Source organism: Schistocerca gregaria, chromosome 1 (assembly GCF_023897955.1).
Source record: "Schistocerca gregaria isolate iqSchGreg1 chromosome 1, iqSchGreg1.2, whole genome shotgun sequence".
Classification (NCBI taxonomy): Eukaryota; Metazoa; Arthropoda; class Insecta; order Orthoptera; family Acrididae; genus Schistocerca; species Schistocerca gregaria.
The window spans coordinates 395,347,831-395,924,546 of record NC_064920.1 but is presented as its reverse complement, the minus strand read 5'-3'; the positions used below and the strand labels follow the sequence as shown (position 1 = coordinate 395,924,546).

The 576,716-nt window shown below is 45.4% G+C and overlaps 2 protein-coding genes and 1 long non-coding RNA gene across 6 annotated transcripts; all 3 read left to right on the top strand.

The window, feature by feature from the left end:
- The first annotated feature begins 240,382 nt into the window (after positions 1–240,382).
- LOC126349639 (translation initiation factor IF-2-like) lies at positions 240,383–247,601 on the top strand. The gene is made up of 3 exons (XM_050002451.1): positions 240,383–240,401; positions 242,008–242,436; positions 247,078–247,601. Exons 1-3 carry the CDS (start codon positions 240,383–240,385, stop codon positions 247,599–247,601), a joined length of 972 nt encoding a protein of 323 aa, XP_049858408.1.
- Positions 247,602–253,896: 6,295 nt separating this feature from the next.
- Positions 253,897–445,087, top strand: LOC126349083 (uncharacterized). The gene is made up of 3 exons (XR_007565179.1): positions 253,897–254,240; positions 304,552–304,616; positions 445,071–445,087. It is a non-coding gene; the product is annotated as an uncharacterized LOC126349083 (long non-coding RNA).
- Positions 445,088–445,179: 92 nt separating this feature from the next.
- On the top strand, positions 445,180–501,206 carry LOC126349037 (homeobox protein prospero-like). Of its 4 annotated transcripts, none has more exons than XM_050002404.1 (8): positions 445,180–447,716; positions 452,825–453,192; positions 453,324–453,488; positions 453,597–453,773; positions 457,238–457,608; positions 466,802–466,963; positions 493,982–494,141; positions 496,904–501,206. In XM_050002404.1, exons 1-8 carry the CDS (start codon positions 445,265–445,267, stop codon positions 497,081–497,083), a joined length of 4,035 nt encoding a protein of 1,344 aa, XP_049858361.1. In that variant the 5' UTR covers positions 445,180–445,264; the 3' UTR covers positions 497,084–501,206. The 4 variants fall into 4 exon arrangements, with proteins under 4 accessions (XP_049858361.1, XP_049858364.1, XP_049858360.1 ...); XM_050002407.1 differs by having other exon boundaries at positions 452,807–453,192; positions 453,339–453,488; positions 457,238–457,585; positions 466,809–466,963; positions 493,982–494,126; XM_050002403.1 differs by having other exon boundaries at positions 452,807–453,192; positions 453,339–453,488.
- The last annotated feature ends 75,510 nt before the right edge of the window (positions 501,207–576,716 follow it).

Genomic DNA, 576,716 nt, shown 5'->3' with positions numbered 1-576,716 from the left:
ATCACATCTGTTGTACTCCATGAGTTTTCATCAATTTTTACGAATTGAGACATTCTTGACAGGAAATAACGAACCCAGTCGCACAAATGAGACGATACTCCATAGTCACGTAATTTTCGCAGTAATTTCTTTTTTCTTAACACAGTATTATCACCCGGAGACCAGAATCTACACCTTAAATCGCCCTCTACAAAATCTGCGATTTTTTTTTTTCATCCCTGTAGTAGGACATTGATCAGCAGTTAAATTACGTATTTCAGATGGTTGCTTTTCTAACTGCTCGTTGAAGATTGGGCAATGTATGGTCGGTTAAAGGAACAAAATACCAGAGAGATATTCGTTCAACTAGAATATTTAAGACAATCAACGGGACGTCATAGTCGATTACATTGAGCAGTGCAATCTAGGGCAAGTCACATTTTTCACAGCATTCATCAATCCTTCTGTGCAATCAGTGACGACCTTCTGTTGGCAAGGCATTTAGGCCAGCCGTATTCATCATCGTTAAAGAAAGTTGCTCCCCGCACTGTTGCGGAAATGCAATGTGGACGTAATGGGCCGGTTCTTTGCTCTGCTAATGTAAGTGGTGCGCTTACTTAAGGGAGAATAATGAGATGTTATCGGAGACGGTCGTGGCATTTCATACGCGAGCACCGCCCTGATGCCGCCAAGATTACCGGCCGGCCTGCGGGGGACTCGCGTGCCACGCCACGCACGGCTCGCTAATTACTCGCCTCGTGCGCTGCGCCGCGCCAAGCCGGCTGCCACGCGTAACGCGGCGAGCTCAACACTCGTTTCGCAACAGCGCCAGCGCGACAGTAAACAAAACCTCCAGGCGCGAGCTGTGACGCATGTTAACCCTTTCAGATGATTTGGTCCCGTCTGATGCCACCTAAGATTTCCTCATTTCGCCGCATATTCACAGTAGCTACATATGCAGCCACACTTTACATCTGTAGTAGGTGCTGCCCTCTAGCAGTTGCAGCTTCAACTACTTCATGCATGGTTCAATTGGCTCTGAGCACTATGGGACTTAACATCTTAGGTCATCAGTCCGCTAGAACTTAGAACTACTCAAACCTAACTAACCTAAGGACATCACACAACACCCAGCCATCTCGAGGCAGAGAAAATGCCTGGCCCCGCCGGGAATCGAACCCGGGAACCCGGGCGTGGGAAGCGAGAACGCTAACGCACGACCACGAGATGCGGGCACTTCATGTATGAATGCAGAGTCTCGTGGCGATAACATTGAATAAAATGTTCTCGGGTTTCCGACCGCGTCACTAGCTTAAAACTACACGAGCTTTCGGCCAAGCACTCCTTGGTCGTTGTCAAGTGATATGACTGCCAGTGGGCTGTTGGTGCGCCCTTATATACGCTAGCTGCCGGATGTGACGTCACTGGTGCCCGTGACATTGGCATAAATGGGCATGTTTTGAGTCGGCGTTCGATGTGCCCTCTTTAACCTCGCGATCGCTGGATCCCACGCAGCGCTGAGCTGCAAGCCACCGTCTCTATTCAGAGTGTTTGCGGTAATTTTTATTTCAATAGTTTCCTTTATTAAACTGTCCCAGAAGCCGTTAGTACGAGCCACGACGGAGGTATCGTCAAATTTTGTGTGGTGACCGTTTTCTAACGCATTCTCAGCTAACGCAGATTTCTCTGGATAGCGTAGGCCATAATACCTCTCATGTTCTTTCCTGCGTTGTTCCACAGTGCACACTGTTTGTCCGATGTAATTTTGGCCGCACTCACAACATGTTTCGTAGACTCCAGGTGTACTGAGACCTGCTGCGTCTTTAAATGGTCACAGTAGTCGACGCATTTTCGTTGGCGGCCTGAGGATTGATTTGATCTTGTGTCTGAAACAACTGTAGCGTGTGGGTACTAAGACGAAAGCTCTTATTAAAGACTTTATACGCTGTTGATAGAGAAATTTCCAGCTCTCTCGTCACCGTTCGCGCCGATTTTGTCGAGGTCTGTGTTAATGCCATCCTTAATTTGCTCTACGTTTGAGTTTGAAAGACATGGATGAACCACCCCGTGTTTGTGGGGGACACTACGTGTTTCCATAAACGACATGTCAAGCCACGATACTTGGTCGGGACTTCGTTCCATTCCATACTGTGCCCGAAAAATTCATTGCCCTGTGTATCGGACTTGATCTCCATGAAAGAGGCTACACACCGTGGCGACCACATTCGTGATGCAGCACAGTTCATCTCACTCATGCAAGTCGCAACCTCACGATCATTTCGCATGATGCTGCAAGAACTTTCCAATACTCACCAATACTTCCCACTAACAACTTTCTTCTTTAGTGTTCAACCCTGAGGGTTGGTTTGCAGCAGAGCGCCATTCCTCTCTTCTGTCTGCTTTCCTCTTCATTTCCACATATGTGTTACATCCAACGTCATTCATGATCTGTTGCATGTATGATATCCTTGGTCGCCCCCGCCGATTCCTTCCCTCAATAACTCCTTCTGCTATTGTTCCAATGATATTGTTGTGTCGTAGGATGTGCCCTACAAGTTTGTCTCTTCTTGTTTGGATGTGCCTCCACAGAGATCTAATTTCCTGTACTCTTCTAAGCACCTCTTCATTTGTTACTTTGTCTGTCCAGCTGATCTTCATCATCCTTCTATAGCACCACATCTCCAGGGCCTCTAGCAGTCTTCTCTCTGCTCTTCCAACTGTCCAAGTTTCACATCCATATAGGGCCACACTCCAAACGAAACCTTTCATGATGCGTTTCCTTATTTTCAGACTGTTGTTGTTGCTGGTGAGTAAGTTCCTTCTCCGATTAAATGCAATTTTGGCCTTTTGTATTCTGGTCGCAATTTCTTTCCGGCTTCTACCATCCCTTGTGATTTTGCTTCCCAGGTAAGTAAATTCCTGTATCGCTTCCAGCTCCTCTCTTCCAATTCTAATTCTCGGAGGTTCATATTCTGCTCCTGTACTGCATACCATCACCTTAGTCTTTTTCTTGTTTATTCTCATTCCATACTGATTGTATAGAATTTTTTCCGTTGTTCTGAGGACTTCCTCTAGATCTTCTTCTGTCTCCGTGACTATAGCAATATCATCTGCATAACGTACCATGTCTATCTTCTGCCCATTAATTTTGATCCCCACCTCAGTAGTTTCTCGAACTTGGTCTATAGCTTCCTGGATGTAAGCATTGAATATAAGAGGAGAGAGAGCACATCCTTGTCTTACCCCTTTTCTAATATTTGCTTGTTGTTCCTGGTGACAGTTCCTAATCACTGCCACCTCATTCTTATAGAAACTGAGTATCACGCGGATGTCTTTGTACTTTATTCCAATTTTCCTCAGCACTCTGAACATCTCTTGCTAGATAACGTTATCAAATGCCTTTTCCATGTCTATAAAGGCAATATAAGTTGGTTGATTTTTCTGTAATTGCTGTTCGATAATGAGTCTTAGTGCCAGAATCGCCTCTCTTGTTCCCAATCCCCTTCTGAAACCAAACTGAAACCACTAACAACAGCTACGCAAAATACGCCTTCCACTTGAGGACAATTGTTAACCATCTAAATATGCATTTCTTCTACTTTTACTTTGGCATTTGTCCCGAACCTACACGTCATTTGCCTATTAAACTAGTTTTGTCTTGTTAGTGGTATAGAATGGCCTGGATGCCTTCCTGTCGCCACCCTTTGCCCCCCTCCCTCCCACCTGTGCACCCTCCCCCCCCCCCCCTCCCCCCCCAAGAGGGAATTTTCATAGCCCACCCGGCTGCGTCTCGTGTTATCCCATATGCAATAGTGAAAGCGTCATTCGCAGATGTTTCCGAATGGTGTAACTGAGCCAGGACTAGGTCACCAGGCCGGTATTCACTACCTGCATGTGGTGGGAAATCACATCCAAGGAGCTAGCCACACTTCGTTGATCGTACACGCGGATTCCCTCCAGAGCCTGCTTACATGTGCGGCTATTCCGGCGTAACGCAGAACTGTCAATTTTCTCATTTTAAGTGTCTCAGTCCTCAAAAGCCTTTCGGATTGTATGTCATTGATATTGCTGAGCCATGCTGCGGCTCGAGTTGGTGCTGTTTGTAGGTTTCCGTCTGTTGGAGGCCAGAGCGTATCGTTTAGTTGACATGGTTGCGGTCGTTTGTCCTCTTCTCGTGTTGACTGGCGCCACTTGGTTTCGCAAGTGTTGCCTGTCCGCTAGTGCGGTAGTGGCAGCAGCGGCGATTATCGATACATAGTAACTGTGGCCCTATCTTTGGAGCGACGTTGTTGTTCTTCTGGGTCGTGTCAGTTGCAGTTCGGTAGGGGGACTCAGGAGGAGGCAGGTCCGCGCAGTGCGAGACACACGCCGGGACGGCTGTAAGCGCTCACGGACTGATGGATCGAAGGCCTGTGGTCACGACGGTGCACGATTTCGTCGTAAACCGCATCCTGCAAGCTTTGAGTGCATTTGGATTCAAGTAGAGAAAGCTCCACCATTGTGAGATCTTGCGATTCTCCAGTGACTTGGGTTTGTGTTGCTGCTCGTAGTGTTGCTGAGGCGGAGAGCAGCGAGTGGAGTGCTTGGGGAGGGCGGATCTGATTAGCTTTCCTGGACCTCTAATTACTATTTATTGGGTTCAGTTTGTTACTGTTTGTTAAGTTCAACTCGCGGCATTTTTCCTGCCTCGTGGCCGCTGACGCCCCAGTTACCTGCCCGGGGGGTTAGTGTATGTAACGGCAGTGTACGCTTCCTCGCCTTGCCGCTGCAGCCCGTTGAGGCGTGTAGTTTTGACAGCTTTCTTGATTGTAGGTTGGATGGCGATTGTTATACTCTTGTGGTAGTGATTCCTTTCTCGTTCAGGGTGCTCGAAGCACAGTATTATGTGGGCGGCGTCGAGACCGCCGGATTCGGCTTTGGCGTAGTTTTACATCTTTGGTTTATTGGACGTCAGGTAGCCTCAGCAAGATTATCATTAGTCATTCGTTAGACTGCCAATAGTCTGAGTTACCATCTTGTGAAGTGAGTGCAACTCATGGCTGCCCATCTCGTCGCTCGAAAAAGTATTTTTGACAGATCTACTCAGAGGTCGATACCTGTTGCACCGTCTGCGTCTGGGCCTTGTGTTTCATTATTGCATTTGCTGTGTTATCGTATGTTCCTGAAATTTTTAATATAATTGCCAGTCTTGGCTTTACATCAGGTTTAAATGATTGTGCTATCAAGTTTACCATCATTTGTCTCACGTGTTTGGTGATCAGCTGCTTGTCTTTTTAATTTAACCTTTGCTGGTGTATCTGCTGTTTTACAGTTTTTTTTAATTTTTTTATATAATTGCCATTCTTGGAGTTACAGCAAGTTTAAATGGTTGTGCTACCAAGTTTACCATCATTTTGTCTCACCCATTGGTGATCAGTTGCCAGTCTTTGTGAGGTGCCGGGGCTAGCAGTGTGTTTAACACTAAATTCTTCTAGAATCTTCATATGGAAATGATGCGCTAAGCCCCCCCCCCCCCCCCTTTTCTAACTCCGACTTTCGCTGCTGCATATAGATTAATAAGAAAGGCGAACTGACTGTAATCGACCCTCCAAGTGGAGTAGAAAAGACTTTGGCGCCTGCAAAAATTTAATTTGATAGAAATTAGTTTGATAAAGGAAAGTTTCATTAACGTCGTGAGAAATGAAAGGGTTGCTTTACCGATCCACAGAATGAAAGTTCTGTCCAAAATAACAATTTCATTTATTATTTCTAAACTCAAAATAATAAACAAAACACATGAAACATTTACAGTACATCAAATTGGATACTCAAATAAATGCTGTGAAGGTGAAGTTGTCCATAAACTAGCTTGTGGTGTTTGTGACCAAGTAGTATGTGGAGCTAATTCCTTGCAACTCAAATCTTAAGAGAAACACCCAGCCAACTCAACATTAATTTCTGCTACAATAGTGAGAACTCAGACAATGAACATCCAAGACAGAAGCACGTAAGAAAAGACAGGAACAGGCGCGATCTGCTGAGCTCTGATTATCACAGAGCAAAATTCCCTAATCTGCTGGTGCTGCAGACATACATTACCAAGCTGACTTCTTAACTGCAAGGACGCGATCTGGCGTACCGGAAGCAATGGCTGGTTGCTTCGACGTCCCGTCGTGGTGATGATAATGTCGCGAGTAGAGCCCGAAACAAATTATTCTGGTCTGAATGTTCCAGACTAAAGACTTCCTATCAATACAAATGCGCCTCTAAGGGAGACGAAGAAGGCTCGCCACACAATCACTGACGGATTGATTTTAACAAGCGAAGTAACACAGTAACTCCGATAAAGTCAACCTTAGCCAAAACTGCTCAAGACGGACAACATAGGCCGCTTGTACCTAGAACGCTCAAATGCCAACTGTACTCGGAAAGTTACGTTGAAGTCGAAACTTCAGCAACTTCGTCAAACTGTTCCAATTAAATGAAAGTATATTAGACAGCCAACGGAAGGCAGGCTGTCCAGAGCAGCGAGATCTCAGTCTTGTAACCTACTACGACCGAAAGGCGAGAGCCGATGCCCTCAAGAGCACCTGTACAAGCCTAACACAGAACGTTCCCGCCCCCAGGACAGTGGCCGTGGTTAAACGTTCCAATCCGCAAGTCGGAAACCGGTGTAAAATTCCACTCTATTGCCGAAGCACTACTATTCCACCAATGGAGATACTTGGCGCTAATTTCTGCGTCGATTTTGCTACGTCACGGAGCACAAGTCATTCCCATGCCTCGCTGGTAGCCCACCAGAAAGTCTTTTCACTAAGTTTCTGCGAAGTAATGGAATCTCCAGCCGCTGCGTCAGGCCCCTGTGGGCGTGTCGCCCCCGCTCTTATGACAATGTCGGCGCCTGGAAAGCATCCACTCGACTCCCTCACACCCGTCAGCTTAACCCTTTCAAGATGAGCAGAACCCAGATGACCAGAAACGCTGCGTGGGAAGTCCGCATGTGGAGGAATAGCAACTTTTCACTGCATTCAATTAGAGAGGAAAATCGAATTGCTCAGAGTGAGATAGAAATATGAGAGGGGCCTCATGCCATCTGTCATCTTCTTAAAATAACCTTTGCTGTTGCATTGCTGTTTTACAGTATGCTTGTTAATTTTTTTAATAATTGCCATTCTTTGCGTTTAAGGCCTTCAGCCGTGACTGTGCTTGCTTGCCTTAAAATTCTAATTGGGATCACATTGGTTTGTTTTTAAAACATTATTTGCTGTGTCTGTATTTTATGCTCATTTGGTAAATTGTAACTCACTGAAATCACTATTAATTACACAGTTGTTTATTCATTCATTAATAAGGTGTGATATCTTTATTTATTGCTGAGTCTGGAACTACCATTTTAAAGTAAATGTGTGTAATTGCAAAAGGGAACCTATAGTAACTGATTACGGACCGGTCCACAATCGTACCGAATCCTGCCTTCCTTGACTACCACCAGGTCACAATTACTTTTGGCTGTTTAAATGTTCCACAGACTTCTGGAGGGCATTGGACTATTGTACATGTCAATACCTTACTACCCTAAGTGATTTATACGTCGAGCACACAGGAGGAACCTGCCATTGTCCCTGCTAGCTGACAATCAGTGTGTACTGTTTATTGATGGCAGCACCGCGGCCGGAGCGGCCGACCGCGCGCGTCCCGCGTGGCCTCGCCTCCCGAGGCCTGGGTTCGCACCCCGCTCGGGTGGCAGCGGGATCAATGTCGCAATTAGTGCCGACATAGTGGCGCCTTGTAGCCGCCCTGCCGCCTCAATTACGGCCAGATTAACGCGCCTCGCCGCGCACGCTGACCGCCGACGGCTGCGACGCCGACGCCGACGCCGCCACACGTCTTCTGGGGACCACTCCTTTTCAGTCTCCCCTCCCCACCTTCATAAAGTGACGGCTGCTTGTTAGCCCCATGGAGTTCAGGCAATTAAAAAGAGCATGACGTCCGACGAAGTGCCTCTCAGAAAGTCACCAGCCGTGTTCCAAGTACACCAAAAGGTTTGTTCGAGGTTGTTGTGTATAGTATGACGTCACTTCCCACTCTCCTGTAGTATTGTAAGTAGGCTTTTTAGGTTTTTATGTTGGTAACGCCATGTAGCGCTCTGTATGAAAATCACTGGCACTGCTGTGTGCCGTCTGTGGCTGTTTGGCATTATTGGAATATTTGCTATTGTAGCGTTGGGCAGTTGGGTGTGGACAGCGCGTTGCGCTGCGCAGTTGGAGGTGCGAAGCCAGCAGTGATGGATGTCGGGAGAGCGACGGCAGAATTTTGAGAGCGGACGATCCGAACGTGCGTCCATCAGAAAGATTAAATTTGTAATACTGGTTCTAGGCACTTCAGTCCGGAACCGCGCGACTGCTACGGTCGCAGGTTCGAATCCTGCCTCGGGCATGGATGTGTGTGATGTCCTTAGGTTGGTTAGGTTTAAGTAGTTCTAAGTTCTAGGGGACTGATGACCTCAGGTGTTAAGTCCCATAGTGCTCAGAGCCATTTGTAATACTGGTTATCATGAACTGATATATATATATATGATGACTTTTGAACATTATTAAGGCAAATACATTGTTTGTTCTCTATCTAAATCTTTCGTTTGCTAACTATGCCTATCAGTAGTTAGTGCCCCTCAGTAGTTAGAATCTTTTATTTAGCTGGCAGCATTGGCGCTCGTTGTATTGCAATAGTTCGAGTAGCGAAGATTTTTGTGAGGTTAGTGATTCATGAAAGCTATGGGTTATTGTTCGTCAGGGCCATTCTTTTGTAGGGGTTATTGAAAGTAAGTTTGCGTTGCGCGAAAAATATTGTGTGTCAGTTTAGTGTTGATCAGAATAAGTAAAGAGAGAAATGTCTGAGAACGTTCAGTTTTGCTCAGCTGTTTGAAAACCAAATAACGTAAGGGGTTTATCAGCACAGTAATTCATTAATTTTTCTAAGGGGAGGTTACAGTATGTGACAGGCTGTGCAGAGCCTGTGCGACAGAAGTAAGTATATCTGGAGGTGTCCATATTGGCAAACTTGTCACTACTTTCACTTTTCTAAAGCTTTTGCGTCACCTTGCCTTGCCTGGCCAAAACTTCGTCATTCTGTAACATGAAGGAGCGTTATTCGACGTGTTCTCAGGGGCAAAACTTTGAGCCATGTATCTTTGTTTCGTAGCGCGGGAAAACTTTCGATCTAGCAAGAACGTGGAAACGCTTGTGGGGCAGATACCCCTCGATAGGTGGCAAACGTGTTGGAACTAACCACGCGTGTAGTTAAGCTAGCGACCGTTTCATCATTTTCCTTCATTCTCGCCGGATCGTGATGCATACTTAAAACCGTTACTCGATTCACGAAATGTATTCGAAAACTCTGAATACGGTACCATAACAGTTTTTCAATTTAATCGAAAAGTGTGAAAATGTGGGCCAAAATCGGGACTCGAACACGTCTTTCCCGCTTATCGCGAGACGCTATCTGAGTACGCTTCCGGGAACGACACAAATGTTCATATTTCCCCGTGTCTGCTGAATGGTGCGAAAAGTGCCAGTTCACTCTAAATATAGAAAAGTGTGAGGTCATCCACATGAGTGCTAAAAGGAACTCGTTAAACTTCGGTTACACAATAAATCAGTCTAATCTAAAAGCCGTAAATTCAACTAAATACTTAGATATTACAATTACGAACAACTTAAATTGGTAAGAGCACATAGAAAATGTTGTGGGGAAGGCTAACCAAAGGCTGCGTTTTATTGGCAGGACACTTAGGAAATGTGACAGACCTTCTAAGGAGACTGCCTACAATACGCTTGTCCGTCCTCTTTTAGAATACTGCTGCGCGGTGTGGGATCCTTACCAGGCAGCACTGACAGAGTACATCGAAAAAGTGCAAAGAAAGGCAGCAAAACATGGGACAGAGTGTCACAGAAATGATACGGGACTTGTGCTGGAAATCATTAGAAGAATCTCACGAAATTCCAATCACCAACTTTCTCCTCCGAATGCGAAAATATGTTGTTGACACCGACCTACAAAGAGCGGAACGATCACCACTATAAAATAAGGGAAATCAGAGCTCCTACGGAAAGATACAGGTGTTCATTCCTTCCGCGCGCTATAGGAGATTGAAATAATAGAGAATTGTGAAAATGGTTCCATGAACCCTCTGCCAGGCACTGAAATGTGATTTGCAGAGTATCCATGTAGATGTAGATTGTGCTCGCACAATTATGTGATTTCCGCGCGGGGAGAGATTTATCATTATCGTCAGTTCGCTTTGGCTTTGGCATCAAATTCATCAGTGCAGTGACTGTATTTGTCACTTTCCTTATAGTACAATGCAATGACATGCACGAATCTCCTAAGAACTACTGCATCGAACAACACAGATAACGGATAACGACGAATGTAGACACGACACTTATGAGTTATTAAAAATTGGCTACGGTTATCGAATGCGGCGTTATACACTGGAGAGTTAAAGACGCCTGCCTAATATCGTGTATGGCCCTCGCGAGCACACAGAAGTGCCACAACACGACGTGGCATGGACTCGAATAATGCTGCAGGGCTGTCCATAAATCCGTAAGATTACTGGAGGGTGGAGATCTCTTCTGAACATCACGTTGCAAGACATCCCAGATTTGCTCAATAATGTTCATGACTGGGGAGTTGGTGGCCACCGGAAGTGTTTAAACTCATATTAGTGTTCCTGGAGTCACTCTGCAGCAATTATGGACGTGTGGGGTGCGCATTTTCCTGCTGCAGTTGCCAAAGTCCGCCGGAATGCACAATGGACGTGAATGGATGCAGTTGTCGAGACAGGACGCTTACGTACGTGTCGCCTGTAACAGTCGTACCTAGACGTATCAGGTGTCCCATCACTGCACACGCCCCACGCCATTCCAGAGCATACACCAGCTTGAACAGTCCTCTGCTGGCATTCAGGATCCATAGATTCAGGAGGTTGTCTCCATACCCGTACACATCCATCCACTCTATACAATTTGAAATGAGACTCGTTCGACCAGACAACACGTTTTCAGTCATCAATAGTCCATTGGCGGTGCTGACACGCCCAGGCGAAGCGTAAAGCTTTGCGTCGTGCAGTCATCAAGGGTACACTGGTGGGCCTTCGGCTCCGAGAGCTCATACCGATGATGTTTCGTTGAATGGTTTGCAAGCTGACACTTGTTGATAGCCCAGCATTAAAATCTGCAGCTATTTGCGGAAGGTTCACATCTGTCAAGTTGAACGATTCTCTTCAGGCGTCGTTGGTTCGTTTCTTGCAGGATTTTTTACAGGCCGCAGCAATGTCGGAGATTTAATGTTTTACCGGATTCCTAATATTCACCGTACACTCGTGAAATGGTGGTACAGAAAAATCCCCACTTCATCGCTACCTCGGAGATACTGTGTCCCATCGTTTGTGCACCGACTGCAACACCATGTTCAGATTCACTTAAATCTTGATAACCTGTCATTGTAGCAGCAGTAACCGATGTAACAAATGGTTCAAATGGCTCTGAGCACTATGGGACTTAACATCTGAGGTCATCAGTCCCCAACAACTTAGAACTACTTAAACCTAAGTAACCTAAGGACATCACACACTTCCTTACCCGAGGCAGGATTTGAACCTGAAACCGTAGCAGTCGCGCAGTTCCGAACTGAAGTGCCTAGAACCGCTCGGCCACCGTGGCCGGCAACCGATCAAACAACTGCGCCAGACACTTACTGTCGTATATAGGCGTTGCCAACAGCAGCGCCCTATTCTGCCTGTTTATGTATCTCTGCATTTGAATGCGAGAGCCTATAGTAGTTTCTTTAGCGCTTCAGTGTATATATAACGTGCAACAATTACTTTTCTTAAAAGAAATACCAAGTGCTTTTAGGGTCTTTAATGTTGACGTTAAAATCAGTCGTAAAAAAATTGAGTAGTATCCTAGAATTTGTGATCAAAGTGGGATGCATCGGATTTAGTGGTGCGAACACAACCAAGCACAGCTCTCATGGTACGGTGTGTCAGAATGTCAACACATTTACAGGGTGTTTCAAAAATGACCGGTATTTTTGAAACGGCAATACAAACTAAACGAGCAGCGATAGAGATACACCGTTTGTTGCAATATGCTTGGGACAACAGTACATTTTCAGGCAGACAAACTTTCGAAATTACAGTAGTTACAATTGTCAACAACAGATGGCGCTGCGGTCTGGGAAACTCTATAGTACGATATTTTCCACATATCCACCATGCGTAGCAATAATATGGCGTAGTCTCTGAATGAAATTACCCGAAACCTTTGACAACGTGTCTGGCAGAATGGCTTCACATGCAGATGAGATGTACTGCTTCAGCTGTTCAATTGTTTCTGGATTCTGGCGGTACACCTGGTCTTTCAAGTGCCCCCACGGAAAGAAGTCACAGAGGTTCATGTCTGGCGAATAGGGAGGCCAATCCACGCCGCCTCCTGTATGTTTCGGATAGCCCAAAGCAATCACACGATCATCGAAATATTCATTCAGGAAATGAAAGACGTCGGCCGTGCGATGTGGCCGGGTACCATCTTGCATAAACCACGAGGTGTTCGCAGTGTCGTCTAAGGCAGTTTGTACCGCCACAAATTCACGAAGAATGTCCAGATAGCGTGATGCAGTAATCGTTTCGGATCTGAAAAATGGGCCAATGATTCCTTTGGAAGAAATGGCGGCCCAGACCAGTACTTTTTGAGGATTCAGGGACGATGGGACTGCAACATGGGGCTTTTCGGTTCCCCATATGCGCCAGTTCTGTTTATTGACGAAGCCGTCCAGTCGTCAGTAAACCAAATGCTGCCCACATGCATATCGCCGTCATCAATCCTGTGCACTATATCGTTAGCGAATGTCTCTCGTGCAGCAATGGTAGCGGCGCTGAGGGGTTGCCGCGTTTGAATTTTGTATGGATAGTGGTGTAAACTCTGGCGCATGAGACGATACGTGGACGTTGGCGTCATTTGGAGCGCAGCTGCAACACGGCGAACGGAAACCCGAGGCCGCTGTTGGATCACCTGCTGCACTAGCTGCGCGTTGCCCTCTGTGGTTGCCGTACGCGGTCGCCCTATCTTTCGAGCACGTTCATCCGTCACGTTCCCAGTCCGTTGAATTTTTCAAACAGATCCTTTATTGTATCGCTTTTCGGTCCTTTGGTTACATTAAACCTCCGTTGAAAACTTCGTCCTGTTGCAACAACACTGTGTTCTAGGAGGTGGAATTCCAACACCAGAAAAATCCTCTGTTCTAAGGAATAAACCATGTTGTCCACAGCACACTTGCACGTTGTGAACAGCACACGCTTACAGCAGAAAGACGACGTGCAGAATGGCGCCCCCACAGACTGCGTTGTCTTCTATATCTTTCACATCACTTGCAGCGCCATCTGTTGTTGAAAATTGTAACTACTGTAATTTCGAAAGTTTGTCCGACTGAAAATGTACTATTGTCCCAAGCATATTGCAACAAACGGTGTATTTCTATCGCTGCTCGTTTAGTTTTTATTGCCGTTTCAAATATACCGGTCATTTTTGAAACACCCTGTACTTGTTTATTTGTGTGGACAGCAGGCCGCCTGTTTCTGCTACAACATTCGTTGCGTGTAGTCGTGTACATCAACAAGGAAAAGTCGGATATATTACTTTTATACGATGAATGTAAAAGAAATGGGGTAAAAACAGTAAAGTGGTATAGGGCTACCTATCGAGATCGCCCATGTCCGACTCATCGGGAAATTGGACGAATTATTAAGATGCTGGTGCAGACAGGCTGCTTGAACATCAAAATAAGGACAGGAAGGAAGACTGCAACTGACAGAGAACACGAAACAGCTATTCTGGCCACATCGCTAATAAATGCGCACAGTGATACGAGACATGTTGCCAACCAAGGAGACAGACGATTATCACTCGTATCCTGCATCAATAGAGTTTCCATCCCTATCATCCGTCACTACATCAGGTATTCGAAGATCGTGATTTCGGACGTCGTACAGAATTTTATCGGGTTGCCCCTCGGCAAATGAGAGACGGTCCTACGTTCTTACATTTTGAGCTCTTTACCGATAAAGCAACGTTTACCAACCTCGCCCATGTAAATTTGCATAACACGCACTACTGTAGAGCCGGAAGTCCACACTGGCTTCGTCATGTGCAACACCAACGGCCGTGGAGGGTAAACGTACGATGCGGCGTCATAGGAAATTACAATGTGGGGCCTTATTTCATCTCAGGCCTTCTAAATGGACGTTGTACGTACACTTTAGAACAAACACTCTGCCGGTTCTTCTACAAGAGGTGCCCACTGGATACTCGGCAGAGTATGTATCTGCAAAACGACGGTCCCGTGTTGCAACGCAAATAGTGAATTATAACTTTCCTGGACGATGGATAGGACAAAATTCTGTTGTCAAATGGCCTGAAACGTCACCCGATTACATTCCTCTATATTTATTTTTTTCGGGAGCATTCAAAGATACAGTCCGTGACGAAGCCCGAACTTCGCCGTACGACACGTTTCGTGGAATGGCTAGCGCACGCCCTGCCATGTCATCCACTGTACTCACAGCCGTTCGTCATTAATTCGAACGCCGATCGCAAATGTGCCTTACAGTCCATAGTCAATAGTTTGAACACTTTCCTGTATCACTATTAGTTAAGTGCTCATTTCACTTACGTTTGTGCGAATTTGTGTAGTAATGTGAAATAAGCCGACAACGCGTATTGCACGTAGCTGGTAACACTGTAATTACGCTCTTGCGTGATGCATGAAACAACGTTTCGTTAAGAAGAATATTTATTTTGCGGTGTTCAGGTGGTCAACAAAGTATTTTAATGAAATGTTTAGTTTTACGAATGTATCACATATGATATCACTCAGAGCAGCGTGGGCAGAGACAGTTGTCCTAAAGGATGCAATTTACCTTTGAGAAGCACACAGCCCCACACAGAAAAACATACGTCGAATCTTCCTTCTAACATCTAGATATTTAATACAGTAATTGCTTTTTGCAGTGTCTGAGACTTCTTTACTTTTTAAGAATGAACAATTGATTTCTCTGTTCCAATTGACGTAAATCTGAGAGGATACACAAATATGAAATAGCTTTCCTAAGACCTTTGCGATACGGTAGATTGTGGCCTGCGTCGTATTCCCATACACAGCATTCGTAAGTGAATGTGCATCCAGGTCGTAAGTTGGTCCAAGGGGAGATAAAGCTTTATTCTCGTAGCGCAGGCCTACCATACGGTATACAACATTGAAGTCTGGTCCGAGACGCTCGTTTGGCACTGTCTGCACCGGAAATGCTTCTCCAGTCACCGTACTCACACATTCTAGGACACATTCTAGCACATTTTTCGAATTTTCTACGACATGTTTCAACGTCAGCATTAACAAACGCTTAATCACCGTAATTGTCTTCTCCAGAGCTATTTAATGCAATTATAAAAAGTACACGATTCCATTTTAAAAACGTACTTTTTCACTATCTGAGTTGGTACCAGTGTTAAAAACATTAACCAAACAAAATCATACGTGTTCCTGGGCGTTCTAGTATTTGCCGAAAACCAAGTTTCGATATGAGTAACCATTCACGAAATAAGAGGGGTGTTACATCTTACGTGAATCGTGTGTGTGTGTGTGTGTGTGTGTGTGTGTGTGTGTGAGAGAGAGAGAGAGGGAGGGAGAGATAGAGACAGAGAAATACGGGAAGGCCAGAAGTATATTTCATTCCCTTACTTCAGAGGAGGTAGTGCCCTATTTGCGCCCCCGTATCTCACTAAAAGATTCCCCGTTCGTCTTTTCTCTAGTAACGGACAAACTTCCCTTACCGCGGTGCTTGCCGAATCCCCACTAAGTGGCTTTCAGGCTCTCGGCGGGCAATGAACATAACGTTTTAGGTCAACAGTGTACTATGTGACATAAATTCGCAAGGAAGGAAACGGAACTAAACCTCTAATCCACTGAATTGCATACTCACACCATTTATATCGATAAGTGGTAACATTAGGAGCACATACTTTTTTGCATCATAATGAAATACCTGTTAAGAAAACGACCTATTGGCAAGTAACTAGCACGGATTCAGACAACATAGTCCATGGGAAACAGCACAGGCTGTGGATAGGGAATCTCAAGTTGATTCCATTTTTTTAGATTTCCAGAAGGCTTTTGACACCCTTCCTCATAAGTGGTTGGCAGCGATATTGCCTGCCTACGGAGTATCGTCTTAACGTACAATTGGATTCGTAACTTACTGTCAAGAAGTTCAAAGGACGTAGTAATGACGGATGACGTCTAGTGAAACCGAAGTTATATTTGGGAAGCTTTATTAGTCCTCTGCTGTTCTTAATCTTTATAAGCGATTTAGGAGACAATCTAAGCACCCTCTTAGGTTATTTTCAGACTATGTTTCGTGTAATGTCTAGTAAAGTCATCAGAAGGTCAAAACGTATTACAAAATGGTTTAGAAAACATTTAAGAGTTTTGCGAAAAGTGGTAATCGACGTTGGACAATAAAATGTGGGGGTCCTCCACTTTTTAACTAAAAAATCCAGTTAAAATTCTGTTACAAGACAAATAAAAAAATTATGAGATCAAAGTTACGAACAAGTTAAATAGGAAGCTTCATACAGAAAATGGTATGGGAAAAGCGAAACAATGGCAATGCGTTTCAGTGACAGAACTTTCTTAGAAGGCGCATCAAGGAGACTGCCTGTACTATCATTGTGTTTTTTCTGGGACATTGCCGCTCGGTGTGCTATCGTTACGAGATAAGATTGACAAAGCACATGCAAAAAGTGGAGATAGTGTCACGGATATTATAAGTGAGTTTTGATGCCAATGATAAAAACGAAACGTTTTTCCTCATGATTTTCTACGAACACCAAAAACTTATTTTATTTCCATTTACAAACGGGCAAGTGTCAATCTTGAAAAAAAAAATTAGAGAAATCAGGGCTTCTACATGAATATTTACTTGTTGACTTTTCTCAGCGCATTTCAAGAGTAAATGGCAGAGAAATTGTCTGAAATTGGTTGTATGCATCCTCTGCTAAACAGTCAAGTGTGAATTGCAGAGCAACCACGTAGATACAGAAGTTTAGTTCATCGATGAAAGGAGTGTATTAAAAAACTATCGTTCGACATATTCTTGAGTAGTACTTACAAGTCTGGGACCCTTCTCGGGCTTTATTATCGAGATAGAAAGAGAATATCCGAAAGGCACATTTCCTCAAGGAACCGTTTAGCAAGCGCTTCAGCGTTCCCGGGATGCTCAAATACTCCAGTGGCAGAAGCTTCCAGAGAGGCACTGGCAGCAGGGAGAGGTTTACTGTTAAAATTCAGAGAGTGTACATTCCGTGAGGACATTTTACGTCCTTCCACATTCGTCTCATGAAATGACCACAACGATAAAATCAGAGAAATGAGAGCTTATTCGGCAGCTTTCCTACAGTTCTTCTCTTCACACGCCATTTGCGAATCGAACACGGAAAGGGGTAAATGACAGTGGTGACAGAACTACCAGGGGACGATGGATGAAGCAACTGCATCGTCGACTCTTTCGACTCCGGCTCCCAGTGGTGGCACCAGCTTTCGTCGACCGCGACAATATTCTCTAAAGACGTGTTGCCTCTAGGAGCTTCAGGCAAACAGCCATCCGGTTTGGTTTTTGTCCACGATTCAACGCTCGTGGCACTCACCGGCTGTTGACCTTACGGTAGCCGAACTACTTTCGCATAATTCGTTCTATAGTACCGAAGCTGACGTCGATATCCTTTGCTAGCGCGAGCACGATTATACACCGGTCCACCTTGATCACATCAGCAACCGCTCAAATGGCTCTGAGCACCATGGGACTTAACTTCTGAAGTCATCAGTCCCCTTGAACTTAGAACTAATTAAACCTAAATAACCTAAGGACATCACACACATCCATGCCCGAGGCTGGATTCGAACCTGGGACCGTAGCGGTCGCACGGTTCCACACTGTAGCGCCTAGAACCGCTCGGCCACTCCGGCCGGCATCACCAACCGCCCTCTTGGTGTTGACAGTAATGGATGACGCTGATTTCCCAGATTGATCTTCGTCTTGCATAGTATCACGGAAGCACATAATTTCAACGGCGTTTTCGACAGTCCTTCTGCCCCATACACTTTCTTCGTTCTTTTGATGGTTGTCCACCGGTGTTTGCCCTTCGGCGGTTCTGTCTGAGCGCATTTGGTAATAACGTCGACGTAGCTCCCTTGGCAGCATTTACTGCGTGCAGCTCGGAAAGACGCGATTGCCACAGTAACCCCATGCCAAGATGACAGTATCTATATACCTGCAACTAAGTCGTCCCAAGTTGCGTATACGCTGCAGCAACTCGCTCAGACGCAAAATTTTTGATTGCCCCTTATAATTGCAGATACTCCACACTAAGAACTTACTTGTTTTGATTGTTTCTGTAATGGGACAACTACAGAGTGACCCCCACAACGCTACAACCACTAAGAGCTGTGTACTAGATGACGGCAAAATAATGAAAAATATTTCCAATCACCATTCGCGAGTGTTTGCAGTTATTTCTGAAAAATTGTATTCATTACAGTCGCAGTGCCCCACATCCATATTGTATGAAAGTTTCATTTTTCAGTCGTCTGAGATAGGAAAAATTAAGTGAAAGATGGATGTCTTGTTGGTAAACCATGCGAAAAACACACTACTGGCCATTAAAATTTCTACACCAAGAAGATGACGTGCTACAGACTCGAAATTTACCCGACAGGAAGGAGATGCTGTGATATGCAAGTGATTAACTTTTCAGAGCATTTACACAAGGGTTGCGCCGGTGGCGACACCTACAACGTGCTGACATGAGGAAAATTTCCAAGCAATTTCTCATACACAAACAGCAGTTGACCCGCGTTGCCTGGTGATACCTTGTTGTGATGCCTCGTTAAGGAGGAAAAATGCGTACCATCACGTTTCCGACTTTGATAAAGCTCGGATTGTAGCCTACCGCGATTGCGGTTTACGTATCGCGACATTGCTGCTCGCGTTGTTCGAGGTCCAATGATTGTTAGCAGGATGTCGAATCGGTGGGTTCAGGAGGGTAATACGGAACGCCGTGCTGGGTCCCAACGGCCTCGTATCACTAGCAGTCGAGATGATAGGCATCTTATCCGCTTGGCTGTAACGGATTGTGCTGCCACGTCTCGATCGCTGAGCCAACACAGGGGACGTTTGCAATACAACAACCATCTGCACGAACGGTTCCATGAGGCTTGCAGCAGCATGGACTATCAGCTCGGAGACCATGGCTGCGGTTACCCTTGACGCTGCACCACAGACAGGAGCGCCTACGATGGAGTACTCAACGACGAACCTGGGTGCACGAATGGTAAAACGTCAGTTTTTCGTATGAATCCAGGTTCTGTTTACAGAATCATGATGGTCGCATCCGTGTTTGGCGACATCGCGGTGAACGCACATTGGAAGCGTGTATTCGTAATCGCTATATTGGGTTATCACCCGGCCTGATGGTATGGGGTGAAATTAGTTACACGTCTCGGTCACCTCTTGTTCGCATTGACGGCACTTTGAAGAGTGGACGTTACATTTGAAATGTGTTACGATCCGTGAGTCTACCCTTCGTTCGATCCCTGCGAAACCCTACATTTTAGCAGGATAATGCACGACAGTATGTTGCAGGTCCTGTACGGGCCTTTCTGCATACAGAAAATGTTCGACTGCTGCCCTGGCCAGCACATTCTCCAGATCTGTCCCCAATTGGTCTGACGTCTGGTCAAAGGTGGCCGAGCAACAGGCTCGTCACAATACGCCAGTCACTACTCTTAATGAACTGTGGTATCGTGTTGAAGCTGCATGAGCAGCTGTACCTGTACACGCCATCCAAGCTCTGCTTGACTCAATGCCCAGGCGTATCAAGGCCGTTATAACGGCCAGAGGTGGTTGTTCTGGGTACTGACTTCTCAGGATCTATGCACTCAAATTGTGTGAAATGTATTGACATGTCAGTTCTAGTATATTTTTGCCAATGAATACCCGTTTATCATCTGCATTTCTTCTTGGTGGAGCAGTTTTAATGGCCAGTAGTGTATATGGAAGTAATTGATCTCAGAGGATGGTAAAGCTTTCTACGAAAGAATCTGTGGGGACAAATGCTGACAACGCTGCACCGAATCGCATGGCGAGCCCGCCAGGCGTCTCCGAGGCAACGCGCGCCGCCTGAGCCCCGCTTGCCGTGCACGTGAGTCGTGGCGTCTGTAATTGCACAGTGCGACGGCGGCCGGAAAGGCGAGGCCGTCCGCGGTAATGGCGAGGCGGCCGTCGCGTGCCTATCTGCCGGAAGGCATCTCGTGTCGCCACACGCCAGGCGGCAGCTCCGAGCCGCTCCGCGATACGACACGCGCCGAGCAGCTCGGGCCGCACTGCGCGCACAGGCCCTCTGCGACCGCCCGGCCTGCAATCCCTCACGCCAAACACCGCCGCGATCGAACGTCTCTGCTCAGCGGCGCGACCACGACAGTCGTTCACACTTGCGTTTTGACGACAACCTCTTTGATAGCTGTTACAGTTTGTCCCACGATTTACAGTGTTGTTTAAAGTACCTTTAGCATTCCAAGAGACTACTGCGCGGAAAACATAAGACACAAAAAGTAGACACATAGAGGTATAAGTGCAGATATTTCTCTTGATTACTGAAGATACTATACTGAACAACATTACATTAGTATTCGCTTCACTTGCAGACTAATACACTGAAGCCCTAAAATAATTGGGGCAACGGCCTTGACGCCGTGGATACACCGGTTCCCGTGAGATCACCATAGTTAAGCGCTATCGGGCCTCATCGGCACTTGGGTGGGTGAGCATACAGGCAGCCATGCACTGTTGCCATTTTTCGGGGTGCACTGAGCCTCGTGATGCCAATTGAGGAGCTATTCGACCGAATAGTAGCGGCTTCGGTCACGAATACCATCATAACGACCGGGAGAGCGGTGTGCTGACCACACGCCCCTCCTAACCGCATCCTCCACTGAGGATTACATGGCGATCGGATGGTCCCGGTAGGCCACTCGTGGCCTGTAGACGGAGTGAAAATGGTTCAAATGGCTCTGAGCACTATTGGACTTAACGTCTCAGGTCATCAGTCCCCAAGAACTTAGAACTACTTAAACCTAATTAACCTAAGGACACAACCATGCCCGAGGCAGGATTCGAACCTGCGACCGTAGCGGTCGCGCGGTTCCAGACTGTGGGCCTAGAACCGTTTGGCCACCCCGGCCGGCGAAGACGGAGTGAGTAAGCGCTAAAATATTTAGTATAGGCATGCGTATTCAATTACAGAGAGTACAGCGCTGCATTCGGCAACGTCTATATAGGCTAACAAGTGGCTGGCGCAGTTGTTAGATCGGGTACTGCTGCTGTAATGACAGTTTACCAAGATTTAAGTGAGTCTTAACGTGGTATTATAGTCGATGCACGCGCGATCGCACACAGAATCCCTGAGGTAATGTCAGTGGCACGTAAAGTGCCCTCCGCCAAACACCGTTGGGTGGCTTGCGGAGTATAAATGTAGATGTAGATGCAGATGTACATATAGCGATGAAGTGGCGACCATTTCACCAGCGTAGTGAATGTCAAGAAGCCGGTAAAACCTCAAATTTCCGACATCGCTGAGACCGGAGAACGTCCTGCAAGAACGCGATCAACGATGGCTGAAGAGAATCTTTCAACGTAGCAGAAGTGCAACCCTTGCCGCAGATTAAATGCTGGACCATCAACATGTGTCAAGGTGCGAACCATTCAACGAAACAATTTATATGGGCTTTCGCAGCCGAAGACCCACTCGTGTGCCTTCGATGACTGCACGAGACAAAGATTTACGGCTCGCCTAAGCCCGTCAACACCGGCTTTGGACTGTTGATGACTGGAGACATGTTGTCTGGTCGGACGAGACTCGTTTTAAATTGTATCGAACGGATGGACATGTACGGTATGGAGACACCCTCATTAATCTATGGATCGTGCATGTCAACAGAGGATTATTCAAGCCTGTGAAGGCTGTGAGGCGTGTGCCGATGGAGTGTTATGGCACTCCTGATACGTTCAGATACGACTCTGGCCGCTGACAAGTCAGTAACCACCCTGTCTCATCACCTTGTAAGGTAGCTATAATTTCTTATCTTACAAGAACTCATCCGCACACTTTGCCGTGCGCTACAAACACAGTTAAGTATCATGTGATAGGTTGTATATAAGAATATATAAAGGAGACTGACATTGTCACGCACGTCTTGTGAATAATTGTTAACGCTTATTGCATAATGGTTACGAAGTGTCTATTATAAAAAACGGCGAAATGAATGATTGCCTATACTAGTAGAGGTTGGAACGCCAGTGGAAATCAAACGGATGACAGAACTGAAGTCCTGGGTGGAAGCCCCACACAGGTATGTTAGTCCTGCTTAAACACAGGTAATAGCATGACGGACGTCATAGCACCTAAGCGCTGGAGCACAATAGAGTCGCGACCGACCGGTGTTGTAGCCGAACCGGAAAGATTATACTTCGGAAAAGCTGAAAATCTTGGACATAGGTGAGAGGAACGAAGAAGCGGCACCTCGGAATCCACGCAGGCTGGGTTATTTCCAAAGATTTTTACTCAGAAGCGTACCACTGTTCGAGTATAGGTTTTTCCTCGCAAACTTTCCGCGCTGGACGACAAAAGACTAAAATTTGGTTTGTCGGCGTTCGGAAGGATCTGTAGAGAGAGAGAATATTCCGTGGTTTCGAAAATATGATCCGTTTTCGCAATTACGAGGGTGGGGAGCCGAGCCTTGCTGGGAAGACAGCAATGGAGAGACGAGGTCTTCCGTTTTGAGCTCCCGTGTGTGACGGTTGCTCAGTGCTAGCTTCTTGTTGGTACGGACAGACTTGCTGTCTTTGCTCTCACGAGATTGTGTAGTTAGAACGGTTAGGCACTGTACTGTTGTGAACTTATACGATTCTAGGATTCTGAACTTCGCCTCTGGGTTGCAAGTCATCGTTGAGAATGCAGCGTTCATTGATTGAGAGCGCTTCTTCTACCTATACTTACGTTTAGACGTTATCTGAACTCCGTCCTTGTGGCTGGGAGTTCGCGTTTCTCGTCTGTAGAACAGAGGAGAGAAGACAGTATTATAGTAGTCAGAGCACAGCCTTCAGCCGTCCTACTCTTTGAAAGAGTTTATTTTATGGCTGGAGCTCTTCCATCGTCGCAGACGTCTACGAGAGCCATCTTCCAACGCAACGGATGCAGTACATACGGTGATAATGCTAATTGTTTTGCCTTATTAGGGGCTATAAGGCGAAAGAGCTGTGGTTACGTATGATTTATTTCCACTGACGTTGCACTCCATTGTAGATCATCTTCAAAAGTAGTGTCTTCTTGTGTTTGGTACATAGGTGACGTCAGTCATTTCGAGTTATTCATATTAGATCGGGCAGTCATAATAAAAGGGCAGAGCTCTTCAATGGATCAGTAATTTTAGTTAGGAAATATAAAAATTTGTAATAGAGACAAAGGTATAAGCAAAAACAACGTTTATCATTTAGTGTAATAAGTTCCCTTAATCATTCATTTCTGTTTAGGTTGGAATTTATATGTTAAAGAGCATTAAGAGATCCTAAGATCTACTTCAGGGGGTAGTCAGACAGAGCCAAATCTTCATTCAGAGTGTATTATTTTCGTTGCACACAGTCAGTTTACAACCGCCTGGAATAGCATCTTGAAACCTGCATCCATTCATGTCCATTATGCATTCCGACGGACTTGCACGATTCCAGCAGGACAATGTGACACTCCACACGTTCAGAATTGCTACGGAGTGTCTCCAGGAACACTCTTCCGCTGGCCACCAAACTCCGCAGATATGAGGATAAATGAGCATATCCGGGATGCCTTGCAATGTCTTGCTCAGAAGAGATCTCCTCCCCTTCGTACTCGTACAGATTTATGGACAACCATGCAGGATTCTTGGTGTAAGTTCCCTCCAGCACTACTTTAAACATTAGTCGTGTCCATGCCAAGTCGTGTTGTGACATTGCTATGTGCTCGCGGGAGCCCTACACGATGCTAGCCAGACGTACCAGTTTCTTTGTCTCTTCAGTCTAATTATAGCAATTACGAGAAAGATGTTTTAGGTTGGTTATTACGTCCAACTATGTGTGGCACAATTGAGGCACTGATGGCAGAAGGTCAAACACTGAAGCGTGGACGTGTGGAGTCAAACTGGATAGCCTACGCTGAAAGACGTAGTCCACTTCACGGCACAGTGAAGACCTTTGTCGTGAATTTGTGGTGTACTCACGGGAAGAGTGTTAGAAACAGAGAAAAATACAACTGACATACTCAAATTGGGACATAGTACGACACCATTTATCACAGCGTCTCCACCTATACCCGTAACATCCTGTATCAATAGGTAGAACACGACTCAAAGTTTTGACGTGCAAAAGCCCATTCTCTCGTCGATTCAAATTTTTTGTGTGACAAAATATCTTCAGATTTCAACCGCTAATAACTACGTAACTAGGACGTCTCTACATGTTTATAGCGCAGTATTTCTTTTGTCTGTGACGTCATCGTTCCAATGTAGAGACATGCGCGTGATAGTTACGAATTAGTTTTGTGTGTAAAACTGGCATAGAATGTAAATGCCTTTACCTATAACATTGACTCAGTTGTCGTTCTCAAGAGTTTATGGCGCACTCTTAGATAATAAAAATATTCGTCCAATTACAAGTGAAAAAAGTGTCGGATTCAAAATCACAAAATAATGAAATATTTCGTGCTATATTACACGTAAATACCCTCGGAACCATAGGAAATGCAAGTCAGATGGAAGCTTAGTTCGAAAAAAATCCAGAAAGTATAAACAGTGCAGTGCCGAACGAATGTGAAAGCTACGGCTGTTTCGAAATGGAAAAATGGGGCAAAGCGATTGCGTAGGTTGGGCATCGTGCAAGCAGCGGAATGCGACAGTTCAAACTTCAGATTTCTCTTCTCTGCAAGCATTATAACATTGATAGTTAAATATTAACACAAAACACTTGTTGCCATTTCATCCCGAAGTTTTTAGAAAAATTACGGCGCGGGCCCGAACTGCGCACACAATAATTTTATTTATAACTCTCTTTACATGTGCTCAGTATGGACAGAAAACGTCAGTACATTTCTGCTATTCATTTAAATCGCTATCGTTGGTGCCTAACAAGACGCAACGGTTCCTGTGCACTCTGTTGCCTATCTCCAGGCACTAACTAATTTGGTAAGCTCAGCAAGAAGACCACGCCGCGAAAAACAAATCTAAACACCGTGAGACGCTCTGTCAACTGAAGTGCCTCATTTTTCTGTATATCCTATAGCTTTTGTGCAATAGTCTTCGAAAATTCTGGAGGAACTTACGATTTACTCTGTACTGACACTGAATACAGTGCTGATCTTTAAAAGTGCAACTCAATGAAGATGACATACAACGAACATCTGCATCGTATGAGGTGCGCTATGTGTGTACATATGAAAATAATTCGCATTTCAGAACAACCGCAAGAAAATGGGTCGGGATGATGCCATCTACATTCGATGTACACACATAAAAAAATTTGCATCACCTCGGTTCCGAGAGTTCTGGAACCTCTAAAGGAAATTGGAATGGAGATCAACAAAACATCATTTCTGCCTTTTTTATTGCTCATGAAAACCACACATTGCATGTTGTACCACCATTCAGCGAGACCTTCAGTGGTGGAGGTCGAGATTCGAGATTGCTGTACACGACAGTACCTCTAATACTAAGTAGAACCTCCTCTTGCGTTGATGCATGACTGTATTCCTCGTGGCATACTATCCACAAGTTCATCAACTCAGTGTCGGTCCAGATTGTCCCACTCCTCAACGGCGATTCGGCGTAGACCCCTGAGAGCAGTTGGTGGGTCACGTCGTCCATAAACAGACATTTCCAATCTATCCCAGGCATGTTCGATAGGGTTCATGTCTGGAGAACATTCTGGCCACTCTAGTCAATCGATGTCATTATCCTGAAGGAAGTCATTAACAAGATGTGCATGTTGGGGGCGCGAACTGTCGTCCATGAAGACGAATTCCTCGCCAATATGATGCCGATATGGTTGCACTGTCGGTCAGAGGATGGCATCCACGTATCGTTCAGCCTTTGCGGCACCTTCCACGACCACCAGCGGCGTACGTCGGCCCCACATAATGCCACCACAAAACAGCAGCGAACCTCCACCATGCTTCACTCGCTGGATGGTGCGTCTAAGGCGTTCAGCCTGACCGGGTTGCCTCCAAGCACGTCTCCGACGATTGTCTGGTTGAAGGCATATGCAACATTCATCAGTGAAGGTAACGTAATGCCAGTCCTGAGCAGTCGATTCGGCATGTTGTTGAGCCCATCTGTACCGCGCTACATGTTGCCGTGATTGCAAAGATGGACCTCGCCATGGACGTCGGAAGTGAAGTTGCGCATCATGCAGCCTACTTCGCACAGTTTGAGTCGTAACATGACGTTCTGTGGTTGCACGAAAAGCAATATTCAACGTGGTGGCGTTGCTGTCTGGGCTCCTCCGCGCCATAATTCTTATGTAGCTGTCATCCGCTGGAGTAGTAGCCCTTGGGCGCCGTGAGCGGACTATCTCATCGACAGTTCCTGTCTCACTGCATCTCCTCCATGTCCGAACAACATCGCTTTGGTTCACTCCGAGACGCCTGGACACATCCCTTGTTGAGAGCCGTTCCTGGCACAAAGTAACAATGCGGACGCAATCTAATCGCGGTATTGACCGTCTAGTCATAGTTGAACTACAGACAACACGAACCGTGTATCTCCTTCTTGGTGGAATTAATGGAACTGATAGACTGTCGGACCCCCTCCGTCTAGATTTTTGAGCGGGTTTAGTGAAAAGTCGAAGAGACAATATCCACAGTCAGAGTCTATCTTCAGGAGTTCTGGGAACCGGGGTGATGCTAAACCTTTTCTGATATGTGTATAATGAAAGGTCGCTAAGTGGTTTCTCAACCAGAAATAACATTTGAATGTTGCTTATTTGTGGGAAGGTCGTGTTTTGATTCATACCTGAAAGGGAAACTTCTGCCAGCAGGTGACAGAAATCGTTATTCCAAGGATCGTTAACAGTAAACACTACCGTTTCTCGTTCGTAATTTTTGCCATACGGACTGGTCTGGATCTCACGACTCTCATTTGTTGAAATCTATAGGTTCGTGAGGACGAAACCCAACTCCATGAACGAGCTTAGCGGCCACACGAAACTAGCGCCAGAGAGGACAGACTAATTATTCGCTCTGCCGTGCAGGGCCATACAGTCGTGTCACGTACCTTGAGCCTGCAAATGGATTTGCTTGCAGCAAGACAAGTGCATCCGAGGACAGATCGACAACGGCTGAAGCATCGTGGACACTCAACACGGCGATCATTGTTACTGTTTCCCTTGACACTACAGCAGAAAGAGATAGGCTATGACAGTTGTGCACCGAACTACCGCACTGGACACAGGAGAGGCAGCATGTCGTCTTTTCAGACGAGTCCTTATTCCACATGCAGCATATCGACGAACATACCTGTACGAAAAGAATCAACATAGTCAGCTTGAATTCGTCATCGTGATACGGATCCAGAATGGGCTGTGGATGATACTGGGCGTAATTGAGTGCACAACACGGTCAGTTTTGATTTGCACAGTTGGTGCACAACGGGCATTACATTCATCATACTTTAAATCCTGTGGTTGTATTCTATCTTCTAGGTCTCTGTGATATCTTTCAACTAGATAACGAGCCCGTGCCGTGGATGTCTGTGACAACATAGATGTTCCGTTGTTCCTATGATGAGCATGTTATCCTGATCTCTTACTCACTGAAAACTCCTGGTCGTGGGTTGCTAAAAGACTTCTGCCCCACCACCCACTAAGCGCTACGACTGTTCAACTCTGTTACAGATAAAGCAGTATAGAATGACGTACTGGTAAACACCATCCTAATTCAGTTTATGGCTACCCGAGATAGTGCCAGAGATGCCAGCTGTGTGTACTAAATTTCGCAACATGTACACTGCCAAATGACTTACAAATTTAATTATACTGTATAAGAACACTTAGTACAATTTCGTTATTTGCTATCCTTGCCAATATTGCAATTTTAATTGACAGAAAAGTACTTCCTAATACCTAGTTCGTTGCCACGCGTGTGACACTTCAAAACAAGGTGTCAAACTGGAATGTAGCTGGGCTCGTTACCTATTGCTTGCTACATACGACGGACTGAGAAGTTGTAATGAACTTTATGCCCAACTTTAAAGGGTTTATTTCGAGGCTGCGTAAGCGAGGTCTTAAACTCGACTTCTGTAACTCACAGATCGCGTCTATAGGTGGTCTTCACGTAATCTACGTCTAGCGTACGTCATGCCTAGGAACAACAGTAGTCATATCAAACGAAAATGAGGTTCTAAGAATTCGAAACCAGTCATTATATCATTAATGTGGACTCAGGGCGAAAAAATGATATAAAATTTGTACAAATATGCTTACCCTAAAAATGTCTAAAAGTAAAGAGTAAATGAAACACTAATGACAGTAAATTCTAATTGCATGTGCAATAACAGTTTATACTCCTGCTATTCTACTGTCCTTAGTTCCTCAGATTCAGTTCAGTGGTCTTGACCTGTATCCAATAAAACAAATAATCGAAGCACGTAAACTATCACAAAACATTCTACTGTACAGGCATCTAGTAAATGCAACAGAGACGTCATTAACACAGTAATAGACTGAGTCTGTATCTGATGTAATCACTAATGTTACAGAATTTATTTCATATTACTCTTGCTTCTTAAAAAACTCGCTGAAATAGACTCGATCTTCCTAACTTGTTCAGGTCACCCATTAAGCAGGTATATCATAAACGTATGATTTAGATGATGAAGGCAACAGCAAATATTAAGCTCACCGCACAAAAAATTATCACCCCCAGAGGAATCATTACAAATATCATTTTTTTGAGTCATCAACCTTCTGACTGATTTCATAAGGGCCGCCACGAATTGGTCTCTTGCTTCAACTTCTTCAACTCAGAGTAACACTTACAACCTACGTCCTCAATTAGTTGCTGGTCGTATTCCAGTCTTTGTCTTCCTCTTCAGATTTTACAGTTTTTATTCTCTACAGATCCCTCTCGAACCACGGAAATAATTTCGTGATGTCTTAAGAGACGTCCCATCATTCTGTCCCTTCTTCTTGTCAGTCTTTTCCACATATTCCTTTCCTCTCCTATACTGCGCAGAAATTCCTCATTCTTACCTTAACAACCCAACCAACTTTCAAAATTCGTCTGTAGTACCACATCTCAAATGCTGTGATTTCCTTCTGTTGAGGTTTTACCACAGCCCATGTGTCACTACCCTACAATGTTTTGCTCCAGACTTAAATTCTCAGAATTTTTTTTTTCAAATTAAGACCTACCTTTACCCTAGTAGACGTCTCTTGGCCAGAAATGCCCTTTTTGCCAGTGCTAGTCTCTTTTTGATGTCCTGTTTGGTCCGTTACCGGTAATTTTGCTGCCTGTGTAGCGGAATTCCTTAACTTCGTCTAATTCGTGACAGTCAATTCTGATGTTAAACTTCTCGCTCTTGTCAGTTCTGCTACTTGGTCCAAATAGCTCTGAGCACTATGGGACTTAACAACTGAGGTCATCAGTCCCCTACACATAGAACTACTTAAACCTAACTAACCTATGGACATCACACACATCCATGCAAGAAACAGTATTCGAACCTGTGACCATTGCAGCAGCGTGGTTCCGGACTGAAGCTCGGCCACAGGGGCTAACTTCTGCTACTTCTCGTTACTTTCGTCTTTCTTCGGTTTACTCTCAATCCATATACTGTACTCATTAGACTACCCATTCCATTCAACGTATCCTGTAATTCTTCTTCACTTCCACAGAGGACAGCAGTGTAACAGACAATGGTATCATTGATATCCTTTCACTTTGAATTTGGTCTCACTGTGAAACCTATCATTTCCGCCAGCGCTTCATCGGTGTATAAATTGAGCAGTAGGGGCGAAATACTATGTCGCTGTTTTACATCCTTTTTAATCCGAGCAGTTCGTTCTTGGTCTTCCACTTTTATTATTCCGTCTTGGCTCTTGTACAAGTTGTACATTACGCGCTCTCCCTATAGCTTACCCCTATTTTTCTCAGACTTTAGAACATCTGGTACCATTTGACATTGGGCGGCCGAAGTGGCCCAGTGGTTCTAGGTGCTTCAGTCTGGAACTGTGCTACCACTACGGTCGCGGGTTCGAATTCTCCCTCGGGCATGGATGTGTGTGATGTCCTTAGGTTAGTTATGGTTAAGCAGTTCTAAGTTCTACTTCCCCCAACAATTTTAGAAATTCTGATGAAATTCTCTCTATCCCTAATGCCTTATTTGTTCTTAATGTTTCCAAATTTCTTTTAAATACTGATTCTAATACTGGATCCCCTATCCCTCCTATAACGACTCTTGTTCCTTCTTTTGTCACAACAGACAAATCTTCCCCCACATAAATCCCTGCAACGTACTCTTCCCACCTGTCCGCGCTCTCCTCTGCATTTAACAATGGAATTCTCATTGCACGCTTAATGTTACCACCCTTGCTTTTAATTCCACCGAAAGTTCTTTTGACTTTTCTATATACTGAGTTAGTCCTTCCAACTGTTATTTCTTCTTAGATTTCTTCACATTTTTCATGCAGCGATTTCGCCTTAGCTTCCCTCTTCCTTCTCTTTGTTTCTATCTCAGTGTCTTGTGTTTCTGTATTCGTTAATTTCCCTGAACATTTTCGTACTTCCTGCTTTCATCGATCACCTGAAGTATCTCTTCTGCTAAACATGGTTTCATCGCAGTTAACTTCTTTATACCGATGTTTTCCTTTCCTACATCTGTAATTGACCTTTTAAGAGATGTCCATTCCTGTTCAACTGACCTGCCTACTGAGCTATTCATTATCACAGTATCTACATCCGTATACCACTTCTTCGCGTACTGATTCGTCCTGACTAGTCTCTTGAACTTCAGCCTGTTTTTCATCACTATTAAATAGTGATGTGAGTCTGTATCTGGTACGCCTTAGAATCTGCGATTTTCGGAATTGTGCCTGACCATGATGGAATCTGAATGAAATCTTACTGAATCTCCCGTCCTTTTTCGACATCATTTAAAACCTTGTAGTTCCATTCTGGATTCTATAACCACCTCGGTTCTGTTATGACGTGAGCCCGTATGATGGACCACTCGCTGAGTATTTGATTGCGCAATTCCACCTTACTGCGGGGATGCTGATGACGTTTTACCTTCTGTTCCAAAACGTCCTACAGATAGTCTATGAACTTCAAGTCAGGCAATTTTTCATCAAGGTGTGATAATGTGGGGGAGTGTTCAAAAAATCAGATACATGTTCTTCCATCCCAGCGTGCCTTGTGAGCAATGGCCTCTTTCGAGGTGACTGACTCCAAATGTTTATCTCATGCAGTTCCCATCGCAATGTTCTCTCAGTAATAGGTGGGCAAAGACTTTAATTCACTGCCTGCAGCATTTCCTGCCTGATTTTTAAGCGACTTTGATTAACAAGCCGTGAAACGCGTCTACGGTACCTCTGTGTCAGGATCTATTCCGACCACAATTCTGCCATGGTGTTTCGTGGTCGCGCTCGTTCAACCACTGCTTACATACCGGGGCCGACGAGATCTACGGGGCCCTGCAACGAACTTGTGGCACCATAGTAGTCGGCTTGTCCGCCACACTTCACCGCTTCACTCGGCTCCGTGCAAGGCTCTCGGGAAGTCAATATTCAATTGAGAAGACAACCACTAGTGGTCTTATTTTGTCGTGTGCTATCGAGAACTTGTAAGCATATCAACACTCAGCTAAGAATTATTAAACTCGTCGCACCCCGCAGGGGACGGCCTCTAGTGCTCGTCAAGATCTGCAGTGTCACACGCTGTAAGTTAAGCTCCCCAGCCTGTCTTTCCCGTCGGCCTCGTTGTAGACAAGTAGAACAGTCCGCCTGGAAAGGCCATCTCCTGCAAGTTTACACGCTGTATAGCGATGGGCGTGACGAAACACTATCGCCCCATTTGCCACTGTGTCAAATCCTTACGGTTACCCATGTTTGCGTACAATGGCAGCTTGAAATATAAATGTGTCACTTATCGCCACTGCCTTATGCTCACGTAGGCGCAGTGCGCTGGTCGTTCTCCAAATGACTCGATCGGTGCGCCGTCTGTAAAGGCTTAACGACTCATCTGTGCGTGCGCTATGGGGTGACTCATTTTTGTTCGGTGAGCATAGATATGGAATAGTTTACATGGAATAATTTCGATACTGTTCAGTGAATGAAGTACATTACCCCGTCGAAGGCTGCACGTGTTACGCTATGGGTTATTACTATGGTTTTAATACCACCTCACGGACAAGAGAAGTGTGTGTTGAGATATCATCCATGATACTCACCTCCACTAATTTTCTGCATTAGTCTTCACATCGAGCACAAACCTGTCGAGACCGCAAATACTACCACAACAGGAGAAAAGACGACTAGAGGTATTGAAGATTTGGTACTACAGAGGGACGCTGAGGATCAACTAGAAAGATTGAATTACCAATTAAACGGTGCCGATAAAACATCAGATCAGTCCGGATGAAATCCAAACAGAAAGAGAGAAATTTGTAAAACACCTTTTTATGCTCAGAAACATCATTGGAACAATTGCAGAAGTAGCTGTTGAGAGAAGGAATCGTTGGAGGTGACCAATGATATTACACACGCAACAGACTACGAGTGATACCAGCTTCGCTAAGTATTCAGAAATGAAGAGGATGGCAGAGAGGAGAGCGGAATAGCATACTGCTGCAAATCAGTCTCAGGTCTGGACACCAAAAAAGAAGAAGACTAGTTAATAGTCTGTATACCTAAATAACAAAACGAGAGTTAAAATCGTCCGCGTGACTGCTACGGTCGCAGGTTCGAATCCTGCCTCGGGCATGGATGTGTGTGATGTCGTTAGGTTAGTTATATTTAAGTAGTTCTAAGTTCTAGGGGACTGATGACCTCATATGTTAAGTCCCACAATGCTCAGAGCCATTTGAACCATTTGAGAGTTAAAAACAGACGACTATTCCTGTAACGGGAAGTGTCGTTCCTCTTCCGATGCACAGAAGTAGAGCAAGGTATCAAAAAAAGTAAGTCCATTCTTAGCATCCTCGCTGGATACCAGGCAATGCACATTAAAAACGTTGCTCTGTTACCGTTAGATAGTAGAGTGAGATAGTGGAGTAAATTTGTGTGTTGCGTTACAGGTCAGCATAAGCCCAGAACGGTGTGGGTAAATTCCGTCGATCGCCTCTTCAAGCGCACATCTACCGCAATTTTTTTGTTGGCCTGCTGGATGAAGCTGCTGATAATCGAGCGTAGCAAAGCGTTCCGGAAATCCCGGCCGGCTGGCCTAATAGCGGAGAGCACGCTTGCCGCACGGCGTACGGGGTCAGTACGTGGTAGCGTGTCAGGTCTCAGCCAATGGGAGCGCGGCGCGTGACGGCAGATAGACGGACACGTGGCCCACCTTGCAGCCACGGCAACCGCGGCCGCAAACAGATCGCCACCTCAGATTCTCGCCAAAGCGGGCCCGCCCACCGGCCGGAGGGCGTTTTCTTCGGCTCACAGCGGCGCGCTGCGGAAAATGCCGCCCGCGGACCTGGTAACATAAACTGAGCGCCACTTGGTTCATCTACATCTACATACCTACATCCACAGACATACTCCGCAATCCACCATACGGTGGGTGGTGGAGGGTACCTCGTACCACAACTAGCATCTTCTCTCCCTGTTCCACTTCCAAACAGAACGAGGGAAAAATGACCGCCTATGTGCCTCTGTACGAGCCCTAATCTCTCTTATCTTTGTGGTCCTTCCGCTAAATGTAAGTTTGCGGCAGTAAAACTGTACGGCAGTCAGCCTCAAATACTGGTTCTCTAAATTTCCTCAGTAGCGATTCGCGAAAAGAACGCCTCCTTTCCTCCAGAGACTGCCACCCGAGTTCCTGAAGCACTTCCGTAATCGCGTGATGATCAAACCTACCAGTAAAAAATCTAGTAGCCCGCCTCTGAGTCGCTTCTATGTCCTCCCTCAATCCGACCTGATAGGGATCCCAAACGCTCGAGCAGCACTCAAGAATAGGTCGTATTAGTGTTTTATAAGCGGTCTCCTTTACAGATGAACCACATCTTCCCAAAATTCTACCAATGGACCGAAGACGACTATCCGCCTTCCCCACAACTGCCATTACACGCTTGTCCCACCTCATATCGCTCTGCAGTGTTACGCCCAAATATTTAATCGACGTGACTGTGTCAAGCACTACGCTACTAATGCAGTATTCAAACATTACTGGATTCTTTTACCTATTCATATGCATTAATTTACACTTATCTATATTTAGAGTTAACTGCCATTCTTTACACCAGTCACAAATCCTGTCCAAGTCATCTTGCATCCTCGTGCAGTCACTCAACGACGACACCTTCCCGTACACCTCAGCATCATCAGCAAACAGCCGCACATTGTTATCCACACTACCCAAAAGATCATTTATGTAGATAGAAAACAACAGCGGACCTACCACACTTCCCTGGAGCACTCCAGGTTATTACCTCACCTCCGATGAACACTCACCACCAAGGACAACGTACTGGGTTCTATTACATAAGAAGTCTTCGAGCCACTCACACACTTGGGAACAAATCCCATATGCTCCGGAAGTCAAGGAATATGTCTGATGCCCTTCGTGTCGAGTAGCCCTCGCACCCGTATATCTCTCCCACACAGCTGATTTCGACATGTGATACGTGTAAACGTGTTATAGCTACTGCAATAACACCTAAAAAGGCCAAAAATAATCTAAGAAATTGTATGGAAGCAACGTTAAGATGCAGGCGGACAGATACTAAGTGTTCAAAAGATCACGAAAACTTCGCAGGACTGTTCCGTTGATTATAAGCTACACGGTGTCCAACAAACGAATACCTGATTTCAAAATTAAGACATTGAGCGCCAAGTGCATCAAATACAACGAAGAGCCAAAGAAACTGGTACACCTGCCGAATATCGTTTAGGGCAGGGAGTTGACACCATGAATCCAGCAGGGCTGTCCATAAATCCGTGAGAGTACAGCACGGCGCGGGGCATCCCAGATATGATCAAAAATGTTCATGCCTGGGGAGACTGGTGGGCAGAGGAAGTGTTCGAACACTGTTCCTGGAGACACTCTGTAGCAAATCTACATGTGAGGGTGTCGCAATTTCCTATTGCAGTTGCCCAAGTCCGTCGGAAAGCGCATTGGACGTGAATGGATGCAGGTGATCAGACAGGATGCTGAAGTACGTGTCACCTGTCAGAGTCGTGTCTAGACGTATCAGGGGTCCCATATCACTCCAACTGCACACGACCCACATCGTTACAGAGCCTCGACCGCCTACAACAGTCCCCTGTTGCGATGCAGGGTACAAGGATTCATGACGTTGTCTCCATACCCTTATACGTCCATCCGCTCGATACAATTTTAAATGAGACTCGTTCGACTAGGCAACATGTCTCCAGTCATCATTAGTCCAGTGTTGGTGTTGATGGGCCCAGGAGATGCGTAAAGCTTTGTGTCGTTGCAGTCATCAAGCATAAGCGAGTGTGTCTCGGCTTCGAAAGCCCATATCGATGTGGTTTCGTTGAATACTTCGCACGCTGACACATGTTGATGGTCCAGTATCGAAATATGCAGCAGTTTACGGAAGGGTTGCACTTCAGTCACGTTGAACGATTCTCCTGAGTCGTCGTTGGTCCCGTTCTTGTAGGATCTTTCTCCGGCCGCAGCGATGTCGGAGAGTTGATGTTCTACCGGATTCCTGATATTTATTTTATATTATTTATTTATTTATGCATTTATTTTACCTGGCAAGATATTCTCGGTACACTCGTGACATGTCAAACGGGGAAATTCCCGCTTCATCGGAACCTCGTGCACCGAATATAACACCACGTTCGAGCTCACTTAAATCTTGATAACCTGTCACTGTAGCAGCAGTAACCGATCTGACAACTGCACCACACACTTGTCGTTTTATATAGCCATTGCTGACCGCAGCGCCATCTTCTGCCAGTTTACGTATCTCTGCATTTCGATAAGCATGCCTACATCAGTTTTTTTTGGTGCTTCAATGTAGATACACAAGATACTCCCCTAGCAGACCATCTGCATTAAATGGATCCCCTTTTTTGAGGTAGTGTGTATAACTAAAATACCTACACTGAATGCAGCGCGGGATTAGCCGAGTGGCCTAACGCGTTTCAGTCATGGACTGTGCAGCTGGTCCCGGCGGAGATTCGAGTGCTCCCTCGGCCATGAGTGTGAGTGTTTGTCCTTAGGATAATTTAGGTTAAGTAGTGTGTGAGCTTAGAGACTGATAACCTTAGCAGTTAAGTCCCATAAGATTTCACACACAAAAACACACACACACACACACACACACTGAATGCAAATGGATATATAGTTACCCAGGAATCAAGTAAAGGCCGTGCACTTTGTTTACAAAATTCGATGACGGAGTTACTTTACGTATGTCATTTGATAATCGACGGCCACTTCTCAAGGTTGTTAGCTACGTCTAAAAGTTGTCCGAATGAAGAGATCATGTGGTTGGACGGTCTTTTCATTATTCATGCCTGTAAAGTAAAGCATAAAACGTATTACTTCATTCAAATAGGTTGCGCTGCGAATTTGTAAACCAACGCTTTGAAGTATTACAACTTCAGTATTTATATTAATTTTGATCTGTTCTTCCCAAAACTAGATGCCATTCGTTGTAATTCTGAAAGGAGTCTTGATATGTTATTAAAGTTTATGCTTAATTCTTATACTCATGGCCTAGTGGGGATGATACTGAAGAAACTAACTTCACAGGCCATGTGTCTAACGATTATATTCCCCTGAAAAATCTATCGGCCTGGTATATAACCTTGAGTGACGCAGGTTAAATAACATAAACGACAAACACTGATGGGAGAAAGTAACAACTAGTATGTTTGTTGTGAAAGCAATATACAGAATTTTCGAAACAGTAATTACCAAAGCTGCTAACAGATCACGCTGTATTTTGGACACTGAATGGAACATGCCTAGACTGTTTCTTTATCTTGTACGCGTTGGGGAACGCTTCAAACCATTTTTTGCTGCAGGTATTCAGAGGACTTACTTGTCATATCGCTGAATAAGTTCAGAAACTGTGGCGACTTTCTCGGGAGGTACCTACATTCAGCCAGGGGCCAACATTCTCCGCTAGATCATCAGCCACGGTGCCTGTCTTCTCGACTTTGGTAAAGTGCTTGAGGACGATTTTTTCTTTCCGTTCTAATATGAGAAATACGCGTTGTTCAATGGAATACATGCTGTCAACCCGTTCCATCGGTGCGCTAACTTTTTACGTCTCACCTGTGGGACTATCGCTCGGAATTGTACTACTTTTACAGGCACTACGTAATGCGAATGCAGCGCCATCTGTTAGCAGTTTTTATAACTACCTCTTCGAAACTTCGGTATAAATCTCATACAGATTTCACACTAAACGTACTGTTGGTTGTATTTTTCCATCGATCTTTGTTTCCACGTTACTTCATTTTAAAGCTAAGTAATCCTTTGTTGGACACGTTGTAGAAACGACAGTGACGACTGTCTGTTGCCGAACGTGGTCTTCACCCATGTCTAGTGCCCCAACCATCAGTCCGTATGCCACGAAAATGGGGGGGGGGGGGGGGGGGGGACCTGAATAACTTCAAACACAGTAGAATATTAGTAACAGTTTAGTCAACTTTTTCCTAGGTTTGCCATCTTTTTATTCTGAATTTTCGGAGTTTATGACTCTCCACAAACAAACACAGACGTAAAACCAACAGTGACTGATATACAACATAAACTGTCAACCACTGGAGATAAAATGAGTCATACAATCTGTAGTGAATCCCCACTCTTCGAGGGCATTTCTTTAAGTAGGAAGTGCTCCTCGTAGGTGGTCCTATTGTGAATCTTGCTTGAGATCATTGCACCTTGAGCTGAGCCACCTACGTAAGGTCTTCAGGAACAACAGCTACAGCGTTCACAAAATACATGAAGTGGTCTGAAGCAAGATTCACAATAAGACCACTTACGAGGAGCAGGAAAAGAAACTTATCTTCGCTGTTCTGTGGGTACGTAACGAGCAAGGCTACGCCTGCTGCTGAAAAGACACAAAGGATCTTCAGGTCTCCGACAAAAATCTGACAATTTCTGAGACCAGATAAAGATGCTGCAGGTATCAGGACACATGGGGTGTACAAAATACGTTGCGATCGTGGCCACTTTTACACCGTATTACGTCTTACAGTACACATTGCAGAACAAGGCAGGAAGGAGCATGAAATATTTTATGGGCTACGGTACCCCGAGAAATCCTCTTTAGCTGAGCACGTTTTAAAAATTTGACGAAACTTCGGACTAACGGTTACTAGAGCTTTGGGACTGTACAATTAACGAAGCCATCAACACAGAGATCACGAATAACACGCTTAATAGAGACAGCTGTCTGTAGCTTTGCGCTGCGTAGGACCCAGCAACCATGAGGTTGAAGAGGGCACATCGAACACCGAATCAACGTACGAGTATGACAATACAGGCGATGATATGAGCATCACTGATATCATAGCCGACATTTAATGTATGTCAGGGAGTACCATCAGCCACTGCCAGTCATAGCACTTTACAATGATCAAGGTATGCTTGGTCGAAAGCTCGTGGAATTTTAAACGTTTGACATGACCGATAACCTGAGAACTTTTATGCGTTAGTGTTTAATATTGTTACCTGGCCTGGTGCGAGGTGTCTGCGGTGGAGTTAGGACATTACTCCTCGATTATATATGTAATATGTATCTGAGATGCCCCCTAAATACACTCCACTACAAGAAACACTAGTTTATTGTACTCAGAGGACTGATGACGCAAATTAATACAAATGAGTCATAACAGTGTCCTCATGACTGAACACCTGCACATAATTCATAATTATTCTGTAATATATTCCAGAATATGGCATTAATGTCAATATTTACACTCCTGGAAATTGAAATAAGAACACCGTGAATTCATTGTCACAGGAAGCGGAAACTTTATTGACACATTCCTGGGGTCAGATACATCACATGATCACACCGACAGAACCACAGGCACATAGACACAGGCAACAGAGCATGCACAATGTCGGCACTGGTACAGTGAATATCCACCTTTCGCAGCAATGCAGGCTGCTATCCTCCCATGGAGACGATCGTAGAGATGCTGGATGTAGTCCTGTGGAACGGCTTGCCATGCCATTTCCACCTGGCGCCTCAGTTGGACCAGCGTTCGTGCTGGACGTGCAGACCGCGTGAGACGACGCTTCATCCAGTCCCAAACATCCTCAATGGGGGACAGATCGGGAGATCTTGCTGGCCAGGGTAGTTGACTTACACCTTCTAGAGCACGTTGGGTGGCACGGGATACATGAGGACGTGCATTGTCCTGTTGGAACAGTAAGTTCCCTTGCCGGTCTAGGAATGGTAGAACGATAGGTTCGATGACGGTTTTCATGTACCGTGCACTATTCAGTGTCCCCTCGACGATCACCAGAGGTGTACGGCCAGTGTAGGAGATCGCTCCCCACACCATGATGCCGGGTGTTGGCCCTGTGTGCCTCGGTCGTATGCAGTCCTGATTGTGGCGCTCACCTGCACGGCGCCAAACACGCATACGACCATCATTGGCACCAAGGCAGAAGCGACTCTCATCGCTGAAGACGACACGTCTCCATTCGTCCCTCCATTCACGCCTGTCGCGACACCACTGGAGGCGGGCTGCACGATGTTGGGGCGTGAGCGGAAGACGGCCTAACGGTGTGCGGGACCGTAGCCCAGCTTCATGGAGACGGTTGCGAATGGTCCTCGCCGATACCCCAGGAGCAACAGTGTCCCTAATTTGCTGGGAAGTGGCGGTGCTGTCCCCTACGGCACTGCGTAGGGTCCTACGGTATTTTCGTGCATCCGTGCGTCGCTGCGGTCCGGTCCCAGGTCGACGGGCACGTGTCCCTTCCACCAACCACTGGCGACAACATCGATGTACTGTGGAGACCTCACGCCCCACGTGCTGAGCAATTCGGCGGTACGTCCACCCGGCCTCCCGCATGCCCACTATACGCCCTCGCTCAAAGTCCGTCAACTGCACATACGGTTCACGTCCACGCTGTCGCGGCATGCTACCAGTGTTAAAGACTGCGATGGAGCTCCGTATGCCACGGCAAACTGGCTGACACTGACTGTGGCGGTGCACAAATGCTGCGCAGCTAGCGCCATTCGACGGCCAACACCGCGGTTCCTGGTGTGTCCACTGTGCCGTGCGTGTGATCATTGCTTGTACAGCCCTCTCGCAGTGTCCGGAGGAAGTATTGTGGGTCTGGTACACCGGTGTCAATGTGTTCTTTTTTCCATTTCCAGGACTGTATGTCTAGTATTGTAATGTCTGATGGTTGGAATACAACATCAGGTTTATTGTATTACAGCTTTAACCGAAGTGATATTAGACGCAGGAGTGTATGTAAGCATACATGGGCTCAAATCTCTCTCTATTTTCTAACACTGCATAGGTTGGTTTGCAAAGTAGAAATCGAAGGATATGGAAATAGTGTCAGAATGTGAGTAGGACGGCAGCTGAAGCTATTGGCTGTACCACACTATGGCGTCACAGTGAGGGAGCACCTCGCCGGAACACTCTACCGTTCATGTAACTAGTGACTATCGTTGCCCCATTACGGATACTCTCGTTGCTGAAGGCGTCAGCGCAAATCGACCAAGTTCCCAAAGTGCCGGAGCTGCCAGGTACAATGCCACAGTCCGCTGTGGGCGCACATCGTCGACGGATAAACAGTGATGCGCTGTCTGCGGCTTGTTGTAGCCCCTCTTCAGATGCGGACTCCGACGGAAGAGCCTGCGCGTTTGCCGTATTATGAAGTGCTGTATGTTTCTCGACTGGCAGTCCGCAGCGCAAAGCGCCAACAAGACTGTCCGAGTTATCGAGAAAGCAAACACTTTTTACTCCCCCGGTGGTCCGGAATAGAGTCTATCTAACATTCCACCAACCAGCGATCCTCGAGAAGTTGGAGTGTTCGATCCTGCCAACCGACTAAATTTCCAGTCAAAAACTCCGGCAGGAAGCCAATCGACTGGCTTCTCAGCAAAAGTTAGCGTCTCCAGTTTGCGTCACCAACAACCCGCCAATGATCATGTTCGCCTACGGCGTACAAGGGAACGCGCAGGCGAGTCAACGCTCTAGCCACGCGGGCGCTTCCGTCGCACTACCTACTGTGCCAAGTATGCCGTCGCACAAACAGAACTCACAGAATAACATGCAGCGCCCAAGCTCGCTTCTCCTGCAGTGAAGCGGACCTGGTCACCAGACGCACGTCGGCGACCTCTTCCCCCGCTTTTGTGCCCAGGCCATCTATTGTTAAAGAGCAGAATCGTGACGGTCCTCTGACAAGAGCTCTGCCCTCAGATTTTGGCCGTCCCAAGTGCCGGCGTACAGTTTACAGAAACGTAATAAAATGGAAAGCCTGCAGCTGTCATTTAGCTGTTATTTATTATACAGCTGCCGGTTTCGATGATTCAGTACGCGATCTTCAGGCCTGTATGCATCAACAGTAATGACAGCATCATCACAATACCAACCATGCAAACACAAAGACAGATTAAAAACAGAATAAGAATCAAAAACAGTACTATACAAGCAAATACACAGTAATCATTTGATAAAACCAGCAGGTACTTCCATTCTCACATACCTAAAATAAAAATATATATAATATACTATAATGAATGTCTACTCTATACGTTGTACAAATGTACTATTTATTAATAAAATCATTAATTAAATATTCCATGATTAAAATTTGTTATTTGCATGATACATTGAACTGCACAATCCTGAAATAACCTACAAATCCACAAAAATAACTGTATAAAATGAGAGATGTACAAAGGAAACCACATCATCAGAAATAAGTAGACCAAAGAAATATGCATGTAAGTGCATATAGTACTTGCACAAGGAAAGCATTAACCAATATCTTAATGCCAATATCAGCAAAGCTATCAAAATGATACTATAAACATAACTGTATGTCACATAAAAATTTAAAAACTCAAAAATGGATGTAAGAATATTTATGTCAAATATGTAAAATGAACCTTTAAGAACATGTCAAGAGATGAAATGGATAAAACCACCAATGTCATACCATATATGGAAACGTGGAACCCAATGTAATATTCAGTATGGACAACATCTACGCATCTGTGTGAAAATAGCCTTTGCAGAAGGACATCCTCATTGAAATCGAAGTGTCAATATAGGTAAAGCAATCAAAAAGACAAAATACATACATCTGTATGTCATGTCAAAGTTATAAAATCCTAAGGTGCAAACCTTTGTACACATGAAACGAATGTTCAAGATATGTCGAAAGACCAAATACAAGAAACCACTTATATCATCACATCTGCAAAATATATGAGAAATCCCTAAAAGAAACTCTAGGGTGAACAACATTCATGTGTGACTGCATTCTTATATCATGTACTGTTATAAAACAAATATCAAAGAAGAACAACTATCTAACTAATGTAAAACTCAGAAACTAATAATATACATCCACGTAACATATAGTTTCTGCAGATCGTATGAGACATTATCAGAAAAAGGCGAAAAAACATCATATGTATCCGTTGTTGTACCAAAGAATTAGATGCCGATGAAAAATCTTATATTACCTAGTAATGTGTATGTTATCCACTAATCGCATCTAGACAAAGCATCAACCAACAAAACACAAAATCATAAAAAATACATATGACCTATCCATACGCCCTGTACCTAAAACGGTCAAATGTGGTCAGGATATGCGAAGATAATACTTATACCTGTATGGAATCAACGTACACTGCTGAATAATGTCGGAGAAATACATAACTGTGTAAGACAACAGCTTACATCAACCTCTGTACAACTTATGCAACCAGGTACAAAATCAGTCAGTAGCTTAAGATAATGTCAGCAAATGTCAGAGACATTAAGGCTGCAAGGCTAGCTAGGGGATCGACGGACAAATCATGAGATGGCTACCCTGTACTAAATATACGCACTGGAAGTCACGTCCAGACCATTCACATCATACCATACCAAAAAGAGTGGTACTAGTCTGCGAAGATCCAGTATGACATAAAGTAGTAACGCATGAAGTAACAGCAAAATATATGAACAGTATACCACATGAAAATTTAATCGCATTTAGTGGATATAATGAATACCGAATTCTCCCCAACACTACATATATGTTACTTACTGGTTCAGCCTATACATATGGGTAGTAAAAACAAAATATATAGATATCACCTATCCACATATCCTCTGCCGAATACAGTGCTATATGGTCTGGACCTGTGAAGGAAACATTTACCGCACAACAAAAACAAAAACATGGAATATATGTATGAGACCTGTAGGAAGATAATGATAAATGTTGGTAAATGTTTACTAACTACTGACTTGGACAAGAAGTTGTTTTGTCAGTTTCATTATAGGAAATTAATACTATGGAAATAGTTATGAAGTAATTGTATCTTTTATACTGATCGTTATTTGCGTTTTCAAGAAACATTCACTTCCTCATATTATCAACTCAAGAGGAACAAGTGATACCTGACCTTGAAAATTTGTAGCCAGTTGCTTATTCTATGACATTTTAACGTAGCACAACTATTAGCATGGGATCCAAAATCTAAACTACCGATAGACTCAGATCGATGCTGAATGCTTTAGCCACAACACAATATCAGAAACACTGTTAGCCTCATAACGCATGAACTGTAACACTATTATTACAGTCAGAAAAATCTTTGAACTGAATACATTAAATCTTTTCTTAGTACTTGTTCAACGATGAAACTTTTATCTATCCATTTACGAAAACTACGTATAGTATTACTAAAGTAATGCTCACTAAATGATTGTTTACTTTACAACTCCACAACGTTTATTAACTATTGTGAAGGAAGGCAATTGCTTTCCGGTTCAGTAAATTATTATTCTCGGATTTATCGCAGCACTTGAGATAAGACTCTGTCTAGACAAACGACTAAGGATAAAATACGGTGGCTCCACACAAAGTTTACACAACATAATATTATTATTGAAAGCGAAATCACATAACTCGTCCATGCAGTTACTTAGTACTCAACTGATAATTTGAGGTGAAGGTAGTGGCAGCGTCTATCTCGTGTACTGTTCAAGAAAGGCATCCATAGCTCTTCCTGTGTAGCAAGCTCTGAAAATTCTCTTCTTAGCTTCGGATTTTCATAGCACAGACCTAATCAAAGTATGCCATGAATTAAAAGCCGCATTACTTCCGCATCCGAGATTATATTATGTTAACTTGTAGTTCTTCTCGCTTTTTTCAGTGCTCAAGGTGCATACTCTTTACCTGCTATCCACTGACTGACTCATGCCACTAAGGAGTTTTGCAGTTCATCCGCCAGATCAACCGTTTCTTTTCCCGCCTACCTAGTTCCATTGCGGAAGCACTTCCGTCCAATTTTTACGTGATTACAAAACTACTTTCCCTATGCATGAACCAGTACTTTTTGTTGAAGCATAAACTTAGTTAAAACAGTTCCAGTGCTGTTGAGTCCCGAGTCAGAAAGAGATGGAGAGTATACAAGCAACAAAGAAATAGTTTGGGAAGCTGCTTTCCTTGCAGCCACTCAGAGAGCGATACCAGTTATTTTATTTTGTTTTTTACTTTTTTATTTAACCTGATCTGATTAGGGCCAGCAGGTACTGCCTCATGTTGAGCCGTGTTTCACACATACAGTACCTTGTTACTTATCGTACCTACGAAATAACAATTTCAATATGACAGATATCAATAAAATCATCTCAGTGTGTATAGTGACAATGCGAGTAAGTACTGACTACGAAGTTTTAGCTTTTACGTTGCTTTACAGCACATTACTTTTGAAATTACATCCATAGATTAATCACAATTACATAAATACCATAAATAAAGAACAAAACATTTACATCAAATGGTTCAAATGTCTCTGAGCACTATGGGCCTTAATATCTGAGATCATCAGTCCCCTAGAACTTAGAACTACTTAAACCTAACTAACCTAAGGACATCACACACATCCACGCCTGAGGTAGGATTCGAACCTGCGACCGTAGCAGTCGCGCGGTTCCGAACTGAAGCGCCTAGAACCGCTTGACCACCGTGGCCGGCTAACATTTACATCAATGTTAGATCAAAGTGCATGGTTATACAGAAGTCACATTAAGTAAAAGAGACAAAGAAGTTAGTTTAGTCCATTATGAGTAAGATCGATAACAGTGATACATGGTGAATGGTGTAAGACAGCCACTTATACCAATCTCAGTACAGCCTGTGTAACTAGGTGAAGATCTAGACAGTAATAAATGGACTGTCGAAGTCCCTCAGACCTGCAGTCAGAGTAATGGACCTACAAAAAGCTTCCAAAGAAGTGCAGCAAAGTCCCTTCACCTTCATACCGGAATAACAAAATGCCGGGCATTATGTACTCAATCCCTGATGTGACAAATCAGTAACCGACTCTCTCTCGCTGATTATACCACAAGTGTGTGTAATAACAGGAATAAATAAATGAAAGAAGGACGAGAAAAGACTCGACGTCTTTCATTGATACGTTATGTGGTGGGGGGGATGCCAGTGTGAGTAGCTTCAGATGTTGATTGATCTCTCTGAAGACCACGGTGATGGCGCGAACTCTTCTGAGGTAGCGTTATCGGCACCTGACAGAGTCCTCGCGGAATGGATGTCTCGGATTGCGAGGCCCCTCCCGCCGGAGGTTCGAGTCCTCCTTCGGGCATGGGTGTGTGTGTTGTCCGTAGAATAAGTTAGTTTAACTCTTGTGTAAGTCTAGGGAAGGATAACCTCAGAAATTTTGTTCCTTAGGAATTCACATGCATTTGAACATTTTGAACCTGACAGGGTTTGAAAGGAGCTTGAAGTGTGGGCATTTAGATGTGACCGTGGCTGGATGTTGGACTGTATGGGGACGTGAGGGTAGGTGTACTTGTCGTTAAGCTTCTATTGACTACGCCTCACTATCACCAAGCACGTCGTAATCTCTCCACATTTATGTGTGTCACCCGAGCACAAGTAATGGACTCCCTGAAACATTCCGTATCATCCAGCACCATTAGTCGGAGACTGGCATAGAAGTATCCAGACTAGGGAATTACCGTCACCAACATCTGCCACCCAACGTGAGTGGAACCATCTGGATGTCAATCTTTCCCAGTGCCTGTATCCAAGACATCAAGGACCACTTTCAGTAGATGTGGGTCTGGACAGCATGCGACGGATTTAGGACACCCTTCCCAAAAGAATCAGTGCATGCATGCAGACCAGAGGAGGTGCAACATCATACTGATAAGTGGGTTCATATCGTCATGTGCTTTATAAATTTGATTCGATTTTGCAGTCACTGAAATAACATCACACACCTTCTCAACCGAAGCTACTTCATTTCCTTTCTTTCTGCCCTTTTTTTTCCCTGTCTGGCAGTGTAAGGGGTGATCAAAAATCAGTATAAATTTGATAACTGAATAAATCACGGAATAATATAGACAGAGAGGTACAAAATGACACACATGCTTGCAATGACATGGGGTTTTATTATATCCAAAAAAATACAAAAGTTCAAAAAATGTCCGACAAATGGCACTTCATCTGATCAGAATAGCAATAATTAGCGTAACAAAGCAAGACAAAGCAAAAATGATGTTCTTTTACAGGAAATGCTCAATATGTCCACCATCATTCCTCAACAATAGCTGTAGTCGAGGAATAATGTTGTGAACAGCTCTGTAAAGCATGTCCGGACTTATGGTGAGGCAATGGCGTCGGATGTGGTCTTTCAGCATCCCTAGAGATGTCGGTCAATGACGATACACTTGCCCAAAGCCAATAATCGCACGGACTGAGGTCTGGGGACCTGAGGGGCCAAGCATGATGAAAGTGGCAGCTGAGCACACGGTTATCACAAAACGACGCGCGCAAGAGATCTTGCATGCGTCTAGCAATACTTTGGTTTTTTTGGTTTCATAAAAACCCCATGTCATTCCAAGCATGTGTGTCAATTTTTACCCCTCTATCTACATTATTCCGTGGTTTATTAAGTTTTCAAATTTATACTGAGTTTTTGATCACCCGGTATATCAACTGATTAGGCGCAGCTGTAATGCAGATGTTGCTCTCGAAAAAGTAACAACTCTTCAGAGTGTGTGAAGCATTTCACGTTGCTGTAGCTTTTGTTTCATACCTTTTTATGACTAACATGAAAGTAAGGTTCGGCACATTCTCCATGCAGCAAAATTACTACCTCTCTCTTTGATTCATTCAGACTGCTTCGTTATGCTGGGAAAACTCGTGCTACCCATACAACGTTGCAGTTGTTTTACATCGGTATTTTCTGAGTATTTTGGTATAAAGGACCTGTGTTCTCTGGTTTGTATGAATAGTTAGTGAGTTTACATTTCGATCGATTTCTTACCCTATTATTGTTCCTAACTTGGTTTTAAAAAACAAGTGTAGGTTTTAGCAGTTTTTGGTAATTCTCTTTATCTCCAAAACTATAATAGATTTCGACAACAGCATTCCATTAATAACAAAAAGCTGTGTACCAAATTTGAACTAAATCGGAAAATAACTAATATGGATTATTTAGATCCGTAGAGGTCATAAATCTTCGTATCTAATGAATGTTAGGCTTTGCAGTTCTCATGGGAGGCAGCGTCAGCTGTACTGTCAGCAAAGCGGAAAAGAACTTTGCCATCTTACTGCCACCGTTATAGACGGCTGCGTGCTTAACTGTAACGAATGTCATCTCGTAATAACTTGCTGCCTTACAATGTCATTAACTGTCTGCTGAAGCTTGCAGATTTTTCCCCGAAGTCGGTTCCTGCCACGGTGGCTGACCGCTGGAGCGGGACAGAAGGGATTTTGCTGTGATAGGAACGGGTGGTCCTGCTATGTTGTTCAGACAAGAACGTTAAGGTCGAGGAGAGATATGGGGGACAGTGTACTTTGTTTAGACAGTAGAGGAGACAGAGGGTACGGAAATCTCTACGTTTGTATGCATACCACCAAGATATCTGGGAATATGATAGTGAAATATGATCAAATAGTCCAACATCACAAATTTAAATAACTCAGGCATTCCCAATTATTTCTAGGCTCCGCGAGGGTTCCTGAGAAAGGCTTTGCAGAATAATATCGCTGTACTCAATAATTAGAAGTACGTTTGTACCAACTTCTTTTTCAGGTCCTTCATATTTTTTCGTAGGGCTTGGATGGATGCTGACTCCTTCTTACACATTGTAGTTACATGCTCAGTCGAATTTAGATTTTCGTCTGTTATAACTCGTAGACTCTTTGCTGAAGAAGAAAGATTAATATTTTTTCCCAATTTAAGGTTAAAGGAGGTACGGATTTCTAATAATTTTGGCTAATGAGCATAGAATGACCAACCAGTACGCTTGGGTTGCGGACGGGTTGAGTTTTAACCCTATAGCCTGTACTCATTTTGATAGTGGACTTACTCCGGTACTGAGATTCTCCATACCTGGGGTTCAGGCTTGTTGGTTTTGCACTTAGATGCAACTGGAAATCACCAACATCCATGTGGTATTTGCAGTAAACCAAACTCGATGACTCATCATTGGCATACAATGAAAAGAGTATAGTACCTAATACCAAAGACCAGGATATGCCTGATACTACTTGCCTCTACCATGACTTAATGGTGGCCGACGTAACACGTTGCTCGAGAGATGTCAGGTACGAGCGAAACTATTGCAGTGCACTTGACGAGAAATGTAGGCCTCCAAGTTTGGGAAGCAAAATGTCTAAGTCGACAGTGCCAAAAGCTTTTCTGATGTCTGATTATCATACGATAGTCGCCTCTTGCGCATCGCTCCTTTAACCGGGTAGCGCCACACTCTCAAAGCAGGCACAGAGCACGCAGTAGCGGGCCGGAGATACGACCTCCCTCGCCACGTCACACCGGGATACTCCTTCCTTCGCCAACGTCTCGTCAGTGGCGCGATCCTGTAGTCTCCAGAGTGGAATAAGGCTGCCCACACAGCGACAGCAAACCTATTGTCGTATTCAGCCGACGTGCTTGCAACAAATGCACCGGCTGCCATCTTAATTATGACCTATGCTGCGAACTTCAACTCTGTTTGATATATGACTCTGGTTGGAATTCCGGTAGAAGTACGACAGTCTTGGTCTTTATTCTAGGACTTACAGTATTTCATAGTGTCCTTAGTTTGTGCAACGGCAGTCAGCCAGAAACTTGTATCACGCCCAAACTCTTAATCCATTCGAGACTTGTAATCAGCGGCTATGTACGAATGAAGGAAATAGGGACACCGTTCCGATAGACTTTTCTATGTACATTTACTTGGGAATTATACTCCTATTGATACTGAAGTACAAAGTGCAGCCCAAAATATCTGTTGGGAGAAAACCGATGTTTCGTCAGAGGAACGCAGTGGTTGAGACAGCAGCGAAGGTAGCCAGTGCAGAGACAGGGCTTAGGACAGAGCTGGCGACCGCGCCCTTCCTGCCGAGAGCAGGGCGGCTCCCCAGGGCACGGCGCCCACCGTCCGCGCGATTAATTTGCGACCGCGCGTCTCTGAGGGGAGGGAGGTCCGCCGTTCGATACCCGCTCACGGTTCCGTCCTCCGTGCCGCGCTGCTTCAGGCAGCCAGAGCTTACATTTGCCACCATCACTCCTCTCCATTAAAATGAGGCTAACCGCCTCACCATAATACCGCTTGGGTGCTCATTCTCACTACTCAACTTATTCTTAGTTGGTAATATACACTGACCGAAAAATAAATCGAAACATCAAGAAGGAGTTGTGCGATATAAATCAAAGTTTCTAAGCATGTTCCTACATCTGAAAGATAGTATGTGTTCTAATTTAGTGCTAGTCACTTGAGAGTGGTTTTAGCAGCCCCACGCGCGCCTTAACAGAATGTACGTTAGTTACATTTGAGATTCGGTTTTGGTAATTTGATCTTAGGAGACAAAAACGACAGTATCAACACCTCACTGAGTTAGAACCAGGTCGCGTAATAAGGCTACGAGGATCTGGATGTTTCTTCTGCTATATTGCAGAAAGCCACTGTACATCCTTGCTGTCAGCGGTGGTCACGAGAATGTACGGTCACAGGAATATCGGACTCGGACGACCACGTGACAGTACCGAGAGTGAAAACCAACGAGTTCAGGATTTGGCTCTGGCGGATCGTACTGCATCAGCAGTACCAGTCTGTGAGTTGGCACCATAGTGACACAATGAACTGTTACAAGTCGGTTACTTCAAGGGCAGCACCTAGCCAGACGCCCTGTAGCGAGCATTCCACAGGTGCCAAACCAACGCCATTTGCGACTTCACTGCAGTTGGTTCTGCGCCATTGCTAGTGACGGCTGCGTGCTGCGTTTAGGCCAGTCGAGAGCATGCAGTCAACCTGTATGCGTGCTAGTTACAACACCTTGAATTATTGTCCTTCGTGGGATTTCATGCAGCAGCAGGAGCATTACCGTTGCTACCCCACACTTCTGACTGCAAAATTGTCCGTCAGTCTAGTGATTCGACATGTTGTGCTGCATTCATAACCAGCATTTCAGGGGTTGTTTTCCAACAGGATGACGCCGCCCACATACCGCTGTGCTAACCCAACATGCTCTACAGGCTGCCGGAGTGTTGCCCTGCCTTGCTCGATAGTCAAATCTGTCTCCACTCTAGCACCCGTGGGACATCATCGGACGACAACTCCAGCGAAATCCCCAAACAACGTTAACTGTCCCTGTTTGACGGACCAAGTGCAACAGGCATGGAACTCCATTCACAAACTGACACGCAACCCTGTACAACACAACATAGGCACGTTTTCATGATTGCATTCACCATTCTGGCGGCTTCACCGGTATTAATGTACCTATATTTAACATTTCCCATGGTTTATCTCACGCTCCTATTAACATGTGATCTTGCAATGTTAATCACTCAAATATTTTACCTAGACGAATGTATTCCCAAAATTTCTTTACTCTTTATTAATTATACGAGGGTTGTCCATTAAGTTTCGATCGGTCGCGAAATGGAAACCACAGTGAAAACCATAAACGTTTTATTTGCAACAGTTAGGTACACCTTCCACCTACTTCCCTACATAGTCTCCGCTGCAAATTCGAGTTTTGCCGTAGTATTGTATCAACTTTCCAATTTCCTCGTCATAGAAAGCAGCCGCCTGTGCTTTCGGCCAGTTATCTGCACTGGTCTGCAGCTCGCTGTCTGTGGCAAAATTTTGTCTTCATAGCCAGCGGTTCTTGTGAGCAGAGATGAGACTCAGGGGAGCCAATTACGGACTTTATTGTGGCTGATCAAACACTCCTAATCGAAAACGCTGCAGGAGCGTCTTCATTGCCCCTGCAATGTGCAGCCAAGAATTGGCATGAGGAAGTAACTGGTCGACAGCTGTGTTATGTGGGTTTCATCGTACATGCGAAATCTCTACCCAGGCCCTTATACTTGGCGGTATACGCTATTCGCTACGCATCTTCACGTGCTCACTGTTCACTCAAAACTGAAAACGCGACACGGTCGACGGTCATACTAGAGACACTGCCCAACACATCTGTGCGAAGCTTTACCGATTTTTTCCCAGTGGTTTCCATTTCACGACCGATCGGAACTTACTTTCTGGACAACCCTCGTATTGTGATACCGACTTTTACCTATCATGTAAGTACCTACCTCTTCACAATGCGGGGTCTGTAAAAAATGGAACATGGCTCCCGAAATAGCGTTCTGAAGTACTGAAACTCGACGTTTCAGCTGATGGCGTCGTGCAGTTGCCTCCGACGTCTGGCAGTTGCTCACTATGTCGACACACGTAACGATGTATCTTTCACAGACGTCAAAATGTAGTAGCTCGTAACTACTGTGTTAATGAGACGGAAATGAAGCCAGTCATGTCCTGCCGATAACTGAAATAACCAGAGAAACTGGATATGTAGTGGAACCATCACATACATCACTTCAGTAGTGTAACACTTAGAACATGCATTTTGCCCACGGATCATATTTCTTGGAGCTACATCCAACTATTTGCAGAATGCTTTTAAGGAGAAATTTGCAGAAAGCTTTTAAGGAGGAACAGATGACTTTGACAAAGTGTTATGAATGGTATCAACGCTTTGAGTAGGATAGACTATCCGTAGAAGATGATACCAAATTGAGCAGACGCCGCCGCAATGTTACGATTGTTACGGTGATAGGTAACCATCGGTAACGCATCCACAAATCGATTGAAAGTGTAATAAACATTGGCAGTGCCTGAGACCTGGAAAAGGTGTACATTACCCAATTATGATGTATGATGCGTGTGAAATTTCATTAAGGCTGCTCCAGCGGGAAAGATAGATAAATAATTACATTTTACTTGTTGTCCATATACATTGCAACAAGAATACGTGATTAAATTAGTAGGCGATCTGCGAATAAATAGCATAGCGCAAGATTTGCCTGGGAGTGCAGTTTGGTTAGGAGTTGTAAAAGCGTCGTCTTATAATAAATGTTTGTTTTATTAAAGAACAATTGACAACAACACATCACATGCGAATACAGCAAACCCTTGCTCTCAGCCTCTTGCAATAATTAACTTCAGATAACGAATGTTTTACTAAAGAACGAAACAATTAGTCACCCCAGAATAATAAAATTATCTGCTCCTCAAAGTGGGCACCAATGTCATATAGTAAACACTTCTCCTGAGATACAGTCATACATCATACAGTAAAACACAGTATTACCCCTGCTCGCTGATAACTTTACAAAAGAACACCAAAGTAAAATAACAACAAACGGAGTGCCTCACTAGAATGACCTACAGTTCACTGCCACCAACACGTCCACTGTATGCGAGACAGGACAATACAGTCTATTCGGATGTACCACCTTCTATAGAATCTACAAGGAAATTGATAAAGAAGCAAAATGTGCAAAGATTTTTCGCTACTACACAGTGAAGTCACAACTGCTTCGCTGTATTTCATAATTCAAGACAATAATGGCACAATGACAACACCACACCCACGCCGTCCTTGTGAAATTACTCACGGCTGCACCGTGCTTCTTCACAGTAAACAGTAAAAGGCTTACTTCACAGGTCCTGTTGAACAGTCTCGCATTCCACAATGAGATGAGAAATGTCATGGGATAGCGATATATACACTCCTGGAAATTGAAATAAGAACACCGTGAATTCATTGTCCCAGGAAGGGGAAACTTTATTGACACATTCTTGTTGTCAGATACATCACATGTTCACACTGACAGAACCACAGGCACATAGACACAGGCAACAGAGCATGTACAATGTCGGCACTAGTACAGTGTATATCCACCTTTTGCTGCAGTGCAGGCTGCTATTCTCCCATGGAGACGATCGTAGAGATGCTGGATGTAGTCCTGTGGAACGGCTTGCTATGCCATTTCCACCTGGCGCCTCAGTTGGACCAGCGTTCGTGCCGGACGTGCAGACCGCGTGAGACGACGCTTCATCCAGTCCCAAACATCCTCAATGGGGGACAGATCCGAAGATCTTGCTGGCCAGGGTAGTTGACTTACACCTTCTAGAGCACGTTGGGTGGCACGGGATACATGTGGATGTGCATTGTCCTGTTGGAACAGCAAGTTCCCTTGCCGGTCTAGGAATGGTAGAACGATGGGTTCGATGACGGTTTGGATGTACCGTGCACTATTCAGTGTCCCCTCGACGATCACCAGAGGTGTACGGCCAGTGTAGGAGATTGCTCCCCACACCATGATGCTGGGTGTTGGCCCTGTGTGCCTCGGTTGTATGCAGTCCTGATTGTGGCGCTCACCTGCACGGCGTCAAACACGCATACGACCATCATTGGCACCAAGGCAGAAGCAACTCTCATCGCTGAAGATGACACGTCTCCATTCGTCCCTCCATTCACGCCTGTCGTGACACCACTGGAGGCGGGCTGCACGATGTTGGGGCGTGAGCGGAAGACGGCCTAACGGTGTGCGGGACCGTAGCCCAGCTTCATGGAGACGGTTGCGAATGGTCCTCGCCGATTCCCCAGGAGCAACATTGTCCCTAATTTGCTGGGAAGTGGCGGTGCGGTCCCCTACGTCACTGCGTAGGATCCTACAGTCTTGGCGTGCATCCGTGCGTTGCTGCGGTCCGGTCCGAGGTCGACGGGCACGTGCCCCTTCCGCCGACCACTGGCGACAACATCGATGTACTGTGGAGACCTCACGCCCCACGTGTTGAGCAATTCGGCGGTACGTCCACCCGGCCTCCCGCATGCCCACTATACGCCCTCGCTCAAAGTCCGTCAACTGCACATACGGTTCACGTCCACGCTGTCGCGGCATTCTACCAGTGTTAAAGACTGCGATGGAGCTCCGTATGCCACGGTAAACTGGCTGACACTGACGGCGGCGATGCACAAATGCTGTGCAGCTAGCGCCATTCAACGGCCAATACCGCGTTTCCTGGTGTTTCCGCTGTGCCGTGCGTGTGATCATTGCTTGTACAGCCCTCTCGCAGTGTCCGGAGCAATTATGGTGGGTCTGACACACCGGTGTCAATGTGTTCTTTTTTCCATTTCCAGGAGTGTACATATACACATGGAGGTAGAACCACGTAGATAACATATAAAAGGGGTGTGGATTGACGGAAATGTCATTTGTACTCAGGGGATCCGTGATCCATGTGCAAATGTCGCTTTAAATTTCAGGCATTACCTCTCATAACGAACAAAGCAGTGGCCAACGGCCTTTACGTAATGACTTAGAGCAACGGCGTTTGCTTCCTCACAGCTGCCGCGTCACCGGCTTCCAGTGTCACCGATTGAGCTTCGTATTTTCGACTACCAAGCGCTGTGTCACGTCGGCCACAGTAAGGCTCAGTGTGGTGCTACCTTTGCCCTCACACCTCTACATAAGCCCTCTCACGGCACAATATGGTCCGAAATATAGTGAAAAGGGTTCCAAAAATGGCTCTACCTCGGCTAGGAATAAGGTCGAATTGAGGTTTGATGCATATCCTCTGAGAACATGTCATCAATCTTAGTGACTGGCGACTGATAGTGTACCAGGTCTGTCGGCAACGCATCATCAGATGTTGCCAGCGAATGAGACATCTGGAGAAGCTGCTGCCAGGGAACAATAGAATACCCACCGTACTGACGTAGGTTAGGAACCTCACGTAATATCCTATCTTGTGTTATCTTGTTGAAGTATATAATGGAGACCTCGACGACAAGGGCACAACCTAACACGTCAGAAAAGTAGCGCCTTTTGGACAAATTACTGGCTATGTGAGCAAGAGGTGATATTGTTACCTACCCAATGACATCCCACGTCATCAGTGTGCCAATATAACGATGGCAATACCAACTTGACCACGTTTGTCCTCCCTGTAGCCTCCACACACAGATATGTCCATGAAAATGCTGTATGTAGAATCGAGACACGTCTGAAAAGACGATATGATGCCATTTCTGTGTCCAGTGTTGCTGCTGGGTGTACCCGGGTTCCCGGGTTCGATTCCCGGCGGGGTCAGGGATTTTCTCTGCCTCGTGATGAGTGGGTGTTGTGTGATGTCCTTAGGTTAGGCAGGTTTAAGTAGTTATAAGTTCTAGGGGACTGATGACCATAGATGTTAAGTCCCATAGTGCTCAGAGCCATTTGAACCACTTGCTGGGTGTACCACTGTCGGCGCACCTCGCTCTGTCGCAGTGCCAACCGAAATAGCAAACTATCCCGTTTGCTGACTCCAAGTACATAAGTTTTGGTGCAGTCCTCATGACTGTACGAGTAATAAGTCTTTCTCTATACGAATGTGCTAAGATACTGCTTGTCGTTGAGTATGGCCGTCCCGTACCCATCGCTTCTAGATTTGAATGGTAGTCGAGTTGTCCCAACCACTCGAGTAGCGATACCGTGGAACTACGAACACCAGTCTAGGGCTACAATAGTGTAGTTGACCACTTCCGACACATTCTATTAGATATTTCCCCTTCGTACGAGAGGAATACCTCTATCTTATCACAAAACTACTAACATTTATGCGTAAACGTGATTTATGAATGAGAAAACTGTCGTGTAATGGTGGCTCATATACAGAATGTACATCTCCTAAGTACTATCTGCTTTTAGCTGTTGCACTGATGTGCTAATTATTTTAATATGGGCCGCGCGGATTGGCGGCGTGGTTTGAGGCGCGATGTCACGGACTCCGCGGCCCCTCCCGCCGAATGTTCGAGTCTGCCCTCGGGCATTGATGTGTTTGTGTTCTTAACATAAGTCAGTTTAAGCAGTGTGTAAGTCTAGGGACCGATGACCTCAGCACTTTGGTCCCTTAGGAATTGACACACATCTGAACACTTTGATTTTCATGTACAAACACGTAGCAGTACACGTTATGCCAGTTTCACGATTTTTGGATGCCATTTTCATGATATTTCAGCTTTAACATCCCGCAGTGCACTTGTGGTCAAACATACTGGTTGTTAGGGGTATAAGTGCAGATATTTCTGTTAATGACTGAGGATAGCATACTGAACAACATTACATAGGTCTCTGTTTCATTTGCAGACTAATAATTACAGATGTTACGTGTAGTATGTTTTTAGATTGGTTAGTACATCCAAGTACGCATGGTAGAAGCAAGCTATTAACGTTTATTTTTCCGTAGGCAGCAGGCCATATAACTGAAGTGGGGATGCTTGGACGCAAAACGGATAGTGTATACTGACAGGCCTAGTCCACTTCGTGGCGCAGTTATAACGTTGCAGCAAACTTCAAGTAGTAAATTATTTTTCTTGTTAATGGGAAGACCATTAGATACACAGAAAAAACAACTAACACACTGAGGTGTGTACATATTAAGGTACGAATGATCACAATATTTGTACCTATACCCATAGCACACTGTATATTGGAACAAGAACAAGAATGATATAAAAGACACTGACAGCTTTGGATAACTGTTAAACTGCCCTGTCCGAATATGCTATCCAAAAAGGAGAACGTAAAACAAGGTTTAGTGAGATAAGACCATTGATTTTTGGATGCAGTTGCCGATTTACATCTCTCTCGCATTGAGATCAGAACATCTGTTTTCCTTGACTTACGGAAGGCATCCCGTACTGTTCCATACTGTAGTTTAGTGAACAAAATACGCACTTACCGAGTGCCGGTCCATTTCTACGAATGGACTCAGGAATTTGTAATCTACAGAAGCCAATACGTTATTCTTAATGGAAAGAAATCAACAGACGTAAATGTAATTACTGGAGCACCCCAAGAGAGTGTTACAGACCCATTACTATTGATGGTAATGGTCTAGTGGGTAACGTCAGAAGCTATATGAGGTTCTTCGAAGACGAGAACAAGATCGCAATGCCAGAAAACTGTAGCGAAATGCAGAAAGACCTGCAGAGGTTCGATTATTGGTGCTATGATTAACAGTTTACCCGGGCCGTAAAAGGAATGAAATTATCGTATGGCTCTATTGCCCGGGAGATCCTATCTAGGATTGTTCAGCTGCCTGGTACAAGTCTTTGTGTTCGCTGTCTTTTGGGCCACCTTCTGCGTCGATGAAGATGAGAAGGTATGTTGAGAACAACACAGACACCTGTTGCCCGATGAGTAAAATCATCGATTTGGCCAGAGATAGAACCTGGGACCCACAATCTAGAAGCAGTGGCGCTAACTACTGCTCCATGTACTGCAGACTTGACCTAAATAAATGTAGCATACTGTGCATAAATAGACGAAGAGCTCCGTTACTCTTCGATTACGTTGTTGGTGGCAATGGTAGCCACCACAAAATATATAGGAGTAATCCTCCTAAGTAACCTGAAATCAAATGACCGTGTAAAGCTAACTGTGGGAAAACCAGAAGCCAGACTGAGATTCACTGGAAGACGCAAATCAACGAAATAAGTGGTTTAAAAAACACTTATTCGACTAACTCATGTGTATTGTTCATCAGTCATGATTCATGATTAACAAAGAGGAAAAGATATAAAAACGGGCACAGGTGTAATTACCTCACGAAGAGGGTATGGGAAGCGCTGCAGTCTGGCGATCAGGACTGAAAACACTGCCTGTTGGAAGCTTGTTTCAAGCAATGTAGTTACAGCGTGGGTTACTGTGTGAATTGGTGTTTTTCCAGGACTACAAACGTTTGGCAGGTCTGTGAAATCGTTTTCTTTCTATATCCTTCTGATTAAAACAATTTTTCAGTGATATCCGGAATAACGGAATCCAGAGCTACTTTTAGAGGCACGTTTTACGTTACACAATGTTTTAGGTTAGACGTAATAGTGACCATGTTGCTTAAGAATAGTTATTGTAAGTATGGGCCCTCTGGGTTTGTGTAAAAATGGGCCTCTATTTATGGAGGGCCCATAATACACTATCTCTTCTCTCAACCACGTAATACATTTAAATATTTTTATGGCGATACGGTTAGTCGAATTTTGTTTAAAGTTCATAAGAACAACTCACAAAAAACAGACAAATAAATAGAACTTTCAAATTTCGATTACAGACCCTAGTGCTTTTGTTCGTTCTTGCAAGATGCCGAGAACGAAGAAGATGTATGAATGTAAGAACCAGAGGAATCTGTGGGATAAATCTCAGACGTTACGTGCCATAGCAGCTGTGAAAGCAAAGGACGATTCTGTGAAAGGTAGTGCAAGAACATTCGGAGTGCCCCCTACCACTTTGCAGAGATTTCAAAGCTTCATAAAACTCCTGAGCAAGCGGTTCAAGAGACAAGGAAGGAAACCGATTTTAAATGCAGACTTTGAAAAACAGCTAGTCTCTTATCTCCTTGAGAAGGAGCAAAAACCCTTTGTTTGCACCTTGGCGGATCTGAGAAGAATGCCATTTTTACTTGTCCAGAGAAATAGTTTGACAACCCTTTCAAAGGAGAAGAAGCAGGACGAGCTTGAGCTGAAGTTCTTCTTGAGAGACATAAGGATCAGCTGCCAATTCACAAACCTTATGGGACTTCATATGCCAGGGCCTTAGGCTTCATTAAAGAGAATGTGATCGTCTTCTTTGATTTATTGTCAGACGCTTTCAATAAACACTCATATCCGTCTGGCTGTATAACGTGGACGAGACAGGCCTGTCCACAGACCAAAGCAAAATTCCAAAAATGATAGGGATGAAAGGGAAGAAACAAATTGCAGCTCTAACGTCTGCAGAGAGAGGGGCTACAATCACAGTTATCGCATGCATTATCTCTCTGGGACATTATGTCACGCCAATGATAATTTTCCTAGAACCAACATATCCCAAGCTCTAACGAAAGGCTGCCCCCTGGCGCAATTGGTAGAGCCCATCCTTCGGGGTGGGTTCAAAACCATTTGTTTAGCGAATGGTTCGTTCAATTCATTAAGAAAACATGTCTGACTGAACAAAAGGCCTGGTTTCCTCATTCTGGATGGTCATTGTAGCCACGTCTGAAATCCGGATGTGATTGACTTGGCGAAAGAACACCACGTGACTATCATCTCACTTCCTCCACATTGCACCCACATACTGCAGCCTCTACGTAAGACGTTCATGAGACGTCTGAAAACGTACTACAACGAGGCAGTGAAGGTACGGTTGCATTACTGTGGGCGTCCTCTCACACCTTACGGCGTTATGGAGGTTTTTGGCCAAGCCTACCTTCGTACCCATTCAGCTGAGATAGCAATAAACAGATTCAAAGCAACTGGGCTATACCCTATGAACCGCTACATCTTCACGACGCTGATTTTGTAACTGATGAGTTGGCTGCAGGAAAAATTTGTTCCACACTGGAACCTAATATTTCTGAATGACCTGCTCCTCTACTTGCTACCTCTGTACCATCTACATTATACGCTTCTTCTTCAAATTATCCTGATGTGCACTCACATCAAGCTACAGCTATGTCAGTTGTTGAAACCATTGAAACAGCGGGAAGTTCTCCAGGGACTTCAACAAATGCAGTTTCATCATTCGACATACCTCCTGCCCCAACATTAAGAAGAGAGCCACATGCTGAGACGAAAAGTAGCAATCGCCTGCCACATCACTGGAACGCTATACAATTACCAGTTGACAAAGTCGCTTGACAAAAATGCTGTCAAGAGGAGGTCGTTGAGTTTCTCTGGGGTCAGAGGGCGGCCTGCGGACAGAGGTGCAAAATCCAAAGGCCTCCTAAAAAAGAAAACTGGTTCCACAAAACTATCTGATTGATCATCGGACTCTTCAGGTTCCTGGAGCCCTCACCTCGTAGACAGCTTGATGTGAGCTATGGGAATACACCACACTCAAGCGATGCAAGTTGCATCTTTTCTGATGAAAAGTTCTCTCACGACAGGAGAGGAGAGGTGTGGATGCGTTATGTGCCAAATGTGTGTACACTTAGGTTGTGCTGGCGCCGAACTGGCTACTTACGTTTGCTGTTACTGTAAATAATTTGAGATTTCATGCATAAATGTACGAAAGTGGTTTTTTTGTAAACTTGTCTATCATTTTGTAATGTTTTAACCCATTTCATTAAAATTTTCAAAAGATTTCTTGCACCTCTTTGTGAATGCCCGTATTTGCTTCCCCTTTCTTTATTTCTATTTTACAAGACTTTTGTAAATCTTTGTTTTCGAATAGAAATAATGCATACTAGTCACTGTTTCGCCTCTCGTCATTTTTTAAACTGTTAAAGTTGTTAATCAAGGCATAAAACCTAGAATTTTTCCCCAGAGAAGGTACCTTCAGTCAAAAACAAGAGAAAGTGTCCGTATTTACAACTTCTCCTGTAACAGGTTGAGAAGATCCGACGAAGAGCAACTCGTTTCGTTCAAAATGGCTCAAATGGATCTGAGCGCTATGGGACATCTGAGGTCATCAGTTCCCTAGAACTTAGAACTACTTAAACCTAACTAACCGAAGAACATCACACACATCCATGCCCAAGGCAGGATTCGAACCTTATAACATCCCAGCTCCCTCAACCAAATTATAACGTCCCAGGACTTTCTGCACCAAATTATAACATTTCATTAGGAGGTGTCTGCTTCGTGCAAAAGGTCTTGAGTTCATATTGACGACAACAAGTAATTCTTCATTACAGACGTTTATTTAGAAACAGAACTCACAGACTTCACAACTGACTCTCAGAGCTAACCGCACTGCATATCCCAACTGAACTGGCAACTGACAACTCCTAGGTGTATTAATATCTTTCCAAACAATGAGAGTCTTTGACAATGTTTTGTTTACAATACGATAGTAATTCACGACTTAAAACTAAATTATACATTACACAATTTTAGTACAGATTAAAGAGATTAAAGTAAGTAAAAGGATCAGTACATATAAATTCTTACAAGCATAATTTCCAAATAGATTTTATAACATTTTTCTACCAGCTTCTGGATAACCTTCACCAGATTTGTACTGATGTTTCCAGAAATATCTTGACATTTGATTCTGGATATTTCTTGAGTGATTTAGAACAACTATCTATATGTAAAATGATTAAAATCGTGTTTCAAAACGCAAACAAAACTTTTTAGCAATATTTCTTGATACAAATCGTCTTTCGAAATTAGATTATGAAACAGTTTTCACAAGTTTTCGTATTTTTGCGATCATAATATAGAATTTCTCCATAGAAAGTTTCAGAAGTGTGCATTAAACATTCATTTACAGACTTTCTCTTTAGCTGGTGAGTTTTTAAAAGTATCTTGTCCATATTATACGAAATAATTTAGCTTAAAACTGATAATTTATACAATTAATCAGAGCTACAGCAAACAGTGAGTCTTTCTTTTACAAAATGAAATATAATTACAAAATTGAATGAAAATAGGTTACTAACACTAATATATATTTACATTAATTCTATTTTTGTTCTTTCTGTGCAAAATGTCCTAATATTGACACAGTACAATATTTAAACATCACCAAAGTTTCCCTTTACATTTTGCATATCTGTATCGACATCCCCTAAAAGTCTACAGTATCGAATACTTCAATATGTCCCAATATGTCCTGTAATGTTACACAACCCCCCCATCAGCACTTCCACGTGAAACACGGAAGGGTTGATGTCCTTAAATTACAAAACAGAAAAGTTTTACACATATCTTTGGTGTCTTCTTTCTTGAAGATCGGTGATCTTCTTTCTTGAAGGTCGGTATACCTCAATGCCACACACTGTATTTCAGTCTCATCTTCACAGTCCGTATGGTTTCCATATATACTGCAGGCTATCACAGGCTGCAATAGCTCAGTCCGCTATGAATATACAGCATACAGTGGTCAAAGCCAGTAAAACATTAGCAAAATCATTTAATAGTCGGTGGACCAGTTTTTAAGGACACAGAAATTTGAATTCTCTAAAGTCTAATTACTCAAGAAAATTTACTCTAAATAATTTCTTAAAGCTAAGAGAGGATAGACTGACAGATGGAGAAAATTGATTGTACAGGATCACAGAATAAGTGTAAGATGCAACGCCAGAATACGAAATATGACAATTGCATAGCTAGGGGACCTAGTGCTCGCCAAACACTTAGCACACAAAGAATGTATGCTCCCCTGAGGAATCAGATAAATACAACATAACAAAGTATACAAAAAATCCTGGTAAGATTACATATAAAAGTCTATAAACATCTATTATCTAAAATACCTTTTTACATTTTTTTATACAATTTCAGTTCGGTCACGTTTCGTAGGCCAAACAGTCTGCCAGAATTTGGGTAGACTAGACGGTAAGCATTCGGATGAGGATTGTCCTGAATCTTGAAAGGTCCAATGTATATGTCAAAAAACTTTTTTAATTCACCACTGATGGCTTTAGACTTCTCTTGTGTTTTAACAAGGACCAAGTCTTCAATTTTAAATTGAGTAGGCTTCAATCTTTTATCACCTTGAGATTTCATGGTCTTTCTCATTATTTCCTCTCTCTCTTGAGTACTTAATGGTTTGCAGACTGGAAAATCAATGAAATCACTAATTGGATGTGGTGGTTTGCTATTATACTGTATTTCATAAGGCGAAAACCCTGTTGAGGAATGCTGTAGGCTGTTCACAACATCTTCGAATTTCTCAACATTGTCAATCCAACTAGCATGATCAGTATTGCAGTAGGTTCTAAAGAATCGCCCAATTTCCCTCATGTATCTGTCCGAAGGGTTTCCTGACGGATGATAAGCTGAAATAAGAATGTGACTTATATTTTCAACTTCAACAAAAGCTTTCCATACTCCAGAAGTAAATTGAGTCCCATTGTCTGATAAGATTTTCTGAGGTTTTCCAACCCTGCCAAAATAGTCTCCTCTGATTTTTGAAATAATGCTCTTACTGTTTGCCTTGCGAAGAGGGTATAACTTAATGAATTTTGAAAAAACATCAACCATAGCAAAAATGTAGCAATAGCCTCCTCTGGTCTTCGGTAATGGTCCATATAAGTCGACAGCGACTAACTCGTGTTGTTCTTTTGGTAAGATGTTTTGCATCAATCCTCGACAAGTTTGGTTGGATACTTTTACACTTTGGCACCTGTCACAACCCGTCAAAATTTTTCTAACCCTCTTGGCTATGTTGTTAAAGTACACATTTTCTTGGATTTTCTGGATAGACTTTTGAATCCCACAATGACCAAAACTTTCATGAATGTACTTGATGAGTACATTGATGTACTGTTCAGGCCAACATAATTTCCATACATCGCTATCTACACTGTTTCTCTTGAATAGAATCCCCTTGTAGATTTTGTAATAATCTCCCACTTTTTCATGTCCCTTTTTCCCTAAATAACTTTTGACCAGTTTACAGTTCTCATCGTGGTTCTGATTCCGTCGGATGTCATTACAAATGTCTCTGATTTCTTGTTCATTGTCCACCCCTCTTAAATACATAATTTTGAATTCTTTTTCACATTCCCCACTGTCATCTCCAAAGTCACCCCCCACAGATAGTCTAGATAAAGCATCAGCAACTACATTATTAGGTCCTCTAAGATATTTTATTGAGTAATTAAATTGTTGTAACCAGAGTGCCCACATGGTAATCCTTCCATGATGCAACCTACATTCTTGAATATAAATTAATGCCTTATGCTCTGTGTAGACAACTACCTGGTTTCCCAGTAAATAATTTCTGAATTTAGAAAATGCCTAGTAAATGGCCAAAAGCTCTTTCTCGGTAACAGTGTATTGCCTCTCATGTTTCTTCAAGGTTCGACTAGCAAAAGCAATAGACCTGTGTTCTATTATCCCATTTATATTTACTTCTTGGAAAAGGTGAGCACCTAGGCCATAATCACTACTATCTGTCATAATGCAAAAAGGTAAACTTAAATCAGGACGGTACAAAATTTGACTGTTACATTACTGTGTTTTTATTTCTTCAAAAGCAGCTTCACATTCCTGATCCCAAACCCACAATGCGTTTTTCTTCAGCAATCTGTTAAGACTTGGAGCATTTAGAGCTTGGGTACTAATGAACTTTCTGTTAGTAACCGCACATCCCGAAAAATGACTTTGTTCTTTCTGTGCAAAATGTCTTAATATTGACACAGTACAATATTTAAACATCACCAGAGTTTCCCTTTACATTTTGCATATCTGTATCGACATCCCCTAAAAGTCTACAGTATCGAATACTTCAATATGTCCCAATATGTCCTGTAATGTTACAACCTGCGACAGTAGCAGTCGCGCGATTCCGGACCAAAGCGCCTAGAACCGCTCGGCCACACCAGCCGGCTCTTGTTTCGTCACGAGATCGCTTTGCAAGCGCTAGAGCATTCGGGGAGATACTCCACAAATTCCACTGGTAGACGCAACAAGAATACCATTGTGTAACACAGGGTTGGTTATTGTTGAACTCTCGGAAACTTATTTTCGAAGAAGAGCTGAGCGGCGTATTACTTCCTCCCACTTAAGCCACGTGAAATTATCACGACGAAAAAATCAGTGTAATTAAAGCTTATATGGAACCTCACTAATAGTTGTTCTTCTCACGCTCCATTCCCGAATGGAACGGAGAAGGGGTAAAAATGATGGACGTAGAAACAGTTTTCGAGTGGAAAGCTTTAGTTGCATGTGCTTGTCTAGAATTTTGCCGGTTAACTGTTCGGTCGTCACTATAACAGCACGTGGGGTGAAGTTAGTCTATGCCTGTCGGCTGGTCCCGACGCAGGCGGGTGGGCTAGCGCGGCGCGCCGGCCAGACGCCACCGGCTGAGAGCGGGCCCGTGTCGCCGCCGCCTCTCACCCTCCACCCGACAGCTCTCCATCTCGCCTCACTGTCGCTCCCCTTAAAGTACGGCCGCTCTGGTCACCACGCCAGGCCTGGCTCTGCCACGGCCGCTGCCTCTGTCTTGTCGCCTCGCCTCGCCTCGCATCGCCTGCTCTGGCGCCTCCGCGGAAAAACGGGCCACCTATTCAGAGGCACTCTGCTAGATTGACTCTAAGCCAACAATCCCCACAGTTCCCGCTGCGGCTCAGAATTTAATTAAAGGCCACCTGCAAGCGAGGACCAACAAAAATTTTCTCAATCTCACGGTGATATGTTGTGGTTCCTAGTTAAAAACCATTTATTTCTTCTCCATCATCCACATATAACGGTTGATCAAAAAGTCTCTATAAATTTTAAAACTGAATAAATCACGGAATAATGTAGATAGAGAGGTACAAATTGAAACTCATGCTTGGAATGACATGGGGTTTTATTAGAACCAAAGAAATACAAAAGTTCAAAAAATGTCCGACATATGGCGCTTCATCTGATCAGAATAGCAATAATTAGCATAACAAAGTAAGACAAAGCAAAGATGACGTTCTTTACAGGAAATGCTCAATATGTCCACCATCATTTCTCAACAATAGCTGTAGTCGAGGAATAATGTTGTGAACAGCTCTGTAAAGCATGTCCTGAGTTATGGTGAGGCATTAGCGTCGGATGATGTCTTTCAGAATCCCTAGAGATGTCGGTCGATCACGATACACTTGCGACTTCAAGTAACCCGAAAGCCAATAACTGCTCGGATTGAGGAGGTCTGGGGACCTGGGAGGCCAAGCATGACGAAAGTGGCGGCTGAGCACACGATCATCACCAAACCAGGCGCGCAAGAGATCTTTCACGCGTCTAGCAATACTTTGTTTTTTTTGGTTTTTTTTTGTTCTAATAAAGCCCCATGTCATTCCAAGCTTGTCTGCCAATTTTCACCTCTGTATCTACATTATTCCGTGGTTTATTAAGTTTTCAAATTTATTTTGTCTTTTTGATCACCCGGTACAAGACTACTCTGTAATTCACACTTTTAAGTTAGTACCGTTATGAAATTAAAAAAAGGCGTGCTACAATATCTCAATAATTTAATTTTAACATGAAAGCCTCTATTTTAATCTACTTTTCTTTATAATTTCCGTCAATACTGAGACACTTGTCACAGCGTTGTACCAGTTTTTCAATACCCTCCTCATAGAAGACTGCCGCCTGGCTTGTTAACCAGTGCAATCACCACTGTTTTGACTTCGTCATGAAGACGCTGACCGCCCAGGTGTTTCTTCAAGTACAGGAACAGATCGTAGTCACTGGGCGCAAGATCGGGTCTGTGCGGAGGATGATCTAGAGTTTCTCATCGAAAAGATGTGATGAGATCTCTGGTCTGATTCGCCACATGCGGACGGGCATAGTCTTGCAGCAAAACGATGCCCTTGCTCAACTTGCCACGTCTTTTGTTCTGAATTGAACTGCGCAGAGGGTGCAATATCTTACAGTAAGCTGCTGCATGGCTTGTCTCATTACGAGGCAGAAATCACGCAAGCAATACTCCTTTTCTATCCCAAAAAACTGTGCACATGATTTTCTGGGCAGTAATTGTTTGCTTAAATTTCACTTTTTTGGGTGAATCTGAATGCCGCCATTCCGTGGACTGTTGCTTTGATTCTGGTGTGGCGTAGGCCACCCATGTTTCATCTTGAAGAAACACCTGGGCGGTCAGTGTCTTCAAGACGATGACGAAGTCAAAACAGTGGTGGTGCAGTGGTCAACAAGTCAGGCCGCAGACTTCTATGAGGAGGGTATTCAGAAACTGGTACAACGTTATGACTAGTGCCTCAGTATTGACGGAAATACAGTAGAAAAGTAGATTAAAGTACAGGCTTTCATGTAAAAATAAAATTATTGAAGTATCTTAGCACGTCTATTTTTAATTTCAAAACGGTACTTACTTAGAAAACATGCCTTGTAGTTTCGTAATCGGAGAAGAATGTTCTTGTTTGAAATTCAATGAAAAGACATCGCCAATCGCCAAAACGGAAAACGCCTGTGTTTTAATGAATGCCATCCCAACTCATTTACCGTATCCGTGACTTTCTCTCCCAGTATAGTGGTAATAAAAAACAAGCTTCCCTTCTTTAACTCTGTCGATGCCTTCCATTAGTCCTATCTAAAAATGGTACAATACTGCCTTAGGAAACGCCCACTCCCAGGATGAAACCAGTACTGTTTCGTACCGTTATTCTCAGAATAAATCCAGAAGCAGTCTCAGGGCTGCTGAAGATCTCTGCATCAGTCCAGAGCACAGGCTGGTGAGTCATAGTGTGACAGGTTGCCCTACGGTTCGGAAGGCACATCCTGTCTGCTAGTCTGCGACAGACGAGGCTATTCTCAAAGTACCCTCTTCCTCTCAGGTCACTGACAGTGTTGTCCCATCAGCTCTACCTCGATGTAATGTGCCTTGATGTGGTGCTGAACACTGGTCCGAGCCCACTGGTGCCGTCTTGACCCAGATGAGACTGACGTTTCAGAGCAGCTGGTGTCCTGGACTCGAACAGTGATGGTAGACTCATCGACTTGTCATCAGTGGCAGCTTCAGTACTGGACACTAATTAATAGTCATCCTTAGCTACGAATTAGTGGCCAGCACATCAGGCAGCAAGGGATGGCAAATGCAGGAACAATCTCACACAAAATGTTACAATATAAAAGTCGGAGAATCTAATGCAAACGACAGATACGCCATCGACCCTACCGATCGATTACTTCCAGTCTGAAGTAGGGTATTTATGGTGTCAAGGAGTTGCTTCGCTGTGTTATATCGTTTGTAGGACCAAATTGGTCTCACTTATTACGATTTGTCAGTGATGTCCAGTTTTGATGTACTGGCTTAATCAATTTGTTTCATTATCATAATGATTCATCAAACCCCAGCATTTGTTTGCATTCTACCTATAGCTTCTTACATAATGTCTTATACACTTTTCTCCTGAATTCACCCACACTCACGTGCGTAAGTGTTGATGTCGCATTCTTTGTGACCGACTAACCATATCGAAATGTTGGCGCTCTGAGACTCACTCGTGTTGATACTTCTCTGTGCTTGGGCAAAGCCGGGCTTTAAGGACTTAGAAAAATTTCTCTCCCTCATTTCCTTTCTATTCTGAGGGTTTTTTCTCTCCCTTGTTCTCTTTCCTTTTTGACGTATAACACTGCCAGCAATACTCCTTAAACGGACGGTCAACCATAATGCAGGCAGCCTCTTTAGTAGATCTGCTGCACCTTCTGATTGTTCTGGCAATAAAACTCAGTCTTTGGTTCGCCTTCCCTCCAACATTGGCTATGTTATTTCAGTTGTTCTTAACTGTAACCCCAAAATATTAAGTTGTTGACAATCTTTAAATTAGTGCGATTTATCGTGTAACCGAAATTAAACTGGTTCCCTTTAGTACTCATGTTGTGGAACTCAATGTTTTTATTGTTTAGAGTCTCTGCCACGTTTCGCACCCTACAGATATCTTGCCTAAATTATTTTGCTATTAGTTTTGATCTTCTGATATCCCTAGGAGACAACAAATGACGGTACCAGTTGCAAACTATCTAAGAGGGCTTCTCAGATTGTCGCCTGAGTTGTTTATATAGTTTATGAACAGCAGAGGTCCCATAACACTTCCTTTGTAACCGGCAGATATCACATGTGTTTTACTCAATGACTTTCCATCAATTTCTACGGAGTGTGAACTTTCTGACGGCAAATAACGAATCCATAGCCACACGATTTTTGTAGTAATTTACTTACCTATATTTTTTTTCTTAACACAATACTATTTTATGGAGAGCAGATCGTACGCCTTAAATCATACTTTCTGAATTCTGCAACATGTTCATCACAAATGAAACGTTTCTCAACAAACAGTATCTTTATATTTGTGAGCTGTGACAGAGAATGTGACGGTATTCAACACTTCAACGGAACAAACTTGGCTAGTAATCGGAAGGATAGACGTTCCAACCTTTACCCGGTCCGGTGTGCCAGCCATACTGTGGATGGTTTTTAAGGCGGTTTTCCGTGTACCTCGGCGAATGCGGGCTGGTTCCCTCATTCCGCCTCAGTTACACAATGTAGATAATTGCTGCGCGTACACGTTCTCCACGTACTTGTACACCATAATTACAATACCACGCAAACATTGGTGTTATACTCGTCTGGTGTGAGACAGCCGGCCGGTGTGGCCGAGCGGTTCTACGCGCTTGAGTCTGGAACCGCGCTGCAGGTTCGAATCCTGCCTCTGGCATGGATGTGTGTAGTTTCCTTATGTTAGTTAGGTTTAAGCAGTTCTAAGTTCTAGGGGACTGATGACCTCGGCAGTTAAGTTCCATAACGTTCAGAGCCATTTTTTTGTGAGACGTTCCCGAGGGTGGAGGGGTGGGGGTCCACTGGGGGCCGAACCGCACAATAACCCTAAGTTCGGTGTGGGGCGGCGGTGGTGTGAGTGGATTGCTGTATCCTGTTGTGAGGTTGTGAACCACTGAGGACTACGGCTGGGATGAAGCCTCTCCGTCGTTTCTAGGCCCCCAGTTCAATACAATACAAATGCCTGTGTACCGGATGTTTAACTGTTGTATGTATGCCGTGGTGGTCTCGCGGCTAAGGCGCTCAGTCCGGAACCGCGTTACTGCTACGGTCGCAGGTTCGAATCCTGCCTCGGGCATAGATGTGTGTGCTGTCCTTAGGTTAGTCAGGTTTAAGTAGTTCTAAGTTCTAGGGGACTGATGACCACAGATATTAAGTCCCATGGTGCTCAGAGCCATTTGAACCATTTTTTGTTGTATGTAAACGAAATATTTGTGTAGGGGACAATGAAACAAGCAAATAACCTTAGTAAATATAAGTGTATGAACTTACGGTTTCCGCGATACAACTTAAACACAGATGCAATAGTGCTAATGTTATAACACAGTCAATATTAATGTGTAAGGCTACGTTTATCTCTAAACGTCACAAGTGAGGCATAAACTACAAAGTGATAAATGTTGAATCCTGATTACTCATCAAATATGGAGTGCCTAGGAAACCGGCTATTGGTTGATGTCTTCTTCATAGCCCTCTCTGTTCTAATGTTCCCGACTGGAGCTCCGGCACTTGACTTCACGCCGGAACAATAAACTGCACTCATTTCATTTTATCATCATTCCGTATCCCTAATTAATGCCAACAATATTATCGGTCGTGGCTCGTCGATATCATGGCGTCCCAGATCCCCCGACTAAAATCTGGTAGATTTTTTTTGTGTGGAAATATTTAAAAGATTTGGTGAATCCCAGCCATGTTGCGATTTTCGAACGAGCACTGACCGGTAAGGTGACGTACTGACGCCTGCCTTCAAAGGACTGGTGGCAATTTCGAACTTTTGTTGTAATCTGTTTTTCCGCAACTGCATATCTGCAGTTTCAATCCTGGGAGTCTCTGTAATAAGTTGTTCATGAGCCCAATCGTAAAATTTCTAACTGGGTCAACCCTTCTTTTCGGACCTACGTTTACTAGGATTGTTTGCTTGTTTTGTTGTCCTCTATCCGCTCTTTAGTTTGCACCTGAAGAAGACATCGTATATTTCATGCTTTTCTTATTCTTAAACTGTAATACCATGACATGTTCTATATGCCTGCAGACATGATCCACAGATGAATTACACTGCTACTAAAAAACCTTTAGCTTTCCCAAAGCACATTTGGGATATTTGTATCATACTGAGAAACGACCATGGCTTCGTTTAGCAATCCAGGCCTCTCGACACGCATTTTTCCATCCATTTGGTCCACAATTTATCTTAGTAGCTTATTATTGCTTTCCTCCCAGCACACTAATCAGTAGGAAGGCTCTCAGTAGCACCCCAGTAAACGCTGGCCACCCTTTTTTCACAGATGAGATCATCATCTCTCTTGCTCCAGGAACATAAATATTCACTTAGCTAGTTTTCAGGTAAAATAGTTAGTACTCTTATCCTGACATCATTGAGGTTTTAGAGACTTGAGACGATTTCAATCTCCTTATATCCAAATTCTACATCTGCTATTTCCAAGAATCTTTGCATCAAGCTGTAGTTTAGAACAGTCTTTCTTGTGGGTCAACCTCAACAAAACTATGTTCGAAAGCTCCCACTTACGTCTTAACTATCAGTAACAAAAGGAGAGAAATCATTAAACAATCTTTGCATGGATTTTCTTTGACTATAAAATGTTCAAAACAAATCTAAAATACATCTGCACAACTCACACGAGGATGCACTTGAATATGTTATTACACAAGGTGTACGAAATAAAAGCTTTGCTGGGCGGATAAATTTTGTCCTAGGCGTTAAAAAATTCTACATCCAACTTTCTCCGTCTTATCGTTGATTTACGGTTGTAATTTTTGACAACGATACGGAGCATAGCTACACTTCATGTAGTGAATTTACCTACGCTTCATATTGTGAATCTTTGGTTGTAGGATCCCCCTGCTTGTTCTTCGAAACATTAGTCAAACAGAAGGACCATTAAGAATGAAGCAGAACTGTAACGATGTTGCAACCTTATTGTAATACAAACACCAATAACAAGCCTGTATCATGATGCCTTATTGTACGCATGCAGCTTTAGTGTATGTTTAAATGATGACGGAGTCCTCGTAGGTAGAATATTCCGGAAGTGAAATGGTCCCCCATTCGGATCTCCGGGAGGGGACTACTCAGGAGGACGACGTTATAAGGGGGAAAACATTGGCGTTCTTCGGATCGGGGCGAGGAATGTCAGATCCCTTAACCGGAGCCGGCGGGGGAGGCCGAGCGGTTCTAGGCGCTTCAGTCTGGAAGCGCGCGACCGCTACGGTCGCAGGTTCGGATCATGCCTCAGACATGGATGTGTGTGATGTCCTTAGATTAGTTAGGTTTAAGTAGTTGTAAGTTCTAGGGGACTGATGATCTCAGATGTTAAGTCCCATAGTGCTCAGAGCCATTTGAACCATTTGAACCTTAACCGGACAGGTAGGCTAAAATATTTAAAATTGGAAATGGATAGGTTAAATTTAGATATAGTAGGAAACAGTGACGGTCGGTGGTAGGAGGAACAAGACTTCGGGTCAGGGAATATAGCGTTATAAATACAAAATCAAATAGGGGTAATGCAAGAGGAGGTTTAACAATGAGTTAAAAAAAGTAGGAGCGCGGATAAGCTACTACTAACGACATATTGAACGCATTTTGTAGCCAAGATAGACACGAAGCCCACAGTAGTACTAGACACGAAGCCCAGGCCTTCTGTGAAATTATTTTGTGACATCAGATACCATCAACATTAGCCATGAGGTCGCCCCACGTTGGGAGCCAAAATTGTAGTGAGCTCGAGAAATTCAATGAAATCAAACCACAAAGGGTACAAAATTAAGAAACTAAATAAATTAAAAATCTCAAATCCGATTTGATTGGGCGTGGATACGACTCAGGTATTAAGGGGAAGCAGGAGAGAATGAATCGTCTCACCATTCTTTGTTATCGTTCGCCATATACTGCTGTCGGCGGCAGGCGCTTCGTCAGTGTGGCGCGTCGCGTCGGAGCTGTGCTGCACGGGTTGGCTGCCCTCATCAGCAATTGCGGCTTTGAGGCGGGTCCAGGTACGATCTCCGCGTTGTCTGCCCATTGTCGGTGGCGTAGGCGAAGTTGTGCTGACACGGTGTAGGAAGACATGTTGGAGATGGGGGCAGGAGTGCCCATCTACTCTCGCTTCCGCGATATCTCCAGGACTCCCTCTTTTCGCTTCTCATCCATCTCTCAGCTCGACTCCTCTTCGAAACATTATTCCTTTCGGCGTTGCATTGGAGGACAATATTTCTAATGTAGCCCAATGACAGATCGCCATTTCACTGCCGCGTCTCTCCGCGCAGGGTGGAAATTTTCCATCTGGCGTGGGCTGGCATGTACATCCTGAATTGGAATCTTTCTCACGGTTTCACATTATTAAGATGTTTTCCAGTACTCCAAGGCTGTTGAGAGAGCAGCTACACAACACTTCTTTATAACCGCTCTCTCTGCGTGAGCACTGGACAGACTCATGTTTGGGCTCCATCTCAAAATCTACCGGCGTCCGTCATTTAAAAGGAATGTCCTCACTGTCGAGGAAAACATCTTGTTAAGAATGCTGGCTTCTTTCACACGCCTCCCTGCGCCGATTCCCCGCGCTTTATATATATATATTATTTTTTTTTTTTGCACGCTCCTCCTTGTGCCCATGGGATACTGGAATTGTCGGCACATCCGTGTTTCCTAAGGCAGTTAAAATGACTGCCACAAGGCCAGTAGAACTCAGATGTTTTCGCGAGTACTTTCTTGGTGTTCCATCCTAATGGCTGCAGGTGTCCATCAGCTCTCGGCACGCTTATCGTTGTCCGCTCTTGAGCGAGGCGAGGACGTCGGCCCGGCTTCCCGCTGTGTGCTTGCAGAATGACTGCCCTAGGGAGTCCGGCCCCTTCATCCTCCACGGCCACTCGTGGCGACTTGGCAAAAGTGGCTGCTGTATTACAGTGGGAAAAGGAATACAAGGAAAAGTAGTAGGTGAATATGACGGGGGGTAAGGAATGAAAGAGGAAGCCGCCTGCTAGAATTTTGTGCAGACCTTAGTTTAATCATAGCTAACACTTGGTTTAAGAATCATGAAAGAACGTTGTATACGTGGAAGAGGACTGGAGACATTGGAAGATTTTAGATAGATTATATAATGCTAAGACAGAGATTTAGGAACTAGGTTTTAAATTGTAAGATATTTCCTGGGGCACGTATGGACTCTGACCACAATTTATTGGTTATGAGCTGTAGATCAAAATTGAAGAAATTGCCGAAATGTAGAAATTTAATGAGATGGGACCAGGGCAGACTGAAAGTACCAGAATGAAATAACAATGAAATCGAGACCATTAGCTGCTTTCAGACGTTGAGAAATATCAACGGGGACGTTTGAAAAATGTGTGTTCTGACCGGGACTCGAACCAAGGTTCTCCAACATGCATGGCAGACACTCCATCCGACTGAACCATCGAGGACACAGAGGACAGTGCGACTGCAGGGACTTATCTCTTGCACGCTCCCCGTGAGAATCACATATACAACTTACTGTATCGCCATGATTATGATGTTTTAGAAAAAGGAAACAAAAGCAGAAACAGCATTTCATTTGAGTTATGAGCTGCAATGTTGGAACGTGCGGACACTCTCATTCGAGAAGATCGACGAATCACAGACAAACACCTCACTGCCCAATTGGGAATCTCTGTTGATAGCGTGTTTCAACCTCACATAACTTCATTGGACTGTTCTTCCTCATTCATCCCACAGCCCGGATTTCTCACCTTCCGACCTACATCTATTCATTCGGTGAAATCACTGAGTTATTGGTGCACCAAGACGTTAGCTCCGACGTCGAACAATAGAGAGGTACCAGGCTCTTCCAGTAAGGTGGCATAAGGTCGGCGCATTGAATGGAGATTATGTTTAAAAATAGGGTAGTGAAGTCTAAAGAGTGGGGAATAATGTGTTTTATTGGAACCTGAATAATACCAACTTACTTTCAGAAAGAAAATGTGTTGCATCAGTTACTGAACCGTTCTGTAAGTTTCGAGTTCACGGCAGAAGTAGTTCTATCCGTGTAACACGTTTCTGGTGCTGTGTCTTAATTTGAGCAGATCATAAAATAAGCATGCTTTTGACACCGCTTCCTCATCATGGATATTAAATTGACCTGATGATGTACAACCGAAATCTGTAACCAAATCACAATAAACGTTTCGAGTTCAACACCGATAGTCAACCTCTGTGAAAACTTCTCAGGCCTTGCATGTGTGATTCCACTATGAACGGCTTTATGAAAGGCAACAACTAGGAAAGTGCCCATTAAAGATGTAGGTTGCATTTTTTCTGCTAGGTAAATAACCACAGGTATCCAAATGGCTAATCGAGTTATCTCACAGGTTAAGACACTTGACTCCCATCCTCTTTCTGCCATCCAGACTGATTTTTCCTGTGGTGTTTTTAAATAGCTTCAAGCAAGGACAGAGATTGTTCCCTAAACAGAATAGTGGTCGACAGATAATTTCCCCATATTTACCCTTTCAAATCTACATTAAAATCGTTCCGTGTGTACTGCAGTATTATCTTTTAAGGTACTAAAATGCTTAAATACTAAAATATTAGACGTTTCGACAGTGTAGCCATGACTTCCCTCATGTCGTAAAATAATTAGGCTCATTTTATAGGGTGAATCACTTAAAACGTACACTGCAAATAATACGAAAACGGAAAGTACTACTGGTGTGTGGTTTTCCCAGACTGGACTGATAGTCAGGTGCTCGTATTCTTAGCCAATCAAGAGACTGCAATAATACTTAGAGATTTTTTTTTGCAGACATACGCTTCTTAAATGGAACAATGTCTGTCAACATTAACGGGGTAAAAGTAAGGTAAATTACTCGTAAAATGTCAGTGGTGGTTGTTGCAGGATTCTGTAACTAGTTGTTTACTAGATATCTTATTTTGAACAAATCTCACACCGACACTTTTACTATGTCTGTGGCAGCACGTACTGAAGAACAACACAAGTGGATACACTGGTTATGTGGATTCTGACCAGTAGCGAGACGAAATGAAATGTCATGTGGATAGGGCCTCCCGTTGGGTAAACCGGTCGCCTGGTGCAGGTCTTTTTAGTTTAAGCCAATTCGGCGACTTTCGCGTCGATGGGGACGAGATGATGATGATTAAGGCCACAAAACACCCAGTCCCTGAGCGGAGAAAATGTCCGACCTATCCTGGAATCGAATCCGGGCCACTGTGCATGCTATTCCGTCACACTGACCACATTTTTTTTAATTTTATTTATTTATTTGCATTTTGTTCGTTGTATATGATCGTAGCGGACGTCACATGACGATGATTAAGGTCCGTTGTTGATCCTTTCACTCACTTTTTTTATTACAGAGACCAGCCACCTCTCTGACCGAAACTACTGAGCTGTCGAGGCGGACAGTAACGAGATAGTTGACCATCACAGGTTCTGGACAAAGTGACCACCGGCAGCGGCAATACATGCTCCCAGTCTGGTATGGAAAGACTGCAGCACACGTGCTAGAATTTCAGCGGAGATGTCCCAGCAGGCTGCAGTAATAACGTCGTTGAACATCATCGGGTGTAGAAAAATGTTCAAATGTGTGTGAATTCCTAAGGGATCAAACTACTGAGGTCGTATCCATATAGGAATGTTGTGTTAGGAGGCTGCATGAGTATGAAAGACAACCGTATGAGCTCATTGCTCACTATCCCACACCACACGTTTACACTCCATGGACGCTGACGTCCCACCTGACGAAGCCAACGGAGATTGCCAGCAAACCAATAGTGCATGTTTCGGTGGTTTACCTGCCCGTGATTGGTAAATGTGGCTTTATCACTACACAAGATACACGATAAATCTGGAGTATCCTGTCTTAATGCCCATGTACAGGAGTTAACACAATTCTCATAATCGTTTCCATGTAGCTCTTGGTAGAGAGAGAGTGTGTGATAGAGAAGGAACCTTTATCGGTCGAGAATGTGTGAGACTCGTGTCTGACTCATTCCAATTCCTCGTTCGAATGCGCTGAAGCTAACGTACGGATCAACTGCAACAGCAGGAGGTTTCCCCCTTTTCTGTGGTCAATTGTTTCCTTCTTTTGCCTTGTCTAGGTGTTACCCTACCGCTTTCACGTACCTGGTTAAAGAGGCTGATAAATAATTGCTGAAATAGTTGACGTCCATTGTGATATTCTGCCTTGCGTTCGGTACAAGTTGCATCCTTCCTACACTCTCCATACACCCTCGCATGTCAGCTGTTTCTGCACTGGTAAATTCCATTGTCCACTCATGTCCTGCGACTTGGATTGTCACATAGTAACTGACCAGAAAGTCACAGTTCACTCAAGGAACAAACAAGTACTCTGTAAATGCCCACAACAGCATTGTATCTAGCAAATACACAGGCTACAAGGTACGAACAAGCGTCGGTGTCGTAACTTTTCTAAATTCAATATCTCGTAAACGATTCGCACTAGAATCTTGCAACAAACACCACTGACATTCTAATTTACACAACTCTTAGTCTATTAATGTCAATAGGCATTGTTCCATTTGAAAAACAATATGTCTGCACAAACAATACTCCTTCTCAACTTTATTGAAATTTGTTTGCTGGCTAACCAGATACCGGCCGTTGTGGCCGAGCGGTTCTAGGCACTTCAGTCCGGAACCGTGCTGCTCCTACGGTCGCGGGTTCGAATTCTGCCTCAGGCATGCATGTGTGTACTTAGGTTAGTTAGGTTTAAGTAGTTCTAAGTCTAGGGGTCTGATGACATCAGGTGGTAAGTCCCATAGTGCCGAGAGCCATTTAAATCATTTGAGCTAACCAGACGAGGTTCTAACTACCAATCCATTCTGTGAAAACCACACATCAATAGCAATTTCCATTTCCGTAGTATCTGCGATGCAATAGGTAATACCCTGTATAATAACGGTGTCATAAGACTATTGAAGTCACTTTGTCAGATTTTTTTTTATTGGCCCTAAAATTTTAGAGCCAAAAAATTAAGCAGTTTGACGTTGGTAGAGCTATGACACCAACAGAAAGGCAGTACACCGATGCATCCACCCTCCAGCGAAATTTGTGTACGTTCTTAGGAATTTCGCCCAAACCTCAGCAGTTTTAGTGGTTTAGTATTTTATAAGATGACGGGGCAGTACATTCAGAATTTTTAATGAGGTTCGAACAGTCTCCGTGTCAACATGTTTATATTTTTGACAGCTCTTTTTAGCCTTCTTCGTATTCTTAACTTTATTTTATTTTTTCCCATATCCCACTAGGAATAAAGTCTTTTCACCTTATTCCGTATTAAGTCAAGGTTTATACTTAGAACTGCAGTGACAGCGGTGCGGTATCTTGACTGTCACTCGTACCTACCGTTGCATCTGTTCAGCGGATGAGTCTTCGGCGGATGCAGCAGTGGCACGCGATTAGAACGTCATTACGCACCTAACGAATTTTGGCACGGGGCTTCCGCCTGACGCGGTACAGCAACCACATAAATCCGTGCGGCTAAATCATCACGGCGTTTAACGTGATTGCGTTGACTGCAGTCGAGTGGTTAATGCGCCGCTGATGACGGGGCGGGATCCAGGCTGCTGCACTACCGGGGACACCAACGTCGCTAAGTACGAGTGTAGCGCTGTGTACACCTACAAGAAGTTCGCCGCCCGTTCCACTATGCTTTGGAACATCGAACCTCCACTGCTCGCTCCCAAGGCACTGAAGACTACGTTAACGAACACTCTTGTGTACAGCTGAATTTTTCGTTTCTTTCTTCTTTTTTTTTTTGCTTTCTTTTTTTTCGGATCATCAGTCTTCTGACTCGCTTGTGCGCTCTGTTACGGCATCCAAACTTCTGCCAACGTCATCACCTAAGACTCTTGCACTGAACATATTCCATTATTACTGTCATATATTATAATCTCTGTATTCTGCTATAGCTTTTACCTTCTACAACTCCGTCTAGCACGATGGATGTTATTGCCTGATGTTTTAACGCATCCTATCATCCTGTTCTTTTTTGCTTGTCAGTGGTTTCGAAGATTGTCTTTATCTCACCTGCCGGAGAACCTCCTCATTTCTTACCTTATCAATTCACCAAATTAATAGGCTCCTTCTATAAAATCCCACTCCAAACTCATAGAATCTCTTCTTTTCCATCTGTTCACAATCTATGAATAATTTCCAAACAATGCCGTTTTCCATACCTCCAGTCTCAGAAATACCTTCTACAAATTAGTACCAATGTTTGATTCTAGAAGACCTATTCTGGCAAGGAGTGTCTTCTTTGCCTGTTGTAGACAGATGTTTATCTTCTCGTTTCTTCGTCCGTCATGTTATGCTGTTTTGCTTCTTAGTTAGCAGAACTCTTTCGCTTCGTCTACTTCGAGCTTTCCAACTCTGGTCTTGATACCTAATCTGCAGCTCCTTACTTTCGTATTCCTACGGTTAACTCTCACAAGGGGGACCGTAGTGGCCGCGTGGTTCCAGGCGCTACAGTCTGGAATCACGCTGCTGCTACGGTCACAGGTTCGAATCCTGCCTCGGGCACGGATGTGTGTGCTGTCCTTAGGTCAGATGTTAAATCCCATAGTGCTCAGAGCTAACTCTCACAAGGGGACCGCACCTACTCGTAATCACGATTTCGTCCGAATCTATGGTGCATACAGGGCTTAAGCAGAAATAAATGTGACAGATATGGGAGCTTCAGATGGCCAAACGTTTAGAAAAATATTGAATTTTTGTCATGGGTCGGGAGAAGCATGAGCCATTTATGGGAGCGTCGTTTCCAGGCAACAGCTGGCGCAGCGGAACGAGTATGGAGCAATAATCCTCGTGTCGTAGGATGGGCTCCCTGGTCAGAGAGCTTTTTAATTTTCAATTTTTAAGTTACTTACACGTTAAACATTGGAAAACTTACAACAGCCTCACACAAAGATTTTTTGATTGCTGTAATGAACGCCTTCATGCAAGACAACAAATTTCTTCCGTCAATTTACTCGTGGGGAAGACAAACAAATACACAATTACGCAATGAGTTTTTTCAAGATGAAGGACTGCCATCGTGCAGTATTAAATGGATTCCGCCCAAATCAATGAGTATGCCATATTTCGTAATTTTCGACGGATTGTAAATTTTAAAATTTAACTGTCCACCCCACGGTAACATTCCTTCAGCAGTTGAAATGTTTTCACTTAGATTAAACGTTCCTTTAAACTTTTTGGAAAAATAGTCAATTACGAATTGCACTTTGAAAAGCCGGTCGGCGTTATCCGGTTTATTGTTGTTGTCGGAAAAATGTAAAGATGATAATATTTGTCTGAATCGGTTGCAGGACATAGTTTTGCGAAATATCATTGTGTCTATCAACGGATTCGTTGACCAGTAATCATCGACCCTTGCTTTTTACACAATTCCCATAAGGATAGCAAGCCCAAACCATTTTCTAAGTTCGGGTCCCGTAACGTCGGCAAATTTGGCATTTTTTTATATAGTTTCCTTCTATTGCAATTTTGATTGTAATACTTGTTGGTTTCGATGCTAATAAATTAAAATATATCGTTCCCAATAAATACTTCTACGATACCCACGACGCTCTGTGTATCTTTGGGAAAAATTTATTATTGGTGCTCATAGTCTGTCTTCTTCGTCTGATTCATCCGAATCAATTGGCAACCGTAGCGTTTGCCGAATTCTTCTTGGACTTATTTCACTATCTTCCGACAATTCTGCTTCACTTTCATTTTTCGATATCCAATGACTTCTTCCCAACCGGCCACGTCGTCCGGAACGTCAGACAAAGCGTCCGAGCAATCATCGTAAATAATCGTATCGTCTTTTTCGTCTGCCATCATGAAAGTGCACAAGTACTTATAAAAACAAAACATTTGTTGACGTATGTAACTTATCGGTTCAAATGGCTCTGAGCACTATGGGACTTAACATCTGTGGCCATCACTCCCCTAGAACTTAGAACTATTTAAACCTAACTAATCTAAGGACATCACAAACATCCATGCCCGAGGCAGGATTCGAACCTGCGACCGTAGCGGTCACGCGGTTCCCGACTGAAGCGTCTAGAACCGCACGGCCACACCGGCTGGCCTGGAACTTATTGTTAAGTAAACAAAACACCAACAGAATGAAAAGGATACTGAAGTGTTGTCACCGCCCACTGCGCGATAATATTCTCACGACACCACTGTGGTGTCGCCGGCCACTGAGCGATACTATGCACACGACACCACTGTGGTGTCGCCGGCCACTGAGCGACACTATGCACACGACACCACTGTGGTGTCGCCGGCCACTGAGCGATACTATGCACACGACACCACTGTGGTGTCGCCGGCCACTGAGTGATACTATGCACACGACACCACTGTGGTGTCGCCGGCCACTGAGCGATACTATGCACACGACACCACTGTGGTGTCGCCGGCCACTGAGCGATACTATGCACATGACACCACTGTGGTGTCGCCGGCCACTGAGCAATACTATGCACACGACACCACTGTGGTGTCGCCGGCCACTGAGTGATACTATGCACATGACACCACTGTGGTGTCGCCGGCCACTGAGTGATACTATGCACACGACACCACTGTGGTGTCGCCGGCCACTGAGCGATACTATGCACTCGACACCACTGTGGTGTCGCCGGCCACTGAGCGATAGTCTGCACACGACACCACTGTGGTGTCGCCGGCCACTGAGCGATACTATGCACACGACACCACTGTGGTGTCACCGGCCACTGAGCGATACTATGCACACGACACCACTGTGGTGTCGCCAGGCACAGAGCGATACTATGCACACGACACCACTGTGGTGTCGCCAGCCACTGAGCGATACTATGCACACGACACCACTGTGGTGTCGCCGGTCACTGAGCGATACTATGCACACGACACCACTGTGGTGTCGCCGGCCACTGAGCGATACTAGGCACACGACACCACTGTGGTGTCGCCGGCCACTGAGCGATACTAGGCACACGACACCACTGTGGTGTCGCCGGCCGTTGACAGCTATTTCGAGCACGACAGCACTGTGGTGTCGCCGGACGGCGAAGTGTTAATATAAATGATCTCGAAATTTAATTCTTGTGAATATATACACCACCTAGCTAATCTAGGGTGTAATAGTTTACATGTTAAAAGAAACGACAGTGACTGTTGGTCAGAGTAAACTTTGGTATTCCTGCTCCACAAAAAATATTCAAACTTTTTATTGCCCATATTACAGCTAAACTTTCCAATTCTGAGACAGAGTAAGATCTTTCCGCTTCTGATAATGTGCGACTAGCAAAACTGATGACCTTGGGTACTTCTTTAACTTTTCTCGCCTCTGGAATAAGCATGCCCCCAGCCCCTGAGAAGAGGTCAATAGCCTGGGGCTTAACTACGGCCGGTTGGTGTTTTCCGACGACGCAGTGTGACTTAATTCATTACCTGGAGCAATTTCTGTTAGTTGCACTGTGTGGGTACTTCGCCTATTTGTGTCGTTAGCTGCTGTGCAGTTATTTTGCTGCCCGAAGGTCGACTGCGGTTAAGCGTAAGGCATGGCATTGTGGCCAGGCGTCGGCCACTGCTGTGGCTGGCTGTTTCTGTTCATGTTAGACGTAGGGCATTGTGATGGTGGATTTTAATTCGCTCGTGCATTGAAATTACTTCTGTTGTTTTGAAAATTTCTTTTAAATTGTTTGTTTTTTCCTTTCCTCCGGGTACGTAATTTTGTAGTTGTGTGCACCATCCTTGCTGTGTGTTTAGACTACGTTTCACTGACTGATTTACTTAACTATGTTGTTCTAGTGCCTGATTTTCTGTTGCTCTATTGGGTACAGGTATTTTCCTCATAGATTAAGTCGATAGAATCAAGCACTGACAGAAAATATTTTCAGTGTCGTGCTCTGGCGTTGTGACTAATTTTTCTCTAATTTGCGATAGTAAACGACTTTCAAAAGGTTTGGTTTAGCGACGAAGCCCACTTTGGGCGACTGAGACAGCGCATTTCGCGATCGAGAAGTCTCATCACCCTCAATGGGTGACTGCCAGGTGGGCAATGTCCAGTCAGGGAATAACTGATGCGATATTCCTTGATGGGATACTGACTACCGAAAGGTACGTGAAGGTTTCGGAAAATGGTTTCATACCCATTATCCAAAGTGATCCAGACTTCGACAAGGTGTGGTTCTTGCAAGATGGAACGCGATCCCGTCGAAGCAGGAGAGTGTTTGATGTCCTGGATGGGCACTTTGGGGACCGCATTCTGGATCAGGCCGCTGCCATGGGTCTCAATCCGCCGTCATATTCTCCAGATCTCAAAACATGCGACTGCTTTTCGTGTACAGCAGTATTCCCAAAACCATTCTGGAGGTCATCGTCAGCATCGATGTTCCGAAACTTCAGCGGGTCATGCAAAATGTCGCTATTCATCTGAGCCATATCGTCGCCAATGATGGCAGGTATATCGAACATGTCATAACCTAAATCCGAATATCTTTAGTGACGTGTATACGTGAATAAAATGTTTTTGTAACTAATTTACGTTTTTTTTATATAGTCCAATAACTGTCACCCTGTATATCTACATGCCTTTTTATAACGTATGGATTTTGTGGATGATATTTTTCCGACAGTCTAGTGGTATGTCTCCTGACATCCATAATGTGTCATCTAGGTTATATGAGGTCATCATGGTATTCAGTCGCTCACCGTGATACAATGTCGGGGTTAGAATATGGTTTCGGAAATCCATGATCGCGGTTCGGAACTGGATTATGATATATATGATAATCAAACGATCAGTTCCTACTCTTTGTCATTGGCTTGCTTGTGGCAAAAGATGTAATGGGGTCGACGTTGCGTCTACAGGATGGTGGGTGCAGAGCGATTGTTTGCTTGCTGTTCAGGTCCCCAGCAGTTGTAAAGACAGAAAAGCTTAATTAGTGATAACATTTTTTATTCAGTAAGACGTTCGCACAGAGATTGATGGCGTTGACTCAATGCCATTTGAAGACCCTCAAGCACAGCTGCTAGCTCAGTACAGCACTTGTCAGCTAGTTTTCCGTTGCAGGTTGTTGCAAGGGCTCTGAATATGGAAACAGTTGTAACTAAAAGGACGTGGGGTCTTTTAGAACAATTTGACAGCCCAGAAAAGAATCCCAAGGAAAATCAAGAGTTGCCATTGCAGGAACACAGTTTTCTGTGTCTTATTTCCCTAGGAGAAAGAATTTCGGCTACCAGAATGTCAAGAGGTGCCTTGCAAAATGGAATTTAGGTAACTATTTCAACCCGTATTATCAGAAATAGAGTCCATTAAAGAGGCCTTCATCCCCGTCAACATTTTCAACCTCCGTTTCATCTCTTTTAAGGTTTTCACTGATCATCAAAGAAATAGTTTGCATCGTGTTTTGTGGAATCAACAACATCAAAATTCTACTGGGGATCAATGGGGGCAAGTCCTCCTTACAGACGAACCACCCACATCTAAAACGAGGGGTCACATAGAGGCGAAGAGGAGACTCAGAAAGGCTTAGGAACGTACAAGAGATCCCCAAATTTCAAGGAGCTCCTGTCATGTGGTAGGGACTTGTAATGACCAATAGAGCTACAGACTTCGTTGCAATGGAGCACAAGCAGTAAATCTTTGTATTTAAAAGATTTTTCAAACTTTGTTGCAGCCGATCGCTGACGAGTATGAACCTGAATTCGCCTGCGTGCGTAATAATGCCAAACAGTGTCTCAATGGTTTGAAAGACACAGTGCTCAAATACTACAGTGGCCTGCGTAGTCTGTTGATGTAAAATCCATTTAGAACTTTTGGAATAACCTTCATTTTCCGGTCGGCCGCTGTAACCGTGTGGTTCTAGGCGCTTCAGTCAGGAACCGCGCGACCGCTACGGTCGCAGGTTCGAATCCTGCCTACGGCATGGGTGTGTGTGATGGCTTTAGGTTTGTTAGGTTTAAGTAGTTCTAATTTCTAGGGGACTGATGCCCTCAAAGGTTAAGTCCAATGGTGCTCAGAGCCATTTGAGCCAATTATTTTTTTCCATTTTCGAAGAATGTAGACAACATCCAGTGTCTAGAGCAGCTATACACTCTGTTTAGAAGTCACTGGCAGAGCATCGTACGAAATGAGATAACTCATCTCATTTCGTGAATGTCAAGGATGTGCCTAGCTTTACGTTCCTCAAGAAGAAGTGCTATATTTACTGATGCCAGAAAAATACCGAAAATCGAGAATGATAAGATTTTATGAATTTCACAATTCTATAACTGTTTCTCAACAACTCTGATGCTGAAAAAACGATTGAATATTATTAGAAAGTTATGTTATGGAACGTACGTATGATTAGTTGCATGTATATCATACCAATGTACCAAACAGACCTCTTATGACTTTACATTAAGAGAAAAATATTATATGGTTTATACAATTTTGACGTATATAGATGTCGGCTATACTACCTAAGAAGACAATTTCTAGTAACAGTAATGATCGTAAAAGTGAACCACAGACAAAGCCTGTACCACCAAGAATATGATGGAACCGTCCACCAAGTGCAGTATGACATTGCTTAATTTATGAGGAAAGATTGTGTGAGGGCAACTGAAACCTATCATCGAATGCAAGCCGTGTATAGGAAAGAATGTGTGAAGCGTAGCACAGAAATCAAGTGGTCTGCACTGTTTGAGAAGCTGCATCTCCCTCGACCTGGACAGCTCTCCGTAGTCGATACCGGATAAATTTCCTGTGTGGACACGCTCATGAAGGAGAAACGTCACATAACTGTAGGTGTACTTTTATTCGGTGCGAATGTTAGTGTGGGATCGATACCCACAGCCCTGTACAGAAAATTAGACCAGTGGAAAATTTTGGGCTGCATCTTCAAAACAATGAGAATAGTTATCCACCGCAACATGACTGGGACATTTTACAGCGCCTTGTAGATACGAATGAAACATGGAATCACTTTGCCGTCTTTCTACCCACTAAGCATTACTATCGAAGACATGCGAGTGCTGACAGTATCTACCCCTCACAGTATCTACACTTGGGAACTTTATCTAGGTATTCTGTTTGTCTAAACTCTCCACTTCAGTGAACTCGCTATGGTAACTGCTGTACAACCTGTATAGTAGCACATATATCACCTTTAATTATGTACTTCCCTCTGTTTAATGCTTCAGTACGCTTCTATAACCGCGTATTGTTCCATAGTATGGGATAAACTGTTCTAACCATAGTTACAACGTCATCTCTGAACTGTGACTCAAAAAAATCATTACTGCTGCCTCGTTATATAAGAATACAAAGCCATAATGTAACATTCAAAACGAAACAAAGACAGACATATACCGTCAGAATAGACCTTGAAGGCCGTTGTCAGTTTTCCTGGCTGTTGCCGCTACTTCTTCAGTCAAGTTGCTCCCTCAATCGGCATTGCAAGGGCTGAGTGCACCCCGCTTCCCAACAGCACTTGGCAGACCCAGACGTTTACCCGTCCAACTGCTAGCCCAGCCCGACAGCGCTTAACTTGGGTAGTATGAAAGGAACTCGCGTTACCATTGCGGCAAAGCCCTGTAATACTCAGAAAGCAGGAAGAAATGTTCTGATTCTGATTGCTGGGCAGCCAGTGTATCCTGACCTAGATGTAATGTAACTGGGCTACCTCTGAATGCAGAAATTAACTGTGTAAATTGCAAAATTTGAGTAAGTACAGAAATTTATGCTCAAAAATTTAATCTAGTGTTCTACCAGTCACCCGCTAAAGGCAAAGGTCACGACTTCGAGTCTCGGCCCGGAACAGGGTTTTAATCCACCAGTAATTTTCAAGCTCCTTAATTATCGTTATTGTCTCACTGCGGTATTTGAAGTTCAGACGCAGCATCTAGTACTACATGAAGTAGCATTTGTTTGTCTATTGTGTGAAATTAAATTTCGTTAAGCTAATCTCGTTAATCTGCAATGATTAATGATTGAACACAAGAAGTAACTGTTTGTGACGTACTCGACAGCTTTCCCAGCAACAATCAGTAGTTGAAATATTTAACAGTCACATGTTATATCTGCTTATGGTTATTAATGCAACACAATAAAAATTACAAAAGGTCAATATTCCCTAATCTTACTACGCAGTAGTTCGTCTGGGCCCTAAGGTTGATTCTTACCTGAACAACGGAAATACTGCTCTGCTATGTTCTGAAATAAAACCAGGAATGAATCACTGAGCTGCTTCATGTTCCTGTAAGAATTGATTGTGCTGCAAGCGTATTTAAAATTAATGTAAGGTATGCAGTTAACTAACTACGCAACAGCGCATTGTCTGTCGGCAATATTAGGTTCGCCTTACTCACAGGCATTAAGATAAAACGTGACAGCCAGGAATGAAATAATTTAAAAGTTTGTTTCAAACTGGAGTTATACTGAGACTCGAAACCATAAAGAATCTCCCTTACGTTAGTATAAGAACTTCGGGCGTTCTTTAAGCATCGCCACACACAGTGGAGCAGATATAAGCAGAAACCGAAGATAAATCAGTACACGATTCTCATTTAAAAAAAAAAATTCTATACTTCTCTTGAAATGCATTTAAAAGGGGTGAAGATTAATTTACTCGTTCCCTGAATACATGACTGATTAGCATGGATACCAACGTACAGAGCGTCGAAAGAAATTTCACCTTTCACGTAATAACAATTCGCGGGATGAATAATGGTGCCAAAGCAGTTTGCTCGAGGATCACGATTAGCGCTCACGATAAATATACTAATTCTAATACATAACCTATTCCAGGTGTGCAAACGTACAGGGAAGCATTTCAACAATCATCTACTATCAGCAATGGCCGTCAACGGCACAGCACTCCTTACGACTGCAGTTCGACAAGACGGCAGTGACGTCATCTGCCCCTAACCTGGGCCGGCGATATATACTGGTCCTGTGGCGTGCATCATAGTGCGTGAAACTCCGGGTCCCATGAGGGCCAACAGCCGTCTCCGGCAGGAAGAAAATTACTATTTCATAGGAGTTTACTAATCCCTAACTGCGCGTTTAAGTTCTCGGTAACATACGACTATGTTAAGCCCTGTAGTGGGTACCTTTTCAGTAACGTATCGATTTTCCGCGGGTCCTGCACAGAGTCGAACATGAGCGATGTAATCGTCCGAACTCGGCGGGGTTGCTGGTGGAGACGAGCACGTCCGTCGTATCTCGCTGTAGGTACTTGAAATGCACTGACCTTCGTCTTTCTGATGATGATAACCGCTCTGCGCAGTACAAGTGTTGCCTCGTGGGTTCATCTGACTCAGGGTCTGGATAAGTGTCTATAAAGGTGTAGAATGATGTGAAATCTGACAGGAGTTAGTGGTCTAATTATAGCGGCCGCGTTTTGTGAAGCCATGGCATTTTTAATTCTACTAATTTAAACAATCACTTATCATCCATCTGCGCCGTATGCAGATTATAACGGTGTTCCACTCGCGTATCGCGCCAAAACAGTGACAATTACGTTTAGGAAAGTGTAAAGAGCTCCACAATTTAACTGATAAGACATAGTCTGCCGTGATCAACTGAATCTACATCTACACGCAACCGCTCACCTTTGCCGTCCGCTCTCGACTGCCGCTTTGTTACTTTGACACAGGGTAGAAAAGTGCTTCCTTGTGTTTTGTGCCAGCCAGAGCCCTCCATTTTGTTGCCTTTGTATATGTTGCCTTCTGGGGTTGACCACTGGCATCTTCTTACGTGGTTGATGCAGTGCACGTCACCAGGGATTCGACGCAGGTCACTCTCTGCCTGCAGTTTATCGACCCTCTATCTCGCTCACGATCCAGTAGGAACATAGTCTCCACAATCTTAGGTGTCACTTAATGAGTATTCCCTATTAACATAAGAATCGTAGAACGGTGGGCTATGAGACTAGTGTGACATCACAGTTTCGTTTTGGGGCTGCATTTCTCTTGGTTCCCGCCCTAACATAAACTATGGTAACTGAAGAGGTGTTGTAGCATCCATGTCTTCCGGTGCATAATCCCACAGACCACGAAATTTTCGACCGTTTCCATTCACACATGCATCTTTCACACTAACTAACAGATCATGTGGATGTTGCACGTGAATGCATAGATACACTTCACAAGTACTTTTCCGCTAACCTCCAAACTTATGAGGACTGTCCAGAAAGTAAGTTACGATTGATCGCGAAATAAAAATCACAGTGAAAATCAGAAATGTTTCATTTGTAACAGTTAGCTACACCTTTCAGCTACTTCTCTACGTAGTCGCCGTTCTGACTCAGACATTCGTCGTAGCGTTGCACCAACTTTCCAATACCCTCATCATAGAAGGCAGCCGCCAGTGCTTTCCGCCAATTCTCTACGCTGGCCTAAAGCTCGTTGTCTGTGCCAAAATGTGGTCTTCATAGCCAGCGGTTCGTTTGAGCAGAGATGAAACTCAATGGGATACAATTACGGGCTGTATTGTAGGTAACCAAATATTTCCAATTGAAACTATGCTGGAACATCTTCATTGCCCCTGCAGAATGAGGCTGAGAATTGTCTTGAAGAAGAAACCGCACGACAATTATTTAATGTTGGTTGCATAGCTTCAGGGGAAAATTCTCACCAGGCCCTTGTACTTGGCGGGAGACACAATTTTCTATAACTTCTTTACACGCTCACTAAGAGCTCAGGAATGAAAAGAGCGACATAATTCTACCTAGAGTCATACTAGAGACACTGCCTAACACATCTTTGCAAAGTTTTATCGGATTTTCATAGTCGTTTCCATTTCGCGACCGATCGTAACTTACTTTCTGGACAGCCCTCGTATAAAAGTGTTCGTCTCTCACAGCAGAAGCAGTACATAGCAGTAGATACTTTTATGTGTTCACTTACCTTTGACGAAAAATGGTTGCTATAAACATTTAGAAGGATATTTGACATCACAGCAACGATGATGGACGCAGATGTTGTAGAACACTAACAGAATTTGTTTTGCTGAGCACAAACGTTGTACAATTTTGGTTACACGTGGAAACCGTTATAAGAGCTCATCGATCAAACTAATTCCGCACAAAATTCGCAGCTATATGACTAATACGTAGAACTGATACCTTTTGAAATTACTCCTAATTCTAAAGATCCCCATAGTGGCTGCGCACCCACGGAATTTGATCCCAACCGAAGCGCCTATTCACCTCGTCCTGTGTTTTTCGACTGCCGATAAGTCGAACAGGTGCTTGAACCAATGAGAAGGCAGAATTTGCTTCACTTCCACATAAGGGAATCTTTAAAGCAAACAAAGGTAGTCATGAAACACGATACTGTGCCCTTTTCTCGTAATTGTCCGCGCATCGGAAGCATGCTGACGACGTACAATACAACTCGAAAGTTCCACGTCTTCGGGATTCAAACAAGCAGTTCCTCGTTGTGTCATATTCCACAACTCTGTATTTTTAACGAAACTCAAAAGTAAACTATCAAACTAATTTTTCTCAATCAACATCATTTCGTGTCTTACCAGATCGATCTCATTCAAGGATAGGGCTAGTTACCCATGAATACTCCAACCATATCCAACCGCCACCAGAAGTATTAATCACTGCTCTTCATCCAGGCCGAAGAAGGCCCAGACATCTGTTGCTGAATAGGTCGTGTTGAGCGTCTTCCGTATCTGACGTTAAGTGGATGCTCCCATCGCTACTGCGGCGCTTTATAAAGCCTTCGAGGGACCATTAAACGTAAGTGGCCCGGCAAATTGTCGTATAGTATGGTTTTGTTTCACAACAGCACAAGCCCCTACACTACCTATGCATCACAGAACACAACATTCTTCCAGATAGGAATAGCCGAATCATCTGTCGCACAGTGCAGATATATCGCCTCTTCATTTTCATGACTGATCCATTAAAGAAAACCCTAATTGGTCACCGCTTCACTTGTGATCAAGCAGTGAGCGAGAAAACTGAATCAGATATCAACAGTCGGACAATCGGATAGTTATCTGTGGACTGTCTGGAAACGTTAGTGCTATACTTCTTGATTACTGTCGTGTTATTTCTCACTAATCTGTAACGTCTGAAACAGCCATACATGTTTCATTTGAATCATTTTTATAGCCTTAGACATTTTACTCGGCGGTTTTCAAATTTTATAACACAGAAAAATTGTAACATTAAAGTCTTTCACAATGTAGTCAATCAATAATTCAATTGATTATTCTGTTTTTGCAGCTCCTGTGCAACAGCGGCCTACAGAACTCTGTGTGAAGATCTCGTGCGTTGGTAAGTGCAACTCATGATAGCATATCTGGCATGTTTTGAAGGATGGACTAACCATTTACAATGGACAAAAAAAAGAGAGAGAAAAGAAAAGAAAAGAAATTGACAAAAGCGGAGGCCAATGAAATTTCAGTCGTCTGTTGTGACAGAAAACGTCATGTAGAAGAAGAGAGAAATTATATTTAGTTTTCTAACTATTTTCATGCTTGAAAGCGAATAGCCTAGTAGTTTCAACTACCTGTCACTCTTCCGTTACATGTGTCAATCTGCGAGTTAACATCACGACGCCTGCAGTGTTAGTTCATCAACATTTCTACAGTTTCTTGTTGTTTTTATTTATTCCTCCTCTTCTTGCGTCTATATTTTTATCTTACGATAACTTGCGAAAATATATTCTTTGCTTACGTCGTAGGCGGTTAAGAGGCAGTGTTGTGTTGCAAGTTAATCATCGCAATAAAGGCCCATTTCAGAATGCTAGAGCGTTGAAAGAAAGAAATTAAATCATTGGCTGTAAATCTGGCTGATAACTTAGCCATGACTAGATAAGGAACAGAAGACGCCAATTCTATTCAATCACCAGGACAGGGAGTCAGTAAAACTCCTCAGATCCATAATTCGTATTAATGGCTCATAATTCACATATATGGGGTGTCGAGTCGTCTCCAAAAGTTGAGGAAAACCATTAATTCTCATGAATATTCGATATTTTGGATAAAGCACTGTAAGCCTCAATAAGTGAGATGCAAACACTTAGTTCACCAATCTTATTAGCGCAGTATCTTCACGTTAACGATAAAACCTATGATGCCCTACTTTCATCCAAGGAACTACGAGTAACAACCAAATCATTTAGAGGAATTAGAAAAAAATCTCTGCCAACGGCCTTGCCGCAGTGGTAACACGTCTTTCCGTCGGATCACCGACGTTAAGCTCTGTCGGGCTGGGCAAGCACTTGGATGGGAGACAATCCGGCCTGCCGAGCGCTGTTTGCAAACGGGGTGCGCTCAGTCCTTGTGAGGCAAACTGAGGAGCTACTTGATTGAGAAGTAGTGGCTCCGGTCTCGTAAACTGACACACGGCCGGGAGAGCGGTGTGCTGACCACATGCCCCTCCATATCTGCATCCAGTGACGCCTGTGGGCAGAGAATGACACCACGACCAGTCGGTACCGTTGGGTCTTCGCTGCCTGTTCGGACGGAGAAAAAATCTCTGATGGTGAATCAGTCGCAAATTAGAGCTAATGATTTGGAAACATCACAGATTTCCGTCTAGATATTGCCTCAGCCGTACCCTGTTTCAGAGGCTAAAAACTACTGGTGACGCTGTACTTAAGCGTTAAATTTGCTGTTCTATGAACCGCTCACATCAATTAAATATTTCTTTTGCTCTTCTGTTGTTTACTGATGCATGTGTATTGGAACTCGGAATCCATTTACAGTCGATATAGCATTTTGAATTGCTTATCTATGTTCAACGCAAATAAAATAGCAAAAAATGTGTGCTAAAATTGAAGTGACGCCTCGTATTTATATACTAGCATCTCGCTATGCCCACACCATGGCTACAGGAAGACATTATACTAGCTTGGATTTTAGGTTCGATTCCACTATGTAACCGCCCAAGGAAAGAGTATTTGTCGTAGAGGGATCACAGATCGTTTAGAAATCAAAGAGGTTGTATAGTTCTGCGTTGGTGATCAGTAGGGTATGCTGAAGAATTTATGGACTATTCGAGAGAAGTATATGACATCTGAAAAAACTGCGAAAGGAGTCCTATTAAAAACTGATTTTTTAGTCTTTGGTATCTTCTTCTACGACTGATCCGCATTGCTACTTGCATGATGATCTGTTTTAAATCCTAAATACCTCTCCACGTAGCCGCAACGTCTGCCGACAAGCGTTTCTTCAGAAAACTATCTTCTACATTATGCCACAGCTTCCCGCCAACAGAGAAATTGTACATTTAAATAAGAGGACAAGTAAGACAGTTACGAATATTTTAAAGATTATGATACCTTCAAGTTGTGGAGTTGTACATAGAAATTACATTAAGTCAAGAAATTCGGTGTGTTCGAGAAATACGCATCGTCTGAAAAAAAATTCCAATCCAAAACATTTCTGTGCCTTTAGTTATTCTAAGCACCCTACCAAAACTGCTGTTGCTGACAGGGATTTTAAGACAGAAGTATAACCAAAGAATCACCTCTAAGCATCCATTTTATTTAACATGTTTCAAGAAACAGTTTATTCATTGCAAAAACAAATACCCTTCCAAATTAACATTCAACTATTTACTGTTCAAAACACAAAATAGCTAATCACAAAATATCAAGACAAAAGTATCTTTACGTCAATTTAATTGCGCAGTTCACAGACTCTGGCCAATATCTTTAACAATGCATAACTTTCCAAAACACAGAAAAATACTCACAGTGCCTCAACAACGATAAAACAATTCCCCCAAATGTAATTACAGTAGAATGCCAAGACAACTTTAAAAAAAAGCCTAAATATTATGCAAAAATGCCAAATTATTATGTAAAGCCGATTCATTTCTTTTAATAAAAAAAATAAAACCATCCATTAGCACAATGACAAGACAGTAAACAAAGCGGTAAGGTTGGTAGGAAGGTAACTTGATCTCTCTGTATGTCATAAATTCCACACATGTTCAACATCTCATAACGACCAGTGGGGCTACTTACGTCTGCTTACATTACAACATAAACCTGTTTCACAACAGACCTTTGAACATAATGCAGTCTGTTTCCGGAAACATTCATATTTAAGACATAGGCTAACGTAGATCATACACAATCAGGTACTAACCATAGCGCTTATTGAGCGACAGTGATTTTTATACTCGTTCAGAAAGGTGACGACATCAATCTTTAAATGTGAGGCACAATAGATCAAACAAATAATAGTAAAGCTCAGCAGACAGGCATCACTTCTAATCTCGCCTCAAAAACATCTATAGCAATACTCAGGCCGACACACAAGTATTACGTTTACTTGTTAATCTTTACATTAGCCGCGACTTTGCAAATCATATATCACAATATTACTTGGTGCCACAAACAGAAAACAGTAAAATTAATAATATTTAACCATACAAGCACCGTAGTATTCTTAACATCAACTCAGACGAACCATCCTAACCCTTATGTAGCTCTGAGCAAGCAGAAATAATGACTAATCAGCTTACAGTATGGTACTGGCATTAATCTTTGAACGAAGACGCACAAACAACAGCGTATCCAGTAAATAGTACATAGCCGCAACGTACCGTGAAACAGCCTCAAAATGCGGGTCCCACCATCGTAACATCACTCAGTTCAAAAATGACGCGACAAGCATCACGTGCGAGCGGCCACAGTACAGCGCTGCTTGTCGACTACGGCTGTTAACTCCCTGTGAACACACATGCACAGACGGACTCGGCCGTGCGCCCTAATTCGTATCTGGAAAGACCCTCTCCCGCTGCGACACCAGGAGATATTAACCAGACGCCCGTCACCACAGTGCAGCTAAAGACGGTATGGTATCGGTCGACGGTGCAGAAACCACGAGGCGTCCTCGCAAAGGCTAACAGCCTGCTCTTGGCACCGTTTCCGCCTAAGCGACTCGTAAACAGATTACTGACGCTCCAGTTGGAACGTCCACCTACAGTCGCTGCCTGTCGGTCACTCCTCACTGCCCAGATAACGTGTCAAAGTGGCCACCTACAGTCGCTGCCTGTCGGTCACTCCTCACTGCCCAGATAACGTGTCAAAGTGGCCACCTACAGTCGCTGCCTGTCGGTCACTCCTCACTGCCCAGATAACGTGTCAAAGTGTCCACCTACAGTCGCTGCCTGTCGGTCACTCCTCACTGCCCAGATAACGTGTCAAAGTGGCCACCTACAGTCGCTGCCTGTCGGTCACTCCTCACTGCCCAGATAACGTGTCAAAGTGGCCACCTACAGTCGCTGCCTGTCGGTCACTCCTCACTGCCCAGATAACGTGTCAAAGTGGCCACCTACAGTCGCTGCCTGTCGGTCACTCCTCACTGCCCAGATAACGTGTCAAAGTGGCCACCTACAGTCGCTGCCTGTCGGTCACTCCTCACTGCCCAGATAACGTGTCAAAGTGTCCACCTACAGTCGCTGCCTGTCGGTCACTCCTCACTGCCCAGATAACGTGTCCAAGTGTCCACCTACAGTCGCTGCCTGTCGGTCACTCCTCACTGCCCAGATAACGTGTCAAAGTGGCCACCTACAGTCGCTGCCTGTCGGTCACTCCTCACTGCCCAGATAACGTGTCAAAGTGGCCACCTACAGTCGCTGCCTGTCGGTCACTCCTCACTGCCCAGATAACGTGTCAAAGTGGCCACCTACAGTCGCTGCCTGTCGGTCACTCCTCACTGCCCAGATAACGTGTCAAAGTGGCCACCTACAGTCGCTGCCTGTCGGTCACTCCTCACTGCCCAGATAACGTGTCAAAGTGGCCACCTACAGTCGCTGCCTGTCGGTCACTCCTCACTGCCCAGATAACGTGTCAAAGTGGCCACCTACAGTCGCTGCCTGTCGGTCACTCCTCACTGCCCAGATAACGTGTCAAAGTGGCCACCTACAGTCGCTGCCTGTCGGTCACTCCTCACTGCCCAGATAACGTGTCAAAGTGTCCACCTACAGTCGCTGCCTGTCGGTCACTCCTCACTGCCCAGATAACGTGTCCAAGTGTCCACCTACAGTCGCTGCCTGTCGGTCACTCCTCACTGCCCAGATAACGTGTCAAAGTGGCCACCTACAGTCGCTGCCTGTCGGTCACTCCTCACTGCCCAGATAACGTGTCAAAGTGGCCACCTACAGTCGCTGCCTGTCGGTCACTCCTCACTGCCCAGATAACGTGTCAAAGTGGCCACCTACAGTCGCTGCCTGTCGGTCACTCCTCACTGCCCAGATAACGTGTCAAAGTGGCCACCTACAGTCGCTGCCTGTCGGTCACTCCTCACTGCCCAGATAACGTGTCAAAGTGGCCACCTACAGTCGCTGCCTGTCGGTCACTCCTCACTGCCCAGATAACGTGTCAAAGTGTCCACCTACAGTCGCTGCCTGTCGGTCACTCCTCACTGCCCAGATAACGTGTCCAAGTGTCCACCTACAGTCGCTGCCTGTCGGTCACTCCTCACTGCCCAGATAACGTGTCAAAGTGGCCACCTACAGTCGCTGCCTGTCGGTCACTCCTCACTGCCCAGATAACGTGTCAAAGTGGCCACCTACAGTCGCTGCCTGTCGGTCACTCCTCACTGCCCAGATAACGTGTCAAAGTGGCCACCTACAGTCGCTGCCTGTCGGTCACTCCTCACTGCCCAGATAACGTGTCAAAGTGTCCACCTACAGTCGCTGCCTGTCGGTCACTCCTCACTGCCCAGATAACGTGTCCAAGTGTCCACCTACAGTCGCTGCCTGTCGGTCACTCCTCACTGCCCAGATAACGTGTCAAAGTGTCCACCTACAGTCGCTGCCTGTCGGTCACTCCTCACTGCCCAGATAACGTGTCAAAGTGGCCACCTACAGTCGCTGCCTGTCGGTCACTCCTCACTGCCCAGATAACGTGTCCAAGTGTCCACCTACAGTCGCTGCCTGTCGGTCACTCCTCACTGCCCAGATAACGTGTCAAAGTGGCCACCTACAGTCGCTGCCTGTCGGTCACTCCTCACTGCCCAGATAACGTGTCAAAGTGGCCACCTACAGTCGCTGCCTGTCGGTCACTCCTCACTGCCCAGATAACGTGTCAAAGTGGCCACCTACAGTCGCTGCCTGTCGGTCACTCCTCACTGCCCAGATAACGTGTCAAAGTGGCCACCTACAGTCGCTGCCTGTCGGTCACTCCTCACTGCCCAGATAACGTGTCAAAGTGGCCACCTACAGTCGCTGCCTGTCGGTCACTCCTCACTGCCCAGATAACGTGTCCAAGTGTCCACCTACAGTCGCTGCCTGTCGGTCACTCCTCACTGCCCAGATAACGTGTCAAAGTGTCCACCTACAGTCGCTGCCTGTCGGTCACTCCTCACTGCCCAGATAACGTGTCCAAGTGTCCACCTACAGTCGCTGCCTGTCGGTCACTCCTCACTGCCCAGATAACGTGTCAAAGTGGCCACCTACAGTCGCTGCCTGTCGGTCACTCCTCACTGCCCAGATAACGTGTCAAAGTGTCCACCTACAGTCGCTGCCTGTCGGTCACTCCTCACTGCCCAGATAACGTGTCCAAGTGTCCACCTACAGTCGCTGCCTGTCGGTCACTCCTCACTGCCCAGATAACGTGTCAAAGTGGCCACCTACAGTCGCTGCCTGTCGGTCACTCCTCACTGCCCAGATAACGTGTCAAAGTGTCCACCTACAGTCGCTGCCTGTCGGTCACTCCTCACTGCCCAGATAACGTGTCCAAGTGTCCACCTACAGTCGCTGCCTGTCGGTCACTCCTCACTGCCCAGATAACGTGTCAAAGTGGCCACCTACAGTCGCTGCCTGTCGGTCACTCCTCACTGACCAGATAACGTGTCAAAGTGGCCACCAGATCTCACGATATATCTGACAAAGCCGCTGTCGATTGCCGTAGTGCCAACCATCGGCACACTTCTTACCAAATTTATCGAAAGGTGATGAGTGGAAGATGGAGAGCGAGGAAGAACAAGATAATGCATCAGTTTCCCTGTAGCTTTCTGTATTTTGTTGAAGATGAGTACCACTTCGCCGCGTGGAGTGGACACACGGTTTGAGACGCCGTGTCACGGATTGCGCGGCCTTCCCGCATGAGGTTCGAGTCGAGTCGCCCCCCCCCCCCCCCCCTCTAGGGAATGGATGTGTGTGTTGTTCATAGCATAAGTTAGTTTGAGTAGTGTGTAAGTCCAGGGTCCCTTAGAAACTCACACATATTATTATTAGAACTGCTTCCTTCCTTTCTAAAGGAAAACTTTATTAAACTATATATTTAGTTAACATACTAAAAGTTAATACAACTTTTTCTTCTTAACCGCTTGTGTGCGTTGTAAACTTATAGTGCTCATAGCACCAACAACAACTCGTCTCTGTCCAGCTGCATCTGGACGTCTTCAGGTTAACATTACGACTCTTTCTCTAAAGATCTCTTTAATTTTCCTGTAAGCCCTTCTATCTTACCCCCAGTGATATATGCTTCTACATCCTTGCTATTGTCCTCTAGCCATTCCTGCTGAGCCATTTTGCATTTATTGTCAATCTCATTTTTTGTGTTTGTGTTCCCTTTCGCCTGCATCAATTATTTGATTTTTATATTTTCTCCATTCCTGGATTAAATTCAGTATCGCTTGTGTTACCCAAGAATTTGTTCTAGCCCTCGTCTTTTTACCTACGTGATCCTCTGTCTCAAAGCTACCCATTTTTCTGCTGTTGTATTCCTTTCCTCTGTTGTTGTTAATCGTTCCCTAATGATCTCTCTGAAACCCTCTACAACCTCTGGTTCTTTTGGTTTACACAGGTCCCATCTCCTTAAATTGATGTCTTTTTGCAGTTTCTTCACTTTTAATCTGCAGTTCATAACCAATAAATAGTGCTCAGAATCTACATCTGCCCCTGGAAATGTCTTACAATTTCAAATCTGATGCCTAAATCTCTGTCTAACCATTACGTAATCGAACTGAAACCTTCCGGTTTCTCCAGGTCTCTTCCACGTGTACAACCTTTCCTCGTGATTTTTAAACCCAAATTTAGCTATGATTAAATTATGCTCTGCGCAAAATTCCATCAGGCGCTACTTCTTTCATTCTTTTCCCCCAGTCGATATTCCCTTTTTTCCGTCTCTTTTTTTTTCCTACAGTCAATTCCAACCATCCATGACTATTAAATTTTCGGATCCCTTAACGACCTAAATAATTTCTTTTATTTCATCATACATTTCCTCAATCTCCTCCTCGTCTGCAGAGCTAGTTGGCATATAAACTCGTACTGCTGGGGTGGGTGTGGTCTTTGTATCTATCTTGGCTACAATAATGCGTTCACTAAGCTGTTCATAGTAGCTTATACGTGTTCCTATTGTTTTACTCATTATTAAAGCATTTCCATATTTCACTTTGTATTTATAGCCCTGTATTCACTCGACCAGAAGTCCTGTTCCTCCTGCCATCATACTTCACTAATTCCTACTATATCCAACTCTAACCTAACCATTTCTCTATTTAACTTTTCTAACTTCCCTGACCGATTCAGGAATCTCACATATACTCTCCGATCCATAGAACGCCATTTTTGTTTCTCCTTTTGACAACGTCCTCCTGAGAAGTCCCTGCCCGGAGATCCGAATGGGAGACTATTTTATCTCCGGAATATTTTACCCAAGACGATGCCTTCATCATTTAACCATAGAATATAGCTGCATACACTCGGCAAAAATTAAGGCTGTAGTTTCCCCTTGCTTTGAGGTGTTCGCAGTGCCATCACAGCCAGGCCATTTTGGTTGATATTACAAGGCCAGTTAAGTCAATTGTCCAGACGGTTGCCCGTGTAACCAATGAAAAGATTGCTGCCCCTCTTCAAGCCACACATTTGTCCGGATTCTCAACAGATACGCTTCTGTTGCGATTGCACCAACGGTACGCTTATCTGTATCGCGGAGGCACGCAAGCCTCCCCAACAACGGTAGGGTCCACGGTTCATGGGGGGAGGTTGGGGGGGGGGGGGGGGGAGGGAGGCATTATTTCATATAGTTCAATAATTGTCTCCTGTAGATGCAGAACGTAAACTTGGACATGCTCAGCCACTGTGCCGTACGTCAGATTGGGACACGGCTCGGCTCGTCTGGCGTGCACGCGCCTGGCCGTGTGGAGTGCAGGGCGCAGATACTCGCACTTGGTCGCGTCTTGGTCTGCGTGACGGTGTCGCGTCACGCCACTTGTATCTGGCCGCGCGGCTCCATTAATACGTAATGGGGCGTAATGCCAGCCCAGACGCGAATACATTCTGAATAAATGACGCGGCGGGCTGCCGCAATTATTTAGGCCAGGCCAGGACAGGCCAAAGCAGGCCGCAGTGCTATCTGAGATCGCGGGCGAGCCCTTGTGTCCGGCGGCGCGCATTAGCGTGCCGGCTGCCTACCTGCGTACCCTCTGCCCCCGCTATCAGCTCTCCGCAGGCCGGAATTGTATTACGTTTAATTTTAAAGCCTTCCGTACAGACCTTTTATAACTGGTTTCCAGATGGATCTTGTAGTGCTGGGTCGCTAACATAGCGCTCACGGCAGACGTCAGTAAGTGATTTGTACTCCTGGCTCCCCGTGCAACATTTGCCGACTGAACGTGTCTGGGTTCTTATTGTTAACTAGTAACCCCGGCGAAGCTTCGCAATTGCTAAAAACACTGATCAGGCGGAACATTATGACCACCTACCTAATAGGTGATATATCCTATTTTGGCACGGATAGCAACGGTAACGCGTCGTTGCATGGAAGCAGTGAGGCCTTGGTAGGTCACTGGTAGACCCTTCTTGACGGAGTGCCGCACTGAGGAAAGGTATCGATGTTGGTCGGTGAGAGGCAGTATACTAAACAACGTCACAGCAGCATTTAGTTATCTGGATACTAGTAATATAGGCAGTATAGTGTCCCTAAGTACATGTGGCAAAAGCAAGGCATTAATACTTATACTACGTGATCAAAAGTATCTGGGCACCTGGCTGAAAAAGACTTACAAGTTCGCGGCACCCTCCATAGGTATGCTGAAATTCACTATGGTGATGGCCACCCTTAGCTTTGATGACAGCCGTGCATTATAACAGGTGCTCGATCGTGTTGAAAGATGCAATACGATTACCGAATTGCTCTTCAACAGTGGGAAGCAAGAAGGTGTTTAAAACATCAGTGTATGCCTCTGCTATGGAAGTGCCATGCAATACACCAAGGGTGCATGCCTCCTCCATGAAGAATACGACTACACCGTAACATCACCGCCTCCGAATTTTACTGTTGGCACTACACACTCTGGCTGACGACGTTCAGCCGGCATTCGCCATACCCACACCCTACCATCGGATCGCCTCATACTGTACCGTGATTCGTCGCTCAACACAACATTCTTCCACTGTTCAATCGTCCGATGTTTACGCTCCTTACACCAAGCGAGTCGTTGGTTGGCATTTACTGGCGTGATGTGTAGCTTATCAGCAGCCGTTCGACGATAAAATCCTCGTTTTACCTTCTGCCTAACTGCCATAGTACTTGCAGTGGATCCAGATGCAGTTTGCAATTCCTGTGTGATGGTCTGTATAGATGTTTGCCTATTACACATTGCGACCCTCCTCAATTATCGGCGGTCTCTGTCAGACAACAGACGAGGTCTCCCTGTACGCTTTTGTGATGTACGAGTCCCTTCACGTTTCCACTTCACTATCAGATCGCAAACAGTGGATCTAGGGATGTTTAATAATGTGGAAATGTCGCGTACAGACGTATGACGCAAGTGACACCTATAATTGCCCACGTCGTGTTGTGCTTGAATGGATTTTTAAGTTTCTAATTTCACCACACAAGTCTCCAGGTGGAGCAGTTATTGCCCGATGACGACACGCAATACAGTTTGTTAAGGCGGAGTTCGCCGTTATTAATTATGTTTTTAGATTTAATTTTATTACTCGTACAGGGACTCAACGTTCCTTTGTTTAACAGCGCGTCGTCAAAATAAGTATGAAATGCTAATGCCTTTGCAATACATAATGTCGACTATTGAGTTAAAGTTCGTACCTATTTTGTCATTTTAGAGAAGAGAAACCTTAAGCGCTTCTGCTTCTATAGTCTCAGTATCACATGTTCACAAATTTCAATTTACTTCCTACCTCAGTTCAGCATTTAACACAAATTATATATCAATGTCATTTCCACACTAACGGAATAACAAGTAATTGTCACTTAACATTACTTTTACTAATAATCATTTTTCTTATGACTTAAATGTTAATGAATGATCACTATCTAGGAGGAAAGATGGATTGATCCTAATCATGAGATAATAGCTTTTAATGAGCCCGCAATCGTTAATTAAATAAAAAGCCACGTTCAAGGATGATATGCGAACAACTTCCTTTACGTCCGTTTTCACGTATCTGTCAAAACTAATCCCTTCTCCCACAATTCAAATTAACACTGGCATTAACCCATTTTGTCGGAACATCGAATCGTAACTATTATGTGAAAGTTTATTCTAGTCCCCGAATTAATTCCTTTCAGATAGGCGCATCACCGAACAGCAGAACAGATAACAACGACGTGTTTTAACAACCTCGCGTTACATTGCGACAATGTCCTCCCAATGAACATCTCTTTGACTTTATCTTAACTAAATCATTCCTAATTACAATTTATTCAGCTATTTAACGAAAACATTTAACAAAAAATAAAATAAATCTATCCCAACGTAAAAGATTCGTTATACACCCAATCACCTGATCACATTCGAAGTCCTTGAGATCCGCGGAGCGCCCCATTTTTGCTTTCTAACTATGTCTAATGACTACTGAGTTCGCTGATATAGAATACTTGACAGTAGGTCGCAGCACAATGCACCTTATATGAAAAACATATGTTTGTGGGGGTGTCCAGTTACTTTTGATCACGTAGTGTATTTTCCCCTGGGCAGCAGATCACATGTTGAAGTGTGGAGCCATGCAGGAAAAACGGACAGTCTATACTGACAGGCGTAGTCCACTTAGCGGCGCAGTTACGACCATACAGATAACATTAAGATAGAAAAGTTTGTGACGTGTTTGTGGGAAGACTGACGTGTGTACTTATTAAGATACCACATATTAAAATACCTGCACTTATACTCATTGCACCCTGTGTATTAACTACTGGTGGGCAACTTCAGAGTTATCATGCGGCAGTTCGCGGACAATGCTGTTGTATATGAACAAGTTGCAATGAAAGAATGATGTCACTAAATCCAGGAATACACCCCCAAAGTTCGACGCTTGTTTCAGGGACTTGCTAATTTATCTGCAAAATACACACTGTAGCACACAGCGCTTGATTAGGAAGAATTATTATTTGACTGAAAAGTCAAAACAACTGTGCTGGTCATAGAGTATACATTCGGAGCATTTCAAAGTGAAAACTGGGAATTATGGATGCCAGACAGTGTCATCGTAACAATCTTAAGAAATATAGTTCAACCATATAGGTGGTATCTTACCACATTCAAACTATTCTTCAGTTGTATGATCAGAGCCGTTGCAAGGCAGCAAATATGTTTAACTCTTCTGCAAGGCGGTCCTTCGATTAATGTCGTGACTCATGCAGTGTCTTTGGGCAGCGATAAGAAAATATGTGAGGTGGTGTGCCATCGAGGAAGAGGAATCGGTATTTCCGGCTGGTGTGCAAGAGTGGCAGGAAGTCAACCAGCAGACTCTGCTGTGGACACAGCGGCGCGGAAGCGGGGTCGCTGACTCCACGTCCAGTGACTGGATTGGGGACCTGGTGTAGCCTGCCATCCAGTGGTTATCCGAGGTGGCGTCAAGACAATGTTACCACAGCACGAGACCGCCGAAAACATCACTGGTGCTGTTTGGTAGATTGCATGTTATTCTCTTTTCTTCCTAACGGCGTTGTTGCTTGTAAGTTGTCTCAACGACGTGGTGGTATCAGTGGTTTCAGAATTAGCCTTGCTCATTTCTGGTGGCCTGGATTGACTGTTTGCCTGCTGGAATGAGATACTGTTAAGTTTAAAAAGGAAAACTGGTCTTCCCTTTGTAAGGCTTTGGTTTCTTTAATTGCATTTTATTCTTGTAATTGGAATTACTTAAGAGACATTCTTGTGAAGTTTAGTGATGTATTTGTTATTTATATTTGTTAAGAAACATTCATTTAAGTTTCCTTGAGTGTTTCTAATTTGGGGTTGTTAAGTTGCATTACTTCTGCTACACTTCTTCTTTACATTTTGTACTGACTGATAGAAACGATCTTGCAAGACGTTTGCTGAATGTCAGGAGTTGTTAAATTTCTGAAATATTCTTTTGTTATTGCAATCTACATTTATGTTTCTTAAAACATATTTCTTTCTTAAATTTGTGTTTCTTAAAGAAATTTAGTTGGCAAGTTAAAATATGTTTCCTTTGTGCATTTGTTAACTCTTCTTATTTAGTTGAATCAATGCCAGTTGTTTGACATTGTGATATTTCTACTCAGAAATTTCTACACGTTACTAAAAATATTTTTTTCTTTGGGGGCGGGGGGTTTGGATAACGTTGAAGATTAGTCGCTGGGGAACATGATATCACTTAAAAAAATAAACGATTTGAGCATTGCTGGTCAGTATGTGAATTCGTATCCCCTGCTGGCCATCCAGATTTCGATTTTTCGTAATTTCCCAAATCACTTAAGGCAATGATGGGGTACTTCCTTTGAAAAGACACTGCCGATTTCCTTCCCCATCCCTCCCTACTTCGAGTTCGTGTTCCGTCCCTAACGACCTCGTTGACATAGTGAAGTTAAACTCTGATTACCTCCTCTTCCCTTTCTCAAACTATAATCATAACGAATAGTTAGGTGGATCACAAATTGAAAGACATGTTAAGAAAGCATTCAGCTGAAGCTAATGTGCCTTATTTTCCCTGTCTATCGTTTCAAATATTCAGATAATTCAAACATTAACAGTAGTAAAAGCCTCTGCTGAAATTTATCCTCGGTTGAGGAATCATTCTGGCGTTAGCCATACTAGCTATGAAAAAATTACCTATTGGCGGCACATGAAAACCGGTGCTGGACCTGCAGTCGAACCCGAATTTCCCGCTTGTCGGGAGCGGTCGCCTTAAGGGCTTCGGCTGTCTGAGAACACTTCCAGGATTGATCCAAATTTCCATATGCCACTGTGTATGGCAACTTTCCTTGGATTTTCTCTATGTGGTTTCAAGAAGACAAACGTATTCGACGTTAGTATTACGATCGCCATTTTGCCCAGAGAGGACTGTTATATTTATTTTCAGCAATTTCTGAAGAAACAGACGCTGGTGGCGATCTTGTAGCTACAACTGAACGAGTAGTCATAGTTTCTAGGGTACGAATTATAGAGCACTTGTTCACTAGACTTTTTTTCTTCTTGTGGTCTATGTAACCACCTCTGAATGTTTTGTGGTGAAGTTCTCGTTCACCCTGTATCTACTGAGCGCTCATCTTAAGATACGTCAGGCGAGTTTTCTCTGATGTTCCGAAGGACATTTGTCGTCTCGTTTTTGCCATGTGTAGCTAGAGTCAATACAAACACCGCCAGACCACGTTTATAAGGTGGCTATAATTTCGCACCTTACAAGCACGCATCTACATACTTTACCATGATTTACAATCGGAATTAGGTACCATTTGATAAGTGGTATATCGTATATATGAATATTTAAAGAAGACCGACATTGTCACGTACATACTGTAAATAGTTGTTAACGCTTATTGCATGAAAGGTGATGGATTGTCTTTATTATGAAAATGGCGTAATGCATGATTGCTTGTACTAGCAGAGGTTGAAACGCCAGTGGAAATGAAAAGGCAGGCGTAACTCAGGCCCTGGGTGGAAAAACCTGCACAAGTGAGTTGTTCCTGCTTAACACCTGAGCTCTAAATCACAATAGAGTGGCGGCTGGCCAGTGTTGTAGCTAGACCGGAAGGATAACCGGATAATACTTCGGAAACTCTGAAAATCTTGTACACAGCAGAGAGGAACAAGGAAGCGTTACCTCGGAAATCACGCAGGCTGGGTTATTTCCGAGGACTTTTACTCTGAGAAGCGTACCATGAATTCCTAATTAACGGGGATAGGTATTTCCTCGCAAACATACCACACTGGACGACAAAAGACTAAAATGTGGTTGGTTGTGCTTCGGAAGAATTTGCAGAGAGGGAGAATAGAATATTCCGTGGTTTCGAAAATATGATTCACTTTCTGCAGTTACGAAGGAGGGGAGCCGAGCTCTGCTGGGGATCCAACAGTTGAGACAAAGGTGTCTTCCGTTTTGAGCGCCCGTGTTTGATTCTCGCTCAGTAACAGCTTTTGTTGGTACAGACGGACTTGCTGTCTTTGCTCGCAGGAGATTTTCTAGTTGGAACAGTTAGGCACTGTACTGTTGCCAAATTATACGATTCTGGAGTACGCCTCTGGGTAGTGAGTCATCGTTGAGTACGCAATGTTCAGTGACTGAGAGCACTTCTTCTGCCTGTACTCACGTTGAGACATTATATGAATTCCGTTCTTGTGGCTGGGAGTTCGCATTTCTTGTCTGTAGAACACAGAGAGGAGAAGACAGTATAAGATTAGATAATTAGAGAACTGCCTTCTGCTGTCCTAGTGTTTGAATGAGTTTTTTTATTTTCTGGTTGGTGTTCTTCCATCATCGCAGACGTGTACGAGAAGCATCACTCAGACGCACCGGACGCAGTACATATGGTGATATTACTAATTGCTTCGGCTTATTAGGGCTATACAGCTAAACAGCTGTGATAAGGTTTTATTTCCATTGAGGTTCCACACCACTGTTGATCATCTTTGAAAGTAGTATCTTCTAGTGTTTGGTACGTAGATGATTTCAGTCATCTCACAGTATTTATATTAGATCGCGTAACCATAAAAAGGGGCAGATTTGGGCAGTAGATCAGTAATATTAGTTAGGAAATTCGTTTGGATCTCTTTATGTACATTGGACATTGATATATAAACATTTGTATTACATAAAGGGCTTTTAATCCACAATAAATGTATAATCAGAAACAACATTTATTATTTAGTAATCACTAGTTCCTTTAATTATTCATTTATGTTTATGTTGTAATTTATATGTTAAAGATCAAGAAGGAAGAAATAATATCACCATTAAGAGATCCTAAGAGCTACTCCACGGGGCAGTCGGACAGGGCCAGATCTTCACTTTCGCGTCCAGTATTTTCCATTGTGCACATTCATTTTTACACCCCCCTGGAGTAGCATCTTGGACGTGTTTCTTGCGACGCCCAATGTGGGTGGAAATCGTCTGTTTGTTTCCCGTTACCAGGCCATTCAATAGAGCGGTCCCAAATTAGTCTGAAGAGCTGAAGCGATGTCTTTTTCCTTCAAGGACAGTAAAAGACGAAGAATTACAGGTACTCCAGCAGCGCCTGCATGGCGGCAGCCATCAACGTGGGCCAGGGCGCGGCTGTCTCCGTTGGACTATTGATTATTCTTTGTCTTTTACCGTCCCTGCTAATACATATCGATAAAACGAATATAGCACCAGACTAATCTGGAACCGCTTTGTCGAAGGGGTACATAAAATTCCGCTATAAAAATCATTTTGATGGTAATGACGAAAACTGTGAGTTTCCATCAACGACGGGCAACGCATGAAAGATGCGACGAGCAGTATTTACACTCCTGGAAATTGAAATAAGAACACCTTAAATTCATTGTCCCAGGAAGGGGAAACTTTATTGACACATTCCTGGGGTCAGATACATCACATGATCACACTGACAGATCCACAGGCACATAGACACAGGCAACAGAGCATGCACAATGTCGGCACTAGTACAGTGTATATCCACCTTTCGCAGCAATGCAGGCTGCTATTCTCCCATGGAGACGATCATAGAGATGCTGGATGTAGTCCTGTGGAACGGCTTGCCATGCCATTTCCACCTGGCGCCTCAGTTGGACCAGCGTTCGTGCTGGACGTGCAGACCGCGTGAGACGACGCTTCATCCAGTCCCAAACATGCTCAATGGGGGACAGATCCGGAGATCTTGCTGGCCAGGGTAGTTGACTTACACCTTCTAGAGCACGTTGGGTGGCACGGGATACATGCGGACGTGCATTGTCCTGTTGGAACAGCAAGTTCCCTTGCCGGTCTAGGAATGGTAGAACGATGGGTTCGATGACGGTTTTCATGTACCGTGCACTATTCAGTGTCCCTTCGACGATCACCAGAGGTGTACGGCCAGTGTAGGAGATCGCTCCCCACACCATGATGCCGGGTGTTGGCCCTGTGTGCCTCGGTCGTATGCAGTCCTGATTGTGGCGCTCACCTGCACGTCGCCAAACACGCATACGACCATCATTGGCACCAAGGCAGAAGCGACTCTCATCGCTGAAGACGACACGTCTCCATTCGTCCCTCCATTCACGCCTGTCGCGACACCACTGGAGGCGGGTTGCACGATGTTGGGGCGTAAGCGGAAGACGGCCTAACGGTGTGCGGGACCGTAGCCCAGCTTCATGGAGACGGTTGCGAATGGTCCTCGCCGATACCCCAGGAGCAACAGTGTCTCTAATTTACTGGGAAGTGGCGGTGCGGTCCCCTACGGCACTGCGTAGGATCCTACGGTCTTGGCGTGCATCCGTGCGTCGCTGCGGTCCGGTCCCAGGTCGACAGGCACGTGCACCTTCCGCCGACCACTGGCGACAACATCGATGTACTGTGGAGACCTCACGCCCCACGTGTTGAGCAATTCGGCGGTACGTCCACCCGGCCTCCCGCATGCCCACTATACGCCCTCGCTCAAAGTCCGTCAACTGCACATACGGTTCACGTCCAAGCTGTCGCGGCATGCTACCAGTGTTAAAGACTGCGATGGAGCTCTGTATGCCACGGCAAACTGGCTGACACTGACGGCGGCGGTGCACAAATGCTGCGCAGCTAGCGCCATTCGACGGCCAACACCGTGGTTCCTGGTGTGTCCGCTGTGCCGTGCGTGTGATCATTGCTTGTACAGCCCTCTCGCAGTGTCCGGAGCAAGTATGGTGGGTCTGACACACCGGTGTCAATGTGTTCTTTTTTCCATTTCCAGGAGTGTATTTGAGCTTTCTTTGAATTTACGTCTCTGGTCACAAACTTTTTGTCAACAGATTACCGATTTCGGTCTTTAATGACCATCATCAGATCTGCAGCAAAAATGGGAAAAACATAAATATACTCGCAAACTGTATACAACTTCAGAACAACACATAGACCATAATGAAAAGTAGTACTGACAAAATTAACATTTGTGCGCTTTAAATATGAAGAGGCATACCTGTTTCATAAAAACAAAGTCCTTATGCACTGCAGCCATAGTGGCTTCGTCAAATCTTAAATGCGGAACCAGCACCAGAATCGTCAAATACGTATAAATAACATCACGTGCACGAGTCATGTTGTCAGCAGTGCTACTGTTCAAAACAAGCTGCCGTACAGTAGCCACAAGATGTTTATGTTGTAAGTTCACCAGATGTCGCCAATGAAGGGTTACACTAGTTTTCAATAATTAATTGAAACAGTGAAAATAAAGGGGGATACTAAAGTTGAAGTCTGCAATAAGCTTATAACGTATAAAAGGCATTACAGTAATAAAAAGCAATAAACAGAGGAAGACGTCAAAAGTAAAATTGTTAAAAAGATGAAGAGTTAGAAAGCAGTGGTTGACATGTGCTCTGGTGCCAATATTCTAAACAATGACATAAATATTAAACACCGTTGATAGTGTACCGGGTAATATTACACAACCATAAACAAATCGCTAAAGGAGCCACAAATGAAAGAAAACATAGTGCTTCACTCAACTGCCCGCAGCGCAGTATATGAACGTTAAGGATGGACAATATGGCAACATTATTATCACATGTACGGTTACTACCTCTGCCAGCATGTTGCCGTAGTATGTGCAGCTGATGCAGTGGATAACGTTTTGGCTTAGCAAGCAGGAGTCCGAGGTTTCGTTTCTCGGTCGGGGAGTATTTATTTTTATTTGCCTATTTCATTCTGCCACATGATATCACAGCATTCACCGTTTCTTAAACCACATTTGTCTGACATTTCAATGGTGTCTGTTTGGAAATTATTTGCAAACCACGTTGTTAACCCTACTGGTGACGTAAGCCCGTAACGAAATGTAATGGATCCGCACGTGGCAAGATTAATGGTACTAATCGATGTGATCATTGGGAAGGTACACAGAAAATAGATTTGGAATTTAGCAAATGCAGTGATGTGAAACAATTCGCATCCACGACGTGTAAAAAGGTTTCTTTAGAAGCTGACACGTGAAAACGAGTATACTTCTATTTCTATGATCGTAGCATGTAAGTGCAAGAGTTTTGTAGAATATCCACTGTAATCGCTCTACGGTGATTAAGATACGAGATACCGTATCACTCAGACGACATTTAGCAAATAAAAAATATACTCCTCGATCCACGATCAAACCCTTGACTTTCTACGTGCTAACCCAAAATGCTATCCACCGCACCAACTGCACAGCACTACCTCCGTTTGCTGACAGAGGTATTTACTGTACATGTGTTTACACCATTGCCAGACTGCCAATCTTTAAAGTCCAATTACTGCCGGAAATGACGAGTTTTTGACACAGACATTTTTGCATTGCTGGTATGCGAGGAATCGCACTGCGAAGTCCGAGTGAAAGAAATTTCTTCACCCTGTATATATACAGAGGGGTCCAAAAACCTGTATCCACTGTTTAAACGTCCATAACTTGCAAAGTAATTGAGGGAGTTGTCTCATTTTTGGTGAAAGTGTAGCTTAAAGTCCAGCTTAAAGATATCACTGTAGGTGCTCGAAATGGTCACCATTAACATCCACACACAAATGATGCCCCCGAACTTCAGCACGAACTGCTGACTGAAACGTGTTCAGCTGGATATTTGCACATGAATGTACGATGGATTCTCGAAGTTCATCCAATGCTCGTGCCTTTTGTCGATAAACGACGTCCTTTAGCGTTCCCCACAGGTAAAAAAGTCCAGAGGGGTTAGGTCTGGAGAACGTGGTGGATACTCCACAGCACCTCCATGGCCTATCCATCTTCCTAGATTTTCGTCGAGATACGCCCTATCACAATTTTGGTAGTGGACTGGGGCACCAGCTTGTTGAAAGTAAACTCTTCCGTCTCCATACAAGTCTCGGATGGCAGGTAAAACGGTTGTCTGAAGCTTCTGAAAGTACACCTCACCGGTAACTGTGCCGATGGAAGATGGATAGGCCGTAGAGCCGCTGTGGAGTATCCACCACGTTCCCCAGGCCCAACTCCTCTGGACTTTTACCTGTGGGAACACTAAATGACGTCGTTTATCGACAAAATCAACGCAGATTGGATGAACTTCGAGAATCCATCGTACATTCATGTGCAAATATCCAACTGAACACGTTTCAGTCAGCAGTTTGTGCTGCAGTTCGGGGGCATCATTTGTGTGTGGATCTCAATGGAGACCATTTCAAGCACCTACAGTAATATCTTCAAGCTGGACTCTAAGCTACACTTTCACCAAAAATGAGACAACTCCGTCAATTAGTTTGCCAGTTAAGGACTTTTAAACAGTGGATAGATTTTTTTTGGGCCCCTCTGTACATACAGGGGACTTTGCAGCGCAATTCCTCGCATACTAGCAATGCAAAACGTCTGTGACAATATATATATATATATATATATATATATATATATATATATATATATATGTTAGGTTTGATAGTGACCGGGCGAAATATCTCACGAAATAAGCATCAAACGAAAAAACTACAAAGAACGAAACTCGTCTGGCTTGAAGGGGGAAACCAGATGGCACTATGGATCAACTGCGTTTTTTAAAATAGGAACCACCATATATATATATATATATATATATATATATATATATATATATATATATATATATATGTGTGTGTGTGTGTGTGTGAATTACAAGTGGAGCTAACATTGAGAAATGATCAAAAATCGCGACTGAGAATTGTGGTCCAGTTCTATATTTGTTTTGTGCTGCAGCCGCAATTTCTGTACGCCATGCAGCTTAGCCTCCATGAGTACCAGAACCAGGCATTTTCAGTTAACAAAGCAACTGTGTCCTGACGAATCGGTAGTGATTGGAGAAGAGATGAATTCGCGCCCACGATACGCTCGCCATTCGTTATCTGTGCACAACTCCTGTGGCTCCACGCGGCTAGCGAGAGGGGTGCATAGTAACGACCGGTACGACATGCACTTAGCACAAAGCCCGCCCGCGCCGGGGCGGCTCTGCACCCAGGAGTGCGACGCGAGCCTCTGATTCAATCGGCGGTTCGCCAGCCGTCCACCACGTGGCCGGCGGTTTATCTGTGTGCGCCGGCGAGGGCGCGCGAGCGTGAGCCGGCAAACTGCGCCCCGTGAAACTGCGTTAGCGCGCCACGTACGTGACCGACGGTGCCTTCCGCAACGCCATCGGCCGCTGCCGGTTTACTGCACGGTAAACTGGCGAGGGGCGCGACGCTGCCGGAAGCTGAGAGGATACGGCGGCCGGCGGGCACCAGCACCAGTACGTCACAAAACTGGCGAGCGTTTCGCGGCCGCCTGCGCTGTTCGTGTTGGTGCTAGATTCGCGATCTTCGGCTGTCAATCGTTTAGTGGCTCTCGCGATGCTTCGCTATCTCGAGTTGCTAGTCAGACATTCAACCATTACTGCCCTGTCCTGCGCTGTGTTCTTCTAGACGTTCGATGTCCATTCCTAAGCTTTTTCTTCGTTGGGTGTCAGTTGTAGCGTCGGTCTGAAACACAAAATAAAGGCTACATCAGTACGTCACAAGCACATGCTGTATCGTGGTGTCCAGTTTGCGTATGTACCCACTCTGTCACGTATCACATTTCTGGTAGAAGTCACCGGCCTGTGGCTTAAAAGGGATTCCTGCTACCAGATGTGTCCCCGAAGTCGACAAAGCCCTACGCAAATGCAATAAGAGTTTGACAGTTGGATTTTGAACCTTGTGTAGGACATCGCTTTATGTGTCAGCCACGATTCCCTAAAAGTGGCACTGTAGCGGTTTTGTTCAGAACGACTTACAGGTTCTGTGGGAGTGTGTACGTCGGATTTAGAAGCACGTATAGCTGGCGCTCCTCCCCTACACCCCTCCCCCCTCCCACTCCTACCTAACATCATAACACCACACCGCTTTACCCCTCAGCTCTACGAAGTATTTCCGCCATTGTTAAAGGCCTCGATGTTTGGCCGTGCTTCACCATTGCACAACTTTTAAAGTAACGAAGCAAGTTAGACAGACAGTTTACGGCCAGGTTTTACTCTTCCTTGGTTTCTATAAAAGTTAGTAACTACCGAGATACAAAGTGGATAAATCACAGCCTGGCATTTGAATTGAGTACGTTTTATTTACTACACTGCCCGACAGAATTAAAGGATTATTTTTCCGAACCCCGTAATTGCCTCTCATTGCGAAGTACAGGTTTGAAATTTGGCTCAAAGGTGACTACAACCTTCGCCCTTGATGGTGCAAAATCATGGCGCCTTGTGACGTCATCCTTCGGCTCGGCGACGTTTCAAACAGCTAGTTGTCGACACCTGCGAAACGAGGCCAGAGCTCACAAGTTCATGTGAGCTGTAAGATGGATTAATGATGTCACATTGACATCTCCATTCCTCCAAACGGCGCCGTGTACGCGTCACACGATGAGAGGGTTATCAAAGCCCCTCTTATCCAAATTTAACCCCTTCTTTTGACGTCTCTGCGAAGGAGATCAAAACCGCGACACTCAGTGTTGAAACTGTACGATTTCCTTATGGGTGGCCGAGGAATTCGAATTAAACACACCGCCGCTCACAATCGGCTTGAAATGGCATCAAGGAGCGCCATAAGAGCGTCAATGAAACCACCCCTGACCCTGGTTCTTTGATTCGCACACATTCAAAAACCGCAAATCACAGTCCGATGAGTAGCAGAAAGATTTTATTGACAATCTTTGAGTCTGTTGACACCCTCTTAGACTTCAGCCCTTCTCTACTGACATCGTGGGCTGCTTCCCCACCGAAAGTGATCCCGTGGTTGGAGCAGTTTCTGCTGTCGTGTAATGATTGGGACCAATAGGGTTTTTATGCAACCCGCCTACTTTCTACCGTCCTGTGGCGTGGTAACGCGGGAGTGCAACATTAACATGTTCGTGAATGGCTCTGATGGTTCAAATGGCTCTGAGCACTATGGGACTTAACAGCTGCGGTCATCAGTCCCCTAGAACTTAGAACTACTTAAACCTAACTATCCTAAGGACATCACACACATCCATGCCCGAGGCAGCATTCGAACCTGTGACCGTAGCAGTCGTGCGGTTCCGGACTGCGCGCCTAGAACCGCGAGACCACCGCGGCCAGCTTGTGCGTGAATAACACGGCAAATGGTCCCTTTAAGAATCCCCCACACCCACTTCGGCAACACCCTCTGTGCCAACCGCGCAGATTCCTTGAGCACGTTAGAATTGTACCTTCACAAATGGCATAAAATCAGCTGAGTGGCTGCTCTATTGCCTGAGGTTTAGGTAACCCCTTTGACACCTCTTTGGGGCGATTTGACTGTCTTCAGGCTGTAGAGCAGCTGCCAAACTGAATTGATGTTGAAGTTTTCGACACGTTCATATGTAACATCCTCAACAAGTTGCTTGGATAGCACCATGGGTGGGCAGGCCGTTCTTAAAGTGACCCTTTGTAGTTCTATTCAAGCAGATGTTGCAATCAACGGCCACCCGCGCATTGTGAAAGTGGTTGCGTTAACGATTGATCACCCTGTACTTCATGATCCTCGAATAGCATCAACAGCATTTAATGTTGCTCAACGAACCGCATGCTGGAGGAAGATTCTAAATCAATCTTACAATAATATCTTCTCGGGTGTGTAATAGTTTCCACTGGTTCGGGGCCCACGTTTCTTTAAGGGCGCTCTTATCTTACAACGATGCACTGAATTCATCTTCTCCTTTGAAAAGAGTTGCTTAGATGTGTGGCTGACAGTTGTTGGTAAAACCTAACTAAAGGGGTAACAGAAATATGGGTGAAGCCGAGCATCGTTAATCGAAATACAAGATTTATGCACAGTAGAATTTGGAAACCCGCTTTGGAAATCATCATGCCAGAGCAATGAGACGTTGCTTCTCATATCACACTGGCTGACTGGATCCTATCGCACATTTAAATTACACAACACACCGGCATTGATGTCTACATAAGAGAAGGGATAGTGATGCACTAGAAGACGAGAGGAGAGAGCTAGCTTTCTCAAACGTAGCGGCATCTCTATCGATTGACGCGGTTGAAATCTCGAGAAGTTTTTATTTCATCGTAACTCCACCTAAACCGCTTATCTGGAAATCCATCTGAAAACTATTAAAAAGCTCGGTGGACAGAGATACCAGTTAAAAGATGAAATCCACGACGAATTCCCAGGGATCGAATTCGTTGAATGATCTGATACAAATTCAACAGAATTACGGTAGATGACAGAAGAAACTCTAGCAAAATATGTCTGTGCTACAAAAGGAAACTAGTAGATCAGTGACAGTCGGCAGAGTGACAAAGCATCCCAGCCTAAGCTTGCTGCTACATATATAGGATTCGTGTCAACGCTCCTGACAGACTCTCTGATGCTGTTCGCGGGCGTTCACTATTTTGCCAGGAGAGTAGGAACCTAGTTACCGCATTCCCCAGGGAAACCTTGGCTGTAGCTCAGATGACTGTAGGTGAAATCATTTCTTCCAACAACATTATCCAGTTAGGTACGCAGGAAAACTAGTGTGCAGTTTGCACAGTAGGAGAAACTGAATTTGTGAGGTAGGCTGAGAGCATTATCTTTCTCAACAACAACTTAACAAAATATCTCGAAGCAATTACAATATCTTATGTAAATAACAGTTAAGAAGAAAGCTAATTCAGGCAAATAAATGGATATAAAAATGAGACACATAAAGTTAGGCAACAGGGATTTGAGCTTTAGTCGACTTCAGATTTAACTCACGATCAACGATTCATCGTGTTTCTGTGACGATCCTAAGTAAAAAGACTGCCATGAAATTAAATTATGATAACCAACGAAAGTGCGCGGGATAGCAATATTGTAACAGATTTCATTGCTCCTTCCACCCTTGTTAGTGTCCTCTCGGTGGGATGCGCAGCGACCAGTGACGTAATAAAATCTTCCACGTACACTATATCACCAAAGGTATCCCAACATCCCTATGTAATGGGGGATACATCACTTGAGGTAATGAGAAGCGGATTCGACAATATAAAAGCAGGCAGGGAGTGTTATGTTGTCAATAAATAAGCTCAGAAAAGTTTAGTGACTCCTAAAGTGGACTAGTCATTGGATGTTACACGTGTAAGAAATCCGGCGAGGACATTTCAACCCTTCTAAAGCTACCCAAGTCGACTGCTGTTGATGTGACGCAGAGGACGCAAAGGAACAACCACAGCAGATATTGCTTAACGACGGAAATCGACCATCGAGAACAGCTGATGGTTGTTCTAAAAAGTCTCCTGAAATTGGCGGAAGGAATCAGTCGCAAATATCAAAGCGCTTCCAGCAGCCCAACTACACTAACTCTACGTAGAGTGTCGAAACGACAGGGGCACAAAGATCGAGCAGTCCCTGATAACCCACAGATTTCTCTAGAGACTGCTAAGCCATGCACTGTACAGTAGATAACTGGAAAGATGAATCAAGCTATTCTCTGTACCAATCCGACGGAAGGGTTTGATGTGACGAACGCCAGGACAACATTACCTGCCATCAAACATACACTGCTGGCCATTGATGTTGCTACACCAAGAATGATAAACGGGTATTTATTGGACAAATATGTTATACCAGAACTGACATGTGGTTGCATTTTCACGAAATTTGGGTGCATAGATCCTGACAAAGCAGTACCAGGAACAACCACCTCTGGCCGTAATAACGGACTTGATACACCTGTGCACTGAGTCAAACAGAGCTTGGATGGCGTGTACAGGTACAGCTGCGCGTGCAGCTTCAACACGATACCATAGTTCATCAAGAGTAGTGACTGGCGTATTGTGATGAGCCAGTTGCTCGGCCACCATTGGCCAGATGTTTTCAATTGGTGAGAGATCTGGAGAATGTGCTAGCCAGAGCGGCAGTCGAACATCTTCTGTATCCAGAAAGGCCCGTACAGGACCCGCAACATGCGATCGTGCATTATCCTGCTGAAATGTAGGGTTACGCAGGGATCGAATGAAGGGTAGAGCCACGCGATGTAACACATCTGAAATTAGCGACCACTGTTCAAAGTGCCGTCAATGCGAACAAGAAGTAACCGAGACGTGTAACCAATGGCACCCCATACCTTCACGCCGGGTGATACGCCAGTATGGCGATGACGAATACACGCTTCCAATGAGCGTTCACCGCGATGTCGACAAACACAGATGCGACTATCATGATGCTGTAAACAGAACCTGGGTTCATCCGAAAAAATGTCGTTTTGTCATTCGTGCACAAAGGTTGGTCGTTGAGTACACCATCACAGGCGCTCCTGTCTGTGATACAGCGTCAAGGATAACCGCAGCCGTGGTCTCCGAGTTGATAGTCCATGCTGCTGCAAACGTCGTCGAACTGTTCGTGCAGATGATTGTTGTCTTGCAAACGTCTCCATCTGTTGACTCAGGAATAGAGACGTGGCTGCACGATCCGCTACAGCCATGCGGACAAGAAGCCGTCATCTCGACTGCTAGTGATACGAGACCATTGGGATCCAGCACGGCGTTCCTTATTACCCTCCTGAACCCACCGATTTCATATTCTGCTAACGGTCATTGGATCTCGACCAAAGCGAGCAGTAATGTCGTGATACGATAAACCGCAATCGCGATAGGCTACAATCCGACCTTTATCAAAGTTGGAAACGTGAAGGTACGCATTTCTCCTCCTTAACACGAGGCATCACAACAGCGTCCCACCAGGCGACGCCAGTCAACTACTGTTTGTGTATGAGAAATCGGTTGGAAACTTTCCTCGTGTCAGCACGTTGTAGGTGTCACCACCGGCGCCAACATTGTGTGAATGCTCTGAAAAGCTAACCATTTGCATATCACTGCATCTTATTCCTGTTGGTTAAATTTCGGGTCTGTAGCACTTTATCTTCGTGGTGTAGCAATTTTAATGGCCAGTCGTGTAGAAACAGCGACGTACGGAGGAGACGGTGTTACAGAAAGGTCCCCTTATTGTGCTTAAGAAAACTGCAAATGAGGAAGGATGTGAACGCATTTTACATTGTTGTGCGCTCTTTATAGCAAAGGAACAGTTCGGAGTCGAAGATTGATTGTATTAGCATGGCAATGCTCTCTGTCGTACAGCAGCAACCGCTAGTCAGTAGTTTATCGACAATAACGTTCGCCTGCCGCGGTGGCCGTGCGGTTCTGGCGCTGCAGTCTGGAACCGCGGGGCTGCTACGGTCGCAGGTTCGAATCCTACCTCGGGCATGGGTGTGTGTGATGTCCTTAGGTTAGTTGGGTTTAAGTAGTTCTAAGTTCTAGGGGACTTACGACCTAAGATGTTGAGTCCCATAGTGGTCAGAGCCATTTGAACCATTTTTTGACAATAACGTTCCATAAATGGACAGGCTTGTCCAAAGTCCTGATCTGAACCCAACCGAATGCCTGTGGGAAGAGTTAGAATGTGAAATTTGCTCTAGACCCCAGCGTCCAACACTATCGACGAAGAAAGGTCTGCCATTCCTCCCACAGACACTCAGATTCCTCATTGACAGCTTCATTAGAAGAGTTCAGGTTGTCATAAAAGCGATGTGTGGATACACTCCATATTAATGTTCAGTAGTAAGTGTCCTGGCCGTTTCATCAGATAGTGTATGTGCAACAGACGGCAGTAATTAACAACGAGTGGAGATAAGCAGCAGACGCCATACGCTCAGTGTCTCGCCACACACTGAGCTCTCAATTTGCGACATTGGCGGTAAAACGAGGAATCGATCCGACCACGCCAGGCCCGGCCCGGCGCCACTCGTTATTAGCCCAATACTATTTGAAACACGAATTGCGCCGCATTTCTGGCGCAGCTGGCGACGTGGCGGCGGAGCGGTGCCCAAGACGGCCGAGAGGCGGGTGGGAGTGGTCGGCGCGTAATTGCCACTCGGGGCGGCTCGCTTCCGATTGCCCGTCCAAATTGCAGGGCATTCAGGGGGCCGCCGCCCCCGCTGGAGCTGGGGCCGCTGGCCAACTTGACGGCGGTCGCGGTCCAGCCCCCAGCGGCCCACACCTGCAGCCGTCCCTCTCGCGTCGCCAGCTCAAAAAAAATATGAGTCTGCATAACTTCTTTTTAAGGTAATCTGACGTACAAACACAATGTAAGTTGTTTCGATAATGTGGAGTATCTTTCAGAACAGCAGTTTTTGTCTGCAGTGGAGTATGTGCTTATTTTAAACCTCCTGACAGATTAAAACAGTTTTTGTATGTCCATCCTTTTCACTAGAGGTCTTGCGGACCACGGCCGTCCACTATTGTAAGGAAATGAAACACCTAAAGACGTCTTTATGATCTTGTTTATTACGAGGAGTGTTTTTTTAAGTAAGTGTCGTTTTCAAATTTAAAAAAGACGTGCTAAGATATCTCAATAATTTTATTTTTACATGAAAGTCTGTACCTTAATCTACGCATTGACGCCATTACAGTCTGATTCTTCCTTGAAACTTCCTGGCAGATTAAAACTGTGTGCCCGTCTCGGTCGGGCACACAGTTTTAATCTGCCAGGAAGTTTCATATCAGCGCACACTCCGCTGCAGAGTGAAAATCTCATTCTGGAAACAACCCCCAGGCTGTGGCTAAGCCATGTCTCCGCAATATCCTTTCTTTCAGAAGTGCTAGTTCTGCAAGGTTCGCAGGAGAGCTTCTGTAAAGTTTGGAAGGTAGGAGACGAGGTACTGGCAGAAGTAAAGCTGTGAGTACCGGGCGTGAGTCGTGCTTCGGTAGCTCAGTTGGTAGAGCACTTGCCCGAGAAAGGCAAAGGTCCCGAGTTCGTGTCTCGGTCGGGCACACAGTTTTAATCTGCTAGGAAGTTTCATATCAGCGCACACTCCGCTGCACAGTGAAAATCTCATTCTGATTCTTCCTTGTTTGCGTTGTATACGGAGTGTTTATGATGCCTCCGACTGTGAAGTACGGGCCGTTGTAAGATTTCTTAGTGCTCAAGGCGTAAAAGCGATCGATATTAATCGTATCGTAAGATCTGTGCAGTTTACGGAGAAAACATTATGAGTGATGTAATGGTTAGCCGGCCAGGGTGGCCGAGTGGTTCTAGGCGCTACAATCTGGAACCGCGCTGCTTAGTGCTCTGGACTCGGATTTTGGAGGAATGGGATTCCAATCTTCGCCGGTCGCGGTGGTCAAGCGGTTCTAGGCGTTTCAGTCTGGAACCGAATCCTGCCTCGGGCATGGATGTGTGCGATGTCCTTAGGTTAGTTAGGTTTAAGTAGTTCTAAGTTCTAGAGGACTGATGACCTTAGAAGATAAGTCCCATGGTGCTCAGAGCCATTTGAACCATTAGTAATGGTAAGAAAGTGGGTGAGAGCATTTAAAGATGGCCGCACAAATGTGCATGATGAGCAACGGAGTGGGCGTCCTTCGGTCGTTAATGAAAGTTTGGAGCAGGAAGTGGACAATAAGGCGAGACAAAACAGACGCTTTACGATTTCCTCCTTGCTAGATGACTTTCCTAATGTTTCTCGTAGTGTTTTGTATGGCATTGTGGCCGAGCACTTGAATTACCGAAAATTGTGCGCACGTTAGGTACCGAAAATGTTGAAAGATGTGCACAAAACCAAACATTTAGACAGTGCATTGACTCTCCTTGAGCGGTACCACAACGACGGTGATTATTTCTTAAGCCAAATTGTTACTGTCGATGAAACATGGCTGGCCTACGTCACACCAGAATCAAGTCAACAGTCAACGGAAGTTGAGCAACGGCATCGTTTTGCTGCAAGGAATATCCGTTCGCATCTGGCGAATCAGACCAAAGATCTCATCTCGTCTTTTCGATGGGAATCTCTAGATTATCCTCCGTACAGCCCCGATCTTGCGCCCAATGACTACCATCTGTTCCTGCACTCGAAGAAACACCGGAGCGGTCAGCGTCTTCAAGACGATGACGAAGCAAAACAGATGTGATGCACTGGTAAACAAATCAGGCGGCAGACTTCTATGAGGAGGGTATTCAAAAACTGGTACAACGTTATGACAAGTGCCTGAATATTGACCGAAATTATGTAGAAAAGTAGATTAAGGTACAGGCTTTCATGTAAAAATAAAATTATTGAGGTATCTTAACACGTCTTTTTTGAATTTCAATACGGTACTTATTTTTTAAAAAAACACGCCTCGTATGTAGTTAGCAGTTTCGGCGCTTCAATGCGCCATCCCCAATCCTTAGTAGATACTGAAGGGTGTGTCACGATCGATATGTACGCTGGCAGTTGATGGTTGGGGGTCAAATATCATTGTTATAGATAGTTTGCTTAAACCAGTTACGTTGACTGCTGATGCAACGTACACATCGATTGTGGTAACCCCTTGTGGGGCGGCGGGTGGAATAATTGGTATTTAAATGTGAATATAGAAAAGATTTCCCGGCCGATTAGCAACATATGTGGGGCAGCAGGTGGAATTATTATTGTTAAATGTTCCTACTATCTATGCTATTTGCTGTTCTCAACACTGGCTCTCTAACTACAATATTGGCAACCAGAAAGTGATTAGCAAAACATGAAGCCTGTAATTAGAATTCCTAGTGCCCACTTCATTTGAGAGATACATTTATAGCTACAGCTTATAGCTCTGAGGAATTAGGAGATTGTCTGGGGTTCATAATCAAAAACTATTTTCTCTAAAATGTTCACTATATTCTGAAAGTCACAGACCAAAAAGAATCCACACAATCCAACTACCAGACCAGTTCAGAGTCTAATGCACTGATGCAACTATAACTGTTCAAATTAAATGTTTAAGTGAATGCTCGCCATAATTTGATGATAATGTTCATCAAACGCCACGCTAAATAATGGTAGAATGTCTGTCCCGCGGCGGCACGTGAAAATACGACATACGCAAACTAAAGATAGGTCATTAAAGTAATCCCAGAATTAATGATTTCATGGTTACGCGCATCCCGAGTAACTTATTACGCCATCCGAGGCTGTTTATAGCAATGATACCGACGCGACGCGACTCCCGGCACAGGTGGTGCGCTAATCAACGTCTGGAGAGAACTGTGACCTTCCTCTCTCGCGCTGTGTTCTTACATATAAAGCCGCGGTGCGGACGGCTAAGGGAACGCCTCATCAAATCCGCTCTCCAGACTAGCCGCTGGGCTAGTAATGCACCACTTTAAGTCTTTAAGTTATTGAATAAATCATTGCTTCCTTTGCTGATGGCCGATGAAGCTCTCAATTTAAATGTGCAATCAGCACACAGGTAAGTAATCATAATAAAAGTCTGACGTGGCTAAGTCAAATATTTTGGGCGAGGGAATTAATTTACACTACACGCAGTAGACGAGCTCTGAACTTGCCCTTTGGAGATACGCTATCGCTATAGTTTCATAGTTATTCAGTTGAAACTTCTCACATCTTTATGATTATAGCGGATCTACCTTCTACTTAAATTTAAACATCCTACCCTTATTTATTCGCCTACTTAATCTATCTTACTTCCTTAATTTCTAAGACAAAAACCAGAAAATCATGAATTTCAACTAAAATTTTAATTTGTGAGATAGAGGAAAACTGTTTCTACTAAATTATTATGAAAAGGGAATCTAAATATATATTTATAAGTTTCTAGCTCTTTTCTTTTGCGCCAATGATTTTTACAGAAAAACGTCCAAATTTCGAAAATGGTTACAGTTATTGAACTGATATTCAACACATATTGATTTAGTATTACTCCTGACATGCTATAAACGTTTCAGGTTATTTACTTGACTTTTAAAGTATTGCGCAACATTTATGATGTCAGATCTAGTTACAGCAGACTGGCTGACACACAATGGAAAGACTAATGTGAATTTTATACGGCGTCAGTAGGCTGCTTCCCTACAGCCTTCAGCATCAGCTAAGGCCTGAAGATGGCGCATTGAAGCTTCGAAACTGGTAAGCACTCAATAAATAAGATCATAAGGACTGCTGCAGGTGTTTCATTTCCTTACAAAATTAAAACCGTATTTCGGAGCAGGACTCGAATCCATACCTTTCCTTTAGCGGACAGTATCCCAAGATCGCTTAGTGAGACATGATAAACTATCATCGGAAATACACAGGGATAATTGTGACTGACCGTGAGAGATGAGAGATTCAGGTACAAAGGACAGTAAGCACGTCTACTTTTATCTCATCGCCGGAGTGGCCGAACGGTTCTAGGCGCTACAGCCTGGAACCGCGCGACCGCTCGGGCATGGATGTGTGTGATGTCCTTACGTTAGTTAGGTTTAAGTAGTTTTAAGTTCTAAGGGACTGATGACCTCAGAAGTTAAGTCCCATAGTGCTCAGAGCCATTTGAACCATTTCTTTTTTATCTCATCAGCATCGGTGAGTGATGTGCATGCAGCTTACCGGGCAAGCCGCGAGCTCGCGTGGTTTCAGCGATTGAGGTCGGCGCGTACATACTCCAGGAGCGTGAGCAGAATCCTGTCTATGTGATTCGCCACTACTGTTCAGTCAATACATCGAAATAACAACGACTGAAAAAAATAACAAGTACTGGAGTGGAGGTCGAAATTATGCGTGAAGTGATAATGTTCTCTGATGATTTTGTTGTCCTCGGTGAAACTGAAGGAGAATTGCGCAGGACCTTTTGCATAGAATGAACACTCTAATGAGCACACACTATGGCGTGAGAGTAAACCTTAGAATGACGAAAGTAATGAGGACTAGCAGAAATGATATTGATGATAAATTTGACAAAACTGGGAATGACTACGTAGATGAATTAGGAAGCAAAATAAAACGTGCTTGACGAAGCATAGAAAGCAAGCTAGTACAGGCAGAGAGAGCATTCCTTGTCAAAAGAAGCCGACTGGCATCAGACATGAGCGTTAATTTCAGGAGGAATTCTGATAAAGTATGTCTGCACTGTATGGAAGTGAACGATGGACTGTCGTAAAAAACAGTGTAAGGGTAACGACTCTGAACCGTGGCACCAGTTTGTACCCATGTAACTGAGCGCATCGAGTGCACTCGCACGTGTGTTTGGGAAGAGTATGCCTGTATGTATGGTATCGCGTGCGTGTGTGTGTGTGTGTGTGTGTGTGTGTGTGTGTGTGTGTGTGTGTGTCGGGCAGGGGTATCTCTCTCTGTCTCTCTCTCACTGCCTCCCCTTCCGTCGCTTTCTGTCTCTCAGTGTGTGTCTATGTTTCTATGTTTGTGTGTGTGTGTGTGTGTGTGTGTGTGTGTGTGTGTGTGTGTCTGTCGGGCAGGGGTATCTCTCTCTGTCTCTCTCTCACTGCCTCCCCTTCCGTCGCTCTCTGTCTCTCAGTGTGTGTCTATGTTTCTATGTTTGTGTGTGTGTGTGTGTGTGTGTGTGTGTGTGTGTGTGTGTGTCTGTCGGGCAGGGGTATCTCTCTCTGTCTCTCTCTGCCTCCCCTCCGTCGCTCTCTGTCTCTCAGTGTGTGTCTATGTTTCTATGTTTGTGTGTGTGTGTGTGTGTGTGTGTGTGTGTGTGTGTGTCTGTCGGGCAGGGGTATCTCTCTCTGTCTCTCTCTCACTGCCTCCCCTTCCGTCGCTTTCTGTCTCTCAGTGTGTGTCTATGTTTCTATGTTTGTGTCTGTGTGTGTGTGTGTGTGTGTGTGTGTGTGTAAGTGTCTGTCTGTCTGTCTGTCGGGCAGGGGTATCTCTCTCTGTCTCTCTCTGCCTCCCCTCCGTCGCTCTCTGTCTCTCAGTGTGTGTCTATGTTTCTATGTTTGTGTGTGTGTGTGTGTGTGTGTGTGTGTGTGTGTGTGTGGACGGGTGTGGTTGTAGTTGTTAGGACCACCTGTGATGTGCTGCCCGATAGCCGGTGCGTCCGTTGCTGCTCGCTGCCACTTGGAGGGGTGCGGCAGCTACGCGGAGGCAGTGGCAGACGTGCGCCTCGCCGCTGCCCGCTCTCGTCTCGTCTCGTCGCCTCGCGTCGGTTACGTCACGCCTCGGCAGGCCGCACCAGCCGTGACGCTGCGGCCGCTTCCGGGCACGCGCCGTCCTCAGGCCAATTACGCCGCCACTGCTGCCGGAAAAGACGTTCCTCCAGATGTGGACTCCCTGGAAGATGCATCAAAGCGTCAGTAGATTGACGATTCGCCTCAAATGTATCGTTCACAGTTACTGTACCATCAGCGGACCAGATGAGTAGTGCACTAACTGCTCGTCAAATTACGTCCACTTGCTAATACATGCTATCTGTTGTACAGATAGGAGCTGTTGAAGGTTGGGTACTAGAGAACTGGCACACCAAAATCCTACACCTAAATGCTATTACGGACGTTCATCTGGTTTGAATGATACCCTGAGGAGACAAAAGTCATAGGATACTTCCCAATATCGTGTCGGACCTCCTTTTGACCGGCGTGGTGCAGTTCGACGTGACGTGGACTCAACACGTCGTCGGAAGTCCCCTGCAGAAATATTGAGCCTTGCTGGCCCTATAGCCGTCCGTAACTGCCAAAGTGTTGACAGGTCTCTGTGTACTGCATCACTTTAAAAATACTTAAATTACGCTCAGTAAGATTTACATTTTTATGCTTCTCGATTCCCATCCTTCTCATTACCATCTGTGCCAAAGTGGTAGCTAGTAGTATGGAACTTGCTGTCTGCTATGGTCAGTCTGGCCAATTGTGGATGTTCACTCAAAGCAAAGAGATTTGTGCCTTACTCGCTCGACGTGGGTCTGGCGGCTTGCGTCGGCCAAAGTGGCAACCAATGCAGGTATCACACGTCTTAACTCGCTGAGCTCTCCTGACTGACCCATTCTACTGTCAGTGGCGATCTATTGACTATACTGTCTTTATCGACAGTGGGTAGGTTGGTACCGGAAGCAACCCCTTTGGTCTGTTCTGGCTACCTGCAGAGATTCGATGGGCAGTCAGGGAGTGTGGTCGGTAGCTTTAAGACTGAGCTTGGAGTGAGATGTGTAAGTCTTCAGGTTAACTGAAGTAGTATGGCTCACTTTCACCAACTGCGACATAATCTCGCGTACAAACAGTGATCCAATACTGTCTGAAGATGGTCATTACAGACTGAAACCGGTCGTCGTCTAAAGAATTCATTTGTGATCAGAGACTGGAATAAAAAAGCATTTTACAGTATGGTTCACTTTTTATTACACCAATAGGTTCATTATATGATCCGTCGTTCACGCAGAGTTGGCCGTAGCGCAACTTACCAAGTTTAGTGTCTTCTGGTACTTTCTTTGTGCTACCATAACTTCTAGTGTGCAAAGGCTTCACATCTAGTTATGCTGACATCACGTTACAGTAGATTTTCCTAAGTGTGTAGACATGCATGGATATGTTCTCGTGCGAATGTTTTCGTTTATTATTCCAATTTGAATTCTTTCGGTTTCACCTGTGATTTGATAAATTTGCCTTTATGCTTTACACACTGGCGGACAAAATTTGCAACGCCACCCAATGACTGATCGTCGTCCGTTGACCTCGCCATCCAGTGCAGGTCGGACACTTTCTACCTTCCATGGTCTGGTGCGTGACTTGAAAATTGGCGTCTTTCTCTCGATTTCACTGTCAAGGCTGTGCCTAGCTCGCGCTTTTTTCGATTTCATTCTGCATTCCTAAATTGCTGTGAAAGCAGCCACATAACACTTCTTTGTAACGCCTATCTCTGCATGAGCCCTGGACAGCCTCATGTTTGTGCTTCGTCTAAGAATCTGCCGGCTTCCTTGATTTATGAGCAATATCCTTCTCGTCCAGAAAACATCATTTTAAGCACGCTAACTTCTCCCTACCTGAACTCGGAGCTGTGTGTGTACGCTCTCTTCCCAGGCCTTTTGGGTGTTTGGATTCTCGACACATTCTCGCTTCTTACGGCAGGTAAAAACCGCGGCTGTCAGCCAGAAGAATTCACATCCTTCACGCGTGCTTTCTTGACCTTCCATCCCAGTGGCAGCAGGGGTCCACAGGCTTTCGGCACGCTTCTCATTGTCCACCAGGCTCTTTGCAAAACGTCTGTTCTTCAGTGAGACGAGGGAGTCCTCCCGCCTAACCCCCTTTGTGGTTGCAGAGCGGTTCCAGTGTCCGCGTCTCGAAAGCTCGCCGCGTGGGGTCCTCATCTCTGCTCGTCCTGGACCTAGCGGTTTGAGTCAGCGAAAGTGGCCACCAACGCAGTTATCACACGTCTTAAGTCGCTGAGCTCACCTGAAAGACCCATTCTACTGTCAGTGGCCCTCTGTTGACAATACCAGTATTCGTCGTCTCCTTTAGTACTATCGATTCCGTCCCTTGTGGCATCTAGTCCTCAGTTCTGCTTACAGAAGGGTCTCCGTTTACCTGAGATTACATTGTGCATTAAAAAAATCTTGTGTTACTGTCATAAATTAAACATGGTATAAGTAGTAATCCTAATATTATGAGAAATGCTTTGGTCGATACTTGTGTGACTGTTGTCTGGTTTATTTGGACCACCGCCTGCTCTAATGTACCGCGAGAGCTGGCTGTCAGACACTCTCGTAGTCGGAGCGTAGCCAGGGCAGCAGTGATACACTGCTGGCCATTAAAATTGCTGCACCAAGAAGAAATGCAGGTGATAAACAGGTATTCATTAAACAAATATATTATACTAGGACTGACATGTGATTACATTTTCACGCAATTTGGGTGCATAGATCCTGAGAAATCAGTACCCACAACAACCATTTCTCGCCCTAATAATGGCCTTGAAACGCCTGGGCATTGAGTCAAACATAGCTTGGATGGCGTGTGCAGGTACAGCTGCCCATGCACCTTCAACACGATACCACAGTTCATCAAGAGTAGTGACTGGCGTATTGTGACGAGCCAGTTGCTCGGCCACCATTGACCAGACGTTTTCAATTGGTGAGACATCTGGAGAATGTGCTAGCCACAGCGGCAGTCGAGCATTTTCTGTATCCAGAAAGGCCCGTACAGAACCCGCAACATGCGATCGTGCATTATCCTGCTGAAATGTAGGGTTACGCAGGGATCGAATGAAGGGTAGAACCACGGGTCGTAAGACATCTGAAATGTAGCGTCCACTGTTCAAAGTGCCGTCAATGCGAACAAGAGGTGACCGAGACGTGTAACCGATGGCACCCCATACCATCACGCTGGGTGATACGCCAGTATGGCGATGACGAATACACGCTTCCAAATCCGTTCACCGCGAATGCGACCGTCATGATGCTGTAAACAGAACCTGGATTCATCCCAGAAAATGACGTTTTGCCATCCGTGCACTGAGGTTCGTCGTTGAGTACACCATCGCAGGGGCTCCTGTCCGTGTTGCAGCGGCAAGGGTAACCGCAGCCATTGTCTCCGAGCTGATAGTCCACGCTGCTGCAAACGTCGTCGAACTGTTCGTGTAGATGCTTGTTGTCTTGCAAACGTTGACTCAGGGATCGAGACGTGGGTGCACGATCCGTTACAGCCGTGCGGATAAGATACCTGTTATCTCGAATGCTAGTGATACGAGGCAGTTGGGATCCGTATTACCTTCCTGAACCCACCGATTCCATATTCTGCTAACAGTCATTGGATTTCGACGAACGCGAGCAGCAGTGTCGCGATACGATAAACCGCAATCGCGATAGACTATAATCCGACCTTTATCAAAGTCGGAAACGTGATGGTACGCATTTCTCCTCCTTACACGAGGCGTCACAACAACGTTTCACCAGGCAACGCCGGTCAACTGCTGTTTGTGTATGAGAAATCGGTTGGAAACTTTCCTCATGTCCACACGTTATAGGTGTCGCCACCGGCCCCAACCTTGTGTGAATGCTCTAAAAAGCCAATCATTTGCATATCACAGCATTTTCTTCCTGTCGGTTAAATTTCGTGTGTGCAGTACGTCATCTTCGTGATGTAGGAATTTTAATGGCCAGTAGTGTACTTGGTGCTCCCCAGTTTTCAGGAAGACTGTTAGGTTTGATTACCTCGCTCACGAAACAGTTCCGCCTCGCAGGTACTTACACAGTTCATAAACATTGACATTTCAGAAATACTTGTCTTCTTGACACAGTTTTGAAACGCTGACAGATTGCTTTCGTTCACCACGGCAGAAGTGTGCCAAATTCATAACTAACCCCTGTACACTTATTTCACCAGTAATTTCAGGTGTAATGGGCTAGATAGCAACAGCGTAGTTAAGCTTGTGTTTGCAGCGCACGGTTTAGAAAATCATTGTAATAACATTTTTTTCGAATACTGTTACTGACCTATGTGTTTTCTTCCAGTTCCATTAGTAAAACCAGCAATTATCGTCTGAGATTATGTGACTAATAGCAGTTATAATAAAAAATCGGTATACTAGTTCTGCTTGTCACATTGTGGTATTCTCTATGATTATGCACCTTAATGCATTTTTAAATTGTTGCATTAAACGCCTTTCCCAGGTGTACCACTTCTATCTCAGAATACAGTAAAGAAGAATGTGAAGGGGATAAACACCGTACATGATGAAAGAAGCCAAGAACGTGAAAGAGAAATTAAGGCCATTCCCTCGATCAGGAGATCTATCAGACTGCTGAACTGTTAGATGTTATCGCAGTTACGTTCAGACCGCCCGCCCGGTTAGCCGAGCAGTCTAACGCACGGCTTTCCGGAGCGGGAAGGAGCGCCTGGTCCCCGGCACGAATCCGCCCGGCGGACTTGCGTCGAGGTCCGGTGAGCCGTCCAGCCTGTGGATGGTTTTTAGGCGGTTTTCCATCTGCCTCGGCGAATGCGAGCTGGTTCCCCTTATTCCGCCTCAGCTACACTATTTCGACGATTGCTGCACAAACAGGTTCTCCACTTACACGTACACCATCATTACTGTACCACGAAAACATAGGGGGCTACACTCGTCTGGTGTGAGACGTTCCCTGGGTGGTCCACTGCGGTCCCAATCGCACAATAACCTTAGGTTCGGTGTGGGGCGGCGGAGGGGTGAAGTGGACTGTGGTAGTCGTCGTGGGGTTGTGGACCACTGCGGCTGCGGCGGGGGCGGAGCCTCTCCGTCGTTTCTAGGTCCCCGGTTAACATACAACATACGTACCGACCTGTGTTCGCCAGTTTCCAAAACGTATAATGCCCTAAATTTCGCTCAGTACACATTTTCCGGAATAAGTCTGCTGCCTGAATCGTACACATGCACTTCCTGAGCTTTTCATTTGTACTAGTTAGTTGTGTTTGACACCTACACTTCCTTTCTAAAAACGTTAGTTTCCCTCAGAACCCCTTACGTCTTTACTTTTGCTAACAATAAATTGTTTCGGTAAGAGCACGGTTTGAAGGAATATCAGATAATAAAACAACAAATTCTTTACTCGGTTATCTTGTATCGTATAACATCGATTTGAACTGATGTGCCAGCATGATACTACATTGAAAGCATGACAGGGCTTTCATTAATTTGCTGATAGAGGTCCTGGAGAGTATCCGAAACATCCCATTGTTAGAGTGAAGACTGCTTTCAGGACTTACTCAAGCGACACTTTCTTTACCTAGGAATGATGTAGGGGAAAAAGTCGCAGAACAGAGGCATTACAAGACAGACGTCTCTGAATAGTAATTGTACGTGTCAAGCCATCACACTGAACAAACCAACCTCTCAGCTGATGATTAAGAAATTTTCCCCAGTAAAGTCAACAGTATTCATTCCTCATATTCCAAATTGGAGACCGTTGAAAACCTTCGCGCTCTAAGAAGTACTGGCGAAGACATCGAGTGTGCCTGAGAGGGAGGAAACACGCTCTTGAGTAACAAATCAATTTCCGGTTTCCGCGCGAAGTTAGTCACGGGCGTAGACGAGCGGCTAAGGAATGGTCGCTGACTCAGCAACATCTCTACAACAGCTGGGCCCAATTCGCTTCATCACAGTGACTTAGCTGCTACTGATTATGACCACTTATAGACAAAATACACAGGGCTGGCCGTTGGCGAAACCTGCAGTGATGTAGCAGTTTTCAGTTAGGGACAAACATAGAAATGATTCCCTTCCCCATCGGTATTTTATTAAGGTATATGGTGGTTTATAATGGTTCCTCTGTAATGACAATGGCACCTTAAGTTCTAACCTTAATTTTTCTTTCTTTAAGGAATCCGATTTAATGTGTCGGGAGAGCTCAGTGATGCCATGGTGCAATTTAATTTATCATATCCCTCGCACGTCAGAAAGAGTCTACTGTTATTGTATTACAGAGTAAAAAAATAGGCTACATGTTTATTATTTATACTGTATGTTAGTTACGACAGTACAGCCCAGCAGTTTTTTGCAGGGAATTTATCTTCATTTTCTACACAATGTAAAAGAGCATGTTACTTGGGCCTGTAACTTGAGGGGTCACTTTACAGTGCACTTTCTGCAGGCTGCGAAGGAAGTAGATTACTTATTGATTTTTCTTTCAAACATCTGTTCTAAACATAAGAACAAGTGCCTACATGATCGGAATATAATTTTTAATGCCGCTGTGGTATAATGATGAGCATCGTTGGGTTTCAGTATGGCGGTCCTGGGTTGGAATCATGGTACCAACCTCTGACTTCTCCGTAGTCTGATAGTTTGGGATGGAGCGCGCTCAGCCTAGTGTGGTAAAATGATGAGCTGTTTCGAGTAACAATGACGGCGCCATCCGCCACAGTAGTACCTAATGGAAACCCTGACCGTCAGCTGCTTTTCACTTACACTCTAAGACAAACAGACGACGCACCACGAAGGATATTTCCTCTTTGCGAGCAGTTATACGTCTTGGCATTGAATGACAGAGTTGTCGGGTGTTATCCTGAGAGATATCGTGACAAATTTTGTCCGACTGGCGCCTTAGAGCGTCAAAATCCCGAGCTGGTTGGAAAGCCCTTCCTGTAATGCTCCAAACGTTCTCCGTCTGGAAGAGATCCGGTGACATTGTTGGCCAAGGTAGGATTTGATAAGCACGAAGACAGGCAGTAGAAACAATCGACGTCTGCGGACGGGTATTATCTTGCTGAAATGTTAACCGAGAATGGCTTGCCATGGAAGGCAACAAAACGAGGTGCAGAATATCGTCGACGTACAGCCATGCTGTAGGGGTGTCGCGTATGTCAATCAAAGGGATCCTCCTATGAAGAGAAATGGCACCCCAGACCAACATTCGTGGATGTCGGGATGTACGTCAGGAGGCGTTGATAAATCAGACCAGCTGTGTGACTGAATTGAAGAGTTTTTAGCAAACGGAACACAGCATGTTGTTCTTAATGGAGAGACGTCTACAGACGTTAAGTAACCTCTGGCGTGCCACAGGGGTGTGTTATGGGACCATTGTTTTTCACGATATATATAAACGACCTAGTAGATAGTGTCGGAAGTTCCACGCGGCTGTTCGTGGATGATGCTTCAGTATACAGAGAAGTTGCAGCATTTGAAAATTGCAGCGAAATGCAGGAAGATCTGCAGCGGATGGAGACTTGGTGCAGGGAGTGGCAACTGACCCTTAACATAGACAAACGTAATGTATTGCGAATACATAGAAAGAAGGATCCTTTATTTTATGATTATATGATAGCGGAACAAACACTGGTAGCAGTTACTTCTGTAAAATGTCTGGGAGTATGCGTACGGAAAGATGTGACGTGGAATGATCATATAAAATTAATTGTTGGTAAGGCGGGTGCCAGGTTGAGATTCTTTGCGAGAGTCCTTAGAAAATGTAGTCCATCAACAAAGGAGGTGGCTTCCAATACACTCGTTCGACGTATACTTGAGTATTGCTCATCAGTGTGGGATCCGTACCAGGTCGCGTTGAGAGAGGAGATAGAGAAGATCCAAAGAAGAGCGGCGCGTTTCGTCACAGGGTTATTTGGTAAGCTTGATAGCGTTACGGAGATGTTTAGCAAACTCAAGTGGCAGACTCTGCAAGAGAGGCACTCTGCATCGCGGTGTAGTTTGCTGTCCAGGTTTCGAGAGGGTGCGTCTGTGGATGAGGTGTCGAATATATTGCTTCCCCCTACTTATACCTCCCGAGGAGATCACGAATGTAAAATTAGGGAGATTCGAGCGCGCACGGAGACTTTCCGGCGGTCGTTCTTCCCGCGAACCATACGCGACTGGAACAGGAAAGGGAGGTAATGACAGTGGCACGTAAAGTGCCCTCCGCCACACACCATTGGGTGGCTTGCGGAGTATAAATGTAGATGCAGAAGCATATCCCAAATATTGGCAATTGCACCTGAAACCAGTGATCGATTGGCGACAGTGTAATTAAACAATTTCCAGGCAGCATATAAAGAGCGCAATCAAGCCGCGTTGCCATCTCGTGCCCCACGCCGGCTCCACGACATAATGTCCCTGCGCACGAAGTATTCAGTGTCAGCGGTAATTCCCGTATTCCGTGAGAAGCCATAAAGACAGCGACAGCGCCGAGGCAGGGCGAAGCGAGCAAGACGGAGCGGGCGTCCGGGGGGTCGCGTGCGCCGCGGCCGGTTATCGCCGGCGATCTCCGGCACTCGCGTGGCGTCAGATCGGAAATCACAATTTCCGTGAGCCACGCCTCGCACGTAAAGTAAATTATTGCGGCTGCGGCAGGGGTGGCGGCGGTGGTGGCGGGTCGATGGCGCCGCGGCGGCCGCCCAAGGAAAGCGCCTCCGCCTCCGCCGCCGCCTCGGCAGGTAGCAACAGGCTCGTAATCTGGACGCCGATCGACGCCGCCGCTCACGCGCTCGGCCGGTGACGGTCATTACAGAGACAGGCGGCCGTGCGCTATCTGGTTTGCATCTGGCGAGGCACAGTACTTTGCTTGCCTCAGTCGCTTCGCGCGCTCTTAGAAGCCTACTGACGCACACTGCTTGCCGCCTGTCTCAGACTTCCCACTGCACTCACCGCAATTTCTCCTATCTTTACCTTAGCCGACATCGAAGTGGACGGAAGTTCCCGACTAGAAACAACCTGTTTCACGCAGCAGTACCCATGCCTCATACTGTTGCGGAGTGACAGCCGCACATGACTCTTCCCGGTAGACGCGAGAGCCAAAATGTTTCTGATCTAGATATTGCCTCGTCAATATCTACACGAGTAACCTTCACCCCCTCCCTGTCTCTCCTTCTCTCTCTCTCTCTCTTTCTTTTTAGGCTTCCGTACCTCAGTCGGTTACCACGGAACCCTCGTAAGATCACTCTGTTGTACCTCCTCCCGTCTGTCTTTCCGACAGTTAAGACAACTTTTTCTCGAAACGGGTAGGCTTACCAAGTTGAAATTTATGTTCCATTCTAAGATCAACGGTCCCTCAGCGGTGTAATACACTTGAGTTTCTAAGTGTATCCTACCAAAAGATACGGCCATATATGAATCATACACTACTGGCCATTAAAATTGCTACACCAAGAAGAAATGCAGATGATAAACGGGTAATCAATGGACAAATATATTATACCAGAAAGGACATTTGACTACATTTTCACCCAATTTGGGTGCATAGATCCTGAGAAATCAGTACCTTGAACAACCACATCTGGCCGTAATAACAGCCTTGATATGCCTGGGCATTGATTCAAACACAGCTTGGATGCAGCTTCAACACGATACCACAGTTCATCAAGAGTAGTGACTGGCGTATTGTGACAAGCCAGCTGCTCGGCCACCATTCACCTGAAGTTTAAAATTGGTGAGAGATCTGGAGAATGTGCTGGCCAGGACAGCAGACGAACATTTTCGGTACCCAGAAAGGCCCGTACAGGACCTGTAACATGCGGTCGTGCATTATCCTGCTAAAATGTAGGGTTTCGCAGGGATTGAATAAAGGGTAGAGCCACGGGACGTAACACATCTGAAATGTAACATCCACAGTTCAATGTGCCATGAGTGCGAACTAGATATGACCGAGACGTGTAACCAATGGCACCCCATAGCATCACGCCGGGTGATACGCCAGTATGGCGATGATGAATACACGCTTCCTATGTGCGTTCACCGCGATGTCGACAAACACGGATGCCACTATCATGATGCTGTAAACAGAACCTGGGTTCATCCGAAAAAATTACGTTTTGCCATTCGTGCACCCAGGTTCGTCGTTGGAGTACACCATCACGGGCGCTCCTGTCTGTGATGCAGCGTCAAGGATAACAGCAGCCATGGTCTCCGAGCTGATAGTCCTTGCTGCTGCAAACGTCGTCGAACTGTTCGTACAGATGGTTGTTGTCTTGCAAACGTCCCCATGTGTTGACTCGGGGATCGAGACGTGGCTGCACGATCCGTTACAGCCATGCGGATAAGATGCCTGTCATCTGAACAGCTAGTGAGACGAGGCCGTTGGGATGCAGCACGACGTTCCGTATTACCCTCCTGAACCCATCGATTCCAGTCATTGGATCTCGACCAACGCGAGCAGCAATGTCCCGATACGATAAACCGCATCGCGATAGGCTACAATCCGTTCTTTATCAAAGTCGGAAACGTGATGGTACGCATTTCTCCTCCTTATACGAGGCATCACAACAACGTTTCACCAGGCAACGCCGGTCAACTGATGTTTGTGTATGAGATATCGGTTGGATACTTTCCTCATGTTAGCACGTTGTAGGCGTCGCCACCGGCGCCAACACTGTGTGAATGTTCTGAAAAGCTAATCATTTGCATATCACAGAATTTTCTTCCTGTCGGTTAAATTTCGCGTCTGTAGCACATCATCTTCGTGGTGTAGCAATTTTATTGGCCAATAGTGTATTTTGACACTCGCACTCATCAAAATCTATAGGGTACTTTTCCTTGCCTTAGTATTATGAGAATTGGCAAGATGCAAGTTTCCAAAGTACAAGTAAAGGACAAACATCCGAAAATTTTTAATTAGTAACTACATCACTCGAAAAAAATTATTTTTTGTCATTTATTATCCTGCTGTATGTTTCTTCATTTGTTATCCAACTATCTGTCTGTGTTTCTCAAAAAGGGGTAGAGGTGCCAAGTTGAAAGGCACGTTAGGTACTAAAGTTACGGACTCTTGGCTGCGAAAATAATTTAAGTTTCTGAGTTCACCAAATTAAAAGGTAAAGCCATTTACGTCTCGTAGTTTGATACTCGAAAACTCACTCACTGAACTTGGAGAAATGCATGGTAAACACTGTGGTGTCTTACAATATATTTTTTCACAATCGGTTTCGATCATTAATCATCTTCACAATGGAAAAATATTGTGACAAACTTCACATTTCATTCATGTTATTTAACCAGAAAGGATACCACATTTGACTTGCAAATCTCAGGAAGAGATGCTTCACGCCGTAACACGATCTTAGACAAACACAATACACTGAAAACTGAAAGCATGCGAACTTATTACTGTCCCATGCAAGTCAGGTACAGTATCTTTTCTGGTTAAGTGGCATGTATGACATGTGAAGTTTGTCATCATATTTTTCCGCTGTGAAGACGATTGATCGAATCGGTTGTGAACAAATATATCGTGGGACAGCACCCTGTTTACAATCCATTTCTCCAAGTATATTTATGCTGTTAACAGTCGGCTGGAGAAAATTTTTCACCCACCAAATCCTGTACGATGATTTCAATTGACTTAGACTCATGAAATATTACTAGAAGCAAAGTTTCACCGTAAAAGTAAATCGGAAAAATTAGAAAATTATTACTTTGTAATTATATCACATAAAAATATTGTTTTGCGATTGTAAATTACATTGCATTCATCAGCCTTTAAAAGCATAACAGAAAATTGTTACTGCATGCAAACACAAAATATAAGCTGTAGTAATGTTTTAGTTAGTAAGTAAACATATTTTATGAAATCTTCTCTCTCTACGTATAAAAACTGTAGTCCTCTGTCCGCTCGTATTTGTATGTCCGGACTAGTCTCAGAAACTACTGTAGAGATTTTGAAACGGTTTTTCTTAATAGTAGACTGATTCAAACCAAAACTTAAAATTAAAATATTCTCGAAAGTCTAGAAATTCCCAGGTCCGATATCTTGCCAGTAGCAATAATGTTAGCAGGGAAAAATGTTAGAGATTCGCGATTTTAGGTGTGGATAAACTAAGTATGCAGATTAGAGATTAGATTAGATTAGTACTTGTTCCATGGATCAAGAATACAACACTTCGTAATGATGTGGAACGTGTCAGGTTAATAAAAGGTGTCCATACAAGATATTACATTACACAAAATATTACATGACACTCAATATTTTTAATTTTCTTTTTTGTGTGGGTTGGGGTAATTATCCACTTACTTTATCCAAAAAATCATCTAATGAGTAGAAGTAGTTGCCATTAAGAAATTCTTATAATTTCCTTTTAAATGCTATATATGGCTATCTGTCAGACTTTTGATGCTATTAGGTAAGTGACATAATTAAGATTGTACGGAACCCCCAGAGCGAGAGACCTATTCGCATTTGGCCAATTTTTTTAGGTCATCAATCTTTGGAATTGTTGGATGGAATCCGCCACGACCTCCCCTCCTGCACCAACTTCTTCGTCTCACAGTAGCACTTACACCCAACATCCTCAATCATCTGTTGGTTATATTCCAACTCTTTCTTCCTCTAAAGCTTTTACCCTTAAGAGATCCCTGCAGTGCCATATTCCCCCATGTCTTAACACGTTTCACAACATTCTGTCCCTTCTTCGTGTCTGTCTTTTACATATGAAACTTTCTCTGCTTTGCAGAGAACACCCCCCCCCCTTTCTTGCGTCATCAGCCCACCTGCTCTTCCATATCTTATATAGCACTGCACTTAGTAAGAGCGAAAGCGTCACCGAGATGCCAAGTCAATTCTCCTTTGCTGTTGCAGTAGCGTGTGGTTCGCGGGAACAGCAATCTTTTCGCGAGAAATACACAGGAGGAAGCAATATAGTGTAGACTCTTCCAGGAAAGTACTCTCTCGGAACTTAAATAGTAGACCATATTGTGATGCAGAACGCCTCTCTTGCAGCGTCTGCTATTGGAGTTGGCATCTTCGTGACACCCTCATTCTAAGGCCATATTGATCTGCTTATAAAATTCTCTCGAGGTCCTGGCCGCGTGAAGTGGTTTAAAATCCACGGCGAGTACTTCTCGGTCATTGTAATGTGACGACGGTATTATGCTAGCTGCTATCATCCTTATACAGACGCGCAGCCTTCTATGGTGTCTAAAGAGGTATAGAATCATTCATTCTTCAAGGCTGCAGCGAAAATTCGACTATTCGCGAGGCCTCTGAAAGACGACGTACACGCCTCAGTGCGCTAGCAGTGTATGAACTACCATAAGGGGTTCAAAAATGGTTCAAATGAAACTTCCTGACAGATTAAGTCTCTAACTCGGGACCTTTGCCTTTCGCGGGTAAGTGTTACCAACTGAGCTAGGTCCCGAGTTCGACTCTCGGTCGGGCACACAGTTTTAATCTTCTAGGAAGTTTCATATCAGCGCACACTCCGCTGCAGGGTGAAAATCTCATTGTGGTTGAAATGGCTCTAAGCACTATGGGCCTTAACATCTGAGGTCATCAGTCCCCTAGAACTTAGAACTGCTTAAACCTACCTAACCTAAGGTCATCACACACATCCATGCCTGAGGCAGGATTCGAATCTGCGACCGTAGTGGTCGCGCCGTTCCAGACTGGAGCGCCTAGAACCGCTCGGCCACTCCGGCCGGCACCATAAGGGGTGGACTGTTTTATGTGGGACAGACCGAGCGTTCTGCTAAACAACACAATGTAGGAAAACGAAAGACTTTTGTGCCTTTCGCCTCTGAGAAATCAGCAATAGCTGAGCATGCTCTAGGAGATGGATACTGTGTCGCATTTGGCGTGACCCTGATAAACGGCAGGCCACTTCGAGTGCCCCTTTTCATTTAATATGAGGATAACTGTTGGATTAGAGAATAATGACCGGACGGAATAAGATACTAATTTTACTGAAGCCAGTTGAATTACAGTGACTGTAGGTACTGACTCGTAACTAACTCGATATCTGATAAACTTAAAACGGTGCAGGTATCCCGTGTTTTTTCTCTATGCTTTCTGTGTGCGAGGGAACGAGAAGCACGCTGGATCTGGGACAGGAGGGCTTGTGCTGGCAGCCTCTGCCGTTCACTCCACGAATGCCGCTATGCAGGACCAGCCGCGGTGGGGTGTCAGCTATTGTGTGTTTACGACTGCGCCTACACAGTGGTCGAGCTGAGGTCAGGAAGGGACTCTCTCTGCGGGAGGCCAGAGCTTTCTCGGCTTCTGAAGAGTGCCTTCAGGAGAAAACAACCTTATGCTTGTCTAAAGACACGCGGCTTGCAGAAAAATAAGAACTATCCTCGGGCACGATTCTTACTTTCAGAGGACCTCTGATGCGAGGCCAGTTGTTGAGTGGGCAGACGCTTTATAGGTAAAAGTTGTTTGTGATGTCACGGAACAGAAGCGGCAGTTTTTCGGAAGAAGAAGGGTGAACAGAATTGTCGTTGGCGTTTTATTGTGGCGCCTTGTTGTTGGCGGGATGTTTGTGCGTGAAGGGACCTGACTTACAAAGCTAGATCAGAAATGTAAGGACTATGGTATGAAGATTAGCATCTCCAAAACGAAAGTAATGTCAGTGGGAAAGAAATATAAACAGATTGAGTGCCAAATAGGAGGAACAAAGTTAGAACAGGTGGACAGTTTCAAATACTTAGGATGCATATCCTCACAGGATGGCAACATAGTGAAAGAACTGGAAGCGAGGTGTAGCAAAGCTAATGCAGTGAGCCCTGAGCTACGATCTACTCTCTTCTGCAAGAAGGAAGTCAGTACCAAGACTACGTTATCTGTGCACCGTTCAATCTTCCGACCAATTCTGTTGTATTGGAGCGAAAGCTGGGTGGATTCAGGTTACCTTATCAACAAGGTTGAGGTTACGGATATGAAAGTAGCTAGGATGATCGCAGGTAGATCAGTTGTAGAGTTTTGGAACACGTGTTATGTTCGAGTATAATGACTTTTCTGGAGACTAGAAATCTAATCTGTAGGAATCAGCATGGGTTTCGGAAAAGACGGCCGTGTGAAACCCAGCTCGCGCTATTCGTCCACGATACTAAGAGGGCCATAGACACGGGTTCACAGGTAGATGCCGTGTTTCTTGACTTCCGCAAGGCGTTTGACACAGTTCCCCACAGTCGTTTAATGAACAAAGTAAGAGCATACGGACTATCAGACCAATTGTGTGATTGGATTGAGGAGTTTCTAGATGACATAACGCAGCATGTCATTCTCAATGGAGAGGAGGCTTCCGAAGTAAGAGTGATTTCAGGTGTGCCGCAGGGGAGTGTCATAGGACCGTTGCTATTCACAATTTACATAAATGACCTGGTGGATAACATGGGAAGTTCACTGAGGCTTTTTGCAGATGATGCTGTGGTGTTTCGAGAGGTTGCAACAATGAAAAATTGTACTGAAATGCAGGAGAATCTGCAGCGAATTGACGCATGGTGCAGGGAATGGCAATTGAATCTCAATTGTAATGTGCTGCGAATACATAGAAAGATAGATCCCTTATCATTTAGATACAAAATAGCAGGTCAGCAACTGGAAGCAGTTAATTCCTTAAATTATCTGGGAGTACGCATTAGGAGTGATTCAAAATGGAATGATCATATAAAGTTAATCGTCGGTAAAGCAGATGCCAGACTGAGATTCATTGGAAGAATCCTAAGGAAATGCAATCCGAAAACAAAGGAAGTAGGTTACAGTACGCTTGTTCGCCCACTGCTTGAATACTGCTCAACAGTGTGGGATCCGTACCAGACAGGGTTGATAGAAGAGATAGAGAAGATCCAACGGACAGCAGCGCGCTTCTTTATAGGATCATTTAGTAATAGCGAAAGCGTTACGGAGATGATAGATAAACTCCAGTGGAAGACTCTGCAGGAGAGACGCTCAGTAGCTCGGTACGGGGTTTTTGTTAAAGTTTCGAGAACATACCTTCACCGAAGAGTCAAGCAGTATATTGCTCCCTCCTACGTATATCTCGCGAAGCGACCATGAGGATAAAATTAGAGAGATTAGAGCCCACACAGAAGCATACCGACAATCCTTCTTTCCACGAACAATACGAGACTGGAATAGAAGGGAGAACCGATAGAGGTACTCAGGGTACCCTCCACCACACACCGTCAGGTGGCTTGCGGAGTATGGATGTAGATGTAGATGTAGATGTACTAGTAGATGGGAACAATGGCACGGGGGTGTCCACAATGAGGAAATCAAAGAAAAACTGGGAATGAACTCTATAGATGTAGCGGTCAGGATGAACAGGCTTAGATGGTGGGGTCATGTTACACGCATGGAAAAAGCAAGGATACCCAAGAGACTCATGGGTTCAGCAGTAGAAGGTAGGAGGAGTCGGGGCAGACCAAGGAGGAGGTACGTGGATTCGGTTAAGAATGATTTTGAAGTAATAGGTTTAACATCAGAAGAGGCACCAATGTTGGCACTGAATAGGGGATCATGGAGGACTTTTGTAAGGGGGCTATGCTCCAGACTGAACGTTGAAAGGCATAATCAGTCTTAAATGATGATGATGATGATGATGAGGGACGTGAGCACTGGCCGGCTGAGTGTTCATGTTCTGCGACTGGCGGGTATGTCTTGAAGGGTGGGAAGGAATAGCAGACTGTATGGTTCAGCTAGAAAAATCTAAAAATTAGCTAGAATACGGAAAGCTGTGCAAGTCTTGTGCACGTCGATAGCATTCGTTTGGAGATGGAGACGTGCACATTTGTTGCATCTTAGGAGACGAGTGCGGTCCAGAGCCCATGGAAGCTCATCCCTCATCTTATACTACAGAGCCACATTCGTGACGGTGGTGTTCTGCACGTGTCATGGCGACTAATTGAGGTGAACATCACTAGCAGCCGCGGCACTGTAGGACAAATTTTGGTCAGCCTTTGCTCAAGTCATTACTTTAGTAGATGAATGAGTTTCTCAATGTAATTATCAGAACAACAGTCACTGTATTCGTTTGGATAAAAAAGTTCATCAGTATTTTTCCGAACATTAGTTGGGTCTAAGGGGCATGTTTTCTTGTTCGTTCAAGTAACGGTGGAAAGCAGAAAGGTTACTAGGAAGAATTTTACAAAGGGGACATTTGCACAATCCACTGATATTCTTTCATAGTCAGATCCGTTTAATGTGTGTTTTCATTGTACAAATTAATATGTTAATTAAAAGCTTGTTTCTGTTAACACCTACCATTTATACCCAATTTACGTCTTTGTAATTCTTCACCTTAGCATTCACAGCTAGGTGGGCAGCAAATTCTTAGCATTATCGATTTCGTTGTGCACAATAAACAGAACTTCAGTCTTAAAGGCGTCTCTGGCTCTTACTGGGTCAGGGTAAACATACAGCATTTAGACGCAAGGAGCTTTACAACATCTGTTATTGCACGGACTAATAGTTTCTTGGATAGCGTCATAAACGAAGCAATCGAGATAAAATTTGTAGTGGTGGTGGTTAGTGTTTAACGTCCCGTCGACAACGAGGTCATTAGAGACGGAGCGCAAGCGCGGGTTAGGGAAGGATTGGGAAGGAAATCGGCCGTGCCCTTTCAAAGGAACCATCCCGGCATTTGCTTGAAACGATTTAGGGAAATCACGGAAAACCTAAATCAGGATGGCTGGAGACGGGATTGAACCGTCGTCCTCCCGATTGCGAGTCCAGTGTGCTAACCACTGCGCCACCTCGCTCGATTAAAAAAAAAAAAAATGTGGCAACACCTTCAAGGAGGGTGGTGGTCGTCAGCTAAGGACAGCTTGGAACCCGGCAGTCGGTGGGCTGAAGCGGGCACACAACGAATCTTTACATTGCATAGCGCTGGAGCGAGCATCAGTGACGTCACAGAAGGCAGCACGGCTATACGGCTATATGGGGACTGGAGCAATAACCGCAAGGCTGAGTTTATGGTGCATCCACAACCATCAGCAGACACAGCCGCCAGAGATCGCGCGATAATAAGGGCCGACAGCTTGGTCACAGTGCGTCCGATCTCCTCCCTCGGCATTTGGCGGTGTCAGTGAGATTAGGTTATATTTAGTATACGTAGGAATTAGATTAGGTTTTAATCCTCAAGAGTGGGATGAGTACCACAACGCCTCTGAGCTTGGAGACGAGTGCTACAATGCAGCTTTTCCTATCAAAAAGATGCCAAATGCATATGAATGAGCCATATCTGTCTGGAAAAGAACGTGGTGAGTGTTCTACACACTGTCTTCTGTTATAGGACTTACTGGACAAGTGTCACGCATATATGAGATGAAGTGAGAAATGTTCTGTTACATACTCTAGATGATTCGTAATACCTTGGAAATCAGATACAAACACCCTCTTTCGCAGGATTTTATTTCAAGCTACGCAAAAATACTTAAATAAACTTCAATGACTCTTATTCAGCATACGTATGAAACACAAAGTTAAGAACAAGATTCTCTAAACACCTACAGCACTGTAACGTTGAAACACTGACACCGTTTCTGCAAACCATTTTATATAAGAGAATCATCATCCTACTGGCATGAAAACGCTAGTAAGCAATAATAATAATGATTTGTAGACACTTAATATCCACCTACCACAACTCAAAAAAGATCCACTGCAGTAAATTTGAGCATAAGATAACATCCTTCTCACTTATCTCAATTATTTATTGAGACTATAATGTATGCCTAAAATGAGCGATAAAGATTTGGTTTTCAATAAATCTACGATTTCACTCCACAGATTCTTAACTATATCACCAGTATGATAGTTTTCATCCACAGGATATCACAAACCCCTTCTTTGACTTAAACTTACCAGAATGAGATTTTCACTCCGCACCGTAGTGTGCGCTGATATGAAACTTACTGGCAGATTAAAACTGTGTGCAGGACCGAGAGGCACCTTTGCCTTTTTTTTAAAAAAAAAAGCTTAACAGTTTCTCGCAGTCTACACTCCTGGAAACGTAAAAAAGAACACATTGACACCGGTGAGTCAGACCCACCATACTTGCTCCGGACACTGCGAGAGGGCTGTACAAGCAATGATCACACGCACGGCACAGCGGACACACCAGGAACCGCAGTGTTGGCCGTCAAATGGCGCTAGCTGCGCAGCATTTGTGCACCGCCGCCGTCAGTGTCAGCCAGTTTGCCGTGGCATACGGAGCTCCATCGCAGTCTTTAACACTGGTAACATGCCGCGACAGCGTGGACGTGAACCGTATGTGCAGTTGACGGACTTTGAGCGAGGGCGTATAGTGGGCATGCGGGAGGCCGGGTGGACGTACCGCCGAATTGCTCAACACGTGGGGCGTGAGGTCTCCACAGTACATCGATGTTGTCGCCAGTGGTCGGCGGAAGGTGCACGTGCCCGTCGACCTGGGACCGGACCGCGGCGACGCACAGATGCACTCAAGACCGTAGGATCCTACGCAGTGCCTTAGAGGACCGCACCGCCACTTCCCAGCAAATTAGGGACACTGTTGCTAGTGGGGTATCAGCGAGGACCATTCGCAACCATCTCCATGAAGCTGGGCTACGGTCCCGCACACCGTTAGGCCGTCTTCCGCTCACGCCCCAACATCGTGCAGCCCGCCTCCAGTGGTGTCGCGACAGGCGTGAATGGAGGGACGAATGGAGACGTGTCGTCTTCAGCGATGAGAGTCGCTTCTGCCTTGGTGCCAATGATGGTCGTATGTGTGTTTGGCGCCGTGCTGGTGAGCGCAACAATCAGGACTGCATACGACCGAGGCACACGGGGCCAACACCCGGCATCATGGTGTGGAGAGCGATCTCCTACACCGGCCGTACATCTCTGGTGATCGTCGAGGGGACACTGAATAGTGCACGGTACATCCAAACCGTCATCGAACCCATCGTTCTACCATTCCTAGACCGGCAAGGGAACTTGCTGTTCCAACAGGACAATGCACGTCCGCATGTATCCCGTGCCATCCAACGTGCTCTAGAAGGTGTAAGTCAACTACCCTGGCCAGCAAGATCTCCGGATCTGTCCCCCATTGAGCATGTTTGGGACTGGATGAAGCGTCATCTCACGCGGTCTGCACGTCCAGCACGAACGCTGGTCCAACTGAGGCGCCAGGTGGAAATGGCATGGCAAGCCGTTCCACAGGACTACATCCAGCATCTCTACGATCGTCTCCATGGGAGAATAGCAGCCTGCATTGCTGCGAAAGGTGGATATACACTGTACTAGTGCCGACATTGTGCATGCTCTGTTGCCTGTGTCTATGTGCCTGTGGTTCTGTCAGTGTGATCATGTGATGTATCTGACCCCAGGAATGTGTCAATAAAGTTTCCCCTTCCTGGGACAATGAATTCACGGTGTTCTTATTTCAATTTCCAGGAGTGTATGTTCCTTGTTGTGTTGTCCAGTATAACCAAAGAAAACAAACTGATTTAGATTTGAGAAACTGTAGTCAGAAGTCTTGCACGTCAGGTGATGCGGTCGACTACATAGCGACCGCCCACGTAGTGGTGGCGAAATGATTTGGAAATTTCGGCTGTCTTCGGTCTATGACGCTCGTCAGTGGGAATTCGCCGATGCCAGTGCCACTGTAAAAGCAGCCTAAGACACTCACCTCCTACCTGACAGCGGCCAAGAAGTATTCGCCCGAAAGCTGGTAGATTTTAAACCACTATCACAGATGGAAGCTCGAGAGAATTTTATCAATATACACTCAAGTGCCAAAGAAACTGGTATAGACATGCGTATTCAAATACAGAGATACGTAAGCAAGCAGAATACGGCGCTGTGGTCGGTAACGCCTCTGCAAGACAACAAGTGTCTAACGCAGTTGTTAGATCAGTTAATGGTGCTACAACGGCAAGTCATCAAGATTAAAGTGGTGTTACAGTCGGCGCATGGGACACAGACTCTCTGAGATAGCGATGAAGTGGGGGTTTTCCCGCACGACCGTTTCACGAATGTAGTGAATATTAGGAATCCGGTAAAACATCAAATCTCTGACATCGCTGTGGACGGAAAATATCCTGCAAGGACAGGACCAACGGCGACTGAAGAGAATCGTTCAACGTGACAAAGTGTAATCCTTCCTCAAATTGCCGCAGATTTCAGTGCTGGGCCATCAACAAGTGTCAGCGTGCGAACCATTCAACGAAACATGATCGGTATGGGCTTTCGTAAACGTAGGGCCACTCGTGGACCGTTGACGACTGCACGACACAAAGCCTAATGCCTCGCCTGGGCCCGTCAACAACGACATTGGACTGTTGGTGAATGGAAACATGTTGCTTGGTCGGACGAGTCTCGTTTCAAAGTGAAACGAGCGGATGATCGTGTACGTGTATGGAGACAACCTCATGAACCTATGGACCTTGCATGTCAGCGGGGGCTGCTCAAGCTGGTGAAGGCTCTGTAGTTGTTTGGGGCGTGTGCTGCTGGATTAATATGGGACTCCTGATACGTTTAGATACGACTCTGACAGGTGACACTTACATAAGCATCCTGCTTCTATTCATGTTCATTACACATTCCGACGGACTTGGGCAGTTCCAGCAGGACAGTGCGACGCCCCACACGTTCAGAATTGTTACAGATCGGCTCCTGGAACACTCTTCTAAGTTTAAACGCTGCCGCTGGCACCAAACTTGCCAGTCATGAACATTATTGAGCATATCTGGGATGCCTTTCAACGTGTTTTTCAGAAGAGATCTCCACCCCCTGATACTCTTACGGATTTATGGACAGCCCTGCAGGATTCCAGGTGTCAACTCCCTCCAGCACTACTTCAGACATTACTCTAGTCCATGCCACGTCCTGCTGCGACATTTCTGAGTGCTCGCGGGGGCCATACACTTAGGCGGGTGCACCACTTTCTTTGGCTCTTCAGTGCATATCGCCCCGAAACCACACATTCGCACATTGGCCTGACATGATTTTCTCGATCTCACTCAGCAGATATTTGTGGGGTTCTGCTCGAGAACGTCAGCAGTGGGGAAACACAGCGGTTTATGTAGCGCCGTGAGCAGCTCCGTGCCTGGAGCCGCGCCGAGAGCAGGGGCGAGATAGCGCCGCCCGGGATGAGCGCAGTTTCAAGAAAGTGGCGCCGCCAGATAGCACCGGCCACACAAAGGGCGGCGCCGGCCCTTGTTTCCGGACCGGCGGCCGGACAATGGGCGGCGATAACGCTATCAATAAGCCGGCGCGCGGCGCACTCGTTACCTTCCACGCCGGCCCCTCCGCCACACCTCCGCCACCGACCGTCGTCGCCAGCGCTACGCCCCCCCCCCCCCCCCCCACACACACACACACCGCAGCCGTGTCGCCTCACGACTCGCAACGCTGTCCGCGTGCGCCAGTCTTCTCAGCAACAGCGTGTTCTGGAGTACTGCTTAGGTCTGAAAAAGTTTCAGATATCATAATGAAACTTGTTGGAGAAGAATTATTTTTTATACAGAGACAGCAAAGGACTTGAAAGAGCAGTTGAACGGAATGGACAGTGTCTTGAAAGGAGGGTATAAGAGTAACATCAACAAAATCAAAACGAGGATAATGGAATGTAGTCGAATTAAGTCGGGTGATGCTGAGGGTATTAGATTAGGAAATGAGACACTTAAAGTAGTAAAGGAGTTTTGCTATTTGGGGAGCAAAATAACTGATGATGGTCGAAGTAGAGAGGATATAAATGGCAACGGCAAGAAAAGCGTTTCTGAAGAAGAGAAATTTGTTAACATCGAGTATAGATTTAAGTTTCAGAAAGTTGTTTCTGAACGTATTTGTATGGAGTGCAGCCATGTATGGAAGTGGAACATGGACGATAAATAGTTTAGACAAGAAGAGAATATAAGCTTTTGAGATGGTGCTACAGAAGAATGCTGAAGATAAGATGGGTAGGTCACATAACTAATGAGGAGGTATTGAATAGAATTGGGGAGAAGAGGAGTTTGTGGCACAACTTGACCAGAAGAAGGGACCGGTTGGTAGGACATGTTCTAAGGCATCAAGGGATCACCAATTTAGTTCTGGAGGGCAGCGTGGAGGGTAAAAATCGTAGAGGGAGACCTAGAGATGAATACACTAAGCAGATTCAGAACGATGTAGGCTGGAGTACGTACTGGGAGATGAAGAAGCTTGCACAGGATAGAGTAGCATGGAGAGCTGCATCAAACCAGTCTCAGGACTGAAGACCACAACAACAACAACAACAACAACAACATTACTTACCTGCTGTTACTCGCGCCTGCGCTCGCTTATCGGTAGTTTTGTTATGTTGAGTGATAGCGAATAAGGAAACTAGGTGGGAACGCAGGGTTTCTCGGCAAATTTTGATAACTAAATCTTCTTAAGTTATCAGCCGAGTCTAGTCTAGTCTGTAGCTACGTTTCGACGTATTCCCTACTCGTATCTTCAGGCGTAGTCACTCATAGCTTTTAGCTTTTCGCATGAATATGACGAGTAGGGAACTTGTCGGAATATCGCCGCAAAACGACGTCTTGACTGGTCTGTTAACTCGAGAAGATTTCATAAAGTAAGCTAGTAGTTTACATATTTCTGGGTATATAATGGTGTAGATATGCCAGTTTATTGGACGGCTATCGACAACAAAATTTTTGTATGTTGGATAAAACTGCTGAAGCTATTGTAAATCCCTTATTAAAGGCACGATCGGTTTCGCAATTTAAATTACATCATCAGATGCATACATTATAGAAGTCAAGCCACTCTTTTAGTCCGACGCCAACCGTTTCTTTCAAATTTGGAAAATTACGCAAAAAGCAATGGTCATGGACTGAATAGCGGCAATGAAACTGGAACGTCAGCTGACGCCGCATAGCGACTCCTCACAAATTCATGACCATAGTTCGGAAACGCTTTGTTCACTAATAATCAGTAGTGCTGCGCATTTCTAACATCAGCTGATCCACGAGACCTGCGCCGCAGCTAAAGAATGCCGCATTTGTCCGGAATAGCAGCTGAGTATCTGTCACGGAAACGCAAAGTTATTGCGTGCTGCGAAGCGCTATCTCGCAACGCGCTGTCGTAAATCAACCGTAATCCCGGAAGGTCAGATGACCAAACGCAGGTAGGCATTCCCAACGTCCTTGGACGGTCAGCAGTTGAAACATTCTGTATAAATAAACCAATCAGACCCCTAACATCTGTATACTGTACGTCTCAAAAACCAGAAGGATATGTTGTTTGTATTTGTTGCCACTTAAATACCCAGACTGACCGATCTACAACCTCCGTAGTGGTTAATTAAATAAAACACCAATTTATGTGACATATGATTCCCGGTAACGATGATTCAGTGGTTGGTTGATTTGGGGGAGGGGAACAAACAGTGAGGCCATCGGTCCCATCGGATAAGGGAAGGATAGGGAAGGAAATCGGCTGTAATCTTTCAAAGGAACTATCCCAGAATTTTCCTGAAGCGATTTAGGGAAATGGTGGAAAACATAAATCAGTATGACCGGAAGACGGTTTGAATCGCCATCCCCCGAATGTGAGTCCAGTGTGCTAAACAATGCACCACCTCGCTCGGTGATGCAGTGGCGTTCAGCCAATGGTTACCGATAGTGCGGTTAAAAACAGTCTTTCACCTCTCGTATTTAGTAACAGAGAGAGGAACTACAGCAGCGTGTAGTTTGTCATTATCCCACTGTCCGCATACTGGCTGAACTAAATCCCATACTTCGTATTGCTCAGCGATTGGTAATAATACAAGACGTTCAACGCGCATTACAACGCCCAGTAACAATGTTATTTTATCCGTGCTGAGTCTTGTTAAGCTCTGTGGCTGCTACTCAATTAAGGATCGTTAATCGAGGACGCAACCAGTCACAAACATTTCCAAAAAGCTTTATTTTATTGGCACTACTAGTTTCGGGCTATCGCGGTCATATTAGTATGGCTACAGTTTATAGTATTACGTACATCAGCAGCATGTCATCCGCTCCTGCACTGCGTTTTCCTCCTTCACTTGAACAAATGTAGGCGCATATAACTCAATCACTTTCATTTCATTTTCTTCTGTTACTAGAAAAAACCTAAGAGCATATCACTCATTCGCTTTATAGGTTACCAATTAAACGACATTATGATATTTTTCTTCATCGTTCAAGTCATTCACACATCATATAAACTACCACTAACCACGCAGATATTCTCAAGAAGTGTAGGACCGGAAGACACGATGCTGACGGTTATAACGCTGTATTGTTCTGAAAAAAAAATGCACCATAAACTGCCTCTGGTGACTGAAGTACTCCAGACGAAATTAAGGCACTTTGACCATATCATGAGAGCAGAAGACTCACTATAGGGACTTGTAATGCTGAGAAGACGTAGAGAAAAACCAAGGTGTGTGTGTGTGTGTGTGTGTGTGTGTGTGTGTGTGTGTGTGTTTGTGTTTTTGTGTGTGTGTGTGTGTGTGTGTGTGTGTGTGTGTGTGTGTGTGTTTGCGTGTTTGTGTGTTTGGTGCTTACAAGCGCTCAACGGCGAGGTTATCAACCCCTAAAAACCAAGGCGAAGTTGGACAGAAGACAAGCACTGGAATGGCCTACAAGAATTGAAGATCGAAACAACATCCAGGAGTGCATGGAGGCATAGTGTTCATCATGTCACCAAGGTGTCGGAGACGACATGATGTACTCTAACGAAGAAAAAAACAGGTATAGGCATATTTTCTTTTTCCCAGTTCAGTTCGTTGCGTTCTCCAATGCCAATCCAAAATTGAGCACGAATGTTACGAATAATCGTAAGTCGGAGAGCGATGCTTAAGATTGGAGACAATGACCATACGCGGAAGTTCAGCCAGTGAAGATATGTGAAATGAAGTGGAAGCTTGAAATCAAATGTCAGCATGTCTTGACCACTTCGAAGGACAAAATATTTGCATGTGAGTGAGTCCAAACGCAGTTAACGAATTTCCTGAAAATTGTTTTGCAGTAGCATGATGTTTCAAGTGCTCTGCAGTGACATGTAGTGGCGACCTGCCCACGATGTCTGTTATCTGTTGATTGGACGAGAAGAACTGATTGTTAGTGTTACATGATGCTTGTTGTCTTAATGCTGGACTACTCTTGTAGCGCTGACAATGGAACGCCTTTTGCTGCGGGCAGAGCTGTTGGAACTAATGCTATAGCACTAGCTTTTAATATCTGGAAAACAACTATCGCCTCAAGCTGCAGTGAATACGAGAGTGCTATGTCGACTGTTAACCTGTAATGCTTCCGCACTAGTCTTGCTTCAAGCTGTTCCGCAACGATGGTCGCATAGGTGTTGAACGCTCTGTGGTTAACAAAATGTGGCAACGCGCAGTGTTTTGGAACTACATTTTTGCTACGCAAATTACGATACGGTTTGTGGCAGCGCAGAACTTCTTAGTGCCCCAGCATCATTTGTGCCATTTTCTATTCCATCCTCTCATGAACGCGAGAAGAAAGATTGCTAGCAGCCGTCGGGTATGGTCGTAATTGCTGTCATTTTTGTGTCGCGGTGATTGCGCTAGAGGCATGTTAGAGAAACTGACGTGCTTCGCGACTGATTTTGGAAAGTAAACTCTCGGAATTCTTCGAGTAAGACTCTCTGCCGTGCACACCTTTTTTGTACAAACATCAACTGCAGCTGCTTGAACATTTCCGTGACATTCTCTCACTGTCCAAAGACACCATGCACTGCTCTTCTTTGAGTCTTAAACGTAATGCAGCGTTTCAACAACCGTTAATTGTTCAGACAATAAGAAATTCAGCCTTTTGTTTGCAAGGCAACTTTTTTAAATTACTTTACCTATGTTTCGATGCCAATAATGGTATCTTCTTCAGAACAAAAATTAAATTATTTTGAGGGCCAAATGTTGGTCATGTCACAGGATAAAACTAATACAGAACAAAGACGCATAATCATAAAATTTAGTCAGTCAATACTGAAAACAATAAGAAAAACGTAGCCGGAAATACGTCGGGCTAGAAATAAGGGTCACACGTAAGCAACAAGAAGTTTGCTGGTTGCTTACGTGACATAATCTTATGGTTATGTGTCTTTATTCTGTATTAGTTTAATTCTGTGACATGGCCAACGTTTGGCGCTCAAAATTATTTAATTTTTGTTGTGAAGAAGATACCATTATTGGCATCGAAACATAGGTAAAGTAATTTAAAAAAGTTGCCTTGCAAACAAAAGGCTGAATTTCTCATTGTCTGATCTTCTTTGAATCTTTCCCATCTCCTCCGTTACCCCAACTGAGTAAGGTTTGCAGAACGACGAATAATTTTCGAGGATTGATCGAACAAGTGTTTGTACGGAACCTCGTCAGTCAGTTATACTTTCTTAGGATCCTCCGAGTAAACCTGACAAGGAAACATCACCAACATGGCCTCATATATTAAGGAGAAAAAAAGCACACAGGCAAGATATCAACCCCAGTAATCGATTTCGCGCGAAAGTTTGAGCCATAATTTTGGCAGTACGCACTTACGGCTTTATGAAGGTACGACTTTTAATCTTCCGCAAGCACTGGTTGTCACTCGCTCCGCCCCACTGCAACCGCCCAATTCTCGAGCGCGAAGTACTGCACGTAGAGGATTGTGTAAGAGGTTTGTGAAATATTGTTTTGTCATTGGTAAAATGCTTTGTTTATTGTGTCAAAGCGGGCGGTTTTTAGCCTATAGCTGGTGCCAGAGAATGCTTTGCATGGAATATTTTGATGTTGCGATTCACAACTGCAATGTAAATGAGTGAAACGAATTAGCAAGTCATTAAAGAAGTAACGTAGCTCTGTTTCATTATTCATATCGCTGTTGTGTGTTATTTTCTTTGGATTTTAAAGCAGGCACCGTCAAAGTAAAACAATTTTTCAGGTGGCTATGTATTTGTCCACTTAACTTCTATGATTAAATTATAAATCGAATATCATTAACTTTGTTTCATGGTAATCCTTCAATTGCTTAAGTTAATTCATTTTGATTTTGAGGAGTATCTGTAGCTGCAGAATATCAACACGAGAATATCGTTAAAGTAATTGTGAATTTATATGTGTGTGTGGTTCACATATTACATACTCACATGACATACTATACTCCAGGAAATTGAAATAAGAACACCGTGAATTCATTGTCCCAGGAAGGGGAAACTTTATTGACACATTCCTGGGGTCAGATACATCACATGATCACACTGACAGAACCACAGGCACATAGACACAGGCAACAGAGCATGCACAATGTCGGCACTAGTACAGTGTATATCCACCTTTCGCAGCAATGCAGGCTGCTATTCTCCCATGGAGACGATCGTAGAGGTGCTGGATGTAGTCCTGTGGAACGGCTTGCCATGCCATTTCCACCTGGCGCCTCAATTGGACCAGCGTTCGTGCTGGACGTGCAGACCGCGTGAGACGACGCTTCATCCAGTCCCAAACATGCTCAATGGGGGACAGATCCGGAGATCTTGCTGGCCAGGGTAGTTGACTTACACCTTCTAGAGCACGTTGGGTGGCACGGGATACATGCGGACGTGCATTGTCCTGTTGGAACAGCAAGTTCCCTTGCCGGTCTAGGAATGGTAGAACGATGGGTTCGATGACGGTTTGGATGTACCGTACACTATTCAGTGTCCCCTCGACGATAACCAGAGGTGTACGGCCAGTGTAGGAGATCGCTCCCCACACCATGATGCCGGGTGTTGGCCCTGTGTGCCTCGGTCGTATGCAGTCCTGATTGTGGCGCTCACCTGCACGGCGCCAAACACGCATACGACCATCATTGGCACCAAGGCAGAAGCGACTCTCATCGCTGAAGACAACACATCTCCATTCGTCCCTCCATTCACGCCTGTCGCGACACCACTGGAGGCGGGCTGCACGATGTTGGGGCGTGAGCGGAAGACGGCCTAACGGTGTGCGGGACCGTAGCCCAGCTTCATGGAGACGGTTGCGAATGGTCCTCGCCCATACCCCAGGAGCAACAGTGTCCCTAATTTGCTGGGAAGTGGCGATGCGGTCCCCTACGGCACTGCGTAGGATCCTACGGTCTTGGCGTTCATCCGTGCGTCGCTGCGGTCCGGTCCCAGGTCGACGGGCACGTGCAGCTTCCGCCGACCACTGGCGACAACATCGACGTACTGTGGAGACCTCACGCCCCACGTGTTGAGCAATTCGGCGGTACGTCCACCCGGCCTCCCGCATGCCCACTATACGCCCTCGCTCAAAGTCCGTCAACTGCACATACGGTTCACGTCCACGCTGTCGCGGCATGCTACCAGTGTTAAAGACTGCAATGGAGCTCCGTATGCCACGGCAAACTGGCTGACACTGACGGCGGCAGTGCACAAATGCTGCCCAGCTAGCGCCATTCGACGGCCAACACCGCGGTTCCTGGTGTGTCCGCTGTGCCGTGCGTGTGATCATTGCTTGTACAGCCCTCTCGCAGTGTCCGGAGCAAGTATGGTGGGTCTGACACACCGGTGTCAGTGTGTTCTTTTTTCCATTTCCAGGAGTGTATTTTTCACGTAAAAGCGGCTCTTCTCGGAAACGATTCCAAAATACATTGGACGGGTGTTTCCACGTGCCCATCCTCTTCCTTTGTTCAACATCCTACGAATAGGAAGGCGCTCCGCTGCACAGTACTCCGGCCTCGGGCATCGGGCGGCTGTAGTGGGATAGAACTAGTGAGAAACAACCGATGCGAGGGAAGGTACGAAAGCTCTAGGTTCAGAAAGTAACAGCTGTGTGATATCAGAATTGTGGCTCAAATGTTCACTTGGAATACATTTCTGTGGCTGATATCTCGCATCTGTTGTTTGTTCTCCGTAAACTATGAGGTCAAGTTGCTAATGTTCGCTTGAATCTGTCATCCCCACGGTCTAAGGCGCTGCAGTCGTGGACTGTGCGGCTGGTCCCGGCGGAGGTTCGACTCCTCCCTCGGACATGGGTGTTTGTCCTTAGGATAATTTAGGTTAAGTACTGTGTAAGCTTAGGGACTGATGACCTTAGCAGTTAAGACCCATAAGATTTCACACACATTTGAACATTTTTTTCATCCCCACGCCTGCATTTTTGTGGTCGTTCCATCATGAAATATCACTCCAGACAGAGACTCCCAGATACGTGAAACCCGTGGTTAAGTGGTTGATTGCCGCTCGCGCAGTAAACGATACAGAATATTTTCGTCTGTTTAGTGCATTATATTACATTTATTTTTATGTATTTAGGGCAAACTGTCAATAACTGCAAGGGGAGCTGATTATCTCTGTCTGCGTCTTTTAAAGAGTTTCTAACCCATTAAATTCTAGAAATAGCTGACCAACGAGAACTATGATGGGTTCGGATGCGTTTGAGAATAGGTAATGATGACGGCTCATACGTGATGAGGGCTTAAGGCTGACCACTAACCGTGGTTTCAGAGTTCCTCTTGAGGACACTCACTCTCTGGTCCACATTTCGGCTGAACAATACACGTCACGTGTAAGAAGAAGCGTGCAAGCTTTATTCGGAGAACGGTGGTTTCGCTTTCTCCCTGTTGTGTACGTGCTACGGGGCGCATGAAACAAATTACATGACGTATTGCTCCGTATGTTTACTCGGAATCTTTCATTGGTAGACCTAGCTCAGTATTCAGCACTTCTCCACGGCGAAATCAGTCAAACTGTAGATTACTAACAATATTCATGTGATTAGGACTGCATGGCTGTACATCACAGACACCAGATAGCAGTTATAACAGTTTAGGGGCACGAAAGGGAAGCAGTGGTTGAGAAGGGTGGAGACAGGGTTGTAGCCTATCCCTGATCTTATTCAGTCTGTATATTCAGCAAGCATTAAAGGAAACAAAAAAAATGGCGTAGGAGTTAAAATCCATGGAGAAGAAATAAAAATGGTTCAAATGGCTCTGAGCACTATGGGACTTAACATCTATGGTCATCAGTGCCCTAGAACTTAGAACTACTTAAACCTAAATAACCTAAGGACATCACACAACACCCAGTCAACACGAGCCAGAGAAAATCTCTGACCCCGCCGGGAATCGAACCCGGGAACGCTACCGCACGACCACGAGCTGCAGACAAGAAATAAAAACTTTGAGGTTTGCAACGACATTGTACTTTTGTCAGAGACAGCAAAGGACCTGGAAGAGCAGTTCAACAGAATGGATGTAAGATGAAGGAGGATATAAGATGAAGGAGGATATAAGATGAACATCAACAACAGCAAAATTAGGATAATGGAATGCAGTTGAATTAGATGATGCTGAGGGAATTAGTTTATAAAATGAGACACTTAAAGTGAGCAAAATGATGGTCGAAGTAGAGAGGATACAAAGTGTAGACTGGCTACGATAAGGAAAGCGTTCGTGAAGAAGAGAAATTTGTTAACATAGAGCGTAGATTTAAGTGTCAGGAGCTCTTTTCTGAAAGTATTCGTATGGAATGTAACAACGTATGGAAGTGAAACATGGACGATAAATAGTTTAGACAAGAAGATAACAGAAGTTTTCAAAATGTGGTGTCGCAGAAGAATGCTGAAGATTAGATGGGTAGAATACATAAATCATAGGAAGGTACTGAATAGAATTGGGGAGAAAAGGAATTTATGGCACGCTTTGACTAGAAGAAGGGATCGGTTGGTAGGACATGTTCTGAGACATCAAGGTATCACCAATTTAGTATTGGAGGGTAAAAATAGTGGAGACCAAGCGATGAATACACCAAGCAGATTCAGAAGGATGCAAGTTTCAGTAGTTACTCGGAGATGAAGAGGCTTGCACAGGATAGAGTAGCATAGAGAGCTGCATCTAACCAATGTCTCGACCAAAACAAGAACAACAACAATAACAACAACAACAGTTCATCGTCTCTAACCGAAAACTCATGTTGTCGTTTAACCTTCACGTGGAGCAATCCGTCTCTAACACTGGTGGCATGAAATCTAAGTGATCCTAGGTGCTTTTCGGTCAGTTTCCCTGCACTTGGCTCGTATGCATGTCAACAAATGACAAACGGTGGTTTCTAGACCTCAGTCACGAACAAGGGGCCGACGAACGTCAGTCACACTTGAGACGTTCTCAGTGGACCATACGTGAGACACACGTACACGTCAGGGGAACAGTGGAATCCGCCTTCGAAACTGAGTGTTACACGGTTGCGTGTATGGTTCAGGTGAAATATGGATCATAACGTGACCTCAACGAAAAGCTCGAAAACCCTTTATAGTGGTTGATGTTGAGATTATCCTCAGTACGCAGCAGTCAGTTATCCTCCACAAATAGCGCGCGTCAGCTATTACGATAGTTTAAAAGATTAGAAACTCGCAAGGAAACGCGGAGAGACTTATACATTGCCAGTTCCTCCCGTAATTGTGGGCAACTGATCCTAAATGAAAATAATTATAGTTTAACGCTCTTGAATAAAACAGACTCCGATTTCGCATGACTGACCAATCGACTTTCAGATAGTTAAACGAGTCATAAGTTTCAGTTGGCTATGTGTCTCTGTCCGTAGTGAATTAAACGAGAATGACCGCAAAAATGTAGTCTTGGTGAAGGCAGAAGATCCACTCAGATTCCTTTGAAGAATCCTAAGTAGGAGTAACTCACGGGGGAAGGCCGATTACAAACACTTATTCGGCCAGTTCTTGTACACTGATCGTAGCGCGATGGAAGCTCGCCCGACAAAATAAAAGTTTCAAGAACAATACATAAGGAACATGTTACATTCCCACGGCCCCATTTTTTATCGTTTACACGCACACGTTATGTGACGTCATAGTCGCCGTTCCGATCCTATAGTGAGGAACCTTTTTCAGAACATTCCTTCGTTCGCGCTTGCTCGTTCGTCTGACTGCAAACCACGAAAAACTTCAGTTATATTACAACCAGTGCATCTTAAACTACAGACCTCTCTCCTCCCGATTAGTCCGTTTGTCTCTTCTTCGTTATTCGCACTGCTCTGTTGTCCAATGTCGCGACCAAGTTGAAGTTCTTAAGCTGGTGGTGGTGGTCCCTACTCGTTCTCGCTGGGTTAAAGGTCTCGTGAAGGCAGCGGGGCTTCACATCGGGGAGCCAGCCGGCCACCACCCCCTGTCCAGGGTCCCTGCTTAGCCCCTGGCGTGGCCTTTGTTCCCCTCCAGGTAAGGGATCGGGACACGGAACAGCCTAGCCGTATATAGGTCTCTGGTTCCCACGAGGCAAACCACCAACTATGTTCTGTATTTCACAGCGACAGGACACCGGCTGAAACACAAGTTCTAAGTACTACGCAGTTTTCTTATTGCTGCAGAATCTGTCAGTAATTTCCACTCTACATCGCTATACTCATAACCAACAAGACGAAAGTCTCTGTGAGAAAGGTCCTTTTTTGTAGTGAAACACTTGGTTGAAAACCACAGTTTTATTCGGCAGAGTCGAATTGTTGACAGACTGCCCCCGTATTTACCGGGCTTGGAATCGATGCCGCCCCTTCCTCTTCTGCACTATACCAATCTCATCTTCTACCGCCCTAGCATCAACAACTACGTTGAGATCACAAACGCTAATAATTTGTAATAGTCCTTGTTATTTAATTAAACATTGCACCTTTTCTCAGAATACAACCTCGTCTACCGTAGATATTCTTTGTATTTGAAGCAAGTCGTGGTTAATCAACGACTGCTTTAATGTTTGAATATACTTGGCAGTGTAATATATCCCTGAGCCTTTCATCGTCAGTCATTCGCTATGCTCTTCAACTGATATCGTCTCTCGTCTCCGGACCATTTCCATAAATTTATCTCTCTCATAATTTGTTAGAAATGTGTTTGTCACGACTACTTCAACAGTACAGTAGAATTCTCCAATAATTTAATCTCACCTTTGCTCTTCTGCTTTTGTTTTAAACTCCCCTATGACTTTCAGACTTTCGTCGCCATTATTATTGTGGAAGTGGCTGCATGAATCAACACACTTTTAGACCGGGCCATTTTTGTTTACTCTCAAAAGAATACTTATAGAATTAGTTTCAGCCAGTCCATTTACGTGGCAGAAACATTTCCTGGGCTGCAAAAAGTCTTCTGACAGTCTAAGTTACACAAGACAGATAGCTTCACACTACGAACATGATCACTTGCGAAATAATTAAGAATAACGAAAGGTTATCACAAGATTTCGATTCGATTTCCCATTAATAAGCATAGCGTCCTTATCGCTATTGTTTCTTTTTCTCTCTTCGATCCATTATCTACTGATAATTACTTGCCGACCGGTGTGGTCGAGCGGATCTGGGTGCTTCGGTCTGGAACCGCGCGACCGCTACGGTCGCAGGTTCGAATCCTGCCTCGGGCATGGATGTGTGTGTTGTCCTTAGGTTAGTTAGCTTTAAGTAGTTCTAATTTCTTGGGGACTGATGACCTCAGATGTTAAGTCCCATAGTGCTCAGAGCCATTTGATAATTACTTGTTCTCCTTCCTTATTGTACAGATTCCCAGCCTAGGGCCAAAATTACACCCAAGTTCATTTTTCCGCCCTGTTTTACGAGTTTTACACAGCTCGATGGGAAATATCGGGTGTTCGTGGTTGTGAGGAATAGTGATTTTGTACTAATAGTCTGGTTAGCGACTGTACGAAATTAAAGAGCTTTCTTAGCATGCTCGTTTAGCTTGTAATAGGTCCGCAGCTCGTGGTCGTGCTGTAGCGTTCTTCCTTCCCGCGCCCGGGTTCCTGGGTTCGATTCCCGGCGGAGTCAGGGATTTTCTCTGCCTCGTGATGACTGGGTGTTGTGTGATGTCCTTAGGTTAGTTAGGTTTAAGTAGTTCTAAGTTCTAGGGGAATGATGACCATAGATGTTAAGTCCCATAGTGCTCAGAGCCATTTGAACCATTTTTGAACCTTGTAATGTGGCGGTACTATGGAGTTATCAGGAAGAGAATAGGGTGGAAAAAATAGTGCAAGTGCAAATAAAACAATTTTCCTCGTCAGTCACTTGTTTATTTTGCCACTGCACGTTTAGATGGTTCACACGCTGCAGTCATGGACTGTGCGGCTGGTCCCGTCGGAGGTTCGAGTCCTCCCTCGGGCATGGGTGTGTCCTTAGGGTAATTTAGGTTAAGTAGTATGTAAGCTCAGGGACTGATGGCCTTAGCAGTTAAGTCCCATAAGATTTCACACACATTTGAACATTTGAACATTACATTTTGTTTCCATCTTCATATGCAACATCCAGCAGTATTCCAACCTACCGCCTCTCAAAAGGCGCAACATAACCTACACTGCCCATGGTCTCGTACTGTGAAAAGACGTCTGCACTCTTCTTCGAAACCAGCTATGCAAACAAACAATTATCTTCCTGAAGATCATGGTGTTAACCACCGAAATGCGCAGTGATAAAATACACAAGTGACTGACGCAGAAAATCGTATTATTTGTATTTGTCAACAGTCGCAGCCTCATAATGCCGCCGTTTATGAAAGAAATATTCAGTTATTACGAAGTACTGGGAAAATACAATCATTTTAATCTGTCTTCTCGTGCCAGTGCATACAATTCAGCGAAATTATTACTGAACTGCAATAGTCATGAAGTTTTCTATGTGGTACAGAACGAACACAAGAGAACGTGGAATAAACAGGCGAGAGTGTGCGGAATGTACTGCAACATCAAAATGATTGGCTGGTCCTCGGAAGTCGAATGACGCTGTAGCGAGCGATAGTGACAGTAAACAAGTTGTTCGTTTCAGCTGGGAAGCCCGTGTCGTGGCTTGTTGTCAGTACAGGGGGCCACTTGGGCGGCTACAACCGGCAGCAGATGTCAAACGCGCAGTGGCAGTCGGCAGTGAGTGCCCGATCCGGATGCGATTTAAATCTGCATCCCGGCTGCAGAGAGCTCACAGTGGCGCTGACAAATCTCTGTCAGGCTGGGCCGCCCGCGCCGGGAGTCGAACACGTGTTCCCGTAATGAGGTGCCGCGGCAGCAGCGCCGCCTATTGATTCCGGGAGACGCACCTGCCTGCGGTTTCCGTCCTCGCCCCCGCCTCCGCCACCGCCTCAACCGGCAAATGCGACCGACAGCTCTCTCCTGTCTCGTCCGGATCGGATCAAAGCGTCCACTGTGCCAGCCAAGGCACCTCGCTAACTGCACTTACAGATGCGGTGAACTAACGATTCTCCTATAATTTTATTCCATTCACTGACGTAAAATTTCATTCAGAAACACTCATTCAGCAATTCTCATGTTATGAAATAAATAAATATTAAAAAAGTATTCCAGAATTCGAATCAAGAACACCTGCCAACGTGAGTAACGTAGGAGAATACGAGGTTTGTCCGGAAAATACGTATAAAAGTTGAATAATGTCTTTATGTTACAAGTTGCAGTCACCGCCAGGTGGGACTACTGCTGTAATCAATCCCATCAACGCTCAGTTAGAGTCAGAGCACTCTGCGTGAAGGTGGGAGTGTGCGGCAGCTTGTTGACAGTTACCCTTTTTCACGTGCCAGCGCATCAACATCAAGTTTCTTGCAAAGCTAGGCAAGAATGGCCGTGAGATATTTGAGTGTTTAAAACAGGTTTACGGAGACAATTCTCTGAAGGAACCAACCTTGAACAAGTGGTTAAAGAGGTTCCGGGATAGCCGAGAAGACGTGAACGATGACCCTCGCCCAGGACGCCCGTCGACATCGAGCTGCGATGCAAAAATTGAACGAATTCGGGCTTGTGTTCTTAAAGACGGTAGATTGACAGCCAGAATGATTGCTGACGAGCTGTCAATCCCCAAAACAATCGTTCACGAAATCCTGACACAAAAACATGAAATGAAGAAATTGTGTGCGAAAATCGTACCGAAGCTCTTGACATCGGAACAGAAAGCGAAGAGGGTTGAATGCTGTGAGGATTGGTTGTAAGCAGAGGAACGAGGGGACTTTCTCAACCGAGTCATCACTGGAGACGAGCCCAGGTTTTACGAATTCGATGTGGAGCGTAAATCTCAAAGCAAGGAATGGAAACTAACAGGAGAACCGATAGTAAAAAAGTCGCTAAAATCAAGGTCCAATGTGAAGACAATGTTCATTGTTTCTTTGATTCTAGGGGCATTGTTCACAAGGAATTTGTCCCTCCCGGCCAGAGAGTGAACGGAAAATTTTACGTTGAAGTTCTGACACGTCTCAGAGCTCGTGTGGCCCGAGTTCGAGCGGAGTCTGCAAAAGGGGACAGGTGGATCCTTCATCACGACAATGCGCGCGCTCACACGTCGCTCGTTGTGTGAGAGTTTTTGGCCCGAATCTCAATCACCATGACAGACCACTTGCCTTATTCACACGGTTTAGCCCCGTGTGACTTCCTCATGTTCCCGAAATTCAAAATGGTGCTTCGGGGGCGGCACTTGGGAGATGTGGAAGCCATCAAGGCGGAAACGACAGGGCAACTGAACAATGTCACACCTGAAGACTTTCAGCAATGATATCAACAGTGGAAACGGCGTTGGCAGAAGTGTATCGCGTCTCAGGGCGAGTACTTTGAAGGAGACCATATTTTAATACCTGAATAATTGTTATTATTCAACTTTTATGCTTATTTTCCGGACAAACCTCGTATATCCTCGGAGTAGTGAAACAACTTAAATCACTTATTAAAAGCAAGTCTTCTGGTCCAGACTTTACATCAATTAGGTTCCTTTCAGAGTATGCTGATGCATTAGCTCCATACTTGACAAACCGTTCGCTCGACGAAAAATCCGTACCCAAAGACTGGAAAGTTGCACAAGTCACATCAATATTCAAGAAGGGTAGTAGGAGTAATCCAGTAAACTACAGGCCCATATCATTAACGTCGATATGCAGCAGGATTCTGGAACATATATTGTGTTCAAAAATAATAAATTACCTCGAAGAAAGCAGTCTATTGACACGCAGTCAGCATGGGTTTAGAAACCATCGTTCTTGTGAAACACAACTAGTTCTTCATTCGCATGAAGTGTTGAGTACTATTGACAATGGATTTCAGATCGATTCCGTATTTCTGGATTTCCAGAAAGCTTTTGACACTGTACCACATAAGAGGCTTGTAGTGAAATTGCGTGCTTATGCAGTATCGTCTCAGTTATGTGATTGGATTTGTGACTCCCTGTCAGAAAGGTCACAGTTCGTAGTAACTGACGGAAAGTCATCGAGTAAAACAGAAGTGATTTCTTGCGTTCCCCAAGGTAGTGTTATAGGCCCTTTGCTGTTCCTTATCTATATAAAAGATTTGGGAGATAAACTGAGCAGCCATCTAAGGTTTTTTGCAGATGACGCTGTTGTAGCCGGCCGTTGTAGCCGAGCGGTTCCAGGCGCTTCAGTCCGGAACCGCGCTGCTGCTACGGTCGCAGGTTCGAATCCTGCCTCAGGCATGGATGTGTGTGATGTTCTTAGGTTAGTTAGGTTTAAGTAGTTCTAAGTTCTAGGGGACTGATGACCTCAGATGTTAAGTCCCATAGTGCTTAGAGCCATTTGAACCATTTTTTGGACGCTGTTGTTTATCGACTAATAAAGTCATCGGAAGATCAAAAGAAAGTGCAAAACGATTTAGAAAAGATATCTGAATGGTGCGAAAATTGGCAGTTGACCCTAAGTAACGAAAAATGTGAGTCATCCACATAAGTGCTAAAAGGAATCCATTAAACTTCGGTTACACGATCAATCAGTCAAATATCAAGGCCGTTAATTCGACTAAATACCTAGGAATTAAAATTACGAACAACTTAAATTGTTAGGAATACACAGAAAATGTTGTGGGGAGGGTTAACCAAAGACTGCGTTTTACTGACAGGACACTTCGAAAATGTGACAGATCTACTAAGGAGACTGCCTACACTACGTTTGTCCGTCCTCTTTCAGAATACTGCTATGCGGTGTGTGATCCTTACCAGATAGGACTGACGGAGTACGTCGAAAAAATTCAAAGACAGGCAGCACGTTTTGTATTATTGAGAAATATGGGAGAGAGTGTCACTGAAATGATACAGGATCTCGGCTGGTCATCATTAAAGGAAAGGCGTTTTTCGTAGCGCCGGAATCTTCTCGTGAAATTCCAACCACCAACTTTCTCCTCCGAATACGAAAATATTTTGTTGACGCCGACCTGTATAGGGTGACGCGATCACCACGAAAAAATAAGGGAAATCGAGGCCCGTTTGGAAAGATATAGGAGTTCGTTCTTTCCGCTCGCTATATGATACTGGAATAATAGAGGACTGCGAAGGTGGTTCGATGAGCCTTCTGCCAGACACTTCAATATGATTTGCATAGTATATTTGTAGATGTAGATGTAGATAAACAGAAAGCAAACTACAGGTTTAGAAGGGTGTTTCATTTTTCTCGTTGCTGTCCAGCTAGGACTCCTTTCTCGATGAAGGCAATAGAGCTTTAGTGGGAATTAATTAAAGCTTTACCTCCCGTATGCCAACTGCCTTGTAGCAGTTGAGACACCAGTTCCCAACAGCTTAGCGAAGTTAAGCTTTGTCGGTCTTGGCTAGCACATGAGTGGGTGACCGTCGGGGTCTGTTGAGCGCTGTTGGCATGCGCTCAGTCCTCGTCAGGATACTTGATTGAGAAGAGGCGGTTCCGGTGACAAAAGCTGCCAATGGGCGGGAAGGCGATGTCCTGACCACATGCCCCTCCAATGATGCCTAACTGTTGAGGATAACACGGCGGTCGGAAGGTACTGGTGGGCCTTACGAGGCCTGCTCGGACGGAGAGAGAAGGAGCTACCTCTCCTCTCGTTAACGTAGGATTCTTAGCATCAGTAAATACCTGATCGGGCTCTCCTCTCTGATGGTGCAAAGACTAAAAATCTAGACAAAATTGTTAAGGGAAGATATCTATATTTCTAGTTATAAATGATGTACTTAACCTGGTTGAGTATCAGATGGTCCGCAAACTGTGCACAGTGTGGATAGACAGATATGAGCGACAGTTAATGGCGTCTGACTTCTACCGTGATCTGAAAAAAAAATAGCTTTAGTCCGAGTCTCTTCATTTGTAAACAAGCTAACTGAGATTTCAATAACTGACTCTGGAAAAAGCTATCGTCTGGTTAAAAGTATCCGGACACCACTCTATAATCCGGAAATGACAACTAGGTGACAAGGGAGGCGGACCTGAGGCTGTAAAAGGAGGCGCAGAATATTCTGCCGTCAGAAGAGAAGCAGTAATGTCAGAATGGATGGCTCAGGAGACAGAATTTGACACATATCTCTCAGAAGGACGTCTAACAACTCTTATGAAACTGCGTCAAGTCGAATAACTGCTTGTATAAAGGCCACACATGTAGCAACACGTTATTGACTTGGTTAATTTTTTTCTGAAATTGCATTGATTGGTTTGTCCGTATATGTGCTTCATAACTTCACATCTGATGGTTTCCATCCTATTCAGATAATTCCTTCGTCGTGCGTCTTTTTAGAATGTTCTCTAAGAAAATGTGTGTGAAATCTTAAGGGACTTAACTGTTAAGGCACCAGTCCCTAAGCTTACACACTACTTCACCTAAATTATCCTAAGGACATAACACACCCACGCCCGAGGGAGGACTCGAACCCCCGCCGGGACCAGCCGCACAGTCCATGATTGCAGCGCCTGAGACCGCTCGGCAAATCCCGCGCGGCTAGAATAAAGGCTGTTTTGAAAGTATATACGTTATTTATTTTTCAGTTTCGATTTTTTATAGAGTTCATCATCAGAAGGTTAAACCTCCTTGATGAGAGCAGGAGGCGCCGGCGTGGAGCAGGCCGTTACAGCGTGGCCTGATCCACGCCATCGTCTCTTACCACCGAGGACTGTAACGGTCTGATGATAATAAGAGACCGAAACCGGTCACCGAATGAAATAAATAGCCTATACGCAATCAAGATTGCTTCTATTGAAATCTTAGACATTTATCGTTTGCATGCAAGAATACACGCCTGCGAAACCTCCAGAGGAGGATACAATGTGTGTGATGTGAACTTTTGGTCCATTTGGATAGCTCCTACTGCGACATGTGTGCTATTCGCATTATATATAAATGACCTTGTGGATGACATCGGAAGTTCACTGAGGCTTTTTGCGAATGATGGTGTGGTACATCGAGAGTCTGTAACAATGGAAAATTGTACTGAAATGCAGAGGGATAGGCAACGAATTGACGCATGGTGCAGGGAATTGCAATTGAATCCCAACGTAGACAAGTGTAATGTGCTGCGAATGCATAGAAAGAAAGATTCTTTATCATTTACCTACAATATAGCAGGTCAGCAACTGGAAGCAGTTAATTCCATAAATTATCTGGAAGTAGGCATTAGGAGTGATTTAAAATAGAATGATCATATAAAGTTGATCGTCGCTAAAGCAGATGCCAGACTGAGATTCATTAGAAGAGTCCTAAGGAAATGCAATCCGAAATCAAAGGAAGTAGGTTACAGTACACTTATTCGCCCACCGCTTGAATGTTGCTCACCAGTGTGGGCTCCGTACCAGATAGAGGAGATAAAGAAGATGCAACGGAGAGCAACGCGCTTCGTTACAGGATCATTTGGTAATCGCGAAAGCGCTACGGATATGATAGATAAACTCCAGTGGAAGACTTTGCAGGAGAGACGCTCAGTAGCCCGGCACGGGCTTTTGTTTAAGTTTCGAGAACATACCTTCACCGAGGAGTCAAGCAGTATATTGCCCACTCCTACGTATATCTCGCGAAGAGACCATGAGGATAAAATGAGAGAGATTAGAGCCCACACAGAGGTATACGGACAATCGTTATTCCACGAACAATACGAGACTGGAATAGAAGGGAGAACCGATAGAGATACTCAGGGTACCCTCCGCCACACACCGCCAGGTGGCTTGCGGAGTATGGCTGTAGATGTAGATTACACTCCTGCGCGATACCTCCGGAGGACGATACAACGTGTAATGATATGAACTTTTTGTCCATTTGGGCAGCTCTTTCTGTGACACGTGTGCTTCATTTGTACTGAATTTGTTTCACTGTACAGGTAATTTCCTAAAATTGAATATATAATTATATCAAATAAAAAAAGGAATGTCGTCTATTGTCACACTATCGGTCCGTCCGTCTTCAAAAATTTCAAATGGCTATGGGACTTAACATCTCAGGTCATCAGTCCCCTAGAACTTAGAACTACTTAAACCTAAGTGACCTAAGGACATCATACACATCCGTGGCCGAGGCAGTATTCGAACCTACGACCGTAGCGGTCGCATGCTTCCAGATTGAGGCGCCTAGAACCGTTCGGCCACACCGGCCGGCTCCGTCCGTCTGTTAAAACCGAACTGTTAGACGTATCAAGATGAAATTTATCTCACCAAGGTCTACGGTCCCTTGGCGGTCTAAAAATATTTAAACTTGTAGGTGAATGCAATCAAACAATAAGGCTATTTGCGTCACATATTGCAAGGATAAAAACCGGACATTGTTAATTTATAATTACATGAGACGAAATAAATATTTCTTTTGTCATTTGTTATCGGAATTCAAATTTGAAACCTTAGCGATCTCGGAAGTCTTGGAATTTCCAGGACCCATACCTTGCGAATATCAATGTCGATATATATATATATATATATATATATATATATATATATATATATATATATATATATATATATATATATATATACTACTGGAAATGGAAAAAAGAACACATTGACACTGGTGTGTCAGACCCACCATACTTGCTCCGGACACTGCGAGAGGGCTGTACAAGCAATGATCACACGCACGGCACAGCGGACACACCAGGAACCGCGGTGTTGGCCGTCGAATGGCGCTAGCTGCGCAGCATTTGTGCACCGCCGCCGTCAGTGTCAGCCAGTTTGCCGTGGCATACGGAGCTCCATCGCAGTCTTTAACACTGGTAGCATGCCGCGACAGCGTGGACGTGAACCGTATGTGCAGTTGACGGACTTTGAGCGAGGGCGTATAGTGGGCATGCGGGAGGCCGGGTGGACGTACCGCCGAATTGCTCAACACGTGGGGCGTGAGGTCTCCACAGTACACCGATGTTGTCGCCAGTGGTCGGCGGAAGGTGCACGTGCCCGTCGACCTGGGACCAGACCGCAGCGACGCACGGATGCACGCCAAGACCGTAGGATCCTACGCAGTGCCGTAGGGGATCGCACCGCCACTTCCCAGCAAATTAGGGACACTGTTGCTCCTGGGGTATCGGCGAGGACCATTCGCAACCGTCTCCATGAAGCTGGGCTACGGTCCCGCACACCGTTAGGCCGTCTTCCGTTCACGCCCCAACATCGTGCAGCCCGCCTCCAGTGGTGTCGCGACAGGCGTGAATGGAGGGACGAATGGAGACGTGTCGTCATCAGCGATGGGAGTCGCTTCTGCCTTGGTGCCAATGATGGTCGTATGCGTGTTTGGCGCCGTGCAGGTGAGCGCCACAATCAGGACTGCATACGACCGAGGCACACAGGGCCAACACCCGGCATCATGGTGTGGGGAGCGATCTCCTACACTGGCCGTACACCTCTGGTGATCGTCGAGGGGACACTGAATAGTGCACGGTACATCCAAACCGTCATCGAACCCATCGTTCTACCATTCCTAGACCGGCAAGGGAACTTGCTGTTCCAACAGGACAATGCACGTCCGCATGTATCCCGTGCCACCCAACGTGCTCTAGAAGGTGTAAGTCAACTACCCTGGCCAGCAAGATCTCCGGATCTGTCCCCCATTGAGCATGTTTGGGACTGGATGAAGCGTCGTCTCACGCGGTCTGCACGTCCAGCACGAACGCTGGTCCAACTGAGGCGCAAGGTGGAAATGGCATGGCAAGCCGTTCCACAGGACTACATCCAGCATCTTTACGATCGTCTCCATTGGAGAATAGCAGCCTGCATTGCTGCGAAAGGTGAATATACACATATACACTGTACTAGTGCCGACATTGTGCATGCTCTGTTGCCTGTGTCTATGTGCCTGTGGTTCTGTCAGTGTGATCATGTGACGTATCTGACCCCAGGAATGTGTCAATAAAGTTTCCCCTTCCTGGGACAATGAATTCACGGTGTTCTTATTTCAATTTCTAGGAGTATATATATATATATATATATATATATATATATATATATATATATATATATATATATATATATATTGTCCGAAAAGTCTTTCCTTGAGTACGTAAATAGTTTACAAACTATCAAAGTTTCTTTCAAATATCAGTAAACTTCCACATGAGCACCGTTGGTAGCACGTAGCACATGTAGGCGATATTCAGTTTCCGTCCACACATCAGCCAACATCACTGGAGGGATCGATTCAACGAATGTGGTTATCCGTTGTCGCAGGGTTTCAAGATCTGGTACACGAGTTCGGTAGACCTCGTCCTTGACATAACCCCATAAAAAGAAGTCTAATGGGGTTACGTCAGGATAGTGTGGAGGCAAACCGTTGGCCCATCACGACCAATCCATCGACCAGGAAAGGTCATATCGAGATAGGCACGGACGTCCAAACCCTAATGAGGCGGTGCACCGTCTTGCTGAAACAAGACATCGGGATGATATTGAAGCAGCTGAGGAACAGCATAAAGTTGCAACATGTCCAGATACACTGCAGATGTGATGGTAGCCTCAGCAAAGAAGAATGGTCCGAAAATTCGATCGTGCAATAGCGCGCACCAAACATTCACCTCTGGACTGCCTCTGGTGCACTCCATGGCCTCGCCAGGGGGTTGTGAACCCCAAATGCGCACATTATGGCGACTCAGTACTCCACTGACAAAAAAGGTCGCTTCGTCGGAAAAGGCAGTTCGTTTGAGATAACCATCGCGTCATCAATACCTGAGAGCATTTCGACCGAAAAGTCATATCGACATGTACTGTCATTGGGCAACAATGGAAGTAGAAGTTTACTGATGTGTGAAAAAAATTTGGATAGTTTGTAAAAAATTAGACATCAGTTTTATATTTGTATCTTACTTCTAGCCTGAGTTATCAAATTATGTAATCGGGGAAAGACTTTTCGGACACCCTGAATAATTATGTCTGTACGGCACCCTTAGTGCGCAAGTCCTACTTGCACCTGGCCTTTTTTTTTTTCTTATACGTCGGTGTGTTTGAATTCATTAATTACTGGTGCTGCTTAAATTACGTTACTGCTATGTACAGAAACGACTCGCGTGTCGCAATTGTAAGCAGTGCTAGAGAAAGAGGTAATATCTCGCTCTCAGTTATGCTGCACCCACCCATTTGGTCGATTTAATCGGGAGTGGAGCCGGTAAGCACGTGCCGGGTAGCGAGCAACCTGAGACAGCAAGTGGGGCGGTGCGGGAAGCCGGGACTGGGGAAGTGACGCTGCGGTGCGATGTGAGAGGCACGCGGCACGCCGGAAGCTCGCAGACGCCGGGGCGGCCGGCGACTTCCTGACGATACGGCGGCGGCGGCCGCGCGCGCCCGCCCGTGACAAAAGCCGGCCGTTACGGCAGCTGCGCGGCGTCTTCAAGACGCTCGCCGAGATGCCCGCCTGCCTCGCTACGCCTCGGCGGCGAGCCGGCCAGACCCCTCCCTCTCTCCCTCTCGCTGCCGGGCGGCTCTCCGCTGTAACGGCCGCGGACGCCGCTGGGTGCCTTCAATGGGGTCCCGCTCGAGAGGGAGGGGAGGCAGGGCTGGCTCCTTTTTGAACTGCGAACGTTACCCCGGAGGGGAGCGGCCTTTTCTTGCCGCCTCCTTCCTCGCCCCGCGCGCCCCGCGGGCAACGTCTTTCGCGACGTGTCCCGGTGCGTCGGCAGTACCAGTTTCGCCTCGTTTCCAGTGGGCGGTGAAAGTCAGTGCGGTGGTGGCTGGAAGCTTGCCGGCGGCGGCCGATTCTCGCGCGCAGTGGTTTCGGTGGTGGTTTCGGTGGTTTGTGCCGACGGACGGAGACGGACGCCGGCGACCGGGACGGGCTGCGAGCGGCAGGCGCCGCGGCATCCACCCCCGCGGTAAGTCGCCGGCGCGGCTGGCTGCGCACCGGTACGGCACCGTGACCCACTGGCGGGAGGCGGCTCGCCAGCTGGCGGAAGTCGGACGCCCCCTCGTAATCGAATTTTTGTCAGCTCTCTCCGGGCTCGCTCCACTGCGTTCGTCACTTATCAGGGCGCCTCTAACAGCTTTGGGTGACGCAACCCCGTCGCCACGCAAAGAAGACGGCAGAGGCAGTTATCATCATATCAACAGAGTTTCGTGAAGTCAACGATGTAACTAGCCGTAAGACGTTTCTGCTCTATGGTCATCTTCAGATGGCAATATTCAATTCTGGTGCAAATTACACGTTTCGTGTAACGTGATAGAGAATAATGTTCACAAACATACACTATTCATAACTGTATTTGTCCGTAACATGTATTTTGCACAAAAAAAATATATGCCATCATCTGTAGATGGGCTTAGAGCAGAAACTACTTACAGCCTATTGTATCTCACTGCTTAGAGCAGGGGTCTCCAAACTACAGCCCGCGGGCCGAACCGACGCGAGAGGGCCGGTGGACATCCCCGGTATCCGGCCCGCCAAATATTTGAGGTGGTACCTATACTGCCAACAATTGAGTTTCGAGACCTATTGCGACCAGTGTACCGCGACATTGGCTCTGCTCCTCGCTACAAGACTGCATAACTAAACCTATTGTTGCGCCGCTTGGAATAACAAAGCGTTGACATACTCTACCTCTGTTACGTCTTGCAGTAATAGTGTTCCTAACCATGATTTTGAGATTTCGTTAACTTTGCAGGACGCTTTCGTGAAGAATGTGGACTGCCAAACTTTTTTATCGGTGACATTCGCCAGAGTGAAATACGCCATAATTTCGGTCAGATACCTAAACCAATCAAAATTATGCAACTAAATAAAAATCGTAGTTCGATTCAGTGCTAGCTATTCCCACAACCTTAGATTTTTGCGGTTTCATCTTTCCTTTAGCCTTACATTGCGGTGATCATGGAGTGCTGGGGTGCTTTAATCCCACTAGGTAGTTCTTGGCCCTTATGACTTCGTGGAGGACTCAATGCGGCCCGCAGATTAAAAAGTTTGGAGACCCCTGGCTTAGAGGCACAAAACGCGTGGGTGTTTTCAGCTCGTTACTAAATGCAAATAAGTAGGAGGCCGAGTTGATAGGAGCTGATAATGTGCGGTACGGCACACTGTTACAGAGAAGAATTATTATTCAAGAAACACATAGTACAACGAAATTACTTATCTTCAGTAGTTTGTAGGACTGCAGCTGCGGCTATGAACGGACAATCTCGTAACATGGAATACCATGAACTAATATATCATATTCTCAGGGACTATGCCTGATGGGCCCTCTTCAGAGAATCAATGCAAACAATCCAGAACTGGCTAAGGGCCTATTTTGAAAGTGCGTCTGCCTAGGTTTAAATCTAGCTAAGAAGTGAACGAGGCACACTCCAGTTCCGTCGAGCTGCACAACCCGCTAGAGTGCGCTGTGCTCGGCAGACGAAGGGCTGCCAACCTTGTGTTGGCGCGGCGTTGTAGTAGTAGCTGTTCCAATGACACTACACAGCCACAAAAAATAATTTATTCTAATGGGAAAAGTAAGGTCATTTGAGACGGAGCACAAGGTCGGACTGTTTATCGATGGGAAACGAAGTAGGCCATGTGCTTTCAAAGCCACCATCCCTCCACTTGCCTCAAGCGATTTAAGGAAGTCGCGGCAATGAATGTCAACCGACGTCTTCCAGAATGCGTATCGAGTATGCTAACCATTGGGTCACACCCTCGGTTATTTGTGCAAAGAGCATCTCACATTGGCACAATTACAAACAATTGTCTATTTCACTAACACCACGTCCAAAGCCGGATTTCTTCTATGAATTTTTGACCCGTGCTTGCCTGATCTGCTTCTGGCGAACGAATCAGAGCAGAATGAGAGCAGGTCCACCTACCGACAGTTGCTGAAACTCATAGGCGTTGGTGGGGGAAGCGACAAAGTGCAAGACAGTCGCACGCATTTCGGCTGTCGTAACTAACCCGCAAGTTGGCATAACACTTCACGTTTTCACATGAAGTTGATACGCGAGTGGTGGTGGGACGATGTACGTGCAAGAAATGTTTAGCTGTGGAAACCCGGCTTAAAGTATCAGAGTAGCCTTCCGCCTACATTGAAGTCAGTAAGTCGCAGACACTACCTTAGTACGAGGAATTCTGCTGTTGCTAGTGCTTGTTGTTGAAAACGTCCTAAACTGATTTAAGGGATCAAAAAAATGGTTCAAATGGCTTTGAGCACTATGGGACTCAACTTCTGATGTCATTAGTCCCCTAGATCTTAGAACCAGTTAAACCTAACTAACGTAAGGACATCACACACATCCATGCCCGAGGCAGGACTCGAACCTGCGACCGTAGCGGTCGCGCTGTTCCAGACTGAAGCGCTTAGAACCGCTCGGCCACACCAGCCGGCACTTGGTTTCAGTTTCCTACCTTATTAACTCGCGCAGATTCTCATTTGTCAACAACAGGCTGACAGCAGTGAGTAAGGAACCTCCGCACTTAAGAAAAATCCGCTAATCGATCTTTGACGTCTTAGTAGCCAACAACAGTAACCGATGATCCATGTAGGCATAAAATGTCAGTTTTCTAGTTCAGGAGCTATCCTAAACTGTTGATGCTGTACGGTTACTAACTGAACTATTTTTAACTCTGTAATGGTCAGTTTTATAAGTCTTCCCACGGTTCATTTCTTTTCATAATTCCTCATTGCCAATGGCAGTTCTTGAAACATCGTTGAATTTTACGCCGAATGTCACTGGAATAGTGCTGCTTTACTTGTTGGAAAGTTTTCCGCGAGATCTGGTGGTTGTATGAGCGACTTCTTCTGTTTACGTGATAGAACGAGCTAAACTTGAGTGCATCTTTCAAGCTCATATTCGTCAAATCATATTTATCTTACATCAGATATGTCGATAATAGATAGGGAAAAAGACCTTAAACATTAATGTGCAGCTGAAGAGTAAACTCAAAGTACACTAAGGATGTAAAATGTCAATACTAAGTACGCTGGATATTACCTTCTTCTCTCCCCCAAACTGCTCCCTCCTTACCTGCCCTCTCCTTTTCTCTCTGCCACAACTCCGTTTCTTCAGCCAGCTTCTCCAGGCACTGTTATGTATAAGTCAGTGTTAATTCTGATACAATCATACAGGGCGCTCTGACAGGGAACATCCTTGCTGTTTACATTTTTTTCTGCTGGTAGCGAAACAGTTCATTCTATAACAACAAGTAATCCCTTACATTCTTTGCTTCGTAAAACAATACACCTGAAACATATACCTGGATTTTAGTAAGGTCGATAACATTTATGTAATAGTGTTTCGCCGACTCTTATGACACTAGTCATCAGAAAGCCTGTGTTATCAAGATGATGTCCTTTTTAATTTCTGTTAAAATTTTCACGTTATTCACCAACAGTTCAAACATCTTGAAACAGTTCATAAATGCTAACCGATTCTTCGTTGTCTGACATGTCATTTACACGAATGGCCATTAAAATTGCTACACCAAGAAGAAATGCAGATGATAAACGGGTATTCAATGGACAAATATATTACACTAGAACTGACATGTGATTACATTTTCACGCAATTTGGGTGCATAGACCTTGAGAAATCCAGAACAACCAGCTCTGGATGTAATAACGGCCTTGATACGCCTGGGTATTGAGTCAAACAGAGCTGGGATGGCGTGTACAGGTACAGCTGCTCTTGCAGCTTCAACACGATACCACAGTTCATGAAGAGTAGTGACTGGCGTATAGTGACGAGCCAGTTGCTCGGTCACCATTGACCAGACGTATTCAATTGGTGAGAGATCTGGAGAAGGTGATGGCCAGGAAGGACAGCAGTCGAACATTTTCTGTATCCAGAAAGGCCCGTACAGGACCTGAAATATGCGGTCGTGCATTATCCTGCTGAAATGTAGGGTTTCGCGGGATCGATTGAAGGGTGGAGCCACGGGTCGTAACACACCTGAAATGCAACGTCCACTGTTCAGAGTGCCGTCAATGCGAACAAGAGGTGACCGAGACGTGTAACCAATAGCACCCCATACCATCACGCCGGGTGATACGCCAGTATGGCGATGACGAATACGTGCTTCCGATGTGCGTTCACCGCGATGTCGCCAAACACGGATGCGTCCATCATGATGCTGTAAACAGAACTTGGATTTATCCGAAAAAATTACATTTTGCTATTCATGCACCTAGATTTGCTGTTGAGTACACCATCGCAGGCGCTCCTGTCTGTGATGCAGCGTCAAGGGTAACTGCAGCCATGGTCTCCGAGCTGACAGTCCATGCTGCTGCAAACGTCGTCGAACTGTTCGAGCAGACTGTAGTTGTCCTGCAAACGTCCCCCTCTGTTGACTCAGGGATCGAGACGTGGCTGCACGATCAGTTACAGCCATGCGGATGAAATGCCTGTCATCTCGACTGCTAGTGATACGAGGCCGTTGGGAAGCAGCACGGCGTTCCGTATTACCCTCCTGAGCCCACCGATTTCAACGAGATACGATAAACCGCAATTGCCATAGGCTGCAATCCGACCTTTATCAAAGTCGTAAACGTGATGGTACGCATTTCTCCTCCTTACACGAGGCATCACAACAACGTTTCACCAGGCAAAGCCGGTCAACTGCTGTTTGTGTATGAGAAATCGGTTGGAAACTTTCCTATGTGAACACCTTTTAAGTGTCGCCACCGGCGCCAACATATGCATATCAGAGCATCTTCTTCCTGTCGGTTTAATTTCGCGTCTGTAGCACGTGATTTTCGTAGTGTAACAATTTTAATATCCAGTAGTGTATCATTGACATCAAGTATCTCACGCCTAGAGAGACTAAACATACAAATGGACAAACTGCGAGATAACGTACTGTATCTAGGTACGTTTATCTAGGAACATTCTAGGATTAAATGGCAATAAACATAGAGACGCTATCCGTTGCTCGAAGGTATACTGTAAACTTATACAAATCTGTCTCTTTAGAAGTTCTCAAGAGTGGTAACTCTTACCAAATGTCACAGATGAATTAACCAGAGAATTCACAATTGATTTGTTAAGCTCTCGAAGCAGCAAGCGCTCTTTCGGAATACAGTAGTACATCAGTTTCGAGAACCATCCGACGAAGCCTGCAGTGCCTTTACCGTCGCTGGCGTGGTGCAGTGACTCTATTAGCCGAAAAATTAGATAACAGAGGTCGAAATTAAGTTAGCGAAGGCGGCGCTGCGGTGTTTTTCTCCTTTTATGTCGGCGGGCGCTTATTAGCAGACCGCGACGCACGCCATAATCCGGTTACAGGTGACACCCGCTGTCGGCGACGCATCCGCCCGATTCCCTCGTGCCTCTCCCTGTGGTCGGCGGTCGACCACCAGGACTTCTCTCCAGAGCAGTAGCCAGATACCTGCGCAGTAGGGACCGTGAAGGTAATAATAAGCTAATTACGGATCGCACTGAGAAATAAAATCAGCAGTTCTTTATGTGCTCCATATATGAATGGGACAGTAAGACGCCCTACGTCATAGTTCAATAAAACGTGCTCTTTTCACACACCGTACACAGTGCTTGACAAAGAGAGTGAGGCACCCAGAAGGGTAGAAGGAAATAAAATCAAACCTAAAGGATTGGGAATGTGTGTAATTGCAAAATCGAGTCAACTGCACATCGAATTTGGTAGTATGAACCCCCCCCCCCCCTTATCAGTATAACGCTCCAGCCCCTACGCCCAAGAGGCAAGCAGTGATTCGGTGGGGAGGGGTGTCATGAAGCCGTTGTATCCTCTGCAATGGCAAGCTAACCCAAAGCTGTTGTAACTCGCCCATGATGCCCTGGAAAATGCCACTGTCGTGGGGTTGACGTTGGAACTCGTGACACACATATTCTATCGGGGATAGATCTGGGGATCTTTCTGGACACTGGAATACCTCATCACGCACACAGTTGATAGAGACATGTGGCATTTGGGGATGGGCTTTGTTCTGTTGGAAAATGATACCACCGTAACACTCGCAAGAGAGTCGACACATAAGGACGCTGGATGTCCGTGATGGACAGCTGTGCCGTAAGAGTCTCCTCAGTCACTAACACCCGTGACCTGAAGTCATACCCTATCGATCTTCACACCATGGCACCACCCCGTCTCTCCAAAACTTGGAAGAATGGGACCTCATCGCCGTGCTAACCTACGATGGTCAGCCGTGACGGTGCAGAACCGTTCATCGTTCGATATAAAGCAATGGCATACGTTCCATGCTTCCTGGTCTCGGTACCATTCCAAACGCAGACGTTTGTGTTGTGGTGGGACAGCAATTCGCTAGTCTGGCTGCCGCTAACTTCCGACCAGACACAGAATGTTGCAGGAAGTCCAACACCTACTGTCGAGTGGAAAGCGCAGATGTGAGGTGGTTACGATGTGCTTGGTGTACTATAAAGTGATCCTCACTTGTCAAGTGTTGTCGACCCGAACCTTGACGACCGGTTTGCCCCCCCTCGCTTTTCCAAGCAGTCTAACAACAGGACACTGTCACATCTGAATCCTCACAAATCTGGATTCTGCTCGATTCCATCAGCTAAACAAATGGCGAGTCACAATGAGGCTCATTTCAAACTATGACAGGTGCTGATAAGGCTGTCTCAAACGTGTACGTGGCATCCTTCGAATGACCACTCAACATCTGACGTTGTTCACGCCCATTATATAGGTTCTTGTGCCTGGTAAAGACACTAAACACGAACGACACTAATACACTCTCGTGGCCATTCTAGTGATCTCAGGAAAGGGTATTTCTAATCACTTGCATAGCCGCCGATGGAGTGTACGTATACGAAGCTACACTGACATCTGACCATGTCGTCTTGGTGCTTCACCTTCTTGTTTCAGGCAATACAGTTTTTTCAAAGTAGACTGACTTATTGGTAATTTGGAACATTAAGGCTTCTCTCACAGGCAATGGCACAGTGTGGAAGAGATTTCCCAACAGTAAACATAGGCTATTATCTTTTGGAAAATTGTAAATGAATTACTTGTTTGTGTAATGGAACGCTCCTAATGGCATGTCAGCTAGGTCCGTATCGATGCAGTGAGGAGAATTAACGGTAACCAAAGGACTCGACTTCGGTACAGTTATTGAGGAGTCAGCTTCAATAGATACATGTTGGGCTGTCTCCCGCATTCATAAGACAACATTTAAAACTGACTTTTTGTAAGTACGTGGTCCAGAGCAGGTGATGAACGCAAACCATACCTCAGGTACTCGCATGTGCCAACGAACTACAAAGTAAGTTCGACAATTCCACCTAACTCTTCGCACACGGCAGGCTCTGGCGAACATGTAACGATATAAATAACACCTTCCAAGGCACATGACCACATGACAGCAGGCGTCTCACCTCTGTGCCGAGATGTAGCAGATATGTTCTACGTAAAGAAACTTGGCACTTTTACCTAGGCTAACTTTTCTTGAGAATTTAAAATGCTGAATTATGTGGCAATAACTGGGCCCTTTGCGGATAACGTTCTAGCTACAGAGTACTGACTGCGAAAGCTTACCTTGGGTTCAGATCCAATTACAGCCAGTTATTTTATCTGTCAGCGAAATGCAGTTAGAGATATGTTTACAGTGTTCATGAAATTCACTTTGTGAACTGGACGGGATAGTAATGTAGGATTATTAAGAGTTTGTTGGTTCTTTTGATGTTGGATAGCTGTTTACTTATGCCTTTTCTAAAGGCGAATCTTAGATCATTATGCATTAGTCAGAAGATCAGAATAACCACCTGTTAATTAATGTACTTCGGAATAGGAAGATAGTTTAGTAACTTTCAAAGAGATAAAATACATTGATTACTGACTAAGTGGCAAAATCAAAAGCAAACGATGGTAGCATTAAATGATTTTCATGCGTGAATCGTGTCTAAATTTCTATGTGTTATCAGTCCTTCGCATTCCATAACAATTTAGAATGAAACATGAGTAACAGTAAACCTGTACCATGTTACTTGCTAGTTCGTCGCTGCCTGCTCAAGAAGAACACACATGGACGATTATTTTGAGGCAACACTGTATGTATATGAATTATGAGAGATCGAATAGCAGCACACGGGATCTGGTTGTTTGCTAGCTACTGCTCAGAACTTCCCCGGCAGTAACGAAAGTTTAAAGACACAAGCGCAGTGGTAGCCAGTGACTTTGTGACTAGTAGTAAACGTGTACCACTGCGCGGCCCTGGGAGTTCTCAAATTTCATTGGTGTTTTCTTCCGTTTTAAGTGCGCTTCCACTTAATCACAGTGTTGGTCTTTGTCTGTTAGCCTGCTGTAGATGAATGCATTGTGGATTCATGAAGAGATGAACGAAATACACACATGCGGCACAATTATAGCTGATGCCTTCTGGCTGGATCTCATGACCAAATTAATAACTTAGATATAGCAACCATTTTATGTTTCCGTAGGCTGTAGTGCAAGAATTTCCGTACAGATACTATATGCTTAAGCATCATTTTGTGTTTAGTAACAGGTCTATTCAACCGTATCTCCCATTCCCTCCGTATGTTTCGCAGTACTCTCTACTCGTATTTCCAGTGGTGTCTAAGAACAGTCTTTTCACTTTTATTTTCACGCAAAACGATTTACTTCTCGTACTCGTACCCCGCCCCAGAATTTTGAGTTAATTTTAACATCAATACTGTATCGTTTCTTAAATTGCCATTCCCCTGAGGTGTATCAGACAACACTGACAATATACATTTTCCCATTAACTGTCAATATCATCTCACTGTCGTTCTGCCTGTCCATTATATCTTAAAATTTTGAACTGCACACAGATAATGGGCAGCTAGTGCCTCAGTCATTTAAAAATCGTGGTCGAGGGAGGAATATATGAGAACAAGGAAACCCCTGATCTCGTGCCCACAGACTTAGTGGAACCTCAGATAAGGTTGCTTACCATCAGAAGCAAAACACACTAACAGATAAATAAAATCGCAGCACCAAGAATGAGTCGTCCAACATAAAGGAAAGTTGATAGGCGTATTTGTACATCTCAAAGATGATGTCGATTCAGATTTCGTGCCAATCTATAAAAGTGGTAGAGGAACTATGAGGATGCCAATCAAGTACGCTTTAAATACGCGCTGTAAGTTTGAGCGTTAGTTACATTAGGGATTGGATTTGGTAAGACGATGACAGTCAAGAATGCCTTTAGGATGTCAAAGATGGCATTATCAACATCTCACTGAGTTTGAACGAGGTCGTGTAATATGGTTACAAGAAGCTGTATGTTCCTACTGTGATACTGCAGATGGGTTGGACGGGAATGTGGCCACTGTGCATGACGGTCGCAAAAACGACTGGGTTCCAGACGATCACGTGGCACTACCGACAGGTGTGGCCATCATTTTCGTCGTAGGCTTTGGCGCATCGTAATGCATCTGCAGCAGCAATTTTAACAGTACTTGGAATCGCAGTGACACAACGAACGGTTACAAATTGTACGCCAACTTAATGATTCCATTTGCACTGCCATTCATTAACAGCATTTCCGGGAATATTTTCCCACAGGATAACTCTCGAACACATACCGCTGTTGTAATCCAACATGATCTACATAGTGTCGACATATTGATTTGGCCTTCTCGATCACCAGATCTGTCTCCTACCGAGCACATATGGAACATCACTTGATGACGACTCCAGCGTCATCCACACACAGCAGTAATCGTCCCTGTATTGACCGACCAAGTGCGACAGACATGGAACTCCGTCCCACAAACTGACATCCAGCACCAGTACAACACAACACATGCATGTCTGTATGCTTGCATTCAAACTTCTTGCGGCCACACCGGTTATTAATGTACCAGCATTTCACATTCGCAATGGCTAACATTAACTTGTAAGCTTACATCACTTAAGTACGTCACTTAGAAAAATGTACCCCCGAAATTTCATTACTCTACGTTAATTACTTTTTGGTGTTGCGATTTTTTTCCTCCAGTGTAAAAACCAGGAAGTTGCTTGAAAAGTAACATACGATATTTTTTGGAACACGGGGAGAGCACGCAGGATTCTTGAGTTCTCATATTGGCTGTAGGCAAAGGACCCATGGTAACGAATTTAGCAATGATCCCTCCAAGATACTTAACTCTGTTATGTAGCTGTTGAAAAATATTATTTGATGTATACTGCTGGAAAGACGTGATTACTTCGGCGAATGTTTGTAATAGTATTTTAGAAACAAAGTTCTTCCATTTGGTCAGTATGCAGAAGACATTCTAGTACCTCCACTGAGTGCAAAAACGTTTTTTAATCAAGAACATCAGTTAAGTCTGTGGCGATTCCAAGACAGTGGCAGTCGCTATTCACTCGTAGCTATAAAGCTAACTAACAAGGGCAAGCCACCACGTTGGGATCACAGATTTACTTGAAATTTTGTACACCTTTAGTCGGCCATTAAAACGACATAATGTGCGTGATGCAACGTGCACAACTCTGGCAATCCCTAGAAAATTGCTAGAGATGTCTTACACTACCATTACGTAACAGATATATCTGTGTGTATGTGTGGGACGTTAGAGTACATTACGGTTGCAGACGCGTCGCAAACGAGCATGTATCACGTCCCTTACACATACCGATGATCACATACTGACATCCCAACTTGATATTTCCATAGTGATCTATAATTACTTAACTGACCTTTATGATGACCCTGCTACTAATACGTTTGTCCTCTCCTCGATTGCGTAGTTACGTCCGCATTAAATCATGACTTTCAAAGTGAGTTGCGAAGATACGTACCGTTCTATTGTTGATTCACCATCGCAAAAATCGTCTGGACTTAACGGTATTCCTAAGGAATTTTCTGTACATTTTTGGCCTCTTATAGGTGATACCATAACGTCACTGGTAAATGAGGTGATCCGGGGGTCGGGGGAGGGGGGTTTGATACCTGACACCCCCGACACCTTCGAGATTGGTAAAATCGTTATAATTCAAAAGATATCTGGACGTCCAGGAATTCATAAATTCCACCCGATCACGTTACTTAAATTCGATTACAAAACTATCGCGCGGGCTGTTAATAGCCATTTGTCGATACTGCTAGAGAAACTTGTTGCTGTCCACCAAAGCTGTGTGCCTGGGTGCACGATTCTGACTTCTGTAGTCGAAAGCTGCGACGTTGTCTCGGTGGCTGCAGCGACTTCTGTCTCTGGAGTCTTGCCTTTTATTGATTTCGAGTAAGGCATTTGACCGGGTCAGCCATAGTTTCTTGATGCAGGTGCTCAAGGCGACCGCTCGCAGTCATACTGCGTGTCAGATATTATCCAATATTTTTACTGGCATTCACGCATCTGTCCTAGTGAGTGGACAACTTACTCCCCAGATCACCATCCGACAGGGCTTACCGCATGGGAGCCCCCTCTCCATGTCTTGTCCTTAGAACATTCGCTTCGCCGTACTGCTGATCAGTTGCGCGGCTAGAAGATATTAGTAGAAACTTTCTCAGTAGGAGCGTACATCCTTGGTCAGGTACATACTGGATTCTTTGATCTCTCTCTGGAGCCCGCATTGATGAACGGAAATGTACCCTATTACCATTGCAGCGTTTTCAACACGTTGTCATTACAGGAGCAACGGTTGTTGCTCGCCACGAATCGTTGGGAATTACCTTGAAACGTTGTCCGATGAAAATGGATGCACTCAATTGGTGGGAGGAGACGAGTCGAATTCAAGGAGAAATTCCTGAACACGAACGTCGTCCCCTTAGTCCTGTTCACAAAGTGCGGATCTCAGAGTCCTACATTTTCAGCAAAGTATTCTGCGTTGCACAAATGTTCCGGCTCCCTGCGATGGCGGGGCGCAAATTGAATCAAATGTCCGGTCGTTCCCTTTGAACAAGTCATATTTTTGCCCGCATCTCGTGGTCGTGCGGTAGCGTTCTCGCTTCCCACGCCCGGGTTCCAGGGTTCGATTCCCGGCGGGGTCAGGGACTTTCTCTGCCTCGTGATGGCTGGGTGTTGTGTGATGTCCTTAGGTTAGTTAGGTTTAAAGTTCTAGGGGACTGATGACCATAGACGTTAAGTCCCATAGTGCTCAGAGCCAAGTCATATTTTTCCACTTCGGTATGAAGTGGTTGCAAGGCCCAGTCCAGTTGGAGGGCTGGAGTTCCCAATACCAAAGTGAAGACTTCAGTGCTGTTTATACGGCATACCGTCTTAATACGTACTCGAGCAACTCATTCTATTCCATCTCGCTTATTTACGTGTCTTCGACAGGCCAATCTGACTCAGCCTGCCAATGTTGGCCGGATCAGCTCTAAACTGCGGCCCGTACGTGAATTTTACATTATAATAAGTTTTCTGGGATCTGGCATTTCACCTATGACACACCTTACCACCAGATCCTTGCTTTTACGTTGAGGATTTCAATCATCCCCCTCCCAAGCTGAAATGGCCAAATCATTGGTTTCCTTGAAAACAGTGTGGTTTCACGTTAGTCTTCCTGTTCTCCCGATGGAAGTCACCTCATCGCAGTATAGGGTCATTCACATCTGATCGTGACCAATGAACGCTTCCCTGCATTGATATCAGTCCGACTGGTCTTCAACCTGACGCATCACCACACTCGTTTGTCCCTTGTAGATGAGAACATTGGCACTGGATTCGCCGACGATTGGCTTTTCGCACCCGATGAGCTGTAGCTGCTTTCTCGATTGATCCTCTTCTGCATCGAGACTTTTCCGTTTTCCGTCGGGACAACACTAATTCGACCGTATGGCTTCTCGGACACTATGCCCACTACGTAGTAGAGTGCGACAACGATCGCGACCCCCTTGTTTTTCGAAAATATATGGTGAATGCTCGTTGCAAGTGGCAGAGGTTTCCACGCTATCGTGTTTTATTTGCAGTTATGTTCCACCTTGTCTTTAGTCGTCAAGGAATTGGGTAGCTTGTTTTCTGGAACCTTCTCCTATTGTGTTCTTCGTAGGCAAAGAAAATTGTTTCATTTTGAGTTCAGGAATTGTGGAATTTTGTCTTTTCAGAAAACAAATAATAACAAAAGTGAAGAAGAAATCCAAGAAAATTTAGCAAAAAATAAAATAAGGGAACGAAAATTAAAAAAAACCTACCGTAGTAGCATGTCCCTGTGACGGATCAGCACAGGCGGGGGTGAGGTATCGTGGCCAAGCCACGGGTTTCGACCCCTGTCCACTTTTTCTCCATCCGGCCTGAAACTGACTGTGTGCGTCCAGTCTTGTTAAAAAAATAAGAATAAAAAAAACAGTGTATTTCAAGAATTTGGGCGGTTCTAGGCGCTTCAGTCAAGAACCGCGCGACCGCTATGGTCACAGGTTCGAATCCTGCCTCGGACATGAATGTGTGCGATGTCCTTAGGTTAATTAGGTTTAAGAATTTCTAAGTTCTAGGGGACTGATGGCCTTAGATGTTAAGTCCCACAGTGTTCAGAGCCATCTGAATCAAAACTTCGTAAAAATAGGCGCCATAAGACGAAACTGTATCAGGCGACGGTTCAGCTCCCATTCACGTTTAATTTTTAATCTACGTTGGCGGAAGAAAAAAATTTTCAAAAAAGGAAAAAATAGGGGTTGGCGCTCAGTCGAACTAAGACGAACGTGATTAAAACGACACTTCGATTCCCACTCACACACGTTTTAATCTATATTTTTCTTCACTTTTCATATTAATTAATGTATATGACATTTGAGAGATAATGGAATTAAGAAAACTACGTATATTTGCATGAAGTTTCAGTGAATTTCATGTTATTTGACTACTTACTGATTTTAGGTAAGTTGAATTATTAAAACAAACGTATTTATAACTACTGTAGGTAAAAGAAGAAACTCATACACTTTTCCTGATAACTTATGCGTGTCGTGATTTGCGAAATCCCTTATGCATGCAATTTGATAAGTTACCTGGAACGACTTTGCACTCGATGCTTCGATCTGCAGATCCAGAGGCAGTTTACCTGCGTTAGCGATGAGACGTTAATGTAGCAAGAACCAATAGTGTAGCTGCAAAGTTTTTGAATACAACAGAATAAACACTTACACTACAAAAGTGAACGTTAGAGCTGGAATCGAACCGTCAACTCATAAATGTTTGTCATACGAAGCTCGAACACTTACCACTTTTTTTTTTAATCTTACTATGTTCGCTATTGTTCGTTGCGTTTGTTTCGGGTGGGTGTCCCATGACACCCGTTGAAGTTCATCGTTAATCCATTTACTCAGTTTTTTTATTACAGAGGACAGCTAATCCTCTGACCGAACTCGCTGAGCTACCGTGCCAGCACAACTTGACCACCATGACCTGCGGCACCTACGCACAGATACATGAGTTGCATAACAGACGCATAAAACTTCTTTCCAATTTACTCGGGATTGATAGAGTAGTGGACCTTTCTAGATGCACATTATTTTGTTTTAAAGGCCTACTAAAGGTGTACAAAGTCTGAAGTAAATCCGAGATCCCAACGCCGTGGCCTCGCCTCGTAAGAATCCCGTGGCGAACTCCCGGAGAGGCGCGTCGCTCTTTGTAATGGGCAGGCGTCTCGTGGCTCGCAGGGGGCACTTAGGCGGCGTCGCGGCGCCGCTAATGCAATACGGAGCACACCTGTTGCGCCTCCTTGGCTGCGACGCCTGCCGCCACCGGCGCCTCCGACCGCCCCTCTGCGCTTCCACCTGTTCACTGTTATGCTTCTCACATTCAGGCTCACAACTGTGCACTGCTAACTCGCACTGTAATAAATGTGTTCCGTTTCTTTATGATCAACATTACTGGGTCGAAATTAAACTGACGGTGTGATACGTGAACTGAGTGAATTACTTTTACACTACTGGCCATTAAAATTGCTACACTACGCAGATGACGTGCTACGAACGCGAAATGTAACCGACAGGAAGAAGATGCTGTGATATGCAAATGATTAGCTTTTCAGAGCATTCACGCAAAGTTGACGCCATGGCGACACCTACATCGTGCTGGCATGAGGAAAGTTTCCAACCGATTCCTCATACACAAACAGCAGTTGACAGGCGTTGCCTGGTGAAACGTTGTTGTGATGCCTCTTGTAAGGAGGAGAAATGCGTACCATCAAGTTTCCAACTTTGATAAAGTTCGGATTGTAGCCTATCGCGATTGCGGTTTATCTTATCGCGACAATACTGCTCGCGTTGGTCGAGATCCAATGACTGTTAGCAGAATATGGAATCGGTGGGTTCAGGAGGGAAATACGGATCCCAACTGCCTCCTATCACTAGCAGTGGAGATGACAGGCATCTTATCCGCATGGCTGTAACGGATCGTGCAGCCACGTCTCGATCCCTGAGTCAACAGATGGAGACGTTCGCAAGACAACAACTATCTGCACGAATAGTTCGACGACGTTTGCAGCAGCATGGACTATTAGCTCGGAGACCATGGCTGCGGTTACCCGTGACGCTGCATCACAGACAGGAGCGCTTGCCATGGTGTACTCAACGGCGAACCTGGGTGTACGAATGGCAAAACGTCATTTTTTCGGGTGAATCCAGGTTCTGTTTACAGCATCATGATGGTCGCATCCGTGTTTGGCGACATCGCGGTGAACACACATTGGAAGCGTGTATTCGTCATCGCCATACAAGCGTATCACTAGGCGTGATGGTATGGGATGCCATTGGTTACACGTCTCGGTCACCTCTTGTTCGGATTGAGGGCACTTTGAACAGTGGACGTTACATTTCAGATGTGTTACGACCCGTGGCTCTACCCTTCATCTGATCCCTGCGAAACCCTACATTTCAGCAGGAAAATGCACGACCGCTTGTTGCAGATCCCGTACGGGCCTTTCTGGATACAGGAAATGTTCGACTGCTGCCCTGGCCAGCACATTCTCCACATCTCTCACTAACTGAAAACGTCTGGTCAATGGTGGCCGAGCAACTGGCTCGTCACAATACGCCAGTCACTACTCTTCATGAACTGTGGTATCGTGTTGAAGCTGCATGGGCAGCTGTACCTGTACACGCCATCCAAGCTCTGTTTGAGTCAATGCCCTGGCGTATCAAGTCCGTTATTACATCCAGAGATGGTTGTTCTGAGTACTGATTTTTCAGGATCTATGCACTCAAATTGCGTGAAAAGGTAATCACATGTCTGTTCTAGTATAATATTTTTGTCCAATGAATACACGTTTGTCTCAGCATTTCTTCTTTGTGTAGCAATTTTAATGGCCAGTGGTGTATGTGTATCAAGTAAATTAGCGTCAAAAGCTTTTGACGCACAATGACTTAAAAAAGCTTGTTTGTAAATTGTGATGTGAACTTGTAAACACTTTCTCAGTCTGAAATGTAACAGCAGTTCTCTTTGCAGTTGTCAGTATGTCTTTACATTATGGATTTCATTCAGTTATTGTCAACCGTAGAATACTGCTTAGCAGAAATATATCGGTACTAATCTTGGAAGAAATTAGCTTTGCAGAAAATGGTTGGTATCAGAGGTGACAAGAGGCATGGGATACAACCTAATGTCGTGTCCGACCTCCTTTTTCACACCGTAATGCAGCAACTGGATGTGCCACAGACTCGACAAGTCGTTGTAAGTCCCTGCAGAAATACTGAGTCATTCTACCTCTATATTTGCGTAAGTGTTCACAGTGCAGGATTTTGTGCGGGAACTGACCCATGTGTTCAATGAGACTCATGTCGAGTGATCTGGGTGCTTCAAACCAGTCTCGAAAAACAATAGCCCAGTTACACGGCACATTGTCATCCATAAAAATTCCATCATTTTTTGGAAACATGTCTGTGAATGGCTACAAGTGGTCTACAAGTAGCCGAACATTAACTATTTCCAGTGAATGATCGGTTCATTTGAACCAGAGGAGCCAGTTCCGTTCCGTGTAAACACAGCCCACACCATTATGGAGCCACTACTGTCTTGACCAGTGCTATGTTCACAAATTGGGTCAATGGCTTCATGGGGTGTGCACCACATTCGAACACTCTCATCAGCTCTTACCGACTGAAATGGGGATTCATCTGATCAGGCCACAGTTTTCCAGCTGTATAGGGTCCAACCGACATTAAAAGTCAAGAATGCTTTCTGAAGTTCCAGCCGATATGGCCACGAGCCCACTAGAGGAGTTGCAGGCGATGCCGAGGCAGTCGTGTCGGTCGTCTACTGCCATAGCTTATTAACGCCAGATTTCACCGCACTGTCCTAAGGGATACGTTCGTCGTATGTCGACATCGATTTCTGCGGTTATTTGACGCAGTGTTTCTTCTCTGTTAGCATTGACAGCTCTATGCAAACGCCGCTGCTCTCGATCTTTAATGAAGATCATCGGCCACTACGTTGTCCATGGTGAGAGGTAATACCTGAAATTCTGTACTCTCGGGACACAGTTGACACTGTGGATCTCGGAAGATTGACTTCCCTAATGATTTCGCCGGCCGGGATGGCCGTGCGGTTCTAGGCGCTACAGTCTGGAACCGCGCGACCGCTCCGGTTCCAGTTTCGAATCCTGCCTCGGGCATGGATGGGTGTGATGTCCTTAGGTTAGTTAGGTTTAAGTAGTTCCGCGTTCTAGGGGACTGATGACCTCAGAAATTAAGTCCCATAGTGCTCAGGACCATTTGAACCTAATGATTTCCGAAATGGAATGTCCCACGCGTCTAGCTGCAACTACCAGTCAGCGCTCAAAGTTAATGCTGTCGTGCGGCCATAATGACGTCGCAAACCTTTTCATAGAATCACCTGAGTACAAATGACAGCTCCCTTACTGTACTGTCCTTTTATACCTTATGTACGCGATAATACTGCCATCTGTACATGACTCTATCGCTGTCCCATGACTTCTGTCACCTGAGCCTAGTAGGTGAACGTGCAGATAATTTTCCAATAACATGGTGTTAAAGACTTCGGTGTAGTGCGAAGCTGTGCAACATATCATATTCCCCCCACCCCCTCCTCCCTCCTTCTCAGATCAACCCCCCTTCTCCCTGGGACACAACTTTTTAGTTTAGTTTCGTGGTCTCATGTAGCGTTTTCACCTTTAGTTTGTTTAGTCGGGTATTCTTTACTAACGATTAGGCGCTGATCTAGGCAGTTTCATCTCTCTTACCACATTATTTTCAGTTGCCCTAAAATCAATGACAAATGCAGCGCCAGATGTAATTTTTCTCCTGGTGCATGTGGAAGTGAGACGACACAACGAGAGGAGCGTTAGGTTTGTTGCGTGAGATTTCTTTAAATATGTGGCTAGTTTCAAAATAGCTTGTGGACTGTATTAATTAACATCAGTTCAATTCTTTTATCTATATGTGACCACAAAAACACAAAAAACTGTTATTCAGGAGGGAACGAAGAGATTTCTTACGTCATTCGCTGAAGATTACATCAGCTTTCGGAGCAGATATGCTTAGGAACTGGATGTATTCTTGAGAATTTACCTCCTCTCTGCGCAATTTGAATGCAAAGCCATAAAACATCTACAGTGTCTGCTGGAAGACCGCAACAAAAAGTTTCCGATGAACGATCTTCCACTAATGTTGTTTGAACAGACGCACAAATTAAGAATGCCCAGAACGAAGGTTATTGTCTAATACCTACGTCATTTGAGACAAAGCGCAGATACGAACAGGGCAGTCAAGTAGTGAGCACGTCCGGATCACCGCTTTTTCATCCCTAATGACTGGAGCCCATTTTATTTCGACACTTTGTATTTATGTGTTTCGAGCATAGCCGTCAACAAAATATCAGAGAAAAGAATTTAGTACAAAGGAAGTATTCCGCCATTCGCTTAACTGGCAAAAGAAAACAACAACAAAAAGTAAATCAGGATGGCCGGATGAAGATTGGAATCAAAATGGCTCTAGCACTTAACATCTGAGGTCGTCAGTCGCCTAGAACTTAGAACAACTTAAACGTAACTAACCTAAGCACATCACACACATCGATGCCCGAGACAGGATTCGAACCTGCGATCGTAGCGGTCGCGCGGTTCCAGACTGAAGCGCCTAGAACCGCTCGGCCACAGCGGCCGGCGAAGATTGGAATCCCATTCCTCCAAAATCCGAGTCCAGTGCACTAACCACTGCGTCACCTCACCCGATGCCAAACAAGCAGTCATACTTGTCCTTCTTCAGAGAAGGCTTGCACATTCCTCATAACAAGTGGACGGGCGTCGTTCAGTTGAAACGTAGCTTGTTACGTAAATTGCGACCAATACTTTCAGGCTGAAATATTCCGTGATGTAGATGTTGCTGTTCAAATGTAAGATTCGAAACCGTGTGATGTATCCAGTAGCGGCCCAAATCATCACACTTGACGTTCGCCACCTGAGCCTCTCAAAAATTCGTCGGAGCACACTACCTGCTGACATTCAGTACACTAACGACGGCATAGTCTTAACTGTAACCTGAGGCATTTCTTTCTGAACAATGGAAGCCGAAGCAGCGCTGTTAGTGTTGTCAGGCCATCCTGCAGCAGAGAGTGAAGAACCGTCCCCATGGCGAACAGGTCTACAGCTGTCGTAGTGCACATGCTCCGTGACAACGTTGTAAGCGAAGCTATACTGTCTGTAATGGCTTTGATGGAAAGATGGCTGTCATCCCGTACGTTGATCGAACTGCGAGTACAACAACAACTAGCTCGTGACTGCGTTCGACGCTCATTTATCCAACAGTTGGACACACACATACACACACACACACACACACACACACACACACACACACACACACACACACACTCGCGCGCGCGCGCGCGCGCTCGCGCATGCATATATATATATATATATATATATATATATATATATATATATATATATATATATATATATATATGCTCGGTAGTAGTCATTCTCTTATAACACTGTCTTATGACACTGTGTTAAATAGCACGGTGCCACAAGAGAATGACTTCCACGGAGCAAGATGGGGGCAGCGGTTGGCACACTGTTCTCGAAAACGGAAGGACATTTCATATTGCCATCCGAACATCAAAATGTACAGTTTTCGTAGTTCTCCGAAGGTGCTTAAGGCAAATGACTGGATGTTTCCCTTCAAAGGGACACTGACAACTTCCTTCCTCCTATCGGAGTTTGTGTTTCTTCTGTAACGGCCTTGTCATCCATATAATAAACCCTAACCTTTCTTATTTTCCAAAATACGTTCAGATGTGTGTGAAATCTTATGGGACCTAACTGCTAAGGTCGTCAGTCCCTAAGCTTACACACTACTTAACCTAAATTATCCTAAGGGCAAACACACACACCCATGCCCGAGGGAGGACTCGAACCCCCGCCGGGACCAGCCGCACAGTCCGTGACTGCAGTGCCTTAGAGCGCTCGGCTAATGCTGCGCGGCTCTTATTTTCCATTCTGCTCTGAACGGACAAAAATATGACGGCAGTACAAACCATTTTGTCAAGTTTACGACGTTTTTGTACTGTTGGAACTCATTTACAAATTATGAAACATTTAGCCGAGTGGTCCTAGGCGCTTCAGTGTAGAACTGCGCTACCGCTACGGTCGCAGGTTCGAATCCTGCCTCAGGCATGGATATGTGTGATGTGCTTAGGTTAGTTAGCTTTAAGTAGTTCTAAGTTCTGGGGGACTGATGACCTCAGATGTTACGTCCCATAGTGCTCAGAGCCATTTGAACCATTTTGAAAGCATTATTTGACCCAACAAGGCGTTTTAACAATTCATTTGGCGGCCCTTCACCTGGAGTAACACAGATCTTCCGGTCACAGCAGATAGGGCATCTCTGGACCTAAGTTTAACTTCATCTTGAAATCTTGACTCTCTGAACCTTCTGCCCGAATACACACTCATGGAGCACTACATTACGACCACTAATGCTACAAAAAAAGCGAAAATATGCTGTATTGCAATTCTTTGGTGGACCAACAGTTTGTTAAATAGGTGATCTATTCTGATTCGTCAATTTACTTCAGAAGGTATTTGGGTGTTCAACCACATGTAGACACCAGAAGATTCCGAAGGAAGATCGCGGCGGTCCCATAGTGCTCAGAGCCATTTTGAACCAAGATCGCAGCAGAGAATTGACAGTTTTTTTTGTTTTTGTGGTCTGGGGTACTTACCCAAGAAATAACATGACCATATTAGAATCTTAGACATCCAAAGAAAAAATTAACTATTAACCAGCAGTTATGTTTCCGCAACAGTGTAACTGCCTCATGTCACAGTTTTGTCGACCTCTGGCGAAGCAAAAGGTGTGACGGATTCATCTGAGTTAGAACTCCAAAATGAAAGATGAAATACAAATTCCCGGCGGAGGAACAGCGTGACAGCAGGAAAATAAAAGCCGCGCCACGCCACACACCACCGCGCCGCACCGCGGCGCCACGGACGGGGCGAAGCAGTATAAATTGACAGGAACCGCGCCGGCATGGAGACCGGGAAATACGGAGGACCCTCTGCTCTGCAAAAGCAGGCCGCTGCGAGGGCGAGGCCAAGTGATAGCGGGGACACGGCAACGCGATTTGTGCGGCGCGGGAAGCCGTTGTGTGCAGCCTGATTGAATATCGGCTCCAGAATAACAGACGCCGCAGCCAGCGTCGCGGCCAGAATAAAATCAATTACACAGCCAAAAAGCAGCTAAATTAATTTCAGATGGGAGCGAGTGTTTTAGCGTCGGCGTCCTCGCTCTGCCCCTATTGTCCAGCTTCCGCCGCCGTCACGTATCCGCGACAGCCACAAACCAGGTGGCTGGGGAGGGAGGTGGCAGGGGGGGGAGGGGGTTCCGCGAGATTTACTTTATGGACAGCCGCACCTTGCACGGATGAAATCGTCCGCGGCGAACTCTGGAACGAGAGAAGCGTATTGCTCGCTCAAAAAGAAGCGTGTTCGTCATTTTTGCGACGGTGTTGCGTCTGACCACTAACGTCACGAAAAACCAATTATCTACACAGAGGTGATATAAGTCATGGGACAGCGATTTGCACATATACAGATGGCTGTAGTATCACGTACACGATGTATAAAAAAGCATTAAGTTTGCGACGTGATAATGGCAGCACGATAGGATTTAAGAGACTTTGAGTGCGGAGTGGTAGCTGGAGCTAGACGCGTGGAACATTCCATTTCGAAACTCGTCGTGGAATTCAATATTCTGCTACCCACAGTGTCAACATTGTTCCGTGAATACCAAATTCCAGCCATTACAGATCACCTCGAACGAGGCAGGGACTGACGGGCTTCACTTAACGACCGAGGGCAGTGACGTTTGCATAGAGATGTCAGTGCTAACAGAGAAGGAACACTGCATGAAATAACCGCGTAAATCAATGTGGGATGGAGGCGAACGTATCCGTTAGGACAGTGCGGCGAAACTTGGAGTTAATGGGCTATGTCAGCAGATTATCAACGCGAGTGCCTTTGCTGAGAGCACGACATCGCCTGCAGCGCCACTCCTCGGTTCGTGACGATACCGATTGGGGGTTAGACGGCTTGATAACAGTTAGCTGGTCAGGAGAGTTCCTTTTTAAGTTTGTAAGAGCTGATAGAAGGGCTCGGGTATGGCGCAGACCTGCGAAGCCATGGACCCAAGTTGTCAAAAAGACACTGTGCAAGCTGGTGGTGCCTCGGAGGCTGTGTTTACACCGGATGCACTGGGTCCTCTGGTAATCTATACCCTTTCATAGACTTCATGTTACGAAACAACAATGGAATTTTCATGGATGACCCAGTCACAACTGTTAGCGACTGGTTTGAAGAACATTATCGCCGGCTATAAAGACAGCGTGGTTCATTATTTCTGCAGGGCACTTGCAACGATTTGTTGTGTCCATGCCATGGCGAGTTGCTATACTGCGCCGGCCGGGGTGGTCTCGCAGTTCTAGGCGCGCAGTCCAGGACCGGGCGACTGCTACGGTCGCAGGTTCGAATCCTGCCTCGGGCATGGATGTGTGTGATGTCCTTAGGTTAGTTAGGTTTAAGTAGTTCTAAGTTCTAGGGGACTAATGACCACAGCAGTTGAGTCCCATAGTGCTCAGAGCCATTTCAACCTTTTTTTTTTTCCTATACTGCGCTGGGGGAAAAGAAGTACAACTCTGTACATATATGACGACGATATCTGTTCTCTCACCGACCGTTTGACCATCTTCTTCTGTGTGGATTCACAAACAGTGCCCGAACGGGAATCGGCAAAAAGCCGCGAGTAATGAGTATAATGGGCAGGGACAATAAGTTGGGAATGTGGGTCTCACGGGAGACGTGCGAGAGATAAGTCTCTGCAGTCGCACTATCCTTTGGGTCCTCGCTGGCTCAGATGGATAGAGCGTCTGCCATGTAAGCAGGAGATCCCGGGTTCGCGTCCCGGTAGAGGCACACATTTCTTATATCAACGCTGTGTGCATCTAGGAATATTCATTTCATTGTAATTTCAACACTGTATACCATCTGCAGCGGAGCGCGCATTATTTTAAAACTTCCTAGCGTCCTAGAACTGTGTGCAGGGCCGGGAATCGAAATTGCAACTTTGCCTTTCGTTGAAAATATTCTTACAGATTGACGTATTTGCGCACGATCCATCCTTACAGCTTTGCCTACACCAATTGCTACGCCCTGCTTCCTTAACTTTACAGAAGTTTTCTTGAATAACCAGCGGATGTAATATTCTAGGAAGAAAGGATGTTCTCTAGAAATGTAAAGAGGTTTCGGCGGAAATGGAGCTATGAGGGGAAGTAGAGACTTATGCTGAATACATGTCAGTAAGAACATAGCTCAAAAAAGAAAAGGCACTGGGTTGGAGTCCCGGTCCGGCATAAAGTTTTAATCCGGCACATAGTTTTACAGATTCCTCTCGAAACAATCTGTTAGACTGTTGCTAAGCAATTCCCTAAAAATTTCTCTTGTTCCAGTACAGAAAGGTGCACGGGAGAGCTCTTGTGAAGAAGATAGAAGAGAGATACATGGTGAAGTAGAGAAGCGAGGACTCAAGCAAGTCCATGTTAGCTGTTAGAGTGCTGGTCCGCAAACCGTCTTAATCTCCCAGAAAGATTCCTAGTTTTGTGTCGTTGGAGATGAAGTAATGGTCTGGCACCACCAGTCTTTCATAGAAAACTGGAGATATTACGCACTTTAATTTATTTAACCAGCATTTCCTCTGACTACTGAGAACAAAACAGGGACAGACACAAAATATGGCTAGCCCATGAGGTCGAGCGGTTCTAACCGCTTCAGTCTGGAACCGCACGACCGCTACGATCGCAGGTTCTAATTCTGTCTCGAGCATGGATGGGTGTGATGTCCTTAGGTTAGTTAGGTTTAAGTAGTTGTAAGTTCTAGGGGACTGATGACCTCAGATGTTAAGTCCCATAGTGCTCAGAGGCATTTGAACCATTTTTGAACCACAAAACACGGTACAGTTTCTTACCTTCAGCTGGTTTCGTGCTGCTGAATGATTTCGTATCTGTGTGTCGGTATGTTTCAAGACAGGCCACGGACGTTGGCGCGGAGAACTCCTCTTATTGGTGTGGACCGCGACGCTCCAATAGCAAAGAGCATCTTTGTGGTGTCGATAGCAAGCGCCAGCGATATACCTATCGACTACACCACAAGTAACAAAGTGATTTCGGTTCTACAGAATATAATCACATAGTACTCTGAGATGATTATGAATTGGCACACCGACAGTCCCGACAACGCAGAAAATCCATTAAATGCCTACTTATGTAGTGTTCTTCTTGCCTTTTACAGAGCACACACATTATTATTTTATACGATACTTTAAAACTGTCGGTCGTTCCTGGTTTCTAACTGAAAGGCCCAGCTTGGTACCAACTGCGCTGTTAGTACTCCTTCCATCACAAGCTTCAAGATGCAATTCCCCCTCTTGTTATCGAGTGAGATCATCTGAGCAATTTGGAAGAAACTGTGGGAATCCTCTTGCATGTCGAAACGTACCTATTGGTCTGCGAGAGGTGCTTGGTCAATATAAAGTGCGTGATGGTGAACACACTGCATGCAAAAGGGATGAATGGTTCGTGTCCGGAGCTAGTTTCAACTAATCACACCTAACAGAAGTTCCCTTAACTTCTCTGTAAACAAAACCAGCATCTGTCTTACAGAATGGATTAACCACACGTCACAACGAGCACAGAAATAGTGTCACGACTATTCTGACATACAAATACGACTCTTCAGGGAGTAAGAGCTGGGAGCTTGCAGGCTGAAAATATGAAAAGAAAGAAAGAAAGAGGGGAGTCAAATGTATGAAATATAATTTATGTTTCTTTGTATTTGCAGTTACTTCCAAAGGCGAAATTGATCTGCAGTAAAAACAGTGACGATTTTTCGGGTACAGAAGGACAGTCCCCGCCTCTAGCGTTGTTGTTTCAGTGATGTTGTTGGCTGCTCGCTGCATCTGAAACAAATTAAGTCATTGCGTCAGTAATTTGGCTCAAAACAGCAACACTCTTAATGTTCTCGCAAAACATTATAGAAATGCTCAGCTGTAGGCAACCAATTTACTCATAAATACCCTCCATCAATTTTAGCATCGAAACATTGTACTGATCTAAGATACGGAAACAAATTAACATGCGTCTCTCTTTTGAGCAACCTGTAAACATTATGGAAAGTGTTAAACCAATACTTCTAAGCGCTGTACTCCAAGAAGAATTTTGCCTGGCGGCGGTCAGCTGCTGTTTCGTCCCGTTCCTAAGGCAATGATCCATTAAGATGTAATTAGCACACAGTCTCCAGTTCATTAACCTCAGCTTACGAAACTTGGGCTGCTATTGCCTCTGTGAATAACTTTTAAGAGATCAGCATTAGGCTAAGTGAATCCTGTACCAACACTGCATCAAGCAAACATCTTTCGCTGTATTGAGGTTGTATGCACACGCTCCAAATGAGAGTCAGAAACGTTGATTTTGAATCGCCAATGAAGGCGATCAAAAACAAATGTTAGCCTTGAGAGAATGAGGAGAGTGATCTGTTACATACTAAAAACCGACGCCTAATAATGAGTAATGGAAAAAGTTCACATCAACAACTACGTACGCATCATTTTGCTAAATGTATGTGTCGCACTCAAATCAGTAACAGTGGTGGATAAAGGCAGTTCCCAGCAGAGCTCAAGTTCACCACTCCTCCTCTCCCCTCAAGGTAACCCCTTACCTGCCCAAGATCAGCTCCTTTCGCTTCCCTATGCTGATTTGTTACTATACCACTTGTGCTACATAACAGTTCTAGGTGGTGGAAAAAGGTCTGTTAAAATAATCGAACTGGCGTTTCGCATCTATTGCATATTAGAGAAAGCCAACTTATTCTACTTAAAGGAAATACCCACAATCCTCCCACTCCTTTTTCTGTATGATTTAAACAATTTTGGAGTGTTGAAGCTGCACGCCTTATTATTTTTGTTATTAATGACTGCTGGAGCAGGCAGCATCCTCCCACACAGCATATGCTATGAGAGACGGCTGTTTATTGAGGAGGGTCTGCATTGTGCACAGGGTGAATAGAACAACTGGCTGCGGACAAAGGTAAGCTCCCAGTAAGTTTAGACTTGTTCACCCTCTCCCACCAACACCCACTCCTCCACTGGCTGATGTGAACAAGCACTTTCCAAGTTAGAAGTTGTTCACTATCAACCTCCCCTCCCCCTCCCTCCTCCAATCACAACCACCGCCCCCGTTTCAGGTTGTAGAAGATGCATATGTAGGCATATATGTACATGTATGGTGGAGCTTGCTGCTAATGTTGCAAGCTGTAATTTACCTGAAAAGTTTTTAACCATATAATTAACACAGTTTAATTAATTAAGCTCATTCTTTAAGCTATTTGACGAGGATGTGGATTCAAGACACAGTTTTCTTTTATTTTTAAATCAGAACAAGGATAGATGGTAATAGATTATTTCATTTAATCATTTAATAACAACAGATACTAAAATAACAGTTTTATACTAATTCTGTAGTAGCAGATACATTTACGCAGTTCCGTTACAGATAACACGAAAAAGATACGTATCTACTCTGCATACTCTGCAATATATATATCACGGGAGGAAAAAATGTTCTCTAGACACATACAATCGATCTCTGTTGATTACAACTCTTATTGTGAAGGACAGCGGTAGGAAACAAACTTAACATTCACAGTGTGCATATGCCTGAAATTACAATATATACTGCCTGTTAAAAAAGGTGAAGCACCCAGAAGAGTAAGAGCAAACGAGATGAAACTTCAAACAGAGATGGTAAAGGTTTTATTTCAGTGATTGCAAAATCTAGTCAAAATTTCAATAACTTGACAGTATGAACGCACTTACCTGCATGGACATTGCACATCGAGTGGCCTGGATGCAAGTACTGATTCGGTTGGAAAGGGTGTCATAGAGCCATTGTATCCCTTCCTGAGGCAAGTATCCTCTCCTGGGGCATGCCGGCCCCCAACTATTGTAACTGTCCCTTGATGTTCTGAATACGAACTTTGTACACAGTTGACATTGGAGCAAGTCCTACACATGTTCACCGACTGGTCTGGGGTTGTTCTGGCCATAGGAGCACCTGAACATCTCACAGATACTTCATGTCTGGACACTTTCCTATTGTAAAATGGCACCATGATGCACCTGTCTTAGAGGTAGTGTATCAGGATGCATGCTGTATGTGATATACCATTGTACCATCAGAGTTCTCGTAATCAACATCACCCATGACCTCAGGTCATACCCGGTGGCTACCCTCACCATGATGCCAGCAGTATCTTCACCGTGCCTCTCAAAAACATTGCAAGAATGGGACCTCCCCCAGGTCGGTTTCATACTCGCCTACAATGGTCATCCAGGCTCGTGCTCAACTGTGATTCATCACCGAACACAACACGAAGTCATTCATCAGCGGTCTGTGCTTCCTAGACATAGCACCGTAGCAGATGCAGCTATTGTGTTGCAGCAGATGCAGCTATTGTGTTGTGGTAACAATATTCTACGCATGAGAGACAGACATATTCTTCATTCTTTGGAGGGAAGGTAGTATGGAGCTACTGCACGCATTGCCGTTTTGTTTCTGATTCGAAATGCTGGAACCATGTTTCACCGCCTGTGACGATGTTCGACAAAAAATTGTCGTAATCAGCCTCGTAACGCCCAATTCCGCGCAGATGGTTCTTTGTTGCTCTTTATGGTCTTCTGTTAAGCGTCGAGGTACCTAATGGGCACACCCCTCCGAGCACCCCAACTCGTAGACAAGTGTGTTAGCACTACCAGCAGTGAAGTCAAGTTGTGAAGTGACGTGTCTGATTGCGATCCGTCGATCACGTCGAATGATCGCCCGCACAGCACGATCTTGTTACGATAATTGCAGACGCCTCGCCTAACGACTCACCACGATTTTGGTCTGCGTAGACATACTGCGATGATCTGCTTTTCCACCAAACGCAACAGAATGACAGGCCTCTGCTTGGAAAGCACTTCCGTTATAGACTCCAGTTTGAAACTTACATATAGCGCCACTAGCTATCGGAACTACTTGTAACTATAGAATCTGAAAAGGAGGTGTTCCACGATGTCTCAAAACAGATTCCACATTTTTTCAACTAAAATTAGCCGAGAATCAATGTGTTGGATTAGTTATTGAACGCCCCTTGTAGAACATAATGAAAGTTTCATTACAGAATAATGATAACTATTAGGGTACAAAACGCTGGTTCGCCACATATTGCGCCTCCTGCGAGTTAAGTTATACGAGTGATTTTGATACATGAGAAAGCTGAGGGGCTGCGAGCAAAGAGGTGAATGGACAGTGGATGTTACTGCCGTGGGACAAGTTGAGAATTTGGGTAGGACGGGATGCGTCTCCTGATCTCCGCAACGGTTAAGGCAACCGTTCGCATTAAGCGGTAAATCAGGGCACAATTTTCAGCTTTCACCATCGAATTATTTCGATGCCCGACTGAGGTTGGAGTAGATCTCTCCTTTTAAATTGTGAATCATATTTGTAGCTCTGGAAAGTTCAACTGTTGGGAGATTAGAAATAAAAGCTGAAACGCCTCCTAAGGTATCCTAACCCGCAGGGCAGAGTGAGTGAGCTTCCGCAGTCGACGCCAAGACAGAGATGAAAGTGTGGAGCCACGTCGCTGCAGACTGGGTGTGCAGGCTCTGGGCAGCTGGCCAGTGTCCGCTGATTGCAGGCGACGTTCGCCACGGGTCACGGCTCACTCAGCACGATTGGCTGCCGGCTGCTACTGCGGCTGCTGGGGCCTCCCTAATGCTCCACCGCTGTCGTCCTGAAGCAATCCGGATAGGTCATTCCAACGCCTCCGACGTCTCCACTGGAACGACTCGCCTGTCTTTCAAAAGTTTCCAATATCAGAGAGTTCTTCTTCACACTCGTTCTTGAGAAAGGACAGAATGGCGAATAACCTTTCTTATTTTTATAGCTTTAGTTCCTTTTAAAAATCTATTACTTCCATTTCTTAGTAGGGTTTCTTCTAAAGCTTCTACCGCAGTAAGGAAGGATACGGGTTACAAACCTGTGGACAACGCCTAAGAACAAGGTTGGGTTGTGGAAGTAACAGACATTAAATCGGCGGGGAACTTTTCAGAGCAGCAAACCCGGCTTTTCCCTTAAATGAGTTAGAGAAATCTCCGAAGATCCAAATCAGAGTGGCCGAACGTTGTCGTACCACCGTTCCACCTCGTTACGATTTATGATGATAGAACACAAATGTGATCGGTGTATATAAGCCTGATCTGGAAATATTGTTTCCGCATTTGTGACCCCACCACGAATTCCTCTCCTGTGCCAACTATTTCATCTCAGAGAAGCAATTGCAACCAACATCCTCAATTACTTGCTGGGTGTATTCCAAATTCTGCCTTCCTCTACAGATTTTAGCCTCTACAGCTCCCTTCAGTACCACGACAGGTACTCATGACGTCCTAACAGATGTCCTACCACCCTCTCCCTTCTTCTTGCCAGTGTGTTCCATATATTCCTTTCCTCGCCCATCCTGTGGAGGACCTCCTCGCTCATTACCTTATCAGTCCACCTAATTTTTCACATTCGTTTGTAGCAGCACATCTCAAATACTTCGATTCTCTTCTTTTCTGATTTACAGTACACCAAAAGCACATACTCAGACATTTCGTTCTCAAGTCAAAGCCTATGTTTGATACCAGTAGACTTCTCTCAGCCAGGATTGCCCTTTTTTCCAGCGCCAGTCTACTTTTTATGTCCTCCGTTCGTCAGTCATGGCTTATTTTGCTACCTAGGTAGCAGAATTCCTTAACTTCGTCTTCACGATTCCTAATGTTCAGTTTCTCGCTATTCTCATTTTGGCTGCTTCTCATTACTTTCGTCTTCCTTCGATTTACTCTCAGTCCATATTCTTCGCTCATTAGACTGTTCATTCCATTCAACATATCCTGTAGGTTTTCTTCACTTTCTCTCAGGACAGCAATATCATCAGCAAATCTTATCACTGATATCCTTTCACCATGAATTTTAACTCCTTGCTCCAACCTATCATATTTACATCGTTGCTTCTTCGATATACATATTGAACAGTAGGGAAGAAAGACTATACCGCTGTATTACACCCTTTTTAATCCAAGCACTTCGTTCTTGGTCTCCTAGCCTATTGTTTCTCTCTGTTCGCCTGCTTAGATGGGTGGTAACGTGCTTGCGTCCCATGCACTGGGCGTGGGTTCGATTCCCAGCCGGGTTGGAGATTTTCTCCGTTCGGGGACTGGGTGTTGTGTTGTTCTTATCATCATTTCGTTCTCATCGGCCGCAAGTCAACCTATGTGGAGAAGAATGATATAAGACTTGCACTTTGCTGCCGAACCCGACTGGGACATCCCGGCCAACAATGCCATATGATTATTTCATTTCATTTTTCCCTCTTCGTTCTTGTATATAGTGGATATTCGCCATCCCTCCCTGCAGCTTACCCCTATGTCTCTCAGAATTTCTTGCACCATTCTACATTGTCGAACGCTTTTTCCAGGTCCACAAATCCCATGAACGCGTCTTGGATCTTCTTCTTCTTGATTCCTTTATCAACGGCAACGTCAGAACTGCCTCCATCGTGCGTAAAGCCAATCTCATCGTCATCTAACACATCCTCAATTTTCTTTTCCATTCCTCTTTATGTTATAGTATCTAGTCTATAAGGATACGTGTAGTTGCTTATCCACACACAGTTATCCTATAGAATGGTTTTCCTAATGGAGTGACGAAACAGTACTAAAATGTGTTATTAATCGCCGGCCGGAGTGGCCGAGCCGTTCTAGGCGCTTCAGTCTGGAACAGCGCGAACGCTATGGTCGCGGGTTCGAATCCTGCCTCGGGCATGGATGTGTGTGATGTCCTTAGGTTAGTTAGGTTTAAGTAGTTCTAAGTTCTAGGGGACTGATGACCTCAGCTGTTAAGTCCCATAGTCCTCAGAGCCATTTGAACCATTTGTTATTAATCATCCGCAAACTGCAGACAACAGTGAACCTTTTGGCAGAAGTACCTCGTAAAAATAGTAGAGCTGAACAATATGCGGACACATGGAGAATCGATCTTGATCTGTCGGTAGCTGAGATTGCTAATAAACGCAACTAGATATGTACAAAAATATAACATACTAATAAGTTTATTTATACTATGTTCACTTAAAAACTGAGACATACATAACTTTGTATAGTTGAAGGTCCTTCTACGTTGCTGAGTTGCATACAACGAGTGGAAAATTCATGAAAGGACAAATAGTCTTGAATGATGATACTGTCTGATAAGTCACTGAATATTGCTAATGTTTAATAGCATCGTGCTACATCGATTACTGTCCTCACTGCAGTCTCCCGTACTAATGGTAGTAAGTCTACTGAATGTAGGGAGAAACTCTTGAGTGCGGCTGCTTAAAAAGATGTGTCAGCGAATCAGAGTCACGAGCAGTGATGTCATATCAGTTTAGCGTCCTCTGGCGTAGTATATGCGATGCTCTACCTATCGGAGAAATGCGAGTGATGGAAGAGCGAACTCGCCCGACGCCGCGCTGGAGGGCGTTTTAAAGTGCCGCCTCCTCCCTTATTAGCCGTGAGCAAAGCGCACAGCACGCCGGGTACGGTCGACGGAGGCGTTGTCGACGACGCACATCTGTCCTTTACAAGGTTGTCAGCCGCATTATTCGTCTCCCTCTTGGCCTGGAATAAAGCATAATAGCACGTTTTCTATCACATCCCACGTTTTCTATCACCGCGAGACACAAGACTATCTGTTGGAAACTAAATTTAAGTCATTCGTGGAAGACAGTTGCCATAATGAATGAGATACCAGTACCCTGTCGCGTAGAGATAACGTTATGAGAAATCGGATCTAGCGCATCCGCTGGTAAGGAATGGAAGGAAATTTAGGTGTTTAACGCTCAGTCACCAGAGAGTTTGTCAGAGACGCAGCACAAGCTCGGATTGGACACAAGAGCGGAAGGGAATCGGTTGTGTCCTTTCCAAGGAAACATCCCAGCATTTGCTCCAAGTTATATACGGGATGTTTCAGAAGTGATGACCAGTATTCAGGAATATGAATGATCATTCGAAACAACCATGTCAAGTAAATATGAGTTCTAAAACGCACACCTTAAAAGGGCTATGAACAGTTCTTGATCTCCGATACTGTGAAAAAAATCTTTTCTACTGCAAGAAAATTTCCAGGAAACATGTGCTCTAAAATGCATACCTTAAGAGCAATGCGCATTTGTTCATATTCTCTGTCTTTAAACACATCTCTTAAAATGAACATGTGCTCATAACTTTAAACGTATGCATTTTAGAGCACGTGTTTACCGTACTTTTTTTTACTATTTTGGTCCATACTACTATTTCCCAAGCTATGGAAAGCAAAGAACTTGCAGAGAAGAGATTTGTTTAAAGTATCGAAAATCAAGAATTGTTCATATAGCTTTTAACTTACGCGTTTTAGAGCCCATGTTTACTTGACTTGTTTCTAATGATCATTCCTGTCATTTCCCTGAATATCAAGCAATACTTACGAAACACCCTGTATATTATGCATGAAACCTCCGATTGGCTGATGCGATGCACGAATTCCTCTCAAGTGCCAGTCTTTTCATCCCAGAATAGCAATAGCACGCACCGTCGTCAATTATTTGTCAGATGTATTCCAATGCGGCTAAAGACCTTGCCACAGTGGTAACACAGGTTTCCTTCAGATCACAGCAGTTAAGCGCTGTCGGGCTGGGCCAGCACACGCATGAGTGCCCATCACGTCTGCCGAGCGCCGTTGGTAAGCGTGGTGTCCTCAGCCCTTGTGAGGTAAACCGAGGAGCTGCTTCCTAGAGAAGTAGCGGCTCCGATCTCGTAAACTGACGTACGGCCGGGAGAGCGATGAGCTGACCACATGTCCCAATATATCCGCATCCACTGACGCCTGGGGGTTGAGGACGACACGGCGGCCGGTCGGTACCGTTGGGCCTTCATGGCCTGTTCGAACAGAGTTTATTCCGATGCGCCTTCGCCTATAGTTTTTACCATCTACAACTCTGACAAAAATAATGGCGGTTCTTGAAAGAAATTAATATCCTATATGGGCTGTTTTATATTCACTCTATTTTTCCGTTTCTATTGCGTAGCCATTTCGAAGAAACTGCATACATATCAAAAAATAATTAAAACTCGATACAAAGCAACCATATCCTGTTGTCACCAGAATAAAGAAATAGAAAGAGCTCTTAAAATGTTTTACCCAGTAACCACATATGTTTTGGGCTACAGTCACGTAATCCCACGAGAAATGAATGGTTGGTCAGATATGCTATTAAAAAATAAATAAATAAATTACTGATTAAATAGTGGTTCGCTGCCAGTAGCAGTAAACATCATTTAATGAAATGGCTTATTACACCAGTGGCCTGGGGATATGAAGCCATGGTGTGCACGAACAGTAACACACATAAAAACCATTTCCTATGATCATGTCCAGATTCTCGCATTCCTTCTTGATGCTAGAAACCTTAAGAACATAGCCGCTACATTTTACTTTCAAATCATGTGTAGCAAAAGATACAGGTTAAAAATACCCTCGTTCTCCTGCACAGCAGTCAATAGTATGATATTCAGAAAGCACTGCCAACATGAATACAGATGTAAATTTTTTGTCTTTCCCCTGAAACGGCATATGGATGAGAAGAACCTTAGTACAATAACTATGAACTTTTTCTCGTGTCAGCAGTCTTTTGACTTGTTTCATGTGCCCCTCCACGAAACCCTGTCCTGGGTCAACCTTTTCATCTCAGAATAGCACTTGCAAGCTACGTCAATTATTTGCTGAATATATCCCAATCTCTGTCTTCTTCTATAGTTTGTACCCTGTACTGCTCCCTCTCGAACCATGGAAGACATTCGCTGAGGTGCCCTATCATCCTGTCCCTTTTACTTGAAGGGTTCTGAGGAGAACCTCGTAATTCGTTGCAGTATCAGTCTACTTAATATTCAACGTTCTTCTGCAGCAACACATCTCAAATGCTTCGATTCTTTTCAGGTTTTCCCACATTCCATGTCCCACTGTCATGCAAAACTGTGTGCCAAAAGTACGTTCTTAGAAATTTCTTCCTCAAATTAAGACCTATATTTGATATTAGTAGACTTCTCTTGGTCAGTAGTGAGCAAAAAGTGCTAGTCTGCTTTTCATGTCCTCCTTGCTCCGTCCATCATGGGTTATCTTACTGCCTGGATGTCAGATTTCCTTAACTTCGTCTACTTTGTGATCATCAGTTCTGATGCTACGTCTCTCGCTGTTCTCATTTCTGCTCCTATTCATTAATTTCGTCTTTCTTCGATTGAGTCACAATAAATATTCCGTACTCATTAGACTGTTCGTTACATTCAACAGATCCTGCAATGCCTCTAAGGACTACGATCGGAATTTTGAACTCCCTACTCGCGTCTACCCAATGAAGGGGAAGTTAACGTGAGTAATGAAGAATGTTGTTTCGCCCGCGGGAAAACCTTCTTGTTCATCGTTGCCTCTACGAGTGTAGTTGAGCTTATATTAACAACAGAGAGACAGTCACCAAAGGACATGACATAAAACTCGCAAAACAAAGGAACCGTGACGTGGGAAGTTGACAAGCGTCCAAGAATGTCACATTACATGAGCTTCCGAGCCACTAGCTCCTTCCTCAAGCTGAGGGTAGCAACGATCAGTTCTGTAGGAAGAACGGAAAGCATGGTATGGAGAATGTTTCCGTAGGCGTCTCTCGATCAATAATTCAGATGGAAAACTCAGTTGATCGACTTGACTACGAATGCATATTCATGGCTACATCTCCTAGATAAATGCCTTCCGTTGAGAATATTTACTGTCAGTAAGATAACCCTTTTAGCCACACCAGCAGAAGTGGCCTCATATAGTCGTAGAAATTGAGTAACCTGATCAGGACTTCAACGTAGTTCTCCGACCGCCACATTCTCTTTGTATATAACTAGTAAAATTATGTGTGAGTACTTCGACTATCCTGCGTTATTATTTCTCGACTATATGCCTTTTAGCAACGCTGAGATGGAAGGAAGATCGTCTTCTGACTGGTCTTTTTTAAGAGACCCGCCATGGTGTCGTGGGCCGATCTCTTCATCTCAAACTCCTACACCTAACGTCCTCTTGTACATATTCTGATCTCTATTTCCCCTATCAATTTTGCCCTCTTGGTCTTCCTGTAGTAATGTGGATGTTAATTCCTGACGCACTAAATATGTTCTGTAACCCAGCTTCTTCTTCTACATAGTCTTTTTTTTCTTTTTCTCGCAGATTCTGCGGGAAACCTTTTCATCTGTTATCGGTCCACTCAGTTTCTAGCACCCTTCTGTAACACGTCATTTCAAACACTTAGATTCCCTTCTTTTCCGGTTTCTCCAGTTCGTGATCTACTTTCGCGCCACGTTATATTCCAAATGCGTAGTCCCAATAATTTCTTTCCCAAGTTGGTTCCTATGTTTGATATTAATAACCTTTTTTCTTCGGAAATATCCCCTTTATGTGCTAGTCAACTTCTTACTATCCCCATAGTTTCACCCGTGAATCATTTTTTGTCATCGAAACTAGCAGAATTCTTTCTCTATGTGGCCCTCAACATAGAAGTTAAATTTATCGTTAATCCTATTTCTGTTACTCAACATCACATTCGTCCAAGCTTTGGTTTACTCTCAGTCCATATTGAGTGCTCAGTAGATCATTCCATTCAACAGGTACTGATATTCCTCCTCATTTTCACGAAGGAAGACAGTGCCATCTGTCATCATTTCCAACTCGTCCAGCTGCTGTCAGTAGTGCAAAAGTTTCTCTCTCTCTCTCTCTTTCTTTTTTCTTATTATATTATCATCAGTCTTCTGACTGGTTCGCTGCGGTCCGCCACGAATTACCCTCCCCAGTTGCAACCTAAGTCCTGAATTATTTTCTGGGTGAACTCTAATGACTGTCTTCCTCTACAGTTTTTACTGTCTACAGCTCCCTTTAGTACCATGGAAGTTATTCCCCCATTTCTTAACAGACGTCCTATTATCCTGTACCATCTTCTTTCCATTCTTTCCTTTGGTCGCCGATTCTGCTCGTTCGCTGCCTTTTCAATCCACATAATTTTCAACATTTTTCTGTAGCACCACATCTCAAATGTTTCGATTCTCTTCTATTCCAAAAAAAATGGCTCTGAGCACTATGGGACTCAACTGCTGTGGTCATTAGTCCCCTAGAACTTAGAACTACTTAAACCTAACTAACCTAAGGACATCACACACGACCATGCCCGAGGCAGGATTCGAACCTGCGACCGTAGCAGTCGCGCGGTTCCGGACTGCGCGCCTAGAACCGCGAGACCACCGCGGCCGGCTCTTCTATTCCAGGTTCCCCACGGGCAAACTTCTTCCTCAAACTAAGCCTTATGTTTGATATCAGTAAAATTCTCGTGGTCAGGAATACATTCTTTGTCTGTGTTAATCTGCTCTTTATGCTCTCCTTGCTCCGTCCATAATGGGTTACTTCGTTGCCCAGGTAGTAGGATTCCTTAACTTCATCTACTTCGCGATCCCCAACTCTGTTGTTAAGCTTGCCACTCTTCTCATTTCTGCTACTTCTTATTACTTTCTTCTTTTTTCCGTTTACTCTCAATCCATAATCTGTACTCGTTAAACTGTTCATTCCATTCAAGGCTCCTGTAATTCTTTTTCACTTTCACACAGTACAGCAAGGTTTTCAGCAAATCTTATAATTGATATCCTATCACCTTGAATTTTAATCCAATATTGAACCTTCCTTTTATATTCGTCCTTGCTTCTTCAAAGTATACACAAGCAGTAGGGGAGAAAGACTTCACCCCTGCCTTACACTATGTTTAATTGGAGCAATTCGTTCTTATTCTCCCACTCTTATTGTTCTATCTTGGTTCTTGCACATATCGTACACTGAAGGGCCAAAGAATATGGTATAGGCATGTTTACTCACATACAGAGATAGGTAAACAGGCAGAACTCGGCGCTGCGGTCGGCAACGCCTGTATAAGAAAACAAGTGTCTGGCGCAGTTGTTAGATCGGTTGTTGCAGCTACAATGGCAGGTTATAAAGATGTAAGTGAACTTGAACGTTGTGTTATAGTCGGCGCACGAGCGATGAGATATATGAGATATAGCATCTCCGAGGTAGCGATGAAGTGCGGATTTTCCTGTACGACCATTTCACGAGTGTACCGTGAATATCAGGAATCCGATAAAACATCACATCTCTGACATCGATGCTGACGGAAAAAGATCCTGTGAGAAAGGCACCAATGACGACTGAAGAGAATGCTCAGCGTTACAGAAGTGCAACCCTTCCGCAAATTGCTGGAGATTTCAGTGCTGGACCATAAACAAATGTCAGCGTGCGAACCATTAAACGAAACGTCATCGATATGGGCTTTTGGAGCCGAAGGCCCACTCGTGTACCCTTGATGACTGCACGGCACAAAGCTTTACGCCTCACCTGGGCCCATCTACACTGACAGTGAACTGTTGATGACTGGAAACATGTTGTCTGGTCGGACGACTCTCGTTTCAAATTGTATCGAGCGGATGGAAGTGTACGGGTATGGAGACAACCTCAAGAATCCATGGACCCTGCAGGTCAGGAGGGAACTGTTCAAGCTGGTGGGGGCTCTGTAATGGTGTCGGATGTGTGTAGTTGGAGTGATGTGGGGCTCCTGAAACGTCTGGGTACGACTCTGACAGGCGACACATACGTAAACATCCTGTCTGATCACCATTCATGTCCATTGTGCATTCTGACGGGCAATTCCAGCAGGCCAATGCGATACCCCACACATCCAGAATTGTTACAGAGCGGCTCCAGGAAAACTCTTCTGCGTTTAAACATTTCAGCTGGCCACCAAACTCTCTAGAGATGAATATTATTGAGCATACCTGAGATACCTTGCAACGTGCTGTTCAGAAGAGATCTCCTCCCCCTCATATCCAGCCCTTCAGGATTCACGGTGTCAGTTCCCTCCAGCACTACTTCAGACATTAGTGGAGTCCATTCCACGTCGTGTTGCGGAACTTCTGCGTGCTCGCCGGGCCCTACACGATATGAGGCAGGTGTACAAATTTCTTTGGCTCTTCAGTATATATTACCCTCTTCCCCTACAGCATACCCCTATTTTTCTCAGAATTTCGCACATTTTCCACCATTTTACGTTATCGAACGTAATCCTACAAATTTGTCTTGATTTTCCTTCAGTTTTGTTTTTATTATCAACAGCCTCTCTGGTGCCTTTACCTTTCCTGAAGCCAAACTACCCGCCATCTAACAAGGTTCCTCTATTTTATTCCATTCTTCTGTATACTATTCTTATCAGCAACTTGGTTGCATTAGTGATTAAGCTGATTGTGCAATAATTCTCGCACTTGTCGGCTTTTGATATATTCGTAATTGTGTGGATGGCGGTATCGTCAGAATAAGAGACGTAGGCACAGCAGACCTGTAAAAGATTTCGTACCGAGCTCGGTAGGTCATGGGTTGTGGCTTAAAACGTTCCTTCGGCGCATCTAATGAACGACTAGCACGAATCGTTGACGGAACTGGGAGAAGAAATGCTTTCAGGCGGCTGCGGCTGCGGCAGAGCTGAACGTGCCCTATGCGGGCGGGCGTCCCAGCGGCAAACAGTGTTTCCATGTCTGACGCCTCACAGCCCTTAGGTCGCGGACGTCGATTCCCGGCAATTGAGTTTGCGGCCGGCAGCTGTTGTTCTTCTCGCCTGGCTCAAGGGCAAACGAGGCGGCTGCCTGTTTCCATCCAGGCGCCGTAGTGCTTCCAGGGGGAGCCGCGCTGGAGAAATGTGGATACCACCCTGTGCGTTGCTACTGCTATCATGTCATCGTGATCCTTTTCGCACTCAGGCAATTATTCCGGGTTAACAGCATTACCATCTAACTACTGGCACATGTAACGCTTACCTACGATTTCACTACTGCGGTATGTAGCAGATAAAGCCGAGCCATCTCAAATTTTTCACATCTATACATATAGGATGCCCAATCTCTTCTGATCAAGCCCAAAAACTTTTCTTCCAGAAGTAAAATAAAAAATGTATCAGGCAAATATTGTTTAGCTATCAGAGGGCCTATACATATAGGATGCCCAATCTCTCCTGATCAAGCCCAAAAACTTTTCTTCCACAAGTAAAATAAAAAATGTATCAGGCAAATATTGTTTAGCTATCAGAGGGCCTTAAACCAGCGTAACTGCCTTTCTTACATCGTTGCTCGTTAAGGTAATATGAATAGAAGTACGTCTTTTGTAAACAGCACAACATATTTTTTATTCGGTAATTCAGTTCCTCCCTTCAAGACCTATATAAAAGGAGCTAGCGTGTACCACTGCAACCGCCTTTGTTGCAATGTTATTTGATATAAATTATGTTTTTTGGAGCATCATCAAATTGTCTACAAAAACAAGAAAACCAATCTATTATAAAAATAGGCAATCTGACGATGCCCCAAAAGCGTGAAACGCGTTATTGATATCAAATGACTTGACAAACAAGACTGTTTTTATTCTGAAGTAATTCAAACCGATTGCTGTACCACCCTGCCACAATGGAATGGAGCTATTTTTAGTGTGTACCATTCGCGTAATCATGACTTCATTAAAAACATAGCACATAATTGACTGCATTAGCACACGATGGAGAAATCTGTGTTAATTTAACTCATAGCAAACAAATGGAAACACACATTTTTTCAATTACTGTTCTGTTAACTCAATTTCTCGATGAATGAGTAGCATTTGTACTCTCTCTTTGTTGGTCTATATTGTATTCACACATACCTTACACTGAAGACGGTTGACTGAATCACCGATGTGTGCTAATACTACGAAGTAAAATGCGATAAAATGAATCGCAATATCACTACTGTTAGGCAAGTGATAGAATTGCTGGAAGAATTCTGGGACACATTTCTTAACTGTCGGCTCCATCAAGTGGACTCTCACATTTTCGTTAAGCTTCTAAAAACTCCACGTTTATTTGAATTTGTGAACAAGTCTTGAGGAGAGAAAGAGAATTACCGAATAAAAATATGTAGGGTGCTATTAAAGATGACGGTCTGTTGTTCGTATCTTTGTAATGGACATAGAAACAAGGAAGACAATAGTATTGGTTGCCCCACTCATAGCCATACATTTGCTTGACAGATTATTATTTTGGCTTCTGGGAGAAAGTTACATGAAAGGTAAGTAGGACACACTGTATATTACCAAAAAAATACTACATTATATGTAGCAGAGGGTACTTTGAATAGCTTCTGCTATTCAATTTTCGAACGGTTCGAGGAGAAAAATGACTATGCCTCTGTGGATGCCCATTCATCTCTGTTTTTAGTCTCCTGACCCCTACACCAGGTACATAATAAAGGCAGTAGAATTTTTGTACAGTTTACCTCGAATAACGTTCTCTAAGCTAAACATTTGAGGTTTCACGAGAGCAACTCGTGAATATCAGTGATGCATATCCTTATGGGATATATGCACCTGTTTCGATCCAAGGCACACATCGATTCATTCGACGTCTGTTTCTGGGTTAATACGTTGGACTCGCATTCGGCAGGACGGCGGTTTAAATCCCCGTTCGGCCATCCAGATTTAGCATTTTCATGATTTCCCTAAATCGCTCAAAATAAATGCCGGTATGGTACCTCTGATAACGGTGCGACCTTTTTCCTTCCCCATCCTTCCACGTTCCGAGTTCGTGCTCCGTCTCTAATGACCTCGTTCTGAAACGTCGCCTTAGAAAAATTTTTGAATTACTGTGCTGATAAATGTCTTACATTATTTGATTTTCAAGCAGCTGAGCAAAACTGAACGTACTCAGACATTTCGCTCTTTAACTATTCTGATCAACACTAAACTGACACACAATATTTTTTTAGCGCAACGCAATCTGACTTTCAATAATCCATACCCTGACTAACATTAACCTATACCTTTCACAAATCACTTACCTCACAAAAATCTTCGTTACTCGAACTACTGCAATAGAGCGAGCGCCACTACTGCCAGCTAAATAAAAGATTCAAACCACTGAAGACACTAACTACTGATAGGCATAGTTAGCAAATGAAAGGTTTTGATAGAGAACAAACAATGTATTTACCTTAATAGTGTTCAAAAGTCATAATATATATAGCAGTTCTTGAAATCTATTCTTACAAATGTACTGTTTCTGATGGACACACGTCCAGATCATCCGCTCTCAAAAACCCGCCATCTATCTTCCCCACATCCACCACTGCTGGCGGCTCCCCTCCAACTGTGCAACGCTACGCGCTGTTAACAGCCAACTGCCCAACACTACAATGGTGAATATTCCTACAACAATGCCAACCAGCCACAGACTGCACACAGCACAGCCCGTGATTTTCATACAGAGCGCTACGTGGCGTTACCAATAAGAAAACCTAAACAGCCTACATACAGTTGTCGACGGGCCGTTGAACACCCATCTTCTTTCCATCTGATAGCAGGTATGCTTGATAAGGTCCTCACACTACCCACAAGTACTCTGCAGTATGTCTTACTGCTGTCTTGTACGCGTTTTCCTTATCGAAAGTATTATGCTGTCACAGAATTCGTCCAATAATTCTATTTTTCATTTGCCTATCGACAATGATACTGCTTGTTCGACAATGCCCTTTCCCGCAGAGTCGTCAAATCCTGTTGCACCCAAAGTCGCACGAACATTTTGAGATACTGAACGTAATCTCACCAGACAAAAAGTTATTCACCTCTAGGATATCAATACAAGCATTATTTAGTACTGCCTAATTTCGCCCCTGAACGTGATAACTGCTTGGGTTCGGCTACAAAGTGAGTCTTCCAGTGTGTGTAGGTACATCGGCTCCTGGTTTAAGCCACACGCAGAGGATTTGAGCCCGCAGTTCCATCAAATTGCGGGCAAACTGATGTCAGCATCTTCCCGGTTCTTCCTACAAGTCCCAAGATTTTCAGTGGGGTTTTCACGTCGGGTGATTTTGCAGGCCAGTCGTGACACAGCATGGTGGGAAAGGGCTCAGGAAACCAATCGCATATTGTCCCAGCCCGATGAACTTTCAGGCCAGGCGTCGTGTTTTCTGGCCACGTGTGTTATATCACTGTTCGTAAACAGACTAAACAGTCAGCCGCGAAGCACCAACAAATCCTGAAATTTCACAAACACAATTTCCTCTTTTTGCCACTCTGTCATTCCTTACATTTACCCATATTTACGTACAATGTCAGCTTGAATCATAAAATGCTCGCTCACTGATGCTGCCTAATACTCACGTAGAGGCAGTGCGCTCGCCGTTGACCACGTTCCATCTGCAAAGGCTTCACAATTCATCTGTGCGTACGCACAGTAGCGTCTAATTTTTTGTCCGGTGAACTTGCCTGTCATTGCCGGCGGCGGTGGTCTCGCGGTTCTAGGCGCGCAGTCCGGAACCGTGCGACTGCTACGGTCGTAGGTTCGAATCCTGCCTCGGGCATGGATGTGTGTGATGTCCTTAGGTTAGTTAGGTTTAAGTAGTTCTAAGTTCTAGGGGACTGATAACCACAGCAGTTGAGTCACATAGTGCTCAGAGCCATTTGAACCATTTTTTTCCCTGTCATTAAAAATATCGTGGTCCCAGAAAACCAAGTTTAAGGACAGTAAATTTCATAAAGAGCTTGCAGAATTCAGTCCAGGAAGCGATAAAGAGCCATAGCTTTCGATATCAGTGGCGAGGTAAATTTTAAGGAAACAGCAGTAGTAGATCCCGTGTAAAACGTAACTGCACATGAAATTCAGTCGTGTGTTGCCTTAAACTGATAGACAATTATACACTCCTGGAAATTAAAGTAAGAACACCGTGAATTCATTGTCACAGGAAGGGGAAACTTTATTGACACATTCCTGGGGTCAGATACATCACATGATCACACTGACAGAACCACAGGCACATAGACACAGGCAACAGAGCATGCACAATGTGGCACTAGTACAGTGTATATCCACCTTTCGCAGCAATGCAGGCTGCTATTCTCCCATGGAGACGATCGTAGAGATGCTGGATGTAGTCCTGTGGAACGGCTTGCCATGCCATTTCCACCTGGCGCCTCAGTTGGACCAGCGTCCGTGCTGGACGTGCAGACCGCGTGAGATGACGCTTCATCCAGTCCCAAACATGCTCAATGGGGGACAGATCCGGAGATCTTGCTGGCCAGGGTAGTTGACTTACACCTTCTAGAGCACGTTGGGTGGCACGGGATACATGCGGACGTGCATTGTCCTGTTGGAACAGCAAGTTCCCTTGCCGGTCTAGGAATGGTAGAACGATGGGTTCGATGACGGTTTGGATGTACCGTGCACTATTCAGTGTCCCCTCGACGATCACCAGAGGTGTACGGCCAGTGTAGGAGATCGCTCCCCACACCATGATGCCGGGTGTTGGCCCTGTGTGCCTCGGTCGTATGCAGTCCTGATTGTGGCGCTCACCTGCACGGCGCCAAACACGCATACGACCATCATTGGAACCAAGGCAGAAGCGACTCTCATCGCTGAAGACGACACGTCTCCATTCGTCCCTCCATTCACGTCTGTCGCGACACCACTGGAGGCGGGCTGCACGATGTTGGGGCGTGAGCGGAAGAAGGCCTAACGGCGTGCGGGACCGTAGCCCAGCTTCATGGAGACGGTTGCGAATGGTCCTCGCCAATACCCCAGGAGCAACAGTGTCCCTAATTTGCTGGGAAGTGGCGGTGCGGTCCGCTACGGCACTGCGTAGGATCCCATGGTCTTGGCGTGCATCCGTGCGTCGCTGCGGTCTGGTCCCAGGTCGACGGGCACGTGCACCTTCCGCCGACCACTGGCGACAACATCGATGTACTGTGGAGACCTCACGCCCCACGTGTTGAGCAATTCGGCGGTACGTCCACCCGGCCTCCCGCATGCCCACTATACGCCCTCGCTCAAAGTCCGTCAACTGCACATACGGTTCACGTCCACACTGTCGCGGCATGCTACCAGTGTTAAAGACTGCGATGGAGCTCCGTATGCCACGGCAAACTGGCTGACACTGACGGCGGCGGTGCACAAATGCTGCGCAGCTAGCGCCATTCGACGGCCAACACCGCGGTTCCTGGTGTGTCCGCTGTGCCGTGCGTGTGATCATTGCTTGTACAGCCCTCTTGCAGTGTCCGGAGCAAGTATGGTGGGTCTGACACACCGGTGTCAATGTGTTCTTTTTTCCATTTCCAGGAGTGTATTATAGCAGTTATCGTATAGGCGGTATGAATGCCGAAATGTGTTATTGTAAATAATGAAGCAATATTTTACTTATTAGAAATAATGATCAGGCACCGTTGCTGACACAGACCGAGACAAACAAAAAGGAACAACCTTCTACTTTTCCTGTATGACGGGTCTTTTGCTTACCTTCTATGGACAAGGATGAATCCATGGCTGCACTTAATGTGTTCCACGTAGCGTGCGTAGTGAGTGAGACCTCTCCGCGATGTAATTACAGCAGACAAAATTGTCAGAGCTTTACGAAACTGGAACTGTCACCTGGACATCTGCCACACTGCACATGGGGTTAACATTGCGCTAGTTTAAAATAAGTAAAAAATTCCAGTTCCTCTTTCTGATATCGTGCCTTCCTGCAACTATAGTCTTAGGATATCGTGGAATAATATGGAATCCATTCTGCACTGAAATGAAGTGCCCCTTCTCGAATGAATGACTGAGAGTGGTCTTCCTTCATCCTCATTGCTTCAAAATGTTTTCTGCGCTAAGAAAACCTAAGGAAAAGGTGTCAATCTACACCATGGTCACTGCTCTAGTAGCATCCGGCCGCGCATGCGCGAACGGGCCGCCAAGCGGAGGGTTTGCGCGCCCCACCACCGCTAATTACGGTCGCACGGCCTTAATCTAATTAAGTAATTGTTTAATTAAGACTGCTCGGCAGCAGGTAACGCCCTGATATTGCGGCCTGACGTGATGCTGGCGGGGCCTTCTGAGGATTGCTGACAGAGTAGCCTCGGCCGTGGATCGCGCGTTCTTTGCGAAATTACGCGAATGCATTAAGCTTCTATCAGCACCGAAAATTCCGGCACGTAACATGGGAAGTCCCATAAAGACGCTAATTTGATCAAAATAACCGTCCGTCGAAAGAGACCTAGTAACCTATATCACTAATTGTGGTGGAATGAATCAGTAATACGGCTTAAAAGGGCATTCCCACTGGACGATCTCTTTCAAACGTCTCTTTCTTTTTTCAGTTCTATGATATCTTTTGTCAATTTACGGTACTAATAACTTCGTCCTTGTTTGTTCAACACATTGGTATCTATGACAGAGTCAGGCAATCTTCTTACGCCATGTATCGTCACGATGAACATCTGTTCTGAATCGTGCATTGTTTGTAGATTTTGTCACGTACTCCAAGAATTTCGTTAATGACCCATAAGTAAAACTAGCAAGGCACTTCACAATGATCGATACAACTTCTTTACGTTCTGAAGCATAGAAATCTCTGAATGCGGTATTTCAAAATTTTTTTAAGCTTTCCTCTGTTACTGTATAGGTTTGATCTTAATGCCTTCCACGGAGAAAAAAGGGTTTATTCAGATATAAATACGGGGCTTTTTTTTTCAATGTCCGATTAGTCACGAAATTAAAACCACGGTGAAAAAATGGTTCAAATGGGTCTAAGCACTATGGGACTTAACATCTGAGGTCATCAGTCCCCTACACTTAGAACTACTTAAACCTAACTAACCTAAGGACCACACACATCCATGCCCAAGGCAGGATTCGAACCTGCGAACGCAACAGCAGCGCGGTTCCGGGCTGAGACACCTAGAACAGCTCGACCACAGCGGCCGGCAAAGCCACGGTGAACAATCCGATGAAGGTTTGACCAGATGAGTTGTGCAGTGTCTCCAGTATGCCAGCCGATAGCGTCCCGTCGTACTTTTCAGTTCAGTTCTGAGCACACAGTGAGGAAGCATAGATGCGTACAACAGTAAATGTAAATGTTGTGTGTCGGTTAGACCGTTCGCCGGGTGCAAGTCTTGCGATTCGACGCCACTTCGGCGACTTGCGCAGCGATGAGGGGGAAATGTTGATGATTAGGACAACACGACACCCAGTCCCTGAGCGAAGAAAATCTCCGACCCAACCGGGAACCGAACCCGGGCCCTTATAATTGACATCCTTTCGCTCTGAGCACGCAGCTAGCGGGGGCGGACGCCTAGAACTGTAAAGTCTCCCGACTCGATTTCTTCACACTGAAGGGTTGCGCCTGATTTCATGCAGCCCACATCACGTAGCTATGTTGCGCGACAGCAAAGTGCAGCAACATTGAAGGAACTTTGAAGCAGTACGAATAGACGTTCATGACGCAGCGGATCAAGGACGATGGTGTGTGTCAGCCGATGATCTTTTTCAGGAGCACTTTCGATGGAAAGCGCTTGAACATCCACCGTACAGCCCATACTTGGCTCGCTCCGAACTCCATCAACTTCGATTGTACCTAGCTGGTACAATGCTACGACAAATGTCTAAACCGCGGAGCTTCGAATATGCAGAAAAATAACTGGAAGGTGTAGATAAATGCTGCAAAAAAGAAAGGGAAAAAATTATTTACGCTGCAGTTTCCATTTCGCGTCCTGTCGAACTTTGAAGATTCAAAATAGCCTTCCTGAGGCATAGGATTGTTTTTCCACGGTGCACGGCCGAGGTTGTTCGTATCAATATCTGCGGCTGTCTATCCTATTCATTCACGTATTGAACGAGGGGTAAACGTCTTTAATCTTGGCTATGCGTGCTATTCTCTCCTTTCTTATGATTCTTACGCGAAATATACAACAGAACCTAGAACTGTGGCAGAGTCTTCCTAAAATACTGGCTCTCTAAATTTACTCAGCACGACGACGTTGATTTCCTTGGCCACTATTGTAACTCATTTAGTCGGGCTTAGCTGTTCTGACATGAGTCTGCCAGTACCACATAACGATTTTCTCAGGTTATTGCGTAGTCAGGATTCTTACCTCCAGCCCCTCCTGTTTTCTGTGGTTTTGCGGAACCACGCCAGTAGGTTCCTTCAATAATACTATGAAAGATTCTTCTTAATGAGCTGCTTGATACTATACGCACAAAATCATCTCAATATCAACCGGGCGTTATAACGTAAGTAACTTTCGTCGTTTTTCTGGCTTCCTGCCACTATTGCTTTTGCCATCCAAGCATTATCTCCAAAAACTACACTTATAACAAAATAAAAATGGAAATGACATCCTCTAAATTCGTTAGGACCTCCTTGTGATTTAGCAGTCCTCTGCAGTGCCAACGCACCGCTATGGAGGACTTCGACCATACATTCCTCTTTACGGGATGGTGAAGGCAATTAGAATCGATGACTCTGGAGTTCCCAATAAACACGAGATTATTGGAGGACCTAACATACGTAGAGGATATCATTTTGATTTTTTCTGTGCTTGTAAATTCAGTTTCTGGAGATAGCAGTTAGATGACGGTAGAAATAATGGTTGGAAGTCACGGAGATTATAGTTGCCTTGAATACCAGAGTAAACAAGATTATTTCATAAGGAAGAAGAGGAAGGGAAATGGTGACGACATATGGTCATTTGGGGTAAAGTCGGTAACGATAACTGTAAAATAACTTTGTCAGGAGATACCGTGTCGTCTTATAGAGAATAAAGTTCTTGCGAGAGTAAAAAAATGAAACAAAGGGGGAAAAAAAGAAGAGCTTGCCGAAAACCGAGAAGCGAGGTGCCCTGGGCCAGTCTCTGGGATCCCTGGGAATCGCAGAACGAAATCGCAGGACGACTCGCTAATGGCAGCTACTTAAAGTACATGGCTGATGATGTTTTACACCAATATAAGCGATTTTTTTTTGCAACTGCGTGGGAAGTTCATCAAATTTCAAGCTTTCAGGATGTACCTGTAGGTCGTGTGATATTTAATGTAGCTGGCCGAGTAACCACGGCAAAAGCTCCCGGAAGAATTTATTCGAGAATGTCGCCGCAAAACGCTATGTTTTATATGATTCACTGGCATATTGGGCAAGCGAAAAATGAGTGTGTGCCTCTCTAAACTAGCTATTCTCTTTAGTCTTCTTCTCCTTACTCCTGCGCAAGACGTATGATTGCAGCAGTGAAAGGATTACAACACAACACTCCCTCTAACTTTCTGTAACAATGTTTAACGAAAACTACGTAGTTTGTCTTCCAGTGACTCGCATATTAAGTACTCCGGGCATTATTTCTGTTGGCAACCAATCAGTGCGTTTCAGAATTCTTTCCATTATTCACGTATTATCCTACGCACTTTAACCCCTGGTGGTTAACATTGGTTTGGTGCAGGATTCTGGAGAATATTCTGAGTTTGAATATAGTAAATTTCGTTGAGACGGGAAAGCTTCTCACCACACATCAACACAAATTTAGAAAGCATCGCTTGTTCCGAACTCAGTTTGCTGTTTTCTCACAGATCTAACGAGAAACATGGAAGAAGAGAAACACACACATTACATATTCCTAGATTTTCGGAAAGCATATAACACGGTGCCCTATTGCAGATTGTTAACGAAGGTCTGGGCGTACGGGATAGGTCTTCAAATATGTGAGTGGCTCGAAGACCTTTTTACGTAATAGACTTCGAGTGTTCATCAGAGACAACACTATGTCAGAAGTACCCCAGAGAAGTGTGGCAGAGTCGCTGTTTTCTCTGTGTACTTGAACAAACTGACGGACAGGGTGAGCAGCGATCTGCGGTTGTTTGCTGATGACGCTGTGGTGTACAGGAGGGTTTGTCCTTCAGTTCAAAAATGTTCAAATGTGTGTGAAATCGTATGGGACTTAACTGCTAAGGTCATCTGTCCTAAGCTGACACACTACTTAACCTAATTTATCCTAAGGTCAAACACACCCACACCCATGCCCGAGGGAGGACTCGAACCTCCGCCGGGACCAGCCGCGCAGTCCACTACTGCAGCGCCTGAGACCGCTCGGCTAATCCCACGCGACTGTCCTTCAGTGATTGTAGGGGGATACAACATCACTTATACAAAATTTCTAATTGGTGTGATAAATAGCAGCTTGCTCTGAATCTAGAAAAAATGTAAGTTAATGCAGATGAGTATGAAAAAAAAATCCTGTAATGTTCTAATATAACATTAGTGCTCTGCTCCTAGATACAGTCACTTCGATTAAATATCTAGGCGTAACATGGTAGATAGATATGTAATAGAACGTTCATACGAGAACGGTTGTAGTAATGGCGAATGATCGACTTGGGATTAGCGGGATACTTTTAGGAAAGCATAGTCGTTGACACTACAGACCGGGTACAGAACACTAGTGTGACAAATTTTTTAGTACTGCTCCAGACTCACCAGGTCGGATTAAAGAATCGAACCATTTTAGGGCGTGGTGTTGGATTTATTACCGATTGGTTCGATCAATAGTCAAGTACTACAGACATGCTTCGTAAACTTAAAGGTGAATCACTGGAGGGAAGACGTTGCTGTTCTCACGAAACACAATTTGAAGATCCGGCATCTGAAACGGACTACAGACGACTCTACTACCGCCGACACATATGGCATGTAAAGATCACGAAGACAGGTTTGATTCATCAATCTTTTGATTGGTTTGATGCGCCCCGTCACGAATTCCTCTACTGTGTCTATCTCACAGTAGCACTTGCAACCTACGTCTTCTGCTATTTGATGGACGTATTCCCCTCTCTACCTTCCTCTACCGTTTATTTCCCTCTACAGCTCCTTCAACTACCATGGAAGTCATTCCCTGATTTCTTAACAGTTATCCTATCATCCTGCCCCTTTTCCGTGTCAGTGTTTTCCACACATTCCTTTCCTCTCCTATTCTGAGCAGAACCTCCTCATTCCTTAGCTTCTCAGTCCACGTAATTTTCAATATTCGTCTGTAACACCACATCTCAAATGCTTAGATTCTCTTCTGTTCCGGTTTTGCCACAGCCCATGTTTCACTACCCAATGTTGTCTTCCAGACTTAACATTCTCAGACATTTCTTCCTCAAATTAAGTCCTATGTTTGATACTAAAAGGCTTCTCTTGGCCAGGAATGCCCTTTTTTCCAGTGCTAGTCTGTTTTCTATGTTCTCCTGGCTACGTCCGTCATTCGTTATTTGGCTGCCTTGGTAGCAAAATTCCTTAACTTCGTTTAATTCGTGACCGTTAATTCTGATGTTAAGCTTCTCGCTGTTCTCATTTCTGCTAGTTCTCATTACTTACGTCTTTCTTTGATTTACTCTCAATCCATTAGACTCTACTCATTAGACTGTTCATTTCATTCAGCAGATCATGTAATTCTTCATCACTTTCACCCAGGATAGCAATGTCATCAGGCCATATGACCTGTGCATAATGCAGTGGTTTCCATTGCCTTCTGCACCCTCATGCCGTTGATCATTACTGATTCTTCTGCCTTTAGGGGCAGTTTTCCACCCCAAGGACAAGAGAGCGCCCTGAAACGCTGCCTGCTCGTCCGCCATCTTTGACAAGGCCGTTGGCAGATTGAGGGTGATTTCTTATTACGGAAGTCTTCAGCCACCGATGCTGATTATTAATCAAAATTTAAGCGGTGGCTGGTTTCAAACCCAGGACTGAGGACTTTTCCCCTAGACCATGATTTACCTCGTCCGAAGGTACATGGACCGTCGTTTCTCTCTCACTGTTCGCTCTGTTTGGAAATGGAGGAAGGAAAGAAATCGCACCGTACACTGGTTTGCGGAGAATGTACGTGGGTGCAGATGTAATGAAAATGAATATTCAGAAGCAATGCTTTCAGAGGAATGGACGTGTTACACACTTTGTTCTATGGATATGATCGTAGTCGCAGGGTCATATGACAACGAACAATTTATCTTGGGCATCAGTGACAGTAAACTGTATAGCATCCCTCATCTACAATGTTGTCGCATGAAAGTACATAGAGAATCGCATAGACGTCGTGATGTCATCTTGGCAGGGTTTGTTCCAAGCTACTTCCATCCGTAGCGGCAATGAGTGATGGTATCTCGCCCTTTATACAGAATCGAGTGGATTCCCTACTGTCTCCCACCACGTATGCTCAACGGCACACAAGTCTGGGGATCGGTGTGGGGCTCATAAACAAGATGGAGAGCGTTCTGGGTACTGCAAGAATTGCAGAAGTATCCTACTAGGCGAGGACGTCGCACGGCAGTGTAGGAATGGTAGTAAAAAATGGTACAAATGGGTCTGAGCATTATGTGACATAACAACTGAGGTCATCAGATCCCTCGACTTAGAACTACTTAAACCTAACTAACCTAAGGACATCACACACATCTATGCCTGAGGCAGGACTCGAATCTGCGACTGTAGTGGTCGCGCGGTTCCAGAATGAAGCAGCTAGAACCGCTCGGTCACAGCGGCCGGAGAATGGTAGTAAAGTAAGATGCATTGTGTGTAGGTCGAAGGCGACATTGCCCTTCTGGTCGGATGTTGAAAGGAACGTTGAAACGAATGAACGTCACATTGAGCACAGAATATGGCCCAAGGATCAGTAAAGCAAGGGCAAAAGTGATAAAGAGTAGTAGGAACGCGAATAATTGGGAACGACACAGTAGTATAAGAAGTTGAAAGCCTGTCACTACTTTATACTTCAAGGTGTATCTTCACAAGAGACTATGGCCCAGGTTTTTCAATGTCCTGAAACATTCCCCTTTATCTGAAATTTGATCCATAAGCGAGCAAACAGAGTCTGACTAATTTTGTTGTAGATTTCGTAGTGACAACGACATTTCTCGCAGACAAATGAAATAATGAAAGGGAATACTAATATGGGTATGGTGTCTGTTGTTTCGGACATGTCCGAAAGAGCAGACAACGTATCCATGTAAGTATATAGTTCTGGTAATAACACCGGCCGGGGTGGCCGAGCGATTCTAGGCGCTACAGTCTGGAACCGTGCTACCGCTACGGTCGCACGTTCGAATCCTGCCTCGGGCATGGATGTGTGTGATGTCCTTGGGTTAGTTAAGTTTAAGTAGTTCTAAGTTCTAGGGGACTGATGAGCTCAGAAATTAAGTCCCATAGTGCTCAGAGCCATTTGAACCATTTTTTTGAAGTGAAGCAGCCAAAGTCAGGAAGTTTCATTTCAGCGCCCAATCCAGTACCGAGGGGAAGGTTTATTCTTGAGGAACGCAAACTCTTCCCTAAATCAATAACCAGGTTATAATTCATTCAGAGAGCACAGACATTTTAGCTGGGCTAATTACAGGAGACAATAGCCGCCGAGTGGACGCTTTTAGGTTCCCTTATCGCAATAGCGAGTAGAGGGATTCGCGCTGCGTCGTTTGCACAAGTTTGCGTCAGTCAGTCCCGTTGCAGGGAGCTCTCTTGGCGCCGAGGGAACGGGCGCCCCACCTAGGAGCTGGGGGGACTCGAACCCAGCAGCGGCTGCCCCAGGGACCGAATCAGGCTGGCGCGGCCGCCTCCTTCCTCCCCCGCCTCCCCCCTTCCCACTCCCCGGTACGTAATTCGCCTTTGCAATTACGCGGTTGCTGCAGTCAGCGGTGCAACGGAGGGGCTCCCGTCGGGGGTGGGGTGAGGCGAGCGTGGGCAGACACCACCAGGCCCTGGGGGTGAGCTCGCTGTTGACTTCTCGGTGCCCAGGGAAGACCTCGCTTGGCGCTCTCCTTCCTTTCACCTGTTTTAATTCTAATGCCAAAGCATTTTTTTTTACAAACCTTATCAGTCTCCCGACTGGTTTGATACTACCCTGTGTCTCTTCTTATCTAGTGCTTGACTTTTCTTCTCTACATCCCACTACTCTCGGAACCCTCAATAATCTGAAACTTTCTTGTGTACCGGACCGGGACTCGAACCTACGATCTTTGCCTTTCGTAAATAAATGCCGTATCAACTGACCTATCCGATCACGTACAAGACCCATCCTCACTGCTTTGCTTCTACCATTACCTCAACTCCTATCTTCCAAACTGCACAGAAGTTCTCCTGCCTAAGTTGCGAAACTAACACTCCTGGAAGAAAGGATAATTCGGAGGTGTGGCTTAGCCATGTTTCCTAGGTTCGAGCCCCAGCGTTGTAAACTGTTTTAATACGACAGGAAATATCATGTCAGCGCACCCTGTAACCTGTTTTGCTGAATTTAATCTTTGTCGGCCCTTTAATTTTCCAATGCTTCTTCAACTCCTGAGCCGCGCGGGATTAGCCGAGCGGTCTTAGGCGCTGCAGTCATGGACTGTGCGGCTGGTCCTGGCTGGTGTTCGTGTCCTCCGTCGGGCATGGGTGTGTGTTTGTTCTTAGGATAATTTAGGTTAAGTAGGGTGTAAGCTTAGGGGCTGATGACCTTAGCAGTTAAGTCCCATAAGATTGCACACATTTTTGAACATTTTTTTTCAACTCCTGAGGTTGCAAATTCTGATCCCTTAGCAGATTCCTACGAATTTGGCTCTTCCCACGGCAAGTGTTTGCCACAAGCTACTTTCTTTGTCTAATCTTTCCATTTTCTCTTCATTTCATACCTGATCAGCTCATTTAACACTCAAATGGCTCGAGCCTTTTCTCCTCCAGTTAGCTATTTGTTCGCGTTCACGCTTCACTTACAAATGAGAGGTAGTCAAAAAGTTTTAATTATCACCTCGAAAAAAGTAAGCAGTGTAATTAGCTACATTTATAAACAAAGGAAATAGCATTAGGTTCCATAGACTTTTTCAAAACTCAGACATATATTATGTATATATGCCGACTGATTCGACGAATGAAAATTTGTACCAAGGCCGGGGATTCGAACCTAGGTCTCCAGCAAAATGGACTAACCGCTACTCCACCCTGGCACAGTGGCTTTGCACAACTGCACAGACTACCCCAGCACCCCTCCTCCTCACTCTAAATTCCCATTACGCCTCAGCCCACTTGGTATTCCCTCTAACCTTGAATAGCATTTTTAGGCGTAAGTCTGCAGTCCTGATACCCACTACAGTACCATAGCAATCCGCAAGTGGAGCCAAACAACAGCCCACTGGTGCTGTGCCGTAATTCGTTTTGAGCAGCAGCGAATGTCTGGCAGCTGTGTAAAGCTAATCTAGATAACTTCTCAAGCCACCCAGCTTTAACAGTGGGCTGCACCATTTCATTTTGATGCTTCGAGGAGCGTGCTATGGTACTGTGGCGCTAGGATTTAAGTGTGTACGAGAACTGCAGATACTTACCTGCAAACAAGCAAATAGTTGATTATGTCACTTTATTTTTTTTTGAGGTGATATTTAAAATTTGAACAATAAAAAAAAATCCTCCAGTACAGGCCATGAAAGGTCAACAGTACCGACCGGCCGCCGTGTCATCCTCAGCCCACAGGCGTCACTGGTTGCGGATACGGAGGGGCATGTGGTCAGCACACCGCCCTCCCGGCCGTGTGTCAGTTTACGAGCCCGGAGCCGCTACTTCTCAGTCAAGTAGCTCCTCAGTTTGTCTCACAAGGGTTAAGTGCACCCCGCTTGCCAACAGCGCTCGGCAGACAAAACTTGATCACTATGCTGGTCTGCAAAGGTCGTACAGGAATTAGTACAGTTTCATATTCTTTTCTATGCATGAGTTGATGTGTTTTGTTTATGCAAGCATACTTCGTCTCGCTAAACTGTTTCTGATTTACTGTCTGCTTCGACAGTAATGTATAGAATTTCTTCGTAAAAAATTTCTACGAATGCCACTGTATCTTCCCTAAATAATATACTTAGCATTCCAACTATTTTATTTCATTTATTTATCTTGGGATCGTCTTAAAATAATACAATAAAAATAAATAGCTCAAAAAATAAAATATGTGAGTATGCTCTATGAGGATGGGGCAGGTAGTCGGCCATGGCCATGAGGAAGAAACCGTCCCAGCACGCGTCTGAAATGATTTAGGAAAACAATGGGAAATATAAATCAGGATGGGCGAACAGAGAAGAAACATATTCTCATATCGCTTTGATGGGATAGTACAGGGGGTGACGTCTGACGCTTCACTGGTCGTCTGAGTGAGACACGCGAAAGGAATGGGCTGATCTCATTCGAGCCCATTAATCAGTGGAGCTGAAGAAAAGTCGTGCCTGCATTGCGGTTTTCAAGGGTCACGCAGGGATTGCGGTTGCTACTGAACTAAGCGGTTTTCGGTTATACAGTTTCCTTAGCGCCAGTTAAACTGGGGTATTAAAACCGCTCAGTATAATGGGTTCCTGAAATAACCGATTTTCCGTTTTCTATTCCTATTATTTCCTGTGTTAAGCGTAGAAATCAAACAAAGATTGAAAAATTTTTCCTCCCTCAGTTTTAAGACACATAGAATCAAAATATTAAATTAAATTTAAAAAGTTAATTATCCAGTCCGCCATTTGCTGTTTTTCTCGAAGAGTGGTAGATGGTTGACAACTACAAAAAATCGCCAGTATTCTCCTAATAATTCTAATTTATCGAAACTCTGCCTCAAAAATCATTTTGTAATTGGGAATCATATCACTATACGAACATTACGAACAATTAGTGCTAAAGAGTGAAAACTGAGGTTGAAGAACTGTATTTTTCGTGTTAATTCGTCAATTCTCAAGGGCTACAAGCAGATGATGCCATGTTTCGTAGAGCAAGCAGCTGACCAGATACTTTCTATTTTTATAGTAAATTATGAATAAACTGTTAAGTTTCAACTCTTATCCTTTTTTTTACGTCACAAATTCGTTGTCGCTCCTCCCTTTTTAATCTTTTAAAGCAAATGGAACATTGTACTTCACTGACACTGTATTTTGTAAAAAGTCTCCGACTAGGGTCGTTGCCATTCTGTAATATAACTGATGTCCGCTAGACGACAGTAATGAACTACAATATAGAAGGGATGGGGAAGTCTTGCGCAATGCATTTACACACGTACCGTCTAAAAGGCCACAACAAGTGGTAACAGGCAATTTATTGTCACAGCAATGCAGTACCCATCCTTATGTCATGTGTTTGTTGTTCGTTTCTGTCGGCATTTTTATTAAAATAGCACTGATCACTTTCCGCATCTTCTATAATAACGGTGTATTTTAAATTAATGCAAATTTTACGAATAAAAACATTGGTTCTTTAAAAAAGTTTTTTTAAAAACGAAAAATTTTAGCACTGCAGCAATGACTAATTGATATTTCGGTGTTTTGCCCGGTAATTAATAAGAAATAAAACACCTGTTATAACTGAGAGCAAACAAATGCGGAAACATACCGGTTATTCAGAACTAAACATACCGGTATCACTTTTAACCGACAGTTTTTCCCGTCCCTGGGGTCACAGTGTCAAATTCCTACTTGAGTGCCTCCATTTTGCAGTTGGAGTTGTGTCAAAATCTTGTCAGTCATGAATGTCATGGATTGTTTGCAGGATAAACAGTAGAGTTCTGTAGTTCAAATGGCTCTGAGCACTATGGGACTTAACATCTGAGGTCATCAGTCCCCTAGAACTTAGAACTACTTAAACCTAACTAACCTAAGGACATCACACACATCCATGCCTGAGACAGGATTCGAACCTGCGACCGTAGCAGTCGCGCGGTTCCGGACTGAAGCGCCTAGAACCGCTCAGCCACCCCGGCCGGCAGAGTTCTGTGGATGTGGAGGTAATTAGAGATGGGGCATTAGACCAATCGGAGTAGAGTGTGGGGAAAGTATTACCGTGGTCTTTTCGTGAGACTGATTCGACAGTCGTCAGACATAATTTGGGAGAATCATGGAAGACTTGATTCTCATAAATACTAGTTCATCGTGCAAAAAGAACACTGCGTACAGCTGTACGATAATCTTTAATGGGACACAATCGGTTTCGTGGCCTATAGCCACATCCTGAGGTGTAAATAATACTTGAAGTACACCTGAGGATGTGACTATAGGCCAAGAAAGCGGCTGTGTCTCATTAGAGAGTATCATACAGTTGTATGCAGTGTTCTTTTTACAAGACATATTGCCTCAGCTGTGCATGCCTGGAGCGCTGTGTTGTTTGTAATACGAGTTCAGTTTCATTTTTCGTTATTGTGCCATTTCAGTTCACTCAAGTTGTAATGCGAGATAGACAGGCGAGTATCCAAAAACTGACTCATCAATATATCAAAACAACAGCACGTTAGTAACCATAGCAAGATGATTCCTTTCTTACATATGGGGTATAAGACACATCATCACTCCAAAACGTTGTTTTTCCTAGTCTCTATTCCATATCTTCACGAGATCAGCATGTTAATTTATGAGTTTGGCAATGTTAGTAGTGAAGGCTGGCCGGATACCCTTCCCGTCCTTCACCCCGAGACGGAAGTTGTGTACCACAACTGCCTGCGTCTAGTGTTATGCCAAGTGGAGGTGTTTAAATGTTTTCTAAATGTTTGTGAATCGTGAACTGAGGCGTAACGCCGGTACCATCAAGGTATTCACCCAGTCGAATGTAACAAACTGCCTAAAAACCACATCTCGGCTGGACAGCATACCAGACATCATGTTAATCAGGTGGGCAGATTCATCTGGCCCAAGCGTAGTTGCATCTCAGACATGACACCAAATTTATAGGTGACATAGGACACTCCAGACACTGTGATCTAGTCTTTAGGGAGGATCTGTAACGTATCTTTCCTGGGCATATCCTCTAGCTTATCCTGCAGCTACTGTGGATGGCAGGCACTGTGCTTCTCCCAGCAGAACATGATTGCCCGATGTGGTCCAGATCTGTACATGCCAAAAAGGTGAACATAAGCTTAAGTGTAACATGCTAGTCAATAACTGGCTGTATGAAACCCAGATCCCTGAATAAGGGACCACAACTCCCTTAGAGCTCGTTACAAACAAACAGACAAGTTTAAGCATACCTTCGATGAACGCCACTTCTGATTTGGGGCTCCCTGTGGGCCCAGAAGACATAAATCACACAAGTGATTCCGGAACAAGAACTAAATGAGCATCCAAATGACTACCCTTCCCTGTAAGAGAACCCCAACGGTGAGAATTTGAAATAGAAGATTCGAAGAAGGCTGAAATTCATCAGAACAGACGTAGCACCAATGAAGGCAGACGTGATCATGTGGAGTCTTATAGATAAATACACAAAAGGTGCGATTGTGGACAATATCACGATATGGAACACCTTATGACTTTTCCCAACTGTCCCAGTAAATTTTCATTCGATGATGTATGACGGAGAAGCAAAAATCATTGGACATAGACTAATTTTGGATTGAAAACTTTGATGTCAGGACACGAAAAATTAAAGAAGTGAAGATGGCAGAGCCGACCTCTGGTTCAGGAAAAAGTGGCTTGATCCAGCCTGAGATGAAGGGTCAAGCTTTCCGTACCCTTTTAAATGGTTTGTGGTTGTACCTACTACGCTGTCTTAAACAGAAGTGATTTGTCGCAGGATGGCAGGTGTTTTCTGTCTCCTGTTGCAAAGGAAACAGCAAATTCGAGATAAGTGTTTCTATCAATAGCAGGTAACGTCCAATCAAAAAGTGTTAATTCTGCATTCGACGTTGACTGGTTGAAAAGCATGAATGCAGCAAACTTTTTCGCGGAGTTCCCGAAACTAAGTATCGGCAAGCAGACTGAGGGGTGTCAGAGGAACGTTTTGTGCGCCCTGGGCGAAAACAGGGTTGGAAGCGTAAACTGAGAGTCGGCTGCGAGCCCTCGGTATGTATGAATGAAGCATTGGCACAGTGGTGTTGTGGTGTCTCAAGAGTTACACGTATGTGATCGAGAGAGAGAGTGATCCTCTGTGATAGATAGAGGTCACCAGCTAGAACAGAAGACTACAGGACTTTGAAAGTAGCTACGTTTCCGTGTGATTGCGTGAATTTCGGGTTAACCATTTTCCAGTGTTTCTGGGAGAGTTAGTGAGCATGTGGTCCGTAGGCGATGGCCCCATATCAGAACACTGAGCCAGTGGCTAACTGAAGGCGATCCTTGACAAAAATGAGGACTTGTCAAGGCCTAATAGAAAACAGTAAGCTACGATTATTCCCGTGAAACAGTGAAGTGACGTGTTCTTAGAAGTGTATGTTGCATTTTTTATAGTACACGCTTGTCTCGTTTTCTTCACGGAGCAGGTTTGTCGACGGGAGATGTTAAAAACTGGTTGGAGACGGTGTAGTGACTGTTTGCGGATTTCGTTTTTCAACCAAGTGATTGGATCTGAGTTTCTGAAAGAAGTTGGGCTTTTACACGCCACTTCATCTACATCTACATCTACATGACTACTCTGCAATTCACATTTAAGTGCTTGGCAGAGGGTTCATCGAACCACAATCATACTATCTCTCTACTATTCCACTCCCGAACAGCGAACGGGAAAAACGAACACTTAAACCTTTCTTATTTTATTTTGATGATCATTCCTACCTATGTAGCTTGGGCTCAACAAAATATTTTCGTATTCGGAAGAGAAAGTTGGTGGCTGAAATTTCGTAAGAAGGTCTCGTCACGACGAAAAACGTCTATGCTGTAATGACTTACATCCCAACTCGTGTATCATATCTGCCACACTCTCTCCCCTATAACGCGATAATACAAAACGAGCTGCCCTTTTTTGCACCCTTTCGATGTCCTCCGTCAATCCCACCTGGTAAGGATCCCACACCGCGCAGCAATATTCTAAAAGAGGACGAACGAGTGTAGTGTAAGCTGTCTCTTTAGTGGACTTGTTGCATCTTCTAAGTGTCCTGCCAATGAAACGCAACCTTTGGCTCGCCTTCCCGACAATATTATCTATGTGGTCCTTCCAAATGAAGTTGTTCGTAATTTTAACACCCAGGTACTTAGTTGAATTGACAGCCTTGAGAATTGTACTATTTATCGAGTAATCGAATTCCAACGGATTTCTTTTGGAACTCATGTGGATCATCTCACACTTTTCGTTATTTAGCGTCAACTGCCACCTGACACACCATACAGCAATCTTTTCTAAATCGCTTTGCAGCTGATACTGGTCTTCGGATGACCTTACTAGACGGTAAATTATAGCATCATCTGCGTACAGTCTAAGAGAACTGCTCAGATTGTCACCCAGGTCATTTATATAGATCAGGAACAGTAGAGGTCCCAGGACGCTACCTTGGGGAACACCTGATATCACTTATGAGTGATGCAGTCGCCAAGGGTCCAATCGGTATGGTCACAAGCCCAGGAGGGGCGCTGAGGCAATGTTCTCAGCAACGGCACTCCTGCCAGTCGTCTGCTGCCATAGCCCGTTAACATCAAATTTCTCCGCACTGTTTCGTCCCACACTGATTTCTGCGGTTATTTCACGCAGTGTTTCTCCTCTGTCATCACTGACAACCCTACGAAAACGCCGCTGCTCTCGGTCGTTAAGTGAAGCCAACTGCATTGTCCGTAGCGAGACGTAATGCCTGAAATCTGGTATTCTCTCGGTACACTCTTGATACTGTGGATCTCGGAATACTGATTTCCCTTAACTAATTCCAAAAGAAATGTCCTATGCGTCTTGTTCAAACTACTACTCCGCTTTCAAAGTCTATTAATTCCTATCGTGAGCTCACAACCACGTCGGAAATATTCTCACGAGACTCACCAGAGTACAAATCCTGGGTTTGTGACTACATTAGTTGGACTCTAGACGGCAGGAAAACCGTAGCGTGGACAGTTTACTCCAATTTTCAGTTGATAAGAGCTGATGGAAGGGGTCGAGTCGGGCGCAGACCCGCGAAGTTATGGACCCAGTTGTTAACAAGGTACTGTGCAAGATAGTGGTGGCTCCGTAATGGCGTGGGCAGTGTTTACATGGAATGGACTGGATCTTCTGGTCCAGCGGAAACGGTTACTGAATGGAAGTGGTTTTGTTCGGCTACTTCGAGAAAATTTGCAGCCATTATGGACTTCAGAGACAGCAAAGATCTTGAAAGAGCAGTTGAACGGAATGGACAGTGTCTTGAAAGGAGGGTATAAGATGAACATCAACAAAAGCAAAACGAGGATAATGGAATGTAGTCGAATTAAGTCGAGTGATGCTGAGGGAATAAGATTAGGAAATGAGACACGTAAAGTAGTAAAGTAGTTTTGCTATTTGGGGAGCAAAATAACTGATGATGGTCGAAGTAGAGAGGATATAAAATGTAGACTGGCAATGGCAAGGAAAGCGTTTCTGAAGAAGAGAAATTTGTTAACATCGAGCATAGATTTAAGTTTCAGGAAGTCGTTTCTGAAAGTATTTGTATAGAGTGTAGCCATGTATGGAAGTGAAACATGGACGATAAATAGTTTGGACAAAAAGAGAATAGAAGCTTTCGAAATGTGGTGCTACAGAAGAATGCTGAAGATTAGATGGGTGGATCACATAACTAATGAGGAAGTACTGAATAGGATTGGGGAGAAGAGAAGTTTGTGGCACAACTTGACCAGAAGAAGGGATCGGTTGGAAGGACATGTTCTGAGGCATCAAGAGATCACCAATTTTGCATTGGAGGGCAGCGTGGAGGGTAAAAATCGTAGAGGGAGACCAAGAAATGAATACACTAAGCAAATTCAGAAGGATGTAGGTTGCAGTAGGTACTGGGAGATGAAGAAGCTTGCACAGGATAGAGTAGCATGGAGAGCTGCATCAAACCAGTCTCAGGACTGAAGACCACTACAACAACAACAACATGGACTTCATGTTCCCCATGTGAGCGGGCCGCAATTGTTCGCGATTCGTTTGTAGAACATTTTGGATACTTCGAAAAAAATGTTTTAGTCACCCAGATCGGCCGACTTGAATCCCGTAGAACATTTATGGAACGTAATCGCAAGGTCAGTTCGTGCTCATCTACTGGCAACACTTTCGCAGTTCAACGGCTGTAGAACCAGTGTGGCTCAATATTGGTGTAGGGGTCTTCGAACGACTTGTTGCGCACATCTCACGTCCATTTGCTGCACTATGCCAGGGAAAAGGATGTCTGACAAAATATTAGAAGGTAGCCCATGACTTTTGTCACCTTATTGTATATCATATACGTGTATGCGAACAAAGACAGGATAAAAAACCGCTCCTAAACCTCTGGATCGATTTCAACCAAATTTAGTACGCGTACTGTGGGGGTAATGACCAGCAACCTCCTACTGGGTTAGGGATGATAACGCGCAGAGGAAGAAGTGGGAAGGAAGAGATCGGCAGACATATGGAGCGAAGGGGGAAGAGGAGATAGGCACCCGAGCGGTTCTAGGAGCTACAGTTTGGAACCGCGCGACCGCTACGGCCGCAGTTTCGAATCCTGCCCCGGGCATGGATGTTTGTGATGTCCTTATGTTAGTTAGGTTTAAGTAGTTCTAAGTTCTAGGAGACTGATGATCTCAGTAGTTAAGTCCCATAGTGCTGAGAGCCATTTGATCCATTTGGAGATAGACAGATAGGGGTAGAGGGGAAGTGGTCAGAGCAAAGAAAGAGGAGGAGACGAGGGAAGAGGAGGAGATGATTGAGGAAGAGGACATGGACTCAGAGAGAAGGAGGAGGAGATGGAGAGAGAGAAGGCGAGGAGGAGATGGACAGGAGGGCAGAGGAGGTGGATAGAGAGAAGGCGGAGGAGATAGACAGTGTATGGGGGAGCAGATGGACTAACGCAATTGGAATAAATACAAGAACAGCAAAATACAGATCCCTTCAACGGCCTCGACATATACCAAAAAATAGCTTGCATAACTTAAACTGCAACCCTGCCAGACCCAGGCGCCTGCAGAACCGAAGTTTTGCATTAGACACAGCTGGCGCAACCACTTCTCACATTTTCGTGGCCCAGCCGCCGATCACTGTCGATTTACCCAGATGGGAACTGACACCCCGAGCTTACAGCTAGCCGCTGCAGGCCTCCGCTGCCTCGCTGCGCCACCTCCCTGCCCCACCTCCCCTGCTGACTGCCTTTCCCGCTGCTCACTTGCAGTGGTGCCTTCTTGCTGCCCTCTTCAAACTGGCGTCTCCGCTTAAGACTCCACGCCATCATCTTTAAGAGAGCATCAACAACACCCTCCAATCACATAGTGCCCACTATCACTGGCAACGGTCAAGCGCTGCCCGTCCTCCCAGGTTGTACCACTCGCCAACCAGTTCCCGGAGCGCCAGGACATAAACGAGACCGGAAGGCGTGTCAACCGTGGCCCGACACCACAGACGAATTCTGGTCCCACTGCTATCCGCAGCCAAGGAAGGTGGCTCACAGTCGATGCCATTTCCCAGTTCCACCAACGACTAACTGCCCGCTACACAGCTCCGGTCCTTAGCTTGGCGCTGCATTCGGCAGTTTTGCAGTCGCAAGTGTGCTCTGCCAAGAAGGGGCCACAACATCAGCGCAGGTGCCCACTGTCGGATGCGACGGGACTTCAACTGTGCCATGAATTCCTAACAGCGACACAGACTCTTCGTCGCATACTTTCCTCTGCGAGTGTACGAGCTGTTTCTGACCTGCTTTGTAACTGAATTGCTCAAAATGTGTCTGTAATGATGACATTAACCAAAAGCACAAAATGAACTAGAAGCTCCTTCCTGAATGAAATTTTCACTCTGCAGCGGAGTGTGCGCTGATATGAAACTTCCTAGCAGATTAAAACTGTGTGCCGGACCGAGACTCGAACTCTGGACCTTCGCCTTTCGCGGGCAAGTGCTCTACCATCTGAGCTACCCAAGCACGACTCACGTCCCTTCTTCACAGCTTTAATTCCACCAGTACCTCGTCTGCCACCTTCCAAACTTCACAGGAGCTTTCCTGCATACCTTTCAGAACTAGCACTCCTGGAAGAAAGGATATGTGGAGACATGGCTTAGCCACAGCCTAGGGGATGTTTACAGAATGGAAAGTAGCAGACGTGGTACTGGCGGAATTAAAGCTGTGAAGACGGGGCGTGAGTCGTGCTTGGGTAGCTCAGATGGTAGAGCACTTGCCCGCGAAAGGCAAACATCCCGAGTTCGAGTCTCGGTCCGGCACACAGTTTTAATCTGCTAGGAAATTTCAAGAAGCTTCTTCCTTCTCTTTGTTAAGTCCATACATGCTGTCCAGGGTAACTAAAACATAGTAACAAAACTCTGTCCATATGAGCCAGTGCTTAAATGAGTGTATGCAAGTTATCTTTTCTGTGTATTGTCCAGGACCAAAAGGAAACATACATTTGTAGCTCATACGAAATCAAAAAGACACATGGCACTAAACCTTCCTGTAATCCTCTGTACAGAGAGACTAATAGAGTGATACCATATGTTTAGTAGAGGTCTGAATTTCCTTACCGACACATGTGTTACAGATGAAGTTGACTGTCCACTGTCTTGTACCGACTACCTTAAATAGCCCCACTCACTCAGCCAGCAACAAAATACCAACCTTTCAGCACAGGAAAAAGTACAAACCAATTATATATCCTAAGCTCGGCCTAAGAAATCGTGACTGGTAAGACAACCGTAATATGTCTGAAGTATCCTAACCTCTCGTCGATCGGAGAACCATTCTCTTGTAGCGAATACTGGCAGACTCGCGGTTTAACGTATAATAGAAATGCTGAGCGAATCTACATTTTAGTCACGTACGCCAAGCCTCGTGAGCTAGGCGCTTCATGTCAGCTGCCAGGCGAGATTCCAGGTCTACCAGTGATCAAGTATGGTTAAAATGCCTCTGAGCACTATGGAACTTAAACATCTGAGGTCATCAGTCCCCTAGACTTACAATTACTTAAACCTAACTAACCTAAGGACACCACACACATGGATGGCCGAGGCAGGTTCGAACCTGCGATCGTAGCTGCAGCGCAGTTCCGGACTGAAGCACCTAGAACCGCTCGGCCACAGCGGCCGACTACCAGAGATCGATCGCAAATTTTATAACTAGTTCATTCATTCACAAACATTTGAGACAGCAATAAAAAAACCCAGATCGAAAGGAAGGCGTCCAATTATGATTTAACATCTCATCAATTCATTCTAGAAACTGTGTATTCAGAAGTAGAATTTATTTAGTGTTCCTTACGATTATTCCCTGCCTCTTGCTGGGTCACTGCTTAGTTCCAAATACTGCTGCCCTCTCGTTTCTTTGTTACAAGTCGTCTGGAATTAGATACCCCTCTTGCTGTTAGTATTGAATTCTGCTGTGTGTATAACAGATTTTATAAGCTGAATCTATTCCTTTGGCTTCTGGTACGGTCCCACCATCACAACAAAGTGACAATCGAATCATGCATCCATCCCACTGCAGCTGACGCCGTATTGCCACAGTTTCTTCGCCTCTCGCGTGCGCTTCTTCAAAGTCGCTAATTATGATGCATGTGTTTTCCCACCTGACACTGAGAATTCTGGGAACGCAGCACTGATAAGAATTGTTCAAGTTCCTTGATATGCCTCCAGTAAATAGTTCGTGATACCCAACTATAATGTGAAGCTGTAAATTGAAACTTTTATTGCTCTCTTAATTTCATGACCGACGAAGTTCTTCGCCTCACGTGGCTAAGTTGCGTGTTTACTACCAATAATTGTCAGTTATTAAGTCGTTCTACACTACTTAGTTCAAATTTCTCACGTGTCATCTTTGTAGATGTTGTGAATCATTCCCATCGTTTCTCAGTGCTGCTAGACATACTTTTGTATTGGTTGTGCTCCTGAGAGGTGGCAGGACATAGGTACCCTGCGTATGTGCGTTGCATATATATCATCTGCTGCGTAGGCAAGGAGATAGACTAAGCAATATTAAAGTTCCTGATTCGTTTCTAAAATATCTCCATTCCGACACACTCAAGTTAAGCGCTCTCGGGGGTGGTCGGCACTTGGATGGGTGACCATCCAGGCCGCCATCCGCTGTTGGCATTTTTCGGGGTGCACTCAGCCTCGTGATGCCAATTGAGGAGCTACTCGACCGTATAGTAGCGGCGTCGGTCAAGAATACCATAATCACGACCGGGACAGCGATGTGCTGACCCCACGCCCCTCCTATCCACATCCTCCACTGAGGATGACACGGCGGTCGGATGGTCCCGGTAGGCCACTCGTGGCCTGAAGACGGAGTGCTTAATTCCGACACACTCACTCTTAAGGTTTTCTTGTTGAAAATCATTCTAATCAATTTATTGGAGGTAGACAGCATGCAGCTCATCACGTTAGCAGACCCTGATAGCTCGTTTCCGTCATCCAAGGGATGGTGAATACTAAACTACGCCTGATGTGGCCTGAAAGTGTCACCGAATGTTTCGTCTCTAACAAAAATTGTTCTCTATGGCGTTTCGTGCAAAAGTTTGGAAATACCTTGTGTGGTTTGTGTGACCTTTGAAGTGTTCGGGGATCGGATGTGCGAAGCGTATACAGTGTCGGCCCAAGATTGAACCTTGCGTACCATGGCTTACGCTCTTCTGACTGGCAATGTTACGTATTCAGTGCGGACTGTAAAGATTCGCCCTTTAGTTCAGCCTTAGTTCTCAGAAAGCCAAATTCTCGAAGCATCGGTAGCACCCCTTGTGATATACTCCGCTGAACGACTTTGACACGTCTAGGAATACAGCGCCGCAGAAATCTTGTTTGAAGGTAAGAATAATTTCGGCAGCTATCATTAACTGGTGAGTGATTAAACGTCGTTTCCAAAAAAATCGAATTGCTCCTGAAGTAATATTCGTGTGTTCGGCAGTAAGTTTCAAAGAACTTACTAAGCTTCGGTAATAGATTTATAGGTCTGTAGCTCTTTGGATCCTTTGTGTGCCTCCGTACTTTTGGGACAGCCTCTATAATAGCAAGCTTCTATTTTTTGGGTCCTTCTTCTTTCGTAGCATCACGCAGAAAAGCCTAGCTAGGAGAAAAAAGGCATCCAGGAACTGTCTTTTTATTATCCTGCAAGTGATTTCGTCCTGCGCTGGAGCCTTGTTATTTGGTGGAGCATTGACGCATTACGAATTTCCATTGTAATATGTTACATTTTGCATGACAATATCTCTTGACTCCTTACGTAAGCTCTCGCACGGAACAGTTTCTTCAAGACGGCGTTCAGAAAGAACATTTCCTGAAAACGCACAAGAAACGTAAAAGTTCATCGGCCGAAGAAAATCGTTTCCGGGGCGCCAAACTGCTCAAAGCGGTCTGCGCATGCGCGGCCGTCGGCAGGAAAGGCAGCTGCCGACATCTTCCGAGGGCGAAGCGTAGCTGGCGTCACGTGACCAAGGACCGCGCGGCAAGACGCGGCGCCGGCCGGCGCCCGAGCGGGCACGACTGCAGCCGACGGCGGCCGAGCGGGGCCGGAGGGAAAAAGAAACGCGGCGGGCGCGCCGACGGCGAGGGCCGGGTTCGCTCCCGAGGGCATCACATCGATCCCGCCGCTCCGTGGCCGGGGGCTGCTCGGGACACACGGGCACGGTGGCGGGGTGGCGTCTTGCTGCATGCTTGCACTTCCTTCCGCCGCTACTCGCTATCACATGGGAGCAGTCAGTACAGTTGCGTTTCCGTCCTCAGTCTCTACTCCTGCAGACTGTAATCCAAATGATTCCATTGATAGACGACGTTCATATGTTTCATCTAGGGACCTTCTTTTGGGTACACAAAAAATCCGCCCTCTTCAGGTAACTGGGCCAAATTTGGTACGGAGAAGATATATTTTCTGGCACTAAATGGGATGACGATTCAAGGTTTTCTTCGGCGGTATTTAGGCATATTGATCTTGAGATTAAAGCCACTCTCGTATCTGTGTTTGCTTTAAAACAAATATGAGCTTTACTGTGCCTCCTATAAGTGAGAAAAAGGAGAAAACTGCGTTTGTCTAAAATATATGATAAGTAACTTAGATGCTTTCGGGAAGTAATTGCGAGAAATGATACTGGTATCGGATCTTAAGATCGTTGGTAGGGGCATCTAGAAACGGTGATGACGTCATCGTCTACAGACGGTACAGGAATAATGGAATCTTTTCATTTTTTTCTTTTTGTTTTTTCTTTTTAATTTTCGGGACGTGCTCATATAGCCATCTCAACTGGCAAATGTCAGCTACGACGATCGGGACGTGACGACAACTGACACCCAGTCCCCGGGCGGAGATAATCTCCGAGCCGGCCGGGATCGAACCTGGGCCCTTTCTATTAGCAATCCGCCGTGCTGACCGCTTAGCTACCACGACGGACTAAATAAAATGTTCAACATCGGAAAATACGGCTGCGTGTCTTTTGTTACACATATAGAGAAGCAAATTTTAGCCATCACTTCCGCTAGTAGTCTTATAAAGCTTCAGTCAACAGATTTGTAAGGAAAAAGGAGAACAATCGAAATGAGGGACGACTTAAGAGGTACCGATAGAGAAAAATTGTTTCTTGTTGTTAGTCTAGTTCTTTTCATTTAATCAAAAAGAAAGACACAAAATGGCAGAATTCCTTTAGAAATGGATCTTAGTGCGATTGAATGACTTCCTATCGAAGTATTATCACGTAGGTACCTTTCTTCCTCAGTAACAGGCGCCAAGGAAGTGTTCGAAGGAACCTGACTGATAGCTGTTACCGGCATCATCAGGTACACACATTACAGGAGGAATAACAGTTAAAGTTAAGCTTACAGATAGAAAAACCGTTAAACTACTAGTGCACACTGATAAAAAATCGTAGAACCGCTTACTTAGGTGGTAAAGTAGCTATATGCGAGCGCATCTTGAAGCATTATCGGCAACGACGCCGAGTTGCGCGAAGCCGCCGCTGCGAGGCGCCACCTCCTAGGAGCGGTCTGCGCTCCGCAGAGGCTCGGCCGGCGTATGAATGCAGCTGCGGACTCGACTTTTAGCTATAATTCCGCACCGTCAAAGCTCGTGTACCCACGCTACAATGTCATATTATTTCTAAACGACTAAGCGATAAACTAGAACGGTCAAGTTGAGTCGTTTGCGCACGAGTAAACCTTGCTCCGTGCTCTGGTAGTAGTTCAGGTAATTGTTGCATCAATAAGGCTCAGGTATTAATACTCCAGAAAATTACAGTGAGCATATATACTGTTGATTATATTACATATGTAGAAGTAAACAAACTCGAGATTTACGCCGTATCAAAACCACAAGCTGGAAGCACGTACAGAGATAAGCTTCTCACACCAAGAGTATTAATGAAAGGAAAATTGTATCGACAGGAAGCTGAACAAGCGGAACAGAATTTGACTTAGTATTCTCAGAACGGCAAATGCAAGAAACGATGAAAAGCTGGTACAGGAAAATATTTGTCCCGACTATCAAAGTAAACACTTAAGAAAATTTCAGCACAGACTTTCGTTCTCATTAGTTTCCGTCTACTGGGCTACTCTTATTAATAGTCCTCAGTGGTACATTGTTGAGCACAGTCATTATCAAAACAAATAGGATATTATAAAACCCCAGGTATTATAAAACCCCAGGTAAGATAAGACGGCGAAGAAAATGGGATAGGGCTCTCGATTTGCGCTTAACATTGGAGGGGAGTCTTGAGACGGATGGCAAAGGGTAGCTGCCATCCCCCCCCCCCCCTTTCCTCATTCCTCCCGGAAAAAAATATATTCACAATCCGAACTCGTACCCTGTCCCGACCGCAGAGACGAATGAATTATCAGTTTTTAAGAAAGACAGAACATGTAAGAGATACTGACTAATATCACGTGCACCCAGAACCATTTGTGGTGAAAACTCAAAAATATTTCGCAATCAGTTCCCAACCGCATCCCCACCACATCCCCAACACTCAGGAGTTACCTTAAAATGCTCTTGGCTACGGTATATCACTTAAGTTACTCACCGACTGAAGCAGCTGCAAATGGATTTTTGTCGACAGCGGAAATATTTTTCCAGCGTGAACTAAATAATAATAATGGCGTGTGACGAGGGCCTCCCGTAGGGTAGACCGCTCGAACTGTCAGCATTGCATTCATTCGTTTCGGTGTAAGACGCTCTTTCACTCCACTCGGACGCTAAGAAAGCGCGAACGACGAGCGTAGTTCCGCCACCCGCCGCGCCCTGGCGCCACCTGCCAGGTCTCGCCTCGCCGGCGGACGCGCTCGCACTGCGCGCGGTTCGGCCTCCCCCCGCGGCGCGGCGCCACCGGCCGGCCGCGGTGCCGCGAGGTCCGGGAGCGCGCGTGCGCGGGGGCGCCGGTCCGGCGTCGCGACGCCCCACCCCCGGCGTCGTGGCGGCCACCACGCGCCAGCTCAGTCCTGCTGCTCAGGGGGGCGTCACACAACACTGCGACGGCGACGGCAGCGGCACAGCCACACCGCGCCCGCGCCCGCGCCGCGATCCGAGGAGCTCAGCCTGGCCGGACCGCGTGGCGGCCCCGCCAGCGCCCCTTCCCACGGGCGCCGACCACCTGCTAAGAAGCGCGACGCCGCCACCACGCTCTCCGTCGACGATTTGCGACGCCGACGCCGACGACGCCCTGCGCTGTCGGCGGACGTCGTTCTCGCCGATTGTTGTCGCCCGGCGCGGGTGTTTTGTTGTGATTGTGGTGTGTACTCTAACGGTTCTCGACACAGCGGACTTGCTCTCTGGGTAAGTCAGTGCATGGACTGCGCCACGTATTTGTGTTCTCCGCTTTCAGTGCATGCGAGCCGTAGTACCTTCATCTGCTGTCCGAGAGTGCTTCGCGTGTTTTTTTCTGTCCGTCGGTGATACAATCACCTTCACCGAGCAGCTAACATACTCGCACAAAATTTCTGAAATGACAACATTCGTCTCTTCCGGTTGCAATTATTAGTTACTTTCCAGTAGTGCAAAATTTAGGTTTCTATTCCATTTTCAAGGGTAGACGATGTGCATCAGTTCCGGCCACGAAGCTGTCCACCCACCGGGCCATGTTTGTTACTTCCTGGAAGGCTCGGTGGCTCTGCTCGGGCATGTGTCAACTACCGCTTGAAAATTGCTTAGTAGCCGAAATTCGCCAATAACAGAAAAAATTAATGATTATAGTCGGAGGAGAAAAATGCTATTTCACATATCGTCAGGACATTCAACGTCTCGAAATAAATATGAAGCTCAGGATAAGCGAACGTAATAACTCGCCGTATCTTCGAGTTTCACATTATACAGCTGAGGTACGTTGTGTATCTTAACGTGTGGTTGGAGGTACAATTTACAGCAACAAGAAGGATTGACGATCAATTCTTGTGAGCAATATTTCGACGAGTAAGCTAGGCGTCTCCTTCAGTTGTGGCGAACACATCTAAGGGAAGAATCTAGAGTTCCCCTGTGATTTTGATAAAGGACTTTCTTGTTTCCAGCCAGGTGATAATGTTGAGATGCCGCGATGTTTCGACGAGTGTCACAGTATTTATCTTCTGGTGCCAGAGGATGATGAGTGCGACACTCACTGAAACATCACGGAATCTCTGCACTGTCAGTCGGCTGAGGAATTCTGAGACAATTTCTTAGAGTACCTGAAGGAGCCGACCGTGTTACGAGTCGAAATGTTTGACGTAAATCGGGATCGTCAGTGCGGCAGAACGTTGGAAAATATACCTTTTGCCACTCACGCTGCAAAAATCATTTACGGATGCTCGAAGTGTCTTGGATGAATATGGACGAATACTGCACTGGTCAGAGGGTGGAAGGTATGATAAAACCACAGAGCTTCTTTCCCGCCAACCGAGAACTTGGCTGAGACATCTCGTCTGACAGGGCGCCGGCGAGTAGTATTGCGTAATTAGGTGTGGTTGATCGGAAGGGATTCGGGCGGTGGAATAGACAACGACGCTTTGCTCGAAATATACAGCCCGTTCTAGAAATTTTGGTAAGGTTGCGCCTCAAGCACAGTACCGTTGAGTCAGTTCATGTTTTGAAGAGCAACCCCGTGCATCCCATTTACTGCTCATTCCTTTTAGTTACTTATTCGCGGCATATAATCTGGATCACAGGAGGCACCATGTGAGAGAAATGAGTTTCATACAAATAGAATTCCATGAAAAATCTTCCACCCGCTGCGTGACGCTACACGTAGCATTGCCGCATAGTAGTGTTATAAGCGTTCCTGTGAATGACCAAATCAGACGGGAAAGTTATTTTCTTCTTTTTTTTCGGTTGGTGCCACGGAGGTAAACTCGCAGACTAAGGTGGCCGACCCTGTGACCCACGTGGCACTGCACTTGATTCGCAGAGTTCTAAGTCAATGGAACCTACTAGCCTTACTTAAGATACGACTCGTCCTACAGTGTTTATTCCTATCTACGAATTTTAGAACGGGAGCTTCAGACCACTATGCCGAGACCATAGAAATATTATTTTCATATCATCTTCATCCTTTCACCCGTATAGTCACTCATCCGTCACGACTCGCCAATTTCAACGCTAGTTTCTGATTTCCTTCTACGTGACACAGACTCCTTACAAACTATTTCATTAATATTTGGCCGTCTTTTTCCATCGTTGACATTCTAAAACGACAAGTTTCATTTTGTAACACTGTTTTAGTAACTGGTCTCAAAAATCAACTCCTGCGCTAGCTCATTTTATTTTCATTCTTTCCTTGCAATTTTTCATTCTTATTTGTCGGCAAAGTTTTTTTACTGTTACTTCCAAATTCAGTAATACGTCATTATAGCTTCATATTAATTTTCTCAATCACATTAATTTTAATGTAGTTCTCATCAAAAAATAATTCTGACAACTCCATTTATGTTCAAATGTGTGTGAAATCCTATGGGACTTAACTGCTAAGGTAATCAGTCCCTAAGCCTACACACTACGCAACCTAAATTATCCTAAGGACAACCACACACACCCATGCCCGAGGGAGGACTCGAACCTCCGCCGGGACCAGCCGCACAATCCATGACTGCAGCGCCTCAGACCGCTCGGCTAATCCCGCGCGGCCAAGTCCGTTTATGAAATATGATCCCTGACGGACTGTTACCGACAGAAGGTCTTGTTTTCACTTCATTATTAACTCGAAATTCAGTCGCATTCCCTTAAAAGTTACCTCTTTGCTTAACACCGAACTCGTCTTGAGCGTTAGTGAAATACTATCACAAAAGAATTCTGGTGAATGGGTTAACGGAACATAACACATTTTACCAACAGACAGCTTAACTGGCGAGACCAATAATATGCAAGTTTAATACCAAACTGGAAAGGAAAATCAAGGGCGCAAGTTCTGGCGCGTTGTGGTTCTTTTAGCTGTTGTCACTTCGTTATCGGGTAACTCCCGAAGTAGCAGCTTCGGTTAAAAATATTGAACGCGGATTAACTGTACACCCTTCGATTGCGCTAGAATGATTCGTAGGAAAAAAATAGAAATGGACTAATCGAGCGACGGAAGTACCGAAGTGTTGATACAAGCTCGTTACGATCAGTTGAACGAAAACTAGCGGTAACTAAAGGTTTCTAAGAAACGATAAAGAATAGGCAATGGATTCTGTACTACTTTATCAAAAAGAGACGTCAAATGTTAGCCATACGCCAGGCGCCGAAATAGGGACGTTTCATCTGTCTTATGGTAACGGTGTAACTTTTTATTGGTGTGGAGCAAAACTGTAGACGACAGGCGTAGATCTCAGAAACGCAAGATACGTTTTGTCTTACTTAAAAGTTCAGCGTATAGTGTAAAACAGTCGCTATGAAATGACTGTGTGTTGTTTTGTATAGTGAATGAGAGGAAAGCAATTGCTATGTCGAGACAGATGCGGTCGGCAAAATGCGACCCGGTAGATGTGCGCCTCGTAGATAGGCACGCCCGCGGAACAGAACACCTGCGGCTCCGACGCCCGAGAGCGCGCGCGCTGCGTTGCCGGCGACGGCGGCGGTCGTAGCCGGGATCCGTCACGCGCGCCTCCCGGACGTTTCGGGTAGGCGGAGAACTCCCGCGTCGCTTCTAGCTCCCCCAAACAATCCTCTGTCAATACGAGACTTGTCCATGTGCCTCTAAAGGTTCTGCACGAACATTTCGAATAAACCGATTCCGAATTTTTACGGACTTTATACTTGCTCGTCTTGGTTGTTAGCAGTCATCCCCGACCGTAACTTTTAGGAATGATTCATCTGAGGTGACAGAGCGATTATCATCAGTCGACAGATGTGTTAGTATGGAGCTGGGATGTTTGTGCCGTCGCCGACGTATTTCTAACGTTTTTGAATTTTTGCATGTTATCTTGCTAATTTTGCGTACTATTCTTCCACCCAGTGTGCTTCGAAAGATATCACGGGTGTAGTTTGAGAATCACTAGAGGGCGTGAACCGGTGCTGTCTGTCATGACACGTAGTGGACTTGGAATGTGCGCCGGGATGGCAGTAACGTACGTACTGTACTTACATTGTGCAGTAGTAGTGGCAAGAAGTAGCAGCGCAAAATACGAGCATCCTCTCCAACACAATACCGAACACTCAATACCCGATTATGCCGTCACAAGTCAGTCAGGGGAGGCATCGGCTGCGGGAGGAGGGAGCGCCGATATTTATTTGCGACGCCGCGTAATAGAAAAATTAATGTGTTCGGTCGCGTGCGATTGTGCGATCGGGAGAGAGAGAGAGAAGGGAAAAAATCAGTGGTGGGGATGGAGAGGGGATTTGTATCGAAGGTGACAGATCCGTGTGTGATTGTAGGTTCATCGATTCGAGAATTGTATGTATTGGTGTGAAATTATATGTAGTGACGAAGACAAGTGAGGAGTCTGGTGGTGTGCCGAAGAGGAGGGGGGTTGAGGTGAGACTTTTCCTATCGTTGTTGTTGTGTGGTTTTTCTTTTCTTTTCTTTTTAGGTTGTTTTTTTTTATCCCCTGCTGCCAGTCAGACATTGGCGGGGAAAGTTTATATTTTCGGAGGAGCAGAGTGGCAAGGAGAAGAAGAGGGCGAATCCTTGCGGTGGAGGACAGCGGAGGGGTGGAGCGAGGGCGGCGCGGGGAGAGGGGAGAGAGGGGGAGAGCAGGAGAGACAGATTCCCGGCGGAGGGAAGGGTGGGGAGGGGGGAGGGGAAGAGACGCGGCCGGCGCTCCCTTAGCACGTTTTTTCCCCTCCCGCGCTCCCCCCACCAGGCGGCGTACCCGTGGGAAGCGAAGGCGGAGCAGGATTGGAGGAATGCCGCCGAGCTTACGAGGCTCGGGGGAGCGTAAAAAAGAGAGAGACGGCGCGAGGCGGCGGCGAAAGAGCGAGCGAGAGGGGCGCGGCGAGGACGCGTGTGCGGACACAGACTCAGGGCAGGGAAGGGGCCGAGCCGGCGCGGCCGCACGGCGCAGGTCCTCGGCCGAGGGAGAGAGGGAGCGCGCGCTCGGACGGGGCCGCTAGTCTTGCACTTGCAAGTAGTGGAGCCGCCGGCCAAGGACGCAGCAGCGGCGCGCCGCCGCGTCAGTCCCGCGTGCGACACTGGCCGGAGCGGACGCAGGCGTGGTGGACGCGGGCCCGGGCGCTGCCGACCTGCCATGAGTCCCGCACGACGACGCCGCTGCCCGCCGCCGGCAGCCCGCCGCTGGCCCAGCTCCGTGCGCTGCTGATACGCCGCCTGCTCTTCCCTCCACTGCTCGCCTCCTCCGCGTCGCTACAAATGCCGTGTGGGACATAGACTCCGAGCTGAGATGTAAAAGCCCAGTGTGGTGGTGACGTTCTCTCTGAACGCCGGATTGTCGGGGGGACTTGTGTGCTCTCGGGGAAAAGTGGACTCGTGGACTTTAGCATCTACTCAGCAACCGGTGGACTTCAACCATTTCTTTTTTTTTCTTCCGACGGACACTGACTCGAGTGACACTCTAGGACAATAAGTTCTTTTTTTTGATTTTTTTTATTCGTTTCGTTGTGAAACCGCAGTGGATAACACCAGCTTTTTTTTCCACGAGTGCTGCACATCAGTGAACCGAAAGTTAGTATTGTTCTGACCAGCATGTTGCGTACCTCTGTAGGGCTTCGGCTACGCTGCGCTACAGTTGCCGAGCAGCCGGTGGAATGCGATCGCGCCGTCGTCTTTCCGGGCAGAAATCGCCGGCGTCGGCGCTCGGCGCTCGGCCGGCGTCGCGGGCGTCCCTCGCCGTGCGTGGGCGTCATTCCCTCCGCCGGCCGCGCCACTCTGGATCGCGCGTCGCGTTTTCCGCTGTCTTTCTCCGCCGCTTGCCTCACTTCACCTCCTGACAGCTTCCCTGTTCCGTTCGCGTCAACCTTTGCCTTCAAAAAACATTCTCCACCGTGCTGATAAACGCACTATCAACCACTAGCTAAAAACGTTCCAACTCCTACTTTCTCGCGCTTCTACCTCACCTTGGACCAATTTATGTGGTTACTGTCTCGTTTACAATCCACACCTCACACACGAGCGAATTGATTATATTCTGTTTTGCATGTGATCACCATTACTTGACCACTAGACAAGAGTTGTAACTAGAATCATCTGAGTTTCTTTAATAGTTGATCACCTCGCTCCGTCCTTCCGCTTTCTAATGAAATTTCAGATTAACCAAAGTGCCAAACACTTATTACAAAACGCTTCAGCGAATCGTGTAACCTTTCCAGATGCTCATCGTGAAACATACATTCACCCAGTCTTCCCATTTCTCAACAAAACTTCCACTGACTTTTATTCAAATTCAACTCTTTCGTAACGCTTTGCCGCCTTCATTTTACAACGCCTTCAAAAAACATTCTCCAGCATCCTGATAAACGCACTATCAACCATTAGCTAAAAACGTTCCAACTGCCACTTTCTCGAGCTTCTACCTCAGCTTGGACCAATTTATGTGACTACTGTCTAGTGAACAATCCACACCTCACAGCGACTTGATTACGTTATGTGTTGCATGTGATCACCATTACTTGACCACTAGACAAAAGTTGTAACTAGAATCATTTCACTTTCTAGCACGCGTTAATTTACTATTTTTTTGTTTTAAGATACGATTACTTACTTTCAGTCGTCTGATGTTCAACTTCTAGTAAATCCTTTACACCGGTCGCACTGTCGCCGTAAGCTCACATTCCCGAGTGTTGACCATTATCACGGCATGCCTGCAAAATCCTAATAGGGTTCCGCCAGGCAGCCTAATTGCAAGGGTCTCATGGGTTAGTAACTGCCGCAAAGCTTTCACAGAACGGAAAAGCGACGCATTCCACCGATTTCTCGGCCTGCGCTAGCACTATCATTTCTCAACAAACAAGTTCCAGTGTATTCTTTTATACAATTTTTTTATATTTTTAGTGCTATGTTGCCTCATTTTTTATTGTTTTGTAAACGTCTTGCTCATTGTATTTATTGTTTTGAAATTTTGTCTTTTTTACGTTGATTTAAAGATTATTTTTTGCTGTTGTGTTTATTTATTTTTTTGGCATGCTTCCGCTCCCTTTCCCGCTTCCCCTTTGCTTTCCGTAGTGTATATGTCATCAGATACGTACCATTACAAGTTCCGCCCTTGCTAAAAGCGCTTTCTACTACACAACAATAAAATTGAGGTTTCTTACGATAGAGAGTTACTAACGCCACCTGTTTTCGAAGTTTCTACCAACTTGATTCATACATATGATAGTCGAACCTGCAAATGTAGCGCAAAGTGCGTAAAATACACAGCCTTTCTGTTATCATGTGAGTATTTTACAGTAAATCATTTAATTTGCTATGGGATAATTATATTACCATTACTATCTCTGCCCTTAATGTTATCTCACGCTATCACCAGCGAATATTTCGTAGTGTCACCTCGTATTCTAACGTCACGCTGTTTACTTTTTAACAATTTCTGTAGATATCATTATTTGTTATCAAGTTAGTCATGAAGAACACCTTCCCGCAATAGTGGAGCACGGCAATGGAATCTGCTCGTAGTACTCTGCTGTCTCATAGGAGACCCCGACGTCAGTTTGTTGTTACTACCAGCTTATTTTTGGCTAACTCGTATAAAAAATTTTTTTTGGTAAATTTACCGTCATCAAAATGCCCTTGTAGCGCTAAAGCAACAATCGAGACGCTAAAACCGTTGCCGGTAAACGTTTGATTGGCAGAGCACGACAATTTCGCCGTTCGAAGCTTTGTTACCATCAGCACATTTTTTGCTAACTCGTATAAAAGATTTTTTTGGTAAATTTACCATCAGTAAGATCTTGTAACGCTAAAGCAACAATCGAGACATTAAACCCGTTGCCGGTCAAACTTTGATTGGCACAGCACGACAATTTTGCCGTTCGCAGTTTCTGGCTTTGGCAGAAAACTGGGAGCAGAGTACTCCTCAGTTAACCGCGGCAGCAGTAGGAAGCGACAGTGTCAGCTAGGGCCGTGGCGTCGCAGCTAGGAGCGTCGCGACGCCCGGCGCCGCCGCTGCCACGGACGCCGGTCGGTCGAGCGTCGCTTGCCGGCCGGCGGTCGGGCGTCGGCTGCCGCACGCAGCGCGCGGCTTGCCTCGAACCTTGCATGGCTTGGACCCCCTCACATCGCCGCTTGCTCTCCACTTTACATTCTCAGTCTTAGTTTTTTATTTCTGTGGTATCGAGATGCGGTGACCGGGCGACCGAGGTAAGTCCAGAATTCAACTTATGTTTTACGTAAGTAGTCTGCCGTCAGAGAAGCGATATTGTGTCCACTCGCTTCAAAGGTACTAGCTAGTGCGCTTCACGCAACGGTGTGATTCCGTTAACGTACGCGATACAGCACGATAGCGTAGATAAGTTTTTAAACTGAATTATTGCCGGTGCAAAACAGCCTCAGTCTTAACAACACGTTTCACAAAATTCGTGTGATAGTCATACGTTTTTGTATTGTGAAGATTCAGTATTTAGGAAGTCTTAGGTTTCATTCTACGTACATCACATGGAAAGTATGTAAACGACATAACAACTCTTCAGGAACGTGACATATGGTATCGCAAGTGCTTCGACGAACGCTTCTTCGACAGTACAATTAATCTTTCAATCTCCAGAGACGTGAGATCTGTTCCAGTTTAATGACTGTCGATCACAGTACTGCAACTAGACCTTAAACTGTTTCTTACGTTTCATACCACTCGTTCTCTCTATGTGTATTTTGTTTGATTCCGAGAACACTCTAAAAATAGCTCAAATGCCTCTGCGCACTGTGTGACTTAACTTATGACATCATCAGTCCCCTAGAACTTAGAACTACTTAAACCTAACTAACCTAAGGACATCACACACATCCATGCCCGAGACAGGATTCGAACCTGCGATCGTAGCGGTCGCGCGAGAACTCTCTGTCAGATCTCTTAAGTCTAATTAACTTCATTCGTTTTTACACGCAGCTCAACTTTCTAAGCCTGTAATGACACTGTTTGACGGGTGGCGTCACATTTTTTTCATAAGCTGGTATGTTCCCTACTATCAATATTTTACGCGAACGAGAGCTAAGTTACATTTCGTTTTTACACTTAATTCAGCAGCCTAACATCGTAATGCCATTTGTACAGCGGCGCCACATCTTTTCATTACAACGTTCTTTGTTCCCTGTCGTATATATTTTATACAAACAAGGGCAAACTTACATTCGCACCCTGGCTTCCGGATTCTGTCCTTCTCTGTTATGTGGTGAGATTTTTAGCACTTGAAGTGCTCGTGATTTCCACAGACATAAAATTCAACAGCGCAACAAAACCTTACGTCATTTTTTCAAAATTAACGGCACAAAAATATCTGTACATTTGTTTATTAACTAACTTCCAGGATTCTGGAAGTCATGGCGTCAGCAAACTGTATGAGTTACCAAATTATGCAATAAATTGCATGAACCGTCCAACTAGATATATTAATTTTCTTTATTACTTGGCGACTAGTTTCGAGCCTAAGCTAATTATCGAATCATCCACTAAGCTGTGCAATGACATCCACTTCGACAGCTACATGTCTATTCATTCCAGTGAAACACATATTATAAACAAGTGTAGGGCTGAACTTCATTCACCTATCTGTACATAGTGCGTTATTTTTTTTTCTATACGACATATCAGTATGCATGAAAGTAGAACACATGTTAAGTGAACATCGTTTCTTCCGTTGCTGGTCGAGTGCTACAGAGCGCCGAAAACTGGATAGCTAAGGTAAGAAAAACACTTGCTTTTATATCAGTAGTTATCTACAGAAAAAATATTAACTCCTAGTTAGTTTCTATAGTGACAGAAACGAGGCATAGTTCTACATTTCCTGTAATAAATTAGTCATTTGAATGAATAATGATTCTCATACCAAACATCTGTATTCGGGACATAGTAAATCGGGAGCTTGATTTTGCTGATATTTTCTACCGGACTTTCTGGTCAAATTCTGGTCGCACCAAATGTTTCTCTTGCCTCTACTGACGCACGATAAAAATGCTGCTCGAAGATTGTACGATGTACTTCCATTTTAGACTATACTAAGCTGCAAGCAAATAACTGGAGGTAACTTTTAGAATGACCTCTGCCGAAAGCTCAAATGCATGTGTTACTTTCTGTCAATGCTGGACCGCGAAAAGTGCGTAAAACGAAATGCCAGCTGTCGCATAAGCAGCATATCAGGATGTATGATGAATTTGCACAACTGAATAAATCGACAGAAGAAAATTTTTTTATTGCTGAGAAGCCCTCTTATTACGATACATACGAAATTTCTATGAACAGAGTGAAATAAAATTGCTAGTTAACTGTGTTGATGACGAAACAGAGGAGTACTGAAAAATGTCTTACGAAAGTTAAGGTAAAAGAAAGCTTGTTTTTGAATCGACTGCGTAACAATAAATTGTAGTCCGCCTTCGTAGTTGCTCGATTTGTACGGTCCCGATTCCTGGCCTGGTCAGAGAGTGTCTCCGTTCGAGTACTGGGTGTTGTGTTGTCCTTAACATTCGTATCGTCATACATGACATTCCGCTGCTGAGGTAGCAGATTGGCAACTGCCCGAAAGCTAATAAATTAGAAAAAAAAGTTGAGTGCGAACACAACCTCTGACATGAATAATCCCAGTTGGGACTATGTGCATATACAAGTGTTCTCATGTTTGAAGTTAGACTTACTGCACTGAAGATGGTCACGCAGTGACCGAAATGTAGACATGCAAAAAGTGTCATTGCAACTGATTGCTATACCCTTTACTACTTGAAATAAATAGTTCACAGAGTTACAAAAATGCTTACTGACGCTAGCGATGACAGATGACAGAATAATTAGCTTATGTAGTTGAGGAGAAATTTCAAAAACAGAGTACGAAGAATAAACAAACCCACGTAATGTGTCAATCGCTAAGTTTGTACTGTTTTGTGTAGGAGATCGCTAAGGAGCATCCGCTAGCCGGACCATCAAACGAAATCTTATTGTATACGGCGGGTGAGGAACGGAAGAATAAGAAAAGTACACGGAGAAAGACGAGAGGGAGCCTTGTACGAGGGGGGAATATGATTAACGGTTCTTTTTCCCACGTCCGCCGACCACCCGGCCAGCGGCCGTCCGTCCGGTTTCATTAGGACGTGCGCATTGTCCGCGCGGGTATAGAGTTTTAAGTAGGGGGATGATGACGTCAGCTCAAGATGAGGGACAATAAATGCCCGAGTTAGGTAATTTGCCTCCCTCCAACGCCGCCTCCCCCTACCGCTTTCCCCCTCTTCTCGGCGTCGCCTCTCTCTCTCCCTCTCCCTCTTCGTCGCCGTCCCTCTCTCTTCCGCCACTGCGCATCCCCCCTTTCCCTCTACCCCCGCGCCGCTCTACCACCCCCCCTCCCCCCCTCCCGCCCCCACTACCCCCCCGCCGGCGCCCCGCGTCGGCGCGCGCTTCCCGGTCTCTCCCTCAGGTGGCTCGCCTGCTCCGGCGCCACATCAAAAGTTTTGCGCCCGCCGAGGCGGCAGCGGCGACTCGCGCGCACTCTGCCAGCACTCGCCAGAAGCCGGTGGCGGGCCAAGTGGTGGCGCCGAGAGCGCTCTTGCGGGAGTCGGGCCAACTAACTGGTGCCGGCGCGGGCGCGCGCGCGTCTTCTGTCTCGGTCCTGCGCGTTTCCGCGCCGCGCCGCGTGCGCCGCTCCGGCCGCCGCTGCCGGTGGTGGTGGTGTGGTCGGTCGCCTCTCTCTCCTCATCATCGCCGCGCTATTTAGTGCGTCCGGCCTCTCTCGCGCGTAGCGCCTCAATGGGAAATCGCTTACGAGAAAAATTCCGCCTCCTTTTCATATTCATACCCGCGTCCCTCGTCGGCGGCGGCTGTTAGCGCGGCTCTGCCATGGAAGCCGCGACTGCTCCTTCTCGCCTCCTGCGTCCGAGCACGTGAGTAGAAAAACAGCGCCGGCGGCTACTCTGTGCCTACAGTGCGCGTGGCGCGCGCGTGCGTCCGCCGATTGCTAGTCGGCGGACGGACGCTGCCGATAGAAGCGCTTGTTCCTGTGCGCCGCAGATTAGCCACGGGGTAAAAGACCTCGCGTTTTCGCCGCCCGCGCCACACTCCGCTATCGGCGCCGGCAGCGCGCCCTTTGTCGGCGCCGACAGATTACTATCGGGACGCCACGACCGCATCCGCCGCTGCCGCGGGCGGAAACGGACGAATAATTGCTGCCGCTTTTGCCCGCGCCTGATATCCTAGATGTCCGAGCGTAACGCCTGCCGAGTCCTGCTTCCCGCTCTGGCCCGATTACACCGTCCTGTTACGCTTCTGCCCTGTTGACTCACTGCATTCTCTAAGCAACCTCCTGGCAATACCACTAGCCATTTTTTTTTTTTACTAACCTCTCAAAGTCATCGTTCACAAGGGTCTCGGTAAGTACAAACCTCCTTACTTGCTATCAAGCGAGGTATCTGCTAGTACATTTACCACAATCGACGCCGAATCAGTTATGGAAACAGTTTTCAGGAAAAAAATCTACAAATTGCCATCAGTGCCATCCACGCAGGTCGCTAAGACAAGTCTAAGCAATCACTGGAAGCATCCACGAATCGAATGGCAATTAATATTAATACATATTGTAATAAAAATACCCTTGTAATGTACCTTATATCGATCTGTGCAGTATTTGTATCAAGATCATTTTTTGTCATTTCGTTAACTTCTTAGTCTTCCGAATGTTCTCATACTGTGCTCCATTTCTTCATATTTTGTGCTAATCCTTTCATATCTACATTCTTATTATACACAACATCTCGAAAATCTGTTTTCGTTTCCATATCTCAAACCTTGTCTTCCTCCGTAATCCCTCTTCCCCCCACTTTCCTACCACACCTCCCCCCCTGCCGATTTCACCCCGCAGTAACAAATTTTATCATCCCTACACGCCTTAGCATTAATTTGTCCCTTCTTGTAATAAGAATTTTCTATAAACGTCTTTCTTTGCTTACTCATTCTAACAACTCTTCATTTCTTACGTCATCTACCCTCTCGACTATTAATATCCCTCTGTGACTTTGGTATTTGGCAAATCTATATCCTCCTTTCCAGATTTCTTCGCTACTGTCGTCCGAGCTGTATTCACCATTAACGCACGGTCCACTCCACAGACTTTTAAACTCTTCCATAATTCCTCTCAGAAACGAAGTTGCGGAAACCTTAGTCATTAATATTGTATTACTACTAGGCTGCAATGTTCATCGCTTGTAGAACATTAACACAGGATTTGCCCCTGACCTGTATATTGTGACTTATTTCATTAAGAGTGAAAAGCAAAACCTTACAAATGACGTTACCTGCAGGAAAAAAATCTGAAAACCAAATGTCAAACACCATTTCGAACACCTTCTCATCATGAAAACTCCAAAATCCATCTCCGCTAAAGATGTTCAGCTACAGCTACAATTTTCTTGTGATGCATAACAACAACCATTTCTTCCTCGTTTTTTATTGATATTTTCACGAAATAACAGTCCTGAAAGAATGCGACAAGCATTCTGAAACTTACTGATGTTTGTGTATCCATAATCTACAAAAAATTCCAAATTTAGTCTCTGGTAATTATATACCTATATATGAACACACAAATTCTGAAAATAGTGAGGCATATGTTCTTTCGGTAATAACAAATTAACACACGGCTGCCAACGGTCAGAATCACTACATCCGTTAATTTACGAGTCCATAGGCAAATTTTCTATCCATTTTTTGCCGGTGATAATCTCTGGACTATATCAGAATTCTGAAGTATGCATATGACTTTAAATGTCTTGTAGATTGTGAAACTGCTGGAGCAGGTATCTCCAAATTGAGATGCAGTTACTTACAAGAATAACTGCCTGTAGAGCTGGCAAAATTAGTTACCGCTCAAGTTCCATGGTAACTATGGGAATCGAACAACAGTGCTCATGACAATTACATGACTGGAAAAAAACTGCAAATTTTTCCTCCTTTTCTTAAAACCAATTGCTTTTAATTCAGTCTAAAAGTCCAGAGTTCTAAAATTTTCTGCCTCAATAAGACAGTCAGTTCTGCAACAGCTCACGAATGGCTTTTGTTTGTATAGATACAGCCCCAGCTGAATGCTACACTGCATCCTAATTATTTGTTACCTGCCAAGAAGAAAGTGTAGATAAGCAGAAACTGCCAAAGAATAAATTGTCAGTACATTAGTTACTCACAAAAATCGATCTTCCGTAGTCGAAGTGTTTACTTTTCAAAACTGCTGAAAAAGAATAGGGTATCTGTCTAAAGTAAATCTTATCTTTGACTGAATTCTACTGTTCCATTTATATCCAAAATTTACAGTTGTGTTTTCAGAGGTAAAATTGCTCTCTAGTATGTCCAGTAATCCCATGACATTATTTTCACTTACTACTTACTGAGAGTTCGTTAGAGGTAGATGTCTTCTTACTTTTGATCTTCATTCCCTTCTACTAGTTTCGCCGCTGGGCAGAGTTAATTTAAGATTTAACGGGCTTTCCAATGTTGTTTAAACACTCATTGCCCGAAAAAGATTCAAATAGCTACATTTATCATCCTTATCTACAGAACAGTCTCGCTTTACAGTTCTATTTCCTTTGTTATCAGTTTCTGTGCTTCTCTTCCGTGATGACTCATTGATTTTGGAATAATTTTATAAATTCTTCTTAGTTTTTCATTACCCATTGTGTTTGTAATATATTTGGAACAGTCTTGCACGTGTAATTAAATCATCCTGTTACATATCCCATCCAGGGAGCAACTTCTGAGCATTACCTGTTGCTTTCGGGCGACTATAGACAATTAAATTTACATATATATTACAATTAACCCTACTTCTATCTTACATGTAAATGATATTGTTCAAAATTGTTAGTAAGAATACGTGGAGAAACAAGGTTGCGTATGAGGCGGCGTTACAAAAGCAGCTGCAGATATGTCCAGTTTGTCTTTGTATTCTTATCTCTCAGAAGATTTTCTTTGGGGACATTATGTATCCTGAGGGTGTGCTTAACAATTCTTTCGTGATCCCATCTCCTACTCATTGATTACAATAAATGTAAAAGATTCTTCATGGTATTTCACTCCGCTTACGAGTAGGACAAATATATTATTTACTCTCCAATCTAATATCCCTGCCCAACAAAATGACCGTCATTCTTCAAGCATTTAGGGGTTCATAAGTAAATTTTCTCACTATACTCCATTCCTCTGTGATCAGTTCCGCTTATACCTTCGCTCTTTACATACCTGTATTTCGAGATATGTTCTGAAAGTCACTACTTACAGCATAACATTGTGCTGTTAGATATATATATCACAAATCCAGTGACCAATCGTCTCAAATCCAGTGACTTATTCAGCTTCTATATGGGCATTGTTTCTCCATTTTAATTCATAAGCTGGGCGCATAGCTCTTACATTACTATGTGTCAGCCTAGTAATCTATGTCAGTCTTATATCGTATGAAGAAACTGATCCGTTATACTACCCCTATGAGTATTTCCCAATGTTCCCTATGCTTCATAATTTCATGCAATATATCTACTCATTTACTATTATGGATATTTCTCACTCATGCCTATCCTCTACAATTTCCAGTAATATCGATAAGTTTCGTGCAAATCTGCTACAGTGGAATGTTCTCAAGTAGCGAATAACGAGTTTTGTGCTACAAAAGACTTCTGAAGCAGATTTTACTATACAGATAGGAGTGCCTAGCGAGTATCTTCATTTTTCTGCTACGTTTTCTGTGAGCATGGAATTTCGGCCTATATGCATCCTTATGCGCGAAGCGACAATTGTGCACGTCCCATTTACTTTATTACGACTGATGCCCATAAATTTTGTTATTTGTATACTTACTACGAAGTATAGGCTTCGAAAACTATGCGTGGGCGGGGGAATAGGGAGGGTGGAGGAGGGGTACAGGAAGGGGGAGGCAGAGAGAGAATGCATTTCGTGTTTGTGTGTGTGTCGGGAGGGGGCGCAACAGAAAGAGAGAGACCAATGTTGCTAATATCAAATACATAAAGAGAACGATTTATAGAGCTCTTTAGAAATAATCCGTCTTCTTGTAAGCAGACACTTATTCTACATCTACGTTTATACTCCGCAAGCCACCCAACGGTGTGTGGCGGAGGGCACTTTACGTGCCACTGTCATTACCTCCGTTTCCTGTTCCAGTCGCGTATGATTCGCGGGAAGAACGACTGCCGGAAACCCTCCGTGCGCGATCGAATCTCTCTTATTTTACATTCGTGATCTCCTCGGGAGGTATAAATGGGGGGAAGCAATATATTCGATACCTCATCCAGAAACGCACCCTCTCGAAACCTGGACAGCAAGCTACACCGCGATGAAGAGCACCTCTCTTGCAGAGTCTTCCACGTGAGTTTGCTAAACATCTCTGTAACGCTATCACGCTTACCAAATAATCCTGTGACGAAACGCACCGCTCTTCTTTGGATCTTCTCTATCTCCTCTGACAACCCGACCTGGTACGGATCCTACACTGATGAGCAATACTCAAGTATAGGTCCAACGAGTGTTTTGTAAGCCACCTCCTTTGTGATGGACATCATGTTCTAAGGACTCTCCCACTGAATCCCAACCTAGCACCCGCCTTACTAACAATTAACTTTATATGATCATTCCACTTCAAATCGTTCCGCACACATACTCCTAGATATTTTATAGAAGTAACTGCTACCAGTGTTTGCTCCGCTATCATATAATCATACAATAAGGGATCCTTCTTTCTATGTATTCGCAATACATTACATTTGTGTATGTTAAGGGTCAGTTGCCACTCCCTGCACCAAGTGCCTATCCGCTGCAGATCTTCCTGCATTTCGCTGCAATTTTCAAATGCTGCAACTTCTCTGTATACTACAGCATAATCTTCTGAAAGCCGCATGGAACTATCTACTAGGGGATTTATATATATTGGGAAAAGCAATGGTTCGATAACACTCCCCTGCGGCACGCCAGAGGTTATTGAGGGGACGTCTCAGGACAGTTCCACCAAATGAAGTGAGTGCTTGGCTATGAGGCCACAAATGTGCCTGTGTCGTGCTTCGTAGTGAAAATTATTCCTTCCTGGTCATACTGACAAAGTTTTATGAATTTATTTGTAGAAGTACAGACAGTGGAAATTAAAATGTCCTGTAGTGCCTCTCGTGCTCCAAGTCGGCCCGTTTGACGTCCTACCTCTCTCAAAATTCAAGAAATCTCAGAACGTACCACTGTCCTTACACGCCCATATTTCCTTTCTTTATGCTATAGCAGCGCACTACATCTTGTTACTTTTCAAAAATGGTTCAAATGGTTCAGAGCACTATGGGACTTAACTGCTGAGGTCATCAGTCCTCTAGAACTTAGAACTACTTAAACCTGACTAACCTAAGGATTCGAACCTGCGACCGTAGCGTCGCGCGGTTCCAGACTGCGGCGCCTAGAACCGTTCGGCCACTCCGGCCGGCCCTGTTACTTTTCCCCACAGGCATATACGTAAATGTTGATTCACGAGTTGATCAACAGTTGCCAGAAGAGTAGGTGAGAAGAGAGCGAGAAACGGGAGAGTTAGAGGAGTGGAAGGGAGCGAATGGGAGAGGGAGGAGAACGAAAGAGCCGCGGGAGGGGGAGCGGTAGGTGCCGCGAGCGCCCGTATCGAATGCGAATGGAAATTTAAATACACGGAACGAGCCAGGAATAAGAGCGGCGTCGGGGCAAAGCCCGCAGAGCGGGATGGCGAAAGAAGGCCGGCTTGTTATGACACCGGTGCCGGGGCAAGACGGCTGTGTTTGGAAAGCCTGGCGGCGCGCATCTGGGCGAAACGCCCGCATGGCGGCGCGTCTGCGCCCGCAGGTGCCGGACGGGAAGGGAAGGGAAGAAGTGCTCCACTTACCGCCAGCAAGGTATCTGTACCTCCTCACAGACACCGGGCACGCCCCTTGCCAACAGATGCTTGTTTCTCTGGCCACCTCCGTCTCTGACTGGCATCCATAGAGTACGTGTCCGATGCCCAAATGTGATAAGGAGGACATCTGGGGAGGACAGCGGAGGAACTATTTGAAGTAAATCTTACGGCTGTGTAGCTGTACACACTGCAAATCACTGCATACTTCATGGCAGGGAGGGAGCGGGATTTGCTTCGTACCAATAGTACCAAAATGTTCAAATGTGTGTGAAATCTTATGGGACTTAGCTGCTAAGGTCATCAGTCCCTAAGCTTACACACTACTTAACCTAAATTATCCTAAGGACTAACACACACCCATGTCCGAGGAAGGACTCGAACCTTCGCCGGGACCAGCCGCACAGTCCATGACTGTAGCGCCAATATTACCGCTTTCTTGGAATTATTTATTTGAGCCTCAAGTCACGCAAGACATATCATTACTGAATGAGATTTTCACTCTGCAGCGAAGTGTGCTCTGGTATGAAACTTCCTGGCAGATTAAAACTGTGTGCCGAACCGAGACTCGAACTCGGGATCTTTGCCTTTCACGGTCAAATGCTCTACCAACTGAGGTACCCAAGCACGACTCACGCCCCGTCCTCACAGCTTTACTTCTGCTAGTACCTCATCTCGTACCTTCCGAACTTTACAGAAGCTATCCTTTCTTTAAGGAGTGCTAGTTCTGCAAGGTTCGCAGGAGAGCTTTTCACTAAATACTGTTTTTATAGTTAGCAGACATAAATCAATGGTAACTCTAGTTTCTCACTAAGCAGCTTGACTGTTTATTCCGACCAGTATTCCAGTTTAACGCCATTCTGGATTTTATTTGGTCTATCACCATCCCTTGATTCTATAGCTATGTGCTTCAATCGAAGCTTCGCATGGGTTACTGCGTCGCGCTTGTGCCAAAACTTACTTTATTTCCCATTGCTGCACTAAATGATAGAGATGATGTACCAATGTGCCATTCATTATACATAGTTTGCTTTGTAGAACCTTTATCTATCCATTTATGTCTCACTTCATTTACTTGCCACTCCCGAATTTCTCATTTTGTCGATCATAACAGTACTTCAGATTGTTACTTGGTTATCGTATAAGGCAACTCTTGCTGCTCATAAATCATGCTCTTAGCACTTCATCTGCTAGGGGTCCATCCTTAGAAGTTATCTGAATTACATAACAACTGGAATTTCGAAAATAATTAGCAGTAAATTACATCAGATTGCGTACAAATACTTTCTACGTCCGATGTAATACAAAGAAACCCACGAAAATCGTTACTTCATTTTCTTCTATATTCACGCACATATTTGCTAACAGATTCTGCGGAATTTTTTCAAAAAATAAACCAAACATGCTGAAACAGATGAACGTACAAATTTTGTGACAGCTGCCTGGTACAAAATGTTCACTGATCTGATGGAACAAGTTTTTCCACACAAACTATATAACATTACATTCCTCAAAAACGATATGTTACACATTTTTACTTTTTGTTATCGAATAATTTTCCTGACTAGAAAAAAAACAGGATCCATAAGTCATTAGAACAGACGTGCACATTAAATTTTATGAATAAAAGATTGCGCTCTCAAAACACGATACGCAGATTCATTTTTCGCTTCTACGAAACGGAAAGCTTCTTCTTTGTAGTTATCCCTTAAGAGCACCTGTACGTGAACATGTAGCATTGTCACCCCGTACTTTGAGAACACATGTTACTCTTGATCTGTAACACTAGGACGTTGCGGATTTACGTTAACACTACACAACATTAAGAAAAGCTGTATTAGAAATTACATGGCTTAATTGTTACATTAGTTTGTCTACGATATGAATTCTGAATGCACGATTAATTTTCGGTTACGTAATCTAGGCTATCATGCGTGTTACATCATCCAAGCTGTGGCGGGCTTTGCTCACACCCATTGAAATATGTAATTTGGAGTACAGCTGAGGAAATTAGGGTAATTTATTTCACCTTAAAAACAAATCGTTGTTGTTTCCTCGGTTATAGTCCGTACTACGGGATGTGAGCATTACAAAGCCCTGTGGATTTTGAGAGAAGCCTACCACAATTGGAGTGATTTTACACGCATGTTGCGCAAATAACTGTACCCAAAACTAAACGTGCAATCGAAATTAATCTCGTAGACATTTTTTGTAATAATTAAACTACGATATGTAAATTATTACACGTTCTAATATTGCCTTACCTAATATTATATAATGTCGATATAAAACATCAACTTATGAGGTGTTACAGATCAAGAGTAATGTGTTTATAAAATATGGGGAGAAAAGGTTCCCTGTTCACGTCCTCTTAAGAAGGCTCCACTCTATTCATGGAACTGTCTCCTGGTCGCCAAAGTAACCATTATAAGTGAAGGAACAGGAAGCAATGGTATGTGTCCGGCCATCTTGATTTTGGTTTTCCGTCTTTTTCCTAAGTTACGTGAGGCAAATGTCCTGAAAGCCACAGTCGACTACATATCCCATCAGTGTCAAACTGGACCTGCGGCCATGTAACTGCAAAAAATGGTTCAAATGGCTCTAAGCACTATAGGACTTAATATCTGAGGTCATCAGTCCCCGAGACTTAGAACTACTTAAACCTAACTAACCTAAGGACATCACACACATCCATGCCCGAGGCAGGATTCGAACCTGCGACCGTAGCCCGAGCGCGGTTCCGGACTGAGACGCGTAGAACCGCTCGGTCACAGCGGCCGGCCCATGTAGCTGCATATATTGTTTTTAAAGTATAATACCGCGACATGTCGAAGGCCCTTGTAACAGTGATCCATGGAAGAGCAAAACTAGTACTGGCGTAGCTGAAAGTTCCTCTCCTCTTGCAAGCAACCCCCCCTTCCTCAGCGCTCATACGCCTCCACCTTTCTCATCATACCGTGAGCTATGCTGCAATAAAAGAGAATAAAATAGGGTCACACACAGGCCTCATCCCGCGGTGTCGCGAGGTGAACGGCCGGGGCAGCTATGCGGGCGCGGGTCCCAGCTGCCGTGTCCCCCACCCCCTCTCGCCTCCACCTCCGCCTTCTACTTGCTTCGCCCGCACCACAAGACATCGCCGGCCGGCACCTGGTTCCCAAGCGGGCGCATCTGCCGATCCCATCGCTCATTCCGCCCTCCTCTCACACTCCCGTACAGAAGCGGAGGCGTGACTCAGACGTGTGTGAATACCTTGCTACAACCATCTCCGACCGCATATCAGTCAATTCGAGGGGCACTCCGCCTAGAGAGATGATACAGTGCTCGATTCACAGCTTGGGACACCAATACTTGCTCCCCCGAGCAGGAACGAAGAGTGTTTTCGACGGAAGTAAGAATTGGCGTCGCACTTGTCGAAAGAAGGACAACATAATAGAGCACGTATTAGGGAGTAATCTATAACGCTAGACAGCGGAAACCATCAGTGTATAGAGGCAGCTGCGCAAAACGCATTGTACGGTCGCAGAGTTCATTTTACTGCGATACTCTACCGCTCCGAAACTATGTTCTCAGTCGGTCTCTACAAGTCATAAAGCTCTATGCCAAAGAAAATTTATCTAGTATTAGCGCAACGTGATGGCGACCCGAAATTAATATACTGAAGGAGCGGGGCTCGATTCCTTGTCCCACAATCTTCACTTTGGTTACAGGTGCTCCCAGAATGGTTGGTTCATGAAACGAATGATTACCATGTCCGAAGTCTTCCAGCTGAGCTAGTGCTCAAATTCTAATTACCCCTACATCGACGGAACGATCTCCTCTAACCTCGTTCCTTACAAATACCACTGAACATTTCTATGACTGTTTTTGTCGACGCAAGTGACACAAAGACTTTAAAATCAATTTGCATAAAACCGAACAGTACTGTCATGTGGGATAGGTCCACAGCCTTCATGTAATTTTTGAACACAGTAATTTCCGCACACAGCACTTCAAAATTTTTAATTACTGAAATTTTGCAGTGAGGAAGACTGGTAACTGCAACTGCAGTAAACAAAAAAATTTACGGCCGTTGCGGAAATTAGTCAAATGGTTCAAATGGCACTGAACACTATGGGACTTAACTTCTGAGGTCATCAGTCCCCTAGAACTTAGAACTACTTAAACCTCACTAACCTAAGGACATCACACTCATCCATGCCCGAGGCAGGATTCGAAACTGCGACCGTAGCGGTCGCGCGGTTCCAGACTGTAGCGCCTATAACCGCTCGGCCACTTCGCCCGGCTCTGAAATTAGTCACATGGAATGATATTCAGCACACCGTTTCCATAGGATGGCAATGTTTTCCTTCCTCGGTCCTTCCCCAATATCCATACTGCTGCAACTGTCGACAGGGACTTTGATTCCAGTAAAAATACTGAAACCTCTCACTTGTCTGTGAACAGTGTCTAGAGCCAGTGATTTAAATTTTCTTACTAATCGACATTCTTGAATGCAGTTCCATAATCAATGCATATACGTCTCCCAACCGAAACAGACTCTTAGATACCTTTTTAACGAGATATGCCTTTCTGGTATACTGTGGCCAACATCAATCCGTCCACCTTAGTCAGTTACATTATAACATTCTATCCACGTTTCCCTATTCAGTTTCCAGTCCTTTCACTTTCATTGCGGTGTCAACTACAAATCTACACCAGTCAAGGCGCTATGCCCTCCATACATCACTGTGAAATTGTAAATATGATAGAATTGTATGTGCACTTTTCATCCAATAACAATAATAAGTATTTGCTTTTAAAGACATTTCATTCGCTTTTGCAGTGTGGAATTTTCGACAGAATGGGTAGCACTGGAATTCTACATCCGCCTCTATAATGTTTACAACTCCCATATCTTACACAGTTACCAGCCTTTTTTCTTCAATGACGTTATTGCTACGTGCCCCGGAAATTCTGTATTCATCTTTCGCGGATTGCACTCCTTTTTAACTCCCTCGAAGCACTATGTTAATCGAGTTACAGGATTATCATTTTTGTAAATCGATGGCTTTCCCTTTCTATCCATTCGATGTCATTTTTCATGTTCTTATTTTGCTTTCCATTACGTCAGTTATAAAATTTTATAGCAATTCTGGATACAGACGGAACTTTCACTACAAGCACTGCTCTACCAGTTTCTCCGTTCATTTGACAGAAATGCAAAATTTTATAAATAACACGTCCTCACTAAAACTGGCACAGTAGCAACATAGTCAAAGTAAAAGGACCGTTATGCATCAGAAAAATATGTTCGTCCTGTTGTCGACGTAATTATAATCTAGGTCATCCTACTGCTTCGGCTTATATCATCGAACGCAGTAGATTTTTAGCCCTTTCGCGTCGCAACGAAAAGAAAATGAACTTCTTTTGAAATGTGACAGACAGTGAAGTCTCTAACCACCATTAGCTGTAAGGGGAGTTACACTCGCGTGCAACGGAAGAAAGCTTAATTATAACTTTCTTCCCTCAACGCAATAAGGCAGCTGATGAAAGTTGCCACAGCTGATCATTCTTTAAATTCAAAGATATCCGCCTTCTTAATTATGCTGTTTACCCGTTCCCGTCTTCAGCATTCCTCTCGTAATATTTTCCTTCGTAAATAACAATGATTTACACCATTAAATTTTCCCTGTGTCTCCCTGTCGAAGAGTGTCGGATGCAACTCTTCACACGCAATGGTATTGGGTTCGATGCCTGGCGACAGGCATAATTTCAGTTTTCAGAATTCCGCCTCGAAATCAGTTTGCAGCTCCTGCATCTGCTCCCAGCTCTGAGTACAACCATGGAACGTAAGTTCTCCAAGCACTCTCCTGACGCAAGCCGCTCACTATTCCTGAAAACCTGGAGCATTTTGAAAGATCGATTACTCCGTGTTAAGGATCATGCGCAATCGTACATTACTTGAAGCAAGAGGAGCAAGAGCGACTCTTGAAGCTGCATCGCATAAAACAACGATTCAAAAACAGTTTAAGATTTGAGTGTCGACAGCTGGAAAAACCCCGAGAAAAAATTTTACTTCGCCTCTTCCCTACGTTACGTGGCTGTGTAAACAAGGCAAAATTCATTTGTTGAGTTCCTGCCATAGATTCTGCGTTGATTTTCCTTCCTGCACAGGCATTCAAAGAACTTAACACTTTGCGCTACCCAACAAATACTACTTTCATCAGAGAACGTAAAATTAGTTTGTTTCACAGGTACAATGTGTGAGTATAGAACTATTATGATTTGCGTTTTTCAGAAACGCTATCGCAGTTAATCGGGTGTAAAGCCTTTGAATTAGCATATCGACAGCAATCTATTTCTTACGAGCTGACCTAAAGCTTCATTCTGCCAATATTTCTCTTTTTCTCTTACAAAACTTACACTGAAAATGTATATATTTCCGTGTTGATATTAATCACTTTTTTCCGGAAATGACGTACGAAAGGCTCGGTAATAAGCCAACCGCACCCCATATTGCTAAGTTGTCGCTAGGCAGTTACGCATGAAGAGGGAAATATATTTCTGAAATTTATTTCTTTCACCTACAGGGCTCGCCGGTGGTATAAACCTGCTCGGGAAAGACAATATCTCCAACTAAGAGGACTTTTATCTGCAGGCAATTACCTTTTTTGTTTAAATCTGGAGCCACAAAAGGTAAAAATTCTTTTGATACGACGGACCTTTTTGGTTAAACAACTACGTCGATCGCTGCTGCCACACATTGTTCTGCGTGCAAGAGAACTGGAAATAAAAAGTGAAATCATCGTCTCCTTTTCTGAGGGCCTACCTCCCCGACGAATCGAAAACACGGCAAAGGTCGGACAGGTGGAGAAAGAAAGAAAATACACAAGAGCTGAATTGTGTCGTCGACGGATTATCTAAGCGCGTAAAACGTTTCAGCATGTAAATGTGACATTATTATTTCAGTGTCGTATTAAATGCGAGAAAGGAGAAACTCGAGAGATGCGTGGCGAGAGGAAAGAGACAGTTAGGAGACGGAGCTGAGGAAAATAAATTCGCAGGCCGGTTGCCCAGCCGGAATCGGTTCCCAGACGTGCAGAAAGAGCCATATGCGTCCTAATTAAAAACAGTGGCCGCGTTTAAGCTAATTAATGCTAAAGTTTTGTGGAGCGGCGCAGGCTGCTGGAGATGCCCGAGGGCGCGATTGGCACCTCCCCCTCCCCTTCCCTCCACCACCCGTCTTCCCGCCCCCTCTCTTAATTCTCCTAGCTCTTCCTTTTCATCAGCAGCGGTTGCTTAATTCGCTCTGGAGACAAGTTGGGGCGTTTTAAAGAAGAAAATGCAATGTTTTGGTGAGCATGTCTGTTAAAAGAGTATGGCCACTCAGTCAAAGGCCACAAGAACATCAGCATTATTACGGGGCCCTCACACGTTCAGTAATATTCATCAATATACCTTTCGTCTGAGAGGGCGTACTGACATATTGTCAATACTAGGAATATTGACGAACAGCATTGATAGCCATCAACATATTCTCAGTGTTGCCAATACATACTAAACGCGTGTGTCAAGTATCGACGGTTTTACAATATTACCCATTCAGATGTTGAAAGATCTTCATGAACCAGCCACATGGCGTTAGGGTGCACTGTTTATGTTTTCAATTCGCCTTTGTGTATAACGTACATCAGATTCCATTTTCCAAGTACTCTTTTAACACAAAGCAATTTTAACAGACTTATGCGCGGGTAATTATTGTATATAGAAATTTAGAACAGTCGGGAGGATTCTCTCTGACGCTGCTTACCTAATTACTTTGAAAACATGATATGGGCTGGTGAATTACGTAGTAGTTTGGAAAAACGCTTCCATTTAGACAAACAGGTACGTCGTATGTAACAAGTGTGCGAAATGCGTGCTAGTCTCATCAAATTATAACAAAATCTAAAGAGATTCTTTTGCGTTAATTGATTGAACATGTCCACGGCAGGCAGATGTAGGTAGAATTTTACTTGTGTTCGCTGGTATTACAGAACCAAACTTCGAGAATTCGAATGACCCGCCTGCCACCAGAAATTCAAAGTTATTTCAAATCTCTTGACAACTGCGGTTTTCTCTCTCATCAACGTGTTATGTTTCTCTAGTTTATTTCGTATCAACATAAATAACTTTTCGTACGACGCAGGACTCTCCGGAAAACAATTTGTGAAGTCTTTCCTAGTCGGGGTTCTGATTTGTCGGTAAATTAACACATGACCAGCCGCTCCCTTTTTCTAACCATTCTCGGACCCATTTCTTATTTTTCACTGTCTTCTGTTGCTTGCAAACCCAAAGCTAACGTAACTGCAATACTTTCTGTTCTGGTGTGTTCGACGTCTTAACCCTGTAAAACAGCGATGTCAGCTGATGAGTTTTGTTAGTTTTATTGAGGGTGAGCGGTCGCTTCAATATATTCAAGGTTTGACAAACTACTATCGTCTGTAAATATTCAACGGGTGCAGACCCCTTTACGTTATACACGTGGGGCAACCGAATACTTAGTAACAAACAGACAGAAACATAATAAAACTAAATTTTCTTAATCACGTGGGCATTTTCATCTGAAGTTCATATTTCCCGCACGTTCTGCGGGTTGAATACACTCGTATCTGGCAATGATCATCACTGACCAACATAATGCGTGATGCCTACAACTATATAACTCAAGATGAACTTCTTCTTTGTCATACTGAAAAAGGTCCCTCAACTATTTACTGTAGCAGCATCAAGCGATAGAATAGATTTAACAATGGCTTCAGTATTCGTCTACAAATGTTAACTATCTCTCCCACTGACTTCTGAACTTCGAAATATCTGATTAAAATTCCTACTGAAATACGTCTCACTTAGGATTTTAGTAAACATAGGTTTTTCCGAAAATGTGGAGTTGTACAATCACCGTATTCCGGACAAAGCTATAGCTTCACCTATAACTGGGTGTTAGAGAGTGTGAACTACTGTAGACTGGAGAAAGTTATACCAGCTTTAGTAAGCGCAGTGGTGTTCGAATCAGGCTTTGGGAAGACGGGTTCATTACACTTAGATCAGCTTGAACATTCATCAGAAATTAAGTGACGCAAGAACAGGCGTATGCCAAAAAGTAAATGATCCTTTCACCGAACAAAGCACCCATCCTCTCTGTGACACTCTCTAATGACCTGAAACTTGGCGAGTCATTAAAAACTAGTCATCTCTCCTTCCTTCGTGCTGTAGAATCTTCGCAAAACGCTCCATGGCAATAGTTCTTGACGAGTTCGTTTTTGTCTCGTTTTTGTCGTCTCCTTCATGAGCATACCACTAAACAAGGATATAAAATTATGTTTCAATGGCTACCGCTGTTCATCCGCTTTGACAGGAGGCTCCAGTGCACAACCGAGGTCCTAGTTTTATCCGTGTCCCAAGCTGCGCAGAATTTCAAAACCGCAGCAAATCAACTTGGGTGTCGTGTTGGAACACAAATTACGACTCTTGCCTGCGGATGCAAATCTCTTCCAAGGAATCTGCGAAAGGTAGTGCCGCATTTCGCTCCGAAGTACGTGACATATATCAGCGACGCACAGCCTGGAGGGTGAGCGCCCCGCAGGAGCGGTGATGCATGCGCCCTGGCAGCCAGTGCGACGCCACGAAGGGTTGTTTACCTTGCGAGAGCAGACGCCTTCTATTCCGACCGCAGCGTCGGCGCCGCCAAGACGGCTCGTGGCTGATGCAGGCCGCTGCGGCGTCGCTCCGGCTAATGCGATATTAAGTCACCAGCCGCAGCGCTGGGACCTGCGGAAATCGTCGGCGGTGTCTTCTCTTTCCTAACATCTTTTTTTTTTTTGTTGGTGTTGAACTTTCGTTTGAACCCATAATTCAGGGAACATTAGATATCGTAAAGAGTTGACAAAATTGTAATCGCAGTTACTCATTCTTCGTGCAAAATGTGAACAATCATTCATATTCATCTAGAAATAATATAACGCTTTATAACTCTCTCTCTCTCTATCTATCTATCTGTCGATCTATCTGTCTCTATCTCCCTATCTCCATGTTTAGCAAAAATGTATACATGTGAGGGTCATTTAAAAAATTCTGCACCCTGTAAGGCAGAACTGAAAAAATTATTTTTTCACATTCATCATAATCTTCTTCTTGCTTACCACAGCTTCCCAATGTTTTGGTAACGTCTGTATTCTGGATAGAGTACTTCATTGTTTAACTGTCTGATTACTAGGGTCACCTCACTGGAATCTTCCTCAATTGTATCGGAAGGTTTTCCAAGAAATTATTCCTTAAATCAGGGACACTAATCAAAAGTCTGATGGGCTCATATCAGGACTGTGTGGTGGGTCTTGAAGTATTTACCATCCATATTTGTCGAACGTTTCTCTCACTGACAGGGCAATATGCGCTCTTGCATTATCGTACAAAATAGGACACCAGCTGCAAGTATGTCAGGCCATTTTTGGCAAATTTTCGGGCGCAAAACTTTTTTCAGAAACAATTTCTAGTACGCGCCTGTTACACAATTCTCCCGGGGCACTCCGTTTTCAGCTATGACTCCATTCATTTTACACGCAAAGATTATCAACAGTTTCACGTTTCGTTGTTGATGGGCGTAGAGTCGGAACTTTTCCAGTGATATCACTGAGACTTCGATACTGGCGAAATCACAGCATTCAGGTTTCGTCAAGTGCAACAATTCTTTTCAGAAACGTTTCTCCGTTTATTCGATAACTTTTAAGAAATTATTCTGCGATTCTTTTGCGACCTGCTCTTCACTCTGCTCTTGCGGAACTCATCTAGCAGCAACTTTTCTCGTCTTCAACTTCTCTGTTATGTTTCTGTAAATTGAAGTACCGGGCTTTCTGGCTTCATGTGCAGTTTCTTCACAAATTTTTCGTTGATTTCTCTCAAAATATTATAAACAGTATCATGGGAGATGCTATCTGTTGCGGTTGATGGCCTTACACTTCTTTCGTTGTCCTCAGTGCTTACCCGATCTTCAAGGAAACGAGTGGATCACCGTGACAATAGTGCTACGATCCAGTACACTATTCCCACACTCCTCTCTCAAAACGTTGTAAATTCTCCTGAATTTCGAACAACTTGTTCCATATCAAATTGTCTAACGCTTTTTCCAGATCGATAAAGCCTACAAATAAGTCTTGATTTTTTTTTATTTGTCGTTCTTAATGCCCAACTGATCGTCATCTTACAGTTCCTTAATTTAAACAATGGAAACTCCAGTTTGGGATACCAGCAATATAAGGAAAAGGATAGATTGCTACTCGCCCTAAACATGACACGTTGGGTATCAGACAGGCACAACCAAAAGACTGTTACACATTTAGCTTTTGGCCAAAGCCTTTTTCTGGAAAGGAAACACACACACACATTCCCACAAGCAAGCACACTTCACACATACATTACCGCCATCTCCGGCAGCTCGACACGAATGCCCATATCGCCATTTGCTATTAATTTCACTCCTGACTGATTTATATTGCTGTATTCTCGTTTTTCCTGTTTCTGTACTTCCTTCTTTCGCCGATCGGTTGAACCCAGGGTCTTCGCATTTAGCTTCATAGTACCTACGTTTGTCTTTCAAACATATGTGAATGATCTTCATAGACACATCCAGTCTTCTTCACCTGAAATGCCTACTGTGGTACTCCTTATCGCAGTCCCCACACTAAGAGCGAACTTCAAACGTGTCTCTTGTAGAGCCACCGTGAGAAACACACTCTCGTACAGCCTTATTTCAAAACCCCTCGATGTGCCTCATCTACACAGGATTTCCCGCAAGACAAAATGTGCTCTGTTTGTCGCTTTGATCCTAGCGTTGATCACAATTTCCTTTCTGTTCTGTTCGATAAAGATGCTTCCAAAATATTTAAATATGTCTGGTCTTTTAAAAGTAAATTCCTCAACTGTCAATGGGGCACCATCATTGGGCGCCTTGCTCACACACATGTACTTTTTTTCCTCTTCGTAAATCTGTAATCCTGCTTTCTCTGCAATTTTTTTGTAACAAATTATCATGAGCTTCAACAGTTATTTGCTACAACTTATTAGAACAACGTCATCCGCATGTACCAGCAGCTTAATTGTGCTATATTTCAGTTTTATTCTAACAAAATTAAATTAAAAAGTATCGGAGATAATGCGCCTCCTGGTGCGAGAACAGTTCTCAGCTAAAAATGCTCTAACATTCCTGTACTGATATTTAGTTTACAATAGATTTCCCTATAGTACATCTGCAGTAGACGTACAAACTTTTGTGGAAATTGGAACTCTTTTAAAACAATGGCGATTGTCCCCATATGTGTGCCACTATAAGTTTTCTTGAAGCCAACGAAAACCATATGAATGTCCACGTAATGTTCCAGGACTTTCTCGGATACCTGTCTAAAAGTAATAAACTGATCGATTGTTAAACTGTTACTTTTCTACCCTAAACTTCCTTCTGTTACATTCGCACAGTTCATACCGAGCCAGGGGGCGCGGTGGTTATAGCAGACAGGACTCGCAATCGGGAGGACGGGTGGTTCATATCCGCCTCCGGTCATCCAGATCTAGATTTTCCATGATTTCTTCAAGCCGCTCCAGCCAAACGCTGGGATGGTGCTTTGAAAGGGCATGGTCGATTTCCTTCTGCCGATGTCCTTTCCCATTAAACAGGAGGGAACGGCCTTGCCGCAGTGGATACACCGGTTCCCTTGAGATCACAGAAGTTAAGCGCTGTCGGGCGTGGTCGGGTCTCGGATGGGTGACCATCCAGGCCGCCATACGCTGTTGCCATTTTTCGAGTTTTCACTCAGCCTCGTGATGCCAATTTAGGAGCTACTCGACCGAATAGTAGCTGCTTCGGTCAAGAATACCATCATCATGGCCGGGAGACCGGTGTGCTGACCCCACGCCCCTCCTATCCGCATCCTCCACTGAGGATGACACGGCGGTCGCATGGTCCCGGTATGCCACTCGTGGCCTGAAGACGGAGTACAATATCAAACAGGAGGGAAGGGGGTGGGATTCATAGACACGGGAACGGAAATTCTCCTAGAGGAGACAACCTCGATGAAAAACAGCGAAACAAGGAGAGATGGATCATTAGCTGTAGTGAAAGCAACGATCCAAGGCACACAATCCCAAAGGAAAAAGAGAGGTGTTGAGATACCTGAAGGTAGCAACTTCCCCAACTAGCTATCCTGGTCACAGGCCGGTATCTTGTAGTGGGGGAATTATAATAGTACTCAGAATCTGCTTGACCAATTTTGAAAGAGAGGGAACGGACCAAGAGGCCAAATTCTTTGTGTGATGACCCTTAATATAATAATCTGAGTTTTTGCTCCGTCTTTAATGGCCTCGTGGTCGGTGTGTTGTGGTCTTCAGTCCTGAGAATGGTTTGATGCAGCTCTCCATGCTACTCTATCCTATGCAAGCTTCTTCATCTCCCAGTACCTACTGCAGCCCACATCCTTCCGAGTTTGCTTAGTGTATTCATCTCTTGGTCTTCCTCTACGATTTTTACCCTCCACGCTGCTCTCCCATACTAAGTTGGTGATCCCTTGATGCCTCACGACATGTCCTACCAACCGATCCCTTCTTATGGTCAAGTTGTGCCTTAAACCCCTTTTCTCCCCAATTCTGTTTAATACCTCCTCATTAGTTATGTGATCTGCCCATCTAATCTTCAGCATTCTTCTGTAGCACTACATTTCGAAATCTTCTATTCTCTTCCTGTCTAAACCATTTATTGTCCATGTTTCACTTCCATACATGGCTACACTCCATACAAATACTTTCAGAAACGACTTCCTGACATTTAATTATACTCGATGTTAACAAATGTCTCTTCTTCAGAAGCGCTTTCCTTGCCATTGTCAGTCTACGTTTTATATCCTCTCTACTTCGACCATCATCAGTTATTTTGCTCCCCAAATAGCAAAACTCCTTCACTACTTTAAGTGTTTCATTTCCTAATCTAATTCCCTCAGCATCACCCGACTTAATTCGACTACATTCCATTATGCTCGTTTTGCTTTTGTTGATGTTCATCTTATACCCTCTTTTCAAGACAGTGTCCATCCCGTTCAACTGCTCTTCCAAGTCCTCTGCTGTCGGCGGGACCTTAAACCCTCTGTTCCTCCCTATTTTCGTAAAATTCTCTGGCTCATCTTGCTGGTCGAGCACCCTCGGAAGAAATCCTGCTACCACAAGTCCACAGCAGCTCCCGTGCCGGCGGCCAGTGCTGCGGGCGGAGTGCGTTTATCGGCGGGCTGTTTTTCCGGGCTGCCGGAGAGGTTCCCCGTGGCTTCGCCTCCTTGGGTGCCGCGCGCGATAGCCCTGCTATCGGGGAGCGCAGTCTTCCGCCGGCGGCGGTCTTGGCCGTATCGCAGCCTGCAGCCTCCTGTCTTACAGCTCGTCGGCGCCTTCGACGGCCGCCGGCGTTGCCATGTCACCTCCGGTCCCATGCTAGCTGACGATTTCACACGGGCAAATACACCATTTCTCTGTGTCCCCATAAGAAATGATTAATTCCATCACTATACCGGAGACTTCCACCCCCGCTGGCGTACGCTTCTGCCTCCATTCAAGCTGTTTGATAGGTTTGCGTAGCTGGACGAGCAAACTACGAATCTGCTCATAGCTGGAATCAGACATTGTTTCCTCTAGACCACCGCATCTGCTCTATATACAACACGACTACACCGTCTGCTATCTTCATCCATCCCTACACAGTTATCGACGCCTCCGAGACCTTATTCTGCGTCATTACTATTACAAGCTGGGCTCTTGAAATTATGAAATTGCAGTCGTTTCTTTCTCTCGTAATATTTCTGAAGGGCCGCGCGGGATTTGCCGAGCGGTCTCAGGCGCTGAAGTCATGGACTGTGCGGCTGGTCCCGGCGGAGGTTCGATTCCTCCTTCGGGCATGGGTGTGTGTGTGTGTTTGTCCTTAGGATAATTTAGGTTAAGTAGTGTGTAAGCTTAGGGACTGATGACCTTAGCAGTTAAGTCCCATAAGATTTCACACGCATTTGAACATTAGTGAAGGAGCACTGTGAGTTGATTTAACATTCCGAGCATTAGCAACATACACCGAGACGTAATAATTAGCGTTAATCGCTGCCTCCGTTAATGCTCATTCTACATCTTCATCAACACTCCACAAGCGACCTCACTGTGTGTGTCGGAGGGCACTCTTCGTACCCCTACCTGTTCTCACCTTCCCTGACGCGTGGCAAGAATGATTGTCGGTAAACCTCCGTATTAGCACTAATTTTACGAATTTTGTCATTGTCGTCACTTCGCGACAGCTGCGTGGGAGGAATTAATACGTCGTTTGTCTCTTCCAGGAGCGCACTCTCTCGAAATATCAGTACTACAACAGTTCATGACGAACTACGCCTCTCTTCTAGCGTCTCCCACTGACATTTGTTGAACATCTCTAAACGACTCTGTGACGAAACGCACTACTCTTCGTTGGATCTTTTCTGTCTCTTATGTTAGTCCTAACTGGTAAGCATTCCAGAGTTTTGAGTAATACTAACACCAAGCGCCTTGTAAGCCGCGTCTTTAACGGGTGTGTTACATTTCCATTACGTTCTGTGATTCTCACTCTAGCATCTGCTTTTCCTACCATCTGTTTTACGTGGTCATTCTACATAAGATTGGTCCAGGTGGTTACTCCTGGATATGTTACGACAGATCCTGTTTCCAGTAACTTATCATCAAAGGTGTAGTTGTACAGTAGTGGATTTCTTCTCCTATGTATGCGCATATGTCACATTTACTGACATTCAGGATCAACTGCCAGTTGCTGGACCATTCATCAATCCTCTGCAGGTCCTTTTGTCTGGCGTTGCTAACTTCTTGCAGACAACCGCACCATCTGCAAGTAACCTGATGGAGCTTCGGATATTTTCTAGTAAATGATCGACATATACATTGTAAACGGTAAAGGCTTTATCACACTTCCATGGTGCACCCCGCAAATTACCTTTACAGCTGTCGATTTTATTCCGTAAAAAGAGATGTTTGGAGTTCTCTCGTTCTATCCGTGAGAGGTACACTATGTTCCAGCACCTGGTTTCAACCTCTTCCTTCTCACATCTCTCACATATCGGCGAGGAAAGGGGGCAATGTGTGCGGAGGAAGAACACCCTTCCCAGCTGAACCCACCCCGTGGGATATTCCAGCCAACAACTTAACAGTTTACTTCACCCACGCACTTCAGAGTTGGGTCGGCGCTGAGAGCACTGCCCGGCTAGCGGCCGAGCGATCCGGTCTGTGCGCCAGCCTCGCGCAGCGTGTCGCAGCACAGCACAGCACAGCGATTTGTCGGCGACCGCGGAATTATCATAATAAGCCGCGAGCCGCCCGCAGCGCCATCGACCCGGCGGTAACAAATCAACCGCCGTGATACAAACATCCGCCGCCGGCAGCGCCGCTTCATTCACGAGCTCTGAGCATTAATGCCGCACAAGTGATAATGCAGCGCGGCTAAACACGTCGGATGCTGCTCCACAAGGCTGTCCACGGAATGCGGAAGTAACGAATTCGTTAATGTTCGTAGTAGCACACTATCTGATCAGCAGCATCCGGAAGGGCTGTTAGTCGATATTAATATGGAGTGCGTCCGCCATTCACTTTTATAAAGGCTTGAGCTCTTCGGGAGACGTTTCCAATGAGGCGTCTCAACGTCTATGGAGCTGAAATGAGATGAGGTAGTGACGTTGAACGCTGGGTTCTGCAGCGAAATCGGCGTTGTAACTCATCCCAAAGGTGTTCAAGTCGGGTCTCTGGGCAGGCCAGTCCATTCCAGAAATGTTACTGCCTACAGGGGCCAACGGCCTTGCCGCAGTCGATACACCGGTTCCCGTCAGATCACCACGCTATAACCATGAAAAAACACCCCCTCAACGTAACGCCACATCCTGCGTACTTTAGTGCCGGCGCTACACACGATGGCAAGAACGTTCTCCAGGCATTCGCCAAAACCATAACCTTCCACAAGACTGCCATAGGGTACAGCGTAATTCGTCACTCCAAATCACTCTTTTCAGTCATCCACTCTCCTGTAGCGTGGCTCCTTGTACCACCTAGAGCGCTACATAGGATTGATTACAGGAATGCGTCGCTTATCTGGAGCTGCTTCACCATTGCAGCCCATTCCTTTTAGCTCCCCACGCAAAGTTATTGCGCTACTTGGACCGCTGGTAGCATTTTGGAAATCGCGAATGATTCCTTCCCTCTGTTTGATGCAACTTTTTACAACGACACTCTGCACTGCTCGACGGTCCGTTTTGACGGCTGCCTGCTTTTGGGTTTGCTATGGTTGTACCTTCACGTTTCAACTTCACAATCAGTCGACTTGGGCAGTCGATCCATTCTTCTGATTCTGCTTCTCTACCGACAATACTACACTCACCTCCTTCTTTCATACTGAGGGGTTCGCCTTCTTATCTAGTGACCAACTCTCCATTACGTAGGGGTTTCCGGATACGTTTGATCGGACAGTGTAGATTAACACTTCTGAATTAAGGAACAAATACCTAAACCACAACATTAACTACATTGTGTCGAGCTTAGACACAGGAAATCTGCGTTCAGATGGTTGCAGTAACGCCAAATCACAAAAATCTGGTAACAGCAGCAGGGAAGTGTAGCATAATTACAGTTTCTTCCTCGAGAGTCGCACTGAGCAAAATGACGCAATTGTTACGTCATTCAGGAAGAGCAAGTTTTAATTCCCGTCTAGTCATCGTAAGTTTTTCTTTCTTTTTATCGATGTACTTCAGGGGAAAGGTGTTCGCAGCTCGTGGTCTAGTCGATAGCGTTGCTCCACATAGACACTGGGGTCCTGGGTTTGATTCGCTGCCGGGCTGGAGATTTTCTGCTCATCATAATTTCATGATCACTGACGTGCAAGTTGCCGAAGTGGCATCAAGCGGAAAGACTTGCGCTAGACGGCCGAATTAGCCCAGGAGGTGTCTTCCGGCTAACAATGCGATCCGATCATTTCATCTGAGAGGAATGTTGGGTTGTTTCTTTCCCTTACTGTACTGCCCACTCTCCCCGATTATCTGCTTCGGCTGAGAGCTCTTGTAATTTCATCAGCGGAAAGTAATCACCGTTACTTCCGTGCTAATAACAAACTACGCCAGATTTCACTGTCGTTTTAGCTATTTCCCTCTTCCTTTATCATAAAACGATTGCGTTCTCTCAAAACAACATCCTAGGGCAGTCTATATCGATAAGTATAAGAGAGAATAGTGCACACTACTCTCGCCCCGTGGCCGAGATCACCAACAGATATTAATGCGCTAGTGCAACTAGGGCTAGGATATTTAACTTAGCAAGTCATCAACACTGCTTCGTATCGCTAGATAACGAGAATGCATTGTTATTTTTAGCTTCTTGAATCGTTTCGGATATGACTCATCATCGGAATATCAGAAACAAACTTGACACAAAGTATCAAGTGGTGACTCTACTAACATCGGCAGACTCACCATTTGTGTCCAGTTTTTTCTAATATTCTGATGATGGGACACGCTCTAAACGCGTCAATTAGGTGTGTATAACAAGCCGATTCTTGTTACTTCGCGACCTGAAGCGCTGTTAAGGGTATGATCAGCTAACGGTATAATGATCTTAGGCCTCTTGTGCAACCTTACGATGCAAGTTAAACTAAAGACTACCATCGCCGTACAGACGATTAACCTTATTGTATTAGGTGATGAATATTCGTTCCCGTGAAGAAAATGCGAGGTTGAAATTTTGTAACTGTCATATAGACTCATTATTCATTGGCCGTAGGGTGTACTAGAGGCTGGAATTATCTCTCTATCGCAGTAGTGCATCAACTGCCTTGTACCTGGCGTAGAGGCAGCACGTTAAGTCGACCTTCGAATAAACGCCGCCAGGGCTCGAACTCCGAGCCCTCTGTAGCGCGGACGGCGTCGGTTGAGCGAGGAACAAAAGCGCCATTCTGCTCCCCCTCCCCTCCCTCCTCCCTCTCTCCACACTTGAGCTCTGCGCAGAAATCCAGAGCCGCCGAATCAGCCACGCACCAGAATTTGCAAACTGCAGCCGCAGAACCAGGAAGTTCCATCGTAACACAATATGGGTATATGCGAAACTGAAGGATGGTTCGATGTGGACGAGTCTTCATCTTTCAATTGTAATCGCACGTTTATGAAGTAAAGTAACACAGTGCATCCATTTTCGTCTTTTCACAGTTTCATTTCTGGTTTTACAAACAGCAATTACCTATTTTTGTTTTCTTTCGTCTCCTTTTTTCTCCCGTCTTCTCACAACGCTTGAATTTTCAGCTAAATGTCAAACAGTAGATTTACTTTGTATCATGTCTTCATTTATAATTATTTCTGCAATGTCTGTCTGTACCCATGGATTCATTCCTTGCAGTTTTTCACATTTATATAAGACTCAACACAGTATTGATGAGGGTGCAGTTGTGCATGCACGCTCTACGACTAAAGCAGGAAGAATGTTAGTCGTCTTTTCCTGTAGTGAAGAAGCCGAGTGAAGTACCCCAGTGGTTGAGACAATGAACTCGTATCCCAGTGGACGGCGGTTCAAATTACCGCCCAGCCGTCCTGATTTAGGTTTTCCCCGGCTTGCCTAGATGGTCTGAGAAAAAAGCTACTTTGTAATTAAAAGGACGACGTCAATATTATTTACTTGCATTACATGTGATAGATGTGTATGGCTGCGTGAAGGGGTCCACACGTAGGTTGTAAGAGTTGAGTACGCACTGCCTGCGCACATCCTTGGTAAGCAGGTGAGGTCCATGTTAACAGTGTCTGGCTGCAAACACTGTACGTGCCCTGTTGTCTGAGAACTGACGAGATTTTATCTTTCCTCCAATTTGAGAAGTATATTGCTGAGGAAATCGTTGGTTACTATCTGCAATAATAGCTAAATGGTGGTGTGGTCACGCGCTGGAACAGCAAACTTGATGTATTCGAGCACATTTTCAAAATTATTGTAACTTTTTCGTAGAAAAAAGAACAAAAATCTTTCTTCTGTTGGTCAAAAAAAAAAAAATACAGTCGACAGATGAGGAAGAGGATCACAGACTTGCGGATGCGGTTTCTAATATGAATCAGTGGCCTGCGGTTTCGCTTGTCCGCTCAGACCTCCAATGGAAACTTACAGAACTCAGATGCGAGCCTCCTTTAAATGCAAGTGCCGAAGTAGTGATCGTTAATTTGATACATTCATTGGGTTGAATGTGCTGTTTAAACGGTTTTGCAAAGTCTTTAAGGAGAACAACGAATAGGTTTCCCGTATCGGCCTCAAAAGCGCGACGCAGTAACAGCCAAACTACGAATAAACGGATTCGTGAGCGCAGTCGGTTGGTGTATGTAGCCTGTATAGGTGGGTCTGGCATTGTGGCGTCTGTAAGCAGCAAATAAATATGATGCCGAGAAAGATTAGTCAGAAGCAGGAATAAGGCGCGATTATATCCCTTGGTTTCTTTCATTTCTTTCAATTCGCACACGACTAGCTTTCAGGGTTCTGGGAAATGTAGGACTGAGGTTCATGACATAGCTATTGTTTGTTATGCCTATCCGAATAGTCCGATACTAATATCTTTCACTAGGGCCATACTTAGTAAAGCACGACAGTTTTCAGAACAAAGTTGGATTGAGGACTGCTTTATCTTACGTTTCTTTTGTTTTTTAATAGCACTATTCAGGATGTGCTACGAGGAATAGTCACCATTCAAGGATACGACAGGAACGATCATTCTAAACAAAAAAATTCTCGATAACATACGCTCCAAAATACGTACATTAGCAGCTATGAGCACTTCTTCACCTTCGATACTCTGAAAAGAATATTCTTCTATTGCATGCTCTTTGCTTTCCATATTTTGGATGGAGGCAGTATGGACCAAAAGAAGAAAAACTTGTCCGGTAAACATAAGCTCTAAGGTGCCTAACTAAAGAGCTCTAAGCCCTTTTTCAATTGTAGAGACGTGATTCACAGTAGCGAAGATGAACAAGTGCTCATAGCTATTAGCGTACCCACTTTAGAGCCTGTGTTTATAGGACCTTTTTCTTCGAATGATCATACCTGCCATCTCCGCCCCCGGTAGCTGAGTGGTCAGCGCGACAGGATGTCAATCCTAAGGGCCCGGGTTCGCTTTCCGGCTGGCTCGGAGATTTTCTCCGCTCAGGGACTAGGTGTCGTGTTGTCCTACTCATCATCATTTCATCCCCATCGACGCGAAAGTCGCTGAAGTGGCGTCAAATCGAAAGACTTGTACCCGGCGAACGGTCTACCCGACGGGAGGCCCTAGTCACACGACATATCCATTTTTTATTCCTGCCATATCCTCGAATATTGACCATTTCTCCCGGGACACACAGCATAACAGCATCCAGAATGAACGCAGTAAACTGAAGAGATATCAGTTACCCAGGAAAGAGACGCTTTTATACATAAACGCAAGACGCGCAAGCGATCAACAAAACCAGAATCGAATCCACATATAGGATCAGTGCCCCTTAGTCTGATACACTAGATGACCTTTAGGCTGTTTCCACGCTCGATTGGGTAAACGCTTGGTTGCTCCGCAATTTCCGTCTCAGAAAATGCTATACACAAACAGATAACATACGATAATACACGTAGAAAATTTTACACGATTTCTCTAGGTTAGCCAACATTTGAAGGGATAGGAAAAGGCATCCGACCACAAAGTTAAAACAAAAATAATGTATCCAAATCACGAAAAACGCGTACCCCCTGTTGCGGGTAGACGCTACAATGTTATCCAACGGAAAAAAAATTAAGTACAGTATAAATTTGTCATCTATGGTTAAAAGCACTCTGAAACACGGCGCACATCCTTGATTGCTAAAAAAAAAGCGCGCCGTAGTGAGCTAGTTTAAGGGTGACGTGAGTGTGGAGGGTTGTGGACTTAGCAGCCGCCGTCGGCAGCCGGCGCCAGAGACATCCGGCTCAGCGGGGTGCGGCGCGGATTAGCCGCGACCCACAATGGCGAGCCAGCCGTCCTCAAGACAAACAAGTTACCTACTTGTCGGCTCTCCAGCCGTCTGCGTGCCGCTAACGATTACTGCTAATTGCATTAATAAGCCGTGAAGGAGCTGCCGCACCGCTGGTATTGCACGGCTGAAGGAACAGGGGCGAACAAGGAGATGTCGTGCGCGGGGGAGGGGGGGGGGGGGGGGGGTTGAAGTTGTGGCGGGTCGCGAAGCAACTTGGAGGATCTTGTAGCCGGCCGTCTCGAGGCATCTGCCTCCCCAGACTGCAGCTGCTGAGACAGTTGCCAAGCGGCACACAAGTAAACAGAGGAAACTGCTGCGTCTGCCAGGCCAAACATAGAGCGTTCTTCTTTGAAGACAGCAAACTTGAAAACACAACAAAAATTTTTCTAGTAGCAAATGACCAGCGACTGTGAGGAATTAATGTAAAGATAAACCGTCTTAGGTAGCGTATCTTTTGCTCTTTTACTGAAGACAATATTCGGACTAGAGCATCTTCAGTAATTCGTTGCCCTGATGACAACACATCGGAGACTCAGCACCAACGTCAACACAAATTAATACAATAATCATTTACAATTTATTCTGTGCTCCACAGCTCAGCATTCAGTAGGAGTTGCCATTATCACGTTGACGTAAAAATACATTTTAATAGAACCTCTTTTTGGATAGGATAACAAGTAAAAAGCATATGCAAACTAACAGCTGTTTGAATTTTCTCATGTTGAGAAATCAGAAGTAGCTCTTCTGAAGCCAAGATCGCATAAAAATTTCTTTATTTACAAACAACCGGTTTCGACAGACTTTGCTGTCAACTTCAGTTCTTCAAAAAATTATGTTATAAAATCTCTTTGTTTTGGTTTCGGACCTCACCTCTAGTTATCATGTAAAGAAAATGTAGCACGTGATATAAAATTCTGTCAGCTTTCTCACTGTAATAACATAGGTCCCTCAAAAATGATTTTGCCGGCCGGCGTGGCCGTGCGGTTCTAGGCGCTTCAGTCTAGAACCACGTGACCGCTACGGTCGCAGGTTCGAATCCCCCCTCGGGCATGGATGTGTGTGATGTTTTTAGGTTAGTTAGGTTTAAGTAGCTGTAAGTTCTAGGGGACTGATGACCCCAGATGTAAAGTCCCATAGTGCTCAGAACCATTTGAAGAATGATTTTACGGACTGTTGTCAGATATTTTGTAAATAACAAAATACTTTCCGGTTTTCTTTTGCTAAGCGAAGCCGATGTACAATCGTTGAAATACAAAGAATTACGTACCAACTAAAAATAATATCTTTTCTCTGTTAGAAGCGTTCCTTCGAATCACAGGTAAAGTTTAAGGTAAAGGCAAATACACGATCGACAAGAAATAATAGCTTTTTTTAAAATTTAATGCGAGACGGTGTTTACAGAGACTAGTGGATTATATTACGTGATCAATACCTTCAAGATTCTGATCAGCATTCGGTTTAAGTCTCTGAGCGGCACACAGTTTTAATCCACCAAGAAGATTCGTTTTTTACAGCATTTGAGTTGGGAAAAAGTGTGTGCTTTATTTTTCTGTCATAAATCATTATGCAACAGACTTGAGACGTCCGCTTTAAGACCGATGTTTCCATTTTTTGCGGCAATATACACAGGTGTACACGAGCTGCACTCTTACACATTTGGTCCGCACTCTTCAATACTGCCAGTAGCTCCGTTCGGGGAACCCTGCCAGAGGGAATTCTCAGTACCCGGGCGATACTCGAACAGAATCGCTGGCATGCGGAGCAGGAAGCATCGAAGCAAATATGGAGGCAATATCGGAGCTAATATTGCCAGTCCGTGGAACGTGAGAGCGATCGGCGACTCTGATCCTCCCAGATTGAGGTCCACGAGCGTTCCCCGGCGCTGCAACTGCCTCAGGGATTGGGTTTTGAATCCCGGCAGCGAGGTTTTAATCCGCCTCCACTACGAATTGTTCCCCACGAAATGTTTCCAGCTGAGCGCCTGTTAGGAGACGCCGCTTAGTTTCAAATAGCAAATTCCGGTTCTCGGTCTTCCATAGTGACAGGGCGTCTTTGCCTAAGACGTTCTACACGATGCAGCACATACCATATTTTAAGAAAAAGATGTAATTTTATATGCTACTTCGGAATACCTTTGTCGGTGTAAATATTTCGGATCATACCTTTTGGATACATCATACGAACTGAAAACAAGTCAGACGTGGAGAACCTTCTCCGAACGAAAGGGTTCAACGATTATGACGAGGGGATCTTGTGCAGGAAGATAGGAGTTTAAATCCCAGTTCCGTCACACAGGTTTATGCATTCCGAGTTTTCCAACATCACTCAAGGTGAAAGCGAGATAATCCTTGAAAAATGAAAGGACTACCTTTGATATGATACTCCATCCTTGTACAGTTGTGAGATTGTAGTTTCCGAAGATACGTAGCAGAACATATACGATCATACTACGTACTCGTCAATACGGGGATTATATGGGTATGGCTGCATGCCATTTCAAATAAAATAAAAAAAAAATCTTCTAGAGGTTTCTACTAACGTGGAGTTTACATTTTAACTGACGGTGAAAAACACCTCGTTTACAGATATGAATTTACCCTCTGCGAGTCACTTAAATGTGATTTGCAGAGTATCCATGTAGATGCTGATGTAGATGTAGAATGTCAGTATGAAAATTGTACGCGGATGCAGCACATATACCGGGAAAATCTTTCTACATTCACGCAGTTTCCAATGCAAATAACTGACAGTTTCATTTTTTTTCTTCTGGTTCACGGAGAGATATGTCTTGGTAGTCAATACGTGTAACAGTTGGGAAGATGATCGAAAAGAGAATCGACGGTTATTTTGTGTAATAAATTGCTGAAGCATATTGACTACAGAATCAACTGAAGATTACATCTCACATTTCTTTCAAGCGCTCATTGCCATGGACTACCTGCGAACGAATAGGGCGTCTGTCGAGACAATTATTAACCTGATCGAATTAGGAGTGAAGATTTTCACTACACGCACTGAATTGTCATTCGTCATGTACTGGAATGTTATGCCGGAGAATAATTCAATTCTAATACTTGCCGCCGGCCGCGGTGGTCTCGCGGTTCTAGGCGCGCAGTCCGGAACCGTGCGACTGGTACGGTCGCAGGTTCGAATCCTGCCTCGGGCATGGACGTGTGTGATGTCCTTAGGTTAGTTAGGTTTAAGTAGTTCTAAGTCCTAGGGGACTGATGACCACAGCAGTTGAGTCCCATAGTGCTCAGAGCCATTTGAACCATTTGAATCTAATACTTGCCTTTTAGGATCATATTACGATCCGGGAATCCCGGCGAATAGTTTTAATACGACACAAGAGTGAATTGCAATTTCTACCTTGCCGTTATCCGTAAGTTTCATCATCGTCAGCATCATAATCTCCTTCCAGGCACTAGGTATTTTAGTCACCTGTTCCGGTGTCTGTGACCAATCTACCCATCTCTTACGAGTTTCACCTGGTTCTCTCTTTTCAGTCGGCTGATAATTTGTTGTCTTTTTTGGCACTCTATTTTCTACCAACATGATCCATTAAAATACACTCTCTTCTACCTTGTCATTAACTAAAAATTTTTTAAATTTGATCGTATCGTTTCATTTCCTATTTTAGCCGTTTTGTTGCGACTCCTTGCGTATCTCATGAACATCAACTCTGCTACTTCTATACGTGATTTACCTTTTTTGTTACCGTTCATTATTCTGCACTATATACAAGTGTAGGCACAGCCATAATTTCGTAGAATTATATTTGTTTTCTTTCTTCTTTCTGCGACAATCGACTAGGCGGCGTAAGACCAGGCGCTCCCTACATTCACTCGAAGAGCGGAAGCAGCAACCTCTCTGTTGGAGTTTACTTAGTAGAGAAGAAAAGAGGATGTGGATCTCTTAAGCACTAGTCGGCATTATGCCTAAGAGAAGATTGATTTAAAACCCTGTCCCCAGGGCAGGGGTTGGTTACCCATCCATATAAAATAAAAGCACAATTTATAAGGCTCTAAGAAATAAGCCGGAAATTTCTCGCAAGTCCTGGTAGACTACCTATTGTTACGATGAACAGGCTACTCGCATAATAACAGAAAAGTTACTTACTTTTTCATAGTATACAGTACACCACACGTACTACGATGATTATGGCTGATTGACCCCTGTTGATCCGACGGTTTCTGGGCAAAGTGAAGTCGATCTCAGTGCCATCACTCATTCCTCTCTTTCCCCAGCCTCCTCCTACAATTAGACGTGCCTTTCCAGTACAGTCGTTGGCTGTGGAGGAGAGTTGCCGTACGGTAGACGCGCGACAGCCCGCGACCGGTGCAGCGGCTGCGGTCGCCGGTCGGCGGGCTATTGATGTGTGTGTGGCAGCGCGCGCGGCTGCCCTGTCGCTATTGTTTATGACACTTGCCGGTGTATCGACCGCGCGGCGGGTCGCTTTGTTTGCGACAACACGGGATTACTCGCGCGCAAATTGACTGACACACAGAGCCGCACAATACTCGCCGCAGGTGGGCGGGCCGCCACGTGCCCACCACGTGGTCGCCTGCGCCAGCACCAGCGTATCCGCAGCGACTGGAAACATCACCGTCACATACATATCGTCCCCGTGCCTTACAGTACTTATCCAGACACGTTATTTGAGGTATTTTACATTTCCGAAATGTCTTGCAGACCGGAAAAGCAAAAGATAGCCAGGCGAACTTTTTGCCACATGTGCCTTGGGAACTTTAAGTGCTTATTTACAGCTAGTACCGGATTGTTCCTTTGCCTTTTAGGGTATAAAAACGTATATTCTCATGGGCTGCTCTGAGACTTAATCTCGTTACGGTGATCTTCGAAGCTGTCGTAACACGAATTTCTTCGTACTTCTGCTACCCATGATACAAAGGAGCAGTGGTTTGTTCTTTTACTGATAAATAAGCACCGGCCTGCTAAAGACAGCCTTTATTTGAACTACATGGCAGCTGGCACTACAGTAAATCGACAGTACTCGCTTTAGAGGATGAAATTTGACAACTACCTTTGCATAAACGATTTACAGGGTGTTCCACGTTAAACCGTTATACATCACGGCTGAGATTCAAGTAACAATGAACTAACTAAAAATTAGTAAGTAACAGTAAAGTTAAAAAATAGTTACCTGTTGATAAGAGATTTTGGAAACGGTGACCATGGGCGCCGGCCGAGGTGGCCGAGCGGTTCTAGGCGCTACAGTCTGGAACCGCGCGACCGCTACGGTCGCAGGTTCGAATCCTGCCTCGGGCATGGATGTGTGTGATGTCTTTAGGTTAGTTAGGTTTAAGTAGTTCTAAGTTCTAGGGGACTAATGACCACAGCCGTTGAGTTCCATAGTGCTCAGAGCCATTTGAACCATTTGAATCAACCCAATAACAGACGAGCATTATGTTTATATACTATATTTAGCTTACTATTTTATTTCATATTACACAACTGTTCGAATTTTTCATTGATGCACCTGCAACTGTTGCAGACAAATGCGCTTGAAAATAGTTCCGACTGCCGAAACATGTCGCGCTTGATGGAATATTAGAGCACCAAGCAGTCGAGGTACAGTCACTACTGACATTGCGCAAACTGGAACTTCGAACTCCGAAGATGTTATTTACACAGATTTATCTCGTTTGTTGATCTATTAGAAATTTGTTTGAAAGTAAACGTAGAGTAACAGATAGAACTACACAAAGCACCTTGAAAACATTTTCCGTCGAATGTGAATAGCTCAGATTCGCAACTTCCTCTGTCGGTTTGTGATGTTTATTTGCTCAGCGCACATGGTAATAATTGTAGGCGTTTTTCGTCGTTCTGTGCTTTTAAACTGCCTTTTGGTCATAGATAAACGATTTCGGATGATATCAATATTGTATCTCCCTTACAGCCTAGCCGGCCTCTGTGGCCGCGTGGTTCTAGGCGCTTCGGTCCGGAAACGGGCAGCTGCTACGGTCGCAGACTCGAATCTTGCCTCGGGCATGGATGTGTGTGATGTCCTTAGGTTAGTTAGGTTACAGTAGTTCTAAATCTAAGGGACTGATGGCCCCAGATATCAAGTCCCATAGTGCTTAGAGCCATTTGAACCACCTTACAGCCTATGATGCAATGCTGTTAATGACACTAGCTCATTTGAGTGATGGAAACTAACTGTGGCCGATTCGAAGGAGCCATTCCGCCCGGGGAGATATAGGGAGACTACGTCATACGTTTTTCTGGATCACCAAACGAGGGTTTGAACCCCACTCTTCCAAAACTGTTTGCCCACCTCTTCTTCGGTCTTCCTGCACTTCTGATACCTTCTACTTCATAAGTTAATGCTAATTTGAAGACGTTTTTGTTGTCCGTACTCGGGATGAGCTCACACCAGTTGTTAAGGTACTTCATTTAACTGCTTTCTTTTTTTAAACGTATCTCACCGTCCGTTCCCATAAATCCAGTTCAGTTCGCACCCACGTACCTAAAACTTAACGTAGATATTTAACCGCACTGAAGATTCCCATTTTTAATATAGTGCTGGAGAATGGGGCAACCACACTGATACTCTGACTGTATGCGCCACAGATGCGTGCTTTGCAATAGTTCTGCGTTGCAACCGCAGCCACCGCTTCCGTTATGGCCGTATTAAACGCGGCGTTCGTCAGCGCCTGTTCTTAGTCGCTATCGGCCAGTATCCGTTTCCTTCGAGTGATTTATCGCAAGGCGCTGGCACAATCGACTGAGGGGCTTCGGTCTTCTGTACCCCGAAATGCAGGGGCAACAAAGTCACTAACGTATTGAAGCTAAATATTCTCACATTCTTACGTACAAAGAGGTCTGTTCGATGTATGTAAAACCAATAAATGTAAATGCGAATGGTAGCGATCTTGATTTCTTGCATTTATCTATACTTCTACATTGGTGTTTTACTTCATAGGTAACAAGTTTTAAAGATGCTTTGTGTAATTTTGCACAGTTTTCCTTTTTACGTATCTTAGGAAACAGAGCCATGTCCCTTCTTTCCAGCAATTTGGAACTACTCGCTTCTCAAGAAATTTATCATTAATTCTGTCGCCCATCTTTTCTAAATGCTGTCTTGTTTGCAGTTTTATGGCGACCTCTTTATCTTTGTCAGTTAACATTCCTCTTCCTACACCAAAGCTTCGGCCCTCTCGGCGTATGAAGATGAGAAAAAAAAAGAAGTTTACATGTTTCTATCTTCATTATCACTGTTATTTATCTTCTCATAATTCACGAAGAGAGTTTTTCAGGCACCCTCGATAAATAGTGCCTACAGCTGCGTAAAAAAGTCAGGCGTACAATATCAGTTCAACGTATTTTTCTGTACAGCAGGAACAAGTATTTTTCGCCTCATTGCCGGCCGCTGTGGCCAAGCGGTTCTAGGCGCTTTAGTCCGGAACCGCGCTGCTGCTACGGTCGCAGGTTCGAATCCTGCCTCGGGCATGGATGTGTGTGATGTCCTTAGGTTAGTTAGGTTTAAGTAGTTGTGAGTTCTAGGGGACTGATGACCTCCAATGTTACGTATTATAGTGCTCAGAGCCATTTGAACCATTTTTTGTAACAAACAATTGAAATCTGTTATTTCTTTTTGAATCTCCCGGTAAAATTCATCATCATAAAAGGCTTGCTATGGTCCTGAGAACCATACCCATAGTGTCTGGTGTATGGGCCCGAGATTTTGTAAGAACCTTGAAAGACGGTTTCAATCTACTCGCTATTGACCTGCAGTGTTTCGTCTTATCACGCTCGACATACGAGTAATTGGTTCATACCTGATGACGTATTCGCCTATACGGCACTGAAACACGAATGGGTACACTGCGTCCAACTTCACCGTGACTCACCACGCGAAAGATCTGCGGATATCAGTTACATTAATGCGTCTTTGATGTCCTTTGTAGAGAACACTGTCACACCGCACGCACGCCATAAAAAAAAAAGCGTACCAAATTACGGTAGGGAGGTATATGACGACTTGGCAGCGGAAGGCACGCAACGGCGAGCACACGTGAGCTTGGCTGCGTGATTTCCGCCTGTAGGAAAGGGGCGGACACACTTGCCTTAATCGCGACGCGCCATATGGGGAGTCGGCGCCGGAGACACGCAAGCAACATGTGATGGCGCAGTGCGCCAGATAAGAGATAGCGGTCCCTGCCGCCATACGCCGCGCAGGCCAGGGAACGCGAACAGGTGCGCAGATCCTTACCGCAGATACATGCGGGCGCGCTGTGTTAGCGATCACCTGCCGCGACACCCCCTCACTTGTTTTTCCTTACACCGCGGCTGACGGCGTCTTTCTTATCTACTTGCTCGTTTCCTATTCCTGTACCATGTTCCAATCGCAGCGTCATTAGTAGCAAAATATTAAGACTTTAGAATAAGATTTTCACTCTGCAGCGGAGTGTGCGCTCATATAAAACTTCATGGCAGATTAAAACGGTGGGCTAGACCGAGACTCGAACTCGGGACCTTTGCCTTTCGCGGGGCAAGTGCTCTACTCTGTAAAGTTTGGAAGATAGGAGACGAGGTATTGGCAGAAGTAAAGCTGTGAGGACGGGGCGTGAGTCGTGCTTGGGTAGCTCAGTTGGTAGAGCACTTGCCCGTGAAAGGCAAAGCTCCCGAGTTCGAGTCTCGGTCCGGCACACCGTTTTAATCTGCCAGGAAGTTTCATTAAGACTTTACTCCATCTCCATAAAGTTAGTGGTAACGCCATACGTTACACGACGCGCTTACGGATCAGGCACTCATCTTCAGGGTAAAGATATTAGGTTGGTACTGAGTTTTGTAGAGTTTTCCCATTAGTTTAATAACCGCAACAGATACACACAAGAAAGGCTACAGTCGTCAATAACATATTCTCCATCACTATTTACAACAATCCGCCAACGCTGCTGTACCTTTCCGATACAACGACTGTAGAAGTCACGTCGTTTTTTAGGCTTGGGTTGGGTTCTTTGGGGAAGGAGACCAGACAGCGAGCTCATCGGTCGCATCGGAGTAGGGAAGGTCGGGGAAGTAAGTCGGCCGTGCCCGTTCAAAGGAACCATCCCGGCATTTGCCTGGAGCGATTTAGGGAAATCACGGAAAACCTGAATCAGGATGGCCGGACGCGGAATTGAACCGTCGTCCTCCCGAATGCGAGGCCAGTGTCTAACCAGTGCGCCACCTCGCTCGGTGCTGGTTTTTGAGGCGAAGCACTTGTCGATTCATGTTCGGAACGTATTTTCATCCGGAAAGGAAGTTCCTTGGAGGTTGTTACATAGTGAGCGGTAAAGCGAAAATCTGAGGGCGCCACATGAAGCAAATAAGATGAGTATAGTGATTTTTGTCATTCTAGCAGAATGGAAGAGGGCGTTAATGTAGCGTAGCATCACTTCACGCAGCATTCCTGGTTGTTCTTGGACTGCGTCTGAAAGACGTTACAGTCGTTGACAATAAATGTCAGCAGTGATGATCACACCTCGGAGAAGCGGTTCAGAGTACATCAGACCGTCGCTGCTCCTCCAGATGCATGACGTTACCTTTTGTGGATGCGCGCAAGTCTTTGTACGTGCAGTTGCTGTTTCATTTAGACTCGATCAACCCGCGTGCCTTCAAACTCCAGTTTCCTGTGAGTTTTTTTTTTTTTTTTTTTCGCAATCGTGAGGTGGTTAGCGATTACTAATAACACCTCCTTTGATTAGTAAAATTTGTCGAAAGCTGAACATAATGTGGCGTCCTTGTTATGCATTGTTGGACTTTGCGACATTACCAACAAAGTGACAACAGCTACGCGTAGTTGGAATTCAGCACTACGATCGCTTGTATGTGTCTTGACAGTCCTTTGGACAAGGCAGTTCGAATTTCACGGCAGGGGTTGTAATCCGCGGCATGTGGCGCTGGACGTGGGGGTGGCGGGGGCGGATGTGGAGGCGCGCCACCCCGCAGATGCCGGCGGGCGTCCGGTTTCCGCGCCCGCAGATACCCGCGACTCACCCCGCCCATCTGCGTCCCGGGGCTTACCTAAAGGCCTCAGCTGCCGCCCCTAATCGGTTTGTCCTCATGAGGGTGGCGGACTATGCAGGTAGTTTTTAAGGCTCTTGACAAGCTGGTGCAGCAGGCCACCACACGGCAGGGAGGACGGGCGAACAGCTGAGACGCCTCGTAAAAGTAATGCCACCCCACAGGAACAGTGAAACCCCAAAGGTGGTAAGTTTCAAGCTCTTCTTCCATCACAGACAATAAATATTGGCAGCTGACTGAGAGTTTAAGGGGCTCATCCTGCAGCGTGAAACGAGTCGGATAACCCACTCACACCGTATTCCGACCTTCAAGGACATGATTAGCTCAATATATTAATAAAAGAACCAAATCTGCCGTATGAGTCCTCAGTCATAGTGAATAATTTTTGATTGAAAGCGCCCAGATTGCTTAATATGTATAATAATTTATAATGTAGCTTCGGTTACTTCTATCATCAGCTCAAAACTTACAACTCGTGAAACTAGGATCAGTGTCCGTATCAAGGATATCTATCCTCCAATTGGGGATACGTTTTATTCATAGTGAGAGCGAACCTCGTTTTACAAGTTCTAAGTTTTGATCTGATGATAGCAATAGTCGAAACGGCATTATAAATAATAACGTATATAGAGCAATCTAGGTGGTTTAGTCACAAAAAATTCCTCTCATTATTCAGACTAGCGTACACTAAGTGTATGCTTGCTCGAACGGCAGGTACTCTGAAAACATGCTCTGCATGTCTAACATCCAGATGATGACAAGTCAGTAAGCTAAAGTTGTGCCGAAAGTATACACAAATGCAAACGTATTTTAGTTCTTGATCTTCGCTTTAAATCATATTAAGGAAGCAGAAGTTTTTCAGTTCTTGGGTTAGAAGAAAAAGTTAGTGATTAAGAAAAAGTAACGTGCTGAGCGGTGTTGATAAGAACACCGGATGTCACTACCTGTGTGGCAACTGCTTTATTGGCGCGTTTCGAATACACCCATCTTCAGAGTATCAAGCCAGGGAGTAGAACTTCCTATGGCCAATATGGGGTAATGTGAATATGACACCCTCCAAAACGTAACTGAAATCTTGTCGTAGTTACGTTTTGGAGTGTTCATAGTCACATCGCCCTATGCTACCTGTATAAAGTTCTTCTATCTGACTTGATATTCTGAAAATGAGTGTACTCTAAACACATCAGTAAAGCAGTTCCCTTATATCTAGCGACTAAAGAAAAACTATTTTCGCCTGGTGGTTGACAGATGAATCTAGAGGAATGTAAAATGTATGAATTATTCCGAGTTAACAACGACGACGAAAAACATTTTTAAAATTTATACTATATTTGCGACACACCTGCTTGCACGCGTGAATAGTCGTTAATAAGACATTTCCCCGAAAAATGAACCAAGCATATAACACAGTTTCGGTGTCGTAAGGTCCACAATTCTTTCAAGCAGAAGACGCCACTGGGTCACTGGGACAAAACAGTCTCCCTTCTTTACAGACGATAAATATGAGTTTAACAGCGTGTCTCTGTTGACCATGTGGGATTCACTTAGTCAAGTCTGTCTACGACATACTTTTAATCTGTTGAGAAGGTTTTCCACCGAGTTTCGCGTGTTTAAAGAGAGGAAACGTTCATATAGTAGCAAAATACTGTGCAGTTATTGTTCCGAAAGACGTTACTGAAAAGCATAATCAATTTATAAGGAGTACTAAAATGAAAACGACGTACATGCGAAAATACTACAAAAACTGTTTATTATTTCAGAAGTAATTGACAACTGTGGGATAAGACGGTCAGTGTCTTCATGGAAAAACGTTTGCCGTTTCCAACGGAACCATGAATGTACCCAGGTGTTAACTTCTTCGTCCGAAGCAGATCGTCGGCCACGCATGTCTTTCTTCAGGGCTCCAAAATTATGAAAACGCACTGTGAGATATCGGGACTTAATGGACGGTGTGTAAGGACTTCCCAGGGATTCGTCAAAACCACCTTGGCAACTCATTCTGCAGAAGTTTAGCTGGAGACCCCTTACACATCCTCCTAACAGTTCCGCTCCGTTTTCATGCGATTTCCATTTTTATGGAGCCCTGGAGAAAGACACTCGTGGCCGTTAATTTGCTTCGGACGAAGGCGTGCACACCTGGGTACATTCACTGTTCCGTTGGGAACCGCTAACATTTTTCCATCAAGGCACTGACTGCCTTGTATCACAGTTACTTTTCAAATACTTTATTTCAATTACTTTTCAAATAATAAAAGTTTGTTTAGTGCTTTTCCATGCATCTTGTTTTCATTTGACTGCTCGCAGTGCTAAGAATACGACTGCCTAAAACGGATCCACTTTCGCGCTTGTCACAGGAGAGACCCTTGGCCCCTGTGTGCATGCCATCTGCACGTACGGCAGCGCACGTAGCGGACGCACGAGCTCGCACGCCATTCGCAGGCAGGGTGAGACCGCGCTGGGTATCGAGCGGCGCTAATCAGGCCGAGAGTCAACAGCCGGCAGACGTGTCCGGAATCCACGGGTCGCGGCTTCCACACCCGTCGCAGCCGCCGGCCAAAGTCTCGCACTGCTGCAGCAGCGCACGATTGCCACTGTTTCTCGAGACGGCTAGATGGTAGGAAACGCCCCTGTGTACGTAGAGAATACCCTCTTAATGCTAACCATGAAAGACCTGTGTAACGGACAGAGAGCACAATTTTCACGTCAGATTTCGAATGTTCGATTGTTATGCTCATTAGTTCCGTTCAGGTGCAAAACACGAAAGAACAAGTTTTCCTCCGACAATTCTGTTTTGTTGCGTTAACTTTTTCATAGTCTTCCTAAAAGAAAAAAAATCTCTATCGCTTGTCATGCATATGATTTCTTAGTAAAGGTCAAAGGTGAACTTCTTCGTAATGGTCCACCAGCTACAGCATTTTGTCTCGAAATGCAAATACAACACATTTTATTCTATGCTGTTTACTTTTCTTTCTAGAGTACAGGAGTTGATAATGTCGGTGGTAAACTGTAAAGTAACTTTGACGTAGGAGTTTTACAAAAGACGTTTTATAAATTATTTAACAGTTTGCTGGCGTAATTCATGATATCATTTATAAAAGACAGAGCACACGGAACGCCAAAAGCCTCTGACGAGAAGTGTAAGATATTAATTGCTCATGACGGTTGTTTCCACCGGGAGTTCCGATGTCTACGGAACTGTGAGCATGATTATATCCATGCACCAGTAATTATGGAGAATTTTCCTCTATAAGCATAACAAAAAATTATATTTCATTCAGAAAAAAATGGTTCAAATGGCTCTAAGCACTATGGGACTTAACATCTGTGGTCATCAGTGCCTAGAACCTAGAACTACTTAAACCTAACTAACCTAAGGACATCACATACACCCATGCCTGAGGCTGGATTCGAACCTGCGACCGTAGCGGTCACGCGGTTCCAGACTGAAGCGCCTAGAACCGCAAGGCCACACCGACCGGCTGTACCTCGCTGGGGCTGGATCACTTACGCAGACTGACACTTCTGCGCACACTGAGAATTTGTTTCCCATCTGGCGTCGTGTTTAGTCTGTTAAAAGTCTTAATAGAAATTTGTTTAATCAATCGTGAAAGGCTGACAAAAATGGCGACCAATTACTTTTTCTAATTTCTTTTTTTGCCAGTTTCACGATGATTTGCCCATCTTCAGGCTACGTTTACGTTAGAGTGGAACTTATAGGACGGTTGTGAGTTCCCGGAGACAACTAAATTGAAAGCGAAATCCCTGCCTGTCGTGGCAGACTGATCTGAAGCTTGGACGAAGAGCTAGATTAGGCTGGAAGGTGGCAATTTGTTTGAGACTTGAAAAAGCCATGAAACGTGGAAGCAAAATCTCTAGTTGTCGTGCCAGCCTGATCCGTAGCCTAGGCCGAGGACAGACCCAAGTTGGAATGTGACAGTTCAGTTGTGAGTTGGCGAAGCCAACGAATATGAAAGCGGAAAGCTACTTGAAGTGTCTTGAGCTCTAGAGAAATGTCGTGCCGTTGCAACTCCGCAAAAGGATTACTCGGCACAACCATCACAAACTCTGTCTCGACGAGAACTGAGACTATTTTTTCATTATCAAATGGTGGATTCTGATTGCCGTATCTTACAGTTTCATTGGCGTTGTTTGGTTCCATTTCAGGTAATTTACATAGTCGATGTGGAACAAGGTTAATATATAACAGGAATGTGCACCTCTTCCCTTATTCCTCATTCCCTCGACTACAGACAAAAGCTGGCATTCGTCAACATCAGTACTGAGAACACAAGCTCGTGGGCTGCAAAGCCGTTTTGCCTTCCATTATCTCTGCGGGAATCGTCGCCCTGTCTCGTCACTGCATGGAGATATATTCCGATTCCTTTTTTCGTCTCCGTGAATGAGCCGCCGCCTTGGGGACGCCGGGGACGCGCGCTTGCGATAGTGCCGTATCCGCGTGGCGGCGGTGGGCGTGCAGCGCGCTCCCAAGGAGACGAAACCGTATCTGCGCAGCCCCGGCCGCGGTGGGCGGCGGGGCGTCGCGGGTAGGCGTGTAGGGGGCGGCGCCGCCAACGCCCCCCGGCCGCGACACCGCCAAGAAGCGGCGCCGCGCCCGCGCTGCGTGGTGGGGGCGGACCGCCCGCCTCCGCCGCCTCTGCCGCCGCCGCAGCCGCAACCGCTGCCGCCAGCGTCTTCCTAGCACAAACAGGTTTCGCAAGCTGCAGTCTCCACTGTTCTCTTCGCCGTGTGGCTCGAAAACAGACACACATGAGTCGTGTCATCTGTGTGTGTCATCATTGAAAATAGCTTCGATGAGTTCTCTAATTACTCAGACTGAAGCATGAGATTACAGAACGTGTGTGTGTGTGTGTGTGTGTGTGTGTGTGTGTGTGTGTGTGTTTTGGTGGGTGTGCTAAAGGTCCCAGATTGATCATTTCAAACCAGGACTATTTTGATTCTGAATTAAATTTCCTTAACATTATCCTAGTGAGTCACTATTTGGCATCTGCTTTTCTACTATTTGTTTTATGTCGTAATAGCTCCGATTGAAGAAGAATGCTTGAAGAAATTGGTCAAAGCCTCTTTTGAGGATGACTCTGTAACTGAGTTAATTTAATGTAATCATGAGAAGAAAAATAAATGAATGCGGAAAATGTGTGTGTGTGTGTGTGTGTGTGTGTGTGTGTGTGTGTGTGTGTGTGTGTACGAGAGAGAGGGAGGCTGGGGGGAGGGAGGAGGAATTATCTTCCACGGTTAAAATAAATGTTTTTTCTAATGTACGAGGGGCGTTCAATAAGCAGTGCAACACTTTTTTCCGTTATGCGGAATTTTTGTGCGACATCGAGGATTATTCCCGCTTGAGTCCTTACAGTCCCTCGCGTTACGATACGTGGTGGCGCAGCACGTAGCCTGCAGCATGGCCTCTGTCACAGAGGTGTGATTCAAGTGGAGAGCTGTCACTGCGGTTCTTTTCGTGGAAAACCAGAGCATTAGAGATATTCACGGGCGTATGCAGAATGTCTACAGAGACCTGCCAGTGAAAGAAAGCACGGCGAATCGTTGCGCGAGGCATCTGTGATCATCGCGACAAGATCGCGCAAACTTGTCCAATTTCCAACGTGCCAGCCAGCTGCGAAAGTGAAAAGATTTCGGCGTGTTCGTAGTGATAAAAATGCAAGCGAATGTCTCTTTGTCCACAACAATGAAAGGCCTCGTGCAAGCCTGTGCACCCGAGAGCAGCTCACAACGCTTCACTGCACTGTTCTTCCTCACGCACACTACAGCCCGAATCTCGCACTTTACGACTTTCATCTGTCTGGCCCAGTGAGGGATGCGCTTTGCGGGAAGCACTGCCTGGATGAAGGGGAGGTTATTAATGCAGCAAGACGTTGGCTCGGCCAATCAAAGCACTAACTGCTGCGAACTCAATCACACATCGGAGGAAAAGTTATCTACGTGCAGATCCACACTCGAGGCTCGGCCAATAGTGTGATGCCATGCGGCCATACAGGTCCTCCCGGTAAAGTGGCGTAAGGCCGCCACATTGATCGAAGATAATTTTGAAAAACAGGATTTTGTAGCCAAAATAGGAGGAATAATATGGTGTATTGTCATCTTGAATAAAACCAACCTACTTTAAGAAAAAAAAGTGTTGCATTACTTAGCGAATGCCCCATGTTTATATCCTGAGAGGTATAGTGTAGTGCTTAAGCGTCTTCCGAGAGCAGCAGGGCTCAAATCCTCATCTGGCCTTCCAGCTTTATATTTCTGTGGTTTTCTGAAGTCAATTAAGGTAAATGCCCGCATGTTCCCTTCGAAAAGAGTACGTTAGATTTCCTTCCCAACGGTTGTCATGTCACAGTTTGTGCCCCGTATGTGTTGGCCTTGTCCTCCGTTCTGTCTTTCCAACTGGAAAATCTCCTGCGGCATACAGGGTTATGCCAAGGCTCTACGGCTCCTGTTACGACAGGAACTGGCAGCGAGGTCTTTGTATTTACTGCCAGCTCATTTACACAGCGAAAGGAAACAAAACCACAAAATACCGGTGGTTCTAACCTCTTCACAATGACACTTCAAGTTTTTGGATTCGAACAGGAGCTATATTCTCTTGAAACTCTGTAAATGCATCAGTATTAGTTTTAAAATGCGCTAAGGAACGTAACATATTCTACCTAGAAAGAAATCCGACGTTCACTCAGTTACCGGACACATAATGTCCTGAAATGGGAGGCTTATTATCGCCTGTAACCGGACATCAGAATCGCTTTTGCGTGTTGTTCGAAAACTGTACCAGCAAAGCAGAAGACAGCGCTATAGATCCTCGTTAATTGTCGATTTCGTACCACGAATGACGGCTTTTCGATGTTAACATGTTTTCAGTTCTATTGAAGTATCATACTCATGTTCGTCATCTGCAGCAGTTTAGAGTGCTTAGAGACTTATATCTAAGCCACATATTTTATAACTCAATGAACAACACAAACAGAAGCTGTTGATCTATCAGTAGCGCTATAGTGAGTACCCATGTCTGAATTCCTCCATTGTTCCGATTAGTAAGTCATTTTCCGGTCAACAAAATGCACTTGAGGACGCGTACTTCATTTTACCACAAATCTTCAATGCGATGGTAGGGTACTCGTACGATCATACGGAACATAACGAAGATTCTGCTGTTGTTATGGCGTAAGCAAATGAATGCATGAAAATATTAGTATCAGATCGCGGTTCGAACCATAGTACTCTCAATTACGACTCCATCCTGTCATATCCGTGGCATCTTCGTTCTTGCTTTGCAATACCTACGCTGTCACGCCGCTGAGGCACTCGGCTGCGGCTACGGGCGGCGTCGATGTGCCCTCGTCTCGAGAGTCCGCGTGTCGAGCCCCGGCAGCGCACTGCGCCGCAGCGGGATGAGTCAGCGCGCTAATGGCAGCAGCATCCCGAGGACTTCGCTCAGCTGCCTGTTAAGGGCCGCCGGAGGGACGCAGAAGGTCTCAAGTCCGTCCGCTGCTCTCGACCGTGCAATGCAGGCGTAGGCAGTAGCGCACTCTTAATCCTTCTCTGTGTGCACATAGGCTGCATGTGTTTCGCTTTCTGTAAAAAGGTTTCTACATCTACATCCACATCTGGATTTCACAAGCCACCTTACGTTGTGTGGCGCAAAGTACTTCTAGAACCATTACCCCTCGCCCCCTCCTTTTATTTTCTATTCTATTCGCGAAAGATACGTGAGAATAATGACGGCCAATAAGCCTTTGTATGAAATCTTGATTTCTATGATTCTTTTCGTTGTGGTCATTTCGTGAAATGTACGTCCGACAAAGTAATACAGGCTCGGGAAAATACCTCAGTGCTCTTCGTTGGATATTCTCTAATTCTTACATAAGGGACAGTCAACCAAAAACGAGACAGACGGAAAGTTAACTATTATTTCAAAAGAAATCGCCATAACTGTTAATACATTTATCCTATTGTCAGACAAGACGGTCAGTGCCTTCATAGAAAAATTTTTGCAGTTGCCTGTGGAACACGACTGTACCCAGACGTGCACTTCTTCATCCACAGCAAATCGACAGCCACGAATGTCTTTCTTCAGAGCACCAAAAATATGGAAAACGTTAGAGGAGGGACCGAGGCAGTACGGAGAGTGTGTAAAAGCTTTCCAGCGAAACGTCTGCAGCATATTCGAAACAATCTTGGGTACACGTGGGCGGGCACTGACTGTCTTTTCCGTTAACCTTTAGAAATATTGCATTTGAAAAACAGGTTACATGCTCATTTCTGATCGGTCTCGTTATTATTTCACTGCTCCTTATATTATTCCTACCTGGAAGAGGAGACTAATTCGCTAAAACGCAAGGATGTAACTCAGCCACGAAAGTACTGGGTTGCGAAACACTCTTCCGAATCTAGGTCCTCTTCCAGGTAGGAATAATACAATGGGCAATGAAATGATAACGAGACAGATGATAAAGAAGCATGTAACCTGTTTTTTAAAAGCAATATTTATAAAGTTTAACACATTTGTCGCACTGTAAGAAAGGCTGACCTCCTTGACGGAAAACAGTTGCCGTGTCAAGAGTTGACGTTACGTCATTCATCCCCTTATTTTTCCTCTTTCGTCTCCTCTCTCGGCAGTTTATAACTTCTCCTCTGTTGTTCCGTGCACAGTAATGCTCTTGGAGCTTAGTATAATGAGAAGTTATCTCTCCTCTTCATTATCAATATCTCCATTTCCGCACCATACAAAGCAGTTCAGTATTCTACCAGGCGCATAGTGTGAAACCTCACGCATATGTACGACAGAGGCAGGTTCTTTTTCTTACGATATTATTACGATGTCCCATTCCCAGCCCTGTGACATAAATCTAACAAGTGTAGCAGAAATTCGCGCGAAATTAATCAGACTAGAAATAATTTGCGAATTAAAGCATGAATGTTCGCGATGAAAATTCCCGCGATGCTGACAGAATTACTGCCTAAGCTTTTTGTTTGCACCGGCGGCAGTATTATTGAATCTGCAACAGGCGGCGGCTTCCCGCAGACTGCTTCGCGAAGGTGGGTATAAGAAAACATTTGTTCGCAGTACAAAGATAAACTACAGGAGTAACTCAGAAATCCCGCTTGCTTATTCGGTGGAGCAATCGTAAATATTCCTCCGTCTCGAAGTTAGGCTCACCCTGCTTGAACTGGCGTTTCGTCGCTGTAAACGCTCCGCACAAGTTTTAGAAGTTATGCTCGGCAGTGTTGAGGCTCGCCGTAGTCACTAATACTTTTGAAAGGGCGGTAGTGAATACGTCGTGGAGAAACGAGGGAGTGTTTACAGTGATGGCAGGTCACGTAAAAATGACTGCGATGTAGGACGAGTGGCTGTTGCCGCAGTAGCCCCGGTATTGAGACTTATCCGCCCTGGCACAGTACAGCCAACTCTCTCCAGCCTCGGACGAAGGTTTCGCCTTGCTAAACCGGATTATTAGGCGGCATTAAAGACAGGGCAGTAATCCCAAGCACGTGTGTCTTATACGGCATATCATTTCCTGCAGCTGGCGTGTCGCACCGGCTCTTCTCGTATCTCCAAAGGATAAAGTGTCACTGACGCTGCAGTCGCTAACGTACTGCTGGCATCTGAAACATTTCCGTGATGAGCAAAGGATCAAGTCGTTTCAAATAACAGGAGGTGAGCCAAACTGAATGCTCACAAAACGGATAAAAATTCACACAAGGCTGCTGTTGGAAAATCCTACCGACTACTCTGTTGTAAACTTCCCTCCCCGGCCAATAACTCCCAATCTTCTTCCGTGTTGCCATGGGCGGGTCGTGTATTGGACGCTATTCTGCAAAATGTGAGACATGGAATGCTCATGTAGCTATTCGATCTATACGCAAATCACATCTCTCGTTCTGAAATCTGCATGTACATTTTTCTCATTTCTCTGGTCGGGTCGAATGACCAGCTATATTCCCACACTGACTGTGAGACCTCTCTACCCGAGAGGCCGGTTTATATGATGCCCGCCGAGAAGGACTTTAATTTACACTATTGAGGCCCTAACACCTATGCCACAGTGGTCTCATCAGATGAGTACTAATGTTGTAATATCAGCGTTGACAAGTAAGGCAATTCGGCGTACGTAAGTAATGATCCAGTTTTTTATACAGACCGTTGTTCATACATAATATTAGGGGCTTCCGCATCATTCGATGTACATCCAGTTCGTAAATGTATCCTACAGGCATGTACCTCTATTTTATTAATAATTACCTTCCGATATAACCTTAAGAACACCATTTCTACTTCAATTTCACAGTTTGAAAGCCTCAGAAAATTTACAGCATATTTATTAGGATACTAATGAGCTTACTTAACATAGAGATTTTATTACAGCTCTCATAGTGTCTCAGTTCGGCTTTGCTACAAAAGTTTCTTTAAACAAAACCTAAAAAGCATCGAATAAGACTGACACAATGCTTTCGGCGTTTTTTAAAGAAACAGTTATGTAGCGTGATTAGTATCATTTTAGAATTACATCTGTTCCATAAACGAAGTAACTTACGTTACAATAGATTATTGCGATAACTCTGAGCTCTGTCTCATAAAGTCTTCTCACGATTGTATGATAAATATTATCGTCGAAGAGCTTTGCTAATTTTGATGACCGCAAATAACTATTTATTCATGCTGACCCCTGAGAACGTAGATAAAAATTATTACAACATAGACACCATGTAATGCCCTAATACGAGTTATTTTGCTGTATCGTGAACATTCATTTATTACGTTTGCTATTGCCGTCTTACGTTTACTATTACACTAATCTTCAAAAGTTGTGGGAACATACCATTTTTTCGTTTACCTTCAGTAGTTGGATCGGTCCTGTATGTAGACACAATTTAAAGTCTGGGGCACATGTCAATAACGTTGATCGTGATTTGCTGTCTGATTTTATCCATTAGCTGATGGAAAGGAATGGGTGGATCTGTTTCTCTGAACCTTGGATATAACTAAGAGAGCTATAGTATAGAACGCTGGTCAGCTAGTCGTAGATACCTGCGAGAGTTTTCGCAGTCGTTTGGGGATCTTACAACGAGTGCTATAGTGCGTGATCTAACAAGTTAACTTTTTTATGAAATGAATAGGACAACAATTAGAACTTCTCAACGTTAGGAACATTTACTATGTGGTGATAATTATGTATCAGTACTGTACCTTTGCACAACATTGTTTTGAGGCAACCCCAAACGAAACGTTTTCGTGCATACACTTCCGGGACCTTTTTTTAAGATTGTATAGTGCTTGTGTTATTCAGAATGCGGTGGAAAGTTCCTTTGGATATACATACACCTCCAAAGGAACAGGCACTGCGGCGACTACAGCCGTTATGAAATACATCAAACATAATCGCAATTACGAATTTGAACAACCACCAGCTATAGAATGAAATGAAGACAATTAAAAATTTGTGCGGGACCTGGAAGCGAGCCGGCCACTGTGGCCGAGCGCTTCTAGGCGCTTCAGTCCGTAACCGCGCTGCTGCTACGCTCCCAGGTTCGAATCCTACCTCGGGCATGGATATGTGTGATGTCCTTAGGTTAGTTAAGTTTAAGCAGTTCTAAGTCTAGGGGACTGATGACGTCAGTTGTTGAGTCCCATAGTGCTCAGAGTCATTGGAACCATTTTGAAGCTGGCATTGCGCCCCGATTTCCCGCTTGTCACGAGCAGTCGCCTCAAATCACGATGCAAGCATGTCCAAACGATCTTCGGATCGTATTCGGAGTAACACAGGCACAGCACTATCGTAATTATCCGACGACTCCGGCCAAGCGACTTACAAATTAAATGTCTCCCCTGTACGGGTATATGCATAATGGATGTACGAGTACGGGCTGTCGACACATGGTTGACGACATATGGAAGTTTGCTTCTGGCCGTGAATCGTGCACGGATGATCAAATGATAGGAAGATGAGCTGGAAATTCGGGCTCGAATCCCGATCAGACATAAATTTTCATTGTCGTCATTCCATTCTATAGTTGATGGTTGGCCATATTCGCAACTGCGGATACATTTAATGCAATTTTTTTATTTTCCTGTTTTGGCGTCAAGAACCGAGGTTTGTACCTGCGTAGAAGTAAACCACCTAGGATGATCATGCAGTGTAAATCTTTATGCTCATACTTGCTGCCATTCTGACGGGGCGCGTTTTTCCTGTGCTGTTGCAGGTGGAGCTGTTGGCAGGCGATCGTTGCGCGCCTCCTGATCGGACAGTGGCCGCCGGTGTCGACACGTAAGTACCGTAGCGTTGCGCGGGCCTCACAGCTGCTCCAGCCATCTACTAGCATAGCGCTCCTCCCAAGGGTCGCCAGTTCGAATGCTCTGGGCGGCAAATTTTTTCATAGCAAGAGATGGAGAGGTTACAGTCTGCACTGCTACAATGATCAACGTGTCATTACCAGCAATTTACGGACGGGTACACTCAGATGTTTTGTTCCGCCACACCAGCCAGCTCGTTTGCACAACATACTATCGTTGCTTTTTAGGAGAGTATCTACAGAATACGTTGATTTTCCCCCACTAAAGATATTAAAAAAGAGAATTATTCCACCGCTCTAGTATTGTAGCAGTTTCAGGAATCAGTTACAGTGTCACACTCCAGGTACAGCTAAGTCACCCGACAACAGCCATCAGCGTTGTGATTCGTCTGTTTCCTGAGTGTTCCCAGATTATACAGATTAGTTGCCAAGAGAGGCTAGGAATGATGCGCCAAAAGTGTCGATGGAAGCTCTAACCGCTACGGAACCTTTAAAAAAACACTCTTTTTGGCGTGCTTGGTGATGATTTACCACATACGACTTCTTTAAAACTTGAAGACCCATATCTTCCTGAATCGAACCTAAAGGCCGTCTTCAGTCCCTTAATTCGTCTGTTTTGCAATCTGTAGAAAAGCAATTCCTTGCTACAGCTGACTTACGTGCTGTTGGGTGACTAAATATCTTTCAGATCCAAGAGGAATCACTATTTCACATATTATACATTATAGTGTATGTGACTCATGGAAACCAAACTAAAATCATACGGTATATGTCTCCCGTATCTGAATCATCGCCACACCAAGTAACTCAATGCAAAGATCTTCCGTCAAAATTTCACATATATTTCTCAGGCAAGAAAATCAACTGTGGTGGGGCGTTTTCTCGAGTCTTGTAGTTCGCAATGCTGTTATTGCCTGTCGTGGATAACGACCTCTCTTCGATTACACGGTTTGCATTGCACCACCACAGTAAAAGTTCTTCTGCAATTTAGCCACCTTCTTTTCCCCATAGAGGGATTAGTACTTTCATTTCCAGTCGACACTTTGCACTCGTATTACATTAGGCCTACATTTTCTTTTGAACACTCTCTCATACTTCGCTTCGTCTCCTCACCTCTCTGAGGGATGTAACGTAATCTACCAGCCACTAAATGAAGCGACCAAGAGGATTTTATGAAAGGATTTGTAGGTCAAATCAGTGAAGACTTCGTATGTCAGAATTTAACAATGCACACACGAGGAACTGTGAGTAACAACACGAAAATATTTTTCATTATTCTGGAGCAGCGTATTGTTGTGTTTCTGAAAGTAGGGAACCGTTTTCCGGGAATAGTGACCATGGCACATGTTTATGCTGTTGATTAACTTGTCTTTAATCCTCTGTCTTAAGCGCTATTCTGCCGTACAATCGGAGGTACGTAAGCCCAGTACGGTTGTCTTCCGACTCAAAATGTCGGATTGCGAAACCAGAGCAATTATTGTCCCTTCAAGTTGCTTTTTGATTGCCTTCATGCGGCTCAGTATGCCACGTTCCTCCCCACACACCAAGGAAAAAATATTACCACCATCGTTTGGCGATCCTGAGTTTTAGATGTTGCAGCAACTTCAGTGAATGCTCACTCATTCTTGATTCATCTTAATAGTGTGTCCGTGTACGCAACACACTGCTCTTCCGACCGCCAATGGATGTTTTCGAAACCAGAGCCATGATTTCCCCCTTTAAGTAGCTCCTCTCACTATCTTCAAGCGGCTGAGTATACTGCGTTCCTCTTCTCCCACAAAGGAAAGAATCTTAGGTAGTACACCAACATCTAAATCTACATATAAATTATACTCCGCAAGCCACGTAGAAATTTCCCTCGGTTTGTAACAGCAAAGTATTTGAAACTTCCTGGTAGATTACAACTCCGTACCGCGGTGGCACTCGAACTCGGGACCTGCCTTTCGCAAGCAATTCTCTTACCGATTGATCTATCCAGTTACGATTGTAAACCTGTTATCTCAGCAGCCGTTCCGCCAGTATCTTTCTTTTATGAACACTGGACTGTGGCTAAAGCATTTCTCCACAACATCGTTTCTTCTCGGAGTGATGGTCGCTTACGTTATAAAGGAGAATTGAACGTGGGGCTGTAACAGCACGGCAACGGCCTTGCCGCAGTGGATTCAGTGGTTCCCTTGAGATCACGAAAGTTGAGCTCTTTTGGGCGTGGCCGGCACTTGAATGGGTGACCATCCAGCCGCCATGCGCTGTTACCATTTTTCGGGATGCACTCAGCCTCGTGATGCCAATTGAGGAGCTACTCGACCGCATAGTAGCGGCTTCGGTCAAGAATACCATCATAACTACCAGCAGAGCCCCTCCTATCCGCACCTTCCTCTAAGGATGGTCCCGGTACGCCACTCGTGGCAAAGGCTGTGCGGAATTAAAGCTATAAGAGCAGTTTGTGAGTCTTACCATGGATAGCTCAGTCGGTAAGAACACTACACAAGAAAGAAAAGGTCTCCGGTTCGACTCACATTTTAAACCGCCAAGAAATTTCGTATCAACGCAAAGTGAAAGATCCGTACAGTGAAGTATTAGCTAGTGTCTCTAGAGCAGGATAGGCTACTCCATTTGAGAATATACTGTCTTCTAAGGTATACTTATTCCTTGTTTTACGGCGTGACATTACTGTCACATGTCATAATAAAAAGCGCGTCATAGCGCCGATGCGTCTTCAAGCTGTCGATACGTCGCTGGCCCGCCTTATGAGGTCTATCTGTCTATAACTTGGTCGGATCCCGGTTCCCGCGGCACACTTGCCCGGCTAACTTGTAGATGACGGCGTCAACTTGGCCAGTCTTTAATGAGGCAATTAGCCGTGCTGCAGAGAGTGGAGGGGTGGGAGGTGAGAAGGAAGATGGGGCAGAATAGGCACGTGCTGCTGGGACGGGACGGGGGGCGCGGGCCAGGCCGGGATGCGCCGCGCCGCACCGGCCGCCAAGTAATTAAGCCACAAATGGAAGTTGGGATTACTTTTCGTCGCGGCCACCTGGCTGTGAATGGCCGCAGATAACGTCAGCAAACACGGCGCCCGGACAGGAGCGCCGGGGCCCTGCGCCCTTCCATCAACAACGCTCGGCGGTTCCCTTAGAGCTGGCGCCTCTCGGGCCCGTAACGACACTAAGCTCCTCTCGCGATGTCCACTCAGAGCTGTAAACTGCAGTTTATCCGAGTCCACAAAAGGTCTTTCGCCTTCACAGACTTTTCAGTGTTCCGCATTCTGCAAAATTCGCATTTCTCAGCAGGTGACAACAGAGCAGCTATTGATACTACAAACGTGGTCGGAATACATAGGGGGCGTGTGAGATTGTACCGTTTACTCTAAACCATACGAATCGCAACCAATTCTGGACTGAAACTGGACTGAAGGTTCGCAGGAGAGCTTCTGTTAAGTTTGGAAGGTAGGAGGCGACTGTACTGGCAGATGTAAAGCTGTGAGGACGGGGCGTGAGTCGTGCTTGGGTAGCTCAGTTGGTAGAGCCCTTGCCCGCGAAAGGCAAAGGTCCCGAGTTCGAGTCTCGGTCCGGTACACAGTTTTAATCTGCCAGAAAGTTTCATACCAGCGCAGATTCCGCTGCAGAGTGAAAATCTCATTCTCAATTCTGGACTTTCTACACTGTCTAGTTGTGGTGTCACCGCCAGACACCACACTTGCTAAGTGGTAGCCTATAAATCGGCAGTGGTCCGTTAGTATATGTCGGACCCGCGTGTTGCCACTATCAGTGACTGCAGACCGAGCGCCGCCACAAGGCACGTCTAGTCTAGGGAGACTCCCTAGCACTCGCCCCAGTTGTACAGCCGACTTTGCTAGCGATGGTTCACTGTCTACATACGCTCTCATTTGAAGAGACGACAGTTTAGCACGGCCTTCAGCTACGTCATTTGCTACGACCTAGCAAAGCGCCCTATTCAGTTACTATGAATGTATTCTGAACAGATAATATTGTGAATCATGTACCGTCAAGAGCGACGTTCATCATTAATGGATTAATGAGTTAAGGACATCACACACATCCATGCCCGAGGTAGGATTCGAACCTGCGACCTTAGCAGTAGCGCGGTTCCGGACTGAAGCGCCTAGAACCGCTCGGCCACAGCGGCCGGCTGCCAAAAACAGACATGCTCCCGGCTTATTCAGGCCTACAATAGAACAGTGCGCTGCCTCTTTGCTAGACTTTAACCTCATCTGATATACACGGAGAACTATACGCTCTAGACGTCTTGTCTCGTAGGAGATCTTCATAGCGTAATTAGAACAGTGATTGCTCCATTTCGAGCCATGCATCTCAGAAGCGGCAGTCTGTGCTCTTCTCGTATTCAGTCACTACGGCTCCCTCGCCGGAGGGCAGGCAAGGGTTAGACAGCGTCTGTAGCGAGCAAACAGACCGGTGCGTGAACACACGCGGCGTGCGTGATCGCTGATACGCGTCAAAACAAAGCGCGCCGAGGTGGGGCGGCGTGGCGGCTGAATAGCCGGTGACAGCTGTCGTCCGGTCATTACGCGACGCGCCGCATTCCGTCTCTTCATTAGCACCCTGGGGCTGCCTGGCTTCTAATCGCGGCATTACGGGACCTGCCACCGCCGCCCTCCGCCATTCTTCCTACTGTGCGTTATTTATTTTCACATGTCAGCCAAGTGAAAGGGCTTGTCGCTTGGAACGCACGTGCAGTCGGCTGACACGCCGCTGTACTGTCTCCAAAACGCGTCACCGCGACTTGGACTTACGGGAAGGGTGTTCCTCACACGCCTTTCAGACGTGAATTACCTTGTTGCTCGATAAGCTGCTCCAGGGCCGGCCCAAGGAAACCAGCTTATCGACTGGGAGGAGAATGATCACACAACCTGCCAGTCCATCGCTACTCTTCATTTTGCGTTTACAGTTCCACGGCAAGTAGTATTTTCTGTGAAGGGATAAAAGGCGAGGCGCAGTAACAATGACTCCTTTTCCTCACCCCTTTACTGCCTGTTGTGTTTGGCTCCTTCTGTCGCGGGATGTCAGCTGACGGAAACAATTAAAGGCAGCGAGCTATGGACATGGCTGGGGCAAACGACAGACTTAAACAGACAAGTGAAAAATTAATCACTAAATGATCCTGTAGTTTCCTTACCAATGCAACGTTAATGCCTGCGCCTGCCTCTCGTTAAAATTGTAAACGGTAACTCTACTGAAAACACCTACACCTATTAATAAAGTTTATTAAAGAACAGCTAATGAATAGCTCATCTCTCCTTTCTCCTCACAGCTTCGCCGCCGTATGATGAAAATACGTAATAATAATTAAATAAAGCCGGTCGTTGTGGCCGAGCGGTTCTAGGCGTTTCAGTCCCGAACCACGCTGCTGCTACGGTCGCAGATTCGAATCCTGCCTCGGGCATGGATGTGTGTGATGTCCTTAGGTTAGTTAGGTTTCATTAGCTCTAAGTCTAGGGGACTGATGACCTTAGATGTTAAGTCCCATAGTGCTCAGAGCCAGCCAATAATTAAATATATTCTCGCACGATAAGAAATTATACACCTGCCGTTACTAATTGCTACAGTTGCTATTAATCACCCAGCTACACCAAGAAATAGTTGAGACACTGGGCCTATACTCAGAAGGATCAGAATCGAAACCCTCCACAAGGCCATCCTTACCAAGTTTCTTCGTCTCATTAATAACTTTGATATTGACAGGAGTAACAATAACTTTGCGTTCTCTTCTTGTTGTCAGCGTCAACATATTTACGCCAAACCTCACTTACAATCAGAAATTTAGAAAAAAAATTTAGAATATTTTTCCTTGTCAACAACGACAATTACGCGTATCAATGAATTCGCTTTTGCCCTCTTCTTTATTAAAATTCGTGATAGCAAGGGTAGTTCACAACCTCTCAAAACAAAAAAGTTAAATTAGCTTGCTAGCTTTTGTGGAAGATAAGATTTAGAATTTTGGAATCTTGTCCCTAGAAGTGTTCTGTGGTATCACGTTTTATTGAAAGTAATTATGACGTCTGTATCTAATTCGTAGTTACGTAGATACGTAGATTGCGATCGGTATAGTTGTTGTTCGCTTTGCTCATTATATAAAGTGGACTAAGAAACCTTACGTTTTACGTTTTACCCTTTTTTTCGAAAGGCAGAAGAGAGCAAAATGAAATTATGAGTTATATGTTTCAGAGTGGTGTTTGGAATATAGTTTCTTCTTTTCAAAGCTAAATTTCTCGAACTTTGCAGATTAATGTTCTCATTAATTTACGGATTCACTATCAATTACGGCCGCGCGGGATTAGCCGAGCGGTCTTGCGCGCTGCAGTCATGGACTTTACGGCTGGTCCCGGCTGAGGTTCGAATCGTCCCTCGGGCATGGGTGTGTGTGTTTGTCCTTAGGATAATGTAGGTTAAGTAGTGTGTAAGCTTAGGGACTCTCACCGAAAAAGATAGTTTAATTGTGTGGAAAAGAATACGTATTAGCATAACACCTTCCGTATTCAGTAATTGCAGAAAGCAGTCTCTTGAATGCTGTTTTCTTTAATAAGGTGCTCCGTTATCGTCTCTAGATTTGTTCCTACGTTGTACAAGCTGCAAAGTCGTTTCTGTGGCTTGCTTCCTAACCTAGCAAGTGTCGCTGCTATCAACAGGACAGGTGCCCTTAACCCTGATATACTGCTTAGCCGGCTGACTTCCGACTTGGAGTTCCTGGGTACGATTATCGGTGAACACTTCGCTTTCTTCTGATGTTGGAGGTTCCTGAATGCGGGTCATTCAGCATCGGGATATCAGATGAAGAGCTGATAACTTAAAAGCAGAAACTAATACGCTAGCTTATCGTTATATCCTTTTCTTCAGAATCGGCGCCGCATGACTAACATTAGGACAGAACCTTTAGGCGCTCTACGTCAGACATATTCAGAAGCGTACTTACTTTAACTCTGGCTTCCTTACACTGGGTTACATCGAGGGGCCACGAATACTCTTCGCCATGACTTCTCCACAGAGCAGCATAGTGGTGGCCAGGACTCCGACGCCACACGCGCTGTAGGGTCCATTGTCTCGGCGCGGCGTGTCAGGCGCCAATTCCCAGCGGTCTGGCCGCGGAAGACGGGTGACGGGCCCGGGTTCGAAGCCCGGACGCGAGGCGCGCATCTCTATGCAAATGTGACGGCTCTGCCGGCCGCTAACTGTATGAATTGCGTTAGTGATTGATCGGAGCGTGACGTCACGTGTGATCTAATACTCGTCCAATCAGGGTGCGCCCTGATGCAGTTACGTTGAGCGACGTGCGTCCTATTCAGCATGTCACGGCCGGAACAAGCGGCCATTATGGCAGCCGTCTTGGAGCTGTGCCACCCCTGGCCGCACTCTGTGTCCTGAGTGAGAAGTGGCAGGTAGGCGGGGGGCAGTGGTGGGGGGAGGGGGTTGAACTTCTGGCTGCGCGGACTTGCTAATTAAGCTGACGGAATATATTTCCGACTTACACCTCGAGCTTCCATTGTTTAGCATTGTTGGAGGTACGTCTCTAACGAACTGTGGACGGAGTCGAACCAGCGGCAATGAGTAGTGAAACACGTTATTGGACGCTCCGGCCACCCCTGATGACGTACCACACACATTTTGTTGATATGAACCTTTTAATGAAAACAAACATTTCCAAATGCTTTCGTATGTTTATATAGGTGGCTTTTTTGGCAAATTTCACTCGCTCCCAGTCTTATGGAAGTCATCCGGTGGGAACTGTCGACATAATGTGTCACGTACGAAGAGAGAGTCAGAGTAAAATAATAAAGTTACTGACTAAATTATACAGCTGCGAAAGCGATTCTTTATCATTCTGTCCAAATAATACAACTGATTATGTCTTTAATTTCCTTACATGCTGAATTCTGCTTCTGGCACGCAATGAATCTGGCCGATATATGTGACTGATGCTGCATTTAGAGCTAATTTTTGACGACAACCCTTTCCTCCATATAAAAATGTTTCGTATCTCATAGAGCACTAATTGCAGTTTCCAGACCTGGGTGTCTGATTATCGTTAGTGTGGTGTGTCTGATGTTCAGAAGGGAAACTGTTCGATTTTTCTCTCTTCAATGCTATCTTTTGCGAGGGAAAGGTTTGGCCTCTCCGTCTGACTATGCTCTCCTCGTGAAGTTCCCTCTTCGTCAAACGTTCAAACTACGTCTGATGCATTCAGTATCAGGCGCCTGTACGACTTTAGGTTTGCTCTTTGTTTTTCAAACTACTAACGGGGAAGAAAAGAATCAAGGGCTATTATTTTGCCATAATTTTTTCATATTTCTTCAGGTGAATGGCGAGATAACTTTAAACACCTACATCTTTTTCTGTCTGCAAGTTTTCCTAATAACAATGCCAATGAGATGCTGAACTGCAACATAATTTCCTCTTTAATCCACTGCCCAAGATTAAACATATGAACTAACTTCAAGAATATTGTAGCTGCCAGATGTGGGGGCGGCCCGAAGCGCATTTACAGCTGACCTGACTTGATTGGAAAGTTTAGACGCTACCGCCAGTGCAGTTGAGGACAATGGTGGAGATAAGTGTCAAAAGCTCGAGAGTTACATGCAAACGATCCAGCCTCGAAGGCCTCTGATGACTCAGTGTTATCTCACAATCGAAAATTTATCAGACAACCTTGTATAATGGTTCAAATGGCTCTGAGCACTATGGGACTTAACTTCTAAGGTCATCAGTCCCCTAGAACTGAGAACTAATTAAACCTAACTAACATAAGGACATCACACACATCCATGCCAGGATTCGAACCTGCGACCTAGCGGTAGCACGGTTCCAGACTGTAGCGCCTAGAACCGCTCGGCCGCTCGGGTCGGCCCTTGTATCATATGTTCAGCCGAATCAAGTCGTTGGTCCTGTCAGAATCGTTTGTCCACTGCACTTTTACATCACGAGCGTCGTCAACCCGTCTCACGGCGAACGTCGCCGTAATATCAACAACGCAATCATTCGACTGAGAAAGATAATATGTTACGTCATCGAAACATCGTGACTAACAAACAAGTTAGAGGTATAGTGTTTCCTCCTGGTCGATTACCATATGGAACAGGCCAGTACCTCTTCGATCGTAAAGGAAAATGTGGCTAGCAGCTCCTTTCGGCAAGAGGCGGCCAATGAGGCGCGCGGCAGAAGAGAGCTGCGGGCTTCCAGTGTGGACCGTGGAGCGAGGCGTCGCACGCGCCCGCTATCACGCGGCGTCCTGTTTCCTGGGCCGCTCGTGGCCAGACAGCTGCCGCCCGGCTCACTCCAGATACTATATGCTCTGGCGCGCGACACGCCGCTCTGCAGCCAGCCACCTGCTGGGCCTGCACGCGCCGGCTTTCCAAGCCGTGATACTTAGTCAGCACCTCTCTAGGAGACACTGCCTCTACAACATTACCACGATGTTCTGAAAGCCCTGCACAAGATCCTTGTTTGGTGCGATGACGTGCAATTCGTTCCAAATGAAATAGTCGTGTGGCACGATTCGTCCGGAGACCCACCTGCAGCTGTTCGGCCGTCTGGTGCAAGTATTTCTATTTGAAGCCACTTAGGCTACCTGCGCCTCGATGATAAGGAGATGATATGATGACGACAACACGAACACTCAATCCCCAAGCGAACAACATCTTCAACACGGCCGGGAATCGAACCCGGTGCCCCGCGATCTAGAGGAAGCGTCTCTAACCACTAGGCCATGAGCTGCAGACTTCGTTTCAAATGTTTAGTCGCGAGAACACTTTCACATAATTCTCACTACTTCCTTACAGAATATAAATAGCATTTTAAAAGTAATAAAAATTAGTTGACCGCTTCACTTCTGTGATTTTTTGAAAAAAAAAGCAATTACTTTTGATTGTAGTATATCTTACATCAATGAACATAAAAAATTATAATGATTGTTATTTTGTTCTGAATGGAACGTTCTTCACCGCGATCAAACGCTAGAGTTTCCTGTTGCTGTAGATAAATGCGAAAATTTTACACCAATATCAGAAACACGTTTCACATAAGTTCGACGAACTATTAAAGCGTAGTCTGACATATTTTTGTTTTGATGGTTTTTTATTTTGCTTTCTTGTTGAGGAATGGCACTTTGTTTGGCATTACAGTTCAACAATTTTCGAATAAAACCTGAGTTAAATAATGAAAATTTCAGTTTTGCTGTCAATTCTCAAGTAGCAGACACGATAACAATGTACGACGAAAATGTTCCGTACGTCACCCGGCCCTCTATGTATCCGCACTCGGTTCTAGGCGGTTCACCGCTTCCGAGTTTTAAGGGAATCTAGTATGACACTTATCGCATACATAAAGAAAGCGATCGTTATGAGATAACGACCGGTAGGTATGCAACACAATAGGTAACGCGGGTACGACCTTAAATGACGATGATGATGTTTTCGGGGAGCTCAACTGCGCGATCATCAGCGCATTAGCAGACGACGCTCTATCAAAACTTCTTTGCAGATTAAATATGTGTGCTGGACCAAGACTCGAACCCTTAACCTTTGCCTTTTGATGTGCAAATTTTCTGCCAACTGCACGTGCAGACACGATTCGCGACACACAGTCAAAGATTTACTTCAACCTCTATCTCTCTCCCAATTTCGGTAGGACCTATGCCTACGAAAGACAAAGGTTCCGAATTCGAGTCTCGGTCTTCAAAGAGCTTTCGGAACGACGCACACTCCGCTGTCTTCTGTAAAGTAAAACTTCGGGTAAACTGAAGCGTTCGATACCGCTTCGCAATCCTCGCTACCTAATTGTCTCCTTTCAACCAAATCTTTTAACCCAAACGAAACCGAGCGACGTGGCACAGTGGTTAGCACACTGGCATAGCATTCGGGAGGAAGACGGTTCAATTCCGCGTCCGACCATCCTGATTTAGGTTTTCCGTGATTTCCCTAAATCACTTAAGGCACATGCCGGGATGATTCCTTCAACGGGGCACGGCCGACTTCCTTCCCCATCCTTCCCTAATGCAATGAGGATGTGTGTGAAACCTTATGGGACTTAACTGCTAAGGTCATCAATCCCTAAGCTTACATTTCGCTGAACCTAAAATTATCCTAATGACAAACACACACACCCATGCCCGAGGGAGGACTCGAACCTCCGCCGGGACCAGCTGCACAGTCTATGACTGCAGCGCCTCAGACCGCTCGACTAATCCCACGCGGCCCTTAATCCACTGAGACCGATGACACGCTGTTTGGACTCTTTCCCCCGAATCAAACCAATCCAAACGAGACCTCGGGCCGTGCTACGCATCAGTCAAGCTACATTAAAAAAACTAACATATAAAGAAATATTGTGAGTGTTCTGTTGTCCTTATGTCCGCGCTGCGTCATCATAACGTTACGGGACGAAGCTAACATGAGGAATCGGAAAATTCTGTTGGCCTGAAATGTAATTTCTTTAAACTAGATTTCAAGAACTCTTTTTCACCTGTCAGAGTGAATTTTCTGGGAGAACCGCTGTGCCGCCACCGCGCTTTTCCGGGAACCCCGGCCATTGTCCGGCAAGCGGGGCCGGCCTCGCGGCCAGCGTTGCGTGGCGCCGCGACTTGGCGGCGGACAATGCGCGCCGGAAGCGCGGCTGCCCTGAGCGCGGCGCCGGCCGCCGAGGTGACGGCACTTCCTTCCGCTTCTCCTCGCCGCGATCGGCTCGGCCAATGGCGGAGCGCCGGTCACGCTGCCGCCCACCAATCGCGGCGCGCACCTGACGCACGGAGCCAGCCTCTTCTTTCTGCTCTCGTCACAACAATGGCCGCGCTGTGATTCCTGTGAGATAACGACCCGCCGGCCGTCATTTCCATGCATTATCCCTGTTGCCACTGACTCATATCCTAGTCTTTCAAAGCTGACATTGTATGTCCGTACATAATTCTTCGAGTATCGAACGTAGTCTCTGACAGAATTACAGTGTCAGAGACGGCAAAGAACTTCGAAAAGCAGTTGAACGGAATGGACAGTGTCTTGAAAGGAGGATTTAAGATGAACATCAACAAAAGTAAAACGAAGAGAATGGAATGTAGTCGAATTAAGTCGGGTGATTCCGAGAGAATTAGATTAGGAGATGAGACACTTAAAGTAGCAAACGAGTTTTGCTATTTGGGGAGCAAAATAACTCATGATGGTCGAAGTAGAGAGGATATAAAATGTAGACTGGCAATGGCAAGGAAAGCGTTCCTGAAGAAGAGAAATTTGTTAACATCGAGTATAGATTTAAGTGTCAGGAAGTCGTTTCTGAAAGTATTTGTATGGAGTGTAGCCTTGTATGGAAGTGAAACATGGACAATAAATAGTTTGGACAAGAAGAGAATAGTAGCTTTCGAAATGTGGTGCTACAGAAGAACGTTGAAGATTAGGTGAGTAGATCACGTAACTAATGAGGAGGTATTGAATAGGATTGGGGAGAAGAGAATTTTGTGGCCCAACTTGACTAGAAGAAGGGATCGGTTGGTAGGACATGTGAGGCATCAAGGGATCACAAATTTAGCACTGGAAGGCAGCGTGGAGCGTAAGAATCGTAGAGGAAGACCAAGACATGAATACACTAAGCAGATTCAGAAGGATGTAGGATGCAGTAGGTACTGGGAGATGAATGAGCTTGCACAGGATAAATTAGCATGGAGAGCTGCATCAAACCAGTCTCAGGACTGAAGACCACAATAACAACATCGAACGTAGTAGCATTCTTTTGACGAGAATATATCCATTTCTTCCGATACTTTAATGTGATATTTACTGTGCAGCTTGTAGTCGCAGTTATGACGGCCTTCTTGTCTGTAGACTGAATTTTTCTCTCTGCAGCGGAGTGTACGCTGTATGAAACTTCCTGGCAGATTAAAACTGCCGGACGGGACTCGAATCCAGAACCTTTGCCTTTCGCCGGCAAATTCTCTATCGACTGAGCTGCACTAGCACAATTCGTAAACCGTCCTTACTGTTTTACATCCGCCAATACCTTGTAACTTCCCCTTAGAAAAACCTATGAATTACTGTGCTGATAAACCTCTTACGTTATTTGATTTTGAAACAGCCGAGTAGAACTGAACGTACTCACACATTTCTCTCTTTACTTACTCTGATCAACACTAAACTGACACACAATATTTTTAGCGCAACGCAATCTGGCTTTCAATAATCCCTAAAAAAGAATGGCGCTGATTAACAATAACCTATATCTTTCATGAATAACTTACATCACAAAAATCTTCGTTGCTCGAACTACTGCAGTACAGTGAGCGCCAATACCGCCAGCTAAATAAAGGATTCTAACTACTGATGGCACTAACTACTGAGATATCTGGAACTCTTGTTTTGGGATCATGTTACCGGAGCCTCCTGAAGCTTTTTTCAAGCTGGTAACTCCATTTCCAAATTTTACAGCTGTATCGAGTTCACGCCTTGCGAAGGTTCCTTCGTGCACTTTTTTCCTCGACAAGTGAAGTGGGAGGGACACCGGCCGTGTTTCCGATATCGTGTTTAATTAAGAACCGGCCCAGCTGGCGGACTTGGCGGGCTATCTCTCAGGAGGGCTCCGCCGTAAACAGCGCCATATGGCGCTTTTGTCTTGTTGTTATGGCGACTGGCGGCCTTATCAGCCCAGCGCAACGCCTCTCTTTATCTGGTCCGGTCCTTCTACGTGTGAGGAGCCGGACGCAGCCAGCACTCCACTCCACTCCAGGCGTCCAGCTTTCAACCTCCCCTGTGTGTGTGCTCACGTCCCACTCATCACTCAAACACCAGCTACGTGTGCTTAACGTCAGCGATCTTTCAGAATATTTTAAGTTGTAAGACTGGTTAAAAAAAAATGGCTCCGAGCACTATGGGATTTAACATCTGTGGTCATCAGTCCCCTAGAACTTAGAAATACTTAAACCTAACTAACCTAAGGACATCACACACATCCATGCCCGAGGCAGGATTCGAACCTGCGGCCGTAGCAGTACCGCGGTTCCGGACTGAGCGCCTAGAACCGCGAGACCACCGCGGCCGGCTAAGACTGGTTTGTTTCGCCCCAAAATATGAGCGTATTTGCCCATAAGTGTGTGTGTGTGTTTGTGTGTGTGTCTGTGAACCTCTACATTCCAGTATCCTATAGTAACGAAAAGAGCATTGTGTTTTTAAGTACGTAGTCTACCTTCTAAGCTGGGAGCATGGCATATTTTTTTCTGCATCAGGAAGAAATGGCAAAAAATACACCAAGAACAAGCATGATGCTTCTAACAATTAACTAACTTTTCCTTTAGTTTTGTAACGCGAGACGGGTCAAACCATTAAAAACAGGACGAACTAACATATTTAGCCCAGATATGTGGTCGCTTTGCACACGAAACTAACAGGTTTTACTTAAACATTAACGATAATGGCTGGCTACAGTGTTTCCTCTTTGCATAACTTTTTGAAGTATTATAAACTTGAGTTTTAGTTGCACATCACGTTTACATTTAATGAAATGTACTTAACAGACTCACGAAGTTCCGTTCGAGCACCAGACGACAAGTTAAATATCAACAAAATGACACACATACGGATGTACAGAAGGGAAACAAACAGTGGAGTTGTTTCGCAGATTTTTTAAAAATATCTCCGATTGACGTGTCATTACCATCGTACAGCCTGCTTCTCGGAAGAGATCTGCAACCACGTTTAAGTTATCTTTTGATCCAGCTAAAAAGTGCATTTTGACATTCATGGTGATAAAGCCATCGTTGGTTCCCAAGAGTACACTATGTCTACAGGAGTACAGTACACGAGTCGGGATGTCAGTCGTATGTTCAGGTAAAAGTTGTATCTACACCTCTATTTCCTACGTCACTTATTTGAATGGGACTATAACACAACTACACCATTCTCGGACGACTTGCGAACGCTGAAGTAATAGCGTGCTTCTAATCATCTTCTTTCCTTCCTCTTTCCTTGTATGTATTCCACCTCTACGATTCAAATATTAGCAGGATTTCCAAATATAAGAGTTGTTTATTGTGCTCTGTCTTTCGCGCAAATAAAGGAAAGGAAGGAAAGAAGACTAGGGATTAACGTCTCGTCAACGACTGGGCCACTGGAGACGGAACACGATCTTGTGTTTGTGCACAGTAGGGAGTGGTATCGGCCGTGTACATTTGCAAGGGAGTCTGTTGGATTTTATCTTCAAACTGTTTAGGGAAGCCACGGTAAAGCTAAATATGGATGACCGAACGGGGATTTCAAGCTGTGTTCTCCCCACTGTGCCATCTTCCTAGTCACGAATAGGGGGCCGGCCGCTGTGCACCAGCGGTTCTAGGCACTTCATTCCGGAACCGCGCTGCTGCTACGGTCGCAGGTTCGAATCCTGCCTCGGCGTCCGGAACCACGCGGCTGCTACGGTCGCAGGTTCCAATTCTACCTCGGGCGTGGATGTGTGTGATGTCCTTAGGTTAGTTTGGTTTAAGTAGTTCTAAGTCTAGGGGACTGATGACCTCAGATGTTAAGTCCCATAGTGCTTAGAGCCCTTTGAACCATTTGAACTAATAGGGGAAAAAAGTCTCTGACTGCAGCTCTGTAATTAAGACATACACTAGCTTAATGAAGGAAAGAGGATAAATGTCTATGGATTCGTGTCAGTAAGAAATCACTGAAAACATGGCCCTATCCACAAGTCACGTAGATGCTGCACTGGGAAGCAAGACCCGTTGTACTACGGCTACAGAATTTTAAACTTGTGAATACGATGTACGCCACAAAACATTAAAAATATCAGCGACTGTGGGAACCATTTAGCACTTGCAGTTTCCGCCTTTCGTCATTCTCCTAGTGACCACAGGATAGTGCCGTGAAAAAAAAAAAAATTGTTGGAGAGAGGGGTGGGGGAGGGAGCTTGTGCGCTCACAGGCGGCAGCGAAGCACAGAGGTACCTGCGCATGCTCTATTATTCCATGCGCTGTACTCCAGCCAGCGCGTAAAAGGTACACGAGTGCGGCAGGGGCCTCTCGTGTGGCGGACCGTTGGAAATCCCGTTAAAAACGGAATGCAGAACGCTGCGCTGCGCTGGGTTCATAATCCCGCGTGATTACATTGAGAGCTTTTCGCGGGCAAAGTTTTATTGGGCAGCGGCGGTCGCGGCCAGCGGGCGACCCGCGCGGCTCGCTTTGAGCCTTGGGCCTCCGCCGCTACGGCGCTTGGGCGCTGTCGTCGCCCAACCTGTGGTTCCTCCCTTCCTCTCATCTTTCCTCTGTCTCACCGGACCTTTCGCTTCTTAGCGAGCTACTGTCTCTGCCACTCCCATTCCCATCTACGTCCAGCCTACCTAAAAGATTGTTCAGCAAAAGAAACAAACTACCAGTGGTATACACTGGTAACACACACCTCATCACTGTGGCACTTTTGCTTATGGTACTTACGCTTAGATCAACAGTATTTTTAACTGATGCGACCTGTATACTGGCGTGCAAGGAAGAAGTCAGAAGTCGAGTGCGTGATGCGCAGAGAGAGACGGGGATATTTCTTAACATAATATTTGTGTTCCGTTTGTCCTTTTATCTTGTTTAATGCAACATTTTTATGACAGGTTTCAACTGTAGGGTCCCCATCACATCCTGTTCTGAGCATATTCCTTCGTCTGTTTGTTTGTTCGTCCTCTTTTAATGTCGTCCATCATTCCAGTTCACTTTTTACTTCTTCCTCTCACTCCTTTCACGTTTTCCTTTACAACTGTTCGTTGCAGACGGTTCCTACGCAGTATATGTCCCAGAGAAGACTTTTTCCTCTTTCTTATTATTTATAATAATCTTCTTTCTTTCCCTATTTCTTTATTACTTCTTCAATTATCAAGCGAGGTGTAGCCGTAGTTAGCACATAGGCTCTCTTTCGGGTGGACGATGGTTCAAACGTGCGTCCGACCATGGTGATTTAGATTTTCCGTGATTCCTCTAAATCTTACCGGTTTCGGGCACAGTCACCCATCTCCATATCATAACTGTCGTAGTCGATCTGGTACGCCAGCTTTACCTAAGTCTGTTTTCTCATCTTCATCCCAAAGGCAAATTACAAAAACAGATACAGGACGAGAGCCTGTAACGTACTCTAAAACATCATTATTGACCTCTAAACTACTGCTGGACATATTGAGCTATCTGCGATCGGTATCTGTAGAAAATGCAGTTATTTTCCGCCAGTCGATCGTTGCTTTTATTATCTCAAACTGACCTCGTAAGGAACCTGCACGGAATTCTTTTAATTTCACTGTCCCATATGACAGATCATTCTTCACACTCTCAGAGTAAGCAGTCTTAATGTGACATTGAGAAATGGGTAGACATGGGCGACACTGCGCGAAATCGGTCAGTTTGATATTAAACAAAAGCGATCAACAGGCGGAAAACAACTACATTTTATATTTCGAGACGTTTCGAGCAAATAATCATCTTCAGCCTAAGGAAATTATAGTTGCAGCAAGTTTTTACACAGGAGGTTTCTTGGAACGAACTGTCATAAAAACATGGATGTTACGCAACAAGACATTAGTACAGTCTCAGAAAACTGACACAGTTTTGCGATCTCCAAGTCATAACGTAACGAAGTTGGTGCCGTTGCACTGAACGTTTTTACAAATATGTGATGACATGCAGAATTTGAATTCTGAAGTAAATGAGAGTGCCGCGAGATAAATTGCACCCCAGTGTTACGGAGCCAAATGTTCCGCTTCTTGCCATATCAGATTCTGAATTGAGGGATGCGACTCTCGCGACGAGTGTTGAAGACGGGGGCCCCGCGTCTCGCCACGCAGCTAATAACAGCGCAGCCGTTAATTAGCCGTGCTGGGAGCGCAGGGCTCGAACCTGGAGCCCGCCCGCCCTCACAATGGGCCCGCAGGGAGCGGTTGCGCCCGCGACGCGCGCCTGCCAGCCTGGTTGCCTAGCCCCAGGTGCACCCCGACCGCCTCCGGCAATTTCCATTGCAGCAGTAGAACCCGCTCAGTTGGCGCTTTTCCCCTCGTGTGAACGGGTGCTTTAACAAATTGTGCGCGTATCCAACTCACGAGGAACACGTTTAGCAGGGAGATACCTGAACGACGCTCTTCGCGCACTCACCCCACCGGTTTACAATCAACGAAAATAACCCTAATTTCCGTTTTCTATCTGCACTGCGTTTTTCTCTTGGAGCCTATGTCTGTATTTCATCGACAGTCTGCTCACGGTTATAAGACTTAGAGTACTGCGACTCACACTACTAAGACACTTTCCACTACAGTAATCTGTGTCCTATATTCCCTTGGAAATTATTCCTTATTTGATTTAGTCATTGGTGTGATAAAAAATAGGAAGGTTAGGGTTTAACGTCACTTTGTCGATGAGGGAGAAGTCATTTTCTAGGAATTAGGGATTGAAATTTTGCTTGTATGTCGATATATGTGTACCTCATTGCAACACCAATTTTATTATTATTATTGTTATTACATGATGGTAGCTACTTTTAGAAACCTCGTAATAAAACTCTAAAATACTAACTAGATGGCATTAGCGACGAGCTATATCGTTATCTGTATATACTAATTGGTCAGTCATGCCTCGCGATTACATCATCTAAGGTAGAATAATAATTATATCGATACATAAAATCATTTCATCTCTTTCTCGGGTACCTAACATTCGGATTCGCATAAAAACTGTACGTAATATTTAGGTAAATCGGTGAGCCGACCTCTCGATCTCTCTGTTTTTGAAAACACTTCGTTTCTTGTCAGTCAATGCTGACTGGCAATAGGGAAGAATTTGCCTCTGCACTCCCTTGTTAAACTTGATTTTTACCCTTAGATATTACTATTATTATTACTATTGTTACTATCTTGCCTAGTGACAGATCTTCGTATACTTTTTCTAAATTTTGTTCTCCTCTTCTTCCTGTCTTTTACATCATTTCTTATGACGTGATCTTGCCATTTTTTTCGATAAATCGTTCGGTCTTGATCTTTTTACTAGCTTGACTGGAATTATTTTTCCAAATTCGATTGAGTTAATGTTAATCACTTATATGTATTTCCTAGACAAATGTATTCCCGAAATTTCATTGTTCTACATTGATTATCTTTTGGTGCTGCGATTTTTCTCGTCATTATATTTAAACCGATCAATTGTCTCAGAAGTATAATAGTCCAATGTTATTGAGGGCGGCATGTTCTATTACTTGCTTCCGCAGCACCCTTATATTTTGTTTTCTGGTTGGTGTCATACTCCTACTGGACTGCTCAACTACTATAAATGTCTCCTTCATGGTGTCCCGAGTTCTTTGCAACTGTACGTCATCTGCGTAAATGAATATCGGAAGTGCTAGACACCTTAGATCTGGTTATGTACTAACATTTCAAGTAATTCTTTTCACTTTTCTTGTACTGCCGTTGTGACTCGCCTGACAGTGGCAGCGCCGGCGTCGTGGTATGAGCTGGCGAGGCGGCGGCGCCCTGGAGCAGTTAGCGCTCGGCTTGACTTGTGCGTGAGGCGGCAGCGGGAGCGCGCAGGTGCGGTGGCTAATTAGTGGCGGGGCGGGGGCGGGCTGAGGGAGTAATGAGCAGGCTGCACTTCAAATTGCGCGCTTAATATTTCAAGCCGGTCCGCGCCACAGGCTAATCACATCCGCGCAAGACGGCCGTGCCTCCCACACTGACTTCTGCGTGTCCGCCAGCCCTCGCCTTCCATAGGCTCGGCGAGAATTCTGCGTAGCTCGCCAGTTAACTCATGCGGCAACTAAGGTCTTTGCTGGGGTGGTATTACTAGATGTAGCTAAGGCTTCTATTCGGTCTGGTACCCAGTACTCCTCTACAAACTGGTTACACATGTCTTCCCAGGGTCGCTAGTAAACCTACTGCGAAGCTACCTCTCTAGTAGGAGCTAAACAATAAAAGTAGACATAGCCTACACTTCGGAAACACACATACTTGCGAGAATCCCTCAAGGGTCTGTGATAGGGCCGATATTGTATACTCTATATACCGCAAATACCCTAACGGCCCCACGCGTTCCCACTGCGCAATTTGCGCACAACACCGCGTTTTTCGCAGTTAGAAACCGCAACGTAGCAACGCGACGCGTACAGGGCACACTAATGCGTAAAAAAATCCAAAACATCATCTACATCTACATCTACATCCACACTCCGCAAGCCATCTGACGGTGAGTGGCGGAGGGTACTTTGGACACCTCTACTATTCCAGTCTCGTATTGTTCGTGGAAAGAAAGATTGTCGGTATGCCTCTGTGTGGGCTCTAATCTCTCTGTTTTTATCCTCATGGTCTCTTCGCGAGATATACGTAGGAGGGAGCAATATACTGCTTGGCTCCTCGGTGAGGTATGTTCTCGAAACTTCAACAAAAGTCCGTACCGAGCTACTGAGGATCTCTCTTGCAGGGTGTTCCACTGGAGTTTATCTATTATCTCCGTAACGCTTCCGCAATGTGTAAAGGATCCTGTGACGAAGTGCGCTGCTCTCCGTCAGATCTTCTCTATCTCTTCTATCAACCCTATCTCGTACGGATCCCACACCGGTGAGCAGTATTCAAGCAGCTGGCAAACAAGTGTGCTGTAACCTATTTCCTTTGTTTTCGGATTGCATTTCCTTAGGATTCTTCAAATAAATCTCAGTCTGGCACCACATCTACGATAGCAAGCCCCAGTATTGGTTTTTCAAGGGAGAAACCTACAGTGGAGACCATAATGTGAAGTACCTAGGAATCGCGTTAAACAGGCGACTTACGAGCCAGACCCACCTATAAAACCTCAGAAAAAAGACAAGCACGAAATTAGTTGTAGTTTACCCCTTGTTAAACCGAAGTAGCGGAGTAGCAGGGGAACTAGCAATCTGCATATACTGTAGTCTCCTACGGCCAGTCTGTAGTGTGCCTACCCTGTGTGAGGATACGTGGCTAAAATCCCGTTTGAAAAGACTGCAAACAGTCCACAACCGAGCCATAAAGAGAGCAGTACATGTCGACAGCTGACCGACACGAACTCACAGGGACAGAGAGGATTGTATACAGTACAGAAGCGTTCTGTACAATCATCACACTTTAACCTGCAACCGTCCTCAGTGATGGTACAGCACTGATGAACAGCAACAACGAAAAATATGTTACACATTTAGAGTCATATACAGACACAAAGTAAATGTCGTCTTTGACAGCGCCGTCGTAACGTAACTGAATTTGTTGAACAGTAAAGTAAAATAAAAGAATCAAACCAGAAAAACATTAACACTTAACGTCGAAGAAACAGTGTGTGTGTGTGTGTGTGTGTGTGTGTGTGTGTGTGTGTGTGTGTGTGTGTGTGTGTGCACGCTCTCGAAGTTGAGGTGGCAGGGAAGAGGACGACATTGGCAGAGAATTACACCCAACGGTAAACGGGATGCACATACTGTAAAACAACGAAATAGCCTATATAACAATTTTGGTTTCATTTACAGTTCTATTATTCTCTTATTCAGAATTCTCCGTTAAATATGTTGAGTTTAATGAAATTAAACAAAATTGATAACGTGGTCTCGTGATGTGGGCAGCTAGCTGCCGACAGCCTACACACAATGTAAAACTGAAGGGAATAACTCTTAGTAAAAACAATTCCGCTCAGCTATAAAGACAACGCAACACTTGGCACTGAGTCCGGATTGTTTGTATTCCCTCGCCGAGCATCAGGGAGTGCTCAACCCTCGAATCGACCAAATGACTTGTTGCCACCGTCTGCCAAGTCTTCGAAAACCAGGGGGACGGGATGTTATTGCCGCAAACGATTACACCGTTAATGGAGTTGTAAAATTTCACGGTTTGCTAATTACTGCGCATAAAGAGTGAGGGCCGCGAGTCGCCTTTAGTGTCTCGCAAACGAGCGCCGGCCGCCACGAGCTGCTAATAATGTCGCCATAACGGCCGCGGGCCGACGCCGCGGCCGGCGCGTCTTCAAATGAGCCCCGCCCGACGTCTGCTTGCCACTGCCGAGCTGCCGAGCTGTTGTAATGAAAACTTCCCTTTTTCACTTTTTAACTTAAGGAAGGTCCCTCACAATAAAGATGAGCTAATTAAACGACTGCTCTAAATACGGACAGAAAAGAAAACTTAGAGGGACAGGGGGATATTCAGTATCAACTTAATTCTTCTCTCGTTTCTCTAAACTTCTGCTACTGGTAATTGAGGCACCCTATTGGAGACACAGCCAGAAACTTGCTTTAGAAAAAGTCGCTGCGCTTTAAAAGGTTCATTGGATAACTTCGAAGGAGAATATCAGGATTAGCAGTGGTGCGGCTATGTCACTGGCGCAGATAATTGTCCCAAATATCCTCTATTACATCTTAGTAAGACAGAAATGTTTCAAATGGGAGGGGGAATTTTTTCGAAATCACACTTCCCGAGTTCCTATTAATGACAGGATTGGTATGTAAACCTCTCATCGATACATGTCACTTTTATATATTTTTTCGATTAATTTTGTCTCGCCGATCCATAGAGCATTATTCGCTCTGTAAAGGACTAATACTCACAGTGCAATCAGTGTCCAAAGCTTTTGCGATGACGAGGCTCGTCGACGAATGAGATCGTGATGTGCTCTGAATTCAGGCGCACTACATGTCGACGCTGAGCGGATAATTAACACACTAGAATATCTCATTACAGACGATCCTCATCTTCATCCCTAAGTAGCGCATCAGCATCGCTGCCCATTACGCATCCTTATCCCACGCGCTAAATGATTCACTGGCAATTCGCGGTATTAGCGAGTAATTACCTCAGCCTGCTGGTGTAACAGATGAATTCTTCTTATGAATAGGTTGCTTACCAAGGCCTGAGAATACCACGAACGAATCACAGCCGTTGCTTCCTCATTGCAAGCTTATGCCACAGCACCATTGTCATCAACGTATTCTTCCCATGCAGCAGCAACATCACTAACTTTTATTTTATTTTGTCCTCATCTTGAAGTACTTCATTACCACGATTTATTACAGAGGACGGCATTTTCAACTCTATGGACTGTTGCATAGTAGTGAGCTCAACTCGAAAAGCCTTAAATCGACAGTTCTGTTAACAATAATTATGAACACATTTCAAAAATGACATTTCATCGTAACCAGCGGAAAAGGATTCTTTGCTCACACGTTCCCTCTCTTTCTCATCATTAACAAAAGAGAGAAAAAAAGTCTTAAATACCTACTTAGACTTTACTTCCTACAGCTATAAATACCCTTACTTTACGGCCACTGTGACGAATGGCAGCAGGCATATTAAGCCGATAACACAAATGTAGCTGTCTGAAGTTATATGTCACCATAAAATTTCTTAAGAAATTTTGATTGGACAAAAATTTTTATTGTCTTGTGACTACTGAGCTGTCAATCACAGCTTGGCTTTCGTCGAGCAACCGTACAATCATACCATCATCTAGGTCATACATGTTAGTGTGATGGGAGCGAGCTGTGCCTCACTTGTACGCGTTTCCAGGTCAGTTCTCTATTCTAGATGAATGTAATGAATACTAGTAGAGTGAAACGGCTTTTTTGTTAGCTGATTTGCGGACTAAGGATGTACGGTGTGTCCCAGAAATGCTGGGGTTGTAGAGCATGTCTTGAGAAACAAATCGATGACACGAACCCGTGTCCGGAAACGTCATCCAACGACGCTACAGAGCGCCATAGTTATAGGTGCTGGCTCCTGCCACAAGGCCACCCCATCGGCTGCAAGCGTCACTTTGCACGCTGGCGGACCGTAGGTGGAACGTCTCGCAAGTTTTATGTTAGTCAGTGATAGCAACTGAATGCCACGATAGCCATTGCTGCATAGACAGGCCGTGTCTTCTATGAATGCGATGCTGCGTTGCCTCAGTGGATTACTGTTTCGAACACGGGTTTACATATGCAATTTATTTTGCTTCTGTATACGGAAAAACTGCGGAGATTTTAGAGAGTTCCAGTAGAAAAATGAACTGAGGATGGGAACCTGTGTCTGAAACAGTCACCCACCGAGGCAACAGAGCATCGCATTCATAGGAGGTAAGACCTTTCCAACTCAGCAACTAGCTCCATCTTCTCCACTGGCGATTGTGGCATTCAGTTGCGATGACTGAAGAACGAACAACGTCGCGAGGCGTTCCCCCTACATTGTATCAACGTAGAATGTTAGTGGCAACTCCGACTCTCTGTTGTGCCGTTCGACGACGTTTCCGATCTCGGGTTCCCGCCTTCGATTTATTCGCTAAGACACCCTCAACAGCCCCTCGAAGTTTGTCGCAAGATTTCTCGGACAACCTGTAGATGTAGACGCAGCTCACGTTCGGAGTGGAAAAGTATAGCAGAGGAAATCGGCTCTTCAAAGAAACCATACCGGGATTCGTCGATAACGCCTTCGGAAGGCCTCTTACATTTAGGAGGCCCAACGGGGATTCGGACCACCATCCACTTGAATGTGAGTCTAGGGTCTGGTCACTGCACCAGCTAACTCGGCATCGGTGGAGTAGCACATCGTTTATTCCTCTGGGAAGCAAGTACTGTGCCAGCTGCTGTGGCCGAGCGGTTCTAGCCGCTTCAGTCCGGAACCCGCACGACTGCTACGGTCGCAGGTTCGAATCCTGCATCGGGCGTGGACGTGTGTGATGTCCTTAGGTTAGTTAGGTTTAAGTTCTAGGGGACTGATGACATCAGATGTCAAGTCCCACAGTGCTCAGAGCCATTTGAACCAAGCAGGTACTGTGAGTATGTTAATTGGTCGTTCGGCGACGTAAGCTTCATCTCCAACAGCTGCGACAGCGGGCTCGATAAGCCGAGTAGGCTCCTTTCGCACTGGGCGGGAAGAGCTCGCGCGCTGCGGCGGCGGCAGCAGCAGCTTTCAGAGCGAAATGAACAGCGCCTGGCGTATGAAGAACCTGTCACCGCGGCACAGTGCCTGCTCCTTGTGGCGCCGGCGGCGCAGCGCAGCGCCGTGCCGCTCGATACGTCATAATAGAGGTGAGCGAGGCGACGCGCGAGTGCTGTACTGTGCGGCCGGACGCCCCGGGCTCACGTCTTGCGAAAGCCGGCAGCCGGCAGCGCTCTAATCTGCTGCAGGTCCCAAAACAAAGGGAAACAATCAGCGTGTGTGTGACGGGCGCGCTTTGTGCGCTAAGACGTGCGGCGCGCGCTCCAGCCACGGGGCCCCTAGCCCTCTCCTCCTGGCAGGACACTCGCAGCCAGTCGCGGCCTATCGGAAAACTGTCCGCCAGCGCAGTGCCGCGACAAACCGCGTCGTGCCGCCCAACTCGAAGAAACACCCAGTGAGAGTGTCCACGCTCCGCTAAGGCCCCGCACTGAGTAATGCGGCGGATCATTTATTGGAGCCACAGAGCAATCATATTAGCGCAATGGGACATATTTAACACTGTGAGTGAATACTGAGCATGTCGTTTTCACCGCTTTTTATGGCCACTGATAACAGCAGTACACGCTTCCGTATCTGAAGTCGCGGACGTGTACGTCTGCAGTGGCGATCGACCTTGAAGTAAGCCAGTTCGATTCCTGCTGATTCACTGCCAGTATTTGGACCGCAAGGGGAGGAGGTGTTGTGGGCTAAAGTTTCTAAACACCAGTCCTTGCGCCGAAGTTGTGGAGCCGGCCGGAGTGGCCGAGCCTTTCTAGGCGCTACTGTCTGGTATCACGCGACCGCTACGGTCGTAGGTTCGAATCCTGCCTGGGGCACGGATGTGTGTGATGTCCTTAGGTTAGTTAGGTTTAAGTAGTTCTAAATTTTAGGCGACTGATGATCTCAGCAGTTAAGTCCCATAGTGATCAGAGCCATTTGAACCATTTTTGAAGTCTCGGATCAAATTCCAAACCTCTCCACAGTCACTTGAAGTGAGGGTGTGCGGCATTGTTGATTCTGGTCCGGCTTTCTGATGGTTGGGTACGTTGAGGTCGGCGACCCTCTTGCTGCAATTCGAGAAGAACAGGCTGTGTGCAGGCACAGGATCGTACCTTCTCCCTTCTCTTCATCTATAACCACACAAACGTGACACTAAGCTGTGCAACCACTCATCACAGTCATCCACACGACGCAGCGGCACACTCGACACAGCTTCACAGGTCGGACGAAGGCAGTGGCAAAACACCTCTACTAGACCTTTCCCAGGGCAGCGTGCAGGATTCCAGCATCTTGTCCGCAGCCTCCATTTCCTGAATACAAGACTTGATGTTATGTTAATAACAGGAGCCACTTATTATTAAAACTTCACTTTTTTCGGGAATTGCTCATCGCTAGAACGCAAATGTGTGTGAAATCGTATGGGACTTAACTGCTAAGGTCATCAGTCCCTAAGCTTACACACTACTTAACCTAAATTAAGGGCAAACACACACACCCATGCCCCAGGGGGGACTCGAACCTCCTCCGGGACCAGCCGCACACTCCGTGACTGCAGCCCCTAAGACCGCTCGGCTAATCCCGCGCGGCCGCAACATATTAATTACGCTCTTGACGCCAAGGCAGCTTCCATTAACCATATGTGATGGTACCTGTGACCTGAAGACGGTCGGTTAACGCATCTGGTTGTCTGTAAATAGTACACAGTGCAGCATTTTCATGATGGCATTCATTAATCAAGTCGATTATCGAAGCTAGGCAACGCTGGGCCAGGCTAGTAAGTGTATGACTTTCTTTAACTGTTTATTTTCTACAGTCAGCCCACTATCTATATAGCAGTTTGTGGGCAATATTATTAGTAATACAATTACACTAATTGTAGTAAAAAATAGATAAAGGCATCCAAGTACTAGCCGGGTCCAACGTTGCTTAACTTTAATGATTGACTTCATTAATGAGTGGCATCTTAAAAATGCTGCAGTTTCGCGGGAAATGGGTGCCGCTGATTTTAAGGACGTGCTAATCGCCGAAGTGGCGTCCAGTTGAAAGACATAAAAAAAAAATGCTTCAAATGATTCTGAGCACTATGGGACTTAACATCTGAGGTCATCAGTTCCCTAGACTTGGAACTACTTAAACCTAACTAACCTAAGGACATCACACACATCCACGCCCGAGGCAGGATTCGAACCTACAACAGTAGCAGCAGCGCGGTTCCGGACTGAAGCGCCTAGAACCGCTCGGTCACAAATGCCGGCGAAAGACATACACTAGTAGGCCGTGGTGACACTTTAAACAAGTGGTATTCTCCTTCACGCCCTGCGTATTATGCCTATAGAGTGCAACAGGCTATTTACGTTTTCCGGAATGGTGAGGTGTCTACAGGTGCGAAAACACTTGTGACCGGGACGGGTGGTGCCGCCAGCTTCTGCCTTTGTGCGACATCCGCCAAGACAGGCTGGCGCTTTGTGGGGCGGGAGGCCGGGCTGCGCGATGAATGGAAGGCGTGGGCCGGAAGGACGCGGCGGCAAAAAGGAGCCAGCGCGGCGTCTCGCACCTGTGAAGATGGAACGCCGGTAATGGCGGAAGAGGCGGCGGTCTCTTCCGCCCGCGGGCGTGGGCCCTGGGGCTGAGATCCGGTGCGGCGCCGAGCTTCCCACCGCGAGGCCCGGGATTGTCAGCGCGCCGCGGCAGGATGGGTGTTGGCAAGGCGAGCCCGGTCCGCTCACAGCAGAGCCAACAAACGCGGCGCGGCCAGCGTGTGTGGTTCCTGCCGCGCCTGCCGCCGGACACAATGGGAAAGATGCGAGTCGCGCCGGCCACGTGAAAGTTGGCGGGGCGGGGTGGGGCGGAAGCTGGGCAGATCCGGCGGAAGCCTGCCTAGCGCTGTGTCTCCGCTGGCCGCTGCCCGCTTCCGGCCGGCCTTGTCTGCCCCAAGATCGGACACCGCGCCGCACACCGTCATTACGCCGACCTGCGGCGCGCGCCGCGGCCGATGACCTCTCGCGTGGCGGTCCAGGTCCGCAGCATCCCGCTGCAACTGGTCCGTCATCCGCGTCACGCCTCGTCACCGGTCGCATACACTTTCCACTATAAATCTCCCACTACACGGTAAAATCTAAGGCGAAGAACGCGTAGAAATTTCTTTATTTACAAACAACGGTTTTCGGCAGACTCTGCTGTCATCTTCAGGTCTTCATAAATTTTGCAATAAAATGCGTTCATTTTGAGCTGAACCTTACGCCAATTTGTCATGTAGATAAACTATACCATATAGTAGAACGGTCTGCCGTAAATAAAACAATTAAAATCAAAAAGCACCTTGTGCAAATGGCAAAGTCCTCCATATATGTAGCGTTGAAGAGGTGACTGTTACGTCATAAAAACGTGGTACACAATAAAAGGCACAGTAGCACATCTGCTTACGTTACCTGGACATGTTCTTATCACTGAAGATCCAACTACGAGGGCGTATGAGGTACAGCTGGCTCTACACGACAAACATACGAGTGACGTGACCTGATTAGCGATCGCTATGCATGTGGACTGGTCATCAGGCTTTTGAGACAGTGGAGTAGGCTTGATTACACACCAGCCATGGAAACCAGTGTCTCATTCGACAAAAAATACGGCAAAAAGATATGGGCTATGTGTCAGGCTTCGTAAGGGAAGTTGGAGGATACGCATATACGAGGGAAAATCTAAGGAAGGTAAGAAACCTATACGATTTTGAAGGCTGAAAGATATTCAGACAAACCATCACAATTTTGTTTGGAGATTTAAACAGTCTGTGGAAGTGTCCGTTACTGAAAGTATCAAAGGATAAGCGATCCTTGAAATATCTAAGAGACGGCTTGTCGCACACATTCGTGCAAAAAAGGAAGCGAGAAGAGTAACTATCTTACACAGCTGACGGATATACAAACGCAGGCAAAATAATTATTTTGATTGAGTTAATGTATGCAGGAGTCAAGCAAGATATTGCTCCCTCCTACGTATATCTCGCGAAGAGCCCATGAGGATAAAATCAGAGAGATTACGGCCCACACGAAGACATACCGACAATCTTTCTTTCCACGAACAATACGAGACTGGAATAGAAGGGAGAACCGGTAGAGGTACTCAAAGTACCCTCCGCCACACACCGTCAGGTGGCTTGCGGAGTATGGATGTAGATGTAGATGTACCGAAACGTCGCAATAAAATAATATAAAAAAATTAGTCTAACGGTTAGTGTCGCTGCTTGTAGATTTCGGGGGTCCCAGATTCGATTCTCGGCCGACTCGTAGAATTTTATTCACTCGAGAACTTGTTGTTTGTGTTGTACGACTCTCATCTTCACCTCAAAGACATGGAAATCACCGAAGTGGAGTCGAACAGAAACACTTGCAGCGTTTGGTCGAACAGCCCGTGGATGGGCCTCCCGGCCGACAATGGCACAAAATCATTGCGTTTCGTAGAAACTAGTTGTTTGGTTGATTGATTACTTTTTCTGTGTGCATATACTTCAAGCGTTTTATCGTCAGTCCTGTGATAACTTCGCTGAGGCCTCTCTCTGCTGTTCGAACGCCTTCGCCGTAGACCAATTATAAGCAAATCTCTATCTTCTCATATAATTATTGGCCACTTCGGCTCCGCGGAGCTCTGTGATAATTATTCCCACATGTCGTATGTCCTAAGGTCCTGTTTCTTCTCCTGAGCTGTTTTCCACATATCGCTTTCGTCACTGAGTCTGCGGAAAAGCTGCTGTCCACTTAAGCTTCAGAACCTTCTGTAACACTACTTCTCAAATGCCTCGATTCACGTCTTTTCTGTTCTTAGCTATAATTCAGAATTCACTTCTGCACAGTGCTGAACTCCAGACGTTCATTTTCATAAATTCTTTCTGAAACTAAGAACCGTATTTGATAGCAGTAGATTTTTTTCGTAGGTGAATGTTGGTTTTGACTGTGACTCAGTTCGTCTACTACATGGTCCCCAAATAAACATTAAATTTGTTGCTAATCTCGTATCTGGTACTCCGCAGCACTTTTGTTTGTATTTGATTCACTTTCAATTCGTATGCTGTGTTCAGTAGACTGCTTTTCGCTAGTTAAGTAATTCGATACGTCGATAGTGTCCCCAAGCAAGTAGTACAATCCCAAATCACATTTCGTTAGCGAGTACTGATTATGATCTGGCCAGTAAACATTTACAACAAAATGCTGTGCCTGCCAATCAGCGTGATTACACGCCAATCAATTGTTTCATCGACTGCTTACTCTTTCTTTTCACATATACTCTGGAAATAATGTCATTCCTGACGATGAAGAGTTCAGATAGGTAGAGAATAGAAACGTGGCACTACAGAAGTTTGCTAAAGATTAGATGGGCTAAACGAGTAACTAATGAAGAGCCGGCCGGTGTGGACGAGCGGTTCTAGGCGCTTCAGTCTGGAACCGCGCAACCGCTACGGTCGCAGGCTCGAATTCTACCTCGGGCATGGATGTGTGTGATGTCCTTAGGTTAGTTAGGTTTGCGTAGTTCTAAGTTCCAGGGGACTGATGACCTCAGATGTTAAATCCCATAGTGCTCAGAGTCATTTGAACCATTTTTGAAGTAAACTCTGAAAAAACGCTGTCATGCTTTCCCTTGGAGCTACACGGAAAAATTAATAGAGGCATATTCGGCATAGGTGTCAGAAATAAGATCTGAATTGAACGTGTAGGAGAGTCTCTCTAGCCATGGTGATGGAGAGTGAGGGCGGTTGGCTGTATGTAGCTTGTGAAACAGACAGACGTCCGGTAACTCCCCATTCCAGTTGAGCCGTCGGCGCGGAACCGGCCACCTCGGCTCAGCTCGGCGTGCAGATAGCGCACCGGCGATTGGGCCGGCTCGCCGCCTCGCCAGATGGCCAGGTGCGCCGCGCCGCGCCGCGCCGCGGCAAGGGGGAGATAGGTGGCCAGCTGCTACCCCCATCTCGAGAGTTTGCCAGGCAGCGCCATCTTGCGGCGCGGCGCGCTCCTTTCTCTCCCCCAGCACGGCCAACTGCTGGCTGGCTGCGGGCTCGCACCTGGCCACCGCCGCCGCCACCGCCGCACCACACTTCCTGTGTCCGCCCCGCATCGCCACCCCAGCGCAGGCTTTTCCGGCAGCGTCATCGCGTCTGGTGCCTGCGGTGAGACTGCAGGGGTGACGCTGGCGGCGTCCAGTTCGCACCCTGGCAGCTCCGCTTTGCCAATATTGCAGTGTGGATGCAGGGCGGAGGAAATATACGGGTGAACTTTCGTCCACAGTCCGTTACCCTGACAATCGAGAGGCTAGCAGATTCGTATATTGGGGCACGTGCAAGAAAATTTGGGATCAGGATTTCACTAGCAGGCGAAGGGAAGTGATGGCGTACAGTTCCTGACCACCAGACTGCGAACTAATGTTGCGGATTGAATCAGACATATAACCCTCGCCTCGTGTAGAAAACGCGTACGCTTACGCAGGCTGTTGTCCGTTAGTCGAATGTATGCGTTTAGCTCGATGATGCCCTTATATTACACAAGAGTAGGCTATATTCTGAAACTCCATTTCTCCACTCTCTCTCTCTTCCATTTTTTTGTTATTATTATTGCCTGTTGGTTCGTGCCCATGCATCCATCTCAGTAGTGGAAAGAGATTCGACAGTGTGTTTGAGGCTACTTCCGTGTCAGAAATGACAATACGAATGTAAGAACAACACAGCACATAAAATCTCCGACCCGGCCGGGAATCGAACAGGGGCCCCCTCAGTTAGCAATTTGCCGCACTAATCCCGCAGCTGTCGAAATGCATTCTTTCTTCTTTCATTTCCGCGATAAAAAAAGCAGTACAGCACTACACACTCGTATTATTGTCCTCTACATGGCAAAGACACACACTATGCACACAGTGCTGCGAGAAGATAGGGTACCCTAGCGAAACATGTCGTTACTGCCCACGAACCCACGTCAACAATAAGGACAATTTTCCACACGCTGTTAACATTCCATTTAATTTAAATTTTGGAAATGGGAAGGAGATTGATATGCGCACAGTGCCATTAGCTACTGTTCCTTACTGGACCCCGACGGATGTGGAGAACAGCATCGGACTGAAGAGCCTACTTAGCAATGCCAGGGAGATATTGTCGACGGCCACTCGTACTTTCAGCCAGTGAACTACGAGCTGAGTACCTTTATGCAATAATTTCCCGCGGAGCCTTGGACGCGGTGCACGATCCGACTTGGGCGTCCGCAGACTTTTTAATGGGGCCCCAGGAAAGAGCGAGTGTTTCATAACAGGCGGCGGGATATTAAAATCCCGCAAGTCTCAAATGAGGTCAGCAGTGGCCCCGCGTCCCGACTTTCGCGCCGGACGCCGGCGTCCCGTCCTCAAGCACAAGCAAAGCAGGGTCGGCCAGACACGGCCGGGGAGCGCCCGGGCGACTCCGCAGCAGTAATGAGGCTCGCGGCAGAGGCCGCGGCAGCTGCCCGCAGCCGCCAGCCACGCACAGCAGCCAGCCGATGGGCGCACTGCTCCACTGTCTTCCCAAAGTAGCCACCAACGTGTAGATCGCCAGAACAAAACGCACTGTAAACCTTTCGAAGTGATTTCTAAATTTCTCTGCACACATATCAAACTCTGCTCTGTGACTGTAATAAGTTGTAGCATTGCATAATTTTCCGTTTATGAAGACTGCCAACGTTCTTTCACAGTCATGCAATGTCATTTATTATGAACAACTGCAATGGCAGAGCCACTGTGGTTTTTGTCTGAAAACTTTTATTACGTCAGAGGCTCAGTCGCAATATATTCCCGTCAGTTGTGGTGGCTAAACCTATTTCAATGCATTATCATCGTTCTCTTCTAGCTGACTACTGAATGTTGTTGCTGTGGTCATCAGTCCGAAGGCACATTTGATGCAGCTCTCCACGGTAGTCTATCCTGTGCCAGCCTCTTCATCTCTGGAAAACTGCTCCATCCTCGCAGTATTCACGCTTAGGTCTCCCTCTGCAATTTTCACCCTCCCACCCTCCCACAATATCATCCATTAACAGAACTGAACATTCTTCGATCGGTCAGGATATGTCGTATGTTCTGCTAACCGACCCTTTCTTCTAGTCAAATTGAGTCAGCAATTTTATTATTATTATTATTTTTTTGTCTATTGAAGTCACCACTTTCTCATTAATTACCCAATCTCGCCATCTAATTTTCAGCATTCTTCTATAGTATCACATTTCAACAGCTTCAATTCTTCTCTCGTCTGAACTGCTTATGGTCCACGTTTCACTTCTGCACAGACCACAGTCGGGACGAATGCTTTCGGAAAGGCTTTCTAATACCCAAATTTATATTAGATGTTAACAAATCATCACTTTTTCAAAAATGTTTTTCTTATTGTTGCCAGTCTAGATTCTTTATCCTATCTAATGCGATCATTACAGCTATTTTGTGCCCAAGTATATAAATTCATCTGCTACTTCTAGTGTCTTGTTTCCTAAACTAATTCCTTCACTATCGCCTTATCTAGTTCGACTAGATTGCATTATCCCTGTTGTACTATTTTATGTTCATCTAATAACCTCTTTTCAATACACTTTCCATTTCGTTCAGCCGGTCTTCCGTGTTCTTTGCCGTCTCCATGAGAATCACAGAGTCATCGGTAAACCGCTCAAAGTTTTTATTTCTTCTCGCTAAACTGTAATTCCCTTCTCAAACTTCTCCTTTGCTTTTTTTACTGCTTATTCAGTGGTTATTTGGACAATCACCGTGAATCCAAGGAGAAATTTAGAAAGCGAATTAAAATTCAGGGAGAAAACGTAAGGAAAAGACTGAATACAGGTGATACGTCTTGATGTAATACTGTTATATACCTAGGTAACAATGGCAGACCAAGAATGGAATTTGCAAAACAGATAACAGAAAATATTGAGGTGTAGTAGTGAAATGGATATTGAAAGAGAAGCGCAAGTAGAAACAGGTTGAGGACAGTCGAAAGACTGATGATACAATAAATTTAAAAATAACTCGAATGAACTGATTCATTAGTTTCTACTTAACCATTTCAGTCATGAAAGCACTTGTTGCTACCTTCTGCTGTTGACTGAACCAAGGCCTCGCCGGATCGTCGCTGAACGTCTAACTTTCGGATCTGGCTAACGGTGGCAGACCCGCGGCAACGGTAACGGACGAGACGGCTCGTTCGGTCGAACATCCTGGCACGTCTCCTTGCTAATAGAGCTCGTTCTGGCGGCGCAGGCGGGGGAATTTGGACAGCTGCGGCGGCGTGCGGCTGGGGAGGGTCTGGGACCGCTCCGTGTGTGTGTGCGTGGCACACAACACAGCTCGCGTCTTCCGGTATAGTGCCACGGATAACGACAGTAAAATGAAAGAGGGAAGCTGGAGACTTAATTAGGCGTTGTTCTGGCGGAACAACTGGCGCAGAAGGTGCGTTATGCCTGCTCCCCGGTCCCTGCGCCCCCCGCCCCCTTCCTACCCCCTCTCGCACGACAACTTCGCACCTGCCGGCAGGGCAGGGCGTCTCGTCCCTGGCACAGCAGACGCGCGGCGCGTGCCGGCGCTCTTGCAAAAGCCTTCTCACAGGCTGGCGCCGGCACGACCCATGGGGGCCACTGTGCTCTGTACTCAGCGCCTCAGATCTGCCCACTGTCCTACAAGTGCACGTAGCTGTCGTTTCTTGATATCTATTATCTCTGTCAATCAGTGGAGCATGCAAAATCCCCAAAAAATATGTCCCCAGTTCGGAGACGTAAAAGTACAAACTATTCAAATCGCTCTAGCACTATGGGACTTAACATCTATGGTCATCAGTCTCCTAGAACTTAGAACTACTTAAACTTAACTAACCTAAGGACATCACACAACACCCAGTCATCACGAGGCTGACCCCGCCGGGAATCGAACCCGGGAACCCGGGCGCGGGAAGCGAGAACGCTACCGCACGACCACGAGCTGCGGACTACCAACTGTTCTTACGGAAATATCATCACTTTCCAACCCTTGTTGGCCCATTTAATATTTTAGTTAGTGTGTCTTTAGCGTTTGCAATGAATATTAATAATACCGACGAACTGCAGGGACGGATTCCTGAATGGAAGTGGAGGAAGAAAGGTTCCACGAATATGTGTCCGGAAATGAATGGTGAGCATATACATCGACAACAAATCGTCCGCAACACAGAACGGAACTGCGTCTCATCCATGTCACAATAAATGTTCAAAGCGGCCTCCATGGGATTTCAGGTGATAGCGATGGTCGTTGTTTCCATGTAAGACACACATAATTGTACTTCGACTAACACCACGTTGGCGGGCCTCTCGCCTGAGCTTGTACTGGGGTTCGTCTCTATACCACGTAGAACCCGGTCCTCGAAATTTGGTGTTCGCACATTCCGCCGCCTCTCTGCACGTTCGTCTGTCTAAAAGGACCCGTGATCACACAAACGTCCAAAAAAGGCCTGAAATTTTGTGATATGTGGTTGGTGTCTGTTAGGGTACATATTTTGGTGCATCCGTGCTCTCAACCGTTTCCATCTGCTTGGCCGTACGCAGACACCAACCATTTCGGTTTGTTTCTGACACGAATACCGGACCATTTACACTACGCTGCGTCAATCACACAGCCTGCAACACACCTGTACTTGGCCAGAGGAATTGTTATACGGCAGCGCCATCTACCTTGGCACGTGTGTTCATAGAACCTGAATCCATACTTGCAGTTTGTCATAATGCGGTTGCGTTTCTACTACATCACGCTAGTCACACTCTTTAACTACTTACGCAAAAACTAGCAAGACAGTACACGAACTAAGATAGCTAGACTAAGACCCCTGACGAATTTTTATTTCGTCCTTGTAGAGTAACAATAATTGCGTAAACTGAGTAACAGAAAAAACGGTGATTTTATAGGAATTTAATTTCCAGTTACAAATAATACAGAATACATGTTGCCTGTTATTAGCAACCATCGCGATATATGTCAGCACGTTATGACACATAGTTACAGATACCGTATTTTGTCAATTTCTTTTATTTTAGGAATATGCAATAAGAAAATATACACTTAAACAGGCAAAGATTATATTTCGCAATGCACAGTTCTTCACTAACATCTTTCTCTTCTAGCAGATGTTGAAAATATGTGCTTCATAAGCGTATCTCCAAAGATCTTAGCGAATCATTAAAATTTTCTGTTTCATTGCCGACTATTGTCTTCTTCGCGGTGAACAGAAACTAAATCAACAAATTTCGGACGGCCACTCCATAAAGAAAAGGAATAAGAAGTTTCATATTAGATCAGAGAACAATGTCTCATCATAGATGGCACTGCATTTGTTTCCTTATTAATATTGGTTTCGGTTGCAGAGTGTTGCTGAATTAACTTAGCCATTTAGAGCTATGTATTTTTTCGGAATTAATATCAGGGACCAGCTGACATGGCAGTCAACTACGCCAAAGCCAATAGAATTAGTCAGGGGCCCACATTCATCTGCGGAGGTTCAGCCTCCAAAGACCTTCCAAGTCATAAAACGCTTGAGGGCAATTGAGGGTTCCCTCTTCTATCACTATTCAAGTCTTAGACGGGCAACCCAGACTTAAGAATTCCATTAACTTCTGTAAGTCGTCTAAGGCAAATGTCCCGATATTTTCTTTGAAAGAGAACGGTCGACTTCCACCCTTATCGTTGCCCTAGTTGCCCTACCGAATGGGGGCCTTCTCTCATGTTCGCCGTCAACGAGACGTTACACCCTAATCTTCCGTCCTTCATCACCTCCTTCTAACACACATGCCTGCAGTAGCACTGTCAACACGAAATTTCCTGGTATGCACCTCGTTGAGTTCGCCGAAATGGTGCGACCTTTCTTCTATCCAGAAGATGACGGGAGCTGCATTCATCGATACGTAGCGTCGTTTCGACCATTTCACCTGGCTGGAAACCAGAGGGTCTTGTATTAGTTCAGCTTGCCAGGAAAGACCATTGTTTTTGGTTTATTGTTCAGGACATCAACTTTTCAGTGAAATATTTGTTCCCTGCATTTAGTGGTAGACTCCGGAATCGGAGGATTAGATAACGTTCAAATCTAAATCGGGAGATAATATGTGCGTCGTTTCCGTTTTTTTACTGACTCGGTGAAGTGATTCAGTGCAGCTGGCATAGTTCGCAGTCGTTCCTGGGCACCGGATTTACCGCCCGTTTTCTCCGCCATTGCCTCGGAGGCCCGGCTGCCCGGTTTTAAGACAGCAGGACAAAACACAGGCGACCTCGTGCGGCGCCCAGCAGCGCCGCCAACTTCGTTAAGACGCTCCGCAAATGGGCATTGTTTGTTAAATGGCCCGGCCAACAGTTAATAGCCGGCCAAGTTCATTTAAGGGCCAGAGGGGCGCCGGGCGCTCCTCGGAGTTGCTGGAGACGGTGCCGGGCTCTCGGCTCGCCTTCCGCCCCTAATTAAAGACCTCGCAACTGAGCTATCGGCAGCGCCCGAGGTTCGCAGGCTGTACAAACAGGCGGCTATGAGGCATCCAGCGTCCATACTCCGCTCAACAAAAGCGTTCATGGAACATGTCACAGACGGGAAACGAATCAGGAACATCCACTAGCACTGCAAGTTCACTTCATCGTAGGCAAATGATTTTGTGACTGCGACATACCGACGTAACATAGAACTTACTATGTACAGCCGGGTCATAACATTTCAGAACACCAGAACCAACACTGGCGACTTGAGGTCATTACTAACTGACCTATAATCAGTTCCCTGTTTTCATATCGTTGTGTCGACGCTTACGGTAACAGAAGATATGCTCTCTCTTGTATTGTTACATTAACTTTCTGTTCAGGTGAAGCTTAAGATGCTTCAAATAACAAATTGATTAATATGACAGCAGTGTGAACTCTGTCACATGATGGAGCGCGCAGATATTAGACCGAAGTACGTAAATCTTATTGGGACCGTTCCCAAATAGCAACTGACTTACGTGTCTCTAGGTTTTTCGCACTTTTCTGCTTCGCTTCATGGAAATGCCACGATGGTTCCTGAAAAACACCACACTGACCATGAGAACTGCCGACGGTCTCTTAAGAATAACGAAACTGATCATAATACTAAAAACAATCTTTGCGATCAAGCCAGTTAATAAAATGAAATAGCGCTCCGTCTTCAGGCCACAAGTGGCCTACCGGGACCATCCGACCGCCGTGTCATCCTCAAGGAGGATGATGATAGGAGGGGCGTTGGATCAGTACACCGCTCTCCGAGTCGTTATGATGGTATTATTGATCGACGCCGCTACTATTCGGTCGAGTAGCTCCTCAATTGGCATCACGAGGCTGAGTGCACCCCGAAAAATAGCAACAGCGCATGGCGGCCTGGATGGTCACCCATCCAAGTGCCGACCACGCCCGACAGCGCTTAACTTCGGTGATCTCGCGGAAACCGGTGTATCCACTGGCCGTTGCCCAATGAAATAAATTATTTAAAAGTTTAAGCAAGAATCACAGTGGGTTTCTTTTACGACTAGTCTAGTGATCTCTTTTGGACCATTGGACCATACGTCCGCCACCTTCTCTCCTTTCACAAGGAAAACATTTTGACTCTGTGCTAAATACTACCTCATTCCGTGTCATCTGATACAGGACAATCCATAATTTTTAATTCAACTATATTTTCTGTATTGGTAGAGAACTCGGCGCTTTTCAGCCACAGAGCTAATAAAATAGGGAACGGCTCCCTAAATTTGAATATTTGTAGGAGAATTTCGCGTTCCAACATTTGGTTTTCGAGCAAGAGAAACTTATCGGTGTGTTTGAATAGAACCAGGGATTCAGATATATTTACTAGAACAATATATAGATCCACGGTATGTTTGTAAGAAGAATGAAGCCCATGATATGCCAGATTCTAACAATGTTATTCGTGACAGCTGTGTCTTTAATTGTGGCTTACAGTGAACAAGCCGAGCCGGATTATCCGAGCGGTCTAGAAATGTTCAAATGTGTGTGAAATCTTATAGGACTTAATTACTAAGGTCGTCAGTCCCTAAGCTTACACAATATTTAACCTAAATTATCGTAAGGACAAACGCACACACACCCATGCCCGAGGGAGGACTCGAACCTCCGCCGGACCAGCCGCACAGTCCATGACTGTAGCGCCTAAGACCGCTCGGCTAATCCCGCGCTGCCCGAGCGGTCTAAGGCGCTGCATCACGAACTGTGCGGCTGGTCCCGGCGGAGATTCGAGTCCTCCCTCGGGCATGGGTATGCCTGTTTGTCCTTAGGATAATTTAGGTTAACTAGTGTGTAAGGGACTTATGACGTTAGCAGTTAAGTCCCATAAGATGTGACTCACTTTTTACGGTGAATAATTAATGACAGTCTCATTTTGTACTCGTTATAGTGCAGCGGACGTCAACAACATTTTCGATTAAAAATGGTAAAAAAAGGCTGTTGCGAATACTGCGTTCCACAAGGTGTCCTACTGTGACTCAAGACGCGGGGAGACGCTTGTGTCACAACAGTGTGGCCCAGACGACGCACACGGGGCGGAGCGTCTGCTCTTCCCTGAGACGGCAGCACCCCCGTCTCTACTCACGGCCAGCTGAGCGGGTGCGGTTTTTGTGGCAGTGTGGGTCTCCCCCGCTTGGGGTCGACGACTGCCTAACTGCTCACTTTCGCCCTCGCCGCCACCTCCTCTTCCTCCTCCACCTCAAGACAGATGGCGGCTGACTAGGGCCGACAGCTGCGCTCCGGCCTCGCCGGAGAAAGTAACCTTGGCAGCCGACAAACAGCAGCCTTGGCCTTCCTCGGCCACAATGCGCGCCGCTGCCGTTGCCGCAGCCCACGCTTTTAAACTTTTAAAGGGGGCGGACTCGTGAATGGGCCAGCAGCGCCTTACCGCACAATGGCTCCGTCTCGACACGTTAGGCCTACACGTCAGGTCAAGGACCCGGCCGCAGCCGCCGCGTGTGGGTCGCCTTTGGCGGCGGCGCTTGGTGGTGAATTACAGTGGCGCTCACAGAAGCAGGTGCGTCCCAGCACACTCCGCGACCACAGTGAAGTGTCAACCAGGGAGCTGGATACCGAGCCGCTCACTATAATACTCCTACAACCTGTGCTGAACTGTTCGTCACGATTTCCCCATTTAAATCTATTGAAGAATTCGTCCTATACATGGATGGCTGCTTAGCTGTGAACTGAAATAACCATTGCAAAAAATGGCTTTCTCATGTTTGGATCTTCAAGTGTCCCCGAACGAAGAAAAAGATGGGCCACCGGTTCTAGGCGCTACAGTCTGGAGCCGCGTGACCGCTGCGGTCGCAGGTTCGAATCCTGCCTCGGGAATGGATGTGTGTGACGTCCTTAGGTTAGTTAGGTTTAAGTAGTTGTAAGTTCTAGGGGCGTGATGACCTCAGAAGTTAAGTCTCATAGTGCTCAGAGTCATTTGAATCATTTGAAAGATGGGCCAAAACTGCAGCAGATACTACTGGGAATCAGGACCTAGTGAAAAATAGTCCACTGTAAGTGTACATTAGTAAAGGTAGTTATAAACGTGAAACCAATTGTATGCAACTGAATTCCTTCCCCCAGTCGACAACCTAACTGCAACAGTTCGTCTCAGAATTTATATTCGTGAGATATTTTCGTAATTGGCACAGTGGAGAGAATTTTTATTATGATGTAATCGTATGGCTTTGTCATAAACATACACAAATAAACAGAATAATACCTGACCTCATTTCTCACATAGCTACTGTAGCACGTGTCATAATTAAAATGTTTTTATAGCTGATTGCTCATTGTGAGGGAAACTGCGCAAGTAGCATGATCTTCAAAGAATGAACTTTGGACCACGACTCAACAAGCAGCATTTTTCTGTCTTATTTTTGAGTTAGAGGTAAAGCCATTTAATAACAGCGTTAATTCCAGGTACCCCAGGATTTACAGTTGGTGTCTGGGAGGGGGAGGGGAGGGAAAAAAAACATATATACCGGCATAAACTAATAAATAGGCACAGTCTGGTACTGCACAACACCCATATTCGAAGACATTGGTACCGAGTGATTAACTCATTACATTTACTATTTACAAACTACCTTGCAAGTTCCAAGCCTACATTTCTACAGCAACGTAACATTATATTTCAATTTTTCGCTTATCTGAAAAGGGCGTTTTAAATATCTCAATACACATTAATTACATTTCATACATGCAATATCAAATATGTAAGAAACGTTGCAGAAAGTTGCCGAACAAAATTGCCTAATCGTGAGAGTTGGGGAAAACATGGCGGATGATTCACCCTATTATATAGGAGCTCTAATTCACTGAAATACGTCTCTGTTATGCGGGCGACTGTCACAGTTCTTTGAAGAGCTTGAAAGATCTGTGACAGACGCCCGAACAAGAAATTGAAATAACTGTGACAGACGCTCAAACAACAGGGAACCGACGTGGCCTGAGACTATGAAATAGTGCATGGATAATGGCTAGACAGTAGCCGAGGTCTGGATTTGACAAATAAAACCTGAAAAAAATGACAGCTGATTGCTATGCTCTATCATTTATAAATGTATAAAAGAAAGTGGTAGTTTTTTTAAATGTATTACCAATAAACGTCTTCCACTAAAAACGTAAGTAATAAATAAGATTTTACTATTGTAAGTTAACATTTGGACAGTGAGCTAAGAAGACGAAAACTGGTTCGTTATTAAATCAACAATAGTAGCAAAATATCAGGGAATAGTTCATTATTTGAAATTAATGTCATGTTCCGTAAAGCACTCATGTGCTGTCAAGCACGGACGGAAGACTCAAGTGTCATTTCTGTATTCATGTATAACACAGCTGTACCGGAAGCAGCCACTACAGGCATCCATATTACGTACTGATGCATCTGATTCATCCTGCACATCGACTGCAGAAAGACCGTGGCAGGTCACCCTAAAATCAGATCTTCGCTGTGTCCTTCCTCAAACTATCATTGAAATCACGCACCCACGTTCACTTTTTATGACAAACTCAGGCCGGTGTACGGTGCTGGCGAGGTATAAACAGAACAGAGCTTGCAGCCAAGTCTTCATATGCGAGGGAGATGGAGCACGGAGCGCTCATTTCGCGGAGGAAAATCCGCCGTTCACCGACAGGGGGCGCCTCCCCGCTGACGTCGCCCACAATGACGCTGGCGGCAGATGATCTGCACGCATTGTCCGTTCACCTACGCAGGGGGCCGTTCTCAGCGAACCGGCGCTGCGTCCATAGAACTACTTAGTTCAAGAGCCACAGTAGAGTTATCGGTCAGGGATAGTTCACGCAGAAATTAAACGCCATCATTGCTGTTCTGTTTGAGTTTAAGCTGTCCTCTGCGCCCCCTCACTTTCGTTCTCCACATTTTCTGAGAAGTAGCAGCTGTCTGTTTCGCGGTAAGACTCCGGCTCCCTCTCCCACTCTCTCGAATACACGACTACTGCCAGCGACCGATGGCGCCAGCTGATTGCACACGAGCAGGAGGCAGCTTGCTTATGCTCGCCAGACTCTCGAATTACGGGGCCGAACAATTAGCAGCGGGACTGGCCGTCTCGCATTACGCCCTGCTGCGACTGCTGGCTGCGGACCAAGGGCACTCCGGCGCATATGCCCCTGTTTGCAGTCGCCTCTGCTCGCCCACTGTGCCTCCTCCGGCGTCGCATTACATTTGAACGAGTGCCAAAGTGCGAAGCGAAAGAATGACTATAATGTTTCTACAAAAAGTTCAGGTCGTATTCTGTGACAGTCCAGATGACGAAACTAGAGCGTGAGTGAGTAAGGCAGCCAAACGTGCGTCGACAGGAGTATATGTTGAGTCATCCTTAAAACTACTCGCCCGTATTTTCTGTTCGCTTCAGCCACACGAAGTACGTGCAGTCTTCCACGTATCATCCAAGAAGGAAGGACGCCCCGGCTGGAGAAGTCAAAAAATTACAAAAAAAAAAAAAAAAAATGAACCATATGAATCGAGCCGGCCGGTGTGACGGAGCGGTTCTAGGCGCCTCAGTCTTGAACCGCGCGACCGCTACGGCCGCAGGTTCGAATCCTGTCTCGGGCATGGATGTGTGCGATGTCCTTAGGTTAGTTAGCTTTAAGTAGTTCTAAGTTCTACGGGACTGATGGCCTCAGATGTTAAGTTCCATAGTTGTCAGAGCCATTTGAACCATATCTACAGAGTTACTTTCTCTTAAATTGTTTGCAAGAAACAACTCTCTACAATTGTAGCTTCTTTACCTTACCAATTCGATATATATGTAGGTTTTGACCTATAAGCCGTGTGGATCTTATCCTTCCATGGAACTAACGCCGTTCGAAAACTGGGCCATCTGAGTGTGTTTTTCACTTTGTGTTAAGAACTTAATTCAGTTATAGGTTGCTGTGGATGTCATAATCCTCTGCAACGGGCCCGGTTCGAACCATGTGTCGTAATTTTGTGTTTTTTAAATTCATATAACGAAACTATATTTGTACTTTACACACTTATCATTGTTCTGTTGTGAAATTTGCACTGATGTTAATCTGACACTGTTTTCACTATTGCTGACTGTTTGGTGTTCGTCCTAAAGTGTTTTTATTTTACATTAAGAACTCACGTTTCTGCATCGAACCCTTTCTATTATTCTGCTGTCAATTATATTAATATGGCACTTTTCTTACTACTGTTGGCTGTATGGTCTTTGCTGCCCAAAGCCAAAAATAAATAACCAAATAAAAATTTGTCTTAGTATCCTCTGGAGCTCCCTGAGACATGCACATCGTCACAGATAATGCATAAATTTGTAACTCCTTTCCCGACTCCACAAATGATAAAGAATAAATGCCGAATCAAACTTCTTATACTATAACCTCAGTCAGCGAGTCCTTAAGAATAGCTTTCCATTATCATCACCATCATTATTTATTGCATACAAACAGGTCACTTATTCCCACGGCAGAGGACAAAAATATACAAATTCATACATACCAGTATAAAACATAAATAAATGATCAACATATCCAGTCCACAAACCATGACTAACCAAGATTGTAATATTACGAAAACTGATTTTATATTTTTGCCCATTTATTTTTGTCTTGGGCATCCGCAGTGCAGGATGTTGGACCTGCTTCTTCCGGGGTCACTAAAGTTCTATTTTTCCACCTCGTTCGCGTGCGACTTCTCCGAAGTCTACCACGTAGCTGATGTACTGTTATTTTGCTTGTGAGATTATCCTCTGCTCGGAGAACATGTCCTATCCTCTTCTCCCAATCACTCTCCCAATATCAGCTTTCTTAAATTACTTTATATACGAACTAATGTCACGAGTCTTCCTGGATTGGCACTACGATCCAGTAAGCCATTTTATTTATAAGAACAGCATGATTTTATTATACCTCCTATCCTCTCATTACTCTTTAGGCTATCGCCCCAGAATGTTCGTGAATTATCGTGTCTTTGCAGACGACGCTGTGAATATGACAAATCCGCCTCCCGCAGGAGATGGGAGAGGCTTGGCCCTTCTGTGACAGGAAACCGCTTCTGTTCGGCTCCCTCGGCGGGAAACCGATACGTCTCGTACAAACACGGCGACAAGATCTCGGCGCGGTGACCCCGTGCGAAACGTGAGCCCACCAGCTGGCTGTCACTGCCTACCGCGTGTTGTCACAGCCGACTCGCCGTCTCTTTCGATAGTCACAGAGGCAGTCTTAGACTCTTCCTCACGGCGGGAAACCCACTGTGTCCCGTGCAGAGCAAGAACTATTCCTGGCGACGACTTCTCCTCAAAAGAGGCCACCGCCTGTCAACAAGGTTTACCGCTGTTTGAGCAGCGCCCCAGGGTCTCTTCATAATGCAGGCGCACGACGGTATTCGATGCCGGTTTTTGTTTGGGAAGGGACGTCTGCGCCAGTTTGAGCATCACTTATTGAGTACTACTGTCGGTCTGTCCGCCATCGATACAGTGCTCTGTTACGTGAAGACGCCGCCGGGGAGTGGTAAGGCGGTTCCAATGCAACTGCGCCGCTGCAGACTACACAGTGATGTAAGCTGGAAGTTAATGAGAACGATAGCACACAGGGCATCATGTGATGTACATGTTATGACTATGGTTCCACTTGTGACATATGTCGCTTATTTTCTGTTATTGCTCTTTGCAGCAATTTACAGTAAAGACAAAATTTTACTAACAGGAATATTCCCATTTGCTCCAACTTCAGATACGAAACCTATATTATACTTCACGTCTCCGCATATCCTTTTCAACTTAATGACCTAAAGTAATAAAATTGCCATGTTCCACAGATGTGACTACAGTGGAAATGGGTATCCGGAGGTGAGCAAGCCACAAGAAATTCTGACAGCTACAGACAGCAGATAAAAGTTTTGTACCTTCCTGTGCTTTCTATCATAACAATGGACACTTGCATTTTCTCTTGTATTCTTGCTGTTCTGACGAAATAAATCCATCCGATGTTTATCGTTTCCACTGCTTTATCTCGAGAAACCAGTAGAACGAATTATAACATAAATGAAGGCGATGACTATTTTTTTAAAAAATTGTGCGATAGTACAGATGCACAGAGTCTGTGTACGTCTTCCAGTAGCACCATCGGTATCCGATTCATTGTGAAGAAACTACATTTCAGCTTTGTTTGTATTTGTACCACTGAGATTATGGAGAACGTTACCTGGCTAAGCTAGACAGTGATGGAGAGTCGTTGTCGGACGTGACATTGTCGAAGAAATTATCTAGAAATAGTTCTGGAGACGCGCGGGATTAGTCGAGCGGTCTAGGGCGCTGCAGTCCCGGCTTTGCAGCTGGTCCCTGCAGAGGTTCGAGTCCTCCCTCGGGCATGGGTGTGTGTGTTTGTCCTTGGGTTAATTTAGGTTAAGTAGTGTGTAAGCTTAGGGACTGACGACGTTAACAGTTAAGTTCCATAAGAATTCACACACATTTGAACATTTGAATAGTTCTGGAGATTCGCATGGAACATATAATGTTAATGACAAATCAAGTACAGACCTCTATGTCCCCGAATGTTAGTTCACTGTCTTACTCACTGACCATTTCTCTGGGTAGATATAATATGTGATGTTCCTATAGGTATGTGAATAGAATGTGAGAAAATAGATGGCGTCCGATTTCTACAGTCTACTTCCAACATTCGCAGATATTTTAGGAAAGCGATTTTCGCGGTGTCTCAGACTTATCGTAACTTCCTTGTCTGGGTCCTGTGTTTCAGCAGTACGGTGCAGCATGAGTATGCAATACGAGATCACCAGTTACATTATGGTTACACCGCAATATTCGTCTCACTGAATCCTCGCAAAACTGTTTCCTCCCTGTGTCAGCAGCCAGACGAAGCTCTCGACTCTCTGATCACAGAGGCGCCTTACGACACCTAGAATCTGCTCCCTTCATTCCCGGCAGTGAGACAGAGCTGTTCCCTTAGCACAGTTTCCGCAAACAGCATCAGCTGCCAGATGAAATAGGTTGCTCCCCTCGCTCCCTGCGAATTTCTTCTTTTTGTCGCGGGTTTCTTAGGGGAGAACACCCTTCCTTACAAAGAGGGGAGAGTTTTCTTAAGAAAAACTGCTCGGAGAAAGGAATAAAGAGGCAACCTGTTGCTGGCCCTCCTCCTAAGAGAGCAATCTTGGCGACTCGATTACCGAGACGCCCTCGCAGTTCCTTATAGACTACTGCTGCGGGAAGGGGGGGCTCCGGAAGCCCTAAACAAGTTCGCGCCTCCCGCCGTCTTGGCCGGGAAATGGGGCGAGAAATCCCTGGCTGCTCCCTGCAACAGTTGGTAGCCCACGCCATCTGGAACGCTTCAGACGATAACAGCTTGTGTCGTTTTATCCGAGACAGGGTTACTAGGATTTTTATCGTTGCCTAGAATTTCCGGAAGTACGAAACGTAGGTCGCACGGTATTCTGATGACTTCCCCCATCAAAATGTTTCATACAACGATCTGATCTTTTATTAAGCTCTTGTTATTTCTGGCGAACTAGAGGAATCATTGTCACTTCGGCACGTTTCATTTCGTTTCCACCTTCTACTCAATCATTGCTCGGATCTCTTCGTTGTCTGCTGTAAATTAGTTTCCTCGTTTTATTTCCTTGAAGAGACTGTCTGTTACTACTATATAACATCATTACATACCATTATCTTCTGAAAATTTCCAGTTTAATTACATAGCTTTGGATACCTGCGTTGTCTCCATTTTTTTCTACTACTTCACACTTTCTGAACAGAAATCCCTTCTCATTTATTGACATTCCTCTTTTTACCTTCTATACAGTGAGTAACTTCTAGAAGTGCAGTTTTTTTTATGTGGTGCCTTAATATGTACAGACATCAGTATGTTGGTCGTTTCTTTCTGCATCGAACAATCTTCCCACAAACACGTCACAAACTGTGCGACCTGATGTTCTCTGGATGGTCGTACGGCACCATTAAATGAACTACGACTGTCATCATAGACTAACCGTTTTTCGGCTACATGTCCATATTTCAACTACTTCCCAGCTGCCCAGAGGGAAATAAGCACTAATGGCTTACCCTTGCTACATGTAACTGGAGGAACTAATCAACCTGAAAACATGCAGTTTCTAATGGCTATAATTATTAGTCTGCAAATGACGTAAATACTGACATTATGTTGTTCAGTAAGCCGTCCTCAGTCACCAATAGCAATATCAGCACTTACACCATTTACGCCCGGTGTGTGTTAATCTCATTCTTCACAGACAGTCAGACAGGTGTCGCAATATTTGGATAATGACTCAGCCAGCCTTATTGTATTACTGTTGGAGCATTACTTTCTATGAAATAGTTCATTTCGCATAGTTTGGAATCTAATCCACGAAGGACAGTTTCTCATAACAGCAGCTGGAATCTTCCGAGACTGATTGTCACTGAAACGCTTATGCATCACTGACCGGTAACACAGAGAGCAAAGCCTAACCGTCAAGACTGCTTTGCGTTTGAGGCCCCAAGAGAGATGTTTGCTTAGTTCTGTATAGTTACAAAAAATATGCCTTTCATATTTCTGACGCTCAGTTCGTTCTAATTTTTCTGGAATAATGTAGCATAACGCCTTGTCACATAATAAACAGAAAGAGCTCTGTAGTGTCTTACATACGAAGAGGTATCAGTAAGCGGAAATATGTTTGATATTTACTCATATGTTCCCCTACTACAGCATCAATTAACTGTCTTGACCTCATCTTTTAGGTGATCTGACGCAATCTCTTCTCAATACGCCATCCCCAGCACCAGTCCCAATGAGAACAAAGCAACCGTTGATGAAATCCGTATATTTGGAGTAGAGGTAAACCTTGCGGCAAGGAGACAACTCTTCGTGTATAGAAGGACATGCTCTGTTTTGTATCCATAAGAAACTTACGAAAATGAAGTCGGCATCTGTTATTTTTGATCCCCATGAGAGACTCCGTCCGAACAACTGTACGGACCTACCGCTGCATCATCCTCAGCTGACAGGCATCATTGGGTGCGAATGTGGAGGGTCTCGCGGTAAGCACACCGCTCTCGTGGCCATTGTCAGTTTTCGTGATCGGAACCACTACTTCGCAGTGAAGTTGCTCCTCATATTGCCTCACAAAGGCTGAGTGCATCTCGCTTGCCAACAACGCTGGGCTGACATGAACGCTCACCAAGAAAGTGCTAGGCAAGCCCGACTGCGCCTAACGTTGGTTATTCGGAGGGAAACGATGCTACCGCTGTGGCAAGGCGATTAGCACCTATGAGAGAAATCTGCATTAAACGAAATTCATTAGTGGAGAATACAATTTCTGTATAATCCTTAGTTTAAACTCCATTATCATAGAGGAACTTGGATTAACGAAACGTAGTTTCGGTTCGAAGTACAGTTTGCTATGTCTCCTTTAGTTGGTGGAGTTAACGCGTCTCTCGTGAAGACTGAGCAGGTGAGGCGATTTAGTGATTCATACACTGGACCAATTGTTAGATATGCCTACTCCGCTTTAGATTTTCCGTCGTTTCCCTATGTTAGATAAGGTGAAGGGCTGTACAGCACCCCTGTAAGGGATATGGTTGGTAAGCTTCTGTTCTTTTGGTTATCCCAAATTCGTGCCCCGTGTCTAATGATCTAGTCACCGACAACGCGTTCAGAGCCCACAGAAATCAAAATTTCGTGTACAGCAGAGCAGTGAGTCCTCTGCTTTGGCAAAAAAGAAGATGCCTACCACATGTATCATGTGCGGAATCAGCGTCACTGCAGCGAAATCAGTGTCCTTGCCGATGTCTAGAGTCTACCTCGGCCGGAGTTCACGCCTGAGCAGACGCTACCCCCACCCTGCGACAGCAGAGGCTGCCGACTGTGGCAGACGGTCAGTGGGGCGGAATTCGGGAGCGGGGGCGGCGGCCGCGTGTAACAGGAGAGTATAAAGACGGCGGCGCCAGGTGCGACCGCCGCAACAGGTGTCTGCGCGTCCGTCTTGAGGCCGCAGTGCGAGCCGCAGCGTACCGACGCTGCCGCGGCGCCTGCCACTGTGGCGCTCCGGTAACGCGAGCCCGCACCGCGACACATGGCGCACGCGTTAACACGTGGACACGCATGCCCGCCTGCATTTGCATATCCGCCCGACCCACCAAGACGTTCTCCTGCTTCTCTTCCTCCCTCCTTGTCTTCAGCACCCGAACGTACCTAATGAAGTCGGCACTAATTTCATTGTATATCAGGGGATAACGGTATGCGCATAAACGTCCAGCAGTACTGTCGCGCACACAAGGTGTAAAACGGCAGTGCATTGGCGGAGCTGTCATTTATATTTATGTAATTCGTATGAAAAAGTTTCCGACGGGAATTAACAGGTTTTGAACCTGGAATGGTAACTAGAGCTAGAGGCGTGGGACATTCCATTTTGGAAATCTTTAGGGAATTCAGTGTTCCGAGATCCGCAGTGTGAACAGTATGCCGAGAATACCACACTTCAGGCCTCACCTCTCACCACGAACAGTGCAATGGCCGACGGCCTTCACTTAGCGACCGAGAACAGCGTCTTCCACTTATGGTTGTAAGTGTTAGCAGACACGCAACACGGTGTGAGATAACCGCAGAAATCAATGTCGTATCCGTCCGGACAGTGCGGCGAAGTTTGGCATTATCTGGTAGCAGACGACCGATACAAGTGTATTTGCTCACAGCACATCACCTGCAGCGCCTCTCCTGGTGTCGTGACCACACCAGTGAGACCGTAGACGACTGGGAAACCGTTTCCTGGTCAGATTATCCCGACTTCAGTTGGTAATAGCTGATGGTACGGTTCGAGTGTGGTGCAGACCTTACGAAGCCACGGACTTAAGCTGTCAATAAGGCACTGTGCAGGCTGGTGGTGGCTACATAATGGTGTGAGGTGTGTTTACGTGGTCTGGACTGGCTCCTCTGGTCCAACTAAACAGACCACAGACTGGAAATGATTACGTTCGGCTGCTTGGAGACCATTTGCGTCCATTCATGTATTTCATGTTCCCCCACAATGATGTGATATCACTGAGACACGACTATTTGCGATTGGTTTGAAGAACATTCTGGACGGTTGTAGCGAATTGGTTGCTCACACAGGTCACCCGACATGAAACCCATCGTACACTTATGGGACATAGTCGAGAGATCAGTTTGTGCACACAATTCTGCACCGGCAACTCTTCAGCAACTATATACGGCTATGGAGGTAAAATGGTTCCATATTTATGAAGGAGACATCAAGCGACCTGTTGAGCCTATGCCTCACCGAGCTGCCGCACTACGCCGAGCTAAATGAGGTCCGACACGATATTAGGCTGTATCGCAAGAGTTTTGTCCCCTCAGTATATACATAGGCCCCTACGTCATCCTCTTGGAGTTGAAATACTCGATCTGTGTGTTGCAGAAGTAGGCTCGAATCTGCGTACCATTTTGGGGTCCTTTCTACGGTATGAAGGCTTAATGTATAATATAGTGAAATGAAATGGTTCAAATGGCTCTGAGCACTATAGGACTTATAACGTCTAAGGTTATCAGTCCCCTAGAACTTAGAACTACTTAAACCTAACCAAGCTAAGGACATCACACACATCCATGCCCGAGGCAGGATTCGAACCTGCGACAGTTGCGGTCGCTCGGCTCCAGACTGTAGCGCCTAGGACCGCTCGGCCACTCTGGCCGGCTTTACGGAGGGATATGACTGTTTGTTATTTTATCTCCAGCACAGAAGTATATGCCGAGGAAAAATCGGCACGTAGAATTCACCTAAGCTAGAGAAACTCGCCTTCGGGTTTCACGCGATGCAGCTGGTTCTCGACTTTTCATCAAAGCTGCCACCATCCGTCACAAGACAGCACTATACATTTACTGCAAAGGGCAGCGTACCGTTCAATAGATGAGATCTCATTTTTCCGCAATAGCCCCGATGGCGGCGGAGCGCTAACCCCCGGAGGATCAGCGCGCGCCCTAATTAAGGGCGTGTGGCGCAACGCCTTCCGCGAACGCGTCTCGTGCGGCGCGTGACGCGTGGCCGTGTTTGCGGAGTGGGCGGCGACGGCAAACACGTGGGCGGCAGCGCCGCGGGCCGGCCCCTGGGCGCCTACTTGCCGCTATCTTATCGGCCGTCAGATAGCGCGCCGCGCCGTCTGTCACCCCGCGCCGCGGCCGCTGGCGGCGCCGGGCAGCGCGTCTCCGTCGTGATCAGCCATCGGAGCAGCGAGCACGAGGCGAGCCATCTGCACTGTGCGCACGCCTTGCTCAGGCTCAGCTTTTCGCTAGCCTTATGTTGCTAAACTGGCAAAGTGGGAATGTCGCTCACTCGACTAGAATTCCACAAGTTACCGAGATAGGTAAATGGGCTCATATTTACTCCAGTGCCTTCCGCAGCTCTTGGCCTCACCGCTAAAATAAACAGTAGTTCAAATGGCTTAGATGGCTCTATGCACTATGCATCTGAGGTCATCAGTCGCCTACAGCTTAGAACTACTTAAACCTAACTAACCTAAGGACAGCACACACATCCATGCCCGAGACAGGATTCGAACCTGAGACCATAGCAGTCGCACGGTTCCGGATTGAAGCGCCTAGAACCGCTCGGCCACCACGGCCGGCTTAAATGGTAGTTACCCATCGTAATAGATTTCTCTATGTTTTTTTTTTTCTTTAAGTCTTCTGGTTGGTTTGGCGCATCCCACTAAGAATTCGCCTTAGTCCATCTAATTTTCAACATTCTTCTATACCACCACGTCTTAAAAGCTCCGATTCTCTTCTGTTTCCCACAGCCCATGTTTCACTACCGTGCAATGCTATACTCCAAACGTACATCCTCAGAAATTTCTTGCTCAAATTAAGGCATAACTTTCTACTAGTAGACTTCTCGTGGGCAGGGATGCCTTTTTTGCCAGTGCTAGTTTGCTTTTCTCTGTTATCAGAACTAAAGGATAAAGATTTCGCTCTCTAGAGAAGTGTCTGTTGATGTGAATAGTTGTGGCAGTCAATAGACGGTCTTAATGACACTGGGCAGATGTAGACGAGGCACAATATTGCAATACGTATTTTTTCATCTGTGTCCAGTTTCCATTTTAAGGGATAAAACACACACCCGAAAAGTAATTTGGCATATTAGGTTTGGAGAGAATATCTTCGAAACTATGATATATAGAAAATGTTTCTAATTTAAAAGTCGATATATAATTATTGGATGTATGTCGCTTGAAAGCTTCTTTAACGTATGTTGTAACAAAAGTTTTCATTTTTCAAAATTAATTAATGGTGATGGGGTATTTCGCAAAATTTCAAATTATTACAAAATTATACATTCGTGAAGAATGTTTATTAGGTACCAAAACTTTTACACTAAAAAAATTTTCACGTATCATCGTCTCGAAAATATTCCCTCCAAACTTAATATGCCAAATTATCTTTCGTAATGTGTTTTCCCCTTACAAGTGAAATTGGGCCAAAAAAAGACACGTTCCGCATGATTCTGCCACCTCTGAACTCCCACCAAGTTTCATTGAGATCGTTTATTGACACATGGGAATGTATCTTTGTGAGTGCCTGAGCATGTGTGTAACCGACATATCCCGAATTGCCCAACTAGGCTTATATCTGGTGCGTTCGAGTGTTAACACGATTATGTCTCTCGTTCTCACTGTCAGGCAAACACGCAACGTTTATCGCCTAGTTCAGGTAAAAACCGATGACGAGGTACAAGAGTAGTAAAAAGGAAGGAATATTAGGGCTTAAAGTCGACGGTGGGGTCGTTAGAGACGGAGCACAGGTTATGGCAACGAATCAGCCATGACATGGTAGTTACTACTGTTATGTCAAAATCTTACTCTATATCTGAAATAGGATATCAAAAGAGTTCCTTAATATACGCTCCTTCACTGTTTCCTGAACTCAGACAGTCTGCATTGCAACGCAAACGTGCAGGATTTGCGACGTACGTATTCTAAAACTAAAACAGTCCTTCCCTTAATATTTGTTTCCATTCGTTATTAAGTACAGTCAAAGAGGCCGTTTCTCATTTCGTTTTTGCTTTACCGCACCATAACGCAAAGGGACGTTCGCCACAATAGGCAGTAAAGAGCCGAAAACTAGTGTTAACAACAAGAAATGTGTATACAAACGTTATCATCCGTTTGGAAACTACGCTATTTATGCAAATAAATTGTACTATTAACAGTAATGGTTGCCGTTTCATTCTTTTGAAGAATCAACCTGTAGTTGTAGAAACTATACTGACGTTTGCCCCAAATGGTTTAGTGTAGCCGAGGAAAAATTAGAACATTGTCACCAAAGTTGTATATGCGGGACACCGTACTTGCATTCGGGACCAAGGCGCTTCATATCCCCATCTAGATGTTGGGTTCTCTGTGATATCTCTAAATTGCTTAAGAAGAAAGCCAGGTTGGTTCCTTTGATAAGACATGGTCTATTTCATTCTCTATCCCTTCCCTGATAAGAGTGTCATATCCGTCTCTAATGACGACGTCGTCGACGGGACGTCAAGCTCTCCTTCCTTCCTGTCTTCGCACGGGTGATCCAGCCTGACGTCTCCCGAAATACGAGTCCAGTGTGCACCAGTACGAGGCTCGTTGCAACACCGAACAGAAGTATCCACGGTAGTTCGGCGCTCTGAGAGACAACACCTGCCCGACCCGGTGGTCTCTGCAGCTGCAGCCGCGCCCGCCTTAACTTGGGACCACCTTATCTCGGCCGGCGCCTCGCGCCACTCATTAATCAGCAGCCCCCTGCTTCCTAGGGGGCCGCCGGCAGCTGCTGGCAACGCCCACCAGGGCGCTGGCGTCGCCTCCTCAGAGGCCCAGACGCTGTCTCCGGCGCGACCAAGTACCAGTTCGCGGTACAACCGAGTCACCACTCTCAACTGGAAGCTACACTCAGCCACTTAAGCACGCTGCCAAAATCTCGACGAACTTCTTGAAACATTAGTCGACTGTTGGCGGCGTAGCGCATTCGCGGTACAATAAAACTGTAATCTGTTGTTATGATCCACACAGGTGGTATCCGACTCGCGTTAACGTGATGGACGAGCCCCCCCGCCCATGCACTCCTGGACGTTTGTTTCATCCTCAGTCCTTCAGTGGTCATTTCAGTGCTTTCTTTGATGTCCTCTATCCACTTTCTCCTCGGTTTTCCTCCTCGTCTTTGACCTTCCGTTATTCCGAGCATATAGTTGCTCGTATTTAGTCTTCTGTTCTGATCATACCCCCAAAGTACTTCAGTTTCATCTACAGTATTTATGGTTTCATTTTTTCTAGGAATGTTTTATTTTCTACGTTTTTAATCCGCGAAATCTTCAAGATCCTTCTCCAAGCAAACATTTCAAAAGTATCGATTTTCTTGCGGTCGACACTTTCACTGTCCACGACTCAAATCCGTGCAGAGCTACCGGTGAGCTCAAAGCGTCAGCCACTACTGGTTTGGTCAGTAGTGACAGTTCTCTTTCCTCCAGCAAGCTGCTGCATTTAACAGCAGCTGCTTTTGTAAGCTGCATTCTCATTTCCCCCAAGCAGGAAGTGCGTTTGGTATCGTAGATCCTAATAATACATACTTATCGACTTTCTCAGTGATTTCGCAGCTTATCACCACATAATTCTACGTTACTACTTTCAATACTTTTGTTTAACCCAAATTTTGCCTTAGACCATTTTTTCGCCTTCTTTTCGTATTTTTGCCGTATTTGTTAAACATCTTCTTCACTGCCTGCTGTAAGTGCTGTATCACCAACATACCTTACTGAAGCTGTTATCATTCTTCTACCTTGACCCTCGATTTTGAAATCTTCGAATCGACGCAAACGACGCCCATCTTCAGGCCCCTTTATTCTCCGCTCAATCTACTCGAATGCAAAATTAAGAATGTAGAGGAATTTTCGTGCCAGATCCAAGGCGTTTTTGGAGAAAGATATCGTTTCAGATTCTGAAAACATAATTAGTTGTTCGTGTCCTTTTTATTAAGTATTTGTCAAAATCGTTTCAAGGCTACCTATCCTATGTGATCATCAGTTTCACTTCAATGCTGATAGTTATTTGGGAAGAAAGCATGCTTGGTTCCTGCAAAACTGTTAGCAAATTTTTTGAGCGGGTTTTGATGTCTACCGCACTAACAACAAATGTAATCGAAGTGTTTCGTTGTACATCTCGACACAACCTGATTTTTTTTTTGTTGAAATGGATTACAGTTTGGAAAGGCGACAATAATACAGTTCGTAGTACTTTATAAAGGGGCATGTAAATTCCTTACACAAAGCTGATAAATTCTTTCGTCCGTTACATAACAGAAGAATGAAAAAAGAAGAAAAGTACTTCCACAGCCCAGTGTCTTGCTGCTCACCTGAAAACACAGTACAAAAAATGAAAGATATTGCTTTTGCTCGACCATTTAGGCTTTATGTTTAAATGTTTTCCTAATTTTGATGACACAGCTCAAACCGGGTATTTCACTTAGTTAGCAAAGTAACTCAATCTACCCCAAGCAGGGATATAATAAATAAAAGAACATAAGCAGAAGTCAAATTTCATTATAAGTGAACTACGCAACTATACTTTGAATTAATTAAGTGCAAATAACGTGAACTTTTTGGTAAGATACGTATTCCTTAGCGTGCAGAAGCAGAAAATTGACTTATGGTCATGTTTGTTATATATTATTTCATTTATTGCAATTCTGTAAACGAATTTAAAAATATCATCTGTAGATCTTTCACTAATGTAGCTATTTGCAAGAATGACACCACATGGTATTAGAATGGAAATAAGTCGATTTCAGTTTTCAGTATGTGATTGTAGTTGCCGTAATGAGTATCCAACATTTTATACTACATTATCAGTACTGTATGCAGCTGCGGAGCGAGTATATGCGATTTTATTACGAAATTAAACAGTTCATCTGCCTGCACTGATAGTCAATATACCTTCACGAAGACAAAAAATAGCTTCCTGACTCCACCTGCAGCTGACAGACACACATTTTCGGCATCTTCCGTCAAGTAACGCCGGTCAGTGTCTAGGTAACTAAATTGCGGAGCTGTCTGGCAACATTCCCTCGAATATGCTTCGTAATCGCGACTGGCTGAAAAATCTCATACTTCGACAAATTAACCAACACTGCGGCGGCAGATTTGTCTCGTTCGGAGCTGTTGTTGCGCCACAAAGAATATATGAGGGTGATTATGGGGGACTGATTGATAGCTCCCAATAAAGGGGGAGCTTACCGAACGCGCCGGCTGTCTTATCGGCGGCGGCCGCAAGACACGGGCCCTTGTTATTGCGTTCTTTGACGGCTGACAGAGATACGGCCGCTAAATTAAGCTTCGCAGCGCGCACCTGCTCGCTCCTCGGCTGCAGTAGATGTTGCCGCCGACAAGGAATCACACCCCGCGGCCTTCAGAAGGCTACCATTGCACCAACGACTCCCCCCAGGCACCTGCTGACCTTTACTCCGAGCAGTCAGTTGTGTTAGCTCAGTTCCACGAATGGAGATGCATTTCCAATTTTTCTGACATCAAAAAATTGTCAAAAATTGAAAATTTGGTCCCGTCACAAAATTACGCCAGTGAACACTACCACTGGGAAGGAATATCTCTTTAGTAATGGCACAATAAATAAAAAAGTCAGATACCTTTTAATGAACGGAAAATAAAAATCACCATACCTCTTTCAGAATTTTTAACCGCACGATGAGTCCTGCTCAATGTAGGCTATCCAAAATCTTCATAAATGCTTCCAAGTATCGTAACATGGTTTCCGCAGAGTTTTGTTAGGAGAGCGAATATTATACAGCATGATTGATACTCATAACTTTTAACCCATCGAGATACTGAAGTAACTGTTCCAATAATAACTTGGAGTGTGTACATTTCTTCGCCGGCGTTCACCAGCTCTTCGAACATTTTTCTTCGCCGTTGAAATGGTTCAAATGGCTCTTAGCACTATGGGACCTAACATCTGAGGGCATCAGTCGCCTAGAACTTAGAACTACTTAAACCTAACTAACCTAAGGACATCACACACATCCATGACCGAGGCAGGATTCCAAACTGCGATTGTAGCGGTCGCGCGGTTCCAGACTGTAGCACCTAGAACCGCTCGGCGACTCCGGCCGCCTAAGATTATTAGACAATGAATCTTTAAAGACGATATTAGTGCTCACGTGACAGAGGTAGGGTTCGAACGACCATCCTTTCTAACATCTGCACTTGCTGACATCTTGACTTATCGGGTGTTCTGCCGAACATCAGCGTCGCACTTGCACGATTTTCCTGCAACGTAGCTCGTATCCATCGTCATATGCGACCTGGTCCAGCATTTATGTCCATTTTTAAGTATTTTTGCCAGAGACATAAATACTGGGCCAGGTCCACTCGAGGAGCAATCTCAGGTCGCACCTGATGAAGGTTACCAGCTACACTGCCCAAATATCTTGCAAGTACGAGGCAGATATCTGACAGAACAACTGGCAACCCAAGATGTCATTAGGTCACCCGGAAAGCCTGAGGAGTTACATCTGCATTTTCTTCTCATTAAAAAAGAAGGTTTATACACGTTCCACAACAAAGTGAGGAGTAGAGTGACAACTAATATTTTTCAACAATGCGGACGGTCCTGCAATAAGGCAGAGAGTTCAACGAGGTGGAGGGGCAGGAATGCGAAACGTGCCCAACGCCCACCTAGCTATTGTCGAGACGTCGTTGGCGAACTTTTAATAAAGGCAGCTCGTGGCACACGGCCGGGATCAGGCGGCGCGCACGCAGCGCCGTTGGGGCGGCGCCCCTGTAATGTGTCAGTCGGTCAAAGGAGGAAATCCGCGAGCCGGCTGTCAATCTGGAGAGGCAGGGCTGGCGGCGGCCCACAGAGGTGGGGGCAGGCGGCCGCACCCTCCTGAGGAACAGTGGATGCAGCTCCGGCGGGGGTAGCGCACGCAAAAAGCGCCGGCGCGACAGTGATTGAGAGGATCGCCACCGTCACGCCTGAATGGTCGCCAGAATGGCGTCATTACAGGAGCGCGGGGCCTCGTCTTGGGGCGTGAGTCACGCAACGCTCTATTGTCCGCCGGCAGATGGTCGCTTCTTCGGGAGGGCGACATTTCCAGCATCCTCCAAATGTTGCTTTTGGAGAGGATATTGGTCGTCGTATATCGCTCAAACACACACACACACACACACACACACACACACACACGCACCTTTTAAAGGTCCACCATGCTTTGTTGGGACAGATGTAATGGAGAGTATGGTTTCCACTTGAAATGTAAAACAATGAATAGCAATTGTTCCATTACATACTGGGTGTTTCAGAAATGTTACGACAATCAACGAGGGACTGCACAGGGCGTCCCGAGGAACAAATCCATGTCAGGAGACCGGCCAGTGTGGCCGTACGGTTCTACATCTACATCTCCATTTATACTCTGCAAGCCACCCAACGGTGTGTGGCGGAGGGCACTTTACGTGCCACTGTCATTACCTCCCTTTCCTGTCCCAGTCGCGTACGGTTCGCGGAAAGAACGACTGCCGGAAAGCCTCCGTGCCCGCTCGAATCTCTCTAGTTTTACATTCGTGATCTCCTCGGAAGGTATAAGTAGGTGGAAGCAATATATTCGATACCTCATCCACAAACGTACCCCTCTGGAAACATGGACAGCAAGCTACACCGCGATTTAGAGCGCCTCTCGTCCAGAGTCTGCCACTTGAGTTTGCTGAACATCTCCGTAACGCTATCACGCGTACCAAATAATCCTGTGACGAAACGCGCCGCTCTTCTTTCGATCTTCTCTGTCTCCTCCGTCAACCCGACCTGGTACGGATCCCACACTGATGAGCAATAGTCAAGTATAGGCCGAACGAGTGTACTGTAAGCCATCTTCTTTGTTGATGGACTACATTTTCTAAGGGCTCTCCCAATGAATCTCAACCTGGCACCCGCCTTAGCAACAGTTAATTTTATGTGATCATTCCACTTCAAATCATTCCGTACGTTGTTTGTTATTCAGTGATCGCGACTGATTGTCACGATCGAGAAGACGGAGCTAGCTTGCCTCCTCTGAATGCTATCGTCTGTTGCCTTGGTGGGTGACGGTTTTGGATACTAGTTTCCATCTGCAGTTTATTTTTCTCCTCTAAATCGAAAAATGTTGGATATTTTAGAGAGCTCCAGTAGAATAATAAGTAGAAAACGCGTCGGAAACCGTCATCTCCTGAGGCAACAGATCGTCGCATTCGTAGCAGACAGGGGCCTTCTACAAAGCAGCTAGCTCCATCTTTTCCACTCCCGATTACGACAATCAGTCGCGTCACTGAATAAAGAACAACACTGCCAGACGTTCCGCTACCGTCCGTCAGCGTACAAAGTCACGTTTGCTGCCGAAGGGGTGGCCTAGTGGCAAACGCCGGTGCTTATAACTCCGATGCTTGGTAACGTCATTGGATGACGTTTTCAGACACGAGTTCCTATCCTCCTCAAGAGATCTTCTAAGACACCTTGAAGTTCGTCGCGACATTTCTGGGACACCATGCATTTAGACCTTTGGGATGGTGACATTTGTGGTTCATCACATTTCGTTGGTGATAATACTATTACACATAAAACAGAAACACACTTGAAATAAACAGGGAAAAAACTTAATGACTAATACACTCATGGCGCATGTAGCATCACTAACTGAAACGTAAACACGTGTCGTTTAACATCCAAAAGTGATGTTGCTAAGATATGGATGAATGACTAATGTAAGCAACGTCAAAAGTACAGATGTAGTGACTGCAATATCAAGAAGTCCCTTGGTAGACTGCTTGTAACCTAGGAGACACGACACATACGAGAATTAACTTTGCCAGCTCTCGAATTGGGGCCGTAGGTTTGGTTAGTCAGAAAACCGCAAGGCAGGAAGTGGCGGAAATGCTCAAGAAGAGCGTTTCTTATTTGTTCTGGTGCACTGGAAAGCCAAGCAACAAGAGCTGTTAGTACAGACTGCAGAACACATTGTGAAACTGAATAAGGAACTACTGCAAAAGTATTATGAATAGAAAATAATGCATACAACGTCTCACGTAGGCGAATGATTACTGTAATTTCCCAAAGCTATGCAGTGAACAGGACTAGGCATTCCAGAAAGAATAGTTGTACAAGAATCAAGCCACTCCCAAGTACGTGACGATAACGTTCGTAATTGGCTCTTGCCATTCCATGAACACTCGCATTAAAAATTCCGAAGTCCAGGAAATTTTTTACTATAGCAGACTCAGGAACATTACCTGAGACAAGATGTAAAAACTGGAAAATATTGTATATTTTCTACAGAAACATAAAAATGAGGCTGTTATTAGTGGTGGACGCCAATTAAAACACTTGGAGTGAGATATATTCGTAAAATTATAACACTTGGCAAGAAGAAAATTGTTTGACAGTCAAAAACTTTCGCGAGATCTTACAGTCGAAGGCGTGGAAATTATAGTCATTTGCGACCAAAGCACTAGTTTCACAAGCATTTCCTTTACTTCACGTCTATGGTCACAAATTTTTTGTCATCAGAGTACCAGTTTCGGTCTATAATGACCATCTTCAGATCTGTTCTATAACAACATGTCCTGCCACTATGGCTCCAGTATATTAGCACTCCGTCTTCAGGCTACGAGTGGCCTAACGGGACCATCCGACCACCGTGTCATCCTCAGTGGAGGATGCGGATAGGAGAGGCGTGAATGTTTTTATAAAACAGATCTGAAGATGGTCATTATAGACCGAAACCAGTAGTCTGATGACAAAAAACTTGTGCCATAGACGTGAAGTAATATAAATTTATTTGTGACAAACGTAATCGCTACGATGACGGTTCGTCAGGGGACGAGCTAGTGATCAGTTCGTAGCAACTGGCTGTATCTTGGAGTTGTTTGGCTTCAAGACATTAAGGCGTGTGCCACAGAGCTCGTATGTGACAAACACAACGCCTCCAGGTGTAGGGTGGCGTGCGCTGACTGTTGGTAGCGCGTGCCACAGCGAAGCCGTGAGATGCAAGGGGAAGGGGTGCGCGATGCGCGCGGAGAAATCGGTGGAGCGTGAGGTGGACGGTGCTGGGGCGGTGTTCGAGTCCGGCAGGCTGCGCACAATGGCTAATCTTTTTATTGTGTGGCCTTTCTGTTGCCGAGCTGCCTTTCAGCTGTCTGAGCTGGAGGGGCAGGGGGTGCGAACCTCCCCGCTGGCTCCTTGTTTCTGGGGCGTCGCAGACAGGCCGGCCGGCCGCGCGATACAGATCGGCACCGCCGGGCCAGCTGTCGTGTCGGCTTTGCAGAACCTCCCCCCAACCCCCCCCCCCCCCTCCCCCCGACTCTCACAAGGGGCGGGCCGCCTCCCCAGAGGGCCGGGGCTTGGCTTCTTTTGAAAACATTTCCAATTGCCGCTGGTTACTCAGCTATTGAATTACATTTCCCTTCATTACGGCCATCTGACAAATGGGTTCCCCCCCACACGATCCTCCCCCTCAGAGATACTGGAAATCTTCCGCAGTATACAGCACAGTTTGGGACCGTCGAGAAATTGCACAAGGAGCGTATACATAATATGTCTAATTAGCATCGTGAGTACTTAATTCCTGAAATAAGGCAAATGGCTGAAAAGCTAATTCCAACATTTTTGTTTAACTGTGCGGTTTCGGCTATTCAACCGAGTTCTTGATTCCAGTTTGAGCGCAATATTTGGACACCTGAGTCTGGTGTCCTCATCAGGTGCTGTGGTCATTACACGCACTCGCTGCCTGGACTCCAACAATCCGGTTAGAGTACAACCATCAAGTATGCATAAGAAAATGACATATCTGTAAGACGATGGAGGCAGTGTTAGGACACAGTCATGAGAATAGCTTTCGGAGTTTCATCGGTTCCTATCACCATCCAGACGTATGTTTTTCCATGATTGCCCTAAACTGCTTAAGACTAATGCCTGGACGGTTCCTTTCAAAGCACTCGACCAATTTCCATCCCTAAAACCCTCGTTAATACCTCGATCGGGTTAAATCTCAGTCTCTGAATACTACTCTAGTGCTTTTTGACTGCATTCGCGTCGTTTAGCATAGGAACAAATGGATTTGCTTAGAAAATCTTTGAGTTGTTAATTAACTGATAAACTGTCATTGAGATAAACCGAGTTCCTGCAAAAGTTCCATAAAGTACGTAGAGCAAAAGCAAAGCTCCACAGACTGGCTCTGACGGGCCATTACGTACCGACCGACCACCGGGTCTTCCTCTGCCAAAGGCGTCATTCGAATGCGGTATGGAGGGGCTTGGGATCAGCACACCACTCTCTCGGGGGCTGCCGGTTTCCCAGAACTTCCCACGCAAGCAGCTACTCAGTTTGCATGATGAGGTTGGGTGCGCCGCTCCACGCCGTTCCAACCTCCCTCCCCAAACAAGTGGTAATTCCCTGTCAGTAACAGAAATCAAACCCAGACTCTCCACATAGAGGTAGACACGCTGACTTCTTAGCAGACCATGGTTCAAGATCGTTACTGTGATTTTCGCCAAAATCTACAAATAACTTTTATCGGGATCTTCAATTACTGTTACCATGTAGTCCCTGGTATACGTAACAGTAAAAAACCACACTCCTGTTGGAGAAAACAAAGAATGCTGGAAAGAAAAAAATTTCACAGGAAAGAAAAGCAACACATAAACAGTGGAAGCGATAAGCTCTTAATATACTTTTCACAGAGGATCAATTATATTTTATACGGTTCTCAACTTCGGTAACTGAAATAAACATATCTAACATTTTAACTTTTGCTCCTTTCTTCTCTGGTCATTCTACGTTCACGCTCGATCATCATGGTAATATGAGAAGCTGTGCGAGACGGTGCAGTGGATGACGCAACGGAACTACGTTCGGAACCAATTGGCAACAAATCTTTGTGTTAGTTCATCCTGATTAAACTACTGCTTGCTCTACCCAAATACGTCCAAAACTTGTCGAATGGATTTTTTAAATGAGAAAAAGGCTATTTAGTTTCCCAATCATTGTCTAACAGCGCTAGTAGTCTGCAATGACTTCCATGTCGACGCGACGTTAAATTGTAATTTTTATTGCTTTTGTTTCGTTCAAAATATTCAAATGTGTATGAATTTCTAAGGCTGGACTTACAGCTGACCGCTGTGGCCGAGTGGTTCTAGGCCCTTTAGTCCGGAACCACGTTACTGCTACGGTCACATGTTCTAATCCTGCCTCGGGCATAGATGTGTGTGATGTCCTTAGGTTAGTTAGGTTTAAGTAGTTCTAAGTCTAGGGGACTGACGACCTCAGATGTTGAGTCCCATAGTGCTTAGAGTCGTTTTCAACTTTATCTTATGCTAAGAACAACACACAAACACCCATGCCCGAGGGAAGACTCGAACCTCCAGCACGAGGGTAAACACAATACGTGACTTAATGCTTCTAACCGCGAGGCCACTCCGCTAGACTAAATTTCGTGCAGGTATCAGTACGGTATAGCGTCAGTGTTTGCAAAATGTGGTCTGTACAAGTCAAGGATCAGGAATGGCACAGAAACTCAGTGTTGGATTTAGAAAGGCTCCCGACCTCTCAACCGCAACGAGTGAACCGGGGAGCGCTCTGAGGTGTCCCTGCGGTTGCCCGGCCACCCGACTTCCGCAGGCTGGTCCGTTGTGCGCCAGCGAGCCGTGACTCCCCGTGTCTTATGGGCCGGCGAGACACCGTATGGCGCAGCGCGCCACCCTCAACACGCCACCACGCCGTACTGCCCCTGACTCGTACCTTTGTCTTTGTGTGCTACGCTGGCAGTCACCACGTCATGTGTTCCTCAACGGTCTCTCCTGCTGCCTTGTCTAACCGTTACTGTCCACGATGAGAAAATTCAGTTGTTCGTTCCCACAGCTACTTTTCTAAAGCCACCTTCCGTTTCCCAACGGAGTATCAAAGTACGCACATCAAAAAATGTTTTGGATCACCTCGGTTCCAAGAGTTCCGGAACCTGTATAGAAAATTGGAACAGAGATCATCATAAACATCATTTCCTCCCTTTTTATTGCTCATGAAAACCATACATTGCATGTTGTACCACCATACAGCGAGACCTTCAGAGGTAGTGGTCCAGATTGCTGTACACACCGGTACCTCTAATATCCAGTAGCACGTCCTCTTGCTTTGATGCATGCCTGTATTCGTCGTGGCGTACTATCCACAAGTTCATCAACGTCCTGTTGGTCCAGATTGTCCCACTCCTCAACGGCGATTCGGCGTAGATGACTCAGAATGGTTGGTGGGTCACATCGTCCATAAACAGCCCTTTTCAATCTATCCGAGGCACGCTGGCCGTAGTAGTCGAGCGATGTCGTTATCCTGAAGGAAATCATTCACAAGATGTGCACTATAGGGGAGAGAATTGTCGTCCATGAAGACGAATGCCTCGCCAATATCCTGCCGATATGGTTGCACTATCGGTCGGAGGATAGCATTCACGTATCGTACAACCGTTACGGAGCCTTCCATGGCCACCAGCGCCGTACGTCGGCCCCACAGAATGCCACCCCAAAACATCATGGAACCTCCACCTTGCTGCACTTGCTGGTCACTGTGTCTAGGGCGTTCAGCCTGACCAGGTTGCCTCCAAACACGTCTCCGACGATTGTCTGGTTAAAGGCACATGCGACGCTCATCTGCGAAGAGAACGTTATGACAGCCCTGAGCGGTCCATTCGGCATGTTGTTGGGCCCATCTGTACCGCCCTGCATGCTATCATGACTGCACGAAAAGCATTATTTAACATGGTGGCATTGCTGTCAGGGTTCCTCCGAGCCATTATCCGTAGGTAGCTGTCATTGACTGTAGTAGTAGCCCTTGGGCGGTCTGAGCGAGGCTTGTCATCGACTGTTCCTGTCTCTCTGTATCTCCTCCATGTCCGAACAACATGGCTTTGGTTCACTCCGCGACGCCTGGACACTTCCCTTCTTGAGAGCCTTTCCTGGCACAAAGTAACACTGCGGACGCGATCGAACCGCCGTATTGACCATCTGGGCATGGTTGAACTACAGACAACACGAGCTGTGTACCTCCTTCCTGGTGGAATGACTGCAACTGATCGGCCGTCGGAACCCTTTGTTTAATAGGCGCTGCGCACGCGTGGTTGTTTACACCGTTGGGCTGGTTTAGTGACATCTCTGAACAGTCAGAGGGATGTGTCTGTGATACAGCATGCACAGCCAACGTCTGTCTTCAGTAGTTCTGGGAACTGGGGTCATGCAAAACTTTTTTTTGATGTGTGTAGCAGAAATTTTCGACTCATCAACTACAGTTTACTTTTCTTTTTCCTCAGATGGGACCATGTGGAAAATAAAACTTTATGCTTCAAGCGAAGAAGAAGATAAAATCTTTCTATGAACTTCACGACAAATGTGAGCTTTACAATGACACATGAGTGATATCTTCACTTGTTCAGCGTTTACACCCGAAATCATATTGGAAAATTTTTAAACCTAAATTTAGTCCGATCTACATACAAAAATTCACCTACGACTTGACGAAAAGTATCATTTTTGTAGCACTGTTTTGTTAAATGCCCTCCTGAATCCGTACATCAGTGAATAGTGGTAAGTTGTAGGAATGCTTGCTTGTAGACCGTCCTGTAAACTTGTAGCCTACGGGATTCTCTATCTGCTGGGCCCAATGAAGGATGCATTCTGCGATAAACAGTGCGTGGTCGGTTGGGAGATCACTGCTCCGTGAAGACGTTGACTACAACGTCGTCCTGTAAGTTGGCGTAAGGCCGTCGCATTGAACGGAGATTATGTTGAAAATAATGGCTTTTAACTAAATGGCGAGGAATAATAGTGTGTTTTGAATTCCGAATAAAACCAACCTGCTATCAGAAGAAAAAGTGTTGCATTACTTATTGTACGTTTCTCGTAATTAGAATCTGAGATTTTTTTGTCTTTTTAATAACGTGGTGCTATCCATTACAACAGATATACTGTTGAGACTCAAGTTGGTGAGGTCTCGAAAGTGTGGAACATTCTAGTATATCTCGTGAGACTGATTTGCGAACTGTGCTGCGGCCAAAAACATTGGATAAACGGACCACCTTCTTTATCCATCATGTATGAGGCGCCCCCCAGCACGTTCCGTATTTTTCCTTGGAGGGTGGGCGCTGAAGCGAGCAAGGAGGCAGCAGTTCTGCTGGGAGGCGTGTGTTTAGACGCCTGCCGCACGGGCGGCCAGCCCCTCCCCCTTCTCGCCCAAGCCCGCATTGTCACGCTCGTTCCACTAATCTTTCTTAATGTTTCAGCTACCTTTTGCTGCAGCTCCCTGTAGTGCTGTCGGCGGCACGATGAAGGCCTCCTGCTGAGGAAGCTCAGTCGTAAGAAAATTGCTGTAATGGTTTCCCTTTTAGGCGTGTCCCTGCAAGTGCGTCTTCTTTCAAGACTAGCCTTACAGTGCGCCTCATGAGAGGCGGCATTAAATTCTTCAGAAAAAAAGTTTCTCGCCCGCGCTTTGGCATATGCTGCAGGAGGGGGAATCGGGAAGAGGGGGAGGGCATGGAGGGGGTTTGGGGAGACGAGGAAAACGGAATAATAATATTGGTAGCTCGGTGCGTTTCTGCGCAGCGTCTGAAGATGAAAGCGCGTGCCGACGATGCAGTAATATCTCAAGGCGTCCCGGAGCTTCGTACGACTATTTAATGTATACAGCAGCTCTTTAACACATTATCAGTTTCAGCCACCTTCATAGTCCCACTAGGAGTTCGATTGTAAGGCTGGTAACAGTGTGGTTATCTGTCAATTCCACTGCCACTCAGCATCTTTTTTTTATTATTTTATTTTGTTTTTATTTTACATCTCTAGTCCCGTACGACCAAATTGAGAAACCAAAGTCCATGGTCATGGAACGTGTCAGTACATAAAATTACAACTGAAGTAAGAACTGATAAAATAAAATTATCTGGCCATCGCTGTTTCTTTTCATTACTTGACACGACTAGGTGAAGTTATTCAGATCTCTGTCCGGTCATGCTGCTATAACGTTTTCGTTGCTTTTCATACACCATTCGACTGCATAAAGGAAACTGACGAAAGAAGTCACAATGCAATACTGCCCTGTCTGGTACAGATTACTTTTTCGGTGTACTACTGCTTAAATCCTATATGAGAAGACAGAATGGCAGCACTTAAACAGTTTCACGACAGCCCATGGAATTCTTGTACTGCATTGCCGCTTAATGATTTGTAAGAAACTACTTGGCAGTATGTACATAAATAGTAGCAGTGTTCACGTGCAGATCAACAAACTGGTGGTGTAGGTACGCAGCAAAAAACGAAAACAATACGTAAGAGGCTAGTTAAATTCATATTTCTCATTATGAATCTCAGTAAGTAGCATTTTACGCATTTATCTTTCAGTCGGGTGCTATATCGCCTCTTCTTTTGCATTGTCTTAAACTTCACTCCCCTCTATATCATTACTGCGTCGTATTCTAAAGGACTAAAGGATAACCCCAGGAGATCAGTATTTGAGTTCCCAGTTACTGTTAAACAGTATACCAGCAGAGATGAGGCTATAATTTGTTCGTCCTATCAGATTATATAGTCCAGTTTAATGGACCGTGAAAACAATATCTTTGTGAACCCATTGCAACTATTCAGAACACTGAAAATTCACCTGATGATGACGACATGTATGATCGCCGAAATATTGTGCCCGTTGGACACTGTAGACCGGCAGTACACCAGTGCATATTTTGATTACTGAAAATTTCGTTCGCTAACAGTTTCATGTCCTTTACCAGGGTTTTTGTTATTTGGTGGTAAAACATCTTCATTATTTTAGTGTAGAATATTAATTTGCTGAGGCATGGTTCAACAAAACTGCTTTTACTGAACTGTTTGTTGTATTTTCTACATTTTCGAGGCCGTTTCTTCATGACAACTGTGCTTTGCGCGGAAACTGCCCGAGCCTATTAGTACAACACTGCGTCTATAAAGAAGATAGTAGCCCGTTACGCGATCTGCATGACGCACGCTCTCTGTCTGTCTGTCTCTCTCTCTTTCTCCCTCTCTTTCTCTTCCTGCGTGGACGCATCAAGCGGACACGATAACATCGAGCAGATCACGCAGCGTCGATTAGAGCTCACAGGTGAGCGGCAGGAAGCGAATGGATGTCTCGTTTCCGGGAAAATGCTCTGTTCGCAGAGTAGGAGCGGAGGTGCAGCTGTTTCCACACAGGAAACCAGCGGCCGCGCGGAGAGTTACGCCTGAAGAAGCACGAGCCCTTCCCCTGCGCAACCCCCGCAAGAGACGACGCAGGCATCAGCCGGCACTGTACCGACGTGTGTGCGTCTAACCAGGACGAGGAACGCGTACCGCGGGAATCATTGAGGCGACTCTGAAATCTGTTTAACTACAGGAATGAGCAGAGGAAAGCGTATCACGCCACAATTACGAGAAATCTCAGCATGTATATATGGGGATCTGAGTCCACAGTGGAAAAAGCGCAACAAAATTTCGAGCCAAGAGAATGGTGCCTCATGTCCCTCAAGCTTCTGGTGCATAGCTTAACGCTGACGACGGATCAGACTCACAGCACAGTCGCACATGTTCTACCGAGTGAGGTGGTGCAGTGGTTAGCACGTTGGACTCGCATTCGGGGCGAAGGTGATTCAAATCAGCGTCGCGTCATGCGGATTTCAGTAAATCGCTCCAGGCAAATGCGGGGATGGTCCCTTTGAAACGCCGTCCACTTCTTACACTGAAAGTGTTCGTTTTATCTATATTAGTTAAGCTTCATTTCTCAACCCTGAGACATTCCCCCCTTACCGCCAGTTTCCCGTTTGCTGTTCCGTGTCGGTCCACTAAGTACCACTGACTCCATCGCACGCTACTGACGACACACTTTTATTTCAGAGGCCGGTAGCTGGCGACGGCACTCCATTGCGACATGGGACAGCTACTTCCTTCCCGACGGTACTACGTCACTCTGTCCGTCCTCTGCGATGCATGCGGTTCGCTTTGGTCGCTGACATCAGCTCCTTGGCTTATGAAAGCCGGAAGACGATTGATACAGGACCATCTGCTTTCCTGTTACGACAGAGGATCGGAAATCACTTCCGAGTTACAAGTGTTGAGCTAAGGCTGTTGAGGCGTTTTCTTTACAGCGACGGAGCTGTTTATCCCTCTTTCAAAATAATGAGTATCTGTTGCTTCATTAGCTGGCCTCTCTTGTCACCAGTTAGTCGATACACCTGAGAAGTGCACTGAAGCGTGATTTCCATAAACAGTAAACATTACAAATTCCAGTGTATTAAAAAGATTAAGTAATGAATTTTAATGGCACTTCATCTGACATTTACAACACTCACTGGTTACACAACGGAAAATTTCCGTTGGCAATAACAAGCATAGAACCTTTCTGTTACGAACCTTTCAGTTTCTATTTGATCGGGACTCGAAACCACGCCATTGGCTTTATCGCCTGAGGCAGGTCTTACAAACTCGCTCAACAGTTTGAAGGAACGAAGTAACATGAGGGCTTAACGTACCGTCAACATCAAGGTCATTAGAGACGGAGCACAAGCGGGATTGTTGCAAAGACGGGGAAGGAAATCGGATGTGCGCTTTCAAAGGAATCATCAAGATATTTGCTTGGGGCGATTTACGGAAATTAGGGAAAACCTAAATCCAGATTTGAACCATCGTTCTCAACGGTTTGATAAGACAAGAACTTTGTTTCCAAATGCTAGAAAGTGCATTATCACTGTATTCCTGTCGAATACCGTAGTTAAAATACTTTTTCCACAAAAAAATACACTTGTAAAAACCAATAACTTGCCCAAAATCGTTCTTCGAAGTAGTGAGTTGTTTCTAGAATATGATGTCATACATTACTAATGTTTTCTTGATTTCTAGTTTTCAGTTTCTCCCCTCAATTAATTATAGCTGTGAAAGATTTTAATGTGTTTCATCGGTCGAACATTCTTTTTACTGCGGGCTGTCCATAATCTTCTTTCTCGGTGTATTCTGCTAGATGTCTCTCCAGTTACATTTGAGTTCCCATCTTCCTAATCGATATTTATCAATAATACTTTCTTCTAATATCTGCACTTTCTTGTTTCACTTTCCTCCTCCCTATCCCCATCTAAATTTTTTGTAACGCATTGTTGCAAACGTAGTGTCTGAGAAATTACCTTCATTCACTTTGGGATCGTGTTTGTATCAGTCAAATATACTTTGCTGGAAAAGAATTGCTTCGCCTGCGCTGCTATGCTTTTGACGTATGTCTTCTTCAGTTGTATCTATTGTCTGGCACAATGGCCACTGCTTATGCATAGTGTCTTTCCAAATTTCGATTTTGATGAATAATGCCTTTCCCTATCCTTCAGACAGTGCGAATGCCATTAGATGCGAAGGGCTATGTTGGACGAGGGTAGGTGCCAAAATCGGCCGTTGAATTAGTGAGCAACCACACCAGTAATTTAGGGATAATCTAAGAGATCCTGATGGAAAGAATCGAAGCCTCACTCCTACTGAATGGCCGCACGGGATTAGCCGAGCGGTCTCAGGCGCTGCAGTCATTGACTGTGCGGCTGGGCCCGGCGGAGGTTCGAGTCCTCCCTCGGGCATGGATGTGTGTGTTTCTCCTTAGGATAATTTAGATTATGTAGTGTGTAAATTTAGGAACTGATGACCTTAGCAGTTAAGTCTAATAAGATTTGACATTCCGGTGCTCAGACTCCGGTACGCAAATCAAAATTTTGGCATTACGTGGTTTCCCCAAATGATTTACGGAAGATGTTGGGGTGTTTCCTTTAAAAAGGACTCTTCCGCAATTCGAACTTTGATACGTCCCTAATAACCTTGTCATCAACGGAACGTTAAATCGTAAACCTTCTTTCTTCTTCCTTCAGCTACAAGAGTCCGGTATCTTAAGCACTGCGACACCCCCGTTGGTGCCGGAAGAACGATAAAGCTGGTAAGCTGAGCTGCTACGCAGAGTCGTTCGCGGGCAGCAGGCACGGGCGGGCAGTGAGTTGTTTGCGGCGCCGGGTGCGCGGCCTGATAAGCCACGTCGTGCGTCTCCCGGGCGACGCCAGCTGCCGCCGCCTTTCCCCGAGCGCGTGCGACACGCCAGACCGCGGCTGGGCCTCCCCGCAGACATGTTTTTCGGCGCGCACCCCCTTCGGCCCGCTGGCGACGCTACCAAACAACCTGGAAACGTCCCGCCATGTGCGCCGCACCCGACAACACGACGGCTCTATTCGAGCAGAGCAGCTGCACGCCCTTCTATACTGACGATTTTCATTATCGGAGTGTGGCGGTTTCCTTCGTGTCCCCTGTCGCCCGACACACAATTCCTCCTTTTCTTTTCTTTTTTATTATTATTTGAGCGAACATGCATTTATGCAGCCGCGCTGTTCTCTTCATAAACTACTTTTCAGGCGGGTGATCGTAAATCAACGTTTAAAACTTCTCACCTTTCCTCTGGCCCATTCAGATGCTGAAGGGTGGCTAGTTATGCTAATTGTCTCGCTTTGGGATCAGAAGTCCCCGGACTGTCGTGCTAAGTACTACGCACATCTCACGTTCGACTGAACACACCAGAAAGCTGATATGTAAATTTTCCTTTCTCCGTATCTAGTGACTCGGTAACCCAAATGTGTTTCAAGTGTAGAGGTGTGTACATCCGAGAGCAACAGCGTGTTCAAAAAACTTCCCCAGTAGAACGAGGAATAATTAACAGGAATTTAAAGAATAACAGGAACCGGCTTATTCGCCGACCGCGGTCGTCTCGCGGTTCTAGGCGCGCAGTCCGGAACCGTGCGACTGCTACGGTCGCAGGTTCGAATCCTGCCTGGAGCATGGATGTGTGTGATGTCCTTAGGTTAGTTAGGTTTAAGTAGTTCTAAGTTCTAGGGGACTGATGACCACAGCAGTTGAGTCCCATAGTGCTCAGAGCCATTTGAACCATTTTTGGACCGGATTATTCTTTCTTTCTAAAATGAGGTCGTAACTTTCCTACGTTTTCACCACACCTCTTACATTTCCCTTATTAAAAATTTACCAAGTTGTGTACATTGTAGACAAAGAAATTGGAAGGCAAGGGAGATGTTCTTTCTACTGTGCATTTCCATTGGTCTAGGGAGACGAAGACCACCTGTTTCCGTACGCAGAACAACATATATTACAACGAGTTCTAAGATAAACTGCATGTCTGAAGAGGACTTCAGATTCGTGACACTACCAGCCGTCCATGTAATGACGGACAATGTAGGTAAATGTTGTCCTGACTCAGGAAAAGTAGGGTCATATGAAATTCAGCAGCCGAAGTTATTGGCCGCAACCAGAGCGTCCACAGTACTTCCAAGGGCAAAATATTTCAACTTGCGATGTAATGTACTATTTCGTTTATTTGGTAGGCGAGAGCTCGCTTGCCACTGTATCAGATTTAAGTTCTGACCTTAGTAGGCCGGGCGGTGTGGCTTAGCGGTTCTAGGCGCTTCAGTCTGGAACCGCATGACCGCTACGGTCGCAGGTTCGAATCCTGCCTCGGGCATGGATGTGTGTGATGTCCTTAGGTTAGTTAGGTTCAAAATGGTTCAAATGGCTCTGAGCATTATGGGACTCAACATCTTAGGTCATCAGTCCCCTAGACTACTTAAACCTAAGGACATAACACACATCCATGCTCGAGGCAGGATTCGAAACTGCGACCGTAGCAGCAGTTAGTTAGGTTTAAGTAGTTCTAAGTCTAGGGGACTGATGACCTCAGCTGTTAAGTCCCATAGTGCTTAGAGCCGTTTGAACCAACCCTGCCTGCCAGGGGGAAAAAATATACCTTTTTTCTAGCGTAATTCAATCGCTGGGGAAACTTCACAGTCGTTAATCCAGAGAATTTTTGAGAGTTGCGTTAAAATGCTTCGGCGGACTGATATTTTAGTTCTTACTGGCGTGTGGTCTCTTTGTGTGCTCAGAACATCAGTGCGACTGCGTATTTGTTAGCCGTTTTCAAAAGGCAGTGGGAGTTGTTATACAAGAACGAGAGAAAAGACTTGTGCCTGGTCCACATTTCTCGAGGTCCACATTGTTTGTAGTGTTCTGACACGGAAACAGTCCACTTAGTGGGCCAGTTCGACAGGCGCGACAAATTACCGCCGGTCGCACCTTTCCGCAGCCATTGTCCACGTCTGCTGCGGTGCTCACCGTTTGTGGAACTTCTTAGCGCGGCTCCCCCCCAGCTGGGCGTGATAAACTGCTTCCTGGGAGCTCCCTGGAGCTTTTCACAAGAGGCCTGCCTCCAGAACCGTACATTTAACAGCAGCTTGCAAACCACTTCGAGGTAGCTCCTCCCACCGACACAACGCGATCTCCTTTTCTTCCACTGTCTCGTATTCTCTCTCTATATCTCTCTTTCTCTCTCTCTCTCTCTCTCTCTCTCTCAGGCGAACGTCCTGAACAGAGAGCACTTCCGCGTCTTCTTCTCTTCGTCTTCTTCATCCCTAAACGGCGGAGTCCCAATTACGGCAAGAAAGACGCTACAATGGCCAGCACATTAGTGGATATCCCGGCGCTGAAAAGAAGTATCGAGCGGCCGCGCTCGCCCCCTTCACAATGGTGGCGAGTGGCGCTCGGGGGAGGCGGCTGAGGCGGCTGCTCCGCCGTGTATTTAGGCGGCTAATAAGTGCGTGTTTGTGCGTGAGAGGCGCACGCACGCAGGTGGCCGGCCGCCTCTCCTTATTACTGGCGACGCCGCTCCTGGACACGCCGCACGCGCGCCCCTTCCTCCCTGCGCCGAGGCAGATGTACTCCGGAGGAGGGAAGCGAGGTGGAGAGGTTCGGGCATCCACAACGAGCAGCCAGCGACACAATAGGCGTACAGGTCCACGGAAAGACGTGACCAATAACCATCTTGCACATTTTTCTCTCCTTAGAAAGTCGTACCGCTGTCACGACGAAAACGGACTCCTGAGTCGCAAACGTACGCTCCGTCTCTAATGACCTTACCCTCGAAGGGACCCTGAGCCCTAAGCTTTGTTCCGTAATCGTTGTTTTGCTGCGGTCGCAGGTTCGAATCCTGCCTCGGGCATAGATGTATGTGATGTCCTTAGGTTAGTTAGGTTTACATAGTTCTAAGTTCTAGGGGACTGATGACCTCAGATGTTAAGTTCCATAGTGCTCAGAGCCATTTGAACCATTTTACCACTCTACAAAATGTTCAGTGAGTGTCCTCTGGTCACATGCCTCACGTCCAAGAAGCAATCAAGTTCGTTTCTTATTTTATGTAGCAATATCCTCTCAACAGTCATCACAGCAGCATTTATGCGTTCTCTGAACTGTCCCTGTATTCTTGGCAGTGTGAATACATAAAGCAACGGCCTTGCCGCAGTGGGTACACCCATTCCTGTGAGATCACTGAAGTTAAGCGCTATCGGACGTGGTCGGCACTTGGATGGGTGACCATCAAGGCCGCCATGCGCTGTTGCCATTTTTCGGGGTGCACTTAGCCTCGTGATGCCAATTGAGGAGCTACTCGACCGAATAGTAGCGGCTTCGGTCAAGAATACCACCATAACGACCGGGAGAGCGGTGTGCTGACCCCATGCCCCTCCTATCCGCATTCTCCCTTGAGGATGACACGGCGGTCGGATGGTCCCGGTAGGCCACTCGTGGCCTGAGGACGGAGTGAATACATAAACATAGTCATTAATCTACCACCAAACAAAAGAACCACGAAGTTTTAGTTCAAGGGGGGGTAGCAACTAACATCGATGCACCGGTGAGGGCGGGGGGGGGGGGGGGGGGCGCCGTCTTGTGTTAGTTGCGAAAAGAATCACAACTGCAGTGTATCTAGGTAAGAAGTGCTCGTCAGTCTCCCCACAGAAGAAAATAGCTTCATCGGTCACACTGCACTGAAAACATTAATCTTCGGTGAATTTCTTTCGTGCCCCAGAATGTCATTGGATGTTCATTGCCCCTCATTGTGGCGATTAACCCTTCCATATAAACAGAATGTTGCTGCGTTCCTGACTATCAGCTTGAAATCGATATGTTAATCGTCAAGCGTTTCTTGCACTGTGAGGCAAAATCGATTTTCCGGTTTTAACTGTTGAAGGAGGTGCTGACTTACAGTTTGAAATATAGCCTTCGGCGCGATATCTTAAACACAGCTGCTGCGGTTTTCGATGTCCGCTGGCTTCAGTTGACCTTTGATTTTTTTTGAGCTGCCTACAAAACTTTCCCTCACCCTTTTCCACGGTTTCATGTGGAGTACTTGGTGGAAGGGTACTTTTCTGTTTACAGAGACAACCAGTGTCTCTGAGTTGTCAATACCAAAGTCCAATGGCCTGTTTACATGGTGGTATGGCGGTTTTTTTTCTATAATTTATTCTGCTGTAACAGCTAAACGTCTCGCATATTCCAACATATCAAAACTTTCTTCTTACTTCGTCGCACTGCACTCGTTTCGCCAACTCTTGGGCACAATGCAATCTGGGTGAGTTCAAATTTTATTGCTGCACCTACCACATTAGTACATGTAATGATTTGGAAAATATAGAATTTTTAAAAGCAAATGAATCCTTTATAGCAGCTATGTATATTATTTCAGATCTACCTTCTTTACGTTTCTTCAGAAACTTTGAGCTGTTCGGTAGTCTTTTTCGTCATAATTACGTCTGCATACTTCTTGCTTTCATTTCTACCACTTGGTGAGAGATTTTAGCATGGGAAAGGTCTGTAAATGGATTAGCCTCGCGAGAACAGGTCAGTAGCTGCTTTAGACAGAACTAAGTCCACACATACCGTTTTGAAATGAACCTATCCAGTAGGGCTGTCCAGTTAGACAGTGGGATGACAAGGCCTACATGAGTGGTAGCATTAAAGAACTGACATTTTTTTTTAATTTGAACTTTGTGGATTTTTCGTTTCAAACACTGAATTCAAACCAGAGATGATGTATTCCCATCTCCGGTAGCCTTATTTAAGTTTCGAGGGCTATTGGGAAGCGCGTAATTGGAACACTGGAACGGTCTCTTGCAGCACTTAGTGTCCCGACCAGTACCCCTTTCTCTCGCCTGTAGTTCTTCCTCCAGTGATCTAAGAGCATTAAAACCATTCAGTGGTGCACGATAAAAACGCGTCGTGTTCGGATGATCTCTTCGGTCACGCTAGATTTACTTCCTGAGTCGAACGGATGTTGGGCCATAAATGAGATATGAAATGTCGAATCAGAACTCGAGACGGCAAGTGATGGTCCACGGAATCTCTGTTTTAAAGAGAAATCTCCGTATACACGTCAATGAATTCTGGCCCCTGTTTTGACTGGACCAGAGGTAGAATCCTTTCTACACCTCGGTCACAGGGCCTGAAGATGGCGCAATGTAGAGCTGAAACTGGTTGCGCATATAAAATAACAACTGGAAATTTGGGTTGCGGAAGATGTTTTGATCCGAAATTTCATATTTAACGGCTGAAGTGATGCTACAATCTATATAAAGATAGACTTATAGGGACTTAAAAGACATCGTTCCAACCGGCCGGGATGGCCGAGCGGTTCTAGGCGCTTCAGTCTGGAACCGCGCGACCGCTACGGACGCAGGCTCGAATCCTGCCTCGGGGATATATGTGTGTGATCTCCTTAGGTTAGTTAAGTTCTAGGGGACTGATGACCTCAGATATTAAGTCCCATAGTGCTCAGAGCCATTTGAACCATTTTTCCCCCGTTCCAAAGACCATTCTCAAACCTAATCAAAACAAAAACAAAGAGAAAAATAAGGGCTGCTATGTGCCATTCATTTCGCATTCATCCGGGAGTGTAGGGGCACATGTTTATATAGCAACACCTCGTGTATTCAGACTGTCCGAGTACAACCTGCGCCGGCTACGCTTTTTCCGGCGCGTACAGCGGCAGCGGGAAGTGGAAGCGCGTCTCGGCTGTCAGCTGTCACGGCCACTTGAGGCAGCTTCCTGTGACGTCAGACGCTGCACTTGCCGGGCCGCCTCAGAACGGCCGTGACGCAAGAGAAGAAAAGCGGAAGGCGGCCGACCTTGCCCGCGGATAAGAATCGGCCGACGGCGCTGCCTCCGTGGCCCGCCGGCCAGGTGCGCAGTAGTAAGGAGGGCGTCGCCGCAGCGGCAGCTGCACCAGCGGCGGGGGGCCGGCGCGCACGCTGTGTGCACAAGCGCAGCTGTGGCCGCGAAGGGCAGGACCGGTCCCTAAGAATGGTATTGACTATTGAGGCGGGCGAGGGCCCGGTGCACGGCCGAGGGACGCGTGCCCTACACGCGCGCGCTCTTAGAAAGTTGGCCCGTACCACGACAAGGGGGGGCCGCCCGGAACAAAGGTGCGGGCGCAGCTGATACTGTTCGCGGCAGCGGCCAGCGCCGCTACCCCCTTGCGGGCGCCGGCGTCGGGGAAAGAGGGCGGCCGACGGAGCCCCGGCGCCCGTTGACGTCATGCCAGCTGACTTGCAACTACGGGACAGCTGGTCCTTTAACTTAGTCCGTTTCCCCCTCGGCGCACGCTCGCTCACACACGTGGGGCGGGGGCGCACAAACGCATCTTCCCCGTCGACCTCGGATATCGGGGGCAGAGAATGGCTTTCCGCGGCCCACCGCCCCCCTCCTCCCGGCGTACCGGCAACGCCGCCATCGCGACCCCATTCCGCGCGTATGAACGGATCGCGCACGAGAAAATATCGCCCGCGGGGGAAGAGTAATCCCTCCCTCCGTATCGACGGCTGATCTTGGCGAGGACAATGCCCGCTGGAAGCCATCTTGAGGTCCCGTTAGGCGGCGCGCGTGCCGCTTATTTCCATATGTAAGCGTCTGCGCGCGGGAGTGGCCGTGCTGCGTCACTGGTCGAGAGGGCCGGCGGCACCGTGGGACTCTCTGCCGCCCCTCGCCTCCTCCACCACCCCCCTACGTCTAAGAACTGTCCTCTCGTTGTCCGTTGCGTCATCGTCATGAATCACTCCGCCGGGCTTATCGGAGCACCCCATCGCTCCTTAGGACTCCTCGTCGGCGACGCGTGCAGCCAAAGAGCACTGCCGCCTCCACTCACCTCTTTACCCCTTTCTTTCTTTCCTTCCCTCGCCTGTGCCCCCATCCTTCGACACGAGCGACTTCACTCTCCGCAGTCACAAGTCTCGCACCCGCATTCAGACCCACTACTCGCGTTACAATTAAATACACCGTAGACCTCATCGCCGGCGAGATCCACACACTCGGCCGAGGCAACACCGTGGATTATCCGCACAGGCGCGACGCGGGGTGTGGAGAGACGGGGCAGGCCCCGCACTGTTCGCCGTTCCAATTAACGGAGGGCAGGGGCAGCAGCAGCACATGTCGCGATCCCGGCCCGCGGCTGCTCAAGACGAGCGCCGCTCGCATCTTGCCAATGCCGGCCGCGGGCTAACGAGCTCAAAACTCATTAGTGCCAAGACGCAACCCACTACGCGGCGCCACGCCGAACGACGGCGTCACTTGTCTCGAGAGGCCGGGGAAATAATAACGCAGCGACACCGCAGTGACCGTGCAGTCCCGCAGCGCAGCTGCACAACGCAACCAGGGCCGTCGGCATACGTTGACGTCGTCAGCCCGGTAAATCTGCGGCGAAACAAGTGTTTACCACTGTCTCCTCAGAGATTTCGGTACCATGTGTTCCATCGCACATCCGAGCCGCTTCCAGTAGCTCAATAAATCAGTCCTTAAACTCCGTATCACAAGTAACGAGCAACACCACAAATTAACGAACGTGGCACATCTGTACCTACACTCCACAAGCCACGTTACGGTGTGTATATAATGGAAGATCGTTTGGTACCACACCCTCCTAGCCGAGCGGTTCTAGGGGCTACAGTCCGGAACCGCGCTGCTGCTACGGTCGCAGGTTCGAATCCTGCCTCCGGCATGGATGTGTGTGCTGTCCTTAGGTTAGTTAGGTTAAAGTAGTTGTAAGTTCTAGGGGACTGATGACCTCAGAAGTTAAGTCCCATAGTGCTCAGAGCCATTTGAACCATTTGAACCACGCCCTCCCTTCACCCTTCTCCTGCGATTCCTCGTTCTAGTCACCAATGGTAACGTCGGTATAAAAACGACTGTCGATACACTTCAGTACTAGCTGCTAATTCATCTGATTCTTTCGCTATGGTCAGTTCGCGAGACACATGTCGCACAAATGAATATGCTGATCGACTCCTCATGGTATATACGATTCTTTAATACAAGAGTTCAGTTTCAAACACGGGCTATACTAACCTGTTTTTTTGTTCCTCCACAATAGACCTACATACACCCTTGGTCCCGTAAGTCGTCGATCACAAATATTTGCAGAGTTCTTGAAAATACTTAAAGAAGGTGTCCACCAGGTGATGCTTCGGAGAGGGGCAGCACTTAGCTATAAGAGGCCCTTCTTATTAACGATTAAAAAGCTCCGAAGCGATGTAGATGACGCTGAGACAAGCAGTTTAATAAGAAGATGGGATCGCAAATGTCGGGAAATACCGGGAAAGTGGATCACAAATGTTGAACATGTGACGTCACCAGATGACGTACATCTCCGATTCTACTATGTTTTCGTTCTTGCGTTATCCGATGTTACACGGTCGGTAGTGGCAATACAAGACTACGATGAATCGGTTTATAGTTACGAAAGGCATTTTTTCGTAACATTTAAGTCTTTATCAAATATTAGTTTATATGCGGCACTCTACACAATAGGAACTTCCGACCAATGTTCGTTTTTTCCTTTCTTCCTGCATATGTGCTGCTGTGTCTGTTGTTCTACAAGACTGTTATTCGAAAGGGAGATCGACGAATAAATGACTGCTATTCACGTCTTGCCTCAGTTACACGATTTATAAACATTTAGAAAACGCTCTCACGTCGGGTGACATGAAATGGCGATAGTTGGGGTGGTGACAAGAAGGACATTCGGCCCCCTTTTACCACTAACACTGCCAAATCTGAAAATTATCATCCCGATCCCGTGAAGATTCGGGATAAAGGCAAGGAAACAGAAGACTCCAAAAACAGTTCCATACTGATGCTGTGGACAGCTGTGTGGGGCACGTGTTGTGTTACTAAGAGAACACACGCCCCTAGCACTGTCACTGCACGCCGGGCTGCGACAAGGGAGCGCGCAGCGGGGGTCCCGCGTTCGACGCTCCGGGAGGTCGCGACGCGTGCGCGTGCGCGGCCGTCCTGAGGGGTGCGACTACTTTGCTCTGTCGCTGGATGTGCCCCCACCATCTGCCGCCCACATCGACTTCGCTTCTCCCTACTCAAAACGGCGCTGTTACGTACCACGCACAACATCTGTTGTTTCAGGCGAGGGTCTAGGTCAGTTACTAGGTAACTACGTGAGGTAAGACTGGCGCATACCTAACTCCATGGAGACAGCTTACGCCGGGTATGGCAGTATCTTCTTCTGAGTGTCGGCGGCGGTTCCCAGTAGGCGGATGGGGCTGGACTCTGAAAGACTGCACATCTGGCTGTCAGAGAAAATATTCAGCTGGTCCTCTCTCCCGCCTCCGAGATGACTCCCCTTCTCGTCTCTATTACTTTAAGCAAGCCTGTAATTAACAAGTCCCGGTTCAATTGCTTGTTTATTGGGGGTACCTCAACCGAGACGCCCCATCGCTGGTTCTCTTTGATTACCCCTCGTAAATTCTTAGAACAGCGACTCCTTTCACTGTAATTAATTGCCTCGAAGATAGACGTACGGCTATGAAGACCGATGGTACAGCGGTTACATCACTCACAAAAAGTAATGCCATCGCTTCCGCAAAGCCTTTTATTCTTTTCTTTGTGCGTCTTAATACCATCGTCTGTAATATTTGGATCTTATTTTGTGCCTCAATCACGTTCTCCCCGACACTGATCTCTCCGGATGTCGTCCTCCACCAATTATTATTATATCCGGCCACAGAAAGGCACATTTCGAAAGAACTAAATGCTGTGACAACGGGCATACGTAATTTTGAAACATTTTACTTCAGATATTAGTTCCTTGCTTTTTCACATCCCGCCAAGATCTTGTCTCTGGGTGAGATATTTTCACGACAGGTGCCACAATTATACGAATTTTATACTATTGTAACGTTGTCCGTTGCAATTAGTGACACTTGATAACTAGATGCGATCACATTTAATGGTCATCTTCAGATCTGATTAAGCACGAGTTGTCAAACTTGTCTTTTCCCACCTCGTCATCAATCGAATCTTAAGATAAATGGCTATCAAGGACGATTAATTGCAGCTGAGCCTGTTACAACAAATGTTAAAAAAAAGCAGTAACGTTGTTGTGCTACGTAAAGTACAAAATGTCAGTATTTTTATAAAGCGGCATAACTACATCTCAGGCTGTAGCTTGTAGTTCTACAGAAACAGGAGTAGAAGGAAAGTTCGTGAAAGATTCATCAGCCATTCCACCACACGAGAGAAAACGTGAATCACATCCGCGGAAAGCGTATTGGAACTTCGGTATTACAGAGTAAAAAAGTCCGTCTTAACATTAATTGTGAAGCACCAACTGTACGTGAATGGGAGGGGAGTTGAGGGCCAAAGAAGAAGAACTAAAGCATTGCTCCGCAAAACGTGTCTAGTGTCTTAACCACAGTGTATGTGCAAATGAAATTCTACCCAGTGAATAAATTTTGCTATTAGTTTACTCAAGTTGAGTTCGTAGGGGCGATCTGTAATCATTAGGCCTGCTTAGGAGAAGAGGAACATCTTAACCGAGATGGCTATAAAATGCTTTATTGCACTTAACCGGTTTCGACAGAACTAAGTTACCATCTTCAGAACTTCATAAAAATTACTGCAAACATATTGTCCCATCTACACACAAAATCTTTCCATTGAATTTCCAGGTACATAAAACATGAAATTGCATCGGCATGTCAAAATTAAAATTACTATGTACGTCACAATTCGCCAAAACATCGTACTCACAACATAACACGTCATGCCTGCCAGGGTGCCACAAGACTGTCAATAGCCGATTCATGAGACGAACTCATTTTTTATAGCGATCTCGGCTAAGAAGTACTTCTACTCCTAATTAATAAATTTTCTATATGGATGCCTTTCTGCCAATGGCACGATAATTTTCGGTACTCTTTATACTTCTCCACTGTCTCGCCGAGTCCGCCACACCTAGCCGTGGTCGGCTTAGATGGTTATTATTCGCAGGACCCGGGTTCCACTTACGGTACTGCCAAGGATTTTTCTTCATAGAGATACTGGTACTGTGTGCGCCAAGCTACGGGATACCAACTGGGGAACTACTTGAATGAAAAATAGCGACCGGGAGAGCGATGTACTGGTCACATGGCCCTCCACACCGGGTATCACGAGAACGACAAGCCCTCGCGCAACGTCACAATGAGTGACACTGCAGGTCTTACGAGTGCCAGTAGCCGTCTCTGGCGGGGAGCGAGTAACTATTTCGGACACTTTTAATAACTCTTGACTGCACGTTTAAATGCATTCAAGCTGTCGACAGCACACGCCGAAGTTAAGACCTTTAGTGGTTACCTTTTCAGTCACATAGTCATTTACGGTGGGCCCTGAACGGAGCCCAGTGTTCAAGGGTTCACGAAGTGTGGGGGTACAAGCAGACTAATGTGACGTCACAGGTTCGTTGCCGGGCCCATATTTATCGTTGACTCCGCTCTATATCGTATTCGTGTCCCGCCGTAAAGCACAAGATGACACAGTGGCCGATCGACATCCCTTGTGTCTTAAAGGCCGCGACAAGAGGTTGTTTAGTCTCGTCTAGAGAGAGCTAATTAGGGATACGAACGATATTTCATTTGAAGAAGGATGGCAGCTTAAGTCGAACGCGGATTTCTCATAATTACCAGGTCCATTTAGTGTACTAATAACGTCAAATTTACTTAAGGCAGAGAATGCCAGACCTGTTCTAACAATAATATTACAGTCGCACTGCAGGATGAGTCGGTTCAGAAGTTGGGCGACAGTACTGAACGCCAGAAGTGGCGAGAACTCTAAGACTGGTAATGTCTTGCGAGGATTCTCCGCGACGAGTTGTGGAGCACGTACGCCGGCGCGACTGGCGGCGGAGGCGGGAGTGCATCAGCGAGAGGCAGCAGGGGCGGCGGATGGGTAGCGAAGGATCTGCGGAAGACGCGGGGAGGGGGGCGGGGCGCCGCGTGGGGGCGGAGGGGGCGGCGAGGCGCAGGGAGGAGAGGGATCTCATTAACAACTCGTCACTAATTACTCGCAAAGAGAGAGGAGATTTCCTCGAGTACATCAGAGGGGAGCAGAAAACCGGGACGCGCTCGGCGGCCGCGGATCGCCGCCGGGCCTGGGCAAGCGGCCACCGGCCACCGGCCGCCCCCGCCACCCCCGCCGCCTCCTCATCCTCCTCCTCCGCCGCTGCCTCCGCCGCCCAAGACGGCCGCGGCTCATTTCGTTTATCCGCGGAGCGCACGGGCCGGCCGCTTCGATCGATGGCGGTTTTTTCCCTGCAGTGGCCCGCCTGCAGCCTCCGTGCATCGCGCCCTGCCACACCCAGTTCCCGCCGGCCGCCTGTACCTGCCCACGCTGCTATCGCCGCCATAGGCTATCATAGTCAGCATCAGTTCTCCACAACAAACCAGACCTACGGAGTAAGGAGCACAGTAAGCCCCGCTGCTGACATTTGTCCGGCAATAAAATCTGCAAAGGAGAGCCTAAGTACACTCTACGACTACAGTGACAGACCAGAAACGAGCAAAAGACCAGTAGCCGAAGGTCGCCAATCCGTCTCTCTTCTCAAACGGCACTCCTGAGCGCGGTACCTACTGTGGTCGTGCTGCGAGCTACCCGCTGCGAGGGCCGCGAGAACAGGGAACTGCCCCGTGCGCAAATGCAACAGGAGTAGCGCAGACATTCAGCCGTCTCGTTGTTAATGTGGTAAGTCGACCGATAGTGGTAGTTCAGGGTGCAGAATCGTCATCAGCTGGCATGCCTAGAAGTTAATGCAACTTCTGTCCCAGATGGACATTGCGTTCCCTCTTTCTGCAAGAATAAAAGTTTGTCACACTTTCAGATGAGCAGGGAATCTTGTGCTCAGCAAGGAAGCCTAGGGGGACAATTGAATGGCCAGGGATTAGACAGGCAAGTGCGTGCATTGCGATCGGAGACAGCCTTTTCCCAGATGAAAGGTTCACTAAAATATGACATTACTAATACCGAGGATTTCCGGTTCTGTACGGATTCCAGAAGAAACTCACCCATTCTAACAGCCGGGGACCTAATGGCTAATGAATAGCCAGTAATAGCCTTGTTAATTAATCACATCGTGCTCCCTTTCCTATACTTCTGTTTACACCACCCGCATGACACCTCACAACCACATTTACTGTGGTATCGCAGATGACATCTTCCGATCATCAGAGCAGCTACTGACAATATCTCTAAACAAGAAAGCTTATATTTAGAAGATAAAGCTGTTCACGTGAACCTCTTCAGATCCTGAAAGCTATCGACACAAATGCCAAAAGACATTTCCTATGTCATTTGGAAAGTATTCGATATAAACGTTTGCATGCAACATGACTCACATGTCATATTAGGTCAAATGTTATTAGATGTGTACAGCCAAACTCGATTTCGTCGTATGTGAGCCTTCGTCGAAAGTACAAGATCGGTCAAATGTCTCTGAGCACCATGGGACTCACATCCGAGGTCATCAGTCCCCTAGACTTAGAACTACTTAAACCTAACTAACCTAAGGGCATCACACACATCCATGCCAGAGGCAGGATTCGAACCTGCGACCGTAGTGGTCGCGCAGTTCCAGATTGTAGCGCCTAGAACCGATCGGCCACCCCGGCCGGCGCAACAGTACTTAAATGTACCTTGTACCTCTGTCAGCCGCTGTCATCCTTATTCCATTCGCACATGGAGCTGAGGAACAAATGATACGTTTCTGCAAAAAGACTTCCATTTCTTATTACTAGGCCCTCTGTTTCGTTATCGTATGGGTTACACTGATCTTTTACGTGTGCTGCACCGCGTTGCTGGATCCCTTTGATGCTTGCTGCCAGAAACACTTGATGAGGGGCCCCAAAAACAGAATCATTAGGTCTCACTAGCATCTTGTCTTCACAAATGTACTGCACTCTCCCAGCACTCTCTCAACAGGTCTTTAACATCCCTTCTCTGCTATTTACAAATACACGTTCGTTGCTTTTCATATAATCTGGAAGTATCATCTTTAGGTGTTTGGATGTTGCGTCAGTTTGCAGAAACTTGTGACTGGACACTGTCACGCTACCTCTCTTGGCTACGGGTAGTGTCTTGGGTTTATTCTGGAGGAACGTTCTCTCCAGTGGTCAGCCGGTCGCTACCAAGACCGCAGAAGAGCGCCGTAGGTCCTGGCAGCTGGAATGGCCGCTGCCTGCAGCGTGCCTCGGCTAATGATCGGCTCCATTAGGGCGAGCGGACAGTTAAGAGTGTCGGAGGCCGGCGAGGCGGGCTCCGCCGCGAATCCCGCCACGCCACGCCGCTCTGCGGTGCCAGGAGGCTCGCCAGCTGCTCCCTGCTCCGTGCCTGCCCCCGCTAAGCGCCGCCGCCAACGGACGGCGCCGGCCGCACATCTGCACGCCGGTTCCGACGCGCACTGCTCCGCCTCACCAACGACCCTCGATGCTTACTAGAAGCTCTCCGCCGTTGCTGGGCCTCTCAGCTACTGTCTTAACCATAGTATGTATGACCATAACCACATCGTCGTTTTGCTATGCACTAGGGGGGTGGATTGCTACAAAACGCTTATATGCACAGCCTCTTAATTAACGACACGTAAGACTCGGTTACACAGCCGGCCGGGGTGGCCGAACGGTTCTAGGCGCTACAGTCTGAAACCGCGCGACCGCCACGGACGCAGGCTCGAATCCTACCACGGGCATGGATGTGTGTGATGTCCTTAGGTTAGTTAGGTTTAAGTAGTTCTAAGCTCTAGGGGACTGATGACCTCAGAAGTTAAGTCCCATAGTGCTCTGAGACATTTGGACTTTTTTTTTGGCTACACAGGGCGATGCAGCTACCCTACCGATGTGTTTTATGCAGATCGCAATACTTTCGAACACCTCATGCAAGATTTTCGTATTCTCTTGGTGCACAAAAATTACTAGTCCTACACAAAAATGAACAGGAGCTTTTTGTAGGAAACTTAATGTCGTTAAATGTCGTAATGGGAAAAAGTTTGGCTAAAGATCGCAGTTCTCGTCGAATTATTCAAGGAAAACGTACAAAATTGACGTTCAAACGCGTTTTTCTTGAGTACCTCGAAAACTGTGGCTTCCAGTGACAACTATCCCACTAAAAAATTTAACTACATTAAATTTCGTACAAAAAGTTCCTGTTCATTATTTGGCTGAAGGTCTAAAATCTCGCGCATAGTTTTTGAAGGTGTTGCTGGTTGCGGAAATCCTATTTGAAGAGGCAGCTGACTCACCTTATATATCACTATATACAAGGGGTTCAAAACTTCAGTGCTCAGGCTGACAGTAGTGATGACAAAGACAAAAAGGCGATTTTGATCAATGGAAACTGTCCCTGAGAGGAGAAGGAGCAAAGGTCATGTGGAATAGTGGACATGTGCCCTGAGAAGAAATTCAAGGGAAGGATGACCACTTGAGGGATGAATGTAAAAGATATCTGACAGTCTAGGTATCAGTGATTCAACGCACACGCGAAAAACACACCACGTAACTAGGAATAAATTTTCATTAACGAAACGATTTTTTTGAAACTATACAGTTACCAACATCACATTCGCCAGACAGCATTTTACCTATAAATGAACAAAATTGCATCCTAAGTGTTTTGTTGCGCCTTTTTAAGTGTCTCCTGGGGACTCGCGTTAAATGCAGACCGGTTAATGACAGGTTCAAACAACTGTCTCCTTTTATTATCTGTTGCTGTGCAAATTTCTGGAAGCAGTGTGCACACATCGTTCCAGTCAAAAGAGAATCAAAGGCCTTTCGGAAAGATTAGAAGAAAATATGAATCAGTGACTTTGGCCTTCAAGCGTGTCTCTTGGGAACGTATTCACTGAACTACCGACGTTGTGAGCCAAGTCATTTGATGTAGAAAGTAGTAACCGTGCCATCACACTCTTAAGTCGGTCACCCTACGCTATTTTCTTTTCTGGTGAAGCCTTTCTGTGACCGAGCGAGGTGGCGCAGTGGCTAGCACACTGGTCTCGCACTACGGACGACGACGGTTCAATACCGCGTCCGGCCATCCTGATTTAGCTTTTCCGTGATTTCCCTAAATCGCTCCAGGCAAATGTCGGGATGGTTCCTTTGAAAGGGCACGGCCGACTTCCTTCCCCGTCCCTCTCTAATCCGATGAGACCAATGACCTCTTCCACCAAACAACCTAACCCAACCTCTTCTGTGAGGATGCTGTACTGAGCCCTCTTTCGCATGAAATTCTCATGGAACAGTTTACCCAGCCCGATTTCATTCAAGCAATTGATCCTGTTTACCAGGTAACTGCGGAAATATGTCGAAGGACGGAAGGAAATCTAGCAAACCGACATCAACCTAGCGTCACCTGTTACGTCCTTTCGTGTCTCGTAAACCCATATGAGATCATTCTGTTACCCTACACCACTGCTGCTAAACGAGGCTTAGTTTCCTGTAGAAAGAGAACCCGACAAGTGACAAAGCGGCGCGAATGACGCAGTTTTATTGCCACAGCTTTACATTGTCGTAAGACTCACTTGCCGGGCCGTGCCTTGAATCGTCGCTAGGGAAACGCCTGGCGCATTTACATTTGAAAACAACGGCGGCGGCGGCGGCGGCGGCGGCTGCGCCACACTCGCTCGCGAAGATTAGCTGCCATCCTACGCCCGCCGCGCGTGACGTCACGGGCCGGCTGGAGAGGGTCTCACGGACGAGGTCGCGCGCCGGCCTCTTGTCCCGCACGCCAGTGACTCATCCCCACCTCTGGGAACCGCCAGCTTCGAGGAACCTCTGCTACAACCGAAATGAGAGCAAGTGTCCGAGATTACATTTCGACAACATCTCCAAAATGAGACAAACTACCTGTCGCTGGAGCAAGTTGTTCATTATAGTTAACATAAAAGATTAGCGTGCAGCATCAAATACATGTCAAGCCACCATCGTTTACAAATTTATTGGTTTCTCTAAGTAATTTCTGTCAGCTGCATCTTTTAACAAGCAAAAGGCTAGTCTTTCTCTTCCATGTATTCCATCTATATTTAATATCAAATGGTTCAAATGGCTCTGAGCACTATGGGACTTAACTTCTGAGGACATCAGTCCCCTAGAACTTAGAACTACTAAAACCTAACTAACCAAAGGACATCACACACATCCATGCCCGAGGCAGCATTCGAACCTGCGACCGTAGCAGCAGCCCGTTTCCGGACAATAGCGCCTAAAACCGCTCGGCCACAGCGGCCGGATCAAAGCAAACATAATGAGACATACATTTATCACTCAAGCACAGTTTTTGTATTAACTCTTCAACGTATTTGTTTACATTATTCCAAAACAAACAAGAAGCGAGCATACTGTAGGTACAGAACAGTACTGATGCATTACAACAGCGGCTCGGTATGCCGATCACCAACGTTGTTACAGACACTGTACCTACGAAGCATGTCCTGGTACACACCCTCCATCCCACCTGGTGTCTCTTCAGTTTCTATTGCAGTGGCCAGAACTCGTACCAGCAGATCTTCCTCGCAGCAAGGCAGACGATAAGTCATATCAGGTGACGGTCTGACATAGTACAAGTTATTTTGTATGCCCTATTGCATATCAGGACAAGCAACTCTTGTGACTTTTCTGTTTCCTTCATCAGACGTGACGTGTTGCACATTTGAAGTGAAACAGTCGTAGCACGGAAACGGTACGTTACCGGACATGGTTTCCTACTCAAGATATTATGTACTCACTGCCCTCTACAAGTCCTAGCAGTTTGTATCTATTTCCGAAAGCCATGTATGTATGATCTTGCATGGCTTAATGTTGAGTTGGCTTCGCAGTTGTCCTTTCCTTCCTCGATTATTCATGAGGGTGCCTAGTTATTAAACTGGAAACAGGCAGCAGCAAGCGCTGCTTTCCAGAGTGACTTGCGCTTTGACAAGATACTTGGTGAACGAGCAGCACACGTTTCATTTTATCTTCGGGCGCCATTCTTGACTGATTCGGAACTCCTGAGAACTTCAATAAGAAAATAGTTACGTGTCCGCATTTCAGATCCTAGGGAAATAAAATATGTCCTCTACCTTGCTGTGATTGCTTCGAATGGCGTACGTAAGCTTACTGATTCCGAGCCTTCCGTTTCTTTATGACGACGGCCTGTTTTCCATGCAGGCCTACTGGTTCGATACCCCAGAGCTACGTCAGGACTCAGACTGTTACCATATCAGCATGCATTACGTGTGGCAACATCATTAATAAGAACTGTCTCAGATTCCTGCAGCTGAATTGGATCCTAATGTTGTGATTAGACCGCCTCCCTAGCTGAATGGTTAGAGTTGCTGCCTTTAGAGTGGGAGGATCTAGGTTCGATTCCTGATACCTTTTCACATATTTTCGGAGGTAGGAAGATGTGGTGCGGGATTCCCTCGACCCAGTTCCCATGTGAGGAACTGCTTGAATAAAGGACTAGCGGCCTCTTCAGGTTTCATTTACTGGCAATAACGGCTGGAGGAACTGACGATATGGACTCACATGTCCTGCGATTATAGGTCACTCTTCGTACTGCCCTGTATGCAGCGGTCGGCGAGTGGTAATAGATCTAAGGCCTGATCCCTGTGTAGCGTTCACTTGTTACTGTTGTCATTTACAGACCAAATCTACAAACACATTAAAATATCACTCAGTCTGCAGATGCGGGCTTCAAATTCAAGCCCGGCAACCCACGAATGGGCTTTACACGTTTTCCATAGATTGGTTGTTAAGTGGTGGTTTCTTATGAAAGTGAGAAAGCCTATTTCTTTCCGAACTAATGTTCAGTCTGAGTTAGTTCTCCGAGCCTGATGGTCTCGTCTTTGCAAGTGCGTTCAGGCCTCCTTCCCCTCCCCCAAATATTGTACTGTGAATAACTGAAGAGAAGAAAATATCAAATTTTGAAATTTTGCAGCCTGTCTGTCCAGAGCACAGATACCGTGCGGCTAGTCGTTGGCTAACGCACTGTTGCCCGCTAGCGTTCGCGCTGTCACGCGACGACGTGGAACGATCGCCCACGGCGAACCGCGGAGCGATGCAGCCGAGGAGCTGCACCGTCCTTAATAATCGTCTTTCAGATTCTTCTCCTTAATCTGAGGCGTTGTATTATTCTCTAAAACAGCAGAGCGAGCTGAACAAAATGTCAGGAGATGTCTCGTCTGACGTCAATTGTCCCCTTTTTCTTCCACACTGGCGCCAAGGAAAAGGCGCAAATGACACGAAAATACCCTGAAAACAGTCGTGATTTGTATGGCGAGGCACTTGCTTTTCACGCGTCGAGCAGTTCGATCATCTGCTAATGTCTCCCCACTGGATGTCTTACAGCGCCTTTTTTTTTTCTCCTTCTACTTCTGTGTATGTCTCTCTCTCTCTCTTCTTTTCTGGCTACAAAAGGAGGGAATAGAATTGCTCGGAGCTGTGCTGCAAACTGCAACGAGAATGCGAGGACGGAAGCAGGAAACGAGGAAGGCATTCTGCGCCGGCCAGCGCGCTATCGACCCGCGGCCGTCGAGAGAGAGCTGCCCGTTGTCTTTTCCCCTCGGCCAAGACGGGAGACCGCCTCGGCTTATTTTCGCAGCATTGTGTGCGGACGCTGTCCCCACGGTCGATGGCCCTACATTAGCGCTCAGGGCTGCCCCGGCAACAGAATCGCTTGATTTGTTTCCCACCAGTTCCGCTCAGAACGCGTGCTATGTGTACATACAGTAGTTTACAGGATGAAGCGTGGGGGGGAGGGGAGGAGGAGGAGAGGGGAGAGGAAGAATATAGGGGCGGAAGAGGGGTGGGGAGAAGGGGGTTAATGATTTGAGCGCAAGAGTGGATGGAGGGGGTTGGGGGAGGGGGAGGGACACACAAAAGAGGGGGCAAAAAGGAAATAATTGTGGACGTGCGTCGCCGAGCGAGCCTCGGCCGTACCCTTGGGTTGTAAAAGTTGGAGAAAAAGCTGGCGGTGGCGAGTTGCGATGCAAGCGAGCAAGGCGCGGCGGGGAGAGGGCGGCGGGCGGCGGCGGAGGGTAGGGAAGCCTCTGCAGCGGCATACAGCGCCCGCGCCGCACACACCCCCAACCCCCGCCAGCGCCGCGGCGCCGACGCCGCTCCCCCTTCGCTCCCGCTGCCAACCTCTCTTTTTCAACCCTTTTCCTTTTTCTCCCCAGTAGCTCTTCTTAACTGCCAGGGAGGGAGCGGGGGAGTACGACTTGAGGCCATTGATTCATGAGCTCCCGAGGAACAGAAAGGCAAAAAATCAATACGGGGTCTCGGTACAGCGGTAGTACGTGGCCGGCGGCTGGCGAAGGGAGATTGGGGGGAGGGGGAGGGGGGGACGAGGGTGCCGCGCGTGCGGTGGGGGGCACACGCGCACGCTCTCTCTCACACACACACACACACACACGCACACACACACACACACACACACACACACACACACACACACACACACCTCACCAACACCCACCCACCCACCCACCCACACACACACACACACACACACACACACACACACATATGCACGCGTACACGGACGCGCACCGCGTACGTAGAGCACAGCCGTGAGCTTCCTTCCCCAAGGAGCGACCACGTGCGCCGCGCCGCGCTGCGGCGAGCTGTTGCCATCTTTGCTGGTAATGATAAGTCTACAGGGGGCGCTCGCTGCATTACGCATTCCCTGTCTCGGGCTCTGAACCCTGAAGCCCTCCCTTCTCTCAGCGCAGGCTGCGCAACCTCACGGCTATGAAGTAAGGAACGTCACGCGCCAAGCCCGAACCCACCCTTTCGTTTTCTCTGTAACTACGTAGCGTTCTCAGTACCGACCAACAGCCATCGAACAAGACGACACATGTGCGCTAGTGTTTCCAATGGTGATTCCATCCTGCTTTCTTGGAGATAACATACGCGCATTCTGCTAGCTTCCAAAATGGTTCAAATGGCTCTGAGCACTATGGGACTTAACTTCTAAGGTCATCAGTCCCCTAGAACTTAGAACTACTTACACCTAACTAACCTAAGGACATCACACACATCCATGCCCGAGGTAGGATTCGAACCTGTGACCGTGGCGGTCGCGCAGTTCCAGACTGTAGCGCCTAGAACCGCTCGGCCACTCTGGCCGGCAGCAGCAGGAGATTGATGCATCGTACAGCAAGAGAGAGAGAGAGAGAGAGAGAGAGAAAGAGAGGAAGAGAGAGAGAACCGGACGAAGCACGGATCGAACCACACCCTCATAGCATTTTTCTCCAAGTAACGTGTTATATCTACTTGTGGCGTTGAGATTTTCTCTCCGGATTTCACTATATTTATTTCTGGTCTGATCTTCAGACCTCTAGATATGCAGTAAACAACAGTTGATCCGCATCGAACATACTTAATAATGTACGCCATGAGGCCTCTTTCTGATATGATGATGCTTTCCAGAACAAAGCGCCCAGTTGCTTGGAATTCTTTCTGGGTTCTTTGCTACTAGGAAAATCTCGACTCTCTTCTCTAACAATAACTTTACCACTCTGAATGTGGATCTTATTCGTTGAAAAACCGTAGCAACTGTGATAGTTAATGTAACCATTACAGTCCTAGCTCGTGATCGAATCCGGTGCGAAAATGCTTTAAACTGTAAAGGATTGACGTATAAGGACACCAGACGGGGATAATTTTCACGTTTCAGCTTATGATAGTTGGATACTTGCTGTGCTTAGCGATCCAAATTCGTTTACCTGCGGGATACGTTTTGCGCGCACGGGGCCCGGTGCAGAAGAATTTCCGAGAGCAGCGAGACGCAATTATTTTGCGCGGTCGCCGCCCGCGGCCAAGTAATTATCACGATCGACAGTGCACGCACGTCGGCGGCTTTATTTTCTTTTCATCTTCAGCGCCTGCCGCAACGTGCACGTAAAACGGCGGCGTGGGAAGCCCCGGGCGATCGCCGGCTCCGCCACACAGAGTTCGCGAAATATTTACTGCGCAGTTCCCGCGGACGCGCCCTCGCGCTCACCTGAGAGCCAAAGACGCCGGAGGCCAAGAGTTGTTGAACGCAAAACACAGTACTAACCCTCTTAATTAAGCGGTCGCATACCCGGAGGAAACTGCGTACGAAACCAGCCGTCGTTCCTGGAACTGTTCCTTCCGCGGGAGCGATATACGGAGGACTGTAAAGTTCTGTTCCGTGTGGTGGTACGTAGTTCCGCAAATGGCTGTGAATTCTTTTTTTCTAAGAAGTAGTAATGTGCCGTGATGACGTCCGTGAAAGGAATAGGCTCTCGCTGAAGGAAACATCGAAACTTTCGCTTGAGCTGGTAAAGGGAAACCCGTATCTCGTTTCCTATTCGGGGACTTAAACCCCTCTCCTCCTGTATATGCGGTTAGTCCAGAGTGCGCTGAGAACATTCGAAAAACAGCGCATGAACCTCACATTTGACCACTCAGCAGTCAGAATGGACTCTGCCGTATTCCAATCATTGTTGAAACAATCTCTTGAGTTGGGGCTACAAGTAAATCTTTCCCCGCAACATGCGTGCTCCAAGCCGCCAGTTCAGTCAAGCGAGCAGCAGAAACCCTATGAGAGTCTCTCCTGACGGACAGCACGCATCGCCGGCCGGAGTGACCGAGCGGTTCTAGGCGCTACAGTCTGGAACCGCGCGACTGCTACGGTCGCAGGTTCGAATCCTGCCTCGGGCATGGATGTGTGTGGTGTCCTTAGGTTAGCCATGTTTAAGTAGTTCTAAGTTCTAGGGGACTGATGACCTCAGAAGTTAAGTCCCACAGTGCTCAGAGCCATTTTTTGAACAGTAAGCATCAATATAAGTGTCGACGACAATTTTGACCTGTCTTCTGTGTAGTTTCTTACTGCATACGACTGTCTACGCAGAAACTGTCTCTTCATGCAAATGTCCAGTAATATTCATACATTAACGTTTCCGTTTATGAGTAGGTAAGCTATACTGAAAGACTGACCAGTGAATATTTGTTACTGACGCAAACGTACTTTCCAGCATCACTAGAGACTGGCTGCAGTAAAGACTTACTTATTTATTTATTTATATTGACAACAAATTTACACGCCCCAGTGAGAATCATGGTTTCAACCTTCAACGAATTCTACGGATCCCTCGCAAAATAAATTCGGGAATGAGAGTTGTAAACCGCAATTACGGGCTGAGCGACGAGGAATTCTTTAATAGTCAGAGAAGGCGACTAGCCGACGTCGATTTATTTGTTCAAATGGCTCTGAGCACTATGGGACTTAACATCTACAGTCATCAGTCCCCTAGAACTTAGAGCTACTGAAACCTAACTAACCTAAGGACATCACACAACACCCAGTCATCACGAGGCAGAGAAAATCCTTCACCCCGCCGGGAATCGAACCCGGGAACCCGGGCGTGGGAAGCGAGAACGCTACCGCACGACCACGAGCTGCGGACGTCGTCGATTTATTGGAAACTTTTTGGGGAAGTGTGGTTGACGTACAAAGTAGACGGTGTGTAGAACGCTAGTGCGACCCTTCCTTGAGTAGTGCGAGAGTGTTTGGGTTCTCCACCGGGACAGATTACAGGAAGGCATCGAAACACTTCAAAGACTTGGTGTTAGAATTGTTACCGGCAGGTTCGATCGACAGCCAAGTATTACGGAGATACTTCTTGAACTCAAATGGGAAATCCTGGAGAGAAGACGTTCTTTTCGTGACACTATATTGAGGAAATTTAGAGAATTTGAGGCCGGCAGGAGATCGTTTCTACTGACAGCAAAGCATTCGCTTAAGAACCACTAAAATAATACGAGAGAAATTAGGGCACATGCGGAACCCTAGTAGAGACAGTTCTATCTCCCTCGCTCTCTCTGCGAGTGGAACAGGAAAGGAAATGACTAGCAGAGGTGTGTGGTACCCTCCACCATGCACCGCGAAGTGGCTAGCAGAGTATTTATGCAGATATAGAAAAAAATGATACTCTCGAAACGCAAGGATCCTTATTCGAGTCCCTATAGTCTGACAGTTTAACTACAGTACTTCTTTGTGGGAGGGACATACACGGCTGGGCGAGTAACAGACTGACAGAAGGGTGCAGTTAAGAAGACAGCCACAGGATATCTTGTTGCGAGTACTACATGGCTAAACAGCGCTGGCTACAGCAAGAAGGAAAAAGTATTTAGTATTGGTGAACCCCAGGCCTCGTAAGTATTTGGGGAAATAGATCAATTTGAAACAGTCAAGGCAAGCCGATGAAATAAACCGGTATCGATCATCACATTTCACTATTCACTGAATGATGTATTTTGCGAACGGCTTTGTCACAGTGGTAACACTGGTTCCTATCAGATCAGTGAAGTTAAGCGCTTTCGGACTGAGCTAATAATTGGATGGGTGACGTCCGAGTCTGCCGAGACCTGTTGGCAAGTTAGGTGCACTCAGCCCTTGTGAGGCCATTTAAGGAGCTACTTGATTCGGAAGTAGCCACTCCGGTTACGAAAACGGGAGTGCTGCTCACATGCCGCTCCGTAGCCCCCTCCACCTACCAGTCAGGATGAGACGGCGGTCGTTCGGTACTGTTGTGGGTCTTCCAAGGCTTGCTCGGATGGGGAATAACGGGTTTTATTACTCACAGCAGTGACGTGAGATGGCTTTACTTTGTTCGACGCCAAAGTATGAAGGACACCTTACGAGATATTAGAAATAACTTCATGATACGTGGTGTCGGTCAGATGGTCGAAAGGTACTTCCTCAGTTGAGGATAAGAAATCGGCCGTATCCTTTCGAAGGAACCATCCCAGCATTTGCCTCACTGCATTCTGGAAAACCGCGAAAATTTTAAATCTCGGTTGTCGGACGAGAAGCAGAAACGCCGTCCTCCCGGCTGTTAGTGCGGAGTCCTTAATATCACTTTGCCGCTTGGCTCACGAACTGGCGAGGTGGCAGGGTCTTGTGCACTCTGCAAGCGCCATCAGCTGGCCTGGCACGGGCGGAGAGCAACGAGAGCGGCAGCCGGCCGCGCCGTCCCCTCCTGGGAGCCAGGAAGCCGGTGACGAAATCTTCGAGTGCCCGAGGCCACATCCTGGCAGCCTCGGCGGCCTTCGAAGTTCGACATCCGCACTGCGCGGGTCACTGCGCCTCTGGGTTCGCACACGGCCGACGGACAGGCTCAAGTGCTCCTCCACACCTGCTACTCAGGAATGGGCCTTCGGTAGTAGTGTCGAATAATTACGTAGAGAGAGATTATGCAACAGTGGCTGGATTTTTTAAAAGCTACGTCTATTATGATAGTTAAAACGGCGAATTCACAAGCAGAAATCGTATTCCTCCTCGAACGTTACAATAAACCCGTGTAAAGCTGTATATTATGTTCACCAACACTGACAGAGACGTTCATTAGGGTATGATGTCTACTGTTCCTTTAAGTGCGTTCTTTACAGCTGACGTCTTTGTATTTCCCTCGCGGTTAATGTTCTCCTTGTCGACTGCGTCTCACGAATGGTCGTTGTTAAACCAACTATGACTTATAAACGGAAAACTTCAGTTAATTACTGGACTTGTTCAGAACCTGAACTCGAAAAACAACTAGTTCCCGCATCTATCACGGCTACTTTTGAACTATCTAGTTGCAACAGTGCTCTGCCCTGCGTCTCTAACGGAGCAATTGCAGCTACAGCAGCATCGGTTACCATTACATAGCTTATGCCCGCGTCTCGTGGTCGTGCGGTAGCGTTCTCGCTTCCCACGCCCGGGTTCCCGGGTTCAGTTACCGGCGGGGTCAGGGATTTTCTCTGCCTCGTGATGGCTGGGTGTTGTGTGATGTCCTTAGGTGAGTTGGGTTTAAGTAGTTCTAAGTTCTAGGGGACTGATGACCATAGATGTTAAGACCCATAGTGCTCAGAACCATTTGAACATAGCTTTTTCTGCTCTTGGTTAGGAAGCAGCAAGAATCCTTTCTACGTCTGGTTTGCAAGTTTATTACCCCTGAGCTTCCATCCACTATTTTCTTTCCTACCTGATAAAAGAAGGATAACTTTCAGTATTGTTATGTCTACGCTACTTGCACAATATTATCCTGTAGTTCTGCTTCTAGTAAAAATTTACCGACGGCAATTTTGTCTGCAATGTAATTGATATCTGCGCAACTCTTAGAAATGATTAACACTGTCTGGCAAGGGGGCTGAGACATATGTTCGCCTGAAAATTATTTTTGTGAGTGAGTGCTTCGAAAGTTTTAGGCTCTTACTCACATTCTGTTCTTCCCCTTTTTCTTTGGCACAGGTTTGATTTGCTAAAATCTGAAGGAGAGAATTAAAAAGACACGCGACTTCACGATAATCCTCCTTTTCCCAAAATTGCTTTGTTGTAGGTAGCCCTAATTTGTAACGTTGTGGAACTCGAACTTGTGACATTTTTAGTATGTTGCGCACTAGCCATCAAATTTGTGAAATATTTACCATGAAATGTTTCGGAACAAAGTTATTACAATATCAAGTCCTTAATCCTTCTGTTGCCACTTCGCACCGTCAAAAATAAAACATACATTGTTAAGCATTAAACATTTCCTTGAGCATCTCATGCTGGCGTAGCATACTCTTACCGCACTCAGTTGTAAACTGAGAGTTCAATGATGAGTTAAGTTTAACAATGCATGTTTGCTGCCGGCCGCTGTGGACGAGCGGTTCTATGCGCTTCACGACTGCTACGGCCGCCTCGAAACCTGCCTCGGGCATGGATGTGTGTGATGTTCTTAGGTTAGCTAGGTTTAAGTAGTTCTAAGTTCTAGGGGACTGATGACCTCTAATGTTAAGTGCTACATCTACATTTATACTCCGCAAGCCACCCAACGGTGTGTGGCGGAGGGCACTTTACGTGCCACTGTCATTGCCTCTCTTTCCTGTTCCAGTCGCGTATGGTTCACGCGAAGAACGACTGCCGGAAAGTTCGAATTTCTCTAATTTTACATTCGTGATCTCCTCGGGACGTATGAGTAAGGGGAAGCAATATATTCGATACCTCATCCAGAAACGCAACCTCTCGAAACCTGGACAGCAAGCTACACGGTGATGCAGAGCGCCTCTCTCGCAGAGTCTGCCACTTGAGTTTGCTAAACATCTCCGTAACGCTATCACGCTTACCAAATAATCCTGTGACGAAACACGCCGCTCTTCTTTGGATCTTCTCTATCTCCTCTGTCAACCCGACCTGGTACGGATCCCACACTGATGAGCAATACTCAAGTATAGGTCGAACTAGCCACCTCCTTTGGCGATCGACTACGTTTTCTAAGGACTCTCCCAATGAATGTCAACCTGGCACCCGCCTTACCAACAATTAATTTTGTATGATCATTACACTTCAAATCGTTTCGTACGCACACTCCCAGATATTTTACAGAAGTAACTGCTACCATTGTTTGTTGTTGCTCAGAGCCATTTCAACCATGTTTGCTGCTGGCTTTCTACTTTTGACGGTGCATAATGGCATAGACGCTTTACGCACGTGATTATGAGCTAACTTAGTCCCCAAACATTTTGTGATAAATATATCACACGTTTGACAATCGGTGCGTAACATTCTCATGGGCAGTCGTGCGAAGGCTTCGCGACAGAAAACTTGGGACGTTTGTCAACCGCACTCATCTAGCACGGCCAAGCAGACTATCACTGACAGGTTCCCACGTCCCGTGAAGGGCCTCGACTTTGGCTTGTGACAGCGCGCGGCGCGAGTCCTGCGGCTGTGGTCAGCGGCCTCCGGAAGACCTGCTCCGCTGAAGATGGCAATGGGGGCGGCCGCAATCGGAAGCCGGCCGGCGCCGCGCTTTTTGTGTCGCTTCCGGACCTCGGCCGGATAGCGTCTGGCGTGACACGCAAGCTTTTGACCGGCGCGTCACGCCTGTAGACGGTCGCGCCATTAGCACTAGCCGTGCTCCTGTGCCGGCAGGCGGCTAATTTACTGCTTCCTCGTCACTTCCTCTCTGCACAAAGCCGGCTCCGGGATGTTTATCTGCAACTCCTGCAACCATCCCAGTTTCCTCACTTCCGCTCCACCTTTGGCAACGAAGGCCACGCTCCGACCGACCTGCGAAGTACAGTCCACCGCCGTTGTGACTAGCTGCACGAGCTGCTGCTCGTGGCTGACCCACTGTCACTACGGTGACATTACGTGGTGGTTCTGCTTAATAGCAGCTGACAGACGTGGTGGTTAAGGAATTGACAGGGAGGTAAAATTGATCCTAATGACAATATAGTTCAGTGCTACCGTTCGATGATACTTCAGCCAGAGAACGATGAGGCAGTGAGCCGGCAGACGAAGTAGCTACACTGGTTCGCAGTCTGGTTTATTCTTGCTATGGAGAGAGCAACCGTTCGTTCTCCATAAAAGGATAGCAACGAGGAGAGTCAGAAACAAGGGATACAGATTCCGAATACGACAGCAGCATCCGATAAGATGTACGCTACATAAGGAAACAATGGACCATGGGAATCCGCATTTGCTGAAAACAATACATGTACGTCAGTGAATACGACCCCGCGAGTTTCACTGCATAATAGGTTAACTACTGTCGCCGGCCGAGGTGACCGAGCGGTTCTAGGCGTTGCAGCCGGGAACCGCGCGACCGCTACGGTCGCAGGTTCGAATCCTGCCTCGGACATGGATGTGTGTGATGTCCTTAGGTCAGTTAGGTTTAAGTAGGTCTACGTTATAGGGGACTCATGACCTCAGAAGTTAAGTTCCATAGTGGTCAGAGCCATTTGAACCATTAACTACTGTCGGCGTTCTAGCATAGGGCCACGACGTCCATGTACTGGGTGATCAAAAAGTCAGCATAAATTTGAAAACTGAATAAATCTCGGAATAATGTAGATAGAGATACAAATTGACACACATGCTTGGAATGGCATGGGGTTTTATTAGAACCATAAAAATACAAACGTTAAAAAAATGTCCTAAAGATGGCGCTTCATCTGATGAGAATAGAAATAATTAGCATAACAAAGCAAGACGAAGCAAAGATAATGTTCTTTACAGGAAATGCTCAATTTGTCTTCCATCATTCCTCAACAATAGCTGTAGTCGAGGAATAATGTTGTGAACAGCACTGTAAAGCATGTCCGGAGTTATGGTGAGGCATCCCTAGAGATGCCGGTCGATCACGATACACTTGCGACACCAACGCCAATAATTGCACGGAGTGAGGTCTTGGGACCTGGGAGGCCAAGCATGACGAAAGTGGCGGCATGCATACGATCATCACCAAACGACGCGCGCAAGAGATCTTTCACGCGTCTAGCAATACTTCGTTTTGTTTTTTGGTTCTAATAAAACCCCATGTCATTCCAAGCATGTGTGTCAATTTTTTATCTCTCTTTCTACATTATTCCGTGGTTTATTAAGTTTTCAAATTTATACTGACTTTTTGATCACCCGGTATATTGCGGATATGGGTTGGAACAACCGGAAATGGGTGATATTAGTGCGTTAATAAATTCCGAAACGACCTACGAGCCAACGGCGTATCAGTGGCGAAGAGATACAGGAGTGTGTGAAGCAGGGGACAATTCGTCGGGGAGGATGAGGCAGACACGAACTCCGTTCCCCCACAATGAAGAACGAGCGACTTCCCCCGCCGGTGCTTCGTGCAAAGCGAGTAACCACCGACGCTGTAGCACAGGACGGCGGAAGAGGATCAGCAGTGTTCCGCAGCAAGCCGCATACAATGCGGAGTACTGGACAGGAAGTGGCCGAAGTAAGAAGCAACTAGCGACCACTCGGGCGGTACGGAGCTGATGCACCCGTCTGCGGTACAGACGAGTCCAGAGGAAGGGAGAGAAAGCAACTGTCGAGGGCTGGGCTGGCGCAGCGGCGGCGGCAGGAAGGAAGTATTGTCTCCTTGATCGCGGCGCGGCGGGCGCGGTGTCGCAGCAGGAGATGGGGTTACCGGGCTCCGGTTACCTCTCCCACGGCTGTTCTCGCCACCGGAAGTGGGCGCCTCGGCGGCTGCGGCGCGCGCTGCTCGCTCCTCGCTCGCCCACGCAGGCGCGCCTCCTTGCCACTTCCCGTCCCGACCCCGCCGAGAAGCTGTCGGCCGCTGCGTCTCGCGTCGCTCAAGACCCACACCGCGTCACTCTCCTACACTACTGGCCGTTAAAATTGCTACACCAAGAAGAAATGCAGATCATACATTATACTAGAACTGACATGTGATTCGATTTTCACGCAATTTGGGTGCATAGATCCTGAGAAATCAGTACCCAGAACAACCACCTCTGGTCGTAATAACGGCCTTGATAAGCCTGGGCATTTAGTCAAACAGAGCTTGGATGGCGTGTACAGGTACAGCTGCCCATGCAGCTTCAACACGACACCACAGTTCATCAAGAGTAGTGACTGGCGTATTGTGACGAGCCACTTGATCGGCCACCATTGACCAGACGTTTCCAATTCGTGAGAGATCTGGAGCATGTGCTGGCCAGGGCAGCAGTCGAACATGTTCTGTATCCATAAAGGCCCGTACAGGACCTGCAGCATGCGGTCGTGCATTATCCTGCTGAAATGCAGCGTTTCGCAGGGACCGAATGAAGGCTAGAGATACGTGTCGTGACACATCTGAAACGTAACGTCCACTGTTCAAAGTGCCAGTATGGCGATGACGAATACACGCTTCCAATGGGCGTTCACCGCGATGTCGCCAAACACGGATGCGACCATCATACTGCTGTAAACAGAATCTGGATTCATCCGAAAAAACGACGTTTTGCCATTCGTGCACCCAGGTTCGTCGTTGAGTACACCATCGCAAGCGCTCCTGTCTGTGATGCAGCATCAAGCGTAATCGCAGTCATGGTCTCCGAGCTGGTAGTCCATGCTCCTGCAAACGTCGTCGAACTGTTCGTGCAGATGGTTGTTGTCTTGCAAACGTCTCTCTCTGTTGACTCAGGGATCGAGACGTGGCTGCACGATCCGTTACAGCCACGCGGATGTCTGTCATCTCGACTGCTAGTGATACGAGGCCGTTGGGATCCAGCACGGCGTTCCGTACTACCCTCCTGAACCCACCGATTCAATATTCTGCTAACAGTCATTGGATCTCGACCAACGCGAGCAGCAATGTCGCGATACGATAAAGCGCAATCGCGATAGGCTACAATCCGACCTTTATCAAAGTCGGAAACTTGATGGTACGCATTTCTCCTCCTTACACGAGGCATCACAACAACGTTTCACCAGACAACGCCGGTCAACTGCTGTTTGTGTATGAGAAATCGGTTGGAAACTTTCCTCATGTCGGCACGTTGTAGGTGTCGCCACCGGAGTCAATCTTGTGTGAATACTCTGAAAAGCTAATCATTTGCATAGCACAACATCTTCTTCCTGTCGGTTAAATTTCGCGCAGTGCAGCAGTTTCAATGACCAGATGTGTAATAAACCACATCGTGATGCAAAACGCCTCTCTTGTGGCATCTGACGCTTTCGTGTTTACTAATTGGTGCTGTAACAAAACGCGCTGCTCTTCTTTGGATCATCTCTACTCCCTCTATCAATCGTATCTGGTACGGATTCCCTACTGACGAGTAATATTCAAGTTTTGGTCGAATGAGTGTTTTGCAAGCTACGTCCTTTGTTGATTGACTACCACGAGAGAACGCAGTGATGTTGGATGCATGGATCCGGAACGACGTCATCACAAAGGTGTTCCATTAGGGTCAGGTCGAGATTCTGGGTAGGTCAGTCCATTTCAGGAATATTATCGTCCACACACGTTTGCCTCACAGATGCTGTTTTACGGCAAGAGACACTGCCGTGCTGACGCAATCATCGCCTCCGGATTGTTCTTCCACTGCAGCTGCAATATCCCGCATTAACATATTATTGCCAGAGGCGAAAGAAATGAATCCTGAGTTTCAATGGGGATCGAACTCCGGACTTTCGTTTTGTAGTCGAGAACTTACCCACCCAGCCAGCACACAGTTTACTCAAGGAAAACTTAGTCTACTAAACATTCATAGACATACTGTTATAATGTATTGTTTTTAGCCGATTACACCGTTTTGACTACATTACGTCCTCCAAATATTAAGTCAGCCTTCACGTAACTATTTTCTCTGATTGAAGTAATACTTTACCCCGCATTCGGGTGCTGGGCATGCGCCAGTTCTCGGCGTTGCGCCCACCGTAATTATTTGGTTTGCTCCAAGTGCTGCGAGGTCAGAAGTGTCACTGGCTTGATTAACACCGTTTGGTCCCATCTGCGAATTAGATCACATGCTTGTTCCTCACCCGCTTGTTTAAAGGCACACCAGTTAACTGAAGTTCCCCGGAACTATTACATTCAACGAGGAGCGCCAACTGTGTGGGGACGACGCGCTGATTTACACTGGCACAAAAGTCATTTCGCCTAACTGTTTCCCACGAAATCATTAATCTTGCTCGGGCACATCGTTTTCTTTAAATGCACGTTGTCCACTGCATTTGTGTAAACAGTGATCGTTTGGAGCGATAGCTGTCAACGCATATTTTCGTAGCGTTCTTACCTGTTGTACGGCGCACATATCATGTACTGCCTTCGTAAGGAAATTCGAAGCAGAGAATATAATTAATGTGCCTATCATTCTTCCGTACCAAATTTCCATAAAAAGTGTTAAATGGATTTGGTCACTGACATATATGCAGGTTTTACATCTTCTTTTTTTTCTTTAGCAATGTTGCCAATCTCTCACTGTCGATAGTAAACTGCTCATTATTCCGTGTAACCTGCATGTTCACTTTGGAAGGGACTTCCACAATAAAGTACTAATATGGTGAGCGAGGAGCTGTAGAAAAATCACGAAATGTATTAACAATAAATAATGCGCACATACAAAAAGGCAAATCTCAGAACCACAGAATTGCAGTAATGCATGCAACATAAATCCCGGATGTTTGCATTGGAGACTGACTGATAATTCTCCAACTAGATCCTCCTATTCACAAATAAAAACTTCTCTGCACCGCCTTGACTCTTGAGAAAGACTACTGTCAAACCCTACGCTCGTTAAATGGCTGGTATTCTAGAAACATTGGCCTAGCGACGTTCCCAAGAGCAGGAAAAAGTTGAGTAAGTAACGCAAGGAAACAAACATAAATAGCAACAGTGAATACTATCAGCATGTCGAAAGCAGGAGCAGATCATCGCTGTAAAGTATAAAAGAACGAAAGTGCTCGACGGATGCGCCATATGCCACCTGATCTATTTCTACGACCTGACTGGTCACATGAAGAAGAAGATGCAAGTTAGGGTGGACTCTAGTGTCAGCAGTAATTGCCCCATTTAAAGCGTACGGGTTTCCAGCCAGAATGAGACATGCAGCAGTCAGTAAAAGAAGCTTGTTAATGCATTTACGGAATTTTTTTGTGAAATCTTATGGGACTAAACTGCTAAGGTCATCAGTCCCTATGCTTACACACTACTTAACCTAAATTATCCTAAGAACAAACACACACACCCATGCCCGAGGGAGGACTCGAACCTCCGCCGGGACCAGCCGCACAGTCCATGACTGCAGCGCCTGAGACCGCTCGGCTAATCCCGCGCGGCTAGGGAATTTTCTACAGCTTCTTGCCCAACACATTATTACTTTATTGTGAAAGCTGCTTTCGGAGTGTAGATGCAGGGTGCACTGAATAGTGAGCAGTTTACAGTCGACATGACAGTTTGGCAGCGTTGCTAAAAATAAACGAAGAAGCTCGCTCATAAGAAATACCGTCTTCTGGACGATAAGACACGCAACATCGCCTCCTTGAGGTCACGACTGGAGAGTCAAAGCTGCGTGAGGTGTCCTGCGGGTTGCAAAGCGCCGTGGACCGACGCGTCCGGAAGGCGAGAAGCGCCTTTGAGTCCGTAGGAAACGGAGTATTGTCCAAGCCAAGGCCAGCCGCTGCGTCCCACCTTTCTCACTTCGATGCACTCGATTGACTTCGTCGACGGTTCCAAGACGCTACTGCGCTGTAGGATGATACAGGCAGCTTTGTGTCCATACTGTTTATTTCGTGTTAAGTCGGCGCCTGTGCGGGCAGCTTTTGTACTTCTTCACCGCTTAAAGTCGTTTCTGCTCGACTCGCCTTCTTCGCTCCAGTGGTTCGCTTCGATCGGAAAAGAGTAAAGTACATGGAAGAAAGCAAGTGCTGCCTAAATAACACCAACAAAATCAAAGTTATATAATTCTTGAAGAATCAAGTTTGCCAAGATCACTAGCATTCTTTTTATTACTATGACCGGTTTGGACTGATCAAATCTGTCATACACAAAATCCAACTGACTGTAGGGTCACGATTATCTCTACATTAGGAAGAGCTATTACTGTTACATCTTCTTTGGAATATGCATATACGTATATCAATCATACTATGATTTGTAGGCGCCAGTTTATGCCCCATCTGAGATAACTACGAGTATGTACTGTAGTGGATTCTGTCTGCAGTCTTTCCACGTGGGTCACGTTGAGCCAGTGAGGCTGACAGATCCTAAGGGACGTTCGAGCACGGTCATATTGATGACGATCCGGCAGTAAGTAGGCAAGCAATCGATAGTCGATGCGCCTTGGTCGACCCGTGGCTACGCTAATTGCGCCTTGCTGCGGCCTAATGAACAGCAGCGAGCGGGCAATGTCCAGCGCGACTAATGACAAAGTTGCCGGACTTACACATTTATTATTCATGCGCACACTGGCCGCAAAGAATACTGAACCCCGTAGCAGGACTAGCTGGTGGCTGTGCATGGCAGACGACTTTTTCCGCCTCCAGCTGTAGAACAAGAAGACAGAGCCACATTACGTCCACTCAAGGTGGGCATTAGTGGGTACAGTCCTTTAGCGGTGCGTTTTCCTGTCGTCGTGGCCCTTGTTGGGTGAGTTGTGTGTTGTTCGTATCTTTACACCAGTTTTCATGTCTCAATTTTTCCGTGTTGGCAACAAATGAGATTTGTTATGTGGTTTCACCTGTCATATTCAAAGTCAGTCAATGATGTTTCCTTGTTCCTTCTTTATATACGAGCAGACTGTAATTAAATTGTCATCCTTTTTATGTCAGATCTCAGCTGATAAACGAAAAATACGTTTTGATTAAACGACTTGTAGGATATGTAAACCTGAAAATAGAGAACAATAAGGCAGCAAATTCACGATTCGTTCTGAGAGAAAAATATTCTATATAATCTGGGATTTCTCATTTGAAGAAGGAAAGCAGACCAACACCTCTACCTCTGCAGATCACAGCGGCTGTTTATGTAATATTTCAACGTTCCGCAGACGGTCACGTCCGTATAGACCCTAAACTGGCTATTTTTCACGAAGACTGGAAAGAAACCTGTTACGACATTCTTCAAAGAGATCCCAGTATTTCCGAAGAATGTTTTATAGCAATTACGGCCAGATTATATGAGAGCTCTTTTTTTTTAACAAACGACGATAATCACACCGCATTGACTATTGTTATTTGGAATAAACTATCCTTTTATATTGTATTCTACAGCACTGCACAGTTTCGGCAATATACCGATTTTTATTGTGACATTTTCGGACATAGTCTGACCCGCCAGGGTAGCCGAGAGCGCTAATGCACTGCTTCCTGGACTCGGGTAGGCGCGCCGGCCCCAGATGGAGTCCGCCCGGCGGATTAACGACGAGGTCCGGTATGCCGGCCAGCCTGGATGTGGTTTTTAGGCGGTTTTCCACATCCCGTTAGGTGAATACCGGGCTGGTCCTCACGTTCGGCCTCAGTTACGCGATTCACAGACATTTGACAACGTTCGCACTATTTCATGACTTACAGTGGACACAGACAGCTGGGGTACACTTATTCCGTCGTGAGGGGGTTCGGGGTGATGGCAGGAAGAGCACCCGGCCGCCCTCTGCCACTAACATTGCCAAATCCGTAATAACAAGGCCGACCCTGCGTTCCTGTGGAATAAAGGCCTACAGGAAGAGAAAGAAAAGAATTTTCGGACATACTCTGAAGAGAGCAGATGCGAAGAATGAAAAATAAAAATATGTTTTAATCCAGTTGACAACACCAAGTGCGACATGGTTATTGTGATTATGAAATTTTTTTGGGTGCGAACATCGTTGCGGCTGAAACATGGTGACTAAAATATGTGAGCGGAGTTGTAGCAGAGATAATTTTTTTTTCTCCTAATCAGAAGTAAGCATGTGCATATAGCAGTATAGAAGCAGGTATTAGGGAAAAAGCTTCAACTGCACACTTCGATTTACATACACGTAATGGGTAACTACAAAAATTGTCACTAGCTCGCACCGCTTCGAGGATGCCTCGGAAACTGTGCTGCAGCGATAGCAAGGCTGATCAATAGCTTCTGACAAGAACGCCGTAGTTATCAGTGTGGCGTGCTACCTTGGGCGCGAGATATCAAAGTGTGTCGGCGGGCGGTTGGCACGCCTGGCGCTCCACGTACGCGCTTAAGCGGGCATTTTGGCACCCCTGCTCGGCCGCACAAAGTGTCCGAGACACCGGAATGGTTTACAGGGACAAAAATCTCCTCTAATTTACAGTTTTGCTCTCTCCCGCGGCGGCCTCCTCGCCGTCTCTTACAATCCGGGGCTAATTTGCTAATTGATGTTGCCTTTAATTAGTGCGCCTGCGGCTGCGTGGCGTCTTACAAAAGCGGAGGTCGGCGGGAAAGCCTTCCGCCAAGACGCCGCGGAGCGGCGCCGGCGCCTTGAATCGCCACGGCCCTTTTGAAGCGATTTCGCCATTCACTAGGCCGACCCGCCTCCCTCCGCTGCGAACCGCGCCCGTGCCACCGGCAGCTCTCGCCAACCTACCCTCGTTGCAGCTGCGCCAACTGTCGCGGACGAGGAGACTTCTTTTTTTTCTGGCGATTTTCCGACTCGAAACCGTCGCAATAAAAAGCCTGGATACACGACGAAACGAGGGCACTGTCAAAAATTCTTAACTCGGAATGAAAATACTGGTTCTTCGCTAACGGCGCGTTCTAGTTTCTCAAACGACGACGGGGCATTCCGGATAAAAGGAGGAAGATTGGGGAGAAACAGCACTTACTTTTCTAGAGGAAGATAATTATTCTTAGGAAAATTTCATAATTTTTTTTTAAAAAGGAGATCAGTGAATAGACGATTGTTACTCTACACAGCAACCGAAATGCATGAAATTAGTTACCGAATTATTTAAGATAGCTTCTTATAAGGAGAAAATGACGAAAATTCAACGTCTAAACGGATAAATATAGTGTATGTTATGTTTACATATTGGTGCAGTGACAGACGTTTCTGATGTCAGCCTAAAATAAAGTAATTGTTTTCCTCAGGGCATCTACCCATGTTGGTGACTCCATTATTCAAGTGGTTCAAATGGCTCTGAGCACTATGGGACTTAACTTCTGAAGATCATCAGTCCCCTAGAACTTAGAATTACTTAAACTTAACTAACCTAAGGACATCACAAAACAAAAATGTTCAAATGTGTCTGAAATCTTATGGGACGCAACTGCTAAGGTCATCAGCGCCTAAGCTTACACACTTCTTAAACTAAATTATCCTAAGGATAAACACACACACCCATGCCCGAGGGAGGACTCGAACCTCCGCCTGCACCAAAGGACATCACACATATCCATGCCTGAGGCAGGATTCGAACCTGCGACCGTAGCGATCACGCGGTTGCAGACTGTAGCGCCTAGAACCGCTCGTCCACCCCGGCCGGCGCTTCCATTATTCCTCCCATTATTTGGATGTGCGGCTTATTTGTTTTCTTCTGACTGTTGGTGCCGATAGTACGAATGTCCAGAGAATCTGTTAAACAGTCAGTGGCAACATCGGATACATCCAACACGGACCACTGAGTCACTGGTGCATGAGTACGAGGGAGGGGTTCGATTATTTCACTGAAGAAATTCCTGGCATATTAATAAATACGTTCCAGCAACACATGAAAAAATTAATTGGTTGGGAGGAATACCGAGAGGTCTAAGGCGCTGCAGACATGGACTGTGCGGCTGGTCACGGCGGAGGTTCGAGTCCTCCCTCGAGCATGGGTGTGTGTGTTTGTCCTTAGGATAATTTAGCTTAAGTAGTGCGTAAGCTTAGGGAATGATGACCTTAGCAGTTAAGTCCCATAAGATTTCACACACATCGGAACATTCTTTTGGGAAGAATATGTAAATAATGTAACCGAACGATGCTAACAGAAATTCAATTAGCATGGCTTGTGGTACATTAAACATAATTAAGATTTATGAGATTAATGATGATTTGATATAAATTAGGAAATAAAACCCGCGAAAAGGAAATAAAATGGAATGAACACATTAACAGGTTGAGGAGCCAAATATTTCCCAGAATGATAAGATAGAATAATAACAATACAGGGTGAAGAAATCAAGGAAGGTTGAGGAAGAGGTAGAAATCGCAGCATACAGATTTATAACGATATGAGCGAAGAAATGGGAAAAGATGATGTCATGACCGAAATATCACTATTGGAACTAAGGCATGCGGAGCCATACCAAAAACTCAGGGAGCTTTCTTGAGCTTAACATATTGAGTATATAATGGACGTTAATGAATGGAAATTTACTGTACTGACGACCTTAAAATTTAGGTTTTATCTCAAAATTAGGTGTGCATGGACTTTACGTTATTGCTCTGACCAACTGCCATACTCCGACTTTCACAGTAAGGGAAAACGTAATGTTTGGAAACCGAAGCAAAATCGGGGAACACATGAGAGAATTTGAACTCCTCTCTTCTAGAACACGGGTTGCGTGCGCAATTTTTTCAGATCTACAATGGCAGCATATGGCGTCGTCGTCGCCAAATTGAATTGAAACGAAAAGACAAAGAAAAAAAAGACACTTTGATGAAGCTTCGTTACCTGTCTGTGGCAAAGAGAGCGAAGAAGAGATCCCTATTTATAAGAAAAGTCTTCGCCACTTCTGAGATTGTATTTGACCAAGAAGTCTCCGGCGGCGTATAAAAAAGAAGAGGAACTGGCGAAAATTCTGAAGAGCCCGTGGAATGAGATGTTTAAACTTTACGGAGCGGCGTCCGAGACTTGTGCAAGTTTGGGAGGGCCAGTCTGGGGCGCGTTCCATTTCGCAGGGACCGCTCGATGCGAACGGCGGCCGCGTCTTCAAGTTTTAATGCGGGTTCTTTGCGGGAGCCATTTGGAGCGCGTCCACCAGCGGAGCGGCTCGGTGCCAGCGGGCGGCGCTCTGCGTCAGCAGGGCGCGCGCTTCTGACACAAGACGCCGGCGCCCACCAACGACATTCCGGGGAAGCAAGCGCAATTAGCTTCTGGGAAGCGTCGCGGCGCCGTTCGCCGTACTCGGCTGACACACGGCTTTCGTGCTCGAGGACGACGCTTGGCGTCGTGCCCACACACTGCAACGTCATCTCAAACGCTCCTCTCCGCGTGCACGTCTTGTTACGTGTTACCAGCAATCTGTCAGGTGGAATAATGCTCCCCACCTACCCGACCTCGTTCTCTTACCGATGGAGGTTGGAACATTAGCGTTTAACGTCCCGTCGGCGACCACGTCATAACAGACAGAGAACAAGTTCGCGTCGGTGAAGGATGCAGAATGAACAAAATCTAAGCATTTGCCCAAAGCGACTTGCACTGAAGTGGTAAAAGTCATGGGATACCTCCCTCCATTATGTCGGACCTCCATTTTTCCTGTGTAGTGCAGCAACTCGAAGTGACATGGATTAAACATGTCGTTGGAAGTCCCCTGCAGAAGTATTGAACCCTGCTGCAGCTGTAGCTGTAGCTGTACAAAATGGCGAAAGCGTTGGTGGTGCAGTGTTCTGTGCACGAACCGACCTCTCGATGTCCCACAAATATTCGAAGCATAATACCAATCAGGAGACTGATGGCCCGAAATATATATGGATTCTCGTCGGGTGATCTCGGTGGCCAAACCATTCGCTTGAACTGTCCAAAATTATCTTCAAACCAGTCGCGAATAAATATACCCCGGTGACATGGTGCAGTGTCATTCATAAAATTCCCCTGTTATGTGGGAACGCGAAGTTGACGAATAGCTGCGAATGTTCTCCAAGTAGCCGAACATCAGTTCAGATGGACGAGAGGACCCAGTCCGTTCCATGTAAACACAAAAAAAAAAATTCAAATGGCTCTGAACACTATGGGACTCAACATCTTAGGTCATCAGTCCCCTAGAACTTAGAACTACCTACTATCGATAGTCGACCGCCGAGTGCGCCACAAAGTAGACAGTGTTGGGACTGCGAACAAGTAAGCTGTTGACTGCTGAACGAGCAGGGCGGATTTCGCCGGTTCGGCCGACAGCATTTACAATTGTTTAACGGCTGATTGTGTCACCCAACGCCGTGGCATTAATTGACTGATTTATTAATGTGCTTAAGTGTTCATTTGTGCACTGTAATTTCGCGACCACCCCCGATTTGGATTGCAGCGAGGGTTGTGCACTCAGTGCTACCTGAAGAATGTTGGCGTATGACAATATTAATAGGCGACCTGTGCTGAGTTCAAAAAAATAGTTCAAATGGCTTTGAACGCTATGAGACTTAACATCGGAGGTCATGTCCCCTATAACTTAGAACTACTTAAGCCTAAATAACCTAAAGACATCACACTCATCCATGCCCGAGGATTCGAACTTGCGCGGTTTCGGACTGAAGCACCTAGAACCGCTCGTATGCTGAGTTAACCGCTATTATTTTGTTAGACTAAAGGAGTAACTGCTTCATTCGTGCCGTTTAGAAAATATATATAGAACCTTAACAACAAATTATGTACCGATTATTGCTATCTGACATCCTAATAAGCTTTGTTGGATCTGATACGAAACAACTCTCGAGCAAATATTAACCGATCAGCCATTATCAGTTGCACTCGGCCAGACTATTCTGAACTGTTGGACTGGAATCCACTAGTTTTATAACGGTGGGTTAAAAGGGAGTGTTTCAGTGTGTGTTTGTGTGTGTGTGTGTGTGTGTGTGTGTGTGTGTGTGTGTGTGTGTGTGTGTGCGTGTGTGTGTGGTGTTCAGTGTCAGTAAACTAATTCGTAACTGGTAGCAATTGCTCTTGTAGGCAGTTAGCCTGGGGAAGAAAAGGTAATATCTACGAGAAAGAAAAAGAACGGGACCATTGAAAGACAAAGGAACTGATGTGGCACACGGAAGTTGGAACAGGTCTCGTCTAGCGAATAACTGAGTTGCTGCGACTCCACGCGCAAGTAGAGCGAGCTGCGGTCGCCGTCGGGATGCAGCGTGTAAACAGTGCCGTATCGGCTTACACGAGGTGACGAATTTAATTTTCGCCACACTTGACATTTGCGCGCGGAAGACGGGCGCGCCGTCCCGCGCGGGAGGAAGTAGCTAAATTAGCCGTAAACAAGAGAGCGCGGGCCGCGGCAGTAAAAACAGCGGCGGCGATGACTGTGAGAAAGGCCGGCCGGAAGCGGCTGGGCTCGGCGCAGCGGCCTCTCTGCCTTGAGATCAGGTGGCGTCGCTTCCTGGGCGCTGGCCGCCCGTCTTCCGCCCGCATCGCGCGTGCCGGTGAAGGGGCTGAGGGGGGATGGGAGGGGGGCTGGCAACGCGAGGGCGCTGCGCCGCGCCCGTTAGAGGTAACACTTTCTTCTCGGTGTCATCGCTCGTCTGTGTGGTTACTGTGGCCTGGACCTGTACATAAGTACACCAACCAATGAAAGTAGTCACGCACTGGACACCGACAATGGCCTCATTTCGGCAAGGAATTGGCTCTATTAGTTTCATCAGGTACACCTTATCCAATGGAGACCGTGTTGTATGGCATTTTGGCTTGGACATCCCAAGGGGATGGTTCAGTCGCTTAGTTGGAAAGGGTTTCCTTCCTCTGAGGCAATGGACCCTTTATTGTGGATACGTGAAAGCTTTGTCTTACATGTAATTGTAGTGTAGGAGAGTGTAATGGATGCGTGTGTAGTGTGCTGATGTTAAAATGGTTCAAATGGCTCTGAGCACTGTGGGACTGTGGTTCGAATCCTGCCTCGGGCATGGATGTGTGTCATGTCCTTAGGTTAGTTAGGTTTAAGTAGTTCTAAGTTCTAGGGGACTGATGACCTCAGAAGTTAAGTCCCATACTGCTCAGAGCCATTTGAACCATTCAGATGTCCAGTTGACAACACGGTTCATAGTTGGCTATCCTGCGAGGAGAGACGACACAAATTAACACCTGCTCTTTGGCTTGCCCCCTCGCAGCCATTTTAAAGCTGGAATGTGCCTTGCGTCGACCAATAGCTCTTTTGGGGGTATTTATTGTGTGCTGCTTCCTATCCAACACTTCCTTAGGTTACAATTTATTCTTCTCTGGCCAGCCTTCTCACTGATACTTGTTCATAGGAATGGTTACCAACTATTTCAAGACATGCCAAATACGCCTGTTTATGATTCTTGTGATAAAATTAGTGTAGTTTTGAACCTATCAAGAGAAGAACAATTAAATATGCCTTAAGAAACGGACTGGGGCGAGATGCAAACAGGATTCGCATAATTTTTTCAACACCTGGTGGTGGAACATAGTTCCGAAACGCACATACATGCCTTTACGTACTTTAAAGGGGAAGCAATAAAGAAAACGCGACCGACAGTTATGTGTGCTGTGAGTGATGCTTTGAAACTTCCGCAGTAAGACTTGACAGTTCAGAAGTCCCAACAGCGTGACGCCAACACTTCATAGTAGAAATCTTCTTGTGATGTGACAGTAGGGCGTATTCTCATCCGAATTGCCAAGTACTCCGGTGATGCCGCTGAGGGAGCACGGATTACGACCTGTATCGGGAGGGCGTCGTTAAACAGGGCGGGAGCCGCTTGATGATCAAAGAATCGGGGACAAGTAGCCCGCGGCGGTGGGATCCCCAGCGGACACGCAGGTGCTCCTCCAGACCTATCGACCGACGGGCGCAGAGGAGTCGAGCACGGCCTTAGCGTGCCGCGCCGTGTCTTTGTGCGGGCCTACCACAAAGCCGAGAGCTTCTCAGCTCGCCGCCACTTCCTTCGACTCTGCACACATCTTGAGAGCAACAAACGGTAGGTCGTCAGCGCGAGTTCGCAGGACCTGCTGCATCAAGGGTGCCAGCCTCGAGGGATAGTGGTTACCTTGGTTTGCCCCTAAAGTAATACTCTGCGGCCCGACGCTCTGGACAAATGGGTCCGCGTATCGTTACGGCGAGATCTTTACCATGGCACTGAAGATGAAAAGATGTGACGTACAAGTGTTGAGATTCGCTCCTGAGGGGAAGTCGCGTTTAAAAACTGACTGACAGCTGAAGGACGTGCGACACTTGAGCGGAGAACTTAAACGCTTTCCCGTTACGCAACTGCGGTCGAGCTGTAGTCTCCACAGATGAGACTACTCGATGCCTTCTCAGACGTCTTTTAAAAAAAATCTTGGGCCTAAGCAAGCTACGAACTAGCAGCGAGCTGACAGGTTGCTTAAAGAAAGACGAACAGCTGAGGGCAGCCGCCAAGTCCCGAGGGCCTAGCACACTCGAGCGGGGAGTATAAAGGCTTTCCCGTTGGAAAAAAAAAAGTTCATCCTCTGTTCGCCCAAAGTTTCAGTTTCTCAAATTCATTCATTTTGAGCTATTCGGTATCTCTTCATTTAAAGAAACCAGTAGCAGTAAACCCATATTCCGCCACTTACAATTTTAACTGGTTTTCTGACGGTTCCAAAATGGCTCTGAGCACTATGGGACTCAACTGCTGTGGTCATTAGTCCCCTAGAACTTAGAACTACTTAAACCTAACTAACTTAAGGACATCACACAAATACATGCCCGAGGCAGGATTCGAACCTGCGACCGTAGCAGTAGCACGGTTCCCGACTGCGCGCCTAGAACCGCGAGACTACCGCGGCCGGCTTTCTGACGGTTTCTCAATACTAAGGAGATACCTTAAACACTTGGAATCGATTGGGAGGTCTCTGAATGCATTTGTGTTAAGTGATTCTCTGAAAGGATGTCAGTGTTTGAGTACCGATCTTTATTCTTAAAGTTACCGCCAGTGTTTCTGTCCTACATTGGCAAGAAATCAAATGATTCGAATATGAATCAAAAACACCTCCCAAATAAATAGGGCCCAGTGCAAACATTGTATTTTCGATGTGCTGGCGGAGATGGCCTAGCGGTTCTAGGCGCTTCAGCCTGGAACCGCGCGACCGCTACGGTCGCAGGTTCGAATCCTGCCTCGGGCATGGATGTGTTAGTTAGGTTAGTTAGGTTTAAGTAGTTCTCAATCCTAGAGGACTGATGACCTCAGATGCTAAGTCCCATAGTGCTAAGAGCCATTTGAACCATTTTATTTTCGATGTCATCCAATGAAAAATATGCTTCTAATCAAACTGAATACAGTGTACACAGTACATTGGATTCAGAGCTCACGTGCTGAAACAGGACGAAAGTTCCAAGTCAAGTTTTACGAGGGAAACAAAGCAACATTTCGTGGCAAACTATTCCTAAGGTTTTGTGACCGTAACGCTAAACCTCATATTTTATTTCATCTAAGCCTTAAGAACTTGATTTAGTGTAACACAGACGCTCACAAGCCGGTCAGGACAATCGCCGAAAGATATCCAGAAGGCTAAAAGTGTGACCCAGTTTTCTGGAATTTACCCAGAGCGGTCCCTGCACTTCCGGTCAAAGAGGATAGGTTATGTGATTAAATTTTCCTTCCGCTAATTCTCGTGTAAACGGTACAATGTGCACAAAACGAGGAGGCCTATTTGACTACACTCTGAGGCTGTTGTTCGACTCTCAGTAGGGCTGTCGTGATTTTAAGGTGTTTGTAGTTTCTCTACAGGGCTTTCAAAACACACGAGGCTCATTCGTTGTTGGGCACACAAATCAAATTCACACAGCTACTACGAAAATAGAAGTACTAGTGCTGAGCAAAGCATCTGCAGATTTTAGCAAAAGTACAGAAGGAAAATGATTTCTTCCCTGAGCTAGAAGCTGCAGCGTCTGAACAGACTCTCAGAAGCTCGAACGCCGGGAGGAGGCGATTCCCGCCGCCGTGCATCTCCGACGGAACCGCAGCGGGCGTCTCCCCGTATTCGGTTTCGCGCAGTGCAAGATTATTCATGAATGCCGGCTGGATCGGAAGCCGCCGAAACCGGAATTAATTCTGCACGCAGAAAGAATTAATTGAAGACTTGTGTAAGAGCTGTCGCAATTACTAGTGGCTGACTCCTTTGATCGCGGCGGCAGCTGCTGCTTGCAGGGTAGGGGGCGGGGCTCTCTCTTCCTCTCTCTCTCTCTCTCTCTCTCTCTCTCTCTCTCTCTCTCTCTATCTCTGTCTCTCCCTCTCCCCTTGTGAGCGGCGATCGATGCCCGCTTTATAATCTTATTTGCGTCACGGCGGATCCTGATATACTCGCGCTCGGCACACATCGCTCCGCCGTCACCGGCAACGGCACGGGATAATAATGCACGGGTAGGCAACTTCTGCGGACCGCTCCTCCCTCCACTTTTTCCTTCCTCTCTGTCTTTTTTTTTCCAACTACCGCCGCTTCCTCCAACGACGCCGACGCTCAACAGGCGCTCCGAATGCACCGACCACCCAGCCGGGAGGCGCATGTCGCGCTCGATCGATTCTTCTGTCCGCATTACAAACAAAAGAAACTAAAGGCACAGCAGTCTCGTTTTGTGGACAACGTGGGCCCAAAGGTAGTAAGCGTTCTTCATCTTTTTACCGCAACTTGTGTCTTGTGCAATATATTTAATCAGGTGAACATCCGCGGTAGAATAAAATCCCGCTTCAATTGCCAGTAATTTTCTTATTTTTTTTCCCACGACCGGTTTCGAAGCTTAAAGCTTCATCTTCAGGTGCCACCAAGCTTAGGACCAGCAACCACATTGCCCGCCTCGACCGCCCGACACGTTGGCATCTAAAAATGAAATTTCAAACTTCGAAACGGCCTGGAGAGCACATCTCGGATGTCGGTCGTGGAGTAGATTAAGAAAATCACTGGCAACTGAAGTGGATTTTTATCCTATAAATTGTGTCTTGTATGTTGACGATCTCGTTTATAACGATCAGTATCTCCCGTCCATGACTGACGAGTCTTGCGCGATAAATTGACCCTCGTCTTCCACAACAACATGTCATAACAAAAAAAAAAAAAAAAAGGTTCAAATGGCTCTGAGCACTATGGGTCTTAACATCTATGGTCATCAGTCCCCTAGAACTTAGAACTACTTAAACCTAACTAACCTAAGGGCATCACACAACAGCCAGCCATCAGGAGGCAGAGTAAATCCCTGACCCCGCCGGGAATCGAACCCGGGAACCCGGGCGTGGGAAGCGTGAGCGCTACCGCACGACCTGTTATAACAGATCATAGCAGTGAGAAGAGGTGTGCGAAACGCAACTGCATGCAGATCACAACTAATCGACGTAGCATCTTAGTAATCCACCTTCAGAGCGTAACAAACGTATGTACACTGAAATACGTACAGCTGCGTTAACTAATAGTAAACTGCAACGTCTCTGTAGTAATGGAAAATACTGCAAGCACATTTACGATGGGGACCACCACATCTACATAAATATACTGTTTTATCACCTTCTGTGAGCGGAATTGAACAAGAATGGAATTGCTAAGCTCTACACAACGATTTAAGTCTCTGAAGGCATCCCGTTCCTTCTGTTTACGTCTCCAGAGCACCTAACATCCGAAGCACAATCCCTGGAACTACGAAGATCACTGAGTCCACGCACTTTGCGGAATTAAAACTTAAACTGCATCAGAATTTTAATTTCCCCGCAGAGAAACATCAAAACTAATAGTCCGAATCTCTGATAAGCTGAACGTACACACTATTTACAGGAAAACTTGCACAACGTTCAGTCACGTCCATAGATTTACAACTACCACCATTGTTTCGATTATGTCGATTAACTGTTTGTATTTAACACTCAGTCAGTAAGCTTTTATAAAAGTGTTATAACGTGTGGCATGAGATTAAGATGTATTGAATGCTACCAGTTATTACTCATAAATTAAAAATAATCGCTACATTACATACGAATGTTAGGTGGCATGAAACCTTTCAGTTGAATGACGAATATAACACGGGATGAAGTTAACATTTTACGTGTGTATAAATGTAATTTCCATAGATGTGGATGAGTGGTTAAGGAGTGAAATGCCAGACTACGGATTCAGCGGTCGGGGAGTTTGATCCTCGTTTGTCCTACGAGTTTTGTCTGTCACATATCACTTATTCCACCTCTGGTCTTGTCGTCGATAGTAAAAAGGCTAAGTTCGATTGTGGTTATTGTCCTTATTAAATTAATCTATACCTGTTACAAAAGTGGATGTAAGTATGTATCTATGTACGTATGTTACCCATCTGCTCCTAAACCACTGTATGGATCTCAGTAAAACTTGGTAAACACGGTACTTACTGTATGTAAAGAAACACTCTGGGGGTAAAAACCACCTACTTCTCAAAGTCGCGGGAGTGGGGGTGGACACGGGCGTGACTGCGACGCGCAAATAGCCACACTATAATCATCCAGTATTTGAGAATGTGAGCACGCAGTGACTTGCAGCAAACTGTACACTAATTTCAAACCATTATGAGATTATTTCTGGCTGACAGTACCTCATGCAGTAAAACTGTAGCATCTGGCAAGACCTTTCAATTTATTACTCCTGTACTAATGATTCTGTTCGCAGCAAAATTCGCAGGAAGTGTCCGCATATACTAGTGAATGTACCTGTAAAATTATATTATTGTACTACAAATTTTTCAGGAGATATGACGTCACGAACATTGAATTGAGCGAAAAGAAAACTGCAGGGGGAAATTCGCCACAGACGCACGCGATATATGTGTACAAATATGAGCGAAATACGTTAAATACATGTGACAAGTGCGTAAGCGGGCAAAGCTTGCGTAAAAATCTCCTTTTGAAACTCTTGGATCTATTTAATCTGAACTTGTTCTACCTCGTACTTAGTATCTGGAAAGAAATGCTGGAAGGCAAGAACCAGAAACCACCTGTTGTTATGGGGGTGATAAAGAGGAGAGTGAAAGGGGGGAGGAAGAGAGGGAGCGACAGGGAGGAGGAAGGAGGAGATAGTCAAGGAGAGGGGGAGGGGAATGAACTGAGAGAGAAAAGAGGAGGAGATGAGCAGAGAGAGGTGGGAGGAATAGATGGACTGAGAAAGGAAACAGGAGGAGCTGGACAGAGAAAAACGGGAGGAAGAGGTAGAAGGAAAACAAGAGGAAATGAACAGAGAGAGGGGAGAGAACGAGATGGACAAGCGTGGTGTGGCAGGTTGAGAGGGGGGGGGGGGGGAGGCTGGAAGAGGCGGACAGATAGGGGAGAAGGAGATGCGCAGCTGAAGGACATGGACAGAGAGAGGGGGAAGGGAGAGAGAAGCTAATAAGATTGGAATAAAATACCTGTCTAGACATCGATGGGCACACAGCTAATTCCCCTATAATTAGGTTGAGCGATTAGTTCAAAAGTCGGATGAAGGCCACGGCTCCAATAGGGCAATGTCTGGAATAGCAATGAAGTGTTTAAAACAACCTTCGAGTTGTCGAATACTTCAATTAATACGCATATATGACGGTTCACTACAACACCCGAGGCAGGATCTCCAATTTACTACGAAAATACGTGAGTAGCAGCCTCGATGTGTCGACAGGCCATTATGAACGAACCTTTCTCCTTCTACCCCTACGGTTTAAAAAAATTCCGCGGCTTATTTTCGTACTAGACAGCTGAGGAGTTCCTTTCTGAGGAGTGGAATACAGAAGACGGCGCGGCAGGCTCGTCGCCACACACGCGTCGCGTACGCGCGCGTTGCAGCTGACCGCCAGCGTGCGGCAGCAGCAGGCGCCGGCCGGCGAGACACGTCCTCCCAATTTCCTCTCCATTTCCAGTCAATCAGCGCCCCGGGGCGCTGCAAACACGCGCCGCAACGAGTAATTGCGCGGCCGACCTCACCTGAAAAACGCACGCCGCAGCGGCGGCGCGCGCCGAGCACGTTCCAGCCGACGCGGCGTCCAAGTTGCCAGCGAGTGCCCGCCGGTCTCGGCGGCCGCTGTCCGCAAATAGACCCGCCCCCCGGCCGCCCCTCCCGCTGCGACCGGCGACCGGTTCCTGCCCCGCGCCGCGCCGCGACTCGCGTGTAATTAAGTGTAAACATTTACCGTCTCAGCCGGCGCGCGCGCATGATTGCGTTCCGCGAGCTTCACAGGATCTGCAGCGCATTGTTTCGAGCCGACTGGCGCAAAATCATCGGCCGAGTGTCGCGGACGCGGTATTACGGGGCCGTGCGCAAAAACCCCGCACCGCGCTCTGTCACCGGCGAGGGAAAAGCCTCGCCATTCCCGGCGCGACAGCTAGACGAGTAGTGCAGTCGGCGACACTCCATTACGTTTGGCGCTCATTCCGTTATTTAAGCACAGCTTTTACTAGCATAAAAATTAAGGGCAATATTTTAAAACAGAATGATTTACCTCAGCACCGAAGTCTAATCCAAAATATGTACATTCACAACGAAATCAAAGTACCAAAAAAGAAAAGTCCATTTGCGAGAACTATCTGTCGAGGAATGAGACAAAGGTGCCCTTTATCAAATTGTTCAAATGGCTCTGGGCACTATGCGACTTACCTTCTGAGGTCTTCAGTGGCCTAGAACTTAGAACTACTTAAACATAACTTACCTAAGGTCATCACACACATCCATGCCCGAGGCAGGATTCGAACCTGCGACCGTACCAGTCGCACGGTTCCGGACTGCGCGCCTAGAAGCGCGAGACCACCGCGGTCGGCACAAACTTAATAGTAAAGTTATAAATAAATAACTGTTTGAAGATGATCAGATAATCACGGGCTACTCTCCTCAAAAACTTCGGAAAAGGACAATGCTGTCGTTTATAACGTGATGTCTCTACCGTTTCTAACTTGATGGCAAGAGACTTGGACTCTTAACAGCCAGTCAAGGGAGGAGGACTGAAGCATTGGAGACGGGACTCCTACGACCTCTAGCACGTTACAATTGCATACGTTGCCGGTCGGGGTAGCCGAGCGGTTCTAGGCGCTACAGTCTGGAACCGAGTGACCGCTGCGGTCACAGGTTCTAATTCTGCCTCGGGCACTGATGTGTGTGATGTCCTTAGGTTAGTTATGTTTAAGTAGTTCTAAGTTCAAGGGGACTGATGACCTCAGAAGTTAAGTTCCATAGTGCTCAGAGCCATTTGAACCCATCTCATACATCTGATAAAGAACAATGTGATTACAAATGTACTCGGTGTCAAAATCAAGCTTCAGAAAATAGAGGCGCCCAGAAAGAAATGGCAGGAACATATTCCAAGGACGTCAGATGAACGAATACATAAATTTATACTCAAATATGACCCTTAAGGGAAAAGTAATGTTGGGGTCCTAAGAAGAGATGGAAGGATCAGCTGCAATACACTTGAAGTCCGGACTTCAGCCTATAACTGGATGTGATGATAATGAAAATCAGTATCTAGGCTTATACGAAAGTGAGAATTGGGCAATAAGCAGCACAGACAATAAGAAAACATTTTTGTGATGTGGTGCAAGAGAAGAGTGTTGGAAACTACATAGAAAGGTCGGTTAGCTGAAGAACAGGTATTGAAATACATTGGAGAGAAAACAAATTTATGATCCAATCTAAAAAACAGTAAGGTCCAGCTCACACCACACATCCTCAGGCAACAGGAAGTAGTCAGTCTAGTAATGGAAGGAAGTGTGGTGGGGTAGGTACGGGAGGGGGAGGTGGGAGGTGATTTCAGAACCGGCTTACCAAGTACCTTGCAGACTGTTGCAAATCTTTTACTTCACATGTGAATTTCTTTCTGTATAAGGCGACTTAATGCCGCAAATGACATCGAACCACATTTGCAGTTGAATCGATAAAAAGTACAAAGTCTACAAATGCAAAACCGAGCCAGGTGGGGCAGCGGTTAGCACACTGGACTCGCATTCGGGAGGACGGCAGTTCAATCCCGCGTCCGGCCATCCTGATTTATGTTTTCCGTGATTTCCCCAAATCGCTCTAGGCAAATGCCGGGATGATTCCTTTCAAAGGGCACGGCCGACTTCTTTCCGCCTCCTTTCCTAATCCGATGAGACCGATGACCTCGCTGTCTGATCTCATCCCCCAAATCGATCAATCATATATACAAATGCAAACGGTCAAAGTTCACTTATCACGAGTCTGTTTCCCGCTACCTAACATAACTTTCACATGTGGCAGTTCCTTGTGTACATATAAATAAGAAATAATTCTTATTTATAATTGCATATACGACCTGACAGTAGTATATATACCGTCTAATGTATATGACAATTGGTAATGATCATGTGAACGACGTTGGACGGAGTGACGAATAAAACATTTTATTCCAACAAAACAGCCTCAGCGAAACCTTAGCGTCTTTAACAGAAAGCAGTGACTCTTCAATTAAAACTTACATGCTGAGAGACGGCAGTCGATGTATACTTGCGAGAGAAATCTTCAGGATCAGCTCGAGTACCGACAAATCTAGTTCGTCTCATCGTAATACAAACTGGATTTTCACAGACGGCGATTAGCTGAAATTTCCAGGTTCAGAGGTGCCGATGTATAAAATTATCCACTGACATTTCATTGCGATCTGCGAGAGACGTCTTCAGAGATGTAGCTGCCGATTTACCTCTGAATATATAGGTCGCTGATGCGGCGATACATAGGACCACGGCCTCTCTTACCGAACATTTTCAGTGAACAGAGGTCGTGTAAGACTACACGGTGCTACAATGAAGAGAACTGAAATTTTAAGACGTCCTAAACAGCACCTCGAGCTGGCCCTCAGTAAAACCAGAAGGGCACGCCCCTCGTCACTAACCTCTATGGCGGTCCCGGGTTAGAGTACCGGGACAGAGGACTGCTGGGTCTTCCGTGGTCAGAAGACGGCCGGCGGACGGAGGCGCTAGGCGCGGGGCGCTCTGCTCCTTGGCTTCGGCTCCCCGCAGCACATACCGCCGGTCCGCCGGCGGCCGTAGCGAGCGGTTCCCGTTTCCTCATTACGCGCCAGAGGGCCGGCCCTGGCGATCCCACGCTCGGCGGCGGCAGGTGCCACCCCGCGGCCCGGCCCGGCTCTCACGGTCGTGGCCGAGGCCCTCGTCGTCGTCGTCCCCTGTCCCGGGCCGTCCCGTCCCGTTTGCGGAATCGTTGCCCCTGGTCCAGAAGTCCAGCGCCGCGCGACCCCAGGGTCACATTCCCGTGAGAAGCTGGCCCCACCTGACCCCTGGGACCTCCTCCCTTCCGATCGGGAAATTTCTGGTCGAACACAGCTTCCTGACGGGAGTGGTCCCTTCCCGCCCCAGGACCACTTGTCACTGCCGCCGCCTTTTCTTGTCTTCAGACCAGCTTCCCGTACACAAGACCCTTACGACACAGAGGCCCTTGTGAATCGAGTCCAGATCGGTTTACGCCGCCGTTGCAACAGGCAGCATCCAGCTTCCGTCAAGTTACAAGAGGCTACACTCGAGTTGTTCTCGTCATGAAGACTCGTGGGAACTTGCCTCTCAGTAGCCATACCTGTAGAAACAGCTGGACATCGAATGAACATCACACTAGTGCTTTTCTTTACGCAATGAAACTGACTGCTGTTAATTAACCACCATCAACAGTGACGAAAAAACACTTTCGCAGACGACAACGAGACACCGTTGCACATCTGAAAACAACAGCAACTAAATTGCATTTTAAAGGGAGATTGGCAGAAAGCAAATGGCGAACTAAAGGAAAAGTAGCATTTTACGAACGAAGCCAAACAAATTCTGAACTAGGTAATTTTAGTACTAACTCCCCCAGGACCAGATGCAACAATCCTGAAGTTTATCTTGGTCATAATGGAGAACGGTAAGCTGTCACTAGCTCAAGATTGTATTCTCAGTACCCATGGATGTATACAACTCACCATGAGGGTCTTTTCGACGGACAGATATTCTCAGATTCAATTTTCTAGTATTTGTCTGTATAAATAGTTTAAAGGAAGGAGGAATAGATTGTGTAGGGTTTAACGTCCCATCAAAGTCGACTCATTTAGATCAGAAGCAGCTCATAATCTCGAAATATACTTGAAGTGGTTTTATGGAAACCACGGCAACTGAACTCCAGTTTTTTTTTCCGATTGTGGGGGTCTGTCGCCTCACTCGGTTAAATCTTTTGAGGGTAGTAGAGTGGACAGTTGGTATCTGCAATACCTCGGTGGTCTTGAAAACCATATTGCCAGACGACAAAATTCACATTCGCACACAGTGGCACACAGGCTGCTGCGAGTTTGCAGCCTCGGGCTTGCGAAAATATGAAATTAACTACAAGCGAGGTGATTAAGGAGGAGAAAATATGTCTCTGTCTGAAAGAGGCGTAACGTAATGCTGTGACGTATACCTGTCGCTTTTGACCTTTACTGTAACGTGTATTCACACTATAGAAAGGAGGCAGTTTTTTTCGTGCGGTTCACCGAGTAGAACTACCTACTGTCGCAGAGACGGGTAAATCGCAACCTCACCAGAATTATTAACGTCATTATCGACTCTTGGCCGACTAAATCACTAAACTGATTGTTTTTTCTGGATAGTTTTCCATAGTCCTGTACGGAAATACCCAAGTGGTTCTCCATTTCTGCAGGTAGCTCCACATGATTATATTTAAGATACGAAATTACGAGGAGAGTTATGCATTACTACGGCAGGCAAAGTAACTTTCATAGAACGCTGCACTAAACTTCAAAGTGACAGGTACATGACACTGTTCTTCAACGCAGTCACTAACTCCATCTAAACAACGGTCGGAAACGTACTAAAAATCGTTCAGTTATCAGATAAGAGAAACCCGCTCTTTGGTCACGAAGCCCTTTGAGAACCGCAGTGTGAATGTCCCCATCGTTAGAACATCTCTTTCTCCCTGATGTTCTTTCAGATTGCCTAAAAGATGGAAATCGCACGGTTCAGGATCCGGACATCGCGATCACCATCAGTCACATGTGTGCGGCCTTGTTCATATTGTTCCACCTTTCTACTACGGCTACTACTGCATTTGCTCCATATACTATCAGAGGTTCATGGCGAATCTGCGTGCCATTTGGACGTTTTGCTCACACGAATCGTGCCGTCCCGCATACTTAAATTTTGGAGTACTCCATGTCATTTGCATATTGTGATTTTTACGCGTGACGCAGCAGAACTGTATTTGCAGGAAATCCATAACATGAGCTCTTTTTTGACAATGTGCCACTCTAGTCTCAGCGTAGGACGACAAATGCAGCTGACTTACGAAATCCCTACGTATGCAGAGCACTATTTAGACGACTCGTATATGGAACTGTACAGAAAAACGCTGTCGGTCCCTCTTGCCTTCCTTCGGGTGCACTAAGTGACATCAGACACACAAACAAATGTGTTAATGATTGGGAAATGTATCAAGTGCAGTAGCGACGCGCCAGGAAACGGAGAGGAGGAAGCTGCGGTCTCTCCTTGGGCTCTCGTTCTGGTGGGTGGGGGAGAGGGGGGAGGGAGGGGTGGGAGGTACGTGAACGGGGCATGGGGCACCCGCCGGTCTTGCCCGCCTGTGACAGTCACGGCCCGTTCGTGTCTCAGGCCAGGGAAACCCTGATTGAGGATTTCCTCAATCACTCAGACGAACGCGCGCCTCACGTAAATAAGGGCCAGAGCGCGGACCCTTGATTTCTGTCCTGTCCCTCGCTTCCTCCCGCCGCGGTGCAACACAAACAGCTTGTTACTAGCCGCGGGTGGCGGGGGCGGCCGTCCGTGGCCGGCACCGTGGCCCAAAAAACTCCACACTTTGCGCCTCGTTCACCTAACAAGGTACCGTGGTGTCTCCACCAGGTATAACTACCGTAAAACGAGGCTCAATATCGCCAAACGCCACAGCAAATGTAAAAAACTTGCACCTACTACTGGAGAAAATAGTAAAGAAACGAAGGACTGGGTCGGAGAATACAATGATTTTGTTTTGTTACTTTACGAAAACAAAAAAAAAGATACAAAAAAAGAAGCGAGATGCGAGTAGGAGTCCCCCACTGAGGGTTCCGTACAAACTTAATTATGCATGCAGAGAGTTCATCCATTCCGGGAACCTAGGATTTCCACCATTTATACCTGTTATTGACGACATTGATACTAGCAAGATATCGGCATCTGTGATTCCAAGAACTTCGAGAAATTTTAAATTTCGGGATTGAAGTCAGGTAACAGATGACAAAAGAAATATCTTTTCGTGTGCTGTAGCTACATATCAACAATTTTCTGATACTTTTCCTTTACTTGTACAGTGAAACCTTACTAATTACCGAATTTCATCCTTCTACGTAAAGGAGAGGTATTCCATCTATTTTAAAGAGTGAGCTTGCATCAAAATATTGGTTGCATTGACTTAGAAATTATATTTATTACAACGCTAAAGGACTGTAAACTTAGTTTGCGACATATTTTTACCAGATCATGACAAGAAGGTGTCTCAGCAGACGCAATAACAGACAGACGGTCTGATAACATAGGCAAAAAAGTTTTTTCGTGTAATTCTCAAACTAACTTCTTGCCAAATCATTATTCTAGGTCAACAGGAAGTACCCTATAGGTTATAATGACCCAGTTTGCGACTACCAAAGTATGTGGCAAAAACGGTTACATCTTTTCAAAAATGGTTCAAATGACTCTGAGCACTATGGGACTTAACTTCTCAGGTCATCAGTCCCCTAGAACTTAGAACTACGTAAACCTAACTAACCTAAGGACGTCACACACATCTATGCCCGAGGCAGGATTCGAACGTGCTACTGTAGCGGTCGCGCGGTTCCAGACTGTAGCAGCTAGAACCGCTCGGCCACCCCAGCCGGCTGTGGATTAAAAACTCAAAACTGTGATCTGCCTATCGAAATTTGCCAAACGAGTACCAGCATTACCATTCTTACATTTTTCAACTAACCGTCTCGTTACAGAATTCGATGTGACCCACTGATTGCTATCATCGAGGGCTGTTTTAATCCATTTAATTTTTAAGCTCCTCGTGGATGACTACGTCCCTAGAATCAGAGCTCCGGACCAGCTGGACAATTGTAAGGGAAGTAAGTGTCGCAGAAACAGTATCAGTTTTGGCTCCAGGTAACATGCGTAGGTGATCGACGACCGTTTCGAGTGTGGGACTGCCCAAACTCTGATTTCACAGTCTGACGCAACCCTTGTGAAGGATCATGCAGCGCAAAGAACGGCCGGCTGCGTTCTCAGATAACAGTCTCTTTCTGTGGCTTTCTCCATGCCTGACAGTCATTATGTGTGGCAAAGGAATACGTCTGCGGTATCAGTGCAGACGCAAGCATTGGAGTCCAACGGAGCGGATGACTGGTCAGCGGCCAGTATTGACGGGTTCGCGGTTCGCCTGAGGAAGGCCATCGAGCGCCGCATCTGCCCTCCGGCCACGCGCCTGTCCCGTATCGAGTTTCACACGGCCAGGCGACCAGGTGGCTAGCCGCCGGCCAGCAGGCAAAACACTCCGCCCACCGACATCCCAGCTTGATCCGGAGTCGTGCTGTCTCTCCCCAGTACCCGGAGGCCGCCTTCAGGTCGCGTTTCCAGTTGTACGGCACCTCTCGTAACGAGACCGGAGCGCTCTGCAGAGCTCCGCCGAGATCCAGGTTCTGTCGTGATTTCCCACCGTACTGGTTCTCTCAGTGTCAGGCCTTTCCGTTAATCTGTCGTAAATATTATCCCCAGCTGTTATTCTTTTAAGTGGCTTGCTCCCACGGGAGGAAGACAACGGAATGAAGGAAGGGAGATGCCGCTGACGAAGGAGTCCATTATAAACAACAGCTTTAGCTCAGTAGGAAAGACTGTCGAAAGAAGTCCTAGTCGTAACCGCCGCTTCCACGCAAAACGTAACTTGAAGCAAACAAGAGTCTCGTACGTAAATGTGCAAAAACGTTACCTACAACCAGCAAACTGCATGGGAGCGTCTACAAGAATGAAGGCAACACTCTTTCTGGGTGTCCTTTACAGTATCACCTCATTTTCCCATCACTGCTTTACTTCTGAACCAATTCTCAATGATCTGCTTTGCAATATTAATAGCTTATATTGGACTATTATTCAAAAGAAGCGAGGTCCAATTACCTGTTGGGAAATCCTGATTCAGCTTTCTGTAAATCATCTAAAGCGGGTAAGGTCACGAGGGTAATGTCATGCGTCCCCGAACAAGGTTTTCTTCCGACTTTCAACAAAAAATGGTTCAAATGGCTCCTAGCACTATGGGACTTAACATCTGAGGTCATCAGTCCCCTAGACTTAGAACTACTTAAACCTAACTAAGCTAAGGACATCACACACATCCGTGTCCGAGGCAGGATTCGAACCTGCGACCGTAGGAGCAGCGCTGTTCCGGATTGAAGCGCCTAGAACCGCTCGGCCACAGCGGCTGGCTTCCAACTTTCTCCATTCGATTACGTTTTCCGTTCCTACCGATCAGACCCATACGTTATTGTTCACCTCATTTACAACATTTAAATCTACTACTGCTTGATAAAATAAAGCTCATATCTCACAAACCATTCATTTTCTTGTAAGCTAAAAACTGATTTAATGTAAGACCTTTCTCTGCTACTTCAGATAAATACATTTAGGCCACACACAACACTTAGGCTTCGTTTCTGAAATGTCTAAATGTAGTCGAAAAGGCTACTCTTGCTCGGAGTACATAAGGAGTTTTAACAAAATTGTTCAAATGGCTCTGAGCACTATTGGACTTAACTTCTCAGGTCATCAGTCCCCTAGAACTTAGAACTGCGTAAACATAACTAGCCTAAGGACATCACACACATCCATGCCCGAGGCAGAATTCGACCCACCGACCATAAAGGTCGCCGGGTTCCAGACTGTAGCGCCTACAACCTCTTGGCCACTCCGGCCGGCGGAGTTTTAACTGTTCGTGTTTTCACGTTACAGCAAATGCACTGTAGAACAAGACTGCATGACCCACAGGAAGGTCACCGACAGCTGGTTGCTCCTGAACGTTCTAAGTTCGCCGATAATTTCCTTAACCTTTTGGCAACGGACGAACACTGTAGCAGATGAATAAAAAAATCCAAAAAGTCATGTGTCGGAATCACCAGAGCTACCGATAAAATAACTATTTACTACCGTATTCTATCTTGTGATCTTCAGATATCACAAGATCGTTTGCGACAGTCTGAGTGGCAATGGTGTAACTGCGGCGCTATAGAAATAAAAACCACAATAATGAGGTTGCCATGTAGGCTGTTGCAAACAGTATTATGATACCTGAAGATGGATCAAAAGACCGAAACCGGTAGAAAATACTGATTTTATCAGCAGCTCTTAGAGCGATTTTGAAAAAAAAAAAGGACTGTTTTCAAATACTTACGAGCTGTAGGGCACTACCAGCACAGAATATGTTGTAGATAAAGAAATCTCAGGCTTCTTCGGATCGCGAATAAAAAAAGTCCCATTCCCAGCTGAGAGCAACGACTGTGTGCAAAAAGGTCACCTAGTGGGGTGGCACATTGCCTCCCCTTCCCGATTCCGTAGTCGCTACACGGGTAACCGACGGAGGCTACAACTGCGAGGCGAGCCGAGGTGGCTTCTTGAAGGCATTGAGAACAACTCCTTGGGATCCTTTTGAGCGCCAGACGGGGGCACGAGGAGGCCGTACCGGTCGCGGCGAAAAGTCCGTTAGGCGACCGCCGCTACCCCGCCCAGCTACCTGCTCTGCGCAGGGCCTCTTGCCGGCTTCCTTCCTTCCTTTCTTCCTTCCTGCCGGCTGCCGGCCTCCTTGCAGCCCGAGTCACCTCCGTCCCACAAAGACGCGGCGGGCAGCTCCTCAGCACAGCTGTCTGTAGCCCCGCAGACAAACACACCTGCCCCGCTGCAGCCAGCCCACCGCTCCAACCAAACGTGCCACCACTGTTGCAAACCACTGTGTTACATCTCCACAAAATATTATCCATATATTTAGTAGTGCGCAATAAGGATTTTCTTCGTTATCGTCTTATTCAAGCTTAGATGCGATCTCTTAAGCACCTTTTACACGATCGGCTTTCTTGGCTGCAGGAACACAGCGAGTTTACTGCAGTGCTCCTAGCTTTTTATTCCTGTACTGAGTCTCGTCTGCGACGGGTGGTCATTTTCGTCTACACGTCAGTGTCAGAACTGAGTGTCTTGTGAGAACTGCCTGCACTGAAGTTCGACACCAGAACGATAAAAGTGGGGTTATGAGGGACTTGCGAAAAATCGAATTGTAATAACAAGAAGTAGGAACAAGAAATGATAATCGAGTTTATTTCTGACCATAGCAGAATTCGTAGTGGAACTTCTTGGCAATGGTCGTTTGATAAATTCTCTACACTCCTGAGAACTGGAAGAATAGGTTAAGTATCATCCAAACAATTCAGAACATACTCATTTATTTGTCCGAGAAAATATATACTTGCAAATTCATTAAGCATTATCTAGAATGCAGCAAAAGCGCCGTTTTCTTTATGTTTGTGTTTCCTTTCTAAGTGACAAACAACATAAAAATTATTTTCTTCGTCAAATAATTCTGAAATTTGCACTGTTAAAATATTTTTCATCAAAACGCGTTTATCTATTTACGCTTGTATTTATGCATTTTGTAGTCTTGTTTCTACAAACGGAAAAACGTTTTTGCTTTGAGATATGTGATATCTTTCGTAGGAGAGCACTATCAGGAAAAAAATACCAAGACCTTGAGTAACTTTTCAGCGTGTCACGGAAGCAAAGCAAACAACACAATTAAGATTGAGATGACACGAAAGCACAAAATCCATGACAGGTATGTTCTCGGCCAGATCAGGTTGACTTCTGACGCCGCCATAGTCCCCTGTTTCTGCGCATCGGCCGTGTGCAGCATATCCGGAAATTTACAATTCCACACTCTGCACAATCTAGAAGTCATTGACGTCATAGACACACTCTCGTCGTGGTTTGTCGATAATTTGAATGCAGGCACAAAAGGCGCACTCACTTCGAGTAGTCGATTTTGACTCTCTCGAGTAAAACATTCTTTATTTACAATATGTCGTGTCAGTCTTATCACGTCTGTGCACCTACCTTGCTTTGCCCATCTTCTTACTACCTACATGTAATTCTTTCACTTCTGTTTCCCAGTTGTGATGCTTAACTACTTTTTTTACGTCTCTCTTCGTGTATTTTATCTTAGATTTGTTTACCTTAAACCGATTTCTGCGATAAGTAGTCTACGCATTGTAAAAAAAATGACATTTTCAGATGAAGACAGTTACTGTATTTTTAATTATACGTTTAATATTTTCTTTGACGCGGTCACAGAAAATTTTTTACTCCGTTAATCAGTACTGGCTATCACTCACCCCTTCAGAACTAGAAACTGAAATAAATTCATTTCACTTTGTCATCTCTGTGGTTAGTCACCAATTAATAGTTTGTTAAAAGTTAGTTTGACAAAGAATTACTGGGCAAGCAGTCGGTACGAAAAGTAATTTTTGCTTTACTTTTTTATGTTGTCGCCTATGCATGGAGTTGACAAAGTGGTATGGGTATTCTTTTCTGATGGCCAGTGATCACTGAATGCATGTTAAGCATGCACGACATTTCCTGTGTTGTGTCGAAGAAAATACTTAGTCTACAACTCAACTTTGTAACTGATCTTTTTCCAATGTTGACATTGTGTTGAACTTCATTCGCTATTCCTTGACATAAATAATACCAGCCCGGACTTACATTCTTATTCAAACTGACTTACCTGTTTTTTATTTCCTGCTTTCACAGCACCCATTTTATTATGAAGACAGTTTATATTCCCCGTATTCCTTATTCGCGTATTTCTTAGGATTTTAAATCTCCTGCGGCCTAATTTTATAGAGCACTCTCCTGCGTCCAAAAATACTACAGTATCGATCCTAACTTGGTAAGCTGGCAGTGGTCGGGAAACGCTTGCGACAGTACTTTGTGTATCCGGAAGGGGTGAGGAGTGCGGGAGACGCTATCGGAGCGGCGCTCCCACGGGGTCACCTGCGCGGCATAGCGACGCCATAATTGAAAGGCAGGCTTGCGTGCGAATGGACGGGCGTCGGGGGCGGCAGCGCAAGTGTGGGAGCTGCGTGCAGTGCGTACGGCTGTGCGTGCCATATGGCGAGCCGAGGCGAGCGCGACAGCAGACACTTCCGACAGCTGCAACTGGTGGTGACGGACGGCTGCACCGGCTTCCAGCAACAGTTGATGCACTCGTTAGGCCGGGGGAGGCCCACCCCTCGCTGTACGCGGCGCGTAGCACGCCGCAGTGCAATACTACTCTGTGGTTGGCTTTAAAATTTTATTTTGTTTTCCTTTAAATCGCCTCTGGGGACGTATGTGGGTTACTGCACCACAGGCTCATCGTTTCCAGTTCGGGCAAGTATAGGAATTTAAAAATGTCAGTTCTGTATTAGAGAAGTTACCATCCAACGTACTGTCATGACCGAGAGAAAACTGTGGTTTCCAAAACAGAAGCGATAGAGCATTTATTTGCAATGCTTTAGATGCGACATCTCTCTGAATAGTAGCGCTATACATCTTACGGTGTGTGCTGGTGGAGGGGGCGGTACTTCTGGTAACTTTTTTTCTCCTTCTTCACGAATGGTACGAAGGAAGAACGCGTATCGATAAACCTCACCTGCCACTGCGTCCGAGAGGTTCTAGGCGCTTCAGTCTGGAACCGCGCTGATGCTACGGTCGCAGGTTCGAATCGTGCCTTGGGCATGGATGTGTGTGATGTCCTTAGGTTAGTCAGGTTTAAGCAGTTCTAAGTCTAGGAGACTGAGACCTCAGACGTTAAGTCCCATAATTCTTAGAGCCATTTGAACCATTTGTTAAACCTCCGAAGACCTCTAATTTTTCTAAATTTTTCGTCGTGGTCATTTCGCGAGACGTTTGTGGGAGGGGTTAATACGATGCTCGTCTGTTTTTGCAACGTGCTCTCTCGGATTTACAATAGCAGATCTCCCAGTGGTGTTCAACACCTCTCTTGTAGATTCTGCCTCCAGAGTTTGCTGAGTGTCTGCATAATGTACTCGCGCTTACTGAAGGATCACGTGATAACGCGCCGCTCTTCTTTGGATCTTATCTCTTACTTATCTGACTTGGAAAGAGTCCCAGGCTGTGTGAATGGTAAAAAAATCGGTGGACAATTCTCTAGTAAGTCACTGCTTTCGTGGATGAAGCAGATTTCCCAAGAATCTAAGCCTGCCTTCTTCTTTTGTTACCATCTGTTACATATGATCATTCTACTTGAACTCGCTCCGGCTGGTTACTCCTTAAGTATGTGATTTGTCGCCTGTAGCGTAATCGAACAGTAGTGTATCGTTGTGCGTCCAGGTAGACAGCAGGATCGAAATCCTTAATCGCGTGAACTGTGGTATGATGAACGCGTGTCTGACATATTACCTTTGTAGGGAGAGAATGATGAATTTCTAGCGCTATTTTTAAGGATCAACAAGTTGCATCGTGTTCGAAAGTCCGTGTCAAGCTGGTGGGTCCAAACATAGTTGATTGAGCTTGAATCCATATACGGGTCAAATGAAGGGACTTAAGTGTTCAGGCATACTTTCGGGTCGAGATTTCTCACATTACGAGGAGCGTAGCGGACGATAACAGGTAGCTGATTTAGAGTGCGGCTGGCCGCCAAGGTGGCGGAAGTAAACGCCCCGTATGTAGGTGGACCCGCATCGCCGTCTGTGTAAAAAGTGCGACAACCTGCAAGCTTATACGAAAGCGGTCTGGAGAACCTTCATTGTCCGCGGTGTAAACATATGAAGTGCACCAATCACTGACAGTTCCCTGTACGGTTCATTACAATTCTTTTTCAGTTTCACAAGTATAAATAGAAGCTTTCGTTGCATAAAATGAAATACTGTGCAGTAGCAGCCCATCCTTTCTTGAAACTGACTTATTCGGTTTCAAACAGAAACATGTGGTAACATGTACAGTGATGTAACGTTCTAGCTAGTATATTTTCATGTGGCAACGTGAGCTACGATATATATATATATATATATATATATATATATATATATATATATATATATATTACAAAAGCACAAGTAATCTCTCTTTTGACAACGCTTTTTACTTTTAAACGTTCCCTATGTTCATAAAAAATTAGACTAAAAGTAAATAATACAAAGAAAGAAAATTCTGCAAGCAGCAGGAAACTGGTTAATACTAGCGTGTCACATAGGAAATTGACACTCGTACATTTTTTTCTCCATGACCTTGTCTTCGTAAAGCTCATAGTTGTTGGTGTATGGAGAACTGTATGCTTACTTTCAGTGGTTGGTTCTTTACTGACAAAGTAATAAGTCAAGGAGATGTTGCCCTTATCTTTTAAAAGTGACCATTCGGGCAACCGCAAGTTTGTGTGAGGTATTTCCTCTGCCAAGACAGGAAAACATACCTCAACGGAATAGAAAAGACTCTTAGAAAACAAAGTAGTGCTGCGTTTCATTCGAGGTCAGGTGTTTAACGACGGTCAAATTGTTCACAGAAAATACCATGCGTAGGCCTTGCAGAGAAGTAAGGGGGAAATCCTGGTGCGTAAGTGTCCTCGATAGTGATGTCGCCTTCTTCTGTTTCGTTAAATGAATGGCACGGAACGAAACAAAGGTACTTAACGACTGATCCACAGACGCGTCTGGTCGCTGTTGTGTTCTGTGGTGTGAGTGCTGTACACGACGCGCATGCTAACGCCGCCGGATAGACTTGGGCGTCTATCCTTTTAGAGAACGCCTAATAGACTTACGACACTGATATGGCCGCACTGCGTCTGGACTTCAGCTGAATTCTATAACATCGGCATTCCTCCAATTAAGAGGGCTGGATTCCTTCTGACCTATACAGTAATACAATGAAACACGCGTGTTTTTGAAGAAACGTTCTCTGTTTGGCAATATCATTGCATTTGGAAAGTCTTTGTTTTCGTCGTTCTCTGGAAAGAATTCGTCCTCACTGAATAGGCAGCCTTAACACAGAAAAATCTTTTTACGGCTTGACATTCAGGCTGAATTTCGTGAGAAATTTATCTGCCTGTACAAGGATCCATCCTAGATGTCACTATTGATGGAAATATTTGCAAGTAATTGTCCATACAATTCTACATCATAGCCGGACTGAGTGGCCCAGTGGTTCTAGGCGCTATAGTCTGGAACCGCGCGACCGCTACGGTCGCAGATTCGAATCCTGCCTCGGGCATGGATCTGTGTGATGTCGTCAGGTTAGTTACGTTTAAGTAGTTCTAAGTTCTAGGGGACTGATGACCTCAGCAGTTAAGTCCCATAGTGCTCAGAGCCATTTGAACCATTTTAGTTCTTCTCTACTGTTACCCAGGCAGAAACGCACCTATGGTAAATAGCCAAGTAAATGCTTGAGAAACTTGATTTCTTTAGCGGTTACACTGATACGGTTTTCCGCGGCTTTCCTGAACGATTTCTCTGGAATGGTGGGGTGGATACTTAGTAGGTCAATGTCCAAAATCTCTCCCGTACGGTCAAAATGAGCCACTGCTCCTACTGTAATCACTTAGTTATCGACAGAAGATTATAGCTTAAAGACCTAATAGAAGTGAGGTTTCATCTCGGATTTCTCCACATGCGTTTCAGCCACTGAGAAAGTAAGACATGACAGCAGACAGCGATCTGAGCCTTGCTCCCGTTGAATATTATCTCCGTGTCTTAACCACAGTGACAACTTTTCGCGCCTCGAAACTGGTGGAAACAGAGGCAGTAATACAAGCAATTCTGCACCACCTCATCTATAAGCGAAGACCTACATTCGTTCCGAAACGTAACTACCTCTTTCTGTCTAAAGGGACGCGCCGGGTGCTGAACCTCGGTACCTGGCGGCCGGGGGCTGGAGCGCGCCTTGCAGACCGGAGGCTAGGAAAGTAGCGGCGGTGGGAGGCGGAGAGTGCGCCCCTCGCCTCGTGGCGCGGCTTCCATTGTCGACACACAAAGCCGATGACGTGGTACGGCCAGGGGGACCGAGTAGGTCTTTGTCGATTCGCGTTTTCTCCCGCGCGCCCATAATGACACACGCCAACCAAAACCTTTACACTGCAGCAGCCAACCACTCGCCGCCTCCGTTCCTTCGCATCAAGCCTTCTTCTTCTCCTTTCCTTCCGACTTGTTAAGCAGCTGTGCGTCAGAGTGACAGAAGAAACCCGCGCGTGTTCACTCTCGCCCGCTTGCAGGTCTTTCTCTGCGCTCGTTTTAACTACACTGGCTCGTGCAGCGCAGTCTTTCCGCGGCGATTGTCCGAGACCAGCTCCAATTTAGTCGCAGAAAATGATAAGAGATGAATGTTGGATTGCTCCTACGTCGTGGACTCAGTTTGCTAAACATCTCAACATTTAACGCTGCTTAGGGATTAGTGTGCGACGTTGTCGATAGCACTGGTCGCAATACGCGCATCCAAGTGGCCCAAGAGAAATCCCTCTTCGCAGCTCCACTGCTTTTCAGCGTTGTATTGAACTACAATCGTGATCCTCTCCGTCAATATTGCTTGCAACGGGTAGTCTAGTGATCGTAAACGATTACTGCAAATGCATCAACAGCCGGCCGTTGTAAAAAAAATAGCTTCATAATAAATACTGTTAGAAGGAAGTGGCCACTGCAGGCCATTTGAGTAATAGATAGAATTCGCCCCATTCTCAGGTTTGAAAGACGATACACAATTAATACCATGTGCACCTGTGATGGCATTATATGCGAAAGTATCCTGAGAAGATACATACAAAGTCTAGAAAGTGAATGACATACGGAGAGTCTCTTTGTTTATCTGAGCTAAAGGAAGGAACTACTTACTAGTTCCATATTTACAGCTTCATATGTATTTTATAGAGTACTACGAGTTTCAGTTTAAAGGGTAATTATTTGATTCCATTCGCAAATCGCTGGAAAAATGACTAAATGAACAGCTTAGTACATGTTCTGTCTGATGTAATCTTACTTTCAAGAGATCCGTAAACAGTACTTGACATTTCTGTTAAGAATCTTTTAACATGTCATCTTTATCGTTTATCAATAGTCCGTCAGACCGATTTTTCTAGACTTCTGTGAAACTGGCATAATATCTGGGAGCCGGTGGTCACCTTTACTGCCCTTGTTTAAATGGCACTCTCTAGTTGCATGTCACGTTCGTGTCGCCTGAACTACTTTATATATTGCTCTCATTAGTACGAAGCAAGCGTTCTTTTGCACTTATATCACCGCACTCAAGCAGGGCAGGGAGCGATGCATTAGACCCCGACTGCCAGGCATGTTCAAGCAGTGTGTGTCATTCCCCTTTTGCCATGACATTTGCTTCGCCCTATCGACAGGGGGGGGGGGGGGAGGGAGGGGGGTTTACTTTTGCGACAGACGCGCTCTGGAAACCACACCGCAGTTAAATTGAGTCTTGATTGCTATTACTGGTTGCGCAGAAACGGTAATATCGCTTTTCCACTTTACGTCATGATACCATCAAAGAGATTTCCTGTCTAATTGGAGATATGCAAATGTTAACCCTGGGACCGCCGCCGTATTACGATACGTGCAGTCTATTGGTCGTGGCCGAAGAGATGTTTGGTCGTTTCGCCGAAATTGGTAATTCATCAATTACGATATTCAGTTTCTCCTTTCATACTGCGTTGGCCACAATTAGCTGATAGCGGAGGGAAATGCAGAATGACGTAGCGTTTGTTGCGAATTTAGAATGGCATAAGGAGTCAGTTGTTGAAATGGAACGTCATTGAGAAGTTCAGTGACGATAGGTCGCTCGGTTTGTATTTTCTTTGTGTACAACAAATGAAATCTGATTGTATGAATCTGAGTTCTTTGCCAGACCTGTATTCTGTGCCTACTATAAAACTGTCTCGGTATTGTTCTCATGTCGACGCCAAATTGTACATTATCTCATTATTCGCACTTCCCATGACGGAATACAAGAAGACAGTGCCACTGTCTCACTTGTTTGCATGTTTGTGTAAGAGAAATAGAGCTATGTCTTTCTGGTTTGTTGGCACTGACATAGCGCTGAAAGTAAAACTGCTCACCTCCGATATTGTGAGTCCATTCACTTCTACTGTCAGCCTTAGCTTTGCTTGTATTGATTGAGGTAACTTTGTTCGAAATAGACGCAGTTACATGGGCATGATATCGGCAATTGCAAGCTTTAAAAGACGTTGCGAAATATAATGCAATATACAGTATGAACTCTAAGTGGTATCAAAGCATTTGTACCATTTTACAGAGGAGAGTAGTAGGCCTACGGGATGTATTTATTTTTGCTACCGTTTCTGATGTTTGAAGTCAACAAATCCAGAAACAGTTTTGAAGCAGAGTGAGAGGATCCTGAAGTGTCGACGCCATTTCGCCATGCAGTTGCGTACTGTACAGTGCTGAAAATCAATACCATTTAAACTGAATTGCATGATTTTTAATTTAATGCTTATTCCACTATATTTTACCGAAATATTTCGGCACAGCTGGCGTCTATGCGCGATATTTTCATACACGACCGTTACAGAGCTGCTGAAATTTTTGTTGTTCTTCTTCTAGTTTGCACAGTACGTCATCATCTGGTAGGCGAACTATTGAAACTGCAGAACAACAGATATTTTAGGAGGTTTGTGATGGTTATACTTAAAATTATGTGTTTTATAAAAGCAATGGAGCACAAGATACAGAAGATCACCAGATGGCTTTCATAGCCTTTCGTGTGATTTTCACTATCGAAATATCCTGTTAGATAAATTTTGTTCCATCGAGTGCGTGTTTCCACTGCAGTCAACATGTGGAAAGCAGCTGCATTAATTTACGACTCCAATGTACTTTCTTCTCACTGGAATCGTGATATTTCCACTAAATAAACTTCTCGCTAGAAAGGTAACCGTATCTGGAAACAACAGTATGGTAAAGAAAGGTTTCTTAACTATTTTCGTAAGTTATAGCACGTCCGTCGTGTTCATTTCGTGGGAAAAAAGCAGTATCTTTATTTATATTTAGTGATAACCACCACAGCTGTACTGATACACTTTGATTGTGTCATAACCGCTTTCGTTCCTTACCGAGTTGTGCCAGTATCATGGTTTAGGCGGTATCGGTGCTTTATGTAATGTTGAGTCAAAACCTAGAAACGACGGTTACAAACATGGTTCAAATGGCTCTGAGCACTATGGGACTTAACTTTTGAGGTCATCAGTCCCCTAGAACGTAACTAACTTAAGGACATCACACACATCCATACCAGAGGCAGGATTCGAACCTGCAACCGTAGCCGGTTCCAGACTGTAGCGCCTAGAACCGCTCGGCAATCCCGGCCGGCAAGCAACGGTTACCGGCCGTGGCGCAGTAAATGAATATCAACAGAGCAGTGGTGGTTCCAATTCATCATTAACTTTGGTACCAATTAGCTGTTCAGCTCAAAATAATCGAGATTAAACAGCAGTACATTAGTCTCGTGAAAGGTATCTGAAAAGGGATCGTTGTATGGAAACGCTTCGTAACACTTTATTTTGGTCAATTATAGCAACTGCATTGTGCACATTTGTTGGTAGAAACCAGTGTAGTAGCAGGGCCTGCATATTTGAAGGCGAGAGGGCACTGAGTGTGGAACTGACTTGCGGCAGAGCGCGCGCGGCGGCGGCGGCAGCAGTGGCGAGGGTGACCTGCGGGTGTGCGCTGACGCCAGGTGTGCGGTGGCTTGTTGCAGGCGCGGCGATGGGCAAGTGAGTCTGAGCGGCGCGCCGTCGGCCGGAGTACAGCAGCAGCAGCGGCAGAGGCACAGCCCGCACCAGGAGGGGAGTCGCCGAGGTGCCGAGGAGGGGAGGCGCGGAGCTCCACTGGCTGCGCCGGGGCCCCTACCACTCGCAGCGGACCCTCCGCCAATAACAGAGGCGCTTTCTTATGATGTCATCAGAAGAGGAGGCCGAATGCTTCGGGTTGTACGGAGATAAACTGCTGAAGAAGACAAAGCGCACGAGGCAGCGAGTGGACGCGGGCGAGCCCAGGAACAGCTACTCGTCCATACCGAACTTCAGTTCGCGACCGAGCTTCCTCAGCGGAGGACTGTACGGCGCCATTTTCAGCCAAAGCCAGCAACACTTCGGCCTGTTCGGGCCGGCGGCGTTCGCGCCCGCCAAGATGCTCAACGAGCTGCTCGGCAGGCAGGGAGTGAAGACAGACGGAGGCGGCGGAGGCGGCCAGGCGGGCGGCGGGGGCGTCGCCACCAGCGCCGGGCCCGACGTCATGATGGACAACAGCGCCGGCGGCGACTCCAAGGGCGCCTTCGACTGCCTGAACGCCACGTCGGTGATCCGGCGCGGGCTCGACGGCGAGGACACGACGGGCGCGGGCAGTCCGCCGCCGGGCGACCTGGCCCACCACATGCTCAGGGACATCCTGCAGGGCCGCAAGAAGGACCTGCTCGGTCTCGACCTGCACGACCTGCGCGGAGACCCGGGCTCCCCCGACAATAACAACAGCATCACCAGCAACAACAACGACCTGTTGCTGCAGCTCAAGAACGGCGACGTCACGTCCGAGGGCATGGGCGACAAGGAAGTGGCCATGAACGGCAGTGACGGCGAGGTGCAGAGCGGCGAGGAGGAGTCGACGACGGCCGTCGAGGAGGCGCTCAACGAGGTCGCCGGCGCCGTCAGCAAGCAGATCTCCAAGGAGATCAAGAAGGAGATGGAGGAGGCGCTGAACGGCGGCGCGAGCTCCGACACGGAGCAGTCACTCGCGTCGCCTGCCTCCGACTCTGGGAACCGAGTGAAGGACGAGACGGAGAGCGACGCGCAATCCGGCGACAAGGACGGCAAGGACAAGGACGTCCCGTCGCCGTCTTCGGGGCAGCAGTCGCAACAGCAGCAGCACCAATCCACCAGCACGACGCCGAACAGCCAGCACAAGCCTTCTGAACACATGGCCGAGCTGAAGCGAGCGCGCGTGGAGAACATCGTGTCGTCGATGCGGTCGAGCCCCGTGCCGATCGCGGTGAACGGCTGTAAGAAGAGGAAGCTGTACCACCCTGTCCAGCACGACAGCAGCAGCCAGCAGCAGCAGCAGCTGCACCTGTCTGCAGGGCTGGGACTCCTCATGGACGACGAAGACGACCTGTTAATCGAACCGCCAGAGGTGCGCCAGAAGCGAGTCGAAAAGAACGCCCTGAAGTCGCAGCTGCGGTCGATGCAGGAGCAACTGGCAGAGATGCAGCAGAAATACGTTCAGCTGTGCACGAGGATGGAACAGGAGTCGTCGGATTGTGCCGACATGGACGACGGAGGTAGCGACTTGGACGCGGACGCGCCGAGCCCGACGCCGCCGCCACCCCCGCCTCCACCACCTCCACCCCCGCCGCCCCCACAGCAGCAGCAACTACCGCAAGTGATGCCGCCGGTTCCCATGACTGCTGTGCCGCAGCAGCAACCTCTGCCCCCGGTCGCTATGCCGCAACAACCCCCGGCGATGCCTCCCGTAAGCGTGCCGGATAAGAACGTGACTCCCAAGCCGTGCTCTCCGGCGAACAGGTTACCCGTTCCCAAAATGGGACAACAACACCATATGATGCAGACGATGAACGGCGGCATGCCGATGATGCACCACCAACAACAACAACCACAGCAACAGCCGCCGCCGCAGCAGCAACCGACGCCGCAGCAGCAGCAACAAATGCACGAGGGCCACCCGCAGATGGCGCAGCACCACCAACACCACCACCCCCTCAGCAACGCCGCTGCCATGTACCTGGGCGTCAGCCACAAGCTCTTCTTGGAGCAGGAGAGGATGGCCAAGGACGCAGCAGCGGCGGCTGCCGTGGCGGAACAGCAGCACCACCACCACCAGCAACAACAGCAACAACTCGCCGCCCAGCAGCAGCAACAACAACAACAACAACAACAGCAGCAGCTGGCTGCACAGCAGCACCATCAGCAGCAACAGCAACAAGCTGTCGCGCAGCAGCAGCAGCAGCAACAACAACAGCAGCAACAGCAGCAGCAGCAGCAACAACAACAACAACAACAACAGCAAGTTGTGCAGCAGCAGCAGCAGCAGATGAAGAGCTCTGCTGTCTCGGCGGACTTTTCGGAACGCTTCACCATGTTCCGCAACAGCGTGGCCGCCGCCCCAGTATCCGGCGCCGATCTCGAGGGCCTCGCGGACGTCCTCAAATCGGAGATCACCGCATCGCTGTCGAGTCTCATCGACTCGATCGTGTCCCGGTTCGTGCAGCAGCGGCGTTTCAAGCAGTCGGAAGCAGCGGCTGTGGCCGCCGAGCAGCTGAACAAGGACCTTCTTCTGGCGTCGCAGCTACTCGACAGGAAGAGCCCCAGGACTAAGGTCATCGACCGTGGAGGTAAGTGCTGAATAACTCCTGTACCCGTCATGTTGCCTACTCAGCCTTCATCTGAAGCACGTAACTTGTTTAAAAATCGCTTTTTAGACTGTGCACAAGTGATTCGGCTTAGCGAAAGGTGTGAGACTGTTTGTGATTGTTAAGCATGCGCCACGACATGACAGAGACGGTGGCGCCCACCTGTTGCGACGACGCCTCGCGTAACTGGAGCAGCCGAACGCCGTATCCCGGTGGACAGCTGTTGTGGGCGAAGCCCCGAGCCCGCGTTGTCGCTCCTTCCGTCGCAACTGCTCGTGTTTGTTTCCGCAAGCATTGCGTCTACTGTTGTGCTTTATGTACCTGATATCGGGAGTTCACATTACCCATAAAAAGTCTGTGGACGCTAATACGGTTAAAAGTATCCTTTGCTAGATCCGTGTAATGCATACAATCACTTATATAAACAATAAAAAAAGTCTCGTATGTAATAATGTGTTAAATTCTCTAGATGGAAATGCCGAACAGTTACGTGAAAGTTTTAGATCACAGTCCGTAGCTGCAAGTGTGATACGATTCAAGAAGTGCATTAACCAGAAATAACGGCTTTCATCTAGATGTTATTGAATAATTTACAAAAGTCTTGTTGATCGATGTGTTACTCCGAAAACGCTAAAGATTTTTGAACGTCACAAATAAGCAGCGCTTCAGTACTCATAATGTTGCTACCTTTGATGTGCCCGTAATGGTTAACGGAATTTCTATATACTCTTTTCGCCGGAGTTAAGTTACTGTAACGAAATGATCCATTCGTTTAAAATAGATCCACATTTTGGCACTGTACGTGGAAACACAACAACAGTTGACGTTCAGTATTTTCTAGTTCTTTACTATTTATCCTCATTCATTTTTCTTTCTTTTGCGGGCTGACATAATTGAAAGACTAGATCGCTGATTAATGAGTTATTCTTTGTTGTTTCAAACGCTCGGTTGTTCTTGTTACGATCTCGAATTGTACTATGTAAGAGGGAAAAGTGTTTCTGAAGAAGTGCATCGTAAAATTTAATAAGGACATCTTGCTGTTTTCTGTTTTTCTTGTAACTGCTTCAGCTAAAATATTGCATATTTGACATAGAAGTTAGATTTGGTCTTTAAATTTCACAATCAAAAAGGCTGTTTGCTACTGATTTTTCCTACTACATACAAACTGCACCTGTGTCGTAAGAATTTAGTGAACGAAAGTGCTAAAATGTAGTTTTTTCCTTAGCGACCATGTTCTTGTTTACAAAATATTACACAATATTTATATTTATGGATCGTAGTGTAGTGACATCAATTCAGCTATTCTTGATAAAAAAAGAAAAATCGGACGCAGTTAATCCGCACAGTGCAGTCTTACGCACATTTCGCACAACGTCTCGGATTTTCTTGCACTTGCGTCCCAAATACAGAAACATATACAAAATAAGGAAAGGAAAATAAAAAGATATTTGATGTAGAAATATGAGGTCATGATGTTTCCCTCTCATATCAAAGAGGGCCGCCAATTAAGTATGCATTAAAAGCGCAACTTAGTGCTCTGTATACTCCTAGATTCTCGTCGTCGCAAAATACGTGTAGAAGGCGAAAAGCATTTCATTATGCCTGAAGCTATTATTGTTTATGTAAAGTTAGATAGATGTTTTTGTGACAGCTATTTTTTTGCGATAAGTTCCGACAAATTAAAATAGTATGTCCAGGCTTTTCAGCACGAGGCGTTTCGGCACACTTTAGCATCCTCACTTCACTTACTTTGGCAGTGCCATAATACTTCACAATTTCACATCAGTAGCGAAACTGTCTTACGACGTTTTGCCTAGGATAGTATAGTTGGCACTTTCTGATTCCTGCGAAGTGTTCTGTTCTCATAGAAAATTAACAGTTCACGTTTCGAGCACTTTTGGTAGAGAGCTGTGTCTGGCTGACATGCATACTCAAACTAGAGCAACAGGCAGTCACCTCACTATAAGCTACCTGCAACAGAAGTATATTGCTTTAACACTGTGGGACTGTCAAACATCCAAAGTATCTTACACACAAATTGCTTGCAGTTTCACATGCTAATAAAAAAATTTGGGCTTCTCGAACACGCGTCATGACTTTGACCAGTCATGGTCACGGGTAATGTGTGCCATCATTTCAGATAAAGCAGCACTTGGTATCAATTTGAAGCCAACTTTTAGTCGCATCGAGTGTTCCAGAAAGGCTAAAATGCTTGCCAGATACAGTCGACTCTAGATATATCATTGTTCGAGACACCTAACAAAGTCTCAATAACTAAGAGATCGATTTAACATAAGTTTGACTCATCAAATTACAATCAGGAAAAAGTAGAAATAAGAGTATGAGTTAAAAAATGGTAGACCATTGTAATTTGACAAAGATACTTACTTTTGTACCAAGTGAAGCTGAGAGTAACACACATAAAAAGAAAGCTGATTTTTTACATCTTTAGTTATTCTTTTGTTTATTTTAAAATTTCAGCCAAAAGACACAAAGTCCCTAGAACACATAAGAAAGGTTCAGTTTTATTAATTTTTAATTTTTTAATTAATTTATTTATTTATTTTATTTCATTATTTTCATTATTATTTTATTTTTTATTTTATTATTTTTTATTATTATTTTAATTAATTTATTTATTTTTTATTTTTTATCACATAACAAACGTTCAGTTTTATTCATTTTTTTATGCTGAATAATATTATTTTTCCCAAAAACGCTCCTTAAAATGACGTTATGCCCTTTTTTTCATAGTAAGTGGACTGTCAGTAGCGCCCACGTTAAAAGCGAATGACTTTAAACGTGTAATCTCTGTCCTCTTGCCCTCTGCATTCACTAAACGACTTCAAAACGAAACTGGCTGTACGGTAATAAACGTATCTGAAACATGGGTTATGGTTTCTTATTAACATTGAAATTATTTAACTGTGGGGCACGAACAGATCAAGATTAACAACGTAAAGCTATATTGTCTTTTAATCGACCATGACTGTTTCAAAAACAAGAAAAGATTTTTGAGAGACCACTGTCAATCACAAAATTTGTTGAGTACGTAAAACACTGAAGGAAGCAACATGTTTCTAGGCATAAACCTAGAGTCAGACAATAATAGCAGCACAAAAAATTAACAAAAGTAGCATTTGATAATTTGTGAACAGTGGTTGACATCAAGGAAAAATCTTGAGTTGTTAGGCCGCGTCATATTTCTTCTACGCGATCGATATTCCGTCCCGTGCGTTGGGATCTCCTTCAGGAACTTGTGATGCCCACGGTCGACCGAGTTTTCAGCCAATCGTGGACACCACAATATCCTGAAGAAGATTTCAACAGAGGGGTAGAAACGTCAATCATATAGAAGAAATAGGTAGCAATCTAACAATTAGGAGGTTTATTTTTTTGTCACGACCACGAAAGCCTTACGTAGTGGTTAAAATGTTCGAAGGAGCCGTAGCAACGGAGATAACTCAACGGTCGACAGCAAGATATGGCCAAAGATGACCAGAGTACGTCCCAAGACTGTACAAAATAGCTTTAATATCTACGTGTACTTGTGTTAAAGGGTTTGGTATTGGCATTCTAGCCTGTATGTGATATTTATACCTCGAAACATGATGCTTCATTAAATAATTTAAGAGGTGAAAAATTTTTCATATTGATTAGAGCTGTCTGTGTTCTAATCAAACGTTGTTTCGAGCGTTGTTCGGTAACTGATGCAACACATTTTTTTTTCTGAGAGCAGGTTGGTTTTATTCAGGATTCCCGTACACCGTATTATTCCCCACTGTTTTGGCTACAGTACCCTATTTTTTAGCTTAGTATTCGTTCAATGTGACCGATTTACGGCACCATACTGGGAGGTCCTGTAGCTTGCATGGTACCACTCCACTAGTTGATTTCGGAGGCAACGTCTTACTGGATCAGTAACATCCCTATCATCCACGTGCTGCTTTTCGCGGAGTGCATACTTCGTTGCGCCAAACAGATGAAAGTCACAAGGTGCGAGATCTGGACTGTAGAGCGGATGAGGAAGCAGAGGCTAATGAAGTGAGCTTTTCTCGTGTGCGCAGACTTGTATGAGGCCTTGCGTTGCCATGGAGAATGAGTAGTTCGTTTGCATTTTTGTGGCGACGAACACTCTGGTCATTTATTCCTGAGGGTAGTACAATACACGTCAGAGTTGACCGCTGCACCATGAGGGACAACATCAAACATTACAACCCCTTCGGAGTCCCAAAAGAGCGTCGCCATGACTCTGTCGGCTGTGGATGCTGCTTTGAACTTCTTCGGAGGAGGAGGGGTGGTGTGGCGCCATCGCCTGTGACGATGATGGACAAAAAATTGTTATGATCAGCCTTGTAACGCGCAAGCAGTTCTTCACACATGGTACTCCTTTTTATGATCTCCTGTTAATCGGCGACGAACCCAGCAGACACACACCTTTGAACATCCCAAGTAACGGACGACTGTGTCAGCACTGCCAACAAAGACGTGCTGTTGTGCAGCGAGGGGTTTGATTGTAATTCGTCAGTTACTTCGAATGAGACTGTCCGCACGTTCCAACGTTGTAGGAGTCACAAGCTTGCGTGACCTTGTTACAATGATGACAGACACCTCGCCCAGCGACTCACCTTGCTTTTGTTCACTGCCAGGTCTCAGTAGCCATTTGCAAGCGCCTATGAATATCTGCGACGATCTGGTTTTCCACCGAAAGAAACTCCATGGCAGCTCTGTGCTTGGAAAGCATCTCCGTTATAGACACCCTATGGAGGCTTCATATAACGCTGCCACCATTCGGAACTTCATGAAAGTATAGGCGTTCAAGCGAGAATATTCCACGATGTTCCAAAACAAGTTCCGCATTTCTTCAACTGAAACTGACTGACAAAAAAATGTGTTGCATTACTAACTCAATCCCCTCGTATTTCCACCACTGTGTGTCGTTCATTTCATTTGTACTAGGGGCAGTACAGGGTCTATCTTTTGAAAGTTTCTTGCACTAAAGCTCACTGCCACCGTGCAAGGTAGTTTAGGTGGGTAGCGCCGACAGCAGACTTCGTCACTAAGGCGACCAGACGTGTGCTGTGCTGCAGGTGGCGGCGGGGGTTCGGCGCCAGGCACGCCTCGCGTCAACGGCACGGCGTTCCCCAGCATGGCGATGACGCCGCAGTCTGCGGACGGCGGCTTGGGGGGCATGGCGCCGCAGCAGGTGGGGGCGGCGGGCGGCCAGCAGCAGGCGCCGTCGCACGTGCGGCCGTCGCCCACCGCCGCCATGTTCGCCACCCCCAAGGCGGCCGCGCCCTGGCTCGCCGGCCCGCCTCACGTCAACCCCTTTTGCGGGGGCGGTGGAGGCGGTGGCGGCGGCGGGGGCGGCGCCGGGGGCGGCGACTCGAGGGACGGAGTACCCGAACAGAACGAGGCGCTCAGCCTCGTGGTCGCACCCAAGAAGAAGCGGCACAAGGTAAAGCACCGTCTCACCCCTCAATGGCAGATACTTTGGTTCTCTGTGAAACTTTACGCCGAAGCCTGCCCCCTTACGGGGAGGCCTCGCCGGCCGGTGTGACAGTCGCCGCCTAATTTCCTTGACGTCAGACGTCGATGTTTCAGGTGACGGACACTCGTATCACGCCGCGTACCGTGAGTCGCATCCTGGCGCAGGACGGGCCGGACCCCAGCAAGTACGGCGGCATGATGGCGCCGGGCCCGGGAGCGGGCGCCGACTCGCCGCCGCCGCAGCCGCCGCAGCAGCCGCAGCAGGTAACCGCCGCACCCTCAGTCTCCGCCTCCGACTCCCTACTTCCTTGTCCTCTGTCTCTGAACACGCGTCACGCTGGAAGGATGGTGAACGACGGATGATCTTTCCAGGTGGGAGGCGTTCCTCCGCAGGCGGTGTCGCAGCGGCCGTACCACCCCCCACCCCCGCCGCCCATCATGCCGGTCTCGCTACCGACCTCTGTGGCCATCCCCAACCCGTCACTGCACGAGTCGCAGGTCTTTTCCCCGTACTCGCCCTTCTACGGCGGACAGCAGCAACAGCAACAGGTACTTGGAGCCTCCTTCATTTCACTAATAGACAAAGTTCCAGTAGGCAAAAATCTTATCTTCAGGCACAGTAATCCAGGGTGGCTTTATGCTGCGACTAAATAATTACGCGATATGAGACAGAGCTATTCGCTGGAGAGGACACTAATCCTCTTTAAACTCGAATGAGCTAGGGAAAAAGTTTTTTGGAAGCAGCAAAATGAAAGGGGTGAAATATTCTACTTTTACACAGACGTTCTCTGAAAACCGAAAATGTCAGATTTAAATTCAGAGAGCGAGAACTCGTTTGTGCTCCTGACTCCTGAAACCAGAAATTTGGCAATATAAATTTTGTAATTATATCTGAACAACTCTTTAAAATGATTGTACTGGAGTGGTATTCCTTTTTGTAACTAATTTACCTTTTAGGTAGCTTGACACTATGCTACGTAATATTTATCATTGCAAAACCCGCAATAAAGAAGGTAAAGGGTCACCCATTCCTATGGTGTGGCTTCGTGTCACGTTCGCCTCTCGTCTTTGGTCCAGAACTATACTCTGAGAAACAAATACTAAGTTTATGAAATGAGAAATGTATTAAATTTCTACATTAATTCAGTTTCTGTTGAAATTTTTCATAACAAAGTTTCCTCATTAAAACCTTCAAAAGCAGCACAAACTCACCCTGGATTACGGTAGTCGGGAGAAATTAAAGACAGTCTAATGTGTAATCTATTAGCGTATGGTATCACTTGATATCAGTATGCAGGAGTATGTGATTCGCTAACTGCTCTTTCTGTCTTTAATGTCTGATTTTCTAAATCAGAACCATTTTTTTTTTTTTAGATACAACTACCATAACTTGTGAGTAGAGTCAATCCTTTTGGTCTGTGTCCTATCCATGCGATGATCGAGATAGTTCAAGCATGTTACTCCCTTATGGTTTAATGATCAGCCTGATTTATTTCCAACACAACATAGGCCTTTCCCTTGGTTTGTCACATTTATTTTTCACACTCTGGGACACTACCTGTCACGTTACGAATATTTCCTTCAACAGTAATTGGTCCCACATAGCTGCCGATGACATCACTTCTACGTTTGTATAAACACTACAACTTTTAGAATTGAAGTAACTATGATTACCAGTGATCGTTTGCTTCTGACAACATTTATTGCAAAACAATTCAGAGCCCATGTTTACTACACGATTTTTCCTTGTTTTTGTCCACATTACTGGCTCCCGAAATGTGGAAAGCAAAGAGTTTGCAGTAGATTTGTTTCACAGTATCGAAGATGAAGAAGTGCTCATAGAGCTTACCGTACAAGGGCTACTCTGAAAGTAAGGTCCGATCGGTAACGAAAGGGAAACAAAACCGAAAATCCGAAGAAACTTTACACAGATGTGTTGGACAGTGTCTCTAGTACGCCCATCGATCGCATCACGTCTCTCTTTTTGGTTCTGAGCGCACAATGCGCGCATAAAGTTCCCTACAAAATTTTCATATCTGCTCTCATGAACTGCCGACTGTGAGGACTAAATTTTGGCAGAGACAACAAGTTGTAGACCAGCTTAGAGAACTGGCGGAAAGCGGAGACGGCTGCTTTCTTTGACGAAGCTGTAGTTAAGGTTGCGCAACGTTACGACAGACGTTTAAGTCGGAACGGCGACTATATAGAGAAGTAACTCGAAGGCGTAGCTAACGGTTTCAAATAAAACATTTTAGACTTTCAGATTGGTTTCCATTTCACGACCGAGCGGACCTGAGTAGCTCTAGTATGTATTTTTCAGCCCATTTTTACTACTATTTTATACTTCGAATGCTGATTGCAGTCATATCCCTGAATACTAAGCATTTCTCGTGGTACACAATGCATAGCGAGAGGCCTAGTGGTTCTTCCTTTAGCCTTGTGTTTCAGATTTAAATAAGGCGAATACTGGCATGCAAGTAGTCTCTAGGTGGCGTCAGAATGAGGCGATTACATCGCTTCGTGTGTATTTCATTTGTCATTTACACTACTGGCCATTAAAACTGCTACACCACGAAGAGGATGTGGTACATACGTGAAATTTAGCCGACAGAAACAAGATGCTGTGATATGCAAATGATTAGCTTTTCAGAGCATTCACACAAGGCTGGCGCCAGTGGCGGCACCTACAACATGCTGACATGAGGAAAGTTTCCAACCGATTTGTCATACACAAACAGCAGTTGATCGGCGTAGCCTGGTGAAACGTTGTTGTGACGCCTCGTGTAAGGAGGAGAAATGCGTACCATCACGTTTCCGACTTTGATAATGGTCGGATTGTAGCCTATCGCGATTTCAGTTTATCGTATCGCTACATTGCTGCTCGCGTTGGTCGGGATCCAATGACTGTTAGCAGGACATGGAATCGGTGGGTTCAGGAGGGTAACACGGAACGTCGTGCTCGATCCCAATGGCCTCGTATCACTAGCAGTCGAGATGATAGGCATATTATCCGCATGGCCGTAACGGGTCGTGTAGCCAAGTCTCGATCCCTGAGTCAACAGAGAGAGACGTTTGCAAGACAACAACCATCTGCACGAACAGTTCGACGACTTTTGCAGGAGCATGGACTTCCAGCTCGGAGACCATGACTGCGATTACGCTTGATGCTGCATTACAGACAAGAGCGCTTGCGATGGTGTACTCAACGACGAACCTGGGTGCACGAATGGCAAAACGTCGTTTTTTCGGATGAATTTAGGTACTGTTTACAGCATCATGTTGGTCGCATCCGTGTTTGGCGACATCGATGCGAACACACATTGGAAGCGTGTATTCGTCATCGCCATACTGGCGTATCACCCGGCGTGATCGTATGGTGTACCATTGGTTATACGTCTCGGTCACCTCTTGTTCGCATTGTAGGCACTCTGAACAGTGGACGCTACATTTCAGATGTGTTACGATCCACGGATCGTGGCTGTACCCTTCATTCGATCCCTGGGAAACGCTACATTTCAGCAGGATAATGCACGACCGCACCTTGCAGGTCCTGTACGGGCCTTTCTGGATACAGAAAATGTTCGACTGCTGTCCTGTTGAAGCTGCATGGGCAGCTGTACCTGAACACGCCATCCAAGCTCTGTTTGACTCAATGCCCAGGCGTATCACCGTCGTTATTGCGGCCAGAGGTTGTTGTTCTGGGTACTGATTTTTTTAGGATCTATGCACTCAAATTGCGTGAAATTGTAATCACATGTCAGTTCTAGTGTAATGCATTTGTCGAATGAATACTCGTTTATCATCTGCGTTTCTTCTTGGTGTAGCAAATTTTATGGCCAGTAGTGTAATATCGGAGGATTTGGCTTACTACGCCGATCGTGGTTCAGACTGGAATGTCGTACAGTGTTTTTAGAAACAAGTAAAGACTTTTGGGGAATAACAGTTGTGATGCACTGGGAGTGCACTCCCGGAGTGAGGCAGTCGTCGTGTACACGCAGCGTTGTCGCCCGCAGGTGTCCGGCGCGCAGGCGGGCGGTCCCGTGGCGGTGCCGCCGGTGCAGTCGGCGGGCCAGCAGGCGGTGCAGGTGCCGGTGGGCGGCCCCGGGCAGGCGGGCCCCGGCGCCATGCACCTGGGCGGCGGCGCGGGCGCGGGCTCGCCTCCCGGCGGCGCCGTGGCCGGCGCAGAGTCGCCGCCGCTGCCGCCCCCGCACCCCCAGTCGCTGCTGCACCCCGCGCTGCTGGCGGCCGCGCAGCACGGCGCCTCGCCCGACTACTCGCACCTGCGCGCGGCCTCCGACGCCGTCGACAGGAACTCCGACTGCAACTCCGGCGAGGGGCCCTACGACGGCATTCAGCCTACAATATCCTTTTGCTCCAAGCTGTAGTGAGTTTCGCTCCAATGTGTAGTTACTAGACTCTACCCTGCTCGCTGACGCGTCCTCTGCTCCTTCGTCCACCAGACAGTGTGCTCTGCTCTCAGACTTTCGAAGAATGCTCTCCTTTCCTGGTAATAATGAACGAGGTCACACCATTTCGGAACCGATCGAGTTGGTGCAGTGGCTAGCACACTGGACTCGCATTCGGGAGGACGACGGTTCAATCCCGCGCCCGACCATCCTGATTTAGGTTTTCCGCGAATTCCCTAAATCGCTCCAGGCAAATACCTGGATGGTTCCTTTGCAAGGGCACGGCTGACTTCCTTCCCCGTCCTTCCCTAATTCGATGAGACCGATGGCCTCGCTGTTTGGTCTCTTCCCCCAGACAACCCAACCCAATCATGTGGGAGAACGGCGGTTTAAATCCCCGTCCGCTGACCCAGAATTTCCTTCACTCGCCTTAGCAAAATGCTGGGAATATTTGTTTCATGACTTTCGATTTCCATACGAGTCTGAGCTTGTGCTCCTTCTGTAATGACCTCGTCGTCGATAGGACGAATTGCTAGCTGTCATTTCTCGTAGCCACCTATTGACTTAAAAGACGTATTTGCTGTCTTCTGTATTCCAATGCTCTCTCTTTACAGACTTCACGCCTACGTGTCACTCGCAGTCTCTTCCAACAACCCTCCACACCACCCGACCCCCTCCCTTGCAAGCCGTTATGAAAAATGGAATTAAAGATGGCAAGTAATTGATAACTCGGACCGTACACTATCTCGTCTAAAGTATCCGAACATTTATCGCGGTCAGTAAAGGACTTGGAAAAGCTGTTGAACGGAATGGACAGTGTATTGAAAGGAAGATATAAGAAAAACATCAACAAAAGCAAAACGAGCAGAATGGAATGTAGTCGAATTAAGTGGTCCAGTGACCAGTGTCGTTTCTCCTTAGACCACATCAAGCATCGATTAGTACCGACTACATATGACCCATTAGGAGCTGCTCGACCGATGTACCCCATTCTTTTTAACTCACTATCCACAGTCACTGTGCTAGATGGAATGCACAGTCCATCACTTTGGCACTTACGAGTGATTCCACCCACGCGATGTTTTACAACCACGCTCTGCTATGCTGCAACGATACGTCTGGTCTATCTTTAGCTGTACTTGTTCTTTCGCGTTTCCTCTTCGCAGACAAATCGCTAACCAGGTCACTGGGACAGCTTTAGAAGGGCTGAAATGTCCCTGATGGGCTTCGCGCTCAGGTGACGTCCAACGACTAGACAACGTTCGAAGCCACTGACCTCTTCCGACCTACCCGTTTCGGTGCAACTTCTTCTCTTGTAACTGCACAGTACTCCGCCTCTTTTCATTCTCGCGGCCCCGCCTCTCGTGGCATCTACTGTTCATTTTCGTTTTGCATACACGTGTCCGGATACTTCTGATCCAGCAGCGTTTTTGGCATTCCTTCGAGCTCACAGTACAATCGAGTACAACTGCTGAGAGATACTAACATTCTCACGAACAGCGACTAGAATTAGCAACTACACAGTTACTCTCTGCTGTATTCCTGTTTCTGTTCACGCACTCCTCTTACGTTTAACTCATTCTTCTGCAAATTTAATTATTTGTCGCATAATGGAGAAACTGCATTCTTGAGCCGGCGGTTCTAAACGCTTCAGTTCGGAACCGCGCTGCTGCTACTGTCGCAGGTTGGAATCCTGCCTCGGGCATGGATGTGTGTGATGTCCTTAGGTTAGTTAAGTTTAAGTAGTTCTAAGTTCTAGGGGACTGATGACTTCTGATGTTAAGTCTTATAGTGCTTAGAGCCATTTGAACCATTTTTGAGCATTCTTGAGACGTAGGGCTACGAAAGGTATGGTGGACGAAGGACTGTCAGTACTGAACGTACTGATACGGAGACTGCATCTGATAAATGTGCTAATGTAAGTTTGTGCATGTGCAAGCATGATTGAAATTACACAACCTGCGCTGTGCTTTCATCAGCTCCTCTCCTCAATGTTTAGATGTATTCAGTGTATGTGATTAATCTTTCGTGGCGAATAAATTGTACAGTTGACAAGTTACCTCTGAAAACGTCGTTATGTGATCAGTACGTTATTTAGGTACCAGATACCCAAAACGAGTAAAGTATTGTAGACGTGTAAGCAGCAACGTTCTGTCTACATCGGCTAACAAATTTGAAGTCATTCCTTGTTTCATTGATATTGTCCTGCAGGATACTTTTGTTGCCTTGAGGCTCTGATCAACTTTTTCTCTCAGCCGTATACTCGGAACTGGAGAGGAAGGTAGAGATTCAAAGTTATAAGTGATCTGTAAGGCATGCTCGGTTATCTAACACTGAAATTGCAAACACTAGAATTCCAGTGCTAATGAGGTACATTCTTTCCAACCTATTACGTTTAGACCAACGAAAAATCCACTGTACACACCATATCTGAATGAATTATCGATTTATAAACTGGTTAGTAATTTGAGCATCCACGAAAACTGGAAGTTCTAATAATCTTGAAATGGGCACGATTCAACCGGTTAACGATCTTAGCCGCACCTGCGTAAACAGCTTTACAGGTATCTAGGATCTAGTAGGTTCTGTGTACTTACTTATCAGTTTCTCTGTCAGATTTCCTCGATCGTTCATGCAGTCGTAACACCAACTGAAGCAGCGTCTAGGTGAAATGGTGCGTCTTCATCCCAAAAGACCCCTACGATGCCAGGAAACTATCAGAGAGGTCTAAAAGGCTCCTCATTATCCATTACTGTACTACATTATAAAAAGGACCACTACAGAATGTAAGGTTCGTCAGTACTATATGAGGCCCTGAAGTACATCTTCCTGAAGAAGTGTCTCGAACAGTCTCCTGTGTGACTTCACCTCCGTAGAATTTCCTCCGCTCTGACAGAGTTCGATCAGTCTCGACCCAAGTTTTCCTTTCCGTTCTTCGAACGCAACACTCAAGTTGTCCTCAAGTCAAAGTTGGCGACCGCGCCAAGGAACTCCTTCCCCCCCCCCCCCCCTGTCCCCCTCCCCTGCCCCCTTCACCATAGTCCTGTGACCTGCGCATGGAAGATACGACGTAACAGAGGCGGAAGGCTGGGAGGGGAAAAAATATCATAACAGATGCACAAACGAAGATTATAGGCGGCCGGCAGCTGGACTCAACTTCGGAAAGGGGAGGGCGGTGAATAATGCAGGCGGGTACGTCATCACAGAGTCCGTCTTTGGCGACGGCGGCTCGCGCTCGTTCCTTATTCAGCGGCCGGCCGTGAGAACGCGGCCGCGCTGCCGGACTCGTCTTGGCGTCTTGCAGCGCCGCCTTGGCGCAGGCAACCCTTCGCCCCGGCCTGCATTATGGACGGCCGCCTCGCTGTTTGCCTAACGTCCGATAACCTATTGTCACAAGAAGCTCCATTTTTAATGGCCACCAGCAGTCTGCCGAGCGTGTCCAGGACTGGGCTTCATTTTTTATTCTGTCTAAACTAATGAAACATTCACGCTGCCAGTTCTGAGAACTAAAGTTGTTCCAGCGCGTTATTAGTTGCAACTCTACGGCGAGTTCGGACTTTTTTTTTTTTTTCCACCAGCGAGGAAAAGTTACGACTCGTTTCGTCGGCGCAAGTGGTCCTGTGAAGACGAGTGGGGGCAGTACAAGTTCCACTCGTTCCTCACGACCTGCATTCATTTTTCACCCGCTCGTCTTCGTTATCTATGTGCAAGAGACTCCTAAAATGCGCCTTTAAATTAACTGGTATTTCGAGCTGTATCTGTTACGCAACTGGAGTAGAAAGAGACCAACAGGGAGGTTTCGCTGAACAAAGATGAAACTTGCTATTCATTGCTCTCTTAACAGGCGAGCCGTTACCTATTCAGTGGGTTACGATTCGAATTTCCAGAGGCAGCTACGTATACGTTCGCAGGAACTGTGTAACGTATTAGTTGCGGCAAGACGTTCAATTGGCACAACACCTTGCTCGTTCGAGACTGAGCTCTACCTTCCTTCAAATGAACTTTGGGGAAGGATATGCCCGTGACTTTATTAAAGGTATCATTCCATCATACGGCTGAAGTGATCTACAAAAACCACGGAAGCCCTAAATCATTATTTCCGTACCGGGCATTTGCTGGGGAGAAATAGCGTGGGTAAAATAATACTGACCCGGAAAAAAATTACAATAAAACTGAGACGAGACTGACCGTTGTTAACGAACATCACAGAAGATGCTGGAAGTGGCCACCGCTGATGTTGATGCAGCGCTGTGTTCGATTTGGCACACCGTGGGACACGCGCAGCAGTTCTGACAGAGGCACAATAGCAGTACCGTTTTCATTGTTCTACTGTAGCTCTTTCTATGTGTGAGGATTATTCGAGTACACCTGGCACTTCAATTTGTCCCACAGATAAAAACCGCAGGGAGAGAGAATCCAAGTGACTGAAGTAGGCAGGAGATTGCACTGCCTCTACTGATTGTCCTCAGCGCACGAATGTTCAAAATGTGTGTGAAATCTCATGGGACTTAACTGCTAAGGTCATCAGTCCCTAAGCTTACACACTACTTAACCTAAATTACCCTAAGGACAAACACACAAATGCCCGAGGGAGGACTCGAACCTCCACCAGGACCAGCCGCACAATCCATGACTGCAGCGCCTAAGACCGCTCGGCTCCTCAGCGAACATTTCATGCACTAGTGACAAGGTTGTCAGAGCGTTTCGTGCTGTGACTCCGTCTTGTTGAAAATGTTCCTACAGTCGTTCATTTTTGAGTTGATCCACATACGGATTAAACCTTTTCCGCATACATCCATTACCATTAACAGTTTGGTAAAAGAATCGTAAACACGGACACCATACTTTGCGTACCAAACACCTTTTCATTATAAGGAGCCAACTCCGCAACCGTCTTACAAATATTTTCCGTGACTGTTTTATTTTGCTCCACTACGTTTGTGGGTGTCAGAAGACAAGTGTCTTAAGGAGCTAATTTATTTGTCTAATTAATACTTATGTTCAAGAATTACACTTCAGATACTTACAAGTGACAAATTGCTTCGCTTGTGTTACAAGCTGGATTCTTCCTCGGATTATAATCTCGAAAGAGTAGTAGTTCGTTTTTAAACCCGTGCCAACAGAGAAAACTGTTTTCTACGAGTTACTGGTTACTGGAGGCAGAGAAACCTCACTTACACTGAAATAACATCGAACAGTGAAGCAAAATTGCTGTGAATTCCTATCTGAGAGAATATTTCATATACAATGCTAGGACTTAAACTCGAGTGTCTTTTCGACAACGGCTTAACAGTTCTACTAGGCACTTCTCTTCGTCTCCAGCTTCGTAATGAACAGTTGAAAATAGGCAACCAATATGTCCAAAAAAAACCAAACAGAAACAGGAAACAGGAAGTTATCAAAGCCAGATTGTTTCGCAAGAAACTGGAAATCTGTCTCTCAGAATTTCTTCTCTGATGACAGTGGTTCAATGATACAGTCTTACTTGTTCCTATAGGCGCTTAGCGATTCTATTTTCTTTACATTTCGAAAAAAAACTGTATCGGGCGCGAAATGTAACGGATTGCTCTTTCCACAGGCCGAAACCTTTGCATAGACGACCAACTAGCTACGATACAGTGCAACCGCACCTTACGTACAGAGACGTAGTAAAACACTAGGAAATGTCCTTCTTAACAAAAAAGGATAAACGGTAGAAGAGTCAAATTCTTATTGGGATGTGTACCCAGCGATCGAGTAGAGTGTAGTTTCGCGGGCTGTCGGCTTCTCCGAGCTGTGCGGGGCGGCTGGCATTGCTAGTGCTTCAGCATTTCCTTGCATTGTCTCCCATCCGAATGCTGAATCAAATCCTTTTATTGGGTATCTTGTGGCGGTCGAAGCCCCACCGCTATTTCCCCGCGATAGGCTTAGCCGCCGAAGCCTTAGGCGGTGCGATGTTGTTGTTGCTGAGACATCCGACCCAGCCGAGTCTGCCCGCTTCACGCGGATTGACACCTGACCCGGAGGTTGAACTCAGCGGCCGCTGCTCCTCTGCAGACCTCCGCCCTCCAACCAGTCCGCAAAGCACTTACAGACGCCACTGTCCCTGCACGCACCAATCGGTGGATAATATGTGCTGAGAAAAATTCTTCAGTAGGCAGTGGGAGGAAAGTAGCATTTCATGTATATCAGTTAAAACTTTAAAATCACCATAAGAGAGAAACTCCAATCTAGAGACGGAGCGACGGCTCAGATTAGAGAGATACCACAGGTGGATTACTTTTTAAGGAACCACTGCTGCAATCACTGGAATGATCTAAGTAATCCATGCAAGATCTAAATCATTATCGTCAACTGCCCCTGTCTTTTCGGTTGTCCCACAACCTCAGTTCAGAGCGATTTCAACTGACGGATAGTTGCATTTCACTGTTCCCGATTATCACTCTGTGGTTACGCTGTAGCTACTAAAAGGGCCACCTAGAACTATAGGGCATTCAGGTGTGTTCTGCCAAGTATTACTGTCCCTCAAAAGAGCTCTCTTTGGCCTAGTTTCCGAAACCCACACCCTCAATCATATTTTAGATTTCTCCTCCTCTAAAAGGAGTGTAGAGTACCGTGCTTCCCCAGTGTTCTTTTGTTGTCAGAGAATTAGTAATTCATGAAATTTTTTGTCATTATCATCCATCAAGAAAGCCACACGTATTTATGTTTCTCCATATGCAGCAGGAAAAAACAGTTTTTCTTCTCAAGGGTACTCATCGCCTGCGTAGCGCCTGAATACTCAAAATCTTTGAATATAATGGCACTAATACCACAGAGACTGTCTTCTTCGCTTTAATTGCATCGTTAACACAGTTACAAATCTAAATCGTTTTTGCATTCCTACTCTTCCCATAGTGTTCTGGCAATAATAGGTACACGTATCGTGTGCTCAGTGTCTGAAACTAACCTTTCTGATCATGGTTGCTAAACTTCACGATTATTTTACTAGCAACTTGCTTTATCAGGGTAAATTCCGAAACTGATTATTCTCTGAGCCAATTAGACAACTACAACGAGTGCAACACATTTTAGGCACTTTACTGGAAACAAAGAACTACTGCAAAACCAGCGTGAAAGTTCTTTTCGCGGTGCTCGCACAGAAACGGAAATACACCAGCAGTTTGGCGTGATGGCATTCAGGGGCGTTGTCTAATTAAGACTTTGACACTGCCTGGCTATGCCGAACACCCCTCTCGCCCACCCCTCACCCCACCCTTCAACCCCACTGCCAGCTCCGCCATCTGATGCACTAATTTCAACTGGGACTCATTAATATACTTGCGCAAAGTTTGTATAATTTTTCCCCACGCTTTGTCTTTATCTTGCCTCGACATTAGGAAACTGATTAACAGATAAGGAACACGCATTTGATTGCATGGTCTAAGGTAATACAACTTGGCTCCAAGTCGGCTTGCAACACCTGCCGGTAGCGCGGGTTGTCATTAACGATTCATCCCAGTGCTCGTCGGCAGGAGAACTGCCGGCTTCTCTGACCAGAGCGCTTCCCTCGCCTCTATTCCAGTGAGCTGTGTTACGCCCTCGCCGCGGACTGGCAACTTAAATACCACACTTGATACTGAATACTAATTTAGTTTTACGGCGCAGTTTAAGCCGAGTTACAGTCGGTAAAGCTCCCGTCATCCCTTTTCACTGTCATTACGGAAACCGCGCTTACTGTAGCGTGTGCTCTGCTTCGATTAATGGAATATAATTTGCTTTCGAGCAGCGTTGTAGATCTCAATAAGTTACTACGAGGCTACGCTTGACGAGTAGTCCCCGAGCCACCTTGTCGATTACCCGATGTATTAACGACGCAGTTTTAATGTCTTTGTTCTTCATTGTCAGCAGCAAGTGGGTGACCGTCCCACACCTCACCCCCTCCTCATTCAGGTTTCAGTTGCCTCTACGTTACACAATATTGCAAGACTCGTGCGACAGAGGATGTACCATATTTCATACTGACACTTAAAGGCACGATAGGCTGTAAATGAGAGAAAGACGCTGCCTTATGTATACCAGTTAATTACTTTTCGGAAATTTAAGAAGAAAAGCTAGACACTTTCTCTGTTTATGTACTCCTTTTCTTTATGACAGTTCCATTGGCTTGGAAGTAGACTTAAAGGTAATTTGTGTTAAATACGGGAATTGGCTCCATCTAACCTCTGTCTTTTTCACGTAATCGTTCGAAGTGAGGCAAAATAACAAAGTCAGCTAGGTAATTTGTTGCATGCTGATACAGGGCTGATAACTTTATATTGCCCTTCCTCAGTAGAAGCAACAGTTAAGACTACTGCGAGTTAGTTGGACTTCTGACACTTCCTCGCTTATTTCTCATTCCTTGTGTTTGATTTCTGAGCAAACTACCGACTGGTAGAAATGATTAAAAATTCATAAAGTAAAAGTTTCTGTTCGTATTTAAATGACACTTTTCAGTCAAAGTACTGCAATAGCGAAACAGGTAATCTTTAGGGCGTGCGAACACTGCGATGTTGGATTGAAAGCAATGTGTAGTCATACATGTTTTCCTACGATGTTTGGATACGTTCTTATTGAAGTAGTTCATTGGTCTGTACCTTTAAAACCGCAGCGTGATTAGAAGTCGCTTGCAGTACCTTCGAGTTTAAGGTTTAGCCAAGATACAAGAAACGTTTTGGGAAAGTGCCAATAATTTGTTATTGGATTCGCACATTCGCTAAGTTCAGGGTCTTCCAGCATGATATTTACCCTTTGGTATTTGACACACTTCTTGAATAGAGGAGTAATGCCGTTTAGAAACAAGTATTCGTGATAGGAAGCATTAAATATTTCTCAGTAGTTTATGTACCTAACATTCTCATGACATTTTTAGAAAAGTGACACGGACGTTATCATAACTACTATGACCGGAAGGAAATCTGAATAGTTACTCGCAATAGTTCATCATCCAACGACTGCACCAATTCAATGTAATCGAACTTAGACCTATATTAAGGAACACAAAGAATGGTGGAAGCACGTGCACCATTGTGTATTGTTATTTGTGTATGTGTGGGAGAGCATGGGCGAGTGTGTGGAGTGTGCCAGGCTGCCGCAGCCCTCGCATAGAGGGCGCGAGCGAAGCTGCGTGATGCGGTCTGCCCGTCATTGTCCAGTTGTTGTTTCCTTAACCAGCGTGAACTCGTCGACGTTGACGCCGATGCACCTGCGCAAGGCGAAGCTGATGTTCTTCTGGGTGCGCTACCCCAGCTCGGCCGTGCTCAAGATGTACTTCCCAGACATCAAGTTCAACAAGAACAACACGGCGCAGCTCGTCAAGTGGTTCTCCAACTTCAGGTAAGCCAGCTGACCGCACTTTTCTAGCTAGAGCACGCTACTAGCGCAAAGGCCCGTGTTGCACCGTGGAACAACCCGTGATCGGTTGGCTAGACCTCAAGTACCGTGAATGTTGGCAACTGAGCGTGCAGGGTCGTCTGACTCCACATGCCTAGTAGCTGACGTACGATACAGCTACAGCATCCAGCTGAGATCTTTCCAGTCCGTTTATCACAGGGTTCTTTATGGCGATACACGTAATTTAGTGTTAAGCTTAAGATCGCGTCCAAAGCACACGAATGTATTCAGATATAAATTTACTTTTTAATTCTAAGCGCACCACCACAATCTGAAAAATATAGTACTTACCACGGAACTGGAACTAAATACAATCTTCAAATATTCATTTTTAAAACGTAATTGCCTATATACGCACACAAAAAGGGCTAATGAACAAGTAAATAGATGCGAAGTATCATATTATTCGATTTACATTCCCACAGCCATCTAATATTACAACATGCGCGACTGACATATTTACAGTATACGAAGTATATGGTTTACTATCTTTGGCTTGACTGATAGTAAGTCCCTGGTTTGAATCTTTGAAACAAACAAAGCAGAGCCTTCTTTCTTAAAATGCATACAACGAAACAGAGGTGCAAGTTACCTTCAATGTGCGCACAATTTCCATTCTTCTGTTCACAAACAATTTATATGCAGTAAGGGTATGTTGCGGAGTGTTACGATTGGAAGTAAAGCTTCAAGAAAGACCAGAAAACTTCATGACAGATCAGAACAGAGTGTAGCCAGGGGTTCAAACTCGGACCTTTGCCCTTCAACTATCCAGGAGCGTTTTACGGTCCCTCGCATAGCTTCTATCTACCAGTATCTGTCTCATTCTATTCAAATTCCACATAATTCTCACTAGCTCCTGACTACTGTACTAATTAGTCACAACTGTTTAAGTGCACCACTACGAAACATCATTAAGACTGTCAATGGGAGGACATTCTATCTTGTCAATATTGTGTCACGTAAATAACACAGGATGAAGGCTTCCCGAAGACAGGTGAATGTTATTTCGTTCAACAAGCCTCTTGAAACTATTTGCATATACTGATGTAGCTTCTAATGTGACACACAGTAACCGACTAACAAAGACAAATGTATTTTCACTGGTTGCTTAACTCAAGTGACTGCAGCACGTTTAACAATGTTAAGAAAAACTTGTGGGTTGTTGTACTACACGTCCATCATCGTAACTAAGCTGATTCGTAGTTCGATTTCCATATGTGCAATCGTTGTTTTCATGTGAAAACTGACTGCTCGCACTGCCAAAGTTTCATTGGGAACTTCAACCCACTAGCGTTCTTGTCAGCTTCCTTTTTCCAACTTTCGACGTCTCCGTCGTCAGGCCACGAGTTGCCTACCGGGACCATCCGACCGCCGTGTCATCCACAATGGAGGATGTGCATAGGAGGGGCATGGGGTAAGCACACTGCTCTCCCGGTCGTTAAGATGGAATTCTTGACCGAAGCCGCTACTATTCGGTAGAGTAACTCCTCAATTGGCATCACGAGGCTGAGTGCACCCCGAAAAATGGCAACAGCGCGTGGCTGCCTGGATGTTCACCCATCCAAGTGCCGACCACGCCCGACAGCGCTTAATTTCGGTGATCTCACGGGAACTGGCGTATCCACTGCGGCAAGGCCGTGGCCCAGATGGAAGAAGGGAAAATAATTTCGAATAATAACAATATCCGATGAATTCACTGTATTCTAAGCTGATCCATCCACCGAACGGACGAGTCACTAAGAATCAAACCATGACCATTACATTAATCAGCAAAACATGTGTTCACGTCTAAGAGAAACTAACTATTTCTCCAAGAAATTACTATTAGAGTGAAAAATCTGCAGTAAAATTCAGTTTCAACTGTTTTCAATTTCACCTTGCGGTGTGCTGTTGATCCGTAATCGGTATTTCCCTGGCCGGAGTGAGGAGAAGAAAATTTTCGCCACAGCTGTCGGCCACGAGACCGCGGCATAAGAAATGTGACTCGTTCGCAATATGTGCTCCCCTCGGCCCATTTCCGCGGCGCTATCGATTGCGAGGGGAGGGATCTACAGAATGGGTTCCACGCGGCACTTGCTGCTCCCTTCGCGCAGCCTCCTTACAACAACTCTCCAGACCGCGCCAGGCCTCGCAACGCCGTGCTGCGTGCTGCTCGCTGCTCGCCACCCCTGCGACGTAGGCTCCACTCGCCGCATCCGCGTCTAAGACGTTGCCGACACTCCGGGGCTGATACGTCGGGCCTCGGACACTGCACATAATCCTTACATCGAATAGTGATATACGCTAAGGCTGCACGCATTTCTGGCCGTTCTTAATCCGGATGAAGTTTGCTGAGTTTCCAGAATGAAATTTCACTCTGCAGTGGAGTGTGAGCCGATTGCACGTAGATTAAAAATGTGTGCTGGACCGAGTCTCGAACCACGGACGCTAAAGGCAGTGGTTTCAGTTTCGAGTCCCGTCCCGATACACAGTTTTAATGTAGGAGGAAGTTTCATATTCTGCGTTTTTTTTAGTTTCAGTCCCACTGCTGCGTCCTTCCTCTGGAGTCACTGTTCTTCATGTGACTGAAAATTGTTCACTAGTAACTCTTTAATTTCTCATTTTGAAATGCTTTTATCTTTGAAAATTCAGTAGCATTGAACGCTAGAGATGTGGACTACACCAGAAAGTAAGAAAAGGCATCGTTGCTACTCCCCAAACATTGTTAGTTAATCTTGATACTGATGTCAACTTTGTGTTGTGTACCCTTTTCCGTGCAAAAAATAGCGATAGTCTGCAGTTATATTCTGAAAATGGCCTTCGATATATAGATTTCCAATTGCAATACTGTGTAGCATAATGCAAGCTTCCCTTTCTTTATGTTAACAGCCGTGTATCGTCGCGGAAAAAATAGCTAACATCGGTACAACAGTAGGCATAAATTCATACACAAAACCTCTTTGCGTATTCTTAAAATTAACTATCTGTTGCTTCCCTCTCCTCATGCTATCTTCCCCGCATTGAAGCAGTTACCAGGACTTATCACCTATTCATCTCTTACCGCCACACATGTCTAAAAGTCACAACAAATTTTTGTTATGAAACTTCCTGGCAGATTAAAACTGTGTGCCCTACCGAGACTCGAACTCGAGACCTTTGCCTTTCGTGGGCAAGTGCTCTACCATCTGAGCTACCGAAGCACGACTCACGCCCGGTACTCACAGCTTTACTTCTGCCAGTATCTCGTCTCCCACCTTCCAAATTTTACTGTTATGTTTCTTACTGCTTGTGGAATGACGGCAATCACTGGTAAAACATCTGGGGGGGGGGGGGGGGGAGGCAGGAGGGGGGTGAGAGGGGGAGATTTCCAAACTCAATACCTCTAGCATACGACATTCGTGTAGATGAAACACCAGACTGTTATACAGGTCTGAACAGAACACAATCGTCATTTAGTACCATAGAACTAACGTATGCCCAAATTTTCCTAAGACATCTACTGCTGCAGTGTTAGCGCAATGACACTATTGACACATACATTAGTTATAACAAATTTATGCGAAAAATCTATGTATGTTTGTCCTTACTTATATGATGTAAACGTGTTTTAAAGGTGCTCAGGAAGTAAGAGGCACAGCGTTTCGACATGGCGACTGTATTAGTCGTTAGTCTGTGAAGGCAGGACAAGAATTGGCGAAAGATTTTCCGTCTTACACCACCGTAGGGTGCAGTTTTCATGGCACAGGGTACGAGGACAGTTTTTCGGTGTCGGAGTCAGTTTTTCGAGGAAATCTCTGCGTGATATTACAAATTAGACGATCCTACGTACAATTCTATAGTGGTCGTCTTCAGGGTGACACCGACCGCTGTAGCTCTGTAAGCATACTTTGCAGGATTTTGAATAAATTAGTAAATTGGAGCCGCGCAATCGAAAACGGGACCGTGCTAGAGAAGGGCGGTTGTTCTCTTTGGTGTGACGTTTTGAGGCCGGCCTTGCTCGATCAGCTACGCAGACTCCAGCCACCACCTCCGACACCACCTCCCCGCACTCGCCCGGAGCTCGCCGTCATGTTCCGTGACGTCGGCTGTGCTTTGTGGCCGCGTCCCTGCCCGGCGTACTCCACGGTTCCGCCTGAAACATTTATCGGCCTGCTCCGTATTTACCCTTGTACGTGTTTTAATGGCGAGTTACCTTAGCACGAGTGCGCACTCTGTTTGCACGCCGTTACCCGAAATAATTAATTAAAAGTTGTCTATCCTGGCTCGACACGCAGTGCATAATATCTCTGACTCCTCACCCCCTCTCCTTCCCCCCCCCTCTCTCTCTTACCCTCCCCCCCCCCCCTCTCTCTCTCTCTCTCTCTCTCTCTCTCTCTCTTACTAGCCTCTTCTTCCATTCGTCCGTTTCTCCATCCAGGATCTCATTTCCTGCTTCTCAATGTCACTTGATGTACTGCTCAGGAATCGTTACGTAATACCGTCTCAACCAGTTCTTAACATTTCGTAATCCGCAACTCGCTGTTATTAGTTTAGTTAGGAAATAAAGAGAAAGCGCAGAAAGTACGGAATTAGATGTGGGTCATAAGCTGGATATAGAGAACAGTTTATTTCAGTTAAACCAAACTATCAATCAATCTTCGACAAAATAAAATGAGAAACAAACAAAAATGAATTGTTTACCGTATCTTCACGTCACTGCTACTGAAGACTGATGAATCGAGCAAGCTGCTTGGCCCCACTTTTTTCACACCGCTTACCAGCTTCTCCTCCACTGTACTCGAATTACGTCATTTATCTTGTTCTGCCTGTATCGTAGCATTCGGTGAATCCCAGCCGAATGATGAACGCAAGGACAGCATTTGTCCTGTTTGTTGTGTAATTGCTACTGGGGTCTGTAGAAAATCGTATTTTTAGAGTGCACATTGTGCAGAAACTAGACAATTTTTCTGTGGTTATAACAGTACTGAATGTAATGCCTACTGGTTTGTTTTCCGATGCGGTATTTTTAACATGCGGCAAGCTGTACATTTAGTATAAGCAGTTTCTCCTGTCTTATCCAAGAATTCACTTTCTGTGCATTGTTTAGTTTCCTTATTCCTATGCCGATTTATCAGACACGCTTAAGCGCATCGTATGAGTAAGTTATTCGTTCTGTTTCATTGATTGCCTTTTTCTTGTTTCGCATTTTCGTAAAATTCCAGTGCGTTACCTTACTTTCGTTTTCCTTAACTCCGAATTTCTCCTCAGTCACTCTAACGCTTTGTCTCGTTGTTGTTGTTGTTGTTGTGGTCTTCAGTCCTGAGACTGGTTTGATGCAGCTCTCCAGGCTAATCTATCCTGTGCAAGCTCCTTCATCTCCCAGAACCCACTCACTGCAACGCACATCCTTCTGAATCTGCTTAGTGTAGTCATCTCTTGGTCTCCCTCTACGATTTTTACCCTCTACGCTGCCCTCCAATACTAAACCTAAAATCGACTGTAGGAGCCGTGGGTTGCACTTACTTACATCGTTACCCGCAGTCGTAACAAAAAGTATCCCAAAGTGTAGAATACTTCTTACATTCGACACTAGATTTTACGGTAGACTGTCATCAGCGTCTGGCCTACTGAATCATTCATTGTGTCAGTGACAGCTTTATTGACACCCTCCTTGAATTACGTTACTTTTTCTGGTATTATTCATAAAGCTTGACGACTGATACCTGGAACAATACGAGACTGGACTAGAAGGGAGAACAGATAGAGGTACTCAAAGTGCCCTCCGCCACACACCGTCGGGTGGCTGGCGGAGTATGGATGTAGATGTAGATGTAGATCTGTAGGATGTGTCCTGCAGCATATATAAAAAAAAAGTTTCATTTTTAGATTAGCAGCAGAGTATATTGGTAACAGTGGTCTGTTACCTTCACGCCTGGTCAGACTAATTAGGTTAACAATTGTACTTTTCGCCTGCAGTCACTATTTGTTAGCTTTTATTGTTCGATTTTTATTTGTAAATGGAAGCCATGTTCGTCCAGAGACGTGGTAGCTTTTCTGCATTTTTTATGACGTGGCACACCTGTAATGAAAAGCATCTTCAAGTGTGATATACCTCTTAGTTTCGACACAGGGTTTTATGGTAGAAAGGCAGCAACGTCTGGCCAGCGCAGCCTTACAGTGAGACAGCGACAGCCTTCCTCGCTCCTGTCGGCAGCAGCAGCCGTCGCGCGAGCGTCTAAGCACGCAGCCGCAGTATTGGCCTGGTCGGCCGCGATGCTTATCTGCTGTGGGGCAGGGGTAGCTGTAGCGTGTCGGAAGGCGGCAATTTCCGCCACCGACAGTTCCCCATTAGCGGCTGCGTCTACCCGCTTGTTGCTCGCAAGATGCGGGGGAGGCCTCGGCGACGCGGCTCTGAGTTGTCCTTCCTCGCCGGCCGCGGTGGTCTCGCGGTTCTAGGCGCGCAGTCCGGAACCGTGCGACTGCTACGGTCGCAGGTTCGAATCCTGCCTCGGGCATGGATGTGTGTGATGTCCTTAGGTTAGTTAGGTTTAAGTAGTTCTAAGTTCTAGGGGACTAATGACCACAGCAGTTGAGTCCCATAGTGCTCAGAGCCATTTTTTTGTCCTTCCTCACCACAGGACACCCAGCGCCATAGGAACGTGCCAACTGTGTCTCAGATGAAGAATTTTTACGTTTCCCCTTTCCTGTCTAGCATTTGATGCGAATGTGATTGTGCTCTGATGTGCTGCTAGAGAGCCCAAAAAGTGGCTAAATGCCTCCTATCGAATTGATGGTGAGGGACTAATGTGACTTCCCTGTCGTGACGTATGATGTTATGCAGAAGACGTCGCAATTGCTTGTACAACACGATTCATAAAACACATATAGAATTATCGACAAATTATGTGTAAGAAAGTTTTTCCACTCGTGAAACGACGTCAGTCTGTCAGGAAACCTATTCACATCTCGGTCTATGTATGCTGCAGAAAAAAAAATTCACGTCAGCAACTGGTACTGACTACCAAAGGACCCAGTACACTGTAAGACACGAAGTAATGGTTAAGTGCTTTGTGTATGAAGCTCTTCTACTACAAATTACAAGAATGTACGAACTGGTGGAACTGTTACTGTCAGTCATTTCGGAAGGAACTGTTAAATTGCCCAGTGTTTTGCTGACACATACGGATTTCATTCTCAGAAGAATGGTCGTGCATGTTCGACTGTCACTTCTTAAAGTGAGTGCTTTAATGGTGTCTGCTGATTCCATAACAGCTGGTATAGGCACTTAACCAGTGACGTTCGTAGTTTATACCAAACTAGAAGTAATATCGCTGCGATGGAGTTCGAACCAAGGCTTCGTGGTACCAGTGCCCTTCCAGCTGGCAGTCTGTTAATAAGAAGTACTTCTTCTCTTCAGTTGGCAGATGTCGCATTAATGTGATCTGCGGTGATGCATAACTCCTTTACCACTTTTTTATGCAGAGGAGACTGAATGTGCTATGTTTCATTCTGTGATATGTACGTCGCTGATCTGCATAACTCCTCCTTTGATTCTCGTTGCTTTCTAATCGGTATAAGACTTTCCATAGACACCCCCCCCCCCCTCACCCTCACTCTATTACCTTACGTTTAGATCGTGCTTTATGGAACCCATAACTCTTAGTCTCGACGGAGAATACAACAGCAGTAACAAAATGACGATGACTGCTCATTTCTCTCATCCACATACTGTAAACAGGTATCGAAATTACTTTGCCGAAGCATAAAGCATCATAGTCTGCTGTTCGTTTCGTGTAATAGTTCTGACATGATTCTTCTGATGACAGGGACTGTAGGATTACAAAACAATTAACGTGTAAAATGTCCTGGAAATCTTCTGTTATATAAATTACCTATCAGATCCACCAACGATTTCAGCTAATCTGCTATTGTCATCTTGTGCCATCTGGTTGCGAACGTCCACGGAGAAAGGAGAACGCAATGCTGCAGGTAGGGAGGGCAAGCTATGCTGGGTTTCGCTTCCCGCACTGAAAAAAATCTCCCCTTCGCGATTCGAATTAGCACCCCCGTGCGCGCTCGTGACCAAAGATGCGCGACCGGGAATCAAGGAACGGGGCATTCAACACAGCCGCGGTGACGGTTTTGTTGCGTGTGGTGCGCGACGCCCAACGCACACACACACACACACACTAATTCACACACACACACACACACACACACACACACACTAATTCACGGTGGGTGCACCGGGGGGCCTGTAACTGTAGCACTGGCGCCCTTTCTTTTTTTTTCGAAATTCGACATTAAACTGTTACGAGGAAGTCATTTCCCTTAAGAGAAGGCGCGGCCATTATGAGCTTCGCCGGGTTTCTTCCCCAGTTTAGATACACGCGCTGCGGTCCTTTTCCTCCTTGTGTTTTGTCTTTCCCGCCTCAAAAAAGAAAATAAAAGTAGAACGAGAGGCCGCGAACGTAAAGGGTTGCGGAGGTGAGCAACAATTTGAGCCAGAGGAGGGTGCGGGCGCGGGCGCACACACGCCCAGACTCCTCACCTCACATGCTCGCCGTACGAACGCCGCACCTTGAAATAATGAATAGTAATTAGGATAGGTTAAGAATAGCAATTACGCACGCATGGAGAGGGAGGGGGTGTGGCGGGGGGGGGGGGGGGGAGCGCTTGAGGAGGGGGAAGCAAAGGCAAGACGGAGACGGAGAAAAACGCCCGAGCGCCGAGGGAGAGCGACAAAGATAAAGAGCGTGAACGTCAAGGGACAGAACCGGAAAAAAGAGGCATGTTCACTAATTAGAGCCAAGACCGTAATTAAGTAATTTTTAATTAAGTGACTCCTGACTTGGTAATTCTACTGTGTGGCGGGAGACAGAGAAACACGCGGCGGCGTAGGAGGGGGCACTTGCGGCCGCGAGGGAGCGAGGGTGGGGCCGCAGAGGGGGGCGGAACGACGGAGGGGGGTGGGAGGAGGCAAGCGCGGCCACAGCGGGGCTGCAGAGGGGGGCGGGCCGCGGATCAATCCGCTCACTCACGTCCTGTTTATGTCGAGTTTTTTCGCAGTTATTTTTATTTTTCGAGGAGCGAGTAGCAGAAGCAGCCCCCACCCCAGGAGCTGCCGCCCACGTGCCCCGCCGCCCACCCCCGCTGCTCCTTCCCTGGGGGCCGTTTTTTAACGATCCGGCCGCTGTGCCGCTGCACCGCGCCCCCCGAGATAAGTAGTGCGTATGTGCCGTGCGTAACGCCTAGCGCGTAAGGCACACCACTGCCCGCCGCCTAACCTGTTCGTTCCTCCTGACGCTGCACGTGTGCGCTCGCTAGGGGCGACCAGACCGGGTTCTGAGGCCAGAGGCCTGCACGCACCCACCACCTCCCAGCTGGGCTTATCAAGTACCACAGTGTTCCCTTTGCATTTTTTTGTCCACGGTGAGAGCACCGTGTGTGCAAGTATCGACGTTGGCTCTCATCCGTTAGTTCGCAGTTTAACTTGGCAACATCTTCAGCAGGCACAGGCTTCTTCATCAATGATTCTTGCTCCTTATGGTATGGCTGGCACCATAACTGACCAGGTGTGCAAGTCCAGCGACACTTAGAAGACTGGCGGCAGTTTTTTTCCCCTTGGGCTAATTGCTCCAGTCGTGACGGAGGAGGTGAAGAGTCTCCACTTCCCCCTGCAGTAGAGGTACTGGTGGGTGGCACAAAAATGCGCTATCCCAGGTGCTATGTACTCGTCACGGACATGGGTGATCCATCTGCGGCTCCAAATCTAGCAACGTTGGGACTGTCTCCTACGGCAGCTGCTGATGCAGTTCTCCGCTCAGTCAGCCTTCCAACGACCACTGCACACGCGGGCACTTCCACCCAACCTCCGCCACCCTCACATCAGAGTCCTGGTCCAGCAGCGTGCCTGACTGAGAATGTGTGGCAGGACAATGCCTTGAATCCGGCACAGCATGAACAACATGAGCAGGCATCATATACCTGGTGTCTGTTCTTTCGGACGTGTCACTACAGCCGCACGGGCTATGCTAGCAGGCCTTCCCTCGTGCCCAAATTATTAACTTACGCCGCACACTACTGATGTAGTGTCCCTGTTCATTAGCCTCATTACTCGCGACGTATATATATATATATATATATATATTAGGCTATTATTTCGGCCATGTCCGAAAGAACAGACACGATTTCGGCCCTGCAGTCAATATGAATGAAGACACAAAGAAATTAAAGACGTCGGCTGTCATGGGACATTTATTTATGTCAGTGGGGCAAGTCGAAAACTTTCAGATTGCCCCATTGATGCACAAATAAATCATTGGCCACCGGCAGCTAATGTCTTTAATACCTTTGTGTCTTGAATGTTCCGTTTCTCACTAGCCGGTGTCATTTTCTTTAGGGCGTCTAGTTTTTAGTCAATAGCAAATCTATGATGCTTGCAACAAGTGGGAGACATCTTCCTGAGAGAGTGGGTGCGGTTGTGAAGCCGTCAGCGGCCGGCGCGTTCTACGATACAGGAATTGATCGTCTTGTCTCCTGTGGAAACATTCCAAGGTCCCGCTGTGGCGGCTGTTCGGTTTCCATTTGACTGTGGCTTATATATGGTAATTCATAAGTATCTCCAGGGCTTCAAAAAATGTTCAAATGTGTGTGAAATATTATGGGACTTGACTGCCAAGGTCATCAGTCCCTAAGCTTACACACTACTTAACCTAAATTATCCTAACGACAAACGCACACACCCATGCCCGAGGGAGGACTCGAACCTCCGCCGGGACTGCAGTGCCTCAAACCACTCGGCTAATCCCGCGCGATCCAGGGGTTCAGGAGATGTCTGCGTGGACTTTGTAAGGCATGTAGAAAAGAGACATATATCAGTGGATAAAGCATCTACTGAAATTTTTAATTCACATTACAGGAGTTCTGTATGGACACAGCTTGAGACGTGGAGAAGTCAGTGTAAGCGCGGGATTCATTGGTGCTGCCGCTACTATTGCCGCTCAGCACGGCGCCAAGACAGCAGTGCAGTTTAGAAATCTGTTCAGTTGGCTGCCTGTCTGCAAGTGGAAGAACAAGGAGCAGATGATCTGTCTTCATTGTCTGACAAGCTTGCCCTGTAGTGGTGGGCTTTGTAACTACGCCACAGCGTACAGGCGTATGGGGGGGGGGGGGGGGGGTTGGTTTGGTTGTCTGTGGGAAGAGACGAAACTGAGAGGATATCGGTCTCGTCGTATCAAGGAAGGACCGGGTAGGAAGGCGGCCGTGCCCTATCGAAGGAAGCATCCCGGCATTTGCCTGGAGCGATTTAGGGAAATCACGGGAAACCTAAATCAGGATGGCCGGACGCGGGATTGAACCATCGTGCTCCCCATTGCGAGTCCAGTGTGAATTTAAAGAGATATCACGTCTACTTATATCTATAATTTTTCTGAATACCTTGTAGTCGTTCTTATGAATTACACTGCAGGTGAGTGAGACAATGAAGTGGCTCGTGTATTGGGGGCATTACAACGTCGAAATGGCCGAGCGGTTCTCGGCGCTACAGTCCGGAATCACGTGGTTGCTACGGTCGAAGGTTCGAATCCTGCCTCGGGCATGGATGTGTGTGATGTCCTTAGGTTAGTTAGGTTTAAGTAGTTCTAAATCTAGGAGACTGATGACCTCAGATGCTAAGTCCCATAGTGCCCAGAGCCATTTGAGCCAACGTCAAAACATTTCACTGGGAAGACATCAGGCAACAATCGATAGATGAGTGATGAGACAAGACCGCCGTATTTCCCACGAAAGGCGCCTCGCGCGACGCGCCGCCTCCAGGAGGGGGACGTTCCGCACACTGGAGCGGACGGCCGGAAACATTAAATAACGCGAACTGATTAGCGTGACGGCAGTGCGGCTGTGGCAGCGGCGGTGGCCGGCCTAATCGACGTGTGGTGGGGGCGGCGGGGGCGGCGGGGGCGGCGGGGGCGGCCCCGCGGATACGGCGCAGACGGCAGGACGCGGCCGGTCGGCCGCAACTCGACACCGGCGGGCCGTCTTAATCGAGTTAGTCTTTATTAAGTAGTCCATTAAATTAGCGCGGCGCGCGAGCGCGGCGCCCGGCCGCAGCCTTGGCGCAGTTTGTAAAACATCCATCACGGGCAGCGGACGCCGACGCCGACGGCGCCGACGCCGACGCAGCGCGCCGGGACGGCCCTTCCCGTCGGCCCCGCCCCGAGCGTCCGCCTCCGACTGCAGAAACGCCCAGCGGCGCCGTCTCGCTGGCGTCTCCTCCGCCGCCGGCGCCAATCGTCGCCCTCATTTGCGAGATGGCCCACCGTGACAAACGCTGCTCCCTGTAGAGCTGAGAACCGCCACTTCTTTAAAGGCAGAAACTGGCAGTGGTCTGCGTGGCAATTTGGCAGTTTACGCGATAGGTATACCTCCCAAACGTGGTCTGAGCTACCATTCACTATACATTCCAGACATCGCCAGCGTGCCAATTGCCGAGATCGCAAAAATTACGAGGGCTGTCCAGTAAGTAAGCTACGATCGGTCGCGAAACGGAAACCACAGTGAAAACCAGTAACATTTTATTTGCAAAAGTTAGGCACATCTTCCACATACTTCTCTACATAGTCGCAACTCCAATTTCGAGTTTTGTTGTATCAATTTTCCAATATCCTCGTCATAGAAAGGAGCCGCCTGTGCTTTCGGCCAGGTCTGCAGCTCGTTGCCTGTCGAAAAATTTTGTCTTCATGGCCACCGGTTTTTGTCAGCAGAAATGAGACTCAGGGGGAGCCAATTACGGACTGTATTGTGGGTGATCAAACACTTCTCATCGGAAACGCTGCGGGAGCGTCTTCATTGCCCCTGCAGTGTGCGGCCGAGAATTGACTTGAAGAAGGAACTGCTCGACAGTTGTGTTATGTGGGCTGCATGACACAGGCGAAATCTCTAACCGGGCCCTCATGCTTGGCGGGAGACGCATCTTTACGTGCTAACTGTTCACTCAAAACTGAAAAGAGCGACGCGACACGATTGACGGGCACACTAGAGACACTGGCCAACACATCTGTGCGAAGCTTTACCGGATTGTCTCAGTGGTTTCCATTTCGCGACCGATCGTAACTTACTTTCTGGGAAGCCCTCGAATTTATTACCACAGATTACCGGTTTCAGCAACTCTCAGTTGCCACCTTCGGATCCGGAAAAGATCGGACCACAAATGGTGGGATACAGCAACTAACATAATAGCAATCATAATTATATCCAAGAGTCGCAATACCTTGAATAAGAACTTGCCCGTGTTTACAAAAAAAAAAAAAAAAAAAAAAAAAAAAACAGTTTCAAATGGCTCTGAGCACTTTTGGACTTAACTTCTGAGGTCATCAGTCCCCTAGAGCTTAGAACTACTTAAACCTAAGTAACCTAAGGACATCACACACATCCATGCCCGAGGCAGGATTCGAACCTGCGACCGTAGCGGTCGCGCGGCTCCGGACTGTAGGGCCTAGAACCGCTAGGCCACTCCGGCCGGCTACATAATTACACGAACTTCTCTTTCTGTTCAGTGAATGGTTCTTCACAACGTATATTCTTGTTGGTATCGTGAGCTATGCTAGAAGTCGGCATGTCAATTTTAAATGTGCGTACATGGCTGTTATTTCAAAACTGACATGCCGATTTCTAGTACAGCTCAGGATACCAACATCAACATACACCGTATGGCACCAGTTTCTGTACTGAAAGAGAAGATTGTGTAGTGATTTGCCGAGCGGTCTAAGGCGCTGCAGTCATGGACTGTGCGGCTGGTCCCGGCGGAGGTTCGAGTCCTCCCTCGGGCATGGGTGTGTGTGTTTGTCGTTAGGATAATTTAAGTTAAGTAGTGTGTAAGCTCAGGGACTGATGACCTCAGCAGTTAAGTTCCATAATATTTCACACATATCTGAACATTTTTGTAGTGATTTAAAAATGGGTATGTTATTATTCCGTCTATCTTGGATATAATTATCTCTGCTAATATGTTAATTACTGCAGCGTAGCATTTTCGGTCTCACCATTTGCAGATTCGAAGATGGCAACAGAGAATTGCCGAAACGAGTAATATGTGAATAAATGATTTTAACGATCTTTGCAGTTGAAAATATACTCACCGTTTATACTACCATTCGGTATTTTCACTGGAAAAGACTTCACTTCTAGGTCAGATAAGTGCGAGAGCTACCGTGCAGTCAGCTTAACACCTCATTTGTTGAAGTTTCTGGCAAGGATGGCATAGAAACAAATGGAAACGAAAAATAGGGGTCTATCAGGTGACGATCAGTTTGGGTTCAGGAAAAGAAAAGACACCAGAGAGGCTGTTATGATGTTTCACTTGATAACGGAAGCAAGACTCATTAAGAATTGTGAAACGTTCGTATGATTTGTCGATCGAGGAAAACTGTTCGACAATGTAGAATGGTGCAATTTCACAGGTAAATAGGTGAAGCTCCAAAATGAGATAATTAAGCGGGTGTCCCAGAAACATTGCGACAAACTTAGAGAGGCTGTAGAGGGTGTCTTGAAGAACAAATCGGGATAGGAACCCATGTCTGGAAACGTCATCCATGCGGTAGGATGACAGGATCTCCCAGAAATGTTGCGACGAACATCTAGGAGCTGTAGAGTGTGTCTTGACGACAAATCGACGACAGCAATCCAATTTCGGTATTGTTATCGAAAATCTAATATTTTCCGACGACGCACAACCCCTAGCTTGGGCGTAGATACCATTGAACTGCTTCAGAGCCTCTTAGAAACAGGGTTTGTTGACCTGTTGCTGAAGAAAAGAATTTTGCTGCTCACTAGCTTGTTTCAACCTTGAATTGATACACTGCGGCATGTTAACTCCGTCTTCACGTATTGCGCAGTGCTCCAGTCTCTCAGTTGTGAGGTTAATGCAGGTTGAGCTTCTTAGTTCTCACTAAGACTATTCTCAAGGCTGCCACAAATACTTCCCAGAAACTCGCAGACGGTTTACAAAACCTGTGGTTCGTAAGCACAGGACGACGCCTTTAGGCAACACTAGTTCAGCATTCTTCCGTAGCAATGGCTGCCATCGGAATGCGTATAGGAAACTTGTCATCGCTTTGTCATACTATTTGCGCCAGTGCAGATCACACGGTCTTCAGCTACGTTCTGTAGATATATGACGAGACCATATTAATGTGGCAGTGTCCTGTGTATGTACTTAACAGTAACGTTAGAAGCTAGGATACTAACGACATACGTATCTTTTTGGTGAAAATATAGTCGCAGAGCGGGAGACGGCAAGAGGCCTGAAGAAGCGCCTTGTGACACCCGACTCCCCGCAATATCGCGTTTCCCCTTCCGTCCGCGGCGAGACCCGAAACGGGCGTCCGGAGGCGCCTTGCGGCCTCGTGTTAATCACTTTCATTACGCTAATGAAGCAAGTGTCCGCAGATAGCGTGCGCGCAGACAACGCCCCGCCGCTTCCAGGGGAAAAACACGGAGCGTCTTTGGGCTGTGGCGACGCTTCTGCTGCCCTCTAGTGGGAGAGGTCACGCGACGGTCGAGGGCAGTGCCGTCTGCGGTGGGCGGCGGCCGTTACCTGTCCGACCAACACTCCAAGTCTGCTGGGAGCTCGCCGGAAGCACCGCGAGTCACGCGGTCCGTCTGAACGAGGCGCCGTGTTGGTGTTACGCTTGTCTGCGTCACCACATGTAGCGTGCGTGTGTGAGTGTGTACGCACGCACGTGTTTCACTACCTTTTTCTTAGTGAGCGCAGGAAGAGTTGCGTGATTATGGTCTTATCGGTTTTTTTGGGTCAAGTTTGTGATAATCACAATTTGTTACTGACCTGACTTCATGCTGACCAGTTAAGGTGTGTGTGTTTTTTGATTCCTCGTTTCTAGACAAGGTCAGGAAGAGTTGCGCTCATAAATGGTTCAAATGGCTCTGAGCACTATGGAACTTAACAGCTATGGTCATCAGTCCCCTAGAACTTAGAACTACTGAAACCTAACTAACCTTAGTACATCACACAACACCCAGTCATCACGAGGCAGAGAAAATCCCTGACCCCGCCGAGGATCGAACCCGGGAACCCGGGCGTGGGAAGCGAGAACACTACCGCACGACCACGAGCTGGAGACTAGAGTTCCGTGATTATGGTGTTACTTATCGCTGTGGTTCAAAATGGTTCAAATGGCTCTGAGCACTATGGGACTTAACATCTATAGTCATCAGTTCCCTAGAACTTAGAACTACCTTAACCTAACTAACCTAAGGTCATCACACAACACACAGCCATCACGAGGCAGAGAAAATCCCCGACCCCGCCGGGAATCGAACCCGGGAACCCGGGCGTGGGAAGCGAGAACGCTACCGCGCGACCACGAGATGCGGGCTCTTATCGCTGTCTTTGAGTCAAACATTCATCTACGTTGTGTAATGATTACCACAAATGGTATGCTTTTAGACAGACTTGTCTTTGATAACGGGGACTTAGATGTAGACATCACCAGCAGAATTGGGAAAGATATTGGAGTCTTCCAACGATTGCAATCCATTGGGAAAGCTCAACCAAAGAGCTTTGGCTGTACTCTATCATCCTACCGATTACCGTACAGAAGTAATGGTTTACTCAGCTCCCGTAAAATCGTTGCCGAAAGAAGGCGAATCGGCACCAACAGATGGATATAGAAGTAGAAGAAGACATCGTAATACTTGGAAACGAAATTTTTCAAAGGATCTACAATGCACGGACATGATCTGGGAGGAATCTGGAAACCTGGCAATTTATCGAGTTCGCTAAAAGAAATTTGTTGTCCGGTATGGTATCTATCATTGGAAGAACTAAATCTCTCAGAGAAAGAGACGTATAAATGCGGAATTATGGTCTCACGTATTTCTCTTTGAGTCAACTCAGTCTTCTGTCTCGCACACAAAGACCTGCTTTAACAAATACGCTCCTAAATTAGCAGAATACTTTTCCAAAAGTGTCAAAGTCGAACTGTTAGTTCCGTGCTCTTCCTATTCTCATCTTTTGTTTATTAAAACAGTGGGTTGGCGACAGAGTAGGCATGTAACTTTCGACTACTGCTTGACAACTCGCAGTCACGGCACGATACGTTTCCGTGGTGTATCTGATGGAATAGTATTCAGGCAGAAGTTGGGAAATTTGTGATTCAATAATAATCTGGAAAGGGCTGCTGACAGATCTGCAGAGGAGAACACTGAACACTAAAGTGAAATTTTCGAGGTGGCTCTCGAAACTAAATTTTCTGCACTCATGTCCAATGCCTTACCAATGACTGATCCGAATAAGTGTTATAGTTCACAGACTCATTTCTGCCTATTACGTGACAGATATGTCGAATGCAAAATAGAGACGTGGATCGAAAGTTATAGTGAATAAACTTCTCGTGACAAGAGCGAAAATAAGGAGAAATCCATTTGAAAAGTCGCTTCCGAAGATGATTACTATTTGTGGTACATCATTTTCTACACTTAGACAGAAATAATAGCCTGAATACTGTACGGGAAACAATGTACTAATCTGCGCAACGTTATTCATAACAATTTTCACAAAAATGATCGAAGAAATCAGTCTTGTGAAGAAAGTGCTTTCAGAATGTGTTGGGAGCACTGGATAGGAAGGAATAAAAGGTTTAACGTCCCGTAGACGAAGAAATCTTTAGAGAAAGAAAATAAATTTGAATAGGTGATGGAGAACGCAGGTAACCAGTCGTTTCCACTCCGGCCTCAGTCTTATGTAATTTTGGGAAATAAATGAAAACTTCAAAACTGGGTACCCGGAAGAGGATTCTAACCACCGTCCTCCCGAATGCGAATCCAGTGTTTTACCGCTGCGCCACGTCGCTCGGGTGGAACATTGGAAATCATGAAATAGAATGGTCAGATTGGACTCAGCTCGACTAAAATGTTCTATAGTGGGATCATAACTGAGGTAGACGCTGTTCATTCTCAAAGTAAGATGTGTATGACAAATTAAAGAGTCCCGTTATTTAGGTTACGTGAGTAATGTAATAATAACAAGGCAGGCTTTCCCCTTCACCGCCTGATTTCTTTGAGGGAGGTGATGCGTGTTGCTAACGTCGTACTTGTGCATGTCTGAGCTGTAGACATAGAAATACGTGGCCATCGAAAGAGAGCGTTTAGATGAACTAATTTGACGCAGAGAGATGGAGGCCCGAGGGCGGGTTACTAGTACACTGACCTCAGTGTGCGTGCTGCAGTTGCCACGCACTGCGTGGGCGTGTCCCGGTGTGAGTCGCGTGCGTACGGCGAGCAGCACAATGCGTGCCAGGCACCGCTCTCGCCCCCAAGGCTCCTTTGCGAAAACGCCTCACCTCGTTCTGCAGAACTGCCGGCGCCGCCGCAACCGCTGCGTTCGCCAGCAGGCGTCAGCTGTCTGCTAGACAACGCTGCCGCGCTCCCGAAGGCGTAAATGTAATGGAAGTCCTTCTCGTTGCAAACATGTCACAAACGAAATAAGAGTTAGCAAAATTTGATCTGCATGGTAATTAAGCGTATATTCACGTATATTTTCCCGATATGACATTCAAGTTGTCATTTGAATTTGATAAATAAGGAAAAGCTCGATTCCTTCCTTTGTGTGACGATCGATTTCAGTAATAACGTTGCAGGGTAACTGGCCAAGGACTTTGTCGACTGAATATCCTCGAACAAGTGTAGACTGGAACAGAGAAACTCATACAGTTTCACTTGTCTGCTAGCCCCTCTCGTTGCTACTCCTAGCCAGCCGGAGTGGCCGAGCGGTTCTAGGCGCTTCAGTCTGGAACCACGCGACAGCTACGGTCGTAGGTTCTAATTCTGCCTCGGGCATGAATGTGTGTGTCGTCCTTAGGTTAGTTAGGTTTAAGTACTTCTAAGTTTTCTGGAACTGATGACCTCAGAAGTTAAGTCCTATAGTGCTCAGAGCCATTTGAACCATTTGAACCCCATTCGGGCCAACCCACTCACATTAGTAAATCGTGACAGAAGTGCAACCTTTCTGCAAATTGCTGGAGATTTCAATGCTGGATTATCGAAAAGTGTCAGCGTCCGAACCATACAACGAAACATCATCGATACGGGCTTTCGGACCTGAAGGCCCACTTGTGTACTCTTCATACTGCACGACATAAAACTGTAGGCCTCGCCTGGGCCCGTCAACATCGACATTAGACTGTTGATGACTGGAAACTTGTTGCTTGGTCGGACGAGTCTCGTTTCAAATTGTATCGAACGGATGGACGTGTAGGGGTACCGAGACAACCTCATGAACCCACGGACCCTGCATGTCAACGGAGGATTGTTCAAGCTGGCGGAGGCACTGTAATGGTGTGGGTCTTGTACAGTTGAAGTGATATGGAACCCTTGATACGTCTAGACACGACTCTGCCAGGTGACACGTATGTGGATCCATTCATTTCCATTGTGCATTCCGACGGACTAGAGCAATTCCAACAGGACAATAGACACCCAGGATTGCTACAGAGTGGCTCCAGGGACTCGCTTCTGAATTTAAGCACTTCCACTAGACACCAAACTCCCCAGGTTGAACATTATCGAGCATATGTGGAATGCCTTGCTACATGCTGTTAGGAAGAGATCTCCAACCCGTCTTACTCTTACGGATTCATGGACAGGCTTCATGGTGTCAGTCCCCTCCAGCTATACTTCAGAGATTACTCGAGTCCATGCCACGTCGTGTTGCGGCACTTCTGCGTGCACACGGGGGCCCTACCTGATGTTAGACAGGTATACCAGTTTATTTGGCTCTTCAGTGTATTACGTGCTCACTCCCCTCTGCAAGTCTTGCAAGTTTATAACGGGAATTTCGGAACGCCCAGCCCATTTGTAGTACTGAGTGCTTCAAGTCTGATGGCCTCAGAGTCAACTTAACGCCATTTGGGATGACGGGATGCTACGTCCAACATCCAGCAGCTGCCGCTTATGCAAAGAAGGGCGCACTTGCTGTAGGTGTCAGTAGGTGAGAAGAAGGCGCTTATCCGCGCCGTCAGCGAACACAGGCACTGCCATCGACTCGGAGGGCAGCGTCACTGTGTCTGCGCGGTCCCCGGTCGCGAGCTAGCGGGATGACGACAGCGCCCACAAAGGGCAGGGAGCACCAAGGCGGCCCGGGAGAGGTGGCGCTAATTTTTGAAAGTGCCTTACGCATTTAATTCCGGCCCCGTGCGCGCGGATAGCGCTGGCGGGACAGCGTCTGAAAGCCGCGCCCGAGACGAGATGGGACGGGACGAGACGAGACGAGCGGTGCGACGCTGCGACGCCGGCGCCGCCGCCGCCGTCGTCGTCGTCGGCCCGAATAAAAAGCGGAGCCGAGGCGAGCAGCAGCAGCAGCAGCTTCCAGCTCCCAGCTCCGTGCTAATTGGCTCTCTCCAGAGCCGCCTTGCTCGTGCGCTGCCATTATCGCGACACAAGAGGGTGAGGGGGCGTGCGATGCCAGTTGATAATGAAGCACCAGCCGTTTTGTCGGTGTGCTATCATCTGCGGCGAATTGCGGTTGTATCAGTTCTATAGCCTTTTCACTTTGGAATGCCGTGGAGCGAGCTCGTGCGCGCGCGCCTGCCGCGCGCTCCAAGGGCGAGGATTCGCGGGAGGAGAGCGAGAGAGAGAGACAGAGAGAGAGAGAGAGGAACGCGGGCGCAGCCGGCGGTCGCTGGGAAACGAGTGCAGCCGAGTGTCCCGCCACGCCCGGATAGCCAATACAGGCATTAGCTGCTGCTGCCGCTGCTAGCTGCTCCTCGCAAGGAGTTCGCGGTCGCGGCCGCTGCCGGGCTAATTACGGCGCGGAGGTGGCGCCAGCGCGCTTTTTCTGCGGGCGCCGCCGGCGCGGCGCACAGGTGCGTGAGCGCCGGCTCACAGTCCTCAGTGGGTCCTGTTCGAGCGTCAGCCGCCGTGTTTCGTCCCCGGTGAACACTGAATAGCGCACCCGCCGACACTGGGATGACAGCGAGCGGCTGACTCTCGAGAGTGATGTAGCACCAATCGCACCTGTCCCGTGATCGTACAGAGTTGTTTCGACAAACTTCCCCCTCCTCCCTCGAGTATTTCTCTGTGTTGCTCTCTTCCAGTCGATCTCTTGAACTCTCCAGTGGCTGTTTCGAGACTCTTTTATGTGCCTCCCTGACAATTCCCGACTGACGATTTCTATATACCTTTACTACCAATATCATTCATTGGTCGAATGAGCTGATCTGTTGACGTAGCACGCACAACAGTGTAATTGTGTCACCTTTTCCGGGATTACTCTGACTTCTGTACCCAAAAAGTCTACTAATACATCCCGATTATTGAGCACTTTCTATGTCTGACCTTCCACATGTGCTTTTATGCTTACCCCCCTCCACCAACATATTAAATTCTGCCTCTATCTTCATCCACATCCAACCCATACGCACGTTCTACGTCAACCTCTTCATCGTTCCTCTCAAATTTCCAGTATTCTACTGTGCTACACATCTCACCAACCATAAATCTACCCTCTCTCCACATCCTGTTCCACCAAATTCCAGTATCAGGCCGTTCTGTCATGTGCTCACACTACCAGACGTAAGATAAAAAAATGGTTCAAATGGCTCTGAGCACTATGGGACTTAACTTCTGAGGTCATCAGTCCCCTAGAACTTAGAACTACGCAAACCTAACTAACCTAAGGACATCACACACAGCCATGCCCGAGGCATAATTCGAACCTGCGACCATAGCGGTCGCGTGGTTCCAGACTGCAGCGCCTAGAACCGCTAATAATTTTTATTTATAGACCGTCTGACAGCAACGGAATGAAACACAATTTTAGTGCCATACGCGTTTCGCATTTATTTTCTGCAAGGCATCATCAGTGGCCTGGAATATGCACATATGATAGCTATGTAGTTTACATTTTTGTCACTGTGCCTATAGGTTATAAACAGTTCTGGTGGTTGGTATTTCCTGTTAAGTAGTAATGTTTTCAACTGTACTTACAGGTTGCGTGGACAATTGATTACATGTTACGCTCCTGTTGCATTTTTTGTGTTCTTCTTCTTACGAATGGCAATTTGCGGTTTTTTCCCACATTCCACAGCTCTATGAACTGAACGCTTGTTTCAATGCAATGTTTTTGTTTCTGCTGCCGACTGTCAAATGTCTTTTCCAAAGATCGAATGTCATTGCCAAATTACTAATAGGAAATACCAACCACCAGAACCTATAGGCACAGTGACAAAAATGTAAATTAAATAGCCAACGTATGTACATATTCCAGGCCACTGATGATGCCTTGCAGAAAATAAAGGCGAAACGCGTATGGCACCAAAATTGTGTTTTTATTCAGTTGCTGTGAGACGGTCCATAAGTAAAAATTATCAATATACCGTAATATTACACGCAACTGAGGAAAACAGGACTACAAAAGTTGAAAACTGCATCATTGTACTTACCCGCGGATACCAGGTAGCAGCTTTCAATTGAAATGTCCTCTCGCTGTACTCGGGTGTTACATAATGTGTACGAGTCCAGGTTATGACACATGAAGTTTGGGTCTATCCGTGAGTCGTGCACGGCTATCCAAAGCGGCTAAGGCGTCCGCTAGCCTAAAGCGGGACATTCGTGTTTGATTCGTGGTCCGGAACTAACTTTGATTTTCGTCATTAGGCTGATGTTTGCCCGTAATCGCAACTGAGAATAATTCGTGTAAATCGCAGAAGTAACACAAAGAAATTATACGAAAGCTGAAGGCTATCGCACACCGACTGCTCTCTAGTTTTCGGGTACAACTCAGTGCAAGAGCCTAATTAATTTGTGTGAGAGCTGAGACGCATAATAAACCGAGAACCCTTCTACGACGCAGAGCAGTCGCTTCGAGGGGCTCGGGAGAGACAAGGGAGTGCTACAATGCTTGGCGCCCCCCACGAAGATTCGTGGGCCACTTTTCTTTTTGGCGCAATGCGTGATGCAGCCTTGCGGTCCCCCGACGTCGGCAACGGTCCGCGTCTGCTAGAGGTACTCGGTGGCTATCCTCTGTACGGGACGGTGCGAGGGCCTCGCACTCACACACTCACACACTCACACACACACACACACTGATGCGGACCTTGTCTCTCTGCTGCGCGAGGCAGAGAAGGAGCAGCACGGCCTGCCAGGGACCAATCTTACAAATTACACGGCTCCTGCGAGCTGCGGAAGGAGTAATGGCCCCGACTGCTATTGAGGTGCGCGCCGGAGAGGACAGTGCCGGCGCCGCGCGACTGCCTTCTAATTGCGCTGAAGGCCAATATTTGTGTCGCGCCGCGTCGCGCAGGCAGCCGCCGCCGCCGCCGCCGCCACCTCCGCCTCCGCACTCGCGCCTCCACCCCCGCAGTACAGTGTTCCGCCCACACGGCGCCGATTCTTCGCCCGCTCTCCCGCGCCCCGCCCGTGCTAATGCTGCGAGGCGCTGCGCCGAGCGGCGTGGCGCGACATGTGATACAGACAACGGCCGCATTGTTGACATCTTGTACTTGGGCAGCTCAATGGACAATTGTGCGCGAGGGTGGAGGCGCGCGCAAAACGTGAAAATGCGCCGTTCCGTTGCGCCCGCTCGCGGCGCGCGAGACTCATTTCCTAACTAGCCCCGGCGAGGCCTTAAAACGCCTCCTCTTTCCCGCGACGCGGCCTGTCCCACTCCGTGTTTAGCACGTGCAGCTGAGCCCGCGCAGCCCGTATTGCTTCCCGCTCCCCATTCACGCCGGAGCCGTTGTCTTCTATTGATCTGCCTAGCGCCTCTTTTTCGATGCCATCCACCCACCTACGCCCGCATTCCGCCTCGCTCTCCCTACATCATTTCTCCGCGCTTTCTCTTTCCCCTCTCTCTCGCTCTGCCCGCCTTCCGGAGTCACGTCCCATTCGTCGCTTAGACTACCGGTAAACTCACACGGTAACTTGGCACCGTGTAAAGTGCTACTTATAATCGCGGAGAAGCCATTCTCTTGAGGAACATAATGTCTCTCCCTCGCTCTATTTCCCGTGATACGCTAGGGAGGGGTGGGGGGGGGAGGGAGCGAAGGGGCGTTTCTTTTGTTCATTCTGCCATGTCCTCGTTTGCAAAGGAACTAGGAAAGAAAAAAGAAAAGCCTACACACAACAATCTGGTGCGGAAATTTCTCGAAGCTGGTCTGAATTACTAGGAAGTAGCTTAATAAACACTGGGTAAACTACCATAAGTTCCTATAATTTTCACGTACTCACTTACACATTTATTTTACTCGGAAAGCTAGGGTCGTGAACAAAGCGTACTCAGAATCTGAGTTACGGAAGCCAACTCGCATTCATTACATGAATAGGGGACCCGTCAAGGAAACGAAGCTCTATTTAGTACAGAATAACATACAAAACTATTCAGAAAGGTTGTGTTTCTCGCCAAGCTGGCCGGAGTGGCCGACCGGTTCTAAGCGCTTCAGTCTTGAGCCGCTCGACTGCTACGGTCGCAGGTTCGAATCCTGCCTAAATAGTTCTAAGTTCTAGGGGACTGATGACTCAGAAGTTAAGTCGCTCGACTGCTACGGTCGCAGGTTCGAATCCTGCCTAAATAGTTCTAAGTTCTAGGGGACTGATGACTCAGAAGTTAAGTCCTATAGTGCTCAGAGCCATTTTCTTTCGCCAAAGACCCTGATCCTACCTCGTTATAATACGAGTACAATTCAGAAAGCAAGGTCCGATCGGTCGCAAAAATGGAGACCACTATGAAAATAAAAATAAAATGTTATATTGGTTGCAACAATTAGCTACACCTTACAGCTATTTCTCTAGATAGTCACCACCCCTACCTGGACATTTGTCGTACTGGTGTTCCAACTTTCCACTGCCCTATTCATGCAAGGTACTGTGCCTTCCGCCAATTCCCTACGCTGGTCTACAGCTCGCTGTCTGTGCCAAAATGTTGCCTTCATAGCCAGAGGTTCATGTGAGAAGAGATAACACTCAGGGGAAGCCTATTACGGGCTGTATTGTGTGTGATAAAACACTTACCATAGAAAACATTGCAGCATCATCTTCTGTGCCACACCTGAGTGCGGCTGAGAATTTTCATGAAGGAGGAAACGCATGACTGTTACGTTATGTGGGCTGCATAACATCAGGCGACATATCTCACCAGGCCCTCATACTTGGCAGGAGACAATGTTTCCGAGGCATCTTTACGTGCCCACTGTGCGCTCAGGACTCAAAAGAGCAACGTGGCGCAATAGGCGGACGTACTGCAGATACTGCCCCACACAGCTATGCAAAGCTTCATCGGTTTTTCATTGTGGTTTCCATTTCGCACCCGATCGGATCTTACTCTCCGTGTAGCCCACGTAGGCACCCACAAAATTTGCACCAGCTGTGAGCGACACTGAATGTTGATAAACGCAGTGGTAACAGCGGTTCCCGTAAGATCACTTAAGTTCCAAAGGGTGGAAGGGAAGACGAATACCGGAAACAGTTAAGAGGAGGAAAAGAATTTACCGAAGCCACACGATGAGAACAGACTGTATAATAAACGATATAGTAGAAGGAATAGTGACTGGAAAGATGTTCGGAAGAAGAAGAAGTAGTAGTAGAAGGAGAAGAAGTCAGTAAACAAGTACATAAACATAAGGCATCCTAGGCAGCTACGAAAATGATGGCGGAACACCGGTACCGTGGCGAATGCTAAACTTGCAGTGATGGATCGGCGTGATTATCATCATCAGCACGAGCAGCAGCAGCAACAGCAGAAGCTGCAGCATCAGCATCACTATGTACAGTGTTCTTAATGCAGAGAGTATAGTTTGTATGATATTTGCATATGTTAAATAACATATGCTGTCAGGAAGGTAACGTCCATTTACGTGAGAATACTTTCTAATATTGACATTTAAGTAATGTACCACATTGTCTGGTAAAGCTAAAAAGAAAAAAAGAAATGGAGAAGTAACGTTACTGGAAGCGTTTAGAATTTAGATCTGTGTGCCATTTTCAGTTTCAAGGGGAACGGCGGTGGTACTCGAAGTACTTTTGAGATTTCGTGACATATAGCTCTGGATGCAGTTGCTACTGGCCGATATGAATCACATAACCAGAATTTCTTTAAAGTGATACATTTATACCTGAATTACTTGCATCCAACTTTGTAACATTCGTTTCTTTCGCTTGAATGATAGAGGGTGTAGCAAATAAAAGTTACCCTGAGAACAGAGTTCCAGGGTGCAAAGAAACACAGCAGAGGAAAGGAAATACAGTAATGATCTGGCTGGAGCAATGTTGAAAGTGACCATTCTTCTCTTGGAACTTCTGGTCCCTGGTCAGCAAGATGGTGAAGGTGGATCGAAGCTGGACTGCGGGAATAGCTGCAGTCTCGTCCAATATGTTCTGTTGTAGTTCTTGAAGACTATGAAGGTTGTTGCAATACATCTTAGACTTGACAAAAAGTAATATCACACTGACAGATCACGTGATCTGGGAGGCCGGCTGGGGCCGCTACCAGACTGACCTCTGTTAACAACTCTGTCGGACGTAAAGATTGTGTAAATGTGCTCCAAGGTTCGGTCGGCTGTATGAGCAGTTGCTCCATGCTGTTGGAAGTAACTGTAGGTCGTTTCCTCCTCCGTTAATGCTGCCACAAACGGTCCGGACCACTTTCTTTTGCCCCACCCTGTATTGCGTAACACATTTGCTTTACCACTAACATAACATATTCCATCTGACTTCGTGTGCTTTGACGGTGATCAAATCTCTAATATTAATTTTTTTTCCTTATCATTCTCTGACTCTTTTTCCTACTTCCATCTATGCAAGAAATATAAAAGTCGAACTCTTGATAAAATCGTGTAATTTCCGTCAGAAGACAACTGATTTTTAGAAATTCCTATAAATCTCTGATATCAACTGCATTTATTTGCCCGTTTAATGTCATAAGTTACTTAATTATTCCGTGCAGTGTAAACTCTATAGACCGTTGTGTAATGTATCGTCGGTTTATCTGTGTTGCAGGGAGTTCTATTACATCCAGATGGAGAAGTATGCGAGACAGGCGGTCAGCGAAGGCATCAAGAACGCAGACGATCTCCATGTGGGTGCAGACTCGGAGATCTACCGAGTCCTCAACCTGCACTACAACAGGAACAACCACATAGAGGTATGGGGACCACAGGTGCGGCATTCTTCAGTTAACTTTCCTAAAATCTGCTTGAGTGCTTGCACGATCTCACCTGCCTTTCTGTTCTACGGCTTTTTTTGTACGTAGCCAAAGAAAAGACAAACGACCAGTTCGCAAGAATCCTGCATGAAAACTAGTTACTCCCTATTCAATGTCTGCCACTGAAATCAGGCTGATGAATGGTCCGTCCAAACTAAGTTCAAGAAGTCATGTCTGATCTGTTGCAGATGAGTTTTAGATTAATTGAACAGTGTATTTGGACTAAGGTAGACCACTTCCGATTCTGTACAATATTTCCCCAGTATTGCTGTAGTTACCAGATTGATACCAGCCATCAGCAAGCCCTTGACTAGCTGATTTCCCATTCGAATACACTTTACTGCTACAGTAATATGAGATAATGATTGTTCAAACTGTAAGATGTAAATGAAAAGTTTCTTTTAACTTATTCATAGTTTGTATGAACGCTGTACGTTTCACAGTGGATCACCCGTTCGAGACTTCCACTAAGGCCAAACACGACAAAATGTCTGCGAGTACATTAAATTTTGAGCTTGCTTTATTCTCTTCAACTGTAGAGCTGTCAGTGGCACAGCAGCCTTGCAAAGTCTGAATAGATCTGTCTTTTCCGCTTATATGAAATGATGACTAGCATGTTATATAGCATGACTTTTAATAAAATGCAAAAATAAAGATCAAATAATTTCAGTGCAATTCCAAATTAAACAGAATAAAATTCCTCGGTCATTGTCAATAGTCAACATCTTCAGGCGTAATCCGTTATGTGGAATATATTACATTGCAGTTTACCTGTGCTCGTGGTACTTAAAAATCTGTAGATAATATTATTTTCTTAATTTACTTTTTTAAAATTAGAAGTTCGCCTTTTTCTCCTTATTACATAATAAAGTAGATTCTGGGTTGCTCTAGGCAGATCATCCAAAATGTAATCACATTGCCTCGACAAATTAGCATCCAAATATTTTCGTCTGCAACTAACAATACTTGTTATTAATCTACTTAATGCAAAAGAACGGACTCTGGATCCGCTAAGACGTAAGAGCTCAGAAATACAGATGTAAATGTGTATTTATCAAGAAATTCTGGAAGAAATGAGGGAAAGTGAAACACTAAAGATGAGTCCAATGTACTAAGAACACCATAAACTATTGCATCCTGCATTATATGGTTGACGCTTCATGGTCGTTGTTCACCGATATTTAATTTACTGGTACACTGCCTTCTCCGCGTAATTATTCAGTCTTTGAAATGTCAGAAATCCATACTCGAAAACTTATTACATATGTTTCCAAAATGACGTCTTCACTATCATCACCCTCACTTTCCTTTCACTAACGCGGCGGTGAGTCTTCGGAGAGGCACTAACGATGGAGGGAATTGCTGACTTCGGCGTTTACCAGCTTCTCTCACATTTGTTCGTTGCTTTGTCAGGTATTCTCGGTATATTCATTCATGTGACGTATTCTCCGAACTCTTCAGGAAAAGACAGTGTTGCATTTCACTTCCTTTGAGAGCAAAGTTGATACCCAACTGTAGCAAAACGTGAACAGAATGAGATTTTCACTCTAAAGCGGAGTGTGCGCTGATATGAAACTTCCTGGCAGATCAAAACTGTGTGCGGGACCGAGACTCGAACTCGGCACCTTTGCCTTTTGCGGGCAAGTGCTCTTCCAACTTTATATATATATATATATATATATATATATATATATATATATATATATATATATATATATATATTGATTGTTGTGTTTGGTCGTTGCGGACGTCACTAGACATCCTGTTCAAGTTTGGTGGTTGATCCTTCCACTCAGTTTTCTTATTACAGAGGCCAACCGGCTCTCAAACCGAACACGCTGAGCTACCGTGCTGGCACCATCTGAGCTACCCAAGCACGACTCACACCCCGTCCTCACAGCTTTAATTCCCCCAGTACCTCGTCTCCTACCTTCCAAACTTTGCAGAATCTCTCCTGGGAAACATGCAGAACTAGCACTCCTGAAAGAAAGGACTGTTAGTTCTGCATGGTTCTTACGGGAGCTTCTGCAAAGTTTGGAAGGTAGGGGACGAGGTACTGGCAGAAGTAAAGCTGTGAGTACCGGGCGTGAGTCGTGCTTGGATAGCTCAGATGGTAGAGCACTTGCCCGCGAAAGGCAAAGGTCCCGAGTTCGAGTCTCGGTCCGGCACACAGTTTTAATCTGCCAGGAAGTTTCAAGTACCTTGCTTGTTAACGACGTTGGCTCGAAAAAGTGCAGTATTTGCAATTTCCTCTTTGTTCCCCGAAATACATTTTGATGTTTTCGCATTGGGTGCGTCAGATGGAATTGCTAAATACACGTGATTTGAGGAAGGGGGACAAAGCAGATTCGGTAGAACTCGAGAGAATTTTACCCCACTGGTAACAGATGAACGCACACCGGACTCGCATTCGGGTGGACGATCGTTCAATCCCGCGTCCGGCCGTCCCTAAATGCTGGGATGGTTCCTTTGAAAGGGCACGGCCGGATTCCTTCCTCGTCCTTCCCTAATCGGATGAGACCGATGACCTCGCTGTGGGGTCTCCTCCCCCAAAACAATCCAATCCACAGATTAACGGCCTTCTCCAGTGCTGCAACCACGAGTAGCTTACTGATTTTGGATGATCGTGCCTCAAACATTTTTTCGCTTCGCTGTAGTTACTTTCACTTCCCGGCAGCTGCACCGTCTAACGGGGCGCCTCTCTCTTTCTTTCGCAGGTCCCCTCGAACTTCCGGTTCGTGGTGGAGCAGACGCTGAGGGAATTCTTCAAGGCCATCCAGGGCGGAAAGGACACGGAGCAGTCGTGGAAGAAGTCGATTTACAAGATAATCTCGAGGCTGGACGACCCCGTGCCCGAGTACTTCAAGTCGCCCAACTTCCTGGAGCAGCTGGAGTAAGCGCGTCCGCCCGCTAACACCGAGGACAGCCCCAGCCGGTGCCCTGGACGGCGCCGTGCCGCTCCACTCCTGCGGCCGCCACACAAGTCTCCCCGCCCAGCCTCCGCGCGGGCAGACTCGGCTGCAGTCCTCAGCGCGGCCCCGCGTCGGCTGCAGGGCCAGCTGGCTGGCGACGCAGGAGTCCCCAGGACGCTCTCCGCTTGCCCCGACGGTGCTGCCGCATCCGAGGACCGCGCCCTGCTCGTGTACATAACGAAGACCACCGAGGCGTACGTCCGCCGCCGCGTGTTGCCACTGTGTACAGCAATTACTGTGGTACTGTCTTCCCTTTTCGTGTATGTAAAACCGAGAAAAGGAAAAACACAGACAGAAACGTACGAGGGAAGGAGACAAACACTTTGGCACGGGGCGGACACGCCAAAAAGTCACGTGTGGTACCGATACGACCAAAGATAACAAAAGATCCTTTATAGATAATTAAAAAAATGAGTTTGTTAATTTGTGCTAGTCGTTGAGTGATGTGTTTGAAACGAGTCGTTGAACACTCTGTGCGAAACGCCAAAAAAAAAAAGTTGTTTTTACCTTCCTCTCTCACGGACTCGGGAAGTTGCGTCAAAGTTGCTATTGTTATATAAGTTGTAATTATTATTATTACAATTGTTTGTGAACCCCATTGTGGGAGGGATTGCCCACAAGCGCAGCACGTTAAGCACAAACTGTTAGCCGTAGTGACGTCACCTGATCTCACGCCCGCTGCTTCCGCAAAAGGGCAATCTGTCACTCTGGCACGTGGGCTGCCCGTGGTTAAACTTCCTAGTCAAAAATCAAGTTGTTTGTCTTAGGTTAATGCAATGTTTATATCATGTGGTGCAGTGGAAAGAGGAAATAACGTATTCCAGATCTTTTTGCCTTCTCATGTTAAAAACGACGGTGTAACTGATTTTGTGATATATAAGCGATTGAATTTTGCATTGAAAATTTTTATAACTGCTTTTAAGTAAGAAGTTAAAAAAAACTGGAATTGTGGATAGAGATTTATGTAAATTTTCCTCGAGTTGAGAACGTGTTTCAGTGAGGACATGCAACAGAGGGCAAGGAGTATTTGTGGACACCATCTCCGCGACGGCGGAGAAGAAAGACTGTGCGGTGCTGTGCAGTGCAAAAAGAAAACTTTTTTCCTTTTTTCGTAGGGAAAGGGACCATCGAGTAACTAAAAGAAATGTGATTGTTGGAGGAAGGTGGTAAAAATGTGGATAAAAGAATTCCGAACTGTCGTAGAAGGGATTTATTTAAAAAAAATTAAAAATGGACTCTCCTCGAGAAATTGTAAGAACATTTCAAGAAATGTGAACGTCAGGCTGGATAATGGTAGCAACTGGCCGATTAATTTCTCTATTTTAAAATAATATGCATACAATTCTACTGCCGATTGTATCAATAGTAACTTCACGAACCACAATTTACAGTTACCTTCAGTGCAATCTTCGTTTCCTAGTTGTGTACTTGAGTTCCAACAGCTCTCGTATGGTAATGCTTTCCTTTTTAAATGATTGTCTTCGTTAAAAATAAAAAAAAAGGTACTTGGTCGCTGAACAGGGGCAAGGGGGCCCCATAGAACGACACTGCTTCAGGCCGACCGATCCATTCTGTCAGGTTACAAATTTCACCACACTACGCTGCCAGTGTTTAGGGGAAAAAATTGGGAGAGAAAGAGAGAGAGAGACAGAGAGAGGGAGGGAGAGCGAGGGAGAGGATTCAGGGAAAGATAGAAGATATAGTATATGTATAAATAAAAAAAATTATATATAGAGAGAAAGAGATAAATTATGTGGTAGGGAGATGTGGAGATGGGTGTAACCTAAGATGGTGACGAGGGAGATGAAGCAAAAAGAAACCAAAGTGTCCTTTAAGTTCCGGACTGATGAGACCGCCAACTGTTTACCGTAAATATGGCGTCTCAGCAGTTCTGGTACCTAGTCATCACCAAAAAATGATCGTAAACAAATATCAACAAGCCAGAAGCACATACAGTATCCAAACGACAGGTGATCACTCTCACACACACACACACAGAAACAAACACACACACAGCTTTGACAGTGGCGGTACTCGACGCCGTCCCAGCATCGTACACACATTCACACACACACACACACACACGCAGAGCCGAGTCGTTGATCGCAGTATCGCCGCTCCTACGCAGTGTCCTAACCCCCTCCCCGGGCCGCCGCGAGCTGTTGCGCGCCTCTTATTGTATTTTAAAAAAAGAAACAAAAGCGCTTCTTGCAAAAGAAAAATGTTGCCAGTGCATGTACTGGGATTTTTTACGTAATAGTTTTGTTTGTACTCTTTTTTCCCATAGAAAAACTGACATTGTTGACTCCTATGGTGATTGTTACCCCCTGTAGTTTTTACCGCTTCCGATGGTTGTTGTAGCATTTGACAGGGAGCTAACCCTTAACAAGGTGGTGGTAGCGGTGAGGAATGTTTTCTCTCGTTGGGTTCGTCTGAAATACAGCGGAGGTGGCGCACCCAACTATACCGGACTAATTTCGCGGTTACTTTACAGGTACAACACTACAAAAAACGCATATTATAGACAGCCGATTCTGTTACTGTTGCAGTGCAGACCATATGAACAGACTTTATTTCCTGAACGCAACAATTTTTCAAATGCACACGGACCATTTGGACCTAAAAACCCCCTCCCTATTTTTGTGTGTCGGCGTTCTTTTTATCAATGGTGCAATATTTTTTTAATTCAAAAGACCTTGGTCCCCAGCCTTTGATAGCGATACTTAGAAAAACAGATTTGGCAAGTTTTAGTCCTGTGTTTAAAAATACCTTTATCGTTTTGCAATGAAAGAAAAAGAGGTCTCGGCAATGTTAGGATCCCCGTTCGAACCTTGTCACAGAAAGTACAAGCTTATTTAAAAAGCACCTTCGCGCCTTATCTTTATGATAAAAGAGTAAGCGAAATAAAATTGTGTGTAATTTTTACCAAAATCTGCCTTACATTCTATTTTCTTACAGAAGTACCTAGTGTGATGATTTGCTGTAGACGAAAAACAGTTCTCACATGTCTGGGTCTTGCCATTCAGTACATCCATGTTTGTTTAGCAGCGCTCTACTACGTATCACTGGCAACTGCCCCGAGGGTTGCTTCCGCCACTCGTTCGTACGTTCGTTCGTTATTCATAAACAGGCTGTTTCACAATCTTCTAGTCCATTTCGCAAAATAGTCATTCTTTTGAGTGTGAGATGTAGTATATGTAAAACTGTTGGTAACTTTTGAGCGTTATGGGATACTTCCTTCAAGTTTGTTGTCTTTTTGTTTAATATGAATATATATATATATAGAAATATATGAACGAGTCGCTATGCGACTCTAACTGGTGACTTTGAGGTTGCGTTCTACTTTTTACAGTTGTATTTGAAGCGAAGACATTGTACAGACAGAATGGTGGCATTACTCAGTTGATGAAACGGCGGTACTGTTTAATGCCGCTACAGGTTTGTGTTGTTGGCAGCCCTGCCCGGGGAACTCCGCCCCGCGGCCACTCAATAGAGGACGCTGCTAGCTGGGGACCCTCTACAGTGTTCTCAATTCTGAAATAGCATTTTTGAAACGGAACCATATTCACAATACAGTGCTCGCAATAGTCTGAAGGCAACTAAAACGAAACTCTCGTCTAAAATATTTCTGATCAAGGCAAAAAAAACTCACTCAACATACACACAGGGCCAACTCGTCCGATCTAAAGTGCCTTCAAAATGTTAATTTTTTTAGAAAAAAAAAGAAAAAAACAGGGCCCTAAATAGACCATTCTCGCCCCACCAAAACACTGTACTTGGTCTCCAGAGCAACGCCCTCTTTTCTGTATCATTTCGAAGGACCCAAAACGCAAAACTCAAGTTATTAAGATTGTTATGCTGAGAAATCAAGATAATTCCGTTTTACTGGTATTTTACGCAAGTACCGCATATTTAATTTATTGGTTCTTATTTAATATTGTATTTACAGAGGTTTCATATGTGATGCATGTAAGAAACCGTATATCCATGGTATAGCATTACTCTAGAATGTAGGAATACATGATTATAATGATAATAATTACTTAAATTGTCTTATTATTTAACATACCAGTTCCTCAATTCCTAATCACAGCAGTCCATAGTTGGACTATATCTGCTACCAGGAGATAAAGTTAACTTGATCCATGTCTCTCAAACAGTAATGAGCTTCAGAAAGGGGATATAACGTAGCAGTTGTGAGATTTCTTTCAGGTAGGCGAGAATTCAGCCACACCGACAAAGGAAGTCCTATAAAGGGATGGATCATACCATCTCCATGTAGTAGATTACCTGGATCAAACTTGACAAGGATCAGTTTTAACACATAGTATGTCATGTTCGTTACAAAGTGTACTCTAAAATAAAATACTTTGTGTATTTAAAAAAGATGCATGAACAAAAAGGAAACACTTCAATGAAAAGTTCGACACAGTAAACCTGTAGGACTAAACCGATTGGTATCAGAGCAAACACTCAGGATGTATGCCTACGTAAGGATGTGTAAACAACATTGGGGTACATTTAAAACCACAGTAATTACTCTGATTGTTTTGGGGTCAAATCGTCACTCTAGTTTACTTGACGTTTTTGCTTAAGAGTAGATCATAGTATCTACCAAACTGGTGAAGTCTGGCTTCTAGCATACATTACTAACACAACTGCATTAGTATTTGATAAGTAATAGACATTACCTCCAACACAAAATATATTGTCAACATTCCAGAGAAAAAACACAACCAATTTGTTGGTGATATACTGAAGTAGAACCTGTGATCTAGGTCGTCATCTGTTCACATTCTTCCACTGTAATTTATTCTCGTGGGTTATTGTTACCTTTGTTACAGTAACTGTGAGTTAATAAATAACACACACAAGTGCTTCAAGTGCATAAAGCCACCAAATTTATACGTGTACAACTGTGAAATAGTAATTCATGCTCTCAAGAACACTGTAACAACAAAGTGAAGTAACAATCAGATACAACACATTTTTATGATACTATGAACAAGACAATACACTGTATAAAGTACACAATGAAATGTAAAGACCATGCAATAGTTCATAGCTGTGAAAGTGTAGCTCCATCAGGTAACTATTAAATAGTGAAGTCTCACATTGTTTTGAATATTTTACGTTATTATTGTTATTCCAGAACAATAGTTAATTTTATGAGATGCACTCCTAATTCGCAAGGTATCCTATGCTTAACATTCACCAAACGTTTTTATAGACTGCCAAATGATATGAGAAAGTGTAGACTAATGTTTAACAACTCACAATTTAATGCACTCTCCAGACCATTGTAATAAATAGTCATTACAATATACTGACTGACATAACAAAACTTACAGATAATTTTCCTTTACATACAAACATGTATTCTGACATTCAGTGTTCTATCATTAGTGAACTGCAAGAGTGATAATTTGGATATTTTACACATGTTATGCAGTCACTTACTCCTTTTAACAATTCATTGCAGAGATAATAGTTACCAGTAAACACGTATATGACAAGAACGCAAGTCGCTGGGCACAACAAACACTCATCTGCTTTTCTACTTGCACTTATACTACACAGAAAACAACAGATGTAATCGAATCTCAATTTAAATTTGAGATTCCACATCAAAAATTTCTTCACTGACTTGGCGTAGCACAAACTGTAAGATTTTTGATGTTATGTTAAACATTTACACTGATACGAAAATCAGATAATTGCTTATACCAATGAAAGCTAGCAATTTTCACTTACTCTTCTCTATGAATAAAATAGCCCACACTGTAGGTACTGATTAACATAAACAACAACCTCTCATTTCGTGTTCTGATACAAGAAGTAAATATCTAGAAACAACACTACAGAAGATCTAAGAATGGTAACAGACGGTTCACAAACTGCAAAATGGTTTACCTCATTCGGCCTATATAGTATATCTGAAACGACATGGTAGTACACTAAAGCGTCATGCGTTCACGAGGCTTCACACACCACCTAACAAGTAGGATTTCACATGAAAAAATAGTTTCTTGAGTGCAACAGTACAATTTTTACTTGTCAGTGAGAAGAGGAAGTAGCAACGTCACTTGGGTACTTGCCATGTATGCTTTATTCCACTCATTTTAAACACAACATGCACCGTACAAAGCAGTGAAAAGATGGAAGTTGAGATCTGAACTTCTAGAAACAAAAGATGCAGAAGACCAAAACCACAGACAAAAAGTGTTGTACCTGGATTTATGACAGGATTATAGCAAAAACACTAGAAAAGAAATTTTATGAAGTCGATAGTAAGATAAATCGGTTTCTCAGTCTGCAGAAGAAGAAGATTTACATCAATTCAGATGGATAGTTTATAAGCTACAGCTATCAAGTTTTATCACACTCATTTTAAAGACAGCATATACCTTTCCCACATTTTCAATACAACTTACGGCTGCAATAAATTGTTTTCATCAGTACAAACTTGTGTTCACAAAACACATACCACTTACTTTACCTCCAAAATGAATCAAGCATAGTACTCCAAGTACTTGGTCACTGATGAATACAACAGTCAGTGAGATGGTGACATAGAGTAAGGAGCATTGTGTTTAACAAACAATGTATAATAAGTACAAACAGCTAAAACTCGTATCTAACACCAGCGCTCTGGCAAAATTTGGAGGTAGTATCTCAACAGTTACATCTAAGTCAGTAAACCAGTTTACAACTAAACTAATTGAAGGTATCTTTTAATTACAAATTTAGTGCATTAATATTTGAAACATCACAAAGGCGCAGTGAAATGCATCACAGCACTGGAGGAAAAAAATACACCAAAGATGGATAAATGCTAATCTCATAGAGACACAAATAGACTAAGTTCCAGTCTTCAACTTGCTCTACTCATAATGGTAGTGGTATGCCGCAGCAGAAACTGTTTTGTCTGGCGCAGAAAAGAAAGACTAACGCCTGTGTATTATAAAAAAATATCGATGTTATTAACAACTTACGTTGTCTGGGCCAGCTGCGACCTGAATGCTGACTGAACAAGGTAAGTACGAAAAGCAAATATCAATAAAACACCGATTTCAGAATATTAATTCAAGGAAAACACCTCTAGCATCAATGTCACTCAAGAAGGCGGAGTTAAACCAACACCCCACAGAAGAGATTTGAAACAGTGAATTTTTAACAGGGTACAAGTTTTTTTTCGTAATGAAATGATCTAGAGTTAAAACTCCGTTTAAGTATTATGTTTTGTCTTTGCTGGCGCTACAAGAAATAAGCAACGGTCATTCCAGTGCACATTTTATAAGTACACCTTTCGTGATGCGCCAGATTAAATCCAACAGTAGTGAGTTTCGTGGTTCTTCCTTGAAATGAAAGGAATCTTTTCTAGATTATAATAATAACTTACTAGAGTACGATGGTAGAGCAGTTAAAGTCAGGAGCAGATAAGACTGACCGATAGTATCTTCTCCAAAGTATTCCCCTTCTGAAGCAACAAATTTCTACCACTATCTTAATCAAATACTTTAAGATCGCTACACTGTTCTTGAGCACTGCTTCACAAGTTCTCATGAGCCTGATCTCAAATGAAACAAATAGCGAAGTCATAGGAAATGAGACTAGTGTTGGAAGACTGAAGTAGAAGACACACTTACCAGGTTTGTGACAAATATTCCATGATATATTCCATCATTTATTTGGTGTGCATTGGGCGTATTAAACCTTGTTGCGATTTTTCGGCTGACAAACTTTCAGCCATTCTCAAGGTGAGTCGCTCGGAAGATTTTTAAAGCGCTTTGCGCTGTAGACATGCGTCAGGACAACCCTGCTGATAACAAGAGCGTCAGTCATAGATAAAACTTTACGCCTGTAAGAGTAAGACAAAGCAAGAGCAGAATCAGTGAATCCACAATGCTTACGAAAAATTTGGTTGATTATTATGGATGGCAAATGTTGGAATGCCAGACAGTGAAGCCTTAGAACAATATTTCCCTGGAGAGCCCAGACATCTCAAGGTAGCAGCTAGTCTTCCTCCGGTTTCCTGGGAGGGGCTGATGGCATAACTTGAGTACAGTGGGACTCAACCCATCAAAGCTCCACCGCTAGGCAAGCTGCAAAGTTTGACCACCTGACTGCTTTTTCTCAGCAAAAATGTTTTATAAATGTTTTGTTTTTGATCTAACGTATCAGGATCAGGACAGCTCGGGAATGTCTGTTTTACGAAAGGACTTGAATTTTGCTGATAATTAGAACAACAGTTTTTAGAAAGCGCAGACGTGAACTATCGGTTTCCCATTATTTGCCGAGCCGGAAACCTTCATCACGGTTGAGCAGGTTGTCTGCTAATTGTGTTTGCAGACAGAGCTCCTTGGCTACCAAATCAAAGCACCTTGAGGCCGTGGCCATTATCTTAAGTTTCCCGTAACCCATGGAATGGCCAGTCGAAAGACAATGATCGGCCACGGCAGATTTGTTGGTGTTCATTAGACGAATGTACCGCTAGTGTCCAATGAAACGATGTTCTACGTGCCACACTCAAAGGAATTTCGTGTACTCTCGCATTCGGTAAAAAGAGCTGTCGTCTTGGTCACTGGAAGGAAGATCATATCCATTTTATGTTTCTTCATTACTCTTGCAGGTTTTGAAGAAATATTTCCATAAACGGTAGAAAACTCGCGGACTTTACGTCTTTTCTTCTTGCTCCTTCGGTTATTCTGAAGTTTTCGTTTGAAGAGTTCTCTTAATCTGATGTTTCATGTATCTGTTCTTACTGAATGTTTCTTCAATTTGTCCCAGTCCATCCTGCAGGCCGTCAGCAACAGAAGCTACATGGGCTATGTGCTCTGAAGTCTCCAGAACAGTTTTAGTTTGCGTTGGATGGTGGCAGCTAGACACCTGCAAGTATAAATCGGTGTGGGTGGGCTTACCGTCCTAAAAACCTATGTTCCTTACGTCGAACTAATACATACAGAAACTGTAGATAGTTACTCATTTCCCCTTCCTCCGTTAATCTGATAGTTTCGTGAATGGTGTTTACATGTTCAAGAAACTCGATCAATTTGTCCTCCCCCTGGGGCCAAACTACGAATGTGTCATCGACATATCTCCAGAAACACTGTCAGTTTTAAAACTCTAGAGTTGAGTGCCTTTCCTTCAAAATCCTCCATGCGAAAGAGGACTCTCCAAGCAACACCATCATTCTGTTATTGGTTATCAAACAAACAGTAAGTAGAGATTAGCACATGCTTAAATAATAGCGTTACGTCTCCTTCAAACTTGCTGCTAATCAATGACAGATAGTCAGCAATAGGTGCTTTGGTAAATAAGGAAACGACGTCAAAGCTAACCAATAAATCATATTTGTTAAATCTCCAAGTTTTCAGCCTACTAATAAAGTCTTCTGAATTCCGGATGTAATGTTCACATATACCTACAAAAGTCTCAACAACGAGGATAAATATTTGGCCAACCAATAAGTATGTTACTCGTTGTCGGACTAAACGTCAATGCTTTTAGTATCTGCCCCAAACGTTTTTTATAAGTTCTGGTTTCTTCTGAAATACTTTTGTTTTTGTATTACTTTGTAGGCATCGGGAACACCGTATATTTTTGGAGGAAATGTATCCCTTAATACTGTTGACAAATTGCTTAGGTAGAGAGCTGGTCTAAAAAATGGAGCAGCTTTTCTTTGAACTCGTGCAGTTGCGACCTTGTCACTCTTACGATATGTTGTGTCCTCAAGTAAGTTGTATTTACATTTTCTCTATGTAGACGTTTCTCGGCTGAAAGACTGTAGCCTTACCTATGCCTGCGGGGTGAGTTACTGTCTAGGAATAGTTCCGTAATTTACGAAGTTGAGGTCTCTCTGACGAGGATAAGTTGCTTTTTTGTGGACGGTTTATTGTTAGTGCTCAGCTTGCTGCACGCCTTACTTCTTCAGCACCGTTATTAAGTAGTTTCCTAATGGTGTCTTCAGGTCTACCAATAAAAGATGTTAATAGCAAGGGTATCGGTATGTGGGTGAAATTCAAGTCCTTTCCTAAAAGAGCCTTCCTCTAGTTGTCCAGATCCTTATTCGTCGGATTAAAAACAAAACATTTATAAGACTTTTTACTGAGAAAAAATAGTCAGGCGGTCTGACTGTGTAACTTGCCTCGCGGTGGAGCTTAGATGCGTCCAGTCCCATTGTACCCAAGTAATACCATCAGCCCCATCCCGCAAAACAGGAGCAAGACTACCTGCTACCTTGAGATACCTACGCCTGGCATTCCAACACATGCCATCCATAATAACCGACCAGATTCTCGTAACCACTGTGGATTCATTGACTGTGCACTGCTTTGTTTTCCTATTAGAGACACCAAGTTTTATCTGTGACTGACACTCTTGTTATCAACAGTGTTATCTCCGACGCACTAACTCCACAGTGTAAAGTGCCTAAAAATCTCCCAAGCCACTTACCTTGCGAATGTTGAAAGGCTATCAGTCAGTCATTACGTGGTAATCAACAGCATACCAGTGGGCAGATGGGATGGGAAAGACGCTGTTGATATGGAACAACACAGTTCATAGTGCAATCAATTTTAGCAATTTTACAAGTTTTTTCCGTAAATTCAACACTCATCAGTGACACAACAGGATGCTTCCCAATTTCTGTTTCATCACTAAGCCACCCCTCGTCTATTTTGCTATTCCATGTACTAGATCGTGAATGTAGACAGATGACTGTGCAGTACATCCATTCATGGTTAGTTCTTGAACATATAGACCAAAGTACACCAGACAGCGCCCAATACCAACATACTTAGGTTATCTACATATTTCTAGCCCTTCAATCATAGTGCACAATTTACTATTACAATTTGCCCATCTTTGGGCAGTGGGAGTCACAGAGCATTTTCGCATTCTTGGGATAAAGTTGGAGACTGAAAGATCTCCCCTCACTGTTGTTTTCCAACCCTCCTTGCAGCACTGTTACCAATTTAATTTGCAGCTGACTAGAAGTAGAAGGGTACTGTACCCCTACATTCCACATCTTCTGAAGGAATAGAGGGATCCGAGTCTGTAACTGCTGTACAAAGACGACTGTTCTGCAACAGTCTTAATCATGGCCCTCATCCAAGTGCACAAAATCTCTCCAGATGCGCACATGACGAGGAGATTAGCACCCCTTGTCACTGTATAGTAGGTAGTAGACTGTTGTGATGATATAACAGGCAGTTAAGCTGTGTGGTTTATGCATGGTAGAACTTCAGACAGATGGAGTTTAAAGCATTTTGTGTAAATCAACTGCACTATCAATTATAAAGTATTGTTCTAGTGTTTGGGGTCACTGTCAAGAAATCATTGGCAAGAGACAAATGGTCATAGAACGTTCACACATGCACTGCTAAGGCTACAAGGTTCTGTACTTAAACACACTATAATGTTAAAGCCATGTGGTTTCAGAGATATTAACATCTGACATTCATCCACCCTGCAGGTTTTTTGTCCCACTCACTATGGTGTCAAATTTTAATATGATAAAACTATTTCCTTCTCCACCCAAGAAAAACACACAGTGTTTGTGATACAGACACAATGTAGCTCTCCAGAGGTCTGTACCACCTACTGTTCTCATCTAATCACCGTTCAGAAACTATAATATGCTCACATCAGTCCTATAAAACGATCATCAGCAAGAGAGAATGCCTGTTACAGGAAACCAGTGGTCAACACTTTCAAACAGCTGTTTGGAAACGCTCCAAAATTCCACATACTCTTCCAGTTTCCAATTGTTACATTTTTTGTCAATAAGGAACACCACCCTGTGATTTATTCCAAGCATCTTGTGTGTTGTGGGAGCAGCGTAGTTTACACCATGTGATGTTGAGCTTTCAGTGAGAGCCAATGGATTGAAACATGTTAATGTCAGCTTAGCACCTGACACTGACTTCTAAGTGGTGGTGAAAACACAAAAAATTGTGTGGCGGTGTACAAAGCAGCATTCGTACACTGCTTGGATGTGTTACACCAGAAAAAACAGTATATCAAACTGCTTATGAAAGAACAACACAGGGATCCTCTCTTGTGATTGATAGTCTGTGGGGCATAGTCCTCCTACAGTGTAAGTTGATGGATATCTGTTCCAATGGAGCAAAACCTGTATATTTAATAGGGATGCCATACATGCTCGCTGTCAGCAAGCAGATAGTGTTTGCTTTCGAGATATCAGAAGAGAAGTATACAGTAATATCTAACAAGTTCATCAGCTGGGGGATGTTAGGAGAGATTTTATGGTGTGTAGTTTTTCTGTGTTGGGTGGTACAAAACAATGAAGGTAGAAAGAATGTTTGGGGGACAGACATGAATTCACCATGAGGAATGTAGACCTCCTTTGGATTTCACCACCTATATGTAGTTTGGAGATGCACTACTAAACAGTAGCGAACTCATCATTCTTCCAGTTCCCCTATGATGTGGAATCTTCCTACTTTTTTCCAACAACAAACACCATCATAACTGCTCGTACTGTCTTTTCTATTACTTTGTGTTGCAGGAGAAAGCTTCCTTTGGCGCTGGTCTTACACATTTTATATAGCTGGCGGAACTATGACAACATCTTCCCATTTTCACTGAGTGGTCAAAACACGGTCCTGTTGCATTAGCTCAGCTCAGTCTGTTTCTCCATGAGATGCAGAAGGTGGTGCATACAGTGCTCTCTGACCTCTGCTCACTTCAGACTTAAGCTGACATGTTCACTTGGACAAAGCTGCAGAGAGGGTAGGGCAGAGACTGAGGAACAGTTAATCTTATGTTTCTTCATTCTGGTGAGATCTTTTAATGGTACCTATATAGTGTGTATGGGCCGATTTCTTTTATCTTCGAAAATAACTGATATAAATGGGAGAGATCTACATTTCAAATGAGAAATTCTAATTGTACTGACAAAACAACATATGTATCTCGGATTTTTTAAACTGAGTAGTCTCTATTAGGGATGGTCCTCCAGGTAGCCTGAGTTGGACTACATTGTGATGCATCTGGCGGTGGGAGCGGTGTAGGCAGCCACAGGAAGTTGAGACTTCGGGCGAGCCATCGTTTCCCGGCTGGCTGGCTCCTCAGATGCACAATACATCTGGTAAATGGCGCTGTACTAGACTGGAGGTGAGTGGAGGTGGCTGGTCAGTCTTTTATCCTTTTGTCCGCCCCCGGTAGCTGAGTGGTCCACGCAACAGACTGTCAATCCTAAGGGCCCGGGTTCGATTCCCGGCTAGGTCCGAGTATTTCTCCGCTCAGGGACTGGGTGTTGTGTTGTCCAAATCATCATCATTTCATCCCCATCGACGCGCAAGTCGCCAAAGTGGCGACAAATCGAAGAGACTTGCACCAAGAGAGAGGTCTACCCGCGGGAGGCCCTCCTCACACGACATTATTATTAGTTATCTTTTCGTCTTGAGACACCGCATTTAACTAAGGTAATGACCACTACATCCATAAAAAATATTGTACGATATATTTCCCTGTTTCTGTTGATTAGGATTTGACTTGGCGACTCGTAAATACGTGTAAGTGCGTTTCATTTTCAAATGATATTGCTATGGGAGTCCTTTATAAAGGGCAGGCTGTTACAGGTGCAATGGGAGAGTGGGTCACTGTTCTAATATTACACCACTGGCCACTAAAATTGCTACGCCACGAAGATGAAGCGAAATTTAACCGACAGGAAGAAGATGCTATGGTATGTAAATGATTAGCTCTTCAGAGCCTTCACACAAGATTGGCGCCGGTGGCGACACCTACAACGTGCTGAAATCGGGAACGTTTTCAACCGCTTTCTCATACACAAACAACAATTGACCTGGTGAAACGTTGTTGTGATGCCTAGTGTACGCATTTTACCATCACGTTTCCGGCTTTGTTGAAGGTCGGATTGTAGCCTATCGCGATTGCGGTTTATCCTATCGCGACATTGCTGCTCGCGTTGGTCGAGATCCAATGACTGTTAGCAGAATATGGAATCGGTGGGTTTAGGAGGGTAATACGGAACGCCGTGCTGGATCCCAACGGCTTCGTATTACCATCAGTCTTCGATGAATGCATGAAAATGGGGAAGAAATGGCTTTAAATATTTTTGTTATTTACTCCTTCAGTACGAACTTTGTTGTAGAACCCCTTTTTTTTACGTGTAGTAATAAAAATTCATTTAGACAGAATTAAGCTCATTTAAAATTATGTGAATTTTAGGAACCCTCTCATACTGATAAATTCAAACTAACTGATTAATAATATTTATGACTTTGAAAATTATATAAATTAAATTTTTAACGTATTTCGGCCTTGGCACATATTTTCTAGATGCAGTGAGTTTTTAAATATTTACTGAATTTTTTGCCGGTGTTAGCCATGGAACACAAGACTGTCTCTGTTAGCATAAAATGGTTAAATATTGCCAAGCCGACCTGAACGTTTAATTATCATTGACAAAACACACTTCACTATACGTTTAAGTTATTTGCTTTACAAATTGAAAGAACCGACAGATTAACAACTTCAACGTTAATTATTCGCCTATGAATGCACAAATCTAAAACCAGTAATAAATTCAGTCAGCCTCAGGATCGCTGTAAAAGGAAAGTATTTCGTAATTCACTGCTAATTTTACCTGCTCCCGATTTACGGGTTTGGTTAATTTTATAGCGGAACAATTTTTTTTTAAATGTGCCGCCGCTGAAAATCGTTCGGTCGCGGCACAGACCAGCAACACCAACGATAATCGCTAAAAGTGATGAAAATTCTATAAAGAAATATTATAGATGACATGGGCAAGCTAATTTACATTAGTAATACACAATTTTGATAAATTATGATGTATTTAGACCATAACAATAATTAAAATTACACACCTTTATAATTTCTCCTCTAATGGCGGCTAAAGATAGATACAGACAAAAGAAGTCTACTCATTCATATAATGCTACGTCAGAGGCTACTCTCTCTCTCAGCTCTCGAGGGAGATGACAAAGAATGCACATATTGTAGTGCTATTTATACTATTGCTGATAATGAATATCTCTTTGTAATCTTACAACATTATTTTCCTCTGTGGCTATATTTTACATTTTTCATTGCAGATATATTAACATATTGCGTAATTACATTATGAGTATAGAAATATTACAATCATAAGTACATCGCGAATATTATTACAGAAAATATTACAATAATAACCAACGTCCTTTATACAAAATTAAATAATATTTTTTGTTAAACAATTACAGTACATACGAATTGCTTCATAGCGGCGTACATAGTACAATTAAATGTCATTTCAGTTGATTAACAGTGTGTGTGCTGCCAGGAAACGTTACAAGTCGAGATGACAGGCATCGTATCCATATGGCTGTAACGGATCGTGTAGCCACGTCTCGATCCCTGAGTCAACAGATGGGGACGTTTGCAAGACAACAACCATCTGCACGAACAGTTCGACGACGTTTACAGGAGCATGGACTATCAGCTTGGAGACCACGGCTGCGGTTACCCTTGACGCTGTATCACAGACAGGAGCGCCTGCGATGGTGTGCTCGACGACGAACCTGGGTGCACGAATGGCAGAACGTCTTTTTTTCGGATGAATCCAGGTTCTGTTTACAGCATCATGATGGTTGCATCCGTGTTTGGCGACATCGCGGTGAACGCACATTGGAAGCGTGTATTCGTCATCGCCGTACGGGCGTATCACCCGGCGTGATGATATGCGGTGCCATTGGTTACACTTTTCGGTCACCTCTTGTTCGCTTTCACGGCGCTTTGAACAGCGGACGTTACATTTTAGATGTGTTACAATCCGTGGCTCTACCCTTCATTCGATCCCTGCGAAACCCTCCATTTCAGCAGGAAAATGCACGACCGCATGTTGCAGGTCCTGTACGGGCCTTTCTGGATACAGAAAATGTTCGACTGCTGCCCTGGCCAGCACATTCTTCAGATCTCTCCCCAGTTTAAAACGTCTGGTCAATGGTGGCCGAGCAGCTGGCTTGTCACAATACGCCAGTCACTACTCTTGATGAACTGTGGTATCGTGTTGAAGCTGCATGGGCAGCTGTACCTGTGCTACTAGACTTGAAGCAGATACTTTCGCTATTAGTGTAGCATAAGAGAGTTGCTACAGTCAGTGTAGCCAACAGCGCTACATGGGAAATTAAGATAGGACAGCAACCTAAAACTGAAGTACAGGGGAGTAGCCCCTGCCAATCTACAAGGGAAGAAATGCTGCTGGGAGAAACATATGGAAGGGTAATAATACATTACTGGCCATTAAAATTTCTACACCAAGAAGAAATGAAGATGATAAACGGATATTCATTGGACAAATATATTATACTAGAACTGACATGTGATTACATTTTCATGCAATTTGGGTGCATAGATCCTTGGAAATCAGTACCCAGAACAACCACCTCTGCCCATTATAACGGCCTTGATACGTTTGGGCATTGAGTCAAACAGAGCTTGGATGGCCAGTAGAGGTACAGCTGCCCACGCGGCTTCAATACGATACCACAGTTCATCAAGGGTAGTGACTGGCGTTTTGTGACGAGCCAGTTGCTCTGCCACCATTGACCAGACATTTTCACTTGGTGGGAGATCTGGAGAATGTGCTGGCCAGGGCAGCAGTCGAACATTTTGTGTATCCAGTAAGGCCCGTACAGGACCTGCAACAGGCGGGCGTGCATTTTCCTGCTGAAATGGAGGGTTTCGCAGGGATCAAATAAGGGTAGAGTCACGGGTTGTAACACATCTAAAATGTAACGTCCGCTGTTCAAAGCGCCGTGAAAGCGAACAAGAGGTGACCGAAAAGTGTAACCAATGGCACCGCATACCATCACGCCGGGTGATACGCCCGTACGGCGATGACGAATACACGCTTCCAGTGTGCGTTCACCGCGATGTCGCCAAACACGGATGCAACCATCATGATGTTGTAAACAGAACCTGGATTCATCCGAAAAAAAGACTTTCGGCCATTCGTGCACCCAGGTTCGTCGTCGAGCACACCATCGCAGGCGCTCCTGTCTGTGATACAGCGTCAAGGGTAACCGCAGCCGTGGTCTCCGAGCTGATAGTCCATGCTCCTGTAAACGTCGTCGAACTGTTCGTGCAGATGGTTGTTGTCTTGCAAACGTCCCCATCTGTTGACTCAGGGATCGAGACGTGGCTACACGATCCGTTACAGCCATGAAGATAAGATGCCTGTCATCTCAATCATACTAGGCCGTTGGGAACCAGCACGGCGTTCCATATTACCCTCCTGAACCAACCGATTCCATATTCTGCTAACAGTCATTGGATCTCGACCAACGGGAGCACCAATGTCGCGATACGATAAACTGCAATCGCGATAGGGTACTGTCCGACCTTTATCAAATTCGGAAACGTGTTGGTACACATTTCTTCTCCTTAGACGAGGCATCACAACAACGTTTCACCAGACAACGCCGGTCAACTTCTGTTTATGTATGAGAAATCGATTGGAAACTTTCCTCGTGTCAGCACGCTGTATGTGTCGTCACCGGCGCCAACCTTGTGTGATTGTTCTGAAAAGCTAATCATTTGCATACCATAGCGTCTACTCCATGTCGGTTAAATTTCGCGTCTGTAGCACGTCATCTTCGTGGTGTAGCAATTTTAATGGACAGTAGCGTAGTTACAGTGCTGGAACTGTGTTACTGACAACTGCTGTCCTTGAAATTTAAGGCGACGTCATTTGGTTTCAGACCATTGACATCATTATATTAGTTGTTAATAAGCTAACAAAGTTGTGTAAGTAATTATTTACAGAGACTTTGTGACATTTGTCTACGGGAAACAGATAATACCATATCTTTATCCCATGAAAAATGTGCAGCGAAAAAGTTAAACGTCCACGTTGTGTAAGACGACTTTCAGAAAACGTACATCATTACAGTCTAGTATGTACACTGCTTCTTAATATTTGCCTTACAACGTGTAATATCATTAATGTAGGTAAGTATGTTCAGCAAATTGTGATGTCTAGTGTGATTTCTTAATCGGATAGTTCGTTTAATTTCAAAATTTCTGTATTTTCGACTGGTCCAAACTGGTCCATCGGTGTAGAACGGGTGTCACAGAAAAATTTGTAGGACTGCTGTTAACGTATCTAGATCCTGCAGTGCAAGAGTGAAGCACAATGGTTACTTTGTTTGTTGGTCTGGAGGCAAATAAGCTAATAATGCGTCTAATACGAAAGATATCGGCGATTGACGTAGAGTGAAGAGGTGTAGGGCAGTTTTAGAATGCCGTTGGTAGAGAAAGAAAATAAAAATCATCGTCACGTGATTATTGCATAGTGCTCTACACGTCATGCTGACATGTGATGGAGTGACGTCAACGATTTGAAAACGGACGCCTGTTCGTGGAAGGTGATCCGCGAACAGGATAGGGTAATTGCCTCATTACCCGTGATGTTAATGAGCTATGGAAATCGATGGATCACAGCTGTTTTCTCCATTAATACATACGTACCAGCATTAAAAATTCCTTATAATACCAAAAATATACCTTATTGTTACTCAACGAACGAACAGGAACGTTAGAGAATGGATGTGATTGTGGATAAGCTGATAAGCTACAACAGTGACTCTAGAAGCATTTATGTGGGCAACACCATGCAGCTGACTGGGACGTACAACAGTAGATATGATGTCGGCCCCAAATGCAGCCAAAAGTCGAAACGCTTCGTCTAGCAATAGTATCGATAACACATCCTGTTCAAAGATGAAGAGTGTAATCCTAACGTATACCGCCAAGTTCATTTTCCTTTGCGCTTACTACTGACAAAAATTTTGAACGATTCGAATCTTTCAGTCACTTGTTATACGACAGCTGTAACAATCGTTACGAATTTGAACTTCCGTTTTTAGTACAATGGTAGTTATATTTACGACTTGCTCTCTGATTTTGGGTTTTTGCAGTTTGAAGAACTTCATTGATATTGTATTGTAGTTAGAGGATGAGGAGCTAGGTAGCTGACGATGCTCGAATAAGGGAGAGTATGCAAACTAGCAACACCAAGAAAAGCCTTTCTCAAAATGGGGAAACCTTTTTAACATCTGGTGTACTAAGTCATTATACGTTCGAACATTTGCACAAAAATTCATATTTTGTCGACTTATAAAAATGTGCAAAAGAAAGAATCTGTGACCTAGTCAAGTGCATTTAGCAACAGGTAATGTTGCCGAATATCATGTTATTATTTTACGAAATATTAACATATTCATTGTCAAGTATCACATGCCTGGCAGTCATCATAGATACGAAAGGGAAAAGTGAAAGCTAATCGACATACACTCCTGGAAATTGAAATAAGAACACCGTGAATTCATTGTCCCAGGAAGGGGAAACTTTATTGACACATTCCTGGGGTGAGATACATCACATGATCACACTGACAGAACCACAGTCACATAGACACAGAGCGTGCACAATGTCGGCACTAGTACAGTGTATATCCATCTTTCGCAGCAATGCAGGCTGCTATGCTCCCATGGAGACGATCGTAGAGATGCTGGATGTAGTCCTGTGGAACGGCTTGCCATGCCATTTCCACCTGGCGCCTCAGTTGGACCAGCGTGTTGAGCAATTCGGCGGTACGTCCACCCGGCCTCCCGCATGCCCACTATGCGCCCTCGCTCAAAGTCCGTCAACTGCACATACGGTTCACGTCCACGCTGTCGCGGCATGCTACCAGTGTTAAAGACTGCGATGGAGCTCTGTATGCCACGGCAAACTGGCTGACACTGACGGCGGCGGTGCACAAATGCTGCGCAGCTAGCGCCATTCGACGGCCAACACCGCGGTTCCTGGTGTGTCCGCTGTGCCGTGCGTGTGATCATTGCTTGTACAGCCCTCTCGCAGTGTCCGGAGCAAGTATGGTGGGTCTGACACACCGGTGTCAATGTGTTCTTTTTTTCCATTTCCAGGAGTGTAGGCAAGAAGGGAATAGATTCTTTGAAACGTAGTGCTACAGAGAAATGCTGAAGATAAAGTGGGCCGACGAAATAATTAATGAAGACCTAATGGGTCGAACTGGCGATTACACAATGTTAAGGCGTAACTTGACCAAAGGAAGGTATCGTTTGAAGGACACATCCTGAGATGTAAAGGCTTAGTAAATCTTATTATGGGGGGAAGTGTGAGGAGTACACATTTCGAATTGTGACCCAGGCCTGGCGAGGGGTAAGCAAGTTCGAGTGGGTGCAGGTTGTAGTAGTTACAGAGATGAAAAGATTTGCTCACGATAGTACAGCGTGAAGAGCTGCCTCAAAAGAGTCTTCAGACTGAAGAGCGTAACAAACTTCCATATTTTTTAGGGTTGCGTATCTTAGTAGGTAAAGACGGAAACTTTATAGGAGCACTTTGCTATTCGTCTGGCTCGCTGTCTGTATGTCCGACTGTTCAGGCCATTTTTTCTCAGGAAAGGGTAGACGTGGCAAGTTGAAGTTTATATCAAATTCTGAGATCTTCGGTCCCTTGGCGGTGCAAATAATTTAAGTTTATAAATTAATGCAATCAAAAATATACGGCCAGATAAGTTTCATAATTTTATATCAGCAAACTCAATCAAAAGTAATGAAAATGAGGAAGTGTGAAGGCTCAGATTGGAGTTTTCAGATCCGGGTTTCCTCAGTTCTGCGCCCAAATAGGTGAACGAACCAAAAATATCTATCCGGACTACATTTAAAATGATTCCAGACTTCCTGAGCAAGTCATTGCAAGCAAGAAGCAAAGCTTATTATACTGTACAACTAAATTTGTTTACTTTTCATTAGGAATGTTTATGTCGTTGTTGGTAACCGTTAGTGAGTTGTTTCAGTCGTTTCCTAACCTTGAAACGAGTTAGTTTTCTGTATCGATCAGTGGAAGGACAAAATAACAAGTGAAACGGGAATGGCAAATTTGGTGCAAGTTCCTATGGGATCAAACTGCTGAGGTCATCGGTCCCTAGAATTACACACTACTTAATCTAACTTAAACTAAGTTACGCTAAGGACAAAACACACACCCAAGCCCGAGGGAGGACTCTAACCTCCGCCGGGTAAGTGAAACCACATAGTAATTGTTGTAGTTTCAGGAATGTTATTACGATCATTTTCCAAAAATTAAATGCGCTACAACTTCTATTGAAAACTTTGTGCAATTGTCTGGAATTTAAAAAAAGAAATTGAGTCAAGTAGTTACTAAATAAAAAAAATTTACGGAGTTACTTCTTTGCTTCTCTGAATGTTCTGCAAAACTACTGCAGATACAAGTCTGGGAACAGTTTTATTAGATTCACCTGGTCAATGACAACAAAATAAATGGAAATCGTGCTTTACTTTAACCTCGTACAGTTTTTCAATGGTTTCATATAAGCGAAGTTGCTAAATTTCAGGCAAAATCTTTTATTAGCCGTAACTCCGTAACTAAACATTTGCGGACCTATGTTTATATGAACTTTTTTTTTTAGTTTTACATTTAGAATAACGTATTAAAATATTTTGATATCTTCGTGAATCACCCTGTATGTAGGCGCCAAGAAAAAAGATGCAGAATGATCGTTTGTTTTATTTAAAAACCTTTGAGCGTTTTCACATAAAAATTGGGAGGCATTACCTTTACATTAGGCTCTCGTAGTAATGTATCATCAGCAGAGAGGGCTGCTATGGGTTCGTTCAGTGTGGTTCGCGTATGTTTGTCTTATCCTTGGACAAAGGTAATGCTGCACTTGTGTTGGACAAGCAGGGTCACGTTCAAAAGACACTGTATTTGTTACCTCCTCACAGCCTCAGAGCTGAGCCGACTTAAAGGACTGTCTGGAAGACTAACAAACTCCTGAAGAAAGTTCCATGTCGCAAGAGACTACGAAGAGTCTTATTAAGCTGTTTTCCGTACGTTACATGGCCTTCCGAAGTTCAACAAGAAGGGCTTCCTCTCAGACCTACCGTGAGTAACATTGGTACTCCTACATACCATGTAACACAGTACGTTGCTGCTCTAATGAGCCCACTAGCAGGTGACTTCTCGTGTACATCAGGAAGATTGGGTTTGCACAGAAACGTTCCTTTTGTCCATGCGATGGAGCTTCGTTAGAGCGCTCGATGGCACACCCAGGGCCGCTCCCAAAACCTAGGTACTCTCGGCAATGTGCGGTGCACGAGACGAGCTGCCCTCCAAATTAACCGGAAACGTTTACTGGCGGACCCAGATCAATTCTCTGCACTGCTGCGCACGTGACACCAGTCTAAATAAGCGTTGACGGTCTCGCTTTGATCCGTGAGACAGCGTTAAACATCTCACAACTCCAAAGTTATTAGTTACAAGCCCTGTAACTATCTAACGACAATCAAGGAAGATTTCAAGATCCGACCAGTGGGCTGAAAACCGTTCAGCTCCAACAGTCCAACATACCACCACCAACTGGCTACTAATATCTCCCACCAATGATAATCACAACAACGAAACGGGAATACAATTCAAATCAACGAGTAAAAAGTCACACAGAAAACACCACGCTCAAATTTGCAGGGAGACAAATGAAATATATCGGCGTCAGTTAACCCTAGTCAAATCTGTTACTTTGATTAACACCGCTTCGAGATAGATAATGGTTGCACGCTCTGCTCTGAAGTCTCCTTTTTTACCGAAGAAGTCTACCATTCCTAATCCGAAACACTCACAGCCAAAGATAGGAAAGTGCCTAAGCAGAATTCCACGACCGCCCACGGGAACGCACTTTCGAACACTTTTACTACTGGAAAAAAACCCGGCGAGCACTACGGGTAAAAATCTCCCGACTTCCGAAGTGATCACTTAAAAACTCCTCCCCTGATGGTCAGCGATTCACCACGTCAACCGCTCAAGGACTGCCGGTCGACTTCTCCATTTCACGAATTCCAAAACCGTCCCCCTAAATTATTCAACGTATCTGCTTTTCAACCAGCCAGAATCAGAAGCAGGATGTAGATATTCTCATTGGCCTTTTCTAGGATACAAATCTTCCGTAAGATGTTGCCTTCTGACAGCACTTTAAGAAATTTTTCTGCAACGCACGTTCGAAACAGTGGCTGTTAAGGGGAAATTGCTCTCCTTGTAAGCCATCCACGTAGGCTCCTGCCACAACTCATTTAAGAGGATTAGTGAAAGACGGCCCGTCAGTCCAGGCTGAAAAAAAAAGCCACTTGCCCACGATAGCTGAATACTGTTCCAGTGGACTACAACAGTGGACAGAACTAGCACATATTGGTGCTAGCAAATTATGTTACATAATAGCTCTGTTATTTGGGTATGTTTTGATATGGTTTCTCCCCTCAGTTACTTTCCTCTGTCAGACTCGTTATGGTTAATTAAGGTTTGGTTTAGTCTTAAATTACCGAACCTATTTCGACATGTGCTAACTTCCATTTACTTCTTATTTTATGATCAATTCAGAGGACAGACAGCTGCGCTGGGGAGCTCTTTGTCGCCTATTATTGCCAATCTGTTTATGGAAGATTTCGAGCGAAGTGCTCTGCAGTCGGGGACGTTGAAACACCCATTTTCTTTTTCATATATGCAGACGATACGTATCACACTGCAAGACAAAAATAACGACGCTTCACGAAGGAGCTATCCGAGTGGGACATAAATCGGTAGATGTGATGTACACACAAACAAATAATTACTGTTTCAGAAGAACTGGGTGATTTATTTAAGAGAAAAAGCATCACATATTTGGCAAGACAATGATGCATTGGTTCACGTCTGGCCTTAAATACGCAGTTATTTAGCTTGTCATTGATTGATAGAGTATTGTATTGTATTGTAACCGGGGACCTAGAACCGACGGAGAGGCTCCGTCCCCGCCACAGCCGCAGTCGTCCACAACCGCACGACGACTACCGCAGTCCACTGCACCCCTCCGCCGCCCCACACCGAACCCAGGGTTATTGTGCGGTTCGGCGCCCGGGAACTTCTCACACCAGACGAGTGTAACCCCTATGTTTGCGTGGTAGAGCAATGGTGGTATACGCGTACGTGGAGAACTTGTTTGCGAAGCAATCGCCGACATAGTGTAACTGAGGAGGAATAAGGGTAACCACCCCCGCATTCGCCGAGGCAGATGGAAAACCGCCTAAAAACCATCCACAGACTGGCCGGTTCACCGGACCTCGACACAAATCCGCTGAGGGGATTTACACTGCACGGCCAACCGGGCGGTCCATTGATAGAGTGGTTAGATGTCCTCTTGAGGGTTATCGTGCCAAATTCTGTCCAATTGGCTCGTCAGATCAACAAAATCCGAAGATTGTTGGAGGACCCGGCCAATAATGCTCCAAACGTTCTCAATTGGGGAGAGATCCTTCGACCTTGCAGGTCAAGGTAGAGCTCCCAAGCACGAAGACAAGCTGTAGAAACTCTTGCCTATTTCTGTCGGGCGGGCATTATCTTGCCGAAATGTTATTCCAGGTCGGCTTGACACAAAGAGCAACAAACCGGGGCGTTGAAATCGTCGACGTGTTCCTGTGCTGTAAGGATGCCCCAGAGGATAGCCGAAGGGGTCCTGGTAAGAAAATAAATGTCAGACCTGGTTGGCCATGTAGGAATCCCATCGCTCTCCGGAGCGTCTCCAGGAATCTCATAGATTGTGGCAGGATTGTCTTCATTGATGACACCCGCTGCCAACTGTGTACCGATGAACCAAATTGGGATTCTGACGATCTGAAGCGCCAACTGGACAGAATTTGGCACGAGGTCCCTCAGAAGGACATCCAATAATCCCATCAATCAGTGATAAGCCGAATAACTGCGTGCATAAGGACCAGAGATAACCATGGCATCATTGGTCGCGAGACGCAGTCAAGACTGGGGCTTAAGGGGGGGTAGGACGTCAAACGGGCCGAATTGGAGCGGAAAAGGCACCACAGGACATTTCAATTTCCAGTGTCTATACTTTTACAGATAAATTCATAAAACTATGTCAGTATGACCAGGAAGGATTCAGAATTCACATTCATAGCAGTGGAAATTCTAAAACGTAACGAAGTATTTTTTTTACCTGTGAAATTTCATCATTTTTTCCACTTACTAATGGCAACATTTGTTGCTATAGGTACACTTTTCTTCATAAGTAAGAGAGATTCTTCAATGAATTTTGCACAGTATACAAACCATACTTAAAGGTGTGTGAAACTATAATTTTCCAAATCTATTAAAAACTGTGGTAAAAATTGAGGTAATTAACTATAAAATTTGAGTTTTTCTAAACATGAAGTTTAAAATAAAATAGTTCATTCGTTTTTTCATAAACACCTGTGAGTATGGTATGTATGCTGTGCAAAATTAACCGAAGAATGTCTCCAGCTTATGAAAAAAAGTGTACCTATAGCAACAAATGCAGCCATTAGTACGTGAGAAAATGATGAGATTTGGCACGTAAAAAAAATACATTATTTTGTTATGTTTTCGAACTTTCACTGCAATGGGTGTGAATCCTGAACCCTTCCTGGTGATGATAACAAAGTTTTATGAATTTATTTCTAAAAGTATAGACACTGGAAATTAATACGTCCTGAGATGCCTCTCCTGCTCGAAGTCGGCCCATTTGACGTCCTACCCCCGTTAAGAAATCGCAGGCACGCGCCGGCGCTGCACAACGCAGCGTCGCAGACACGGCAGCTGGTGGCTGCTGTGCCGGAGCAGCGCAGAGCGGCGCACCGCTCGGAGCGATTGCGGCGGCCTGCCAAGTTGTTGCTTGCGTTCCTGCAGATTAGAAACACACACGTCGGCGCAGCGCCGCACCGGCGGCAAGATTACTGCCGCCAAGTTGCGGGCCGCAGATTAGAAGCACACACGGCGCGGCGCGGCGCCGCGCTGCGCCCCGGGAAGAATGGGCCTCCGCTGACAGAAGATGGATGAGTGTTTCGGCCGAGCGGATGCGCCCGCGCGCGGCCCACACATGCAAGGAGGGGCCGCAGCCGCCCGGCCGCGCGCCAAGCAAGCTGCCTGCCCGCCTCTGCAGTCTTCCGCCCCGGGCGGGCCGCGCCTCGTCCTACCTGGCCGCCACGTGCCTGCCTGCTACTGAGGCGTGCTCTCATCTCGCTGTGTTCCCGCCTCGCGTTGCTGTCTTCCTACGGGGCTGCGCTAGCACACCTACCGATGAACTGGGTCACCAAGGAAACATCTATCTACACTATTTTATTTCAACCTCTGCTTTGTTCTGCACCGTGTTCATTGATTACACCTTTTCCAAAGAATGGCGAAACGTTCGATTTGAGCTGCAAGTGTTTAATATTACTATAACAATTTTTGATTTTTTGTCAATTTCTAGCATCAGTTTTGATGTCTCATTATGGCGTAGGTTAAAAATAACTTTGAAGTTAAAATCTTCTGGATTATTAGGCCGCGTCATGTTTCCTGGCAATCGTGTTGCAGAAAACGCCATAAGTGGACGCGACACTCGCCTCTGACAGTGTTCTAGCAGTAGTGGACAAAAAAAGATCCTGAGGAAGATACCAGCAGAGGGGTCGAAACGTCGAACACTGTCAGAGGCGAATGTCGAGTGCACTTATAAAGGGGGAGTTTTCTGGAGTTCGTGCTCGAGAAAACGCCAGAAAACTACCCCCTTGATAAGTGGACGCGACACTCGCCTCTGACAGTGTTCTAGCAGTAGTGGACACCAAAAGATCCTGAGGAAGATTCCAGCAGAGGGGGTCGAAACGTCGAAAATTTTAGAAGAATCATGACGCGGCCTAATAAAGCAGAAGATATTAACTTCAGTGACAACGGCCACGAAAGTCTACAGGCTTACATAAAAATAACTTTCTTCATCGTATTGCTCAGAGGTGACAAAAGTCACCAGATAGCGATATGCACGTATGCAAACGACGGCAGTATCGCTTACGCAAGGTATAAAAGGGAAGTGCCATGCTGGAGCTGTCACTTGTACTCAGGTGACTGATGTGACAGTCAACAGCCTTGCCGCATTGGTGACATCAGTTCCGTCAGATCACGAAAGTTAAGCGCTGTCGGGCTTGGCTAGAACTGGGATGGCTCACCGTCCGCCGACTGCTGTTGGCATGCGGGATGCACTGAGCCCATGCGAGGTCAGTTGAGGAGCTACTCGGGAAGTGGCGTCATCGGTCACGAAAACTGACAACGGCCGGGAAAGCGGTATGGCCGGCCTGAGTGGCCGAGCGGTTCTAGGCGCTACAGTCTGGAACCGCGCCACCACTACAATCGCAGGTTCAGATCCTGCCTCGGGTATGGAAGTGTGTGACGTCCTTAGGTTAGTTAGGTTTAAGTAGTTCCAAGTTCTAGGGGACTGATGACCTCAGAAGTTAAATCCCATAGTGCTCAGAGCCACTGAATCAATTTTGAGCGGGATGTACCGGCCTGTCCGCCGCTGTCTGAGACTCATTCTGTTGAGGGCCAAAGCCCATTTCCAGCACAACATTTAAAAAGATTGAATTTTAAGTAGGCTGTTTAGCTTTTATGTTGGTTACGCCATGTAGCGCTCTATATGAAAATCACTGACTGTGCTGTGTGCAGTCTGTGGCTGGTTTGCATTGTTTGAATTTGCTATTGTAGTGTTGGGCGCGTAGGGTAGGGCAGTTGGAGGTGAGCCGCCAGCAGTGATGGATGTGGGGAAAGAGATGGCGTAGTTTTGAGAGCGGATGATCTGGACTTGTGTCCATCAGAGAGAGTAAATTTGTAAGACTGGATGGCATGAACTGATATATACATTATGACTTTTGAACACTATTAAGGTAAATACATTGTTCTCCATCAAAATCTTTCATTTGCTAACTATGCCTATCAGTAGTTGGTGCCTTCGGTAGTTAGAATCTTTTATTCAGCTGACAGTATTGACGCACGCTGTATTGCAGTAGTTTGAGTAACGAAGATTTTTGTGAGGTAAGTGACTCATGAAAGGTATAGGTTATTGTTAGTCAGGGCCATTCTTTTGTAGGGATTATTGAAAGTCAGATTGCGTTGCGATAAAAATATTGTATGTCAGTTTAAGCACAGTAATTTATAATTTTTCTTAGGGGACATTTCAAAATGAAAAGGTAGACTATCCACATTAAGTAACACGGTTTTAGGAGAAGGTTTGTATTACAGATGAAGCAGGTGGGAAAAGAAGCGGGCGGACGAAACAGACGTACAGTTTCACCAGTTCACGCTGAAGAAGAAGGGTAGTTCTTCAATCGAGGCTACGACTTAGTAACATCGTTACCATCGCACAGACGTGCAGAACAATCGTTACATCGCATTAAGCGAAAAAATATAGGAATTACACAAGACCCCACTGATTCTGGAGGAATATTCTTCCATGAAAATAATTTACTGCTGAATAATGGTAGCAATTGTTTAGTTGCACATCATAACAGGGGACAGAATGGCAAAATACTAGTGTTTGCCACGAGTAGAGGGAAAAGCGCGTTTATCAAACTGCAGATCTTTCTTTCTAGACGGAACGTTAAAGAGTTCTAGTAAGCAGTTTGAGCCAGTTGTTTCCACTCCATGCCGACCTGTATAGCTCTTGAGAGGAAACAAACACAATTTCAGTTGTTTACAATTTGCTGTCAAATAAAAAGCGAGAAACCTATGAACGTTTTTTTAAAACTATTAAAACTAACGTGCCTGGATGTAACCTTGCATCCCTCATGATGGACTTCGAAATTGCCATCGTCCAAGCACCTAACAGTTTGTTTGGTTGTAGTTATCGTTTTAATCAATGTGTGTGGAAGCAAGTGTTGCGTCCTCTTTCCAGCCTATAATAAAAACCAGTAAATCTCCTGTCACGCAAGAATTTGTTCTGCTCTAGCACATCTCCCTGGAAATGTTGGACAATGGTTGGCTGTGTATTCAGGAGACCATGTCTGAAAACGAACAACTTCAGGACTTCTATGACTGCTTTTTGGATTAGTGGCTCGATAAGAAACATATGACAACAGAGATGCGAAACAGCAGTGGAAAGAAAGAGCCATCGCGCTTGTAACGTCTCAGAAGGATCGAATCGAAGAATAAAAACATTAACCGTAAGAGTTCACCTGAATGTTTAGTAATTAGCGAAAAATCTTCGAGAAGATACAAAGTATCACGGCCACCAGTTTCACCGACTAATTTTCAACTTTGATGGAAAAAAAAGAGTTAGCAGATGCTTTAAAGAAACTCCAAACTGATGGAAACTTAAAATCATTTCTGACTTGTGTTTCCTAAGCACAGAAGTTACAATGACGAAGAAAACATCAGATTAATTGAAAATTTTGTAAATTTTGATAAGTAGTTTAATGTAATCATCGGCAATCTTGTAAAAATTATAAATAAATTTAATGGAGGACTCAAAGAGGCTACCTCTTCGGGCTCTTCCCTGGAAACGACAAAAAAGGCGGCTGAATGTCTCTTGAAATTTGTAAAATATTCTCTAATGAAGACTAACAAGACTATCCCAAAGGCTAAGCCTTTTCTAGGGATCATTCCCAACATTCGCCTTGAGAGGTTTTTAGAATCAATGTCTATGGGACGACACCGGACACAAATTTTATCCTTTTATTAGAAGATGAGTAAACCAGTATGAAACTGGTAAAGAGAAATTAAATTGCCATAAAAAAGTGACTGGTCGCATTTTTGCAACCTTTCAGCAAATGATAAAACTAACTTCTGGTAACACATCTCGTAGACTACACGAGGGCGGGCCTCTGTCGCCGAGCGGTTCTAGGCGCTTCAGTCTGGATCCGCGAGACTGCTACGGTCGGTGGTTCGAATCCTGCCTCGGGCATGGGTGTGTGTGCTGTCCTTAGGTTAGTTAGGTTTAAGTAGTTCCAAGTTCTAGGGGACTGACGACCTCCGATGTTAAGTCCCATAGTGCTCAGAGCTCAGCCATTTAGACTACGCGAGGTCTGTTGAGGATGCAGCTAAGCGAGCAAGACAGCTCACGCTCGTCCGCCGCCTGTTTGTAAGCAATCGCGGTGAAGTAGGAGTGTCAGCCGTCGTTACGTAGCGCAGTGCGGCCGGCTGATGGCGCAGGAGAAGAGGAATGAACATAAATTGGTTCAGTGTAGCCTTACATATGAACATACAGCATATACCAGCATGGCTTAAGGTGAGACTCAACCCAAAAATTTTTCTTCTACTTACCAACAGCAACGAAATTATATGATCGTGTCTATTATATAATTTTTGAAGTCCATAACTTCACTATATTTCGAGTTTGAATAATTGATAAGATTTCAACGGTATTCTTTAAAACCAACTTTTGGTATGCACACCACAGATTAAACATGCCAGATTTTGTAGGTACAGTCAAAAGCCAGTTCAACGGTTCTGTGTATTAATTTTATGAGAAATACTGATAATTTGTTTTCAGTGTTAATTACAAATTTCAGCCTTAAATTTTCTTTAATTATCGGTACATAATGTGATGATAAGATAAACAAATTATATTTTCGATCATATTAATGCATAAAAGTATGCAGACACATTGCAAAAGTTCCATTCATAATAAAGTTGGCAATGAGCTTAGCAAAACAAATGGTAAAACGGATTTTAACATTTTACCAAAAAATCAATGTTACTACACGACACAAACCCATTAAAATTCGCCTGCACCATAACGTCTCCCCTTTCTGCTTATATAAAAGCTTCTTCTTGTAATTTCAAGATTTGGGTAGTCTTATTCTTGAATTTTCTAAAGAAAAATCTACTCTGCTGCTGCGGGAGGGATGTCAGATTGTAAGGCAGCGCCTGTTTCCTTGGAGCTTGTAGACTGTGCTGAACAGGACTTAAGGGTATTCACTAAATCTATTTTTACACAGTCAACAGGCAAAGCAATTGATTTCCAACAAGGAACTGCCAACTGTTTCACTTTAGTTTTCCTGGAAACCTTGCAACTTCTTTTTCTCCCAGTCTGAGTTTATGCCAAGTTTGGAGTAAAGATGGTTCAGTTTGATGAGACTACAAATCAAAAATTATCTTTGGCACCTTTGCGCAATCCGTATTTCAACCATTTATTAGACGTATTTGTAATTCGAATACAGCCAAATCGTTTTGGGACGTAAGAGTAAAAACACTAAAAACATGAAGTATCAAACTTTCTTTTAAAACTGATGTGTTTGGGTGGCGTCTATCCCTTAAAATGGAAAGTAGCTGTTTTGAAAGAGACGAAAAGTAGCATAACGATCGGGTTAAACTTCAGAGCCGTCAGACACATAAACGTGAACGTATCAGTGCAAGATGCCCAGTCTATGTGTTCATTGTAGGTGTTGGTGTCTTCATGCACTTAGTATTCTATTAGTGTGCTTCAAAATTTTGAACATAACGAAGATATTCAGTTTACAGCTGCATTACAATAGACTCTATGCAAAAGACTACTGTCACTTGGAAGATGAAAAAAAAAGTCACTTTTAAGCGATATAACTGAAGAAAGTATACATCATAATGAAACAGAGAAATAAACGTTCGTGTATTTTTCTGCAACATTTTCAATATGAAAACATTTCTGTTTTCAAGACGAACTCTCAATGAATGAAGGTGCAGTTAACTCAGGGTTACCATACCGCTTTTCAGTTTGCAAAGGGTTGCGCAGTTTCACTGATTTCCAGCTTATGTTGGCAGTGTGGAAACTTGGCTACAGTTGGATCTTATACATGTACTGTGTTACATTTACGTGATTAGTTTCATAGCAAAATTAGTCTCGTAGATTCAACGTGAATTTTCGCGATTTTACAAGTCTTTAGCTACGATTATGTTTATGTTTAGACTTAACAACTACATGCTGCTTTTTTTCACAATGAAGAGAATCAACCCCACCGTCAGAGGCTCACTGGCAGACTTTAACTTTAGAGATTGTCTTCTTATCAGCATAAATCGAAAAGTGGTACCAGACATTGAACCATTAGTTAAAAGCACAAGTAATATGAATCCACAAGTAATATTCATTGCGTTATGCGTTTCATGTGTAACGTTTAAATAAAATGGTAACGAAATATAAATTGTCAATTGAGGTTTCGTCCTAAAACAGCAGCCACCATAAGCTGCAAGGGTCGTGAGAAACACAATGCTTCCTACTTAGCTGCCCCCTGGTTCTTGGAACATTAGAATACTGAAAGGAATATTGGATTGGAAGAAAATGGGCATGAAGATGATGAGATCCAGATTTTAGAAAGTGAAGTACTTCAGGCGTTCAGAACAGGAAAGAATGGTAAATCACCTGGACCAGGACACATCAATCTGGAGTGTCTGAAATATAGTGGTGACAAAATTGTGAAACTGATAACCCAGCTCTTCAGCAAAATGATACATGGAGATTCAATACACAACGAGATGAAACTAGGTTACATTAATACCATATTTAAACAAGGGGATAGTAAAATTTGTTCAAACTGAAGAGGAATTTGTGTTACAAACGCATTAATGAGAATTTTTGCGAAAGTAATTAAAAACTAACTGGAAAAAATTTTAGAACCCAAGAAGAACAATGTGGTATCACTGCTGGGAGATTATGTGTAGACCATATTTTCACATTACGACAGACTTCGGAGAAACATAGGGAAAAATCAAAAATATAGGATTAATTTTCGTAGATCTAGAAAAAGCGTATGATACTGTTCCAAGAAAATTACTTTGGAGAGCACTACATATGGCCAACATAAACCTTTCCTTGATTAGAATAATACAACAGATGTATAAAGATAACATTTGCCAAAGTGAAAGTTGTTAATAAACTTTCACAGAAATTTAGAACAAGCAAAGGCCTTTTACAGGACTGTCTCATGTCACCATCATTATTTAAAACCTTTATAGATATTAGCCTTAGAACAAGGTCTCGTAAATGTAATAGTATTGGATTAAAAATAAGAGATGGAGTTTGCCTACACGTTTTTTCTAATGATTAAGTAGTCGTAGCACAAGATGGGGAGGATGCTAACTATATGTGCAATCGACTAGCAGTAGCATACAAAACTTGGGGTTTGAAGATTAATTACCAAAAAAAAAAACAAAGTACTTGACTAATAATTCAGATGAGCTATACACTGAAGGAAAGAAAATCAAAAATATAAACACTTTCTGTTATTTGGGTTCCATTTTAGAAATCAAGGGAAAAGCAGAGTCAGAAATCAATAAAATAAATAGTAGTGGACGAAAGGTCACTGGGATGCTTAACTCAATCTTATGGAGCAGGAATGTAACGAGCAGAACTAAAAAATTAATATACAAATCTATATTACAGAGTGTTGTTTTGTATGGAACGTAGACCTGGACAATTAACCTGAAGCACATTAAAAAATTACAAGCTCTAGAGATGGTCTTCTGGAGAAGATCAGGAAGACTCTCCAGGAAAGAGAAGATAAGGAACACCGAAATAATATGGAGAATGGAAATAAAAGAAAGAATATATGACATAGTGGATAGGAAATAATTACAGTGGTACGAGCATGTAAGGCGAATGGAGGAAGCCACAATACGAAAATTGATACCGGAGTTGGAACGGGAGGGGAGAAGAAAAAGAGGACGACCTATGACAACCTGGTTCCAAAATGTACAACACACAATGAGGAGAGTGGGGGCAGAGGAAGAGGCCACACAAGATCGAAATACCTGGAGGAATATTTTGAAAGTATAGCTTAAGAACGTTTATTCTTTGTATAGTAATTTCCGAGTAAATTATTGTGTTGGAGATAAGGCACCGTAATGAGCAAAAGCTCAGAATAATAATAATGGTTCAAATGGCTCTGAGCACTATGGGGCTTAACATCTATGGTCATCAGTCCCCTAGAACTTAGAACTACTTAAACCTAACTAACCTAAGGAAATCACACAACACCCAGCCATCACGAGGCAGAGAAAATCCCTGACCCCGCCGGGAATCGAACCCGGGAACCCGGGCATAATAATATTAAATTTCATTGTCAGACCTCATTATGTTGCATTTCATAGTTATTTCTCATTACTTCAACATTCTTAAAAATAAATTTGCCACGAAACGTGTTAATGAGCCACTCTGGAGCGATACGTGGTAGCTCACTTCCGTGGTGTCAGCGTGAGCAGCTGTGCAGAACTGCTAGACTTCTTAGTGTGCCTGTACCTGGGAAAAGCCGATAGCCTGGCAAGAGCCCTAGTCTCCGTGTAAGTATCATTCCGTGCAAATGTCACTCGGTGCAAGAGTTCCAACCCCTACAAACACACTGTGCCAAACTAGGTATTCGTATGGCGTGTGGACGAGACCGAGCGTTTTGGCAACGTTTGACTTATGAGTTTTACTACACGGTCTTGAGGGAACCAGCGCCACAACCACCAGACACAGGTGCGGCTCCAGCGGATTACGGCGGCCATGTTATAAGGGACCCAGTTTCGAGTGAAACTGTAAGATTCCGTCCCAGATGAACGTGCTTCTCTTTATTACGTCGTCAGAGAAAGGAGACATCGTAAGAGGCGACTCATAACGGGAGGTTTTGCGACGGACGGGCAACATGCAGAGGCAAACACCGCATTTCCCGTGTCATCACGAATTATTACCGCGCTCTCTATTTGGCGGGTAAACGGCCTGAGAATGACAGTGAGCACGTCCTGCACGGCCTACTGCTTTCGGGTAGGGCACAAGGAGACTACTCATTCTAGGGCACCGTCACGCTGCGAGAATTGCATGTGGCCCTGTCAATAGGCGCGAGAAAGATATCCTGATGGTCTTCCGCTTGAATTTTATAGCACCTTTTCCGGCCTGATAGAGGACGTTTGGTGGTAGATGTCCGGCGAACTCCTTAATCCGAAAGTTCGCGTCCCTCCTTCCCCTCCCCCCAAACTGAGTTTTTGGAGGGCATGGTTCAAATGGCTTTGAGCACTATGAGACTGAACTTCGGAAGTCTACAGTCCCCTAGAACATAGAACTACTTAAACCTAACTAACCTAAGAACATCACACACATCCATGCCCGAGGCAAGATTCGAAACTGCGACCGTAGCTGTCGCTCGGTTCCAGACAGTAGCGCCACTCTGGCCGGCCGAGGGCACGGTAATCCGTGTCCCAAAACCGAACGAGGGCCAGATTACAAGGCTTCCTGCAGTTGTTGACGTTAGCGAATTCGCATTACAAGATTTTCGCACGCATGCTTCGTGCTCGCCTACTCGCTACTGTCAAGGATGCCGTTCATTCCGACTAAAATAGTCTGGGATGTGGCAGTAATATACACATGACGTTCAGCTCTTGTATAGATGTGATGGCGCTCATGTCGGGGTGCCGTTTAGAACGCGCCCTCGTGGCGGTTGACGCAGATCACGCGTCCGACCGAGTTGAGCGCGGTTTCTTGCAGGAAAGATGGGCCTCTCCCCAGTATCGGAAAGTATGGTTCTCCGTCTCATCCAAGAGGCCCATCAAAATGTACTGGTCATTGGCTAACGCTCGCCACCATTCACTATTGAGTGCTCGGTGTGACAAACGTTCGTCTTCGCCGTCTACGTCAGCATTTGGATTGCATTCGACTCCGTAATGTGCGTTTTAAATTATGTGCCTACGTGGAAGATGTAGTTTTGTTGGTGAGGTCGGCAGAAGACGTATATATGGCGATCGACGTGCAAAGTAGCGCACGCCCTCTTTCTGCTGACAGTGCATGGCCTATTTGCTTCGGACAAGAACACCATCACTGTGAAACAGGTCTATTGGGAGTTTGTTAGTTCCATTTCTGAAATGTGAACATATTTTCCAAGTCTCAAACGCTAAGCTACAACTGATTATATGAATTGTTCATTACAAGCGCGCGGTATTTGGTCAGAGCAGCTGTGTCGCTGCTTCTCAGCGAGGAGGGCGGGCCGGCTAGTGTGGCCGAGTGGTTCTACGCGCTTCAGTCTGGAACCGCGCGACCTTTATGGTCGCAGGTTCGAATCCTGCCTCGGCCATGGGTGTGTTTGATGTCCTTAGGTTAGTCAGGTTAAAGTAGTTCTAAGTTCTAGGGGACTGACGACCTCAGATTTTAAGTCCCTTAGTGATCAGAGCCATGGACCTTGCCGTTGGTGGGGAGGCTTGCGTGCCTCAGCGATACAGATAGCCGTACCGTAAGTGCAACCACAACGGAGGGGTATCTGTTGAGAGGCCAGACAATCGTGTGGTTCCTGAACAGGGGCAGCAGCCTTTTCAGTAGTTGCAAGGGCAACAGTCTGGATGATTGACTGATCTGGCCTTGTAACACTAACCATAACAGCCTCGCTGTGCTGGTACTGCGAACGGTTGAAAGCAAGGGGAAACTACAGCCGTTATTTTTCCTGAGTGCATGCAGCTTCACTGTATGGTTAATGATGAAGGCGTCCTCTTGGGTAAAATATTCCGGAGGTAAAATAGTTCCCCATTCGGATCTCTGGGTGGGGACTACTCAAGAGGACGTGGTTTACAGGAGAAAGAAAACTGGGGTTCTACGGATCGGAGCGTGGAATGTCAGATCCCTTAATCGAGCAGGTAGGTTAGAAAATTTAAAAAGGGAAATGGATAGGATAAAGTTAGATATAGTGGGAATTAGTGAAGTTCGGTGGCAGGAGGAACAAGACTTTTGGTCAGGCGAATACAAGGTTATAAATACAAAGTCAATTAGGAGTAATGCAGGAGTAGGTTTAATAATGAATAAAAAAATAGGATGCGGGTAAGGTACTACAAACAGCATAGTGAACGCATTACAGTGGCCAAGATAGACGCGAAGGCGACGCCTACTACAGTAGTACAAGTTTATATGCCAACTAGCTGTGCAGATGACGAAGAAATTGAAGAAATGTATGACGAAATAAAAGAAATTATTCAGATAGTGAAGGGAGCCGAAAATTTAATAGTCATGGGTGACTGGAATTCGGTAGCAGGAAAAGGGAGAGAAGGAAACGTAGTAGGTGAATATGGATTGGGGCTAAGAAATGAAACAGGAAGCCGCCTGGTAGAATTTTGCACAGAGCACAACTTAATCGTAGCTAACACTTGGTTCAAGAATCATAAAAGGAGGTTGTATACATGGAAGAAGCCTGAAGATACTGACAGATTTCAGATAGATTATATAATGGTAAGACAGAGATTTAGGAACCAGGTTTTAAATTGTAAGACATTTCCAGGGGCAGATGTGGACTCTGACCACAATCTATTGGTTATGAACTGTAGATTAAAACTGAAGAAACTGCAAAAAGGTGGGAATTAGAGATGGGAGCTGGATAAACTGACTAAACCAGAGGTTGTACAGAGCTTCAGGAAGGGCGTAAGGGAACAAATGGCAGGAATGGGGGAGAGCAATACAGTAGAGGAAGAATGGGTCGCTTTGAGGGATGAGGTAGTGAAGGCAGCAGAGGATCAAGTAGCTAAAAAGACGAGGGCTAGTAGAAATCCTTGGGTAACAGAAGAAATATTGAATTTAATTGATGAAAGGAGAAAATATAAAAATGCAGTAAATGAAGCAGGCAAAAAGGAATACAAACGTCTCAAAAATGAGATCGACAGGAAGTGCAAAATGGCTAAGCAGGGATGGCTAGCGGATAAATGTACGGATGCAGAGGCTTATATCACTAGGGGTAAGATACATACTGCCTACAGGAAAATTAAAGAGACCTTTGGAGAAAAGAGAACCACTTGTATGAATATTAAGAGCTCAGATGGAAACCCAGTTCTAACCAAAGAAGGTAAAGCAGAAAGATGAAAGGAGTATATAGAGGGTCTATACAAGGGCGTTGTACTTGGGGACAACATTATGGAAAGGAAAGAGGATGTAGGTGAACATGAAATGGGAGATATGATACTGCGTGAAGAGTTTGACAGAGTACTGAAAGACCTAAGTCGAAACAAGGCCCCGAGAGTAGACAACATTCCATTAGAACTACTGACGGCCTTGGGAGAGCCAGTCATGACAAAACTCTACCATCTGGTGAGCAAGATGTATGAGACAGGCGGAATACCCTCAGACTTCAAGAAGAATATAATAATTCCAATCCCAAAGAAAGCAGGTGCTGACAGATGTGAAAATTACCGAACTATCAGTTTAATAAGTCACAGCTGCAAAATACTAACGCGAATTCTTTACAGACGAATGGAATAACTTGTAGAAGCCGACCTAGGGGAAGATCAGTTTGTATTCCATAGAAATATTGGAACACGTGAGGCAATACTGACCCTAAGGCTTATCTTAGAAGCTAGATTAAGGAAAGGCAAACCTACGTTTCTAGCACTTGTAGACTTAGAGAAAGCTTTTGACAATGTTGACTGGAATACTCTCTTTCAAATTCTGAAGGTGGCAGGGGTAAAATACAGGGAGCGAAAGGCTATTTACAATTTGTACAGAAACAAAATGGCAATTATAAGAGTTGAGGGGCATGAAAGGGAAGCAGTGGTTGGGAAGGGAGTGAGACAGGGTTGTAGCCTCTCCCCGATGTTATTCAATCTGTATATTGAGCAAGCAGTGAAGGAAACAAAAGAAAAATTCGGAGCAGGTATTAAAAACCATGGAGAAGCAATAAAAGCTTTGAGGTTCGCCGATGACATTGTAATTCTGTCAGAGACAGCAAAGGAATTGGAAGAGCAGTTGAACGGAATGGACAGTGTCTTGAAAGGAGGATACAAGATGAACATTAACAAAAGCAAAACGAGGATAATGGAATGTAGTCGAATTAAGTCGGGTGATGCTGACGGAATTAGATTAGGAAATGAGACACTTAAAGTAGTAAATGAGTTATGCTACTTGGAGAGCAAAATAACTGATGGTGGTCGAAGTAGGGAGGATATAAAGTGTTGACTGGCAATGGGAAGGAAAGCGTTTCTGAAGAATAGAAATTTGTTAACATCGAGTATAGATTTAAGTGTCAGGAAGTCGTTTCTGAAAGTATTTGTATGGAATGTAGCCGTGTATGGAAGTGAAACATGGACGATAAATAGTTTGGACAAGAAGAGAATAGAAGCTTTAGAAACGTGGTGGTACAGAAGAATGCTGAAGATTAGATGAGTAGATCACATAACTAATGAGAAGGTGTTGAATAGGATTGGGGAGAAGAGACGTTTGTGGCACAACTTGACTAGAAGAAGGGATCGGCTGGTAGGATATGTTCTGAGGCATCAAGGGATTACCAATTTAGTATTGGAGCGCAGCGTGGAGGGTAAAAATCGTAGAGGGAGACCAAGAGATGAATACACCAAGCAGATTCAGAAGGATGTAGGTTGCAGTGGGTACTCGGAGATGAAGAACCTTGCACAGGATAAAGTAGCATGAAGAGCTGCATCAAACCAGTCTCAGGACTGAAGACTACAACAACAACAATGTTTAAGTAAAATGGTTGGTTGGTTTGGGGAAGGAGATCAGACAGCGTGGTCATCGGTCTCATAGGATTAGGGAAGTATAGGGAAGGAAGTCGGCCGTGCCTTTTCAGAGGAACCATCCCGGCATTTGCGTGGAGTGATTTAGGGAAATCACGGAAAACCTGAATCAGTATGGCGTACGCGGGATTGAACCGTCGTCCTCCCAAATGCGAGTCCAGTGTCTAACCACTGCGCCACCTCGCTCGGTAAGTAAGATGATTTGTGTTTGAATATTGTGAGACAGAGAAGAAAGATTCAATTAGTGATTTATAATGAAATAAATGTAATGAAATTAGAAAAGAGTATGAAGAGGAATTCTATCGTTAGGAGAGCGGAGAGACGAACGCCGAGCAGGGGACTCGTGTAAATTTAGATGTAAATTTAGTGCTTATATGTTTAAGTAAAATGATTTGTGTTTGAATATTGTGAAAAAGAGGAGAAAGATTCAATTGGTGATTTAGAATGAAATGAAATGTAATGAAACTAGAAAAGTATAAGAAGAGGAAGAAAGATAATATTTTTTGTTTAGCTGCATTGCAGTAGTGCGTAGTGTGGATCCAGTGTTGAATGAGAGATCTGTATCATGGAACTTTATGTTTTTCATTGAAGAGTGAATATCTTTCAGTGTAAGCTATTTTTCAAATTTTAATTAATTATTTGCCTAATATTTGTTAGAGCAAGAAGTTCATATCAGTGTTGCCCTTGTCAGTTTAATCGCTGTTAAAGAAATATTTCACCTGAGAGCATTATGCACATCCTGATCCCAAGTCATTTTCATTTAAAGATTGTCTCACTCAATGGCGTGTATGAAATATTTTACTTGTTGACTGGAGTGTTGCACTAATCTCTCAGTAAGTGTATTTAAAAATTTGCAGCTGGCGCACAGACGGCAGCAAACATTGCATTTGCAAGTAATTACATTACGAGGTAAGATATTTTCATTTCGGGATCAGTTCACTACGAATTTATCAACGGCCAGAGACCATTTCATGAACAGCATTATTAGGCAGATCACTAACGCACAGGGACCACTTCGTTTAATTAACGAGATTAATAGTAAAGTTCACGATTTAATGAGATTACACATGGTTTTAGAGAGATTATAAAAGGCGGCCAAATTCATGTTGTATCCTCGCAAGCAGATACAGTACATTTGGTTTCTCTCGCAGTTGGAAATGTACGAAGACACCAAAGACAAACAACACTAGAGTTACAACCAACCAAGCCAATAGGAGTTCAAAATCATACGAAACAGTTTTTAAAAGGAAACTTTCATTTGGGGACTGCTCTGTTCAATTCGGGCGTCGGTGAATCTTTTACGAATTTTGAAGTTAGAGACATCTACTACACTCTGTAACATTTTGCTCGTAGTTAGTTTTTGCAGTGCACTTATAAATTAATCGTCTGTGTTTGCTTTCCCAGACCAGCCAACATACTTAATTTTGACAATTTATTTTCTTGTGAATATTACTCTTTATTTCGATGCACCGTACCAGTATTATTCAGCCATTAGCTATGTCCAATTCAACAAAAAATAATACCCCAATTTCTGATGAATTATTGCATCCGCCTTTAGAAAATCAGATAAACTTGTCAGTGCTGGAGGTAGATTCTTCTACCACAGAGAGTTACATTCCGACAAATATGGAAACGCTATCGAATTCGGATAGCAATGTGTTTGCAAGTCTAAACATTTCTTTCGTCAATGATGTACCTGCTTCAACTTTACAAGTTTTAGATTCCATGGGCTGAATCCACCACAACAAAGACATTAGAAAGTCGGGTCACAACAGAAGTAGACAATGAAAATACTGATGAACAGTCCCCTCATCACACAATCATTAACGGCATTTCTTTACTGACTAATGATCTTTTCTCACTATGCTTCAGGTTTTACTCGCAGAAATCCACAAGATCTTGACAGAATACAGAAGGAAAGTAACGAAATTGTAGGTAGTCAGCTATTAAGTCATATTGATCAAAAATTACGAAAGAATAGTGAAACACTTCACAATCAGCTAACAAACCATATTGACACCAACTTAAATAAAATTTCTGACCATTTTGAAGCGCTTGCATAAAATTAGACAAATTTTCAGACTTTATTTTCGCAACGAGTTGTTGAAACAGATAATCAGTTAAAACATTAAGAAAACGATGCTCAAAGAGAAAGATTTGCTTCTCAAGAAGACGAATAGTTTCCAGTGCTGCAGTCACAAGACTAACACATATAACACTCAAGCATTCGGAACGGATCAGTCATTTAGAATCGGAAATTAATTAAGTCGACAATGACTTTGGGACACAACATTATACACTCCTGGAAATTAAAATAAGAACACCGTGAATTCATTGTCCCAGGAAGGGGAAACTTTATTGACACATTCCTGGGGTCAGATACATCACATGATCACACTGACAGCACCACAGGCACATAGACACAGGCAACAGAGCATGCACAATGTCGGCACTAGTACAGTGTATATCCACCTTTCGCAGCAATGCAGGCTGCTATTCTCCCATGGAGACGATCGTAGAGATGCTGGATGTAGTCCTGTAGAACGGCTTGCCATGCCATTTCCACCTGGCGCCTCAGTTGGACCAGCGTTCGTGCTGGACGTGCAGACCGCGTGAGACGACGCTTCATCCAGTCCCAAACATGCTCAATGGGGGACAGATCCGGAGATCTTGCTGGCCAGGGTTGTTGACTTACACCTTCTAGAGCACGTTGGGTGGCACGGGATACATGCGGACGTGCATTGTCCTGTTGAAACAGCAAGTTCCCTTGCCGGTCTAGGAATGGTAGAACGATGGGTTCGATGACGGTTTGGATGTACCGTGCACTATTCAGTGTACCCTCGACGATCACCAGAGGTGTACGGCCAGTGTAGGAGATCGCTCCCCACACCATGATGCCGGGTGTTGGCCCTGTGTGCCTCGGTCGTATGCAGTCCTGATTGTGGCGCTCACCTGCACGGCACCAAACACGCATACGACCATCATTGGCACCAAGGCAGAAGCGACTCTCATCGCTGAAGACGACACGTCTCCATTCGTCCATCCATTCACGCCAGTCGCGACACCACTGGAGGCGGGCTGCACGATGTTGGGGCGTGAGCGGAAGACGGCCTAACGGTGTGCGGGACCGTAGCCCAGCTTCATGGAGACGGTTGCGAATGGTCCTCGCCGATACCCCAGGAGCAACAGTGTCCCTAATTTGCTGGGAAGTGGCGGTGCGGTCCCCTACGGAACTGCGTAGGATCCTACGGTCTTGGCGTGCATCCGTGCGTCGCTGCGGTCCGGTCCCAGGTCAACGGGCACGTGCACCTTCCGCCGACCACTGGCGACAACATCGATGTACTGTGGAGACCTCACGCCCCACGTGTTGAGCAATTCGGCGGTACGTCCACCCGGCCTCCCACATGCCCACTATACGCCCTCGCTCAAAGTCCGTCAGCTGCACATACGGTTCACGTCCACGCTGTCGCGGCATGCTACCAGTGTTAAAGACTGCGATGGAGCTCCGTATGCCACGGCAAACTGGCTGACACTGACGGCGGCGGTACACAAATGCTGCGCAGCTAGCGCCATTCGACGGCCAACCCCGCGGTTCCTGGTGTGTCCGCTGTTACGTGCGTGTGATCATTGCTTGTACAGCCCTCTCGCAGTGTCCGGAGCAAGTATGGTGGGTCTGACACGCCGGTGTCAATGTGTTCTTTTTTCCATTTCCAGGAGTGCAAGTATTAGACATTTCTCAAAAAGTGAAACAATTAGAGGTCAACACAGACAAACAATTTGGCTGACACACTTCCCACGCCTTTTACATAAACAGAAGAATTCCCTCTCACTACAGCGTTCTCAACATCAGCAACAAACAGTTGTATGGCGGCAGATTAAATGAAGGTCAATTTCGCACCTTACATGAGACTTTTTATACATTGTAACGGGAAGGTGAATATGTCACCTGACATACTTTGGCGAAAATGTACAAAATGCCTATAAAAATGTACAGTATGCAAGGCAAAGGGATGACACTCAAACGTTAGTGTTAACACACCGTACCTATATCCTGCATGTCAATGAGCAAGAGGTGAAACAAGCAGCTGGCGGAAACGTTTCCTCTGGGAAGCAAATGCGCTGGGCAACGTCCCGGGCACGTTATGGGCAGAGTACAATGGAAAGCTCTTAAAAGTGACCTGCGGCGAGAGACAACGAACGGGCAAGTAGCAGGCTACGAGAGTGGTACGGAAAGAAGCTTTAGAAAACAGCATGAGGGAATTTCCAGATGGATACGAACAAACCAGTGAGACAGTTGATCACGTGGTATGCTCATGGTGTATGCATGTATCTTTTAGATGTCTGAAGTGGGCACAAAATGTCCGATTGGCTGACATGAACTAGCAAGGAGTAAAGTGCCGAAATTTCGAATCAGTGTAATGGTAGGCCCTTTGCAATTGGCAGAGAGAGTTTCCACAAAATAAGAGGAATGCTCCTATTGGTCGGAAAAAGCCGTGACGTGGAGCACGAAAGGTCCCAGGTGGGAGACAGTTTTGCTAAGAGAGACAAGACCAAAAATTTCGGGGACTCTCCTCTGTACTGGCGTTAAGTGTAGAATGGAGCGTATGATGTTCTTCTAATAATTTCCGGGTATGCAGCCGGATCCCGTCGACATTCTGCCACGATATTTCGGCCCAGAGACATCCGGCCACCATCAGGTGAGTACACAACTACTGAAGCGCCCAGGTGCAGTCGCGGTATTTATGCCGAATCTCGCGCATGCGAAATGTACTGGCATCCTACAGCGCATGCGTCAGGTGTTGACATGCGCGGCATAGCCTATTTGTACGTGCTGCCCTCGGTGGTGAAAATAAAAGATCATCTAGTCATTGAGTATCGAATGACGCTGTCGATTCCGCTGTTATTGTATAATTTTAATAACAGGATTCCAATTTTTATCCAGCTTAAAGCCGTTGTCACGATTTATAAGATTATCGGCAAGACGTATTTCCATTGATTCCTTGATTACGGAATACCAAAATCCGGAAACCGGAGCTAAAATTTTTGTAATTTTTGTTTCATTGTATTCCATTGAATGTCCCAATGAAATACAGTGCTCTGCTACTGCCGATTTTGACGGTTGCCGCAGACGGGTGTATCTTTCATGTTCTGTACTTCTTCTAAAAAAAAAAAAAAAAAAAAAAAAAAAAAAAAAAAAAAAAACCAGCACAAAAGTCAAGCAACCACCAAACTGTCACGACATCCCACATCACCCACATGTCAGGAGGGGAAGCGCCTTAGTTGCGCTAAAACTTCGATAACAGCAGAGGGTTCAACCCTCAATATATGTGCGACCGTGTGCTCTTCAGTAGTTGCGTACTCACCTGATGGTGGATGGACGTCTCCCGAAATATCGTGGCAGAATCTGGACGGGATCCGGCTGCATACCCGGAAATTATTAGAAGAACAAATACGCCGGGAAAAGTTCAGGAGTGTATGATGGTACGATGCAGAGGAGGACTTTTGTGTGAACACTGTATTCAGTGCGCCTGAAATGTAGCTAGGTATTAGATGTAGCATCATTGAGCTACAAGAATGGAGAAACGAACCAGCCACATAGTTACTTGCTCTTGCGAGAACTGAGAGGGCATTGTAATATGCACACTGCTACAGCCATGCGGGTGCATATCGCTGTATTTCGAGACTAGGGATGGGTGCATGACCATAGATGTTAAGTCCCATAGTGCTCAGAGCCATTTTTATGGGTGCATGTTTTCTCACCTAATCAAAAACATTGGAGAGTTTTGGCTGATAAAATCAGCAAAGGTTTTGATTAGCTTTTATAGGAATTTCAGAGGTCGAGAGCAGACATGCAGCCGACAGCCCATCGCAGATAAGGTAAATACCACGAGTAGGAGTGCAAATTTGTTGGTTCACCAGCTTGAGTCGACTGTGAACTCGAGCAACCTTGAGTAGTCTTTTGCTCAGCTTGTCACAAAAAACTAACCATCCTCTGAAGACTTTACTGTCAACCTAAATAGTACCGAACTTCAACCGCAGTCGGATGATTTGTCGTAATATTGGCCAACTTCACGACGTAGTAGTAAGAATGATTTTGTAAAGAAACATCTGGTAAGAAATTTGATATTGCTGAGTTTAAAGATAAATAGATTACTCAGGACCAAATGCGTTATCTTAACAACTGTCCTAGTTGTCATATTACAGTCTTTGTAAATTCGTGTATCTCCTTGACAATAATTCTGCATTTAAAAAAACTTTGAGTACAACTTAAACACCGTTGTGTTCTGTTATAGAAGTAAGTCCACTCTTTGCGCCAGTCATTTATTCTATAGACGTTTATGCACCCACGGGCTTTTATGCTGATATCTTCGAAAGAGAAAAGGAGTGGAGTGTCAGACAGTGAACAACATCAACGCACACAAGATTAACAAATTAAAAAGTAACTTTTGTGATTCTCCATATACTTTTCATAGACACTCAGATGGATATGCATATCAACAAAAAGTAGACAGAATGGGTAAAATCAGGGACTTTGAAACGGAATGGCGACAATCGCAAACATTTGATAACAGAAACGATGTTCAAAATACCCCAAAACACGACGGATTCGACTACAAACATTTTCTTTCTGTACGAAAGTTCAAATTTAAAAAAAATGGAAACACTGACTTGCATCATAAGACTGGATCAAGCAGTTATATTCTACTTTACTTCCAGCTTGACCAGTAATTCACAAATTAGAGTTTATTTGTATTTTTTAGAAGGCGAACCAGCCTACCCACTTTTGAGATTTCGCAATTCGTGACAACTGCGCAATTTTTTGAGCAGATGATGCAGCAGAACCAGCATTTAATACAGCCATTCTGTCAGTCAGCTCTCATTCACCTTTGTGTGTCAACATTTTCTCGTTCGCTACGTATACTCACAGGTCAACAAAAAGAAAGCAGTAATGCATTTCCCGACCTACTTCAATTATTTGAAATTCAGCAGTCTATTGGTTGCTTAACAAAAACTTCTCTCAAGACAACAGAGGTTACAATGGCAATAGGAATCAAGGTTATAACAGATCATTTAATAACAGATACAACAGACGATAAGGCAACAGTCAGCGGTATCAGAATAATCACAGCAGGCGAAACAGTTTTAAAGGACTGCCTCAGTACAGTCAGCAAGAAAACTAAAATATTGTTGGCAACTACCACCAGTTTCAGCAGCAAGATAATAGGAAACACAATTCGTCTCAGGAAAATTACAGCAGCTTTACAGTCATAATAATCCGGTAAACAATTATGTTCATCGAAATAATGAGTTACATTCCAACCATCACGTACCATCCAAGAGAAGGTACGACAACAGACCACAGAACCATAATCAGAATTATAGACACAATAACCGTAATGACAAAATGCAAAATGATAGTTACCGACAGCAACAACATTGCGTATTAAATGAACCAGGTAGTCGCTTCCGTCCTCCATAGTCTGGTAATCAAAAAAATACTCGATCTGTACAGATAATTGAAATCCCAGAGCACCATCATCAAAGTAAAAACAATAATGACAGGTAATTACTAGAAGCTCAGCATACCGTAGATGTCAACAGGAAAACCTCATCTACAGACAATACGAACGTAGTAACAGAACGTATTATCACGTTGGAAGACATAAGAGACCCTCATGCAGGAAAAAGAACAGCCACAAAAGAATGTCTAACATCCGATTATCAACATACAAATTGACTCACATAGTTTCACTGCAGTAATTGACTCCAGCTCTCCAGCTACATTGATTAGTGATGCAATATTTAATAAATTCAGTGCAAATAAATCTTGCCCTATATTCCCATTGCAAAAGGCTAAAGTTAGAGGAGCAGTTTCTGGAAAAGGACACAAAATTTACTATTCATGGCCTCACATTTTATGCAAATTTTTGGGTCGTCTCACTTTTAACAATGGAAATTTTTCTAGGTATGGATTTCTTGACAGAACACAAAGCGATATTGGACTTTAAAGACTCTTATATTCTACTACGTAGCAATAAGGAGGAAGCTGAGAACAGTTCCTGCAAACTTCAGTAGAGGAACAGGAAATTAACAGACTAGAGATTTTTTCATACACAAAAAATACATAGTGGTATACACAATTTTTCACTGACAAGTATATTGCGACCACCAATGAAGGTGAAGAATCTAATTTCGACGTTTCGCAGACAATGCAAGCCAAGGTAGGCAATTGTGAAGCAGCAACAAAAGAAGACAGACAACAGATGCAAGAAGTTTACAGTCACATTTACATGCTTTTGATAATGTACCAGTTACTATGCAAGTATCTGTGTATGAATTCCAAGTAAAGCTTCATAAGACTTTTGTTTCAAAGTTTTACTCAGCGCCTTTTCATTATAGACACAAAGTGAAACAAGAATTAGAATCTAAGTCCAAAAACAAGACATCATGACGGACGTAGCAATACTAGCAGACTAGCACTGGCGGAAAGGGCATTCCTGACCAAGAGATGTCCGCTATTATCAAACATAGGCATTGATTTGAGGAAGAAATTTCTAAAAATGTGGATCTGGTGCACAGCATTGTACGGTAGGAGAACATGGGCCGTGGGAAAACCAGAACAGAAGAGAGTCGAAATATTTAAGTTGTGGTGATACAGAAGCACGTTGACAATTAGATGGGCATATAAGGTAAGGAATGAGAAGGTTGTCTGCTGAATCGGCGAGGAAAGGAACGTATGGAAACACGGACAAGAAGAAGGGACATGATGGTAGGACATCTATTAAGGCATCAGGGATTAACTGTCATGGTACTAGAGGAAGCTGCAGAGGGTAAAAACTGTACAAGAAGACAGAGACTGGAATACATCCAGGGAACAACTGAGGAATTTGAGGAAATCGTGGCCGGACGCATGGAACTAGTCAGAAGAGCTATGGCTTAAAAAAAAAAAATCTGGGTAACAGACTCGGAACAACAGGCCTTAATAAAGCAGCGTAAATAAATTAAATTGAAGGTGAAAGAACGATTAGCATTTTTGTCCTCTCGACGACGAGGTTATTGTAGATGGAACACTAGCTTGGGCTGGACAAAGGTGGAGAAGGAAACCATACACTGAATTTTCAAATGAGCCATTCCGGTATTCACCTTCATCGATGTAGGGAAACCGGAAAACTTGAATCAGGTGTCCAAATACTGGGATTTGAAACCAAGTACTGTAGCATGAAAGTCCAACGTGGAAACCACTGACTCATCGAATTCTATGCAAAGGTAAAATGAATTTCTTTCATTTAAGGTATTAAAAAAAAAAGAAAAACGATGGTTATATGGAAGAAAACGGAGTACTTCACAAACCTCCACCCAAGAAAATAGCTTAGTAACAACAGCTTATAAAACTTGCCTTGACAACAAACAACAGTTTGAAGGTTATCTTATTGAAGAAACAGTTTAGAACGTCTACGTTGTTATACATCTGCAAACTTTTCGCAGTTAAGGAAACCACTGAAAATTAGCAGAAGAACCACGGACACACGGCTGAACTTCACGAAGCATTCGACCTAATGAGGAAGGTAGAAACTGGACATTTAAATAATAGATTATTCACATCTACTAATACCGTAACTTCTATATAGACTGACAACTTCAAATGGTTCAATTGGCTTTGAGCACTATGGGACTTAACATCTGAGGTCATCAGTCCCCTAGAACTTAGAACTACTTAGACCTAACTAACCTAAGGACATCACACACATCTATGTCCGAGGCAGGATTCGAACCTGCGACCGTAGCGGTCGCGTGGACTGACAAGTGGAGCAATGCTAAAGCAGGGGCTGCAGATTGAAAACATGTTGTATCTGCTCTCATCCATTTTCCTCTTTCACTATCATAGTTTTAAGGAACTCTAGAGGCTCAGTGAGCGTTAATTTATCCAAGACAAAGTACCGTTTGTTATGCGCTTGCTGAGTGACTTCACTGATAAACAAAATTAGTCACTGTCTTACATATTTATTTTTTCAAATGATACTCATGAAATGATTTGCTACATATAGAGAATATTAAAGTGGAAACGAGCCTCATTTGTAGTCTGAAGCCTTTAGGATAACCCAGTGTAAATCATAATGCGACAGATGAAGGTCTAGGTTCAGCTCCCACTACAACGGATAGTTTAATCTGTTGGGAAGGTTCGTTTAAGCACACACCCCGACACAGCGCGAGGGATTCGTTTCTGGAACATTCAGATGCTGCATATGTGGCGGACCAATCACGTGAGCTTCTGCAGGCCACAGAGCTAGAGGAATGCTGACAGAGGAAAATCAGTGGGAGCCAGAGGGAACGAATTTCGATTCTAATGTTCACGTCAGGTTGGTCTAGTTGGATGAGGTCTTCCACATAGTCTGCTGAAAACTTATAATCCGCGATCAAATTGTGATAGACAGCACAATGAATGGCCTCACGAACGACGGAACTTACGTAAATATTTTTGACATCTGTTTTTATAAATGTTGTTCTGTATTTTTATGTCGCTTCCAATAGACTAAAGGTAACAATGGTTTTGAGATGCTTATCGGCACGCTGTTAATACAAATAAATGGAAGAATTATCCTGACTTTCAAAAACCCTCCTTAAAGGAAACATTTGGCTAAAGGAAGACTTACTCGTGCTAAAATAGCAGTCATTAAGATATCGAACTGTTAATATGTAAGCTGATAATGTGAAGTCGGATAGAGTGCAACGACACGTCAGTTTGTTCTGCAAATATAATTTTCCAAACCACCATCAGAATAACTATAATCGGCGACATACTTGTTGCATAAGCAGACAAGTACGTAGCGACAGCACATCGTTGTCTCCGAATTCTCGTAACCACGTAAGAAAGAAGAGAGAGATGAAGAAGAGTTGCTATGGACTTCCTCCCAGTAACAAGTAGTATTACTGAAACGGCTTTACCGTGCTTGTACCTCCACAAGTGTGCTTATATTACGTCTTGAACGGCATTATGCAGATGGACATGGTTATGCAACAATTAAAAATATTTTCGTTTGCCATTATCGCAGTAAGACGACAGCAAATGAAGTGAATGGTATGATGAGACAAAAACAGCTACTTTCATTCGAAAGAGGGCGAATATATAACTATAAAATAAACGTATGGGTACCTTCTGCAGCCAACAAGTTCAACGTAGCAAAATATTTTTCACATCAAAATCAAAATCATAAATTAATATGAGAATTTTCCTCTTTTAGTTAACTGTTGGAATTATCTCCTATCCTCATTTACTATGTTTTTGCTAAATGAAATAAAAAGAAGTCATCCTTGCCCAAGATGGTGTAATATACGTGTAATTATTGCGTATAATGTTTACCGTCAGAAGTCATGTAATTTTGGAACATTTCTCGACGTTTTGAATTTATCTTCAATCTATATATCATGGATTCAAATATTTCTTAAAACTACTGAATATATTTTAATTGCATCTTGTAATGACAAGAAAATGTGTATTTTTGTCATCAATCGCGTTTCGTTTTACTTAAATTAAAACGTCATCAGTGGTCTGTAATGAAAGCTATTTACGATTTGGCTACTTTTTAGATCTAAAAACAGTTCATTACAAAAGATACTGATTTTGCTTACAGTAGTTTGTTCCGTTGTAGCTCACATCGGGAGACGCCGTTGCTTGCACGTTTTCGTGGTATCCCTTCGTTTGGCATTGTCTTCTGCCTAATCCCGCGTTACTTCAAAGAACTATGCATTTCTTGATGGGAAACACAACACAATGTAGTATTACTACTCTTTGTAACATTCTGGTTAAAAAGGCACCACTTCAGGTATTGGCCCCTATCCAATCCTACTCCCAGTACGACTAACCTAGAGAAATGAGGGGGTGAGGAAGGATAAAGGTAAGAAAACCAAATGGGAGCCGTGAAAATGAAACATAATTAGTATTTATTCTTTTTATTTTATTTTTATTTGTTGTTGTTGTGGTCATCAGTCCTGAGACTGGTTTGATGCAGCTCCCCATGCTACTCTATCCTGTGCAAGCTTCTTCATCTCCCAGTACCCAATGCGACCTACATCCCTCTGAATCTGCTTGTGTATTCATCTCTTGGTCTCCCTTTACGATTTTTACCCTCCACTCTGCCCTCCAATACTAAATTGGTGATCTCTTGATGCCTCCGAACATGTCCTACCAACCGATCCCTTCTTCTAGTCAAGTTGTGCCACAAACTTCCCTTCTCCCCAATACTATTCAACACTTCCTCATTAGTGTTGTGATCTACCCATCTAATCTTCAGCATTCTTCTGTAGCACCACATTTCGAAAGATTCTATTCTCTTCTTGTCCAAAATATTTATCGTCCATGTTTCACTTCCATACATGGCTACACTCCATACAAATACTTTCAGAAACGACTTCCTGACACTTAAATCTATACTCGATGTTAACAAATTTCTCTTCTTCAGAAACGCTTTCCTTCCCATTGCCAGTCTACACTTTATATCCTCCCTACTTCGACCATCATCAGTTATTTTGCTCCCCAAGTAGCAAAACTCATTTAGTGCTTTAAGTGTCTCATTTCCTAAACTAATAACTTCAGCATCACCCGACTTAATTCGACTACATTCCATTATCCTCGTTTTGCTTTTGTTGTGTTCATCTTACATCCTCCTTTCAAGACACTGTCCATTCCGTTCAACTGCTCTTCCAAGTCCTTTGCTGTCTCTGACAGAATTACAATGTCATCGGCGATACTCAAAGTTTTTTTTTAAATTTTTGTTTTATATACGAGCGCCTTGAGTAGCGGGTCCTGCGTCAGTCAGCACGTCCAAACGTGTTTTCTCGTCGAGTGGGAGTAGATTCCGTAATCGGTTCTGTTCGGGTCGGGTAGGTTCAGGTCAGTTTTTACCCTACCATGCCTTGGACGTTCCAGCTGCGAGGCACATCATTAAAGGCCTTCTCTAAGAAATTCGAGAAGTATTGCTCGTAGTGTTTGTTGCATGTTAGGACGCAGTGTCGTTCACTGAGATAATTCCAATATCCTAGCACTGCCTTACGGCCAGAATTAAAAATACAGCGGATTGTGTGGCCACAGATCCAGTTCACAGGGTGAGTTTTTGAATAAAAGTGAATGCATGTCGATCTGAGTGGGTGGAACTGGTGATCGTCTGTGTCGTCCACTCCACAGCGGGTGCAGAGGGGCGAGTCGGCTAGATGGACACGATGCAGTTGATGTCGGTTAACATTTTTGCCATTCACTGTGATATACCACACTGATTGGACGGCGGTTTCGAGAAAGCCGGCGTGGACCGCTTGGTATACTGCTTTCGTCAGAAACAAATGTGAAAGTGATAAAGACTGGTAGACATAAATGTAAACCAGGAATAATCGCCGGGTATGATAAAAGGGGGATGGGATGGTCGATATCAAAACTGGGGTGCACAAAGATATCGGCGCGAGGTCTAGGAATAGGAGTCGAGTGAGGCTCCGCGAGCAATGACCCCAGAGTTTGAGTTGGGAGCTGATGTGCTGTTGTTGTGGTCTTCAGTCCAGAGACTGGTTTGATGCAGCACTCCTTCCTACTCTGTCCTATGCAAGCCTCTTCATCTCTTAGTAACTACTGCAACCTACATCCCTCTGCTTACTGTATTTGTCTCTTGGTCTCCCTCTACGACTTTTACCCCACACGCATTTTACATTACTAAATTGGTGAGCCCTTGATGTCTCAGATGTGCTCTACCAACGTACCCCTTCTTTTTGTCAGGCTGTACCACAAATTTCTCTTCTCCCCAGTTCTGTGCAGTACCTCCTCATTAGTTAAGTTATCTACCCGCCCAATGTTCAGCATTCTTCTGTAGCACCACATTTCAAAAGCTTCTATTCTCTACTTGTCTAAACTGTTTACCGTCCATGTTTCACTCCCATAAATGGCTACACTCCATAAAAATACTTTCAGAAAGGACTTGCTGACACCTAAATCTATACTCGATGTTAATTTCTCTTTCTCAAAGACGCTTTTATTGCCATTACCAGTCTACATTTTATATCCTCCCAATTTCGACCATCATCACTATATTTTGCTTCCCAAATAACAAAACTCATTTACTACTTTAAGTTCCTCATTTCCTAATCTAATTTCCTCGGCATCACCTAGTTTAATTCGACTACGTTCCATTATCCTCGTTTTGATTTTCTTGCTGTTCATCTTGTATCCTCCTTTCAAGATACTGTCCGTTCCATTCAGTTGCTCTTCCAATTCCTTTCCAATGTCATCAACAAACCTCAAAGTTTTTATTTCTTCTCCCTGGACCTTAATTCATACCCCAAATTTTTCTTTTGTTTCCTCTACTGCTTGCTTAATATTTGGATTAAATAACGTTGGGGATAGGCTACAGATCTGTCTCACTCCCTTCTCAACCACTGCTTCCCTTACGTGTCCCTCATAACTGCTATGTGGTTTCCCTTTCATGCCCCTCAACTCTTATAACTGCCATTTGGTTTCTGTACAAATCGTAAATAGACCCCCTGTCCCTGTATTTTACTCCTGCCACTTTCAGCATTAGAAAGAGAGTATTCCATTCAGCGATGACAAAAGCCTTACCCAAGTCTACAAATGCTATAAACGTAGGTTAGCCCTTCATTAACATATTTTCTATGAGAAGTCTTAGGGTCAGTAATGCCTCGCGTGTCCCTAGACTTCTCCGGAATCCAACTGATCTTCGCCGAGATCGGCTTCTACGAATTTTTCCATTCTTCTGTAACAGCCGGTAATTTTTCCATCTGTCAACACATGCTTCCTTTGGGACCGCAACACATTTATCTAATTCAAATCTCCTCAAATTACTGCTCTTTTGCAGTTTCTTCAGTTTTAATCCGCAGTTCGTAACCAATAAATTGTGGTCAGAGTTCACATCTGCCTCTGGAAATGTCTTATAATTTAAATCTGGTTCCTGAATCTCTGTCTTACCATTATATAATCTATCTGAAGCCTTCCGCTTCCTCCAGGGCTCTTCCACTTATACTTGCCGCTCTTATGATTCTTAAACCAAGTGTTAGCTATGATTAAATTATGCTCTGCGGAAAATTCTACCAGTCGGCTTCATCTTTCATTCTTTTCTCCAGTTCGTATTCACCTAATACTTTTCCTTCTCTTCCTTATCCTACTATTGAATTGCAGTCCCCCATGACTATTAAATTTTCGGCTACTTTAACGATCTGAATAATTTCTTTAATCTCATCACGCATTTCCTCAGTCTGTGTACAGCACCTTAAGTCTGGTTGGCACATGTATTACAAGGATAATCCCAAAAGTAAGGGCGCCTCTTTTTTTATAAGTGCAGAACTCCGTTTGTGTAGCAGTTGGTCACACTGTAATGAAGAGTGCTTCACGCGCTGTGTGTAAACATGCACACGCCGCGCTGATGCGCTCAGGCTTGGCTTGGCAGCCGTTGAGAATGGAGCTCCCGTTGGATGTTACAGCCAACTGCGAATTGCGCGCAGTTGTTCGGTTTTTGAACGCAAAGGGCACTGCGCCGATTGAAATCCATCGCCAATTGATGGAAGTGTATGGTGAGTCGTGCATGAATGTCGAAAATGTTCGTAAGTGGTGTAGAGAGTTTGCACCTGGTCAGACCGAAATTCACGACGAACGAAGGAGCGGGAGGCCGTCAGTTTCTGAGGAGACAGTGTTGAAGTCTGAGCAAAGCATGCGTGAAGATCGGCGGATCACCCTGGATGATCTCTGCACGTTTGTTTCTGAGGTTTCCCGAAGCACCTCTCACAGAATTTTAACGGAAACATTGAACTACCGGAAGGTGTGCGCAAGATGGGTGCCACGCATGCTGACTGAGGACCACATGCGGGAACGAGTTGATACTTCCCGCGCATTTCTTCACCGCCTTGCAGCCGAACAGGACAACTTTCGGGACGCAACTGTCACGGGTGACGCAACCTGGGCGTACCACTTTATACCTGAGACCAAGCAACAATCACGCCAGTCGTGGCATCCTTCGTCACCAACGCCGCGGAAATTCAAACAAACACAGTCATGCAACACAGTCATGCAACCGATTTTTGGGATCGGAAAGGGATACTGTTGGTCGACTTCATGCACACTGGAACTACAACTAACGCTGACAGGTACTGTGAGAATCTGAAAAAACTCCAACGGGCAATTCAGAACCGGAGAAGAGGAATGTAGAGCAAGGGAGTACACATTCTCCATGACAACGCTCGCCCACACATCGCTCGTCAAACCGTTGCTCCCCTGCAACAGTGAGTGGAACATAATCATTCTCCCACTCATAGTCCTGACTTGGCGCCCAGTGACTATCACCTCTTCCTCAGGTTAAAAGAACATTTGGCCGTAAAGCGATTCAGCTCCGACGACGAGGTGACAGAAGAGGCTCATAACTTTCTGAACGGCATGGCGGCGAGCTGGTATGACATGGGCATACAAAAACTGCCACGGCGTCTACAAAAATGCATCGACAGAAATGGTGAATATGCCGAAAAATAGCTAATGTTCAAGCTGTAAACTGATGTAAACAATTGTAGAAATAAACGGGTCTATGTACTTACAAAAAAATGTGAGACCTTACTTTTGGGATTACCCTCGTAGTTCCACCACACCACGGTCCCGTGGAAATTCAAGTGAGTCATATTGCACTTTGAATAACATCCTTGAGGTGACGAAGTAGCCCATGCCGTCAACAGACGTCGGGACAGGAGAGTTGGGACCGATAGTACCTGAGCCGCATGTGATGTGCAGGAGGCATAGTAGATGTTCACATACTGGGAGAGTTGGAAAATATCGAGGACTCGTAGCCGGTGATCTGCAAGCGTAGCTATGATGGTCTGTAGCAAACGCCTACCATTAATAGCTGCCAAGCGACGGAGATTGGCTGTGAATTCAGTGCCAAGACATGTAACGATGGCGGCGGCGCTAAGGCGGCCAACCTTTCTCCCCTGTAGGCCCTCATCAGTGAGAAAGACGTAGGATTTGGACACGTTAAGAGAGCTGTCCGATGCTTCGCCGTAAGTCGCCACCCATGTCAGTGCTGCTCGAACTTCCTCCTCACCGCATAGTCCGTGCAACAGAAACTGTGCCCATGCAACGTATTACCTTTCAAACGTTGGCGCAGTCCCTGGAGCATGCGTTCAAAAGCGAAAGCATATAAAATCGCGGGAAGGGGGAAGCCTTGCCGGTCAGATAGTGCTATGACCAAGGGCGGCGTGAGGCGGCCGTTTTACATGGTTCTGGAGGTCGCGCTGCCCAGAAGGCGCAAAATACCGTGAAAAACCGCCGGGAAACCCATATTCTGAAGAATACAAGTGGTCAACACAGTCGAAGCCTGGCTAAACTCCAGCGACGCCAAGGCGACAGGGAGATGCCGACGACGAGCAAAAGTTATCACGTCTCGGTAACGGCAAAGGGCAGTACGGATATCGTTGTCACCTCCTAGGGAAGTCAGGTCAAAGGAGGTGACGTAACATGCTACCTTATTGATTCGCGATGACAGCAGCCATGTAAATTGTTTCGTCCAGCCTCGTCGTGTATAAGAAGCCTGCATACTCGATTCGCTAATAATCAATCTTCTTCAGTGTATATAATCCTAAGTCTGTGCTACATAGAGAGTACAAGCGAAGTGACTAGTGTTGTCGCTGCTATTGAAGTCGCTAATCTTGAGGCTGCTATCGAACTGGGCCGTCACCAGTCGGTTGCGGCTCTTACGTCCTCTCCACATAGGGGGCGCTGCTGTCGCGTTGTCATCCGGGAGGGACGTCCGGTCAGCGTGCGACTGGCTCGCTGTTTCTCACAGCCATCTCTTCTCTACCGTTCCCGATTGTAGTGCCGGCGCTTGACTTTATGCCGTCAAAAATGTAAATGTTGTATTACTAGGGCCTTCCGTCGGGTAGACCGTTCGCCGGGTGCAAGCCTTTCGATTTGACGCCACTTCGGCGACTGGCGCGTCGATGAAATGATGATGATGAGGAGAGCACAACACCCACTCCCTGAGCAGAGGAAATCTCCGACCCAGCCGGCTCCTAAGGATTGACATTCTGTCGCGCTGACCACTCAGCTACCGGGAACGGACACTTTACGCCGTAACATAAATATTTTCATATCGCTGTTGAGCAACGTCATTGATCAATAATCATGGAAGATCGATCACCCGTGCGGTTTGTGAAGAGTATAACGATGCCATCGAGAAAGGTGTTAGAGACCACTGACATCGGGGACTCAGCTCTCGTGCGATGGTCTTCCATGTGGAGGCCAACAAAAAGTTACAACTTTTGTAACATTCGACGGGGATATCATTGGGCTGTGGGAATCTATCAGATCCCGCTTTAATAGCACCGAGTTCATCAGCTGTAGTTACGTCTTCGCGGAGTTCATGCGCTATCTCCACCGGGAGAGCGCTCATAGTAAGTCATGCTACCTCTGTGATCAGTTCCACGGAATGCAGTACAGCTGCATACAATCCAGTGAAATGATCGTCGAGAGCAAGGTTGGGTCTCATGCCGGTGGCCTTCCGCCTCGGTGAGGATGTGGATCAGAGCCCTGCGCCGTCCTCTTTCCTGGAGAAGGTGGTACACTGACAGATGTTCTTGAGGTGTCCGATTAGAATCAGAGATCCGACTACAATGCCTTCCAGGTGACGGCATATGATCAAGGAGATGTGCCTTTTTGTTCAGTGTACCACAGTCTGCCTGGCTGGCGATAAAGGCGTCATATGATCTTGAGGTGAAATTATGTTTGGTAACCTTATGATATTGTGCTTTGCAGAACTGTAGCTAATGGTCTAGCATGTTATGCTGAAAGACCTACAATACTGTAAGAGTTCCACCCAGTCAGTAACCGTTGCAGACCACAGAAGATATTTTATGCGCAGGTCTGAAATTCGAAAAAGTACAGAGTTATGCAGATAACTGATTGCTTATATCTGTTCCTTAGTGATAAGGAAGATAAAGATTCACATAAGAAATTCTCTACAATTCTTGTTAGTCAGGTGTAAATAACAACTGTGACCTCATGCTCAGGAAACAGTTGGAGGCTGAGCAGCCAAGTTAGAAAAAATTCCTCTTCTTGTGACTATCAGTGTACTGATCATTAATTCCATTTGGTAGTTATTGTTGCTCATGAATCTGGTTAAGTTTATTTAGTGCTCTGTTTCTGTAGTAATGTGTTAACTAACACACATTCTCTCTGCATTTCTAGTTAGCTTGCTTTGTTTTGACTGTCGACTAAGCACTCTCACTCTCTCTCTCTCTCCGTGTGTGTGTGTGTGATGGGAAGGGGGGGGGGGAGAGGAGAGAGAGAGAGGGAGACACACACACACACAGAGAGAGAGAGAGACAGTATGATCGTGGCAAGTTTTACAGTGATTCTTATACACTTTTTTAATCACATTCTCTATCTAGAATTAATTTCATGACATGGGACGATTTTAATTGATCTCGTTTGTAACTTAAAACAATAAGTTGTAAAAGTGAAACTCGCATAAATATAAAGTATTAGTCTCGTAATAAACGTCTTAAATGAGAACGGGCCAAAAGTAACATAAAAAATCGTCTTACATTCAGCATCTTGTATGAAATAAAAGACGGTGTAGCAGGAAATTTCCTATTCCAACTAAAGCCCAAGTAAAATGTGCGTTTATCTGACCTTTCTCTCCGAATTTTACTCTGTAATACCGGTATAATCATGAGCTATTTTAAAGTATTATTCATTTGAAAACTATCTTGGTACAAATTTGCGCATTATAGTAGATGATGCAGTTCGTTAACCTTTATTAGTAGATAACAAAATGTTGAATCAGCCAGCAATCTAGTCTGTCTTGTAGAAGTTTGTAGGTAAGGCCGAGCCCTTCCTGGTCACGTGACGGCCAGTGGATGACATACGCGCAGCGGCCTGTCTTTCTCGTCGGCCTGGTATTCCACGCTATGACGTCAGAAACTCGGCACCAAATGCCCGCGGCGCGTAGGCCTGAACTCGCTCGCTCGCTCACTGAACTCAGCAGACAAAATGCGTTTCTGCACCTGTTAACCCGCAGCTAGGTGTACCCGTACTAACAAGTATTGCACTTTCTATGGAATCGGCTTTTATTAAGTCTTACTGATTAATAGTACTACAACAAAATTTTATTTAAGATCAAAACTCGATGTAAATGGTTTGACGGCTGGTTTATAGCATTTAGTATCTTCTGCTTAACAATCCACATTTCATACAAGAAGTAGTGATTCATGCAACTGATAATCATTTGGGCATGATTTTAATTTTATTGTACCCCAGTGCAACATTAACAGATTATAAATAGTCCTATGGACTTCCGACCATGGTAGGACTAACTATAGTAAGACTCCATAATAGTCGATTCCAGTATAAGATGCAATTCTCGTTTGTATGTACACACCTAGCTACGAGTCAACAAGTGTTGAAACGTAGTATGTCTGGTGAGTTGAGCGAGCTCAGGCCCACCTTCGTGAAGTACGCGCCGCGGCCTGCCTTTCTCGTAGGCCAAGCTCGTCACGCTCTACGCCCGGATGAACGGTCCTTGTGCCGGCGGCTTAACGCATCCCTGGATCGGCCGGGTGTCAGTCGCTGCTTTCCACAAGCAAGAACAAGGCCATCGAGGACTTCCGACTGCCAGTTATGTGGGACTTGACGGCTGCAAGCACCTGGCCGAATCGGGTCGTAGCAGAAGTCAGGATTTCCAAATTCACTTGGTTGGGTACACGGGTCTCGAATTGCAGGGCACCCTTAGTTTCACCTTGCTGTTTTTAACTGCAGATTCGCAGCCAGAGTGGAGCAGCGGAAGCATATGGTGTTGTTTGGTGCTGTCGGGTGCTTCTACTCTATGCTCCAGTTGACCTACTTGCTAAGACGTGTTTACCGGTAGTTACTTCCATGAATTTGGATTTACATTACGCTTTTGTGCCCTTGTGACCTTTGCGCCTTGTGTATTGTGGATAATTCACGAAGACTGTGGACTGTGGCTCCAAAACGTGTTCAGTGTGCAGACAAGTTTAATTTTCTTGTCTTAAGTGAACCCAAGGGTTATATTTACCCACCTTTTTATTAAATGGCCAAGAGCGCATAAGATTTACTTTACTAGAAGTTTTGTCTGTTTACATTACAAATCATCTGTTAGTGCAAGTCTTTTGTGCGTTCTTTGGATTTATTGACTTACGCTATCTTTTATTGTTACCATTTGATTTAATACCATTGTTTCTATATTGGAACTGAGTGGGACTGACATTAATTATAATTTCTCACAAGTAGCCTATGAGATTAGTTTGGTTTAATGTGGGCGTTCTGATCCAAGTTATTCATTACTGATCAAGTCTTGCTGATGAAATCAGTTGAGCATTGCATCGTGATTTTTTCTTGTGCATGTTTTGATCATTGTCCGCCGTTCTTATAGTGTTTTGTAATCGTGTCTCTGTATGTATGGCGCCTGTTGAAAGGAGATATCTATACCAATGATGAGCATGTGACTAAATCCGAACGTAGTTCGACAGACACCAATACATGTACTGCGCAAAGGTAAAATCTATCAGTATTTTACAGATCTTCTGGTGTGGCTCGATTAATAAACAGCGTCTGTAAGCTAATAACGGCCAGTGCCTGTCCGTATATATGAGAATAACACATTTAATCATAGATACAGTTACTCACACGTGGATTGACGACGCTACAGCAACTGAAAAGGACAAGATAATAACTCGGCAAGCCCAACTTCGTCGCTCGGGTACATGTCTTACCTCACTTTTATAAAACTGATCCTAAGATACAAAGGACAAAGATAGTAAAAGTTAATACACTAACATTAATCACATCCTGTTGCAACCACTTCCGACGCTTTAGGGAAGCTCCTGCTAACCATGTCCCACTGTGTTCCTGAACAGCATATCCAGGCTCTCTTTGGTTTCACGCCACGGCTTGTAGAGGCACTGATTGCAAACATGTGGTAGCTTCACACCGTGCTGAGTTCTGGCAATCAAATTGCATGTACAGTTTTATAATCCAAATCGTCTGTGTATTGTCATGTCCAAAATCTGTGGAATCAATTTCATTGTAATCACATTCCTTCTTCACGGTGCTGCAGTTTTCACGAACAGTAGTGTATGTTATGTAGAGCTTCGAAGATACACCTTAATGTCTTTATGTGGGTACTAATTTCATCGATATGCTGGAAGTACCCCACCTACCAACATAGGGCTCCGTTAATGATTATTACTGCCCTCATTGGAAGATCTTCTGCAAAGATGATTTCAACAGTTTCTGATTTCTGTCGATGCTGCCTTGCCCGATGTGCTGCTCTTGTAAGCAGACTGCGTCGAATCACAACTGTCAGCCAGTATCCAGATTTCGTTCGTAGCCAGTACGACCCGCCTGGTACTGAGCTGCACTGTGCATCCTGTTTAATATGTGTGACCTGGCACTTACGGGCAAACGTCTGGTCATAGTTCTTGCGATTGAAGCAATGCAATATTTGCAGTTAAAGAAAAATACCAGTATCTGATTTCAAACTTGAAATGATCATGCTCCCTACAGAATAACTGTACAACAAGGTCAGTTAACCCAGCTTCGCTCCTACCATCGACTTCAACTGAATCCTTCACACAGTCTCCGGACTGAGAAATCTTATTTCATATTCCCTGGAATGTCAAATTCTTATCAAGTGTGAAAATTCAGTAGTTAATGATATTGCAACCTCCCCACAAAAATAAAATAGTGTAACCTCCCCACAAAATAAAATAATATGAATAATACTCTCATTTAGCGTAACTACCCAACAGTGAAAATATAATACAATGTGACCAACCTATAACCTTTCAATAATTGACAGTCAAGTTAACCTGGTAAATTTTGGACGTCAGCAATGCTGAGTCATGGCCCTGATACATCATTCTGAATAAGCTGAAAAATCTTACCTTAATTAGGTCGCCGGATAACGCGTATATATCTGCTCCTATAAGAAATTTTCCTAGCGCAGCTAAGTGCAATGCTGGCCGATAGATTTGTCTTATAAAAAAGGAAAGAACTGACTTTTTTTCAATAATCGGGATTGCCAAGGATTGGAGAAATTAGTGAATTCTTTAAATTGAGATAAATGTCAAAAGTTACTTTTTATGAGAAGGATTATTATTAACAGATTTTTTTAAAAACATTTACATGGGACTTGATGTAACAATACCCATATATGCGCGTGGCTGCTTTTACCTTATCCTACAACGCTCAGGCTCCGCCATCGCTGCATACGACCGGCCCAGCCAACACGTTGCACCAGACACGACTGCTCACTAGCAACAACTTACTTCTACTGCTACACAGTTCCTACTGCAGTCAATACTACTCTTTGGTCTCAGATTCTCTTCTAGCTTACATATCGCAGGCAGCGCGTGAGCAGTACATCGAAATTACATCAGCTCGAGTGCGGTAGCAACAAGTTCTCTAATTATGGACCTCTTACAATATGACCCCTTGGAAATTCTCATTGATTTCTTTAAAGTCGATTTTACCCAATTTTTTTACAGGCAAGGTCAAGGCCACCCTTGCATCAAAAGTGGAATCTAATACTACGTGACATTTGTGGGCCTGTGTTTTGATTAAGGCCAAGAGAGAAAGGTTCCATAGCCTTTATTAGTCCTTTTTGACTTACACGTGGATAGAGGTGTTTGGAATCTGATTTCCTTGCTCGCTTTTCAGTAGGGATTTCTTGAATGCAGGGATGTTGAGAATGAACAGCCTCACTTTTATCGTAATAGCAGAAATTTGAATTTGAGATCCAGCTATCGGTGAGACCTGATCAATGCGTTGTATGTAATATTAGTATTGTACCGAATTAGGAGTTCTGTAAGCCTTCTCGAATCACAAGCTCGTTTTGCAGGGGTTTGAGTTATCTTTTTATGCAAGAGGTTTCCACTATTATCGGAACGATGCTGAAACATATGCTCAATGGAATCTGCCCATAAAATCAAAGTAAGTGAAGGTCAACTTGGCTGCCACTCGAATGATCGCATTTGAATGCCAGCAATCTCCAATTTGTAACTCCCGCTATAACCTTCTGGTTTGCCGAGGTACTCCTGTCATTTCAGCGAAACAGCTGTCTCACCGGTACTGGTACTGTGCCTCATCGCTAAGCCTAGCGTTTCATCAAGAGTGAGGTCTCTTCAGAACAGCGTACTTCTTTTGTGTTTATTTTCATAACGAGTTATGTTAGCAACATTTCCGTTTCTTATTTTTCTTGATTTTTAGTGTCATGAACTGCACGGGACACTGAATATTAGGACGGAAAGCTGATTTCTTCCCATTTTAAAATCCTTTTTTTATTACATAACAACCATTTATGACCTGTTCCGCAAAGCCTGCAACAAATACGAGGGCTGCTTTTTTTCTTTCATGCTCCAATCGGTCGCGAAATGGAAACCATAGTGACACTAAAAAATGTTTTATGTGCAACTTTAGGTTATACCTTGCTGCTACTTCTCTATATTTTTGGAAGTCCATCCTTTTAACTGGAGATTTATGGGGCTTCGGCCGTTCACTTATGCAAAGAAATGGAACACCTGGAACCGTCCTTTCTATGTTATTTATTATATAGGTAGTTGGTAGTTGATTGTTGCAGACATAATATCGCTGTTGCAGTAGTGTACAGTAGTTCATAGATGTCGACCGCTGCTGGGATCGTGTATACGATTGGAGTTCACCCACTCAGCGTCAGTTAAGGCCTGAAGATGGTGTACTGAACAACCGAAACTGGTAACTCATAATAAATAACACTACCGGACGGACGGCCGTACGTGTCCAATTTTATTACAATTTTGTACATACTTGCCACTATGACTTACACATATGTTGTTGGCGTGGTACCACATTCTGTTTAATTTTGTCGCTGTTCTCTCTGTTTTCACCGTTTTCTTCCGGAACTAGCAAGATATCCTCCACTTTTACGTTTTGGCATTGTCTAAAACATAAATCAAATCAACTTTTTACTAACAAATACATTAAGTTCTCTTTGCACAGTATTCATACTTTATTTTCGGTTTATATTCAGTCACTGTATCACTTTGACTGCTCACACTTTACTGTTTGTTTTCGTTCACTCATTGCACTATTTTTTATGTTCCTGCGTTCGTCACTCATAAGAAACTGACGTTCGAACCCACGACGGGTCTTTACAAATGGCTAACCCTACCAATGACGGATTCCAGAACATACCAAAAAGGCTTCCAATGGTCCACAATGTTCCAGAACATTCCACATCATTCTTGACTGTTCTGGAATGTTCCACAATGATCTGGTATGTTCTGGGATGTTCAAGAACCTTCAGGATCTTTCCGAATCTTGCAGACTTTCCCGAACACTCCAGAACACCTCGAATGGAACATTCCGGAATATTCTGGAAGGTTGTGGAATGCTGTCGAATACTCTAGAAAGTTCTCGAATGCTCTCGAATGTTCTGAAATTTCTAAGAGGCGAATCTTCACAGCCGTCATATCTTCAAAAGCACGCCCTTCAGGTAAAAACGAGAACCTTTATGCATGGGGGATAGAGGGCTACCACACCGTATAACTCTCTTCACCGTCCCGGGACTCGTTTCTTTATTTTTATAATATATGTTGATTATCGTCTAAAGGTATCCTACATCTGAGATTCATATCATCAAACTCTTTTTGAAATATCAGCAAATTTTGACACAAGCCAAGTACTGGGGTCAAAAAATAACAGCCGATTGTTTGATTTGTTACTCTGCGATCTTTCTAGTATCCGTTACTATTTTCAATGTGAGTCCATTTAATTTTTGCACATTAATTGATCGCTGACGATGCAAAGCATATCGCTGATGCAAATCCGTCTTCTAGTATTTATCTTTCACCGATGCGGTATTACGTCGCATTCAGTATTCACCTTCCCCCCGGCCTGAGTATTTGTACGAGCGGGACGCAAAATGCGACTGCTCTCATAATATCACACCATAATCAGCAAATAGAAATACTTCATCATGAAATATTAACTCTGGAACGAGGCTGTCGTGTATGACTGTGACACCCGAGAAGGTTAATTAAACGAAGTAAATTATCAGTGCGTCGAAGGTTCATCTATAGTGGAATACGTTAATGACTCATTGTTGTTATTAAAATTTATATGTTCAAGTGTTGTGCACAAAAGGTGTATTTATAAAGGAACAGTGAAATAACGATGTTAATTTAGTGCGAGAGAAAGTAAGTAATTAGTGTGAATGTACGCTGGTTTATGCTTTCTCAGTATGTATCAGTGACAAATAACTCAACTCGATAAGTTTTGCATCACCCCAGTTCCCAGAACTCCTGAAGACGGACGTTGACTGTGGATATTGTATCACAGACACAGTCGCTTTGACTGTTTAGAGATGTCTCTAAACCAGCCCAAAGATGAAAGCAACCATGCATGAGCAGCGCTTATTAGATGAAGAGGGTCTGACAGTCAATCAGGTCCAGTCATTCCACCAGGAAGGAGGAACACGGCTCGTGTTGTCTGTAGTTCAACGAGGCCTAGATGGTCAATACCGCGGTTACGTAGCGTCCGCATTGTTACTTTTTGTCAGGACGGGCTCTCAGCAATGGAACCAAAGCGACGTTGTTCGGACATGGAGGAGATACAGAGAGACAGGAACTGTCGATAACACGCCTCGCTAAGGCGGCCCAAGGGCTACTACTGCAGTGGATGACCGCTTCCTACGGATTATGGCTCGGAGGATCCCTGACAGCAACGCCACCATGTTCAATAATGCTCTTCGTGCAGCCACAGGACGTCGCGTTACGACTTAGTCTGTGAACACTAGGTTGCATGATGCTCAACTTCACTCCCGACGTCCATGCAAGGCCCATCTTTCCAACCATGAGTCCATGCAGCGCGGTACAGATAGGCCCAACAATGGATCGCTCAAGATTGACATCACGTTCCCTTCACCGATGAGTGTCGCATATGCCTTCAACGAGACAATCGTCGGAGACGTGTTTGGAGGTAACCTGGTCAGACCTCAGAAGTTGAGTCCCATAGCGCTCACAGGCATTTGAACCATTTTGAACCTGACTCTATTTTTTATCGATGACAATGAAGGATCACTAACGGCGCAAGTGAAGGAGCTGATAGAACAAAGTGATACCCGGCGAATGGACTCGCCTGTCCGTTCCGCCGACTAAAATGACATCAGGCACGTGAGGGATGCGCTGGGGAACCGTACTGCAGCACGTCCGGCAGTTGCCAATCGCTGGTGGAGGAATGGTTCGCCCCGCCACGTGAACTCTTCTGCCGACCTTATGGCTAACATGGGAGCACGTTACAGAGCACTCGTTGTCGTGCACATGTCAACCAAGTACCACTTTTTGTAGTGTCTAGGTGAACATCGTCAGTCACAGTGACTTCAGTGTCAGCTAACTGCTGTACTATTCTGTATCAGTTCTTTCTATGTATGGTCCATCTATCATCGAGCTGTTTTACTTGGCAATGACACATCTGCTAGGGTTACTATCGTTTTTGAGTTTTACCCATCATCCTCGCAGAATAGCTGGATTATTGGTAACCAAGGATTCTGCAAATACGCGGTAGAGAGAGAGGGGGGGGGGACGGGAGGAGGGGAGAAAGAGAGACAAAAAAGCATTGTATCTCCGACCGCATATACATATATATATTACTCGACACTGTAACCCAAATCTGTTCTGCTGAAAGCTCTTTGCTTTCCAAACTTTGGGAAGTAGTAGTACGGACTAAAACAAGAAAACATGTCCAGTAAATACCTGCTCTAACATGCATACCTTAAAAGTTATGAGTAATTGTTCATTACAAGAGTTGTGTTTCCAAGTAGCGAAGATGAGCACGTGCTCATAGCTCTTAAGGTATCCATTTTAGAGCACATGTTTACTGGACATTTTTTCTTGTTTTGGTCCACATTACCATTTCTCAAAATACGGAAAGCAAAGAGTTGCAGTAGATGAGATTTGCTTCACAGTATCGAAGATGAAAAATTCGTCGTACCTCTTAAGGTACGCATTTTCGACCCTATGTTTACTGACACTGTTTTGCTTCTAGTATCGTGTACTTTCAACTGTATGCCTTTACGCCATTAATTATGATACACCCTGTATATAAAGGCTGATTATAATTAAACTTTCAAAACGCTGTAGAAATAACGCAACTGGTCACATTGACACCAAATTGCAACGGACTATTATCGCAGAAAGTGGAAAACGTGTGGCAGAAGTAAAATAAATAGCTACAAAATGTGGCAATAGATGGCGCTGTAAGCATCATAATTAATAGTGGTCGACTACAAATGACACATGAATCATTCAACAATGTCTAAGGTGGACGTTTGACGTTAAAACATACAACAATGCCTAAGGTGTACGTTTGACGTTAAAACATACAACAATGCCTAAGGTGTGCGTTTGACGTTAAAACTGTCCTGCTCAGTGTGCATGGGTGTACAGGTGTGATACTGTTTGTTACGTAAGCAACAAATAGATGGCGCTGTAAGCATCATAATTTAATAGTGGTCGACTACAAATGACAAATGAATCATTCAACAATACCTAAGGTGGACATTTGACGTTAAAACATACAACAATGCCTGAGGTGTACGTTTGGCGTTAAAACATACAACAATGCCTAAGGTGTACGTTTGACGTTAAAACTGTCCTGCTCAGTGTGCATGGGTGTACAGGTGTGATACTGTTTGTTACGTAAGCAACAAATAGATGGCGCTGTAAGCATCATAATTTAATAGTGGTCGACTACAAATGACAAATGAATCATTCAACAATACCTAAGGTGGACGTTTGACGTTAAAACATACAACAAAGCCTGAGGTGTACGTTTGACGTTAAAACATACAATAATGCCTAAGGTGTACGTTTGACGTTAAAACTATCCTGCTCAGTGTGCATGGGTATACCGGTGTGATACTGTTTGTTACGTAAGCCCATCTGCCACGGCAAGGTCGTAGCACATCGAGTGGGAAAAATGGGTTTCTAATTGTCTTGGGGCCAAGAAACGCATAAAAAGCATCAAACAAAATCAAATCTGATTATTAATTCCCGTGTGACTGGAGAAAAACATGTTCAATATGATGTCCACCGTTTTGTGCAACAAGTTGAAATCGAGAAACAGCGTGTTCCACAACTGATCGAAGTGTTTCCGGGGACACCTTCAGAATGTGTTGCGCAATGTGTGCCTTCACTGCAGCTATGTTTGCAATCGGAACACTGAATACATCTTTCAGATAGCCCCACAGCCTGAAGTCACACGGATTATCAGATGATCGGGACGGCCAGGCTGTAGAGGAATGGCGGCTGATGATTCTAGAATTTACGAAATGGGCGCTTCAGCAGCTGCTTAACTGGATTTGCAATGTGCGGAGGTGCGCCACCTTGCGTGAAAATGACCCCATCCACACATCCACGCTGTTGTAGAGGTGGAATGACGTGGTTGCGCATAGCGCATACCAGTGACGGTACAGGTAACAGGACCGGAAACACATGTCTCATCGAAAAAATATGGCCCTACGATAAATGATGCCGTAAACCCGGACCACAGAGTGACCTTTCCAGGACAAAGTCGTACTGGTTGATTCTCGTGTGGATTTATCGTCGCCCATATTCGACAATTCTGTGTATTGACATATCCTGTCAGATGGAAGTGGACATTGACTGTCCACAAAATCTTCCACGGCCAATCATTGTCCAATGCCATGTGATGAAGAAATTATAAAGCAAAGGTCTCTCTTGCTGGCAGGTCAACAGGAAGCAACTTGTGCACATGGGTAATTTTGAATGGATAGCAAAGAAGGATATTTCGAAGGATTTTACGCACCGTGCTCAGTGGCATGTCCAGTGTTCGGGCAGTTCTCCGTGAACTACACTTGTGCACACCACCACTCGTCTCCTGCATTGCTGTGGCCACTGCTTCCACTGACGTCGAATCAATTCTTTTCCTCTCTCTACCAGTTTGCACGCCAAAAGAACCCGTCTTTTCGAATTTACGAATCATTTTTTCCAGACCCACGACAGTCATCGGACCAACGCCTTTTTTCAAACCGTTCAGTGTCCGGAACTTCTGTAGAGCGACGTGTGCACAGTCATCACTTTTGTAATATAGCTTTACAAGCAGAGCGCGATCCTGCATTGAGACAGTCCTGGCGAACGTCGCAGACGAGAAAGGAGGAAAAGCCGTGTACCCTGCGTGTTTATACCAACTTCAATGGGTCGCGCGCATGACAAGTGTTTTCATTTACGTCTTTTGACACGTACAGCGCCACCTGTTGAACAATTTTCACACTATTCGTTCTCTTGTGCCATACATTTTCCCCCTCCTCCGATAATATTCCGTTGCAATTTTAATTCATTCTGACCAGTGGTTTTATTCCTCCTGCGTTTTGAATGTTTAAGTTTAATTATGATCACCCTGTGGACGCTGCAGCTTGAACCAGTCGTTCTCTGTTTGATGTCTCGACTAACGACACTATCTACAGTCTTTATCTACATCTAAATTTACATAGATACTCAGCAAGCCACTGTACTCTGCGCATCGGAGGATACCCTGTAGCACTAAGAATCATTTCGTTCCTGTTGCACTCGCTGATGGAGCAATTTGTCCAGAACCTCGGCACCAGTTATTCACTTTGCTGCGTGTGTCAGTGGTACGGTATATGGCATCTTGTCAAGATTAACGAGGAGATCCGCAGTGTTTAAAGGAATTCCTAACTCACAACAAAGCCGAGTACATTATTGCATGCAAAAACGAAGACGACACGGGCGAAACACACTCTTCAACATTTGCCAGGGTACAGCACATCGTAATGTGTAACGTGTTGCAGTGGCCTTTCATTTTCTTCCAAGGTAGGCTATGGGAGAAATTTGAACCCACTTAAATGGGGGTTTAATCGAAAAGTTTAGATTGCCTGAAATTAATTGTCCCTACTATGAAGCTGGAGCATGGTCCGCAAATTAGCAACTTGAATGTAAGAAATTTTGATACTTGCCTGGTCTGCGAATTGTAGCTAACGCTCGGAGAAACCGTGCGATAGTGCCAGAATGAAGAACAGCTATGAAAAGAGCCCATGAAAGTAGCTCACAGCATTAAGGAAATGTCATTAAAGTGCGCAAGGAGCATTATAAACAACCCGATATTGTATTTTACCCCTTCAATTCCCTTCATTTTTATTATTTATTGGAATCCTAGTTAGGACCGAAAAGTAAATGGAGAACATTTCTTACTGAAGTCATTGGTGAGGCTCGTATACGCCAATACGCATGTATCTCGTAAATCGGTCGGTTGTGGAGCCATGTTTACAGAAACGTTTGTGCTTCTGATATCGCATACATTCACCCGCGGCAGTCTTCGCTTTTAATTACAATAAATCCTGTATATTGTGCAAACGTCTAATGAATTTTCTGGATACAGAACAACTCTTGTGCACGAATCTACAAAGCTTCTGTAGGCACCGAGCACTCGAAACAGAGCCGTCTCTCTTCATTCATGTCATTCAGAAGGCAGTAGACAGAGGAACTCAGATTGACGTCGTGTTCCTTGACTTTCACTAAAATTTCAATACAGTTCCGAGTCGCCTAGCAAACAGAAAAACTTGCTGACGAAATGCATACGAATTTCTAGTGAAGAGAGCTTAGTGTACCGGAAAGGCGTCGCCAGGAACGAAGGTAACGTCTGGTGTTCCTCAGAGCACTGCTGTATGATGGAGGTGTGGCTACGATATATACACGACTGTTACAATAAGAAAGCAATATTTAAATTGCGCTCCTTTCGTGCTGTGATTGAACAGGATGCTAACTGCGGCAGGTCGATGGGAGAGGGACAAGAACAAATTGAGCGCTAAGCGTTAAATCAACGCGTTCTTAAGGTTAACCAACACTATGGAAAAGGCAGAAGTCCGCTTGCTGCGATTCGTAAAATTCATACAATTTTCGGTAGAAATAATGTTCCAAATTCATTGACTGTGAAAAGAATAGTGGAACAGTTCGAAAGTAGTAGTTCAGTAGGTGATATCAAACACACGACACCAGCTCTTAGTGTTGTTCGGAAAGAACATACAGCAGGTGGCAATAGTATGGCCGTAAGTTTATTCGCCATCACGTGCGAGAACTGGACAATTCAACAGCCACTCTTCACGTCGTTAAAAAATTTGCATCTCCACGCTTACAAAATCCTGATTACTCAACAACTGCTGACTGCACAGTGAACAGAGTCCGTAGTGTCAATTACTGAACAACAGATGAGTGCTGAATACTGTGAACAAAATCGTCTTCAAGGACGAGTCCCATTTTCAACGCGACAGCTTCGTTAATAGGCACAACTGCATTTAGAGCTCAAATAATCCACGAATGAATCACTTATTAGGGCGAATTATGTTCTGAGGGAACGAGGCAGCAGACGGACGTTGCTGTAAGGTGACAACCCAGTTCTTCGTGCCTCGACTAGAACACACTGCCACTGAATACTAGTGATTTCGGAAGTACGGCTCCACGTGCTATACCGGCCGTGAAACGTTGGCGGTCTCGGCAAGTATCTTTACCAGTCGTTTCACAGCCCCGTTTTTGGGGCCAAAATTGCCCGATACAATCTTGTGATTATGGACTTTTTTCCTTGGGGTTTGAAGTCTCAAGTGCACAGAAACAAGCCAACGACCATCCAGGCATTAAAGGCCTAAACTGAACACAGTATCTACAAAATACCACTACATTTGCCGAAAATCATTATTGAAAATTTCGCCAGCAGTCTACACATGTGCCATCAACGCCGTAGTCGCCAACACGGAATGTATTGCTCCGTAAATAATTCCCAAATTTCTATATCATAAATCAATAAATAACTCGACGGTGAGCTACAGAAAACCATGTTTTATTTAGAATTCAAATCTTGCGCTCTTTTTGTAACACACAAACGACGTGTCGGATAGTTTTTCTCCCTATGAGGCAATTCCCAGACGACATAGCCATGTGCAGGGAATCGGTCACAATGTTCTGCTCTTCGGGAAAGGATTTCTCAATCGTATCTAAGACAAAAAATTTGAATGATTGCGTTTAATGCAATCAGTTACTAAGTACACTGCTGGTAACGAAGTGCTCAATAGCTTTACTGAGTGCTATTCTAACACCCTCTATATACTCCGAATTTTTAATCTGTTAAATTCCAATGAGCTGCTTGATTTTAATGAAAAGGGTTGCAGCGTAGCGCTGTACTTCAAGGTCGTAAAACAGTCGTGCAGTAACAAACCACGATAAATACTGTAGTTCCTTAGTAATGCAAATAGACTGGTTGCTCTTTTGTCTAACATTGCATCATCTCCGATATGGGATTTGAATCTAAGTTATTTCGGGTTTGTACTTATTGCTCTGGCATAGATCCGTTCGCCCATTTTGTGAATTCTGTGTTAAGTAACCAGTCCGTTATATTTAAAATTGTGCTCTTGTTGGGTTGTACTGAGAATGAGCAAAGTAATCATCTCTTTGTCTCCGTGTACTTCCCGCAATGGGCCATCTGGAATTCGGCCAGATTTCGAACGTAGACCTTTTAGTATTTGCTACATCATCGTAGCAGGAAATTCCCTGAAATTAATTGTACCTACTATGAAGCTGGAGCATGGTCCCCAAATTAGCAACTTGAATGTAAGAAATGTTGATACTAGCCTGGTCTGCGAATTGTAGCTAACGCTCGGAGAAACCGTGCCAGCCTATAGTGCCAGAATAAAGAACAGTTATGAAAGGAGCCCATGAAAGTAGCTCACAGCATTAAGGAAATGTCATTAAAGTGCGCAAGGAGCAACACGATATTGTATTTTACACCTTCAATTCCCTTCATTTTTATTATTTATTGGAATCCTAGTTAGGACCGAAAAGTAAATGAAGAAATAAATAATCCCTACTATTTCAGGATCTGTTCTGACGTTGCGCTAGATGTGGTACAACCCGCTTTATTAACATAAAAACTGCAATCACAGCCCATCGGTGTCATGTAGACCACGGTGTTCATCGTTAATAAAAGTTATTCTTTTACTGAAATGCCGTAGAACACAAATCTCCTATCTTTGTGGAAAATCTTGTTTTCAGAAGAAATACCGCGATTGGTAAGAGCTTCATAAATTCACACACTATTCTTATCTGCTCTAGTTCGGCAGGGTTTAACATTGCTGCACTAGACTTTTCAACAAAACATACACAAAGCAGGTAACGGCCACTCGCAAAAGCTATCACTCATCTAAGCCACATGCACAGTTTGATAATCTCCGCGCAGAATCCGCGGCTATGTAGTTGTTAGCATACGCTAAAGATGGCACCAGAGGTAGTTGTTGCTAGCGCTGCCTGGCGAGCAGTTGCCTCAACTACGTGCTCGAGTGCTTTTCCGTTGGTAGTCCTGTGGCGCCTCCACGAAGAGTGACAAGTTTCCCGCTTTATTTTCAACACGCTGCGCCTGCGTGTCTGATTCAACCGAGAGTGGACAAAGGAGCGAGAGGGGCAGCAACTAAGAGCACTATTCAAGTAAAATGCGTAGCGACGTGTGCAATATTTTATGAAAATTTTCAGAAGAAACATGCCCGTCTTCGTAAGTATGCTGCTACAGAACGGAAATAACCAAGCACCAGTTGTTCGGAATGAGTGATTTATTTTTACAGAACATGCTTCGCGACTATGTATCAAGTTATATAAACAAGGAAACACGCACCATGTCTCTGCATTATTACACATACTGACGTACACGTAATGGAAACCTGTCTATATCGTCGTGTAATACGGTATTACGTATCTTCAAGTTAATGTCCCATCAGGAACAGTCAACATTAATAAGCAAGCAGAAAATATACGTTGTCAAACAACAAGATTATTTTTATACATATCAACGTGTGAAGTTGGTAATTAAAAATAAATGAAAATAATTAAAAATGAAAGTTGATATAGTGATGTAAAGTATGTAAGGTACGAAGAAGATAATAATAAAGAAAATGGTTCTTCAGCAGTGACAAAACATCGTAAAAACGAGGAGCATTCGTTAGTAAACACCACGGACATACTGAGTAAATTGCATTTAGAAGGAAAATGTTGGTTGCTCAAAAATTTAGAGGAAAAGTCAGCGTGTAAAAGGAAAAGATAGAAGCGTCCAATGAGGATTTCTGGGCCCACTTTAGCAACGTTCTTGTAATAGAGCCACCTATCTGACCTCCCGTCTGTACATTATAATGCGCGTAGAGATCACATTTTGGAATGTGAATAAAGCGTTTATCTCGAGGATTCGACTGTTTGCCAAGGGTTGTATATGTGGGACGATGTATCAGTGAATGTTATGTTCTCGAAATATGCAAACACTGTAACATAGATGCAAGATTGCGTTTAGGATTTACTTTGACATGCTGTATAAATACAGAGGTAAAAAAAAAGAAGGGACTTTTCATTACGTCACAAATTTGAAGCCGACGTTGTCACAATGAAGTGCCCGAGCCCAGTTTTGACCGTTGGGTATATCTATCGCCTTTCGTTGTCGTATTCCAAATACCATCGCTGCTTTGGCTGTGTGGTTGTTTCGTTTATGGGTGTACTAATCGATCTGATCGTAATCTAAAGTTGAAAGAAAACACATTTCATTTGTACGTGGAGCCTTTCAAGCAATATTTTCTTTTGTATACATAAATTATGGTCGCGCTATTTACTTTTTTTTATTCTTCACTGCCTTCCAGAATGCAAACGTTCCGACACCTGAACCATATGGTATCAAAGACCCCGTCCCTACTCAACACGACGAGAACGGAAATGGCACAGAGTTTTGAGCTTTCCCCCGCACGTCGTCTCAGCTCTAACCAAGCGACCAATGAAAAGTCAGAACTGGAAGGTGAATCGAAAAGCTGTGTTTCATCCGCGTTAATGTTTATATTCGTTTTCTTACTAAAGTTGTTTTTCGGACATTGAAGATTTGTCACAAACATATCACCATTGGTAGAATATCTTATAATGAAACATCAGTTAACGACGCTTCGACAGAAAAAGTCAGCGGGCGATCCCAACATAGACAATAACTGTCAGAGTGTGGCCGTGTGGTTAGAGGCCTCGAATTCACGTTTGTGTGGTCACAGGTTCACCACTCGCTATACGCATTTTCTTTTTTAATCTCTGCGTTCGTAACGGATTCTGAGAGTGTCTTTTTCGACTATGTCGTGATCTCCATAGGTGTGATTAGACAGGAGCCTAAGACTACAGCTTAAATTGCTGTGAGTGAACTAGCAGCAGCGACATTTATAGAGGAAAGTGCCTAAAGACCCCTATTTTGTTTTTATTTTACAAATAAAAAAGAGTAAAAAAACTGTTTTAAAAGGATGTAATATTTACTTCTTAATGCGTGCACCATTTACATTTTAGTTATAGGATACAAACGAAAACTTATTATGAAAAACATATTTTAAACTTTAAAATTAGCTAGTCCCAAAAACAGCTCCCAAAATCGCATTCCAAATACAAATAATTAGAATAGTACTAAACAAAATTATAACACATATTATATCGGTGATAACATAATGTAGTTGCAAAAAAGGATAATACAACGTGTTCCAGAAAATTATGGAATTTGCGTGTGTTTTCTTTGCTGAACCAACGAGCCCTGCTGTAGGATATTCCTGCAAGATTTATTTCTGACAGTTTGGTTTTGTGTCGATTAAGAACTACCAACATTCTCCCAGCAGTTTCTTCTTTGGAAGGCAGTTCAAAGTTACTTCTCTCTGCTAGTTGCATAGCCATCCTTCACAAGTCGTTGCGGATAAACATGAAGAAATAAGCTTCCATTGCAAGACAATACTAAACCAGCTCTTCTTCAAGATCTTTACCCAAAGGTGTAGGTCTGGCTCTCTTTGTTTTTGCTGCTTGCTCAGATGTACTGGTTTTCTTGGTTCAAATGGCTCTGAGCACTATGGGACTTCTGAGGTCATCAGTCCCCTAGAACTTAGAACTACTTAAACCTAACTAACCTAAGGACAGCACACACATCCATGCCCGAGGCAGGATTCGAACTGGTCTTCTTGTTGGACAGCCTGATAAGAGCTGTTTTTGGAACATTAAACTGTTTACTAGCCTTCTTCAAACTCACCTGTTTCTGAAATACATGAACAGTATTAGTCATCTTAGACAGACTCCACTTTCTTTGATCAACTCTTCCTATTGCCCTCTAGGTATCATCAAGAGAATAAGAGTGTGTACTACTACAGGAAGACTTTAAACGTAAAAAGTAAGGGGTTCAGTTCAAGCAAATTTAGAAAGTCCAATTTATATGACTGAAGCCTACATTTGGTAACAGAGTTACTTTTTAAACAAACATCTAAATTGAAATGTAAAAACGTTTGATATAACAAACGGGTCCATGTACGATAGGTATGCCGTGTGTGAATACTGTATCAACCATTACGACGATTAGTGTTACACGTTTACACTCTGCTTAAAATAACTGCACATAGTATAATTTATTTGGCGCCCATTTGATAGCATTCATGATACAAGGCTTATTTTTAAAATAGATCAAACATTTCTGGTAGAAACTACTCTAGGAGCCTCAGATTTCACTTACACACATTTCACGATTTCACATATACGCATAGGTTCTCTGATTTCGCTGTAGAAAACAGCAATACGAAAAATACGCCACAAATAATTTTCACAAAAAAGTACAAATATCGCAAATAAATATAATTTTCTGAGGAAACATTTTTCACATATAAGCAGGCAGATTTTTAAAGAAGCAGCAGTACCTTAGGTGGTAAAACAAAAGCTATTTCCAACTTGGAAACTAACTCAGTTTGCAACCACGCTATTGAAACATAACGCTTTGCCGTTGGCACTACTGTTCTGACACTTCATTGGCCGCTTGGGCTGAGCTGGTACGACGTGGTTGAGGTAGTGAAAAACCCTGTTCCGTTTCCGTTCTCGTCACAATGCAAGGCTACGTGATCTCTCTCGTTGTTGGTGCAGCATCTCGTGCCCTAAATACCTCTCTCATGCCGTAAGTACCTCCGGCCGATAATTGCTCATTGCCCATATTTACTCCCTGTTTAAAAACGATTCTGGCTAGAACAACCGGAAACAGCGGTTATGTGTGTGTGTGTGAGTTTTTTGCGCATATATTGTGTGAATGTGTGTGTGTGTACGCTTTACTTCCTTTTCTGAAGAAGGCTTTGGCCGGAAACTTACGCGAACATTCATTTCTTCGTGCCTTCCTACTGCTCGGAGTATGAGCATCAATCTAACCGGTCCACTTACAGTGATTCCCTCGTGACGTTTGTTGTAAATAATCCACTGCTCTTCAACAGGAACAATGATGTACATAATTAATACCAGGAGAAAAAATTACACTCCTGGAAATGGAAAAAAGAACACATTGACACTGGTGTGTCAGACCCACCATACTTGCTCCGGACACTGCGAGAGGGCTGTACAAGCAATGATCACACGCACGGCACAGCGGACACACCAGGAACCGCGGTGTTGGCCGTCGAATGGCGCTAGCTGCGCAGCATTTGTGCACCGCCGCCGTCAGTGTCAGCCAGTTTGCCGTGGCATACGGAGCTCCATCGCAGTCTTTAAAACTGGTAGCATGCCGCGACAGCGTGGACATGAACCGTATGTGCAGTTGACGGACTTTGAGCGAGGGCGTACAGTGGGCATGCGGGAGGCCGGGTGGACGTACCGCCGAATTACTTAACACGTGGGGCGTGAGGTCTCCACAGTACATCGATGTTGTCGCCAGTGGTCGGCGGAAGGTGCACGTGCCCGTCGACCTGGGAGCGGACCGCAGCGACGCACGGATGCACGCCAAGACCGTAGGATCCTACGCAGTGCCGTACGGGACCGCACCGCCACTTCCCAGCAAATTAGGGACACTGTTGCTCTTGGGGTATCGGCGAGGACCATTCGCAACCGTCTCCATGAAGCTGGGCTACGGTCCCGCACACCGTTAGGCCGTCTTCCGCTCACGCCCCAACATCGTGCAGCCCGCCTCCAGTGGTGTCGCGACAGGCATGATTGGAGGGACGAATGGAGACGTGTTGTCTTCAGCGATGAGTGTCGCTTCTGCCTTGCTGCCAATGATGGTCATATGCGTGTTTGGCGCCGTGCAGGTGAGCGCCACAATCAGGACTGCATACGACCGAGGCACACAGGGCCAACACCCGGCATCATGGTGTGGGGAGCGATCTCCTACACTGGTCGTTCACCTCTGGTGATCGTCGAGGGGAAACTGAATAGTGCACGGTACATCCAAACCGTCATCGAACCCATCGTTCTACCATTCCTAGACCGGCAAGGGAACTTGCTGTTCCAACAGGACAATGCACGTCCGCATGTATCCCGTGCCACCCAACGTGCTCTAGAAGGTGTAAGTCAACTACCCTGGCCAGCAAGATCTCCGGATCTGTCCCCCATTGAGCATGTTTGGGACTGGATGAAGCGTCGTCTCACGCGGTCTGCACGTCCAGCACGAACGCTGGTCCAACTGAGGCGCCAGGTGGAAATGGCATGGCAAGCCGTTCCACAGGACTACATCCAGCATCTCTACGATCGTCTCCATGGGAGAATAACAGCCTGCATTGCTGCGAAAGGTGGATATACACTGTACTAGTGCCGACATTGTGCATGCTCTGTTGCCTGTGTCTATGTGCCTGTGGTTCTGTCAGTGTGATCATGTGATGTATCTGACCCCAGGAATGTGTCAATAACGTTTCCTCTTCCTGGGACAATGAATTCACGGTGTTCTTATTTCAATTTCCAGGAGTGTACATTCCTTAAGGTACATTAAAGTCGACTGCAGCACAAACAAGGATTCACAGTGCTGCAACAGACAGCTTCGATCATTTACCCCTGACATGCAGCAAAGTAAAATCTGAAACAAAACTGAAAACGTTTCTCTTTGACTACTCCACCTGTTCCATAGAAGACTGTCTATTATTGTAATGTGTAAATGGTGAGGGGTAGGAATTACTAACATCTGGCTTTAATTAAAAAATGGAGCTATATTTACAAAAAAATTTATGTTAGTATAAAAGACTCGTAGCACATCATTAAGATTTATCGTGCAAGTGATATATGAAACCGTAACAAACACACTAACTACTGGTATATCACAAAGCATAGTATCGATTTCTATACTCTGAAAACTTCAAAATGAAATTCAAAAGTAAAATTAAGGGGATGATCAGAGTAGATTTGC

What these genes read in the sequence shown, in the direction of transcription:
- LOC126349639 (XM_050002451.1), top strand. An exon ending in CGCCGACCACCTGCTAAGAA is followed by an intron (nt 242,437 to 247,077) that starts GCGCGACGCCGC and finishes TCCCCCCACCAG; the next exon opens with GCGGCGTACCCGTGGGAAGC.
- LOC126349037 (XM_050002403.1), top strand. Translation starts at nt 445,265, where the DNA reads ATGATGTCATCAGAAGAGGAGGCCGAATGCTTCGGGTTGTACGGAGAT. An exon ending in CGCCGCAGCAGCCGCAGCAG is followed by an intron (nt 453,489 to 453,596) that starts GTAACCGCCGCA and finishes TGATCTTTCCAG; the next exon opens with GTGGGAGGCGTTCCTCCGCA. An exon ending in TAGAGGTATGGGGACCACAG is followed by an intron (nt 494,142 to 496,903) that starts GTGCGGCATTCT and finishes TTTCTTTCGCAG; the next exon opens with GTCCCCTCGAACTTCCGGTT.